This window comes from Manis pentadactyla, chromosome X (genome assembly GCF_030020395.1).
Source record: "Manis pentadactyla isolate mManPen7 chromosome X, mManPen7.hap1, whole genome shotgun sequence".
NCBI classification, from domain to species: Eukaryota; Metazoa; Chordata; class Mammalia; order Pholidota; family Manidae; genus Manis; species Manis pentadactyla.
In genome coordinates, this window is record NC_080038.1 from 125,446,665 (window position 1) to 125,976,892 (window position 530,228).

The window sequence follows — 530,228 nt, forward strand, 5'->3', positions numbered from 1 at the left end:
GTCACTACACAAGTGTAAGAAGTACAAGTACAAATAAGGTATAGTGTAAAGAAAAGACTTGAAGAGCAGATGTGAGTGGATTAAAATTCTAGTACTGCCACTTAATAGCTGTGTGACCTTGAGTCTGAGTCTTCATCTGTAAAACATGGATAGTAACATTTTCCCATAGAGCTGTTTTGAGGATTAAATGAATTAACTACGTGTAGTGTCAAACTACTTTTAGTTTCCAAAATATGACACGTCATTTATTGCTTCCGTATCTGTGCCTGGAATCCTGAGCCTGGGATAACCCTTCCTTTTGTATCCACACTTTGCCTCTCCTGTTGTTTGGCAAGTGCCTGGTGTTCCAGAAAGACACAACCCAAGCACTAACCTACTTGTGCAGCCTGCTTTGACACAATAATTGGTAGATAGATATGGTTACTTAATGTTGAATGAATGAGTTTCTGGTACCCAATAGATGCTAAACATGTTTGCTTTTTCATCACTATCCCCTTTTCTCCTTAATCCCAATTCTCTCTTTAAGTGCATGTTTGTTAGTGCTGATTCTCCTTTTCTTCTTAATACCTTCCAAGTCAATTGGATAGGGATATATAACCCTCCTACTGGGAAAGAGGGAGAGGATAATTGCTAACAATAATACAATCTACCAAAAAACCCCAACAGGTAGCTTATTTCAAATATGAAAAAAATTGAGGGAATATACCATCCATGGGTCCTTTATGAAAAATAACTTGGCAGCATGAAATCAAATCAAATAAGAAATGAGTCAAAATAAAGAATTAATAATGGATATTTTACAGTGAGCCAATCTAAGTGGAGGACTAAGATGAAACACAAGGTTGAGAATATGAATATGTGACAGAATGGAACTATTATAAACCCTGACACAATAAAAACCCATTCATTCATTTGTTCATTAAATACTTATCATGTACCTATTCTGTGCCAGGCAATGTCTAGTCACTGTGGATGCAGTGATCATCAAGATGAAGTCCCAGTCTTCAGGAAACTTAGATTCTAATGGGAAAAACATACAATAAACATGTGTATATATTATCTAAATATATAATGTAGTATCACATAGTAATGAGTACTATGAAGAAAAGTAAACAGCATAAAGTGATAGAGAATGATGAGGGTGCTATTGTAAATAGTGTGGTCAGGGATGACCTCTCTGAAATGATGATGTATGAGCAAAGAATGGAATGAACTAAGGAAAAGAGCCGTGCAAATGTCTGGGGAATAGCATTCTAGGCAATGGAACATGTCAATGTCTTTCAACCAAAGACCACCAGGAACATACCCATAGTTAACAAGTTGGGTTTGATATCATTTGCAGAGAGGAAGAAGGCACACCATTAGGAACTGTTGGGTATTTCAGTAAGGGAATGTTAGAAAGAACCTGTAACAGTATTTGTCGACTTAGGGGAGGGTCTAAGGAAACAGGAGTTCACTCTAAATCAGATGCTGTCAGAAAGCAAGAGCAATAGTATCACTGAACATCTCAGTAAATCTTATCTATAGGGCTGGCAGACTAGCAAAAATAAAGCTGCAATTGGTTACGGAGCAGTCACCCACTTTGGCCAAGGGAAGGGGTAAATTGTTGTTTTCTGGATGGTGTAATAACTTTTTTTTGGTCTGTGCTTGGACAAAATTATGAATTGGTCTTGTTTTGCCTCATTTCATTAGCCTCCTAGTGACCTTATCTTAGGTTGATGTTTTGTGAGTTTATGTCCAACAGAAGAACATGGCCTACCTGAGTACTGTGCCAGCTTCAGGATATCAGGGGTGGCCTGCCACCCATTCTCAAACACCAAGTAAAAAGCTTTACAAGATAAGGAATACATTTTAGAGGTGATGAAGAGGAGGGAGGAGGTACAACAGTGGCCTTCTCCTCATCTTCAATAGAAAATAGGCACTTAATACTGCATTATTATTGTATGGGACATATTTATATTAAAACATTATTCTTTGTTTATCTGAAATTGAAATGTAAGTAATTTTTTCTACTTAATTTTTTGTTTTTGCTAAATCTGACAACACTAAAATAAATACACTGTCCCTGCGTAGGAAATACTTTGAATACTTTGTGCCTTTCCTTTCTATCCCATTTAGATTGTTCTTTAATTCAGGATAGACTCAGAAAAAACATGTAATTCAATCTGTGCCATTCCTATATATTATATATGTACATAGATACACACATGTCTGGGAATATATTATATATACATACATATATATGTATACACATACACGTATGAGGCACAGTAAGCTCCAAATAGTATAGAATATGTGTAGCACACACTCATGCACGCATAGAAAACACCTGGAACAAAAGTAAAATTGACGTTGTTGCTACGACCACTCTGTGAAATGAATCCTGTGGTCCCTTCAGTTATTTGAAGTATGAGGCTGAGAAAGACTTGGTCTTCCGTGCTATTTAGATCCTTTAAGCCTCTTGCGGAACCGGAAGGATGCGCGGAGCCAACTGCAGCGACGGCTTATTTACACGGATACACACACGCCATTCACAGCTGCTGGAGACCACATAGGCCTGGGGAAGGGATTTCCCGACGTACCCGGGATGGTTTCCACGCTATACTCAGTTTTGGGAGGTTGTGCAGCGTTGGCGTCTGGGAGCCAAGGAACTTCCCGGGTTCCTGAGAATGTTTTCTATTTTCGCGGCAACATGGATTCAGCCTTCTGCTCTGTAATCCGGAGGGGGAGGCCTCGGGCTCCGGAGGGAAGCGCCCGCAGTTGGTCCAAGAGCTTTGCGCACAGTAAAGCCGCCCGATCCCCGCGGGGCCGCTGCTCTCGCTCTTGGGGGACCAGAGTGGCCTCAGCCATCAGCTGTGTGGCCTCAGCCAAGGCTCCTGACACCAGTCCTATCGCTCCCGCTCGTGGTCACGCTCTCGAGAGCGGCCCTCTGCGCCACGGGGCACCCCCTTCGCTTCTGCCTCCTCGTCCGCCCGTTACGGCGGCTACTCGTGCCCCTACGGGGGCGACAAGCCGTGGCCTAGCCTTCTGGACAAGGAAAAGGGAGGAGAGCCTGCGGCGGAAGTGAGTGACACGGGCGCACCTTCGCTGTGAGAGCCCACCTGCCTTCGGAGTCCGCTTTATGCTTCATTCTGCTTCTAACCGTTCGCATTTCATTCCCTTCTACCTTCCTAGCGCCCATTTTCATGTTTTTCTTCAGTCTATCCACAGCAGCCCTTTATTTGCCATTTTTTGCTTACTTCTCACTCATCCAGGGGCCCCTTAATACAGTGCCTCTCCCACCACCTCTGGTTTTGTAGCGGACATATCACAGACCTATCTATAGCTTTTATTTGCTTTGTGTTATTCGTGAGCTTGTTTTTTTTCCTCCGCTAGACTGAGTCCTTGGAAAGGGGGAACCCGATTTTATTCACCACAGAATTCGCACTCTAGCACTTAGTAAGAGCTCAACCATTGCTTGTTGAATGAATGAACAGATCGGTTTGAGTTAATAACAGGATGTTTTAAGTGGAAATTGTATGGAATTGGGAAGGGTTGAGATTAAGGATTTAAATTGGAAAGTAGAAAACCCTTCCTCCAAGATGTGATTGGATGAATGTAGTAAAAGTGACGTGTTAAACTGCCGCTGAGGCTACCGACAAGGGTCTTGTTAAGTGGTCTCAATCTTCACCCTGAGGAAAGGGTGGGAGGCGGTGAGAAAAGTTTTCCTCTAATGAAACTGAGTATTGGAATGGAAAAATAATTTAAGGAGAGGGGAGTTATGATTATTGCTGCTTAAGTATTCGTTTATATATATAATGCTTACGCAATGTGTCAGGTACAGTACTAAGTGCCCTGTATGCGTTAAAAAGTGAGAAATTTTTAGACATTGCAGACTTTGAGGGGTAGGTTGAAATTACAATAGTTGGGAGATGTCTTGTCTTGATTCTTTTTCTTCCAGCAGTGTGTGTCAATAAAGCATAAGTGGGGAGGAGGATAGTCTTTGGATTCAGATTGCCTGTGTTTGAAGCTCTGCTTTGCCACTTATACCTGTGTAACTTTTGGCGTAGAGGGTTTATTTATCTAAGCTACTCCATGGTACTGCTGTCTCCGCATCCATTTTGCTTGTCCAGGTGGCTTGTAGGAACCTTAAAGTGACACTAACCCCCACCCCTACCATACAAGTAGATTCCCTAGATAGCAGCTCATAGAATCATAAGCAAATGTGAGTTCTTGATACGACTTCCCCAAAAGCCCTTGTGATCTTCATCAAAGTGACACTAACCCCCACCCCTACCATACAAGTAGATTCCCTAGATAGCAGCTCATAGAATCATAAGCAAATGTGAGTTCTTGATACGACTTCCCCAAAAGCCCTTGTGATCAGCTGTCTCCTCTGCATCCTGGAGCCTATATGAAATATGGACCCTTACATAAAGCCCCCAGGGGCTTACCAAACCCCCCTCTTTCGGTTTAAATTGACAATGTGGCCCTGCCCTGGGAACCGCAAAGCACTCCACCCCACACCCTAATAAAGGTATGCACCCCACGTCCTGTCTGTCTGCACTCTGCCTTAACCTCCCTGTGTGGCTCCTCCAGGCATTCTGTGTACTTCCTCCAGGACCTATGACTACTTGATTTCAATTGCTCTTATTGAACTTTGGCTCACCATGCCACACTCTGTGCTCCACTTAACAAATGTTAGTTTAATAAAGTCAAAACACTATGCAAGCTATTTAACCTCTCTAAACTTCATTTCTTCACCTATAAAAGAGATAAAAATAGCACTGGCATTTTTAGTGTTGTGGCAATGATCTAGTACCAGGAACATACTACACATTCTGTGTTAGCTATGAGGGTTTCATGCGTGGGAGCAGAAACAGTAAAAACAGTCCTGAGTTACACTGGACACCTACTTTTCCAAGTTAAATGTTTCAAAAAGGTGTCCCCAGTCTGTGTCAATCAGAAATCAACAGTTTCTTATTTTAGAATTCTAACTAAAAGATGTAAAAACAGCTTGGATGAAATTTGAATTTGTGTGTGTAGAGGATAAAGAATTTATCTTAAGAGCACAGGTAGCCACAGGGACTATTTTAATAGTCTCCTGTTCATCCTGTTGGTGAGAAGGCATTTCCACCTTAAGGTTATGGGGAGGCTGAGCACAGGACACCTGACATTGGACAGATGAAAATCCTCAGGTTGGCAATATACTGCGACTCAGTACCCAGGGAAAATCCAGAACTGCAGAGTCCCTTTGATAAAGAGGGTTGTTTGGCTAGTGGATCATATAAAGGAGCAGATTAGAGGGGGGAATTTGCAGTTTGGCCAATGGAGGCTCTCCTGGTTTCTCCCAATGTCAAGGCAGCACATAATGCTGAACCTTAATTTTAGGCCTTACACTACAAGAACTATGTATCTTTACAGTTTGGTAGGTTTCAGTGGCCCCTATACTTGTATATTCCAACAACTGTTAATTTTTTAAAAATTTATTTTTGGTATCATTAGTATACATTTACATGATCAACATTGTGGTTACTAGATTCCCCCCATTATCAATGAACATTTAACTTGGAAAAGTAGGTCTCCAGTGTAACTTAGGATTGTTTTTACTGTTCCTGCTCCCAGGCATGAAACCCTCATAGCTAACACAGAGTGTGTAGTATGTTCCTGGTACTAGATCATTGCCACATACCCCATTACAGTCACTGTCTATCAATGTAGTAAGATGCTATAGAATCACTACTTGTCTTCTCTGTGCTATACTGCTTTCCCTGTGCCCCCCACCCCACACATTATGTGTACTAATCATAATGCCCCCTTTCCCCTTTATTCCTCCCTTCCTACCCATCCTCCCCAGCCCCTTTCCCGTTGGTAACTGTTAGTCCATTCTTAGGTTCTGTGAGTCTGCTGCTGTTTTGTTCCTTCAGTTTTTGCTGTGTTCTTATACTCCACAGATGAGTGAAATCATTTGGCACTTGTCTGTCTCCGCCTGGCTTATTTCACTGAGCATAATACCCTCTAGCTCCTTCCATGTTGTTGCAAATGGTAGGATTGGTTTTCTTCTTATGGCTGAATAATATTCTATTTTGTATATGTACCACATCTTCTTTATCCATTCATCTGCTGATGGACACTTAGGTTGCTTCCATTTCTTGGCTATTGTAAATAGTGCTGCGATAAACATAGGGGTGCATATGTCTTTTTCAAACTGGACTCCTGCATTCTTAGGGTAAATTCCTAGGAGTGGAATTCCTAGGTCAAATGGTATTTCTATTTTGAGTTTTTTGAGGAACCTTTATACTGCTTTCCACAATGGTTGAACTAATTTACATTCCCACCAGCAGTGTAGGAGGGTTCCCCTTTTTCCACATCCTCGCCAACATTTGTTGTTGTTTGTCTTTTGGATGGTGGCCATCCTAACTGGTGTGAGGTGGTATCTTATTGTGGTTTTAATTTGCATTTCTCTGTTGATTAGTGATGTGTAGCATCTTTTCATGTGCCTGTTGGCCATCTAAATTTCTTCTTTGGAGAACTGTCTGTGCAGATCCTATGCCCATTTTTTAATTGGATTATTTGCTTTTTGTTTGTTGAGGTGCATGAGCTCTTTATATATTTTGGATGTCAACCCTTTATTGGATATGTCATTTATGGATATATTCTCCCATACTGTAGGATGCCTTTTTCTTCTATTGATGGTGTCCTTTGCTGTACAGAAGCTTTTCAGCTTGATATAGTCCCACTTGTTCATTTTTGCTTTTGTTTCCCTTACCTGGGGAGATATGTTCATGAAGAAGTTGCTCATGTTTATGTCCAAGAGATTTTTGCCTATGTTTTTTTCTAAGAGTTTTATGGTTTCATGACTTACATTCAGGTCTCTGATCCATTTTGAATTTACTTTTGTGTATGGGGTTAGACAATGGTCCAATTTCATTCTCTTACGTGTAGCTGTCCAGTTTTGCCAACACCAGCTGTTGAAGAGGCTGTCATTTCCCCATTGTATGTCCATGGCTCCTTTATCATATATTAATTGACCATATATGTTTGGGCTAATATCTTGACTATTCTGTTCCACTGGTCTGTGGTGTAGGGGCCGGCCTATGGCCGAGGCTGAGTCCCACTATGGCTGAACACCGCCCTTCCACTGTAGCTGACCAACGCCCTAAGGTGGCGCCCGCTTCCTGAGTACCACCCTTCCTGGTTTGGTGGCATTAGCATAAGGAAGTTGCTCCTATAGGCTTGCCCCATGCTTCCGCGCTCGTGCTCAACTCATGCAGAAGGCATGCTACCAATCAGCTTAAAGGTCACGCATGATCTTGATCACCATAGGCCAGCTTCCTTTATATAAGGCATAAGCAGGAAAAAGAAACTCTCTCTCTCTCTCCTCTCATTCTTCCTCTCACTCGCTCCCTCCGGCTGCTGCTTCTTCTCACTCACCTTCTCCCGACCTTCCGAGCAACAATAAAGAACTGAAGTGAACCAGGTCTGTGTACGTATCGCTGTCGTCACCGCCACAAGGAGCGAACGCGATACTGTGGGTCTGTTCTTGTGCCAATACCAAATTGTCTTGAGTACTGTGGCTTTGTAGTAGAGCTTGAAGTTGGGAACAACTGTTAATTTTATGTTTACTTTTGTCTGCTTCTTGAAGTGGAAAACCGTCTGAGTCCAACTCTTCATAGTTACAATACCCTTTCCCCTGAATAAAGAAGTAAAAATTAATTTATTCAAACAATGAAACCAAATATATTTATTTTGTAAGAGATCTTTAAAAAAAACAAATAGAGACATAAGACACTAACCTTTGGGGAATTGAGCCCCTTTTAATTTTTTTTTCAGTTTTTGATTAACAGCAAAAATTAAAACAGGAAATGACAAACATCATAAAAAAATTTAGTTTCCTCCAAAGAGCAGGTAGAAAATGCATTCCTTTCCCAAAAAAGAAATAAGGGAAAACAAGAGAGAGAACAAACCCTGAATCTCATTGAATAAAACTTCTGTCACATTAAACTTTTCTTTTCATTGCTCCCTTTATTTTCTACTTGTAGTGCTTCATATTTTAAATTGTTTTTCCAAATTGAAATAGACTTCCTTTTCTTTTCGCAAATATGTATATGCAGATGAAGTTATTTCCAAATGTGCAACTGTTTCTGTCACATATTGCAGAAGATGAAATGGGCAATTAGGAGCTCTGCCATCACGCAGCAGAAGGGACACACTTGACAGCCTCCCAGGCTCTCTGTAATCTGTACCATTTGGTTGTACTATCAAAACATCAAATTCTCTGAGTTTACATTCACACCAAGTTTTTATTAATTTACTGTTTAAAACATAAAGGAAGATTAGGACTTAACTGGACCAATAGAGTAATAATTTATATGCCTATGTCTTCTGGGAAATTGAGATAGGATTGGAGAATTGGGAACTCCTAAAGTATGAAGACTTTCTCCAGAGAATCCTTGTTATAGGCTGAATTGTGTTCCCCCAAAATTCATATGTCGAAGCCCTAACCCTCAAAGTGACTATATTTGGCAATAGGGCCTTGAAGGAGGTAGTTAATAATAAATGAGGTCATAAGAATGTGGCTCTAATTCAACAGGACTGGTGTCCTTAGGAGAGGAAGAGACAACAGATATCTTTATCTCTGTCTCCATGTGTGCACAGAGGAAAGACCATGTAAGAACACAGAGTAGGCCCCAGCCTGCAAGCAAGGAAGAGAGCTCTCCCAGAAACCAACCCTGATGGCACCTTGATCTTGAACTTCTAACTTCCAGAATGGTGAGAAAATAAATTTCTGTTGTTTAAGCCACCCAATCTGTGGTAGTTTCTTATGGCAGCCTTAGCTGAGTAATACAATCCTGAACCAGAGTAAGTTGTTATGAAATTTTTTTTTAATATAACATTTGTTAAATCTAGAGTTTATTGTCAAATTTTGTATTAAGTGAAGAACTTCAAATATATCTCACATTTTTTTCTTTCCTGTGATTTATCCTCTTATATCCTGTATGTTTTAAAACATGGAACATACCTAAGAATTAAAATATGTTGCCAGGGGATGTTGTCATGCTAATTGTTCTCTTTAAATTATAATTCGTGAGGTGCTAACTTCTTATTCATAGAAGGGTTCAATGTTAAATGGTACATTTATATTATTTTGATATGTTTCTCAACCCAATTGCTTGCCAGATTTAGCATTACAAAGGGATTTTTAAAAAGGATATACCAGTATAGTTTTGTTTAGTTTATTTTCCTATGTCCAGTACTATCTGAAGGCTTAATGTGTCTTTGTCTTCATTTCTTTCTTCCTTTGGTGCTATTCATAAACCACTTTTTCCTTTACTTTTATTTCTGTGTCTACTTAAGGTTGAGCTGAGACAATGCACTTGATAGATAAACTTTGTAATTTGTAACAGGGTGATAAAGCATTATTAGAAACTTATTCTTACAGACACCCTGATAAGAACCTGAAATCATAGCTTTAGAGTTGGAAGGAACCCAAAAACAATTTTCTACACAATACCTGAATTATTCCAGATGTGAAATCCAAAGAAAAAGTTTATGTTATATAGAAATTCCCTTTTAAGTTATTGTAGAATTTTAATAATGCTAATTTTCAGAATTCTTTACAACACAATGAAATCTGCTGTAGTTTGTCAGGTGCTACGTGCTCTGGGGAGACAGACAGGTGCTGCTCTGCCATGTGGCCTTTGCACACAGAGAATACAGTTAGGAAGCCTTCCTGCAGCCCTCTTGCCTCCAGTTCTTTCACTTTCCTTATGGTTCACGACCTTCACCTGGTGGTTTCTTCTGAAAATATTAATCTTACGTGCTGCTTTCAGTAAATAGCACTTTGTAAACTCTAAAGCATCATGCAATGTAAACAATTATTATATTATTATGAAGGTGGTAGATATTTGAACTGTACAATTATAAATGCAGTCCAGTGTTTGCTTTTAATGTTTCTTAATTTGTTCCTGAAAATTGTCAAGTCTATACTTTATACTCCATTTCATCACTTTTATGATGCTTATAACTTTTCTTTAAATTCAGCTCTGATGAACATAGACCAGTAGAGGATGAAGAGCCAAAGAAAAGTACCACTTCATCTTCTACCTCAGAAGGTATTCTTTAAATACAGAGCTTTTTTTATTGAGGAGTTACAAAATACATTTATAGTTGAACATTAGACTTTGCTTTTACTCAAATTGCCTGTCATCTATTCCTTTTCAGTATTTCAAATATAATAGAACTGATACTCAGAAATACTTCTTTAGAAGTTAGTTTTTTATTTCTGTTTTATGTAGAAGAAAAGAAGAAGAAATCTAGTTGCTCAAAATAAAGGTCCAAGAAAAGGAGAAAGAAAAAAATCATCTAAAAGTAAACACAAGACGTATTCTGATGATAGTGACAGTGACTCTGATTCTGAAACAGACTCCAGTGGTAAGAAAGGCAACATCATTCTGCAAACCTTGCTTCAAACTGAGTTGTACTTCTTAAAACTTATTTTAGAGGAAGGTTCTTAAAAATAACAATAAGGGACAAGAGTTTTTGAACACTCGCTCACTGTGCCGGCCACCCTGCTAAGTGCTTGATATTCATTATTGCTGTTCAATCCACACAGTAGTAATGGTAGGATACATCTTAGAGATGGGAAATGGAGGCACAGAGCAGGTTCTAAGTACCACACTCAGGGACACACAATTGGGATTCACACCTAAGCAGTATGGCTCCAGATTGGTTGTGTGTAATCGCACAAGGCATGTGGCACCAAAGCAAGTTGAGGTTGGGTTATGAGATCCATGGTGCTGAACCAAACCATATACAGGCTGCCTCTGCCCAGCGGAGCAGCTCTTTTGTGAAATTCTCACACTCAGAGGGCACCTTTGTGCAGTTTTCAAAAAGGCAAATCATAAAAGACCCCCTCGCGGCAGCTGATTATGGAAAACACCTCCTGTGGGGTGGCACATCACAAAAACCCACCCTTTTGTGCCCTCTCCTGGCTGATGCTAGACAGAGGGTGCCTCCACTGGGGACACATGACACAAAGGTGCTCCTTCCTCTGATGTCACTGGAATTTCCTGCCCTCCCCCCTTGTCACTTTTCTTCCTCACTGCTGGAAGACTGAACATTTTTAAAGCACAAATCTGAGCAGGTCAGTCCCCTATGTATAGTCCTTCAGTAGCTCTCCATAGCCGTCAGGGTTAAGTTGGACCCTGTTCAATGCCTCGGTAATCACATAGACCTGGGTCTCTCTCTTGCAGCATCCCATAGCCTGAGAACTACTTTCTGTCTCAATATTCCATGGTCTTTCTCTTGATTCTGTTACTTGATACAGAGACTCTGTCTGCTTACAATGGCAGACCCTCCCTGCATGTGGCTTGGCCTACTCATCTCAGCAATGGGCGTGCATTGCTTTTGTAAAAACACTGATTTTTTAAAAGAACTAGCTTAAGAGTCACCTTTTCCTGGGCAACCATTCCTCAATCACTCTCCCCAAATCAGCCTGCTTTTGAAACTTCTCTATATGCCCAGAACATCCCATGCTTCCCTCTATCTCTCTGGGTTCCATCATCTCTTTACCTCTGTCTCCTCCATTAGATTGAGTCCCTGGAAAGCATCCCCCCACACACATAGGGTTATTTTCCCTTTTTATCATGAAAATATTCAAACATTTAAAAAAGTAAAGGAAATCGTATAATTAATACCATATGCCTATCAGTCAGGTTTAACATCTGTTATCATTTTGACATATTTGTTTCAAATATGGGTTCTCTGCTAAGGTATTCAAAGTAAATTGCAAATATCATACTTTAATGCTAAATATTTCTGTATGCAACTCCTTAAAAAGGGGGCATTTTCTTAATGATGATACCATTATCTCACCCAGTAAATTAATAATAATTTCCTATATCACCTAATACATATTATGACTTCAGTGGCTCTGAGTGCCTAGCATGGTTCCTCACAAAATGTTTGAGTGAATGAATTTCTCTGTAACAACAAATGGAATGGCAAAAGTATATTTATCTGCTCGAAGGTACTAGGAATTTAGGGTAAACTTTTTCAATTATTATGTGTTTTAATTTGCAGATGAAAATACCAAAAAGAAAGCAAGAAGGCCAAGAAAAAGGAAAAGAAGCACAGGTGGCCAGATTTTTTTCTTTAATTTTTATTATGGAAAAGGTCAAATATGTATAAAAGTGCCAAGAATGGTGTAATGTCTCCCATGCACAGGCCACCCTGCTTGTTATCGAGTTGTGGGAAGTGCTGCCACCCCGCCACCCCAATCATTTTAAACGAGGCTCAGATATCATTTCATATATAAGCAATTCAGCATGTTTCTAAAAGATAGATATTCTTTAAAAAAAAAAAACATAACCACAATACCATTACCATACCTAAAAAAATTTTTAAGGATCATTGATATACAATCTTATGAAGGTTTCATATGAGCAACATTGTGGTTTCAACATTCACCCATGTTAGCAAGTCCCCCCCCATTGCAGTCACTGTCCATCAGCATAGTAAGATGCTATAGAGTCACTACTTGTCTTTTCCATGCTATATACTGCCTTCCCCGTGACTTATCTATATTGTGAGTGCTAATTATAATGCCCCTTAATCCCCTTCTCCATCCCTCCCTATCCACCCTTCCCAACCCCTTACCTTTGGAAACTGCTAGTCCATTCTTGGAGTCCGCTGCTGTTTTGTTCCTTCAGTTTTGCTTTGTTGTTATACTCCACAAATGAGGGGAATTGTCTGTATAGTACCTAAAAAATTTAACAGTAATTCCTTAGTTCTTATCATAATATTTTAATTTTTGTTGTTTTCTAGCCTGGCAGCTTCACATCAGGAAGACAGCATTAAGAACGCCAAGGTCTGACTGCTTCTTTTCAATGATTCATTAATGTGGGACCATCTCCTTCATTTTGTTTCCAGCAACACTAAGCCAAAGGTTCCCTTAAGCATTTAATCATCAGGAACCAGGGTTCTCTCAAGGATGCTGAAATGAGGCCGAATACATTTGAAGGCATGACTGTCAGTTCTGAGCTGGGCAAGGTACAATCATATGGCTCCTATGGTGGATGGATGGGGGGAAAAGGGGAGGAGCCTCTTTCTGGCTTTGAGGGAGTCTCCTCTTGTGTTTCCTTTGAAGGAGCAGGACCTTTGGGCCAGAATGGTTTCTGCTCCCTTATGTCCTGCACAAAAAGGAGAATTTGAAGCATAGTAGATCAATGTTTAGATGCCACTTTCCCATAAAGCCCTATGAGGAGCTGCTTAGGAAGATTCCTTTAGAGTCCATGATTGTGCCTGGGCTACTCTTGCAGCACACTGTGCTCTCACTGGGGGCGTACCCAACCCCGTCTGGCACATGTATGCATCTGAGAAGTGCAGCACCTGATAACAGTGATTCCAGGATGTCACCTCATGAAAAGAAGCCCCCTTGCCACTCCTTGGCAATTCCTCTCCATAGTCTACTAACTCCACTTGGCACGCAAAAACCAGTATAGTGAACTCATGTCTTCAGCGAAAATACAAAACTGCCCTATAAAATACAACGCACAGACTTTTTTCATTTTTTTCAGTTCATTTAGTGGGCACTTAATGAGCTGCTCTTGATGATGGTCTAGGAAGAATTTGAATCTGGGAGGGAAAAACTTTTGAGAAACTGTCAGAAAACATACCTTAGAAGATAGGGACTATAAAATGAATGCTGATGACAGGGGCCCATGCCAGGTCAAACAAAGCCAAACCAAGGATGGCACTGTGTTTTGGGCTGCAGTGGCACCAGAAGAACCTAAATATAATTGGGCTGCAGGACAAAAATGGCATCATAAGGTCCACCAAGATAATGCAAACAGGGTGACCCGTGTCAACGGGGGATGTATTTCTGAGAACTAAAGCCCTCTGATGTCTCTAACACATGGACTGCCTATTCTTAAACCAAACCTACAATCAGAGGGAAAAGAAAGAGATTAGTTTAGTATATTGAACACTTAATAAAAAAACATGACACACAAATCTATATGCTGTTGAGATTTTAAACCACAATGGGAGAAACGATTTCATTATTGCTAAAATATCTTGGGAAAGTTAATACTGTACTCTTTCCCTTCAGCTCACCCTTACTCAGCGTGGACTAGGTGCCTAGCTCTACTCTAGGCTTATTGCTTTGTTTCTATCCTCCCACTTTTTAATATTCTTTCATTATTTTCCAGGTGTTGGATGCAAGACTAGCTAGTGAACTGTACTGTGTCCTTGTTGTTGATGCTTTGCCTGGTAATAGAATAAAGAAATGTTAGTGTCCTCACAAAAAACCATCAGTTGTCCAGCTGCTCTGTCCCCTCCTCACTTAAGAGTGTCACCCTGGTGATGCGGGGAGCTGAGCTTGGCAAAAACTCCTTTTAAAGTCACACTGAGGGAAACAGACCCCTACTTGAAAAGCTTATCTTCAGTCTGAAGTAACTATTCAAGAGCACACTGGATTTTTTAGATGGGTTTCCTTCAAGAATGACTAAGGGGTCATTCATCCTCTGAAACCTCTTGAGAGTTAAAAAGGTGGCCTTGCAAGGGGACCCAGAGGGTTTGTAACTTGTATTGCTGGGACAGGAGAGTTGCTGAACCTCTGGACACTACCTTAATACTTTAGCTTTTAATGCTAAGGAAAATTCAGCCTCACTAGGTTCAAATTCACTAAAACTCAGTTTCTTCCCAGCCAGTAATTTGGATGGAAAGAAGCATACCATTGTCATACCATTGTCAATGCTGCATGTAACCAACCTGCCCCCACCCTGCAACCTTCCTGGGTTCAGGACACTGTCAGCTAACCCAGTTCTAGCTACAAGTTTAGGATTCTGGTTGGAAGGTGATGTTGCCTGGGATGTGGAGCACCCTTGGCCCTGACAGTCCTACTTTTCAACTAAGAGATCCCAATTCTATCACCAGTTCCTAAGTCCGGAGAGTAGAGCTAGGCATTTTAGAACAAGGTCAACAAGAGGCACCCCCATATCATTGCAGCATTATTTACAATAGCCAAGATATATGGGAACCATTTAAGTGTCCGTCGATGGATGAATGGACAAAGAAAATATGGCATACACACCCACACACACAATGGAATATTATTCAACCATAAGAAAGAATGAAATCTTGCCATTTATGACAACAACGTGGATGGACCTACAGGGTATTAGGCTAAGAGAAATAAGTCAGACGGAGAAAGACAAATACCACATAATCTGACTTATATGTGGAATCTAAAAAAACAAACTAAAGAGACACAGAACAGATTGATGGCTGCCAGAGACAGGGGGCAGGAGGTGGGAGAAATGGATGAAGGGGGTCAAAAAGTACAAACTTCCAGTTATAAAATAAATAATTCATGGGAATATGATATACAGCATGGTGACTAGTTAATAACATATTTGAAAATTGCTAAGAGAATAGATCTTGAAAGTTCTCAGCACAAGAAAAAAAGGTTTTAACATATAAGGTGACAGATGTTAAGTAGCCAATGTGGTGATTATTTTGCAATGTATATAAATATTTAATCATGTACACCTGAAACTAATATGTTCTATGTCAGTTATACCTCAATAAAAATCAATTTAAAAAAACCAATGTGGAGATGGGTCACACAAAAGGCTTTTACCTAAATGCCGACAACTATTAAAAAAACAAACAAAACCATGTCAGTTCAGCTTCACTGTCTACTCAGCATCCTAGTTAATGAGATTTACATTGTATTTAATCCTTTGGGAAGTTCTCCAACTACAAATAATGACAGTATGGGCCTCTTCTCCCTATCTGACTCCTTGCTTTTACTCTCCAATTTAGGATTTAGGATTCTTCCTCTGTATCAGTATATAATCTAAAGAAGGCCAATGTAATAGAGCTCATTTTGGGGAGATTCAAAACCTCTCTAAACAGCCAGAGCCCACACTGGGCTGTTATGTGGGCCAATATTAGGTCCCTGTTCCCAACACTGGTTACATAAAGCAGGTCTATTATAGTTGCAAAAGAATGGGGGAGCATATATTAAGAGTTTCTGGGGGAATTGATGCTGTAGAATTTGAAAATACATGAGAACATTTTCTTTCCCTTTTTTCTGTGTCTCCGTTTCCTTTCAGTACTCCATTAAGAGGCCACTATTTAAACCCAGCAAAAGCAAGTCACCAAACCTTTTCTTTTACTCTGAGCTTGCTTCGCCTGCGTGAGGAAGCACAGGCCTGGGTCTCCCAAGCCCTGGCCTGACCTGCCTGGGAGCCCAGCCCCTGGCGTCAGGCTGCTGGCACTCAGGGGTCTGCTTTGTTGGGCTGCTTTCCAGATACCCCATCACTGCATTTACACATGCTTTCTGCAGAAAAGCTAATAAGCTCATCCTGATTTCCGCCCCCACCAGTATTTGTTTGATACAACTTACTGTTTTCTAAGTGATGCAACTTATGGTTTTCTGTCATCTTGAGTAGTCACCTTTTGATTCCATGACCTGCAAGTAAGTCACCCCCACCTGAAGAAATAAAAAAGCACTGCAAGTTAACACAGATACAACTCTACCCTGAACTGACAGCCACTGCCCCCCTGACTAAATTCCACAAATTGTACCATCAAACGGGAAGAAAATGCTCAGATGTTAGAAATTGCTCAAGAGAATATTCACTTGTGCACCTGCTAGTTTCATGACATTGAATTTGTGTGGTATCAGCAAGGCCTATTTTGACTGTGTATTAGAATTCTCGTTTTCACCCTTTGAAGGTCAGTGGAAGTTTATTCATAATTGTTGTTTTGTGTTTCATTTTTTTAAGACAAGTTTAGGGGAGCCACTCCTTGCACTGCTTTCGCAAATGCTTAAAAACAACAGAGGAGTACTTGGACCATTCTTGCATCAGTGTCAGCATAACAAAATAGGCATTAGTTACTGGCACAGTGTATTCTGTGGACGAATGACTCCCTTGCACCAGTGTTGAAATATGTACAAAATCACTCATAGCTCAGAGGTTATGCTTGGTTTTAAAGACTTTAAATAACTTAGTACAGTGGAACCCCCTTACAACCCAGCTCCTCAGTGCACTAATTTGAATAGTTCCAGCTCAGACTGAGTCCCAACATGACTATGCCAAAGACGGGAGCATTCCTTTAGAGAGGGTAATATACACCCTAGAGATACCTGTGTTAGGAGTTGAACTTTATTGGAAAAAAAAATATATATATGAAAATGTATGTGTATATGTGTGTATGTGTGTATATATAGTAGATGGAGGAAAAATGACATTTTTTTCCTGTAGGAACTCTGTGCCACTGGTAATGGGCAATTTCCATAATGTGGAATTTACTTATCCCATTTTCTATCCTTAAAGCCCCTGATGTTCTATTTTCCAATCATGGAAAAGGCAATAAAAACAAACCAACGTGAGAATGTTCAGGACATAGGTGTGCAAGTCCTGAAGCAGGTTTAGAATGGCTGCCCTGCCAAATTGCGTTTTTCAGGTTTACTAAATGGCACTCTAGCTTCAGTCACACACATGCATATTGCAAGCTCCTTTCTGAGAGGAGAAAGTCACAAATGTTTGGTTTTTGGAGATGTGGATGAAATTAAACATACGGATGTTATCTCATGCTTATTTTTAAATTTCTATCCCCCTCGTGATCCCCACCCCAGTAGACTTTTTTGTAATACCCAGTTCCAGGCTTGCTTTAGGGGGTGGATTTCCCTCCTACTTAAAATTTGATGCTGGGCCAAAGATAAGTAATATGAATAATGTCTTAATGCATTAACAAAAACCAAATTTAATGTAAAAATAATCCATGATTTAAAAATTATCCTAATTTAAATACAGGTATGATCTGACCCTCTACTTGCCCTATAGTTCCTCCTGCGTGGTTCCAGTAAAACGTCATTTACAAAGCAGGCCTCTAGCCAAAGTTTCTCGACTTGATGGATTTAAATACTGTATGAAAATATTTACCTTGATGCCCAGCGGGTACTTTCCACCACACCAGAGTCTTGGAGGAAAGGGCCCTATTGGCCTTGGGCCCTCTAGGTGGCTTTTGGCTCCGAAAAGAGCCAGAGACAATTAAGTCTCCTGGAGAACTAGGTACCTCCAGGAGCAAGCAGTACACAGAGGGAACACATCTGGGTATTCAGTGCGATGTAAAATGCTTTCCGTCTGTAGCTGCAGGGGGCTGAACGTGGTGAGGTAGAGGGCTGCTGCCTGTCCCCGGGCACCAGCCCCTCTGGGACCTGGTGCTTCTGCTTCCTGGGATCCTGGCCGCCCCGGCCCCCTCGTCCTTCCTCCCGCACCCGCCAATCCCAGCAATTCACCTACCCCAAGGAATGGACGTTTGTCTTCTATGTTCGCCAAAGCACCTGTCCCGGTCCAAGCATTGACCTGGACCGGTCTTCGTCGACTCCATTTAGTGACGCCAGGATCCTGGACGCTGCACCCGAGGAGAAGCTCCACGTCGTGTATGATGTAGATGAGATTCTGCGCTGGGATCCACAGGAATACCCTTGTTGGGGATAGAGCTGGGGTCCGTGGAGGAATCGGATCTTCTTCCCAGAACCTGGGCCCTGGGTCACCGCGTCTGCTGCAACTTCAAATAGCCGGTGCTTGGGGTTAGATGTCTACTATGGGCTTTCTTGCTGCCCTCCAGTTGCGGTGCTTGGGGCCCGCCGCAGAGCATACGCGGCCGAGGCGGGGCCATGATGTAGGTGGAGTGTTGCCTGGAGGGGCAGGTAGGTGGCGTGCGTTTAGGGGCCCCGAGCTCCAATTTGCAGTTTAGCCAGTTGCTCCCTATAAGAATATAGTAATTTATCCTCCATTCACCCCATGGTCCCAAGCACATAGCCGGTGATAATTATGCCTGGACTTGTCTGGGCTTGCCTGGGCTTGCCCCACCTTATTTCTAAACATTCCGACCCTCCCCCAAGGCAACAGGCCAAGCGACCCGCCACAATAAAATGCACAACTCTGCACCACGCTGCTGCTCCCTCTCTCTCTGTGGGGGCAGCCACTTTCTCTTTCAGATAAAATCTCTTGCGTGGGCCCCGTGTCTCCTGAGTCGTTCTGGGTAAGGAGGGTCGCGGTGAGATACCCTTTCACTCCCGACATGGGCGGGAGTCTGCCCTGAGGAAGGGGCTGTGCGGGGTGGGGGAGGGGCGGGGACCCGCAGCCCCACACTAGCCCCGAGGGACCCTGGAGAAAAACTGGGAGACATCTCTCCGCCCGGCCCTCGATGCACGCCAGTGCGCGCAGGGCTCGGTGCCTTTAACTCCAAGAGAGCGAGACGCGGAGAGGCGGCTGGAGAGAGGTGGGGCCCCCACCCCTGCAGCCCTAGCACGCTGTAGCGACGCTTAGACCCCCTGCTGTGTGGGCTCTGCGCACTACTCTCCCCTTCCGGGAGTCGGAAACTAACGGATGGGACTCGGGTTCTGTTCCGTTCGCATCTAAAGTCCGTGAATCAGGCTAGTGATTCAGACGAAACTAGATGTAACTAGGCGGCTGCTTGCTCTGGTTTTTTGCAACGATGCTCAAAGCAGAGCACTGTGAGTGCTGGGATGCATGCACCCTGCAAGAAACCCACACACCCATTATCATCATCCACTTTTTAAAAGAAATTAAGCCAGGGTGGAATGGCTCTACCTCACTCTCAGACCAGCCATGTCCTGTCTTGATGAATGAAGTGGTTCCACTCATTACACTGAGAGATGTGGCCCCTCTTCCGGAACAAGTTGAAACAGAAAAGGGCAGGTAAGACACAGGCTGGACCTGCTGTGTCAGCAAACCTGCCTTTGAAAGGACAAGGGAATTTGATTAAACAGCTTCTTAGGTACTTTTTAACCTGAAGGACATTAATCATTTTTTTGTCATTAATTAATTCCACTTTCAAATTCTTTAAACTTCTCATTCTTAATGTCACTTCAGTGCTGGTGTGGAGGAGCAGGGGTGAGGTGAGATTTGTGCATGCATCATTAGCATACTCTATACAAGTTTGCCTCCTTATGCCGTGGGCAGCAACACTTGGGGAGCAAATGCTTCTAACAAAACTTTGCAGATGACCAAACTACACTGCTTTCTATTTACCATTTCTCTTTATTTATTCATGCAGGTCTTTAAGAGGAAAGAGAGATTGTCCTCTGGTGGTATGCCACAAGGACAGGACAATTTCTTGTGAAAATAAGATCCCTCTTGCAACTTTTTGTCCCTGTGAGCTTCAGTCAATAAGCCTATGTTGACTGCTGGGTGAAAAGTGCCCTTCGCCAGGCAGTGTGGGGAATTTCACAATGTCTGGCCCAGCCACTGTACTCTGGGATCTCAGTCTGTAGAGGCAGATCGGGTCACATCAGAGAGAGAACCACAGATTATGGAGACAGATTGCCCAGCCCCACTACTCACTCACTCCGTGATCGTGGGAAAACTGGCTGACCTCTCTGTGTGCCTCCATTGGCACATCTGTAGAATGGTACCTACCCTATGATGCTGTGAAGTTTAAATAAAATAATAAAAATAAGGCCCATGATGAGCACTCACTCAACATCAGCTGGTGCCAGAGTTAAGGGGTCAAGAGTGGGGTCAGTCTGTACCCAAGTCAAAGTGGAACCTGGAAGGATTCCCTTGAGCCCATGAGGACAAACTAAAATCTGTGAAGACATAGTGGAACCTACATCTGCCTTTTACTGCCTCCAGTCTGGAGAAGGAGCTGGCATCCTTTGCCATGGAGCTGCACAAGCACCTGGCCCAGGATATGGAGACATTGGAAGAGGAGACCTTGTGGGAGCTGGGGCTGCTGCGGGACTCTCTGCTGTCCCACACCAGCAAGTTACCAATGGGCACAAGTGACAATAGTGCCTGGTCTTGCGCCAAACTTCAGAACATAATAACTGTTCTTCATTTCCATCTCCCAAATTCTCCCAATTTTTCTTCTGGCTAGGCTTACCCAGAACCCCTCATGTAAGGGAATCCCAGGAAACTATGTTTCCAGCCTAGCTAAGTTGACACAGCCACTACAACTGGTCACTACTGGCAAGAAGCATGGCACAGCCAGCAAAAGCCAAGTGGGGGGTCATTCTGTACATCAGTTACAGACAAGGACATCCCAGCATTTGGTGTCCAGATTCAACAAAAGCTGTATCAAAAGCTGTATCTGGGATGGACTCCTTTAAACAGCCACATTCATGCCACCAATCCTGTTGAATGTCTTTGTCCACAATGTTCAGTGGAACAGAAGAGGAAGGAATAGTAAGCATGGAGTTACTGGCAGCATTTTGGAAATCTTTTAGTCATCATGGATTTTGGTCACTGACCTCTGACTTCTGAATAAGCCATTCAACATTGAACCTTCCACCCAGCTTTTCAAAGAGGGTAAACGTTTCTTTATTTTGTTGGTAACCCTTGGAGAAATAGGGGTGACACATAGATTGGATTAACTATATAGACTTTGGTAGGAATAATGACTACTTTCTAAAGCTTCAGATGGGAATATGAACCTGAAATCTGTCCCAGGGTGACTCATGGATATCTTTCCAGCTTAAAAATAGTTTCAGAGGGAACAACTGCTTCTGTGCTCTTACCCCCACTTTCTAGGAATAAGAAATTGTGGGGGCTCATGGGTAAAAGAGAAAAGCAGAGAATACTTCAAGTCTCTAGGAAGCTGTACAGATGACAGCATAGATCTCCTGCTGATTTTATGGGATAAACCGTGCTTTGAAGATTTTCCAAAGGAAAAAGAATCAGAGGTGGCTTTATCACAAAACCATTTAATTTTACTTAAGAACCTTCATTGAAAAGCTGGCTTTTCTCTTTTGACTGGCACTAAGCTGTATAACCAGAAGATAGTAAGCAGCTCAACAGCCAACACTTTATTTAAATTTGTTATTTATTCCCTGGATAAAATTAGAAATAAGAAATACTGATTTAGCTGCTGAAGTTTTACACCTAAAAACTTCTTCATAAAACTCTAATTACTCTTTTAAAGAGTAATAGAAAACTATAGAAGTTATCTTGAAGAACCAATCTTCTTTGGGGGCTGTGGTAATAATAATAAAATAATAATAGCTAATACTGACTTAGGACTTGTTATGTGCTAGGCACTATTTTAAATATATTGTCTCATTTAGTCCTCCCAGTACCTCTAGGCAAACAGTAGTATGATTGTACTTAAAGATGAGGAAATTGGAGCCTAGAAAGGTTGTGATTTGTGCAAAGACACTCAGTGAGTTCCAGAACCAGAGTCCAAACCCAGACTACATCGTTGTACTACATTCCTACAGAAAGTTCACACCAATCAATAGGTAGATACTTCTTCAGCAAAAGGTGGATAAACAGGAATGTTTAGTGCAGCATCTTTTTAAAACAAATAAGGTATCGTTGATATACAATCTTATGAAGGTTTCACATGAGCAACATTGTGGTTTCAACATTCACCCATATTATCAAGTCACCCCCTGCTGCTGACCTCATTGCAGTCACTGTCCATCAGCATAGCAAGATTAGAGCAGCATCTTTTATAATATTTGAAAAAGTTTATATGTCTACCATAAGGGACTGATTAAAATAATGAAGGTAAATCCATTCAATAGAATAGTTATGCATCTTTTAGGAATTATAAAGAAGTATGGATGATGTGATCCAATTTTAATAAATATGGCATTTTTATTAGTATTCATATTCGTAAAAAACTCTGGAAGATTATACAGCAAAAATACTAACAACCATCATTTTGAAGCGGTGGGACTCGAGGAAATTAAAACATTAACTTCTCCCAACTTTTCCTACAATAATCATGTAACAAAGGATAGAATAAAATCTTTAAAAATCACACTACTGTCCTTTCACTGAGAGATACTCCTTCCCTCTTGAGCTCCAGACTGGAAATCAGCCCTGAGTACACTCCAGCACTCTCTGACTTTGGACAAGTCACTTACCCTCTCTGGGCCTCCTGTTCCACATCTATAGTGAGAAGCTGCTTTAATTTTGTAAGTTCTTCCCAAATCTAACACTCTTTGACTTAGTCAATTTCATTCCTAGTGAAGTTATTAAAAACAATAACAAAAACTGCGTGTGAGGAATTAATGTTGATGAACGGTCTCTTAACACCTTGTCTGTTTTCTTTGGCATTATGAAGTTGTTCCCTTATTCCTTTGTAATCCGTCTTTTGAGAAGGGAATGTTAATGCATTTTACCAGAAATGTGTCTAATCACTCTGGAAAAATAAGGAACTTTTCCCAAAAAGGCGATTTTTAACCTATTAGCAAACAGACAAAAACCACTACATGCCGATAAAACACACCCCGCAACCTAAGCGAAAAAAGAAACAAAAGCAAATTTTCCAACATAATCCCCACTCCAGTGCTTATTCCCTAGACTTTTGGCTTCTTCAAGACCACCTGTTGCCTGTATACCTGATTAATGATAATAATAACTGGCCATTATTTTAAATATATCCATAGGGCCGTTTTATCTGTTCCCCCAGAGAAGCACAACGAACTCACTGTAGAGCACAAGACCGCGAAAGACTGGCTCGGTGGGCTCGCTACCTACCTGCCGGGAAGCAAGCCGGGCGCGAAGGCGGCCCCTGTGCCTGCGCGCGTCCCGGCCGGCGGCGCCGTGGCTCTCTGGCGCCCTCTGCTGGGAAGCGGTTCTACGCCTCCTTCTGCAGCTCCTCCAGGCTTCGCAAAGAATTCTGCTCACGCGCGCCTTCCACACTTGCTTCTCGCCATCCGGAGGGTGAAGTGAGACTGCGAAGTGACGTGAAGCCTATGGGGGTGATGTGCGGTGAAGTGGAGCTTTCGGGGGCTGCGGTGGGGGCATGTGGAGTCTGAGAAGAGACGTGCAGACTGAGGGAGGTGAAGGTGAATTTGTTGGGGAGGGGCGGGACATGCAGCCTGCCGGGATCGCAGTCTTCCATCCCCCTAACAAATACTTCCCTAGATCGTGTATTCACCTAGGAGCTGTCAATTCTAAGGTCTCATCCATTTATGTCCATTTGCTAGCTGTGTGGTAGCAGGTGAATCACTAAACTACTCTGAACTAATAGCATCAATCCCACAGAGGCCATTTATTCACTCATTTAACCTATGACACCTGAGCACCTACTCCATCCAGTTGGACCCTGGGCTAGGTGCTGGAAGTATGTCAGTGAAAAGACAAATGCTTTCCAGACGCTCCTGAAATTTGCCAGCTAACCCAACTGGAACAGTAAACTAATACATAAATGGTGTTAGAGTGTCCCTGTGAGGAGCATAGTACAAGAAGACAGAATACAGGTGATTCTGATCTGGGCTGAGGTCAAGGAAGGCCAGGCCAAGGAAGATACATCGAAGTGGAACCTAGAGGATAGATGAGAATACGCCAGATGAAAGGTATTGGACAAAGGTCCTGAGTTGGGAAGGTTTCTCACATTCCAGGAGAGACCCTGTGGCAGGATATCAGGAGTGAGGAGGAAAGAGGCTCCACAGGAGTTTGGAGATTTAACCAGGGGACTCTTGGTGTTGCATGTTCTATGGATGTGCACAAATGTCTAATGACATGTACCCATCATTATAGTCTCATGAAGAATATTTTCCCTACCCTAAAAATCCTGTGTTCTGCCTATTCATCCCTTCCCCTGACTCTGAACCCCTTGCAGCCACTGGTCTTTTTACTGTCTCCATAGTCTGCCTTGTCCATAATGTCATATCTAGTTGGAAGCAGATATGAAGTCTTTTTGAATCAGCTTCTGTCACTTAGTAATAATGCATTTAATGTTTCTCTGTGTCTTTTCATGGCTTGATAGCGCATTTCTTTTTAGTGCCGAATAATATTCCATTGTCTAGCTGTACGATTCATATACCCACTCATCTGCTGAAGGACATCTTGGTTGCTTCCAAGTTTTGGCAATTATGAATAAAGCTGCATTATTGTTTATTTGTTTTGAGAAAAGTTTACTTGTTGCCCTTGGGTATCCTAAAAGGCAATAACTACAGGTTAGATCATACATGAAAGACGATCAGGAAACCAGAAAACAAATAATTTTATACTCTTGAGTGTGCTTTAGAGATGATGTGAAGGATTGCTTGCAGAAGCTAAACCCCTCAGCAGAAACATAAAGTAGATTGCATATGGAAAATGCATGGTGGAACTGGGCCCTGGACAGCCTGAGGACTTCACTTCAGTAAGTTGACCATTCCAGCTTGGTACACCGGGGTGAAGAACAACCAAACATCTGTAGCTTGATCAAAAGTTTGAAGTTCAGAACCCTGGGAGATATTATCAAAGGCAATTAGAGTAAGTAAACATTGTCCCCATCTGACTTCCAAAATCAAACTGTGACAGTCTTTGAAGGTGAAAAGCAGATCATATTTTCTAGTGTCTGTCTTACAAAAACTGTGCATTTCCCTAAAAATAGCTTATATTCCCAGTTAAACATTTTGCTCATGCTGGTGCATTAAATGTAGGGCTTTGTGGCCTAAGGAGGGAGAGGGTCCTCCAAAAACGGCATCTTCCATCACCAACTTTATTTTTGCTTTAGCTTTGGAATGTATTCACTGCACAATGAGATATACATGATATACATGCTCATGAATTTCTTTCACTTTTCCTCCTGCACCTGACTCTGACCCTTTCTATATCTTATCCCGGCGGCTTTGGTGAAAAGGCTGTTGGTGGCTTTGCATAACTGGCAGGGTGGGTGAAGAACAATGGCCTGAAATCTCTACTCACTGTATTTCCTCGGAAGAGAAACCAGTTAAAATGGGTGTAGGCGAATTCCCCAGCCCTAGAGAAGTTTCCTGCTGTCTTTGTTCAGCCTTAAGGGCAGTTTCCTAGGCCCCAGGCATCCCTGGTCAGGTGGGAACAAGGTAAGTCAGGGATTCTGGCTCCACACCCTCCATCTGTGATCCAGGGGGCACAACTCACCATCTCCATTTAGAGGGGTATCTAGAGCACAGTGCAGATGAATTGTGCAAAGTATTTGTTACTCTTGGGCTTTCTTGCTCCAGAGCATATCTCCATTTGGAGTTGGGCAAAGGACCCTACCAGATGCACCCACAGTTCCTGAGTTAGACTGGAACTGAACAAAGAGACGGGAAATTTTGCCCCTGGAAAGCCCACTGATCACTCCTAGTACAAGATAAAAGTAAGTCCTGACAATGACCTATCAGACCCAGTGCAATCGGAGCTCCTTCCCCCTCACCACCATTAAGGCTCTGACTCCATCAACTACTTTCTCCCTTTTCACTTTCTTCACTCCAGTAACACTTGTCTTCTTGCTGTTCTTCAGTTGCCAGGCATGTCCCCACCTCAGGCCTTTGCACTTGCTGTTCCCTTTGCCTGGAACACTTCCCTGAGATATTCTCATGGCTCACCTTTCTAGCTCCCTTCAGATCTGTGCTAAAATGCCACCTGCTTGCTGAGGTTCTTCCCGACTCCCTTATCTCTAATTGCACCACTCTTCTTCCTCTATTTGTTCTGTTGCATTACCTAAGAGCCTAGACTTTAACTACTTACTTTATTGTGTTTCTTTTGATACCAGAATATATGGTCGCACAAGGGAAAAGACTTTCATTCAATTCTTAGTCCTCATTGCCTAGAAATGTCAGGTAAACAGTAGAGGCTCCAAAACTATTTTTTGAATATATGAACAGACTTATGTTTTCCACAGCATTGTCTTTCTTTGTAAAATAGCATTTTTATTGAGATATAATTTACATACCATGATGTTCACTCTATTAAAAATGTGCAATTCACTGGTTTACAGTACATTTGCAAAGTTGTCCATCAATCCTCACTATTTCCTGAACAGTTCACTCATCCCCAAAAGCAACTCCATACCAGTTAGCAGTCATTCCCCATTTGCCCTCCCCCAGCCCCTAGAACCACTAATTTACTTTCTTGTCTATGGACTTCAGTATTCTGGACATTTCTAACAAATGGAACCATACGATACACGGCCTTCTGAGCTTGGCTTCTTTCACTTAGGCTTTCCATGTTTCCATGGTTCATCCATGTATTAGAACTTCAGTTCTTCTTGCATCGAGACCCTTCACATATCATTTTAAAGTGCATAATTCAGTGGTTTTTAGTATATTCACAAGGTTGTGCCACTCATAAACTATTTAATTTCAGAAAATGTCCTTATTCCCCAAAGAAATCCCATACTTGTTAGCAGTTACTCCCACCCCAGGTCCTTTACAGATTTACCTAGTCTGAACATTTCATATAAAGGGAATCACACAATATATTTTGGCCATTATGAATACTACTACTGTGAGCACTGGCATACACATTTTTGTATTTGGATATATGATCTCGGTGCTCTTGGATATATACCTAGGCATTTAAATGCTGGGTCATATGGTAACTCTACATTTAACTATATGAGTTACTGGGAAAATGGTTTCCAAAGAAGCTGTCCTATTTTATACTCCCAACCTGGGAGTGTTTAGTGAACATATCAGTAAGGATAGCAGGCTTCATGGTATTTTAAATTACCCTAGTCCCATCTTCCACTCCATAGCTCTGTGGTAGCCTTGAAAAGTAACAGCCCACATTCTCAATATGAGAAGGAGCAGAAGGGTCCTCTACAAAGCCTCATTCCCAAAGAATGTTCATTATTTAACCTGTCTCATGGTTCACTGGAAGACACTCCTCTAAAGACTTATCTTTATTTGAATTAACTAGGAGCTTGGCCAGTGCTAAAAAAAAAAAATCTCTTCTTGGCAGTGTTTGCCAAAAGAATTTACTGGAAAATGTTTTAGCGGAGGTTGCTTAAGTTGATAGATAACACTTGAAGGAAACAACACACTAACCAAAAAGCTTAAAAGAATGGGCTGGGCAACCAATTGTCCATTAAAGTTTTGAAAAGTTCCGACCTATTCCTAGGAATCTAGAAGACCAAGCACATTCTTAGGGCATTGTGCATGCTCAAAAAAGTGAGAGAAGTCCCTTAAATTGTTGCCTCTTACTGATCTTGAGACTAGTAAACGTTATTCAGAGTTGTAAACTCCTCGGTTGAATGCTAAACCAACACACGCACACAGCCTCTCAGGAATGACTGGGAGATTTATTTGTTCCAGGCATTAAAGAAGTCTTTCTCCATCATTAGATGACTAGTAAGCTAACTGGGCCAAGACTTCAGCAGCTATACACAAAAAAGAATAGAGTCTTTACAGAATTATTTCGGAAAAGTCTGAAACAAACGATAACTACACTAGGCAGCAACAAGAAAGCCTGGAAGGAGGGGAATCGGGTTCCCAGAGTTGCCACATTATGGTATTGGAAATGGCCATTTTTAATACAAAAATTAATGAGGCATGCAAAGAAGTAGAAAAGTATGGCCCATATATAGGAAGGACAAAGTGATTAATAGAACTGTTCTCAAAGAGGTTTTTTATCAGATATTCTAATGTCCAGAAAGCTAAAGAAAACCATGTCAGAAATTTAAAGGAAAGATTCCACTCCAACATGATAGCTTGCAAGTCAACACTCTCATACTCACAATAACAAAAAATATGAACAGATGAAAAATCAATGACTTTTTTTGGATATATCAATGAATTGAGGTCATGGGACAAGTTGGAACCCCTAAACTGGAGAAACAGGTGATTGTAGAGATTACAGATGATAACAAATACAAATCAGCACAGCTGAGGCAGAAACTGCTGGGGTCTGTAACCAGCCCCTCAATAGTAACTTCAATGAAAATTGGTGGGGACTGAGTGTGGACTAGCTTGAAAGGTAAAAACTCCTGGAGGCCCAATCTAAGGGAGGCCCTCCCTCCAACAATCATGGTGTTTAGCCTGAGAATCCACAACAGGTTTCCCTGGTAGACATCAGAGAAAAATTGCCTCCTTTCTGGCGAGAGAGAAGGGGATAAGTAGCCTTTTTGAATCAGCCTACCCAGCAAAGGAGAAGACTTCACTTGGGATAAGGGAAATTACCAAACTTCTGACCCTCTCGCCTTTCTCCTTCACATTAGAGGGGAAAAAAAGCTGAAAAGCACTTGTGAAGGTCCCAGCCCAGGGGAACAGGCACACTAAAAGACTAATACCTGTTCACAGGATTACAGAATGCTTCTCTTCAGCTCAGAACTGACCAAATATCAATAGTGCTCCTTTTTAATAACAGTGGATCCCAGACAAAATACCTGCAAGGCTCAGGCTCTATTTAAGAAGGGATTTCCAGGGAAAACAAAAGATGCCGGGTGACTAAAACAAAGACACTAGTGGAAATGGAATCCTCTGATACTACAGATATAGAAAACAATAAATATAACATATCTCCTAGCCAGATAAAATGTCACACTAAAGGCCTATCTCCTCCCCAATACCTGATAATGCATGACTGGCTTTCAACAAAAAATTATGTGGCATGATAAAAGGAAAGAAGAAACAATCTGAAAAAACAAAGCAGATGTCAGAACCAGATTCAGATATGGCAGAGTATTTGAGATTATCAGGCTGGGAATCTAAAATAAGTATGATTAATATGGTAATGACCCTAGGGGAAAAAGTGGCCAATATGCAAGAACAGATGGATAATGTAAACAAAGAGATAGAAAGCCTAACAAAGAATACAAAGGAAACATTAGAAGTAAAAAACACTAACAGAAATAGAGAATACATTTGATGGGCCCATCAGATGGTTGGAAAGGGCTAGGGTTAGAATCAGAGAACTTGAAGATATGTCAATAAAAACTTCCCAAACTGAAATGTAAAGAGAAAAACTAATGAATAAAAAATGGAATAGAATATGTAATAACTGGGGCAATTACAAATGGTATAGCATACATATAATGGGAGTACCAAAAGCAGAAGAAAGAGAGAAAGAAACAGAGGAAGTACTTGAAGTAATAATGATTGGAATTTTTCTAAAATTAATGACAGAAAAAACACTACAAATCTTCACCAAGCAAGATAAATGCTAATATATAACATATATACATACATATACACACATACACAATATGTAAATATAAATACTCCTAGGTATATCATATTCAAACTGCAGAAAACCAAAGAGAAAATCTTGAAAAAAGCCAGAGAATAAAAACACCTTACATAGAGAGGAAGAAAGATAAGAATTATATTGGACTTAGCTTCAGAAATCATTCAAGCAAGAAGAGAGTAGAATGAAGTGTTGAAATAAAAAGCCCACCAACCTCAGAGTCTATATACAGAAAAATCATCCTTCAAAATGAAGGGAAAATAAAGACTTTTTTGGTGTATTCATTTGCTAGGGCTGCCATAACAAAATACCACAGATCAGGTGGCTTAAATAACAGAAATTTATTTTCTCATAGTTCTGGAGACTTGGAATTCAAAGAGCAAGATGCCTGTAGTGTTGTTTTTTCCTGAGGACTCTTTCCTTGGCTTGCAGATGGCCACCTTCTCACTGTGTACTCACATGGCCTTTTCTTTCTGTGTGTGCATATCCCTGGTGTCCCTTCTTTTTCTCATAATGACACCAGTCATAGTGCATTACGGCCCCACCCTTATGACTACATTGAGCATTAATTACCTCTTTGTAAGCCCTAAATCCAAATATAGTCATATTGTGAGTTAGACTTTCAATGTATGAATTTGAGGAGGACACAATTCAGTTCATAACACTCAGACTAACAAAACAAAGAGAACTTGTCACCAGTAAATGTTAAAAGATGCCCTTCAGATAGAAGGAACATGATACTGGTCAGAAATGTGGATTTACATGAAGAAAGGAAAAGTGTTAGAGAATGAATAAATGAAGATTAAATAAAACCTTTTGCTTTTCTTATTTAATCTAATGGATAACTGTTCAAAGTAATGATAGCCACAATGTATTGGATAACTATAGCTTATAGATGAGTGAAATGAATGGTAGCAGTGTTATAAGGGATGGGAGAGAGGAATTGGGAATTCTGTTATAAGTTACCCACACTACCCATGAGGTAGTATAGTGTTATTTGAAGGTGGACTTAGATTAATTGTAAATTTATACTGCATACTCTAGGTCTAGGGAACCTACTAAAAAATTAAAAAGAAATATAACTGGTAATGAAAGAGAGGAGAAAATGGAATGAAAAAATGCTCAGTTAAAGCCAGAAAAGATAGAAAAAGAGAGGAAGATTGAAAAAGAAAGGAAACAAATCCTGCCATTTCCAACAATGTGGATTGGTGTAGACAGTATTATGCTCAGTGAAATAAGCCAGGCAGAGAAAAACAAGTACCAAATGATTTCACTCATCTGTGGAGTGTAAAAACAAAGCAAAAACTGAAGGAATAAAACAGTAGCAGACTTACAGAACTCAAGAATGGACTAACAGTTAGCAAAGAGGAAGGGACTGGGGAAGGTGGGTGGGAAGGGAGGGATAAGGGGATTAAGGGGCATTATGATTAACACATGTAATGTAGTGGGGGGGCATGGGAAAGGCAGTATGGCATAGAGAAGACAAGTAGTGACTCTATAGTATCTTACTATGCTGATGGACAGTGACTGTAATGGGGTATGTGGTGGGGACTTGATAATGGGGGGAATCTAGCAACCACAATGTTGCTTATGTGACTATATGTTAATGATACCATTATAAAAAAATTAATGTTGCCTTCACAAGGTTTATGACATTTGTAAAATTAATTTTACATAAGTGCTTCTAGCAGCAGTTCTTGATATATACTAAGTCCTATGTACGTGCTAGATTTTATTGTATTAGTATTAATGCAAGAATTAGAAATAGTGTAAGAATTCATGTTATGCCTACTTTCTTTTGTGTGATTTACAATATGCAGGGAGGTGGTTCTTTTTTTTTTTTGTAGATAATTATTTTTTATTGAAGGGTAGTTGACACACAGTATTACATTACATTAGTTTAGGTGTACAACATAGTGATTCAACATTTATATACATGATAATTCTAGGTACCAGCTATCACCATACCAAGTTGTTACAATATTTTGACTATATTCCTTATGCTATACATTACATCCCGGTTACTTATTTATTTTACAATTGGAAGTGTGTACTTTTTTTTTTTGTGAGGGCATCTCTCATATTTATTGATCAAATGGTTGTTAACAACAATAAAATTCTGTATAGGGGAGTCAATGCTCAATGCACAATCATTAATCCACCCCAAGCCTAATTTTCATCAGTCTCCAATCTTCTGAGGCATAACAAACAAGTTCTTACATGGAGAACAAATTCTTACATAGTGAATAAGTTACATGGTGAACAGTACAAGGGCAGTCATCACAGAAACTTTCGGTTTTGCTCATGCATTATGAACTATAAACAGTCAGTTCAAATATGAATACTCATTTGATTTTTATACTTGATTTATATGTGAATACCACATTTCTCTATTATTATTATTTTTAATAAAATGCTGAAGTGGTAGGTAGATACAAGATAAAGGTAGAAAACATAGTTTAGTGTTGTAAGAGAGCAAATGTAGATGATCAGGTGTGTGCCTGTAGACTATGTGTTAATCCAAGCTAGACAAGGGCAATAAAACATCCACGTATGCAGAAGATTTCTCTCAGAACAGGGGGGGTGAGGTTCTAAGCCTCACCTCTGTTGACAGGGAGGTGTTTCTTAAATGATATAAAGCTGCCTTAAAAGTGATTAATGTATCGATATGATGATGTGTGACTTTAAATATGAGTACTACTAGGTTCTAAGAAAATCAAACACAAGGTAATGATTTGATCTGCACCCAGATATGGTAATTAAGGGCTTATCTGTATGATAAAAATATCAGATAAAGATGTCATTTCAAACCAGTGGGAAAAGAATATATCAGTTACTAAGTGATGTGGGAAAAATTTATCAGAAACAAAAATTTGATTCTTCTTTCACAATACAAACATCAGATTGACTCAAGTGCTAAGTGCAAACGAAGTAAAAAATGATAAGAACACTATGTAAGTGAAAATCTATTCTCTTTATGGGCAAAGGGGAACCTTCCTACAGTATTGGTGGGAATATAAATTAGTTCAACCACTGTGGAAAGCAGTATGGAGGTTCCTCAAAAGACTAAAAATAGAAATACCATTTGACCCAGGAATTCTATTCCTAGGAATTTACCCTAAGAATGCAGCAGCCCAGTTTGAAAAAGACATATGCACCCATATGTTTATCACAGCACTATTTACAATAGCCAAGAAATGGAAGCAACCTAAGTGTCCATCAGTAGATGAATGGATAAAGAAGATGTGGTACTTATACACAATGGAATGTTATTCAGCCATAAGAAGAAAACAAATCCTCCCATTTGCAACAACATGGATGGAGCTAGAGGGTATTAGGCTCAGTGAAATATGCCAGGCAGAGAAAGACAAGTACTAAATGACTTTACTCATTTGTGGAGTATAACAACAAAGCAAACTGAAGGAACAAAACAGCAGCAGACTCACAAACTCCAAGAAGGGACTAGCGGTTACCAAAGGGAAGGGGTTGGGGAGGGTGGGTGGGGAGGGAGGGAGAAGGGGATTAAGGGGCACTATAATTCACAATAACAATACAGGTAGGTCATGGGAAAGGCAGTATAGCATGAAGAAGACAAGTAATGACTCTGTAACATCTTGCTGCATTGATGGACAGTGACTCCACTGGAGGGGGTGAGTACTTGATAATATGGGTGAATGTTGAACCACTGTGCTGTGTATTTGAAACCATCATAAGAATGTATATCAGTGATAGTTTAGTAAAGAAAAAAGAAAAAAGAAAAAAATTGGAAACAAATAACTGCAACAAATAACAAAACAACCAGTATCTCCCAATTTTCCTCACCTCCCAATCCCTGGCAACTACCATTCAACTCTGTTTCTGTGAGTTCGACTTTTAATTTTTTTTACATTACACATATGAATGAGATCATTCAGTATTTGTCTCTGTCTAGCTTATTTCACTAGTCCTCCAGGTTCACCCATGTTGTCACGAATATATATATATATATATATATAAGTGTATATATATATATACATACATACATACATACACACACACATGTAACATCTAGGCCAAGTTTTGCTCATTCCTGAATGTGCCATTTATATTTTAGTATGGAAGATTCTTGAGTCACCTCCACCCGGTGATTGCTGCTTGGATCCATGATATGACTGGGATTTCTGGTTTTAAGATTACTTCTCATCCATGGCTCAAGTGCTCAGTATCTACCAATGCCCAATAACAGCCCAATAATTTTGTCCCTAGCTGACTCAGATGCTAGACACTGGCTCTCTGATTCATCCTCAGATACACCAGGAGAGGCAGGGGGCCATCACCGTGCAAGGCTTTACCCAGTTAGACCAGAAGAGGGCTCCCGATTACCACTTTTACACTGTTCTTTTGGTTGGTTTTCTGCTGTTTTTGCAGCAGTCACTCCTTCTGTGCCTACGAATTTCTCAGTTAAAATCCAATTCTCTGGGAGTTTAATGGGGTTCAATAACCAGCAGAAGCAGCACAAACAAACCTAGAAATCTTGAGTCTGGTAAAATTATCTACTGGTCCCACTTCCCTCATTGTGGACCCAAGAGACCACCAGGGGCCTTCAGACATGGATTTTAGCAACAGGGTACTCATCATGAGTGGGCCAAATCTGTAAGAGCTCAAATATTACCCAGCTGAGGAAGAGGAGGTTCTCTAGTATTTACGCCCTCTCATATCTCCCTCTTTCCTCCTCCATAGGCAAAGTGGCTATTTTAAAGGCACTCTGCAGGAGGGCTCTGCAGTGATGCACCCCACAAGAAGCCACTTTCTCTCATGAAGTTTAATAAGATTACATCTGTCATCATGGAGAGAAACCAGCCAAGTTACTATGGTCTCTTCAGATCACTGGACAAAGCAATTTCAAAAACCTCTACACTCTTTTGTTAGAAGCACAAGTCACAGTAACATAGTGTGCAGCAGGTTGCCCATTGGTGCCAGGAATCTGATTAGATCTAAAAATAGTCATTGGGTACAACTCAGTTTGCAGAGTCTCTGACAATTTTAGCTCCCTTCATCAGAGAACTGTAAACAGCAGTGAGGGAATTGCTTCCCTGTTTTTCTTAGAGCTCCTTTGTTGGACCTTGAATTTGATGTATCCGGTGATCTTGGCCAAGGTGTTGGGGGCTAAAGAGAAGGACCAGTGGTCCACTTTGGAGCGAAAAGGCTTCTATAAACAATGTACTGTCATCCTCCAAGAATGCCCCATGGCTTCTGCTAGCACTTCCTGACACGCATCAGTGAAACACCCTGTGAGATTCTCTGACTCTTGCAGATGACCTGCTAGCACCCTCCAGGAGTGGCCTGCAACCTCTGCTAGTACCCCATTGGTGTAGTGCCCCAGGAGATTTTCAGGCTTTTTGCTCTTCAAAAACAGCATTGTGCTTAATCAGCTACTCTGTTTGCTACACCAGGTTTTCAAATGGTGAGCTCAAGTAGCAAGAGCTGAGTTATCAGGTGTCAAGAGAAGTCGATTAAGATGGGTAACAGTGAGTTAGAGACAGGAACATGGGACAAGTATCATGCCAGTATAAAAAATTTTTTTTTCTCTATGATCAAAGGCCTAGTTTATTCTTTAACATGTTCTTCCTCCTTCCAGTCACATTAATCAGCTTAGTAACATTATATCCAAGACAGTTACAGACCTCCAGAGTGTAACCAGGACAGAAAACAGACCCCCAGAGTGTAAATGAACCTATGAACCTACATGTCAACTTTGATGGATAAAGAATGCCAAGATACAAATCAACACAGTCACCTAGACAATCTTATTCTTATAACAAAACTTCAAAAGAAATATTAATCACTTGTATACATGATACTTTATACTGACCTGTATTCAAAAGGCTCTTTGAAAATCCAAACCCTAAAACCTTTAGGCACTCCTCTCTCTTCTGAGGTCACCTGCACTCCTTTATGAATGTGCACTTTCACTTTAAATAAAACCTTCTTGATGCTTGCCTTACTGTGCTTTGTCTCTGAATTCTTTCTTCTGACAAAGACAAGAACCTGGACCTTAATCAGACTCAGGAGAGCTCCTCCCACATCAAAAGTAATAGTCAAGACTTTAATCCCTTTCTTTGATAGTATAACCAAGGGAAGTATAAGAGAAGGTGCCCACTACCCCACTGTTCCATTCCTCCCACCCCCAGTGGAAGGGCTCCAGCAAGGATGGGTGGGGTGCAAGTGGATTAGCACAGGTGTGGGCAATGGTCTCACTGGGGAGAAAGCTCTGTCTAAAAGGCTCCTGCCATTTTATGGACTCAGGGGCAGGATGAGGGGAGGAGGAAGGACTAGGAGTGGAAAAGTACTGAGTACCTACAGTGAAAAAAAAGTATCTTTAAGTGTCCCTTCACCACCACCCCGCAGAAGGAGGTCTTAGCAGAAATGCCGGACAAATGACTGCCATAGGCCGCTGATAAAGAGGCCTCCAGATGGAGGCACGTGAGCTAGGAATGCAGCTGTGTGTAACTGTGTGGTCGGCCAGGGGTCGTGAGTCCATGACCACAGCTCCCTATGGAGAACGCACACGCTGGCTGCATCAATTGTGATGTGGGAACACCAGCTTATTCCCATTACACCCGCCAAGCAAATCCGTTGTAACTGCCTGTGGTAGGACCTGAAAGATCAAAGATTTTTGACCAGGAGCCAGACTACTTACTTTCTCCAGTAGTCCCAGCACATCCTGTGAGAGATTTTGCTGTCCTTGTCCCAAAAGAATGACACCAAGGAAACAGAGCTCTCCTCCTTTGGAAAGCAGCTTCTGGGGGCCTGGGTGTTTCTAGCTCTGATTCCAGAGATATGGAATGCCCTCTCCACCACACACACACACAGGGAGCTCAGGAAGGGGGGAGCAGAGCTGTGGTTTGGGGCTCGCTGTGGCACTAGAAGGTACACAGCAGCTGGTCTGGTGGGCTTTATGGGATTCAGCCAGGAGAGAACTGAGGCCGGTAATCACCACTGACAGTATTCGTTGTTCTGAGGCCTGAGGGCTCATTGATGACAGTGTCCTCATGCTCCTTCTGCCTTGGCTGCTGGCTATTGACCCCAGTGAGTGAGAGCTCTGCATGAATCTCTCCACTTCATCTTTTCAGCCTTATGAACTAACGACTATTCAGATCCAGTTGTACAGTTGAGAAATGGAGGGAGCTGAAACAATCTGCCTAAAGGCACAAAGCCAGCATGCGGCAAACTCTGTGATTGTTGATTTTAAACCCTCCGAGCCCAGAGTTTGTTTTCTTCCTATTAAGCCACAGTGACTTCCACACTTCTTCCTCTCATGCTTTTATGTTTCCATGCATCTCAGCAACATGATCTCTGTGTGTGGGTCCTAGATTTGTGTGGTGACTTCCAGGCAGCAAGCTCAGCAGTAGACTCATAGACACTGAGCAGTGACTTGTGGTTACCTTGGGGGAGGGTTTGGCAGGGGGTGAGGGGGACAAAGGGACACAAAAATTCTCCATAGTAATATAAGTTGGTCACGGGGATGGTAGTACAGCATGGAGAATATAGCCAATGGTGCCATAACATCTTCCTATGTTGACAGATAGTAACCGCACTAGTGGGGGTGAGGATTTAATAATATGGGTAACTGTTGTATAATTGAAAGCAATATAACATTATATATCAACTATACTTCAATTAAAATAAAATAATCAATTGACACATTTAAAAAAACAGAACATTCAGTCTGGGAATCCTGGGGAAAAGCTGCATAGAGGCTCTTTCTTAGGCTTCCCAGGCTACTATGGTTCCAAACAAGGATCTGGTCACTCAGGTATCGGGTGTTTATAAGGGTGGGAGGGTTCCACAAAAAGGCCCTGCACTGGTTCTCCCCAGGCATCACCCAGACACTAAACTTGACCCCACCCTGACCCTTCTCACCCATTCTTCCCATCTGGCCTCTCTCATTAGGAACAGAAAGGGACAAAAAGAACGAGAGGCCAATGGGAGGGACGCTGAAGAACGGTTTGTGCCCACAGAGGTGTGAGGATAAAATCCCAGAATTTTCCTTCTCATGTTGGAGCACAGGGCTCTACGGAGAAGTTCTAAAGAGGATATTTCCAATGGATAAAGACCCTGCCTCATTTGCTTGGTGTTACAAGTAATAGCTTTGGCTCTAAGTCAATTCATCAAGAGCCATTTTACCAAAAGTCAAGTCACAGAATGACCAAGTGAACAAGTAGGCCATTCTTTGAAGAATCAAGTTACCTTATGACAAATTTACTAAAGTTTACCACATTTACCTATTTGCCAAAAACTCTGTTGTTTTCTTATTTATTTATTTCCACTTTATTGAGGTATACTTAATATACAAAAAAATGTACATATTTAATGTATGTATCTTGACAAGGCTGGACGTATGCATATACCCATGATACCATCACCACAATGTTGTTGCCTTTATTTATTTTTTATGGATTGTTTTATTTATTGTTATTTGTGCAATGTTGTTTTTAAATACAGAGGTTACTACAATTGTCTTTAGGCAAACAGGCATGGCCAAAGGCTGTGGAGACCCAGTTCTGTAAGGTTCTGTGCTTCCAGACATGTCCCCTACTCCCCATTCTTCAGTCAGAGATGGGTACCCCATGAAGACTGCTTTTCCCCCAGCAGATGACCCTTGCTTCTACCCTAACCCCCAGCTGCCACAAGGGCAAGTTCGCTGAGGCTGAGAGCCTTCTCACAGTTATCTCACATAGTTTTCCCTTTGTGTGTGTATGGACAGAGAGAGAGCAAGCTCTCTGGTGTCTTTTCTTATAAAGTTTACTGATCCCATTGGATCATGGACCTACCCTTAGGACCTCATCTAACTTTAATCAACTCATTGTAGGCTTTATATCCAAATAGTCACTTTGGGGGTCAGGCCTTTCTATGGACTGAATTGCGTCCCTTCCAAATCCATATATTGAAGCCCTAACTCCCAGTGTGATGGTATTTAGAAGATGGGCCTTTGGGAGATATAGATGGGGTCATGAGGGTGGGACCCTTATGATGGAATTAGTGCCCTGATAAAAAGAGACCCCAGAGAGTGCCCTCCCCCATCTCTGTCTCCATCTCTATCATCTCTATCTCTATCTCTGTCTCTGCCTCTGTCTTTATCTCTCCCTCCCTTGTGAGGCCACAGCAAGAAGGCTGCCATGTGCAAGCCAAGAAGAGAACATTCACCAGAACCCAACCAGTTGGTATCCTGACCTCTGACTTTCAGTGTCCAGAACTATGAGAAATACATTTCTGCTGTTTAAGCTACCCAGTCTATGGTATTCGGTTATGGCAGATGACTAAGGCAGGGCTTCAAAATACGAATTTGGGGAGAACATAGTTCAATCCACAGCACACAAGAGAACTAATACCAAGTGATTATAGAAAATCGCCTTTTCTAGGACACAGGGAAAGATAAATGCTTGAAGTCTTTCAGTGCTCTGAAAATTTAATGAATCTGATCCCTGTAGGGTGGGAAAATGGGAATGCAATTTCAAGCTTTTCTCTCTGTGGTTTTTTCCTTTTAAAAAATCTTTTCTGAGCATCTCCAGATTCCCAAGTGTTTTGCAGATGGTGATAGAAGGACAAAAATGGGGGGCAGGATTGGACAGAGAAATACAGTGTCTACCAAATGGATGCAGTTATTTCCAGAAAGCTGTCTTTCATGTTCTGGAAGTCAGAAGAGAAGGCACCAAGACTAGGACTCTTAAACTTTATTGGCCTCAGAGAAAGAAGATTAAGGGCAGAGTACAACAAGGTCAATGTAAGGAGAAGCTTTTGCACAATTTTCCCTTGCAAAGTGAATGTTACAAAGAGAATTGGACCCTGTTGCCAAAGAGAATAAGTAAATCAGGGACTGATGAGAGACTTTAGCAATACTGACAGGATATGTTAAGATTTAGGTGTTATTTGCAAAATGGTCCACTATAGATAGGCTCTTGGATGGGAAGACAGCATAACTATACATATGACAATTTGCTCCAATAATTTTCTAACCTCTACACAATTTCAGTTAAAATGGAGAAAAAAGCAAGACAAAAGAAGAGTCTAAAATGTAAGTAAGAGATTCACCTGACCACACATATTTTAGAACAAGATACAGCACTAAACTTTAAGATTGATGCTGGCTCAAAGGGAAAATGTCAGTGGAACAGAGGGGAGACATTAACATAGCTGTTGGCATATACAACATTAAGAGATGCCAAAAACATATCACAAGAGGATGGGGAAAATGTTTCTTTTGCTTTAGAAAAGAAAGAAGATGAAAACTACAAGACACTCTTAAGAGAAATTAAAGAGGACACTAACAAATGGAAACTCAACCCATGCTCTTGCCTAGGAAGAATTAATATTGTCAAAATGGCCATCCTGCCCAAAGTAATCTTAAGATTCAATGCAATCCCTATCAAATTACCAACAGCATTCTTCAACGAACTGGAACAAACAGTTCAAAAATTCATATGGAACCATCCAAGAACCCGAATAGCAAAAGCAATTCTGAGAAGGAAGAATAAAGTGGGGGGGATCTCGCTCCCCCACTTCAAGCTCTACTACAAAGCCACAGTAATCAAGATAATTTGGTACTGGCACAAGAACAGAGCCACAGACCAGTGGAACAGAATAGAGACTCCAGACATTAACCCAAACATATATGGTCAATTAATATACGATAAAGGAGCCATGGACATACAATGGGGAAATGACAGCCTCTTCAACAGCTGGTGTTGGCAAAACTGGACAGCTACATGTAAGGGAATGGAACTGGATCATTGTCTAACCCCATACACAAAAGTAAGTTCAAAATGGATCAAAGACCTGAATGTAAGTCATGAAACCATACAACTCTTAGAAAAAAAACATAGGTAAAAATCTCTTGGACATAAACATGAGCGACTTCTTCAGGAACATATCTCCCCAGGCTGGACTTTAGCGCCAGGCCGATGTAGGTGTGATGACCTGCCAGCTGTGCGACGCTGACACCCAGTACTCCTGTAGCATGAGAACAGCCATAGCATCTATTTGATAAAATTTCCTGCCGCGGATCCAGGTGCATGAAAGCGAACGGCAGCGTGCTTGGCACAGAAGAAGCGCTCGAGAAAGGCTACTGCTCCTGAGGTCTCATCCCTACGCAGCTTCTCTGTCCGCAGCCCAGGCACCTACCTACCCGTCGCTGGAGGGCAGCCAGCACCCGGGTGGGTTTGGGGACCCGCCAGTACCATGCTCTAGCCTCACAGCCAGGCAGCCCTGCACTGACTCCCCCCAACCTCCAGTCTGTCTTCCGGGGCACTGACCGTCCCGGTGCGCGTCCCCCAGTCTGGCGAGGGACACGTCCCTGGCCCCGGGGCTGAGGGCGTCTCCCCAAAGCCTCCCGAACGGTCGCGCGCCCTTAGGGCCCGGGAACAACGAGGGGCGTGAAAAGAGCTAAATCGGGGCAAGGCCAGGGGGACGAGTGCCTGAAACGACTAGGCGAGTTAAAATCCGAGGCCGTTGGCGTGGGAGAGGCCAGGAGCGCTCCCGGGTGAAGATGTCCTCCCGGGGGGGCGCTGCCAGCCCGCAGAACCCGGGAAGGCCAGGCCGGGTGGCAGGCAGCGGCAGCGGGGACTCGTGCCGGACAGGGACACACCAGCCTCACTCCGTACCCTCCTCCCCGCCCTCGCCCGCTGCCTGGTCAGGGATGGCTGAGGGCAGCTCGCGTCGCCCGAGCGGGATGGGAGCCCCGCTCCCCGCGCCCGCGCCCCAGGGACAGCCACACCCTCTGGCTGCTGCTGGACTCACCGCCTCGGCGCCCAAGTCTCTGCCAGGCTCACCGGGCAGCTGCCCAGTGCGCATGCGTGGCCGCGCTGCTGACTACATCTCCCGGCAGGCACCGTGCCACCGGCCGTGTCATTGGGGCCCAGAAGGATGCTGACGTAAGAGGGGCTGGGACTTCCTTTGCTCCCCGAAGCCTCAAGCTTCTTTGGAAGTGATCCCATTTCCGGTCCTAACCGCTTCTAGATCCCAGTGGATTGGGTGGGACGTGCCTTGGGTCTTGATGCTGGCAAGGGTTTCTCTTCCATCAGCCCTCGAGAAACCGGAGCCGATAGGAACCTTCAAATCTGTATGACTGGGTCAGTGATTATCAAAGCTCCGTGTAAGAAGTATTTCTTGGGAGAGCTTGTCAAAAATTCAGATTTCTGGTCCCCACCCCGACTGTCCGACGCACTGGATCTTGCAGGAGCTCGAGAATTTTCATTCATGAGGCTTTCCTGGGGATTATGACTCTGGTCTTCCCCTCAAGGGTCACAGCGGCCTTGACATACCTTTGTATTTTCTCCTCTGAAAGACCAGAACATCCACCCAGTTATCTGGTGCGTTCGTCTCCCCCTCAGCGCCCACTTTAGGGCAACCGGGTCTTGTGGTTCGCCCTATGGCCCCGCCCCTTGCCTTTCGATTGGTCCCTCGCTGCCCCGGTCAAAATTTCCCTTCTGGGTGGTCAGCAGTGAATAGAGACCGGGCCACATGTGGCGCTGTCATTCGGAAAACCTAGGGCTAACATGATCTTTGGACGCCAAACTTTAGTGCTGGTACTTCCTGCGTGGAATCAAGACAGAGAGAAGAGAGCTGCCTGCGATTATGCCTTTCAGAGACCCTGATGAAAGCGAGAAGAGAGGGCAGGCGTCTCAAGGTCCCGAACCCACAGAGGCCAAGTCACTGGAGACAGCTCTGCTGGAGCTGGAGGCGGGCTCTTGGGATGGGACTTGGGAGCCCTGGGCTTGCAGACTCCTGTGGATGCTATTTATTGTCGTACAGGGCGCCAGGCACCTTCGCTGGCTGTTGCGACTGGTTTTGGGTCCAAGGTGATCGAGGAGCATGGCGTCTGGCTGGGGCTCCCAGAAATGAAAAGGGATCCCGATTGTGAAACCATAGTAGTTCCTGCACGTGAAGCCAGGAGTTGTCTCCTCCCGACCAAATGCACAGCATGGATGCCTCCCACCTGCACTTCTGTGGGTTCTGCCCCTGGGCCACGGGAAACATTCAGGCCACTCCTGCAACTTTGCCACCAGCTGGTTCAGCCCTGAGAGTTTTCAAAAAATGAATAATCAATTGAAATAAATTTATTAAGTGAGTCAATGGTACTGTTACATATAAATCACCCATTTTGAATCAGGTAGCAATAAGTAGAAAGTTTCATAAAGCTAAGTCTAATTAGTAATGGCCTCTCCAAATAATTTTGAAACAAAGAAGGTGTCATTTTGTTGTTTGGGGTTTAATGGTATGGGAGCCTGACCAGTGTTGGGTGTTCAGTTTTTTAAAGCATTTTCCAGGTTCTTATTATGCACCAGGTTCTGGGCTAAGTATTGAGGACAAACACACATTGAGCAGAACACATGTACTCACTATAAAAGAACATATGATAAAATGGAAGCAGACTTGTAAACAAGCAAAAATCTCCTGAATATAAGCATGAGCAACTTCTTCCTGAATGCATCTCCTCGAGAAAGGGAAACAAAAGCAAAAATGAACTCATGGGACTACATCAAACTAAAAAGTTTCTGTACAGCAAAGGACACAATCAATAGAAAAAAAAGGCATCCTACAGTATGGGAGAATATATTTGTAAATGACATATCTGAAAGGGGTTAACATCCAAAATATATAAAGAACTTACACACCTCAACACCCAAAAAGCAAATAACCTGATTAACAAATGGGCAGAGGATATGAAGACACGTTTCTCCAAAGAAGAAATTCAGATGGCCAACAGACACATGAAAAGATGCTCCTCATCACTAATCATAAGGGAAATGCAAATTAAAACCACAATGGGTTATCATCTTACAACAGTAAGGATGGCCAGCATTGAGAAGACTAAGAACAACAAGTGCTGGTGAGCATGTGGAGAAAGGGGAACCCTCCTACACTGCTGGTGGGAATGTAAATTAGTTAAATCATTGTGGAAAGCAGTATGGAGGTTCCTCAACAAACTAAAAATAGAAATACCATTTGACCTGGGAATCTCACTCCTTGGAATTTACCCAAAGAATACAACTTCTCAGATTCAAAAAGACATATGCACCCCTATGTTTATCACAGCACTTTTTACAATAGCCAAGATATGGAAGCAAACTAAGTGTCCATCAGCAGATGAATGGATAAAGAAGATGTGGTATATATACACAATGGAATATTATTCAGCCATAAGAAGAAAATCAATCCTCCCATTTGCAACAAGATGGAAGGAGCTAGAGGGTATTATGCTCAGTGAAATAAGCCAGGCAGAAAAAGACAAATATCAAATGATTTCACTCATCTGTGGAGTATAAGAACAAAGAAAAAAACTGAAGGAACAAAACAGCAGCAGACTCACAGAACCCAAGAATGGACTAACAGTTACCAAAGGTAAAGGAGCTGGGGAGGATGGGTGGAAAGGGAGGGATAAGGTAAAAAAAAGGGGCAATACTATTAGCAGACATAATGTAGGGGGAGCGCACAGAGAGGGCTGTACAACACAGAGAAGACAAGTAGTGATTCTATAGCATCTTACTACGCTGATGGACAGTGACTGTAATGAGGTATGTGGGGGGGGACTTGATGATGGAGGGAGTCTAGTAAACATAATGTTGCTCATGTAATTGTAGATTAATGATACCAAAATAAAAAAGAATATATAAAAAATAAAAGAAATAATGGCTGAGTATTTTCAAATCTGATGAAAAACTTTACACATCCAAGAAGCTCAATGAATTTCAAGTATGACAAAAACAACCATATCTATAAAAATATGCATCATAGTAAAAATGCTGAGAACCAAAGACATGGAGAAAATCATGAAAGAAGTAAGAGAAAAGGGGTCACTTATAAGGAAACCCTAATAAAATTAATAGCTGACTTGTCATCAGAAACAATGGAGACCAGAAGGCAGGGAGAAACATATTGAAAGTGCTCAAAATGACAACAAAAAACTATCAACCAAGAATCCTATATTCTTCAAAGCTATCTTTGAGTAATAAATGTGAAATAAAGGTATTCCTTGATCCACACAATCTTAGAGAATTTCTTGCTGGCAGACCCACCTTATAAGAAATACTAGGCTGGAAACAAGAGACCCCAGATAGTATTCTGAATCTATACAAAAAAAGCACTTGTAAAGGTAAATTTGTTATTATAAAAAACAATATAAATGGATATTTCTTTACTTAACCAGTTTAAAAAGCAATTAAAAAGATACACACACATATATATATATACACATATATATACATATACATACTGTTGGACCTTTCTTTTTTTGTTGGACCTTTAACATAGAAATGTAACATATTTGCGGATAACAACACAAAGGAGGTGGTAGGAAGCAAAGTTGTATTGGATTAAGGAAACGAGTCAAGGTGATAACATGGATCAACAGTAATAAATGAAGAAACCAAAAACGGGAAATAAGGTTAACATAACAAAAGCTATAAATATATACATGCTCTCCTTGCTCATTTGTTTGAAAGATATAATTATAGCACTATACTGCTGTGTCTTAACATATATAATACATGTAAGAAAAATAACACAAAAAGAGGAAAAAGGGAATAGAGTTATACAGGACTAACATTTCTATATCTAATTAGAATTAAATTAGTGTAAATCTGAAGACGATTCTGCTAAGTTAAGATCTACATGGCAAGCCTAAGGAACAATGAAGAAAATAACCCAAAAATATAATGAAAAAACTAAAGAAATTAAGAATTTACATTAGAAAATAGTCACTTAATGCAAAAGAAAGCAGTAAATGAGGAAATAGATTAACAAAAAAAGGCATGGGACATACAGAAAACAAGAAAGTAAAAATAATACACATAAATCAAATTATATCAACAACATGACCATCAGGAGTATATAACAATTATATGACAACACCAAATTACATGAAGCAAAAACTGACAGAAATTAAGGGAAAAATAGACAATTCTATAATAGTTGAAGGCTTTACAAATCTACATTCAATAATAGATAGAACAAGACAGAATACTAACAAGGAAGTAAAAGAACTGAACAACATTATAAAATATCTATACCTACTGGACATACACGGATCACATCATGCACCAACAGCAGGGTACACATTATTCTCAAGTGCACATGGAATACTCCCCAGAATAGACCATATGGTAGGCCACAGACAAATCTCAACACCTTTCAAAGGACAGAAATAATACGAAGTGCGTTCTTCAACCACAATAGAACAAAATTATAAATCAGTAACAGAGGAAATTTGGTATGTTCACAAATGAGGAATTAAACAACACACTTCTAAATAACCAGTGGGTCCCAAAGAAATCACAAGGGAAATTAGAAAATTCTTCAAGATGAATGAAAACAATACAGATATTTAAACTTATGGGATCCAGTGAAAGCAGGGCTTAATGGGTATTTTATATTTGTAAATGCCCAGTTTGAAAAGAAGAAAGATCTCAAATCAATGAGCTAACCTTTCACCTTAATCACTGGAAAAAGAAGAGCAAGCTAACCCTAAAGCAGAGTTAAAGAAATAATAAAAATAAGAAAAAAGATACATAACTAAAATAGAAAAACAGTAGAGAAGAATCACTGAAACCAAGATTTGGTTCTCTAAAAAGATCAACAAAATTTGACAAACCTTTAGGTAGACTAATAAAAAAAAATACTCAAGTTACTAGAATCAGAAATAAAGAAGGTAGCTGCTATAGACTGAATATTTGTGTCATCCCCACCAAATTCCTGTGTGGAAACCTAACCCCCAGTGTGATGATGTTTGGAGGTGAGATCTTTGGGAGCCCTCATGAATGGGATTAGTGCCCTTATCAAAGACACCACAGATTGCTCTCTTGCCCCCTTCTGCCATGTGAGGTCACAGCAGAAGAGAGCAGTCTATACCCACAAGAGGGCCTCACCAGAATTCAGCCATGCCGGTACCCTGATCTTGGACTTCCAACCTTCCAGAACTGTAAAAAATAAACGTCTATCCACCAAAAAACTATTAGAATAACTGAATGCAGCAAAGTTGCAGGATACAAAATTAATACACAGAAATCTGTTGCATTCCTATATACTAATGAACTACTAGAAAGAGAAATCAGGAAAACAACTCCATTTACAATTGCATCAAATAGAATAAAACACCTAGGAATAAACTTGACCAAGGAAGTGAAACCTTTACTCTCAAAACTACAAGGTACTCATGAGAGAAATGAAAGAAGACACCGATAAATGGAAATCTATCCTGTGCTCATGAATAGGAAGAATTATTGTCAAAATGGCCATCCTGCCTAAAGCAATCTACAGATTCAATGCAATCCCTATCAAAATACCAATAGCATTCTTCAGTTAGCTAAAACAAATAGTTCTAAAATTCACATGGAACCACAAAAGACCCCAAATAGCCAATTAAATCCAGAGAAGGAAGAACAAAGCTGGGGGCATTACACTCTCTGTCTTCAAGCTCTACTACAAAGCCACAGTAATCAAAACAATTTGATATTGGCATAAGAACAGACCCATAGATCAATAGAACAGAATAGAAAGCACACATATAAAACCACACATACATGGTCAATTAATATACTATAAAGGAGCCATGAATATACAATGAGGAAAAGACAGCCTCTTCAACAAGTGGCGTTGGGAAAACTGGACAGCTACATGGTAGACAATGAAAGTGGATTATTGTATAACTCCATATGCAAAAGTAAACTTGAAATGGATCAAAGATCTGAAGTCATGAAACCATAAAACTCACAGAAGAAAACATAGACTAAAATCTCTTCAATATAAACATGAGTAACTTTTTCCTGTACACATCTCCTTGGGCAACGGAAACAAAATAAAAAATGAACAAGTGGGCCTACATCAAACTAAAAAGCTTCTGTACAGCAATGGACACCATTAGCAGAACAAAAAGGCATCCTACAGTATGGGAGAATATATTTGTCAATGATTTATCCAATAAGGGACTAACATCCAAAATATATAAAGAACTCATATGCCTCAACACCCAAAAACCAAATAACCCGATTAAAAAATGGGCAGAGGATCCTCTTTTGCAACCCAAAACTCATTGTTCAGTATGAGTTTTGATACAGATAAGATGGAACATGATACCTAATGAGGACTAAAGTAGTGATGCGGGGCTGCTATGGATAATTAAAAAGCATAGGATGTAAGGTAAAGCTCAGCTGCTATTGATAATTAAAAAGCATAGGATGTAAGGTAAATCTCAGCTGTATCAGTTTAGTGTTCTAATGTTGACATGAAACAAAAATGGTTGTCTTTTAGGCTCATAACTTGAAAATACAGTCTCTGGACTTACAGATATTTGCATATCCCAATGATCTATACTATTCTTAGGGTATGACAACTTAGGAATGTGTATGATTTAATCTTAACTAAGGGCTAGAGGGTGTCTAAAATTGAGAACCAGGCAGATCCATCTCCTCTGACCCTAAATGTGGTCCCAAAGTAAATTGCATGAAGAAATGGAACTCAGATTACAGGACTGACTAATAACTGGATTGAACAAAAGGTGATTTTAAAAGGAGTGTTTTTATTAAAGATCACGCCTCACTTTGGAGAAGCAAAGGCGATCGGCAGTGGAAGGAACCACAACATACTAAGTTCTTCAAATATTTATTGACTTATGTTGCCTATGTTATATAATAAAAACAACCCTTTACAGTTTCAAAAAAAATGGGCAGAGGACCTGAACAGACACTTCTCCAAAGAAGACATACAGATGGCCAACAGGCACATGAAAAGATGCTCTACATCACTGATCATTAGGGAAATGCAAATCAAAACCACAATGAGATATCACCTCACACCGGTTAGCACAGGCACTATCCAAAAGAGAAGAAATGACAAACGCTGGCAAGGATGTGGAGAAATAAGAACCCTCCTACACTATTGGGAATGTAAATTGGTTCAACTGATGTGGAAAGTAAAATCGACTTTCACCAAAAAACTAAAAATAGAAATGCAATTTGATCCAGTAATTCCACTCCTAGGAATTTACCCAAAGAAAACAAAATCTCTGATTCGAGAAGACATATGCACCCCTGTTTATTGTTGCACTATTTACAATAGTCAAGAAATGGAAGCAATCTAAATGTCCATCAAGAGATGAATGGATAAAGAAGATGTGGTACATATACACAAAGGAATATTATACAGAAGTAAAAGAAAAAGAAATCCTGCCATTTGCAACAATATGGATGGATCTAGAGGGTATTATTCTCAGTGAAATAAGTCAGACAGAGAAAGACAAATACCAAATTATTTCACTCATTCGTGGAGTATAACAATGAAAAAAAACTGAAGGAACAAAACAGCAGTAGACTCATAGACACCAAGAAGGGACAAATAGTTACCAAGGGGAATGGGGGGGAGGGGGAGAAAGGGATTAAAGGGCACATTAATTCACAATTACAATATAGGTAGGTCACTGGGATGGTAGTACAGCACGGAGAATACAATTAATGACTCTATAACATCTTGTTGATAGACAGTGACTGCAATGGAGGAGTGGAGGTCTTGATAATATGGGTGATTGTCGAAGCCCTGTGTTGTGTATGTGAAACCATAAGAATGTATATCAAAGATACTTTAAGAAAAATAAAATGTAACCATTTAAAATGTACAACTCAGTGTTTTTAGTATACTTATAGATAAGTAGTGATATGTCATTGTGGTCTTAATTTGCATTTCACTAATTGCTAATGATGTGGAATAACTTTTCATGTGTTTATTTATCCATATTTCCTATTCAGTGAAGTGTCTTCTTTTTTCTTGTTAGTTTTGCTAGTGTTTAGTCAATTTTATTGATTTTTTTCAAATTACCAGTTATCTGTTTCATTTGTTTTTTCTATTTTTCTGTTTTCAATTTCATTGACTTCCACTCTATTTCCCTCCCTTGCTTTGGGTTTTCTAGGTTAAGTTATACCTTTAGGTTATTGATTTGAGACTTTTTCTCTTTTATAATATTAGCACTTAGTGTGCTATGAATTTCCCTCTCATCTCATTTTTAGCTGTATCCTTCAAAGTTTGATATATTTATTTTCATTTTCATTCAGTTCAGTACATTATTTCCTTTGAGACTCATTCTTTGACTTAAGGACTATTTAACAGTATGTTGACTTATTTCCAAGGGTTTGGAGATTTTCCAATTATCTTTCTCTTCTTAATTTCTGGTTTGATTCCAAAGTTGTTGAGCAACATACTCTGTATGATTTCCTTCTTAAAAATATGTCCAGGTTTGTTTGTGTATGGTCTATCTTGTTATATGTTCCATGCTCATGTGGAAAGCATGTATACTCTGTTGTTGTTACCTGGTGTATTCTATAAATGTCAATTTCACCATGTTGATTGATGGTGTTATTGAATTCTATATCCTTGCTGATATTCTGTCTACTTCTGTATGTTTTTGAGAAAGGTGTGTTGAAGTCTTCAGTGACAGCTGTTTGTCTATTTCTCCTTTTATTTCTATCAGTATTTACTTGGCATATTTTGCAGCTTTGTTGTTTGGGGCATAAACATTGGGACCCCTATATGTTGTCTCTGTGTATTGACATTTCTCATTAAATATGTCCTTCTCCTCTTTCTCTGTATTTGATAATTTTATTGCATTGGTTCACTTTATTTGATATTATAGCCACTCTTGCTTTCCTTTGTTAAATGTTTACATGAACTTTTTCCATCCTTTTACCTCCAACATGCATATATTCTTCTATTTGAATTTCTTTTATGTGGCATATTATTGCATCATGTTTTGAACCTACTCTGCCACTTTGTCTTTTAATTTGTGTATTTAGATCTTATGAGTTTAATGTAATTATTGATATGTCAAGGCTTAACTGTAACATTTTTTGTTTCCCGTTCCCTTTGTTCTTCACTGTTGTGTTTATTGTTCCTGTCCTTTTGGTTTACTCATACCTTCTTTTAGAATTGTTTTGGTCTATCTATACTTTTTGTGTCTAATTTATTGAGACATAATTAATACGCCATACAATTCACCCACTAAAAGTGCACAATTAAATGAATTTTAATATATTGAGTTGTGCAACTATCACCACAATCAATTCTCATCACTCGAAAAGAAACACTGCACACCTCCCAACCCCACTAGCCCTAAGCAACCACTGACCTACTCTCTCCATGTATATGTATATGTGCCTATTCTGACCATTTAATATGAATGGAATCATATAATATGTGGTCTTTTGTGATTGCCTTTCACTTAGCATGTTTTCTAGGTTCATCCATGCTGTACTATGTAACTGTACTTTATTCCTTTTATGGTTGACTAATAGTCCAATATATGGACATACTACATTTGTTTATCCATTCATCAGTTAATGAACATTTGAGTTTATTCTACCTGTTGACTATTATGAATAATGCTGCCATTAATTTTGTGTACAAGTTTTTGTGTAGACACGTTTTCATTTCTCTTGGGCATGTACCTAGTAGAATTTCTAGATTAAGTGGTAATTGTACACTTAACATTTTGAGGAATTTCCAGACAGTTTTCCCAAGTGGCTGCACAGTTTTGTATTCCCATCAGCAGTTTGGAGGGTTATGACTTCACATCATTGCCAAACTAATTCTAATTATCCTCCTTTTTTTTGTATATCCATGAGGGTGGTTGTGAATTTATATCTCATTGTGGTTTTAACCAAGTCCTTTAAAAGATGTATCTCTTTTTATATTCATTATTTGGAGGTTTGAAGTGAATTTGTCAGGGGTGATTAGACACCTTCCAGCTCCTGTCATTTACTTCTTCAACACTCAGTTTTGACTGTATTCATTTCGATCTTGTCTGTTCTTTTCCAAGTAGCTTTAACCATACTAAATAGTAAAAATTCTTCTCTCACTCTTTCTGGGAGGTTGTTACTACTGCTGGGGTCTGAGCTATACAACATTTTTATGACCCTGTCCCTGCACGCATGAGCCTTTACCAGGTGGAAGTCCAGGAACTCTACCTAGTTCCCCATGGCCCAGAGTGCCTCCATACCGGACCACTATAGTTTTTTTGGACAATCATAAAACTAAATGGACAGGACTTGTGTGGACCTAAAGGGAGCCCAAAACCCTGAAGTCTCAAAGAACAGGGAGGCGATTGTGAGCAATCCTAGAACGTGAGGTCATTCATTGGATGTAGGGCACGTCAGTCATTGCTTCAGGAAGAGGGGTCGTGGCCCTCAGGAGACACTTCCGGCCCCGCCTCCCGTGACCTTTCTAGAGGCATCTTTCGGGCCTCCTGCACAGGCGTAGTCAGAGGCGCAGCCTTGGTAGGCCCGTCCTGACGTCGGCTCTCTGCATTTCACGTGGTGGGGCCTCCTTAGGCACCATCACAGACAGTCTCTTGTCTCCTCAGCGGCCGGCTCCTCCGACACCCTGCCTGCCTCAAGTCAGGCCCGAGTGCCCAGGGCCTCACCTCAGCGACAGCCACCTCAGGGACCACCTGCCATCTTTGCGGTTGTTGCCACAGCCAAGTCAACGGTAGTCGAGGTACTGGCTGGGGCCATGTCTGCCACAGGCGATGGAGACAAGGCCCTGGGTGGACAGCAGAGCCCAGTGGATGTGGGGGTGGGGTGGGGTGTGTGGGGGCTGAGGTAGTTGGGGCTGGCGACCCAGGGGTCGGTGACTCAGAGCCCCATGGGGGTGATGCGGTGGGGGCCGCCAGAGTGGCATCGGGTGATGCGACAGAGGCCCCGGAGTGGCATGGGGTGATGCTGTGGGGGGAGCCAGAATGGCATGAGGTGATGCGATAGGGGCCGCCGGATTGCCAGGGGCTGTGAGAGGCCTTAGGGAGGAGGTGGTGGAGCAGGTGGTGCGCAGGAGGGGAGAGGAGGGCTCAGGCATCTGGCAGGCTGAGGAGGGCGAGGGCAACCTGCAGGGTGGCCCGCAGCTTGTGGGGACCACCGCCCCCTTCCCCATGGCAGGCTTCTGCTTCGTGTTCCTGGACCTGGTCCGCAGGCTCCTGCGACGCATGTACTACACACATCCTTGTGCGGCACCACAGTGGCTGCCTGCCGGTGAGGCGGCGGCCTCCCAATCTCAAAAGTTCTGGTGAGTTCTGGGCGCCCCTAGGGCCTCAGGTGTCGCAACAGTACATTGCGGCCTTGCAGCCCGTGGAGGAATCTGAGAATGAGGAGACTGCGGATGAGGAGGAGACAGGAGATGAGCTGGGAACTGAGGATGAAGAGGGGACTGAGGATGAAGAGGTGGCCATCTTTGAGACGTCCGCGCAGCTGGCGGAGAATCCCCAGGAGGAGTCCGAGGGGGCAGCAGCTGGGGAGTCCTCGGCCGGACCACCGGCCCAGAGGGTGAGGAAGGCGCTGGGCGCGGGCGGACCGTGCACTCTGGGTGGGTGCCGGGGGAGGCAGGAAGGGAGGCGGCCTCTCTGCAGGCCTCGGGTGGCGGTGCTGGCCTGGGAGTGAAGCCTGGGTCGGGGCCCTGAACAAGCAAAGGCTGGATATGCCCACCGGGAAGCCCAAGGCCGCTCTGGCCTTTGCAGCTTTGAGAAGGAAAGTGCTGCCCTCCACCACCCTGTGAGAGAAGCTGTGCCTTCGCGCGCTTCCTCAGCCCTCGGAGGGGTGGGAGAGGCGGGCGGGCGGGAGGCAGCCTGGGAGGAAATGCAAGGGAAAGAACCAGCGCACGGTGTACCTCGTTTCTGGTTCAAGCCTTTTGAAATTATGAGATTCTTGGGAAGTTGATCCCAGAATTTTATGTACTGATACGGGAGCACTGGGTGCCCATTAAATATTCAGGGGGCTTGAGGCACTAATGAGCTTCACCACAGAATTTGTCAATGAGGCAAAACATTTTCTCAAGAAAGTTCTAACCACAGCGTATGGGATGCAGCCCACCCCAGTGGTTCTGATCACCTCTTCTCGAGAAATAATCAGTAGCACATGCTGGTGGCTGGTTCAGTGGAAGGGCAGAAGTAATGTCACTGTGAAACGAGCAAGCAGCCGAAATGTGAGGGCCCCGGAAGTGCTGTATCAGCCAGGAGGAAGGTGTCCAGCTATTCTTTTCTTAGTTACTCCTACCCTCCTGCTTGTGCTGAGGGTAGAGTAGTGGATGTCACTCCTCATTACGAATTGGGATATTCCTTTCCTGTGAATGTCTGGTCTCAAAGTCTGTATTATTCTTCACTAAAGAAACAACTAAATATTTGCACGAAACCTTTGATGATGAGAGTAAGGACGAAAAAGAAAAGTCTAACAAAAATCAAGAAGGCCCCTAAACACATCTGGACCCAGCAGAGAGCAGGAAACCCAGGTATGCTTTGAATGTCACCCAGCAATTCCTGGCAGTTACCTGTTCCTGACAACTTTATTATTTTTGAAAAAAAAATCTCCGGCTAAATTAAGAAAGTCTTAATTTCAAAATTCAATTTTACCTACTTAGAATGTTAATAAATTATGCATATACCTAGTAATATAAACTAGAGTGTTTTCTGTACTATCCCTCATGGCTACTCATTTGCTCTTGTGAGGTCCTTTGTCCTCTGTGTGTAATATTATGAACAAGAGGTAAATGTATCAGTACCTGAGACCAGTATTTATCTAGAAAGAGTCAGCAGGAGCTGAGCAGCCAAAGTGGCTGGGCTGAGCACCACTTGGACATAATTACTGGGCCATGGAAACACAGTCCCTTGTACTAACTAGGAGACAATGCCTCTTAGAAGATGACTACATACAGGTAGCAAAAAGTTCAGAATTTCAGTAGGCCCACATTTAATTATGAACATCCAAATATTCATTCAGTTGTAGATTTTTCTGTCTTATATGACAGTCAGAAGAAACAGTCATACTGTGGTTATTGTTTATCAATGCACTGGTAATTAAGTCTTAAGATATATCACGTCTTTCAGTTTATTTAAAAGATAAACTAAGATTTTTCTTTTGTTTTTCTTTTGCATTTTCATAGCTGTGTGTTTCATAATTGCAGCCTCTTTCTCATATGGTAGATACGGGAACTGAGGGTCCAGGAGAGTAAGGGGGTATTTGTGGAACAAGCACAGGCTTTTAAGGTGGAGACATTTGTTTAAATCCCAGAGTGGCCTCTCAAGGAAAAAAAGCATTCATGGTGTTAGGCGACAGGGACAAGACTGGTTTGATCAAGTGTTGAATTGTCAGTTGCACAAGCATCCTACGTCCAAGGAACAGGTTACAGGAGGAAACCATGTTGTTCTTCTTTGCTTGTTGATATATAGAATACAAATGCAGCAGATAAACATAGGGGTGTTTTCTTAGACTTAGAAAGTCACTGGTGCTGGTTAATGCTTTATAATTATTAATTTTCTCTCATTTCATCCTGCAGTTGGGAAGAATAAAAAGAAGACGCAGAAAGAAGAATCCGTTCACTATTTTTAGGTTTTTCATTTTTCAGAAGCCCATTGGAATTTCATTCCAAATTTCATCACCCAAAATGTAATATCCAATGACATCTCAGTTCTCTCTTACATTTTACATATGTATTTGACAGCATTTATTCTAGTTAAAAATAAGTTTTCTTTAAATTAGTGAACGGAAATGTAGGCAGCTTTTATTTAAATAAATAATCTTGACTTAAATCTCTCTTTTACCTCTTTCTTTGGCCCATTGTACCTTATTTGAAAGGTATCACTTTGCACCACTTGTTCAGCCTATTTTAGATTATTTTATTGCAGCCCCAAATAAATGAAAATGTCAAGTTCAAAACAATTTTTGTAAAGAGATGAAAGTCAAGTCTTTAGAGCTGTACTGTCCACTGTTAGTCACTAGCCATATATGGCTACTGAGTACTTGAAGTATGGCTAGTCTTATTTGAGATGTGCCCTCTGAAATACAATCTTACATATCTAATAACTTTTATACTGATTACATGTTGAAGAGATAATATATTGAGTTAAAATATAGTATTGAAATTAACTTTGCCAGTTTCTTTTTACTTTTTTTAATGTGGCTACTAGAAAAGAAAGTAACATATATGACTTGCATTATAGCTCTATTAGACAGTACTTCTCTACAGCATGATTTTGAAGGCAGCCTCGTGGACAGCACAGCTTGCTTGGAGACCAGATATTGCCTTGTGGCAGTGGTTGTCAAAGTTTGGGCCCTAACACAGTATTATCAGCATCACCCAGGAATCCTTAGGCTCGATCCAAGACCTAGTGAATCAGAAGCTCTGAGGGTAGGCCCAGCAATCTGTGTTTTCACAAGCTCTCCAGGGCATTCTGATGCAGCTAAGGCTTGAGAAGAACTGGTTTAGAGCCACAGCGGAAGAAACTGAGACTCAACTATACTAGGACCAGCTTTGATTCACTGGCTTGGTTTTGCAGGTAAACTGATCGGGATGGCAAGTGCTGGGCTGAGAAGGACTAGAACTCACAGGGGGCTGAGACATGGAGGGACACAGGTTGAGTGAGGTAGCAGAAAAATGTGCAAAGAGAAAACCTAGTTCCAGAAGGATACAAACATTTTGATACCATGTATATGAAGTCTAAGAAACGTACAATCACCCATATACTGACTGGATATAGAGAAAGTAAAATGTGAAAGATGCACACAAATGTCACATACAAAAGGCATGAGTTGGAAAGATAAACACCGCATCTAGGATGGTGGCTATTTCTTGGGCAAAGAAAGTGGGGAGATCCTGCTGGGGAGGGCTCCACAGTAGGCTTCAACAGTACCTCTAATGTTACATTTCCTAAGCTGGCTTGTGGATAAATGGAGGTTTATAGCAATATTGTCTATAATTTTGTGTGGGCCTGAAATATTTCATAAAATATAATGAAAAGAGGAAAGTGACAGAATGGACTTAATCTCTAGAATCTGTTTTAAGGGGAAAAAAAAGTCCTAGTTAACCTAGTTTTGATGAGAGAAGGGGAAGGGCCCTGGGGCTTAAGACTAGACAGCCTCATTTTGGTATTTGGTTAAGGCTTCCTAGGTGCCCCTCAGTAGCACTGATACCTTCTCTCATATTCTGTTATCACATCTCATATTCTTAAGTTATATATGTATGTGCATATATATGCATATATATGTTATATATATATATTTATTTTTCCCCTATTCTACCAACACCAAACCCTGGACTGAGCCTTTGGATGGCTGGGAACTTGAAGGGTTTTATTTATCTTTCCTTCCCAAAGCTGTAGGCAACAAATTTTCCTCTTAGCAGGTGCTTAATTAATGTCTGTTAAAGTGAAATAAACTTCACATTCCCACCACTTTCTTTTTGGTCACCAGTGTTAACATTTTAAAATGTATTATCACATAGTATTCTGTATGGCTAGAACCACATGGTGAGACAGAAGGCAAAGGGCTCCTTGTCATTATTATTTAACTGAAAGGTCAGGCCAAGTAGTGTGATTTGAGGACTTTCAAAGTGGCTCTGATTCATTAGTCTTTATGCTGTTCTAGTTGTTAATATACTATTGCTTTAAGACCTAGGCAAGAGGGACCTCTGTCCTGAGCTCCAGGCTTTAGAGGCCCCCACTCTACCCTCTTCCAACTGCATCCCTCTCTTCAGGGCCAGGAGCATCCCCCTTGGGAACAAGGGCTGTACCCCGGCTAGCCTATGCTCAAGGTACCTGGCATTCCCAAGCAGCAGGCCTGCTGCCCAGGCCTGCATGTCCCTCTTGGAAGCTGTCCTGGAAAGGGCTGATTGCATTGCCAAGTCGGCGCTCCCAGGCTTAAGGGGTGGTTGTATGCCCAGAACAGGGGATGGGGCCTGGTCTACGAGCTGGGGCAGGGACAGGGGGAGGGAAGGGCAGCTCTTCTCACATCACTGGAGCAGAAGTTAAGAGGAATCCGAAAATTCTATATCCCAATCGGGCCTTTCAGGTCATTATGAAGGTACATTTGTCATGAAAGGAAATAAACCATTAAATAAAACATGCTCTATTAAGTGATCTAAACCTTTCAAATATTTAGACATATGTGGATCCCCAACTGAGCTCTCTTTTCTGAACCCTACAAATGCTACAAATATTATAGGCAGGCCAGATTAAATATCTGGTCTATCATCTCTTCCCCTTCTTCAGTCCGTGTTACAGTTTGCTACGTGAGTATAGTGGGGCCCCTTGCTTCTGAAAAATGGCTTGTTCTAATAGCCAATCTTACTATAAAACTTGGACCAAGTCCCTAGTCCAGGCTAGAGTACAACCACCAACCATCTTGTCCCCTCTACTCACCCCCAACTGCTTGACCCTCTCGCTGGTCTCTTTCTTTGCTGCCCAGGTATTCATACATAAAACTTTTCTTCAATACTACTTTTCCCCTGTACAAATAGCATGTAGAGGCCATCAGCTTGGTCAGGCTCACCTGCATGGAGGTCCTGTATGCCCTGCACAACCTCTTAAAAACACTGTGTTTCTCTGACAACCTTCTGGTCTGAATCACCAGTATGCTGTTTGATTTCCCTCCCTGTGTGACCAAAAGAACTGCAACAGACTACAGGTTCTGGTGTATTTGTTTTTCATACAGTAAAGATCAAAGAAATTGAATACTCATAAGAATAACACCTTTGGCATTATAAAGTAACAACCTTATCATTTAAAAACAGTGTTGTTAACTATTAGGAAAAAAAGTATTAATGGAGAGTTTTCAGAGTAAGAATAACCTAATAGAGGTCCACGCTGAGGAAAGAGAGAACGGAGTTGTGACAGCTAATCTACCAAAATTACCTGGGCAAAGGGCATCTACCTAACTGAACTGTTCACTATGGGAACACAAAGGAAATAAAATCCAATCAATCAAAAACGTAGCATTATCAAAAAGGTAAAGATACAGTATTAGGAACAACAGATATTTTGTAGAGAAAATGCAAGATCCAGCATATGCTTGTATAGTGTTGTATTATAATATCACCAGCAAACCAAGCAAACATTAGTTTTTCCAGCTATTCCACTCAGAACTTGGCACAGTTATGTCTAGGCCTCCATTTCTGTTTAAGCAAAGTAGACCTGAGGTGACAGAGACAGACACAGTGCAAGCTATATTGGGAAGACACTTCTGGATCTCCTAAGAAAATGAGCTAGATACTGTCCAGGCATCCAAAGGGAGCTCTCTGATTGGGGTGTTTGGGGTATGGTATAATTGGGAAGGACTTTGAGAGGAACATTTAACTAACTTCCAGTGAACCTAGATGAAAACCTAAGGTGGTTTGTGCCTTGGAGAGCCAGTCTATTAACTAATTGACTCTTATGGTAAAGGCGCCTACATTGTTATTCCTCTGCCTGGCAGTTCTTAATGGGGGTGATCCTACAAAAGAAAAAGACCATGTGGCAGCATGGGAAGGGAAGAGTCAGAAAGTGCTGGGCTACATGCCCCCTCCTCTCACAGCTGACCATCCTTCTCCTGATTCCTCCTGTCCCACTCCCCTTTCTGGCCTTCCCTCTTCCCTGTGCCTGGGGGCTGTCCAGCCTAGTACTTTTTGAGGCATGCACCTCTAGGAATGAGAGGAGGGAGAGGTTGATTTACTCACCTAAGGCTTCCAGTTAGCAGAAAGCTAATTGTCCTTTAGCTTTGGGACTGCAGCCTTGCTTTGGGCTAAATTTTTGTGAAACAGAGGCTGCTCAGGGGAAGGGACTAGAATCTTGGCTACATGGAGATCTCCACCTTAAGGGGGAAGCCAGGAGGTAAGATAGCTCTCCAGTGGCCCCAGACTTCCTTCTTGGTGGTGAGCTTGTTGCCTCCTAATTGAAAGTACAGCTTTTGCCATCTTTAAAACATTTACTTTCAACAGGATCTTAAGTTCTTCAACAATAGGATATGCATCACATAGAGTACATTTCTGGACAATTGGAAATGGTCACAGTGGCACTAGGACAAGAAGGCAAACACTAATGGACTAACCAACCAGAGCACTATGACGATCCCCAGCAAATATATTCTGCCTTAAAGGAAGATGCTCACATTAGCCAGAACTGGTACAGGATGACATGGGGCATGTGGAAAGAGAGAGCTCTGTATAAGTCCTGGGTGTGTTACTCTTACCAAAGTTATAGGTACTGGGGGACCCCAGGGATACAGGGAAGGTGTTTCAAGAGGAAGTGGGCTAACTGTGGGACTAGTATTTCAAAAGCTTGGAGTAGCAACCAAAAAGTAAAACACTTATGTAAGCTACTAAGCCTAAAACACAATCCTTGGGCCAAGTCATATGGATGTTTCCATTAAAAATATTTTGTTTGGTCAAGGAAAATGACAACCTCTTTTTTACCCCAAGAAAACATATTTGTTCTTCTAAAGCACATTGTCCAAAGATACACATTCCATCAGAAAGTCTACAACAGTGTGTCCAGTATCATGACCCTTTTCTGAGAGCAGAAACCTCATAGGCCATCATTATGATTCAAATAAAAGGAGGACATGAAGGTCATGTGTAGACAGTAAAGACATACAGGTTTAAAAAAACAACACTACCAATGGGATTCCAAATAGAACAAATCTTAACAAATTCCAGAAGAGTGAAATTATAGCAAGTATTCTTTCTGACCATACTGGTATAAAACTAGAAATCAGTAACAGAAGGAAAACTGGAAAATTCACAAATATGTGGAAATTAATGCACTCCTGAACACCTAACACAGCAAAAAAGAAATCAAAGGGAAATTAAATAACATCTCAAGACAAATTTGGAAACACAACATACCATAACTTACAGGGTGCAGCCAAAGCAGTTTTAAGAGGAAAGTTTACATCAATAAATGCCTATATAGAGCAAAAAGAAAGATCTGAATCTTATATTATACCTCAAGGAACTAGAAAAAAGAAGAACTCAACTCAAAGTTAGCAAAAGAAAGGAACTAATAAATATTTGATCAGAAATAAATGAAATAGAGAACATGAAAACAATAGGAAATATCAGTAAAATTAAAAGCTGGTTTTTTTGAAAAGATGAACCAAATAGAAAAATTTTTACCTAGGCTAACCAAGAAATAAAGAGAAGACTCAAATAAATAAAATTACAAATGAAAGAGGAACCATTATAGCTGATACCACAGAAATACAAAAGATCACAAGGGACAATTATGAACAATTATATATCAACAGATTGGGTAAACTAGAAGAAATAGATAAATTCCTAGAAATATACAACCTACCAAGATTGAAGCACAAAGATCCCAAAAATCTGAACAGAATGATATTGAGGATACTGAATTAGTATTAAAAAAACTCCCAACAGAGAAAAGATCAATACCAGGTGGTTTTCCTGGTGAATTCTACCAAACATTTAAAGTAGGATGAATGCCAATCTTTCTCATGCAATTACAAATAAACAAACACGAGGGCATATTCCTCAAACTCATTGTACAAAATTGGCATTATCCTGATACCAAAACCAGATAAGGACACTATAACAAATGAAATTACAGACCAATATCCCTGATGAACATATATGCAAACTTCTCCACAAAATACTAGCAAACTGAATTCAACAGCACATTATCAAGTGGGGTTTATCCCTGGGGTGCAAGAAAGTTTCAAAATATACAAGTCAATAAATGTGACATACCACATTAACAGGAAGAAAGATGAAAATCCTATAATCTCAACAGATTGAGAAAAATAATTTGGCAAAATTCCTTTCATGATAAAAACCCTCAACTAATTGGGTATAGAAGGGATGTACCTCAATACAATAAAGGTCATTTGCGATAAGCCCACAGTCAACATCATACTCAGTGGTGAAAGGCTGAAAGCTTTCCCTCTAAGGTCAGGAACAAGACAAGGATGCCCACTCTTACCACTTCTATTTATCACTTCTACTTTACTGGAAGGTCTAGACAGAGAAAGTAGGAAAGAAAAAGAAATGAAAGGCATCCAAATCAGAAAGGAAGAAGTAAAATTGTCTCTGTTTGCACAACACATGACTTTATATATAGAAAACCCTAAAGACTCCACCAAACAACTCTTGGAACTAAGCAACAAATTCAATAAATTTGGAGGATATGGAATCAACAAACAAAAATCAGTTACATTTTTATACACTAACAACAAAATACATAAAAAAGAAATAAGGAAAACAGCCCCATTCATAACACATCAAAAACTATAAAAGGCCTAGGAATATATTTAGCCCAGGAGGTAAAAGATCTATACACCAAAAATTATAAGATATTGACAAAAGACATTGAAGAAGAACAAATAAAGGGAAAGAGATCCCAATTTCATGACTAGGAGGAATTAATATTGTTAAGATGTCCATAATATCCATAGTCATCTACAGATTCAATGCAATCCCTATCAAGATTCCAATGACTTTTTTCACAGTATCAGAAAAATACAACCCTACAATTTGTGTGGAACCGCAAAAGACTCTGAATAGCCAAAATAGTCCTGAGAAAGAACAAATCTGGAAGCATCACGAGTTCTGACTTCAAACTATATACAAAGCCATAGTATTCAAAACAGTATGGTACTGGCATAAAAATAGACATAGAGGGCAACAAAACACAATTGAGAGCCCAGATATAAACCCATGTTTATATGGTCAACTAATATTTGACAAGGGAGCCAAGAATACTCAATGGAGAAAGGATAGTCTCATCAATGAATGGTTCAAACCCAAATCCCACAAACACCAGAAAGAGGGCCAAGTGAAAGTGAACTCATTCTTCCTGAAAGAAATTTCAAAATAAAAATCATAAACATGCTCATGGAGGTACAGAAAAATATTAAAGAACTCAGGGAAGAATTCAGGAATGAGATACAAATGTTCAAGAATACAGTATCTGAAATGAAACATCAGTGGAGGGATTTAAAACCAGATTAGATTAAGTAGAGGAGAAACTAAATGAAAAAGAAATTAGAGGACAGGAATACAAAGAATCTGAGGCATAGAGAGAAAAAAGGATCTCTAGAAATGAAAGAATATTGAGAGAACTGTGTGACCAAGCCAAATGGAGCAACATTCATATTACAGGTGTACCAGAAGAAGAAGAAGAGAGAAAGAGGGATAGAAAGTGTCTTTGAGGAGGTAATTGCTGAAAACTTCCCCAATCTGGGGAAGCCAATAATCTCTCAGGTCATGGAGGTGCACTGATCTCCCAACACAAGGGACCCAAGGAAGACAAAACCAAGACATATAATAATTAAAATGGCAAATATCAAGGATAAGAACAGACTATTAAAAGCAGCCAGAGAGAAAAAAAAATCACATACAAAGGAAAACCCACTAGGCTATCATAAGACTTCTCAACAGAAACCTTACAGGCCAGAAGGGAGTGGCATGATATATTTAATGCAATGAAGCAGAAGTGCCTCAAACCAAGATTACTCTACCCATAAAGTTTATCATTTAAATTTGCAGGAGGGATTAAACAATTTCCAGGTGAGCAAAAGCTGAGAAAATTTATGTCCCACAAATCGTCTCTACAGTGTATTATACAGGGACTGCTATAGATGGAAGTGCTCCTAAAGCTAAATAGCTATCACCAGAATAAATAAAACCATAGTAAAAAAGTAGACCAATTAATTACTAAGCAGATGCAAAATCAAATCAACCACCCACAAAGTCAGTCAAGGCACAAAGAGTACAGAATATGATACTTAATATATAAAAAATGGAGGAGGAAGAAAAAGGAGGTAAAAAAAGAATCTTTAGATTGTGTTTGCAATTGTATACTAAGTGAGTTAAATTAGACTGTTAGATAGTAATGAAGTTACCCTTGAACCTTTGGTAACCATGAATCTAAATCCTGCACTGGCAATAAGTACATATCTATCAATAATCGCCCTAAATGTAAATGGTCTGAATGCACCAATCAAAAGACATAGAGTCACTGAATGGATAAAAACATAAGACCCTTCTATATGTTGCCTACAAGAGACTCACTTCAAACCCAAAGACATACACAGATTAAAAGTGAAGGGATGGAAAAAGTTACTTCATGCAACTAATAGGGAGAAAAAGCAGGAGTTGCAGTACTTGTATCGGACAAAATAGACTTCAGAACAAAGAAAGTCACAAGACACAAAGAAGGGCATTACATAATGATAAAGGAGTCAGTCCAACAAGAGGATATAACCATTGTAAATATATATGTACCCAACACAGGAGTACCTATGTATGTGATACAAATACTAACAGAATTAAAGGGGGAAATAGAAAGGAATCCATTCATTTTAGGAATCTTTAACACACTGCTGACTCCAAAGGACATATCAATCAGACAGAAAATAAAAAATGTGACAGAGGCAGTGAACAACACATTAGAACAGATGGACCTGATATCTACAGAACATTCTACCCAAAAGCAGCAGGATACATCAGTAGATGAATGGATAAAAAATTTATTTTCTTCTCAAGTGCACATGGAACATTTTCAAGAATAGATCATATACTAGGCCACAAAAAGAGCCTCAGTAAATTAAAAAGATTGAAATTGTACCAACCAGCTTCTCAGACCACAAAGGTATGAAACTAGAAATAAATTATGCCAAAAAACCCCAAAAGGCCCACAAAGACATGGAGGCTTAACAACATGCTCCTAAATAATCAATGGATCAATGACCATATAAAAACAGAGACCAAGCAATATATAGAGACAACTGACAACCATATCTCAACACCGCAAAAATCTGTGGGATGCAGTGAAGGCTGTTTTAAGAGGGAAGTATATTGCAATATAGGCTTACCTCAGAAAAGAAGAACAATCCCATATGAACAGTCTAAACTCACAATTAATGAAACTAGAAAAAGAAGAACAAATGAGGCCCAAGTCAGTAGAAGGAGTGACATAATAAAGATTAGAGCAGAAATAAATAAAATCGAGAAGAATAAAACAATAGCAAGAATCAATGAAAGCAGGAGCTGGCTCTTTGAGAAAAAAAAAAAGCCCCTAGCCAGACTTACCAAGAAAAAAAGAGTCTATACACATAAACAGAATCAGAAATAAGAAAGGAAAAATCACTACAGACACCAGTAGTAAACTTGACATGGATCAAAGACGAGAATTTAAGTCATGAAACCATACCACTCTTAGAAGAAAACATAGGCACAAATCTCTTGAATATAAACATGAGCTGACTGCAGCTTGTTCACATGCTTCAACACCCAAAAAGCAAACAACCCTATTAAAAAATGGATGGAGGATATGACCCGACAATTCTCCAAAGAAGAAATTCAGGTGGCCAACAGGCACATGAAAAGATGCTCCACTTTGCTAATTATCAAGGAAATGCAAGTTAAAACCACAATGAGATATCACCTCACACCAGTTAGGATGGCCAACATCTAAAATACAAACAACAACAAATGCTGGTGAGGATGAGGAGAAAGGGGAACCCTCCTACACTGCTGGTGGGAATGTAAATTAGTTCAACCATTGTGGAAAGCAGTATGGACGTTCCTCAAAAAACTAAAAATAGAAATAACATTTGACTGAGGAATTCCACTCCTAGGAATTTACCCTAAGAATACAACTTCTCAGATTCAAAAAGACATATGCACCCCTATGTTTATCACAGCACTTTTTACAATAGCCAAGATATGGAAGCAACCTAAGTGTCCATCAGTAGATGAATGGATAAAGAAGAAGTGGTACATATACACAATAGAATACTATTCAGCCATAAGAAGAAAACAAATCCTACCATTTTCAACAACATGGATGACACTAGAGTGTATTATGCTCAGTGAAATAAGCCAGGCAGAGAAAGAAAAGTACCAAATGAATTCCCTCATTTGTGGAATGTAGCAATAAGGTAAACCTGAAGGAACAAAACGGCAGCATACTCACAGACTCTAAGAAGGGACTAGCAGTTACCAAAGGGGAGGGGTGGGGAGGGAGGCAGAAGGGGATTGAGGAGTATTATGATTAGTAAACATGGTGTGTGGGGCGGTCATGGGGAAGACAGAGTAGCACAGACAAGTAGTGACTCTGCGGCATCTTATTACACTGATGGACAATGACTTCAATGGGGTATGGAGGGAACTTGATAATATGGGTGAATGTAGTAAACACAATGTTTTTAAAGTGAAACCTTCATAAGAGTGTATATCAATGATACCTTAATAAAAAAAAGTGAAAAAAAAAGTAAGTCAAGCTGCTTCTTATGCCTTTATCTCCTCATTAGTGTTAGCCCTCATCCTGGTTTATAGGATTGCTGTTGGGTGTGGGGTGGTGAATGAATATATCTGTTTACGTAATACAATGACTTTGTACTGATTCAATATATAGTTTTGTGGAATTCAGGGGGGAAGGAAGGGATTTTAGAGCTCATTTAGGCCCCCCTTTCCCCATTAGCTCTGTCACTTCTAGCTGTGTGACTTTTGACAAATCATTTAGCCTCTGTATATTTCCATTTTCTTTGTTTATAAAACAGAGATAATAGTATTTACCTCACAGGGTAGTTCTTAGCATGTTTAAATAAGGTAATACTTGCATAGCATTTAAAATAGTCCCTAACTCAGAAATTGCTTGGTTAGCTATCTTTATTATGTCAGACCCTGTGGTAAAAGCTTTATATGCAGTTATCTATTTATTAAAAGGACCATTCGAGAACGTTATCATTGTACCATTTCATGAGTAAGGAAACAAGGGAAGCTCAGAGAAGTTAACAACACACGAGGTCATCCAGCCAGTAATTCATAGAGTTCTGAGATGAACCGTCTGTTAGATTCCACAGCACACACATGGTCTTTCTACTCCAACCTGCTGTTGATAATTGTATGTGGAAGGAATTCAGCTTGTATCGCAGTCTCCATGTCTAGGGCTCAGGCACGTGAGGGCATGTTTAGCAAACTGGTAAGGCTGGTCTGAAGAAAGTGTGTCTGTACAGTATCTGGGGAACCCCTGGTGAGAAGTCAGGTAGTGTCCACTGCAGTGTGGGACAGGATAACCCAACAGATATCTTTTTTTAAGGAATACAGGGGGAAAAATTCATCCTAAGGGAAGAGGGATGCAGGAATGAGCTTGAGTTAGGAAGTATATCTTAAGTCATCCCAGGGGCATAATGGTTGAGAGCAGCACAGTCTCATATGCCTGTGTATGTCCTAGTGAAAAGGAAAGGAAAGAATTTTATCACTGAACTCAAACATCTGTGTCTACAGCAACACTCTTTGGAGCTTCTCTGACAGAATATAATATGATATAGAAAGATTCTCCCCTCCCTCATACACACATATCCAACTTTATCATTGCAACTTTGATAACATAAGGGTACCTATCACAGCAATGATACCCATTAACAGGGTACTTCTTTACTCAGTAAAGCAGCACTGAGACCCACTATGTCCACGAGTGGTGAAGAGGCTATGGTAACTGATGAAACAAGGCTATGATAAAACTCACAATACTGTACCAGCAGAGTAGTAACAGGAGCCTGTGGGCCAGTGGATCTGTGAAAAATAGGATATCCAGAGAGAACTGCTCTATTTAGTGAATCAATAACATGCCATCAGGGACAGAACAAAAGATATATGACAAACCTCTTGGGTATCTTAAACACATAGCAGATAATAGATTTTTTCAAGCCCCTTCCCCATCATATAAACTACACAAGATAGACCTCAGGAAATAAATTTATTCCATTCATTCATTCATTCATCAAATACTGATTTTTGTATCTTCTGTAAAGATTCCAGGTGCTCTGGATGCCATGGTGATGGAGCTCCCAATTTTGAGTGGCAAAATTATATTATTCAAATAATCATACTAATACAAAACTGCACTTATGACAAATGCTATGGAGATGAATACAGTGCTGTAAACATCTCTAATAGGAGGATTTTTACCTGGTTAGTGAAAGTGAACAAGAAAATGAGATCTGAGGGATGAATAGACATTAATGAGACAAAAAGGGGAGGTAAGAGCTTCCCAGGCAGAGGAAATAACTTATTCAAAGGCCTTGTGGCAAGATAAAGATTGATAAGGGCAAAGACTTGAAGGCATAATACAATATGAGGCTGAAAGACTCAGATGGAGCAAGACCATACAGGGCCTTGTAAATCACAGTAAGTAATTTGGCCTTTATCCCAAAATCCATGGGAAGCTTTTGAAAGTTTTAAGTGGGAGAAAGGATGTCATATGTTAAATACTATGAAAAACCATTCAGTCATGCCACTCCTCTACTGAAAATCTTCCTAAGGCTTTCAATTGCACCTGGGGGGAGAAACCCAAGTTCTTATACCTTGATCTGCAAAGCTCTGGTCCTAGGCTGCTTCTCCTAATCTTCCTTTGTTGCCTCTACTCTAACCATACTGGCTTTCTTGCTATTCCTAGAAAATGCCAACTTTGTTCCCACCCCAGAACCATTGGACTTGCTGTTCATTCCATGTGGAATGTTCTTCCCCCAGACATTTGCAATGATCACCTCCTCTCTTTTTTCAGGTCTCTGCTCAAACATCATCTACTCATAGAATCTTTCTCTGCCAAGTCTATCTAAACTAGCACCCTGACATTATTCCCTTGCTTTCCAGATGGTAGAGACCAGCAAGAATATTCTAATGCTTGTGAAGCCAAGCTCTCAGGACATAGAACAAGAGGAAAGAAAAACCTTATTTGGTTTCTCTTATGTGCATATTAACAGCTTTAGCTAAGCCTTGGGTCTTTCAGACCCAAACTAATACCTACTGTCCCATGCCCACCAATTTTGTGGCTTTGGCTTCTAAAATGTCCCTTAGCAACAGCATTTATGTCATGCACATTAACCCACAGCAAAGTTTGTCTAAACAGATGTCAGTCTGGTGATAACTGTGAACTCACCAGTCTGTGAGGACAGCTCAAATAGTAGGCTTATAGGGCCTAGGCCTGTATCCTGTCCTATAGTTTCCCTCTTTATGACAAATGACACAACAGATGGAAACAAAGAAAAATAGGGGCCATCTCTGGGAGAAAGGGTCTTTGTTGTCTCAACCTTTGTTGCTTTATTAGTACTGGAAAAGTACCATTCATGTAGCAACTGCCCAGTGTCACAGATTTGCAGGTTTGTAACTGAAGGTGTCTCATGTCCTCATGTGAAAACATACTATGCCATCCTTACTCCCTGTGTAACAAAGGCCTTTGGTTTCTTAGACTATCTTTGGGAGTGAACTTTCTGGATCTTGTGAGGGCTGCATATTTTGCACTCCCTTGTAGGATGAATCTTGCATCTTGATTCAGTCATTAAAAAGCTTATTGCTTTGAGTGGCTATTGAGAGATGCTACTTATCAACGACTGGATGATAGCTCCTTTGAATTGGCTATATTTGAATGAAAATTGTTTTAGAGAACTCTCATCTTAAACCACTGATGTATTCGAAACTGTGGGAAGACCAAATTAAAAAGGGGACACAAAAAAATATGATGGCTAGACTTAGGGGTTCCCTTAACAAGATGAAAGAATAGAAATTTAGACTTAGAATAAAATTAAGTTCAATGTAAACTCCCTTCCTCAAAATTTGGCTCCCTCTGCCTGTTTCAGCTTCCCTTTTCCCTGCAAGATTTCAATAAAGCACTCTAGCCAAATCCCTAGGCCAAGAGTACACAGGTTACTCATATAAATGCCGAAAGTCAGGAAGTGAATTTAGCAGAAACACTCGGGACAGGCAATAGGGATTGCTTTGTTGTTTCTTACAACTCCTACTTTTTAGGACCTTGTAATCATGCTGTGCAAGCTTCAGGACTTCTATGCAATGTTCTTTGCAGATATGCCCTAGACTTCCATGCAATGAATTGCACATCTCTGGACAGCAGCAGATCTTTTCAGAAGATTCTACCAAATTTAGAGAAGAATTAGCAAGATCAGTGGCCATTCAAAAATTTCCACACACACATACACACACCCTCCGGCCCCCACCTCAGAGGAAAACAGATGACTGGAATTTCCCCTAAGCCCTCCTACAACTGAGCAGCTGAAGACCAATGTTCAGAGGCTCACAGAAGAGGAAAATAAAATTTCACAATGCTCCTTCCTTTCCAAATTCAGACACATTGGTTATTGATTCTTTCTCTCTCAGCAATAGCTATTGCCTTCCTGTTAGTCTCATATTTCTGTGTGCCTGAGACAAACAGGCTGTCAGTTCTTTTTTTGGCTATCTTTGAGAGTGACCCTGGATCTTGGGAAGGTAGTAGCCTTTGCACCCTCTTTGGGGACCCCTCTTTCACCCAAGTGGGAGGTTATTCAATATTTCCAAAAATATTCACTGTTTATCTTAGCTGAAAACTGACAAGATATTTAAAAGAATTTTTTTAAGTAACTCTATAGTCAAAAGTTGGAAACTGATACGTAGAGCCTGATAGAATATTTTAGGCCTTCTTCCCTAAGTTATAATAAAACTATCTACACTGAGGGAAAGAAGCAAACTGAGGATAATGTAGTTGGATGGGTAGGTCAACCTGCAATTTTATTTAAATTGCAACCCAATTCCTTGACGGATTAAAAGCAACCATCCTCATTTTACAAATCTTTGCAAAACTAGAAATATGGCCCCAGAAACAATTCAAAATCAACCTGTCTGTTTTACCAATACCAAAACCTCCTCTCTATCTAAAAAGGCTTTTCAGTATTATCCTTAGGGAAGAAAGGTCCTTCTTGGAAAAACTTGGATACTTTTTCAGTGCCTTTGTGATGCAGATTTTCTACCCACGTCTTTTCTAGGACCTAAGAGCCATTCTTTGAAATGTAAACTTTAGGGAGATGATTCTCATCAGAAGGAAAAAAAAAAGAGAAGTATTTAGATTGGACAAATGAAAAATCTTTTCTACATATGTTAGTAACTACAAGGTTTCTGTTTGCATCTGCCTATATATTCACATATATCTATATACATATATATGTGTTGTAGATATGTGATATTTTGCTACCTCTGGAGGGTATCCCCAAAGTAAATTTGTAAAAGAGCTCTATTTAGTTGGTCTGAAGGCAAGCACTTGTAGGATTAGCTATTCTAAAATGCAGAAATATAAAGACCAAACCAAATGCTTTTCAAATTCACATGATCTAGAATTAATCTTTAATAAATAAAATTTAATTTGAATTTTGTTGGTTTAATTAAAATAGATATTGTTAGGCTGGAGGAAGGAAAAACAAGGACACGCAAACAGAACAGAGAGATGCCATAGGGGAAGAACAGACCAGACCCCAAGGTCTGTGCCTTATATGGAAAGGGGACAGCTCTTCCTGAATTCCATTCTGATGTGCCAACTAAGACCCGGATGTCAGCCTCCTCCCTCTTGGAAGGAAAAAAAGTTTCTAGTTGTCTATTATGTCACCTTTAGCCAATCATACCTCTCCACGCCCCCTAAGATAGCTTGCCCACTCCTCCCCCTCCTAACCCCTTATAAGCCCCCACCTCCCTGACCGGGTGTGACTTCCCTGGCCTGTAGTACCCAGACTGCGGAACATCACCCGGGAGTGGCATTCAAATAAATTGCCTGGCCCTTTGTTGCCTCTTGTCGCCTGCTTATTTTGGTTAAAATTTATCTTACACTAGAATTTATCTTACAGATATGTGTTTAGAGTTATCAGCATTAAATATAATACTGTTATTCTACCTAGGTTTCCTAAAAGTCAAATAAGCTCATATTATCTCTATTATAGAATTTTTCAATATGATAGATAACTTAAAGATGATGATTAGCTGTTTAATATCTTCTGAAATATTCATGATTAATCCAAACATAATTTTTAAAAACAAATGAATTAAATAGATGTAAGTAAGATAAAGGTTTATAGAGGAACTTTTCAGCAATATTTATGTTTGATGGTATATATACTTAAATAATTTTCAAAACTGCTTTGGTGAACTTACACCCTTAGAATTTTTCTAAATTAAATGATGGGAATTCATTGAATATGATAATTTTCAAAGATAAAATACTGAAACATTAACTGTTAAGTAAGTCTAAATTTACCTACTTTTGTCTTCTTATTACATAGAAACTAAAGAAATTTGGGTCTGTCTTGTGCCGCACTGAAAGACTGTACTATTAAAAGGGAGCACACAAGAAATTATGAAATGTATTAATAAATTTGCCAATCTAAAGAATGCTGGTGTAACAGTTCACAGTTGCTACTTCTAAGTTTTCACTAGGGTTCCTAAGGGTTAAGAATTCTAATTAATGTAAGTAACTAAAGCTACTAGAAATAACAAAGGAAATGGCTCTGTATGCAGAAAGAAGTAAAATGTGTGTTTTGTTGAGGAAAAGGTAAGTTGTAAAAGGTTTGTGGAAAAGGATTCTTTGGAAAGGAATTTTGTGTGTGTGTGGTCAGGGCTGGCTAAGATAGGAATGGATTTAATTAAGTGAATGAGCTTTAATATCAAAAGTAAGCTGGTATGAAATTTGGTTTCTCTTCATAGTAAGAGATTGTAAAGGCTTTTTCTTTGTCCTTAAAGTAATCTGCCTAGAAAAAAATCTGTATTTTATAAAATAATGTCCTGTGCTTCATGCTATCTTAACAGGTCTTTGATTAGTTAAGAAAACTGCATCATTATTAAAAGAGTTAAGTTTTGCTAACAACTATATAACCTTCTGTATTTATCTTTAAAATCTTTTATTGTCACTTTGGTCAAATAGATAATTATTATTTCATAATGATCTATGATCTTATTTAATCAAATGTTCAAATCTTTTGAGATTTTTGACAAACTTACTAAAATCAAATTCTAAATGAAATCTTTTTGTCCTGGAAGAAACTTTGGGATTTTTCTAGAAGGCCTCTGGAATATTCCAAAGGATTTAGTAAATTAATTAAGTTGATTTGATATATTAAAATACCTGGGAAGCATTGTAAAATAAGTGATGACAAGCCTTCTTAGATTATATTGTATGGGTAAATATTATAAATATAAGTGTTCTAGAAATCATACAAAATTCCTAAAACTCTGACATTCTCTGGTATAATGTTACCAGTCATAATTATAGTTATTATGTTAAAATGTATATCACAAAAATAACCAAATTTCCTTGTCAATTGAATCATAATGAACTCTCATGAGGCCTTTAACCATGGCTGTTTCTAAGTCCTCTTGTCACTTATGGACAGTTATAGTTTTACTCAGATGCTTTTATAAAAGTATCCTTGCAAGTTTATACAGAGAAGACAAGTAATGATCCTATAGCATCTTACTACGCTGATGGACATTGACTATAATGGGGTATGTCAGGGGGGACTTGATAATAGGGGGAGTCTAGCAACCATAATGTTGTTCAAGTAATTGTGCATTAACAATATCAAAAAAATACAGTTTATATATATATATATTAAAAGCCAAACTAATAATAATCAGGAAACTCTCAAAAAAAAATAGTATCCCTGTAAAAGTGCTTCATCTTTAAGGAGATTCATGGAAAGGACTTGATAAATACAGGTTTCCCAAAATCTTAAGATCATGAAACTGAATTAGGTAAGAATTTCTGGAACTAGTGGGAAAACTGGATTCAAGCAGAATAACATGGGACTGAATGAACTGAGGATAATTACAATTCTTACAACTTCCTGTTTGAAACATTGGTGGTTCTCTAATGTTTGCTTTTCCAGAATTAGGGAAGTTTTTTCTCTTAAGCTACCTATGACTTATAGCAATCTGGTAAAATATGCCTTTTTAAAAAAATATGAAACATCTGTCCTTTTCTCCCTATCTGATACCTCCAGAATTAAGAAACTCTCAGTTAGTATTCTTACTGTCATGGCAATATAGTTATTTGGCATAAGTTCAATAAAAATCTAGGCTTTGACTAGAATGTCATATATGAGAGAGAGATGCATAAACTCAGATATGACCATATAGCTTTAAGGAACTAAGGTTGACTTTATGGAGCCAATGAAGCCCCTTGGAAAAATTGGCCTGTTACCTTGTTTACAGGGTTCCCAGCAGCCTTAGTCAGGTGATGAAGGAAGGCCACTTCCTAGCAGGTAAAGGAATCTCAGGATATTTTGGGGACCTTGAGAAGAAAGGAATTCATCCGAATCTATAGGTATTGCAGGCAAAGTCTGATGGTGAGTCTTTGGCATGTCGGCTTAGCCTTGATAGACTTTTAAAAGTTCAATCTGAGACACCCTTATGAAAAGTTCCAGGAAAGCAGATTTTAAAAGAGCCTATATGGTCAACTGCTATTCTTGCTACACTTATGTAAATAATCAGGCCAAGATTATTGAAACTGGATTTATTTTGCAAACAAATCAGTTTTAATTTGGCTATTTGGGGTAGAAATGAGGGTGATTTTAGAGAGAAAAATTATGTTTCAATAATATATTTTTGAGGATATTAGCTTCCAGTTCTGGTTAATTGTGTTTGAAGGTTTGCTGTTTGCCTATAAACTGGACTGGATCCTGAACTCTGGTTTCCTCAGATATCTGGCTATGAATCTAAACCAACTTTTCCCATTGTCCTCAAATTTTGACTTGTAATCATTGAGAACTAAACTAAAGCTACCCTTTTTCCAGAAGCCATGCAAACTAAAGCTAGATGATACAATATAAACTTCAGAGAAATCTTCACAACAGCCCATGTTTAGACCATCTTCATGCTTGTTGCTCTATGTGCTACTCAGAAGGATCAGCAGAGACATCACTTTATCTAAAGATGTTTGGAGCCTGATTATCTAGAAATTTTCCCACTGGCAGCACTCAGGATTCAGACACTGGTTTTAGAATTTGCTTGAACCATTATCCTTTGTTTTTCTTTAGTTTCTATAGGAACGCCTCTTATTAATTACCTCTTATTACTTATTCCCCTTGTGTAAATAGACCAGAATGCTCTCTTTCAAATGATTTCTTACAGGTTCTGGTTTTTATAAACACTTGATCTTTTCAGACACCATACTTTCACATCCTGAGAATATCAAGGGAAAAGCTTTGAGACCTCACTCCATTGACAAAAGAAAATGAGAAGGTAAAAAATAAATGTAAAAAAAATCCTGCTTATCCATCCAGAATTACTAGAATACTGAGCAGGACTGGGGGTTATGTATGGTTTTTCTTTGTTTGAGGGAGATGGTTTTAAAATTACTGCTTGTCTAGTATTTGTTCACTATCACCACATCTGTCCTCCAGGAAGTAGTCTTCTCAATAAAAGAGTCACTCAGAATTTTTAAAGGCGTTTCTGTTAAATTGTGACATACATAAGTAAGCAACGCAGAATAGTAATTTCATTACATTATTTCCTCATTCCCTATACACTCTGCAACTTCACACACACACACACAAATGTAATGGAAGGAGCAGATGAAAGATCGTGTGGTCCCAAATCCTCATCATGCAGAGGGGGACCTAAGACTCAAATAGATAAGCGGATTCACCGAGGATCATAGACTTTAAATGCTCTTACAACACCAGGCAGGATCATTCCATTCAAACTCTTTAGTTTTGTATACACAGAGATCCAATAAATTATTTACAAGATCAATAAAAAAGCTCAGACGTAATTTGAACAAATTTTATTTATTAAACAAATTAAGAAAAACATTGTAAATAATAATAAAAGGTTCCATAAAACTATTTTTACACCCTGGTTATAAGCAGCACTGGTATTTGGTTCTTTTAATAAAACCTGACCTCACCATAAGAATCAGCAATGGATTCACAAATGAAACAGAAAGAGTCAAGAAACCTAAGTTCTAATTCAGACTCTGAATTTTATTCTTGACTGAGCCTTAGTTTCCTTGTTGGTTAAAAGGGAGCAACAACTTCCTGTCTTAGCAGGGGTCATGAGAATTACTAGAGCTTGATACCCTCTCTCATCTTTCCCGTCAGAAGAGTGATGGGACTCTCCTTAGTGTTATGAGGCCCTAAATGAGCACTCTGAGCAGCCAACATAACTAACAGCCTAGGTTGACTGATCACCCATTATTCCAGGGGTCACCCTCTCCTACGGCCTTTAGTTTCCCTTTAAAGTCTTTGGAAAGTATAGCAGAAAGATCAAAGGACAGACAGGAAGTCAGGAGAAAGTATTCTATGCCCAGGGCTGCTACTGTCTTTCATGTGACCTTCAAGAAGTTACTTCCTCCATTTGTATATAAAGGGTTTGGGCTCCAGACCAGGGTTCTTTGTGGACCTGAGGATGTCTATGAGGCCCTTCAGCTTGGACAAATGAGTGGAGAATTTTATATTCACGCAACACCAGGCAGGCTGAAAGTGTAGATGTCATGTGGCCTTTTGTGTACACATCAAGCTTTCAAATGAGCTACAAGGTTCATTTCAGCCTGGGAGCTTTTGGTGCCTTTGGCCACTCCATGACCCGCAGAGAGGTTGTATGGATGACTCGTGGAGAGGGAAGTGGAAGGTACCCAAGACCAGAGGCAGTTAATTAATCTTGAAATGATTAACTTATCTCTACCCCATAGTCTGTATTCCCCTGAATAGAAGGATGGGAAAGCCAATAATGACACTGTTTCTGCAATGAAGTTTGGTAATTACAAAATGCAATTTCTCAGTTAGGAGAGAAGGGACATTGACCTTATTCATATTTATAAGCCTGGTATTTCTGAGTCTCATTATGTCTGGTATTTTACAGGCGAGGAAGAAAATAAAAATAAATGTTCATTTACCATCAACTCTGATGAATATTAGCCTCCTCTTTAAATAAACACTTGCCGACATCCATTAACCTATGGCCCTTGAACCCAACAGCAGCCACACAGCTAGAGCCATTACCTGTCAGCATGAGAAACTACGTGTGTACAGTTAGATTGGAAGGGGTGCTAGAGGCACACATGCCTCACTCTAGTACTTTCCTATTTCTCTTACCTCAGCTACTAGCCCCCCCCAACCCAGGGCACACTCTGTGGAGAATATAGCACCCCTTTAATTCTACTCTCAACACAGGGTTAGAAAGTTGCTTTCAACAAAGATCCCAACTGGAGGCTCTCAGCTTACTTTCTGAGCAAAATGGCCAGGGCTTGTGAACCACAAGGGTAGCGGCACTTCAAACTCAGCTTTCTGAGCACTGAAAAAAATATGGGAACCAGCTTATAAAGTCTCAAAAACCTGAACAGGTTCTGGGTCTAGGTAAGATGCAATAAGCAAGCACATTCCAACCTCCCTTTTCCACTGAATGGAATATCAAACCTGGACAGAAGGCATGAAACAGCTATTTGAGGAAAAAGGAAAAAGTTACAGGCAGATTGGGGAAGAAGATCAGAATTAAACGTACAACTGACCCAATACTGAGTTTCCCATTTTATCTCTAGTATCCTCTGGCCTGAACACAAGACAGCCCAAACCCAAGAACTGTGCAGCAGGTCAGGACACTGAAGTTTGTTGTTTATAAACTCCTGAGCTCACCACCAAGCTGTGCATATATGGATCTGACCTCAAAGTGCATACCAAAGATTTTGAAAACTGAAGATCTGCAGAAATCTGGTCAGAACTTGCAGCCCAAACCCAACTGAGTAGATTGCTTGCTAAAACAAAATCATCAACATTTTCCATGTGTCTAAACAAGACCCAGAGACTTGTAATATTCAAAATGTGCAAGATAGAGCTCAAAATTACTCCGCATATGAAGAACTAGAAAATCTCCACTTTCCTGAGAAAAGACAAATCTTGAAATGAGTGACTCTATAGAGCATCTCAGAAAAAAAAGAGAGAAAAATCAAATAGAAATTTTACAACTTAAAAATGCAAAAGCAAAAATGTTTTTAAAACTCACTAGATGGACTCAATACTATAGTATGGTACAGAACAAATATCTAAAGAAATAATGGCCGAATAATTCCAAAGTTTGTCAAAAGATATAAACCTGCAGTGTCAAGAAGAAGCAAATCACAAATAAGATAAACCCAAAGAAATCAATACCCAGACGTGTCATAAACAAACTGCTGAAAACTGCCTTATAGTAAGTCCTAAACTTCGGTTGTGTGATTTATCCAACTTTATTCTTATTTTCAAATTTGTTTGGCTATTCCATTTCCTTTGCTTTGTATAAAATTTTAGAATCACCTTGTATACATACACAAATATACTACTGGAATTTTGATCGGAAATGCACTAAATGTATAAATTGGTTTGGGTAGAATTGACAGCTTTGCTGTGTTTAGTCTTCCCATACATGAGCATGGTATATCCCTCCATTTATTTAGTTCTTCTTTGACTTCTTTAATCAGCAGTTTGTACAATTTAATATATAGATCATATGCATATTTTATTAGATTTATACATAATTTCATTTTTGGAGATTTTTTAAATGGTATCTTTTTTAAATTTTGGTTTCTAATTATTCAATGTTAGTATATATAACAACATTGACTTTTTAATGTAAACCTTGTATACTGTGACCTCCCCAAGTCTGTTAGTCATAGGAGTTTTTTAAAGATTTGTTGGGATTTTCTACATAGAAAATCGTTTTTGCAAATGGAGATAATTTTATTGCCTCCTTTTTAATCTAAATGTCTTCTATATCTTTTTTTCCCTTATTGCACTGGCAAGCATTCCAGTATAGTAAAGTGATCAATAGGAGTGGTGAGAGTGGAAATCCATGCTTGGTTCCCAATCATGGTAGGAAAGAAGCATTTGATCTCTTACCATTAAGTATTATGTTAACTGTAGGTTTTCTGTAAATACCTTTCATCAGACTGAGGAAGTTGCCTCTATTCCTAGTATGCTGAGAGTTTTTATCATGAATGGATCCTGGGTTTTGTATTTTTAAAAATCTGGATCTTGATATGCTTATGTGGATTCTCTTTTTAGACTATTGATATAGTGTATTAAATTGATTTTTGAATATTGAACCAGTCTTGTACTCCTGGAATAACCTGCTTGTTCATGCTGTATTATTCATTCTATATTGCTGGATTCAATTTGCTAATATTTGGTGAGGATTTCTGCATCCATGTTCATGAGGAATTTTACTCTGTGGTTTTCTTATACTATCTACATCTGGTTTGGAAATCAGGATAATACTGACCTCAGGACATGGGTTGGGACGGGCTCTCTTTTCTTCTATATCCTGGAAAAGACTGTGTAGAATTGGTGTCATTTCCTTGTTAAATGGTTCGTAGAATCCTCCAATTGAACCATCCAAATCTTGAGCTTTCTTTTTCAAAAGACTTTTAATTACAGATTCTATTTATTTATTTATTTTCTTAATAAACATTTATTAATATTTTTCAACTTTACCCTATCAAGAAATTAACCTTATGTTAAACCAGTCTGATAGAAATAACACAGGCAATTCATTTCTGACTATCATAGCATGGACATTATTATTGTTTTGACAATATGTAGCATGAACACCAAAAGCAAAACCTATTAACTTCCTTTTCTTAAGAAGATTAAAATTAATCATGCTAAGATTTTCAGGTAACTTGAATGCTGAGTTGGAATATTAACCAAAGTACTGACTATATACCATTTTAATTCATCACTGTCTCTGCCCTTTTCTCTTGCCATTGTATTAGTGTTTCCACTGGCAAATACTGAAAGTGACTGGTAGTTAAGTAATCAGTAATGGATATACTACAGCAGTTGAATTTAGAAGCTGTGTCTGCGAAAATCAATGTTCACAAAAGCACCAAGCCAAGTGCACTTATCTGGAGTCACTGCACAGCAAACAAACCCTCCTTATGTCTGGGGAAACTCCACCAAAAACAGAGAATATTCCTTCAACACATAGAGAATATTACTAGTCTCCAGAGGTTAGCTGAAGGGACATTATAAAGGCTGATAAATTCCAGACTTTTTTACTGCTTTTTTTTTCTACAACTATTCACCATGTTTTTGCACATTTTGATTTCTCTTTCAAGTGTGTATTTCTCTCAGTGGAGAACAGATTCTCCCAGGCCTTTAAAAAATGATTTAATTCTTTTTTTTTTGAGAGGGCATCTCTCATATTTATTGATCAAATGGTTGTTAACAACAATAAAATTCTGTATAGGGGACTCAATGCATAATCATTAATCAACCCCAAGCCTAATTCTCAACAGTCTCCAATCTTCTGAAGCATAACGAACAAGTTCTTACATGGTGAACAAATTCTTACATAGTGAATAAGTTACATGGTGAACATTACAAGGGCAGTCATCACAGAAATCTTCGGTTTTGCTCATGCCTTATGAACTATAAACAATCAGGTCAAATATGAATATTTGTTTGATTTTTATACTTGATTTATATGTGAATCTCGCATTTCTCCCTTGTTATTATTATTATTATTATTTTTAATAAAATGCTGTAGTGGTAGGTAGATGCAAGATAAAGGTAGAAAACATAGTTTAGTGCTGTAAGAGGGCAAATGTAGATGATCAGTCTATTTATTTAATAGTAGAACTATTCAGGTTATCTATTTCTTCTTGAATGAATTTAATAGTCTGTGTATTTGAGGAACTGGCCCATATCATCCAAATTATTGAATTTATATACATAGAGTTATTCATAGCATGTCATTTTTGTACTTTTATTGTGTGTGGGGTCTGTAGTAATATCCCATCTTTCTTTCCTGATGTTAGTCATTTGTGCTTCTCTCCTTTTCTTTGTCAGTCTTGTCAGAGGTTAAACAATTTTATAAATCATAAAAGAACCAGATTTTCATTTTATTGATTTTCTCTATTGATTTTCTGTTTTCAGTTTCATCAGTTTGTACAGCTTATTCTTTCCTCTGCTTTCCTTTGGTTTAATTTGCTCTACTTTTCAAGTTTTCTTAGAGTAGAAGCTTAGATTATTGAGTTGAGATAGTTTTTATTTCCTATTTTAAGCATTAGTGTTCTAAATTTTAATCTAAGCATTGCTTTAGATACATGCCACAAATTGCAATATGTTGAATTTTCATTTTCATTCAGTTGAAAATATTTTTTTAATTTTCCTGATATTTTCTCTTTGAGTTATGGGTTATTTAGGAATATGTCATTTACTTTGAGTGATTGGAGATTTTCCTGTTATCTTTCTATTATTGATTTTTAGATTAATCTCATTATAGTCTGATAGTGTACTTAGTGTAGTTTTAATTATTTTAATTTGTTAAGGCATGTTTTTTATGGCCCAGCATACTGCAAATGTTGATCTTAGAGTGCTTTTCAGTTTATGAATTCAAGAGTCTTGCAGAGACTGCAAAGTAGTAGCTTTACTAAGACAGAGTGAAGAGAGGGAAATTTGAGAATTTAGACAAAATGCAAACAAGGAGAGAACTTTTGCCTCAACACAAAAACAAAGTCATTGAACCCTTATCTTACTAGGCACACCTCAAAATCCCTTTAGGAGACAACTGAGACACTTCCTGTGAACTCTATATAACTGATATTACCAAACCTAAGCTACATTGTCTCCTTTTTCATATATGGTTGCAAATTGCATAGAGTCTGGTGGAGCCTTTAGCCTAAAGTCCTGGCCATCAAGACCCAGTGAAAACTGATTCCAAAGAGATATAAAAAAACATCTGACAACTTATGCCAACCTCACAGAAACCTGGTTCACTTTTTGCCCATGTTGGTAAATAGAAAGACATGTTTAATTCTGTCTCCTAACTGTGTGTCTCTACCTTTGAAATGAAACAATACCTTCTACCCAAGGCTCTCTAGGAAGAGAGTAGAGCAGAGTGCCAAAAGCAAAGACTCTAGCATCAGGCCCAAGTTCAAATTCTGGGTCTACTCTTTACTGCCTATGTGAAGCAGAGCAAGCTCCTTTGCCTCTGCAACTCTCCACTTCCCCTTCTATAAAATGGGATAAAAACTATACCTATATCATTTGTTTTTTGGAGGAATAAATGGTATAATAAATGTAAAGGTCCTGGAATAGTGCCTAACACATAATTAGTGTTCAGTAAATATTGATGACTATGATATTCATGATCTCATCCATACCATACAAGTCCAGAAGCTACAACAAGGACTCCCAGACTTTGGTCTGAGTATCCACACACATCTGAAACATGCCTCAAGGGTTCAAAGGGCAGGAATAGGAATGGAAATAGAAGTAAAATATGAAGGTCAGGAACCAAAAGAACAGAAACCTGGGATTGCTGAGGTGTCTACAGCTGCAGTGCACGAGTAGCTCAGAGCAATTTCAAAGTTCAATGTCAAGGCATACAATATATACACACATCACTGTCTGGAAGAATAAAAAGAACGGCCACTATTAATGCTCTTCTTGTAAGAGAGCTCATGGTTAGACATCAGGAAGAAATCTTGACTATGGAGATAAAATCTGAGTAAATGATCAAAATAGTCTCGAAGACGAGATGAGATGACTATTTATTTGAGTAGACTAAATATTTACCTGCCTGAATGCAAAGGCTGTGTCAGAGGATGTCTTTAGGTCCCATCAACTTCATGACTCCATCATTTTTCATTGAGGCATAACTGCCATATTACATTAGTTTTGGCTGTACAACATGATTATTCAATATTTGTATATATTGTGAAATAATCACCAAATAAATCTAGTTAACATCCATTACCACACCTTTATCAAAAAAAATTTATTCTTGTGAAAAGGACTTCTAAGATGTACTCTCTTAGCACCTTTTAAATATGTAATACAGTATTATTAACTATGTCACCATGCTGTATATTATATCCCCATGCTGTGTTTATTTTATAACTGGAAGCTTGTAATGACTCCATCATTTTTAATGCCCACACTCATTGTTTCTTCCTAATGCACACAGAGTATGTCTACAATGAAGAAAATCTGTTAAAGAAAGAAAGAAAGAAAAAAGCTGACTTTACAGGGGAGGAGACACACATACAAAAAACGTGTAGTTGTTTGACTGGATCTTTCATTCAAGTCACATAGATGTTATATGAGCATAGCTTATGAATACATCTTGGTCTGAAAATGACACAGAACTTACAAAAGACTGGAAAGTGTGAAGATACAATCACAGTAGCAGGAGGAAGATGTTTTGACAAAAGAACTATTAAAACGATTGTGGGAGGGAAACACTATTTAATCAGAATCTTCACTGCAACTACAAACAAAGGAACACATAAAAAACAACTAATTATTAGTATGCTTTATCTTTTACCCACATTCTATATCAAAGCATTTGAGCCAAGAGATGAACATTTCCTTTCCTCAAATCTGTACTATCTTGACATAATCTTGAGTGTGGCCCTAAAAGGAGAAAGGCTGAGCTATACCTTTGTAAAACAAGACAGTCTCAACCATTTCCTCAAACTGCTATCACTTCAAAAGATAGAGAAAAGGATACTAGTATTACTGGACCAAAAGAGAACAGGTTGCTGTGATTCAACAGGACTTTTATTTCTTACTTCAAAGGACTGCATTAATTTCCTAACCATCCATTAAGTTTAAGGAAGAAGGAAATGAAGAGCTTTGAACACAAATTCTGTGCCCCTACCTATTGCTTCTATGACACAGGAGACATAAAAAGACCCAGAAGAAACTCTCAGTGCCCAGTGAATAGAAGTAAGTAAACAGCAGAGTTTACGCCATGGCAAGAATATGAATGCGGGATCTCTCTGAATCAAGGCTGTAGAACAGTGCCTGAGCCTCCGGTTTTGGTGATGTGTGAATAGTAATATTAGACTGCGTCCTCTGTATTCCATGTGAAAAATCTCTTGCCCACAGATCCAATCAGTTTCCAAGTAACTTACATGAAAGATGTATTTGCTTGTAATATATAAAACTGATGACTAACCTACGATTTAACATTCTTATTAATGGGTATGCTGAGCCTAATCAACTGACCACGCAGCACTGTTTACTGAACATATAGCAAGTGTTCAGCCATGGGTCTAATGAGTTCTAGGAACTGGAAGACTTCAGGTAAGAAACCAAAAGCCCCTGCTTCATTCTGTGGTTTTTGCAGATGGGATTTTGTTATTTATGTCAGTGACTGGATATCTAAGTGAAACAGAATCTCAAGGTAATAGGGCTAATTCTTGTAATGAGTAGTTAGACTTTTGCCTGCCCCTAAATTTTTAAAATGGACATCAATGGTCCAACATTCTCAAGAAAGAAAAGCAATAGTGTGGGAATCATTCAAAGTATGATTCTAGGCCTGCTAATATTAGAATCACCTAGGAATTAATATTAAACCTAAAGATTCCTGGGTTCTACCCCAGACCTGCTAAACCAGAATCCATAGATTGGAGCCCAAGCATTATTAAGCTCTCCCGGGTGATTTTGACATCCACCAACAATTGAGAATCTGTTTTTTTTTGTTTTTGTTTTTAGATTAGTGCCAACTCATCCCCATAACTAGATCTCAGTCAATCAAAAAAGCATTTTACTGTCCAGATACAGACCAGACTGTCTCAGTGAGCCTGTTTCCTTTCTTTAAAATAGAAATAATAATAGTACATACCTCTTATAGGCTGTGGATAAAGTTAAAAGATTTATATGTGCTAAGCTTCACACAATGCTTAGCACATGGTAAACCAGTTATTCAATAAATTTTAGTAATTATAACAAAAAGTTCAAGATCCTCTATGAAGTCCTTCAAATCCTTATGTATCTATCTATATTACCTCAACTTTGCCCCCAGCCCTACCTGGCAATTTGTACTCAAGGCAATCAAAACCAATGGGAGTTTCCTCATGTTCCAGGCTTTTTTTTTCTTTTTCATGTTTCCAAAGTATCTTCTTTTTAATTAAGGTATCATTGATGTACAATCTTACGGAGGTTTCACATGAACAACATTGTGGTTTCAACATTCACCCATATTATCAAGCCCTTACCCTCTCTATGCAGTCACTGTCTATCAGTGTAGTAAGGTGCTACAGAGTCATCTCCGTGCTGTACTGCCTTCCCTGGGAGCTATGTACATTGTGAGTTACCATGCTACTTTTTCCCCACTCCATTGTTTACGCTCTTTTGTTAGCCTGGAATGCTGCAGATGTAGCTCCTTGACTTAAAAGCTCATACTTGATCTTCAAGGCCTGAATCATTGGTATCTTCTCTAAGAAGCTTTTTTTTGGCCCTGAGTCTCAGTTAGGAGCCTCTCCTCTTTGTTCTCTAAGCACCCTGAACTCTTCACCCATTTCTATATTTGTTCACCTGTCTGTCTTCCCCCATGTGAGAGCAAGCTCTTTGAAGTCATGGACAGTGGGATTTTGTGGTTGTCTCTCTCATATTGGTAATTTAAAAACATACAGAAAAGTACAAAGAATAATACAATAATCACCCATGTTTCTAATATCTGCAAGTAATATTATTGACATTTTGGTACTTTTGCTTTCAATCTTTTTCTATGTATTTCCTTAAAATATAATTTAAGAAAATACTGTTCATTGTTTCAGAATAGAATATTATAGGTATTGCCAAATGTCCCCTTGACGTCCACCCCATGCTCTCTTCCCTCCCTACCTTTCCAAAGGTAACCAAACACTAATATGAGTTTGATGCATCCTTCCAGTCTTTTTGATATATTTACAGACATATCTGTATCCTTATAAAACATATAATAATGGCTTGCACATCATTTTCCAAATGTCATGTGGCTATGTGCATCAGTCTGCCACCTCTTTCCTCAAAAATATTTTTGAAATACATCCATGTCAATACATATGTGGTTAATTCATTTTGATTGCTGTATAATAATCCACAATATATATGTACCCTATTTTATTTAACCATTCCCCTATCAATGGGTATATAGGTTGTGTCCAAGATTTTGCTATTACAAAAAAAATGGCAATAAACATGCTTTACTACATATCTCTTGGTGTATGTGTGTAAGTGTTACCTCAACAAAGAAAGCTAGAGGTATAACTGCTGGATTGTAGGGGATGTGAACTTTTAGTTTCTTGGACACTGACAGATTGCTCTCCAGTATAGCTGTTCTCATTTCTATGCCCATCAGCATTGTTCAAGAGTTGTCTTTTCCCTGCATCCTTACCAACACATGCTGTTGTCAGCCTTTTAAGGTTTGCCAATATTATAAGAGAAAAAGAAGAGATCTCATCATTGCTATTTTTGACCATCTTTTTATTTCTGTATCCTTAACTCCTAGCATATACTTGGCACATGTTCAGCTCTAATTCTGATATTGTCAGAAATAGGTTCTGGCTCTGGTATGCTGGTATTTCAGAACACAACTAGGCATCTCCTTCCAGCAAGAACCAGAAAGAGGTCTCAGTTTCCTCATCTCTAGGAAAATCTGTGAGAAAAGGTACAGGGAAAACTGCATGTGATGCGGTTTACTTTAGAGATTTATCTTTCCCTAAAACAGCCTTCAGTGAATCAATAATCCTTTACAGATTAATCGGGTTAGGGTCTAGCTCCTTGCACCCGAACTCTTTACCCGAGAGCTAAGGGCACATCTGGAAAGACAACAGAAGTGGAAAACAATGTATCTGTTCCCCAGTGGCTCTGTTGCACCAGTGGAAGGGAGACAGGTATGGAAGGAATGTTTTAGCTTTCTAGTGGTCTCCCTGAAGGTAGTCGTTACAGATATTATATGTTCATAAAAACATGCTTCCCTTCCTTCTGGCCATAAATGTAGACCATATTTACCAGTATCCTCTATAGATAGTTGAATTAAAGTGACTGATTTTTGCCCAAGGAAATATGGACCAAAGTAATATATAATACCTCCAGTCCTGACCCATTAAAAAATCTCCCACGTAATATCCTCTGTGTATTTTTCTATTTACAACTGACTGGAATGAAGATAAACCCAAGAGCAAACTTGGGAACGCCATGTTAAAGACAGCAGAGCCATAAGATGAAAGCAGTTGGGGTCCGTGGATCACTACTTAGAGCAGTGAAGTGAGAGAGAAACTTGAGCGGGAAGGATTTAAGCCACTGAGACTTCAGGATTTATCTGTTACAGCGGCTAGCCTTTACTCCAACCAATACAATACTACACCTAGTATATTTGGCAAACCTTTTCAGAGACACAAACAATCCAGCATTTGTCATCTCTAGTGAAGATAGTTCATATGCTTTGCTAGAACAAGAGCTAGAGCTGGCGATGTTATCTGTAGGATAATCGTTAGTCTCACAAGATGGAAAACAAAAATAACAATATATCATAATTTGCTTATCTAATTTAAGATTAAAGTCCTCATATTTGTGTTAGGATTTGCTCTCATTTTATAGTGACATTGTTTTAATTCTGGAGGTTTGTGGCCTATAAAAACTCTCTTGGCAAGGCCGGATCTGTCTGACTCATCTCTGGATAGGGTGCTCCTGGTACAGTGTAGACATATAGTAGGTTCCCAAATAATGGGGATTGGATGAATTACAAGGGCAAACTATATTCAGCAGGATGCTGTGAAAGGTACTTTGTAGGAGCCCACAAGGCAGGAGGTAGGGGTTTCCAAATAATATTTGGGTCTTTGTAATAATAAAATAATCTATATGTCTATCAAACAAATATTTACTTAGTGCCTCCTCTGTACCACTCACTGTGGGAACACTGTGGTAGAGAAGAAATATACAATCCTACCCTCAAGTTAGTGGAGCAGAGATACAAGTCAGTTGGCACCCAGAATGCAGCGTAATCAGTTTTTCCACTGCTTTGGGTTATTGCATGTATGTCTCCCTTGTGTCCCCTGTGAGCTGCTGAACAGAACATGTGCTGTGGGAACACAAAGAAAAGCACAGAAACTCAGTTTCCAAGCCTGTTTCTCCACCTAACTCAATTCCACTTATTCCACAACTACAACAGAGCAAGTGGTTTCACATAGCAATGCCCCACTGTGTCCAAAATGAGGACTCCTTTATCCCAGGACTTCTTGGAGGTGAAGCTACTCAGCACCAGAAGGAAAGCATAGTGATTTCTGAGCCCCTGTTTATCCCAGTGGTGCTGAGGTTAGACATTCCCCTCGAGAAGCCATTCCCCAAGGAACCTGATTCACACCATTGGGCCCCACATGCTTTTTCCTTTTTCCTCCCAAATTTGGCTATTTGTTCATTCAGGAAACTACCTTTATACTTAGGGGCCTGAAATAATTAATCCTGCTTATTATATTCTACAGCCCAGAAATAGATAAAAGGACATTCAAAAGGCCTCACTGGTTGCATAAAGATACAGAATATCTGTTGGACCAATCTCTGGTGTACTCAATGATGCCCTCTACCAGACAGGATCAGAAGACCCATGAATTTAGAACCAGAAAGCTTGAAGGCCAGAAAGGGTGAAGAAATCTTGGAGATGTGAAATCTATGTCAACCCCTTATTTTACACATGAGCAGACTGAGGAAAAGGGAACTGTGGAAGGCCCAACAGGTAGCTAATGAGAGGATTAGAACTGCAATCCACACCTCAACCACTTCTGAAAACACAAGCTTCAGGCCAGTATAGGAGTAGCAGGTCCCCTAAGACAGTAAAAGATCTAAGAGAAAGAAAATTGAGGGCTCTAAGATCCAGCTAGCCCACCCTACCTACATGGAAATCCTACCTCTAATACCAACCCTGGAAAATAGATGGGTTCGATTTCATTAAAGAGCCTTCCAGATGTCTTTACATTCCTCCCTTCTCCCTCATCTCCAACATAAACCACCACCAACACTCCGGCTTGGAGGGCAAACAAAACAACAGCATCGGACTGCTCTCTTTGGGAACAGCCCTATTTACTTGTACTGAAGCAAGGCGGGTAAGGAATGAGAGAGGACCCAAAGTTAAGCAGGGTATTCCTCCACCACCACCAATAGATCGTACACGGGCCAATGCACTCTGGCCCTTCCAGAATATAAATGATCAAATACAACTGCCAGGGGCTCTCTCACTTCAGAGGAGCTGTGACTCAGTACCGGACGAGTAAGGAAATGTTGATTGGTTCTGGACAGCAGTGGGCAGAAGTGGAATGCCCCCAGTGGGCAACAGACAGTGCTTGAAGCAGGCCAACAAACAAGTACGGGGATGACGCATGGCCTGATCCTCCTCCTGCGGACCCAGCCACCATTTGGAGGCTGTCAGAAAGTGGAGAGAAGGAACTAGCAGAGAATCTCAGATCTGAAGAATAAAAGCAGAGGACCATCACACTGCCAATATTTCTTCCTTCTTGCTATCCAGGCCTTGAAATAAGAAGTGTCTAGGCCTGGGTACATTAAAATATCTTTCAAAGACAGGAAACAATTTCCATATCAAAACAATGGAGCCCATCAGGAAATCTGAACAAATAGATGCTATAAAACATGGCTTTGAAACCAAGTCCTTACTAGTCCAACTCTTTCAAAAACAAAAAACAAAATAACAAACCCTGAAAGCATTTCAGTTGAATATGGCTCTTCTCCCAACACTTGCAGTTTCAAACATAAGGGAATTACATGTCTCTTATTGTTACCCGTGTCCTACTTTTAAAATTCAGCCATTTCAAACAAGGGAAAAGACAAGGGAAAGTGGGGCGATGCGAGAATAACTTATCTCCACAAAAATAAAGGTCGTAAAGGACCCTCCAAGACCCAATTTACACAGATTTTTTTTCCTTCAAACTCACAATACACTTGAGATTCTTTTTCCCATGGAGGAGAAAAAATGATTTTGAAAGTGCTGAGCTTAATAGATTTGCAGCCACACAAATTCAGACCCTAGAGACTCCAGTTACATGGGATACCATCATACCCAGAGCCCAAGGGAAGCTGACATTCCCCCTGAGATTTGTGAATGGGTTTCACAGTCAAGTATTGTGATTAACCCAAAGTTCTTCCTTTCAGAGGGCTGAACACCACAGTCCTCTCATCCATTATGTGGGCTTAGGAAAGCTGACTCTATTAGAATGTGATACAGCAGCCTATGATAGCCACAGTGAATGGGATCCTGGAAAAGTCAAATCAGTTGGTGAAACATTTTGTTTTCCTCATTTATTTGTGCCACTATGCTAATGAAGCAAAAAATGGTAGGTCACATCTTCTCTGTTAATAGTTAATAGCTCTGAAGCACCCACAGATGGGCCTCGGATAGACCAAGCACTTACACTAGGTTGTGAATAAATTTTTAGGAGATGGGAAAGCGTCAAGCACTTTTAAGTGGTTTCAAGCATGTTAGTCTTGCTTCACACAAAGCATAATAAGCCTGGTCGATGGCAGAGAAATAATAATGTCATTAATCCAAGCAGTTTGGAAGTGAATCCTCCACTCCAACAATTCAGATTGACTGAATGCCCTTTGGACAGTATGATTCGGTCCTTTCCTGGAGGGCTAATGGACAGTCACTATCTCATTTAGGCTCCAGTCACACTCCTTGTTTCTGCATGGCCAAATAAACAAACAGCTTCCTGTGACCCAGCCTGAAATACTGGCCTTAAGTGGTTGTGCCTCCACAGGAAGAGCTCAGCTGTTACACAAAGCTCAGGGCTGCAAACACCTTCTTCCTTAAATTTGTCAGCCCTCATTGGTAATTCATATTATCTAGGGAAGATGGTAAGAATAAGGTTGGTGTGAACCAGGGATAAACTTAAATCATAAAATAGTTTAAAAGAAACAGTTTTATTATTCTCAAAGGAAAACAACTCAAGCTGGACTCCAAATATTCTCAGGAAGTGTTGCCCCAGAAAGGCCCTGAGAGACTCTATTTAATGAACAATTAGGAATCATATGTAATTGATAGATCAATTACTGCTATGTGAAGGGGAGCCTCTAAGCTATTGACAGTTTCTTAAGATACTTTAAATCCTTAAGGGCAGTGAACAGTCCTATATGAAACCAAGAGGAAACTTTCCATGAAAAAAAGTTTTGCTAATATTGGCAAAAGGTAACAAATGGTGAAGTTGGGTGATGGGTTCATGGAGGTTCATTATAGTATTCTCACTTTTTGTGTATGTTTAACAATTTCTATAATAAAGTTCTTTTTTGAATACATTGCTGAACAAAGGTAACTTTCAGGTCACCCCTCTGAGTTACTACAAATTTCAAATTACTGGGATTAATGTTAGACTTTGACTCTGTTAAAAATTTTTTATCAAAGCTCCCAGAGCCTTGAACTTCACTCTCCCAAACTCAGCCTGCCCACATCCAAGGTAACTGGGATCCTACAGAGCCACAACTTGTTCTGTTCCTAGTGAAAATATCAAGGGAAACCTGCGAGAAGGGAAAGAGAAGATACTAGGCCAGGAGATGAAGGGCTAGCTCTGAAAGCCAAAGCCTGTTTTGATAGCATCACCAGCTGTTCAAGCTGCCTACCCTCAGAAGGATTAGTTAGGAGAGATATTGTCCTACATTCTCTCTCTTGCTTCTGTTCTGTCAACCACCATCATAAGTAGGCCAGTTTCTCCTGGCCAGAATAAGCTCAGCTGGATGGACAACCCATGGCGGGTCACAGCTTTGGTCCATTGCTTTACTAATGAGGGAAAGACTGCTCAGGCTCTGGAGTATCTTACATATTGGGGCAATTCTTAGTCAAGTCCGTTTCTTGTTTGCCTTTGTTCCACTGAACATCTTCTTGGAGGAACTTGGACGAGCTGGGCAGTGACGCTTGGAAATCCTCCTATATGCTAATTTTTAATTTTACCAAGAGAGTGTTTCTAGGCAAGAAGCAATAATTCCTATAAACAAACTGCACTCTCCCTAAAGGCAAAGTAAACTAAATTCAGGAAGGAAGCTGTTTTACCCAGTGAATCCCATACAAGTCATGCAGTATAGCAGGCTTTTTCAAGAGTTCTGAACTGCAAAAAAATGGGAGAAGTTTGGATAAACTGTCGGCTGCAGTTAGTCACTTGGATTAACTAGCACACTCAGAAATCTACCCTTGTCTCCATGGAGACAGCTGGGCCTGGCAACTGTCTAAACATTACACTACAAGGTATTATAGATAAGCATTGGGGACCACAGGGGAATACTACAGGTAAGTAGAAAAACAAGTCCAACAAGCTCAGACTACAGTCCTACCATGACACCATGGGATTCTATGATCCTGCCTTATTGTATTTTTATTCATATTCCCTTTGGACAGATTTCCTTCCCTTTAAGCAAAGAGGCACCTAAAGCTGAAAGATTCAGGATGATTGAATTGGCCTTAACGTTCATGAGGGAAATTGTCTTAAAGGCAGCCTCAGGTATACCTTAGGTCAAATTACCTTTCACACAGTTAGATAAACATTTTTGAGACTTTTTATGTGCATAGTAAGCCATTTAAAGACTTACTATGTGGCAGGTAGTGTGCTGGGCACTGGGAGAATGACACTTTAAATTTTTCAAAGATGCTTTTATGACTGTAACTACATTTAACCTGCTAGATGATACAGAAATTGCCATTGACTGCATTTTACTGATAAGGAAATTAAGAATCTGAGCAACGAAAAGATATGCCCAAGGTCATACAGCAACATTGTGGTGGATCCAGAATTTGAACCCTGGTCTCCTGACACCAAATCCCATGTTAGTTTCAACTATACAACACCCAACACTCAAAGGCCAGCCATCGTCCACCACAATAGGGGATACACTAGGATGAATTAAGTCACCTGACTTAGCATGGCCCCCAAAAAGTTAGCACTCTATGACTCCAAAACAATTCTCATTGCTTGTTTTCAGTCTGTGAAATTTTATCAAGCTGTATACTTAGGATACGTGCACTCCTCTGTATGTATATTATACTTCAATAGAAGTTAAAAAAAATGAAAGCAACCCTTCTCTTCTCACTGTCATGAAAGTGTACTTTCCTGTATAGACTGACCCTTAGGCCTTGTGAGCACCATGCATTCAGCCTTTATGCCCTTGGGTCAAAGAGGCATGTTATTCATCTGTAAACCTTTTGGAATTCTCCTTCCTAAACCACTGTCTGCTGCCTTAAATTTAACTCTCTCTCTAGTGAGGATGCTATGGGGTCAGCAAATCCCTAAAGCCTTTGCTGCTCTGTCTTACTCTGAGCCAAAGGGGGAAGGGTGCTCTGACTGGTTCCCTGTGGACTGGACCCTGTGCACCCCCCCCCCAAATGTAGTTCATTTTCATGACCACCTAGTTATCTGAGTCAGCCATTTTAGCTGATTATTTTTCCCACCGTCATGGCAAAATCAACACTCTAACAGCCCCGTTTAAGAGTTGTTCCAACTGACCCGAGGAAACCATGTAGTCAAAACTAGCTTTGTCATACAACACCTGACTCTGAGGGTAAAATATGTGGTCATTGAACTGAACTGCAATGTATGAAGGAGAAGATAAAGGGGACCAAGCTAATTATCCTTTCCCTTTTGGTTCAAAGACCTCCTGAAGCTTATTCACTCACTTCCAATGACTTATCTGCCCCACTTGCTGTTGGTACAGGAGCTGTGCTCAGCCACTTTCAACCCTATACCCACAGTCAGTACTCTTTTCAACTTAGCTCAGACAACCAGGGGCACATGAAACCCATTTACCACCCCTGCTTGAGGCTCTTCCTTCCCAAGGATCTCTTTCAACATCACAACCTTATCAGGGTAATAAAGACCAGATATGTATCACTATATTTTTCTATAGATAGATAAATCAAGATCCAAAGAATGAAGCAGATTTCTCAAAAGCACCTTGGTAGTTAGGGTCTGGCACCATTTTGTCCCTGATACAAAAGCAATAAAGTTGTCTAGAATCAGAAAAATGGTACCAAGCCTTTGCCTACGAGTAACCGGTAGAAAGATCACACTATTTGTTTTCTTTACCCTTCTGCTGGCTGGAGCAGCTGATTTGAGGGAGCACGGGGATATAAGCCAATCTGCAGGTTTCTTAACAACCTTCAATTGTTCAATAGTTAGTCAATACCAAAAAGACAGCAGGTTGAATCTGGAGATAGAAATTAGAATTAAGAATAGAGAAACGGGAGGGAGCCACTACCTTAGAGAGATGGAATATCTCAAATTTGAACCTCCAGCATTCAAATCATTGAATGTTTGGGTCATTTCAGTAAGTCAACAGGGCTGTTTTCTTGGATGGGTGACTTGGTGGATGAATATTTGTCTAGCAAGTTATTTAGCATTACACAGATCACAGAATGCATCATAGACACAGAAATAAATGAAAGATTTAGGCTTGATTATTGTATTAGTGATGAGAATTTTGAGGCCCAGACTGATTAAGCGACCTGCCTAAACTCAAGCAGTTTAGATTTTACATCCCTTGACTCCCCATACAGTGCTCTTTCTTCTTCATTGACTGAATAGCACTATCATTTGCTTGGTCATCATGCAGATGTGGCTTCAAAAGAAAACTTCCTTATCTCCAATTGGAAAGAATAACAGGAAATACCAAATAACAAAGGTATTCCCCAATTCACACCTGCAAGTTCTGGGTTAGGTCTAAAACCTTAAGTAAAAGAAGTTTCCTTCGTAACCCTAGAACAGGCAGCTCTTTGAGGAAAGAGGTAGGTCTATTAAAGGCCATAAAATCCTGAGAGCTATTCATCTTGACTTGACTTTGACAAATTATGTAATCCCCATGCCTCAGTTTATCTGGCTGCATGTTGATAACAACATACCATCATGACATAGCTTTCAAGTATTTCCAAAAGTAAGGTAACCAGACAGACATCTTGACTCTTAATTCTCACTTTCCCCACATTTACTTACCACTAGTCCTGTTAATTGGGTTCCTCAACTATCTCTTAAATTCAAACCCTTCTTTCCCTGCCACCATGGTAATCACTAAAGGACCAACCTGACTGCCACGCTTCCACTAACACTATTCCTTGCATAACCTCTTAGTATGACATAGAAGACTTGACCCTGTCTGGCCCTTATCTACTTCTTATACAACTTAACATCACACACTCCTCCCGCTAGCCTACCCTGTATGCAGACAAAGCTATAGTGACCTTGAATTTCTTACAATTCTATAAACACAGCAGAGTGTCTAATGTCTTTTTACCTTTGCACATCTTATTTCCTCTGCCTGACATAAATGTCTCCTACCCTCCTCTTTTAAAAGTGCCTATTTATCCTATAAGACTTAACTCAAATGTTACCTCTTTTGGGAAAACTTCCCTAAGTTTTTCTTAAGGAATCTCTCCTTTATGTTCCCATAGCATTCTGGATATAAAATCATCATAGCATTTATATTCTTTATGATTCCCATGCTGCATCATCAGTTTGCCTCCCGAGTTTCTTGAAGGAGGGCTGTATTTCTTTTATCTCTGTATCCGAAGCATATAGTACAATGCCTGGCCCCAAATGTTGCTCAATAAGTGCTGTTAAGTAAATGAATAGATGAGCTATGGTAAAATTGCTATTTACGGTCAATATATAACATATATGATCAACAAATAAGACATGATTAGGCTTTCTTGATGCCCCATTCCTTATTTGAAGCTTTTATCTAAGGATTCAGGGAATCTAGACTAGCCAGCTTAAGAAAGAAAAGTGTGTCCTAACTGTATTTTTGAGAACTGTTGATCATTTTGTGGATATTAGGGAAAGAAATTGACCATCAAAGTCTATATTTCAGTTTTTCAGCAGCAAAGAACCTCTCATTGTGTCAGTCCACCTTCTAATTTTGATTTAAATTCCCTGCCATTATATCCCATCTCCTAAAAGTTAGAATTTAGTTTCCCCTTTCCTCCTTAATACCCCTCAATTTTGTCCACACCACTGCACACACACCGAGAGCTGATTTTTGTTGCATGTATTTAAGTCGACTGCCAACCCATTATGCAATTTACAATCAGAAAGCTGCTAATAAAGTAGGACCTTCTCCAAGGTCATTCGTATACTCTCTGATATCTGAGAAACTGACTGTACAAATACCTCATCTCCATAACAACATTGTACTTGGTGTTCCAGCATGAGTGAATATGCTATGACTGAACACTAAACAGAGGCTAATGATAAATGAATTAATTAGCAACCTGTTTACACTTCTCCTGGGAAGAATGGCCATTTGTTACAGCTGCTCTCATGCAAGAATACTGACTGAGTTTGGGTCTGTACTCTGGGAATACATATAAATTTGTGAGATTCTCCTACATTACCATTTGCTGACAGTCATGAATGACACTTATGAAGGCAAGAGACCTTGACTCAACCACACAAATGATTAGAGTTGATAACAGATATGTGAACAAGCCCTCGTTAATGAATTTATTAATAATGCAGAGATGGAAATTAAAAAAGTGGTGTCTAGACATGTACCTTCAATCAAAGATAATTCTTCTGTCTCTTTGATTTATCCTCTTTTTATATATGTACCTAAGAAAGCAGAATAATCAGGTTCTGGTAAGAGAAATCCAGAGAAAAGAGAATATATCCAGCTCTATTCAGTTAGTGGTAATTATGAATGAGAATATTTCATGAAATCAGAAGATCAACAGCTCTTTTCTTAGGAAATATATGGTGATGGATGCAAATTAGAGGGTTTATTCAGATCAGAAGGAGCATTTACTAAACATGCCCAAACCTAGTTGAAGTCTTCTAGCTTAGAAAAAGATTATTATTACCAACTTGCCTCCCACATCATTGAATTTCTGTGGTGTCAGTTCTAACTTCTTTTTTGTTTCTGATTTTGTTTATTTGTGTCCTCTCTGTTTTTCTTGATAACTTTGGCTGGGAATTTGTCCATTTCGTTTATCCTCTTGAAGAAGTGGCTCTTGGTTTCATTAATTTTTTCTTTTCTCATTCTCTATTTCATTTATTTCTGCTCTTATCTTTATTATGTCCCTCCTTCTGCTAATTTTTGTGTGTTCTTCTTTTTCTAGTTTCTTTAGTTATGAGGTTAGATTGTTTATTTGGGCTTGTTCTTATTTCTTGAGGTAGGCCTGTATTGCTATGTACTTCTCTCTTAGAACTGTTTTATTTCTGTTTTCATATGTCTCCAACTACTAACATCATTCTTGGTCTATGATTTTCATCTTAAGCTTCTTGGGTTACAGTCCTCATGAGAGAGAGAGAGAGATGTGTGTTTGTCACTTTTATTATACAGGCTCAGTTTCGTTCCGCAATATTTGAACTGCTTAACATGTCCACCAACTGTGAAAAGAAGTTCCCATTTAGCTACACAATTAAAAAGATTTATTGGCTTTTAGAATTTATTGCTGAAAGGTACAATAAAATTTTTTTGAGTTTTGAATATTGCTGAATTAATATTCTTGTGGTTATGTTTTTCTTTTTCCTATAAGTATAGGACATTTAAATCTGCACCATGATTTCCATTTTATTTTTAAAATGGATCCAAATATATATGCAAAAAAAAAGACTAGAACTGATAATGGTGGTTTCTGGGTAGTAGGGTGGTGGATAGCTTTAAGTTTCTTCTTTGTAACTTTCTAAATTTAATTTTCTATAATGGGTATACATTGCCTTTAAAATCAGAAAAAGTATATTATTAAGGCAAACTCAATATAATATATGAGGGAAAGCATCACCTAGTAAATATATATTTATTGAAAGTGAATAATAAAATATTTTCTTATTTTATAGATTTTCACTTCCTTTATTGTAAAATGTAGTGTTAATATTTTGAATCTTTTTATGCATGTAGACTCTACATTTGACTTTTTAATTTAATTCAAATTAATTTCAATGTGAATTATTTACAGTATAACACCAGTAATGTTTTGGTTGGTTTTCCTTTTCTAATATTGTCTATTTTGTTTTCACCTTGTATTTATTGTAGTCACTTTTCACCAATGTCACTAGAATCAAAGTAATATATGGACCAGAAAGTCAAAGGTGGGTGGGAAAAACACTGTATGTTGAGAAAGTGTTCCAGCATAGAAATATTTTAGTTTTATTTTATGAACCTAATCTACATTGAAGGAACATGCTCATATAATAGATTTTCAATACTTTTTCTGAAATCTCAGTATTAAAATATCTCTTGTAGAAGAAATTGCTAAGCTTTAAGTCAATCTTTAAAAGTCATAATCTCAAGTATTTGAACTACAATTAATGGCAATTATTAAGCTGTGCAACTGAAAGAACATTACTGTATATGAATAGGAATTTCTGTGTTGTATCAATTAAAAATACTCAATTTGAGCTGTGGTATATTTAAATTTTTTTAAGCAAGTTAGCTCTGAGCACAGCTATTAAGCATAATTATTTTTTAAATGTTCTTTAACATGTTAATACATCATCTTTTCAATCAATACTCTGCAGTTTGTTCCAAAACTGAGTATAGTATTTCCTTAGTTATGAATAAATCACAAAACCACAATAACAAGTTCAAACACATATTCCTGTACCAATTATCCATGAAACTTTAAATTTAGATTTCTGTGTGCTCAGGAGCAACCCACTCACTGTAACAGTGAAGAGAAGGTCTGTATGCCATGATTTTGGAAACTTTTCAAATATGTGACTATTCTTAGTAAAGTGTTCAGTTCTAGTATCTGTATGTCATAAATGAGTTATTAACAGAAAACCAGTTATTAAGGACTCCAGTCTCTCACTATGGAAGCTTCTCAGTTGCTTAATGTCATTTCCCACGTTTTTTCCCCCATAGACTTGTCTCCTGGTGAGTTGCTCTGGATGACACAACACAGATGGAAATGTATCACCTGGCAATGTGCATCTATTCCTACTCCACTGTATTCAACTTTTCATTCCAAACTGAAGCACTGAGCAGTAGAGATCAGATTGCCTTAGAGGTACTGAAAAACCTGTGTTAAGATTAGTGACACTGAAATGTCCAGCAAATGTTCCTGAATTTGGCTGGCTAAGTTTGAAATAGTAACAAATACAGCATTATACTGAAAATAAAACTGGAAGCAACCAAGGGTGTCCTTCAATAGGGTAATGTATAAACAAACTGTGGTATTTCTATTCAATGATATCCAATGATACAAATAAACGGACTACTAGTTCACACAATAATATGGATGGAGCTTAGATGCACTTTGCTAAGTGAAAGAAGTCAGACCAAAAAAGGCTACATAATATATGAGTCCATTCATATTACATCCTGGAAAAGGTAAAACTAGGGGGATGGAAAACATACTAATGGTCTCCAGTGGTTTGGAGAGGAAGAGAATTTGACTAGGGGAAGCACAGGAGATGTTTTTTAGTGTGATAGAACTGATCAGTATGGTACTATAGTGGTGGATACATGATACAATGCATTTGTCAAAACCCTTAGAACTTTGCAGCACAAAGAGTAAACCTTTGGTACAGGAGTATGAGTTTGAATTTGTTATTGTGGCTCTGTGATTTATTCATAACCCTAAATGTCTGAAAAAAATGTTTAAATTAACCAGGAGTTTGGTTGATGCCAGGCTGAAGTGCAGTCTGTGTCTAACAAATCTAACAGTATTGAAAGGTATGACATAACTTGCCTGAAGAGAGTGTGGGAAATGATGCTGATTTACATAACTTTGCAAAATGGTGTTTTGATTGGTTAATATAAAGCTAAAGACAAAAGAGTACATAAACACTCTACTGTAGCTGCTAAAGTTGTTTCTCATGGGGTACAGGTACAAATCTGAAATTGCAGTACACATATACATTGAGCAATTAAGTAAATGGATGGCAGATGGTAGGATCCAAGTTCCCACCTGTAGTAGGAGGCTGCAGATAGGCAAAGGATTGGGGCTAGAATGACCCATGTGATAACGAATTAGTTAGGGAAATCAGTATGAACTCATGGTCAGCTTAATACAGGTACAAATGAATATACACAGAAATAGTTATTGATAAGTGTGTATACATGGGTTAGTATGTATGTATTTATGTCCTAGCTCTGTTGGCTGAAAGGGCCTACAAGCAACGACACTCCACTAGCAATGAGCACACCCAGTCCCCTAATATTGGTTCCTAATGCTATTCTCCAGTAAAAGGAACCAGGGCTCCTTGGACAAATAGCTAATTCTAGAACTGGGGCAGGGAATATACAAGATGAGACTGGAGCATCTTATAATGACAAAAAATAAGGAAGTGCTAAAGAAAATTCCCAAATGATGAGGGTACATCAAAGGGACACAGGAGCCAATCTGAAAGTTGCCAGTGAACAAAGCTGAAACAAGCTGAGTGACAAAATACGTAATGATAGTATTGGATTAAAACCCAAAGTATAAAATAAATATCCATGAATCCACACTGATATAAACAAGTGATGAGGCTAATCAATCAATTAACTGGATGATTGAATTAATTAATCAGAAGATCCAGTCAATTAATTGATTAGTTTAATTGTCAAATCAACTAATTAATTAGATGGTCAAATAAATTAATTAGGCAATTGAATCAATTGATTAATTAGATGACCAAATTAATTAATTAGATGACCAAATCAATCAATTGATCAGATGATTGAATTGGTTAATCAATTAGACTGATTAATTAAGTGGGAAACCAAACTGATCAGTTAGATGGTCAAATTAATCAATTAATTAATAGATGATTGAACTAATTAACTAGATGGTTGGACCAATTAATGAATTAGATGGTCAGATTAATTATTTAGGTGATTGAATCAATTGGTCAATGAGATGATTGGATTGATTAATTAATTAGGTGATTGAATTAATTAATGAGATGGTTGAATAAATAAATAAATTAGATAATTGAGCCAACTAGCTGATTGATTTAATGATGGATGTGATTAATCAATAAGATGCTTGGATTGATTATCTAGGCAATTTCATCATGTAATTAATTAGATGATCAAATTAATCGAATCAACTAGATGATTGATCAATTAATTAATTAGATGGTCAAATCAATTAATTGATCAACTAGATGATCAAACCAATTAATTAATTAACTAGATGGTTGAATTAATTAATGGATGATTGGCCCAATTAATTAATTAGGAGGCTGAATTAGTTTAGATGTCTGAATTGACTGACTTAACTAACTAACTAGATGGCCGAATTAATCAATCATATGACTGGACCAATTGATCAGTTAATTAGACGATTGGATAAACTAATAAGATGACTAGATTAATTACTTTATTAGATGGTTTGATTTGTTAATTAATTAATTAAATGTAGGAGAGCCAAATCTGTGCAGAAGAATCCCAAATAATTTTTGTACATACTTTGCCCTTAAGGTGGTAGAATATAACTCCACTCTTTATGTGCAGGCTGGGCATAGTGACTATATTCTTAGGAGTACAGTTTGGAAGAGGGGGCAGGGAAGAGTAATGCTACAGTGGAGAAAGCTGACAAACACTACCTCCAGTTGGGCCACCAAAGTCCACATCAACAGTGATAAATTATTTTGATGTACCCTTGATATGATGTGATGAGAAAGACCTCTGTGGTCTTTCTTCCCCCAAACCCATAAACTCATGTTGGAGACATCAGATGTATCTCAGAGAGGGAGAGTCGACAAAATATCTGACTGGTATACCTCAAAACTATCAAGGTGTTCAAAAACAAGGGAAGTCTGAGAAATTGTCATTGCCAAGAGAAGTCTAAGGAGACATGACAACTAAATGCAGTGTGGTACCCTAATGTGATCCTAGAACACAAAAAGGACAGTGGGTAAAAACTAAGGGAATCTGGATAACTATGGACTGTAGTTAATAATGTGTCAATATTGGTTGTCTAACTGTAACGAATGCATCATACTAGTGTAAGATGTTAATCGTGGGAGAAACTGGGTGCAAAGCATATGAAATACACAAAGTATACAGGTACTCTCTAGTACTCTCTTTGCAACTATTTCCTTAACTCTACAACTATTCCAAAATAAAAAGTTTATTTAACTAATTAATTGTGTGGTTAGCATGTGCTAAGTTTTTAGTGTGGTTTAGACACTGGGAAGGAATATAGGCATGAATAAAATGGAAAAAAATCCCTGCCTCATGGACCTGCCATTCTAGTGGGGGTGGACAATGAACAGAAATCATGTGATATATTAGCTGATGATAAGGGATATGAAGAAAAATAGAGGAAAGAAGTGGAGGAAGTGTAGGGGTAAGATTTTTCAACAGGAGGTCTAGGTGAGACCTCGCTGAGAAAAGCATCCATATTAGGACAAGGGCAGGAGAGTGGATTCACACATTTTCAAGGGGAATTTTATAAGAGCCAAAACATAGTTAATTACATATTCTAACACCCTGTTAATCAGAATACAGATCCCTCAGGCATTTCAGTGATTGATTTTCCTGCATTGTGCAAAGATGTGGTGAATGTCTTCTGAAGATGTTCCTAGCACCACACTTTTTCCCATCTGGGCTCATTTTCCCAGACATTTTTGTTGTTGCAGGAATATAAGTAAAGGCCTGGCTGCCTCAGACTATTTTAAGATTTTCTTAACTTTTATTAATGGTAAGTTTATAAAAGTAAATGTGACCTCAAAAGAAGTAAATATGGGATAAATTCTGAATTAGGAAATCTGTGGGGTTTTATAAAATTGAGGTACATAGAATAAAATACACAAATCTTAGTGTACAGCTTGATGAATTTTGACATGTGTCCACACTCATGTAACCATCACCCAGAACAAGATAGCAACATTCTCAATAATTTTTTTCCATTCACATATTTCACCCAGCCCCCCAGCCCCTTTCCTATGGCAATCACCAGTCACTTCTCTGTGATTCTGAGTCTGTTTCAGTTTTGTTGTATATTTTGCTTTTTAGATTCTACATATAAGTGAAATCATACAGTATTTGCCTTTCTCTGTTCGACTTATTTCACTTGGCATAATACCCTCTAGGTCCATCCATGTTTTGCAAATGGCAGGATTTCATTCTTTTTTATGGCTGAATAATACTCTGTCATATATATGTACCACTTCTTTGTTATCCATTCATCTATTGATGAAGAGGCTGTTGCCTTATTTTGGCTATTGTGAAAAATGCTGTGATAAACATAGCGGTGCATATATCTTTTCAGATTAGTGATTTTGTTTTCTTCATGTAAATTCCCTGAAGTGTTAATTACTGGGTCATATGGTATTTCTATTTTTAGTCTGTGTATGTCTTTGGATCTGAAATGAATCCCTCTTTTTTTTTTATTGAGGTATTATTGATATACACTCTTGTGAAGGTTTCACAAGAACAATGTGGTTATACCTTCACCCTTATTATTGAGTCTCCCCCCATACCCCATTGCAGTCACTGTCCATCAGTGTAGTAAGATGCCACAGAGTCCCTATTTGTCTTACCTGAGCTACACTGTCTTCCCGGTGACCCCCCACACACCATGTGCACCAGTCATGATACCGCACAATCCCCTTCTCCCTCCCTCCCTTAATGCCAGAGACAGGGACTGCATTGGTCCCTTCCCTAGGTCTCAGATCTATGAGACTTCCGTGTGTAGGAAATTAGAATTTTTTTCTTCTATTAACCTGTCGTATCAATTTAATTATCAGATCAGCTGAAAGAACCAAGAGAGGAAGGAGGAAAATTTCCCCTCCCGATAACACCTTTGTATCAGTTGCCCTTATTGGTGGGCATGCGCTTTAATTCCTGAGAAAACAAGCCAAGCCCTTCCCACCCCCACCTCCACCCCTTGCCCCGCCCCACCTCCCACCCACTGGCAGGATGTGCTGCTGCCCCGCTGGCCACCTTTTTTAGGAGCAGCCTGTGTCCTTGAACGGGAAGTGAGGGGTGCACTGAGCACTTCCCAGGCTCCGGCAGCCAGTGGAGTCTGGGCAGCCTCTGAGGAATTCTAGTCCAGTCCAGAAGGAGTCATTCTCACTTACACAGTCGTTATACCGATCCCTTCTTTGCAGGAATTAAAGGGTTTGTGCGTGACGAACTTCGGGGCATTCAGCTTCCATTTTCTACTCCTCTTCACAGTCTGTGACCCTGCAGCGGCTGCAGGTAGGTGCGTGGCTACCACCCAGAGTCTCCAGGCAGGACGCCAGTTGGTGGGGGGGAATCTCTGGGAGAGCTGGGTGCAGAGGCATTGATTAGTCTGTGTTCATTTTAGTTTGTAGCCCGTTTCCAGTTGTTGGGGAGGAAACATTTTCCTTTACCCATCAAGGTTCTTTTGGCTGGTCTAAGAATCAAATGGACAAGAGGGATTAATGGGGAAAAAATCAAATTTCATATCATACGTACAGGAACTCCACGTACATGAGAGGTTGAAAGATGGGTAAAATAAGGAATATATACCACCCTGAACCAAGGAGAAGGGAGCAGGGGTCTGGGACTTCAAACGGACTGGTAGCCAAGAAGATGAAAAAGAGTAAATGTTTGGTAAATAGATGTTTGCTGAGCCAACAGAAGTGTTGGGACACAAGAGAAGAATTTTAACAAACTGCTCAATTCCTCCGTTTACTACCTCTAGTTGATATTATAATGCAACTATCTGTGATGACAGGGCTTTTCCCGAAGCAAGTCCGCTACCCAAATTCTGTTTAGGCTGTTAGGGGGAAGGTCAAAGTGTCTTCCGGTGACACCTTGATTGTTTTCAAATCGAAATAATGTGCATGCCAAAGGGCACATCTTGGGCCACTTAATTCTGAACCGATACACAATTGTACCCACAATTATTGAAGAGATTGCAAGACCAAAAAAAACCTTTTAATCACTAACCTGTTTTTGAAAGGAGCCGGACAATGTAGTGTAAAAGTTAATTTTCCCCCTGAATTCTTCCTAGTCAATACAGACTCCTGAACCTTGACACCCTACTGAGCCACTGACTTTCTCTGTCTTTCCAACACCTGGCCTGCCAGGCTTTATTCTCGCATGACACACTGCTTCTGCTTTTATAGGAAGGAGTTTGATATTATGCCACTCTATGTATGGGAAATTTCCCCAACTCCTGGTTCAGCCAGTTGGTATTTCACATTGGAAAAGCCCTCCCATGGAGAGACAATTGTTTCTTGTTTTTCCTCAGTGGGAGAAGCTCCACAGCTGAGCCTGCCAACAGGGAGAAATGTGTCTGGAGCTTGTGGGGTGTTCCGATAACCTGAATGTGTGCTGGATGAAATGGACTGATGTGACTGTTAGGCAGGAAAATAGATATGAGCGGGGTGGAAAGAGAAAAAGGACAGAAAGTCCACTAAAAAAGACCCAAAATTAATCAATTAAAGCTAAAAAACCCAAGAGCAACTTGGCTTGGAATGTTTGAATATTTCCCAGATAAAGGAAGGTACCTCAGCATAGTCCATGTCTTTATTGTGTTAATCATACAGGCCCAGCTTACTTTCTGTACCTTTACCTATATGCTGTTTTTTTCTCCTTCTGGTCCTAATTATGTAGTTTGTAACCTAGGCAACTAATTTAGCATGCAGGCCCAGCCGTAAACAACTTAGTAAAAGGCAGAAAGATTCCATCTTAAAGATTGTATTTTAATACCCAGGAAGTTAAAAATGTAAGATTATTAACTTACTCTTTAGCAAACAGACAATAACTCAGCTCACCTTGGGGACTGGGCAGGCAGCCTGTTTGATCTGCTCACAGACCTAGACACCAGTATCCGGGGAGAAATCACAGCAGGAACTTCCTTGTGTTAAGTTAATTCTGAGTATTCAAAGACCACTTAACAAGTCTGCACCCCCAGCCCTTAGTCACATTCCTAAAGATCCTTAAAAGGGGGAACCCCCAACCTTACAGGACACTCCTCTCTCTGAGGTCGCCCGCACTTCCTAGTGTGTAAACTTTTAACTTTAAACTCTCTCTTTTCGACCTTTCAGGGCGCGCTTCTCTCTCAGAGGTCGCCTGCACTTTCTAAGTGTGTAACCTTCTAATCTTAAGCTTTCTCTCTCCACACCTTTCAGGCCGCCTCTCCTTGCTGAGGTTGCCTGCTGCACTTCTCTCTTTAAGTTACTTTAAGTAAAACTTGTACTGTGTCTCTGCCCTTCAATTCTTTGTCGTGGCGGGGACAAGAACCGAGGAATTAACACAACGCTCCCCCAGCATGACCATTGCAGGTTATCATCTAGCTGAAAATTGTGTGTGTGCACGCGTGCACGCACAAAAGAGAGGAAACAAGCAATCACTCGGAGCTTAGCTCCTGACTTAGATGAGGAATTGGAGCACTCTGCTGCCTGTCAGGCCCCTAGGATGCTGGGCGACTGTGCTAGAGGCTAATGCTGGGTGTGGGGAAGCCGGTCCTCACTCAGACTGAGAGAGATTGAGAACAAGGAAACCCTGAAACTTGGCCAACGACCCAGAATCCCAAGCATAGTTAATGGCTCATGGTGTCACAGATCCCAAATAAAATTGAGCAACTATCAGGTCATATCTATGTGTGAAAGAGAGGAAAGGGAAAGAGCAGTGGATACAGAGATGAGTAAGTATAGCTGTCTGCTGTTTTATTGCTTAACTCCAGTTTACTGACATTCTTTATTTGCAGCATTTAGGGTACAGCTGATATGAAAAGATAAAAGGGCTACTCATTTACTCTTCTTTGAGGGCAAGTAGATGTTTTAAATAAGGAGCATTGGTATTTGCTGTACTCAGTTCTTTTGTTGTTTTATTTTGCTTTAAATGTGAAATAACTGGACTTCTCTGAATGCAGGTCTGTGAAATTACACAAAACATTCCACGAACTATCTTCATGTATACATAAAACATATAGCCAAATAAACCGTACAGATACTGTAAAAAGCCAAGGGTCATGCACCTTGAAAACTTTGAATTCAAACCAGCAGAAATGCTGATCATATTCATACTTTCCTCTGGTCTTGCTTTTTAAAATGTGAGCTTTGCAGATTATGATAATATTGTGTGCCAGAGTCCAGCTCCAGCCAAGGGGTGGGATGCCCGAAGGTGCAAGATGGAGTCGGCAAAACTGTGAGGGAAAATGAGGAGTCAGACATGGAGTCAAGCTGGAATCATCTCCTAGTCACAGCTCCTAGTGAGTGTGCCAGTAGTGGTTTTATTTATATGATTATTTCCGGACATTTACCCTTTGATTAATAATGTTACAATTTTTATTTATTCTTTGATCAGTGATGATACAATTTTTTTTCCTTTCTGTTTCTTTCTTATTCCAGGTGACTACCCTTAATTACAGACAGCTGACATCTCTATTTCCTTATTCATGCAATTCTTAGTATGATTATTTTTGGACACTATCTCATTTTTATGCAAAGCGTGTTCACCAGAGTACATGATGCGTGCAATGGGGAAAGGGCAGGTGCAAGAGTTCATTTAAAGTTCACTTACTATAGCAATTCACATTACAATTCTCATCTTTTAAAGGCCTAATACAATAAATACATTTAATTTTTCTATACCATTTATTCCACATTTCTATCCACCCTTTACATGCTTGATGTGTCCAAAGACACTAAGGTTTCTTTCCTCTTTTAATCTTTTCCCAGGATGAGACAGAACTAAATCAAACCATCTTATAATCAATCCAACACCACAAATTCATATCTTCATCATATACTTTTTCGTAGGGTACTGTGGGTAACAAAGTAAACTTCTCTATATTGCTCATGAATTTTCTTCCTCTAGGGAGATACCAAAATCTTCCTCCTATGAAATAAGCAGGGCCATGTGGTCCTGCCACAGTGGGAATAGCTCTATTTATTTTATCTAGGCTTTTATTAGCCTCTTGCATCAGGGGGCTTTTCCAAGATTTCCTTATGCTGGATTTTCTTAAAGAATTCCTCATTACTCACATTAGTGCTATTACAAAACGGGGGCATAATTATTGAGGCTTTCCTGTAATTATTAACCTTTTACTTTGTTTTCTCTGCATCTCATTTTTTTCTGTGTTCCATTATGTTTCTTTGAATTATTATTCTGCAAACCTGCTGTGAAATCAGTGTCCCCATCAGTTATGGTTAACTTATCAAAGGAAAATTAAGCTGCAGGTATGAATACAGTAAGAAATTAGCCAGTATTATTACAGCCATCAAGAATGTTAAGGCAGGTAATAGAGAGAGCCAGCTGCAAGAACCCCTGCTTGGTGGGGGCCCTCCTCGGGCCTGGACTTTGTCAAACAGCCTGAGTAGCATGGCTCCCGCCAATTGTGCTTACCATTCATCCTAAAAGGAAAAGGAGATCACTTTCTTAAAAAACGACAGGTTAACCCACAGTTAACTTTTTCTTATTGTACTGTACATATCTTATACATTACTTGTGGCCTTAGATTCTAAGACAGAATAAACTATTGCATGAATGAATCAAGTAAAGGGCATAAGGCAGACAAACGGAAATGCATTTAAATGGTGCAGATAGAAGAAAACACAAAAAAATCCATCAATATCCAATAGTTTATTCTGTTTAATTTTATCCAATGGTACTGCATGGGGCTATATTAAAGTCAATCCTTAATTCAGCAGAATGTGCAAGAACTCATTTAGTACCTTTCAATATTTCTGTCTGACTCCCTGTTGGGAGTTGAGGTTTGGATGTGATTGGGTGGGCCCATGGAGCTCACAAGAAGATCTTGCAAATGTCTGCTGTTCAAAGTGAGGAAATAGAACCTGGGTGTTTCTTGGAATGTCGGCCCATGCCCACCCCTCCTTCATCATGTCTGATAATAGTATTGCCCCCTTTTCCCCTTATCCGTCCCTTCCCACCCATCCTCCCCAGTCCCTTACCCTTTGGTAACTGTTAGTCCATTCTTGGGTTCTGTGAGTCTGCTGCTGTTTTGTTCCTTCAGTTTTTGCTTTGTTCTGATACTCCACATATGAGTGAAATCATTTGGTACTTGTCTTTCTCCGCCTGGCTTATTTCACTGAGCATAATACCCTCTAGCTCCATCCATGTTGTTGCACATGGGAGGATTTGTTTTCTTCTTGTGGCTGAATAATATTCCATTGTGTATATGTACTACTTCTTCTTTATCCATTCATCTACTGATGGCCACTTAGGTTGCTTCCATTTCTTGGCTATTATAAATAGTGCTGTAATAAACAAAGGGGTGCATATGTCTTTTTCAAACTGGGATCCTGCATTCTTAGGGTAAATTCCTAGGAGTGGAATGCCTGGGTCAAACGGTATGTCTATTTTGAGTTTTTTGAGGAAACTCCATACTGCTTTCCACAATGTTTAAACTAATTTACAGTCCCACAGGCAGTGTAGGAGGGTTCCCCTTTCTCCACATCCTCGTCAACATTTGTTGTTGTTTGTCTTTTGGATGTTGGCCATCCTAACTGGTGTGAGGTGATATCTCATTGTGGTTTTAATTTGAATTTCTCTGATGATTAGCTATGTGGAGCATCTTTTCATGTGCCTGTTGGCTATCTGAATTTCTTCTTTGGAGAAGTGTCTTTTCATATCCTCTGCCCATTTTTTAATTGGCTTATTTGCTCTTTGTTTGTGGAGGTGCATGAGCTCCTTATATATTTTGGATGTCAACCTTTATTGGATATGTCACTTATGAATATATTCTCCCATACTGTATGACACCTTTTTGTTCTACTGATGGTGTCCTTTGCTGTACAGAAGCTTTTTAATGAACCAGTGCCCATTTCTCTGGCTGCTATTTTTATGGTACCAAGGTGTTGTGATTCCTTTGCTAACTCTGGTTTCTAATGAAAACATCTTTGCTGACAACCACGCAAACCTGTGAAGCAGGCTTCCATCATACAGGTATCTGCCATACTGCATGCCTCCCTTCTATACTGAGCCTCATAAATTCTGTTCACAGTTTATAGACCTCAAAGCATTTCCTTAGTACAGCTCACTGTTCACTTTATCTGAGAAAGTTGCTTGAAATAACCTGACAAAGAGATAACTGTCTGTTGGGAAGCTCTTTTTTTGTACAGCCCTTTGATATCATTCTCATTTTGGTTTATAAGCTCTCCATGAAAAGGGTGGGGAGGGGGAGACTTCCCTTTTCAGCATGAATAAATTGGTAGCTATCCTAGAGGTCATGCTTCTGAAACCAGGTGCCACCACTTAGCTTGTTTCATGATCTGTCACCCAGCAAATTATGAGTTGTTTGAATTGATTTCCTCTGAACAGCTGAGCTACAGCTTTTGTTCTATTGATGTTTCTCTCAAATCCTGAATGTGTGTTGCTTCCAGACAGAAAAATTTGCATGTCTTATAAAAAATTGTCATTAACTCACAGAGTGTAGTCTATAATTAGAAGGTTTGAGGGTATGCTTTTTTCATTGAGTGGAGCTACTCTTAATGGTTTAAACTCGTTTGCCAGTTATTAACTCTTTTCTTCCTCCTTTGAATGTAATATGCTATATCATTAACCTTATATCTATAAAACCAGGATATACTGAGTTTCAAGAATAAGGATTTACATTTTTTACATTTAATCACAAAAATATTGACTAAATACTTATGTACCTCAGTTAAACCCTTCAGGAAATAGCAGCAGCATGGATATTGACCTGGTTCTTAGTAAGTTTCTAATCTTTCTGGGGATTCAAGACAACATTTATAAAACAGAGACCATCCTAGGTTCTAATGTGCATATTACATGGAATATACTCAAATGCCCCCAAAAGGACAGCCTCTAAAAGTTGTTCACTCTGCTAGTGAATAGAGAAACTGGAATGAAGTGGGCTTCTTTCCTTTCCATAAGAACATAGGGCTGCTCTGAGCAAGCTGGGTCATCTCTCTGTCTGTCTGTGTTATAGTGCTCTGTTCAGTTGTAACTGGTTAGGTAAGAGAAGCCACAGGCATTTTCATCCAAGAATTGTACACCAACCTCATCCCCCCACCTCCATACACACACACCTATCTAGGCATTGGAGTGAGCTTGAGTATGTGTTCATCTTCTATTATTTCATCAGCATATTTGACCTGTCCTCAATTGGAGTGTTAGGATTTGGGATGGGTTTTGGGACAGAAAGAGAAGTAAAATGGCTTTTAGCTTCCTTCCCCACTCTTTAGTTGTTTTGTTTTTTCATAGAAAGGCAAGTTGTACTTCAAAGCAACCTCAAAAGTAACAGTCATTAGCACCACAGCTACAAACCAGTTGCAAAGAATAAACACGTCTACATACATATTTGATAAGCTATCAACAGTAGTCATATCAGTTCCTGTTATTTCTCCCACTCCCTGCTTAGCTCCTTTTCTGTTTGAAGACAAAAAGGTAAACTTGAAATTGCTCATATCTTTTTAACTTAAACATTCACCAATTTTAAGAAAGGAAGCATCTGGTGGCAACTGTTTTAGAGGATAAGCTACATTATTACAATAAATTTCTTCATTACTATGATAAGTAATTTAGTAGCTACCTTAATTCTTTCCCCATTTTTAAACAGTCTACAGAAGTTTCTCATGTTGAAAGTAATGGAGACAGTAAAAGCCCCACGTCTATTACTTATGAGACATACATTCAATTATTATCACAATTGCCATATGAAGGAATCAATTCCCTGTTTTTGGAAGCACTGGTTGGGTGGGTGTCTGTACTACAGGCCAAGAAACTGGGAATTCTGGGCAGCTAGGTGCTTGTTTTCTTATAAGTCTACCTTATTCCACATACAGAGCTGCTATATAATCTCCTACTGACTTCCACCTTGCCCTGAAGTCACTCCTGGAAGAATGCCACTATCATTGCCCTGAGGCCCAGGGATATAAATGTTACTGGGTTCTCTCACCAAATGCCATTCAATGCTATGTTAATCAATGCCAGATCTTAGGGGATGTAAGGAAGAAATATCAATGAGGATTGGAATGAGTCAGCAAAGAATACTTGGAAGAGAAGAGGAGGCCTGAAAACATCAGTAGGATTTGGCTGGAGAGAAGAGGTGGGCATGGCAGTCTTCAAATGTGTGGAATGGGTTGATGTGGTTAGTCACATAAAAATCCATTCTTATTACTAGGATCTTAAAAAGACATGGGGCTCCTCCCTTTGTTGACACTGAGCCAAAGAAACTCAAAACTGTGTGTTTTCCACAGCTTAATTTTAAGTTATTATTAATGAAGAAGATGTAAATAGACGTGACAGCATTTGGAGTAAATAGAAGAATGCCCAGGGTCTCTGCTTAAGGTGTGTAGGCCTCACTGTGCACAAAGGCATTGGGTGAATGGGCAGGAAATGGGGAAATCTGCTGGCACATGCACTTCCATATTCTGTGCCATTTTGCAATTGATCTGCTAAAAGGGGACACTTTCTTTTTTCTACTTTTTTTCCCTCAATACTTGGGCCTAGAGGAAGTGCCATTTTGTAATTTGCCAGAGATAGTGTATGTCCCAGTAGTGGCCCTAGCAATGCTATAGACTGGTAAAAGATTGCTTTAGAAAAGATTAATCTGGCCTACTATATTTAGGCAGGAAAATAAACCATCAGTAATTGTCTTCCTTACTAAAACTTCTGTAGAAAGTCCTCTGGCTTTGTTGAACAACACATTTCCATCTCTTAATGTGTTTTTCCTCTTTTTATTCTGTGGGGACTAATAATAACAATCACAATAATTATTAACATGCCATACTGGTGGAAAAATTAAAGACAAAATGAAAATAAGGAACATCTAATAACTAAAGTAAATTATGATCTCAGTAACTGGTTTCATATTTAGTAGTTGGACCTCTTATAGAAAGTAGGAAAATTCACCCTGATTAACTTAGATACAAAAATTTTCCATAAAATATTAGGAAATGAATTCAATCATACACCAAAAGGATCATCTGTCATGACCAAGTGGGTTCACTCCAGGGATGTAAGGATGGTACAATATTCATAAATCAATTAATGTCATAGACCACATTAACAAAAATAATAATAAAAAACATGATCAGGGGAGGCGCTCAAGATGGTGGCATGAGTAGGGCGGCAGAAATCTCTTCCCAAAACTATATATATTTTTGAAAATACAAAAAATACAACTATTCCTAAAAGAGAGACCAGAAGATACAGTACAACAGCCAGGCTACATCTAAATCTGCGAGAACTCAGCATCTCATGAAAAGGGTAAGGTACAAAGCCCTGACCCAGCAGTACCCGAGCACTACCCCCTCTCCAGCTCACTGGCGGGAGGAAAAGAATCAGAGTGGGGAGGGAGTGGAAGCACAGGACTGATAAATAATCAGCCCTAGTAATCTGCACTAGGAGCACAGACACACATTGCATGGCGTACTGGGTATTAGAGAAACGGAAGGGTAGGGTCCAAGACAGAGACTGCAAGCAGGTCCCCACAGCCAGCTCCCCTGGGACAAAAGAAAAGTGGGTGCTTTAAAAGCTTTAAAGGGACAAGGGCTTAACAGGTGGACAAAATCATCCCAGCATACTCAGCCCAGGTGGCTGGGAATTGTAAGGAACTTCAGGTGCCCTAATCCCCTGGGTGGCAATGCAGCTCTGAAGCCCCTCATGGTGAGAAGCAGCCTGCCGTTCATTCCCACCTGCCGGCGCTGCAAGCAAACTGGCTGACCACCACTGTTGCGGAGCAGCTGGGGACCAGCCCTGCCCACAGCAACTACACAGAGTCTTCTCCCAGCATGCATATAACCGGGACAGACCAAGAGGCTGCTGCCAGCATGCAGCTGCACTGCACAGGCAGAGGAAACCAGCACAAGGTCCAAAAAGCACAAAGGGGCGCCATTCTCATAGGAGAACACATCCGGCCTGTCTGAGAACCCCACAGTGCCCTAGGCTATCCCGAGGGCTGCCCCGCCCATGGTAGCTCAGGAGATTAACCAGGAGATTGCTCCCTGTGTGTGGGTAACTGGCACAGGCAGTGGAGAAGGGCAAAGTGACCAGCAAGCAGGAAGAGACTTTATTCTCCCAGCTGCCACACGCACCATGTGCAGCGATCACTTCTGTCACCATGAAAAGGCAGAAGAACCTGACCCAGTCAAAAATCACTCAACCCCACAGAGAGGGCCTGGTGAGATAGATATAACCAATCTTCCTGAAAAAGAATTCAAAATAAAAGTCATAACCATGCTGATGGACTTGCAGAGAAATATGCAAGAGCTAAGGGATGAAGTCCAGAGGGAGATAACAGAAATGAAACAATCAATAGAAGGACGTAAGAGTAGACTGGATGAAGTGCAAGAGACTGTTAATGGAATAGAAATCAGAGAACAAGAATACAGAGAAGCTGAGGCAGAGAGAGATAAAAGGATCTGTAGGAATGAAAGAATATTAAGAGAACTGGGTGACCAATCCAAACGGAACAATATTCACAATATAGGGGTACCAGAAGAAGAAGAAGAGAGAAAAAAGGACAGAAAGTGTCTTTGAAGAAATAATTGCTGAGAACTTCTCCAAGATGGGAAAGGAAATAGTCTCTCAGTTCATGGAAGCCCACAGATCTCCCAACACAAGGGACCCAAGGAGGACAGCACCAAGACATATAATAATTAAAATGGCAAAGAGCAAAGACAAGGACACGGTATAAAGGCAGCCAGAGAGAGAAGAAAGATCACCTACAAAAGAAAACTCATCAGGCTATCATCAGACTTCTCAACAGAAACCTTACAGGCCAGAAGAAAATGGCTTGCTATATTTAATACAATGAAACAGAAGGGCCTTGAACCAAGAATACTGTATCCAGCATGATTATCATTTAAATTTGAAGGAGGGATTTAACAATTTCCAGATAAGCAAAAGTTGAGGGAATTTGACTCCCACAAACCACCTCTACAGGGTATTTAAAGAGACTGCACTGGATGGAAGCACTCCTAAGGCTAAATAGATGTCACCAGAGAAAATAAAATCACAGCAAAGAAAGCAGACCAACCAAATACTACTTAAAGGGAAAAAATAAAATCAACTATTCACAAAAGCAGTCAAAGGAAACAAAAGAGTACAGAATAAAACACCTAATATATAAAGAGTGGAGGAGGAAGAATAAGAAGGGAGAGAAATAAAGAATCATCAGACTGTGTTTATAATAGCATAATAAGTGAGTTAAATTTAGACAGTTAGATAGTGAAGAAGCTACCCTTGAATCTTTGGTAACCATGAATCCAAAGCCTGCAATGGCAATATGTACATATCTATCAATAATCAACCTAAATGTAAATGGACTGAATGCACCAATCAAAAGACACAGAGTAATAGAATGGATAGAAAAGCAAGACCCATCTATATGCTGCTTACAACAGACTCGCCTAAAACCCAAAGACATACACAGACTAAAAGTGAAGGGATAGAAAAAGATACTTCATGCAAACAGTAGGGAGAAAAAAGCACAAGTTCCAGTACTTGTATCAGACAAAATAGACTTCAAAACAAAGAAAGTAACAAGAGATAAAGAAGGATATTACATAATGATAAAGGCGTCAGTCCAACAAGAGGATCAAACCATTATAAATATATATGCACCCAACATAGGAGCACTGACATATGTGAAGCAAATACTAACAGAATTAAAGTAGGAAATAGAATGCAATGCATTCATTTTAGGAGATTTCAACACTCCACTCACTTCAAAGGACAGATCAACCAGACAGAAAATAAGTGAGGACACACAGGCACTGAACAACACACTAGAACAGATGGACCTAACAGACATCTACAGAACTCTACACCCCAAAGCATTAGGATACACATTCCTCTCAAGTGCACATGGAACATTTGCCAGAATAGACCACATACTAGGTCACAAAAAGAGCCTCAGTAAATTCAAAAGGATTGAAATTCTACCAACCAACTTCTCAGATCACAAAGGTATAAAACCAGAAATAAATTGTACAAAGAAAACAAAAAGGCTCACAAACACATGGAGGCTTAACAACATGCTCCTAAATAATCAATGGATAAATTACCAAATTAAAACAGAGATCAAGCAATACCTGGAAGCAAGTGACAACAAGAGTACAATGCCTGAACTTCTGTGAGATGCAGCGAAGGCAGTTCTAAGAGGAAAGTATATAGCAATCCAGGCCTATTTAAAGAAGGAAGAACAATCCAAAATGAATAGTCTAAAGTCACAATCATTGAAACTTGAAAAAGAAGAACAAATGAGGCCCAAAGTCAGCAGAAGGAGGGATATATTAAAGATCAGAAAATAAATAAATGAAATTGAGAAGACTAAAACAATAGAAGAAATCAATGAAACCAAAAGTTGGTTCTTTGAAAAAATAAACAAAATAGATAACCCCCCTAGCCAGACTTATTAAAAGAAAAAGAGATTCTACACACATAAACAGAATCAGAAATGAGAAAGGAAAAATCACAATGGACAACACAGAAATACAAATAATTATTACAAAATACTATGAAAATCTATATGCTAACAAGCTGGATAACCTAGCAGAAATGGACAACTTTCTAGAAAAACAGAACCTTCCAAGACTGACCAAGGAAGAAACAGAAAATCTAAACAGGCCAATTACCAGCAAGGAAATTGAATCGGTAATCATAATGTGAGGAGTGGGGAATGGGGAAGGCTGTACAACAGAGAGAAGACAAGTAGTGATTCTATAGCATCTTACTACAGTGATGAACAGTGACTGTAATGTGGTATGTGGTTTGGACTCGTTAATGGGGGGTATTTAGTAACCATAATGTTGCTCATGTAATTGTAGATTAATTATAAAAAAAAATGAGCATCTCAATAAATGCTAGAAAAGCATTCAACAAAATTTAACATCTGTTCATGATCAAAACTCTCAACAAGATGGGTATAGAGGGAACATACCTTGACATAATAGAGGCCGTATATGACAAATCCACACCTAACATCATACTCAATGGCAGAAAGCTGAAAGCTATTCCTCTAAGATTAGGAACAAGAATAGGATGCTCACTCTCACCACTTTTATTCAACCTAGTCTGGAAGTCCAGGCCACAGCAACCAGAGAAGAGAAAGAGATAAAACGCATTCAGACTGGTAAGTAAGAAGTGAAACTTGCTATTTGCAGATGCCATGATACTATATGTAGAAAACCCTAAAGAACTATTAGAACTAATAACTGAATTCAGCAAAGTTGCAGGATACAAAATTAATACACAAAAATCTGTTTCGTTCTTATATACTAACAACAAACTAGCAGAAAGAGAAATTGGGAAAACAATTCTATTTACAATTGCATCAAAAAGAATAAATTACCTAGGAATAAAACTAACCAAGGAAATGAAAGACATATACTCTCAAAACTATAAGACACTCACAAGAGAAATTCTAGAAGATACAAATATGTGGAAATCTTACGGATTTTGGCGCTCATGGCTAGGAAGAATTAATATAGTCAAAATAACCATTCTGTTCAAAGCAATTTACAGATTCAATGTAAACCCTATCAAAGTACCAACAGCATTTTTCAATAAACTAGAACAAATAGTTCTAAAATTCATATGGAACTGTGAAAGACCCCAAAGAGCTAAAGCAATCCTGATAAAGAAGAACAAAGTTGGGGGAATTAACATTCCTTGACTTCAAGCTATACTACAAAGGTACAGTAATCAAAACAGTATTGTACTGGCACAAGAACAGACCCATAGACCAATGAAACAGAATGCAGGGCCAAGATATAAACCCACACATGTATGGTCAATTAGTATATGATAAAGTAGTCATGAATATACAGCAGGGAAAAGACAGTTTCTTCAACAAATAGTGTTCGGAAAATTGGACAGCTACGTGCAAGAGAATGAAACTGGATTACTGCCAAACTCCATACACAAAAGTAAACTTGAAATAAATTAAAAATCTAAATATAAGACACGAAACCAGAAAACTCTTAGAAGAAAAAACATAGGCAAAAATCTCTTGAACATAAGCATGAGCAGTTTTTATCTGTACACATCTCCCTGGGGAAGGGAAACAAAATGAAAAATAAGCAAGTGGGACTACATCAAACTGAAAAGCTTCTGTATGACATAGGACACCATCAACAGAACAAAAAGGCAACCTACAGTATGGAAAAATATATTTGCAAATGATTTATGCAATAAGGGGTTAACATCCAAAATATATAAAGAACTCATATGCCTCAAAACCAAAAGAGCAAATAACCCAATTAAAAAGTGGGCAGAACAGAGTTGGATTAAAGATGGCAGCATGAGAGGAGAGACAGAGACTTCCTCCTAAAACCATATACAATTAGAAAATAGTTGGCGCAACTAATCCTGAGAGAGCAACAGGAAAGAGGACTGAGCCAGACTGCATACACCTGGAGAAAAGAGCAGACCTCACCAAATGGGGTAACATACCAGAGCTGTGGCTTGGCAGGACCTGAGTCCTTCCCTCACCCCAGCTCACTGGCGGGAGGAAGAGAAAATGAGCAGGGAGGGAGTGAAAGGCTTGGAACTGCTGAATACCTAGCTCCGGAGATCTGTGCTGGGAGCACAAACTTACATTTCATGGTGCTTTCATCATATTCTTCTGTTTATGGGGTTGGAAAGCTGGGACAGCAGAGTTCCTGGGGAGACTGGGATTCCGGCCGCTTGTGGAAAGCAGGGATTCATATCCGGCTGCTCTGGGACAAAAGCTTATATCTGTGTGCTTTTCCCACTGGTTCAGGCAGTGGAGACAGGCACAGCAGCCGGGAAGCGGGGAACGGCTCTTTCCTCCCCCCAGGCACCAATAACACTCCCCTGCGACCCCCGACATTGCTTCAGGGGCTGAGCAGCTCCAGAATAGAGGTTCTGGACACTAGAGGGCGCCATATACAAATATGAAATGGCAAAGAAACCTGGTCCAGAGTAAAATTATTAATACAACTCCCGAGAAAGAGTTAAATGATATGGACCTTGTGACTCTTCCTGAAAGGTAGTTCAAAATAAAAATCATCAACATGCTAATGGAGGTACGGAAAGACATCCAAGAACTCAGGAATGAATTCAGGTTGGAGATCCAATCGTTGAAGAGCACGATGGAGGGTATTAAAAGGAGGTTGGATATGGTGGAGGAGACGATAAATGAAATAGAAACTAGAGAAGAGGAATACAAAGAAGCTGAGGCACAGGGAGAAAAAAGGATCTCTAAGAATGAAAGAATATTGAGAGAACTGTGTGACCAATCCAAATGGAACAATATTAGCATTATAGGGATACCAGAAGAAGAAGAAGAGAGAGAAAGGGATAGAAAGTGTCCTTGAGGAGGTAGTTGCTGAAAACTTCCCCAAACTGGGGAAGGAGATAGTCTCTCAGGCCATGGAGATCCACAGATCTCCCAACACAAGGGACCCAAGGAAGACAACACCAAGACACATAGTAATTAAAATGGAAAAGATCAAGGATAAGGACAGACTGTTAAAAGCAGCCAGAGACAGAAATAAGATCACATAGAAAGGAAAGCCCATCAGGCTAACATCAGACTTCTCAGCAGAAACCTTACAGGCCAGAAGGGAGTGGCATGATGTATGTAATGCCATGAAGCAGAAGGGCCTGGAACCAAGATTACTTTATCTGGCAAGATTATCATTTAAATTTGAAGACGGGATTAAACAATTTCCAGATAAGCACAAGCTGAGAGAATTTACCTCCCACAAACCATCTCTACAGTCTATTTTGGAGGGACTGCTATAGATGGAAGTGTTCGCTAAGGTTGAATAGCTGTCACCAGAGGAAATAAAACCACAGTAAAGAAAGTAGAACAGCTAATTACTAAGCAAATGCAAAATTAAATTAACTATCCCCAAAGTCAATCAAGGGATAGACAAAAAGTACAGAGTATGATACCTAATATATAAAGAAAGGAGGAGGAAGAAAAAGGAGGAGAAACAGAAAAGAACCTTTAGATTGTGTTTGTAACAGCATATTAAGTGAGTTAACTTAGACTCTTATATAGTAAGGAAATTAACCTTGAACCTTTGGTAACCATGAATCTAAAGCCTGCAATGGCAGTAAGTACATACCTATCGATAATCACCCTAAATGTAAATGGACTGAATGCACCAATCAAAAGACATAGAGTCACTGAATGGAGGAAACAACAAGACCCATCTATATGCTGCTTACAAGAGACTCACTTCAAACCCAAAGACATGCACAGACTAAAAGTCAAGGGATGGAAAAAGATATTTCATGTAAACAACAAGGAGAAAAAAGCAGGTGTTGCAGTATTAGTATCAGACAAAACAGACTTCAAAACAAAAGTAACAAGAGATAAAGAAGGACATTACATAATGATAAAGGGCTCAGTCCAACAAGAGGATATAACCATTATAAATTTATATGCACCCAACACAGGAGCACCAGCATATGTGAAACAAATACTAAGAGAACTAAAGGAGGAAACATAATGCAATGCATTCATTTTAGGAGACTTCAACATACATTCACTCCAAAGGACAGATCTACCAGACAGAAAATAAGTAAGGACACAGAGGCACTGAACAACACACTAGAACAGATGGACCTAATAGACATCTATAGAACTCTACACCCAAAAGCAACAGGATACACATTCTTCTCAAGTGCACATGGAACATTCTCCAGAATAGACCACATACTAGGCCACAAAAAGAGCCTCAGTAAATTCCAAAAGACTGAAATTCTACCAACCAACTTTTCAGACCACAAAGATATAAAACTCGAAGTAAATTGTACAAAGAAAGCAAAAAGGCCCACAAACACATGTAGGCTTAACAACATGCTCCTAAATAATCAATGGATCAATGACCAAATTAAAATAGAGATCAAGCAATATATGGAAACAAATGACAGCAACAGCACAAAGCCCTAACTTCTGTGAGATGCAGCGAAAGCAGTCTTAAGAGGAAAGTATATAGCAATCCAGGCATATTTAAAGAAGGAAGAACAAATCCAAATGAATAGTCTAATGTCACAATTATCAAAATTGGAAAAAGAAGAACAAATGAGGCCTAAAGTCAGCAGAAGGAGGGAAATAATAAAGATCAGAGAATAAATAAATAAAATTGAAAAGAATAAAACAATAGAAAAAATCAATGAAACCAAGAGCTGGTTCTTTGAGAAAATAAACAGATAAGCCTCTAGCCAGACTTATTAAGAGAAAAAGAGAATCTACACACATCAACATAATCAGAGCACTTCATTCAATGTGGTTAAGCACTTCGTTCAATGTGGCTATTAGCTCTGAGGCCACTGGGACTTTGTTCACCAATGAATTCCAGCTGTCTTCTGTGAAGTGAACCCATGAAAAGAACAAGTAAATATTCACTGTTCCCAAAGAGCAACTAAAACCAATGGCTAGCTCGTCGTTTCAGGCTTGGCTTAGTGCAGGGTGTATGTGTGCCTTTATGGTCTCTGACTGCAGAGGGCTTAAGTGACCAATGGCCACAGCTGCTGAGCTCTGAAATGCAGTGCTGCTGCCAGTGAAATCCACTATCACTGCACCTGCACCAGGGCCAAATCTGCCATGGGCTTCTCTCAGCCAATGACTGAGTGTGGCAGGGACAGTAAGACAAGCCATTCCCGTGAGATACAGGACTCTCCTAACAAGGGACTGGGGTCAGGGATGCCTTCAGGGAAGAACTCCAACCTTACAAAGATAGCAAGGAGTAGACCTGACACTACTACACAGATATAGAAAGTAGAGTGAGACTTAATAGGTTAGAAGTTTTTTTACAACACAGCCAACAGCATGAGAATCAGGATAGTTTTGCTAGCCTCCCTGCTTCAAGACCCACAGGGCAATGCAATGGGCTCGGACGGATGCTACCCACACAGTGAGTCACACCACAGCTGGGGAGCAGGATCAAGGACTCATGATTTTCTTCCCCTGGGAAGCAAGCAGCAAAACAGTAGTCACACTGGTCACCTTGCCCTATAGGAACAGCTCAGCATCAAGAGACAGATAAGCCTCTAAAGGCCCTCACCAAGAATGGACAGAGAAACTCAGAACCCATGGTGAACTGCTTCTCCTGACAGACATGTTTGCTTTGCCAAAATGTTCTTTGAACTACACCTCATAGTCTAAGACTTCGCCTACCCACCTTTCTTCCCTCTCTCCCCCACAGGGTTGACCTACATCTGGTCTGTCAGGCAGCTCTCCTTGACCACTCATGTCTGATCCCATTTTGGCATCTGCTTTTCAGAGAATCCAAACCACCACAAATGGTGCCAATGGTCATTCAAGAAAACAGGCTATAAGATGGGGCTCTGGGAGTGCTGCAGTCATTGCCTGGGAGGCAAAACTAATGCTGTCCTGAGGGAGGTGTGGGGCCTGGAGAGTCCCAGGCAGCAGCTGGCAGTCTGCTAGATTCCTCCGGCGATAACCTCAGAAAACTGGGAGAATGGTCTTACAGACAGAGTGATTCAGACTTTTGAAAAATACGGGAGAAATAACACCTACAAAGACAGAGGATATTGTTAAGTTGTACTGATGCCCTGCAGCAGGGTAATGACAAAAGGATGACTATTAATAAGTAGCTAAGCACTAAGTGTGAGAGCCAGAGGGCTTCCATGTTGCTTACAGAGAAAGGAATGGACACAGTTGAGCAACAAAGAGAGGACATGCCAGAGCTGTAGCACTCCAGGGAGATTAAATAGTTGATATTTAATACATGGCAGCTCTGTGCTGCTGAAGATAGGGCCACATGACTTCATGTGGTTGGAAAATCCTGGGTCCCTGAAACATGGGATGGGGAACATCTGGCAGACACCTATGAGGGTATTGGCTCTGCACACCCTCACCCAGCCCTCAGTCTGCAGAGGGCACTACTCTTCCCTAGTAAGAGCTAGCACTTCCCCTGTGCTAGAAGATGCTGTAGAGGCTGCTCCCTCGACAAGGTAACTGATGGCCCACTCTAAGGAGCTGGCAGAGGCCCTAAACCACCAAGCAGACAAAATGACTCCCCAGGTGTACAGGCCTTCATCAGTGGCCAGCACAACTGGCAGAATGCACACATAAGCAAAGTGGCCACAATGTCAGATGGAGGCCCAATAGTAAGGACTCCTGCTTACCAAGGCAGGTCTAGTGGGAGTCATCTGACAGGTAACTTTGGCTCAAGGACCCACCACTGGTCTTGCAAAAAATGTTCTTAGAACTCCACAGCAGTCTAAGACTTTTCCTATCCAACCTTCCTTTCCTACCCTCTTTTTTTCCAGAGGTTAGACCTGTCTTACAGCTTTCCCAGACTCCTCCAGCTCCCTCCCCACTTTCCTTCATGGGTATTTTCCCTCAAAAACTCTCTTGCAAATGTAATCTAGGACCCAAACTAACACAGGTAAACTAACCGAGTGTGCTATTAAAGCTCTAGTTTACAGGGTTATATATATAATTTTAATAATTCAGCAGTGGTAATAAGGTCCTATAAACCACTTACTACCAAACTTATAAGGGACTGACCGGTAAAACAGATTCTCAATATGAGAAAGAACTGCCAAGAAGACCAGACAGATATGCAATGGAGCTGACAAAGTGTTCCCATCACTAAGAGAAGCCACGTTAACAGGAGACTAAGCCCAGGAGTAGCCTGATACATCTGGAAAATGGAGAGGGAACTGGCTAGCCAAAAAGTAGAATCGATCCAAAGGTCCATCCACTGAGAAATAGATAAATAAAATGTGCTATATCCATACAATGGGATATTATCCAGCCATAAAACACAATGAAGTAGAGAGCCTTGGAGAAAATATGATGGAGTAGGAAGGCAAGGCAGAAACCTTTTCACACACACACACAAAGAAGCAACTACAGCAAATACAACTAAACCTGAAAATGAACTGAAGACTGCAGAACAGACAACCTATACCTGGGGAAGAAGAGAAGACCATACAGAAGAGGGTAAAGTAGTAGAGCCATGATCCATCAGGACCCAAGCCCTTTCCCCATCCCAGCCCACAGGCAGGAGGAGGAACCAAACAGGAAGGGGATAGGCACTCAGGAACTCCACACACCTGGCCCTGGAGATCTGCTCCAGGAATATGCATCCACATTGCACTGGGTTCTGGGTATTAGCGGGGCTGTACAGTACCAGAGACAGTTGGAACACTCTGGGAGGCTGAGACACCAGTCACTTGTGGAGGACAGGCACACTCCATCACCACAGGACTCCTTTTTCGTAAAGCCATTACTCTAGAACAGGAAGCATAGAGGATCTATCTAATACAAAGGAAGAAACACAAGAAATCCAGACAAAATGAGGAGGCAGAGGAATATGTTCCAAACAAAATTCCAGGATAAGACACCAGACAGAGGGCAAAACAAAACAGAGATCACTGATCTTCTTGATAAAGATTTCAAAGTAACAGTCATGAAGATGCTCAATGACCTGCAGAAAAGAATTGATGAACTCAGGGAGAACATCCACAAAGAGACAGAAGAGCTGAAAAAGAGCCACTCAAAGCTGAGGAATACAGTAACTGAAATGAAAAATACAATGGAGGGAATGAATAATACATTGCTGCAAGTAGAGGAGATAATCAATTAGATGGAAATTAAAGAACAGGGACAAAACAAAGCTGAAGAACAGAGAAAAAGAACCTCTAGAAACAGGATGCTAAGAGAGCTGTGTGACAACTCCAAATGAAACAATATTCACATAATTGTACCAGAGGAGAAAAGAAAGACAAAGGAGTAGAAAGTCTCTTTGAAGAAATAATTGCTGAAAAGTTCCCCAATTTGAGAAAGAAATAGACATAATGAAGATGAGAGAGGAAATGAATAAAATAGAGAATAAAATAATAAAGAAAAATCAATGTAACCAAGAGCTGATTCTTTGAGAAGATAAACAAACCCTTAGCCAGACTTACCAAGAAAAAAAGAGAAAGGACACAAATAAACAAAATCAGAAACAAAAAAGGAATAGTCACAATGGATACCACAGAAATACAAATAATTTTTAGAGGATTTTATGAAAAATTATATGCCAATTAAGTTGGACAACCTAGAAGTGGACAAATTCCTAGAAAAGTACAATCTTCCAAGACTGACCCAGGAAGAGACAGAAAACCTGAACAGACCAATTACCAATAACGAAATTGAACTGGTAATCAAGAAACTGCAACAAACAAAATTTTCAGGTCCAGATGGCTCCACAGGTGAATTCTACCAAACATTTAAAGAAGAGCTAATACCAATCCTTCTTAATGTGTTCCACAAAATAGGAGGGGACACTTCCAAACTCATTCTATGAGGCCAGCATCACTCTAATACCAAAACCACACAAAGACACTACAAAAAAAATTTTTTTAAACCAATATCTCTGATGAACCATAGATGCAAAAATCCTCCACAAAATGTTAGCAAACCAAATTCAAAAATACATCAACAGGGTCATCCATCACATCCAAGGCGAATTTATTCCAGGGATGCAAGGATGGTACAATATTCATAAATCACTGTCATATACCATATTAACAAAAAGAAGGATAAAGGCCACATGATCATCTCAAAAGATGATGGGAAAGCATTTGACAAAATTCTACATCCATTCAAGATAAAAAACTCTCCACAAAATGGGTATAGAGGGTACATGCCTCAACATAATAAAGACCATATATGACAAACCCACAGCCAACATCATACTCAATGGGGTAAATCTAAACACTTTTCCTCTAATATTGGGAGCAAGACAAAGATGTCCACTCACACCACTTTTATTCAACATAGTACTGGAGGTCCTAGTCATGGCAATCAGGTGAAATCGAGATAAAAGGCATCCAAACTGGCGAGGAAGAAGTAAAGCTCACTATTTGCAGATGACATGATGTTACATATAGAAAACCCTTAAGATTCCACCAAAAAACTACCAGAACTAATAACTGGATTCAGCAAAGTTGCAGGATACAAAATTAATGCACAGAAATCTGTTGCATTCCTATATATTACCAATGAAGTAGCAGAAAGAGAAATCAGGAAAACAATTCCATTTACAATTGCATCAAAAAGAATAAAATACCTAGAAACAAACCTAATCAAGGAGGTGAAAGACCTGTATTCTGAAAGCTATAAGACACTCATGAGAGAAATCTATCCTGTGCTCATGGATAGGAAGCTTTAATATTGTCAAAATGGACATCCTGCCCAAAGCAATTTACAGATTCAATGCCATCCCTATTAAGATACCAATGAAGTTTTTCAATGAAAACAAATAATCCTAAAATTCATTCGGAACCACAAAAGACCCCAAATAGCCAAACCAATCCTGAGAAAGAAGAACAAAGCTGGGGGTATTACACTCCCTTACTCCAAGCTATACTACAAAGCTAGAGTAATCAAAGCAGTATGGTACTGGCATAAGAACAAATCCATAGATCAGTGGAACAGAATAGAGAGCCCAGATATAAACACAGGCATATATGGTCAATTAATACATGATAAAGGAGCCATGAATATACAATGGGAAAAAGACAGCCTCTTCAACAACTGGAGAGCTACGTGCAAGAAATGAAACTAGATTGCTATCTAACCCCACACACAAAAGTAAACTCTAAATGAATCAAATACCTGAATGTAAGACATGAAGCCATAAAATTCTTAGAGGAAAACATAGGCAAAAATTTCCTGAACATAAGCATGAACAATTTTTTTCTGGACACATCTCTCTGGGCAAGGGAAACAAAATAAAAATTAAACAATTGGGACTATATCAAATTAAAAAGCTTCTGTACAGCAAAGGATACCACAAACAGAAGTAACAACCAACTTAATAGGAGAATATATTTTCAAATGATTTGTCCAATAAGGGGTTAACATCCAAAATATATAAAGAACTCATATACCTCAACACCAAAAAAACAAATAACCGAATTAAAAAATGGGCAGAGGACCTGAACAGGCATTTCTCCAAAGAAGAAATACAGATGGCCAACAGGCACAGGGAAATATGCTCCACATTGCTAATCATCAGGGAAATGCAAGTCAAAACCACAATGAGATATCACCTCATACCAGTTAGAATGGCCTCTCTCTATACAAAAGACAAGAAATAAAAAGTGTTGGTGAGGATGGGGAAGAAAGCGGATCCTCCTACACTGTTGAATGCAAATTGGTACAGCCACTGTGGAAAGCAGTAGAGGTTCCTCAAAAAACTAAAAATAGAGTATCATATGACCCAGTAATTCCACTGCTAGGAATTTACTCGAAGAAAATGAAATCTGTGATTGGAAAAGATATATCCACTGCTGTTTTTCACCACATTATTTACAATAGCCAAGATACAGAAGCAACCAAAAGTGTCCATCAATAGATGAGTAAATAAAGAGGTGGTACATATACACAATGGAATATTATTCATCCATATACAAGAGATACTGGCATTTGCAACATACACCTAGAGTGTATTATGCTAAGTGAAATAAGCCAGGCAGAGAAAGACAAATGCCATATGATTTTACTTATTTGTAGAATTTAAAAACAAAACAAAATGAACAAAACAGCAATAGACTCATACATCTGAGGAGTGACTGGTGGTTACCATGGGAGAGGGGTTGGGGTATGTGGGTGGGCAGGGTGAGAGGGATAAAGGGGCACAAAAGTTCTCAATCATAATGTAGGTTGGTCATGGGGATGGTAGTACACCATAGAGAACATAGCTCATGGTTCTGTAACATCTATGTTGACAGATAGTAAGCACACTAGTTGGGCTAGGGATTCAGTAAGGCGGGTAACTGGTGAACCACTGGGTTATATACTTTAAACGAATATAAGTATGTATGTCAACTATGCTTCAAAAATAAAAAAGTAGAATAAAAAAAGAAGTACTAATACATGCTACATATCATGGATGAACCTCAAAATCATTACACTAAGTGAAAGACACCAGATACAAAGGCCACATACTGTATGATTCCACTTACATGAAATGTACAGAATAGGTAAATGCATAGAAATGGAAAGCAGGTTTGTGGCTGCCATAGACAAGGAAGAAGATGGAGTGGGGAGTAACCATTTAATGGATACAGAGTTTCATTTTGGGGTGATAAAATGTTTTAGAACTAGGTAAGAGTGGTGGTTTTATAACACTGAATGTACCAACTGTCACTGAATTGTTCCCTTTAAAATGGTCAATTTTATGTTATGTGAATTTCACCTCAATAGAAATAAATACATAATAAACTGCAAGGGAAAAAATGTGGAGGCATATCAACCGAAAATAAAAGACATTTAAAATTCCCAAAAAGGGGGCATAGGGTAGGAAGGGAGCAGGCTGTGTTAAGAATCATCATCAAGTTCATATCAAACTGTCTGAACCTAGTTAAGCGACACTTCTCCATGCTATGATTCTACTTACCAACAGGAGGCGTCACTGCAAGAGTTCTAAACACCTAGCACAAAGACTAGAATTCTAGAACTCCCTGGCATTTCCCCTTTTCTGGCTATTTCATCATAAACTGGGGTCATAAATTCAAGGGCCATATTTACAAATCAAAATTTAGGATACATCCTCTGATAAGTACCAAGCATATTCCCAAAGACAATGATTCTTGCTCAAAAGTCTAGGACATTTGGCTGTTGGAACTATAACTCTCTCAATGGCCACAATACTCAAGGGACTAAAAGAATTTCAGCCCCAGAGATTTCACACATAGAAATAGTAAAAAGCATAACTGAATTTCATTGTATTTTAAAAACATTTAAAGTATTTTATTTCCAATTCTGTTCATTTCCAATTCTGCCAAGCAGCTGAACAAGCTGCAGCATCAGCGATGCCCGTGCTCACTGGGATTGGAGGACACCCCATCCCGGGAATGCCAGGCCCTTTTATGCCTATGGGATTTACCTCGACTCCTGCTTCCACTTCTATGACTACGGCCTTCTGATCGCCCATTGTGCCGGCTAGAATGGGTGTCTGAGCTCCGACCTCTGTCTCTATTCCTATTCTTTTCTTCTCTTTCTTCCTTCCTCCTTGAGGACTTGTGTTCATGCTTGAGCTTCTCCTTCTTCAGCTCCCTCTTTCGATCCTTTGCTCCACCAGGGCAGGTTGTCCCGACTTCAGGGGAGCTGGGGTGGTGCTTCTGTGTTTCCCTGGACTCTGACTTCTGACCCCTCTCTGAATTCTTGCTGCTGTGCTTTTTAGAGCCAGGGTTATCCTTTTCCTTTATCATCTTGCTTCTGGGCAATGAAGAGGAGACTGGCTGCTCTGCCTGTACCTCCCAGTCAGTTTTCTCCTTGTCTTTCTTTCTTTTCTTTTTTCCCTTTTTGTCTGGAGGAAAAAAAAGGGTGCAACCAGTAAGAAACGGAAGATAGAATGGAGGATATGTGAAAGAAAAGCATCCCTGGCAGCAATGTGAAGCAGTCATAGTCTAAACTTTCAAGAAAGTGCCTCTGAGAAGCCAGGTTGGATGTCTGTCACCCTTGATATACCAAGTTGCTATATAAGGCAATTCAATCCTTAATTGCCTTTTTAAAGACCCTATGTCCAAATACAGTCACATTCTGAGGTGAGGTACTTGGGGTTAGGATTTCAACAACAGATGAATTTTGGAGACAGTACTTAATCCACAGTATTAGCCTTCTACTGATAACTCTCCTTTCCCAATTAAAGTAAGGTTCCACACTTTCCCCCTTCACACTTAAGAACTGATTATCACACTTAAGAACTGATTGCTGTAAGGAATGCTAGCAAGAACAAACGCTTAAGACTCCCCAGAACCTTCTCTTGGTCTTAATGCTTTACCTTTCTTGTGTTTTTTTGTGCGTTTGTCATCTTCAGAGCTCTCATATGAACACAGTGAGGAGGTATGAATCCCACAGCCCTTCTCCTGGAGCTCTTCTGTTACATCATCAACCTCTTCTGAGTCCTTAGAAGTCCGATAGTTAGACACATGATCCACTCGGATAGTCCTTCCTTTGATCTAAGACAGATGGGCAATGATTCAGCAAAGAAAACCCTCCTATATCAAACTATCTGAACCCAGCTCCAGAAAGCCATGGTTTGAACCATACCCATTACCTAACTGTTAAATCCATTTCTGGAGAAATCTCTAAGGCAGACCTGCCCAACTGGTTATGTCACAGCACATATACCGAGATACCAATTTGCTCAGCTCTCGGGGTAGCCAGATAGGGCCTGGGGCAGCTGAAGACCCCAAGGCATTTGTACTAGGCAGCCTCACCCATTCACCACAGTGCACAATTCAAATATCTGCATGTTCTACATGTGCCATGAAAGTGCAAAAAACCCAGGAAGTACTGCCCCAAAGCACAAGTAGCAAGGAAAACTTGGAGAATTTAGATGCAGGAACACTGAATAATCCTCAATCTGTAACATCAATTTACAATGAAACACACTGTGGCCTGGCAGCCAGAAGAAATTCCTGAAATTGAGCTCAATGCTACAGCTGCTTTCTCAACATAGCAATTAGGATGAAGCCAAAGCAGACCAATAGTAGGGAGGGGGAAGAAATCTTAAGCCCTCCCACCTTGCTCTGCCCCCACCATACTGGAACAACTGGCTCACACTGACCCTTTCACTGTAAATCACAACTGTCCAGGCAAACAATAATTTTTAAAAACTGGACCCCTCATTTAAAAAACACTTGGATATGGACTTATTCTACAGGCAAAGCCATCTGAAATTTGAGAAGTCTCACTTTTATTGTTCTAATACAAGAGCAGATTTATTCCTACCTTTAAGCCTGAGCAGAAGCGGCTCTAACATCTATCCTATTTCCCATTTCAAGACATTTTTGAAACCTTCCTTTTGACTTCGACTGCTAGCTCTCTTAAAAATAAAACCTAGAACTTTGTTCCACCCTGTCCTACGGTCTCTAGCTGTTCCATGCCAGTGTAATCAGTGATAAACTTTCCAAGTCAAGAGTCAACCTGTGACAATGCTCATTTAACTGCAGTGCTTTTCCTAAATGAGTGCAGGGACCATGGGGAGCACAGATAAGCCCAAGTTGCTTCATCCTCTAAGCTCAGCCCCAGGAATCACTCACAAGGGTGAGGGTGAGAGGGAACAGAGGAAAGAAAACTTCAGATTGAATTACTCTCATCAGATTTTAACTAGAGAATCTCCAGGGTCCAGCACTGCCATGTCAGTGAACATACATAATGACATATATGACTATGTCCTAGGTCATGGAGCCACAGTGCAGCCCCAAATCCCCTGACACAGGACAGGATGGAAGAACAGTGTTTTCCAGTTTCTTCATTCTCCATACACCAACGATGAGAGTGGGGTGTGAGGAGGCAAAGGTGAGAAATAGGGGCCTGGCTGGGGCACTGAGGGGGTGCCTATGTTCCTCAGACATGGTTTTCTAACAGATGGGGAAAAAGGAACAAGTGCTGGCAGGATCATGAGTCAATGGAATTATTTCCTGAGATCATTCCCTGGTCAGTATATCCCCACCCCTCCACAACTCTCACAACACACCCAGCTGACCAGTACTGTCCTCAAGCATTTGGCAATCAGGTAGGAAATGAAACTGAAACCCTACACACAGGAAAAGTCCAGCTAAAATAAACCCTGCCTAGTAAGCACACTCACCTTGATCCCATTAAAATTGTCAACAGCCAGAATTGTGCTCCTCTGGTCTTCATAGCAAAGGAAACAGAATCCTTTGGATTTCCCAGTCTTCTTGTCCCGTACCAGATTAATGTTAACAATCTCCCCATATCTATTTATTTTATAAAAGAGTAAGACACTATTGATTTAAAATGCAAAAACTTTCAGACTGGATGACAGAACAAAATTCAAGTAATATAGTCTATACAGAACACACATCTAGAAGATGACATAGAAAGGTTAAAAATAAAATCAGGCAAGGATACAGCAGGAACACATAATTAAAAAACAGGTGGGATACTTGAAACCAATATAGGATTGTATATCAATGATACTTCATTTAAAAAAGTGGGTGGTAATATTAAGATAGATGAATTCAAGAGAAAAACAACTTTTAACAGGACTAAGAAGGGGCTCCTTTATACGGAAAAAGGCCCTAATACATAACGAGAGTATAAGTCTTAAAATTCAAGCATAAATTAACAAATCAAAAGTTTTAATATAAAAAGACCATTAGAAATACAAAGAAAAACTAATAATGGAAGTTATGAGATTTTTCACATCCCATAAAGCTTAAAGTTTGTAACATATAAAGCTGATAAAAATAAGATCAGTGGAATTAATATATGACTATGTAATATAAATACACAAAAATAACAATTACATTGTGAACAAATACTAATGTCAGACGCGTAGATATATAGAATCTTAGAAAAACATGGCAATTTCTTCTCAGGAACCCATGAAACATGTATTAAACGTGACTACAGAATAGGTCTTAAAGTAAACCTCAATATCCTCTAAAATTAGAATAGACCATGTTCTCCAATCACAACATTGTAAAGCTGGAACTAATACTTTAAATAAAAAATATTCTACTAATTAGAACTTGAAACCTACTCTCCTAGCTAACATAATGGATGAAAGAGAAAGTGAAACAAATACAGAAAAAAATCAATGGCAAGCTATTTAGAAAATAACAAAAATGAGAAGAAGAATATATGCCAAAACCATTGGGATATGGCTCAGCAAAACCTATAACCTTAAAGAAATGTATTGTTAAAAAAGAAAAAAATAAATATAGAAGAAAACAAATCTAAGGAAAGCAGATGGGAGTTAATAAAGATAAAAGCAAAAATAGATTAAATCAAAAATGGAAAAAATTCTACCTTATCCCTTATATAAATGTAAATTACAGATAAGTTAAAGCTTCATAAATTAAAAAATAAAGTCATAAAAATAAAATAGGAACCAATGGATTACATTATAACATGACCACATACATACACTTTGGCCCAAAATCTAACATCTTACTTAATAGAAAATAATAGCTTTCCCTCACTATCATAATGTTCACTTTAAGCCACTTTGCTTTTATGAAAGACCCACATTAGTACTTGTTTTTGCTAACCAAAGGAAATCCAAAGAGAATTTTTGCGGTTAGGAAATGGTAATTGCTTCTGGAGGATGGGGGAAACGTGTACCAGAGACTATTCAACTTAAGGTCAAGAACTATTTAAAACTATTTACTATTGTAGGTATTGAAGAAAACAGATACAAGAAATGAAAAAGAAGTAAAACTATCTGTTTGAAGACTATATATGATATAGTATATATAGAAAACCCAAGAGAATCAATGGCGATGTTAAAAATGTTATACTGAGTGTAACAACTGATTAAGGGATATAAAGTTAACAAAAATAAATCACCCTCTTACACACAAACAATAATCAGTGATCAGAAGACATAATGAAAGAGAAACCCCATTGGTAACAGCAAAAGCGAAAAAGGACAAAATACTTAGAAATAAACTTAACAAGCAATGAACAAAGCCTATATAAGGAAAACATTTTAAAACTCCTGAAACACATAAATTTGAACAAATATAAAGATATCCCCTGTTCTTTGATAGGATGACTCAACATAAACATATCAAAATATTCCCCAAAGTAAATATTAAATTTAATATAATCCCAATTAAAAATACAAGTTGTGGTTTTCGTCCCCCCTGGAGATGAGTAAGTTGATTCTAAAGTTTTCTGGAAAATTGATCATGTAAGAATAGCTGGGAAAACTTTAAAAAAAGAACAATGAGGGGAAGTAACTCTCCCAGATACTAAACACACTGAAAAGCTTCTGTGATTAATTAGTGTAGTATCAGCACATGAAGAGACAAACCATGGAACAGAATACAAAGCCAAGAAAGACACTCACGTATATATGGAAAAATTAGTTGTGATAAGGGTGATGTCTCAATTTTCTGAGGAAAATATGGATGTTTCTATAAATGTTGTTGGGACAACTGGATAGCCATTTGAAAAAAACATGAGATTGGATCTGCAATCTTATGTCAGAATATCTACACGTATACATCAGAATAACTCTAAATGGATCAGAGATTTCAATGCCTAAAATTGAAACCATACAAACACTAAAAGAGTACACAGGTGGGTGGGTGGGGAAAAATACTAATTATGACTAAAAATCCAAAAACAATACAAGAAAAGATGGATCAATTTAACCACATAAAATACTAGAGGGGAAGACTATAAAGGGTTATAGCATAAGGGAGTTGGGGAAAATGGAATTGTTTTTCATCCTAATTGTGGGGGCGATTACACAAATCTATACATGTAATAAAGCTTACAGGACTGTACATAACCTAAAAAGTCAATTTCACCATACAATTTACAAATATGAATGAATATACAAAAAATTTTTTAAATCTAACAACAAAAAAAGCAATAAGCCAAGTCAAAAGACAAATGACAAACTAGGAGAAAATATTTATAATTTATATCACAGATAAAGGACCAGAAAACAATTTATTTCCTTTTGATATTAAGGGCATTACTGGGACAACTTCTGAAGTTGAATCAAGTCTATATACAGATAATAACATTTTATCTATATTGATTTCCTGAACTTGATCACTATACTGAGGTTAAAAAAGAGAATGTCCTTTTTTTTAAGGAAATACACATTGAAGAACTTAGGGATAAATGGATATCACATCTACAACCGACTCTCAAATGGTTCAGAAAAAAATAATATCTATCTGTAGAAATAAATAACGACAAAGCAAATGTGGTAAAATGCTAACATCTGCAGACTCCGAGTGAAGGGGAGACAGGTATTTTTTAATACTATTTTGCAACTTGTCTTTTTTAAGCCTGGAATTATTTCAAAATATAAGCTAAAAGGAAAAAAGAATATAGGAGTTGACTTGAAGGGACTCCTACAGACCAAAATGGGAAAATTTGAGCATCAGGAAATAAAAACACCAACGTAGTATAACACATCAAATTTAAAAAAATTAAATCCACAGTAAACAATGCATGACAAAGTATTACAGCAAAGAGTTAATATCCTTAATACATGAAAGGCTCTTGCAAACTCAGTACGAAAATGAGGAACATACTGAAAGAAAAAAGTAGGCAAAGGCTATTAATAGACAATTTACAAAGAAAAAGAAATACTAATAGCCTGTAAATCTATGAAAAGATGTTCAACCTCACTGATGATGAAATAAAGGCAAAGTTAAATAATGAGAAGCCACATGGCAAATATTTTTAAAAATAACTATTGCTCATTCAGATTCTGAAAAATGGGCATTCTAGTGAGAGTGGAAACTGGCAGAACCTTTTCTGAGAGCAATCTGGCACTGTTTATAAAACATCTTAAAACTGCTAATATATTGATCCAGTAATTTCACTAAGGAAACCATCAGAGATGCATGTGAAGATGTATATACTACATTGTACACTGAAGTATAATTTATTAACAGCAAAATAGTGGAAATAATCCCCAACATTTTTTAAAGATGATAAAGAAATATACCAAAATGTTAACAGATTTTCCTTCAAGTATATTCTATTTTCTTACTTATATTTTACTTTTTAGCCAAATGTGCTATAATGATTATACATTAGTTTGAAAATCAGAAAACAAAATATTTTTTGAAAATCATTGTTAAGAGTGGCAAAGGCAATCTTCAGGAGACCAATGTGTGTGGCCAAAATAGAGAATCAGAATAAAAACACATACTAACTCATTAGTCAATGCAAATAAAACAAAACCACTCCTATATGGAAGGCTGGAACCACGGAGACATAACACGAAAGAATGGAAATTACAGGCTGCATCTGCTGTGAACTTCCCAACACCCAGAAGTTGGAGGAAGCAGCCTCTCTCCTTGCCAGGGCCCTCTGCCTGTGTTGGGCTGCCCAGGCCCTCCACCATGGTCTTCTTCTCACTTGTACTGCCCAATTTCTTTTTTTGGCTTTCTGCCCTATATGGTGCCCAACCACTCAGCCAGGGACCCCTGCCAGTAGGATGACCCAACCATCCCCGGCAATGGCAATGCCTCTGCCAGCGTGTGCTGGCTGTTCACTTGCCCAGTCCCTATTGCCATGATCTTCTGCCTATACATGCTAAGTTCTCTGCAACAGTCCTATGCCTCTGAAGACTGTACAACCCAGAGGCCCTGGCCCTCTGCTCCTATGAACTGCCAAGGCCCTCTGACCCTATAGACTATCTAACCACTCTGTCCATCTGTGGAATTGTGCCTAGCCCCTCTCCTACCAGCTACCACTACCAGTGTGAGCTGCCAAGACTCTCCTACCCAGTACTGTGCCTGTCATCTCATAGCAGAATGAATAATGGAAGGGTCTCCTGTTCATTCTTATTTCTCATCTGCCTGTGATTCTCAGCCTCTGGATAGAGATTGATTCTGCTCACACTCATCTAGGAACAAAGAAAGCAAACTACTGCCTAAACTTTCTGCTTTTTTTCCCAATTCCTCTGTGCTTTACCTTAATCCCATAATACCACACAGGTGTGGGCCCAGAAAGGCCCTGCGATCATGGTTTACTCCTAGTTTGTAGGTGCCTCAGGAGATGGGCCAACATACTATCTTCCTGGAAGTTCCACTCTATTCAAGTGTAGGCCCAGGCTGAACAAGTCTCAGTGAAAAAGCAATAAAAATGGACCAGAATCCCGAAGACGGCCTCCTAAATCATACAACTGCTTGGATTTTCCAAGTTGGGAGAGTTCTAGAACTATGTCCTAGGACTGATCTACACTAGAGCAGAAGCCCCATCCTTCCATGCAGGGAGGCCAGTCAGCCTGGAATTAAAACGAATGGCTTTTGGGAGGTCACAAAGTGCATTATGGAAGCAAACTAGTCCGATGGCCCAGAAGGCAGGAAATGAAAGACTTACTGTGAAAACACACAGATGATATCCCCTTCAGTCAATTGATAAGGAAGCCCTCCTAGAAGAGAAAAACCGCATTTCAGTTCAACATTTACCAAGTGTCTACTATGTACTGTACACTAGGCTAGGCACTGGGGAGGCATGAAAGAGTAAGTCACAGGGCCTGCCATCAAAGAACTCACAGTGTGATGCACTGACAGAAGCACATGTAAGGTGCAGCAGTACTACAGAAAAAAGAGCAATTAACTTTGAGTGGAAAGCTCAGAGTCACCACTAACCCAACTAATCCTCCTCACACCCAGAATCTTATGGACAAAGCAGATAGTTTCCAGCACAAAACTCTTCTTCCACAACCTTGAACTCATCTGCTCTTGACTCACAAATTCACAGCTAAAACCCAAAATCAGTTTAAATATGTAAGTATTAACCCCACCTCACACAGACTAGGGATTATAGAGACAATTGTTAAGCATTCCATAGGAAATAAATTCCTCTGCAAATGTTTCCTTCAGCTGTCATATGGGGATATTAGTACTTACCTCAGAGAATTGTTATAAAAATTAAATAAAACAATAGATATAAAGTGCTTAGCACAAAGTCTTGTGTAATAACCTCTTTGAACAAACTGTCAAATTACTGGATGTGACAATTTATATATAGATAGTAATATGGCCATGGACAGAAGGGAGGAGCTAATTAAGTGAGGAAATGAGGGAAAGGGAAAAGGGGAGGGAGGGGTGGTTAGCAGTAATATGGGATGGTGGTTAAGATCGTGAGTTCTAGAATTCCACTCTTCTAGCTGTCCCACTTACTGTACTATCATGAGCACCGTACTGGCAGAGAGCGCAAACTAGAGATGCGGGAGGAAAGAGATATGGAAAACGGATTTATGGGCAAACAGAAAAAGGAAATAAAAGTGGGTGATGAATGTCGGGAGCAATGAAGGTCAGGCACGCTAAAATATTAGGAAAGCATAAGGAGCACTGCCGAATAAAGATATGGACCTCACCCAGGAATATCCAGGCGCTATCCTTGTACTCGTTGTGCCAGGACACTTTATCCGCCACCCCAAGCTGGACCTCACGCTCATTAAGTTCATTGATCAGCTTCACTTTAGTTAAAGGGCTGCACAAGGGGCAGAAAAGCGGACAGGTAAGTGTGGCCTGGCCTCGGGCGCGGGAGCACAAAACTAGGGGACTAGTTCTCTAGTCTCTGCACTTCTCCCGCCCCGCGGCCCGGCAGTCTGAGGTGGGCGGCCCCACCTCAGAACACAAGCTCCCTGAGATGGAAGCTGAGGCCTTACTTCATCTCCGGAGATTCGCGCTCAACTACAAAGTCTCGACTTCCTAGAGAAACTAAACGGCGCATGCGCAGCTCCGGCGCCGCGAGCTCATTGGACTACGCTGAGCTCGCGTCGCGCTGGAAGAGCTACGCCGCACCCGCGCCTGTGGGGCGCCTGCGCAGTAGCGGGGGAAGCGGCTGCCAGAGCTCGGTTCGGTTCGCATTTCTGGACAACTTTAGTCCCTCGCTTCCTCCGTTTGTGGAACGGAGGAACCTGGTTTGTTACAGGACCGTAGCGACGTCTGGCATTGATTAGGTCAGCTATAAATGTTTGCTGAATGGACACCGAAAAAGGTGCCCGATATAACTACTTTTGTCCCAGCCTTCGCTCCCAGGGCGAATCCCCACTTGGGCCTTCGCTAGCAGCCAACCGCCTACACACACACACACACCCATCAAAGAAAGCATACGTGTTCAGGTGATACGGCAGAAAAGTGAAGAAGATACGTGAGAGGGTAAATCTTTTGTCCCTCAAATCCTAATGTATAGGCAACTGACCAGAGTGCCGCTATAGGCTGAATTGAATACCCAGATTTGTGTGAGAGCTGCTACCCTCACCCTTTTCCATAGTCTCCTACTTAAGCAGGGGACAGAAATTAATATTATTAAATTTATAGCTAACAACTGAGCAGATAATGCTGGATTATATAAGTGCTAAGCAACTCACATGTATTGGCCCTCCAGTCTCAGAACAACCCCATGAAGTTTATAGTTACAATCACCATCCTCATTTTATAGAGGAAGAAACAGGTTCACAAGGAATTAATTAGCTTGAAAGGTCCTCTGCCTCTACCCATCAGGTCTGGTTGATTTAAAAAGCCCTTAATGACCATCTGTGTCCAGTACAGCAACTCTGTAGACAGCAGTGTAAGTGTTAGCTCCTCAAGCTGCTAATAATATCATTGAGGAGACAAGATATAGTCCCTGGATAGATTCCACTCCAGAAATAACTGGGAACCCATAGAAGAGATGGTGGCATATAAAGTGTGATTTAAACCATACTGAAGATTTGAATCTAACTTGCACGTGTCCACATCAATATCTGGTCTCAGACTGTGCATGGACTAACTGAATTTACAGAGCTGTGCAGTTCTCTGTATAGGCCTAGCACAGAGCCCCAGAAATCAGGCACTTCATAAAAGCACTTTGATGATGATGATGGTGATGAAGACATCTGTACCCTCAATGGCTCAACATGTACCCCATGTCCTGCCAAGAAGCAGAACAGAGGCTGCCCATCAAATATGGTCTCTCTCTTCATTCATGCTGTGTGTGTGCCCCCACCAACCCAGCTATTCATTAACTTTGTAGAATTATCTTGGCAATGAAAACTAAATAATGACAGATTGCTGACGGGTTTTATCTGCTCCTAGGAACCTTAGGTTACTCAGTTATAGAGTAAAATAGTCACTGCAACGTGGTAGACTAGCATGCAGCATTATCTGGCTGGTTTTTTTAGATGACTGTTAAATGAGAGAATTGGGACTATATCTGGGCCTTGGTCATAAGAGTACAAAAGGAAACTGAAGCAAAAGAGAGTAAGACCAACCAAAAGGAAGGACAATTTAAGTCGAGGAAAACATGTGAAAATTGCTACTATCCAGCTGGTGGGTTCAGCAGAGATATTCTGAAGTTGGGAGAGCTGAAAACTATCCCAGTTTGCCTGGGACACCTCCATGGAGGTGCTTGCAATTGGTAGGAATTGATAGGTAAGGTGATACCTAGAGATTTCTGTTAATGTTAAGTCTGAATGGAAAGGTGATAGGGATCCACAGGACCTCTGAATTTAGTGTCTGCGAGGAGGACCAGGATCTGCCATCCAAGGTAGCTCCACCAAAAACATTCATTTAGCACCCACTGTATGCAGGCCGCAGTTCTAGGTTCTGTAGGCAATACTAAGGAAGCCAGAGGCCGTCCCCACATTCAAAGAAAGGCTGAACAGTATGTCCAGCCAAATCCACCTCTCCACTTCCCACCACCACACCACATCCCAAAATAGCTTTCCCTCCTGAGTTCCCTATTTCAGGCAATGTTATGACCATTTTCCTGATTGCCCAGGTTCAAAAAAAGAGGTGTCATATTTCAGTATTCTTTATTCCTCACCCAAAGACAGCTATCCAATGACCAGAATCTAATAATTGTGCTACTATGGTGTCTATAAAATGCACCTCATCCAGGCACAGTTCTATTTCAAGTTTTTATCACATACCTTCTAGCTCTTTCAGTACTCTTAAAAATGTACAGCCCCTCTTCTCCACTTTCTCCCTCTGCTCCACAACACAAAGCCTCAACTTAACCCGGCTCCACTTCTATCCATTCCCTCAAGGGCTCCTTTCCTTATCAAACCTAGACACTTCTGCTGACAGAGACCCACACCCCTGGGCCACTCTCCTTTCTGACTAAAATCTGCCCATGCTTCAAACTCTCAAGGCATCTCTCCTGCAGGAAGCCTTTCCTGACCTCACCAGCCCACAATGATGTCTCTTACTTCTGAACTCTGCAGCATATCACAACTATTATGTTCTTGGGCCAAGAAAGACTGTAAGGACCTGAAAGATAAAGGCTCTGCATTTTTAAGCCCTCAGACCTCAAACCTCAAACACTTTCCTGCACACAGAGCAAGCAACCAATACAATTATTGTTAGTGAGATTGAAAATATACACAAATGGAGTTATCTCCAGGGAAAGTAAAGATGAGGGATTGAGACTTTTATTTTCCCTTTTTCCTTTTTTATACTGTTAGAATTTTCTTATGTTATTCAAATATCACTTATGTTTTTTATTGCCACTTTATCTTGGCAGAGAGATCATGAGCTTTGTTTTCTCACTTTATTGTTCATTCATTCATTCAACAAATATTTACTGAGCAACTAATATATATGCTAGACACTGTTCTAGGTACTGCGGTAAACGAGGAAGGCAAGCAGAATTCTTGTCCTCACAGTTTACATTCTTGTTGGGGAAGAACGAAGATAAACAGAGATGCAGGCGATAGTTGAGCTGGGCCTTGAAGGCAGTTACCATGTAGATGAAAGACAGGGCATGGATGTCATGCAAAGAAAGTATTTTGAGCAGTACCATGAGAAGCAGCAGCAGAGGCAAAAGCATCAAAGCATGAAAAGTGTATGGTATGACCAGGAGATGGGATGGGGCAGGGCATTCCGTGACGATGGAAGAGATTCAGGCCATTTTGTAGAGGGCTTTGCAAGACAGTATAGGTATGTTCCCTTGACCCTGGAAATGAAATTGTCGATTTTATTATAGATCACCTTAGAACCAGTATGGAGGATGGATTGAGGGCATGCAAGTCTTGATGTTTGGAGAACAGTTGGCTGGGATGGGCAGGACCAAAGTCAACAGATTTCAGTGGCACAATATGCTGACTAATGTAGATGTGAGCAGTGAGGAAACATGAGAGGGTAATGCTTAGGTTTCTAACCTGAAACACTGGTTGGGTAGTGATACTCACTGCCATGGTAAGAAATGCAGGGATGAAGACTGGTTTGGGAGAAAAGTTATGAATTCAGCTGGCAAATGGTCGAGGCCTGAGGAGCCCGGGTGCTGAACTGACATGAATGGCACAATCAGACCAGGTGGGTTGAGGAGTAGCACTGGGCCACTGGAACTGAATGAAAAAGCATTCTTGAGGGATGACAGGAGCCCACGTAGAGCAGGAGTTCCCAAAGGAGTTCATAGTTGTTCCTATGCAGGTCAGTCTCCAAACCAGTGACTGGTGCCCCACCCCTGATTCTTCAAAAGAGTCCACGCATGATCAGGTTTTACACTCCTCTCAGTCATTGTCACTGTTTTGAATCAGATTTTTTTCTTGGGTGTTCTGTTGCTGAGCCATATCAAAGGACAACATATTGAGACCAAGGTGCTAAGAAGCCAGTTAGCAGGAGTGCCCAGTGAAACACTCATACGGAGTAGGAGACAGTTTGCAGATCAGGAAAAGGAGTATGTGGACCACACAGCAGAGAAACCAGATAACTGAGACGCATCATGATAAAGACTAAGGCAGATCAGTGATCAGAGAGACAAGGCAAGCAAAGCCCTCAAAGATGAAGCACAGGTGGGCTTGTCTTGGCCAAAGCCACAATGACATCACATGTGGACTGGCAGTATTCTTGTGCATGGCGGGGGCTGGCTTCCTTCATGAAGCTGGGCACAGGTTTTCAAAGCCATGTGATGATGCCACACAGCTTTCTCTATATCTCCAGTCAGCAACTTACATTCCTGTAACATTACAATTCTGGAGAGACCAAGTGGCATAATTAGAAGAATACAGACTTTGAGTGTGGCAGACCTGGGTTCAAATCCTACCCTGAGCCAGTTTGACTGGCTTCAATTAACTTCAGTGTGTTGGTAATAATATCACTTCACAGGGGTAGTTTGAGAATTAAATAAGATATTGCATCTAAAGTATTGTAATAAGAGGTAGATATTACTTATATTAATAATAATCTCAGATTCCAAATACCCCCAACCATTGTCACAACCCTTCCACCCTTCTGCAACCCCCAAATCTTACCCCTGGATCTTCCCCAGGAAAACGTTTGAAATGGCTGTCTGAGAGATGGAGACTGCAGTATAAAATTCAGGCTAGACTGGCCCCTTGACTTGCAGTCCTTCTTGAAGAAAGGCCCTTCAAGAAAGACTTTCAATGAAAAAAGCAAGAAATATTGATTGAATATATAGTTTCTCCCCTCACCACATCCCCCATTCCACACGCTATGGGAATTAACCAAAAATATGCATGCCTTATCACCCAGCTCCTACTCTGTAGAGGAGGGAAGGGCTTCTCTGTACCAGCTCCAACAACATACATATGCAAAAGAGTAAGAAAGTTCTGAGCCCTAAGTGGCAAATTAAAACATCTTTGTATTCACCGTGCTCTTCTGGCCTGCATGAAGGCATAGCTAAGATACCACACATTCAGAGCAACCCAGAAGTGCCTAGAAGGATCTTTCCTTTTAAAGAACCCTTCCTATTTACATAGCTTAACAGGAGCAAAGCCTTTCCAAGGATTGCTTTCTCCCCGCAGAGTGCCTGCCCTCTGCTGGGCTTCCTGATCATTGTTCTTTCCTGGATAAGTAGGAACCTTTGTAGTACTGCAATCAAAAGTCTCTTGGGCAGTAGGCACTGCCAAGCAGCAATGTAACCAGGGCCCAGGTTTTTAATCGTCTCCTCATATTAACCCTTTAGCTCAGTGTATTAGCTTCCTATTGCTGCTGTAAAAAATTGCCACAAACTTAGTGCTTAAAATAGCACAAATTTATTTTATAGTTCTTGAGATCAGAAGTTAAAATAGGTTTCTCTGGGCCAATGTCAAGTGTCAGCAGGCCTGGTTCTTTCTGGGGGCTCTAGGGGCAAACCAGTTCCTTGCATTTTCCAGCTTCTAGAGGCCACTTTCAAACCTTGGCTTGTGAATCCTTCCTTGAATCTCTCCAACCTCTTGCTTCTGTCATCACATGCCCTATTACTGCTCACTCTGATCTCTTGTCTTCCTCTTATAAGGACCCCTGTGATCACAGAGCCCACCCAGAAAATCCAGAATAATCTCCCCATCTCAAGATCCTTAACTTGGCCCTGTGCCATATGAGGCAAGATATTTGCAGTTTCCATGGATTTCCATCTTTGGGGGCCATTATTTAGCCTACCATACCCAGGCATCTGCAAAATGGAGTAGAACAAAGGCCACTGGACCAGGAGTAACAAGAAATGGATTCCAATTCCAGCTCTGCCACTCCTTCCCAGTTGGGTTAACCTTGGGAAGGTCCGTTACCTCTCCAAGCCTCACATTCCTCACTTGTAACCTGGGGATAATAACATCTGGGTGACAAGGTGTTACTTGAATGCATGAAAAGCTCTTTCTGAGCATAGTAACTAGCACAGAGTGGGCACTCAGTGAACATGCTGGTAGGGGGACGTCAGTGTGGGGAGAGACAGGATGAGTAGTTAGAAGGCCACAACAATGGTGCAGATGAAAGATAATAAAGTGCTCAAGGAGAGGGGCAATGGGAGGAATGGGAAGATAAATGGAGAGGTATACATGATTCCAGATTTACATATTTTGTTGGGTTCAGGATAAAATGAACCTCATTTGCCACAATCACTGTGCTTTAGTGACCAAAAAAAGAGGCTTCTACTGAATCTCAACTCAAGCACCTTTGAAAAACCCAAAGCACTAAAGTATCAGCTTGAAAATCAGAGGTAACAGGATGTGCAAAGGCAGAGACACAAACTGGCAAGAAAAGGGGGCAACATATAGTCTCTATGGGTGGTAAGAGAGAGGAAAAACTCTTGGTGGCTCTCCCACATAAGTCACTGGCACGTCTGCCGATTTCGAACACCTACCTCATACAATCTGCCTCGGACAAATAAGTCACCCTCGGTGTATTAACAGTACCTACATTATAGAATTTCTGTGAGTTAAATGAGACTCCATATATATTTAGCACAGTACTCGCACTTTAAGGCCCTGTAAATGTTATCTGATATTATCGTTGCTATAAGAACGCTCAGATGCCCCAGAGGTCTAGGGCTGTTGCCCCAAAGTACCTCCTACTCCAAGAAGAGACTAAAGCCTCAAATACTGATTCTCCCACCCTGTCTTGCCCTACCATTTCTTTTAAGCCACACATGCACCTCTCTCTGCAACTGCATCATAGGCAAGTAAAAACAATAGGAGCAAAAGCAAACACACAAATATATATAACTACATATGCATAAGTATGTATGTATATATATATATATGAAATATGTGTGTGTTTTTGTGTGGTCTGCAAAATGGTGCCTGAGCTGGAATAGAGTAGGAGAATTCTGAGGGTTTTTTCTTTTGAAATTGCATGAATACATTCTCACTGTGAAATATGTATAACAAGTGAGAAGCAGAGGCATAGCTCAGAGATAGTGCAGGTTTGGTTCCAGACCACCACAATAAGAAGAAAATAGTGATTCACTGAGTCAGATGAATATTTTGGTTTTGGTGCACATAAAAGTTCTGTTTACACTATAGTCTTTGAGTTTTATTTTCCTAAGTGGGCCCTGACTCTGCATATTGATGTGTGACTTGATTTACCAATCGACAATATGCCTTGGAGGTCTCTCTGTCTCAAGACATATAAACCTATCCCACTTTTTTAATTCTATGGTTAGAATTTCATAGTAAGTAGATGAACCAGGCTAGTCATTCAGGAAGAGGTATTAAATGTCACATTAGGATACCACACTACATTTAGTTGTCATGTCTCCTTAGTCTTATCTTGGCTGTGACAATTTCTCAGACTTCCCTTGTTTTTGAAGACCTTGATAGTTTTGAGGTACACCAGTCAGATATTTTGTCAACTGTCCCCTCTCTGAGATAGATCTGATGTTTCCAACATGAGTTTATGGATTTGGGGGAAGAAAGACCACAGAGGTCTTTCTCATCACCTCGTATCAAGAGTACATCAATATAATTTATCACTATTGATGCTGACTTTGGTGACCCAGCTGGAGGTAGGGTTTGTCAGCTTTCTCCACTGTAGCATTACTCTTCCCTCCCCCCTCTTCCAAACTGTACTCCTTGGAAGGTAGTCACTATGCCCAGCCTGCACTTAAAGAGCAGAGTTATATTCCACCTCCTTAAGGGCAGAGTATTTAGATAAATTATTTGGGATTCTCCTGCACAGATTTGTCTCTCCTACATTAAATTAATTAATCAATCAATCAATCAAACTATCTAATAAATTAATGAATCCATTCATCTCTTTGGTCCAATCACCTAATTAATCAATTCAACCATGTCATTAATTAATTAATTCAATCACTCAATTAATCAATCCAATCATCTAATTGATCAATTGAGTCAATCACCTGATTAATCTGACCATCTAATTAATTAATTGATCTAACCATCTAGTTAATCAGTTCTAAAATCTATTTAATTAATTAATTGGTTCAGTCATCTATTAAATTAATCAAGTAAACTATCTAATTAATTAATTGATTAATTTGAGTGCCAAATTAATTAATACAACCTTCTGTTTGATCAATTACTTCAGACATCTAATTAATTAATTGATTCATCATCTAAACAATCACTTAGTTAATTCGACCATCTAATTAATATATCAAAACATACAGCTTTCCGTGAACTCACGCAGACATTGTAACTGTTTCCTCAAGTTCCACCCCAACCAAACTTCAAAGTTTATATTGCACCCAACAAAGAGTGCACTTCAGCCTCTGCCTCCAGCTCCCACTCACGGTCGCACTGCCTGAGCATGCCTTCTCCTGACCACTCTCAGAATCCCTGAGACAAGCTTTACACTTGGTCACTGCTGGGCTTGCCTGTACTACCTCCTTTCACTCAAGTTCCGTGCACAGCCTGCTGAGCATTTACCAAAGTTGGAGTCTCTGTGTGAGGTGTAAGGGAAACCCCACTACCCCCCAGGGAAGCCAAATCTACTTCTACCATGGGCCACGAAAAACAGCATCTCCTCAAAGGGGTGACCCCTGGCCCATTTCCACAAAGCTGTGTAACCTTGAGAAAGTCACTGAACCCTCTAAGTCTCCATTTCCTTGGCTAGGAACTAAAGAGAGTGATGGCCTCCTCCTCAGGGGACGGCTGTAAGACTGAGGAACCATGCCCTGGGACATAGTGAGCCTGACGTGAGGTGCCCAGCAAGGGCAAGCACAGCTCTCTGCTCCTCCACAAGGTCCCAGGCCCACTCAGGAGCAGGGGCTACACTCCAGGTGGGACACCTTCAACCACAGTGAGGGCCCCTGTACACACTGACCCACTCAGTCCTACCCTCTAACCCCAGCATCAGCTCAGCTGGTCTGCGCCCTCACCAGAGGCCTTACTTGTATGACTTCAGGTACATTTCACAACCTCTGCACAGCAGGCCTGTCTCCATCCTTTTGGGCTTCTCCCCCTTGTGCAGGCTGATCTTTCCTCAGACTGTGAGAGCCCACGGTGGCACGATGGCAGGGTCTGCAGCCCTGACATTCCGCACACTGCCTACCATAGGGCCTGTAAACACCGCAGCCAACAAAGGCTTTTGCATTCAACCATATAAAGTCCAAAGAGAAATGGTAGAGTCATTATAATAACAAGAAAAGTTCCTGTTCTCATTGACAATGGCCAGAGAATAACCACCTTTCCTCTTCTCTCATGGGCCCTTGAAGAAATAAACACAAAGGACTAAAATGAGAAATGTGATACCACATGGCATGGCCATGGGCAACATTTTCTTTTCATCATCTCCATTAATCCTCTCAACACGCCAGGGAGGTAGTACCACTGCCATCCTCATTGTACAGATGAAGTAACCGAGGTAGCAAGAGAGCAGCTCACCATCATAGCCAGCCTGCAAGTGGTGAGCAAGGCCAGGATTCAGCTGCCAGCAGGGTGGCTCCATGGCCCCTGCTCTGTACGTCTGGCACACGGCATCATGATTCATGACTGTTATTGCTAACCATGGGGCTCCTTTCAGTACTTAAGGTTTTCACAGTGTGAAGTTATGTGAGAAAACATTGTAAACAATGCTACTAGCCTTGAGGCCAAGGTAGGGCCACACTGTCAAGGGTCACACGAGTAACTAAGGTCTAGAAAAGACAACCACACTGTGGAAATCCAAAAAAAAAAGTGGAAAAGTGGAAAGACACAGCCCCTGCACTGTCACAGATGTCCCAGCTGGTCTAATGCAATTCATGAGGAAAACCCTTCTAGGTCTCTTAGCAAGGAGGTAGCTGGCTCTGTTTTTGCAATGAGGCTGAATTAGTAAAAAGTAATGTCAAGCCACAACTGCACATAGGTGTCCACGCAAGGAGGGGAGCCTGCAGAATTCAACAAGTGCCAACCTGAGGAGGAAACACCTTTGTTAAAGTCAGAAAGAAGCAGTCATACTGCCATCCTTTCCCACTTTCTGGAAAATGTATCGATCAACAAACTGTTTTCAGTTGCTTACCCATCCTCCAGGAATACAACTCTGGGGGCAGTTGTTCTTCAGGCACGGTGGGTGGGGTGACAGGGCATTCCATAAAGTTCGCTCTTGAGGAAAAACTGTCCCTAAAGGAAGCATCAGCCTAGATAGTACAGAATGGTGTAGTGCAGAGGATGGGGGCAGCGGGTGATAGAAAAATGGAAACTAAGCACAACCAAAGAGGGAAATGCAGGGAGTTTGTGCCGTCCATTCACGTCTACCAGGGATTTGTACTTCAGCCTCTTCAGCCCTGATACATACACAGATATAGAGGGTTACATCAAGCGAGCGAGCGATCAAGGTATTTTAAGGCTGTAATTTAACCCATTAAAGGGGTAAGAGCAGTAACTGAGAGGTGGGGCGATATTTCCTGAGGCCAAGAGTTTTACTCATATTCAAGTTGGTACCATTAAAAGAAACTGAATGAGATTTTCGTGTGGTCTTGGACAGTGCCTCCTTTACCTGTGACAATTGGCTTTCCTTGACTGCTTTTTGTTGACTTAATTTCACTGTAAATCTTGACATAGTGTGTTTTCCTACTGCAGAAATTGATGCAAAAAAAAAATCACTGACATTTCCCTGAAAAGGAAAAAGTATTAATGAAATAGCATCCTATACTTAAATCCACTAGTCCAAATGCTGAACACTTGTGATTTTCTCCCCTCAGACAGGAACTTGCAAGAATCATGGATGTGCCTGAAGCCAGAGTGCAGGAGAGTACACCTGAAAAAGCAGTTAGGCAGGGCAGCAATTCTAAAACCTGCTGTGGGACTTGGACACCATTGTCCTAGGCTTTCTGACATTCCTGTGTTTCTGTGGCCTTCTTCCTACTTAGGAAATAAGTTTTGAACTTTGGGGACTTGGTGGGTGCCAAACAGGACAGATGAACACCAGCATTTGGAAGTTGCCCATTACCAGGGAAACCTAGTAATGATATATATATATGTGTGTGTGTGTGTGTGTGTGTGTGTGTGTATGTATATATATGTATGTATGTATATATACATATATATATCTCATATATACATATGAGTACAGAATACATATATACATATATACATCATATATATATATATATGTATTATATGTAGGTATAATTCCGTGACATAGAATAATTAAATATATTTCAATGTAGTATATACAAAGGTATATATATGTGTGTGTGTGTGTGTGTGTGTCTTCCAGTAAAGGACACATGGTTCAAAGACCACATGAAATTCTAATTCACAGTTTCTTTTCACTTCAAAATGATTAAAACTCAGCCTGAGGAAATCTCATCACCACCTCTCAATTACTTCTCTTACCCATTTTATGGATTAAATTAGAGCCTTAAAGTACTTTGATTGCTTGCTGGATGTGACATGCAGCCTGCTGTGCCTTCTTCCTGGCATGCCAGCACTGGCTCACAAACCGGCAATTGCTGTGCTGGCATCAGATCAGCCAGAGGGAAGCCCCGCCTACAACAGCTAGAGACACAAAGCACAGAGGCTTACATCTGTGTGCTTTGCCCACTGGCTCTGACACTGGAAACAGGCAGCGCAGACGGGAATCAGGAAACAGATATTTCCTCCCCCCAGGCACCAGCTCCACTCCCCTATGAGCCCCAACGTCACTCTAGGGGCTGAGCAGCTCCAGAGACTGGAGCTTCTGGGCACTAGTGGGCACCACACAGAAAAATGAAACATCAAAAGAACATGATTCGGACCAAAATCTCACAAATGCCAGAAAAAGGGTGAAATGAAACTGAACTCACCAATCTTGCTGAAAGAGTGTTCAAAATAAAAATTATAAACATGATTATGGAGGTAAAGAAAAATATTCAAGAACTCAGGAATGAATTTAAGTTGGAGACTCAATCATTAAGAAATTCCATATCTGAAATGAAACATACAATGGAGGGATTTAAAAGCAGATTAGATGTAGTAGAAGAGACATAAAATGGAATAGAAATTAGAGAAGAGGAATACAAAGAAGGTGAGGCACAGAGAGAAAAAAGGATCTCTAAGAATGAAAGAATATTGAGAGAAATGTGTGACCAATCCACATGGAACAATATTCACATTACAGGGGTTCCAGAAGAAGAAGAAGAAGAGAGAAAAAGGGATAGAAAGTATCACTGAGGAGGTAATTGCTGAAAACTTCCCCAATCTGGGGAAGGAGATAGTGTCTCAAGCCATGGAGGTGCACAGATCTCCCAACACAAGGGACACAAGGAAGACAACATCAAGACATATACTAATTAAAATGGCAAAGATCAAGGATAAAGACAGACTTTTAAAAGCAGCTAGAGAGAGAAAAAAGATCACATACCAAGGGAAACCCATCAGGCTATCATCAGACTTCTCAGCAGAAACCTTACAGTCCAGAAGGGAGTGGCATGATATATTTAATGCAATGAAGCAGAAGGGCCTTGAACCAAGAATACTCTACCCAGCAAGGTTATCATCTAAATTTGAAGGAGGGATAAAACAATTTTCAGGTAAGCAAAAGCTGAGAGAATTTACCTCCCACAAACCACATCTACAGTGCATTTTGGAGGGACTCCTACAGATGGAAGTAATCCTAAGGCTAAACAGATGTCACCCAAGGGATAGACAAAGAGTGCAGAATATGATTCATAACATATGAAGAATGGAGGAGGAAGAAAAAGGAGGGGACAAAAAGAACCTTTAGATTGTGTTTGTAATAGCATATGAAGTGAGTTAAATTAGACTGTCAGATAGTAAGGGAATTACCCTTGAACCTTTGGTAACCATGAATCTAAAGCCTGCAGTGGCAATAAGTACATACTTATCGATAATCACCCAAAATGTAAATGCTCTGAATGCACCAATCAAAAGACATAGAGTTACTGAATGGATAAAAAACAAGACCCATCTATATGCTACCTACAAGAGACTCACTTCAAACCCAAAGACATACACAGACTGAAAGTAAAGGGATGGAAAAAGATATTTCATGCAACCAATAGTGAGAAAAAAGCAGGAGTGCAGTACTTGTATCAGACAAAAAAGACTTCAAAACAAAGAAAGTAACAAGAGACAAAAAAGGACATTACGTAATGATAAAGGGATCAGTCCAACAAGAGAATATAACTATTATAAATATCTATGCACCCAACACAGGATCACCTACATATTTGAAACAAATGCGAACAGAATTAAAGGAGGAAATAGTATGCAATGCATTCATTTTAGGAGACTTGAACACACCACTCACTCCAAAGGACAGATCAACCAGACAGAAAATAAGTAAAGAGGCAGAGGCACTGAACAACATATTGGAACAGATGGACCTAACGGATATCTACAGAACACTCCATCCAAAAGCAACAGGATACACATTCTTCTCAACTGGAACATTTTCTGGAATAGATCATATACTATGCCATAAAAAGAAGCTCAGTAAATTCAAAAAGATTGAAGTTGTACCAACCAGGTTCTCAGATCACAAAGGTAGGAATCTAGAAATAAATACACAAAGAAAACGAAAAAGCCCACAAACACATGGAGGCTTAAAAACATGCTCCTACATAATCAATGGATCAATGACCAAATAAAAACAGAGATCAAGCAATATATGGAGACAAATGACAACAATAATTCAATAACACATAATCTGTGGGACGCAGCAAAGTCTGTGCTAAGAGGGAAATATAAGGCAATACAGGCCTACCTGAGGAAAGAAGAACAATCCCAAATGAACAGTCTTAACTCACAATTAATGAAACTAGAAAAGGAAGAACAAACGAGGCCCGAAGTCAGTAGAGGGAGGGACATAATAAAGATTAAAGCAGAAATAAATAAAACTGAGAAGAATAAAACAATAGAAAGAATCAATGAAAGCAAGAGCTGGTTCTTTGATAAACAGAATAGATAAACCCCTAGCCAGACTTATTAAGAAAAAAAGAGAGTCTACATACATAAACAGAATCAGAAATGGGAAAGGAAAAATCACTATGGACACCACAGAAATACAAAGAATTATGAGAGAATACTATGAAAAATTATATGGTAACAAACTGGATAGCCTAGAAGAAATGGACAATTTTCTAGAAAAATACAACCATTCAAGACTGACTCAGGTAGAAACAGAAAATCTGAATAGACCAATTACCAGCAAAGAAATTGAATTGGTAATCAAAAAACTGCCTAAGAACAAAACCCCTGGACCAGATGTTTCCACTGCTCAATTTTATCAAACATTTAGTGAAGACCTCATACTCATCCTCCTTAAAGTTTTCCAAAAAGTAGAAGAGGAGGGTATACTCCCAAATACATTCTATGATGTCAACATCACTCTAATACCAAAACGAGGAAAAGACACCACACACACAAAAAGAAAATTACAGACCAATATCCCTGATGAACGTAGATGCAAAAATACTCAACAAAATATTAGCAAACTGAATTCAAAAATACATCAAGAGGATCATACACCATGACCAAGTGAGATTCATTTCAGGGATGCAAGGATGGTACAACATTTGAAAAATCCATCAACATCATTCACCACATCAACAAAAAGGACAAAAACCACATGATCATCTCCATGAACGCTGAAAAAGCATTCGACAAAATTCAACATCCATTCATGATAAAAACTCTCAACAAAATGGGTATAGAGGGCAAGCACCTCAACATAATAAAGGCCATATATGACAAACCCACAGCCAGCATTATACATAACAGCAAGAAGCTGAAAGTTTTCCTTTAAGATCGGGAACAAAACAAGGATGCCCACTCTCCCCACTTTTATTTAACATAGTTCTGGAGGTCCTAGCCTTGACAATCAGACAACACAAAGAAACAAAAGGCATCCAGATTGGCAGTGAAGAAGCTAAAATGTCCCTGTTTGCAGATGACATGATATTGTACATAATAAACCCTAAAGATTCTACTCCAAAACTACTAGATCTAATATCTGTATTCAGTAAAGTTGCAGGATACAAAATTAATACACAGAAATCTGTTGCATTCCTATACACTAACGATGAACTAGCAGAAAGAGAAATCAGGAAAACAATTCCATTCACAGTTGCATTAAAAAGGGTAAAATACCTAGGAATAAACCTAACTGAGTAGGCAAAAGACCTGCACTTTGAAAACTGCAAGACACTGATGGGAGAAATTAAAGAAGATACAAATAGAATTAATATTGTCAAAATGGTCATCCTGCTCAAAGCAATTTACAGATTCAGTGCAATCTCTATCTAAATGCCAACAGCATTCTTCAGTGAACTAGAACAAATAGTCTTAAATTCACATGGAACCTCAAAAGACCCCAAAGAGCCAAAGCAATCCTGAGAAAGGAGAACAAAGTTGGAAGAACTACATTCCTTGACTTCAAGCTGTACTACAAAGGTACAGTAATCAAACCAGTATGGTACTGGCACAACAAAAGACCCATAGATCAATGGAACAGAATACAGAGCCCAGATATAAACCCACACATATGTGATCAATTAACATGCAATAAAGGAACCATGAATATACAATGGGGAAGAGAAGGTCTTTTCAATAACTGGTATTTGGAAAACTGGATAGCTACATGCAAGAGAATGAAACTGGATTACTGTCCAACTCTGTATACAAAAGTAAATTCAAGATAGATTAAATATATAAATATAAGACATGAAACCATAAAAAGCTCTTAGAAGAAAAAAGGCAAAAAGCTCTTGAATATAATCATGAGCAGTTTTTTTCTGGACACATCTCCCTGGGGAAGGGAAACAAAATTAGAATGAACAGGTTGGACTACATCAAACTAAAAAGCTTCTGTATAGCAAAGGACATCATCAACAGAACAAAAAGGCAACTTACAGTATGGGAGAATATATCATAAATAATTTATTTGATAAGGGGTTAACATCCAAAATGTATAAAGTACTCATATGCCTCAACACTCAAAAAACAAATAACCTGATTAAAATGAGTACCGAAACAGACATTTCTCCAAAGGAGAAGTACAGATGGCCAACACGCCCATGAAAAGATGTTCCACATCACTAATCATCAGGGGAATGCAAATCAAAGCCACAATGAGGTACCACCTCACAGCAGTTAGAATGGCCACCATCCAAAAGACAAGAAATAACAAATGCTGGTGAGGATGCGCGGAAGTGGGAACCCTCCTACACTGTGGGTAGGAATGTAAGTTGGTTTTATTTATTTATTTTATTTATTTTGAGTTCAACCAAGAACCTTGGGAAAGTCATTTAACTTTTCTATACCTGCACATCCTATTGGTATTAGGGGCATGTGATAATCATTTTGACTTTTGTAGTCTATGACTTGATGATTCTAAATTTGACTTTGTCATTCACCAAATCCTTTTCTGTAGCCATGCTTTGCTTCCAGGCCCTACCTCACCTCGGGCCTGGATCTGCAGTGAGCTCCCCTGACTGGGTTTCCCTCATGCTCCAAAACACTCTCTTCTCTCTTAACTTGGTACCATCTCTGATTCTCACACCTGTTTACCAAATTCTTTTTTCCTTAGTGCTAATCTCAGCTAGGCATTAAAAGTAGAGCAATGTGATCCAATAAGTTCATACTAAGATATGAAAGAGTGATCACCTGGAAGTTTCTCAAGGATTATCAGACTTTACAAAAGGGATCTTATTATCCTGAGATTTCAGACAGAATAATGACAAATGACAGAATAATAAATAAGAATAACCAAAAATGACAGAATAAAATAATGGAATTTACGAAACAGATTTAGCAAGCCAGGCCTTTTAATCATATGACATAAACTTGACCTTGTCATACAGATGGGCTCAGATTCAGGAGTAGAAGTTTTTATACAAATAATGGAAAGCAAAGAAGAAAGGGGACCATGTTTTTAATGTTTATTTTAGGCCACCCCCCTGCCCAATTTTCATTTGTCTCACTGCCTGGCTTACATTAAGTTTAACAAGTATTTATTTAGCATCTACCCTATATCATACAGCATGTTAGTAGTGGTGTTTTAAATACCACAACTTAATAAGTAGAGTATGATCTCTGCCCAGAAGGACCTTACGGTGTAGTATTAAGGACAGACATCTATACAGGTAAGTACTTAGAATGCATCAGCGGACATTTCAACCTACTTGGGGGGTTCTGTGAAGGCTTTCCAAGAGCTTAAGCCTCAACAACTTATTTTTAAAGGTCTATAAACTGGTACCAGTGCATATCGTCATCACTGCCCTAAGGTATGCAATCAGGATTCCTGAAATGTGTGTCCTGGATACAAGACATAGATGATTTGACTTCCAAACTGTATTGGTGAGTGTAACTTGGTGAAGGTTATCTTAACAATAGTGTATATCACCAAAGCCAGTTACTTAATTTTTCTTAGAATAAAAGTGTGAAAGGATGTGCCTTTATTCTGTTTCATTGGGTATTTTTAAGACCCTGGCTCTGGATAAATAGTTCTGTCCTATTCAGTTTGTCTCTGAAAGGCAAAACCATCAGTTTCCATTAACTCTAGCCTTCTTTCCTGACCTTTCATAAACCTCAGCTTTAGTTCATTCAAACTGTACATCCATTGAAGAATTAAAGAGATTTCATAGTCCCGTAGAAAAGTCCTCAAAGTCTTTTTATTTGGTGGTTGTCTCCCAGTTAGGTGCAGAGTAATCAGAATGAAAGCATAATTCATGATGCTCTTAAAGTGATAAACTGAACTTGTCTGTACAAAAGCTAGTCAAAGTTCAACTAAAGTGTGATTATAAGAAAAGCCTTGGGTGTGTGTGGAGGCTGCAAAATACATGGAAAAAATTCCTCCGAGTTCAATGTACTCTGCAAGGGACTATCCAATTCCAAGGGCAAAGTGTGGGGGCTACATGTGCACAAAAAGCACAGTAGCCAAAGCTGTTACTGCAGCTGCCGTCACCCCGTAGCCTAGCAGGCCTTGGGTGCAAGCCAAACAGACTCTTAACTGGGAATAAATGGTCTGATCTGTGAACAGTTTGCACCGTGTAACTGAACCTGTTGAAAGAGAAGGCCAGGAATGGACTTAATCCTTCTTACATCATTTTCATGAAAATTGCCAGTTACTGGAAGATCTTTGTGTGCAAGTGTGTTCTGTAAGAGTACTATTCACATAATCAAAGACACAAGCCTGTGGCCATCCGTATTGATACTGCTGCTTCTAGCCTCTTTAATGTTTTAAGTGTTAATTGGCTGTAATTGGTACCAGACACTCACAAATATAAGCATTTCATATTCCCAGTGTTTCCTTTGCACTTCAACCTAGGCTACTTGCTGGTACTCTGTTGCCTCACTGGCTGGCTGTTGGTCACATGAGCAGCAAATGTATAGATGAATATACCATGAAATGGTTTAGGGGCACTGAAGCCGATGTGCCTGTGAGCATGAGTGACAGTACAGACTGCAGGAAGCAAAGCTGCTGGTAGGTGGCTTCAGGCTGGAATAAAACTCTTTCCCCATGAGACATGATGTGCTCCAGAAGCTTCTAGGAGATTCTGGACACAGGGATAGACCTCTCCCTGTCTCCTACCATCTATTTTCAAAAATTCTCTTTTCTGTCTTTCCATCCTCCATCCTCACTCTCACCCAATATGTATTCATATTATTGCTCTCTGTATCTGTCAACTTCTCTTTCTTTCTCTTTCCCCCAATCTCTCTCTCTCTCTCTTTCTCTCTCTCTCGCTCTCGCTCTCTCTTTCCCTCCCACTCCCCTTCCCCCACACTCATGCCCTAGGGCTACCAGACACCTAATATGCTTCCCATAAACCTACCAACTTTGAAGCCCCAACAAAATTCCAAAATACTATCCATCAGCAAATTCCAGGAAGCCAGTCCTGGGACATAACTTCTATAACCAGCCACCGTGCCATACTGGGCAGTTGATTGAGGCCGTATCCCCACAGGTCTTCCCAAGGTACTTGGAGGAGCTTGGTACCCTGCTGTCTCCATCATCATGATCATCATTCTTTGTTATGCATGGAGCGGTGTTGAAATGGAAAAGTTAAAAAAGGAATAATAGTGTTGCCTCACACTGTTTTGAATGTGCACTTTGCTATATACCAACACGGATCAGATTTTTACTAAATTCTACTGAGTAGTTTTTAAGAGGAGAAAAAAAGTACTGTGTCTGGTAGTCAAATATCTCTTTGTGATGCTGCCACAGAAAATACTCGAAGCCCCATGTATCATCAGGATTCACCTTTTAGCCTGGAAAAGGGACTTAGTGGACTCCAACAATGGTGCCATCTATGGCTCCGCAGAGCACCTTCATTTCATAGTTTACTGAGGCAAAGATTTGAAAACCATTGAAATCACTGATTCTAGGCACAAGCCATCCTTTATCAATTGCACCTAAGCAATAACTCAGGGAAACTAATTCACACAATATTAGTACTGCTTCCTAGATTGCCAACACTGTTCTGAATGGTATACATGCTTTAGACCATTTAATGCTAACAACCGTATGAAATATATAATTTTATCCCCATTTTACAGATGAGGAAGTCGAGGTGTAGAAAAGTTATATGAATTGCCCAAGGTTACACAGCTAATAACTGGCAGAGGGAGGATTCAGACCCAGGCAGTTTGGCTCCAGAGTAAAAAGCCTACCAATCGTGCTAAAAAAGACTTGAATCTCAAGTACATCTGTCCTATTTACCTAGAGCCAGCTGCAGGTCACGTTTGCAATGTCCCTCTCTTTGGCCATTGGCCACATGTCTCAGGGGCAAGTTTGCAAGATATCCTTATCTTCAAGGTTTCCTTTGGTGTTCATTTGACTCTACTTTCATGTGGAAAAGGGATTTTGGAGGGAGGGAGCTGGGAGAGTGAATGTCCTTTGCAAAGACAATACCTATTCTCCCCTGTCCCTCATCTCAGATCCTCATAATAGCCCTCTTAGTTTTCTTCTTCTTGTGTGAATTTTTAATGAAAAGATTATCTGTAGAGATTTAAATGAAATCTCTGACCAGCTCAGGGCTATGGATTTGCTTTCATTTGATGTATGGCCCAAACACCATTGCATCAGGAGCATTTGGAAACCTTGTTAAACATGTACATTCCAGACACCTCTCCCAGACCTACTTTACTTTGGAGGGTAGAGCCCCTAAATCTGCATTTGTGAAATGCTTCCCAGGTGATTCTGATACCCTGGAAAATTTGGGAACCAGCACTCCGAAGCAGCATGGCTTGACATATAAAATGAGCAGTGGCACCAGGAACTAATGACCTAGTGGAGCTGGCACTGCCACTAATTTCCTGTGTGACTTTGTGCATATCAATGAATATCTCTGGACCTCAGTGTTCTCATCTGTAAAAAGGGACAGATCTCTTCTTTTCATGCTCTTCAGTTATCTAGGTCAAATACGAACATGAATGTTCTTTTAGAGTTTTTATATTATTATTATGGGTGGGGTCAGGGAGGGCAGACTAGAGAAGGAATGCTGTTGGCAAAGACTGTAGGGGGAGAGTCCAGTTTCTTTCTTTTTCCCATCAGAGTCCAGACAATGGATTATAGTATTGTGGAATTTCAAGATTCTTTCCAAGTCACAACCTCCCCCCTCCTTCATGCATTCACAGTTCCTGTTAACAGTAAAGATGGCTCTTCTCTTCCACAGTATCCTTTAGGTGAAAACCCTATTGAGCAAGTTGTCAGCTAGAGGTTCTGATCAGTGCCCTGCTTAAGCACTGTCAGCCAGTAAGACAGTAGATCAGTCCCCTTACTTATTAGAGACAAATGTAATTAAATGTTTAATTCTAATAACTAATATTTAATTGATATTAGTTATCAGAGAAAGATAAACAAAACAGCTATTTTTGTGCTCATTCATAATTAGGTTTAGGATGGTATATACTACAGATTGTCACTTCAAAAGATAGGAAATTTTGTTCATTATTCATGCTTAATGAGTCCAAACATTTGTTTTGTTTCTGATGTAAATGGGGGACTATTTATTTTTAAGGTGCATTACCTTGCTTAGGCCACCTTCCTTACTTTCCACTCATAAGTTTCAATCAAAGGATTTCTTTTGTTTTATTGTGATATTTATTTTATTGCTGTGGTCTGGACCCTAAGCTACAGTATCTCCAAGGTACAGTCAAAGGATTTCAACATTTCTAAGATTCAAATTGGGTCTAGGTTTTCATCCAAACATCTGGCTTTCAATTTCTGAACACCTAGGTCACTCCTGCCTCTCGGAAAAGGATGTCTCCCCATTCTTGTCCATTTAATGTGTCACCAGAAAACTTGTCTCCAAAGTATTGTAACCTGACTTTTTGCCCAAATCTACAGAATTGCATATATAAGTCCAGGCAAGGAGCACCCTTGCATGTGGTTCTGCAAAGTCCAAACTAGTTCTCTCTTTTCTCTTCCTTGATTTCTAGTGTGGTTTCAAAGCAGCTCCAAGAGCATTCCTGATGTCTGATAACTTCGCCCTCCTCCAGCCCATCTCAGCTCTCCTGCCCCCACCCCATTCATCTGTAGCATCTTCACCAGGTCTCAGAACAGACACGGACAGTCACCCCCTTTTAGAAGACTTGCCTTGCTCCCTACAGACACAGTTATTAACAACTACTTTTCTTTTCATTTTCAGGAAGAAAACAAATAAAAATATATGCAGGAACCATTTTCATTTACTATGTAAGAACAGTAAAATACTACAAAATGAGTTCTCAGCTTTTTAACAATGAAAATCAGTGAACAATATTTTAATAGTTACTGTAAATAGGATTGTAATTCTTAATAGTTATTTATTGGGCACCATAGAATACAGAACAGACTATTCTATAGAGTCAGTTTCAAAAACCAACCTGGGATGTAAAGTAAAGTTTGCTGGGCTGTGGTAGAAATAGCATAAGCAGGGGCTGTTGGCAGTAACTTAAAGAAGAGCAAGGCATATCTGGACAGAGGCTATAGGCATTCACACTTGCCCATTTGGGATACAGAAGAGAAACAGACTGGTCCTCAAAGGTAAAGTGTCTTCTCTGTCAGTTCTGTGCATCCACAACCTTGACAGTCCACTTACTCAAGGATGACTGAGCCCTAAATAACTGGCTTGTACCAGTCCAAATCTGGCACACCAAAATCCAAACTTGACCTGCTTGTTTTCTGCAAAGGGTATCTCCTTGTTTGGGAGATCCATCCAGAACAACAGTTCACTGTATAGATTTTATATCATGGTACATTTTAATGATATAAGAATAAAGAAACTCAGGTAGCCAAAGGGATCTTGTCATCTCCCTAACAGAAAAAACTCTGCCATCTAAATATTTCTTGCCAGAACTGTACCCAGTTATCTGAAGTCAGGCCAACCTCTCCCTGGAAAGTGCTAGAAATACTTAATGTACATGGACGTATACAGTAAGCAAGCAAAGAGGGGTCTCTTTTGGCACTTATGCCTGACTCAACCTGAGAAATAGGCATAGACAAAAGGACAAGCAGGGACCTGTGGGAGAGCAATGGCTTTTCTTCGCCTCAAAGATGATTCAAGTGAATTCACTTGTACTCTGTTGCACCTTCTCAATATGTCTAACTTACTCTCCCAATGTTCCTAGGAATAGTTAATATGGCTACCTCAATAGTATGGAAATGTGAATTTCAAATCATTGGAGTATAAAATTTATTACACTGAAAACTCAGGACTTTTAAAACAGCATTATCAAATAAGGAGCTGGAATAAAATTATTTAATCATGAAGACAAACATAATTAATGTAATTCACATGAGATTCTTCTGCTTAAGTAGCCAGATGTGATGGAAAGAGGACTAAAAACAAGAGCAGGAAAGAAAAGAGACATAAATAGAATTCATTACCTATCAATTATGTCCCATGTCATTTAACTTAATTTCCACATGAACGCTGACGTTTGGCTGTGGAACAATTATGTATCAATAGGGTCAAGCCAATTGTTTACAGCAGGTATTGCTCTGATTGGTCAGTTTCTGTGCTCGACTAGTTGCTGAATCGCTGGAATATCATTTAAACCCACACCAAGCATACAAAATAGGTATTAGTGCTACAAAGTAGTTATTTTTGTCTATGTTTCTCACTTAATTTTGGCACATAAGTGAGTCTATAACAAGCAGTGGCACTTTATGTGAATTATCTCATTTACCCTTTGTGAATGCCCCTTAAGAGGTATTATCCTAATTTTATAGATAAGGAAGCTGAAACTCAGAGAGATTAAGTAGATTGCTCTGGGGCTACACAGGCAGAAGAGCAAGACCTCCAGTTCAAGCCTAGATCTGCCTCAGAGGTCCATTCATTTCATTATACCATGCTGCCTTCCATGGTCTTTGTCCTAAGTGGACACTGAGCAAGGTCTATGTCCATAGGTAAAATGTTCTGGATTTCTAATTTTGTATTGGTCTCAGGGATCTCGGCATTTCCTTCCAGTTATAGCCATCTATGTAACAGTCTAAGTTAGGGTCTTTAAGGATTTACTGAGGCACTTGTGTATACTCTAGTCATTCTCAGATGGAGAGTACTTTCATTAGATGATCAGTTCGATCATTTTCCTTGACAAGTTCTCTCTTGTACAAAGAGACGAGAAACATCTCAGCTCTGGCTGGATCCTTGCAAGTGTGGCCTGCAGGAACTGAGCATATTGAATTTCCCAGGGTGCCAAAGAACTTTCTGACTTCAGTGACTGGAGTGCCCAACATTGCTTCTGAGGGACTTTTCATTGCTCTGTACTAGAACCAACTTTGGGGAGTGTTGTAATGTAGTGGCATGGAGACTAGTTAAGCAATCAGCATCAGAAGGCTTGGGTTCCAGTTAGGGTTCTTCCATTCCCTAGCTGTGGACGCTTGGGTAAGGGGTTCCTTTTCTTTTGATCTCTCATTCTTTAACCCTTATGGGATTATTTGGGGTATCAAATGAGGTAATGATGTGAAAGTGATTTTTAAATGATCTTCCTTTAGCAATACCTTATTGCATTCAATATTTAGCTAGTTACAGAATTCCATTAAAGTGATAGAATTATAGCATGGAAATAGGTCTTAAGTATTTACTTCAGTGATCAGAAAAATATTTCATAAAGAAAACCCTTATTTCAATAGAAACCTTATTAGAAAGAGCAATAAATTAAAAATGGAAGCAGGATTTAGCTGCTCTGGTTGAAGCAAAGGTGAGTGTTTAGTTCTCTGCCAATTCTGCTCCTCTTTGCCCTCATACCATCCCTTTAGGCTCCTGCTCAGAACCCTAGGTTCCCACAGAAACTTGGTATGAAAATCCCTTATATAATTCACACCCTCATGTTCAGATGGGCCTGAGATCTAAAGAAGGAAAGGGATTTGCCCAGGGCCATTCAACTCATAGGTGGGAGAGCTGGGCCTGGAAAGCACACAACACATACAATATGGCAATATATTTTCTTAGGTACTGGTAATTTCAGTAAGGAGATAGGCAAGGATAGGGTATTGGATATAAAGTATCTGAATTAGGGTAAATGCACTTTTAAGTTGCTTGTTTTGATTCAGATACTTTGGCCCTAAGAACAAACAAATAAAAAACCTTTCAGCTTAAATAAAATATTGTTTAATACCTTGCCCAATAACTAACTATCTTTGCCCACTCTATGTCCCCTTTCCAAACCTTAGTTCATTCCAAACCCTAGTTGTATCAAATGGCTGGTCAAAATGGAAGGAGAAAGTGTTAGGTTATAATTTTTTGAAGTCAGTTTAATATTTCATTAATTTTGCTGTGAAATTTATCAAAGTAAGTTCAAAGTAATATATGTACACACTAACAAATCAAGGCATGCTGTAGAATATGTGATGAAAAGCAAGTCTCTCTTCCCATTCCTTAGTCCCGCTCCCTACAAGCACCTTATTTTAACAGTTTCTATTTGTATTTCCTGGATGGAGCAAAAGCCAGTGTCAAACTACCTTGGATCACTACATTCATTTTACACTAGAATAGAAGGGCTTATAGGCAACAGTCACCAGCTCTACTTACCACAGTGCCCTTCCTGTTTACATCGCTTTCTGTTCTCCCAAGATTGAGATCTTTGAGAAAATTATGAGAAAGCTACAGTCTTCTATAACAACCAAAGAAAAGCCCCACCTTACTCTGGGAAGTGACAGTTCAACTAGGCCCCAGAATGTCGTATTTATTCTTAGAGTCCAGTGGGTTAGTACACAGTAAGTATTCAATATATGTTTGTTGAAAATTTAATTAGTTAATTAGTTGACCAGCAAAGGTCTTAAGCCAATGGAATATCACTTCACAGATCATGCCTCAGGCCCATGACAGCAGCACTGTTTGTCACTGCGGGTGACAGGCACATCCTGTTCTGAAACAACTAGCCCATGAGAAAAGACAGAAATTCAGACGTGGAGGAAAGTCCTGACACTGACCCTGGCTAAATCCAGGAATCAATCAGCAAGTCACAGCTGCCATAAGAACACTATATATTGAGGATAAGCACTTCACAGGTGTAACTGAATCCTATCTACAACTCTTATGAGCTATTATCCCCATCAGTGATGAAGAAACTAGATGCAGAGAGAGGAGGCATCCTGACTAAGGTAATACGGTTAGTATAAAGTGATGGAGTGGGAGTGGGGATGTTCAAGCCTGACTGACTCAAAAGTCCATGTTCTTTATGTTTTAAAAGCCCATGCATGTTTGAAAAGCCCATATCATAGTGTCTTTCACACAGCATATGCTACATAGATGTTAATTCTTACTGGAAACAGGAAATGTCTGCACAAGCATAAGTCAGGGAGGTAAAGAAAGGAACTCAAACACTTAAACACAGAATCAGATAATATTTTGGGGCAAACATAGAGTTAATTACCTTTCCCACTTCCCACTCTCCTTAGCATCACACCTCCCTCCTGGAAAGTCATCCAGTTTCATCTTCAAGTCAGTGCACTAGAGCTGGCTGCCTTCCTGCCATAGGACTGCATCCAAAGCCACACCCACATGAGCCATGTGTCTACTGCCTCCTGTATCTTATTAAAGGCCATGTTGATGATCCAAACAGAATGAGAAAATAATTATGTCTGGGAAGAAGACTGTATGCCTGGATACACTTGGCTAGGGCAGAATTTGTCTGTCTAGAGAAATTTTTGGAGGCTCCTTCCAAACAAAGACTGAATTCTGCTTCCTGTCCTCTCAGGATATAGTATGTAATAAGGTTGCATTTTATTGTACTTTGTATTGTCCAAAGAGCTTTTGCAGATGTTATGTATGTGATCCTCATGAGACACTTGTGAGCTAGGCAGATCATTCATTCCCTGAGTAGTTACTGCATCCTACTATGTGTCAGGCCTAGCGCTAGCCCTGGGCTTAAGCATGTGAATAAGATTAACTCCTATTCATCCTTCCAGTCTCAACACAAATGTCATTTTCTCAGAGAGGACTCTGCCTCCTCCACCCTTCATCATAACCTGCTTGTATCCATCATCATAGAACTTGCCACGATTTAATTACAGCTTTATTTGTTTATTGTCTCACTTCCTATTTGCACTGTAGCTTCAAGAGGGTTAAGACTTTGTCATGTTCAGACAGTAACTACACTAGTTGGGGTGAGCATTTAATAATGTAGATAAAGGTGCTCAAGATGGCGGCATGAGTAGGGTGGTGGAAATCTCCTCCCAAAACCATATATAGTTTTGAAAATACAGCAAATACAACTATTCCTAAAAGGGAGACCAGAAGATACAGTACAACAGTCAGGCTACATCCACATCAGCGGGAACTCAGCATCTCACGAAAAGGGTAAAATACAAAGCTGTGACCTGGCAAGACCCGAGGACTCCCCCCACCCCAGCTCACTGGTGGGAGGAAAAGAATCAGAGTGGGGAGGGAGTGGAAGCAAAGGATTGCTAAATAAACAGCACTAGTAATCTGCACTGGGAGCACAGACACACATCACATGGTGTACTGGATATTAGAGAAACAGAAAAGTAAAATCCGAGACAGAGACTGCGAGCGGGTCCCCATGGCCGGCTACCCTGGGACAAAAAAAAAGCAGACAGTTTAAAAGTCTTAAAGGGAAAAGGGTTTAACAGGTGGACAAAATCATTCCAGCATACTCAGCCAGAATCTTAAGGAACTCAGATGCCTGAACCCCCTGGGTGACAACGCAGCTCCGAAGCCCCTCTCGGTGATAAGCAGCCTTCTGTTCATTCCCCCCGGCTGGTGCTGCAAGCAAACCGACTGACCCGCCACTGCTGCAGACCAGCGGGGGAGCAGCCCCACCCACAGCGACCACACAGAGTCTTCTCCCAGTGCGCAACTAACTGGGCCAAACCCAGAGGTGGTTGCCAGTGTGCAGTTGCCCTGGACCAGCAGAGAATGCTGGCGCAAAGTCTGGAAGGCAAGAAGGAGCAACGTTCTCACAGGAGAACACACCCGGCATCTCTGCGACCCCCCCGAAGTGCCCTAGGCTATCCCAAGGGCAGCCTTGCACACAGTAGCTCAGGGAATTAACCCAGAGACTGCTCCCTGTGTGTGTGTAACTGACACAGGCAGCAACTATGAAGGGACTTTGTTCTCCCACCTGACACACAGGCCACCTATAATCCTCATAACATCCCAATGAAGAGGGTGTTGTTATTCCCAACATTGTACAGATGAGGAGACTGAATTCAAAAGGTTATGCATCTTAGACAACATCACTCACCCAGTAAGTGATAGAGCCAAAATGAAAACCATGGTTTTACTCTCATCTATACATTTAATCACTGAAATGGAGCCAACTGTAAAATGGTGATAAAAATGGTGTCAACCACAGAGTTGTCATGAGCACATATGAGTTAACATATGCAAACAAGGAGAGTGCCTGGTGTGGAGCCAATGTTTAAAAATGGTCAGCTCTTTTCATCTTTAATGTCAGTGGTGTTTTCCTATGTCTTAATGCATGAATCCTTTACAACATCCTTGACAGGTAGTTGCCAGCTCCTGATTATACATCTCCCCAAGGGTAGGAAGCTCAGTACTTGAGCAAGCTGCTTCACTGTGCGATACAAGCTGCTCTTGTTGTTCAGAGGGATTTCCTTTGAAAAGCTGAAATAAACCTTCCTTATAACATTTGCCACTGGACCTAGTTCTGCTACTGAGAAAAACACAGAATTAACTGACACATTCTTCCATCTGACATGACAGATTAAATATGTCAAGAAATAGAGAGTTATTTAAGATTGTGGAGCCAGAGAACAACATAAGGAAAGGCATGTCTAAGCAAGATGTGTTTGATAAGAATGAGTAGAGCTGGGGTGGAGAGCATTGAGAATGGAGACAGGCAGGCCAGTGAGGAGGGTGTGGCAGTGATCCGGGTCATATGGGCCAGGACAAGAGCATTGGCAGTGAGGGAGGGAGGAGAAGCAGCACAGATAAAGGAAACCTTTCATGGGGCTTATGAGGACTGGCCAGCTGTGTGGGTGAGGGGATAAATAAAAGAAATCTCACTGATGACCCTAAGTTGTCACTATTCCTTTTTTGTTCCTGATTTTGTTTTATTTGTGTACACTCTTTTTCTTCCTGATGGCTGGTCTGGCTAAGTGTTGGTCTAGTTTCTTTAATTGTGAGTGTAGACTGCTTATGTGGCATTGTTTTTGTTTTTCGAGGTTAGCCTGTATTGCCATGTACTTCCCTCTTAGAACTGCCTTTGCTGCATTCCACGGGTTTGGGGCTGTTGAGTTTTTGTTTTCACTTGTCTCCATGTATTGCATGATTTCTGTTTTAATTTGGTCATTGATCCACTGATTATTTAGAAGCATGCTGTTTAGCCTTCATGTGTTTGTAGGCTTTTGTGTTTTCTTTGTGCAATTTATTTCTAGTTTCATACCATTGTGGTCTGAGAAGCTGCTTGATACAATTTCAGTCTTTTTGAATTTATTGAGACTCTTCTTATGGCCTCAGTATGATCTATTCTGTGATCATATTGTCATCTATTCTGGAAAACGTTCCATGTACACTTGAGAAGAATGTGTATCTGGCTGCTTTTGGGTGGGATGCTCTGTAGATATCTGTTAAGTCCATCTGATCGAATGTATTGTTCAGTGCCTGTGTTTCCTTACTTATTTTCTGCCTGGTTGATCTGTCTATTGATGTGAATGGTGTGTGTTAAAGTCTCCTAAAATGAATGCATTGCATTCTATTTTCCCCCTTAATTCTGTTAGTATTTGTTTTACCTATTTAGGTGCTCCTATGTGGGGTACATAGATATTTATAATGGCTATGTACCCTTGTTGGGCTGACCCCTTTGTCATTATGTAGTGTCCTTCTTTGCCTCATGTTACTTTCTTTGTTTTGAAATCTATTTTGTCTGATGTTAAGTACTGCGACTCCTGCTTTTTTCTCCCTATCATTTGCATGAAACATTTTTTTCCGCCCCTTCACTTTTAGTCTGCGTATGTCTTTGGGTATGAAATGAGTCTCTTGTAGGCAACATATAGATGGGTCTTGTTTCTCTACCCATTCTGCCACTCTATGTCTTTCAATTGGTGCATTCAGTCCATTTACATTTAAGGTGATTATTGATAGATATGTACTTATTGCCATTTTATTAATTGTTTTCTGATTGTTTTTATGGTTCCTCTGTTCTTTTTTTCCTCTCATACTCTTCTCTTTTTATATGGTGGATTTCTTTAGTGTTGTCATTGGATCTTTCTTTCTCTGTCTCTTTCTCTCTTTCTCTCCCTCTTTCTTCTTTCTCTATTTCTTTCTCTCACTCTTACTTTCTCTCTCTTTCCTCCCTTGACTGATTTTGCAAGTAGTTGATTTTGCTTCTTTTGTTTTAATTTCATACTTGCTTGGTAATTAATTGGTCAACTACCTTTACTGTGGGTTTATTTTCACTGGTGAAAGCTAATTAGCCTTAGGGTCATTTCCATCTACAGCAGTCCCTTTAAAATATCCTGTAAGGCTGGCTTAGTGGTGGCAAATTCCTTCAACTTTTGTTTATATGAAAACTGTTTAGTCCCTGCTTCAAATTTAAATGATAATCTTGCCGGGTACAGGATTCTTGGTTGGAGGTCCTTCTGCTTTAGTACACTAAATATATCATGCCCCTCCCTTCTGGCCTGTAAAGTTTCTGCTGAGAAGTTGCTAATAGCCTGATGGGATTTCCTTTATAAGTAATCCTTTCTCTCTCTCTGGCTGCTTTCTGATACTCTCTCCTAATCCTTGATCTTTGCCACTTTAATTATTATATGTCTTGGTGTTGTCTTCCTGGGGTTCTTTTTGTTAGGGGCTCCCTGCACTTCCATGACCTGAGTGCCTATTTTTTTCCCAAGATTGGGGAAGTATTCAACAGTTATTTTCTCGAAGAGACTTTCTATCCCTTTGACTCCCTCTTCTCCTTCTGACACCCCTATTATGTGAATATTGTTCCATTTGGGTTAGATTGGTCACACAGATCTCTTATTATTCTTTCATTCCTAGAGATTCCCTTTTCTCTCTGTTTTTTGGCTGCATTGTTTTCTTGTTCCCTAATTTCCATTTCATTGACAGCTTCTTCAACCCATAATAATCTACTGTTAAATCCCTGCATGGTAAAGTGTTTCATTTCAGATACTGCATTCTTTAGCTCTGAGTGGCTCTTTTGTAGGTCTCCTATCTTTTTGTTGATGTCCTCTCTGAGATCTTGAATATTTTTCTGTAGATCCGTGAGCATGTTTATGGCTTTTACTTTGAAATCTTTATCAAGAAGATTGGTGACTTCTGTCTCATTTGGCCGTCTTCCTGGTGTCTTGTCTTGCAGTTTTGTTTGGAACATATTCCTCTGCCTCCTCATTTTGTCAGGGTTTCTGTGTTACTTCCATTGTATTAGATGTCTCTGCTGCTTCCTGACCTATGGGGTATTGGTAATATCTTTATGAAGGAGGTGCGCTCTGGTGCCCAGAAGCTCAAGGCTCTTTACTTTCCAGTGTGGGAACCCCAGCTGTTGGCATGCAGTGAGCGGGGCCACCGTCTGCCTGGCTTGCAGCAACGGTGGAGCTGCAGGGTTAATGTGGGGGGGCAGGCTGATGTGCAGCTCTGCCCAGGCAGGACTCGAAGCACCTGGCTTGGACACCCGTGAGGAGGAAGGAGGAGCTCTTCGGGCTGGCTACTGCAGGCACTTCCCTGGTTGGGCTGAAACGGAACTGAGAAAGCTGGGAGGGTTTTGCTCTGTCTACCAAGCAGCAAAGTCTGACACTCCTGTTGGGCCAAGTGGGTTTTCTGCTGGCAGCACATGCAGGGAGGAGCCACAGGACTGTGTTGCCAGCGATGGGGATGGAGCGTCTGGGGCTCCCGAGAGTTCCCGAACTGTTGGGCTTAGGGTGGGCTGGGGAAGTATCATCCACCTGCCATTCCTCCTGTGAAGAGAGCTCCATCCAGCACTCGCCCCTCTGGCACCTCTCCCGCTGCTGGGAAGTCTTTCAAACTGCTTGCTCTGCTTTCGTCTCAGGGGGACCGGCGGAGCATGTGGGTTCTCTGCAAGTGTCTGGAATCTCATCCTCCCCACGTGCTACACGTGTCTTTGTTGTCCAGCCCTGCTAATCACTAGAACACCATGTAATGTGGGCTTGTGCTCCTGGAGCAGGTCTCCTGAGGCAGGTGTTCATTGATCCTTGGCTCCTACCCACATCCTGCTCCGTTCCTCTTTCTCCCACCTGTGGGCCGGGGTGGGGGAGGGCTTGGGTCCCACTCGATCTGGCTTTGCCTTTTTACCCTTTTCTGTGAGGTCTTCTCTTCTTCCCCAGGTGTAGATAGTCTGTTCTGTAGTCTTCATGCCGTTTTCAGATTTGGTTGTATTTGCTGTATTTTCGTGTTTGATGTGTTTTTGGGAGAAGGTTTCCTCCTTGCCTTCCTACTTTGCCATCTTTTTCTCAGAATCTATCCCCATAGGCTTTCTTCACTCTTTAACATTCCTTTTTATTTTTTCTCCTGTGGCTGGAAAATTTCCAGTGACCTGTCTTCAAATGCACAGATTCTTTCTTCTGCTTGATGAAGCCTGCTCTTGGTGCTCTCTATTGAACTTTTCAATTTTATTTTTTGTTTTTCTCTGTTGCATTTTTCATTTCATTCACATCTCCAGCTCTTGGATTTGTTTGGTCTTGTTTTATGATTTCTATCTCTCTGTTTTGACCTTCCATTTTCTTTGTGTACTGTTTTCCCAATTTTGTTGATGTGTCCATCTGTACTCTTGTAGCTTGCTGAGCTTTCTTATAATAGTTTCTTTGAATATGTTGTCAGGAATTTATAGCTCTCCATTTCTTTGGGTTTGGTAAAATTATTGTGTTTCTTTGGTGTGTCACGTTTCCTTGGTTTTCCATGTTCTTTATAAAGCCTCGCCTTTCTGTCTTTACATTTCAAGAAGCGATCACCTCTTCCAGTCTTTACTGGCTAACTCTGGGAGAGAAATATCCTCACCAGTCAGTCTGACTGGGGATCCTGAGGCTTTGAGAACAAACCTTTCCTATGGATGAGCCTGCTCCACACTTCCTGTTCCATTTTGGGAGGGAATTTTTAAGATTGTATCCCTTCTTTCAATCCTGCAAAGCCAGGCAGTTTGATGAGGGCCCCTCTTTGTTTTCCCCTGAAATGCTCAATTTTGGGAGCCTTCCCCCAACCTCACAGAGTCAGGCCCGCTTTCTAGCTGTCTTACTAGCTGTCTGCAAAGGTGTTCGCTTGCTGTCCCTGGGAGTGCACTCCAGGAGCTGGCCACTGGGGGAGGGGGTGGGGGTGGGGGCAGGGTATGCAGGGTGTTGAGGGTGTCTGTGGGCTAACTAGATGGGGGTGGGGAATCTGCCTGTGAGGTATCCATAACATCTCACAGAGGGCTTTTTTGGCAGATTCCATGAAGGGCTTACTAGAATGAACCGGGAAGTGGTTAGTACTGTCCTTCTGTTGAGTTCCAGGCCCTGATTGCTGTTTCCCGAGCTTCTCCCCAATTCCTCAGCCATGCCGATCACCTCGCTATTCTTTGAGCAATGAGACAGGAGTGGTCATCTTGAGCAGCCTCCCACACAGCTGTGGAAGCTGGGGAAAGTAAGAGCTCACTCGCGTGCTCTTACTTTTACCTTTGTGGGAGAAATCACGGACTAAGGGAGCCTCTCTTGGCACTGAGCTGTGCCGCCTTAGGTGAGGAGTGACACAGGTGAAGTGGAGACTCTTCTTCTTATCCTCTTGAGTGAGTTTAGTCTCAGATTTTTCACTCCAGCGGTGTGCAGGAACTTGTCTGCTGGACTCCGGAGCTCTCACAAAGATATTCTCATCTGTGGTGACTGGACTGTCAAAATCAATGTTCTCTGTAGGGGTGGGGATTAAGGCAGAAAACTCCTATCTCCCATGTCTTGGCATCAAATGGCCATTCTAGTTATTTATAGTTATTCCACGTTATCAATTCACTTAAGTAACATTAGTCATCTATAGCATTAATGTCTTATTCCAGCAAGAAATAAAAATTTGGAGTTCAGAACAGCATGCTTTTCAGCCTCTAGTCTTTATCTTTCCTAATTATGTCTAGTAATTTCTATTTAGCTAGATATCTAGAGATTCATAGTTACGTAAAACCAACTCACTAATTTAAAAAATCATATTTGAGAAGAAAATGTTTCCAATTCCTCGCTTCTGCTAGTTATTCCAATTACCTTTGGGGAACTACTTGCCTAGGCACCACAACTTTTCTATAGTACTAATTCTTCATTTCAAACCATTTTTTTGTAGTACTAACTCATCATTTCAAGTGATTTATCTGTAGCACGAATTCATTATTTCAACAGTAAATAAAAGTTAGTGTTGAGAAGTGATTTCTAGAATCCTGCTTTGAACTAGTTACTCTAGTTATCTTTAATCATTTCTCATTAATTAATTTCCTAGGTTCCACTAGGTATATATGACAACAACCCATTGTAAAAGAAGAAGTAAGTATTTACACTTTAAGCAAACAAAATATTTCAGCTTTTGGACTTCATGTATGTATTCTAATTTTGTCCAGTTTTTTTCTAGTTAGCTACTTACCTAGGTCTCAAGATATTTAGGTATTTCTGACTTCACTTATAATTTAAATTACATGTAGTAATGTCTTTAACTGCTTATGCATAGCTACGTCTAACCATTAAAAATATAGTGAGAATGAACTCTATTAGATTATGAATTCAAATTTAGAGTACTTAACATTGCCTTTCACCCTTCCTCTCTTCAACTATTCACTATAACACTCTTTCCTAATCAGAAGAGAGCAAACACTGAATCTATGCAAGTGCCCCCTGCCCCCACCCTGCCCGGGCACCATCCCATTCCTTATTTTAATGGTGTCTTCTCCACCTTCCCCAGGAAACGAATTCAGAGGTAAGAGTCCCGGGCTCACATAATAAATGGTTTACATTAAGAGACTTCCCTGCATATCCTGACCAATTCCTCATTATATTGCTAAGGAAATTCCTGAATCTGCATCCCGATTACTGCAGGCTGCTGTTCCCAGAGTTTCAGGTGCCAGCCTAGGAGCATGTTAAGCCAGTCCTTGGATGGGGAACCCAAAGACACAGCTCTGGGTGCCCGTGTCAGTAAGTCCTCCCTACGTGGGCTTATATTTTGTCCTGTCTTGCTGATTCAGTATCTTCAAAATCCATTGGCACATATATTATCCCAGCTAACTCAAGTACACATCAGCCAGGCCCTGCATTTCTTCTGAACATGAGGTATTTCCCATCCAAACAGAAACTGTATTTCCCTCCTCGTGCTGTGATCTTACCTAGTCGTACCTACGCTTGCTATTGGTCCACTAGCAATGAGAGTTAGCAGGGGCGGATGTTGAATTAGAGAAGCAACATCTGTTCAAGCGGCTGCTTTAGAAGAGGTTTTTGCAGGGCCTCCAAGAACAAGGAGGCGTCTCTTCAGTAGTCCAGTTTAGGGGGCTGCTAATGCCCAGGCGAGGGTTCAGGGGACTCTGGGTAGTCAATACTCTCAAGCTCATCACCTCACGCCAGGTCTTGGGGCTCCACTTTTTCTTTGTCAGATGCATATGTGGACATAGAGACCTGTAAATGCTGTGCATGCTGTCTCCATGCACCCAGGTCTTTCCCCTCTTCCCCAAACCGAGACACCCACGAGCTCACAAATATGAGGAAACCTGGTGTCACATGTGGGCCATCAGTCCATATACTGATAACTATTTCTCACTAAGAAGGTGAAGTAGTGCATCCCAGTCACCTTAGGAATCAGATTGTCACCTGGGTCACAAGATCGTCATCTCCTTTCTGGGTCACCTGAAACTTATCCTCAGAGCAGAGTCTTAAACCACATCTTGCTTGCTCTACTGACTCCCAGTGCTGTGAAGGACTGAATGAATGACATAGTGAAGACAGTGTCAGCACGTAGAGATAGATAGGGTTCCATTGGAAAGCTGAAGCTGAGTCATACATTTGACTCAGAGAGGCAGGATATTCCAGAGGGGCTAAAGTGTGTTGCTCCAGCGTGTAAGGTTGGCATAGAGCATGGAGGTGGTGTGTCTCCAGATACTTCCCAGGACTGTGAAGATGTCATGTGGATTGGTGCTGGCAAAATGCCCCGGGACTCTTGGCCTCTGACAGGTGGAGTCCAAAGAAGCCTCTGTCGGGCCTGAAGCTTATACAGTTTGGAAGGCCCTCTTCTAAAATTGTAAAAACGAGCATGAGAGTGAATGTTTATTCAGAATGTGAAGAAAATTCATGATGAACTCTAAAAGATGACAACTAGACCACCCAAATTCTAAAATACTACATATATGGATATGTACATACATACACACATATGCGTGTGGAAATATGTATATGTATTTGGATGCTCCAGCTATGCAGTTGTATAATCTGAAGTACGATGGAGCAGAGGTTCAAGGTGAAAGATACAGTGGTTTGATTGTGGATCAAAGCAGCTAATTTTTGCACATTTTGAATGCAAAAAACCCACATGTTATGTGAACACATAGCATGGGTTCGTGAGTGACAGCTGACTCCCTGTAAGAATAAAAATTCACTCAGCTTCATGTTAACTATTTAATGCTTATTTTCACGTCTACTTAAAAGTAAACCAGCTTTTCTAACGTTTTTTTTCTCAAAAAGAAAAAAAAAATCTTGTTTCAAAAGTTAGGATAACCATTCATGGGCTTCAGAATTTATCTCTTAGTGGAGACTTTTTGGTGACCCATTTCCCAGTTCCCAGGTCCCAGTCCATCTGCTGCTCAAGCAGCCTGGAATGACTTACCAGTCTGCGTTTATACTGTTGGAACGTGTCGGAGTTAGTCAGTAAGTCAAGAGATAAAAAGCTCGCTTGGTTTGAAACAAACGACTGCTTTTTAAGGGGACACAGGTCCAGACCAAAGTGCTCGCTTTCCTACAGTTTATGCCATCTAGATGGGCTTCTGGCCCTCGGCCTGGACTCCTAGGTCCAGAGTAGCTAGACTATGTATACAATAACTCTAGTTGTCCTTCACGTAGGGACAGACGGCTGTGTGTAGAGGATCCAGTCAGTTAGGAAGACAGCCAGAAGCCTGTTTGTCTGCTTTAGGAAATAATGCAGCCCCTGAGGGAGAGCTACTTCCCTAAATGGAATCTCAGAGAAATGTAGAGTGTAACAGTCTTGCACAGGCTGACAAAGTGTTTACTGCACGCTGAGGTTTTCATTCACCCACCTGTGGACTCTTTGCAGCTGATAAAATAGGAAGGACCAGAGCTCTTAATGTCCAGCTGAAGACCACACACTGCAGCACAACATACCACATACACGCGCATAAACTCATACTGATAGCAGACACCGACTAGTCTCGATGTTTCTACAGTTACTCCATCTCTCCAGTCTGTAAGTATCCTTGTTAAGTGTTTCTGCCTTCAGGAAAGAATGGCTTACCCCAGCTGTCATGGAAACCAGAATATCATCAAAACATTCTCCCTGACGTTAGCTTTCTATGGAAACCAGGAAGTACTAATACATCCTCAGATGCAGAATGTTGATCTCGTGCTCAGTCAGTTACACCCCAGCCAATCCAATGAATGAATGAATGAATGAAATATTAGAGACAATACCCAATGTTCTCATAGAATAGGCATTGGGGGCAGGGGAGTTTTCACAAAGTGGATTATGGAGGAAATCATGTAAAAAGCTAACAGCTTCTATTCTCCCTTGAGATCACACACACACACACACACACACACACACACACACACACACACCCCTCTCTCAGGAGCCAGGTCCTATTAAGTGCCTCCTTTCAACCTGCCAGGACACATGAGGCCAGGTGCATTTGTGCTAGGTTCTCTCCATCAATTTACAATGACCCAGAGAGGAGAAAACATGTGAGGACAAAGCACATGGATGTCAGAGGAAGGCAAACCAGAAACTCAGGCTGTGGCAGGACCACACTGCTAATGAATTCTATGCGCAGAGAAACTCTGTGCTCTATTGTGAGGTCACACAGCACATACCTTCTCTCTCATAGTCATCCACATTTAGGGGACAGAGCTGCCCTGTGACACAGCTCTTCTTCCTGTTTAATGAGCTCCAGGAGGGCCTTCTGTGGTCAGCCTTGGTCCATGATGTACTGGGAAACAGGGCCTCGGGAGGGGACAGTGCAGTTCTGATTTCCAGGGATTTCCTATTTCCATGATGTAAATGCCCCCATCATGGCCACTTTCAAGCCACCAACATGATGTCACTGGATGCTGACTTGGCAAGTGATGCCCCAAACCAGCTCTCATGAGGTGATGGTTTCAGCCAGATCCAGCACAGCCCTGGACCCCAGACTCTAGAGCGAGACAGAGCCCTCCCATTCTGCATGTAATCCACTGGAGAAGGGTAAGCTGGAATTTTCTGTAACTGTGTGCCAACTGGATGAAGGTTTTCAACAGGTTCTCAGAGTGGAGGGAAGGGAGAGAGGTATCAAGACCCATCATCTAGCCTATGTAGTTTCTGGGGAGGGCAAATAGTGGGGTGCATTCATGGTCAATCTTTTCAAATCAGAGACGCTTTCTGAAAGATGGGTGTGGGCTTGAGTCTCAACTCTGCCTCTCCTCAGCTGTGTGCCTTTCACACTGTGCCCTGAGGTCACTGTTGCTTCATCTCCATTTTTGTCAGATCGATGAACAGTGTCTCTGCTCTCAGAGGGTTGATTTGAGAACTTCATGAAAGAACACTGGACTTCAGCCGTGCCTAGTGCTCATTCCTGGAACCCTGGATGGGTGGGTGGTCCCTCAGTACCTGTTGGGGGACCAGTGATGGCTTCCTTTCCCTTACTCAGTATCAGCGAATCCGGATTGCTTGGTTCCCTTCCACTGAAAGAACAGATTGTAAGAGGTGGAATGGAGAAGCAGGTAAGAAAATCCAGATCTTTCCTGTTCCTGCAGGTATTGAATAGGTTTGTAACAATGTAAAACTGTGCCAAACTTTCCATACTCTTTGTTTTCAAAAATATCATGATTTTTTCACAAAACATGTTTGCATGTAAGTAACAATGGGCTTAGTATTGTTTTAAAAGAATACATTAAAATTACTTGCTCCATTTTTTCCAAAATACTTGAATATTTTATTACAGTGGTCCAAAAAGTGTTACTATTTTTTATTTTAAAAAGCCTTATTGAATTGAGATTCACATCCATCAAACTGACCATTTTAAAGCATGTCGTCCAGTGGCATCAACTAAATTCACAATATTGTGAAACTACCACCTTTATCTTCCTGCAAAACATTTCCATAAGTTCTAAAGGAAATCTTATACCCACTAAGAAGTCCCTCCTCATTCCCACCTACCTTGCAACCCCTAATCTACCTTCTGTCTTTATGGGTTGGCTTGCTCTGAACATTTCATACGGAGGGAATGGCACCATATGTAACCTTTTGAGTCTGGCCTGTTTCACTTAGAATAATGATTTCAAAGTTCATCCACATTGTAGCATTCCTGTTCATGCCTGTGTAGTATTCCATCACATGGGTATTCCACCTTATGTTTATTCACTCATCTGTTGGTAGAAAATTGGGTTGCTTCCACCTTTGGCTGTTTTGAATAGTGTTTCTGTGAACCTACATGTTCAAGTGTTTTTTGCATGCCTGTTTTAAATATGGGGGCGTATATCTCCAGGAGCGGAATTGCTGCATAGTATGCTAATTTTAGGTTTAAGTGTTTGAGGATTCACCAAACTGTTTTCAACAGTGTCCTGTCCGGCTTGATATCCCCACCAGCAATGTGTAAAGGCTTCTGATTCCTCCACATTCTCAACAACAATTTGTTATTTTCCTTTTTAAAAGTTTTAGACATCCTAATGTTTCAAAAACATACCTATTATTGTGGTTTTGATTTGCATTTCTTAATGGCTAATGGTGTTGAGCATATTATCATGTGATTGATACCTGTTTATTTACCTTCTTTGGAGAAATGTGAAATCAGATCATTTACCAATTTTTACTGGGTATTTTGGTCACTTGTTTGGAGTTGTAAGGTCTCTTAATATATATCCTGGGTACTAGACTCTCACTGGATATACAATTTGCCAATGTTTTCTCCCACTTTGTGCGAGACCTTTTTTCCCCCTTGGCCCCTTGGTTGTGTCTTTTAATGCAAAAAAGATTTTCATTTTGCATGACCAAGGCTAATTTGTCTAATTTTTTCTTTTGTTGCTTTTGCTTTTGGGCTAATATTTAGTAAATCATTGCCCAGTCCAAGGTCATGAAGCTTTCCTCCTATGTTTCCTTCCGGGAGTTTTTGAATTTTAGCTCTTACATTTAGGTGCTTGGGTCCATTTTGAGTGAGTGAGTTTTTGTGTATGGTGTGACCCTGGTGTCCCATGTTATTCATTTGCATGTGGATGTACAGTTGTCCCAGAGGCCCTTGTCGAAGAGATTGTTCTTAACCCACTGAGTGGTCATCATCCATCACCTGTCACCCAGTTACGTTGGTGTGCTTGCATGAGCCAATGAGATGCTGAGCATTACAAGGAAGAGAATTTGAAGTAAAACACCAACTGTTGGCTTAGCATTAACCTATTACTTGAAGTAGGCAGTGTGAAAGTGCGATCAGACTGAATGAAATATTGAAGCTTTGCTCCCAAGTCCTGGCTGAAAGTAGCAAAATGCGTGAGTAAAAACAGGGGAAAGAATATTATAGAGCTGGCAGCAAATTAAGGCAGGTACAAAAACCAGAAATATCAAAAATTAGAAAATACTGTAGGGGGAAGGGAGAGAGAGGGAGGGAGAAGAATATCCCCCCCATGTCAAATTGTACAGCATGTCTGAGTAGTGGAATGAAGCATGGGTTTCATCTCCTGCAAAAATATTTTTTTTATAAAAATTATTTCGCTGTGGGCATTTATCACTTTTATGACTAAACGAGAGACTTAACAGTATAATTTAACTAAGAGTGCTCCATATTAAACCATTTTTGGAAAGTGGAATGCCCCTCATTGGCTAGCCTCTGGAAGGACAGCTTGAAAATTCATTTAAATCCTCTTGGTACGACTGTGAGAAATCAAAGCATGGTGTAATGATCTACAGATAGTGGTCATCCAACACTTGTGTTTTCAGGCAGTTGGATGAGAATCGAAAGGCCTCAATTTGATTCCCCCTTAAAAGTTAAATACAGACAAGGTCAACTTTGGTGTTAGGAAAGTCAAAAGGTGTTATAACTCAATCTTGGTTATTCCTGGATCAGATACTCCATTAATGTCCTCGGTTCCTATTTCTTTCTTTTTTTTCTGATTTTTAATAGTTTCCCAACATCCATGGGCAGCGCTTGCAAAACTAAGGCAATGGCGTCAGGAAGCCACCTGATGGCGATATTGAGCTGCCATTGTTAATGTCAGCCAGGCCCTCCTTGGCAGATGCAGTGGTTCCAACTTTAGTGGGGTTGAGAGCAACCTGGAGGATTTATTTAATTCTCAGTGCACATTTCCAGGGCCCACCCACTGAGCTGATTGGGCAGGACTTGGACAGAGCCAAGGAATCTGGATTTTAACACTCCCCTTCCCGTGTTCCTGATAAAGTGTGTGGAACCAAGTGCCACATGTTGTGAAACTGTGATGCAAGTGCTAATTGAAACCATGGGCTTATATGGAAATGTTTAGGGAAAAGGTGAAAACTGAGAAGAGAACCAAGTCCTGGGGAAAGCCATCATGTGAGGGTTCATTTGATGAGAAGGAGCAAGCAAAGGTACTGAGAAGTTGCCAGAACGGAAGAGGATAGCAGGAGAGATAGGCAGCTATGGAAGCCAAAGGAGGACAGATGGACAGAGGGAGGGGAAAGAAAAACAAGAGAGAGTGGTCAACCAGACTTCACACAGTGTCTTCCTTTTATTCAAATATCTGTTATCTTTTGGAGAAATATTGCCTTAAAGAATAAGAATGCCCTGTGCCATGTGACATATTTTAAGTAAATCTTACATTTGAAATACATGTTGCATGTCCCATCCCAAATACACATTTATTAATAAAATATTGTATGCAGTTCCTAGTGATGGAAACACTAATTTTTCATGCTATGACATGTACAGGAGGCCCTAGTTTCCATTCTGTGCTTGGTATTTAGGAAACTGTACATGAGTGGCTAAAACAGCGGCCATAATAATGACCATGCAATAATTATTATAGTATAATCATGCCTATGATTTGATATGATTAAGCATAAACATTAATAATTGTACTATTATTAATGACTGAATGCTGGTTCTACATTATTGGGTGCCTATAAGAGCTTTTATGTGTTATTTCACTTCATTTCACCCAAAACATTATGAGACAAATACTGTAATTATGCATTTAAGATAGCAAGACAGCTGCTTGGAGAAGTCAAGCAATTCACTCAACGTCTCACAGTTTATTAATGGCAAGACCTTGTTTAATCTTTTGCTGGATTTTCAGTTCATGCTTAGAGCATCTCTGTGAGTTTCTCTTTAAAAAGACCCACCACCAAAGTCAAGTTTTACATTAATTTTGGGAAGGCATAGATCCCAGGGACTCCTAGCTCCTCACTTAAATCCTTGTTCCCCTCTCTTTCCTGGGCCTCCATCTAGGCATCATTTCCTAGCTTTCCTTGCTGTTAGGTGTGACCATGTGACTGAAACCTAGACAATGGGATATCAGCGGAAATAACGTGTGCCACTGCCAGGCCAAGGTCATTAAACCCCTCACACCTGGTGCATCTCCATGCTCTTTCCCCCTTCTAGCAAACTGCAATGCAGGCCACCTTCGGGGTGCCCATAGAGGACCCACGTTGGAGATGGCAGAGTTTCCAACAGCCGGGGTCCCTGCCTGTTGGAGTGCATGGATAAAGCCCACCAAGAGGACCTGTTCACTTTCCCGGTACTGTTGCAGGAGAAATAAATGAACGAGTTTTGATTCATTAAACATGTTTGGGTTTAAATGTTACAGTGATAGTCCACCATACTTTTAAAGCAAGCCAGGTGAAAATAAATTTCAGTTATGCTCTGCTCTATTATTATGAATTGCATTTGACTGCACTTCACATAGAGGCTTAGACAAACAAGGGTTTCATGTATTCCAGTTAACACACGGGCAGAAGGGACAATTCAGGGCTGATACTACAGCTCAAGGAGCCAAGTTCTCCCCTTTCTGCCTCTCCACCCCTAAACGTGGCTCTTGCCTCCAAGATCACAAGTATTGTATCTGTATTCCCGGCAGGACAAAGGGGAAAGTTCAAAGGGGGGAGTCAGTTCATGAAGCTTTCCCAGAAATGCCACCAGCATCATCTGGGACATGTATCATGGCCATCCCAGGGGCTGAACTGGGTCATGTGCCCACCTCTCTGTGCAAAGGGGTCAAGGCTCTGTTAGTAAGGATGGAAGGGGGAGGGACATAATGGTTAGGCAGATACAGGACCTGCCACGGCATGCACCTTACACATTAACTTTATTAATTACCCAAATCCCTGGGGGGAGCTTCTTACAAATCCAGATCCCTGTCCTCACTCCAGACATAAAGAATCAGAATATTCCTGAAAAATTCGGATGCGCGCTACTTTCAGGTTGTTGAACTACTGATCTGTGTTTATCGAGGATGGCCCCTTTTTCTGGTCATCTGGCCTGGTCTGCACGAACTCTTCCATGGGCTTCGTAAGTTCCATCGTTTCATAACGTTTAGGTGGACTCCAGAATGGCAAAGGTAGTACCTCCCTCGGGTAGCTGGTTTGGACATTTACAGTGGAAACGACAACTTTACAAGAGACTTCAGTGTCTATAGTCACACTCTACAAAGCATTCTCTGTGTTACTGGAAGATGCAAACACCACTAGAGATCATGATTCACAGCTGAAGATGTGCTTAATTTCCTGAGCAGCCAAGTAAGAAAGAACAGTGACAGGGGAGGGTCAGGGGAGAGCAATGGGTCAAAATACCAAAGGTCTGAACCCAGATCTACTGGGGAGCTCTGTGAGCTTGGGTAAACATTTGCACCCTTTGATCCCCAGTCTCTTAAATTACAAAGAAGCAGGCGTACACAGTGATCAATTTGAATTATGAATTCTAAATCTGCTTGATAGAATTATATGGGTTTCCAGCATGGTCAAACTGGGGCAAAATAGTACAGTCTTATTAGTACACAGATGATTGGTTAATACAGTGCCATAAGAGGAGAGGGGCTGCACAAGTCACAGTGGTAGGCAAAGGAAAGAGTGCCAACCAAGAGTCGAACCGAGAAGTCGGCTGAGCTTGTTCAAAGGCTCAGTGGAATGAAACAGCAGTGGTGCACTTGAGGAAATTGCAAGTAGCTCAGGATGGAGAGGACAAAAGGGAAGTTAAATGAGGTGAGAGGCTAAGGGTCCTCAAGTGTAGGGTAGACCCTCTCGTGGGGGTGCTGAGGAATCACTAAGGGGTCTTAGGCATCGTAGTGTAGGCAGGCTAACGTCTGAGGATTCAGAGTTTGAACAGATCTGACTTGGAATCTTCATTTTATTACAGGCTGTGGTTTTGGCACAGGGTAAATAAGTTGACTGGTAGAACAGGCCAGAGAAGCAGAATGGGGGACATACAACAACTTGACATATGACAGACTTGGCGCAGCTGGTAGTGGGGAAGCGGTACCCCATTCAGTGAATGAGGATGGTACAGTAATTTTTTTCCATGGGAGGAAAAGCTAAATTGGATCTATACCCGAGAGCAAGCACAAAAGACAACTCCACATGAACGAAATTCAAAATTGCAGCATAACATATAAAAACCATTATAAGAAGACATAGGGGAAAACTTTTATGAAAACCTTAGGGTTAACATAATAAAGACCATATATGACAAAACCATAGCCAACATCATACTTAACAGCGAGAAGCTGAAAGCCTTTCCTTTAAGATTGGGAACAAGACAAGGAGGCCCACTCTCTCCACTTTTATTCAACATACTTCTGGAGGTCCTCTCCACAGCAATCTGACAAAACAAAGAAATAAAAGGCATCCAGATGGGTAGAGAGGAAGTTAAACTGTCACTCTTTGCAGATGACATGATATTGCACATAAAAAACCCTAAAGAATCCACTCCAAAACTACTAAAACTAATATTTGAATTCAGCAAAGTTGCAGGATACAAAATTAGTACACAGAAACCTTTTGCATTCCAATACATTAACGATGAACTAGCAGAAAGAGAAATCAGGAAAACAATTCCAATTATATTTGCATCAAAAAGAATAAAATATTTAGGAATAAACCTAACCAAGGAAGCAAAAGACCTATACTCGGAAAACTACAAAACACTCATGAGAGAAATTAAAGAAGACAACATGGAGAATGCAATTAGTGACTCTGTAACATCTTGCTAGTTGATAGACAGTGACTGCAATGGAAGGGGTGAGGACTTGATAATATGGGTGAATGTTGAACCACTGTGTTGTGTATGTGAAACCATCATAAGATTGTATGTCAATGATACTTTAATAAAAAATGAAAGAAAAAAAATAAAGCTGAAAATAAAAAGGCAAAGGAGAATGCTGTCCAAAAGACTCATATCTGGAATATATGTAATGCTTCCACAAAGGTGTGACGAAGTTCACCCTGCACAACTGCAAAATGGTCATGACACCCACATAGGTACATCATGGAGATGGACACTGAAATGGCCTATCATCGTAAAAAGGAGCTCAATCTCATTAGCCTCTGGAGAAATAGAAAAGAGGATCCTCCCCCAACACCCGTGTGATTTTACACCCACTAAAATGGCAATGTTAAGATATCTGATTATCCTAACTACTGGTGAGTATATGGAACAATCAGAGCTCAAGCTGCTGGTGAAGTCTTAAGCTGGAAACAATATGGCTGTACCCAATACTCACCTAGCCTGAGACCTAGCAATAGAGGTCTAAAGTCCTTTAAACTCCTTAAAACTCCTTGACTGCTTTAGACGCTGCAAAGCATATATGCACGTGTGCCAGACATTAGCATATTCATAGCATCACTGCTTTGGTCAAGGCCTCCAAAGTGGGAGGTATCCAGATGTCCACGGACAAGAAAATGGGTGAGTGAATTGAGGAGTGGTTCCACAGTGGCATGTGCTACAGCAGGGACGACAGAAGCACTATGGCTACGTGGAATAATGTAGGTCCTGTTAGTGACACAATTTTGAGTGGAAAAAAGGAAGTGGCAGAAAACTGCACAGAACGTGATCCAATTTACTGTAATGCCCAGACAAGACAACAGTAAGCAGCCATATTTATGAATGCATACACGTGCCTTTACAAACACCTGGAAAACGGAGGGAGGTGGTTTACAGAGAACACTCAGGAGGATGGCTGTTCCTTTGCGAGGGGCAGGGGTGGGTGGAAAGGACCCCAGGAGCAGATTGACTGGAATTGGTAGATCCTCCTTCATTGGGAAGGTGGAGGCTGAAGCGCCTGTTCCACACTCCCGATTCCTTCTGTGATTTTCCAAAAAGACGACCTGTGAGACGTCCCTGAAAGAGGAACCGGAATCTCCCTGGCCCGGGCACCCAGCTTCTGCCCAGCACCGGCAGGGTGGTCCCTCCAGGGGGCGTGGCTCGGCAGAGGCCCCTCCTCCAGCATTCGCACTGGGCTGGCCAAACGGCTACGCTCCCTCTCAGGCGAGAGGCTGGCTCCTGGCTGACGCGAGGCCCTCAGACGAATGTCTCCAAGGTTGCAGTGCGGGCAGGAGGAAAGGATGGAGAGACAGAGGGCCGGGGATCGGGGTGCGGGGAAGGCCCAGGGTGGGGTGTGTGTGGCGGGGGCAGGTGGCTATGGAGGCGGGCAAGTGCCACTGGGCCATGTCGGGGGGTGGGGGGCATGGTCTCAGTAGGTGCGAGCGGATCAGGGTGTGGAGCGGGGGCGGCCAGGCCGACCTCTGAGGTGCTGTCCCCACAGAGTCCTCTGAGGCCCCAACAGGACAGGATGAGGCCCCTGAGGGCAGGGCCGGCAGGGTGTGGCACGTGTCCGACATCCCCGCATTCTGTGAGGGTCACGGCAGGTGTGGCGGGGCCTACACTTCGGTCCCCAGAGGTCGTCCTGGGGTCCGGACGGTGGCATGCGGGGAAGCCCTCCCACCTGACTGCCCCCAGGCAGGAGCAGCACCGTTTATACCCCACCCATATGGAGGGACGCTTATTTCTGTCATGGCTACGGTCGGGCCCCCAGACCGGCCCTCTGTCCCTTGGGGACCGAGGGGCAGGGGCGACCTCAGTCCCAGTGCAGGGGCAAGAATCTGGCACAGGGGCCTGACACTCAGATGTCCCGGGTCAGTTGCCAGCCCCCCGTCACAGCCTCAGGGAGTAGGTGGGGTGCTGGGGGAAGGGGCTGCTGTCACCATCTGCTTTGTCCACTCCTGGTCCAAGAGGAGCCATGAGGACATGCACAGTCTGATCTGCGCCCCGGGCCGATGCCTGGCATCGCGCACTGACCGTGTCCCTATTCCTTTAATGTGTGCTTGCTTGTGCCCACAAGGTGCAGGACAAGTTGTCTCTACCGCAGAAGATACCTCCAGATGATGCTGGGTGGGAGGAATCACCTGGAGAAAGCTGAGAAGGCCTCGAGGGAGGCTGAGGACATGGCAGCCTCTGATTCTGGCATGCAAGAGTGGAGAGAGCTCACGGGGCTAGAGGATGTCCCCGAAGGTACCGTCTATCTGACACCTTTGCCGGTACAGCACGCAGCGCAGCGACGGTGGTCCTGGCGTCACTGCTTCTGTTTCCTCCACATTGTAAACAGCAAAATCCATGTGTGTGGAAAGCAGCTTCATGTACTGGAGGTCGCCCACCTGATCCTCCCATTCCCGACCAGGATCACAGAAGCTGTGCAGAAGCTTCTTGATTACAAGAGCTGATTACAGAAGCAGCTCTTCTTGCTGGTCGCAGTCGTTCTTTCTAAAAAATATCGCAGGTGTGCTACGTGGTTTACTCTGACATCAACCCCGAAAATGCTTGTAACAGTGTCTCCAGTAACACTGCCCTGGTCCCTGATCCTTTTTCATCTGACCTGCACACGTATGGTTCCTTTCACACGTCTGCTTTAGAAACATCTGCAAAAAGCCTAAAAGCCTCCACAAGGGAGATAGTCCTCCATGAAAACTGACAACCATGCCCTGCTTCATTTTATAATGTTTTCCACTTTTATGTCAATGCAGGGAACTCTCCAGTAACTGATGAACATGGGCAAAAAGGCCTTTTGATGATACAGATGAGGAAGAAGATACAGGGTAATGTTTGTACAGTATTTTCAACTGCTAGCTTCAACTCAACTTGGCTCACAGAAGAAGTTTTCTCTGTAAAATCCTAGAATGACACAATTTCTTGCAAAACAAGTACCACCTTTTCTCATGTTGTTACTTAATTATATTTGATGTCACTTCTCCACAGGGATGAAGTACAGAAGGATCTGGAAAGTCTTGGAGGTATGTTTAGGTGATGTGTGTGGTTAAAAACAATTGTTTAAACCATACAAATTTTATAGATGGAATTGTTAAGTAGTGGGCTACAGGACTGGTTTTAATGCCTTTTTCTCATATACAGGGTTTCATACAAGCATTTAGTGTGATTTCAGTTCGTAGGTTTCCTTACTCACCTTTTGAATTGTTGATGTGGAAAGTGAAAACGGTACTAACAACGATGAGGTCAGAATGATGGTATTATTTTATGCACATGTACATTTAATGTACTGTGTAAGAGTATTGATGAGAAAAGCGTGCCCCCTTTTCAGTGCACAGATGAGGTGAGATATCAATTTTTGATGTCAATTTTAAATTCTCTTTATTTAGTTACTTGTCATGACTTTCCGAAGTTCCTGTCTATGGAGTAGCTGTGTAAATCGAATCCTCCAAGGTAACTCTCTGTTGTGATTTTTACTTTAGTAAACTGTGTAGTGGAAAACTGAAGGTGACTCTCCCAGCTAGTGAGAGAAGTATAATCAGATCCCCCAAATCCTAAATTTTATATTGTCCCATCAGGTGTCAGTTATACTATCCGTGGACAACACACTGAACAAAGAGAGTCAGTGGATGGTCCTTTGATATGCACCATCCTTACAAGCATGATTTGAAAGCTTTGCTCTATTTGGTGCTGAGAAAATAGAGCTTGTTTTGTGAGTATCTGATAAACTGCTTATTGTGGGTGGATTCTGTAAGTATGAAATATTTTTGTTACAGTGCAGATCCTTCATGATTACTGGTAAACAGCTATTGGTCATAGATCCATACAATCAAATCATCTGTTTTGCAAAGCTTAATTTGAAGTATTAAAATGTTGTGAAATGCAGTACGTAGGGATAAAAGTGCTATGTAAAAACCTCTGTGAAAGTATTTTTTTAACGTTCTTGAATTTATTTGTTTAAACTGGACCTTTAACAACCATGGCTTTTGTCTCTTTTAGTGAAATGCCCATTTTGTTAAAAGCATCACTCCCAAGATTGCTTGAGAAATAATTTTCTAAGTGTGTGATAGGATTATTCTTACTTTTTTATCCTTTTGAGGGATATGTTTAAGAAAATACTTTTATACATTTGACCAGATGTGCTCTAGTAGTAATCCATTAATCCATCTAAACATGTCCCTGAGTTGCAGGATATTTTATAATTTTCGAAAAATTTGCCTCTCAACTGTTTTCTCCCAAGGGAAATTAAAGTTTGTCTTTGAGATCCTTTATATACATCTTGACAATGGAAAATACTTTGATTATTATGCCCTTTTCGTTATCTCTAAATTAAAAGGTGATCTGCAGATAGAGAAATTAGAATTGGGATACAGGTTTTGCAAGTATTTTACAGAAGATAGTCAGTAAATCTTGCTTTTTGAAATGGTGACCGTATTATAAATTTTATTAATTTTTTAGTATTTGGAGCATAATAATTCTTATACAAAGTTATATTATTTTCAGGTGTACAGTGTAGTGATTCGACACTTACAATGCCTGTGTTATAAATTTTAAATGTCTTTGTATATTGCTGAGACAACATGTACCCACATTGATTTGAAAATATGGGAGCAAAATAATTTTCAACATTAACTTTTAATGAATATCTATTTCCTATATAGTTGAAATTAAGCAGGCTTTTCTTGCAAAGAGAAGAAAGTTTGAAACAATTGCTAAAGCTTCTATCAAAACCACTAACGAAAAAATTGAGCAAGTTTTGAAAATGCAACAAGAACGAAGGTAAAGTTGGTGTTTTTGAGCTACGAGGACTTTTGTATCAGTTTTTAGCATTCATTGGTACAAATTACTTAAGACAAATACTATTATATTGCATTTGCCAGTGAAAAATATATTTTGCTTGATTTTTTTTCTAAGCAGATAAACTCTTTAGTTCTGGAACCTCACTCCTTGAATGAATTGAGATATTTTCCAAGAAGCCCATAAGGATGACCTTTCTTCCCTTTCAAATACCAATTGAGCTTTCTTCCTATAAAATTAATTTATGTTCAGTCTAGACCTACACTAGCTGAACCTAAGGTAAAGGTCTTAAATAAGCATTGTTCCTGTGATAGTTAACTGTATTCAACTGTGGGAAATGTTAACCTTATATTGTAAATAATTTGTACATTTTAGCTGAATTGTGCCCACTGCTCTTTGTTTTTTTCAAAGGCATTTTTGTGCCACAGAGGGGAAATGTTTAAGTGAAATATTCCTTTTTGGAAATCTTCTATGATAAATGGATAAGTAGATCCTCATTGGTCTACTTATCATATCAGAACGTATGTTATCAGTAAGAAGAAATGAAAAGTAAACTGCTCTTAGAGAAAATGAACTCTTCTGCAAAATTTAGAGTGCAGTAAATCCTCATTAGTTTTCAAGAGGTGAAGCTTGTGAGATAGCATTATTCAGTTTAGAATGATACTTTTGGAATAAGAGTAAATCATTCATTTAACCTTTCTGTTTCCCATGAGACTATTTCAACTGCAACTCCACTGTCACTGACTTCTCCTGTTACGGTGTAAAGTGTGTCAAAGCAGTTTTGTTTTGAGTAAGGCTAATTTTTTCATATCTTTATGAAGTATGACAGTGCTCATTATTATGTTTTACAGGCAGAATCTTCATCTCAAATATGCTCAGCACTTACAGCCTTTCCTTCAGGAGTGGGATACAGATATGCAGGAACTCCAGGAACAAGAAGAAAAACCAGCTGTTGGTATCAGCCTTCACTTTAAAATTAGTTAATGTACTGTGTCAAAGTCTCAAGTAGGAGTAACTCATGCAAAAATACAGGAGAGAAGGTAGATTCCATGGGTGCAGAGGGGTTAAGTTGTGTGGAAGATGTAGCGCTGGGAGACCGAATGTTCTGCTCAGAATGCTTCTGTTTATTTAGTGAAATAGTGAGGCCACCAGTTAGGAGTTAGGGTGGTGGAGGAGGAGGTGTTGCCTTCTGGGGGCAGGGAAGAAGGCCTGGAATTGTGTCCCGAGAGAGGACCAGTGAATGAACAAGGGAAATAGCATTGCCACGGAGCATTAGGGGCCCGGCTGAGGTTGGTGTCATAGTGATCATGAATGTAAAGTGAGACCACTCTTGCATGGCTGTGGCAGAGCAGCCTGAGAGCTGAATTTTCCAGGGTTTAGCCATGCAGACTGACAAAGTGAAAAGGGGGCAAGGGTCTTGTGCAAGGGCGTAGGTGTAACGATTGACCATGGAATTGAAGCTGGGGAGGAGGAAACGGGAGGACGTGAGAGTCGGGGCTGGGGACCGTGAAAGACTGTAGGATTAATAGATGTTAATCCTGACAGAGTAGTGAACTGTAGTAAGAAAGGGAGTGAACTACAAACAGGGAGGTAGAGGTTGGATGTTGGGGAAAAATGCAGGAAAAAAAAATGCAGCATAGTAGTACAGCGGTCAAGAGCCTGGACATGTTTGGGATCCAATTGCGGTTGACCAGTGCTAGCTGTGAAAGCAGGGACACATTTTCATCTCTGTACCCCAGTTTCCTCACCTATGAAAGGGGACACAATAAGAGTACCTACCTCGTAGAGTCATTTTGAGGATTAAATGAGATCATACATAATAAGTTTATTTAAAATAGTTTAGAGCAGTACCTAACACACAGTTCCTATTTAAGTTTTTGCTCTTATCAATATTATGTAGATGTTGCCGTTTTGGGGAATGACAGAATCCGGGGTATGACTATGTAAGTGAGCAGCTACCACTGGGAAGAGGGCAAAATTATTGTTGGAGGCTAGGTCAAGGAACAGACGGGCCAGCACTATTGGAGGGGCCATCTGTGTGCATATCGAAATGATCAAGAATTAAAACATGTTTTGAATATTGTTAAGAAGGAATATTTCCTCCATGCTTACTGTTAGGAAGGACCGTCATAGAGCTTTTGCCCACTAGTGGTAAATACATTATTGGCAGGGCCATCTGTGGATTTTGACATCGAGTTAAAGCATGTTTTCCATATTAGTAAGAAAGAAACACTGCCTATTCATTGGCCATAAGATAGGATGATTATATTGTTTCTGTGTATTAGTGGTGAGCACACAATTATCTAAACTGGGTCATAAAAGTTGTTAAAGAGAAAATATTAACACGTGTTGATTTAAAGAGTATTCCTTTTGTTTGTTTTGTTTTGTTTTTTGTTTGTTAGCTTTTATTTTTTATTTTGGTGTCATTAATCTACAATTACATGAGGAACATTATGTTTACTATAGTCCCCCCATCACCAAGTTCCCCCCACATACCACATTGCAGAAGAGTATTCTTTTTAAGCTTAATGTACAATTATGTTATCTAAACATTAAATGTTACCCACATTTCATCACTTTTTTCTTTTATATTCGCAGAATATATTTCAAGAGCTATGGAAGATTCTTCAACAAGCTAGAATTGTTCAGAGCCAGAAACTGAAAAAAAACTGTAAACATACATGAGAAACTCTTAAAGGTTTGCTGTATTTGGTAACACAATACATTCTTATAAAACAATGTGCATATAAATGTAGAAGATAGTTTGTTTCTTTCTGAGTCTATGGTAAAAGACATTCAGACTGTACATGTAAATGGTTAACCACTTTCCATTTTGAATCCATTGTTCTGGATTTAACATAATTTTGAAATAGATTTTTATTTTTAGCATTCGTTAGTAGTCTTGTGGAAGTCATTTAAAACAGGGAATCATTAACTGGGAGTTATACCTCGAAGTATAGGTATCATGAAGAAAATTGATACTCTAACACTTTGATCATAACTTTTTGTTCAGAAATCAGTTTTTAGGAGATCAGTGATATCTATCTATAAAATACTATATAGATACATATAGTAAGAAACAGGACATCTATAAATCATTTCTGGAGGTCGTTTACTTGTATTAACAGTTATTGTTAAATATGAAGTAGGTCATCATAATTAGTGAAGGCTGCTTTTATATTCAAATGGAATATTTGCTTTAAGAATATTAATGACCATTAATGACTTTATATGCAAACTTATAACCCTAAGAGAAGGTTGAAATGTGTAACAGAAGGAAAAAGCCAGAGGAGGGCTAAAGGTTTGTGAATTAACAATGATCCGTGACATTTGCACATTAGCAAATTGTGCTGAGTGACACTTTGCGCAGATATATATACTTATTCATGAGGTGATGGAATCCTGTACGTTCCCTTTCTTTTCTTTTTCTTTTTGGTGGGGGTGGGGTGGGTAGGTGTTCTTTTTACTAATCACCTTGTTCAAATGCATGTTAATATATCACTCTTAAACTACTTGAGGTGGTGTAAGTAAACTAGCAAGAGTTTTGAAATAAATATTCCTTAAAGGATTTCAGAATTACGTATATACAATATTCTTAGCTTAAAATTGTTTCCAAGTAGAGAACAAGTGTTGCTCTAATGCTCCTTGAGAACCATTTATTAATTGCTGTGAAGATTTGATCAAGTACCAAAGAAGAATTCTTCCAAAGGTTATTACCAAATGCTAGCACTCAGAGAATGAACTGTTTAGTATTATCTTTGACTCCTCTGAGTCTTGTATCCTTCCCATCCAGTTATGACCAGGCCCTGCAGTGTTTACCTCTGTACGTGTACTTGAGCTGCTTTCTTTGAATTCCCACTGCTGATGACCCAGTTCAGGACCTCATCATTCTCTGCTGGTTCTACTAAAACTCTTATCTGATTGCTCTCTTCTCCAATCCACCCTTCACAGTTCTGCAATATGATCTTCCAGAATGTATGCCTTCCCTCCTGAAAACCTGCCATTAGCATCCCATTTTAAATTCTCAGGTATTTAACGTGTGCCCCATAACAAGACTCCCTTTGTACTCTCAATGCTTACATCCCTTCTTCCCTCCCAGGCCTCCAGATTAGTTGCTTTCTCTGAACTAACCTACCATTACTTCCTTGCTTTGCTTATGCTCCGCCCCTAGAATACTTTCCAGTTCCTCTTTTCTTTATCTGTTGAAATCCTATTCTTTAACCAACTAAATCAGAATCAGTGTTATGTCCCACTACATAGTCACAGCCAGTTGTTTCCTTAATTGTCATAAAGTTTTCGGGTCATTTTTACTTACATGTTATCTACTCTCACTGGAATAAGGAGGAGGCCATGTATTCATTTTCAGAAATGGAAGCAACCTAAATGTCCAGTAGTAGATGAATGGATAAAGAAGATGTGGTACATATACACAATGGAATATTATTCAGCCATAAGAAGAAAACAAATCCTACCATTTGCAACAATATGGATGGAGCTAGAGGGTATTATGCTCAGTGAAATAAGCCAAGTGGATAAAGACAAGTATCAAATTATTTCACTCATCTGTGGAGTATAAGAATAAAGAAAAACTGAAGGAAAAAAACAGCAGCAGAATCACAGAACCCAAGAATGGACTAACAGTTACCAAAGGGAAAGGGACTGAGGAGGATGGGTGGGCAGGGAGGGATAAGGGCGGGGGAAGAAAGGGGGCATTATGATTAGCATGTATAATTAGCATGTGGTGGGGCATAGGGAGGGCTGTACAACACAGGGAAGACAAGTAGTGATTCTGCGCTGATGGATAGTGACTGTAATGGGATGTGTGTGTGGGTACTTGGTGAAGGGGGTAGCCTAGTAAACATAATATTCTTCATGTAATTGTACATTAATGATAACTAATTAACTAACTAACTAACTAAATAAATAAAAATAAAGACAGAGATTATGGGGGTGCATTTTTAAATGGGTGTTCAGAGCAGGCCTCGCTGGAGGATGGGGACATTTGGACTGAGACCTGAAGGAGGTAAGGGTGTCAGCCACATCAGCAGCCAGGGAGTAGCATTGGAGGCAGATAAAATGGCGAGGGCAAATCTCAGATACAGGATCATGCGGGGTGACAAGATCAGCAAGACACTAAGAATGGCTAATGCAGAGGGAGGAGAAGAATGGCAGGAAGTGAGGCTGTTGAGGTGGCCAGGGGCTGGTTCCATCAGCCTGTGCATGCCAGAGTAGGGTGTTGGATATTATTCCAAGAGTAATGAGAAGTCAACAGAGGGTTCTGAGAAAGGGAGTGACAAATTTATATTTTAAAATCGTCTGTGTATGGTGATGCCTCAAAAAGTTAAAAATGGGGTTACCATATGACCCAACAATTCCACTTCTAGGTATATAACCAAGAGAATTGAAAGCAGGATCTTGAAAAGATATTTATCCACCCATGTTCATAGCAGCATTATTCACAATAGCTTAAAGGTAGAAGCAACCCAAGGAAGGAAATTCTGACGCACGTTGCAACATGGATAAACCTTGAGAACATCATGTTAAGTGAAATAAGCCAGGCACAAAAAGACAAATACCACATAGATGAGGCATATAGAAGATTCATATTCATATAGACAGAAAGTAGAACAGTGGTTGCCAGGGGCTGGAGAGAGAGGGAAATGGTGAGTTGTTGTTTAAGGGATAGAGGGCTTCATTTTTGTAAGATGAAAAGAATTGTGGATATCGGTTGCACAACAATTTGAATGTACTCCACTACTGAAATGTACATGTAAAATGGTGACTTTTACCATATGTGTATTTTACACCAATAAAAAAAAGTTGTGTGGCCGGGGAAAACAGTGTAGCACAGGAAGGCAAATAATGAACCTGTGGCATCTTACTACACTGATGGACAGTGTCTGCACTGCGGTATGGGTGGGGACTTGATAATATGGGTAAATGTAGTAACTACATTGTTTTTTCATGTGAAACCTTCATAAGAATGTATATCAATAATATCTTAATAAAAATTGCACATGCTTTGGATACTAAGAGTGGTTAGTTTTGAAGTTTAATTGTACGTATTTAGAATGTGAGATGAAAAGAGGTAGTTTGTAACTGAACTAAGCTTTTTGTGTATGGAGGACCTAGTAGAGAAGGATCATGAGCATCTTCTTGCTGGTGAACAAGGTGAAATTAGAGAATAAATGGGCAAGTTTCAAAACAATATTCTGTTGGAAGCTGTAAGTACTGTATATTTAATATTAAGAAATAAGGAAGGACATGAGCCTTGGGGTATTTTGTTTGCTGAAATACATATAACAATTACCAAAATAATGTGCAAACGTTTAACATTTCCTTTCCTGAAACAGCAACGGTTCGAGCCGGCAGTTGTACAATTGTTTCTTCTGCCCCTGTTAATGAGATGACTTTGAAGAAAGAACTGGAACCTAGTTTATATGACACACGTATACCATCAGCTACACTGAACCACATTACAGTGGTTTAAAGGTTTCTAGTTGAAGTTGCACATCTTGTTTATCACAGCTTGTTTGTTAAATTGCAAGACCTCCTTTCTGTGTAAAAAAACCTCAAAAAACCTGGACAGTATATGGGTAGCAGAACTCCCCAGTTGTATGTATCAAGCTTTCAGCCCTTTGTTAGTAGTGACTTTTTGTTCTTAACACTGTCAATTAACTGTTAGCAATTATTTGACTTAGGCTTTGGTGCCAGCAAGTCTGTATCAGTCCCTCAATGTAGAAAGCACAAGTATGGAAAGTTGTTGCATTGTTCTTCCTTAAGGAAAAAAATAAAGAATACAAAGTCTTTTATATGTGTACCCTTTTGTGTTTTCTCATTAGGTTACAGAGACAATTCTACTTAAGACTTTAAAAGAAAATCTATTCTAGTGCCTTGTAAAAGTTATTAAAAGCCAAACTTAAGTTTGCATTTTAGAGAGAATTAAACTGCTCATCAATATTAATACAACTGAATGAGAATATGTAACTGCTCAGTGTTGGGATATGGATTTGTAAAATGTTATCTTCAGCAAGACATCCAACTGTCATTTTTAATTGGTGTTGGTCCACTATTAAATGACGCCTGAACTTAGCATTGATTAAAAGTATTTCATTAACATAGAAATACACTTAATTTATTATAGCTTAAATATTTCACACGTGTCTTTAGGGATGAATTACTTGCAAAGCTATGTTTTTCAAGTTTAATAGTCAGTGAGTATATGGATATTTGATTGTAGATTCATCTATAAACTTGAACAGTAAGTTTAATCAATAATTCTTGTATCTTTCCTTTTGTAATGGGCATTTTTAAACAATATTCAAAATCTTCGTTTGGAAACACTTGATTTAATGGATATAAAATCATTTTAGAATATATTTGGAGAAAGCCAGTTAAGTGTATGCATTCTTAGTCTGAGTTACAGAAATTGTTTTCAATGTGTTAGTTTTTAAAAATGGATTTGTAGTAGAGGTGTATTTCTGTTTTTTTCTGGGTTTTTCATGTACTCAGTGATCAAACAGCTGACACACATTTTATTCCCTTACCACTTACAAATGGGTAAACATGTACTTGAAGTAACTGTGGCTGATAGTCTAAAGACAAAATTTTTCAAAAAATGTTCTGTTAAGAGACAAACTTTCTTAAATGTCTACTGTGTTTATGCTAACGTACTATTTTTAAAAAGGGGTAGTGGTTAGTGTACACTTCTTTTGTAACAATAAATTTTAAATTCAGAATATCAAAAAGGGACAAGTCCCCTTAAAGCAAATGTAAAGATTCATTTTTCTCCAGAACTGGTCAGACAGACGTCTTCTACTAAATACAAGTTGTAGGAAATCCCATTTAGCCCCTTAAAATTCTAATTGGTAGACTACAGCTCGTATTTTCTTTTCTTCCATAGTAATTAAAGATCTCCTTTGAAAAATGACTAATGTCAAGAAAGTCATTTTTTTTCTAATACCGTTTGACTGACTCAACAATTGCAGCATTATAAGCCAGTGCACTTATGCAGTATCATGATTCCACATTTCAATCTGTAGCAATCAAAGCAAGCATCAGCCTCAATAGGGCTAAAAATCCTTCAGGTTGTGAATGCTTATGTAATCCTTCCACAGTGAAGCCCCAAGTGTCTGATAAGGATTTCTCAGAGACACAGATTACACATTTGACTACAGTGGTTCCCTTTCTTATCCTCAGGATTGAAATTAATTTTGGGGGCCATGTTTCTAATTAATGCATAGATTTTATGGTACTTTCACTCTGATCATACCTGTGAACCTAAATGTTGATGACTACCGGGGGCTGACTAACTAAGGCAGACATAATAGAACCTGTGGGACTTCTGTTTTACATTCAAAGATGACCCCATTTGATAGTATTGTGGCTTCCTGCCAAGGGAGAGTTCCCTCACACATAGGTTCCCACAACTGCTTCTCCTCTTCACTATGGACTACCGGTGAACCTGATCAGGTGCTTGATGACACGATGTCTTCAAGACACTAGAATGAAGGTATCTTGAAATCTGCAGACAGAAGGCACTAAATATGTCCTGGAGCAAATGATGCAGTGATCATTAGAAGCAGAAAGAAAATATAAAAACATATTATATTATCATCTGTCTTTCCTGAAGCAACAGCTGTTTACCTACTTTTCCCCAAGGCCACATGTTAACCAAAAATTTTTCTATGAAAATGTTACATTTATTAGAGTACTTTCCTGTACTTCATATTTGAACTTCGTTGGAGTTGTATGAAATATGCAGCATGTTTCACAATTGTAGAAACTGAGTCACAAGAGGTAAAAGGGCTAGGATGAAATGGAAAAGCTAGTGGCTTCATTTTACAGATGAAGAACCTGAAGAAAATGAGGTCAAGTACTTACTGCAGTTCACCCAACAGGCATGTGGAGCCAGCATTTGATTCTACCATACAGCCTGGTTCCAGAGCCTTTGTGCTTAACTCTTAATCCACAAGCAGAATCAATACTGACTAATAAATGATGGTAAAGGGATTTGAAAGTTGGAGAATTATTAAGTTGCAAATATGTAATAATACAAGTAAGACCTTAAGTGCTTTAGCCCAATTAAACAAATTCTCGTTCCACATATTTTCTTAAAAATTCTCTTCACAGACACAAAAACACCATTGTCATTAAGTTCAATTATTAGTTTATGGGGCAAAGGAAGGAATTTTAATAGAATTCTCCAGCTAGGCCTATTTCCAGATGGTTTCCTAGCAAATACAATGTGAACGTAGTAACATTACTTAGCATGTGCCCTTTGTACCTGTCCTCCAACTTGTTCTTTTTCATATAGTATTTTAATCAGTGGAAGCTGGTCTTGAACAGCACACACTCAGTAGGAAAGCCATATTTTTTTCTTTCAGAATTGCGGGAGTGTTGCGGTTAGTGACTGGAGGTGCATGCACTGGCCATAATGATAAAACAAAACTCCCCAGTAAGATGCTCCTACCTTCTGGCAGTTCAGAATATACTACTGTGACCTTTGGGAGCCACTCTGCTGTTATTCCAGGAATGCACAGGAGGCCAGCTTCCAGGCCTTGTCCCCAGGGTGCCAGGACAGGCAGCCATCGTTGGTCCATGTGTCAAAAGGTCCAAGGCCACGTACACTCAATGGAGTCTCCAGGGATTAATGCAGTTGGTGCTCACAGCAAGATATTATTCTGGTGGCCAAACCTCGACTTCAGTGATTCTTCCTTGGTTTGTACTTGCAGTTGTATAGGGGAGGCAGCCATAGACTCACAGAACCCAAGAATGGACTAACAGTTACCAAAGGGAAAGGGACTGGGGAGGATGGGTGGGAAGGGAGGGATAAGGGGGTGGAAAAAAGAAGGGAGGCATTATGATTAGCATGTGTGATGTGGGGATGGGGGCACAGGGCGGGCTGTGCAACACAGAGAAGACAAGTAGTGATTCTACAGCATCTTACTACACTGATGGACAGTGACTGTAATGGGGTATGTGCGGGTGACTTGGTGATGGGGGGAGTCTAGTAAACCTAATGTTCCTTATGTAATTGTAGACTAATGATAACAAAATAAAAAAATAAAAAATAAATAAACTATACCAGGAATTTTTTTCTAAGCTCAGTTTAGAGATAAGAGCACGTGATGATGGAGTTACATTGTGTTTCTAATTACATGAATCATGACCCTTACTAGAACATCAAATTGGTATTTCAGCAAAAGCCTTAGGATGCAGATCAAAGGCAGGAATATTTAGGAAACTGTAGAGCGGCTCTAGTTTATGCTTAAGCCTGAAGTTGCCAAGAAGTTGAAAAAGATGTTGTAAACACCTCTGGAATAGTGAGGATCTTTGATTGTCCTGAATATTTGACAGAGTACATCTTTCTGCATGCTAGACTCCTTTGTTTAAAAAGAAGAATAATTACCATATTAAGTTAATTAAGAACTAACTTATGCATAGCTAAGAAGTGGCAGATCAAGGTCTGGTATTGTTTACCCCAAATTATCTAATACATTGTCTATGCCAAATGAAAGGCTATATAATTATACAGTTCAGTTGTGTCACTGTGATTCCTTGACATAGCTTAGAAAACATAACTTGTGGAGAAATCAGAGCAAGTTTTAAAAATCTCATTGATATCAGTAAAGAGGTAAGAGAGGTGATAAGGATATACCACTGAGAGACTGACTGAGATGGTGAAGAAGGTGGGGAAGAAAACCAATTATTTGATTTCCTGGAGCAGATAAGCAGCAGTTAGAAAGGGGTTATTCATAATATCTAATGGTACAAACTTCTGACTAAACCTCAAAAAGCCCTGTCTATTTAGTTATCCCTTGGGAATCTCTTTTTTTAATCCCTATAATAAAAAGTAGGGTTTAAAAAGTCCTACCATAGATAGCCTACAATTCTAAAATTTATCTAAGATTCAGTATCATATCTCATCTACCCCTTACATTCAAAACCTGGTCTTGAAATTATGCCAGAAAAAATCAGCTTCCCTTCTCTATGATATCCCTATCAAAGTGGGTCTCACTATCTCCTTTGACTTCAGTGTTACAACAGTGATACGCTTGCACGATACAGTAACTACAGCCTGAAAGTTTCCTAGGATTAATAGACCATATTTAGTTTCATATCAAGATCAGTAAATTATTCATGTATACACAAAACCATTTAAGAAACAAAAAACAAGTTTTTAGCTCATCAGTTGTTTGCAGAATGAAACGGTATCCTTTATCTGTGGTGTACCATGGTGAGCCCTTATGCTATTTTTATCCTTTAGGTGTAGCCACACTTGGAGGTCCAGTGTATGCTGTTGGTGGTCATGTTCGGTGGAGTTATCTAAATACTGTAGAAAGATGGGACCTTGAGGAACGTCAGTGGACTTACGTGACCAGTATGTCAACTCCTAGAAGCACAGTTGGCATTGTTGCATTAAATGGCAAGTGAGTAAACCCAAGCCTGTGTGTGCTTTTCTCCTAGGTCATGTGATACACACTTTCTTGATGTGCTCCATCAGTGAGTAAGCATTCCCAGTGACCAGGACATCCTAGTTATCAGTCATAAAAGGCCTTTGTTGGAACCCTCCCTTCACTATGAAACAAAACACTTGTCTAAAATGAACATTTAAATTAAATATTCTGTAGTCCCTTGACACTCAAGTGTGGTCCTGGAACCAGCAGCATTAGCATTACCTGAGATCTATTTAGATATGCTGGTTTGATATCTTGCTCTGGGTGATGGTTATGTGAGTGTATACACGTGTCAAAATTCAGCAACCTATATACTAAGATCTGTGCATTTCATTGTATGTCCCTCAATAAAAATTCATGAAGAAAAAGAAATGCCGAATCCCAGCCCCACCCTAAGTAAACTTTCTGAATCAGAATCAGTATTTGAACAATATCCTCAAGCGACTTGTGTGCATGGTAAACTTGAAAAGCACTTTTGTAGGCAAACCAGTTTCAATTTTGCCCTCAAGAAGCTACCACTTTCACTTATTTAATATGAATTTAATATCTCTAAAAATATGACTTATTTTTTACTTATCAGTACTTTGGTCTCTGTAATAGGGAAGTCTTTTTGGTCTTTACTACACACTTTCTCCTGAGAGTCCAGGATTCCCAACTCTAGAATTACATCTAGTACCGTCTTTCCGAATCTTTCCCTCTTGTGATCAATTGCCTATAAGAGAAAGCTAATATATTAAAGTCCCATAGTGTTAGAGGTTGCGAAGAGCCCGAATGGTTACTTTTCTAAGTAATTATGTACTTTCTGACAAGGGACCTTTGGAGACAATATCTAGGATATAGGAAGCACTTGAATGATAAGAATATCAGACACCAGGATATATCAGTGGCAGGAGATAGTCTTCTGTGTTCATATTTACTATGTATAAAGCCAGTACGTTGTCATATAAATGGTCTCAGTAGAAATTTCAACACAGATGTTTTTTAGCACTTGTGTATGAAGTAGAAAATGTCTATAGTTAAGAGAAAACCCAGGCTTACCATGTCTTAGAGCTTCAAAGACTCCTAACTCTCATTATCTCTGGTCTGACCTGAATGATATCAGGGGACTCAGTAACTATCTCCTACCTATTGCAGAATAGGCTAAAAGCATTAGATTTCACTAATTTAATTTTGTTTTGCTGACTCACAAAACAAATGGGCTCATAACTGAGCATGAAGTGTAGTTATAGACATACGGTTTAGTTAATGTTTATCTTCTTTATTGATGTAGGATTCAATTTAAGTCAGATTTAAAATGCCGCTCATCAAAATAATTGGCATTGTAAAGTTTATCAGAGAAATGTCATTGACAATGTATCTCCCTAGGAAAAATTCCAGTTTCTTGGTTCTATCCTATGCCCTTAGGTGTTTAGTTATTGTTTTGTTAGCGACAATTTCTTTATATTAAATAAAGCAGTTCATAAAGACAATATGGATTGCAGTGCTAGGCAGTTGAATCTATCTAAAATTGTAAGGTTGCTGGAGTTGGGCTTTGGCAACACCTACCGTTTTTTAATTTCCATCTTTATTAAACAATAACTAACAAACACTGCCAATGCTTTTGATATCTCTTCTTTCTCTGTATTTCATTTCCTACAGAATCCTTTAATCTACCACGTCAAGGTAACTTTCACAAAAATGATAAAGGAGAGAGGATTGGATTAAGGTCAGTCAACCTTACCAAGTGCCTTCAAATAAGTATCCATTCACAGAGTCAGACCATCAGCTACAAAATACTACCAGAGAAGAATACATATTCAGAAACTTTAAATGCTTTGTGCAAGGTTCTTTCACTTTCATTCTATGCATAAATTGGAAACACAGTCTCTCTCCCTCTCTGTAGATGTATATGCATACACACACTTGTGTCTTTTTTCTAGGCTATATGCTATCGTGGATGTGATGGACGTTCCTGCCTCAAATCGATGGAATACTTTGACCCACACACTAACAAATGGAGTCTGTGTGCTTCTATGTCTAATAGACGTGGATGTGTGGGAGCTGCAACATACAATGGATTCTTATATGTTGTTGGGGGTCATGATTCCTCTGCCTCTAACCAATGCACCAGCATTTCTAACCGTATGGAACAGTAAAATGTTTCTATTTACCTATACATGTATTTATTTGTTGTTTTTCTTTTTGTCAGAAGTAGGAAAGATTTTTAGGCTACAGGAAGATTTTTACACTTCCAAAAAAGTGATAATCATTTAGGGGGATTAATCCTTTGTAAAATTGCACACTTACTCCTAGACTCAAAATATTTTGAAGAAAACCTCTTTAAGTGTTTCAGATCCATTATTAAGAAATATTTTAAAAGAATATAGTTTTGTTTGATAGTCAACTTTTAAAATAATAAGACAGAAGTGATGTAATAACAAAGAAATTTTACACCCAGCTATATCACTCAAACCATTCACCAGCTCAATTAAAAATAACTTTTGTTTCAAAAATCAAATAAATCTTCAAAAGATGAAGACTTACCACCACAAAATATACAAGAAGAATTCCCAGAGAGAGGTATTATGTTCTGAACAATGACTCTATTGTATTAAGTATTTCGTTTTCAAGGGTAAATTTTTTGAATGGGAAACACTTATTTGCATGAATAAAGTATGACATGTTTAAAATAAGTCAGTCCTATGACATTGTAGTTACACCATTCATACTCCTTTTCAAGATAGAAAAAATATGCAAATATAGTAGTTAAATAATATTAACTAAGAACAAATGAGTAATTTACAGTCAGTAAGGTCAAAATTCAGAAGACAGATCAGTGTGGGATGGTGTCATCGAGGGAAATTCATGCAAGAGGCAAAATTTCTAATTTGTATGTATACAAACAAGTGGAGGGAATTTCAGTTCAAGGAAAAAGCACAATGAAAACTGTGGAAATAAACGAGAAAGCTTTGTAGAAGATAAGATCGGAGATTTTAGGTTGAAATGTCTTTTGGAACTTCAAGTAGGACAAACCTAGAGAGACCCACACAGAGACAGTGTAAGCAAACTGTGGAACATCAAAAACAAAGAGACAGTCTTGAAAACAGCACGAGAAAAACAATTTGTGACTTAGAAGAAGAGGTTGGTGCAGTATGAAGAAAACCAACTGTTAGAGCCTGGAGAAAAGCCAGTTCTTAAGAACACTAAGAGATTATTCTTTTCAAATAATGAATTGCACCAATCAAGGGAAGTCTAAGTTCCAATCCCAGGACTACTATTTACAAGATATGTGAACCTGATCCTGTTACTTTATATCTCTAAACATCAGGTTCTTCATGTGAAAAATGGGGATAATTATAGTATCAACTTCCTTGGGTAGAAGAAATCAATGTTAGTGTACTTAGTACATTTCCTGGCACTCATTAAGTACTCAATAGAAGTTAGTTCATGATACTATTTTTGTTTGTATTAATTTTGTAAACAGTATTATTGTTACTACTGTCATTATCCCCTTATTAACATTTTCCTTCAAAAAACCTTGACAAAATGGCTATTGCTAAAGTATAATTTTTAGAAATTATGACTTTCACACAAATATAAAATTTACACGTGTCAAGAATTTTATGTAATTTATTAATGAAGCCAGCCCATAAGGGGCTAAAACCAGTTCAAAGAGTGTTTGAAGAAAAGGTATATAGATAATTTAGGAATCCTGAAAAAAATTGTTAATAGATGCAAAAGTAGTTAATATATTATAGGGAATAAAACTTAATCTCTGAGTGTCATCATTTTTACATGGTGGAGTTTAACTCTGTGTTAGGCAAAATTCATTTGTATTGTTATGTACAAGAATCACAAGAAAACTCAGTTTTCTACAAGTTAACCTGTACAACTACAGAGTTGTAAAATAGCTTTGTCAATAGAAAGTCAATCAAAGGTGCATATTCTGTGGAATCACATAATCTTCATTTCCATGTCTTAGACAATCTTTCTTTTCTTTTTCTTTTTCTTTTTTTTTAGCTTTAAAGATGTTTATTATAACTTTTTTATGGTTGATGCTTTGGATTTTTAAATAAATCATCTCTTCAATAAAGGTCTCTAAACTCATTCAAATTATTTAAAATCCTGGATAAAGTTTAGACTACTGGTCACTCTAAAACACTTGACAGATGCATTCTGACACATTTATTAGGATACATTTAAAAACATTTCTTTAGCTAAGCTCTTTAAAACAACATAACATTTTATGACTGTTATACATTATTCTGCCTAACTTACTTTCATTCAGGGACATTCAAGCCATTTTGGAATAAATATGAAAATTACTAAGTGCAAATGTAAGACATGATTTTAACACTTTGGAGATAATGAAAATCAATTCTTGTGACTTAAAAAAATAAACAGGAATTGTCAATCTTGTGTATATTTCTAGAATTAATGTGTAACAAATATATTCTGTTAGCATATAAAATGTTTTTACTTTACTCTGAAAGCATTAAGTATGGAGGGATGTCCAAAAAATTGGCAGTTGTTAAAAGTGACAAGAATGCATCCATATTTCACTAAAAACAAAATAATCAGAATGATGTGCAGTTAACTCGGAAGCAAGTTTAAAAATTTGGAATTTTTTAAAAGTGTTGAGATGTGGAAGAGGAATATCTTTAAGCAAGCTAACCATACCTTATCATGAACACAAAAAGAACTTTCAAACTCAAGTTTAGGAAAAAAAAATAGAGGTTGTACGAAAGGAAGATTAGTAACAAACATTTTCCATTGAAGAAAAGATTCAGGTGAAAACAAATAGCACCACAATGAATTGCACTAAGGTCCTAAGGGAGGTACCTTATTCCCTGCAGTTTGAACGCTCCTTCTGAAATGTATTGCAACATATAAATGCAACTGTTTAATGGTTACCATTTGGTTCATTCATCTACAGAAAACTGCACTCCTTCTAGTTCATTACATTGAACAAACATTCAGATTACTGAACTATACATAATGTTACATGGTTTACATTTAATGAAAACAAAGCTTGAAGGAATAGTTATAAATGTCACCTTGAATATAAGATGACAAGTTTAAAAGGGCTTCATAAGACATTTAATTTATGTTAATGGTCCAGGAGTGTTTTAGATATAGATATAGATACATTTATATGCATATATATTTCAACAAGAAGTGTAAAAATTTTTAAAAACAAATCACAGCACTCATAGCTATTTTACATAAGAAGTACTTAGGATCATTAAGGTGTCAAATGATTATGCATATAATATGTATATTTTTAAAAAGACTATAAATGGCACATCAGGAAACTTGCTGAAATTCTTCTTAGAGGTGCATTATATCATATTACTGATGTGTTGAAAGAATGTAATTCCCTTTTCTTCCCTGAAAACATTGTCCCTTCTATTTGGATTCACTTCTGGGGTCTCTGCATTCTCTTGCTTTCCTTGGTTAGACGGCAACACTTTCTGTGTCAGTTACAGATCAGGAAAACGGCTTGGGTCTTCCTTGTAGTCATCGGGATTAGTAAAGATGGAGCCGTCAAATTCATCATACCGAAACTCCTGAAAAGTCACAGTGGCTGTGATGGTAGGAAACACGGGTATATCTAGTTTTACAGGAAAGCCTGGAGGAAGCTTCATCTGAACAAATTCTCTAAGCTTGTTAAAGTGCTTGAAGGGGGCTATTACTTCCAAAACATTCAATAATAACTCAATTCCCAAGGGAAATTCCTGGCTCATGGCTATCGTGGCTTTAAATGTTTTCTTACTCTCTTTGCACACTAGTTCTCTACCCAGATGAGGAGCTTTTCCATTTTCAGCAGATATATACTCTTCCCATGTAATAGTGTTCTGAGGTGGAGGGGTAAGGGACTATCTTCGAACTGGCTCAAAGTTCTGTTCCATTATATTTCCACCTTTACTTAAACTCTCCATAATGGCCTTATTTCGAAGAATATCTTCTTCACTGAGATGTTCTCTTCTTTTTCTTGATTCTAAAACAAGTCCATTCACCAGATAAAAGTCGGCCAAAAAGTTTCCTACTCTTTCTGTTTTATCTTCCCGAAAAAGACATCCTGTTTGGGCACGCGTGAAAGAAATTGATTTGGTTGATAAAGTTGCAGAGTAAATATCACTACTCATTAAAATGTCAACCTCTTCTGTTTCCATCTCTGACTCCTCATGGTGTATTCGCTGATAAACTTTTTGCTCATTGTCTAATACTACAAAAGATTCAGAGGGTGCTGCATCCCCATTGAAAATGAAGCTTAAATCCCCTCGTTGGCACTTCATGTCAGTAAAGTCTATGAGAGTAGTGTCAAGCCTGATATTGATACCTTGTTTGTAAATTTTACATGCATCAGAAGGCAGAATTCGGGAAAGTAAAGGCACCCAGCTTTGAAAATCCCAGTGAAGTTCTTGATAAAAGTCACCCAGCTCTTTCAGGGCTTTTAATAATCGAGGTCGTTTTTCTCCAACACTTTCCCTGGATTGCTGCTTAAGCTTCCTTAAAAGAGCTATAATCATCTGTCTATCTCCATAGCTGATCGCTTCCGCCAGCAGGCTCCATCCCTGAGCATTTTTCACCTTTACTGGAGCATTGTGAGCCAAAAGTAAATGGGCACATTCTTTATTTCCTAACATCACAGCAAGATGTAAAGGAGTGTTTCAGTGATTATCTTTCTGCCCGATATTGTGCGTGCGGATGAGAGAGGACAGTCTCCTCACATCCCCCTTGAAGACGCACTCGTGCACCGGGTAGTGTGCGGGGCAACCTCCATCTACGACGAGAGCAATGGGATTGGTGCCCCCTAGAAGAGCCGGGGACTGGGAGGAATTGCGCAGTGGCAGGGCTGGGGCGCCGGGGGGGTTGGAGGAGACCGGAGCTGTCTTCAGCTGCAGCCGGTGGTGATGGTTACTGAAGATCTTATGACAGGCTTTGCCTCCGTTGCTGCTGCCTCCAGTGCCAGTCCTGCCTCCGGTAAAGGTGCCGCCGAGGACAGCCGCCACTTCCTCATCCCCGGTCTCCAGCAGGTCCCCCTCTTCCTTGCTGGGCTTGTGATCCCTCCGCAGTGAGCGGATCTTCTCCCCGGTCATCGCCCCCAGGGGCAAAGAGGGGATCGGGGAGGCTCACCGCGAGCGACGGAACCGGCGCTGCGGCGGCACAAGGCGATTAGAGCGGCGGCCAGGAGCCTCCAGCGCAGCATGAACTCCCAGAGCGCCCCCGAGCCCGGGACAAACGCGTCTCCCAGACGAAGAGCCGGCTCTCGCCTAGGCACCAAGGATGCGCGCTCGCTGCGGGGAACTAGAGCTCAGGTGCCCACGAAACCAGAATCCCTGACCCGCCGCCGCCGCCGCCGCCACTGCCTCACACCGAAAAACAGGGCACAGCCATCTTACCCTGGCTTCTCTTTTTCTTTTTTTAAATTAAGGTATCATTGATGCGCAATCTTCTGAAGGTTTCACATGAGCAACATTGTGGTTTCAACGTTATTATCAAGTCCCCAGCACACCCCATTGAAATCATTGTCAGATAATTTTTCTAAGACTATTTTTTACTAAAAAATTGTTGGCCTACCCAGTACCTTGGGAGTCTCATCCAATTATTTAAGATAATCATATAAATTAAAGGTTTCTAAATCTATCACATAAACTTATGTTGGTTGGCTCAGGGATTACTATTTCCATAATGTTGATGAGAAAATTGAGGCAAAGAAGTCAAGCAAATTATCCCTAGTTATTCTTCTAAGTGGAAGAAAAAGTCCAGGACTGATTCTCTTTGCTACAGCCTCCATTTTATTTCCGCTAGACTACAGATACGTTTATCCAAACTAAGGAGAGACAGAAAGGCAAAAAAGAAACAAAAAGGGAGAGGTGTAATGCTATTTTAATTTGAAAGTGATATAGTGGCTAATTATTTTTAAATAACTGCTTCTGTGTGTCGTTACAGATGGTAACCATATTGCCAGTTCTTTCCCCAAAAGATTCAACATTCTCCAAAACACTTTTGTTAACCAGTGTCCAGATAATATTAAGAGCCAGAATTTTTTAGCATTATTATGCACATGTATAAAAGTCTTGGGTTTGGGTGCAAGTCTTTAAGGAAACCCTGTGAGCTCTGGTTCACCACTCATACATGTGTATACTCTGTTAGCTGAGTGAAGCATCAATTAATGGCAACTGTGTTGAAGAGTCAGCTTAGCTAAAGCATACAGCTATGAGATTTTCTGTTTCTGGGTTTTATTGTAATATCAGAACTCGAGGTGATATGCTTTGTGACACTCAGATATATGGATATTGAGGTTATGTTAATAATTGCTGATTTTCAGATATTATTAAAAATATTCCTGGATGTGTGCTGACAAGTTCAAATGGAAAGCTAGGACCAAATACTATATAATATGTTTAAAGCCATAAAAGCAGAAATAAGAGAGGTATTAGAATTATAAGGAAATCAGTAGAAGGTAACACATGAAAATCTTTTTCATAAAATAAATCTTTTTCATTGGGTTTTTCAAATAGGCCAACATAAAATCAGAGAGCATTTCCATGTATAATTGTTGAGTTTTCTTTTAGTCACTCCTTTTAGATTTTAGTATTGCATATTTTTTGAAAAGGCTTCAAATTTTAAGAAATAATTACTGGAGAAGATTTTAACTAATATTACTTACCAAACAGCCTTGAATTTGCTTACAGAAGAAGTTTGGGGACAAGGAGTTAACTTCAGGTAAAAATAAATGGAAAATAACCCTAGGCTCCTGTGAAGATAAATAGGAACTCGCAGAGGGGAAAAAGATAGGATAAGATTATAATCATTATAACTACAAATAGTATGGAAACCAGGATACTACATTATACATAACAAAAAGGCAATTACATTCAGATTTACCTAAAATGTGAGCTCTTGTATAAACAGGATTGTGTATAACTTTGGTAAATAATGAATAAGATAATACAAAAACAAAAGCTGTCCAATCAGCACACTGAGAGAAGAGGCATTTTTCATAGAATGTTAAGATGCTAATATGTGAGATTTGCTCATAGAGTATCTGAGTACAGATCAAAGAAATGCATAGTATTTTGGAAACGAAATACAATTTTGATATGCTTTCAGTGATCTCTGACGGCAGAAGAGAATCTCGTCATGTACTGATCCTTAACATTTAGAAGACTGCATTTGATATTTATAAGGTATTTTTAACTCCTTAAATAAATACACATTTTATTAATGTCTATGTATTTAATTTTAACACTACTGGACTTTTCTCTGTTGTCTTCCTAAACCTCTTAAGGTATGATCCAAAAACTGAGTTCTGGTCAACTGTGGCGCCTCTGGGTGTTCCTCGACTTGGTAGTGCTGTATGTCCCCTTGGAGACAGGCTCTATGTGGTTGGAGGGTATGATGGACATACATATTTGAATACTGTTGAGTCACATGACGTCCAGAAAGATGAATGGAGAGAGGTACTCACTGAAAGTAGTAAGATTGGTATATTTCAGATTTTAATAAAAGATTTCAAAATAAATGTTTGGAATTAATTGGATTACCTACTTTTCTAGGGGCTATCAAGATTCTCTTAGAAGTTTTTGTAGTGCATGCTTTACTGTGATCTCGCCTGTATTTCCCCTTACTTTTATGCAAGATGAAGGTTGGACCAGAATAGCTAAGGACTTTTTCAATTCCAACTAGAAAATTACTAGTTGATCTAGTTGATCATTAGCAGGATCCAATAGTACTTATATGGAAGAGGGCAAAACATTCCTTTGACTTCATGGACTCATTCCATTCACAGAGAAGTCAATATATTCAATAATTTAAGAGCTTTACTCTCTGGCTGACTTTCTATGTATATAGTATGATTTGGAAGTCAAAGAGCAATGCCCTCATCCACAAATGTCTTCTCCTCGTTTTGACTTGTGCCCAAAAGTAAACAACAAAATGAAGGATGAGTATTATTAGTTGTAATTTTTGAAAGGAGAAAATTATCAGAGAGGTGAAACTTCTTCAATATCACCTGCTCCTCAAATTGAGGTCTGCATCATTCCAAAGATATGTAAATTCTTACCACCACCCTGGACTGTGACCTCGCCTGTGTCCCCGTACTTTTATGCAAGATGAAGATTGGACCAGAATAGCTAAGGACTTTTTCAATTCCAGCGTGCCATATTATGTTAAAAACAGAGTTTATTCAAACAGCATTTCTTTCTTTGTTTTTATTTTCTGGGTTAGGAAGTTCCTGTCAACATTGGAAGAGTGGGTGCATGTGTGGTGGTGATGAAGATACCATAAAGCCATCTTTATCAAAGGGAAAGAAAGTGGATACTTTCAAGAAATGGAGTAGGAAGAGAAGAATTTTTTTCCTTCACTTAGTAATCAAAGTTGAAAATTCTTGTGTCATTTTTATATATAGTTATAATTGCTCTCGTTTGTGAAGCCAGAACAAGTTTTCAAGCATAAATTATACATAGCTGTTAAGTGTGTTAAGTGTATGTGTTGTCTGTCACACCTCATACTATAAATGGAAATCCAATAGTCCAGGCTTAGCCTCATTACTTTAAAATGTTAAAATGTTTAAGGGAAACTGATAGTAGCCAAGGTATGAAATGTTATGAAAGCATTGAAAAATTTTAAGTTAAGAGTCAGAAGTTAAAAAACATTTTCTATTTCAAGAAAAAAGTACTCTAATATCTGGAAAGTAACTAATATAAAAGAGAACATTTAAAGCTGAAAATATAAAGCCTAATTTTTAGTAAAATATCTTTCTCTTATTCAAACAGTATCTCAAATAGCTACATAATACCTCACATTTACCAAAAAGAAGTCCTTTACTGTATTGAGGCTAAAAAACAAAAACAGAAAATAGGTCACTGATGTAATTTGTTACGCCGATCGCAGTATGCTAAAATGTTCAAACATACTCTTGTACAGGACCATCTTCCAAAGCACAGAGAGATTTGTTATTCTTTAATATTTAGTCTTGAGAGATGTTACTAGTAAAATATTATTGTAATTTCATATATACAATCTATAAAAAAATAGCAAATATTTTTCACATTGATATAAACTGTGACCTCAGCTTTAAGAGCGTCAGGGCCTCACTTGTATAGAAAGTAATATACTCCTCAAACACTTCTGCAAACTCTGTGAACACCTACAATAAAGTTAAACAAGTTTTCAAAAACAGTTCTTAAAGTACAGTAAAATTGGCAAGATGTTCTTTAATATTAACACATGGAAACACCAAATGTCCAATATCCACACTTAATTCTATAATTATATTTTATGTACCAATACATGCTTTCCTGTTGTTGTATTCATACAGAAGAAAACATTAAGGATGTGTGCACTACAAAAATGCTTTTTAAATTAAAAACAACAAAAAAAGCTAGTTGGGTAGTACTTTACCTTTACATTCTTACTTCTATTTATGCTATTATAAAAATATTTAAAATGAAATATTGAAAATACTTCAAAAGTAACTTTTCAAATAAATGTACTATTATTTTAGAATCCATTCAAAAATATGAAAAATTTTAAACAAGCTTGGTATTCTCATATGTGAAACCAGCAAATAAAATCCAGAGAGATGCTTATAAAATTACTACTGCCTTCTAAGTTTTAAAAAGGAAGTACATAAATTGTGCAAAGATATTTGTACTTTGAAAATTTGAATTAAAAATATCTATTTGTTATAGTTATAAAGAGTGTGGCTTTAAATTATATGAAGTGAAGTTTGAATTGACTTTTTCATATTTATTTTCCTAACAGCCAAGATATGTATTTCCTCCCGTTTGCTTCTTATCCCTGCCATTATCTTTAAATAGAGGGCTACAGACATCTTCAGTTCTAAGGGTAAAGATGTAGAAATAGTGGCTGTAAAAAGATAAAAACACCACATACACAGAACTCTGTTGGATCTTTAAATGCATACCATATCAGAATTAGTACAGAAGTAGAGTCATGTAAACTTTTATCCCCAGAGCTCAAGTTGAACTGGAGTGTGAGCCAGTGGGAAAAAGAAAAAATCAAAGGACTTCTCACAGCCCTGCTTGCTTATGCCCCAGTCACAACTGGATGACCCCACAGGAAGATTGTGTCCAGAGTTATGCCTAGTTAGGCAAGCAGAGATTGAATACCATGTTCATAATGGTCCAGTGGGCTTGCTTCATTTTGAATTTTGTTAAATGCCTTTACTGCATCAATTGAGATGATCATGTAGTTTTTGCCCTTTATTTTGTTAACTTAGTGTATTGTATTAATTGATTTTCATAAGTCATTCCATCCATGCATTTCAGGAATAACTCTTACGTGGGCATGGTGTTTGATCCTATTAGTGTGTTGTTGAATTGTTTTGTTAGTATTGTATTGGTTTTTGCATTAACATTCATCAAAGCTGTTAGTCTGTGTTCCTCTGGTATTTTTATCTGGGTTTAGTATCAGGTTAACACCTGCTTCATAAAATGAGTTTGGAATTGTTCCCTCCACTTCAAAGTTCTTAAAGAATGTGAGAAGGATTGGTGTTAACTCTTCTTTAAATGTTTGGTAGAATTCTCTACTTAACTTTTGATCCTGAGCTTTTCCTTGTTGGCAGGTTTTTGATCAGTGATTCAACCTCCTTATGAATTATAGTTCTGTTCAGACATTCTATTTTTTCATGACTGAGTCTTTGTAGATGTCTGAATTGATCCAGGTTATTATAAGGGAATACCATAGGCTAGGTGGCTTATCAACAACAGACATTTATTTTTCAGTTATGAAGACTAGATGTTTCAGATCAGGGTGCTAGTATGGTTGCGTTCTTCCAGGTTACAGACTGACTTCTTCCCATGGAGCCCCCACATGGCAGAAGGAGAACTATCTAGGGTCTCTTTTATTTATTAATTAAGGCACTGTTTTCCACAACTCCTTTCAGCTTCCTGGACCCAATTCCAATTCGTATGTGATGGGGGAGGGAGTCTTCCCACTCAAAACACCAAGAAATTCTTGAACACCAGCAGGGTGCCTGGGAACTCAATTCTGACGCTATCTGCCCAGAGACAGCACCAGATTCCACAGGTGAAGGAAATAAAAAATCCTACAAACACATGGAGGCTAAACAACATACCTCTAAATAATCATTGGTTAATGAACAAATTAAAACAGAAATCAAGCAATACATGGAGACAAATGAAGACAAGCATTCAACAAGACTGAAATCTGTGGGATGCTGTGAAGGCAGTTCTAAGAAGGAAGTACATATCAATAGAGGCTTACCTCCATAAACAAGAACATTCCCAAATAAAGAGTCTAAACACACAATTAAAGAAACTAGAAAAAGAGGAATAAATGAAACCTAAAGTTAGTAGAAGGAGGGACAAAATAAAGTTAAGAGCAGAAATAAATAAAATAGAGAAGAATAAAACAATAGAAAAATTCACCGAGGCCCATATCAAACTAAAAACCTTCTGTACAGCAAAGAACAATACAAGTTGAACAAAAATGCATCCTACAGTATGGGAGAATATATTCATAAATGACATATCAGATAAGGAGTTGACATCCATAATATATAAAGAGCACACATGCCTCAACAAACAAAAAGCAAATAATCCAATTAAAAAATGGGCAGAGGATCTAAACAGACACTTGTCCAAAGAAGAAATTCAGATGACCAAAAGTCACATGAAAAGATTCTCCACATCGCTAATCATGAGAGAAATTCAAATAAAAACCACAATGAGATACCACTTCACACCAGTTAAGATGGCCATCATCCAAAAGACAAGGAACAACAAATTCTGGCGGCAATGTAGATACAGGGGAATCCTCCTATACTGTTGGTGGGAATGTAAATTAGTTCAAGCATTGTGGAAATCAGTATGGCGGTTCTTCAAAAAACTAAAAATAGAAATACCCTTTGACCTGGGAATTCGACTCCTAGGAATTTACCCAAAGAAAACACTTCTCAGATTCAAAAAGACACATGCACCCCTATGTTTATCACAACACTATTTACAATAGCCAAGATATGGAAGCAACTTAAGTGTGCATCAGTAGATGAATGGTTAAAGATGATGTGGTGCATATACACAATGGAATATTATTCAGCCATAGCAAGAAAACTAATCCTACCATTTGCAACAACATGGATGGAGCTAGAGGGTATTATGCTTAGTGAAATAAGCCAGGCAGAGAAAAACAAATACCAAATGATTTCACTCATTTGTGGACTATAACATTGAAGCAAACCTGAATGAACAAAACAGCAGCAGACTCACAGACTCCAAGAAGGGACTAGTGGTTACAAAAGTGGAGGGGTGGGGAAGGACAGGTGGGGATGAAGGGAGAAGGGGATTGTGGGGTATCATGATTGGTGAACGTAGTGTGTGTGGGGTCACACAGAAGACAATGTAGCTCAGAGAAGACAAATAGGAACTCTGTGGCATCTTACTACCCTGATGGACAGTGACTGCAATGGGGTATGTTGGGGGGGGGGACTCGATAATAAGGAGGAATGTAATAACTACATTGTTTTTCTTGTGAAACTTTCATAAGACTATGTCAATGATATCTTAGAAAAAACTAAATAAATATAAAACATGATCTTTCAAAAAATAAATAAAACATTAACAAATTTAATATTTTTATTTTACTTAACAACATGAGAGAAGAACATGCTAAGGTGTAGAAAAGCTCATGTTGTTCTTGTCAGTAGCACTGTAAATCATTTTGCAGGTGACAATCAACTAGGAAAATCGAATTGGCAGCATTGTTATCTAATGCAGTTCATTTAACAAATGCTGAGAATGTCGTTTTCCAGTGAACTAATGATGTATGAATGTTGTGAATCTCTACATTTTGCTCATTTGATGTAACATTTCAGATAGGCAACTGCAAAGATTCATTACTTTGTAAAACTTCTGACAAAGATAAATTCTAAGTGTTTTCATTCATTTTTTATACAGTATTAAATAAATGGACAAAAAATGCTTAAAAATATGAGTGTCTTTTAGTTTGCAGTGTATAGGTCTTTCACTTCCTTGGTTAGGTTTATGCCTAGGTATTTCATTCTTTTTGATGCAATTGTGAGTGGAACTATTTTCCTGATTTCTCTTTCTGCTATAGTTCATCATTAGTGTATAAGAATGCAACAGATCTCTGTGTATAAATTTTGTATCCTGCCGCTTTGCTGAATTCAGTTATTAGATCTAGTAGTTTGGGAGTGGATTCTTTAGGGTTTTTTATGTGCAGTATCATGTCATCTGCAAAGAGCGACAGTTTAACTTCCTTACAAATCTGGATGCCCTTTATTTCTTTGTGTTGTCTGATTGCTGTGGTGAAGACCACCAGAAGTATGTTGAATAAAAGTGGAGAGAGAGGGCATCCTTGTTTTGTTCCCAATCAGTTATGTACCACTGTTGTCTGAGAAGCTGCTTAATACTACTTCAATCTGTTTTAGTTTATTGAGGCTCTTTTGTGGCCTAGTATGTGATTTATTCTGCAGAACATTGCATGCACACTTGAGAAAAATGTGTATCCTGCTGCTCTTAGGTGGAGTGTTTTTTAGATACATGTTAAGTCCACCTGATTCAATTTATTGTTCAGTGCCTGTGTTCCCTTGTTTATTTTCTCTCTGGTTGATATGTCTACTGATGAGACTGGTGTGTTAAAGTCTCCTAAAATGAATATGTCGCAGTCTACTTCCCCCTTTAATTCTGTTATTATTTTACATGTTTAGGAGCTCCTATGCTGGTTGCATAGTCTTTTATGATGGTTATAGCCCCATGTTGGACTCACACCTTTATCATTATGTAATGTCCTCTTTGTCTCTTGTTACTTTCTTTTTGTTGAAATCTATTTTGTCTAAGTACTGCCACTTCTGCTTTTTTTACACCTCTTATTTGCATGGAATATCTTTTTCCATCCCTTCACTTTTAGTCTGTGTAAGTCTTTGGGTCTGAAATGAGCATCTTATATGCAGCATATAGATGGGTCTTGTTTCTTTATTCATTCTGCCACTCTGTCTTTTGACTGGTACATTCAGTCCATTTACATGTACGGTAATTGTTGATAGGTATGTACTTGTTGCCACTTTGTTGTTTTTATAGCTCCTCTCTTATTCTGTTTCAGTACATCAAATATTTCATGTCACTCCCTTCTGGCATGTAGAGTTTCTGTTGACAAGTCTGCTGATAGCCTCCTGGGGTTTCCTTTATAAGTAATCTTTTTTTCTCTCTCTGGCTGCTTTCAATACTCTCCCCCTTATTCTTGGTCTTGCCATTTTAATTTTTTTTTTTTGTGAGGGCATCTCTCATATTTATTGATCAAATGGTTGTTAACAACAATAAAATTCTGTATAGGGGAGTCAATGCTCAATGCACAATCATTAATCCACCCCAAGCCTAATTTTCGTCAGTCTCCAATCTTCTGAGGCATAACAAACAAGTTCTTACATGGAGAACAAATTCTTACATAATGAATAAGTTACATAGTGAAGAGTACAAGGGCAGTCATCACAGAAACTTTCGGTTTTGCTCATGCATTATGAACTATAAACAGTCAGTTCAAATATGAATACTCATTTGGTTTTTATACTTGATTTATATGTGAATACCACATTTCTCTCTTTATTATTATTATTTTTAATAAAATGCTGAAGTGGTAGGTAGATACAAGATAAAGGTAGAAAACATAGTTTAGTGTTGTAAGAGAGCAAATGTAGATGATCAGGTGTGTGCCTGTAGACTATGTGTTAATCCAAGCTAGACAAGGGCAATAAAACATCCACACATGCAGAAGATTTCTCTCAGAACAGGGAGGGTGAGGTTCTAAGCCTCACCTCTGTTGATCCCCAATTTCTCACCTGATGGCCCCCCTGCGACTGTGCCTGTCTTAGGTTGTTCCTCCCTTGAGGAATCTTACCCGTCTCTGGCTAACCAGTCATCTTCCGGGGCCATACAGGGAAATGTAAAGTTGGTAAGTGAGAGAGAAGCCTTATTGTTTGAAATGGTTAGCTTTTTATTTCTTTGCATATTTATGCCCTGTAGCTTCTATGCCCAGCATTTGTCTTGAGGTATCTTTACCACTTGGAAGAATTATGATACTCGGTAAATTTGATATGAGGCACGAATTCTATTTAAGGGTTGTAATTAGGAAGGAAGAAGAAAAGCTATAGAAGTAGCAGGCGGAAGAAAACATGGGAAGATTGATTATTTCTTTGACATATCCTCTTGTAGAGTAACTTCAGCATGTATAGGTTTTAAGCTACTACTTAAATTGCGCACACACATTAACATAATAGGAGTATAGTTACATAATGAAAGCATATCTGTAATTACCAGCCATCTCCAGTGAAACCAAGAAAACCAGTTAGGCACCTTAGGCATTTGTGAAAACTTATCTATGATATGGTGGATATTGTCCAACTGAACTTGAATAGTCTGAGAGAAATCAGACAAATTAAAACAACCCATTCCTGGGGAATGTTCACATCCCTTATGTTCTTTTAACAGTAAATAGTCTGTAGTTGTAAGATTTTGGAGTGCTACAATTTGCACTTCTCCTAATTCTTGGTTGAGTTCCAACAGTATAGATCCAGTCAAATTTGTTGTTTTACTGTATGCACAGGCCAGCTTAGATATCTCCTTCCTCATTCCCATGGCAAGTCCAGGAACTGGTGGGATGACTGCATCTACAGCTGTAGCAGTGCGTGGATCTTTGTTGGGGTTTTTTGATGATCATCTTCTGGCATGAGTCTTCCAGAGAGTGCTGATGTTGGAAGTTCTTTTTCATATTGTATCTTAGTTCATTTTTGGGGTAGCCCAATTAGGCTTTGATCCTCTGTATAAACACAAACAGACCCTTTGCCTACACTTTTATATGCCCTTTATACCCTTGTGTAGAACTCATTGGAGGTTACCATACAGGAACTGCCCTTTTTTTTGTTTTTTTGTTTTTTGTTTTTGTTATCACTAATCTACACTTACATTACGAATATTATGTTTACTAGGCTCTCCCCTATACCAGGTCTCCCCTATAAACCCCTTTACAGTCACTGTCCATCAGCATAGCAAAATGTTGTAGAATCACTACTTGCCTTCTCTGTGTTGTACAGTCCTCCCTTTTCTCCTACCCCCCCATGCATGCTAATCTTAATACCCCCCTACTACTCCCCCCCACTTATCCCTCCCTACCCACCCATCCTCCCCAGTCCCTTTCTCTTTGGTACCTGTTAGTCCATTCTTGAGTTCTGTGATTCTGCTGCTGTTTTGTTCCTTCAGTTTTTCCTTTGTTCTTATATTCCACAGATAAGTGAAAACATTTGGTATTTCTCTTTCTCCGCTTGGCTTGTTTCACTGAGTATAATACCCTCCAGCTCCATCCATGTTGCTGCAAATGGTTGGATTTGCCCTTTTCTTATGGCTGAGTAGTATTCCATTGTGTATATGTACCACATCTTCTTTATCCATTCATCTATCAATGGACATTTAGGTTGCTTCCAATTCTTGGCTATTGTAAATAGTGCTGCGATAAACATAGGGGTGCACTGATCTTTCTCATACTTGATTGCTGCATTCTTAGGGTAAATTCCTAGGAGTGCAATTCCTGGGTCAAATGGTAAGTCTGCTTTGAACATTTTGATGTACGTCCATACTGCTTTCCACAATGGTTGAACTAACTTACATTCCCACCAGCAGTGTAGGAGGGTTCCCCTTTCTCCACAGCCTCACCAACATTTGTTGTTGTTTGTCTTTTGGATGGCAGCCATCCTTACTGGTGTGAGGTGATACCTCATTGTAGTTTTAATTTGCATTTCTCTGATAATTAGCGATGTGGAGCATCTTTTCATGTGTCTGTTGGCCATCTGTATTTCTTTTTTGGAGAACTGTCTGTTCAGTTCCTCTGCCCATTTTTTAATTGGGTTATTTGTTTTTTGTTTGTTGAGGCGTGTGAGCTCTTTATATATTCTGGACGTCAAGCCTTTATCGGATGTGTCATTTTCAAATATATTCTCCCATACTGCAGGGATCCTTTTTGTTCTATTGATGGTGTCTTTTGCTGTACAGAAGCTTTTCAGCTTAATATAGTCCCACTTACTCATTTTGGCTATTGTTTTCCTTGCGCGGGGAGATATGTTCAAGAAGAGGTCACTCATGTTTATGTCTAAGAGGTTTTTGCCTATGTTTTCTTCCAAGAGTTTAATGGTTTCATGACTTACATTCAGGTCTTTGATCCATTTTGAGTTTACTTTTGTATATGGGGTTAGACAATGGTCCAGTTTGATTTTCCTACATGTACCTGTCCAGTTTTGCCAGCACCATCTGTTGAAGAGACTGTCATTTTGCCATTGTATGTCCATGGCTCCTTTATCAAATATTAATTGACCATATATGTCTGGGTTAATGTCTGGATTCTCTAATCTGTTCCATTGGTCTGTGGCTCTGCTCTTGTGCCAGTACCAAATTGCCTTGATTACTATGGCTTTATAGTAGAGCTTGAAGTTGGGGAGTGACGTCTCCCCTACTTTATTCTTCTTTCTCAGGATTGCTTTGGCTATTCGGGGTCTTTGGTGTTTCCATATGAATTTTTGAATTATTTGTTCCAGTTCATTGAAGAATGTTGCTGGTAGTTTCATAGGGATTGCATCAAATCTGTATATTGCTTTGGGCAGGATGGCCATTTTGACGATATTAATTCTTCCTAGCCACGAGCATGGGATGAGTTTCCATCTTTTAGTGTCCCCTTTAATTTCTCTTAAGAGTGACTTGTAGTTTTCAGAGTATAAGTCTTTCACTTCCTTGGTTAGGTTTATTCCTAGGTATTTTACTTTTTTTTGATGCAATTGTGAATGGAGTTGTTTTCCTGATTTCTCTTTCTGTTGGTTCATTGTTCGTGTATAGGAAAGTCACAGATTTCTGTGTGTTGATTTTGTATCCTGCAACTTTGCTGTATTCCGATATCAGTTCTAGTAGTTTTGGGGTGGAGTCTTTAGGGTTTTTTATGTACAGTATCATGTCATCTGCAAATAGTGACAGTTTAACTTCTTCTTTACCAATGTGGATTCCTTATATTTCTTTGTTTTGTCTGATTGCTGTGGCTAGGACCTCCAGTACTATGTTAAATTACAGTGGAGAGAGTGGGCATCCCTGTCTAGTTCCCGATCTCAGAGGAAAAGCTTTCAGCTTCTCGCTGTTCAATATAATGTTGGCTGTGGGTTTATCATAGATGGCCTTTATTATGTTGAGGTACTTGCCCTCTATTCCCATTTTGCTGAGAGTTTTTATCATGAATGGATATTGAACTTTGTCAAATGCTATTTCAGCATCTATGGAGATGATCATGTGGTTTTTTTTTCTTCTTTTTGTTGATGTGGTGGATGATGTTGATGGACTTTCGAATGTTGTACCATCCTTGCATCCCTGGGATGAATCCCACTTGGTCATGGTGTATGATCCTTTTGATGTATTTTTGAATTCGGTTTGCTAATATTTTTTTGAGTATTTTTGCATCTACGTTCATCAGGGATATTGGTCTGTAGTTTTCTTTTTTGGTGGGGTCTTTGCCTGGTTTTGGTATTAGGGTGATGTTAGCTTCATAGAATGAGTTTGGGAGTATCCCCTCCTCCTCTATTTTTTGGAAAACTTTAAGGAGAATGGGTATTGTGTCTTCCCTGTATGTCTGATAAAATTCCGAGGTAAATCCATCTGGTCCGGGGGTTTTGTTCTTTGGTAGATTTTTGATTACCGCTTCAATTTCGTTGCTGGTAATTGGTCTGTTTAGATTTTCTGTTTCTTTCTGGGTCAATCTTGGAAGGTTGTATTTTTCTAGGAAGTTGTCCATTTCTCCTAGGTTTCCCAGTTTGTTAGCATATAGGTTTTCATAGTATTCTCCAATAATTCTTTGTATTTCTGTGGGGTCCGTCATGATTTTTCCTTTCTCGTTTCTGATACTGTTGATTTGTGTTGACTCTCTTTTCTTCTTAATAAGTCTGGCTAGAGGCTTATCTATTTTGTTTAATTTCTCGAAGAACCAGCTCTTGGTTTCATTGATTTTTGCTATTGTTTTATTCTTCTCAATTTTATTTATTTCTTCTCTGATCTTTATTATGTCCCTCCTTCTGCTGACCTTAGGCCTAATCTGTTCTTCTTTTTCCAATTTCATTAATTGTGACATTAGACCATTTATTTGGGATTGCTCTTCCTTTTTTAAATATGCTTGGATGGCTATATACTTTCCTCTTAAGACTGCTTTTGCTGTGTCCCACAGAAGTTGGGGCTTAGTGTTGTTGTTGTCATTTGTTTCCATATATTGCTGGATCTCCATTTTGATTTGGTCATTGATCCATTGATTATTTAGGAGCGTGTTGTTAAGCCTCCATGTGTTTGTGAGCCTCTTTGCTTTCTTTGTACAGTTTATTTCTAGTTTTATGCCTTTGTGGTCTGAAAAGTTGGTTGGTAGGATTTCAATCTTTTAGAATTTTCTGAGGCTCTTTTTGTGGCCTAGTATGTGGTCTATTCTGGAGAATGTTCCATGTGCACTTGAGAAGAATGTATATCCTGTTGCTTTTGGATGTAGAGTTCTATAGATGTCTATTAGGTCCATCTGCTCTACTGTGTTGTTCAGTGCTTCTGTGTCCTTACTTATTTTCTGCCCAGTGGATCTATCCTTTGGGGTGAGTGGTGTGTTGAAGTCTCCTAGAATGAATGCATTGCAGTCTATATCCCCCTTTAGTTCTGTTAGTATTTGTTTCACATATGCTGGTGCTCCTGTGTTGGGTGCATATATATTTAGAATGGTTATATCCTCTTGTTTGACTGAGCCCTTTATCATTATGTAGTGTCCTTCTTTATCTCTTGTTACTTTCTTTGTTTTGAAGTCTATTTTGTCTGATATTAGTACTGCAACCCCTGCTTTCTTCTTGCTGTTGTTTGCTTGAAATATGTTTTTCCATCCCTTGACTTTTAGTCTGTACATGTCTTTGGGTTTGAGGTGAGTTTCTTGTAAGCAGCATATAGATGGGTCTTGCTTTTTTATCCATTCTATTACTCTGTGTCTTTTGAATGGTGCATTCAGTCAATTAACATTTAGGGTGACTATTGAAAGATATGTACTTATTGCCATTGCTTGCTTTAAATTCGTGGTTACCAAAGGTTCAACGTTAGCCTCTTTAGTATCTTACTGCCTAACTTAGCTCGCTTATTGAGCTGTTATATACACTGTCTGGAGATTCTTTTCTTCTCTCTCTTCTTGTTCCTCCTCCTCGATTCTTCATATGTTGGGTGTTTTGTGATGTGCTCTTTCTAGGAGTGCTCCCATCTAGAGCAGTCCCTGTAAGATGTTCTGTAGAGGTGGTTTGTGGAAAGCAAATTCCCTCAGCTTTTGTTTGTCTGGGAATTGTTTAATCCCACCATCATATTTGAATGATAGTCGTGCTGGATACAGTATCCTTGGTTCAAGGCCCTTCTGTTTCATTGTATTAAATATATCATGTCATTCTCTTCTGGCCTGTAGGGTTTCTGTTGAGAAATCTGATGTTAGCCTGATGGGTTTTCCTTTATAGGTGACCTTTTTCTCTCTAGCTGCCTTTAAAACTCTTTCCTTGTCCTTGATCTTTGCCATTTTAATTATTATGTGTCTTGGTGTTGTCCTCCTTGGATCCTTTCTGTTGGGGGTTCTGTGTATTTCCGTGGTCAGTTCAATTATTTCCTCCCCCAGTTTGGGGAAGTTTTCAGCAATTATTTCTTCTAAGATACTTTCCATCTCTTTTCCTCTCTCTTCTTCTTCTGGTACCCCTATAATATGGATATTGTTTCTTTTGGATTGGTCACACCATTCTCTTAATATTGTTTCATTCCTGGAGATCCTTTTGTCTCTCTCTATGTCAGCTTCTATGTGTTCCCATTCTCTGATTTCAATTCCATCAATGGCCTCTTGCATCCTATCCATTCTGCTTATAAACCCTTCCAGAGTTTGTTTCATTTCTGTGATCTCCTTTCTGGCATCTGTGATCTCTCTCCGGACTTCATCCCATTTCTCTTGCGTATTTCTCTGCATCTCTGTCAGCATGTTTATGATTCTTATTTTGAATTCTTTTTCAGGAAGACTGGTTAGGTCTGTCTCCTTCTCTGGTGTTGTCTCTGTGATCTTTGTCTGCCTGTAGCTTTGCCTTTTCATGGTGATAAGAATAGTTTGCAGAACTGGGACGAGTGACGGCTGGAAGAACTTCCTTTCTTGTTGGTTTGTGGCCCTCCTCTCCTGTGAGAACAGCGACCTCTAGTTGCTTGTGCTGCGCAGCTGCGCGCAGACAGGGTTTCTGCTTCCTGCCCGGCTGCTATGGAGTTTATCTCCACTGTTGCTGTGGGCATGGCCTGGCTCAGGCAGGTACTCCAAAGTGGTGGAGTCGTGTTGGAGCGGGAGCGGATGGGAGGCTATTTATCTCCGTAAGGGGCCTCCCTGCTCCCTGCAGCCCAGGGGTTAGGGTGCCCAGAGATCCCCGGATTCCCTACCTCTGGATTAAGTGTCCCACCCTGCCCCTTTAAGACTTCCAAGAAGCACCCGCCAAAACGAAACAACGACCACCAAAAAAAAAAGAAAATAATTTTTAAATTAAAAAAAAAAAATTTTTTTTTAATTAAAAAAAAAGGTGGCCACTCGTTTTTCTTTATTCTCCGGCACCAGCCTCATGCCTCTGCTCTCCGGTCGTGCTGCCCTTTTTCCCTAGTATTGGGGTCCCTATCCCTTTAAGACTTCCAAAAAGCGCTCGCCAAAACAAAGCAACAAAAAGAAAATAAAAAATTGGTTGCGCGCTTTTCTTATGTCCTCCGGTGCCCGGCCTCCGGTGCCCGCTCACTGTTCTTGCTGCCCTGTTTTCCTAGCATCCAGGGCCCCCTGGGCACGTACTGTGTCTGCGCTCTGGCCCGGATGGCGGGGGCTGGGTGTTCGGCAGTCCTGTGCTCCGTCTCCGTCCCACTCTGCCTATTCTTCTCCTGCCGGGAGCTGGGGTGATGGGCATTAGGCTCCCGCCGGGCCGGGTCTTGTATCTTATCCCCTTCACGAGGCGTTGGGTTCTCTCAGGTGCGGATGTGGTCTGGATATTGTCCTGTGTCCTCTGGTCTTTATTCTAGGAAGGGTTGTCTTTGTTATATTTTCATAGATATATGTGGTTTTGGGAGGAGATTTCCGCTGCTCTACTCATGCCACCATCTTCCCTGTAGTCTCCATTTTAATTATTATATGTCTTGGTGTTGTCTTGCTGGGGTTCCTTTTGTTAGGCACTCTTTGTACTTCCATGTTATGATTGTCTTTTTCTTTCCCTAGATTGGGGAATTTTTCAAAAATTATTTCCTCAAAGAGATTTTCTATTCCTTTGTCTTTCTCTTCTCCTTCTGATATCCCCATTATGTGAATATTGTTTCATTTGTATTGGTTACACATCTCTTATTCTTCCATTCCTAGGGATCTGATTTCCCCTCTGTTCCTCAGTTTGGTTGTGCTCCTGTTCTAATTTCCATCTCACTGATTGTCTCCTCTACTTGTCGTAATCTACACTTAAATCCCTCCATTGTATATTTCATTTCTGTTACTGTATTCTTCAGCTCTCAGTAGCTCTTCTATCTCTTTGAAGAAGTCCTCCTTGAGATCTTGTATTTTTTTTCTGTAAATCAATGAGCATGTTTATGACTTTTACTTTGAAATATTCATCAAGAAGGGTAGTGATTTCCATTTCACTTAGCCCTCTTTCAGGTGACTTGTCCTGTGGTTTTGCTTGGAACATATTCCTCTGCCTCCTCATTGAGTCAGTGTTTCTGTGTTTCTTCCTTTGTATTAGATGAATCTGCTATGCTTCTTGCCCTATAGAGTGACAGCTTTATGAAGGAGGTACCCTGTGGTGCACAGAGGCTCAAGACTTTACTGGGATTGCTGTGGGTTGTGTGCCCTTTTCCTGCACTGCCACTATGGCAGAGCTTCAGGGTTAATGGGGTTGGCAGGTCAATGTGAGCCTCTGGGGAAGGGCAGGACATGCAGCACCAGGCTGGGACACCTGCACAGGGGAAGGAGCGCTTGGAGCTGGCTTCTGCAGGCAACTCCCTGTTTGGGCTGAAATGGGGCAAGGAAGCTGGGACAGTCTCCCTCTGCCTGCCAGGCAGCAAATTCTGGTGCTGCTGCTGGGCTGAGTGGGTTGGATCACTGACAGTTCATTCTGGGAGGAGCCTCAGGGCTATGGTGCCAGTGAGGGGGATGGAGTGTCTTGGGCTCCCAAGAGTTCCTTACCTGTTGGGCAGAGGGAGGGCTGGGGAGGTATTGTCCACCTGTCCTTTCTCCTGATGAGAGTATTCCATCCAACCCTCACCCCTCTGGCACCCCTCCCACTGCTGACAAGTCTTTCAAACTGCTGTCTCTGCTTCGGGTCTCAGGACCGGCAGAGAGTGCCTGTCTTCCACAAGTGGTTGGAGTCTCAGTCTCTCAGAGTGTTTCGGGTGTCCCTGGTGTGCAATCCCTGCTAATCACCAGAACCCAAACTAATGTGTACTCATGTTCCCAGGGCAGATCTCCAGGGCCAGGTGTGCAGCGTTTCTGGGCCCCTATCCCCTTCCCGCTCTGTTCCTCTTCCTGCTGCCTGTGCACTATGTTGGGGATAGGGCTTGGGTCCAGCTTAGTCATGGCTCTGCCACTTTACCCTTTTCTGTGTGGTCTTGTCTCCTTCCCCAGGTGTAGGTGGTCTGTTCTGCAGTCCTCAGGTCATTTTCAGGTTTAATTGTATTTGCTGTATTTTCTTCTTTTATGTGTATTTGGGAGGAGCTTTCCACCTTACCTTTCTATTCCACCATCTTTTTCTCCCTCCCTGCAACCAATTCTCCAATTCTTCTTTATCCCTTCATATATTGATGAAGATTTAAGATGCTTCTGTATCTTCCCTGTTCTAAATAATGTTGCAGTGAACATAGGGTTGCATATAGCTCTTTGAATTGGTGTTTTCATTTTCTTTGGATAAATATCAGGAAATGGAATTGCTGAATTGTTTTATATATTCTGGGTCCTTTGAGATTCCATATGCATTTCATGATGGGATGTTCTATTTCTGCAAAAAATGTCATTGTGATTTTGATGAGAATTTCATTGAATCTGTTGAATGCATTATGTTGTAGTGTTTCTTCACAATACTAAATCTCCCAACCCATGGATATGGGATGCCTTTCAATTTGTTTATGACTTCCTTAATTTATTTCCACAAACATTTTAGAGTTTTAAATGTACAATTTTTTGTCCCCTTCATTTTTATTCCCAAGTACTTTATTGTTTTATTGTAAATGGAACTAAATCATCCAATTTGGATTATTAATTGATAATGTATGTCAACCTAACTGAATTAAATACATTGATTTTGTATTCTGCAACTTTGCTGAATTTGTTTATTAGTTCTAGCATTTGTGTGTGTGATCTTTAGGGTTTTCTGCATATAAGGTTATATTGTCTGTGAATGGAGAACATTATACTTCTTCCTCTGAAATTTGGATTTCTTTTATTAATTTCTCATGCCTAATTGCTCTGTGTAGAGCTTTCAAAAAGCTGAAATTAATTGCTGAATAGAATTGGGGAAGTGGACACCCTTGTCTTATTCCTGAACTTAGGGGAAAAGCTCTCAGGATTTCACCACAGAGTATGATGCCTGCTGTGAGTTATTTATACATGGCCTATGTTGAAGTAGTTCCAGCCTATCCTTAGTTTGTTGAATTGTTTTTATCATGAAAGGATGTGGAGTTTTGACAAATGGTTTTTCTGTATGCACTGAGATGATCATGTGTTTTTGTCTTTATTCTGTTAGTGTGGTATATTACCTTGATTTTTGCATGTTAAACCATCCTTGTTTTCCAGGACTAAATCCTAATTGGTCATGGTGTATAACCTTTATAATATGCTGCTGAATTCACTTTGCTACTATTTTTAGACTTTCTGCATTAATATTTATAATTTTCTTGGCAGTGCCCTTTTTCTGGTTTTGGTATCTGGGTAATGCAGGCCTTACAAGTTTGAAACTGTTACCTCATTTTTAATTTTTTGCAAAAATTTCAAGATAAATGTTACTTTTTCTTTAAATGTTTGGTAGAATTTACCAATTCAGCTACCAGATCCTGGATTTTTCTTGTTGGTAGATTTTTAATTTCTTTTTTAATCTCCTTTCTAAATATAGGCCTGTACATAGTTTCTATTTTTTCATGACTCAATGTTTGTAGGTTGTGTATTTACAGTAATTTGTTCATTTTATCTAGTTGATACAATTTGTTGTATATAATTATTCATAGAATTTTCTTATAATCCTTTTTTTTCTCTAAAACCAGTAGTAATTTTCTAATTTTTATTTCTGATTATAATAATTTGAATCTCTCTTTCTTCTTAATCAATCTTGCTAAAGCTTTATTGATTTTGTTGATCTTTGTGAGAAATGAATTCCTGGTTTATTTGATGTTCTGTATTGTTTTGCAATGCTCTATTTTGTACATCTCTGTTTGAACCTGTATTATTTCCTTCTTCTTGCTGACTTTGGGTTCAGTTTGTTCTCCTTTTCCTAGCATAATGTTAGGTTGTTTATTTGAGATATTTTCCTCTTTTTTAATGAAAGTATTGACAGCTTTTGATTTTCTCTTAGCACTACTTTCTCTCCATCCTATAAATTTTAGTATGTTGTGCTTTCATTTTCATTTATTCCAATATGTTTTCTAATTTCCTTTTTGATTTCTTCTTTGAACCATTAATAGTTAAACAGTATATTGTTTAATTTCCATGTATTTATGAAACTTTCACTTTTCTTTATGTCATTGAGTTTTAATTTCATTTCCTTGCACTAGGTAAAGATATTTTTTATGATGTTAAATTTAAGCTTTATTAGATGTATTAATACTTGTCTTATAGTCTAACATTTGGTATATTCTGTAGAATATTCCATGAGCACTTGAGAAAAATGTTTTCTCTTTTTGTTGATGGAATATTCTATACATATCTGTTAAGTCGAATTTGTCTGTAATGTTGTGCAAGCCCTCTACATACTTTCTGATCTTCTGTCTGGTTGTTCTATCCATTAATGAAGGTGAGGTATTGAAGTCTCCTACTATTTTGATAGATGTGTGTATTTCTCCCTTGAATCCTGTCAATGTTTGCCTCACATTTTAGACCTCTGATGTTTTCTGCATCTATATTCACTAGGCATGTTGACCTGTATTTTTCTTTTCCTTAGTGTTCTTTTATGGCTTTGGATTCAGGGTAATGCTGGCCTCATATGATTGATTTAGAGATGTTCTCTACTCCTTGCTGGAGTCCTTGAGTGCCCTGGTGCTGGGGTGGGTTAAATGCCTGGGACCGGGTCCTGCTGGGTACTGTGTTCACAGGTGCCTTGCTGGAGCCTGGATTACAGGCATCATCTGGGGACATGAGGCCACAGGAGCCTCCGAGACAGAAGGAGCTGGCGGGTGCTGAGGTGAGCTGGGAGTCTGCATTCATGGGAGCCTGTCAGGAACCTGGTACCAGGGAAGTCAGCTGGTGCCATGGTGGGCTGGGATCCGGGGATGAGTATAGCAGCCTGGGACTGTGGGAGCTTTCGGGTATCAGAGTGGCCTGGGGGCCTCAGTCCACATAAGTGTTCTAAGAGCCTGGAACTGAGGAAGCTTCCCGGAGCTGTGAAATCACCTGTGGCCACTAGCCACCTGGGGTTGCTGGAGCTGGCCAGTCCCTGGTGGGTGGGAAGCCTGAGTTTTCAGGGGCCCCCTGAGAACCTGGACTTGAGGCAGTTGCCTGGAACCACAGGACCTTCCTAAGGCTGCTGGGGCTAGCAGGCACCAGTGTGGGATGGACCTTAGCTTTGAGGGAGCCTGCTGGAAGCCTAGGGTTACAGAAGCTGCCTGGGTCCATGGGAGCTGCCTGTGACCACTGGAGCCAGCAGGAGCTGTGAGGAGCTGGGGGCCTGGAGTCACTGTGACTCACTGGGAACCTGGTGCCAGAGAAGCCATCTGTTGAAGCAGGAGCCACCTTGGGATCACTGGAGCTGGCAGGTGCCAGGGTGAGGGGGGAATGTTTGGGTTCCTGGGAGCCCGCTGGGATCCTGGTGCCACCAGGGACCACCAGAACTATCAGAGGCTGGGTTCCCAGGGGCCCACTGGGATCCCTGTGGTTGAAGCCACCTAGAACTATGAGAGGTGTCCAGGGCCACTGGAGTAGGCAGGCACCAGAGGGAGCACATGGCCTGGGTTTGTGGTAGTCTTCTGGGAGCCCTGCCTGTCCTGGAAGCCACGTGGGACACTGGAGTAGGCAGACATCGGAATGAACCTAGGACTGGGTTCACAGGAGGCCACCTGGAACTTTGTGCCAGGGACAGCACTTGAGGCCATTGTTGCCAGTAGACAATGGGGTGAAGTGTATTCCTGGGTTCCTGGGAGCCTTCAGGGAACCTGGATCCATGGGATCCACCTGAGGCTGCTGGGATTGGCAAGGGAGGAAGTTAACAGGACATTGGTTTGTGATCAGCCACCAGAAGTGCTTCCTTGGAAGCTGCTCGGAGCTATGTGAGCTGCCCAAGGCCACTGAGTAGGCAGGCACTAGGGTGAGCCAGGGTCTAGGCTTATAGTAGCTCACTGGGCTCCTGGTGCCAAGGATGCCATTTGGGGCTGCTGAGCTGCTTGTGGTTTCTGGAGCCCCTAAGTGCTGGGTGAGAAGCCTGGGTTCCCAGGATCCCATAGGGAGCTGTCTAGAGTCACAGGAGTCAGCCTGGTGCTGGGCTGGGTCCTCTGTAGGGCCCGTGGTATCACTGGGTGCTCACTATACTCTCCCTGCCTCAGCAGGAAGGTGTCTCCCCACACTGGGCTGCCTGGGCTTGGTGGGACGGTAAGTGTGAACCGATCTTTTCTCCCTCCCCAATGTGTCCTTCTTACTTCTGTGCTTCACCCACGTGCTGTCATCCCTCACTTGCAGCCTGCTTTTAGGAGGGTGTTTTCATGCATGGATAGTTATTCAATTTGATGGAGGTTGGGGTGATAGAAACTCCTATGCTGCCATTTTGCTGCCATCTCTTTCCTTAAAGATCTCCTGATTTTGTATTTTCAGGCCTTTTTTAAAATAAGACTGGTTGTGCTCTGATTGCTGGTACCTCTGTGTGTACCGATTCAGGTAAGGTTTAATTAGTTATATCTATACAGGATTATTTAACCACTCAGATACCAAATTTAGCATATGGAACTGGGCTTTTTTAATGAGGGTCTGCATGACCTTAGATGGAACGTGAACTTGGAAAATTCAGGTGGCCTTTGTAGAGGACAGGACATCAAATTGATTCTCCATCACCTACAATATAATATAAATGAATAGACCTGGATTTGGTAGATTTAATAAATTTAGCCCTCGTTTTTGTGTTTATCATTAGGGCCTAAGACATAGTATATCCTTCATAAATGTTTATGATACAGGTGTACTACACTTTTGAAGACTATTAATGTGCATTTACCTTTTAACCTTTTAACATTTATTCATGTACGAGAGTCTAATTTTCTAGATGTGCCTGTTTTCCTCATTGTGTGTGCTATGTGTGTGTGTAAGCGAGGGGATTAGGATTATAACAGGAATACAAAAAAGAAGAGGATGTCAGTATTAAATTTTCAGCATGTGGAATAAAATTTTTTCCTAGTCTATAGCAGGCAATAATCTTGAAAAGAAAATATTGTCAAGAAAAAAGAACCATAAAAACTTTTCAAGTTTTCTTTGACATATGGAGAGCCAGGTTGGTGAAATAGGAATTTCATGTGGTATCTTGCACAGACTAGAGAGGAGATACCCCTCCCATCATTCAGGTTGGGGCTTAGTGTCCCCAGGAAGGGGAATATGATTTAAAGGAATTCCATTACAAAGAGCAAAGGTGACTGGAATGCCTGTGCCTCCGTCTCAGATGACTGTGATAGGGGAAGGAGCAAAGAATGATGACAGCCGAGGAAACATGTTTTATGATCTTTTCTCTTTTCCTCGGCTAAGATCGCAGGGTAGGAGCCTTGTTAGAGAGCTGAAGGGAAAATCTGAAATCAGAGAAATATTTGTTCTGTATCCTATTTGGGTCTCCTGGAGGAGACTTTCATTCAGTGTTCCCTCCATATCAAAACAGGTCTGTCAGCAACCACAGCCGAGTCAAGTTGATGGGTGGCATAGTCAGGCAGAGAGACGACCCAAGTTTAGTGCCCCACAGTCTTCTTCAGCTCAGTGTTGTGTAGAAGGTATTTACAAGTCTCTGCATGCCCTGTGGAAATACAGGGAAAGTAGTTGATGGTGTTGTCTGGAGAGTCATGATACAAACTGAGGGCTGCAGAGTGGGGGATCCTGAGCAAGGTCATAGTGATTACAGAAAAATCAAGAAGTAACATTTTCTTTCCAATCGGAGCATAGTGTCTAAATGTGCCACTTGTTGAAAGAAGAAATTAATAACTCTCTCATCCTTGTTAGTTAAAACCTGCCTGATAGCTCATCTGCACTATGCCAAGGTAGCAAGGGGCCTGCCTCTGTAACTCCTTTTCCCGATGAGGCTTGACTGAGGCAAGCACAGGTTTGTTTTAGTGCCTTGAGTCTCTGAAGCCGCTCAGATCTGCTCAGATTTTGGAAACCCAGCTAAGCCATAGTGGTCCAAGCACAATTTTAAATAAAGTACAGCTGTGTAGCAGTAACCTTGGGCAACATCTCTCTCCTACTAGTCAATACCTGATCAAAATGAAGCAAGCCCAACTGGACCATTAAGAAGATGGTATTCAATCTCTGCTTGCCTAACTGGCATAACTCTGGACACGATCTACCTGTGGGATGGATTTCCATTTATAGTATGAGGTGTGACAGACAACACATACACTTAACACACTTAACAGCTATATGTAATTTATTCTTGAAAACTTGTTCTGGCTTCACAAACAAGAGCAATTATAACTACATATTAAAATAACAAGAATTTTCATCTTTGATTACTGTATGAAGGAAAGAACATTCTTCTCTTCTTCCTCCTTTATTGCTTGAAAGTATCCACTTTCTTTCCCTTTGACAAAGAGGCCGTTATGGTAGCTTCACCATCGCCACACATGAACTCGCTCTTCCAATGTTGAGAGGAGCTTCCTAAGACAGAAAATAAAAACAAGGAAAAAATGCAGTTTGAATGAGGTCTGTCTTTAACATAATATGGCACGCTGGAATTGAAAAAAGTCCTTAGCTATTCTGGTCCAACCTTCATCTTGCATAAGAGTAAGGGGAAATACAGGCCAGATCACAGTCCAGTGTGGTGGAAAGAATGTACATATCTTTGGAATGATGCAGACCTGAATTTGAGGAGCAGGTGATATTGAAGAAGTTTCACTTCTCCGATAATTTTCTCCTTTGAGAAATTACAGCTAATAATACTCATCCTTCATTTTGTTGTTTTTCTTTTGAGCAACAGCCAAAAAGAGGAGCAGACATTTGTGGATGAGGACATTGCTCTTTGACTCACAAATCATAATAACTACATAGAAATTCAGCCAGATAGTAAAGCTCTTTAATTATTGAATATATTCACTTTTCTGTGAAGAGAATGAGTCCATGAAGTCAAAGGAATGTACTGCTCTTTTCCATATAAGTACTATTGGATCCTGCTAATGATCAACTAGATCAACTAGTAATTTTCTGTGGCACACATAAAGCATGCACTACAAAATCTTCTAAGAGAATCTGGATAGCCCTTAGAGAAGTAGGTAATCCAATTAATTCCCATCATTTATTTTGAAATCTTTTATTAAAATCTGAAATATACCAATCTTACTACTTTCAGTGAGTACCTCTCTCCATTCATCTGTCTGGGCATCATATGACTCAACAGTATTCAAATAACTTTGTCCATCATATCCTCCAACCACATAGAGCCTGTCTCCAAGGGGGCATAAAGCAACAGCTTCTCGAGGAACACTCAGAGGCGCCAAAGCTGACCACGAATCAGTTTTTGGATCATACCTTAAGATGTTTAGGAAGACAACAGAGAAAAGTCCAATAGTGTTAAAATTAAAAATATAGACATTAATAAAATGTGTATTTATCTAAGGAATTAAAAATACCTTATAAATATCAAATGTAGTCTACTAAATGTTAAGGATCAGTACATGATGAAATTCTCTTCTGCCACCAGAGTTCACATGAAGCATATCAAAAATGTATTTCCTTTGCAAAATACTATGCATTTCTTTGATCTGTACTCAGATTCTCTATGAGCAAATCTCACTTATTAGCATCTTAACATTCTATGAAAAATGCCCCTTCTCTCACTCAGTGTACTGATTGGAAAGCTTTTGTTTTTTCTATTACCTTATTCATAATTTACCAAAGTTATACATGATCCTGTTTATACAAGAGCTCACATTTAAGTAAATCTGAATATAATTGCCTTTTTTATATATATAATGTAGTGTCCTGATTTTCGTATTATTTGTAGTTAGAATGATTATAGTCTTATCCTGTCTTTTCCCCTCTGGGAGTTCCTATTTATCTTTAGAGGAGCCTAGGATTATTTTCCATTTATTTTTATCTAAAGTTACTCCTTATCCCTAAGCCTCTTCTATAAGCAAATAAAAGGCAGTTCGGCTAGTAATACGAATTAAAAGCTTCTCCAGGAAAAATTATTTCCTAAAATTTGAAGCCTATTCACAAAATATGCAATACTAAAATCTAAAAGGAGTGACTAAAAGAAAACTCAACAATTATACATGGAAATGCTCTCTGATTTTATGTTGGCCTATTTGAAAAACACAATGAAAAAAATTTATTTCATGAAAGAGATTTTCATGTATTACCTTCTACTAATTTCCTTATAATTTTAATACCTCTCTTATTTCTGTTTTTATAGCTTTAATCATATTATAAATTATCTGATCCTAGCTTTCCATTTGAACTTGGCCACACACATCCAGGAATATTTTTAATAATATCCAAAAATCAGCAATAATTAACATAACCTCAATATCGAGTACATACTTCTTAGTGTCACAAAGCATATCACCTTGAGTTCTGATATTACAATAAAACCCAGAAACAGAAAATCTCATAGCTGTATGCTTTAGCTAAGCTGAATCTTCAACACAATTGCTATTAATTGATGTTTCTCTCAGCTAACAGAGTACACACACGTATGAGTGGTGAACCAGAGCTCACAGGATTTCCTTAAAGACTTGCACCCAAACCCAAGACTTTTATACATGTGCATAATAATGCTAAAAAGTTCTGGCTCTTAATATTATCTGGACACTATTTGGTTAACAAAAGTGTTTTTGGGAATGTTGAATCTTTTGGGGAAGAAACTGGCAATATGGTAACGACACACAGAAGCAGTTATTTAAAAATAATTAGCCACTATATCACTTTCAAATTAAAATAGCATTACGCCTCTCCCTTTTTGTTTCTTTTTTGCCTTTCCTTCTCTCCTTACTTTGGATAAAAGTATCTGTATTCTAGTGGAAATAAAATGGAGGCTGTAGCAAAGAGAATCAGTCCTGGACTTTTTCTTCCACTTAGAAGAATAACTAGGGATAATTTGCTTGACTTCTTTGCCTCAATTTTCTCATCAACATTATAGATATAGTAATCCCTGAGCCAACCAACAAAAGTTTGTGTGATAGATTTAGAAACCTTTAATTTATAGGATTATCTTAAATAAGTGGATGAGACTCACAAGGTACTCAGTAGGCCAACAGTTTTTTAGTAAAAAATAGTCTTAGAAAAATTGTCTAACAGTGATTGCCATGGGGAGTGTGGAGGACTTGATAATATTGCTGAACTTTGAAACCACAATGTTGCTCATGTGAAACCTTCAGAAGATTGTCTATCTTTGCTACCTTAATTTAAAAAAAGAAAAAGAAAAGAAAAATAGTCTAAGAAATAGAAATGAGGATTATCTGATTCCACAGAATATGCACCTTTGATTGACTTTCTACTGACAAAGCTATTTTACAACTCTGTAGATGTGGAGGTTAACTTGCAGAAAATTGAGTTTTCTTGTGACACTTGTCCATAACAATACAAATGAATTTTGCCTGACACAGAATTAATGTCCATCATGTAGAAATGATGATGCTCAAAGATTACATTTTATTTCCTATAGGATATTAACCACATTCGCCTCTATTAGCAATTTGTTTCAGCATTCCTAAATTATCTATACATTTTTTCTTCAAAGACTCTGAACTGGTTTTAGCATCTTATGGGCTTGCTTCATTAATTAATCACATAAAATCCTTGACACATGTAAATTTTATATTTGTATGAAAGTCACAACTTTCTGAAAATTATACTTTAGCACTAGCCATTTTCTCAAGGTTTTTTGAAGGAAAATGCTAATAAGGGGATAACGATAGTAGTAACAATAATATTGTTCACAAAAATAATACCAACAAAAACAGTATCATGAACTAACTTCTACTGAGTACTTAATGGGTGCCAGGAAATGTACTAAGTGCACTAACATTGATTATGTTGTACCCTAACATTGATTATCTTGTCCCCAAGGAGGTTGATACTACAATTATTCCCATTTTTCACATGAAGAAACTGATGTTTAGACATATAAAATAACAGCATCAAATTCACATAACTTGTAAATAGTAGTCCTGAGATTGGAACTTAGACTTCCCTTGATTGGTGCAATTCATTATTTGAAAAGAATAATCTCTTAGTGTTCTTAAGAACTGGCTTTTCTCCAGGCTCTATCAGTTGGTTTTCTTCATATTGCACCAACCCCTTCTTCAAAGTCACAAATTGTTTTCTCGTGCTGTTTTCAAGACTATCTCCTTGTTTTTGATGTTCCACAGTTTGCTTACACTGTCTCTGTGTGGGTCTCTCTAGGTTTGTCCTACTTGAAGTTCCAAATGACATTTCAACCTAAAATCTCTGATCTTATCTACAAAGCTTTCTCGTTTATTTCCACAGTTTTCATTGTGCTTTTTCCTTGAACTGAAATTCCCTCCATTTGTTTGTATACATACAAATTACAAATTTTACCTCTTGCATGAGTTTCCCTTGAGGACACCATCCTGCACTGATCTCTGTCTTCTGAATTTTGATAACCTTACTGACTGTAAATTTCTCATTTGGTCTTAGTTAATATTATTTAACTATTATATTTGCATATTTTTTCTATCTTGAAAAGGAGTATGAATGGTATAACTGCAAAGTCATAGGATTTACTTATTTTAAACATGTCACACAAATAAGTGTTTCCCATTCAAAAAAGTTACCCTTGGAAAATGAAATACTTAACACAACAGAGTCATTGTTCAGAACAAAACATCTCTGGGAATTCTTTCTGTATATTTTGTGGTGGTAAGTCTTCATCTTTTGAAGGTTGATTTGATTTTTGAAACAATAAAGTTATTTTTACTTGACCTGGTGAGTGGGTAGTATGATACAGTTGGGCATAAAATTTCTTTATTACTACATCCCTTCTGTCTTATTATTTTAAAAGTTGACTATCAAACAAAACAGCATATTCTTTTAATATATTTCTTAATGATGGATCTGAGACACTTAAGGAGGATTTCTCCAAAATATTTTGAGTCTAAGAGTAAGTGTGCAATTTTACAAAGGATTAATCCCCCGATAGGATTATCACTTATTTGGAAGCCTAAAAATCTTTCTGGTAGCCTGAAAATCTTTATCATTTCTGAAAAAAAGAAAAACAACAAATAAATACGTGCATAAGTAAATAAAAACATTTTACCATTCCACACGGTTAGAAAAGCCGGTGTATTGGGTAGAAGGAGAGGACTCATGACCCCCAATAACATATAACAACCCATTGTGTGCTGCAGCTCCCACATCTCCACATCTATTAGACATAGAAGCGCATGGACTCCATCTGTCAGTGTATGGGTTAAAGCACTCCATCGATTTTAGACAGGAACGTCCATCACATCCACCAATAGCATATATCCTAGAAAAAAAGACACAAGTGTGTGTATGTGTATACACATACAGAGAGGGAGAGAGATTGTATTTCCAATTTGTGCATAGAATGAAAGTGAAAGAGCTTTGCACAAAGCATTTAAAGTTTCTGAATATATATTCTTCTCTGGTAGTATTTTGTAGCTGATGGTCTGACTCTGTGAATGGATACTTTTTGAAGGCACTTGGTAAGGTCCACCTTAATCCAAACCTCTCTCCTTTATCATTTTTGTGGAAGTTACTTTGACTTGGTAGATTAAAGTATTCCATGGGAAATGAAACACAGAGAAAGGAGGGAGATATCAAAGGCATTGGCAGTGTTTGTCAATTATGGTTTAATAAAGCTGGGAATTAAAAAAAAGTTAGGTGCTGCCAAAGACCAACTCTAGCAACCTTATAATTTTAGCTAGATAAAACTGCCTGGCCCTGGAATCCCTATTATCATTTAAAAAATTTTTTGTTATTAAGGTATTATTGATACACACTTTTATGAATGTTTCAAATGAAAAACAATGTGGTTACTACATTCACCCGTATTATCAAGTCCTCACCCATACACCATTGCAGTCACTGTCTATCAGTGTAGTAAGATGCCACAGATTCATTATTTGCCCTCTCTGTGCTACACTGTCTTCTCCATGAAGCCCCCCACACCATATGTACTAAACATAATACACCTCAGTCCCCTTTTCCCTCCCTCTCCACATGCCCTCCCACACCCCTCCCCTTTGGTAACCCCTAGTCCCTTCTTGGAGTCTGTGAGTCTGCTGCTGTTTTGTTCATTCAATTTTACTTCATTGTTATACTCCACAAATGAGGGAAATCATTTGGTACCTGTCTTTCTCCGTCTGGCTTATTTCACTGAGCATAATATCCTCCAGCTCCTCACATGTTGTTGCAAATGGTAGGATTTGTTTCTTTCCTATGGCTGAATAGGATTCCTTGTGTATATGTATCACATCTTTATCCATTCATCTACTGGTGGACTCTTAGGTTGCTTCCATATCTTGGCTATTGTAAATAGTGCTGAGATACACATAGGGGTGCATATGTCTTTTTGGTCTGAGAACTTGTATTCTTTGGGTGAATTCTTTGGACTGGAATTCCCGGGTCAAATGGTATTTCTATTTTTAGTTTTTTGAGGATACATATTGCTTTCCATAATGGTTGAACTAGCTTACATTCCCACCAGCAGTGTAGGAGGGTTCCCCTTTCTCCGCATCTTTGCCAGCATTTGTTGTTCTTCATTTTTTCGATACAGGCCATCCTAACTGGTGTGAGGAGATATCTCACTGTGGTTTTAATTTGTGTTTCCCTGATGATTAGTGATGTGGGGCATCTTTTCATGTGTCTGTTGGCCATCTGAATTTCTTCTTTGGAGAACTGTCTGTTCAGCTCCTCTGCCCATTTTTTAATGGGTTATTTGGTTTTTGGTTGTTGAGGCATGTGAGTTCTTTATATATTTTGGATGTTAACTCCTTGTGGGATATGTCATTTACAAATATATTCTCCCATTGTGTAGGATGCCTTTTTGTTCTGTTGATGGTGTCCTTTGCCGTACAGAAGTCTTTTAGTTTGATGTAGTCCCACGTGTTCATTTTTGCTTTTGTTTCCCTTGTTCGAGGAGATGCGTTCAGGAAGAAGTTGTTTATGTTCATACTCTGGAGATTTTTGCCTATGTTGCCTTCTAAAAGTTTTATGGTTTCATGACTTACATACAGGTCTTTGATCAATTTTGAGTTTAGATTTGTGTATGGGGTTAAACAATAATCCAGTTTCATTCTCTTACATGTACCTGTTCAGTTTTACTAACACCAGTTGTTGAAGAGGCTGTCATTTCCCCATTGTATGTCCATAGCTCCTTTATTATACATTAATTGACCATATATGCTTGGGTTTATATCCGGGCTCTCTAGTCTGTTTCATTGGTCTATTCTGTACTTGTGCCAGTACCAAATTGTCTTGATTACTTTGGCTTTGTAGGAGAGTTTGAAGTTGGGAAGCGTAATCTCCACCAATTTATTCTTCCTTCTCAGGATTGCTTTGGCTACTCAGAGTCTTTACTGGTTTCATATTAATTTTAGAATGATCTGCTCTAGTTCCTTGAAGAACGCTGTTGGTATTTTGATAGGAATTGCCTTGAATCTGTAGATGAATTTAAGCAGGATGGCCATTTTAACAATATTAATTTTTCTTATCCATGAGCACGGGAAGTGTTTCCATTCATTGGTATCTTCTTTAATTTCTCTTATGAGTGTCTTGTAGTATTAAGAGTATAGGTCTTTCACTTCCTTGGTTAAGTTTATTCCTAAGTATTTTATTCTTTTTGATGCAATTGTGAATAGAATTGCTTTCCTAATTTCTCTCTCTGCTAGTTCATTGTTAGTGTATAGGAATGCCACAGATTTCTGTGTATTAATTTTGTATCCTGCATGTTTGCTAAATTCAAATATTAGATGTGATAGTTCTGGAGTGGATTCTTTAGGGTTTTCTATGTGCAATGTCATGTCATCTGCAAACAATGACAGTTTAACATCTTCCTTTCCAATCTGGATGCCCTTATTTCTTTGTGTTGTCTAATTGCTGCTGCAAAGACCTCCAGAATTATATTGAATAGAATTATGTTGAATAGAAGTGGACAGAGTGGGCATTCTTGTCTTGTTCCCGATCTTAAAGGAAAGGCATTCAGATTCTCATTGTTAAGTATGATGTTGGCTGTGGGTTTGTCATATATGGCCTTTATTATGTTGAGGTACTTGACCTCTATACACATTTTGTTCAGAGTTTTTATCATGAACCGATATTGAATTTTGTCACATGCTTCTTTGGCATCTATGGAGATGTTCACGTGGTTTTTGTCCTTCTTTTTGTTGATGTGGAGGATGATGTTGATGGAATTTCTTATATTGTACTGTCCTTGCTTCCCTGGAATAAATTCTAGTTGGTAATGGTGGATGATCTTTTTCGTGTATTTTTGAATTCGGTTTGCTAATATTTTGTTGAGTATTTTTGCATCTGTGTTCATCAGGGATATTGGTCTGTCATTTTCTTTTTTTGTGGTGTCTTTGCCTGGTTTTGGTATTAGAGTGATGCTGGCCTCATAGAATGAGTTTGGAAGTATTCCATCTTGTTCTACTTTATGGAAAACATTAAAGAGGATGTATATTAGGTCTTCACTTATGTTTGATAAAATTCAGCGTGTGAAGCCATTTTGTCTAGGGGTTTTGTTCTTAGGTAATTTTTTGATTACCAATTCAATTTCATTGCTGGTCTGTTCAGATTTTCTGTTTCTTTCTGGGTCAGCCTTGGAAGTTTGTGTTTTTCTAGAAATTTGGCCATTTCTTCTAGGATATCCTGTTTATTTGCATAAAATTTTTCATAGTATTTTCGAATGATTCTTGGTATTTCTGTGGTGTCCATAGTGATTTTTCCTTTCTCATTTCTGATTCTGTTTATGCGTGTAGACTCTCTTCTTTTCCTGATAAATCTGGATAGGGATTTATCTATTTTGTTTATTTTCTTGAAGAACCAGCTCTTCCCTTCATTGATTGTTTCTATTGTTTTATTCTTCTCAATTTTATTTATTCCTGCTCTAATGTTTATTATGTCCCTCCTTGTACTGACTTTGGATCTCATTTGTTCTTTTTCTACTTTCGTTATTTGTGTGTTTAGAGTGTTCATATGGGATTGTTCTTTATTCCAGAAGGAGGCCTATACTACAATATACCTCCATCTTAGCACGGCCTTTGCTGAGTCCAACGGATATTGCGGTGTTGAATTATTGTTGTCGTTTGTCTCCATATATTGCTTGATCTCTGTTTTTATTTGGTCATTGATCCATTGGTTATTTAGGAGCATGTTGTGAAGCATCCATGTATTTGTGGGATTTTTTTGTTTTCTTTGCATAATTTATTTCTAGTTTCATAGCTTTGTGGTCTGAGAAACTGTGTGGTACAATTTCAATCTTTTTGAATTTACCAAGGCTCTTTTTGTGGCCTAATATACAATCTATTCTTGAAAATGTTCCCTGTGGACATGAGAGTAATGTGTATTCTGTTGCTTTTGGGTGTAGAGTTCTCTAGATGTCTGTTAGGTCCATCTGTTCTAATGTGTTGTTCAGTGCCTCTGTGTCCTTATTTTCTGCCTGTTTGGTCTGTCCTTTGGAGTAAGTGGAGTGTTGAAGTCTCCTAGAATGAATGCATTGCATTCTATTTCCCCTTTTAATTCAGTTAGTATTTGTTTCACATATGTAGGTGCTCCTGTGTTGGTTGTATAGATATTTATAATGGTTATATCTTCTTGTTGGATTGACCCCTTTATTGTTATGCAATGTCAGTCTTTGTCTCTCATCACTTTCTTTGTTTTGAAGTCTATTTTGTCTGATACAAGTACTGCAACTCCTGCCTTTTTCTCCCTATTAGTTGCATGAAGTATCTTTTTCCATCTCTTCATTTTTAGTCTGTGTATGTCTTTGGGTTTAAAGTGAGTCTCTTGTAGGCAGCATATAGCAGGGTCTTGTATTTTTATCCATTCAGTGACTCTATGTCTTTTGATTGGTGCATTCAGACCATTGCCATTTAGGGTGATTATTGATAGGTATGTACTTATTGCCATTGCAGACTTTAGATTCGTGGTTACTGAAGGTTCAAGGTTAACTTCCTCACTATCTAAGAGTCCAACATAATTCAATTAGTATGCTATTACAAACAAAACCTAAAGGTTCTTTTTTTCTCCTTCTTCATATTCCTCCTATATTCTTCATATATTAGGAATCATGTTCTGCACTCTTTTCTATCCCTTGATTGACTTAGTGGGTAATTGATTTAATTTTGCATTTTATTAGTAATTAACAGTTCTTCTTTCTTTACTGTGGTTTTATTATGTCTGGTGATAGCTATTAAATCTTAGGAACACTTCCATCTATAGAAGTCCCTCCAAAATACACTGTAGATGTGGATTGTGGGAGGTAAATTCTCTCAGCTTTTGCTTATCTGGAAATTGTTTAATCCCTCATTCACATTTAAATGGTAGTCTTGCTGGATAACGTATTCTTGGTATGAGGTCCTTCTCCTTCATTGCATTAAATATATCATGCCACTCCCTTCTGAACTGTATGTTTTCTGCTGAGAAGTCTGATGATAGCCTGATGGGCTTTCCTTTGTATGTGATCTTATAGTATTTCTCTCTTTGGCTGCTTTTAATAGTCTGTCCTTTTCCTTGATCTTTTGCAATTTTTATTATTATATTTCTTGGTGTTGTCTTCCTTGGATCCCTTGTGTTGGGAGATCTGTGCACCTCCATGGCTTGAGAGTATTTCCTTCCCCAGATTGGACAAGTTTTCAGCAATTGCCACCTCAAAGACATGTTCTATCCCTTTCTCTCTCTCTCTTCTTCTTCTTCTTCTGGTACCACTATAACTTGAATACTGTTCCACTTGGATTGGTCACACAGTTGTCTCAATATTCTTTCATTCTTAGAGATCCTTTTTTCATTCTGTGCCTCAGCTTCTTTGTATTCATGTTCTCTAATTTCTATTTCATTTATTGTCTACTCCACTGTATCTAATCTGCTTTTAAACCTTCCATTGTATGTTTCATTTCTGATACTGTGTTTGGTAATGATTGGATCTCTGCCCAGAATTCATTCCTGAGTTAGTGAATATTTTTCTGTACCTCCATGAGCATGTTTATGATTTTTATTTTGAAATCACTTCCAGGAATATTGATGAGATCAGTTTCATTTGACTGTTTATCTGGTGTATGTTGGATTTTGCTTTGAACCAGGTTCCTTTGACGTTTCATATTTGTATGTTGCACCCTCTAGTGTCCAGAAGCTCTTTACTCTGGAGCTGCTCAGTCCCTGAAGTAATGTTGGGTGTCGCAGGGGAGCAGTGTTGGTGCCTGGCAGGTGGAAAGAGTGGCTTCCTGCTTCCCGGCTACTATCCCTGTCTCCACTGCCAGAACCAGTGGGCAGAGCACACAGGTATAAGCCTCTATGCTTTGCGTTTGTAGCTGCTGTATGTGGGGCTTCCCTCTGGCTTGCCTGATGCCAGAGCAGAGTTTGCTGGTTTGCAAGCGAGGTGCAGGCTGCCTGGAGGAAGTGCAGGAGGCTATGTATCAAGGACAGGGCCTTGGAGCTGCATATCCAGCCAGGGGGCTGGAATGCCTGAAGGTTGTGGAAGTTCTCTCGGTGCTAGGTATACTGCACCCAGACAATTCTGTCTACCTGTTCTTTCTCCTGGGCAGTAATCTCTGTGCAATCATTGCCCCTTTAGCAATCCTCTCACCATTAGGATGTCTCTCCTTGTTTTTGTCCCTGAGCAGCTGGATATATATCTGTTTTTCACAAGCATCTGGAATCTCAGTCTCTCCAGGTATTCTGCCTGTCTTTGCTTTCCAATGCCCCTAATCACCAGAGCACCATGCAGTGTAGTTTTGTGCTCCCAGAAAAGATCTCAGAGCTAGGTGTTCAGCAGTCCCACGCCTCCACTTCCTCCCTGCTCTGTTTCTCTTCCTCATGATGATGAGCTGAAGTTGGGGAAGGGCTTGGGTCCCGCTGGGTCATGGATATGGTTCTTTACCCTGTTCCATGAGGTCTGTTCTTTTCTCCAGGTGTATGCAGTCTAGCACAGCCTTCTTTCCTGCTGCTCTTTCAGGATTAGTTGTTTTAATTATATTTTCCCATTATATGCAGTTTTAGGAGGAAACCTCTGTCCCACCTCCCACGCCACAATATTTAACGCCCCCATCATCTTTATGAACTGCTTTATTTAATATAAAAAAATTGTCACTAACAAAACAGTAACTTAAATAACTAAGGAAATAGGATAGAACCAAGAAACTGGAATTATTCCTAGGGAGATACATTTTCAATGCCAGTTCTCTGATAAATTTTACAATGTCAATTATTTTGATGAGCAGCATTTTAAATCTAACTTAAATTGAATCCTGCATCAATAAAGAAGATAAACATTTACTAAACCATATGTCTGTAACTACACTTTATGCTCAGTTATGAGCCCATTTGTTTTGTGAGTCAGCAAAACAAACTTAGTCAAATTTAATTATTTCAGCCTGTTTTGCAAGTGTTACAAGATGGCCACTGAGTCCCCTGATATCATTCAGGTCAGACCAGAGATAATGACAGTTAGGAGTCTTTGAAGCTCTAAGACATGGTAAGCCTGGGTTTTCTATTAACTATAGACATTTCCTACTTCATACACAGGTGCTAAAAATCATCTGTGTTGAAATTTCTACTGAGATCAGTTATATAACAAAGTATTGGCTTTATACATGGTAAATATGGACACAGAAGACTATCTCCTGCCACTGATATATCCTGGTGTCTGAAATTCTTATCATTCAAGTGCTTCCTATATGATAGTCATTGTCTCCAAAGGTCCCTTGTCAGAAAGTACATAATTACTTGGAAGAAGCAGCCATTCAGGCTCTTTGCAACCTCTAATACCATAGGACTTTAAAATATTAGCTTTCTCTGATAGGCAAGTGTTCACCAGAGGGAAAGATTCAGAAAAACAGTACTAGATGTAATTCTGGAGTTGGGATTCCTGGACTCTCAGGAGAGAGTGAGTAGTAAAAAACAAAAAGACTTCCCTATTACAGAGACCAACGTTTTGATACTAAAAAATAAGTCATAATGTCAAAAGTGGTAGCTCCTTGAAGGCAAAATTGAAACAGGTTTGCCTACAAAAGTGCTTTCAAGTTTACTTTGCACACAAGTCACTTGAGGATATTGGTAAAATACTGATTCTGATTCAGGAGGTTTACTTAGGGTGGGGCTGGGATTCAGCATTTCTTTTTTGTCATGAATTTTTATTGAGGGACATACAATGAAATGCACAAATCTTAATGTATAGCTTGGTGAATTTTAACATGTGTATACACTCATGTAAGCATCACCCAGAATAAGATATCAAACCAGCATATCTAAGTAGATCTCAGGTAATGCTAATGCTGCTGGTCCCAGGACCACACTTTAGCGACAAGGGACTACAGAATATTTAATTTAAATGTTCATTTTAGAAAAGTGTTTTCTGTCATAGTGAAGGGTGGGTTCCAACAAAGGCCTTTTATGACTCATAAATAGAATGTCTTGGTCACTGGGAATGCTTACTCACTGATGGTGCCCATCAAGAAAGTGCTGTATCACATGACCTGGGAACAAAGCGCATGCAGGTTTGGGTTTACTCACTTGCCATTTAATGCAACAACGCTAACTCTGCTTCTAGGGCTTGACATACTGGCCACATAAGTCCATTCACGTTCCTCAGGGTCCCATCTTTCTACAGAGTTTAGAATATTCGACCCATCATGACCACCAACAGCATACATTGGTCCTTCAAGTGTTGCTACACCTTAAAGGATAAAAATAGCATGAGGGCTCACCAAGGTACAGCACAGATAAGGGATACTGTTTCATTCTTCAAACAACTGATGGGCTAACAATTTTTTTTGTTTCTTAAATGGTTTTGTGTACACATAAATAATTTACTGATCTTGATATGAAAGTAAATATAGTTTATTAATCCTAGGAAACTTTCAGGCCATAGTTACTGTATTGTGAAAGGCTATCACTGTTGTAACACTGAAGTCAAAGGAGGTAGTGAGAGACACTTTAATAGGGATATCAGTGAAAAAGGAAGCTGATTTTTTCTGGCATAATTTCAAGGCTAGGTTTTGAATGTAACGGGTAGATGAAATATGATACTGAATCTTAGATAAATTTTAGAATTGTAGGCTATCTGTGGTAGGTCTTTTTAAACCCTGCTCTTTATTATAGGGATTAAAAAAGAGATCCCCATGGGGTAATGAAATAGGGCTTTTTGAGGTTTAGTCAGAAGTGTCTTCCTTTAGATACTATGAATAACCCCTTTCTAACTGCTGCTTATCTCTTCTGGGAATTCAAATAATTGGTCCCCCCCACCACATTCTTCACCATCTCAGTCAGTGTCTCAGTGGTATATCCTCATCACCTCTCTTACCTCTTTACTGATATCAATGAGATTTTTAAAACTTGCTCTGATTTCTCTATGTTATGTTTTCTAAGCTATGTCAAGGAATCACACTGACACACTGAGCTCCATAATTATATAGTCTATCATTTGGATTGACACTGTATTAGGTAATTTGGGGTTAACAATACCAGACCTTGATCTGCCACTTTTTAGCTGTGTATAGGTCAGTTATTAATTGACTTACTAAGGTAATTATTCTTCTTTTTAAACAAAGGAGTCTAGCATGCAGAAAGATGTACTCTGTCAAATACTCAGGAGAATCAAAGTTCCTCACTATTCCAGAGGTTTTTACTACACCTTTCTTCAATTTCTTGGCAACTTCTGGCTTAAGTATAACCTAGAGCTGCTCTACAATTTCCTCAATATCCCTGCCTTGGATCTGCATCCTAAGGCCTTTGCTGACATACAAATTTGATGTTCTGGGAGGAGTCACAATTCATGTAACTAGAAACACAATGTATCTCCATCATCATGTGCTCTTTCCTCTAAACTGAGCTTAGAAAAAAAAATCCAGGTGTAGTTTTATATTCCTCAACAATATATTCCTTCCAAAAGTTTTTATCTCTCTTAAAGCAGGCCTTGTTAAAATATCAGTAAAAGGGAGATAAAATGGACAATTCTGACATCTGAAACAAGAGAAGAGTTTGACAGGGTTTCACCATTTGCTTAAACTTTTCAGCATGTTGGAGACATTTTGACTAAGGGTTTGGCTAAATCCCAATAATGTGCAGCTGAACTGAATTTTTAAAAATCCCTACTAACTATACATTCTTTAGAAACTAATTTTTAAAAAGCTCTATTAACAACTGCACATGCTTTAGAAACGATGTAACACTAAGCTCTTACCTAAGGCATATCTCGCTGTTGACATGGGAGGCATGGCAGTCCAGATTTTGGTAGCTGGATCAAAACATTCCACAATATTTAAAGTTTTAAAATCATTTCCTCCTCCGAGGACATAGAGCTTATTGTCAATAACTGCAACCCCAAACTGAACCCTAAGGTTACTCATGGTGCTACAATGTTGCCAGCTATTGGTCCTGATGTCATATTTTTCAACTGTAGGGGTACCTGTAAAAGGGGATATTGGACAAAGTTAAAAAACACATAGATAAAAGTGTTGAATTGGCACCATTCACACTTGATTTATGTACTGATAATTTATAGCATAGAATCAGTAATTGCAACTCAAAGTAAAGTAAGTAGACCAGATGATTCTCCAACTTGGCAGGCAAGACAAGAGGAACATTTCACCACTCCTGGATCTAAATACGTTTCAGAATGAAATAGTTTATTTACAAATACATGGCTTAAGTGCTCATGATGGCTTCTTTGGCTATACTATGCTACTGGTAGTACTAACACAGGTGGCAAACACAAAAAATTGTCTTGGAATCTATCACTGACTTATTTACACATCCACTATGGTTTTAATTACTTATTCATTCAATATATTATACATATAATTATACCATTCAATATATTAATTTGGGCCCTTTTAAAATTCAGCTTGGGGTGCGTGTATGCTAATTTAAAATGCAAACGACTTAAGGTGCAGGAATAAAAATCCTTTTTAAATGGGTCTTTAGTGTTGATTCAAAGAATGTTTCATGATGGTGACTCAAAGGATTATAATTAAGAATAAAATTAATTATTAGTATTAGTATTAAAATATGACATTGAATTATTACCTCTATGTGTTAATATTTCGTTTTCTATTCAGTTACTGAAATTCCAAGTTTACTACCATAGTATATTGTCACCACTGCCATAAAAATTGTCATTACTTCATAATAAGTTGTCATTTCTGTAGGCAGTACTTTTTGCCAGTCATTCATAATGCCTGCTAAATTTTACTAAAAGTTGATTTTGTACAACAGGGATGTTTCTAACTAATAACCAAGGTGGAAAATGGAAGTATTATTATTCAAATATAAAGCATACCTAAGACAGCTTAGTGATTTCCTCTATGTTTAAAATGATCTAAAAATGAATAATTTGTCTCTTGCCATACCATCTATGAGAGTTTATTGTTTTTAATAAATGAAAAGCTACTGATGACGTTGTATGTACAAAAGCCCAAAGTTTACCATTTGGCCATTTACAAATTTTTACTCCGTGATTATGCTTACAGTTTTCTGATGATTATTTTAAACGGTAGGAGTGATAGTTAGCCCCAGCCACTTGTGTGATATCTGTATTTAGCAACTAATTCCAAGTTACTTGCATGAGTCAGAGAGGAAATTGAAGACTGAGGAAGCACTGCCTTTTTCCTAAACACCAAAAGGTGTAAGTTCAAAAAATATCTTAAAAAGAAAGGTAACTGAAACAACACACTAAGAACAGGCATATCTGCAGAAATTCTTATTTAAAGTTTTATGAAGGAGTGAAAATTGGTACATTCTAAAATGTAATACTGATTTTTGTAAATAAATGCTACCTCGGTAATGGTTTTGATACACTTAGGTCTTTTTCCTTTTTCCTTTTTTGTTCCTAAGTGCTCGTGCTGGTTCTTCAGCAGATTCTAAAACCCTCAAAGAGGGGAATCAGTTTTGATGTTGTTGCTCTCTCTTCTAAAATAGTGGCAACATAGCAAAAAGGAACATAGGATTTGAGTGAGAATTCCGTTTCTAGTATTTCTAGGTATTTGTCCTTGGGTTGGCTATCTAAACTGAAGAAACTTATAGTTTCTTCATCTGCAAAATTCGATAATAAAATCTACCTTGCAGCCTTATTGTAAGGATTAGAAATGATGCTTGCAAAACACCAATCAAGGATCAGATACTCAAATGAGTAGCTTTACTACTATTTTAGTTGGCTGCAACTTCCCACAGGGCCTTTTATGTCTCCATGCTGTATGTACACAAAAAGTTTCAGAATCATGGCCTTCCTTTCTTCCATATAAAACTGTGGTAATAGAGTCAAGGGACTGTAGGGTCACATTTGACACATTTTCAGAAACTGATGAGTTGTAAATACTTATTACCATGTTCTGTAACAATAAAAAAAGAAAAATGCAAAACCAAACAAACATAAACATTTTCCACTTCTCACATTGCAAGTTAGGTTCTTTTTTTTAAATCAGAAACTAAAAATGAGTGTAATTGCATTTTGCATTTAGTAACTCTTTAACTTAAATATTAAACAAAACACCTTTCAACATGCTGTTAATACTCATTCTATTCAATAAAATGCAATAAAATAACAAGTTGCCAGACCTGAAATTAATTATAAGATTTCATTGTATTTGTTCTTTTCTGAAGAATACTAGTTTTGTGAGGTTACTCTACTACTTTGGAAACAATTATATTTGCAAGCTCTTGTTTTATAGATTTGTGATTAATTGGCATTACTTCCTGTATCACCTTCAATTTCCATATTAAAATTACAACTACACATATCAAAAGAAAGGATCAGTTTCTAGTAGCACAAAACTTTGAAGTTTGCATCATTTTCTACAAGGTGCCCAATGAAATTTCTACATACGACTTGGCAAGTATTAAGTAGTTTGATTTTATTTCCTAAACAGTCAACTCTTAATTACAAAATCCTCATCCCACTGTTTTGGCAAACATGGTTCTACCGACTTATGTGTAAAAAGGGCAGAACTATAGAGAAATAGGTTCTAAGAACAGTTCAAAGTAAAGACGATGGCTTCAGAAATGTTTCCTTATTCCCTTTGATAAAATTCTTACGTAAAATCATTACTTTATTCCAGGTTTTAACTACTGATCTTATTATCCTTACTTCAAGATCCTCTGTAACTAGCCTTTGAGTACCTAACAGGAAACTGACATGAAGGAGTTAGAGGCCACTCTTCTATTTCTGACAAAAAGCAAATTTGGAGGACCTTGTCCCTTCTGCTTATGATAAACCTTATATAAGTTTTCCTTGAAAATATATTACACTGCAGAGAAAATGCTCATACTTAAGAATTGCTGCCACAAAAGTACCTGTTCCGAGTTTAGCCAACACTAATAAAAGGGTTACATTCCATAAGATAAGAAAAAAAGTCACAAAATTACATAAAGAAGCCTAAAATTAGCTTTAGATGCCAATATTTAAATACAGCTTTAATACCACCATCATAATTGTGAGGGTGTTAAGAATATATCCTCTCTTTAAAATGATATTTTCAACTAATTAGCTTGTTCCTGCTACCTCTCTTAGCATCCATGCCTCCCACAGCATAAAGCGCCCCCACAGTAGATTTTCTAGGCTTGGTCCGAGGGCTTTGCAGCATGTGTCTTCTTTCAGGTAAGAGATGATACTTCATAGCTTCTATCAGGAGTTTTTGGCATTCTAGATCAGCAGTGAACACGGGTCTGACTTCAAGATCCACCAGTAACTGAAAAGTAATAATTCATGGTATATGAAATGAGGAGCCCACCATTAGAAAGAACATATTCATTTAGAGAACATTGGAGAAAACTCGAGCTAATTCAAATGTAGAAATGCTATCATTTAATATTTTAAGTTGCTTAGTGACATACTTTGTTTTCACTGATGATTTGAAGTGACTAAAGTTCTCCATGTAGTAGCTAAAGGACTCTGCAGATTTGACATATTACTCATCTTTGCAATACATACACATTCACTCTCAAGGAGTGAAAGAGAAAAGCACTCAGGAAATGTGTTTCTTAAAGCAGTCAAAGTGAAGGACTGTGTGTATGTACACAAAGCAAGCATCTCCCAGTCTACTGCATGTAGCTGGACAAGCAGCCACCTTTATGCTGGATTTAGAGGAGGGAATACCAACATGCCCAGTGAAAATGGAATAGCATTGCCCGCAGGGTGTCACATCTTTATCATCAAATCACTTTTATAAGGTATTCTGAAAGCAGGTGCTTTTTATCTGTACGCATGTACATGTGTACATCAGTGAAGTACATGTGTTAGCAAAAAGGCAACACATCAACAAGAGTAAATGGCCAGTCCTTTCTGGCCAAACCATCACTGCCTGACAGACAGTAAGACCCTAACAGAATGGGATAGACATTAGGTATAGTATTTTTCCTGAGATGAGCTGAGGAATTACGTTTGTTTCAGAATTTATCAAGCATCATTTAGATTGGGTCCTTGGAGTTTGGGGTCCACAGTATCACAGGGTATTGAGAAGAGTATAAGGTTGTTGTAATGAAGTTGTTAATTTCACTCCCTTAAACTTCCCTGAAGATTCCTGTTCCACACTGGTTAATCTCACCTTACCTATAATTTTGAATGGATAACTATTTTTACTTGGCTGGTGAAACTCTAGGCAGTTTCTAATGCATACACTGCTGAAAATACATTTGTAAATTGGGCTGTGTAATTTTTTTTCTTCCAAAAATATTCTCCAACGTTTTATGACCATTCACTTCATATATTTCATGTCTAGAATATACCATTCACTTCATATATTTCATATCTAGAATATTTGTTTAAGGTCACTTTCAAAATTGTTTTGGAAAGTCTATATTCTGTATGCCATTACCCACCACTGCCATCAGCAGCAAAAGTCCATAGGAGTCCACATTGTAGGCTCTAAGGCCTGCTCAGGGGTGGGAGGCCAAGGTACCACTGGTTATATTGGCTGGAAATGTACCCACCTTCTAATAAAGTAAGAGAAGTCCAAAGTAAGCACTTTGCTGAAAGAATGTCATATTGACTTAAAGCAGTGTAGAGTCAAATGGGTCAGATCCTTTACACCAGTGCATCTCAAGTGTTTACATACCTAAGAACCATTTGGAGAACTTGTTAAAACACAAATTCCTTCTCCCTGTACCCAGAAAGTGTTTCAGTATGTATGTGGTGGGAGTCAGAAACTGAGTTTCTAACAAGCTTCCAGAAAATGGCATGCAGCTGGTCCATGGACATTTTGAGAAGCACTGACTTAGAAAATCTGTAAAATTGTATAGACCTTCTCATGAGAGTAACACACATAAGAACATCAACATAAAATTTCCATAGATGCTGAACCTTGGGTCTAAGATTACATGTATATTTTAATGTTTCTCTTTTTGGTGTGACTATTGCCTTGCCCTTTGAACAATTTGCTATACCTAGGAGAACAGTTAATGTTTTCCATTCCACATCAATAGGTTCTCAAGCTTACTAGAGTTCCATGAAATTTAACTTACAGCTAAAATGTTTTTAAAAATGTAGAGAAACCAGAAGATCCCAATTAAAGATGGTGGCGTGAGAGGAGAGACAGAGGCTTCCTCCTACAACTCTATACAATTAGAAAATATAGTTGGCACAGCTAATCTTGAGGGAGCAACAGGAAAGAGGATGGCGCCAGACTGCATACACCTGGAGAAAAGAGCAGACCTCACGGAACAGGGTAACGTACCAAAGCTGTGGCACGGTGGGACCCAAGCCCTTCCCCCACCCCAGCTCACCAGTGGGAGGAAAAGAAATGGAGCAGGGAGGGAGTGGAAGGCCTGGGACTGCTGAATGCCTAGCTCCAGAGATCTGCTCTGGGTGCACAAACCTACATTTCATGGTGCTTTCATGATACTCGCGTGATTACTGGGTTGGAAAGCTAAAACAGGCAGAATTCCTGGAGAGACTGAGATTTCAGCTGCTTGTGGAAAGCAGGGATCCATATCCAGCTGCTCTGGGACAAAAGCTTATACCTGTGCACTCGGCCCACTGGTTCAGGCAGTGGAGACAGGCACAGCAGCCAGGAAGCAGGGAATGGCTTTTTCCTCCCCCCAGGCACCAATACCACTCCCCTGCAACCCCCCACATTGCTTCAGGGGCTGAGCAGCTCCAAAGTAGAACTTCTGGACACTAGAGGGCGCCATATACAAATATGAAACACCAAAGGAACCCAGTCTAGAGAAAAATTAATATAACTCCGGAGAAAGATTTAAATGACATAGACCTCATGACTCTTCCTGAAAGGGAGTTCAAAATAAAAATCATCAACATGCTAATGGAGGTACGGAAAGATATCCAAGAACTCAGGAATGAATTCAGGTTGGAGATCAAATCACTGAAGAGCATGATGGAGGGTATTAACAGCAGGTTGGATATGGTGGAGGAGACAATAAATGAAATAGAAACTAGAGAAGAGGAATACAAAGAAGCTGAGGCACAGAGAGTAAAAAGGATCTGTAAGAATGAAAGAATTTTGAGAGAACTGTGTGACCAATCCAAACGGAAAAATATTCATATTATAGGGATACGAGAAGAAGAAGAAGAGAGAGAAAGGGATAGAAAGTGTCTTTGAGGAGGCAGTTGCTGAAAACTTCCCCAATCTGGGGAAGAAGATAGTCTCTCAGGCCATGGAAATTCACAGATCTCCCAACATAAGGGACCCAAGGGAGACAACAAGACATATAGCAACAAACTTGGCAAAGATCAAGGATAAGGACAGACTATTAAAAGCAGCCAAAGAGAGAAATAAGATCACATACAAAGGAAAGTCCATCAGGTTAACATCAGACTTCTCTGCAGAAACCGTATAGGCCAGAAGGGAGTAGCATGATGTATTTAATGCAATGAAGCAGAAGGGCCTGGAACCAAGACTACTTTATCTCGCAAGATTATCATTTAAAGTTGAAGGAGGGATTAAGCAATTTCCAGATAAGCAAAAGCTGAGAGAATTTACCTCCCACAAACCATCTCTACAGTCTATTTTGTAGGGACTGCTATAGATGGAAGTATTCCTAAGGTTTAATAGCTGTCACCAGAGGAAATAAAACCACAGTAAAGAAAGTAGAACAGCTAATTACTAGGCAAATGCAAAATTAAATTAACTAGCCCCAAAGTCAATCAAGGGATAGACAAAGAATACAGAATATGACACCTAATATATAAAGAATGGAGGAGGAAGGAAAAGGAGGAGAAAAAGAAAAGAACCTTTAGATTGTGTTTGTAACAGCATTTTAAGTGAGTTAAGTTAGACTCTTAGATAGTAAAGAAATTAACCTTGAACCTTTGGTAACCACGAATCTAAAGCCTGCAATAGCAATAAGTACATACCTATCGATAATCACCCTAAATGTAAATGGACTGAATGCACCAATCAAAAGACATAGAGTCACTGAATGGATAAAAAAACAAGACTCATCTATATGCTGCCTGCAAGAGACTCACTTTAAACCCAAAGACATACACAGACTAAAAGTGAAGGGATGGAAAAAGATATTTCATGCAACTAACAGAGAGAAAAAAGCAGGAGTTGTAGTACTTGTATCAGACAAAATGGACTTCAAAACACAGAAAGTAACAAGAGACGAAGAAGGACATTACATAATGATAAAGGGGTCAATCCAACAAGAAGATATAACCATTATAAATATCTATGCTACCAACACAGGAGCATCCACATATGTGAAACAAATACTAACAGAATTCAAAGGGGAAATAGAAAGCAATGCATTCATTCTAGGAGACTTCAACACTCCACTCACTCTGAAGGACAGATCAACCAGACAGAAGATAAGTAAGGAGACAGAGGCACTGAACAACACAATAGAACAAATGGACCTAACAGATATCTACAGAACTCTACACCCAAAAGCAACAGAATACACATTCTTCTCAAGTGCACATGGAACATTTTCAAGAATAGATCACATACTAGGCCACAAAAAGAGCCTCAGTAAATTCAAAAAGATTGAAATTGTACCAACCAGTGTCTCAGATCACAAAGCTATGAAACTAGAAATAAATTATGCAAATAAAATGAAAAATCCCTCAAACACATGGAGGCTTCACACATGCTCCTAAACAACCAATGATCAATGACCAAATAAAAACAGAGATCAAGCAATATGTGGAGACAAATGACAATAATAATTCAACACTGCAAAATCTGTAGGACACAGCCAAGGCTGTGCTAAGAGGAAAGTATATTGCAATACAGGCTTACCTCAAGAAAGAAGAGCAATCTCATATAAGCAGTCTAAACTAACAATTAAGGAAACTAGAAAAAAGAACAACAAATGAGGCCCAAAGTCAGTAGAAGGAGGGACATAATAAAGATTAGAGCAGGGGAGGGCTGTGGAACACAGTGAAGACAAGTACTGATTCTACAGCATCTTACTATGCTAATGGACAGTAACTGTAATGGGGTATGTGGGGGGGGGACTTGGTGAAGGGGGGAGCCTAGTAAACATAATGTTCTTTATGTAATTGCAGATTAATGATAACAAAAAAAATTGGCTAGTAAATTTCTGCAACTTAAAAAAGAAGATTAGAGCAGAAATAAATAACATTGAGAAGAATAAAACAATAGAAAGAATCAATGAAAGCGAGAGCTGGTTCTTTGAGAAAATAAACAAAATAGATAACCCCCTAGCCAGACTTATCTAGAAAAAAAGAGATTCTACACACATAAACAGAATCAGAAATGAGAAAGGAAAAATCACTATGGACACCACAGAAATACAAAGAATTATTAGAGAATACTATGAAAAATTATATGCTAACAAACTGGATAACCTAGAAGAAATGGACAACTTTCTAGAAAAATACAACCTTCCAAAGCTGACCAAGAAAGAAACAGAAAATCTGAACAGACCAATTACCAGCAACAAAATTAAAATGGTAATCAAAAACCTACCTAAGAACAAAACTCCTGGACCAGATGGCTTCACCACTGAATTTTACCAAACCTTTAGTGAAGATCTAATACCCATTATCCTTAAAGTTTTCCAAAAAGTAGAAGAGGAGGGAATACTTCCAAACCCATTCTATGAGGCCAGCATCACTCTAATACCAAAACCAGGCAAAGACATCACAAAAAAAGAAAATGACAGACCAATATCCCTGATGAACATAGATGCAAAAATACTCAACAAAATATTAGCAAACTGAATTCAAAAATACATAAAAAAGATCATGGATCATGATCAAGTAGGATTTATGCCACGGATGCAAGGATGGTACAACATTTGAAAATCCATCAACATCATCCACCACATCAACGAAAAGAAGGACAAAAAACACATAATCATCTCCGTCGATGCTGAAAAAGTATTTGACAAAATTCAAGATCCATTCATGATAAAAACTCTCAACAAAATGGGTATAGAGGGCAAGTACCTCAACATAATCAAGGCCATATATGATAAACCCACAGCCAGCATTATACTTAACAGTGAAAAGCTGAAAGCTTTTCCTTTAAGATCGGGAACAAGACAAGGATGCCCATGCTCCCCACTTCTATTCAGCATAGTACTGGAGGTCCTAGTCACAGCAATCAGACAGCACAAAGAAATAAAAGGCATCCAGATTGGCAAGGAATAAATTAAACTGTCCCTGTTTGCAGATGACATGATAATGTACATACAACACCCTAAAGAATCCACTCCAAAACTACTAGATCTAATATCTGAATTCAGCAAAATTGCAGGATACAAAATTAATGCACAGAAATCTGTGGCATTCCTATACAATAGCAATGAACTAGCAGAGAGAGAAATCAGGAAAACAATTCCATTCACAATTGCATCAAAAAGAATAAAATACCTAGGAATAAACCTAACCAAGGAAGTGAAAGACCTATACTCTGAAAACTACAAGACACTCATGAAAGAAATTAAAGAATATACCAATTAATGGAAACACATCCCATGCTCATGGATAGGAATTAATATTGTCAAAATGGCCATCCTGCCTAAAGCAATCTATAGATTCAATGCAATTTCTATCAAAATACCAACAGGATTCTTCAACAAACTAGAGAAAATCATCCTAAAATTCATATGGAACCACAAAAGACCTCAAATAGCCAAAGCAATCCTGAGAAAGAAAAATAAAGCAGGGGGAATTATGCTCCCCAACTTCCAGCTCTACTACAAAGCCACAGTAATCAAGAGAGTTTGGTACTGGCACAAGAACAGACCCATAGACCAATGGAACAGACTAGAGAACACTGATATAAACCCCACCATATATGGTCAATTAATATAAGATAAAGGAGCCATGGACATACAATGGGGAAATGATAGCCTCTTCAACAGCTGGTGTTGGCAAAACTGGACAGCTACATGCAAGAGAATGAAACTGGATTATTATTTCACCCCATACACAAAAGTAAACCCAAAATGGATTAAAGACTTGAATGTAAGTCATGAAACAATAAAACTCTTAGAAGACAACATAGGCAAACATCTTCTGAATATAAGCATGAGCAGATTCTTCCTGAACCCATCTCCTCGAGAAAGGGAAACAAAAGCAAAAATGAACACGTGGGACTACATCAAACTGAAAAGTTTTTGCATGGCAAAGGCATCATCAACAAAACAAAATGGCATCCTCCAGTATGGGAGAATATATTTGTAAATGACATATCCGACAAGTGGTTAACATCCAAAACATATAAAGAACTTACATGCCTCAACACCCAAAAAGCAAATAACCCGATTAACAAATGAACAGAGGATATGAAAAGACAGTTCTCCAAAGAAGAAATTCAGATGGCCAACAGACACATGAAAAGATGCTCTAAATCACTAATCATCAGGGAAATGCAAATTAAAACCACAATGAGATATCACCTCACACCAGTAAGGATGGCCAGCATCAAAAAGACTAAGAACAACAAATGTTGACAAGGATGTGGAGAAATGGGAACCCTCCTACACTGCTGGTGGGAATGTAAGCTAGTTCAACCATTGTGGAAAGCAATATGGAGGTTCCTCAAAAAACTAAAAATAGAAATACCATTTGACCCTGGAATCCCACTCCTCGGAATATACCCAAAGAATACAACTTCTCAGATTCAAAAAGACATATGCACCCCTATGTTTATCACAGCCCTTTTTACAATAGCCAAGATATGGAAGCAACCTATGTGTCCATCAGTAGATGAATGGATAAAGAAGAGGTGGTACATATACACAATGGAATATTATTCAGCCATAAGAAACAAATCCTGCCATTTGCAACAACATGGATGGAGCTGGAGGACATTATGCTCAGTGAAATTAGCCAGGCAGGGAAAGACAAATGCCAAATGATTTCCCTCATTTGTGGAGTATAACAATGAGGCAAAACTGCAGGAACAAAATGGCAGCAGACTCAGAGACTCCAAGCATGGCCTAGTGGTTACCAAAGTGGAGGGGTGTGGAAGGGTGGATAGGGAGGGAGGGGGCAGGGGACTGAGGGGTATTATGCTTAGTACACATGGTATGGGGGATCACGGGGAGAACAGTGTATTACAGAGAAGCGACATAGTGGATCTCTGGCAACTTGCTGCACTGATGGACAGTGACTATATTGGGGTATGGGTGGGGACTTGATAATATGGGTAAATGTAGTAACCACATTGTTTTTTCATGTGAAACCTTCATAAGAGTGTATATCAATCATATCTTAATACAAAATTTAAAAAAATGTAGAGAAATCATCAGCAAATTAGCATTCTGTTTTTCAATATTAACATTTAATTAGTAAATATGTTGAAAATCAATTAATTTTTTAGTGTCTATGACACTACTGATCCACTAGGTCCAGATAAGGTCCCTTCTCCCAATGTGGATGATGTTTCAGGACTTCAGCCACAGGCTCTATATGAAGTGTGCAATATAGTCATATATATGATACATAAAGGATATCTACTATTGATCAATTAGGTACAGAGAAAAAAGTATGGTTTTCACTAATGGTAGAATTATGTAGTGGGACTGTATTCTGCCCTCCCTAAACATCACATACTAAAACTCAATATGAGATTGGTCAATCTTGAATCTTATCCAAGGGTGTTTGTTTTTAGAATCATTTTAAGGATAATTCTTCAGCATGCACGATGAAGATGCTGTTATAATGATTGTCTAGTGCATCCAACTATTATAGTATGCTTTCAATCACAGCAGCTAATTACCCATGTCAGTAGTGATTATCCCTAATCTAACTCCTTCCTAGTCTCCTCTGACATTATACTGTACCAATTATCATCACCTTGCCTAGAAGGTGGGCAGAAAAAGACAGTTAACCTAGTCATTTTCCCTGGTTGTTACAAGCGCCCTTTGGTGTGACAGGAAATGGAAGCTAATGGTTATACTGACATTCAGAGATTACCAGTAGGGTTTCAAAAGAAATCCTTGTTTTCTCTGCCTTCATCATAAATATTGCTTATTGAGGGCTGCATATGTCCTTCAAAAATCCTGTACACTCCAATTATCAGAAATCCTTTAAAAAAAATAAAACTATGCAACTAAGGAATGGATTAATGCCTAGTGGTAGTTCAGAAGGAGAGTTTGCTCTACCTGGGTAGATGTCCCTACCTGTGGTGGAAGCAAGGGCAGTCTTATGTAAGAAAGCAGCATTGCCAGGTCTTGCTGCCTCGCCTGCACATCATAATCCACCCACTGCATGACAGCATTGAAAATGGTATCTTCATCAGGCACATTAACATCATCACTCTGCAGAAGACTGCAAAGCTCATTAGCTGGAAGCAGGAGGAATTCTTCGTTCTTTACTACCTCGGTGAAGTGTTCCTAGAAAAGAAAGGTCTTCTACTGAAACTTCGTACCTTGGAAACTGATTAACACAATGAAAATATCAAAACATTTCACTTTGTTAAATTTCAGAAAAGGCCGGAGAGACAGACATATGCATTTATACTGCCTAGGACAGGAGGCATGGGCGGGGCTGGGGGTGCTTGTGAGGCTGAAGAGCCAAATGCTTCCACTAGGGATATTTATGGAATACAAGGAAAAACCTTAACTATTTCACGGGCCACGCAGGGAGTAGCCGAGTTGATTTTCTTTCCCAGCTGTTGTGGGTGACAACAGCTTTTGGCTCCAGAACTGATGTTGAGTTGGTCTCTAGTCAAAAACCTTAAGAGAAAGGCTGAGAATTTTCAAGGTGGGTACTAAGTTGAAGGCCTGGGAGGGGTGGCTCTGGCTGTGCATTTGAGGGTTGAACATGCTGAATTCCTCTGAGATGAGAGGAAGAAATTGACGAAAACCTCTTTTCTCTTATAGCTAAAACACGATCTTCTATTAACCAAGGCAAAGGTTTTTTTCATAATGGACAACAATCTCCAGTTTCAGGATAATCTAAACGACTCCTGTGGAATTATTTTTGGGGGGCAGTGGGACTCTCAATTTTTATATATTATATCTCCATTTTTTCCTTCTTTCATGGTGTTATCTTGTATTTTATCAAGTCCAAATTTCAGGCAGCTGTGTTTCATTTTTTACCTCTCAAAACACAACTCTATATTTTCTGATTTATAAGGTCATACATTTTCTGTGACAACACAATTATCATTTCCAAAATTTTTCTCAGTAGGGATCTCCTTTTCAATGCAATGAACTATACTTCTGAAGTGGAGATAAACATGTCTAGTTGGCAATTTATGTAGCCCACTAAATAGATATTCTAGAAGAAGCCAGAGACAGCCTCTGAATAACTGGAAGATCTGGATAAATCAAACACTCCCTCAGCTCCACTCTGAGTTTGTCACTGTGCAACTGAGTTAGCCTAGTAGAAAAATATATCAAGTTTGATATACCCATCAGGAAGCTCTGATACCATAAAATCTGAGTTAACTTGCTTGTTTAGACCAAGAGCCCTTTTGTGAATGAAGCAAACAATTGAGAAAGACCTGATGATCTTACTGTAGCAGATGTCTCCAGAGGAAAACCCTCTCACCTGTAGCAAAAGTATAGAACTAGAACTGTTCCTACAACTCATAGTACATCACATTTGTACAGTACGTCACACTTTTCTGGTTTCTGTCATGGACACTGTTGTCAGCAATCAGATTTTGAGGGAGGTGGAAATCTTCTGAGGAGAAAACAGGCTATGTGAACTGTTTGATCTCCTGTGCAGTAAACGGCAAGTATGGATTCAGACCTAAGCCTTCAGGTCTACTTCATTTTGTCTGGTACTGAAACTGCTTTTCATAAGTGACATAATTTTTGTAAAAGGGTTAAGAAAAAGATAAAGCACTCCAAAATTTGTGCTTGCCCATTACTGGTACTATATGTACACTCCGAATAGAATAGTGTCAATACTATAGAAGACTCCATACCTCCTTTTCCTTTCTATCCACTCTCTAATGAAAGAAAAGGAAACAAAGTAAATGAGATGGCAGGAGGGAGGGAGTGAAGGAGGAAGGAAGGGAGGTGGCTGATTTGAGAAAGCTAAGAAATGATTAAAATGCTTTACGTTAGGGTCATATTTAGATATAACCAGAAATTAGATTTTTTGAATCGATTGTGGCTTCAGAGAGCCTGCCTAATGAGACTGTTGAAAATTGTTTGGCAACACAGTGAATTAATCTAAATAAAAAATAACCGTGTGTTGGTCTAAAGTATCTACATATGGCACTGCCATACCCAATACTGTAGAGAAATATTATGTCAAGATTAATTCTAAATTGCCTTATATTAGAATTATTTTGCTCCTAATTTCAAGGTAAAGAGTCTTCTCCATGCACCTTCCTAAGAGTCTTCTTTTGTGCCTTTGGTTTCCTATTCATTTTTTTAAATCTACACTTACACACTGTTGTAAAACTTATTAAATGAATATAGCACACTTGCTGAGGGTTTCACTGATGCCGGCTACTGTTTATATAATCATGATGCTTAATTTTACGTCTCACCTTGAGCTGTGGAGTGTCCAGACTTTTGGTGAAATCCTATTTTGAGTGTGTCTGTGAGGGTGTTCCTGGATGAAGCTCTCTCACATTAGGGAGGGCAATCTGTTTACTCAGTTTACAAATCAAGGGACTGTAATTAATTCTTGGAGTTTAACATTATTCCAAGACATTAAACTTATTTGCATTTTATACTATCAATAGTGTATTACAAAAGCATTATTACAACAAGATCTTTACATATTTTCTAAAAAAACTAAAGAAGGGGGATTTAAGGAGACCACAGTATTGTGTTTTGATGCACATCCTGCACTAACACTCAGTTTCAGTCACATAATAGGAAAAGGAAGACAAGTTCATTTTGAGAAACAGAAATAATTCAAGCTGTTTATCAGAATATGTTTTGTCTGCAAGAGTAGGGTACCAGACAGGAAACTGTTAATACTTAGTTCAAGAATTTAGGCAATTTAACAGGGAAGTTTTCTTGTTTAGTTTTGTGTAGGATTAACCTTTGAATTATATAACTGGTGTTCCTATAGATTATACGGCATCTGTATTTAGGATATAGGAATATAAATAGCATAATTAAGAGACATGTCAAAAATGCCAATCCATTATAATATGGCTCTCCACATTTCAGGAATATGTTCGAAACTTCAAATTCTGAACAATAACCAGGGCTGGGAAGAAGAAAGAGAAGGTTTAGAAGAAATATTTTGAGAATTCCAGTATTAGAAATTTAAACATTTTAAGGTCTTCATAGAAACTCTAGAAAATACTCTTTATTTAAACGCATCTCAAACCTAAAACTGTAATGTTAATTTTATTTGTTTCTGTTTATGTGTGATTTTCTATTGTTTTCTTTATATATTTGTGTTTTATTTTTGAATTTTAAATAACTACCAGTTTTCTTAGCTTGAAATATTTATCTTTTGACTGGCTTTCACAGAAAGATCCATTTCTTGTGTTGTTCACGACTTCAGAAGCTAAAACATTCATTTTCTTCTTTGTATCAGGGAAATATTACCATTAATGGTAATTTAATATCTTCTGTCTACTTTTTCTTGCCTCCCTACAGAAATCTGTATTTCATGTCACTGCCATCTAACTGAATAAATGTAGCCTTATCCCATGCAACTTTCAAAGAATTAACACATACAAACATGTTCAATTATTACAATTCTACTAATAGAATTGAAAAAGATCTTAAGTTAGGTAAGTTAAAGGATTGAACTGAAAATTGTTTTTAACCAAAATATATGTTTTCACTAGGACATAAGAAGTCCCTTAAAAAGAATTGGCTCATTTACTAATTTTGATAGTTCTCAAGTTCTTCCAGTTAATATTGGTCTATTAATATTTGTTTTTCCTTATTGAACATTAGACTTTCATTAGAAATCATAATTTGTGTGACTTTATACACTAAAGTTCTAATAGTGTAAAAACATCGGGGAAACTTTATTTTCCTATCTACTATGGATTCTACTTGAAGTATGTACTTGTTTGGCAGAATTTCCATTTATTTAGCTTTTGACATTTAATTAAACCTTTTTAATTTCAAAAATGAGAAACTTGAGTACAGTTCAACCAGACAAATACTTTCATATACTACCATTAGGTGCAAGTCGTTTGCAAATCGTATGTTTATATTGCTTTTTAATTTTATCCCAACATTATAATCTTTGCATTTGAAAGGTTTTACGTATATACACATATATATTCATAGATGTATAAATACATACACCCACATATATATATACACATATACACACATATATGTATATAAGTAAACAAATCTGTAAGTTATGTATTGTGTTATATAAGTTAATTTGAAGCAGATGATTTTACCATTGTGTACTTATATGCCACTCTCAGGAGCTCTGTGCAGCCACAGGCATCACCAAATGACAGAATCCCTAAGCAGTTTGAAGGATGGAGCTGCTTCATAAGAAAATTGGAGCAGACTTCAATGACTTGAGTCAGCTGCAGAAGACAAGCTGCACCCAGCAAATGTTCGGTAGTATCTTCTGTCAATTGCAGAACACCTAGATGTTTTGAAGAAATAATGATTATATGTCCCATGAAATAAGGCACAAATATGCTAACTGGAAATTTTTCAATTCTCTCATTAGCAGGGCTGTCTTTTCTAATGTACAACAACCACTCAGGAAATATCTTTTTAGGGAATCTGTATAAACATTAACAAGATGGATGAAGGGAGCCAGTCTAGATTACCAAAAACAACTGTAGCAAATGAACAGTGAATACTATCATTACAAAGAGCAAATTGTTATTTCTTTACCATCTTAAACCTGCATCTAAACCTTATTTAAAAACATGTCTATATCATGACTCAAGGAGCATTATATCATTATATAAGGATCATACACCTGGCCAAAGCGGTAGCTGTCATTTGTGTGGAAAAACATCTTGGCAAATAAGAGCATTGAGGTTATACGTCTGTTTTCTTAAAGTCTCCATTTACTAGCTGATAAGGATGACTTTTCCTAAATATTTTGCCAGAAATTGACACCTGGACTATCTCAAAAGAAAGAAAATGCTGCTCAGAGTCTACAAATAAACAACTGCTTATATGGTTACTTTTGTATGTATAAAAAGCAGGCTCTGTTTGATAATATATGTAAAGGCTATCTGTAAAGGATTTTTAAAAATGAGATCAGAGCTACTTAAGCTATTTCCTGTGTACTGATATGCTGCAATAAGCACATATTTATTTATATAATAAATAGCTATTTAAGGTATTTCCTCTGTATTGATATGCTGTGCTATTTTTGGAACAAGCACTATTGATGAATTATTGAAAATGTTATGTTTTTTTGATAAGTTATATTCCTATTTGTTTTGGCCAAACAATATAGGTAAATTACAAGGTATGATATTTCAGATGGATTATATAAATTATAAACTCTTCCTTTGTAAGTTTGCCTTTTAAAACACCTTCATATAGATTCCATATGGTTGCATAACCATAAAGAAAAGAGTAATACATACTGATAGATTATCTATATTTGGTTCAACCTCTAAAATATGTTGTAAACAAATCCGGTCCATCAGCACACTTTTCTGTGTTGTTCTTTTCCTGGATTTTGAAGGGAGAGCCCTGTCCATATCTCATGAGACCCAGAGAAGTATGAACTATTCTTAGATTCAGATTTAAAGATTCACCTGCTATAGACATTGAAACTTATCCTGGTTATTAAGAATATTTATTGCTTAATGAATGAATCCACAAAACTACTATAGGAAAACAGCAAAATAAAGGCTCCTTAATCTTGAAATGATTTCTTGGGTAAGCCACCAAAATACAGATAACAAAAGCTAAAATAAACAGGTGACACAACATTAAACTAAAGAGCTTTTTCACACCACAGGAAATAAAAATAAATTTAATAGAAGACCTATAGAATGAGAAAAATATTTTCAAACTGAATATCTGGTAACAGGTTAATAATCAAAATGTATTAAGGTCTCATACAACTCAATAGCACAAAATAAAATTATTGATTAAAAAATGGACAAAGAACCTGAATGGACATTTTCCAAAGAAGACATACAAATGATCCAATAGGTACATGAAAAGGTGCCGGGCATCACCAATCACCAGGGGGATGCAACTCAAAACCATGAGATACTCTCTCACACCTGTTAGGATGGCTGTTATCAAAAAGAGAAGAGATAACCAATGTTGCTGAAGCTTTGGAGCAAAAAGGAACCCTTGTACAGTTGGTGGGAATGTAAAGTGGCACAACCATTATGGAACACAGTATGGAGGTTCCTGAATAAAAATTTAAAAATAGAATTAACACATGATCCAGCAATCCCACTCCTAGGTATATATTCAAAGGAAATGAAATCAGGATCTTCAAGAGATATTTGCACTCTGTGTTTATTGCAGCATTACTCACAATAGCCAAGATATGGAACCTAAATGTCCTTTGACAGATGAACGGATGAAGAAACTGTGGTTTGTATATGTGTGTATGTATGTGTGTGTGTGTGTGTGTATATGTGTGCACACACAATGGAATGTTATTCAGTGATGAGAATGATGGAAAGCCTGGCATTTGTGACAACATGGATGAAACTGGAGAGCATTATGTTAAGTGAATAAGCCAGAAAGAGAAAGACAAATAATGTAGAATATCACTTGTATGTGGAATCTAAAAAAAAAAGTGCTGATTTTATAGAAACAAGTAGATTGGTAGTTGTCAGAGGCTAAAAGGGGAAACGAAGAAATACAGGTCAAAGGGTACAAACTCAGTTACAAGAAGAATAAGTTGTGAGGATCCAATGTACAGTGTGATGTCTACAGATAGCAACATGGCATTGGTTATTGTATTCTTGAAAATTGTGTCAGAGTATAGCTTAAGCATTCTCACCATGGAAAATAGTTCACTATTTGCCGTGCCTTAATTTTCATGACTTTGGTAAGGGTTCAACAATGTATATGCATATCAAATCATTACACTGTATACTTTTCAGTATGTACAATTTTATTTGTCAAATATTACTCAATTAAATTGACATGAATGAGTGAATAAATAAATACTTGTTGACCCCAAATTCATCTTGGGTACCTTTATTTTATAGTTTGGGTAAATATGATATGATTATTTCCAAGGAAGCGACTGACTAAAAATCTAATGTAGAATTGGAATATCCCATTTCCCCTCTCATTTTTACAAATGAGAATGTACCCAAACCATGAGAGAGAGACACATATTCTTGTATATTGGTGTTAAAATAGCTCTATTCTCTCACAGTAAAAAAATTTTATTGCATATTATTTACCTCTTTCTCTTTTATACTACTGAGTTTAAATCCTGATTCTTCCCCTTACTACCTTAGGATAGTTACTTAACTGGTCTATCCTTCAGTTTTCTCACTGGTGGAGTAGGAATAATAGTACTGTGGGTATATAATGCAGGGTTATTGTGAGGACTGAATCAGCTAATACATACCAAGCACTTACCTGTGTAAGCATACTGAACCAAGGAGTTAAGTGCATTAGGATCAATTCCTTCCATCTTGACCTCTTCTTGTGTGGCTTCACACATGTTGGTAGTAAACATCACAGCAAAATAATCTGACATAGCACTGAGAACCAACCTGGAAATAGAAATGTTTCACAGGAACTTAAATTAGTCCATAATCTCACAGAAAAGCATGAAATGCAGACAGTAAGTTTGTAACACTGGTAACTCTGTTTCTGCATAAATCTTTCACAGTTCATTAAAGTGCTATGAATTAGAAAGGTAAAATGAGATGATTTTCTTTTAGAGGGTTCATCAATTTCTCCCTAGCTTAACTCTTTTAAGTATCACACAGGGCGATGGATCAAATATGCTACTGCTTTTTCAATACAGGAAGATAAACATCCATTTTCCTTAGTGTTCCAATTTGTAATCAATGGACTGATTTTTGTTGATTCATACTTGGTTATACTCACCAAATGTTTTGTCTGCATAAGGATACTTACCGATGGGCTGGGATTCGCATGTTTCCAGCAACGAGTATCACATCACACAGTCTTTTCTCTTTCCAGTAGTCCTCTATTTTATGGAGAGTTTTCTCTGCATGGTTTACAGCACGGAACTCCTCCTCAGATCTGCTGACATCCATTTCTTCAGGGTGTTGTGTATCTAATCTAAAAGGGGGTGAGAGTGAGAATATGTGAGTGCAAATGTCCCATGGAAATTTAGACATATCAACTACAAGAAATATATTGTATTAAAGTAAAATTGAAATTTGCCCTCCGATTTTAAATATTTCACTGTGATTGCTACCTAACCTTCCATCAAAGTGATGTGTCATTATTAGTATTTATACGTGGCATGGAACCATAAAGGGGTATGGTTTAGTTGCAGGGCTACTGGTAACTGCCATATGAACAATCATAAACTTCAAAATACCACCCTTTGATTTTTATAGGTATCACAGCTTTGCCATTAGGCATGAAATTGTAGGCATGATTTAAAATATTTTTCAAGTTTGAAAGGTATCAAAGTACTCATAACATACGAGAAATATTTCTTGAAGAATCTCAAGCCTGAGAGTTTGGTTACACTCTACATGTCAAACCCATTAAGAAAATATACAACTTCCATCTTTTATATCTTTTCTCAGATTTAATGGGATACAATTGACATATAACATTGAATAATTTTAGGTGTGCAATATGATTACTTGAAGATATATATTGTATATGATTACAATAAGTTTAGTTAGAACACCAAACACTTCACATAGTTACTATCTTGTGTGTGTGGCAGGAACATTTAAGATATACTCTCTCATCAATTTTCAAGTGTCCAATACAGTATTATTAAGTATAGTTACCATGCTGTACATTAGATCCCCAAAACTTACTCATCTTCTAACTAGAAGTTGTACCTTTTGACTATTTAGGCAAATATGGTAACTGTTGAATTTACAATAAGGGAAGCTGTTTATATGTCCTTTCAACAGCACACAACAGCAGAATTTAAATACTAACACAAGCACATAGAGGCTTACAATCAGTAGAAACTTAAAAATTTGATGGTTGGATGAACACACTTAGATACTTTGATTGTTACCTTTCTTGCTTCCAGGCATCATTTTCCAACCACCCAGTTAAGATTAATTTTAAGTTCCCCCACCCCCAATTCAGCCTGTGCTTTTTAAAAAAATTATATAATTACTATTGTTTAATTACAATTGTTATAAATGATATAAGGGGTGCCTATCGGAGTGTATAAACAAGAGATCAGATACACCCTATTCCATTTTATCTTTGTAAACTATGACTCCACCTCCACAGTAGTAGTTTGAATCTTTTTATAATCTTATTTCCTCTTATTAAAACTTGAAATAAGGTGCTTAAAACTATAAAAACTCCACAAACACTAATTTAGTTTGTAAGGTAATTTACAATTCTCCAGACAGGTGAGTTGATGAGGCCCTGATAAATGGTGGCAAGGGGGGATGGAAAAGAAAAGTTTTAAAAATATGCAGGGAGTAAAATTGATGTGTTAACTAATAAATAAGGAGGGGAAGAGAGAAGAAAGTTTTAACAGAGACATCTAGAGGGCAGAGGAGAAATAGATTATTAAGATGATTATTTTAATTTTGGACATGTAAATTTTTATAAGCCTCTGAAATATTTAGGTAGATATTTTGGTAGGCAACTAAAATTTAAGCACAGAACTGAGGAGTATGTTCAAAGCTGTAAATACAGCCTTGGAAACCATAAGCATATGGGTCCCCGAATGAAACCATAAAAACAGATGAAGTTGGCTCTAGAGAGTATGTAAAAAGAGAGGACAATTATCACCTTTCATCATCACCAAATCTCTGCGTTTCAGGTACCTTAACTTCTGATGCTGTCCCAGATGACTATTTTATTTTATTTATTTATTTTTTGAGAGGGCATCTCTCATATTTATTGATCAAATGGTTGTTAACAACAATAAAATTCTGTACAGGGGACTCAATGCACAATCATTAATCAACCCCAAGCCTAACTCTCAACAGTCTCCAATCTTCTGAAGCATAACGAACAAGTTCTTACATGGTGAACAAGTTCTTACATAGTGAATAAGTTCTTACATGGTGAACAGTGCAAGGGCAGTCATCACAGAAACTTTCAGTTTTGATCACGGATCATGAACTATAAACAATCAGGTCAAATATGATTATTCGTTTGATTTTTATACTTGATTTATATGTGAACCCCACATTTCTCCCTTATTATTATTATTATTATTATTTTTTTAATAAAATGCTGAAGTGGTCGGTAGATGCAAGATAAAGGTAGAAAACATAGTTTAGTGCTGTAAGAGGGCAAATGTAGATGATCAGGTGTGTGCCTATAGACTAAGTATTAATCCAAGCTAGACAAGGGCAACAAAACATCCACGGATGCAGAAGATTTCTCTCAAAACGGTGGGGGGGAGTGTGAGGTTCTAAGCCTCACCTCTGTTGATCCTCAATTTCTCACCTGATGGCCCCCCTGTGACTGTGCCTGTCTTAGGTTGTTCCTCCCTTGAGAAATCTTACCCGTCTCTGTCAGCCTGTGCTTTTTTAAATACAATTGGTCCAGGGTGATATTACTCTTTGTTTAGTTCAAATAAATGATTCACCTCTGAATCTTCTTTGGGACTTTAAGTTACTCTACTATATGGATCATCAGGATAGCATGATATGAATATCCTTAAAATTGCCTGCTATAAAATGAGCCTGTTTTCATCTGTTTTGGAAAGGAACAATCCCTTGTCACCACAGACTGGAAAACATTTCGGTTTCAGTCAACCCACTTATCCTAATCTTTACTCTGCTCAGGTAATGGTTGATTGACACTGAATCAATCAAACATCAAATGTCTATTTATCTTAGATATCCTCACATATACTCCACCATGTATTAGAATGGGCATATTGTAAAGGAGGAATATGTTTTGGGAAGTTCTGGCCAGGAAATAATTTTATTCTGTGAATGTTCTTCAGCCTAATTTGGTTAAGGATACAAAAGTATCTTTAATTTAATCTTGTAACATAAGGAATGAAGTTAGATTTTTATTTGACATCCTTTTTCTTTTTTAATGTAAGCATTTATAACTACAAATTATCTTCTTAGCACTGCTTTTGCTGTATCCTGTATGTTTTGGTATGCTGAGGCTTCATTTCCATTGACTCAAGATATTTTCTAATTACACCTGTGATTTTATCTTTGCCCTATTGATGGTTTAAGTGTGTCTTGAAATTTCCACATATTGGGGGATTTTCTAATTTTCCTTTTATTAATTTTTGTTTTCATGCCGTTGTTATCAGAAAAGGTACTTTGCATCATTTAAATCTTTAATGTATTAAATTTTGCAGTCAAAGTACGAGCTAATCTTGAGAACATCCCACATGCACTTGAGAAAAATCTGTATTTTTCTATTATTTGGTGGACTGTTCTCTGTAGGTCTGTTTGGTCAATTAATCTATAGTACTGCTGAAGTCCTCTATTTCCTTATTGAAGTCATGTCTGATTGTTCTTTGGATTATTTATACTGGGGTATCAATATTACTATAGTTCCATCTAATATCATTGTAGCTCCATCTAATTCTCCCTTCAATTCTGTCAGTGTTTGTTTCATATATTTAGGAGATCTGGTGTTTGTTGCTTCTATCTTTATAATTATTATATCTTATTAATAAATAAGTATACCCTTTTATCAGTATCATCTCGTTTGTTTTTTGTAATAGCTTTTGACTTATCCTATTTTGTTTGATATAATATAGCTACTCCTGCTCTTTTTTGGTTACTATTTACATGAAATATATATTGCATCCTTGACTGTTCTTAATCTGAAGTGAATTTCTTCCAGATAGCATAAAATAATCTATTGAAAAGTCTTTTAAAAACATCTGTTCTGCCAATCCATGCCCTTTGATAGGGAAGCTTAATCCATTGATATTTAAAGTAATTACAGATAGAGAAGGTCTTAAAATTGCCATTACGTTCTTTGTTTTCTATATGTGTTATAATAACTTTTTGTTCCTCATGTACTCCATCACTGCCTTTCTTTCTTGTTTATTTGATTTTTTTGTAGTAAAATGTTTTGATTCCTCATTTCCATTTGTGGTGTTTTATAGCTGTTTTCTTTGTGGTTACCATGGAGGTTACATATGACATTGTAAAGTCATAACAATCTTGTAATCTGATACCAACTTAACTTCACGTAGAGAAACTGTTATGCTCCTCCCTTTCTGTTACAGACACCACAAATTACATTTTAATGTACTGCATACCCATAGACTTATAATTGTGTTTATTTGACTTTCAAATGCTGTAGAAGAATAAAAGGTAGAGTTATGAACCAATATTACAATAATACTGATTTTTATATTTGTCATGCATCTTCCTTTATCTGAGGACATTGTATTTTTGTTTGGCTTTGAGCTACTGTCCAGCATCCTTTCATTTCAACTTGACGGACTCCCCTTAACAGTTCTCGTTGGACAAATCTAGTGGTAATAAAGTGTCTCAGTATTTGTTTATCTGGAACTATCTTAATTTATCCCCCACTTTTGAGGGACAGTTTTGCCAGATACAGAATTTTTAGCTGATATATTTAAACTGCTGAAAGGAAAAAATGTTATCATCCCAGTGCTTTCTATCCTGCAAAGTTTCTGCTGAGGGAACCACTGATTGATGATTCCTTGTATTGATGAGTTACTTCTTTTTTGCTGCTTTCAAGATGCTCTGTCTTTTACTTTTGGTGTTTTGACTACAATGTGTCTTATCTGAGTCTCTGGGTTTATCTTACTTGGAGTCATTTATCTACTTGTATTTTAAATCTATATCTTTCCTCAACTTTGGGTAATTCTCTGCCATTATTTCTTCAAAGAAGCTCTCTGATCCTTGTACTCTCTCTTCTCCGTCTGGGATTTCAGTTATGCATATATTGTTCTGTTTGATGATGCCACACGAGTCTCTAAGGATATATTCATTGTTTTTCATTATTTTTTCTTGGCATGTCTCAGATTTGATAATTTCATATACTCTATTCACAGATTCTTTCTTTTGCTGAGTCAAGTCTCTTGTTGAAGCCTTCTAGTGAACTTTTCAATTAAGAATTATATTTTTCAGCTCTGATTTTTCTTTGCCCTTTTTTATAATTTCTATCTCTTTGTTGATATTCTTATTTTGTTTATATATTGTTTCCCTGATTTCCTTTAGTTCTTTTGCTAAGTTTTTTCCTTTAGCTCTTTGAGGATATTTAAAATAGTTGTTTAAATTCTTCATCTAAAAAGTCTGAAATCTGTGGTTCTTTAGAGTCAGTTTTTGGATGTTTATTTTGCTCCTTCTTAATGAGCCCTGTTTCCACGTTTCTTTATCTGCCTGGTGATCTCTTGTTAAAATTGGGTTTTGGGAAAACAGGCACCTTTCCTAATCTTTGCATAATGGCTTTGTGTGGGAGATATCTTTCACTACTCAGCCCAACATGAAGATTTAAGGACTTCTCAGGCCTTTTCTGGGTATGCGATTTTTGTGGGCTTGCACATGTGCTTTTTACCCCATTCTCTCATGAACATGGCTGCTTATACATGTCTTAATTTATCTAAGTCTCACCCCTGCTTCTTGAGGCCTTAAATATTCTATTTATTCCTTTCTTCATAATCTGTTACCCCCAGGTGTCTGTAGGTCTCCAGTCCCCCTGCAGTTTTCACGTGCTATGGTGTCTGCCACTCTCTCCTGTGTTTTCCAACCTCAGATCCAAACTATGCTGCCATTCTCATCTGAGTTATGATTTAGGCAACACTGAAATCAGTTTCTTAGGTAACCTAGAGACAGGACAGAATATTTCAAACAAGTTCAACTCTTGTCCTTGTATCCTGAAGGGGAAATAAAAAAAATAAGTTGCATTCTTCCAACTATGCCATGCCACCCTGGGAAGGGGGTGGTACAAGAGCAAGCATCAAGGCCATGAAACTTCCTACTGACTTGAAAGTGACTTTTCCTTCATTGGGCATTTGTTTGGTTGCTGCATATCTTTGCCTTGTTTCCAGAGCTCCCATAAAGCTATTTTAATCAGTCTGTAATTTTTTACTTCATGTTTTCAGTGGGGAACAAGGGTCTGGAGCTCCTTATTCAACCATTGTGCTGTCATAACAGAAGCTTAGATTGTCTGATTTTATTTAATTGCAAAATATTTGAGGCTCCTGTGTTTTCCTGAGTAGCAGTTTTTAAAACAGACATCAGAAAAATAAATCTTTGAGATTCCATTTGCTGTAAAACTATTTTGTAACTATTTTATTTTGAGAAAGAATGGAAGGCTTTATCTTCAAGAAATCAGTGTGAGTGTTAATTTTGGCAGCCTATTTAGAAGGCTACTTGGCAATATAAATTTAAAAAATTAAAACATATGTATTCTGTAAAGAATTCTTGGGGAGCCTCAGAGAAGCCTGCTAGTTCACAGCTGGAAATCTGAATGCAATTACATTAGAGAGTGTGCCTTTTACCATAGTTCAAATGTTGTAAAAGTGCAGAGTGACGAAGTGCTAACAGAGAGTGTATAACTAAATATTTATGCATTTCTGTTCTCTAAGAGCTTCATAACCCTTTTTTGATTTTTTTTTTTGTCAAAAGTTCATTCTACTTTTCAAGTGAGCCATGGAGGTTAAATGGAAACTCAGCCTTCTAATGGTGCTCCATTAGAAGGATATAATATGTTTTCATGTAATAAGTTTTCAAAACTCATTATAGAAAGGATGATGTTCTTACTGAAGGAATACAAAGCTGCACCCAAAAAATTAATTTCTGTTTTGTTTTTGGTACTTAGTGATACTTGACCATCAGAGAAACATTGCTTTCTGAAATCCGGGGGACAACCTTATTGCTCAAATAAAATTTTTGTACTGACTCTTTCTTGGAGAGCTATTAAAGCTTTATCTATGTGCTTTACCTGGAAAATAGAAGGCACCCAGTAAATGACTGATGAATGCATTAATTTATGTACATTTTAATGCTACTGCAGCTTGAACTTTACTACATGTGGAGTCATGGAAATGGACAAAATGAACCTCAGGAACAAATCACAAACTTAAAGTTTTCTCTTGCTAACATAACTGTGGTACATATTGAGAGGTTTGCCATCATGCAGATATTTTGATTCTGGGTGGCATAGATTAAGCCAACATTCTAAACCTAGAGTAGATAGAGAATTTTCTCTTAAGAAATGAGGTATCTACTGTTTTGTGTAAAATAAATATTTTAATTAATCACAAGTTATCATATTTTAAGATACACTGTTTTAAATGACTGAAATTGTTATTTGAAAAGAAATATTATATATAGATAATGTAAAGCAAGAGTCTACAAGGTTTCCACTAAACCCAAAGCTTATGGCCATCTATGAAGGTAAGATAGGGACTATGGGTTTAGGCAGAGTAGGGTGACAGCCTCCAGAGAAAAAGCAGAGCAAGACAATTACAGTCAGAACAATGTAACAATATGCCAAGAAGTCCCTATCGAAACTGTGTTAAGCATTATGCAAAGTCAGAGTCACACTCATTCTCTAGGGTGAAGATACCAGACTAGGAATACAGACATCTTCAGTGAGATCAGTTAAAGGTCAAAAGGCCTGGAGCAACTTGGCCTGGAATGTTTGAGGGTTCTGCAGATAAAGAGAAATGTCTCAGCATAACCTGTGACTTCACTGTATCAATTTAGATCATGACACTGTAAAATTTACCTTAGCCTGCTAAAAGGCCTAGCTTATTTTAACTGTACATATGTGCTGTATTTCCTTCTCTAATGCTAATCAAGTAATCTGCAACCTAGTAAAAAGATGAATTTAGTAAGCAAGGCCAACTATAAAGAGCCCAAGAAGTTAAGAAGTAAGATTCTTAATACACTTTAGCAAACAGACAAAAACCCAGCCCACCTTCAGCACAGGGCAGGCAGTCTTAATTGACATGCTCCCAGAGGAAAACTGCTATCCTGAGAAAGAATCAGAGCAGCAAATTTCTTCTGTTGCTCATCAAAAATGATGAGCATTCTGGGACCAGTCTGCACCCCTAGCCCTTTACCCCCATTCCTGAAAATCCTCAATCACGCATAAAACCCCTAGACAACGAGCCAACCACGGACTCTCTTGCTCCTCCTGATGTGACCCAGGAGTTACGTCCTCTCACTTTATCTCTAAATAAAAGCCTCTACCCCTGCTCTCCTACCTTGGGTGTTTGCTAAGTTCACTCTTCGACTCTGCAAACAAGAACCCCAGCATCAAAAGCATATTTATTATTGATGTTTAAGATAATATACTTTTAGGACTCTTTACATTATACATTTATACACTATACATTATATATTAAGGACTCTAACATGTATTTGATCTTGGATTTATAGTTTCCAGAATTATTAGAAAATAAATTTATGTTTTTTAAGTCACAAGGTCTGTGGTATTTTATTGTGGCAGTCCTAGCAAACTAATGCAAACTATATATAAAATCATATATGTTAAATAAGGTCAGATAATTTTTTGCATGACGTTATGAAAATTTGTTGAAAGAAACTGTATGTATTGAATTATAGTAAATGAAAATAATTATAGCAGATGTTAAAAATGTATCATTGCATATTACATTAATTGTATTGTAAAAATAAAATGTGAGAGGAGTCAGCATGGTGTAGTCATTAAGAACTTAGGCTTTTTGCTCAGATCAATGCTCAATTTCATTTCATTCACAACACTTAAATTTCTTGACAGTCACTTAATAAACTTCCCTACTGCTTAACTCTTTCCATCTGTGAAATAGTACCAAATCCAAATAGGTATTTTAAAATGCAATAGGAAATACTCATTAAAGATTAGATGTCATAATCACCAGCAGCAGAAGCAGCCCCACGACCACTGTCAACATCACTGTCATAGTCACAGTGAAAGCAACAGGGGCAAAAAACAAAAACCAGGGTAGCCTTAGAAGGATACAGAACGAACATAGGCGAGTTTATTAACCTTGAAGTATAGACATGAGCTGGATGAGTAGAAAAGAGTGAGAAAGGCATTTAAGAAATGGAGAACAAGGTGAACAAAAGCTTATAAATGTTTTAGCTGCTGTTACTTGCCCCAGCTAGATTTCCCTAGGATGTTAGAAGGAACACAGGAAGAGCCAAATCAAAAGTAGACTATGAACAGAGGTTAAACACCAGGAAAAGCAAAGGCCATTTACCAAATCTGATATGTGCAATGAAAACCGAGAAAAAGGATATCTGGGGTCAGGAACTGAGTCAATAAGAAGAAGCTGCTCGTAATGTGTTAGTTTCAAGGTCGGTTCTAGATTACAGCTCACAGTGACTTGACAAAGAAACAGGGAGAGTGAAAGTAGTTAGCATCTGGCTGCAGAGAGGCCCCTTATGAAGGTCTTGCCTGAGTAAAAGAGTGGCAATTCTGAGCCAGAGGCCTGGCAGCAGAAAAGTGCACAGCATATTCAGCGCCAGTATTTGACTAACTTGACTGGCGTATAGAGATTACACAGGAAACAAAAGTGAGAGCAGCAAGTAGCAACCGCATGTGAGATTTAGTGAGATACAGTAAAGACTAGAAAGAGAAATACAGAATTGTGTTTTGAACACAAGCAGGATCAAAATAATTTGGTGATCTTTTTTGTTTGTTGTGTTTATTTGGGGGAAGTTATTTAACTAAAGGGAACCTCATGCTTTGTTGTTTTTGTTACATCATGCTGGGCAAAAAGTATCTGAAAAGAGGTTAATAAATCCTTAATAATGAGACAGGGAGATGTGAAGATTGATTATGCTAAGTTGGTTTGAAGCTGGTAAAAGCATTATTAGGCAGTGATCGTTAAGGCTTTGCGGTTTTCAGTGGGTAAAGTAAAGGAGGTATGACCCTATTCTAAAAAATATCTTGATTTTTATGATAGGAATTACATTTGTAATTCTACCCAAGATTTTCCCATTACATACAAATCTATTTCTATTCAAATAATAAATTTATGCTACCAATAACAAATGAACAGTTATAGAGTTCTGACTAATAAGTTATGAGATCTGGTGTAATCATTTCCAAGTAATGGAGCCAGATCACTCCTTGAGTATTGGTACATGCTGGTACAAGATTCCTTCAGGACAGATTGTGATGATTAAGGTACACTTTCCACATTTCCCATAATATACTGAATCTGCGATGTCAAGTGTTTCATTTAACATAAGCAGAAAAGTTGTTAAGGCTTAAAATAAAACACATTGAAGTGTTTCAAATGTGAAGATCTATACTTGTTTCCAATATGTTTGTAAATCACCCAGGAATGCACGCATTTTTTCCCCTTTTTGGTATCACAGAAGTCTATTCATTATGTGTAAAAAGACTCATTAGCATCCTCCTTTCTCAAGCTTCCTTGGTATATCCTTAATGTTGTATTAAAAAAAACTGAAGTTAAGGTTGATGTGTATGCAAATATGCATGACACAGTTCTGCTCATCTTAGTGTAAGCATGCTTCCAAGTATTTTAAGTCAGTATCAGGATCAAGTCCTAGACCTAGATGTATATCTAAAGATTAGAAAGAAAAACACACATTCTCATTTATGCCTCAAAAGACACTGTAAAAATGATATATATATTGTGAAATACAAAATTAAGCTTTACATATCATCAAATAAAGACAAAAGAATATATTTTTAAAATTCTTCTCAGGAGAGATCTGGAAACTGAAGTGTGGCTACCTAGAGTACCCTGAATTCTAAATAGTTTTTGGTTTTGCTGCCCCTTTTTAGTTTTGAAATAAAATACAATGAAAGAGACTAAGCCACAGTACAAAGCAAGCACAACTATGGATAGTGAATTTTACTGACAATTGTTACACAAAAATGTTAGTTCTTAAATAATTGCTTTTGAAGTAGTACTTGTGCCTGCTCTCACTTCATTGTAAAATACAGTTAAAGATTTTCTACTCATTTTATACATCTAAAGGAACTATGATCAATTAGTAATAGGAACAGGTTGTGTGTCATGCTAACAAACTTAAATGTGGGTAATGTTCAAATGTCTTCAAAATATGCATTCTTTAAGCAAAAATAAATATCTGCAAGCAATGTGAATAAATTTCTTGATAAAAAGAGATTATGCTTTTGTGGGTAAAATTGTAACATTTCCAGAATATCTCGCCTGGCTTTAGAACATTTGCGCTTTAATACGCGTTCAGTGGTGGAAAGAAGTATGGCTTTAGTGCATTTTCACCGTTCCTCAGGGATGGACAGAAGTTCATCTCCATATCAATGGGTAACTTACCTGGGCAAGGAGAACTTATCTGTACCTGAGAGGTGAGGCAGAGGGCCGGTTTTGCTTCTGCTAGAGCAGGAAAGAGAGAATGGCCTGGACTGCAGTTGGTGAGCAATAAACAGATTTTAAACTTTATTTCTACCTTTGATTTCGGTTTTTACAGGTATTTTACCCCAGGATTTCCTCTCCCCAAACTTAGACCTGGTGTAGTCGGCAGGATTTCTCTGAACCCGAAATCTGTTATAATGGGTTCGACCTTTGGGTGGGCCACCCCAAGAAATAATGGGGAGAAGTGGCGCTCGCGTTGAGGGACATGTGTCTACCCTCGTGTGGTTGTGGAGGCACCACCACCGCTGCTGGCCGCGCCAACCCCGGCCTGTTGCCCGAGCCTAAGGCTACTGCTTCTGCCACCGCTGCTGCTTCTGCTGCTGGCTGGAGCCTGGTCACAACTATGGGAAGGAGCAGAGGTCCAGGTCACCTTGATAGAAGAGCAACTGGCTGCTGTGTACCACACCTTGCTAGCTACAGAGCCCACTGCTGGAGAAGCTCCAACTAAGGTAATAACCACCTATCCCATTGCGGGGTGGGTGAGCGACTGGACCAGAAGGCCATGGAGTGGCGTGGCACAGACACCTACAGCATATCATGTGACTGGCCATTTGCCTTTGGCATCCCCAGGGAATAATGAAGTGGACACATTGGCCCAGGTGTGCTAGCTAGAAGGAAAGCCTGCCTCTGATGTGGCCCAATGGCTACAGCAGCGTTTGTTGCACCTGGGGCAAAAGACAATGTGGGCTGTACCCTGTCAGCGGAGCTTGCCACTGACCTTTGAAGAAGCCAGCCAAGCCTGGAAGGAGTGCCCTGCACATTGTGCAGGTGAGCAAACCACCAAGAGGGTCCTAGAACATCTCTTTATAGCCTGTGGCTGGTCACCGCTGATTGAGATCAATCAAGGGACCCACTTTATTGCACATGTGTTGCAAGGATGAGTAAAGCAATTAGGAATAAAATGGACGTGGCCTTGGACATTTCAACACATGGACCAGTGATGGCTAGCTCTTCTGGCACCTTGGGGAAAAGGTCTGGAAGCTGGCCTCCTGCATATTCCTGGAATAACAGCAAATTGGCTCCCCACAATCACGGTTATTTGCTTCTACAGTCCTTGTGTCCTGGATGCACTCCTTGGCTGCAGTTGCTGCATGACAGCAGGAATGGACAAGCTTTGACTTAATCTGCGTGGGACTTTGAACCTAGCTGAATCCTCTGGCTTGAGAATTGTCATGATCGTGTTGCTGTTGTCAAGAAAAAAATGCTTAAACAGACGCCTGACTTTGTCTACTGTTTGGTTAAAGTTTTGTGAGCAATCTAGCATGGTTGTTAGGAATGAGTAAAGAAGTGTAGAAACAGATTTTGTGCTTAGTGAGAGATTGTGCTACAAAGTACATTTACTCAATCTGCATAGGATGAATCCTCTGGCTTGAGGATTCTCAAGATTTTATTGCTGTTGTTATTGTACATTATTAGATAGGTCAGAAGAGGGGGAACAAGTAAATTGCAAGGCGAGATATCTGGAAGGGTGGCCTGTGGGTAAAATTGTAACATGTCCAGAATATCTCACCTGCATATCAGTAGGTGTTCAGTGGTAGAAAGAAGTATGGCTTTAGTGCATCTGCATCATTCTTCAGGGGTAGAGAGAAGTACATCTCCATATCAATGGGTAATTACCTGAACAAGGAGGGCTTATCTGTACCTGAGAGGTGAGGGGGAGGGCTGATTTTGCTTCTGGTAGAGCAGGAAAGAGAGAGGGGACCAGACTACAGTTTGTGAGCAATAAACAGATTTTAAACTTTATTTCTCCCTTTGACTGATTTAGGGTTTTAGAGGTATTTTACCCCAGGATTTCCTTTCCCCAGACTTAGAGCTTTTTTACATCCAAAAGAGCTTTTGTTAAAATAACAAAATGAAAATTCCTTCCTGAGGGTGGAGTTGGGGCTGATAGAATTGACACTTGTTTCATTGGGTACCTGTTATGAGTCTATTTCTCTTCAGGGTTGCTATGTATTAGAAGACACGATTTGAACAGCAGTATATCTAAATTCAGTTTATAATGACCTATATACTTCATAATTTCAACTATGGTGAAAGCTCCCATGCAAATAAAAGTGTTTCCTTTCATCTACACTTATTGGAAAAGAAGGACTTATCCTCATACATTACTAATATAGTAATGTGAGGAATAACAATAAACTTTTTATTATGTGTCAGTTATGAGCCAGGCAATATACTTGATATTTTCAAATATATTGACCAATTTAATATGAATAGTCTGTGAGTTTTTATATTCCCATTTTTCAGATATGCAAACAGGCCCAGAAAGAGTTAAACACTGCCCAAAATTACATGGCTAGTAAATGAAGAGTTGGGTTTCAAACCAAGATCTGTCTTATGCTAAGGTTGATTTCTTTCTAGTATTCCACAGTACCACTTAAGAACTTATACTGGATTTGACATTTAACTTGTAGGATATTTAGAATGTATTGTCTTCTAAACAGATGTAACCTAGGCTGGTACAGATAAAGTACATATTTATTCTAAATAAATTCTTAGAAAAGATAAATTTGAGAAAGCAGTTCTATAATTTATGAAGTATAGTATCAGAAGTTCTGAAAGCTTCATAGATCATTTATAATGGTGGTAAAATGTAATGATTACAAATTATTGACCTAGAAATCATGTTTTTAGCTCAAGATGTTTTAAGGAAAGGAGGACAGGGTATTTGGGGATTGCTTGGCTTAGAAGTCATTTGAGAAGTGCATTAGTTTCCTAGATTGACCTACTAATTTTAGCATTTTAGATCCTCTACTTAAATAACTTGTTTCAGGAAGAGAGAAGTCTTGAGGCAATGCCATTTACTGTTGTCTAAAAATTATCTCATCTATGGATATTTTTAAAGAAAAAACAATGTTCTTCACTACCAGATCTCAGAGGAGATGCATGTGAGGAGGGAATGACATTTTTCTTTGAAGCACTACTTTCAGCTTTATGATGAAGTGTTTTGATTTTGATTTCTATCTTTTGGACTCCTGTGCCAAATTATTGATTTGCAGCAGAACAGGAAATACAAGAAGAAACAAAAGCTGAATAATGTGTTTCCTCTTAATCTAATTAAGTTGGATGGCTTTATTGCTATTAGTATATAAGCTTTATTTGAATACTGAAGCCATGTGCAGTGTTCTTGGTCCTTTTTTCAGAAAGTGATGCTATCACCAAACCCAAAGTAGAGCTGCTGATGACATAATGGCAGAAGTAGAAACACTGAAGTGACTGCACCCACTCAGTGACCTGAGAATGCTCTGTTCAAAGCTGCACAGGTGATAACAATCCTCTAGGCCCATGTTTGGCACTCTCTGAACATAACATCACTGTTTTGTTTGCTACTTACATTTTTCATATTTCTAAGTCATTTATAGAGCATCACGTGAATCTGATTACATGTGTACTTCTGATGTTTAAAATATTCAGGGCCCGTGATTGTAGAATAGGATCACAAGTGGTATTTTTCTGAAGGTTATTATATGAAAGAATTGAAAGATAAATTTCTTTCATACATGGCATATAACTTTTTGAAACAATGTAACAACAGATTATTTTAGTTCTCAAAGCTGGATTAATTGGAATCTAAAAGAACAAACTATATTTTTTAGACTGAATTGAATGTTTCTGCAATTTTTTCCCTTTCATAGTCCTTATCAATTTGACACCTAGATATCTAGGTAAGGCAATGTGTCAGGATCCAGTTAGTTAATAGGAACTACAGAAGAGCAAATGAAATGAGTCTCAGAAAGCAAAGAGCCCGCCAACACAGGCAGATGGATGATGAGGAAGCGGGAAGGGCTTTATGAAACAACAAGGCAGGGAGTCAAAAGTGTGAAGATGTACTGAGGAGGAACCAATGGAAAAGAAGAATGTCACAATGAAACCATTATATATTATTTCATATCATATTTAAAATTACATTAATTTCAATAATCTATAGAGCAAATGAAGCACCTAGAACAAAACAACAAAATATGTGTGTCTTACTTCTCATAGTCTAGTGAAAAGATGGTTATTATTTCCAGTTCCCAAAGAAAGTTATAAAATATCTCACTGTACATGGATTTTTTGGGAATTTTACTTTTCCATTTTTACCGTGCATCAATATTCAGGACCCACTACTGGACAACAAGGAACTATGAAGGATCTAGCATTTTACTGGTCTTCAGATGGAAAAAGCATCAAACTTAAAATATCAGAATCTATTATGTTAGGATCATATATTTTTTTAATATTCCCATAACAGTGGAAATTTTAATTTTGTCCTCCTTCATTTGATTGGGTTAAAAGCTAAGCTAAGAGTTTAAACAATTTCCAAAATAACATGTATTTTTTTTCTAATAAGCTTAGTGATTTTATTCACTTCTATCTCTTTCCTTGGATTGGTACATTATCCCCTTTCTAATTATTTTGCAAAAATCAAAGGAGCTGACATTTAAAGAAGTAGATGAGAAAACTATTATCTTCTTTCCATTAAATTATTGGCTAGCTTTTCTTGACCTATTCATTGTCAATTCATGGACCGATTACTTTTTCTTTTACAAAATGGAATGCCAAAATATCAGTATATTTTAATTCACATTAACTAGTATAACTGTCCTGTCAAACTTCATTAATTTGTACTTCACTAATTTAGAATTTGTAATACTTTAAATAGAGGGTAGAATGATGCTGTTTAAAAGAATTTAGCAAGCCAATCAAAAGCAAAGGTAAATACCAATTAAATAGAAGATATAGTTTTAAAGTATGTTAGAAAAATTCATTTATAATCCAAGAATTTTACCCTAGTATGCACAGAGAAGAACAGTTCAGTTTTCATATAGTCATTATAAATAATTCTTGACTAGACACTGAATTCATACTCTTACTTGGCCATATGCATTTTAATGATTTTATTTTTTTCCTAAACACTTAATGGAGGAATCCAAATCCCATTGCTATAATAACATCCTATCATCTAAGACTAGTTAGGGAAAAGAAACCAAATTTGAATGAACAGGCTTTTCCATACAGGAAAAGCATTATAAAGTTAATGTTCTAATCTATGGAATGATTCCTGTACAACAAATACCAAATGATGTGAAGATGACACTTACTCCGTATTTGTAGAAACTGATATACTAAATGCTGACTCATTTGAACCAGCAAATATTTATTAAGAACCTGTTATATGCAAGGCACTGTGCTGGTGTATCATGCACATAATATATGAAATAAGTATCACCTTCTATAGGTCATATAGTCAGATTCTCAAGAAATGTTCACACTCTCCTATTGTCCTTTGTTTCTACATATATTAAAACAAATCATGAACCAAAAGAGAATACCGTTGCCTTAAGTAACCACTCCTTTACCCCCTCCAGACGTGTTCTGTATGCCTCAAACTTGCCATAATTTGTTTTCTTCACTGAATTTCAGTTAAATTAACTTTTGAATATGGAGAAGAAATTAAAGAGGAATAAAGTTATATAAAAGTTAGGCACAGAGGGAAAAAGTTGGCAGCATGAGAAGTGAGGCAAAAATCTCCACCCAAAAACACATGTAATATGAAAATACAGCAAATACAACTAATGCTAAAAGAATGACCAGAAAGAAGATTGTGGCAGCCAGCCTCCATCTGGGAAAAAAGAATATCTCATGGAAAAACTGTAATCCGGAAGAATCCGAGCCCTCCCCCCAGCTCACTGGTGATAAGAAGAGAAACAGAATGGGGACAGAGTAGAAGCCCAGGACTGCTAAATACTCAGCCCTGGAAATCTACTCTGGGAGCACAAACCCACATTGCATGGTGCTCTGGAGATTAGAGGAGTTGGAAAACAAAGACAGAAGGAATACTCAGAGAGACCGAGATTCCAGCTGCTAGTAGAGAACAGGATCCCACAACTGGCTGCTCTGGATAAAAGAAAGACAGGCACTCTGAGAGACTTCACAACACTGAGAGGGCTGCTAAGGGACAAGGATTACACAAGAGCTAACTGCTCAGAAGAAGGAACAGGTGCACAAAACTGTCCCAGCACACTCAGCCCAGCAGGTTGGGAATTTTTAGGAGCTTCAGGTACACATCACCCTGGCTGGCAACACAGCCCTGAGGCTCCTCACCATGATAGGCAGCCTGCCACTCCTTCCTCCCAGCCTGGGACTTGTGCACAAACCTGCTGCCTGTGCCATTGCACCAGGCCAGCCAGATGGAAGCCACATCTATGGCAGTCACAGGGGTGTATCCCAGAGGTTTTTCCCTGCACTCATGTCTCACTGGCCCTGACAGTACAGACAGGCACTATGGCTTAGAAGTAGGAAAGAGCTCTCTCCTTCTCTCAGACATGGGTACTGATACCTGTGACCACTCCCATAACACCAGGTTCTGGGAAGCTCCAAAGAGTAGAGCTTCTGGGCACTAGAGGGTGTCACTTACAAAAACCTAATATTCCACATTATCCAGTAGGGTTATGAAAAGGCAGAAGTACCTTGTTCAAACCAAAATCCCTCAAACACCAGAAAGAGGACTCAGTGAAACTGAAATCACCAATATTCGTGACAAAGATTTCAAAATAAAAATAATCAATATGCTAATGGAGCTACGGAAAAGCATTTAATATCTCAGGGATGAATTCAAGAAAAAGATAGAAACTTTGAAAAATACAATCTGAAATGAAACTCACAATGGAGGCATTTAAAAGCAGACTAGAAGAGGTAGAGGAGACAGTAAATGGAATAAAAATTAGAGAACAGGAATACAAAAAAGCTGAGGCAGAGAGAGAAAAAAAGATCTGTAGGAATGAAAGAATAATAAGACAACTCTGTGACCAATCCAAATGGAACAATATTCACATTATAGGGGCACCAGAAGAAGGAGAGAAAAAAGGATAGATACTGCCTTTGAAGAAACAGCTGGTGAAAACTTGCCCAGTCTGCAGATGGAAATAGTGTCTCAGGCCATCGAAGTACAGAGACCTCCCAACACAAGGGACTCAGGGAAGACAACAACAAACCATATAAAAATTAAAATGGAAAAGATCAAGGACAAGAACAGCGTATTAAAAGCAGCCAGAGAGAGAAAAAAGATAACCTACACCTCCCAAGAAGAAACTCAGATGGCCAACAGACACATGAAAAGATGCTCATCATCACTAGTCATCAGGGAAATGAAACTAAAACCACAATGAGGTATCACCTCACACCAGTAAGGATGGCCAGCATTGAAAAGACTAAGAACAACAGATGCTGGCGAGGATGCGGAGAAAGGGGAACCCCACTACACTGCTGGTGGGAATGTAAGCTAGTTCAACCATTGTGGAAAGCAAAATGGAGTTTCCACAAAAAGCTAAAAATAGAAATACCATTTGACCTGGGAATCCCACTCCTTGGAATTTATCCAAAGAATACAACTTCCAGATTCAAAAAGACATAAGCACCCCTATGTTTATCGCAGCACTTTTTACAATAGCCAAGATATGGAAGCAAACTAAGTGTCCATCAGTAGAGGAATGGATAAAGAAGATGTGGTATATATACACAATGGAATACTATTCAGCCATAAGAAAGAAACAAATTCTACCATTTGCAACAACATGGATGGAGCTGGAGGACATTATGCTCAGTGAAATAATCCAGGCAGAGAAACACAAGTGCCAAAATATTTCCCTCATTTGTGGAGTATAACAGCGAAGTAAAACTGAATGAACAAACAGCAGCAGACTCACAAACTCCAAGAAGGGACTAGGAGTTACCAAAGAGGAGGTGTGTGGGAGGGTTGGTGGGGAGGGAGGGAGAAGGGGATTGAGGGGTATTATGTTTAGTACACATTGTGTGTGGGATCATAGGGAGAACAGTGTAGCAAAGGGAAGGCACATAGTGGATCTGTAGCATCTTACTACACTGATGGACAGTGACTGCATTGGGGTATGGGTGGGGACTGGATAATAAGGGTAAATATAGTAACCACATTGTTTCTTCATGTGAAACCTTCATAAGAGTGTATATAAATCATACCTTAATAAAAATTTAATAATTAATTAATTTATAAAAAAGATCACCTACAAAAGAAAACCCATCAAGCTATCATCAGACTTCTCAGAAGAAACCTTATAAGCCAGAAAGGAGTGGCCTGATATATCTAATGTGATGAAACAGAAGGGGCTTGAACCAAGAATACTCTTCAGCAACATTACTATTTAAACTTGAAGGACGGATTAAACAATTTCTAGGTAAGAGAAGTTGAGAGAATGTCTCTCCCGCAAACCATATCTACAGTGTATTTTAAAGGGACTGTGGAAGTGCTCTAGATGGAAGTGCTCCTAAGGCTAAATAGCTGTCACCAGAAAAAATAAAAGCAGAGTAAAGGAAGCAGACCAATTAATTACTAACAAAATGCAGAATTAAATCAGCTACACACAAAGGCAGTCAAGGGATACACAAAGAGTACAGAATATGACACCTAACATATAAAGAGTGGAGGAGGAAGAAAAGGTAGGGAGAAAAAAAGAGTCTTTAGATTGTATTTGTAATAATGTAAAAAGCAAGCTAAGTCAGACTGTTAGATAGTAAAGAAGCTGCCATTCAACTTTTGGTAACCATGAATCCAAAACCTTTAATAGCAATAAGTACAGATCTATTGATAATCATCCTAAATGTAAATGGACTGACTGCACCAATCAAAAGACAAAGAGTTACAGAATGGATAAAAAAGAAAACCCATCTATATGCTGCTTGCAAGTGACTCACATCAAAACCAAAGACATACACTGACTAAAAGTGAAGGGGTGGAAAAAGAATTTCATGCAAACAGTATGGAGAAAAAAGCAGGAGTTTCAGTACTTATATCAGATAAAATAGACTTTGAAACAAAGAAAGTTACGAGAAAAATATGGACATTATATAATGATAAGGGGGTCAGTCTAACAAGAGAATATAAACATTATAAATATCTATGCACCCAGCATAGGAACACCCAAATATGTGCAAAAAATACTACCAGAATTAAAGGGGGAAATAGAATGCAATAAGTTCATTTCAGGGGAATTTAACACATCACTCAATCCAAAAGGCAGATTAACCAGGCAGAAAAGAAATAAGGAGACAGAGGAACTGAAGAACAAACTAGAAGCAATGGATCTAACAGACATCTACACAACTCTATGCCCAAAAGCAACAGGATACACATTGCTCTCAAGTGCACCTGGAAAAATTTCCAGAACAGATCACACAGGGGGCAAAAAAGAGCCTCGGTAAATTAAAAAAATTGAATTTGTACCAAGCAACTTCTCAGACCACAAAAGTATGAAAATAGAAACAAATTGTGCAAAAACAAAAAAGGCCCAGAATCGTGGAGGCATAACAACATGCTCCTAAATAATCAATGGATCAATGACCAGGTGTAAACAGAGATCAAGAAATATATGGAGACAGACGAAAACAACTCAATGCCCCAACTTCTGTGGGATGCAACAAAGGCAGTTCTAAGAGGAAAGTATACAGCAATACAGGCCTAGCTCAAGAAAGAAGAACAATCCCAAATGAACAGTCTAAACTCAGAATTAATGAAACTAGAAAAAGAAGAACAAATGAGGTCCAAGTCAATAGAAGGAGGGACATAAAAAAGATCAGAGAAGAAATAAATAAAAATGAGAAGAATAGGGGGAGGCTCAAGAGGGTGGCATGAGTAGGCTGGTGGGAATCTCCTCCCAAAACCATATACATTTTTGAAACTACAACAAATACAACTATGCCTAAAAGAGAGATCAGAAGATAAAGTACAACAGCCAGGCAACACGTACATCTGCAAGAGCTCAGCATCTCACGAAGAGGGTAAGATACAAATCCACGACCCAGTGGGACCCAAGCACCACCCCCACCCCAGCTCACCAGCAGGAGGAAAGGAGTCAGAGTGGGGAGGGAGTGGAAGTACAGGGCTGCTAAATAACCAGCCCTAACAATCTGCACCAGGACCACAGACACACATTGCATGGTGTACTGGATATTAGGGAAACGGAAAAGTAAAATCTGAGATGGAGACTGTGAGCTGGTCCCCACAGCCGGCTACTCTAGGACAAAAGAAGAGTGGATGCTTTTTAAAAGTCTTAAAGTGACAAGGGATTAACAGCTGGATGGAATCATTTGGGCACTCTCAACCCAGCAGGCTGGGAATCCTAATTAACTACAGGTGCCCCAACACCCTGGGAGGTAACCCAGCCCTGAAGCCCCTCACAGTGACAAGCAGCCTGCCATTCATTCCCCTGGCTGGCACTACAAGCAAACCGGCTGACCCGCCATAATGGCAGAGTAGCCGGAGAGCGGCCCCATCCACAGCAACCACACAGAGTCACTTCCCAGTGCGCAGCTAACCGGGACAGACCCAGAGACTGCTGCTGGTGCATAGCTGCCAGACACAGACAGAGGAAGCTGGTGCAATATCTGGAAGGCATGAAGGGATGCTGTTCTTGCAGGAGAACACACGCTACACGTCTGCCACTCACCGCAGGGCTCTCGGCTATCCCGAGGGCTGCTCCGCCTTTGGAAGCTCAGGAACTTAACCCAGAGACTGCTCCCTGTGTGCGGGTAACTAACACAGGCAGCGGAGAAGGGCAAGGCGACCAGCAAGCAGGAAGTGACTTTGTTCTCCCAGGTGACACATGTGCCACCTGCCTATGACTACCTCTATTGCCATGAAAATGCAGAAGAATCTGGCCCAGTCAAGAATCACACATACAACCCCAGAGAGAGGGCCTGGGAGATAAATATAACAAATCTTCCTGAAAAACGAATTCAAAATAAAGGTCATAACCATGCTGATGGACCTTCAGTCAGATATGCAAGAGCTAAGGGATGAAGTCACGAGGGAGATAACAGAAATGAAACAATCTTTGGAAGGACTTAAGAGCAGACTGGATGAGGTGCAAGAGACTGTATATGGAATAAAAATCAGAGAGCAGGAATACAGAGAAGCTGAGGCAGAGAGAAATAAAAGGATCTCCAGGAACGAAAGAATATTAAGAGAACTGTGTGACCAATTCAAACGGAATAATACTCACATTATAGGGGTACCAGAAGAAGAAGAGAAAGAAAAGAGGATAGGAAGTGTCTTTGGAGAAATAATTGCTGAACATTTCCCCTATCTGGGGGAGGAAACAGTCTCTCAAACCATGGAAACCCACAGATCTACCAACACAAGAGACCCAAGGAAGACAAGATCAAGACATACACAAATACGTCTATTGTATATCCAATAGTCTACCTAGCTGCCCACTGCCATTCACCCACTCAACCACCACCAGTGTGACCAGGAACACCCCCAGCCCAACAGGTAGTGTGCAAGGGACTACAGCTGCTCCACCAAGAGAACCTGGCCAGTGTTGATGCTGGAATCCCTGGAGCAGGCCAGAGCATGCACAGGATAGTAGGTGAGTTCACACGGGACCTGCTGCTGCCCTGCCAGTGGAGACCCAGCAATGAACCCAGAGTTCCACAGAAATCCCCATAGTACACACGGAGCCACTGGGGAGGTTGCACAGGGCTTGTCACCACCTGCTCCCCCAATGTGGCAATGAACCCAGAGTTTCTGAGAGCAGCCCAGAATATGCACCAACCTATGGATGAGGGAGCATAGGGCTTGTCACTACACTGCCAGTGGCACATAGCTGAAATGACCCTGGGATTCCCTGGAGCAGTCCAGAGGATGTACTGGCCCTTGGGTGGTATAGTGGACTCAGTGGGTGCCAATCTGGGAGTTTCCTGGAGTGCATCTCTGACACACCACTGACTCACCTCATCTCCCTCTTCAGGACAGACTCTACCAATGCCACACTACCCAGTAGTCCACCCAATTGGGCACCACAGATCATAACCCTGGGACCATGTCTTGGGAGCCCCAGCACCACGACAAGCCTATCTCATGTTCAATTGGCCTCCAGCCAGCCGAAACCACCAGGCACATGCATTCTCCCACAGGACCTTCCTACACAACACCAATCCTTCAAGATTGAGAGTGCAATCCCTTCCAACTAATTCAGAGAATCAAGCACAGAGAGTCAAACAAAATAAGGAGACAGAAGAATATGTTCCAAACCATAGAACAGGAAAAAACTCCAGGAAAAAAAAACTAAAGGAAACAGAGATAACCAACCTATCTGAAAAAGACTTTAAAACAATGGTTATAAACATGCTTACCAGAATTGAGAGAACAATGGATGAACTCTAAAGAGTTAAAAAAAAAAAAGATATATAAAATCTAAAAAAGAACAAGAATGAAGAATATAGTAAATGAAATGAAAAATACACTAGAGGGGATGAACAGCAGACTAGAAGATGCAGAAGAACAGATCAGCACCTTGGAAGATAGACTGATGGAAAGAACTCATAAACTGAACAAAAGAAAGAAAAAAGAATGAAATGAAAGGAAGACAGGTTAAGAGAGTTCTGGGATAACATCAGAAGTCCTAAGATTCTCATTGTAGGAGTCCAGAAGGAGAAGAGAGAGACAGAAAGGGGTAGAAAAATTATTTGAGGAAATAATAGCTGAAAACTTCTCTAACCTGGGGAAGGAAATAGTCTTTCAGGTACAGGAAGCACAGAGAGCTCCAAACAAGATGAACACAAAGAAGTCCATACCAAGACACATAATAATTAAAGCATCCAAGATCAAGAAAAAAGAGAGAACCTTAAAAGTATCAAGAGAAAAACAACAAGTTATACCTAAAAGGGAATGCCCATAAGGCTATCAGCTGATTTTTCATCAGGAGCTCTACAGGCTAGGAACTGGTGGCATGATATATTTTTCAAAGTGCTAAAAGAAAAAAGAAAAACTGCACCCAAGAATTCTCTAGCCAGCAAGATCGTCACTCAGAATTGAAGGAGACATAAACAGCTTCACAGGTGAATATAAGTTAAACAAGTTTCACCACTACTGATCTGGCCTTACAAGAAATGTTAAAAGGACTTCTGTAAGAGGCAAAGAACCTAACTAGAAGCAAGAAGATTATGAAACAGAAAATTTTCACTGGTTAAAGCAAACATATAGCCAAGGTACTTAGTAGAACAATTACTTAAAAGTTAGTATGAAGGTCAAAAAGAAAAATTTAGTAAAATCAATTACATGTAAAAATTAGTTAAGGGAATCACTAAATAAAAGGGTGTAAAAGAAGGCGTCACATACATAAAATGTGGAGGAGGAGGACTAATAAATGTAGTGCTTTTAGAATGCATTCCAACTTAAGTAACCATCAACATAATATAAATTGTTACATTCATAGGATAACAAACAAGAACCCAATGGTAACCACAAATCAAAAAGTTATAACACATACACAGGAAATAGAAGGAAGTCCAAGCATTACACTAAATAAAATCATGAAGCACAAGGAAAGAAACTGAGAGGAAGGAAATATAGGAGAAGAGCAACAAAAACAATGAGGAAACATTTATCCAAATCACATAAGTACATACCTATCAATAATTACTTTAAATATAAATGGATTAAATGCTCCATCTAAAAGACACAGGGTGACTGAATGGATTAAGAAACAAAATTGATGTACTTGCTGCCTATAAGAGAATCACTTCAGACCTAAAGACATACAGCCTGAAACTGAAGGGAAGGAAGACAGTCCATGCAAATAGAAATGGAAAAAAGTTGTAATAGCTATGCTTATATTAGACAACACAGACTATAAAACAAAAACTAAAAATAGACAAAGAAGGATATTATATAATAATTAAGGGTTTATTGCAGCCAGAAGATAAAACAACTGCAAATATTTATGCACCTAATAGAGGAGCACCTAAATATATAAAGCAAATATTAACACATAAAACGAGCAGTAAGTAGCAATACAAAAATAGTAGCAACCTTGAATGCCTCACTTACATCAGTGGGTAGATCATCCAGACAGAAAATCAACAAGGAAACAGTGGCTTTGAATGACACATTAGACCAAATGGTTTAAGGGATACATAAAAAACATTGTATCAGCAAAAGGTGGCATACACATTCTTTTCAAGTACACATGGAACATTCTCCAGAATAAACCATGTTAAGGCACAAAGCCTTCTCAATAAATGGAAGACAATTGAAATAATAAAAGCCATCTTTTCTGACCACAGTGGTATAAAACTGGAAATCAATTAAAAGAAAAAACTGGGGAAAAAAATCCAAAAACACATGGAGGCTAAACACATGTTGCTAAGCAACCAATGAGTCATCAAAGAAATCAGAGGAAATTAAATAGTTGGAAAAAATGAAAAGAGAAATGTAATGGTCCAAAATTTTTGGGACGCAGAAAAAGCAGTCCTAAGAGGAAAGTTTACAGTGATAAATTCCTACTTTAGGAAGTAAAAAACACCTCAAAAAGGCAATCTAACCCTATACATAAATGAACTGGAAAAAGGAAAAAAAAGCTAGTAGAAGGAAGGAAACAGTAAACATCAGAGCAGAAATGAATGAAATACCAAATACCAAATACCTGATACCAAAATAAGACAAAGACACTACACAAAAAAAAGAGAATTACAGGCCAATACCCCTGATTAACACAGATGCAAAAATCCGCAAAAAAGTATCTGAAAACCAAATTCAAATTAAAAATGACTCAAAAATATCAATGAAACTAAGAGCTGGTTCTTTGAAAAACAATACTATATTTATAAGACTTTGGCTAGACTCATTAAGGAAAAGAAAGAGGACTCAGATAAATAAAATCAGAAATGAATGAGACATTACAACTGACACCACAGAAATACAATGATAAGAGATACTATGAAAAACTATATGGCAATAAATTGGACAACTTAGAATAAATGCATAAATTTCTAGAAACATACACTCTTCCAAGGCTGAACCAGGAAGAAATAGAAAGTCTGAACAGACTGATCACTATCATGGAAATTGACTCAATAATCAAAAAATTCCCAAGAAACAAAAGTCCAAAACCACATAGTTTCACAGGAGAAGTCTATAAAACATTTAAAGAAGAGTTAATACCTCTCCTACTCAAATTACTCCAAGAGATTGAAAAGGAAGAAAAGCTTTCACATTCATTCAACATGGCTAGCGTCATCCTGATAGGAAAATAAGACAAAGACACGACAAAAAAAAAAAAAAGATAATTACAGGCCAATACCCATGAAGAACACAGATGCAAAAATCCTCAACAAAGTATTTGCAAAGGAAATTCAAAAATATATTAAAAAGATCATTCACCATGACCAAGTAGTATTTATTCCAAGGATGCAAGCTTCTTCAAAAGTCACAAATCAATGTGACGTACCACATGAACAAGAGGATGGATAAAAAACATATGATCCTATCAACATATGTTGAAAAAGCATTTGACAAAATTCAATATCCACTCATGATAAATATGCTCAACAAAGTGGGTATATAGGGAACATATATACACATAATAAAGGCCATACATGTCAAACCTATAACTAACATACTCAGTGGTGAAAAACTGAAAGATCAGGAACAAGGCAAAGATGTCCACTCTCACCACTTCTATTCAACATAGTACTAGAAGACCCAGCCACTGAAACCAGACAAGAAAAGAAATAAAAGTCATTCAATTTGTTAAAGAAACACAACTGTCAGTATTTGCAGATGACATGATAGTATATATAGAGAACCCGAAAGACTCCACCAAAAAATTATTAAAATAAATGAATTTAGTACAGTTGCAAGACACAAAAGTCAATATGCAGATATTGTTGTTTTCTATATACAGACAATGAACAGAAAGATAAATTAAGTAATCCATCCCATTCACAATTGTATCAAAAAGAATAAAAAACCTAGGAATAAATTTAACCATCGAATTGAAAGACTTGTTTTACACCAAAAACAACAGGACACTGAATAAAGAAATTGAAGAACATGCACCATGTAAATACAGAGAGAGCTATTCCATGCTCATGAATAGGAAGAATTAAAGAATTGTTCAAATGGTCATCCCTCTCAAAGCAATCTACAATTTCAATACAATCCCTATCAAAACACCAGTGACATTTTTTACAGAGCTAGAGCAAATAATCCTAAAATTTGTATAGAACCACAAAAGTCCCTGAATAGCCAAAGCTATCTTGAGAAAGAACAAAACTGGAGGTTTCCTGGTTTAAAACTATAGTACAAATCTGTAGTAATCTAAACAATATGGTAGTGGCACAAAAATACACACATAGATCAACAGAACAGAATAGAGAGCCCAGAAATAAACCCACATTTATATGGTCAACTAATCTATCACAGAGGAGGCAAGAGTATACAGTGGGGAAAAGGCACTCTCTTCAATAAGTACTATTGGGAAAACAATGAAAGCTACATGGAAAAGAATGAACCTGGATCATCATCTTATACCGTGTATAAAAGTAAACTTAAAATGGATTAAAGACATAAATATTTGATCTGAAACCATAAAACTTCTAGAAGAAAGCATAGGTAGTAAACTCTTAAACATCAACATTAGTAAGGAGTATGTCTCCTAAGCAAAGGAAACAAATGCAAAAGTAAACCAGTGGGACTACTTTTTGTCCTTTTTGTCTGGCTTATTTCACTTGGCATGTCTTCAAGATTCACACATGTTGCAGCATATGACAGAATTTTAATTCTTTCTCAGGCTGAATAATATTCCATTGTACGTATATAATAGCACATTTTGTTTATCCTTCAATAGTTGGTGGCTATTTGGTTGTTTCTACCTTTTCACTATAGTGAATAATGCTGCCATGAAAACTGTTGGACAAATATCTGGACTACAAAAAGTATTCCCCAAACATAAATACTGTTCATTCATTTGTCAAGCTAAAAAGCTGCACAGAAAGGAAACCATCAACAGAATGAAAAAGCAACCTACTGTATGGGAGAATATATTTGCAAATTATATATCTGGTAAAAGGCTAATATCCAAAATATAAGAAGAACTCATGCAACTCAACACGGGAAAAACAAATCATTCCATTAAAAAGTGGGCAGAGGACCTAAACATTTTTGCTAAGAAGAAATACAGATGGCCAACAGGCACTTGAAAAAATGCTCTACATTGCTAGTCAGCAACAAAATGCAAATCAAAATCACAATGAGACTACCTCACAGCGGTTAGAATGGCTACTATCCAAAAGATGGGAAATAACAAGTTTTGGTGAGGATGTTGAGAGAAGGAAACCCTCCTACAGTGTTGGTAGGAATGTAAATTGGTGCATCCACTAAGGAAAGCAGTGTGGAGGTTCCTCAAAAAAGTAAAAATAGAAATACCGTATGACCCAGCAATTCCACTTCTGGGAATTTACCCAAAGAAAACAAAATCTCTAACATGAAAAGACATATGCACACCTATGCCTATTGCAATATAATTTATGATAGCCAAGGTATGAAAGCAACCATAATGTCCGCTAATAGATGAATGGATAAAGAAGATGTGATGTGATTTATATATATACATATACATATAAAACAAAGCTATAAAAAAAGAATGAATTCTTGCGATTCGTGATAATATGGATAGACCTAGAGGGTATTATACTAAATGAAATAAGTTAGACAGAGAAAGACAAAAAATGCCATATGATTTCACTTACATGTGGAATCTAAAAATGAAAACAAACAAACAAAAAGAAATAAAACCATAAGTACTAACAACAGACTGGTCGTTACCATAGGGGAGGGAGGTGGAGCAATTGATGAAATAGGTAAAGGGGATAAAGAGGTACAAACTTCAAATTATAAAATAAATTAGTCACAGAAATGGGAGTACAACACAGAGAATATAACCAATAATGTTGTAATATCTTGGTATAGTGACAGAGAGTAGCTACACTTACCATGGTGAACATTTAGTAATGTATATAATTCTTAAATTACTGTTTTACTTCTGAAGCCAATATAATATTGTGTGACAACTATATTCCAGTTTTAAAAAAACAGGACAAGAAAACCTGAAATGAAATGAACAAACTCAGAAAATAACAGGTACTGGTGAAGATATGGAGAAATTGGAACCCTGTACATTGCTGGTGAGTATGCAAAATGATGCCATTGTGAAAGGCATTTCCTCAAAAAGTTTTTCTATACATGAGTACTGTATGTTGCAGTAATTCCAATTATGGGTATATAACCAAAAGAGTGAAAGCAGGGACTCAAGCAGGTATTTGTACAACAATGTTTATAGCAGCAGTATTCACCATAATCAAGAGGTGTAAACAACCCAAATATCTACCAGCTGATGTGGAAACAACCCAAATATTCACCAACTGATGAATAGATAAACAAAATGTGACATATAAATACAATGGAGTACTGTTCTGCCTTAAAAAGGATTGAAAATTTGATACATGCTATAACGTGTATGGATCTTAAAGATATTATGCTAAATGAAATAAGCCAGACAAAATGACAAATATTGTGATTCCACTTATGTACCTAGAATAGTGAAATTCATAGACATAGGAAATAAAACAGTAGCTATCAGAGGCTGAGTGGTGGAGATACAGCATTGTTGTTCAGTGGGTACAGAGGCTTCATTTTGAGATGATGAAAGGTTCTGGTGACGGATAGAAGTTTCAGTATAAATGTACTAAATATTGTTGAATTATACAGATACAACTTGTTAAGTGGTAAATTTTATGTTACATGTATTTCATCACAATGATAAAAAGTAAGTTTTGTGGAAAGAAATTGAAACAGATATAAATAAATGGAAAGACATCTTGTTTTCATGGATTGAAAGACTTACTATTTTTAGGATGGCAACACTTCCCAAAGCAATCTACAGATTCAGTACCATCCCTATCAAAATCATTACACCTATATTTTTTGTAGAAATGGAAAACTTGATATTAAAATGTATATATAATAGTTACAGCACTGACTAGCCAAAACAATCTTGTAAAAGAAAAATAAAGTTCACAGGCACAAAATCCTGTTTTCAAATCTTACTACAAAGCTACAGTAATCATGACAGTGTGGTAGGTGCATGAGGAGAGACACATAGACCACTGGAATAGAAGTGACAGTTCAAAAAAGAAATCTATACGTCTATAGTCAATTGATTTTTAACAAAGGTGCCAAAACCAATGGGGAAAGAACAGTCTTTTCAACGAGAAAAAATGAGTATCTACATGCAAAAGAATGAATTAGGACCCTTACCTTAAACTATGTACAAAAAGAAAAAGGAAACCTCAAAATGAATCAAAGATTTTAAATGTAAGAGCTAAAACTATAAAACTCTTAGAAGAAAACATAGGATAAATCTTCATTACCTTGGATTTCGTAATGGTTTCCTAGATAGGATACCAAAAGTAGGAGTAACAAAAGAAAAAAATAATGAATTGGACACCCTCCAATTAATAAATTGAACTAAACATTTTGTCCTCCAGAGGACACTATGAAGAAAATAAAAGACGACATATAAAATAGAGTATTTCAAGCTATGTACCTGATATGGGATTTGTATCTATAACATATAGAGAACATTAACAATTAAACACCAAAGGACACACAACACAGTTCAAATAAAGCAAAGGATCTGAACAGATAGTTCTCTAGTGAGTACATACCAATGGAAAACAAGCACACAAAAAGATGGTCAACACCATTAGCCTTTAGGTAAATGCTAACCAAAAACACAGTGAGACACCATTTTGTGCCTACTAAGATGGTTATAATTTAAAGAAAAGTAAAAGGAATGTAAGTGCTGTCAATGAGGTAGAGAAATTGGAACCCTCACACACTGCTAGTATGAATGTGAAAATGGTGCAGGCACTGGAAAACTGGGAGCTCCTTATGGCACATATTTTATAACCTTTGGCCTCATTTCTCTTGGAAATATATTCTACTTGCCATGTATTATGTTTCTGTGAGCTTCAAGGGCTAAGCTGTAGTTATTGAACAAATTTGTAATCAACTATTTGTGCATTTTTATAGTTTCATACTATTTGGCTTGGATGCAGGGGGCAGGTAGGTGCACTGGCTAAAGAACAAATGGTTGCTAATACTCACAGCAAAAAATGACAGATAGCTAAGGAATAACTTAAATTTCTGTAATTCTGTTTACAAGAATAACAGTTTTAAAGTGTTGATTCGTGGTTCTTGGTAAACAAAAATGTACTTGAGTTACCTGTTTCTGCATTGCATACCAGAGAGACAGGTCCTGGAAAAGCTTTCACATAACACATAGTCGTAAATAAGGCATAAAATATGAAACAAAGAGCCATTGGAAAGTAAAGAACATACAGAAATAAAATCCACAAATTGTCTACTTGTGCTTCCCCTTCTCAGGTATAAATTGCAATTTGATCGTTAGATACACATAGTCACTCATTTAAAAAAATAACTACATAACATATACAAGGCTCTTTGCAAAATGTTTGATGGCTATCTCTTTTTCTTCCTACAATATAAGGTTGTTGCTTTTCAGTGAGTTAATACACAGGCACATGTATACATACAAATAGACATAAGAAAATATACCTTCAATGTTTCTATGTCCAAAGTTCTGAATTTATCATTTTTATTCTAATTTTTTCCAGAAAGGATTGTGGTGGTGGGAAATATTAAAACATATACTAAAGAACCACTGCAATCAGACTTAAAATTATAAAAGATCTCAAAACAGGCAAAGAAACAACTGAACAGAAGAGAGCAAATTAGCCAGTACCTGGTGTAAATTAGTTACTTTTGTTGAACAGTACAGTATATTCTAAGCTTGCTGAAGCCAAATCAAAGGAAAACATGTTCTGTCATATAATTTTCTAAGAAACGGAGGCATACAAGTTTATTGAGGGAAACAGGCTTTTTCTTGGCATAAAGGTAGGAAGAACCTGTTTACTGACTCATTAAATGATGAACATTTCGTTACTCAATGGACAATATTTGAGTAATTTTGTAAAAGACAAGATTTCACAAACCAATTTTTCTCTTAATGTCTTTTTATAAAAATTGAAGGCATTAAACTGTTAATTCAATTAAGGCATTTGAGTTACCACATCATAAAATTCAGGACTGCTGCTTTTGGATGAAATAACACATACAGAGACAAAGTTTACAGAACCCAGTGAATCAAAACTTTGCATGTACCCTGTACCAGTGGTCTTCAAACACCAATCAGATCTATTCAGTGGAGCTATTACAGTATCACTTGGTAAACTTTTCAAAAAGTATCCATCCCTGGGCCACATCCCCGGAGATTCTGATTCAGTATGCCTAGTGCAAAGCCCAGGAATCCTTTTTTTTTTTTTTCCCGTCCCTCCCCTCCCCCTCCAGGAATCCTTTTTTTAAAAAAAAAAAGGTTCTTAGGTGATTTTGACACACTACTCTCTATTGTCTATCTCAAATATCACTGGTAAAACATCAAATATATTTAACATTCCTTTTTTTTTCAGCTTTATTGAGGTAGAATTGACCAAACAGTGGGATATATAAAGTGCACATCATGATGATAGAGGTGCACATTATTGTGAAAGGATTCCCCCATCTAGTTAATTAACACATCCATCACCTCACATATTAATTAATTAATTAATTAATTTTGGTGAGAACATTTAAGTTCTACTCTTAACAAATTGCAATTATACAGTACAGTGTCATCAACTATAGTCTCCATGTTAAATTACATCCTTAGACCATATTTACCTTATAGCTGAAAGTTTGTACCCTTTTATGAACCTCTCCCTATTTCCCCCACACCCTAGTCTTTGTCAACCACTTTTCTACCCTCTGTCCCTATTCTTTTATTTCAAACACTATTCTCAAACTCTAGCTATTTTCAGACAATAGCATCATGTCTTACTCTACTTTATAACTTCCTTCCTCATTTAGCTAATATCTATACATTATCTCCTTTTTTACCCCCTTTTTCTCTAGCTATTTTGAGAAATAATTAACAAATGACATTGTGTAAGTTAAGGTGTGCATTGTGACTTCGTACATACATACATTGCAAAGTGAATCCATAATAGGGTTAGTTAACGCATCCATCACCTCACATAATTAGCATTTATTTTTGTGGTGAGATCATTGAAGATCTACTTTCATATCAACTTTCAAGTATATAATAGAATTATTAACCATAGCACTATGCTGTACATTAGATTCCCAGAAGTTAGTCACCGTATATCTTAAAATCTGTATCCTCTGACCAACATCTACCCATTCCTCGCCCCCCGCCCCACCTCTCCGCAGCCCCTGGTAACCACCAATTTACCAATCTACTCTTTGTTTCTCTGAGTTTGGCTTTCTTAGATTATGCATTTGAGATCATACAGTATATGTCTTTCTCAGGCTGACTTATTCCACTTAGTTTAATGCCCTCAAGGTTCATTGATGATGTTACAAATGGCAGGTTTACTTCTTTTTCTATGACTGAATAATATTCTATTGTGTGTGTGCATATGTGTATATATATGTATACATATACACATTTAGACAGTGTAAAAAAATTATACATATATATATACATATCACATTATCTTTTTTCGTTCATCAATGGACATTTTGGTTATGTCCATGCATTGACTAATGAGAATAATGCTGCAATGAGCACAGGAATGTGTATATCACTTTGAAATACTGATTTCATTTCCTCAGCATATATATGCAGAAGAGGGATTGCTAAATAATATAATAGCTCTATTTTTACTTTCTTGAGGAAGCTCCAAACTGATTTCCATATGAGCTGCACCATTCTACATTCCCACAAATAGTGGGAATGCACAAGGATTCCTGTTTCTCAATATTCTGACTAACACTTCACAGCTCTTATGTTTTTTATAATAGCCATTCTAGCAGGTGTGAGGTGGTAGCTCATTGTGGTTTTGATTAGCTTTTCCCTGATGATTAGTGATACTGAACATCTTTTCATGTACCTGTTGGCTATTAGTATGTCTTTGGAAAAATGTCTATACAAGTACCCTGCTCATTTAAAAATCAGATTATTATTATTATTTTGCCATTAAGAATGATAAGTTCTTTATATATTTTGGATATTAACCTCTTATCAGGTAAATGATCTGCAAATAGTTTTTCATATTCTGTAGACTGTCTTTTCATTTTGTTGATTGTTTACATTTGCTGTTTACTGAATTTTCATCAATGTAAATAAAGATATTTTTCAATTGATGTACAGTTGACACACAGTATTATATTAGTTTCAGGTGTATAACATAGTGGTTCAACATGCATACACATTATGAAATGCTAACCACAATAAGTGAAGCTACCATATGTCACCACACAGTTATTACAATAATATTGACTATATTCCCTATGCTGTGCTTTTCTTATGTATTATGACAATTACTTCAAAACTGTAAGTTTCTATTTCTTAACCCCTTTCATCTATTTTGCCCATCCTTCCATCCCCCCATCCCTCTTCCCTATGACAGCCACCATTTTGTTCTCTGCATTTATGAGTCTGTTTCCATTTTCTCCTTTTTTCTTTTTTCTTCTGTTTTTTTTTAGAATCCACATACAAGTGCAATCATATGGCATTTGTCTTTCTCTGTCTGACTTCACATTGCATAATATTTCACTTAGCATAATACATTTTAGGTCCCTCCAAGTTGTCACAAATGGGAAGATTTCATTCTTTCTTATGGCTGAGTAATATTCCATTGTATCTATAAACCATATCTTCTTTATCTATTCACGTATCAATGCACACTTAGGTTGCTTATTGGCTATTACAAATAACGCTGCAATAAACAGCAGGAGTGCAGATATCTTTTTGAATTAGTGCTTTTCTTTTCTTCAGATAAATACCCAGATATGTTATTACTGGATCACACAGTCTATTTTTAATTTTTAGGGAATCTTCCATAGTGATTTCCATGATGGCTGCATTAATTTACATTCCTACCAATAGAACATGAGGGTTCCCTTTTCTCCAAATCCTCATGGACACTTGCTTGTTGTCTTTCTGATAGTAGCCATTGTGACTGAAGTGAAGTAGTATCTCATTATAGTTTTGATTTGCATTTCCAGGATGATTAGTTATATTGAGCATATTTTAATGTGCCTGCTGGCCATCTGGATATCTGAAAAATTTCTGTTCAGCTTTTCTGCCCATTTTTAATTCAATTATTTATTCTTTTGGTGTTGAGTTGTATGAGTTGTTTATATATTTTGTATATTAACCCCTTATTTGATATAACATTCACACATATCTTCTCCCATTCAGTAGGTTGCCCTTTTGTTTTGTTGATGGTTCCTTTGCTGTGCAAAAAAACATTTTAGTTTGATGTAGTCCCGATCATTTATTTTTGCTCCTGTTGACTTTGCTTGAGGACAGAAATCCAAAAAAGTACTGCCACGAATGATGTCCAAGAGTTTACTGCCCATTATTTGCTTTTAGGAATTTTATGATTTCATGCCTTACATATAGGTCTTTAATCCATTTTGAGTTTATTGTTTATGGTGTAAGAAAGTGGTCCCATTCATTTTTTTACATGAAGCTGTCCAGTTTTCCTAACACCACTTATTGTAGAGATTATCCTTCCCCCCATTGTATATTCTTGCTTACTTATCATTAATTAGCGATATAAATGTGGGTTTATTTCTGTGCTCCCTATTCTGTTCCATTGATCTATGTGTCTGTTTTTGTGCCAGTACCATACTATTTTGATTACTATTGTTTTGTAGTATAGTTTGAAATAGGGAACTGTAACATCTCCAGCATTGATCTTTTTTCTCAAGATTGCTTTAGTTTTTCAGGGTCTTTTGTTGTTCTATATGAATTTAAAGAGTATTTATTCTAGTTCTATGAAAACTACTATTGGTATTTGATAGGGATTGCATTGAATATGTAGATTGCTTTGGGAAGTACAGACTTTCTAACAATATTAATTCTTCCAATCTATGAGCATGGAATATCTTTCCATTTATTTCTGTCATCTTCAATTTCATCAATGCCTTTAAAAGTTTCCAGTACAGGTCTTTTGACTCCCCTTTGGTTAAATTTATTCCTAGGTATTTCACTTGTTTTGATACCATTGTAAATGGGATTTTTTTCTTAATTTCTCTTTCTGGTGGTTTGTTATTAGTGCATTGAATTTTTCAGAACCTTTTGTATTTTTGTGGTGTTGGTTGTAATTTCACTTTCATTTCTGATTTCACTTATGAACTCTTTTTTTCTTTTGAGTCTGGCTAATGATTTATCATTTCTTTATTTCAGAGAACTGGCTTTTAGTTTCATTCATCTTTTTAATTTTCTTAAATTTCTGTTTCATTTATTTCTGCTTTGATCTTGAGTATTTCCTTCCCTTTACCATCTTTGAACTTGGTTTATTCTTTTTCTAGTTCCTTTATGTGTAAGGTTAGATTGGATGATGTTTTTCTTATTTCTTATTGTAGGATTGTATCATTAAAAACATCCCTGTAAAAACTGCTTTTGCAGTTTTAATTTGCATTTCTCTGATGATTAGCGATGTCCAGTTAGGATGGACAACATCCAAAAGACAAACAACAATAAATGTTGGCGAGGATGTGGAGAAAGGGGAACCCTCCTACACTTCTGGTGGGAATGTAAACTAGTTCAACCATTCTGGAAAGCAGTATGGAGGTTCCTCAAAAAACTCAAAGAAGAAATACCATTTAACCCAGGAATTCCACTCCTAGGAATTTACCCTAGTAATGCAGGAGCCCAGTTTGAGAAAGACATATGCACCCCTATGTTTATTGCAGCATCATTTACAAGAGCCAAGAAATGGAAGCAACCTAAGTGTCCATCAGTAGATGAATGGATAAAGAAGATGTGGTACATATACACAATGGAATATTATTCAGCCATAAGAAGAAAACAAATCCTACCATTTGCAACAACATGGATGGAGCTGGAGGGTATTATGCTCAGTGAAATAAGCAAGGTGGAGAAAGACAAGTACCAAATGATTTCACTCATATGTGGAACATAAGAACAAAGGAAAAACTGAAGGAACAAACAGCAGCAGAATCACAGAACCCAAGAATGGACTAACAGTTACCAAAGGGAAAGGGACTGGGGAGGATGGGTGGGAAGGGAGGGATAAGGGGGGCAAGAAGAAAGGGGGCCTTACGATAAGCATGTATAATGTGGGGGGCACAGGGAGGGCTGTGCAACACAGAGAAGACAAGTAGTGATTTTACAGCATCTTACTACGCTGTTGGACAGTGACTAATGGGGTATGTGGGGAGGACTTGGTGAAGGGGGGCATCTACTAAACATAATGTTCCTCAGGTAATTGTAGATTAATGATACCAAAATAAAAAATGAAATTACCTATTGTCGAGTCTGATCAAGAACAAGAAAGATAAAACCACAAATAAGCAACATTAGGAAGAAAACAGTGTCCAAAATTAGAAAGGTTAAATTATTAAAGACTGTTATATACATCTTCATATAATATAAATTTAAATAGATATATGAATATAGTAATGGAGATATAGGTCATAGATAAAGGTATAAAAGTGTCTGGAAGGCTATACAGCAAAATGTTAACAGGGATTACATAACAGAGGGGAAAGGGCGTTAGAAGGGATGAAAAGGAACCTCTGTGCCTCTGTAGCACTGGCAGAAAACCACATGAACATGTACTCATGTATTGCGTATACACACTGATTTTATTAAAATCATGAAGAAAAATGATATGTTGCTTTGGAGACAGTAATTGTCAGGTGTTGTTGCTACATAGGTTACTTAAGCAAAACCAAAGAAACTGTTCACACCAGAAAACAAAACAAACCCAATTAGTTTTGGTTTCCAGTCCATCGCAGAAAATGCTTAGGCTAAAGCTGTCACTTCCATTCCCACAAAAAACAAGCAGAGAAACCTGAAAATCAACACGTCTTCTTAGATCCATCATGGAATTGATGCAGGGCAAATCATGGCCTCCAAAACTGGAATGCCAGAGAGGTCAATACAGAGAATCACAACTCACAGGAGCAGAACCTGAGGAGCACAAACATCCACGAGAACTAGTACCAAGGCAGGAAAATATAAGCTGTAACTGAGACAGTGTTGGGGCCTTAGTGTGGCCAAGTCTGAGTTAAAACCTATAGAGGATCCCATGAGTTTGTTAGTTTATCTCGAGGAATCCTACCAGGTTCTCATAGTGAAGATCAGAGAAAAATCCTCTCTTGCTTCCTTAAGAGACAGGGAAAGTGTACCACTTTTGAAACACACCCAGAGCATTCTGTTCTTAACAAAGTTTGTCCTCAAGGGAAACTATTTTATAAATGCCTAATCTGCTGGGGTTTTACAGAGCCAAACTAATCCAAAGGAGGGAAATACTTGACTCCACGGCATTCCAGCCTTTAGTATGGGAGAAGGGAAATACTCAATTCCAGCCCCCTCTAGCCTTCCCATCTCACCTAAGGGGGGCATTAGTGACTAAGAAGCACCTATGAAGGTCACAGCTCAGGGGCGCAAGTTCACTAAAACACTGATACCTACTCGTAGGATAATGAAATGCTTCCTCCATTTTCCTCCTCCTTTCCCCATATCTTACCACATCAGTAAGGCTCCTGTATAATAACGTAAGAACACAGTTGAAAGAACTGCATGTTTCAGACATTATTTAAAAAGAACTCTTTTGAGAAACTCAACAATAAGAGAAACAAAAACAGGAACATTCGAGGAAGTTTTAGTCTCTGAAACCTACTGCTACAGCAAACAGTGCAAAGATTCTAACTTCTAGCCAGATAAACATAAAACCTCACACTAAATGGTTTTTTACCCAAGTTATTTTTACCCAGTATACCATGCCCAGTTTTCAACAAAAAATTACAAGATATACGAAAAGACAAAAAAAATCACAGTTTGAAGAGACATAGCAAACATGAGAACCATATTCAAATATGACTCACAGATTCAGACCAGAGTTTTAAAACAACCATGATTAATATGCTAAGGGCTCTAAAGTAAAAAGTGGAGACAAGTCAGGAAACAGACAGGTAATGCAAGAAGAAGGACAGAAGCTCTAAGAAATAATCAAGAGGAAATTCCAGAAATCAAAAGCACTGTAACAGATGAAGAATGCCTCTGATGACTGATCAATAGACTAGACCACAGACAAGGAAGAATCCATGAGCCTGAATAAACTTAAATAAAAACTTCTAAAACTGAAATGCAAAGAGAAGAGAAGAACGACAAAGACAGAACAGAATCTCAAAAGACAATTGAAAAAGTTGTAAAGTGGGCATAGTGGGAATGCCTGAAATAGGTGAATGAATCAAAGGAAGGAAGGGAGGGAAGAAGTAAGGAAAAGGGAAAGAGAGAAGGGAAGAGGAAGGAAGGGCAAGCAGACAAAAACACTTGAGGCAATAATCCTACAAGTTTCCAAAATTAAAAATATACATCTAACCACAGATCCAGTAAGTTCCTAAAACACCAAGCAGGATAAACACCCAAAATATCAACATCCAGGCATACTATATTCAAACTGGAGAAAATAAAGGACAAAGGGAAAATCCTTAAGGAAGCCAGGATTGGGGGAAAGCCGTACTTACAGAGAAGCAAGGATAAGAATGACAATGGAGTTATCTTCAGAAACTGTGCAATCAAGAAAAAAGTGGAAAGTGTTGGAAAAAGTGTTGGAAAAAAAAGAAAAAATGCCATCCACCTAGAATATTGTATCCACAAAAATTTTCCTTCAAAATAAAATGGAAATAGACTTTTTCAGGCAAAAACAAAAGAGAGAATTTGTCACCAGTGGACCTGCCTTCCATATAATGTTAAAATAAATTATTCAGGAAGAAGGAAAATAGTATAGGTTAGAAACTCAAATATATAAAGAAATGAAGAGCATTCAAAAATAATAAAGTAAAATAAAATACTTATCTTCCTTGTACTTAATTACTCTAACAGATAGCAGTTTGCTCAAAATAAGCACAGCAAAAAACTGTTTAGTAATTAAAGTTTATGGATACACAAAATGAATGACAGAAATGGCATAAAGGACTGGTGGGAGGAATTAAGAATACTTTCTATAAAGTACTTGCACTAATCAAGAAGTGTACTGTATTTGAAAAAGGACTTTGATTAGCTGCCAATGTATATTGCAAACTCAAGGGCAGCCTTGAGGTGTAACTAAAAAATGTAAAAAAGTAAAAAAGGAAAGATAACTGGCATGCTGAGTAGAGAGAAAATGGGTGACGTAAAATGCTCAATTAAAAGCAAAGAAGGCAGGAAAAGAGTGAAAAACCAAAAAACAGAAGAAGAACAAGAACAATGAATAGAAAACAATAAAAGAATGGTGGATAGTAATCCAACTCTCAGGAATCACTTTAAATGTCAGTTGTTCTAAAAACATCAAAAGATAGAGACTGTCAGAATGGATCAAAAAACAAGACCCAACTCTATTTTGTTTATAAGAAACCCACTTTAAATATAAAAACATATGGCTTAACAGTAAAGGGAAGATATATGCTAACACTAATCAAAAGAAAGTTGCTTATAGTAATTTCAGACAGCAGACTTCAGAACAAGGAAAATTATCAGGGCTAAAGAGGGGCATTGCGTAATTATAAGGGAGTCAATTCACTAACAGTCTATAACAAACCTTGATGCCAATGTGTCTAACAACAGATCATCAAAATTCATGAGGCAAAACCTCACAGAACTGCAATGAAAAAAACAGATGAATCCACTATTATAACTTAAGACTTCTATCCTCCTATATTAATGATTGACAGCTCCAGTAGGCAGAAAATCAGTAAAGACAGTTGAACAACTCCATCAATCAACTGGATCTAATTAACACATATAGACTTTCAACTAGCAATAGCAGATACATTCTGTCCACAAGCTCACATGGAATGTCACCAAAATAGATCACAATCTGAGCCATAAAATACACCCGAACAAACTGAAGAGAATAGAAATCATAGAATGTATCCTCTTAAACTACAGTGGAAATAAACTAGAAATCAATGAAAGAATGGTAGCTTGAAAAGGCCTAAAATATACTGAGGTTAAACAACACCATTCTAAATACCACATCTGTCAAAGAAGAAGTCTCAAGGGAAGTTTAAAAATATTTTTGACTAAATCAACTAAAAACATGACTTACCAAAATTTGTTGCATGTAGTGAAAGCAGTGCTTAGACAGAATCTCCAGCATTAAATGTATATATTAGAAAAGGTGAAAGATCTAAAATCAATAACCTAAGTTTCCATTTCAGGAAACTAGAAAAGAAGCATATGGTAAATAAAAAATAAGCAGCACAAAAGGAAAAATTAATAAAAATTGGAGAAGACAACAATGAACTTGAAGTGGGAATTCAATAAAGAAAATCAATAAAACCAAAAGCCTGTTCTTAAGAAGACCAATAAAACTGATAAACCTCTAGCCAGGTTAAATAAGAAAAAAGGAGAGAAGACATAAATTACTATTGTAAGAAATGAAAGAAGGGCCATCAATAATGATTCTATGGACATTAAAAAAATAATAAAAGAATAGATTCCATATTCCATGTAGATAGGAAGACAACATTGTAAAGCTGTCAGCTCTTTCCAACTTCTTCTATAAATTCAGTGCAACCCCAAGCAAAATCCCAACAAATTGTTTTATGTCTATTGATAAACTAATTCTAAGGTTTATATGAAAAGTGAAAGATCCAAAATACCCAATACAATATGGAAGAACAACAAATTCATTGGCCTGCCTCTAAATTGACTTGAATTCTTACTAGATGTAAAGCTACAGTAATCAAGACTCTGTGGTACTGATGATGGGAACTTTCAATTTTTCTGTAAACCTAAAATCGCTCTGAAAATACTCTATTAATTAGAAAAACACAAACCTCTTCATCATGAATGGACCAATAGTTGCTACTTTTGATGAAAGACTAGTCCAGTGAGGCCATACATTAATTATATTATCCTGACAGAATAACATAACTTTGATGATACCGTAAAATAAGCATTAATGTTGTAAGAGATTAATTTATGGACTACCTACATGACTATTAAATTCCATGAGTAATGAATAGCTGAACCACTCTTGAGTGTTGCTTTGGATCAAGTCAGAGGGAATGTGAAGGCCAGCACATACCCGAATACCAGCTTAAAGCCCACAGGCTTTGTAAACTGATCCTCTTCACCTCAAAACACCTAGGTGTCCATGTGTCTTATTCTAACCTGCTCCCCCTTTAAGATATAGGAAGAATATTAAAAGGCAAGCTCGTTATAAATATACTTACAGAGTGTGATCCCCTGCTCAGCAGGCTTCAAACAAGTAGTAGATGAAATGCCAGGTAAGCTTTCAAATGGTATATAAATTTGACTCTTTAAATATAAAGTCGTGAGCCTCAGAGTAATTAGTGTTATCGTTGTCCTGGTCTTAAGTTCTTGGTCTCTGCCATGTTTGAATAAAGTGAGCAAGGTATAAGGCAATTGATTTCACAGGCATTGTAGTGGCTACCCTTTGGTAACTGAAAGAATCCTTAGCAAGCATGGCAGAGTGCCACCCATCTGCAATATTGGTAGAAACTGCACCTGGAAATAGTGAAGCAGGATCATAGGGCACAGGACAAATCTCCTTTAATTTTATGCCCATTAACTATACTTTTATATATCCTTCCTTATAACTATTACATTAATATCTGATCCAGTATCCAATTAAGTTACTATAAACCCTGAAAGAGTCATCTGAGAATGTTTTCTGTGGCAGTGGCAGGTAGGGTGGGCATGGCTCTCCTTCAGGAGATTAACCTTAAAGGATATGGATGAAAACTAACACCAGATTCACATAATAAACCATTACTAGACATATCTAATGATCTATAAAACTTTTGTAGTGTGAATCTGTATAACCTAGTTTGAAGGAAAAATTCTCATCAACTAGTAGTACACTCTGAAGCACCAATTGAGATAAAATTGTCCTAAATCATTTAGCACTCTTTTTAGCAAGAAGTAATCTTTCTTTTCTTGTACTTTAATATTTTCAATTGATATGTATTCTCTTTCAAATTTTATTTTGGTAGAGTTAAACTTATCAATTAAAAAATTAGTTTTATGAATAGCTCTGGCATCAATTAACTATTTATATTCATACTTTCTAAACCTATTTCACTCTACCTTTCCTGAGGCAAAGCAAGCAGATTCACATACTGTTGTAAGGGTACAAATGCACCATGATTTTACACAGAGTGAAAATACTTATGTCTTGCTCCTAATAGCTTGTTGATTCAATAATATTTTATCCTGAAATACCAGTTAAGTATGAATGAGTACATCTAATAACAGTCCAATGTGAAGGGTCTACCAGGTTAGCTTATTCCTAGTTTATTCTAAGTTACTGGACTCATTCCATCAAAAATCCTTTGGGTTTCAGCAGCTATTTCTCTAAAAATGAATTACTCTGGGTAGCTACTATTTCTTATTATACATAGAATTTGTTCATGCAGATGTTGTATTGCCTGATAACATTTAACAATAAAAAACACAGTTTTCTCCAATATGATAATTTGGGACATATCAAAGACTTTTTAAAAATTCTGATTTGGGAATACTCTAGCCCACCCAACATAAGACCACTTTAAGTATTGATTGAGCCCAGTGTGCTTTTTTGTGGTCTGAATTGCCTAATTTGTATATTTTTCCTCAAGACTTTGTTGTTTAGGGTGTATATTTGCTTTTCTTTTAAATGGCCACACAAAATAAAATGCTTATTTGTTTGGAAATTAATTAGAGACAGCATCTGAGTAGATAAGTAACACCTGCAAATGGGTAACCATATTAATATCAAGGAAGACAACCAACGGCCAAATTAGAATAAAATCCCCAAAATTACTCAGAAATAAGATATATTTGAATTTCTTGACAGATATATACAAAAGGTTAACAATGGACACCTGTGGAGAGAATGACTGAGAATATCCATTTAACTATTTAAAAATAAGAAACATGTAATATTTTAATATTTTAAAATGTAAATTTCCATCAATTCTAATTGCAATGGAAAACCACTTGTAGGCAAGGTGGTAAGTTGGTCTGATTAAAATATCTCTCTACTGTTTGGACAATGGATCAGAGGAGGTCAGGAGAGGAAACACAGAAGCAGGGAGACCATATAAAAGGCCACTGGGACAGTCCAGGTTAGAGATGATAGTGGCTTGGACTATGTTGGTGGCAGCAGAGATGAGAAGAAGAGGCCAGAGTAAAGATAGATGTTTCAGAGGTAAAACCCACAGAATTGGTGATGAATTCGTTATGGGCAATAAAGAACCAAGGGCATCAAGGAAGCCTTCTAGATTTCTGTCTTGATCAACACAATGGGTGGTATGCCCATGTACTGTAATGAGAAAGAAGTTCAGGGGTTGGGGAAACAGCTATTATGGCAGCACGAGTGTGGAATACTGCAGATGCCCGTCACGCTACCATAACAGATGAACTTGGGTGATTAATTTGGCCAGAAGTTATGGTCAAAATGTTCATAAACAGTCAGGGCTCAGTTTTAAAAATTAAGAAGATTCCCTTAACCAGTTTCATCAATGCAATACCCGTAATAAATAGTAACACATTTCTTTTTGTTTTTGTTTTAGATTTTTAAAATCAACATTTGGTTTTCTTCTTTGACTAGGTCAGTGGTTTTGATGTTCTGCAGTTACATAAACATGTATTTTTCTTGTTTATTTGTGCTTACACTTACCTTAGAAACTAAGTTTCAGTAGGTGCATAAATCGAATATTTTTCAAAAGTTCACACTCTCTTTAATTTACTAGCTCTGCATGTCTGACTATAATATATGAAGTCTCGCATGATTTAAACCTGGATACTTATGGAGCCTCATGATAACTAAGATATGCTCATGTCCTTCCTACAAAAGTCCCAGATTTACACAGCCAACAATGGAAGTCACATGTTTCCAGGGGAAGGTCAACATCTTTGGCATTTCCTGCCTGCTATGGTTTGACAGATATTCACTTTGGTTTTTGTTTTAAACAAAGTTTAAAACAAGGACTCTTTTGAAATAGCTGGTTTACCTCAGGGAAGTGGCAAGGTGAGTTTTCTTAAGCATGCTTTATTTATTCACTCTTTTTGACCACTACACTTTTTCTCATTCTGTAGATGTTTTTAAACTCCTATTACTTTGTCCATCTCAATGAGCTTCAACACAAGTTATGCTCAGCATGTTGTAATGGGAAGCAAGGGCCTTGGACACAGCAGAACTGGTTCCCTATCAGGTACAAATGTCATCTCTACTATAAAGATGGGAAACTGAAGGACAAAGAAGTTAAGTCAAAGTAACACTACGTGTAATGTAGAGCCAGGATTTCAAGCAGGATTTTCAGCATTTCAAAGTCTGACTTTGGAGTCCATGGTATTTACAGCTATGCCCTGCTGCCTCGAATTGACTGTTACAATTATTTGTGGTAGGCCCTGAAGTAGAGAGCCCTTGCCCAGTCACATAACATCCCAGAACACAAAATCATGAAATGATCCCATGCTCAAAGAAAGCATGACCTCTGGTCTCATTTTACCATACTAATCTGCTTCCCATGGAAGTGGAAACACATATATGCAATGTACAATTCTTTAAACCTTTCAGAGTAAAGAAGAGGTTACATTAAATAGTCTAACCATTAGATTGTAATGGAGAGACTTAGATACTTACAGGTGAACAATTTGGCTGACTTAATTGCTCTTCTGAAATGGCCTGAGATCAACAACACCAAAGTTAACTGTTCAAGCAATAGCACTATTCAAGGTCAGGCTGCCATTATGGGGCCAGAAACACAGATATCAAGGTGATAATGGATAGGGTTGAGAGGGATCTGAGATGGCAAACAGGAAATAAAGTCTGGATATAAACCTCTAGATGGGAATAGAGCTCTTAAAGGACTCACATACCCGAATTTTGCTGAGTTTTCCTCTTCTTCCAGAAACTTAAGTGTCTTTCGTCCTGAATCCTAAGAGAGAGAAAAATGACAACTGAATAACAATCTTTACCTTTACCCTAGCACCCTTTATACACACACACACACACACACACACACACACACACACACACACACACATACACACCACCCTTTATAAATGTTAAAGATGTATATAACTCTGAAAAAATTCACAACCACTTCAAAAAACTTTCTAAGAGTCTCAGTGGTTATTCTCATACCTGTGTTTTGAACACTTTTAAAGTCTTTGAGACTTTTCTCACTTAATCTGAATATTTTTTTACCTTGCCTCATTCATCATGCTAAGATGTAAGCTTCTGATAAATTCAAATACAAATGCCATAATATGCCAAATATGGCAAAATGAAAGACAGGGAAACAAGGAAAGAAAAACATAGTTTCCATAAGCCTCACATGATTTGGTGAACATAGGTCAATAAAAAATAACTGAATCTTGAAATTTTCCATGTTGAGAAATGTGTGCATTGGAAAAACATTTTAATGTCTAAAAATGTTCATTACTTAGTCAAGTCTCCTTCATAGAGATAATGTATTTGTTCAGATAAACTCTCCGGAAAGAGACTCAAAGGGGATGTGAGTTTATAGTTTCAGAAACACAGCTGGATTATTTCCCCAAAATGTTAAGTAATATATGTCCTAGTAACATTGATATCAATAATTATAACAATACAAGAATCACAATAGTAAACATTTATTTAAGACTTATAATGCCAGAAACTATGGCACACAGTTTGGCATAATCAATTACAAAATAGTTCTGCAATGTGGAAACATTATCATCTCCATATTTATAAAAGAAGAAATAGAATCAGAAATAAATTTAACCGGCCTAAGATCACACAACTAGCTATTATTTAAACTCATGTAATTTTGCTCAAGTCCATCTTCTTTACCAGTTATTTGACATTTTTTATCAATATGATGGAGAAAAAAGTTATTTTACTGTTGTTTTAATTTTCCTGTTTATTATTAGAGGAGTTTAGCATTTTTGGTGTTTTTTATCTTCGTTCCCTCTACTATGAACTGCTTGTTTATATTTCCACCCGTTTGACATATGATTGGTTGTTTTATCGATAATAATTTGTAGGTCCTTTTGAATATTTATCATGATAAGTGTTTACAATGAAAACACTTTGTTTTGTGTTGCAGTCAATTTCTCAAATTCACTTTTCTTTTGACTTCAATGATGCTCCCTTTTGCCATACAGATACATTTTTTAAATCAAATTTTTTTCATTTATGGCTTTTGGAATTCTTGTCTTCCCCAAGAAGGTCTCCTCTATCTAAAGAGTATATAAATATTATTCTACATGTCCCTATAATATTTGATTTGATTTTTAAAGTTGTCTTTAATTCACTGCCAATTAGTGCATAAAAGGTGTGAAGTTAGGTTCTACTTTTATTTCCTGAAATAATTAGCCAGTTATCCCCAAACAATTGTTTCAATTTACAACCATTTTCTATATGCTCTTTTAATAAATACGTAACTCTCTTCTCTCTTTTTCACCTGTGCTTTGAGATTCTGATATGGCATTGCCCATCCACTCCCACCCTCCCTGGGTCTGGCTGAATATTACTCTTGTAATATAAATAAAGATAACACTATAATGCTTGTAATTTCAAGTGTCATAGACAATGGAAGAGGAAAATGATATTTTAGGTCCAGAGACCACAGTACCTCTTCTTCATCTGTAAGGGAAGAGCTTTCTCTTCGTCGTCTTCTCGAACCTTTAACCTTGCGAATGGTTGAGTTCGTTTGGAAGCTCATTCTAATGATACTCCAATGCCAACAGAGGAATATTAAAAATCTCTGCCTCAAGAAACATAAGAACTGTAAGATATCTTTGTTTTACAAATCTCCTAAAATTTCAAAAGATATCTGTATAGAAACTAAAAATTACATGTGTTCTAAGTAGGAAGACTTGATAAAAAGGACACACTAAAATAGAAGAGGAAGTATTTCACCTTTGTTGGTAAGTTTCTCACACTGTGTAGTCAAAAATAGTGATGAAAATTTTCTTCACACTATGGCATCTGCAAGTCAACTACATTTGTTTGAAATTCTACTCTTGAGGACTTCTCTTTATCAACCACAAAATGTAGCAATTATTGGCACTTCTGTTTCTTATGGTATAGAGTATAATGCCTCAGGAAAAATGTGAAAGTTATTAAAAACAGCGCGTGGTCTAAAAAGAAACACCCTATCTATATGGATGTTAAAGAGAGAACCAAACAAACACCTCACAAAAAAGCTATAGAGGCCTACTCACAACTACATTAGAGAATTTTAGCTATAAGTATTTTAACTGATTTTAAGGGAACCTTTAGACAAACTAAACAATTATGAACTTTATAATTTGACTCATCCATATGGTTCATCTTATACAAATAGAGTTTTAAAATAGATTTAATTGTCTACATTTAAGGGAACAGTAAAGGCAATCATTCACCCACCAACGCCACTTAGAGTCACACGTTTAAAAATATTTTTAAGACTATTATCTTGGCTCAGGAGTTTTTGGTATAGCAATATCATCACATATAAAAAGAGATTTAGGGTAGAGCAAAGTAATTTTCTTCCCATTCTCAATTTTTCCTGCTGGAATTATTACAGGCATTTTAAAAGCTAACTTTAGAGGACATTTTGTGAAATTCCTATGATCAGTATTTTTCAGGAGTTTTTCTAAGACACCATAGAGAAGCAAAAGGTAATAAAAGGAAACAAAGAAGCAAAAGTCCAGTCACACATTCATGGCATTTATTTTTCTTTCTGAGGACTATAGCTAAACTTTAATTATGTATTTCTAGCTTGATACAGACAGATTTTCGGCATCAAGGAGTTTTAATTTTATCTGTAACAAAATCTCCATCTTCTAGATTTAGTTTCGGGAAAATTCTCCCCAGACATTGGCATCCATCTTGACCTGGTGTAACTTATGTGAATTATTTTTTTAATTTGGTCCCGAGAATAATCCGTATTCCAGAAATGTCATAAAAAGGTTCTGCGTGTATTACTTTATCCCTCTATAAAAAGCTTTACGCCCATCAATCTCCTCAGAGTGTGGATCGGCACCTTCCTCTTGTCGAACTACTAGGACTAAAACTAAGCAAGCAGTAAAAAAACCTGCTCAAGTCTTTATAAAGTACCAGTTCATTCACCCTGTATCAACAAGTATTGCCAAGAGAGGATTTTTACCTTAGTTAAAGCAATAAATTATAATATATTTACTTTCCCTCTCACCAGTGACAGAGACGCCTTTCAGCCATTACTAGAAATGGCCTGCTAGAAATGACCCTTCAGATTTTTTCTGGTCCTAGGCATTTTTCATTGGTCAATAAAATGTGATTGACATAAGCTAGTCGACCATCTATGAAAAGCTAGACGCCCATCTATAAAAACCCCTATACATAGCTTTACGCCCACCAATCTCCTAAGAAACTTAAGTGTGGATCTGCACTTTCCTTTTGTCGACCTACAAGGTCTTAAACTAAGAAAGCAGTAAAAAATCTCCTCAAGTCTTTATTAAGTACAAGTTCATTCACCCTGTATCATCAAGTATTGCCAAGAGAAGAAGGACTTTAATTTTAGTTGAACCAACAAACTATACTATTTTTACTGTCCCTCTTAGCAGTGGCAGAGCCGCCCCCCTTCAGCCGTAATGTGCCTGCTAGAAACGCCTCTTCAGCTCGTTTCTGGTCCTTGGCTATTCTCACTGGTCAACAAAATGTGATTGGCCCAAGCTAGATGAGCATCTATAAAAAGCCAAAAAAAAATGTTACGCCAATCAGTCTCCTCAGAAACTTAAATGTGGATCGGCACATTCCTTTCCTCGAATGACTAGGACTTAAACTAAGCAAGCGGTGAAAAATCTCCTCAAGTCTTTATTAAGTACCAGTTAATTCACCCTGTATCATCAAGTATTGCAAAGAGAGAAAGGATTTCAATTTTAGTTAAACCAATCAATTATAATATTTTTACTTTCCCTCTCACCAGTGACAGAGCCGCCTTTCAGCCGTTAGGAGCCTGCTAGAAACGCCCCTTCAGCTCGGTTCTGGCCCTAAGCTATTCTCATTGGTCAATAAAAAGTGATTGGCATTGGCTAGGCTCCCATCTTTGAAAAGCTAGACGCCTATGTATGAAAAGCCCTATAAGTAGCTTTACGCCCATCAATCTCCTCAGAAACTTAAGTCTGGATCGGCACTTTCCTTTTGTCGACCTACAAGGTCTTAAACTAAGAAAGCAGTAAAAAATCTCCTCAAGTCTTTTTTAAGAATAAGTTCTTTCATCCTGTAAGATCAAGTATTGCCAAGAGATGAAGGTCTTTAATTTTAGTTAAACCAACCAAATATAATATTTTTACTTTCCCTGTTAGCAGTGGCAGAGCCGCCCTTTAGCCATTACATGCCTGCCAGAAACGCCTCTTCAGCTAGTTTCTGGTACTTGGCTACTCTCACTGGTCAATAAAATGTACTTGGCATAAGCAAGACTCCCATCTATGAAAAGGTAGACTCCCTTCTAGAAAAAGTCCTGTAAAAAGCTTTACGCCCATTAATCTCCTAGGAAACGTAAGTGTGGATCAGCACCTTCCTATGGTCGAACTACTAGGACTCACACTAAGCAATCAGTGTAAAATTGGATCAAGTCTTCATTAAGTATCAGTTCATTCTCCCGGTATCATCAACTATTGCCAAGAGAGGAAGGATTTTTATATCAGATAAACCATTGAATTATGATATTTTTACATTCCCCGTAACCAGTGACAGAGCCACCTTTTGACCGTTACAAGCCTACTAAAAATGCCCCTCCCCTCATTTCTGGTCCTAGTCTATTCTCATTGTTCAATAAAATGTGATTGGCATGAGCTAGATGGCCATCTATAAAAAGCCGTACAAAGTCTTTACGCCCATCAACTTCCTCAGAAACTTAAGTCTAGATCAGCACTTTCCTTTCCACGAATGACCGTGTCGTAAACTAAGCAAGCGGTAAAAAGTCTCCTCAAGTCTTTATTAAGTACCAGTTCATTCACCCTGTATCATCAAGTATGGCAAAGAGAGGAAGGATTTTAATTTTAGTTAACCAATCATTTATAATATTTTTACTTTCCCTCTCACCAGTGACAGAGCCGCCTTTCAGCCGTTAGGAGCCTGCTAGAAACGCCCCTTCAGCTCGGTTCTGGCCCTAGGCTCTTCTCATTGGTCAATAAAAAGTGATTGGCATAAGCTAGGCTCCCGTCTTTGAAAAGCTAGACGCCCATGTATGAAAAGCCCTATAAGTAGCTTTACGCCCATCGATCTCCTCAGAAACTTAAGTCTGGATCGGCATTTTCCTTTTGTCGACCTACAAGGTCTTAAACTAAGAAAGCAGTAAAAAATCTCCTCAAGTCTTTATTAAGAACAAGTTCTTTCTTCCTGTAACATCAAGTATTGCCAAGAGAGGAAGGTCTTTAATTTTAGTTAAACAAACCAATTATAATATTTTTACTTTCATTCTTAGCAGGGGCAGAGCCACCCTTCAGCCGTTACGTGCCTGCCAGAAACGCCTCTTTAGCTCGTTTCTGGTCCTTGGCTACTCTCACTGGTCAATAAAATGTACTTGGCATAAGCTAGACTCCCATCTATGAAAAGGTAGACTCCCTTCTAGAAAAAGTCCTGTAAATAGCTTTACGCCAATTAATCTCCTAGGAAACGTAAGTGTGGACCAGCAACTTGCTATGGTCAAACTACTAGGACTCACACTAAGCAATCAGTGTAAAATTGGATCAAGTCTTCATTAAGTATCAGTTCACTCACCCGGTATCATCAACTATTGCCAAGAGAGGAAGGATTTTTATCTCAGTTAAACCATTGAATTTTAATATTTTTACATTCCCCCATCCAGTGACAGAGCCGCCTTTCGACCATTACAAGCCTCCTAAAAATGCCCTTTCCCCTCATTTCTGGTCCTAGTCTATTCTCATTGTTCAATAAAATGTGATTGGCATGAGCTAGATAGCCATCTATAAAAAGACCTACAAAGTCTTTACGCCCATCAACCTCCTCAGAAACTTAAGTCTAGAAAGGCACTTTCCTTTCCTCGAATGACCGTGTCTAAAACTAAGCAAGCGGTAAAAAATCTCCTCAAGTCTTTATTAAGTACCAGTTCATTCACCCTGTATCATCAAGTAATGGCAAAGAGAGGAAGGATTTTAATTTTAGTTAACCAAGCAATCATAATGTTTTTACTTTCCCTCTCACCAGTGACAGAGCCGCCTTTCAGCCGTTAGGAGCCTGCTAGAAACGTCCCTTCAGCTCGGTTCTGGCCCTAGGCTCTTCTCATTGGTCAATAAAAAGTGATTGGCATAAGCTAGGCTCCCGTCTTTGAAAAGCTAGACGCCCATGTATGAAAAGCCCTATAAGTAGCTTTACGCCCATCAATCTCCTCAGAAACTTAAGTCTGGATCGGCACTTTCCTTTTGTCGACCTACAAGGTCTTAAACTAAGAAAGCAGTAAAAAATCTCCTCAAGTCTTTATTAAGAACAAGTTCTTTCTTCCTGTAACATCAAGTATTGCCAAGAGAGGAAGGTCTTTAATTTTAGTTAAACCAACCCATTATAATATTTTTACTTTCCCTCTTAGCAGGGGCAGAGCTGCCCTTCAGCCGTTATGTGCCTGCCAGAAATGACTCTTTAGCTCGTTTCTGGTCCTTGGCTACTCTCACTGGTCAATAAAATGTACTTGCCATAAGCTAGACTCCCATCTATGAAAAGGTAGACTCCCTTCTAGAAAAAGTCCTGTAAATAGCTTTACGCCAATTAATCTCCTAGGAAACGTAAGTGTGGACCAGCACCTTCCTATGGTCGAACTACTAGGACTCACACTAAGCAATCAGTGTAAAATTGGATGAAGTCTTCATTAAGTATCAGTTCACTCACCCGGTATCATCAACTATTGCCAAGAGAGGAAGGATTTTTATCTCAGTTAAACCATTGAATTTTAATATTTTTACATTCCCCCATCCAGTGACAGAGCCGCCTTTCGACCATTACAAGCCTCCTAAAAATGCCCTTTCCCCTCATTTCTGGTCCTAGTCTATTCTCATTGTTCAATAAAATGTGATTGGCATGAGCTAGATAGCCATCTATAAAAAGACCTACAAAGTCTTTACGCCCATCAACCTCCTCAGAAACTTAAGTCTAGAACGGCACTTTCCTTTTGACGACCTACAAGGTCTTAAACTAAGAAAGCAGTAAAAAATCTCCTCAAGTCTTTTTTAAGAATAAGTTCTGTCACCCTGTAAGATCAAGTATTGCCAAGAGAGGAAGGTCTTTAATTTTAGTTAAACCAACCAAATATAATATTTTTACTTTCCCTGTTAGCAGTGGCAGAGCCGCCCTTTAGCTGTTACGTGCCTGCTAGAAACGCCCCTTCAGCTCGGTTCTGGCCCTAGGCTCTTCTCATTGGTCAATAAAAAGTGATTGGCATAAGCTAGGCTCCCGTCTTCGAAAAGCTAGACGCCCATGTATGAAAAGCCCTATAAGTAGCTTTACGCCCATCAATCTCCTCAGAAACTTAAGTCTGGATCGGCACTTTCCTTTTGTCGACCTACAAGGTCTTAAACTAAGAAAGCAGTAAAAAATCTCCTCAAGTCTTTATTAAGAACAAGTTCTTTCTTCCTGTAACATCAAGTATTGCCAAGAGAGGAAGGTCTTTAATTTTAGTTAAACCAACCCATTATAATATTTTTACTTTCCCTCTTAGCAGGGGCAGAGCCGCCCTTCAGCCGTTACGTGCCTGCCAGAAACGCCTCTTTAGCTCGTTTCTGGTCCTTGGCTACTCTCACTGGTCAATAAAATGTACTTGGCATAAGCTAGACTCCCATCTATGAAAAGGTAGACTCCCTTCTAGAAAAAGTCCTGTAAAAAGCTTTACGCCCATTAATCTCCTAGGAAACGTAAGTGTGGATCAGCACCTTCCTATGGTCGAACTACTAGGACTCACACTAAGCAATCAGTGTAAAATTGGATCAAGTCTTCAGTAAGTATCAGTTCACTCACCCGGTATCATCAACTATTGCCAAGAGAGGAAGGATTTTTATCTCAGTTAAACCATTGAATTATGATATTTTTACATTCCCCGTAACCAGTGACAGAGCTGCCTTTTGACCGTTACAAGCCTACTAAAAATGCCCCTCCCCTCATTTCTGGTCCTAGTCTATTCTCATTGTTCAATAAAATGTGATTGGCATGAGCTAGATGGCCATCTATAAAAAGCCCTACAAAGTCTATACGCCCATCAACTTCCTCAGAAACTTAAGTCTAGATCGGCACTTTCCTTTCCATGAATGACCGTGTCTTAAACTAAGCAAGCGGTAAAAAGTCTCCTGAAGTCTTTACTAAGTACCAGTTCATTCACCCTGTATCATCAAGTATGGCAAAGAGAGGAAGGATTTTAATTTTAGTTAACCAATCAATTATAATATTTTTAGTTTCCCTCTCACCACTGACAGAGCCGCCTTTCAGCCGTTAGGAGCCTGCTAGAAACGCCCCTTCAGCTCGGTTCTGGCCCTAGGCTCTTCTCATTGGTCAATAAAAAGTGATTGGCATAAGCTTGGCTCCCATCTTTGAAAAGCTAGACGCCCATGTACGAAAAGCCCTATAAGTAGCTTTACGCCCATCAATCTCCTCAGAAACTTAAGTCTGGATCGGCACTTTCCTTTTGTCGACCTACAAGGTCTTAAACTAAGAAAGCAGTAAAAAATCTCCTCAAGTCTTTATTAAGAACAAGTTCTTTCTTCCTGTAACATCAATTATTGCCAAGAGAGGAAGGTCTTTAATTTTAGTTAAACAAACCCATTATAATATTTTTACTTTCCCTCTTAGCAGGGGCAGAGCCGCCCTTCAGCCGTTACTTGCCTGCCAGAAACGCCTCTTTAGCTCATTTCTGGTCCTTGGCTACTCTCACTGGTCAATAAAATGTACTTGGCATAAGCTAGACTCCCATCTATGAAAAGGTAGACTCCCTTCTAGAAAAAGTCCTGTAAATAGCTTTACGCCAATTAATCTCCTAGGAAACGTAAGTGTGGATCAGCACATTCCTATGGTCGAACTACTAGGACTCACACTAAGCAATCAGTGTAAAATTGGACGAAGTCTTCATTAACTATCAGTTCATTCTCCCGGTATCATCAACTATTGCCAAGAGAGGAAGGATTTTTATCTCAGTTAAATCATTGAATTTTAATATTTTTACATTCCCCCATCCAGTGACAGAGCCGCCTTTCGACCATTACAAGCCTACTAAAAATGCCCTTTCCCCTCATTTCTGGTCCTAGTCTATTCTCATTGTTCAATAAAATTTAATTGGTATGAGCTAGATAGCCATCTATAAAAAGCCCTACAAAGTCTTTACGCCCATCAACCTCCTCAGAAACTTAAGTCTAGATCGGCACTTTCCTTTCCTCGAATGACCGTGTCTAAAACTAAGCAAGCGGTAAAAAATCTCCTCAAGTCTTTATTAAGTACCAGTTCATTCACCCTGTATCATCAAGTAATGGCAAAGAGAGGAAGGATTTTAATTTTAGTTAACCAAGCAATCATAATATTTTTACTTTCCCTCTCACCAGTGACAGAGCCGCCTTTCAGCCGTTAGGAGCCTGCTAGAAACGCCCCTTCAGCTCGGTTCTGGCCCTAGGCTATTCTCATTGGTCAATAAAAAGTGATTGGCATAAGCTAGGCTCCCATCTTTGAAAAGCTAGACGCCCATGTATGAAAAGCCCTATAAGTAGCTTTACGCCCATCGATCTCCTCAGAAACTTAAGTCTGGATCGGCATTTTCCTTTTGTCGACCTACAAGGTCTTAAACTAAGAAAGCAGTAAAAAATCTCCTCAAGTCTTTATTAAGAACAAGTTCTTTCTTCCTGTAACATCAAGTATTGCCAAGAGAGGAAGGTCTTTAATTTTAGTTAAACCAACCCATTATAATATTTTTACTTTCCCTCTTAGCAGGGGCAGAGCCGCCCTTCAGCCGTTACGTGCCTGCCAGAAACGCCTCTTTAGCTCGTTTCTGGTCCTTGGCTACTCTCACTGGTCAATAAAATGTACTTGGCATAAGCTAGACTCCCATCTATGAAAAGGTAGACTCCCTTCTAGAAAAAGTCCTGTAAATAGCTTTACGCCCATTAATCTCCTAGGAAATGTAAGTGTGGATCAGCACCTTCCTATGGTCGAACTACTAGGACTCACACTAAGCAATCAGTGTAAAATTGGATCAAGTCTTCATTAAGTATCAGTTCATTCACCTGGTATCATCAACTATTGCCAAGAGAGGAAGGATTTTTATCTCAGTTAAACCATTGAATTTTAATAATTTTACATTCCCCCATCCAGTGACAGAGCCGCCTTTCGACCATTACAAGCCTACTAAAAATGCCCTTTCCCCTCATTTCTGGTCCTAGTCTATTCTCATTGTTCAATAAAATGTGATTGGTATGAGCTAGATAGCCGTCTATAAAAAGACCTACAAAGTCTTTACGCCCATCAACCTCCTCAGAAACTTAAGTCTAGAAAGGCACTTTCCTTTCCTCGAATGACCGTGTCTAAAACTAAGCAAGCGGTAAAAAATCTCCTCAAGTCTTTATTAAGTACCAGTTCATTCACCCTGTATCATCAAGTAATGGCAAAGAGAGGAAGGATTTTAATTTTAGTTATCCAAGCAATCATAATGTTTTTACTTTCCCTCTCACCAGTGACAGAGCCGCCTTTCAGCCGTTAGGAGCCTGCTAGAAACGTCCCTTCAGCTAGGTTCTGGCCCTAGGCTCTTCTCATTGGTCAATAAAAAGTGATTGGCATAAGCTAGGCTCCCATCTTTGAAAAGCTAGACGCCCATGTACGAAAAGCCCTATAAGTAGCTTTACGCCCATCAATCTCCTCAGAAACTTAAGTCTGGATCGGCACTTTCCTTTTGTCGACCTACAAGGTCTTAAACTAAGAAAGCAGTAAAAAATCTCCTCAAGTCTTTATTAAGAACAAGTTCTTTCTTCCTGTAACATCAATTATTGCCAAGAGAGGAAGGTCTTTAATTTTAGTTAAACAAACCCATTATAATATTTTTACTTTCCCTCTTAGCAGGGGCAGAGCCGCCCTTCAGCCGTTACGTGCCTGCCAGAAACGCCTCTTTAGCTCGTTTCTGGTCCTTGGCTACTCTCACTGGTCAATAAAATGTACTTGGCATAAGCTAGACTCCCATCTATGAAAAGGTAGACTCCCTTCTAGAAAAAGTCCTGTAAAAAGCTTTACGCCCATTAATCTCCTAGGAAACGTAAGTGTGGATCAGCACCTTCCTATGGTCGAACTACTAGGACTCACACTAAGCAATCAGTGTAAAATTGGATCAAGTCTTCATTAAGTATCAGTTCATTCACCCGGTATCATCAACTATTGCCAAGAGAGGAAGGATTTTTATCTCAGTTAAACCATTGAATTATGATATTTTTACATTCCCCGTAACCAGTGACAGAGCTGCCTTTTGACCGTTACAAGCCTACTAAAAATGCCCCTCCCCTCATTTCTGGTCCTAGTCTATTCTCATTGTTCAATAAAATGTGATTGGCATGAGCTAGATGGCCATCTATAAAAAGCCCTACAAAGTCTATACGCCCATCAACTTCCTCAGAAACTTAAGTCTAGATCGGCACTTTCCTTTCCATGAATGACCGTGTCTTAAACTAAGCAAGCGGTAAAAAGTCTCCTGAAGTCTTTACTAAGTACCAGTTCATTCACCCTGTATCATCAAGTATGGCAAAGAGAGGAAGGATTTTAATTTTAGTTAACCAATCAATTATAATATTTTTAGTTTCCCTCTCACCACTGACAGAGCCGCCTTTCAGCCGTTAGGAGCCTGCTAGAAACGCCCCTTCAGCTCGGTTCTGGCCCTAGGCTCTTCTCATTGGTCAATAAAAAGTGATTAGCATAAGCTTGGCTCCCATCTTTGAAAAGCTAGACGCCCATGTACGAAAAGCCCTATAAGTAGCTTTACGCCCATCAATCTCCTCAGAAACTTAAGTCTGGATCGGCACTTTCCTTTTGTCGACCTACAAGGTCTTAAACTAAGAAAGCAGTAAAAAATCTCCTCAAGTCTTTATTAAGAACAAGTTCTTTCTTCCTGTAACATCAATTATTGCCAAGAGAGGAAGGTCTTTAATTTTAGTTAAACAAACCCATTATAATATTTTTACTTTCCCTCTTAGCAGGGGCAGAGCCGCCCTTCAGCCTTTACGTGCCTGCCAGAAACGCCTCTTTAGCTCGTTTCTGGTCCTTGGCTACTCTCACTGGTCAATAAAATGTACTTGGCATAAGCTAGACTCCCATCTATGAAAAGGTAGACTCCCTTCTAGAAAAAGTCCTGTAAATAGCTTTACGCCAATTAATCTCCTAGGAAACGTAAGTGTGGATCAGCACATTCCTATGGTCGAACTACTAGGACTCACACTAAGCAATCAGTGTAAAATTGGACGAAGTCTTCATTAAGTATCAGTTCATTCACCCGGTATCATCAACTATTGCCAAGAGAGGAAGGATTTTTATCTCAGTTAAACCATTGAATTTTAATATTTTTACATTCCCCCATCCAGTGACAGAGCCGCCTTTCGACCATTACAAGCCTACTAAAAATGCCCTTTCCCCTCATTTCTGGTCCTAGTCTATTCTCATTGTTCAATAAAATGTGATTGGTATGAGCTAGATAGCCATCTATAAAAAGCCCTACAAAGTCTTTACGCCCATCAACCTCCTCAGAAACTTAAGTCTAGATCGGCACTTTCCTTTCCTCGAATGACCGTGTCTAAAACTAAGCAAGCGGTAAAAAATCTCCTCAAGTCTTTATTAAGTACCAGTTCATTCACCCTGTATCATCAAGTAATGGCAAAGAGAGGAAGGATTTTAATTTTAGTTAACCAAGCAATCATAATATTTTTACTTTCCCTCTCACCAGTGACAGAGCCGCCTTTCAGCCGTTAGGAGCCTGCTAGAAACGCCCCTTCAGCTCGGTTCTGGCCCTAGGCTATTCTCATTGGTCAATAAAAAGTGATTGGCATAAGCTAGGCTCCCATCTTTGAAAAGCTAGACGCCCATGTACGAAAAGCCCTATAAGTAGCTTTACGCCCATCAATCTCCTCAGAAACTTAAGTCTGGATAGGCACTTTCCTTTTGTCGACCTAGAAGGTCTTAAACTAAGAAAGCAATAAAAAATCTCCTCATGTCTTTATTAACAACAAGTTCTTTCATCCTGTAACATCAAGTATTGCCAAGAGAGGAAGGTCCTTAATTTTAGTTAAACCAAGCAATTATAATATTTTTACGTTCCCTCTTAGCAGGGCAGAGCTGCTCTTCAGACGTTACGTGCCTGACAGAAACGCCTCTTTAGCTCGTTTCTGGTCCTTGGCTACTCTCACTGGTCAATAAAATGTACTTGGCATAAGCTAGACTCCCATCTATGAAAAGGTAGACTCCCTTCTAGAAAAAGTCCTGTAAATAGCTTTACGCCCATTAATCTCCTAGGAAATGTAAGTGTGGATCAGCACCTTCCTATGGTCGAACTACTAGGACTCAAACTAAGCAATCAGTGTAAAATTGGATCAAGTCTTCATTAAGTATCAGTTCATTCACCTGGTATCATCAACTATTGCCAAGAGAGGAAGGATTTTTATCTCAGTTAAACCATTGAATTTTAATAATTTTACATTCCCCCATCCAGTGACAGAGCCGCCTTTCGACCATTACAAGCCTACTAAAAATGCCCTTTCCCCTCATTTCTGGTCCTAGTCTATTCTCATTGTTCAATAAAATGTGATTGGTATGAGCTAGATAGCCATCTATAAAAAGACCTACAAAGTCTTTACGCCCATCAACCTCCTCAGAAACTTAAGTCTAGAAAGGCACTTTCCTTTCCTCGAATGACCGTGTCTAAAACTAAGCAAGCGGTAAAAAATCTCCTCAAGTCTTTATTAAGTACCAGTTCATTCACCCTGTATCATCAAGTAATGGCAAAGAGAGGAAGGATTTTAATTTTAGTTAACCAAGCAATCATAATGTTTTTACTTTCCCTCTCACCAGTGACAGAGCCGCCTTTCAGCCGTTAGGAGCCTGCTAGAAACGTCCCTTCAGCTCGGTTCTGGCCCTAGGCTCTTCTCATTGGTCAATAAAAAGTGATTGGCATAAGCTAGGCTCCCGTCTTTGAAAAGCTAGACGCCCATGTATGAAAAGCCCTATAAGTAGCTTTACGCCCATCAATCTCCTCAGAAACTTAAGTCTGGATCGGCACTTTCCTTTTGTCGACCTACAAGGTCTTAAACTAAGAAAGCAGTAAAAAATCTCCTCAAGTTTTTATTAAGTACATGTTCATTCACCCTGTATCATCAAGTATTGCCAAGAGAAGAAGGACTTTAATTTTAGTTGAACCAACAAACTATACTATTTTTACTGTCCCTCTTAGCAGTGGCAGAGCCGCCCCCCTTCAGCCGTAATGTGCCTGCTAGAAACGCCTCTTCAGCTCTTTTCTGGTCCTTGGCTATTCTCACTGGTCAACAAAATGTGATTGGCCCAAGCTAGATGAGCATCTATAAAAAGCCAAAAAAAAATGTTACGCCAATCAGTCTCCTCAGAAACTTAAATGTGGATCGGCACATTCCTTTCCTCGAATGACTAGGACTTAAACTAAGCAAGCGGTGAAAAATCTCCTCAAGTCTTTATTAAGTACCAGTTAATTCACCCTGTATCATCAAGTATTGCAAAGAGAGAAAGGATTTCAATTTTAGTTAAACCAATCAATTATAATATTTTTACTTTCCCTCTCACCAGTGACAGAGCCGCCTTTCAGCCGTTAGGAGCCTGCTAGAAACGCCCCTTCAGCTCGGTTCTGGCCCTAAGCTATTCTCATTGGTCAATAAAAAGTGATTGGCATTGGCTAGGCTCCCATCTTTGAAAAGCTAGACGCCCATGTATGAAAAGCCCTATAAGTAGCTTTACGCCCATCAATCTCCTCAGAAACTTAAGTCTGGATCGGCACTTTCCTTTTGTCGACCTACAAGGTCTTAAACTAAGAAAGCAGTAAAAAATCTCCTCAAGTCTTTTTTAAGAATAAGTTCTTTCATCCTGTAAGATCAAGTATTGCCAAGAGAGGAAGGTCTTTAATTTTAGTTAAACCAACCAAATATAATATTTTTACTTTCCCTGTTAGCAGTGGCAGAGCCGCCCTTTAGCCATTACATGCCTGCCAGAAACGCCTCTTCAGCTAGTTTCTGGTACTTGGCTACTCTCACTGGTCAATAAAATGTACTTGGCATAAGCAAGACTCCCATCTATGAAAAGGTAGACTCCCTTCTAGAAAAAGTCCTGTAAAAAGCTTTACGCCCATTAATCTCCTAGGAAACGTAAGGGTGGATCAGCACCTTCCTATGGTCGAACTACTAGGACTCACACTAAGCAATCAGTGTAAAATTGGATCAAGTCTTCATTAAGTATCAGTTCATTCTACCGGTATCATCAACTATTGCCAAGAGAGGAAGGATTTTTATCTCAGATAAACCATTGAATTATGATATTTTTACATTCCCCGTAACCAGTGACAGAGCCACCTTTTGACCGTTACAAGCCTACTAAAAATGCCCCTCCCCTCATTTCTGGTCCTAGTCTATTCTCATTGTTCAATAAAATGTGATTGGCATGAGCTAGATGGCCATCTATAAAAAGCCGTACAAAGTCTTTACGCCCATCAACTTCCTCAGAAACTTAAGTCTAGATCAGCACTTTCCTTTCCACGAATGACCATGTCGTAAACTAAGCAAGCGGTAAAAAGTCTCCTCAAGTCTTTATTAAGTACCAGTTCATTCACCCTGTATCATCAAGTATGGCAAAGAGAGGAAGGATTTTAATTTTAGTTAACCAATCATTTATAATATTTTTACTTTCCCTCTCACCAGTGACAGAGCCGCCTTTCAGCCGTTAGGAGCCTGCTAGAAACGCCCCTTCAGCTCGGTTCTGGCCCTAGGCTCTTCTCATTGGTCAATAAAAAGTGATTGGCATAAGCTAGGCTCCCGTCTTTGAAAAGCTAGACGCCCATGTATGAAAAGCCCTATAAGTAGCTTTACGCCCATCGATCTCCTCAGAAACTTAAGTCTGGATCGGCATTTTCCTTTTGTCGACCTACAAGGTCTTAAACTAAGAAAGCAGTAAAAAATCTCCTCAAGTCTTTATTAAGAACAAGTTCTTTCTTCCTGTAACATCAAGTATTGCCAAGAGAGGAAGGTCTTTAATTTTAGTTAAACAAACCCATTATAATATTTTTACTTTCCCTCTTAGCAGGGGAAGAGCCACCCTTCAGCCGTTACGTGCCTGCCAGAAACGCCTCTTTAGCTCGTTTCTGGTCCTTGGCTACTCTCACTGGTCAATAAAATGTACTTGGCATAAGCTAGACTCCCATCTATGAAAAGGTAGACTCCCTTCTAGAAAAAGTCCTGTAAATAGCTTTACGCCAATTAATCTCCTAGGAAACGTAAGTGTGGACCAGCAACTTGCTATGGTCAAACTACTAGGACTCACACTAAGCAATCAGTGTAAAATTGGACGAAGTCTTCATTAAGTATCAGTTCATACACCCGGTATCATCAACTATTGCCAAGAGAGGAAGGATTTTTATCTCAGTTAAACCATTGAATTTTAATATTTTTACATTCCCCCATCCAGTGACAGAGCCGCCTTTCGACCATTACAAGCCTCCTAAAAATGCCCTTTCCCCTCATTTCTGGTCCTAGTCTATTCTCATTGTTCAATAAAATGTGATTGGCATGAGCTAGATAGCCATCTATAAAAAGACCTACAAAGTCTTTACGCCCATCAACCTCCTCAGAAACTTAAGTCTAGAAAGGCACTTTCCTTTCCTCGAATGACCGTGTCTAAAACTAAGCAAGCGGTAAAAAATCTCCTCAAGTCTTTATTAAGTACCAGTTCATTCACCCTGTATCATCAAGTAATGGCAAAGAGAGGAAGGATTTTAATTTTAGTTAACCAAGCAATCATAATGTTTTTACTTTCCCTCTCACCAGTGACAGAGCCGCCTTTCAGCCGTTAGGAGCCTGCTAGAAACGTCCCTTCAGCTCGGTTCTGGCCCTAGGCTCTTCTCATTGGTCAATAAAAAGTGATTGGCATAAGCTAGGCTCCCGTCTTTGAAAAGCTAGACGCCCATGTATGAAAAGCCCTATAAGTAGCTTTACGCCCATCAATCTCCTCAGAAACTTAAGTCTGGATCGGCACTTTCCTTTTGTCGACCTACAAGGTCTTAAACTAAGAAAGCAGTAAAAAATCTCCTCAAGTCTTTATTAAGAACAAGTTCTTTCTTCCTGTAACATCAAGTATTGCCAAGAGAGGAAGGTCTTTAATTTTAGTTAAACCAACCCATTATAATATTTTTACTTTCCCTCTTAGCAGGGGCAGAGCTGCCCTTCAGCCGTTATGTGCCTGCCAGAAATGACTCTTTAGCTCGTTTCTGGTCCTTGGCTACTCTCACTGGTCAATAAAATGTACTTGGCATAAGCTAGACTCCCATCTATGAAAAGGTAGACTCCCTTCTAGAAAAAGTCCTGTAAATAGCTTTACGCCAATTAATCTCCTAGGAAACGTAAGTGTGGACCAGCACCTTCCTATGGTCGAACTACTAGGACTCACACTAAGCAATCAGTGTAAAATTGGATGAAGTCTTCATTAAGTATCAGTTCACTCACCCGGTATCATCAACTATTGCCAAGAGAGGAAGGATTTTTATCTCAGTTAAACCATTGAATTTTAATATTTTTACATTCCCCCATCCAGTGACAGAGCCGCCTTTCGACCATTACAAGCCTCCTAAAAATGCCCTTTCCCCTCATTTCTGGTCCTAGTCTATTCTCATTGTTCAATAAAATGTGATTGGCATGAGCTAGATAGCCATCTATAAAAAGACCTACAAAGTCTTTACGCCCATCAACCTCCTCAGAAACTTAAGTCTAGAACGGCACTTTCCTTTTGACGACCTACAAGGTCTTAAACTAAGAAAGCAGTAAAAAATCTCCTCAAGTCTTTTTTAAGAATAAGTTCTGTCACCCTGTAAGATCAAGTATTGCCAAGAGAGGAAGGTCTTTAATTTTAGTTAAACCAACAAAATATAATATTTTTACTTTCCCTGTTAGCAGTGGCAGAGCCGCCCTTTAGCTGTTACGTGCCTGCTAGAAACGCCCCTTCAGCTCGGTTCTGGCCCTAGGCTCTTCTCATTGGTCAATAAAAAGTGATTGGCATAAGCTAGGCTCCCGTCTTCGAAAAGCTAGACGCCCATGTATGAAAAGCCCTATAAGTAGCTTTACGCCCATCAATCTCCTCAGAAACTTAAGTCTGGATCGGCACTTTCCTTTTGTCGACCTACAAGGTCTTAAACTAAGAAAGCAGTAAAAAATCTCCTCAAGTCTTTATTAAGAACAAGTTCTTTCTTCCTGTAACATCAAGTATTGCCAAGAGAGGAAGGTCTTTAATTTTAGTTAAACAAACCCATTATAATATTTTTACTTTCCCTCTTAGCAGGGGCAGAGCCGCCCTTCAGCCGTTACGTGCCTGCCAGAAACGCCTCTTTAGCTCGTTTCTGGTCCTTGGCTACTCTCACTGGTCAATAAAATGTACTTGGCATAAGCTAGACTCCCATCTATGAAAAGGTAGACTCCCTTCTAGAAAAAGTCCTGTAAAAAGCTTTACGCCCATTAATCTCCTAGGAAACGTAAGTGTGGATCAGCACCTTCCTATGGTCGAACTACTAGGACTCACACTAAGCAATCAGTGTAAAATTGGATGAAGTCTTCAGTAAGTATCAGTTCACTCATCCGGTATCATCAACTATTGCCAAGAGAGGAAGGATTTTTATCTCAGTTAAACCATTGAATTATGATATTTTTACATTCCCCGTAACCAGTGACAGAGCTGCCTTTTGACCGTTACAAGCCTACTAAAAATGCCCCTCCCCTCATTTCTGGTCCTAGTCTATTCTCATTGTTCAATAAAATGTGATTGGCATGAGCTAGATGGCCATCTATAAAAAGCCCTACAAAGTCTATACGCCCATCAACTTCCTCAGAAACTTAAGTCTAGATCGGCACTTTCCTTTCCATGAATGACCGTGTCTTAAACTAAGCAAGCGGTAAAAAGTCTCCTGAAGTCTTTACTAAGTACCAGTTCATTCACCCTGTATCATCAAGTATGGCAAAGAGAGGAAGGATTTTAATTTTAGTTAACCAATCAATTATAATATTTTTAGTTTCCCTCTCACCACTGACAGAGCCGCCTTTCAGCCGTTAGGAGCCTGCTAGAAACGCCCCTTCAGCTCGGTTCTGGCCCTAGGCTCTTCTCATTGGTCAATAAAAAGTGATTGGCATAAGCTTGGCTCCCATCTTTGAAAAGCTAGACGCCCATGTACGAAAAGCCCTATAAGTAGCTTTACGCCCATCAATCTCCTCAGAAACTTAAGTCTGGATCGGCACTTTCCTTTTGTCGACCTACAAGGTCTTAAACTAAGAAAGCAGTAAAAAATCTCCTCAAGTCTTTATTAAGAACAAGTTCTTTCTTCCTGTAACATCAATTATTGCCAAGAGAGGAAGGTCTTTAATTTTAGTTAAACAAACCCATTATAATATTTTTACTTTCAATCTTAGCAGGGGCAGAGCCGCCCTTCAGCCGTTACGTGCCTGCCAGAAACGCCTCTTTAGCTCGTTTCTGGTCCTTGGCTACTCTCACTGGTCAATAAAATGTACTTGGCATAAGCTAGACTCCCATCTATGAAAAGGTAGACTCCCTTCTAGAAAAAGTCCTGTAAAAAGCTTTACGCCCATTAATCTCCTAGGAAACGTAAGTGTGGATCAGCACATTCCTATGGTCGAACTACTAGGACTCACACTAAGCAATCAGTGTAAAATTGGACGAAGTCTTCATTAAGTATCAGTTCATTCACCCGGTATCATCAACTATTGCCAAGAGAGGAAGGATTTTTATCTCAGTTAAACCATTGAATTTTAATATTTTTACATTCCCCCATCCAGTGACAGAGCCGCCTTTCGACCATTACAAGCCTACTAAAAATGCCCTTTCCCCTCATTTCTGGTCCTAGTCTATTCTCATTGTTCAATAAAATGTGATTGGTATGAGCTAGATAGCCATCTATAAAAAGCCCTACAAAGTCTTTACGCCCATCAACCTCCTCAGAAACTTAAGCCTAGATCGGCACTTTCCTTTCCTCGAATGACCGTGTCTAAAACTAAGCAAGCGGTAAAAAATCTCCTCAAGTCTTTATTAAGTACCAGTTCATTCACCCTGTATCATCAAGTAATGGCAAAGAGAGGAAGGATTTTAATTTTAGTTAACCAAGCAATCATAATATTTTTACTTTCCCTCTCACCAGTGACAGAGCCGCCTTTCAGCCGTTAGGAGCCTGCTAGAAACGCCCCTTCAGCTCGGTTCTGGCCCTAGGCTATTCTCATTGGTCAATAAAAAGTGATTGGCATAAGCTAGGCTCCCATCTTTGAAAAGCTAGACGCCCATGTACGAAAAGCCCTATAAGTAGCTTTACGCCCATCAATCTCCTCAGAAACTTAAGTCTGGATCGGCACTTTCCTTTTGTCGACCTACAAGGTCTTAAACTAAGAAAGCAGTAAAAAATCTCCTCATGTCTTTATTAACAACAAGTTCTTTCATCCTGTAACATCAAGTATTGCCAAGAGAGGAAGGTCCTTAATTTTAGTTAAACCAAGCAATTATAATATTTTTACGTTCCCTCTTAGCAGGGCAGAGCTGCTCTTCAGACGTTACGTGCCTGACAGAAACGCCTCTTTAGCTCGTTTCTGGTCCTTGGCTACTCTCACTGGTCAATAAAATGTACTTGACATAAGCTAGACTCCCATCTATGAAAAGGTAGACTCCCTTCTAGAAAAAGTCCTGTAAATAGCTTTACGCCCATTAATCTCCTAGGAAATGTAAGTGTGGATCAGCACCTTCCTATGGTCGAACTACTAGGACTCACACTAAGCAATCAGTGTAAAATTGGATCAAGTCTTCAGTAAGTATCAGTTCATTCTCCCGGTATCATCAACTATTGCCAAGAGAGGAAGGATTTTTATCTCAGTTAAACCATTGAATTATGATATTTTTACATTCCCCGTAACCAGTGACAGAGCTGCCTTTTGACCGTTACAAGCCTACTAAAAATGCCCCTCCCCTCATTTCTGGTCCTAGTCTATTCTCATTGTTCAATAAAATGTGATTGGCATGAGCTAGATGGCCATCTATAAAAAGCCCTACAAAGTCTATACGCCCATCAACTTCCTCAGAAACTTAAGTCTAGATCGGCACTTTCCTTTCCATGAATGACCGTGTCTTAAACTAAGCAAGCGGTAAAAAGTCTCCTGAAGTCTTTACTAAGTACCAGTTCATTCACCCTGTATCATCAAGTATGGCAAAGAGAGGAAGGATTTTAATTTTAGTTAACCAATCAATTATAATATTTTTAGTTTCCCTCTCACCAGTGACAGAGCCGCCTTTCAGCCGTTAGGAGCCTGCTAGAAACGCCCCTTCAGCTCGGTTCTGGCCCTAGGCTCTTCTCATTGGTCAATAAAAAGTGATTGGCATAAGCTTGGCTCCCATCTTTGAAAAGCTAGACGCCCATGTACGAAAAGCCCTATAAGTAGCTTTACGCCCATCAATCTCCTCAGAAACTTAAGTCTGGATCGGCACTTTCCTTTTGTCGACCTACAAGGTCTTAAACTAAGAAAGCAGTAAAAAATCTCCTCAAGTCTTTATTAAGAACAAGTTCTTTCTTCCTGTAACATCAAGTATTGCCAAGAGAGGAAGGTCTTTAATTTTAGTTAAACAAACCCATTATAATATTTTTACTTTCCCTCTTAGCAGGGGCAGAGCCGCCCTTCAGCCGTTACGTGCCTGCCAGAAACGCCTCTTTAGCTCGTTTCTGGTCCTTGGCTACTCTCACTGGTCAATAAAATGTACTTGGCATAAGCTAGACTCCCATCTATGAAAAGGTAGACTCCCTTCTAGAAAAAGTCCTGTAAATAGCTTTACGCCCATTAATCTCCTAGGAAACGTAAGTGTGGATCAGCACATTCCTATGGTCGAACTACTAGGACTCACACTAAGCAATCAGTGTAAAATTGGACGAAGTCTTCATTAAGTATCAGTTCATTCACCCGGTATCATCAACTATTGCCAAGAGAGGAAGGATTTTTATCTCAGTTAAACCATTGAATTTTAATATTTTTACATTCCCCCATCCAGTGACAGAGCCGCCTTTCGACCATTACAAGCCTACTAAAAATGCCCTTTCCCCTCATTTCTGGTCCTAGTCTATTCTCATTGTTCAATAAAATGTGATTGGTATGAGCTAGATGGCCATCTATAAAAAGCCCTACAAAGTCTTTACGCCCATCAACCTCCTCAGAAACTTAAGTCTAGATCGGCACTTTCCTTTCCTCGAATGACCGTGTCTAAAACTAAGCAAGCGGTAAAAAATCTCCTCAAGTCTTTATTAAGTACCAGTTCATTCACCCTGTATCATCAAGTAATGGCAAAGAGAGGAAGGATTTTAATTTTAGTTATCCAAGCAATCATAATGTTTTTACTTTCCCTCTCACCAGTGACAGAGCCGCCTTTCAGCCGTTAGGAGCCTGCTAGAAACGTCCGTTCAGCTAGGTTCTGGCCCTAGGCTCTTCTCATTGGTCAATAAAAAGTGATTGGCATAAGCTAGGCTCCCATCTTTGAAAAGCTAGACGCCCATGTACGAAAAGCCCTATAAGTAGCTTTACGCCCATCAATCTCCTCAGAAACTTAAGTCTGGATCGGCACTTTCCTTTTGTCGACCTACAAGGTCTTAAACTAAGAAAGCAGTAAAAAATCTCCTCAAGTCTTTATTAAGAACAAGTTCTTTCTTCCTGTAACATCAATTATTGCCAAGAGAGGAAGGTCTTTAATTTTAGTTAAACAAACCCATTATAATATTTTTACTTTCCCTCTTAGCAGGGGCAGAGCCGCCCTTCAGCCGTTACGTGCCTGCCAGAAACGCCTCTTTAGCTCGTTTCTGGTCCTTGGCTACTCTCACTGGTCAATAAAATGTACTTGGCATAAGCTAGACTCCCATCTATGAAAAGGTAGACTCCCTTCTAGAAAAAGTCCTGTAAAAAGCTTTACGCCCATTAATCTCCTAGGAAACGTAAGTGTGGATCAGCCCCTTCCTATGGTCGAACTACTAGGACTCACACTAAGCAATCAGTGTAAAATTGGATCAAGTCTTCATTAAGTATCAGTTCATTCACCCGGTATCATCAACTATTGCCAAGAGAGGAAGGATTTTTATCTCAGTTAAACCATTGAATTTTAATATTTTTACATTCCCCCATCCAGTGACAGAGCCGCATTTCGACCATTACAAGCCTACTAAAAATGCCCTTTCCCCTCATTTCTGGTCCTAGTCTATTCTCATTGTTCAATAAAATGTGATTGGCATGAGCTAGATAGCCATCTATAAAAAGCCCTACAAAGTCTTTACGCCCATCAACCTCCTCAGAAACTTAAGTCTAGAACGGCACTTTCCTTTTGACGACCTACAAGGTCTTAAACTAAGAAAGCAGTAAAAAATCTCCTCAAGTCTTTTTTAAGAATAAGTTCTGTCATCCTGTAAGATCAAGTATTGCCAAGAGAGGAAGGTCTTTAATTTTAGTTAAACCAACCAAATATAATATTTTTACTTTCCCTGTTAGCAGTGGCAGAGCCGCCCTTTAGCTGTTACGTGCCTGCTAGAAACGCCCCTTCAGCTCGGTTCTGGCCCTAGGCTCTTCTCATTGGTCAATAAAAAGTGATTGGCATAAGCTAGGCTCCCGTCTTCGAAAAGCTAGACGCCCATGTATGAAAAGCCCTATAAGTAGCTTTACGCCCATCAATCTCCTCAGAAACTTAAGTCTGGATCGGCACTTTCCTTTTGTCGACCTACAAGGTCTTAAACTAAGAAAGCAGTAAAAAATCTCCTCAAGTCTTTATTAAGAACAAGTTCTTTCTTCCTGTAACATCAAGTATTGCCAAGAGAGGAAGGTCTTTAATTTTAGTTAAACAAACCCATTATAATATTTTTACTTTCCCTCTTAGCAGGGGCAGAGCCGCCCTTCAGCCGTTACGTGCCTGCCAGAAACGCCTCTTTAGCTCGTTTCTGGTCCTTGGCTACTCTCACTGGTCAATAAAATGTACTTGGCATAAGCTAGACTCCCATCTATGAAAAGGTAGACTCCCTTCTAGAAAAAGTCCTGTAAAAAGCTTTACGCCCATTAATCTCCTAGGAAACGTAAGTGTGGATCAGCACCTTCCTATGGTCGAACTACTAGGACTCACACTAAGCAATCAGTGTAAAATTGGATCAAGTCTTCATTAAGTATCAGTTCATTCACCCGGTATCATCAACTATTGCCAAGAGAGGAAGGATTTTTATCTCAGTTAAACCATTGAATTATGATATTTTTACATTCCCCGTAACCAGTGACAGAGCTGCCTTTTGACCGTTACAAGCCTACTAAAAATGCCCCTCCCCTCATTTCTGGTCCTAGTCTATTCTCATTGTTCAATAAAATGTGATTGGCATGAGCTAGATGGCCATCTATAAAAAGCCCTACAAAGTCTATACGCCCATCAACTTCCTCAGAAACTTAAGTCTAGATCGGCACTTTCCTTTCCATGAATGACCGTGTCTTAAACTAAGCAAGCGGTAAAAAGTCTCCTGAAGTCTTTACTAAGTACCAGTTCATTCACCCTGTATCATCAAGTATGGCAAAGAGAGGAAGGATTTTAATTTTAGTTAACCAATCAATTATAATATTTTTAGTTTCCCTCTCACCAGTGACAGAGCCGCCTTTCAGCCGTTAGGAGCCTGCTAGAAACGCCCCTTCAGCTCGGTTCTGGCCCTAGGCTCTTCTCATTGGTCAATAAAAAGTGATTGGCATAAGCTAGGCTCCCATCTTTGAAAAGCTAGACGCCCATGTACGAAAAGCCCTATAAGTAGCTTTACGCCCATCAATCTCCTCAGAAACTTAAGTCTGGATCGGCACTTTCCTTTTGTCGACCTACAAGGTCTTAAACTAAGAAAGCAGTAAAAAATCTCCTCAAGTCTTTATTAAGAACAAGTTCTTTCTTCCTGTAACATCAAGTATTGCCAAGAGAGGAAGGTCTTTAATTTTAGTTAAACAAACCCATTATAATATTTTTACTTTCCCTCTTAGCAGGGGCAGAGCCGCCCTTCAGCCGTTACGTGCCTGCCAGAAACGCCTCTTTAGCTCGTTTCTGGTCCTTGGCTACTCTCACTGGTCAATAAAATGTACTTGGCATAAGCTAGACTCCCATCTATGAAAAGGTAGACTCCCTTCTAGAAAAAGTCCTGTAAAAAGCTTTACGCCCATTAATCTCCTAGGAAACGTAAGTGTGGATCAGCACCTTCCTATGGTCGAACTACTAGGACTCACACTAAGCAATCAGTGTAAAATTGGATCAAGTCTTCATTAAGTATCAGTTCATTCACCCGGTATCATCAACTATTGCCAAGAGAGGAAGGATTTTTATCTCAGTTAAACCATTGAATTTTAATATTTTTACATTCCCCCATCCAGTGACAGAGCCGCATTTCGACCATTACAAGCCTACTAAAAATGCCCTTTCCCCTCATTTCTGGTCCTAGTCTATTCTCATTGTTCAATAAAATGTGATTGGCATGAGCTAGATAGCCATCTATAAAAAGACCTACAAAGTCTTTACGCCCATCAACCTCCTCAGAAACTTAAGTCTAGAACGGCACTTTCCTTTTGACGACCTACAAGGTCTTAAACTAAGAAAGCAGTAAAAAATCTCCTCAAGTCTTTTTTAAGAATAAGTTCTGTCATCCTGTAAGATCAAGTATTGCCAAGAGAGGAAGGTCTTTAATTTTAGTTAAACCAACCAAATATAATATTTTTACTTTCCCTGTTAGCAGTGGCAGAGCCGCCCTTTAGCTGTTACGTGCCTGCTAGAAACGCCCCTTCAGCTCGGTTCTGGCCCTAGGCTCTTCTCATTGGTCAATAAAAAGTGATTGGCATAAGCTAGGCTCCCGTCTTCGAAAAGCTAGACGCCCATGTATGAAAAGCCCTATAAGTAGCTTTACGCCCATCAATCTCCTCAGAAACTTAAGTCTGGATCGGCACTTTCCTTTTGTCGACCTACAAGGTCTTAAACTAAGAAAGCAGTAAAAAATCTCCTCAAGTCTTTATTAAGAACAAGTTCTTTCTTCCTGTAACATCAAGTATTGCCAAGAGAGGAAGGTCTTTAATTTTAGTTAAACAAACCCATTATAATATTTTTACTTTCCCTCTTAGCAGGGGCAGAGCCGCCCTTCAGCCGTTACGTGCCTGCCAGAAACGCCTCTTTAGCTCGTTTCTGGTCCTTGGCTACTCTCACTGGTCAATAAAATGTACTTGGCATAAGCTAGACTCCCATCTATGAAAAGGTAGACTCCCTTCTAGAAAAAGTCCTGTAAAAAGCTTTACGCCCATTAATCTCCTAGGAAACGTAAGTGTGGATCAGCACCTTCCTATGGTCGAACTACTAGGACTCACACTAAGCAATCAGTGTAAAATTGGATCAAGTCTTCAGTAAGTATCAGTTCATTCTCCCGGTATCATCAACTATTGCCAAGAGAGGAAGGATTTTTATCTCAGTTAAACCATTGAATTATGATATTTTTACATTCCCCGTAACCAGTGACAGAGCTGCCTTTTGACCGTTACAAGCCTACTAAAAATGCCCCTCCCCTCATTTCTGGTCCTAGTCTATTCTCATTGTTCAATAAAATGTGATTGGCATGAGCTAGATGGCCATCTATAAAAAGCCCTACAAAGTCTATACGCCCATCAACTTCCTCAGAAACTTAAGTCTAGATCGGCACTTTCCTTTCCATGAATGACCGTGTCTTAAACTAAGCAAGCGGTAAAAAGTCTCCTGAAGTCTTTACTAAGTACCAGTTCATTCACCCTGTATCATCAAGTATGGCAAAGAGAGGAAGGATTTTAATTTTAGTTAACCAATCAATTATAATATTTTTAGTTTCCCTCTCACCAATGACAGAGCCGCCTTTCAGCCGTTAGGAGCCTGCTAGAAACGCCCCTTCAGCTCGGTTCTGGCCCTAGGCTCTTCTCATTGGTCAATAAAAAGTGATTGGCATAAGCTTGGCTCCCATCTTTGAAAAGCTAGACGCCCATGTACGAAAAGCCCTATAAGTAGCTTTACGCCCATCAATCTCCTCAGAAACTTAAGTCTGGATCGGCACTTTCCTTTTGTCGACCTACAAGGTCTTAAACTAAGAAAGCAGTAAAAAATCTCCTCAAGTCTTTATTAAGAACAAGTTCTTTCTTCCTGTAACATCAATTATTGCCAAGAGAGGATGGTCTTTAATTTTAGTTAAACAAACCCATTATAATATTTTTACTTTCCCTCTTAGCAGGGGCAGAGCCGCCCTTCAGCCGTTACGTGCCTGCCAGAAACGCCTCTTTAGCTCGTTTCTGGTCCTTGGCTACTCTCACTGGTCAATAAAATGTACTTGGCATAAGCTAGACTCCCATCTATGAAAAGGTAGACTCCCTTCTAGAAAAAGTCCTGTAAAAAGCTTTACGCCCATTAATCTCCTAGGAAACGTAAGTGTGGATCAGCACATTCCTATGGTCGAACTACTAGGACTCACACTAAGCAATCAGTGTAAAATTGGACGAAGTCTTCATTAAGTATCAGTTCATTCACCCGGTATCATCAACTATTGCCAAGAGAGGAAGGATTTTTATCTCAGTTAAACCATTGAATTTTAATATTTTTACATTCCCCCATCCAGTGACAGAGCCGCCTTTCGACCATTACAAGCCTACTAAAAATGCCCTTTCCCCTCATTTCTGGTCCTAGTCTATTCTCATTGTTCAATAAAATGTGATTGGTATGAGGTAGATAGCCATCTATAAAAAGCCCTACAAAGTCTTTACGCCCATCAACCTCCTCAGAAACTTAAGTCTAGATCGGCACTTTCCTTTCCTCGAATGACCGTGTCTAAAACTAAGCAAGCGATAAAAAATCTCCTCAAGTCTTTATTAAGTACCAGTTCATTCACCCTGTATCATCAAGTAATGGCAAAGAGAGGAAGGATTTTAATTTTAGTTAACCAAGCAATCATAATATTTTTACTTTCCCTCTCACCAGTGACAGAGCCGCCTTTCAGCCGTTAGGAGCCTGCTAGAAACGCCCCTTCAGCTCGGTTCTGGCCCTAGGCTATTCTCATTGGTCAATAAAAAGTGATTGGCATAAGCTAGGCTCCCATCTTTGAAAAGCTAGACGCCAATGTACGAAAAGCCCTATAAGTAGCTTTACGCCCATCAATCTCCTCAGAAACTTAAGTCTGGATCGGCACTTTCCTTTTGTCGACCTACAAGGTCTTAAACTAAGAAAGCAGTAAAAAATCTCCTCATGTCTTTATTAACAACAAGTTCTTTCATCCTGTAACATCAAGTATTGCCAAGAGAGGAAGGTCCTTAATTTTAGTTAAACCAAGCAATTATAATATTTTTACGTTCCCTCTTAGCAGGGCAGAGCTGCTCTTCAGACGTTACGTGCCTGACAGAAACGCCTCTTTAGCTCGTTTCTGGTCCTTGGCTACTCTCACTGGTCAATAAAATGTACTTGGCATAAGCTAGACTCCCATCTATGAAAAGGAAGACTCCCTTCTAGAAAAAGTCCTGTAAATAGCTTTACGCCCATTAATCTCCTAGGAAATGTAAGTGTGGATCAGCACCTTCCTATGGTCGAACTACTAGGACTCACACTAAGCAATCAGTGTAAAATTCGATCAATTCTTCATTAAGTATCAGTTCATTCACCTGGTATCATCAACTATTGCCAAGAGAGGAAGGATTTTTATCTCAGTTAAACCATTGAATTTTAATAATTTTACATTCCCCCATCCAGTGACAGAGCCGCCTTTCGACCATTACAAGCCTACTAAAAATGCCCTTTCCCCTCATTTCTGGTCCTAGTCTATTCTCATTGTTCAATAAAATGTGATTGGTATGAGCTAGATAGCCATCTATAAAAAGACCTACAAAGTCTTTACGCCCATCAACCCCCTCAGAAACTTAAGTCTAGAAAGGCACTTTCCTTTCCTCGAATGACCGTGTCTAAAACTAAGCAAGCGGTAAAAAATCTCCTCAAGTCTTTATTAAGTACCAGTTCATTCACCCTGTATCATCAAGTAATGGCAAAGAGAGGAAGGATTTTAATTTTAGTTAACCAAGCAATCATAATGTTTTTACTTTCCCTCTCACCAGTGACAGAGCCGCCTTTCAGCCGTTAGGAGCCTGCTAGAAACGTCCCTTCAGCTCGGTTCTGGCCCTAGGCTCTTCTCATTGGTCAATAAAAAGTGATTGGCATAAGCTAGGCTCCCGTCTTTGAAAAGCTAGACGCCCATGTATGAAAAGCCCTATAAGTAGCTTTACGCCCATCAATCTCCTCAGAAACTTAAGTCGGGATCGGCACTTTCCTTTTGTCGACCTACAAGGTCTTAAACTAAGAAAGCAGTAAAAAATCTCCTCAAGTCTTTATTAAGAACAAGTTCTTTCTTCCTGTAACATCAAGTATTGCCAAGAGAGGAAGGTCTTTAATTTTAGTTAAACCAACCCATTATAATATTTTTACTTTCCCTCTTAGCAGGGGCAGAGCTGCCCTTCAGCCGTTACGTGCCTGCCAGAAATGACTCTTTAGCTCGTTTCTGGTCCTTGGCTACTCTCACTGGTCAATAAAATGTACTTGGCATAAGCTAGACTCCCATCTATGAAAAGGTAGACTCCCTTCTAGAAAAAGTCCTGTAAATAGCTTTACGCCAATTAATCTCCTAGGAAACGTAAGTGTGGACCAGCACCTTCCTTTGGTCGAACTACTAGGACTCACACTAAGCAATCAGTGTAAAATTGGATGAAGTCTTCATTAAGTATCAGTTCACTCACCCGGTATCATCAACTATTACCAAGAGAGGAAGGATTTTTATCTCAGTTAAACCATTGAATTTTAATATTTTTACATTCCCCCATCCAGTGACAGAGCCGCATTTCGACCATTACAAGTCTACTAAAAATGCCCTTTCCCCTCATTTCTGGTCCTAGTCTATTCTCATTGTTCAATAAAATGTGATTGGCATGAGCTATATAGCCATCTATAAAAAGACCTACAAAGTCTTTACGCCCATCAACCTCCTCAGAAACTTAAGTCTAGAACGGCACTTTCCTTTTGATGACCTACAAGGTCTTAAACTAAGAAAGCAGTAAAAAATCTCCTCAAGTCTTTTTTAAGAATAAGTTCTGTCATCCTGTAAGATCAAGTATTGCCAAGAGAGGAAGGTCTTTAATTTTAGTTAAACCAACCAAATATAATATTTTTACTTTCCCTGTTAGCAGTGGCAGAGCCGCCCTTTAGCTGTTACGTGCCTGCTAGAAACGCCCCTTCAGCTCGGTTCTGGCCCTAGGCTCTTCTCATTGGTCAATAAAAAGTGATTGGCATAAGCTAGGCTCCCGTCTTCGAAAAGCTAGACGCCCATGTATGAAAAGCCCTATAAGTAGCTTTACGCCCATCAATCTCCTCAGAAACTTAAGTCTGGATCGGCACTTTCCTTTTGTCGACCTACAAGGTCTTAAACTAAGAAAGCAGTAAAAAATCTCCTCAAGTCTTTATTAAGAACAAGTTCTTTCTTCCTGTAACATCAAGTATTGCCAAGAGAGGAAGGTCTTTAATTTTAGTTAAACAAACCCATTATAATATTTTTACTTTCCCTCTTAGCAGGGGCAGAGCCGCCCTTCAGCCGTTACGTGCCTGCCAGAAACGCCTCTTTAGCTCGTTTCTGGTCCTTGGCTACTCTCACTGGTCAATAAAATGTACTTGGCATAAGCTAGACTCCCATCTATGAAAAGGTAGACTCCCTTCTAGAAAAAGTCCTGTAAAAAGCTTTACGCCCATTAATCTCCTAGGAAACGTAAGTGTGGATCAGCACCTTCCTATGGTCGAACTACTAGGACTCACACTAAGCAATCAGTGTAAAATTGGATCAAGTCTTCAGTAAGTATCAGTTCATTCTCCCGGTATCATCAACTATTGCCAAGAGAGGAAGGATTTTTATCTCAGTTAAACCATTGAATTATGATATTTTTACATTCCCCGTAACCAGTGACAGAGCTGCCTTTTGACCGTTACAAGCCTACTAAAAATGCCCCTCCCCTCATTTCTGGTCCTAGTCTATTCTCATTGTTCAATAAAATGTGATTGGCATGAGCTAGATGGCCATCTATAAAAAGCCCTACAAAGTCTATACGCCCATCAACTTCCTCAGAAACTTAAGTCTAGATCGGCACTTTCCTTTCCATGAATGACCGTGTCTTAAACTAAGCAAGCGGTAAAAAGTCTCCTGAAGTCTTTACTAAGTACCAGTTCATTCACCCTGTATCATCAAGTATGGCAAAGAGAGGAAGGATTTTAATTTTAGTTAACCAATCAATTATAATATTTTTAGTTTCCCTCTCACCAGTGACAGAGCCGCCTTTCAGCCGTTAGGAGCCTGCTAGAAACGCCCCTTCAGCTCGGTTCTGGCCCTAGGCTCTTCTCATTGGTCAATAAAAAGTGATTGGCATAAGCTAGGCTCCCATCTTTGAAAAGCTAGACGCCCATGTACGAAAAGCCCTATAAGTAGCTTTACGCCCATCAATCTCCTCAGAAACTTAAGTCTGGATCGGCACTTTCCTTTTGTCGACCTACAAGGTCTTAAACTAAGAAAGCAGTAAAAAATCTCCTCAAGTCTTTATTAAGAACAAGTTCTTTCTTCCTGTAACATCAATTATTGCCAAGAGAGGAAGGTCTTTAATTTTAGTTAAACAAACCCATTATAATATTTTTACTTTCCCTCTTAGCAGGGGCAGAGCCGCCCTTCAGCCGTTACGTGCCTGCCAGAAATGACTCTTTAGCTCGTTTCTGGTCCTTGGCTACTCTCACTGGTCAATAAAATGTACTTGGCATAAGCTAGACTCCCATCTATGAAAAGGTAGACTCCCTTCTAGAAAAAGTCCTGTAAAAAGCTTTACGCCCATTAATCTCCTAGGAAACGTAAGTGTGGATCAGCACCTTCCTATGGTCGAACTACTAGGACTCACACTAAGCAATCAGTGTAAAATTGGATGAAGTCTTCATTAAGTATCAGTTCACTCACCCGGTATCATCAACTATTGCCAAGAGAGGAAGGATTTTTATCTCAGTTAAACCATTGAATTTTAATATTTTTACATTCCCCCATCCAGTGACAGAGCCGCATTTCGACCATTACAAGTCTACTAAAAATGCCCTTTCCCCTCATTTCTGGTCCTAGTCTATTCTCATTGTTCAATAAAATGTGATTGGCATGAGCTAGATAGCCATCTATAAAAAGCCCTACAAAGTCTTTACGCCCATCAACCTCCTCAGAAACTTAAGTCTAGAACGGCACTTTCCTTTTGACGACCTACAAGGTCTTAAACTAAGAAAGCAGTAAAAAATCTCCTCAAGTCTTTTTTAAGAATAAGTTCTGTCATCCTGTAAGATCAAGTATTGCCAAGAGAGGAAGGTCTTTAATTTTAGTTAAACCAACCAAATATAATATTTTTACTTTCCCTGTTAGCAGTGGCAGAGCCGCCCTTTAGCTGTTACGTGCCTGCTAGAAACGCCCCTTCAGCTCGGTTCTGGCCCTAGGCTCTTCTCATTGGTCAATAAAAAGTGATTGGCATAAGCTAGGCTCCCGTCTTCGAAAAGCTAGACGCCCATGTATGAAAAGCCCTATAAGTAGCTTTACGCCCATCAATCTCCTCAGAAACTTAAGTCTGGATCGGCACTTTCCTTTTGTCGACCTACAAGGTCTTAAACTAAGAAAGCAGTAAAAAATCTCCTCAAGTCTTTATTAAGAACAAGTTCTTTCTTCCTGTAACATCAAGTATTGCCAAGAGAGGAAGGTCTTTAATTTTAGTTAAACAAACCCATTATAATATTTTTACTTTCCCTCTTAGCAGGGGCAGAGCCGCCCTTCAGCCGTTACGTGCCTGCCAGAAACGCCTCTTTAGCTCGTTTCTGGTCCTTGGCTACTCTCACTGGTCAATAAAATGTACTTGGCATAAGCTAGACTCCCATCTATGAAAAGGTAGACTCCCTTCTAGAAAAAGTCCTGTAAAAAGCTTTACGCCCATTAATCTCCTAGGAAACATAAGTGTGGATCAGCACCTTCCTATGGTTGAACTACTAGGACTCACACTAAGCAATCAGTGTAAAATTGGATCAAGTCTTCAGTAAGTATCAGTTCATTCTCCCGGTATCATCAACTATTGCCAAGAGAGGAAGGATTTTTATCTCAGTTAAACCATTGAATTATGATATTTTTACATTCCCCGTAACCAGTGACAGAGCTGCCTTTTGACCATTACAAGCCTACTAAAAATGCCCCTCCCCTCATTTCTGGTCCTAGTCTATTCTCATTGTTCAATAAAATGTGATTGGCATGAGCTAGATGGCCATCTATAAAAAGCCCTACAAAGTCTATACGCCCATCAACTTCCTCAGAAACTTAAGTCTAGATCGGCACTTTCCTTTCCATGAATGACCGTGTCTTAAACTAAGCAAGCGGTAAAAAGTCTCCTGAAGTCTTTACTAAGTACCAGTTCATTCACCCTGTATCATCAAGTATGGCAAAGAGAGGAAGGATTTTAATTTTAGTTAACCAATCAATTATAATATTTTTAGTTTCCCTCTCACCAGTGACAGAGCCGCCTTTCAGCCGTTAGGAGCCTGCTAGAAACGCCCCTTCAGCTCGGTTCTGGCCCTAGGCTCTTCTCATTGGTCAATAAAAAGTGATTGGCATAAGCTAGGCTCCCATCTTTGAAAAGCTAGACGCCCATGTATGAAAAGCCCTATAAGTAGCTTTACGCCCATCAATCTCCTCAGAAACTTAAGTCTGGATCGGCACTTTCCTTTTGTCGACCTACAAGGTCTTAAACTAAGAAAGCAGTAAAAAATCTCCTCAAGTCTTTATTAAGAACAAGTTCTTTCTTCCTGTAACATCAAGTATTGCCAAGAGAGGAAGGTCTTTAATTTTAGTTAAACCAACCCATTATAATATTTTTACTTTCCCTGTTAGCAGTGGCAGAGCCGCCCTTTAGCTGTTACGTGCCTGCCAGAAACGCCTCTCCAGCTCGTTTCTGGTACTTGGCTACTCTCACTGGTCAATAAAATGTACTTGGCATAAGCTAGACTCCCATCTATGAAAAGGTAGACTCCCTTCTAGAAAAAGTCCTGTAAAAAGCTTTACGCCCATTAATCTCCTAGGAAACGTAAGTGTGGATCAGCACCTTCCTATGGTCGAACTACTAGGACTCACACTAAGCAATCAGTGTAAAATTGGATCAAGTCTTCATTAAGTATCAGTTCATTCACCCGGTATCATCAACTATTGCCAAGAGAGGAAGGATTTTTATCTCAGTTAAACCATTGAATTTTAATATTTTTACATTCCCCCATCCAGTGACAGAGCCGCATTTCGACCATTACAAGCCTACTAAAAATGCCCTTTCCCCTCATTTCTGGTCCTAGTCTATTCTCATTGTTCAATAAAATGTGATTGGCATGAGCTAGATAGCCATCTATAAAAAGCCCTACAAAGTCTTTACGCCCATCAACCTCCTCAGAAACTTAAGTCTAGAACGGCACTTTCCTTTTGACGACCTACAAGGTCTTAAACTAAGAAAGCAGTAAAAAATCTCCTCAAGTCTTTTTTAAGAATAAGTTCTGTCATCCTGTAAGATCAAGTATTGCCAAGAGAGGAAGGTCTTTAATTTTAGTTAAACCAACCAAATATAATATTTTTACTTTCCCTGTTAGCAGTGGCAGAGCCGCCCTTTAGCTGTTACGTGCCTGCTAGAAACGCCCCTTCAGCTCGGTTCTGGCCCTAGGCTCTTCTCATTGGTCAATAAAAAGTGATTGGCATAAGCTAGGCTCCCGTCTTCGAAAAGCTAGACGCCCATGTATGAAAAGCCCTATAAGTAGCTTTACGCCCATCAATCTCCTCAGAAACTTAAGTCTGGATCGGCACTTTCCTTTTGTCGACCTACAAGGTCTTAAACTAAGAAAGCAGTAAAAAATCTCCTCAAGTCTTTATTAAGAACAAGTTCTTTCTTCCTGTAACATCAAGTATTGCCAAGAGAGGAAGGTCTTTAATTTTAGTTAAACAAACCCATTATAATATTTTTACTTTCCCTCTTAGCAGGGGCAGAGCCGCCCTTCAGCCGTTACGTGCCTGCCAGAAACGCCTCTTTAGCTCGTTTCTGGTCCTTGGCTACTCTCACTGGTCAATAAAATGTACTTGGCATAAGCTAGACTCCCATCTATGAAAAGGTAGACTCCCTTCTAGAAAAAGTCCTGTAAAAAGCTTTACGCCCATTAATCTCCTAGGAAACGTAAGTGTGGATCAGCACCTTCCTATGGTCGAACTACTAGGACTCACACTAAGCAATCAGTGTAAAATTGGATCAAGTCTTCAGTAAGTATCAGTTCATTCTCCCGGTATCATCAACTATTGCCAAGAGAGGAAGGATTTTTATCTCAGTTAAACCATTGAATTATGATATTTTTACATTCCCCGTAACCAGTGACAGAGCCGCCTTTTGACCGTTACAAGCCTACTGAAAATGCCCCTCCCCTCATTTCTGGTCCTAGTCTATTCTCATTGTTCAATAAAATGTGATTGGCATGAGCTAGATGGCCATCTATAAAAAGCCCTACAAAGTCTATACGCCCATCAACTTCCTCAGAAACTTAAGTCTAGATCGGCACTTTCCTTTCCACGAATGACTGTGTCTTAAACTAAGCAAGCGGTAAAAAGTCTCCTGAAGTCTTCACTAAGTACCAGTTCATTCACCCTGTATCATCAAGTATGGCAAAGGGAGGAAGGATTTTAATTTTAGTTAACCAATCAATTATAATATTTTTAGTTTCCCTCTCACCAGTGACAGAGCCGCCTTTCAGCCATTAGGAGCCTGCTAGAAACGCCCCTTCAGCTCGGTTCTGGCCCTAGGCTATTCTCATTGGTCAATAAAAAGTGATTGGCATAAGCTAGGCACCCGTCTTCGAAAAGCTAGACGCCCATGTAAGAAAAGCCCTATAAGTAGCTTTACGCCCATCAATCTCCTCAGAAACTTAAGTCTGGATCGGCATTTTGCTTTTGTCGACCTACAAGGTCTTAAATTAAGAAAGCAGTAAAAAATCTCCTCAAGTCTTTACTAAGAACAAGTTCTTTCTTCCTGTAAGATCAAGTATTGCCAAGAGAGGAAGGTCTTTAATTTTAGTTAAACAAACCAATTATAATATTTTTACTTTCAATCTTAGCAGGGGCAGAGCCGCCCTTCAGCCGTTACGTGCCTGCCAGAAACGCCTCTTTAGCTTGTTTCTGGTCCTTGGCTACTCTCACTGGTCAATAAAATATACTTGGCATAAGCTAGACTCCCATCTATGAAAAGGTAGACTCCCTTCTAGAAAAAGTCCTGTAAATAGCTTTACGCCCATTAATCTCCTAGGAAACGTAAGTGTGGATCAACACCTTCCTATGATCGAAGTACTAGGACTCACACTAAGTAATCAGTGTAAAATTGGATGAAGTCTTCATTAAGTATCAGTTCATTCACCCGGTATCATCAACTATTGCCAAGAGAGGAAGGATTTTTATCTCAGTTAAACCATTGAATTTTAATATTTTTACATTCCCCCATCCAGTGACAGAGCCGCCTTTCGACCATTACAAGCCTCCTAAAAATGCCCTTTCCCCTCATTTCTGGTCCTAGTCTATTCTCATTGTTCAATAAAATGTGATTGGTATGAGCTAGATAGCCATCTATAAAAAGACCTACAAAGTCTTTACGCCCTTCAACCTCCTCAGAAACTTAAGTCTAGATCGGCACTTTCCTTTCCTCGAATGACCGTGTCTAAAACTAAGCAAGCGGAAAAAAGTCTCCTCAAGTCTTTATTAAGTACCAGTTCATTCACCTTGTATCATCAAGTAATGGCAAAGAGAGGAAGGATTTTAATTTTAGTTAACCAAGCAATCATAATATTTTTACTTTCCCTCTCACCAGTGACAGAGCCGCCTTTCAGCCGTTAGGAGCCTGCTAGAAACGCCCCTTCAGCTCGGTTCTGGCCCTAGGCTATTCTCATTGGTCAATAAAAAGTGACTGGCATAAGCTAGGCTCCCATCTTTGAAAAGCTCGACGCCCATGTACGAAACGCCCTATAAGTAGCTTTACGCCCATCAATCTCCTCAGAAACTTAAGTCTGGATCGGCACTTTCCTTTTGTCGACCTACAAGGTCTTAAACTAAGAAAGCAGTAAAAAACATCCTGAAGTCTTTATTAAGAATAAGTTCTTTCTTCCTGTAACATCAAGTATTGCCAAGAGAGGAAGGTCCTTAATTTTAGTTAAACCAAGCAATTATAATATTTTTACGTTCCCTCTTAGCAGGGCAGAGCCACTCTTCAGGCGTTACGTGCCTGCCAGAAACGCCTCTTTAGCTCGTTTCTGGTCCTTGGCTACTCTCACTGGTCAATAAAATGTACTTGGCATAAGCTAGACTCCCATCTATGAAAAGGTAGACTCCCTTCTAGAAAAAGACCTATAAATAGCTTTACACCCAATCAATCTCCTCGGAAACGTAAGTGTGGATCAGCACCTTGCTATGGTCGAACTACTAGGACTCACACTAAGCAATCAGTGTAAAATTGGATGAAGTCTTCATTAAGTATCAGTTCATTCACCTGGTATCATAAACTATTGCCAAGTGAGTAAGGATTTTTATCTCAGTTATACCATTGAATTATAATATTTTTACATTCCCCGTAACCAGTGACAGAGCCACCTTTCGATCGTTACAAGCCTACCAAAAATGCCCCTCCCCTCATTTCTGGTCCTAGTCTATTCTCATTGTTCAATAATATGTGATTGGCATGAGCTAGATGGCCATCTATAAAAAGCCCTACAAACTCTTTACGCCCATCCACCTCCTCAGAAACTGAAGTCTAGATCGGCACTTTCCTTTCCTCGAACGACCAGGTCTTAAACTAAGCAAGCGGTAAAAAATCTCCTCAAGTCTTTATTAAGTACCAGTTCATTCACCGTGTATCATCAAGTATGGCAAAGAGTAGAAGGATTTTAATTTTAGTTAATCAATCAATAATAATATTTTTACTTTCCCTCTCACCAGTGACAGAGCCGCCTTTCAGCCGTTAGGAGCCTGCTAGAAACGCCCCTTCAGCTCATTTCTGGCCCTAGGCTATTCTCATTGTACAATAAAATGTGACTGGCATAAGCTAGGCTCCCATCTTTGAAAAGCTAGACGCCCGTTTATGAAAAGCCCTATAAGTACCTTTACTCCCATCAACCTCCTCAGAAACGTAAGTCTAGATCGGCACTTTCCTTTCCTCGAACAACCAGGTCTTAAACTAAGCAAGCGGTAAAAAATCTCCTCAAGTCCTTATTTAGTACCAGTTCATTCACCCTGTAACATCAAGTATGGCAATGAGAAGAAGGATTTTAATTTTAGTTAACAAATCAATTATAATATTTTTACTTTCCCTCTCACCAGTGACAGAGCCGCCTTTCAGCCGTTAGGAGCCTGCTAGAAACACCCCTTCAGCTCAGTTCTGGCCCTAGGCTATTCTCATTGTTCAATAAAATGTGACTGGCATAAGCTAGGCTCCCATCTTTGAAAAGCTAGACGCCCATTTATGAAAAGCCCTATAAGTAGCTTTACGCCCATCAACCTCCTCAGAAACTTAAGTCTAGATCGGCACTTTCCTTTCCTCGAACGACCAGGTCTTAAACTAAGCAAGCGGTAAAAAATCTCCTCAAGTCTTTATTAAGTACCAGTTCATTCACCCTGTATCATCAAGTATGGCAAAGAGAAGAAGGATTTTAATTTTAGTTAACCAATCAATTATAATATTTTTACTTTCCCTCTCACCAGTGACAGGGAAGCCTTTCAGCCGTTAGGAGCCTGCTAGAAACTCCCCTTCAGCTCGGTTCTGGCCCTAGGCTATTCTCATTGGTCAATAAAATGTGATTGGCATAAGCTAGGCTCCCATTCTGAAAAGCTCGACGCCCATGTATGAAAAGCCCTATAAGTAGCTTTACGCCCATCAATCTCCTCAGAAACTTAAGTCTGAATCGGCACTTTCCTTTTGTCGACCTACAGTGTCTTAAACTAAGAAAGCAGTAAAAAACATCCTGAAGTCTTTATTAAGAATAAGTTCTTTCTTCCTGTAACATCAAGTATTGCCAAGAGAGGAAGGTCTTTAATTTTAGTTAAACCAACCAATTATAATATTTTTACTTTCCCTTTTAGCAGTGGCAGGGCCGCCCTTTAGCCGTTACGTGGTGGCAGAAACGCCTCTTCAGCTCGTTTCTGGTACTTGGCTACTCTCACTGGTCAATAAAATGTACTTGGCATAAGCTAGACTCCCATCTATGAAAAGGTAGACTCCCTTCCAAAAAAAGACCTATAAATAACTTTCAGCCCATCAATCTCCTCGGAAACGTAAGTGTGGATCAGCACCTTCCTATGGTCGAATTTCTAGGACTCACACTAAGCAATCAGTATAAAATTGGATCAAGTATTCATTAAGTATCAGTTCATTCACCCGGTATCATCAAATCTTGCCAAGAGTGGAAGGATTTTTATCTCAGTTAAACCATTGAATTATAATATTTTTACATTCCCCCAACCAGTGACAGAGCCGCCTTTCGACCGTTACAAGCCTACTAAATATGCCCCTTCCCCTCATTTCTGGTCCTAGCCTATTCTCATTGTTCAATAAAATGTGATTGGCATGAGCTAGATGGCCATCTCTAAAAAGCCCTACAAGGTCTTTACACACATGAACCTCCTCAGAAACTTAAGTCTAGATCGGCACGTTCCTTTCCTCGAATGACTGTGTCTTAAACTAATCAAGCGGTAAAAAATCACCTCAAGTCTTTATTAAGTACCAGTTCATTCACCCTGTATCATCAAGTATGGCAAAGAGAGGAAGGATTTTAATTTTAGTTAACCAATCATTTATAATATTTTTAGTTTCCCTCTCACCAGTGACAGAGCCGCCTTTCAGCCGTTAGGAGCCTGCTAGAGCACCCCTTCAGCTCGGTTCTGGCCCTAGGCTATTCTCATTGGTCAATAAAAAGTGATTGGCATAAGCTAGTCTCTCATCTTTGAAAAGCTAGACGCCCATGTATGAAGAGCCCTATAAGGAGCTTTACGCCCATCAATTTCCTCAGAAACTTAAGTCTGGATCGGCCCTTTCCTTTTGTTGACCTACAAGGTCTTCAACTAAGCAAGCGGTAAAAAATCTCCTCAAGTCTTTATTAAGTACCAGTTCACTCACCCTGCATCATCAAGTATGGCAAAAAGAGGAAGGATTTTAATTTTAGTTAACCAATCATTTATAATATTTTTACTTTCCCTCTCACCAGTGAAAGAGCTGCCTTTCAGCCGTTAGGAGCCTGCTAGAAGCACCCCTTCAGCTCGGTTCTGGCCCTAGGCTATTCTCATTGGTCAATAAAAAGTGATTGTCATAAGCTAGGCTCCCTTCTTTGAAAAGCTAGACACCCATGTATGAAAAGCCCTATAAGTAGCTTTACGCACATCAATCTCCTCAGAAACTTAAGTCTGGATCGGCACTTTTACTTTTGTTGACCTACAAGGTCTTAAACTAAGAAAGCAGTAAAAAATCTCCTCAAGTCTTTATTAAGAACAAGTTCTTTCTTCCTGTAACATCAAGTATTGCCAAGAGAGGAAGGTCTTTAATTTTAGTTAAACCAACCAATTATAATATTTTTTACGTTCCCTGTTAGCAGTGGCAGAGCCGCCCTTTTGCCGTTACGTGTCTGCCAGAAACGCCTCTTCAGCTCGGTTCTTGTACTTGGGTACTCTCACTGGTCAGTAAAATGTACATGGCATAAGCTAGCCTCCAATCTATGAAAAGGTAGACTCCCTTCTGTAAAAAGACCTATAAATAGCTTTACGCCCATCAATCTCCTCGGAAACGTAAGTGTGGAGCAGCACCTTCCTATGGTCGAAATACTAGGACTCACACTAAGCAATCAGTATAAAATTGGATCAAGTCTTCATTAAGTATCAGTTCATTCACCCAGTATCATCAACTATTGCCAAGAGAGGAAGGATTTTTATCTCAGTTAAACCATTGAATTATGATATTTTTACATTCCCCCAACCAGTGACAGAGCCGCCTTTCGACCGTTACACGCCTACTAAATATGCCCCTTCCCCTCATTTCTGGTCCTAGCCTATACTCATTGTTCAATAAAATGTGATTGACATGAGCTAGATGGCCATCTATAAAAAGCCCTACAAAGTCTTTACGCCCATCAACCTCCTCAGAAACTTAAGTCTAGATCGGCACGTTCCTTTCCTCGAATGACCGTGTCTTAAACTAAGCAAGCGGTAAAAAACCTCCTCAAGTCTTTATTAAGTACCAGTTCATTGACCCTGTATCATCAAGTATGGCAAAGAGAGGAAGGATTTTAATTTTAGTTAACCAATCATTTATAATATTTTTACTTTCCCTCTCACCAGTGACAGAGACGTCTTTCAGCCGTTAGGAGCCTGCTAGAAGCACCCCTTCAGCTCGGTTCTGGCCTTAGGCTATTCTCATTGGTCAAAAAAAAGTTATTGGCATAAGCTAGACTCCCATCTTTGAAAAGCTCGACACCCATGTACGAAAAGCCCTATAAGTAGCTTTACGCACATCAATCTCCTTAGAAACTTAAGTCTGGATCGGCACTTTGACTTTTGTTGACCTACAAGGTCTTAAACTAAGAAAGCAGTAAAAAATCTCCTCATGTCTTTATTAAGAACAAGTTCTTTCTTCCTGTAACATCAAGTATTGCCAAGAGAGGAAGGTCTTTAATTTTAGTTAAACAAACCCATTATAATATTTTTACTTTCCCTCTTAGCAGGGGCAGAGCCGCCCTTCAGCCGTTACGTGCCTGTCAGAAATGCCTCTTTAGCTCGTTTCTGGTGCTTGGCTACTCTCACTGGTCAATAAAATGTACTTGGCATAAGATAGACTCCCATCTATGAAAAGGTAGACTCCCTTCTAGAAAAAGTCCTGTAAATAGCTTTACGCCCATTAATCTCCTAGGAAACGTAGGTGTGGATCAGCACCTTCCTATGGTCGAACTACTAGGACTCACACTAAGCAATCAGTGTAAAATTGGATGAAGTCTTCATGAAGTATCAGTTCATTCACCCGGTATCATCAACTATTGCCAAGAGTGGAAGGATTTTTATCTCAGTTAAACCACGGAATTATAATATTTTTACATTCCTCCAAACAGTGACAGAGCCGCCTTTCGACCGTTACAAGCCTACTAAATATGCCCCTTCCCCTCATTTCTGGTCCTAGCCTATTCTCATTGTTCAATAAAATGTGATTGGCATGAGCTAGATGGCCATCTATAAAAAGCCCTACAAAGTCTTTACGCCCATCAACCTCCTCAGAAACTTAAGGCTAGTTCGGCACGTTCCTTTCCTCGAATGACCGTGTCTTAAACTAAGCAAGTGGCAAAAAATCTCCTCAAGTCTTTATTAAGTACCAGCTCATTCACGCTGTATCATCAAGTATGGCGAAGAGAGGAAGGATTTTAATTTTAGTTCACCAATCAATTATAATATTTTTACTTTCCCTCTCACCAGTGACAGAGCCGCCTTTCAGCCGTTAGGAGCCTGCTAGAAACGCCCCTTCAGCTCGGTTCTGGCCCTAGGCTATTCTCATTGGTCAATAAAAAGTGATTGCCATAAGTTTGGCTCCCATTTTGAAAAGCTCGACGCCCATGTATGAAACGCCCTATAAGTAGCTTTACGCCCATCAATCTCCTCAGAAACTTAAGTCTGGATCGGCACTTTCCTTTTGTCGACCTACAAGGTCTTAAACTAAGAAAGCAGTAAAAAATCTCCTCATGTCTTTATTAAGAACAAGTTCTTTCATCCTGTAACATCAAGTATTGCCAAGAGAGGAAAGTCCTTAATTTTAGTTAAACCAAGCAATTATAATATTTTTACGTTCCCTCTTAGCAGGGCAGAGCTGCTCTTCAGACGTTACGTGCCTGACAGAAACGCCTCTTTAGCTCGTTTCTGGTCCTTGGCTACTCTCACTGGTCAATAAAATGTACTTGGCATAAGCTAGACTCCCATCTATGAAAAGGTAGACTCCCTTCTAGAAAAAGTCCTGTAAATAGCTTTACGCCCATTAATCTCCTAGGAAACGTAAGTGTGGATCAGCACCTTCCTATGGTCGAACTACCAGGACTCACACTAAGCAATCAGTATAAAATTGGATCAAGTCTTCATTAAGTATCAGTTCATTCACCCGGTATCATAAACTATTGCCAAGAGAGGAAGGATTTTTGTCTCAGTTAAACCATTGAATTATGATATTTTTACATTCCCCCAACCAGTGACAGAGCCGCCTTTCGACCGTTACAAGCCTACTAAAAATGACCCTTCCCCTCATTTCTGGTCCTAGTGTATTCTCATTGTTCAATAAATGTGATTGGCCTGAGCTAGATAGCCATCTATAAAAAGCCCTACAAAGTCTTTACGCCCATCAACCTCCTCAGAAACTTAAGTCTAGATCGGCACTTTCCTTTCCTCGAATGACCATGTCTTAAACTAAGCAAGCGGTAAAAAATATCCTCAAGTCTTTATTAAGTACCAGCTCATTCACGCTGTATCATCAAGTATGGCGAAGAGAGGAAGGATTTTAATTTTAGTTAACCTATCAATTATAATATTTTTAGTTTCCCTCTCACCAGTGACAGAGCCGCCTTTCAGCCGTTAGGAGCCTGCTAGAAACGCCCATTCAGCTCGGTTCTGGCCCTAGGCTATTCTCATTGGTCAATAAAAAGTGATTGCCATAAGTTTGGCTCCCATTTTGAAAAGCTCGACGCCCATGTATGAAAAGCCCGTTAAGTAGCTTTACGCCCATCAATCTCCTCAGAAACTTAAGTCTCGATCGGCACTTTCCTTTTGTTGACCTACAAGGTCTTAAACTAACAAAGCAGTAAAAAATCTCCTCATGTCTTTATTAAGAACAAGTTCTTTCTTCCTGTAACATCAAGTATTGCCAAGAGATGAAGGTCTTTAATTTTAGTTAAACCAACCAATTATAATACTTTTACTTTCCCTCTTAGCAGTGGCAGAGCCGCCCTTTAGCCGTTACGTGCCTGCCAGAAACGCCTCTTCAGCTCGGTTCTTGAACTTGGCTACTCTCACTGGTCAATAAAATGTACTTGGCATAAGCTAGACTCCCTTCTATGAAAAGGTGGACTCCCTTCTAGAAAAAGTCCTGTAAATAGCTTTGTGCCCATTAATCTCCTAGGAAACGTAAGTGTGGATCAGCACCTTCCTATGGTCGAACTACTAGGACTCACACTAAGCAATCAGTGTAAAATTGAATGAAGTCTTCATTAAGTATCAGTTCATTCACCCGGTATCATCAACTATTGCCAAGAGAGGAAGGATTTTTATCTCAGTTAAACCATTGAATTATGATATTATAACATTCCCCGTAACCAGTGACAGAGCCGCCTTTCGACCGTTACAAGCCTTCTAAAAATGCCCCTCCCCTCATTTCTGGTCCTAGTCTATTCTCATTGTTCAATAAAATGTGATTGAAATGAGCTAGATGGCCATCTATAAAAAGCCCTACAAAGTCTTTACGCCCATCAACCTCCTCAGAAACTTAAGTCTAGATCGGCACTTTCCTTTCCACGAACGACTGTGTCTTAAACTAAGCAAGCGGTAAAAACTCTCCTCAAGTCTTTACTAAGTACCAGTTCATTCACCCTGTATCATCAAGTATGGCAAAGGGAGGAAGGATTTTAATTTTAGTTAACCAATCATTTATAATATTTTTACTTTCCCTCTCACCATTGACAGAGCCGCCTTTCAGCCGTTAGGAGCCTGCTAGAAACGCCCCTTCAGCTCGGTTCTGGCCCTAGGCTCTTCTCATTGGTCAATAAAAAGTGATTGGCATAAGCTAGGCTCCCGTCTTTGAAAAGCTAGACGCCCATGTATGAAAAGCTCTATAGGTAGCTTTACGCCCATCAATCTCCTCAGAAACTTAAGTCTGGATCGGCACTTTCCTTTTGTCGACCTACAAGGTCTTAAACTAAGAAAGCAGTAAAAAATCTCCTCATGTCTTTATTAAGAACAAGTTCTTTCTTCCTGTAACATCAAGTATTGCCAAGAGAGGAAGGTCATTAATTTTAGTTAAACCAACCAATTATAATATTTTTACTTTCCCTCTTAGCAGGGGCAGAGACGTCCTTCAGCCGTTACGTGCCTGCCGGAAACGCCTCTTTAGCTCGTTTCTGGTCCTTGGCTACTCTCACTGGTCAATAAAATGTACTTGGCATAAGCTAGACTCCCATCTATGAAAAGGTAGCCTCCCTTCTATAAAAAGACATATAAATAGCTTTACGCCCAATCAATCTCCTCGGAAACGTAAGTGTGGATCAGCACCTTGCTATGGTCGAACTACTAGGAATCACACTAAGCAATCAGTGCAAAATTGGATCAAGTCTTCATTAAGTATCAGTTCATTCACCCGGTATCATCAACTATTGCCAAGAGTGGAAGGATTTTTATCTCATTTAAACTATGGAATTTTTCATATTTTTACATTCCCCCAAACAGTGACAGAGCCGCCTTTCGACCGTTACAAGCCTACTAAATATGCCCCTTCCCCTCATTTCTGGTCCTAGCCTATTCTCATTGTTCAATAAAATGTGATTGGCATGAGCTAGATGGCCATCTATAAAAAGCCCTACAAAGTCTTTACGCCCATCAACCTCCTCAGAAACTTAAGTCTAGATCGGCACGTTCCTTTCCTCGAATGACCGTGTCTTAAACTAAGCAAGCGGTAAAAAATCTCCTCAAGTCTTTATTAAGTACCAGTTCATTCACCCTGTATCATCAAGTATGGCAAAGAGAGGAAGGATTTTAATTTTAGTTAACCAATCAATTATATTATTTTTACTTTCCTCTCACAAGTGACAGAGCCGCCTTTCAGCCGTTAGGAGCCTGCTAGAAACGCCCCTTCAGCTCGGTTCGGCCCTCGGCTATTCTCATTGGTCAATAAAAAGTGATTGGCATAAGTTAGGCTCCCATCTTTGAAAAGCTCGACGCCCATGTACGAAAAGCCCTATAAGTAGCTTTACGCCCATCAATCTCCTCAGAAACTTAAGTCTGGATCGGCACTTTCCTTTTGTCGACCTACAAGGTCTTAAACTAAGAAAGCAGTAAAAAATCTCCTCATGTCTTTACTAAGAACAAGTTCTTTCATCCTGTAACATCAAGTATTGCCAAGAGAGGAAGGTCTTTAATTTTAGTTAAACCAACCAATTATAATATTTTTACTTTCCCTGTTAGCAGTGGCAGAGCCGCCCTTTAGCCGTTACGAGCCTGCCAGAAACGCCTCTTTAGCTCGTTTCTGGTCCTTGGCTACTCTCACTGGTCAATAAAATGTACTTGGCATAAGCTAGACTCCCATCTATGGAAAGGTAGACTCCCTTCTATAAAAAGACATATAAATAGCTTTACGCCCAATCAATCTCCTCGGAAACGTAAATGTGGATCAGCACCTTGCTATGGTCGAACTACTAGGACTCACACTAAGCAATCAGTGTAAAATTGGATCAAGTCTTCATTAAGTATCAGTTCATTCACCTGGTATCATAAACTGTTGCCAAGAGAGGAAGGATTTTTATCTCAGTTAAACCATTGAATTATGATATTTTTACATTTCCCTTAACCAGTGAAAGAGCCGCCTTTCGACCGTTACAAGCCTACAAAAAATACCCCTTCCCCTCATTTCTGGTCCTAGTCTATTCTCATTGTTCAATAAAATGTGATTGGCATGAGCTAGATGGCCATCTATAGAGAGCCCTAATGTCTTTACGCCCATCAACCTCCTCAGAAACTTAAGTCTAGATCGGCACTTTCCTTTCCTCGACCGACCAGGTGTTAAACTAAGCAAGCGGTAAAAAATCTCCTCAAGTCTTTATTATGTACCAGTTCATTCACCCTGTATCATCAAGTATGGCGAAGAGAGGAAGGATTTTAATTTTACTTAACGAATCATTTATAATATTTTTAGTTTCCCTCTCACCAGTGACAGAGCCGCCTTTCAGTCGTTAGGAGCCTGCTAGAAACACCCCTTCAGCTTGGTTCTGGCCCTAGGCTATTCTCATTGGTCAATAAGTGATAGGCATAAGCTAGGCTCCCATGTTTGAAAACCTAGACTCCCATGTATGAAAAGCCCGATAAGTAACTTTACGCCCATCAATCTCCTCAGAAACTTACGTCTGGATCGGCACTTTCCTTTTGTTGACCTACAAGGTCTTAAACTAAGAAAGCAGTAAAAAATCTCCTCATGTCTTTATTAAGAACAAGTTCTTTCTTCCTGTAACATCAAGTATTGCCAAGAGAGGAAGGTCTTTAATTTTAGTTAAACCAACCAATTATAATATTTTTACTTTCCCTCTTAGCAGTGGCAGAGCCGCCCTTTAGCCGTTACGTGCCTGCCAGAAACGCCTCTTTAGCTCGTTTCTGGTCCTTGGCTACTCTCACTGGTCAATAAAATGTACTTGGCATAAGCTAGACTCCCATCTATGAAAAGGTAGACTCCCTTCTGTAAAAAGACCTATAAATAGCTTTACGCGCATCAATCTCCTCGGAAACGTAAGTGTGGATCAGCACCTTCCTATGGTTGAAATAATAGGACTTACAATAAGCAATCAGTATAAAATTGGATCAAGTCTTCATTAAGTATCAGTTCATTCACCCGGTATCATCAACTATTGCCAAGAGAGGAAGGATTTTTATCTCAGTTAAACCATTGATTTATGATATTTTAACATTCTCCTTAACCAGTGACAGAGCCGCATTTAGACTGTTACAAGCCTACTAAAAATGCCCCTCCCCTCATTTCTGGTCCTAGTCTATTCTCATTGTTCAATAAAATGTGATTGGCATGAGCTAGATGGCCATGTATAAAAAGCCCTACAAAGTCTTTACGCCCATCAACTTCCTCAGAAACTTAAGTCTAGATCGGCACTTTCCTTTCCACGAATGACCGTATCTTAAACTAAGCAAGCAGTAAAAAGTCTCCTCAAGTGTTTACTAAGTACCAGTTCATTCACCCTGTATCATCAAGTATGGCAAAGAGAGGAAGGATTTTAATTTTACTTAACCAATCATTTATAATATTTTTACTTTCCCTCTCACCATTGACAGAGGCGCTTTTCAGCCGTTAGGAGACTGCTAGAAACGCCCCTTCAGCTCGGTTCTGGCCCTAGGCTATTCTCATTGGTCAATAAAAAGTGATTGGCATAAGCTAGGCTCCCATCTTTGAAAAGCTAGACGCCCATGTATGAAAAGCCCTATAAGTAGCTTTACGCCCATCAATCTCCTCAGAAACTTAAGTCTGGATCGGCACTTTCCTTTTGTTGACCTACAAGGTCTTAAACTAAGAAAGCAGTAAAAAATCTCCTCATGTCTTTATTAAGAACAAGTTCTTTCATCCTGTAACATCAAGTATTGCCAAGAGAGGAAGGTCTTTCATTTTAGTTAAACCAACCAATTATAATAATTTTACTTTCCCTGTTAGCAGTGGCAGAGCCGCCCTTTAGCCGTTACGTGCCTGCCAGAAACGCCTCTTTAGCTCGTTTCTGGTCCTTGGCTACTCTCACTGGTCAATAAAATGTACTTGGCATAAGCTAGACTCCCATCTATGAAAAGGTAGACTCCCTTCTATAAAAAGACCTATAAATAGCTTTACGCCTATCAATCTCCTCGGAAACGTAAGTGTGAATCAGCACCTTCCTATGGTCGAACTACCAGGACTCACACTAAGCAATCAGTATAAAATTGGATCAAGTCTTCATTAAGTATCAGTTCATTCACCCGGTATCATCAACTATTGCCAAGAGAGGAAGGATTTTTGTCTCAGTTAAACCATTGAATTATGATATTTTTACATTCCCCCAACCAGTGACAGAGCCGCCTTTCGACCGTTACAAGCCTACTAAAAATGCCCCTTCCCCTCATTTCTGGTCCTAGTGTATTCTCATTGTTCAATAAAATGTGATTGGCATGAGCTAGATAGCCATCTATAAAAAGCCCTACAAAGTCTTTACGCCCATCAACCTCCTCAGAAACTTAAGTCTAGATCGGCACTTTCCTTTCCTCGACCGACCAGGTGTTAAACTAAGCAAGCGGTAAAAAATCTCCTCAAGTCTCTATTTAAAGTACCAGTTCATTCACCCTGTATCATCAAGTATGGCAAAGAGAGGAAGGATTTTAATTTTAGTTAACCAATCAATTATAATATTTTTACTTTCCCTCCTACCAGTGACATAGCCGCCTTTCAGCCGTTAGGATCCTGCTAGAAATGCCCCTTCAGCTCGTTTCTGGCCCTAGGCTCTTCTCATTGGTCAATAAAATCTGATTGGCATAAGCTAGGCTCCCAACTATGAAAAGCTAGATGCCCATGTATGAAAAGCTGTATAAGTAACTTTACGCCCATCAATCTCCTCAGAAAGTGAAGTTTGGATCTGCACTTTCCTTTTGTCGACCTACAAGTTCTTAAAGTAAAAAAGCAGTAAAAAATCTTCTCAAGTCTTTATTAAGTACAAGTTCATTCACCCTGTATCAAGTATTGCCAAGAGAGGGAGGACTTTAATTTTAGTTTAACCAACCAATTATAATATTTGTACTTTTCCTCTTAGCAGTGGCAGAGCTGCCCTTCACCATTATGAGTCTGCTAGAAACGCCCCTTCAGCTCATTTCTGGTCCATGGATATTCTCACTGCTCAATAAAATGTGTTTGGCCCAGGCTAGATGACCATCTATAAAAAGCTAGACGCCCATCTACAAAAGCCAAAAAAAATTTTTTACGCCTATTAGTCTCCTCAGAAACTTAACTGTGGATCGGCTCTTTCCTTTCCTCGAACGACTAGGACTTAAATTAAGCAAGCGAAAAAAAATATCCTCAAGTCTTTATTAAGTACCAGTTCATTCACCCTGTATCATCAAGTATTGCAAAGAGAGGAAGGATTTTAATTTTAGTTAAACCAATCAATTATAATATTTTTACTTTCCCTCTCACCAGTGAAGAGCCGCCTTTCAGCCATTAGGAGCCTGCTAGAAACGCCCCTTCAGCTCGTTTCTGGCCCTAGGCTCTTCTCATTTGTCAATAAAATGTGATTGGCATAACCTAGGCTCCCATCTATGAGCAGCTAGACGCCCATGTATGAAAAGCCCTATAAGTAGCTTTACACCCATCAATCTCCTCAGAAACTTAAGTGTGGATCTGCACTTTCCTTTTGTCGACGTACAAGGTCTTAAACAAGAATGCAGTAAAAAAATCTCCTCAGGTGTTTATTAAGTACAAGTTCTTTCACCCTGTATCATCAAGTATTGCCAAGAGAGGAAGTACTTTAATTTTAGTTAAACCAACGAATTATAATAGTTTTACTTTCCCTCTTACCTGAGACAGAGCCGCCTCTCAGCTGTTACGAGTCCGCTAGAAACGCCCCTTCAGCTCGCTTCTGGTCCTAGGCATTTCTTACTGGTCAATAAAATGTACTTGGCATAAGCTAGACTCCCATCTATGAAAAGGTAGACTCCTTTCTATAAAAAGACCTATAAATAGCTTTACGCCCATCAATCTCCTCAGAAACTTATGTGTGGATCAGCACCTTCCTACGGTCGAACTACTAGGACTCACACTAAGCAATCAGTATATAATTGGATCAAGTCTTCATTAAGTATCAGTTCATTCACCTGGTATCATCACCTATTGCCAAGAGAGGAAGGATTTTTATCTCAGCTAAACCACTGAATTATAATATTTTTACATTCTTCCTAACCAGTGACAGAGCCGCCTTTCGACCGTTACAAGCCTACTAAAAATGCCCCTTACTTTCATTTCTGGTCCTAGTCTATTCTCACTGTTCAATAAAATGTGCTTGGCATGAGCTAGATGGCCGTCTATAAAAGGCCCTAGAAAGTCTTTACGCCCATCAATCTCCTCAGAAACTTAAGTCTAGATCGGCACTTTCCTTTCCTTGACGTACTAGGACTTAAACTAAGAAAGCAGTAAAAAATCTCCTCAAGTCTTTATTAAGTACAAGTTCATTCACCCTGTATCATCAAGTATTGCCAAGAGCGGAAGGACTTTAAATTCAGTTAAACCAACCAATTATAATATTTTTACTTTCCCTCTTTGCAGTGGCAGAACCGCCCTTCACCATTACGAGTCTGCTAGAAGCACCCCTTCAGCTCGTTTCTGGTCCTTGGCTCTTCTCACTGGTCAATAAAATGTGATTGTCCCAGGCTAGATGCCCGTCTATAAAAAGCTAGACGCCCATCTACAAAAAGCCAAAAAAAATTTTACGCCTATCATTCTCCTCAGAATCTTAACTGTGGATCGGCACTTTCCTTTCCTCGAACGACTAGGAGTTAAACTTAGCAAGCGGTAAAAAAATCTCCTCACGTCTTTATTAAGTACCAGTTCATTCACCCTGTATCATCAAGTATTGCAAAGAGAGGAAGGATTTTAATTTTAGTTAAACCAATCAATTATAGTATTTTTACTTTCCCTCTCACCAGTGCTGGATCCGCCTTTTAGCCGTTAGGAGCCTGCTAGAAACGCCCCTTCAGCTCGTTTCTGGCCCTAGGGTATTCTCATTGGTCAATAAAATGTGTTTAGCATAAGCTAGGCTCCCATCTATGAAAAGCTAGACGCCCATGTATGAAAAGCCCTATAAGTAGCTTTACGCCCATCAATCTCCTCAGAAACTTAAGTGTGGATCTGCCCTTTCCTTTTGTCAACCTACAAGGCCTTAAACTAAGAAAGCAGTAAAAAGTCTCCTCATGTCTTCATTAAGTATCAGTTCATTCACCCTGTATCATCATCTATTGCCAGGGAAGGAAGGACTTTTATTTTAGTTTAACCAATAAATTATAATACTCTTCTTTTCTCTCTTACCAGTGACTGAGCCACCTCTCAGCTGTTACGAGCGTGTTAGAAACGCCCCTTCAGCTCGCTTCTGGTCCTAGGCTATTCTCATTGGTCAATAAAATGTGATTGGCTTAAGCTAGACTGCCATCTATAAAAATCTAGACCCCATCTGTAAAAAGCCCTATAAATAGCTTTACGCCCTTCAATCTCCTCAGAAACTTAAGTGTGGATATGCACTTTCCTTTTGTCGACGTACTAGGTCTTAAACTAAGCAATTGGTAAAAAATCTGCTCAAGTCCTTATTAAGTATCAGTTCATTCACCCGGTGTCATCAACTATTGACAAGAGAGGAAGGATTTTTATCTTAGTTAAACCATTAAATTATAATATCTTTACGTTCCCTCTAAGCAGTTACAGAGCTGCCTTTCGGCCATGACAAGCCTACTAAAAATGCCCCTAGCCCTCATTTCTGGTCCTAGTCTATTCTCGTTCTTCAATAAAATGTGATTGGCCTATGCTAGATGGCCATGTATTAAAAGCCCTACAAAAAGCTTTACGCCCATCAATCTCCTCAGAAACTTAAGTCTAGATCGGCACTTTCCTTTCGTCGACGTACTAGGACTTAAACTAAGAAAGCAGAAAAAAATCTTCTCAAGTCTTTATTAAGTACCAGTTCATTCACCCTGTATCATAGTATTGCCAACAGAGGAAGGACTTTAACTTTAGTTAAACGAACCAATTATAATATTTTTACTTTCCCTCTTAACAGTGGCAGAGCCAACCTTCAGCCGTTACGTGCCTGCTAGAAACGCCCCTTCAGCTCACTTCTCGTTCTAGGCTATTCTCATTGGTCAATAAAATGTGATTGGCGTAAGCTAGACTCCCATCTATGACAAGCTAGACGCCCATGTATAAAAAGCCCTATAAATAGCTTTACGCCCATCAATCTCCTCAGAAACTTAAGTGTGGATCTGCACTTTCCTTTTGTCGACCTACTAGGTCTTAAACTAAGCAATTGGTAAAATATCGGCTCAAGTCTTTATTGAGTATCAGTTCCTTCACCCAGTATTATCAACTATTGCTATGAAAGGAATAATTTTTATCTTAGTTAAACCAATAAATTATAATATTTTTACTTTCTATCTTACCAGTGACAGGGCCACCTGTGAGCCATTACAAGGCTGCTAGAAATGCCCCTTCAGTTAGTTTCCAGTCCTATGCTATTCTCACTGGTCAATAAAATTTGATTGGGATAAGCTAGACCCAATTATGGCTAAGTCTGGTTTTACATCTTTCCCGTCCAGAAAATTCATTACCTCACTAATTGCAGATAGGTTGACCACACGAAATCTTGGACAGGAGATTAAATTTGTACTTTAAACAGTGCATAACTCTTTAGTCAGAAGCTCTTCTCATGAAATATTTTTGATATATTAAGCAAGAATATTATGCATTGTTTTTCTGAGATTCAATTTTACTTACCACGCATTGTTATTCACTTTATGTGGCAATAGTGTTTGCAGAGAATATGTCTTTATGAACATATATACTTAATTTTACAATTTCCTAATGCTTCACCAATGAGTATATATAATTGCAGCTTATATAATTCAGGAAGGGGGACGTTACTCTCTCAGTGTGGGTTTCCCTACTGTCATAATGACCCTTCCCGCTACCTCCTTGTCAACCCAGCAATTACTTTTATCACAAGCAAGAATGAAAAAGAACAGAGAGATAAAGGGTGAAGAAGCTCTGACCGTTTTCAAATCACCTTCACTAAATAGAGTATAGCATATTAATATCTCTGAAGATGTTTTAAATGCATTGAAGGATTTTTCTTTTCATTTCTAATAACAAAGACCTTAAGGAGGGTCAAAGAGTTGCAGACAAAGCCCCATATTTTGAAGGGAAAGGATCCTAAGGTCAAATTACAGGACAAAATCCACCCAGGGTCTAGCAAATAGTACACACGAATAAAATTCAAGTTTTATTTCGATTCTACTAAATATAAAAGAGAACTCTTCCATTTGTATATCTATTTTTAAATAATTTATCAACCTGACCTATCTATTTACTGTAATTGCTTTTATATAGAAACATTTTAGTGACAGATTTGTGGCCACATATATGTGATCTTAAAATAAAGCTGTGGAGGATGCAAAGGCAATTGAGTCAGTTTTACAGATTCAGGAAGCTAAGGATTAGGTTAATTGACCTAACCTAGGTCATAACACTAATAGACTGAAGGCTGAGCCAGAAGGACAAACCAGGTGCTTTTTTTAGTACAGAATTTTATCTTGAAAACCAACAGGTGTGTCTAATTTGGCTCACTGTAGACGTTACTAAGTAGCATTTCCAAAGAGTGGCTTTGGGAGTTCTCACCCCATAAGCCTTCCATAGTTGTTCCAAATAAATAATCTCAATAGAAATAGTTTGCCCTCCAAATGCAGTTTGAAGAAAACTTCCTTAGTCCCCTTCCTGTCAAGAGTGTTCCAAACCTACCTAAGCACATCCTACATAGAAATTCCTTCACAGTCCATTATCTTACTTAGATATTTTGTTTTTTCTCCTTCCCAAATATAACCCAGATATGTCAAAATTACAGTTAATCACAATTCTGTAATAAATTCTGAACTTGAAGGAACTGTACACAGAGATATTGGAAACACACTGTGATTAATATAAAATCCAGATGCCAAGTTCATGCTCATTTTAACGTTTTGGAATTTGGAATGTGTTGGGATGGAGAAGATGAAAAGTGAACACCACAAAGTCCGAATTTCAAAATGAAAGGAGGATCCACAAAAGACCAGTGCACAACTACTTCTTTTAACCAATGTAAAAGACTAAAAATTATATATATTTCAGAATTTGTTTTGTATATAGTTAGATACATAAGTTAACTATTAAGTATATTTTATACATTTTTTTTGTTCCTGTGCCATAGGCTCATGCATTATTTTATAATTATATTGGGATTTTATATAAACAACAAGCAAAAGAATCACATCAGTCATTTAAAAATAGATTTCACCACTGAAAGGACACAACTGACAATTACACTGATGATTCTGATGGAAATAATGGTCAGACCAGGTAAGCAACACCCTATACAGAACAGTGCCTGAATGAAGTATATGTTATACTTTTAAATTCACTGTATTTTACATATCTGCTAAAGTATATTTGCAGAAATTTGAAAACTTAACTCACAAATATAAAGTGAACATTAGTCAAAAATTGTATTTAATACATTCGTTAATGAAAGGACAAGTAATGTATTCAGACTGGTTCAAAGGAGAAATTAAAGAAAAGAGAGTTGGTAGAAATACTGACATAAATTTGTCACTATATATATAATGGTTTATATCTTGTAAAACAATGAAATGTATTATGTGGGCTTGTTTTTTCCTTCCAAGTGGCAAACAAATGTACTTTTACTGTACATAGTACACTTGCATAGCTTAAATACAAAAGTATCTGTATTTCTACCAGTTGTCAACAAGGTAAATTCTACCTCTACAAAATAAGAAATAATCTAGTGAATATAAAATCATCAAATTTTAAACTCTTTTTTTTCAATTTTTTAGTTGAAATATAGGTAATATGCTATATTTATTGGTTTCAGATATAAAACCTAGTGATTCAACTACTACATTACTAAATGCTCAACATGATAAGTGTAGTTACCATCTGTCAGCATACAAAGAAATCACAATATTACGACTATTCCCTTTGCTGTAAACTTCCATTCCTGTGAATAATTTATTTTATGATTTGAAGTTTGCACTGCTTTATCCCCTTCACATATTTTGCCCACCCCCCCCACCCCCCTCCCTATGACATCCAGTCTGTTCTCCGTGAGTATCAAGCTATATCTGTAAAAATTTTAAGTGAAATAATGCCCAGAGGATTTGCTAGGTACTGCCTAGGACACCTGGGTATTTATTCTGTCCAGTTTTTTTTATTAATTTTATTTTGGTATCATTAATCTACAATTACATGAAGAACATTATGTTTACTAGGTTCCCCCCTTCACCAAGTCACCCCCACATACCTGTTCACAGTCACTGTCCATCAACATAGTAAGATGCTGTAAAATCACTACTTGTCTTCTCTGTGTTGCACAGCCCTCCCCGTGCCCCTCCCCCCACTATACATGTTAATCGTAACGCCTCCTTTCTTTTTTCCTGCCCTTATCCCTCCCTTCCCACCCATCCTCCCCAGTCCCTCTCCCTTTGGTAACTGTTAGTCCATTCTTGGGTTCTGTGCTTCTGCTGCTGTTTGGTTCCTTCAGTTTTCTTTTGTTCTTATACTCCACATATGAGTAAGATCATTTGGTACTTGTCTTTCTCCGCCTGGCTTATTTCACTGAGCATAATACCCTCTAGCTCCATCCATGTTGTTGCAAATGGTAGGATCTGTTTTTTTCTTATAGCTGAGTAATATTCCATTGTGTATATGTACCACATCTTCTTTATCCATTCATCTACTGATGGACATTTAGGTTGCTTCCATATCTTGGCTATTGTAAATAGTGCAGCGATAAACATAGGGGTTCATCTGTCTTTTTCAAACTGGAGTGGTGTATTCTTAGGGTAAATTCCTAGAAGTGGAATTCATGGGTCAAATGGTATTTCTATTTTGAGCATTTTGAGGAACCTCCATACTGCTATCCACAATGGTTGAACTAATTTACATTCCCACCAGCAATGTAGGAGGGTTCCCCTTTCTCCACAGCCTCGCCAACATTTGTTGTTGTTTGTCTTTTGGATGGTAGCCATCCTTACTGGTGTGAGATGATATCTCATTGTGGTTTTAATTTGCATTTCTCTGATGACAAGCGATGTGGAGCATCTTTTCATGTGTCTGTTGGCCATCTGAATTTCTTCTTTAGAGAACTGTCTATTCAGCTCCTCTGCCCATTTTTTAATTGGATTATTTGCTTTTTGTTTGTTGAGGTGTGTGAGCTCTTTATATATTTTGAATGTCAACCCTTTATCGGATCTGTCATTTATGAATATATTCTCCCATACTGTAGGATACCTTTTTGTTCAGTTTTAAGTATAGGAAAATTTTTTAAAAACTTCATTTGCTTAAATTGTATTAGTCTTTTCTGTATATATGATTATAATAATTGATTATAAATGTATCTTATATTTCTGTTAATGCATTGGTAATAGTCTTAATTGCTATGGAGTGAATGTGTGTGTTCCGTCAAAATTCATGTTGCAGCCCTAATCCTCAAGGTAATGGCATTTAGAGGTGGGACCTTCAGGAGACAATCAGGTTTAGATGAAGTCATAAGGATGGAACCCCCACAATGGGATTAGTGGCCTTACAAGAAGAGGAAAACACCAGAACTCGCTGTCTCTCAACTATGTGAGGATATAGCAAGAATACTATCTGTAAAGCAAGAAGAGGGTTCTTAACAGATACTGAATCTATTGAAATCTTGATTGTTGATTTTCCAGCCTCCCGAATTCTGAGAAATAAATATTTGTTGTTTAAGCCACCTAGTCTATGGTAATTTGTTGTCGCAGCTCCAGCAGATGAAAAAAAGTTTCAGCTCAAACAATGCCTAAAATATAAACATTATTTTTGAAATATTTGTATCTATATTACATAAATATTTTCTTTTTTCTTATGGGTAAAAAGATTCTTTGGGTATGGACTCATCTATATTAATGGTAATATTGCACAAAAATAGAAATAAACTGAAAAGAAATGAACACACATATTCAGTTAGGTTGTTGAACAAAAGCAAACAGCAGCCTTGTCTTCATTCAGTATTGCTGGTACTCTCACCAGTGTGGTTTTTTCCTTTTTTTTATTTTGTTATCATTAATCTACAATTACATGAAGAACATTATGTTTACTAGGCTCCCCCCTTCACCAAGTCCCCCCCACACACCCCATTACAGTCACTGTCCATCAGCATAGTAAGATGCTGTAAAACCACTATTTGTCTTCTCTGTGTTGCACAGCCCTCCCCATGCCCCCCCCAAATTATACATGCTAATCATAATACCACCTTTGTTTTTCCCCACCCTTATCCCTCCCTTCCCTCCCATCCTCTCCAGTCCCTTTCCCTTTGGTAACTGTTAGTCCATTCTTGGGTTCTGTAATTCTACTGCTGTTTTGTTCCTTCAGTTTTTCTTTATTCTTATACTCCACATATGAGTGAAATCATTTGGTACTTGTCTTTCTCCACCTTGCTTATTTCACTGAGCATAATACCCTCTAGCTCCATCCATGTTGTTGCAAATGGTAGGATTTGTTTTCTTCTTATGGCAGAATAATATTCCATTGTATATATGTACCACATCTTCTTTATCCATTCATCTACTGATGGACATTTAGGTTGATTCCATTTCTTGGCTATTGTAAATAGTGCTGCGATAAACACAGGGGTGCATCTGTCTTCTTCAAATTGGGCTGCTGCATTCTTAGGGTAAATTCCTAGAAGTAGAATTCCTGGGTCAAATGGCATGTCTATTTTGAGCTTTTTGAGGAACCTCCATACTGCTTTCCACAATGGTTGAACTAATTTACATCCCCACCAGCAGTGTAGGAGGGTTCGCCTTTCTCCACAAGTTTGCCAACATGTGTTGTTGTTTGTCTTTTGGATGGTGGTGATCCTTACAGGTGTGAGGTTGTATCTCATTGTGGTTTTAATTTGCATTTCCCTGATGACTAGCGATGTGGAGCATCTTTTCATGTGTCTGTTGGCCATCTGAATTTCTTCTTTGGTGAACTGTCTGTTCAGCTCCTCTGCCCATTCTTTAATTGGATTATTTGCTTTTTGTTTGTTGAGGTGCATGAGCTCTTTATATATTTTGGATGTCAACCCTTTATTGGATCTGTCACTTATGAATATATTCTCCCATACTGTAGGGTACTTTTTGTTCTATTGATGGTGTCCTTTGCTGTACAGAAATGTTTTAGTTTGAGGTAGTCCCATGAGTTCATTTTTGGTTTTGTTTCCCTTGCTTGTGGCAATGCGTTCAGGAAGAAGTTGCTCATGCTTATATTCAGGAGATGTTTACGTATGTTGTCTTCTAAGAGTTTTGCTTTCATGACTTACATTCAAGACTTTAATCCATTTCGAGTTTACTTTTGTGTATGGGATTAAACAATAATCCAGTTTCATTCTCTTGCATGTAGCTGTCCAGTTTTGCCAACATGAGCTTTTGAAGAGGCTGTCATTTCCCCATTGTATACCCATGGCTCCTTTATTGTATATTAATTGACCATATATGTTTGGGTGAATATCTGAACTCTCTATTCTTTTCCACTGGTCTGGGGTCTGTTCTTGTGCCAGTACCAAACTGTCTTGATTACTGTGGCTTCTTAGTAGAGCTTGAAGTTGGGGAGCATGATGTCCCCAGCTTTATTCTTCCTTCTCAGGATTGCTTTGGCTATTTGGGGTCTTTGGTGTTTCCATATGAATTTTTGAACTATTTGATCCAGTTCGTTGAAGAAGGTTGTTGGTAATTTGATAGGGATTGCATCAAATCTGTATATTGCTTTGGGCAGGATGGCCATTTTGACGATATTATTTCTTCCTAGCCAAAAGCTGGGAAGAGTTTCCATTTGCTAGTGTCCTCTTTAATTTCTCTTAAGAGTGTCTTATAGTTTTCAGGGTATAGGTCTTTCACTTCCTTGGTTAGGTTTATTCCTAGGTATTTTATTCTTTTTGATGCAATTGTGAATGGAATTATTTTCCTGATTTCTCTATTAGTTCATTGTTAGTGTATAGAAAAGCCTCAGAATTCTGTGTATTAATTTTGCATCCTGCAACTTTGCTGTATACCGAGATTAGTTCTAGTAGTTTTGGAGTGGAGTCTTTAGGGTTTTTTATGTACAATATCATGTCATCTGCAAATAGTGACAGTTTGACTTCTTCTTTACTGATCTGGATTCCTTGTATTTCTTTGTTTTGTCTAATTGCCATGGCTAGGACCTCCATTACTATGTTGAATAACAATGGGGAGAGTGGCCATCCCTGTCTTGTTTTCGATCTCAGAGGAAAAGCTTTCAGCTTCTCGCTGTTCAGTATGATGTTTGCTGTGGGCTTATCATATATGGCCTTTATTATGTAGAGGTACTTGCCCTGTATACCCATTTTGATGAGAGTTTTTATCATGAATGGATGTTCAATTTTGTTGAATGCTTTTTCAACATCTATGGAGCAGATCATGTTGTTTTTGTCTTTCTTTTTATTTATGTGGTGGATGATGTTGATGGATTTTCAAATGTTGTACCATCCTTGCATCCCTGGGATGAATCCCACTTGGTCATGGTGTATGACCCTTTTGAAGTATTTTTGAATTTGGTTTGCTAGTATTTTGTTGAGTATTTTTGCATCTACGTTCATCAGGGATATTGGTCTGTAATTTTCATTTTTGGTGGGGTCTTTGCCTGGTTTTGGTATTAGGGTAATGTTGGCTTCATAGAATGAGTTTTGGAGTATTCCCTCCTCTTCTATTTTTTGGACAACTTTAAGGAGAATGGGTATTATGTCTTCTCTGTATGTCTGATAAAATTCCGAGGTAAATCCGTCTGGTCCAGGGGTTTTGTTCCTGAGTATTTTTTTGATTACCGCTTCAATTTCTTTGCTGGTAATTGGTTTGTTTAGATTTTGTGTTTCTTCCTTGGTCAGTCTTGGAAGGTTGTATTTTTCTAAGAAGTTGTCCATTTCTTCTAGGTTTCCCAGCTTCTTAGCATATAGGTTTTCATAGTAGTCTCTAATATTTCTTTGTATTTCTATGGGGTCTGTCGTGATTTTTCCTTTCTAGTTTCTAATTCTGTTGATGTGTGTTGATTCTCTTTTTCTCTTAATAAGTCTGGCTAGGGGCTTATCTATTTTATTTATTTTCTCAAAGAACCAACTCTTGGTTTCATTGATTTTTTTCTATTGTTTTATTCTTCTCAATTTTATTTATTTCTTCTCTGATCTTTGTTATGTCCCTCCTTCTGCTGACTTTAGGCCTCATTTGTTCTTTTTCCAATTTCGATAATTGTGATGTTAGACTATTCATTTTGGATTGTTCTTCCTTCTTTAAATATGCCTGGATTGCTATACACTATCCTCTTAAGACTGCTTTCGCTGCATCCCACAGAAGTTGGAGCTTTGTGTTGTTGTTGTCATTTGTTTCCATATATTGCCGGATCTCAATTTTAATTTGGTCATTAATCCATTGATTATTTAGGAGCATGTTGTTAAGCCTCCATGTGTTTGTGGGCCTTTTTTCTTTCTTTCTACAATTTATTTCTAGTTTTATACCTTTGTGGTCTGAAAAGTTGCTTGGTAGGATTTCAAACTTTTTGAATTTACTCAGGCTCTTTTTGTGGCCTAGTATGTGGTCTATTCTGGAGAATGTTCCATGTGCACTTGAGAAGAATGTGTATCCTGTTGCTTTTGGATGTAGAGTTCTATAAATGTCTATTAGGGCCATCTGTTCTAGTGTGTTGTTCAGTGCCTCTGTGTCCTTACTTATTTTCTGTCTGGCGGATCTGTCCTTTGGAGTGAGTGGTGTGTTGAAGTCTCCTAAAATGAATGCATTGCATTCTATTTCCTCCTTACGTCTGTTAGTATTTGTTTCACATATGCTGGTGCTCCTGTGTTGGGTGCATATATATTTATAATGGTTATATCCTCTTGTTGGACTGACTGTTTATCATTATGTAATGTCCTTCTTTGTCTCTTGTTGCTTTCTTTGTTTTGAAGTCTATTTTTTCTGATACTAGTACTGCAACACCTGCTTTTTTCTCCCTGTTGTTTGCATGGAATATCTTTTTCCATCCCTTGACTTTTAGTCTGTGCATGTCTTTGGGTTTGAGGTGGGTCTCTTGTAAGCAGCATATAGGTGGCTCTTGCTTTATTATCCATTCTATTACTCTGTCTTTTGATTGGTGCATTCGGTCCATTTACAGTTAGGGTGATTATTGAAAGATATGTGCTTATTGCCATTGCAGGTATTAGATTCGTGGTTACCAAAGGTTCAAGGTTAGCTTCTTTAGTATCTTATTGGCTAGCTTAACTCGCTTATTGAGCTATTATAGACACTGTCTGGTGATTCTTTATTTCTCTCGCTTCTTATTCCTCGTCCTCCATTCTTTATATGTTGGGTGTTTTATTCTGTGCTCTTTTGTGTTTCCTTTAACTTCTTTTCTGGGTAGTTGATTTTATTTTTTGCCTTTTGTTAGTATTTGGTTGGTCTGCTTTCTTTGCTGTGATTTTATTTTCTCTGGTGACATCTGTTTAGACTTAGGAGTGCTCCCATCTAGAGCAGTCCCTCTAAAATACCCTGTAGAGGTGGTTTGTGTGAGGCAAATTCCCTCAACTTTTGCCTCTCTGGGAATTGTTTAATCCCTCCTTCATATTTAAATGATAATCATGCTGGATACAATATTCTTGGTTCAAGGCCCTTCTGTTTCATTGCATTAAATATATCATGCCATTCTCTTCTTGCCTGTAATGTTTCTGTTGAGAAGTCTGATGGATTTTCCTTTTTAGGTGACCTATTTCCTCTCTCTAGCTGCCTTTAAAACTCTGTCCTTGTCCTTGATCTTTGTTATTTTAATTATTATGTGTCTTGGTGTTGTCCTCCTTGGGTCCCTTCTGTTGGGAGTTCTGTGTCCTTCCATGGTCTGATTGATTATTTCCTTCCCCAGTTTGGGGAAGTTTTCAGCAATTATTCCTTCAAATATACTTTCTATCCCTTTTTCTCTTCTTCTTCTGGTACCCCTATAAATGCGGATACTGTTCCTTTTGGGTTGGTCACAGAGTTCTCTTAATATTGTTTCATTCCTGGAGATCCTTTTATCTCTCTCTGCATCAGCTCCCATGCATTCCTGTTCTCTGGATTCTATTCCATCAATGGCCTCTTGCATCGTATCCATTCTGCTTATAAATCCTTCTAGAGATCATTTCATTTCTGTAATCTCCTTCTGGACATCATCCCTTAGATCTTGCATATTTCTCTGCAGCCCCATCAGCATGGTTATGACCTTTATTTTGAACTCTTTTTCAGGGAGATTGGTTAGGTCTATCTCCCCCAGATTCCTTCTCAGGAGAGGATATCTAAGTTAGTCTGGTGTGTATCAAATTCTTCTGCCTTCTCATGGTGATAGAGGTAGTTGTGGGGAACTGGCACGTGTGTCGGCTGGGAGAATGTCCCTTCTTGCTAGTTGTGGCCTTCCTCTCCTGGGAGAACAGCGACCCCTAGCGGCTTGTGCTGGGCAGCTGTGCGCAGATGGGGTTTCTAATTCTTGCCCAGCTACCGTGAAAGAAGCTCTGCCTTGCTGCCTCAGGCTGCTGCTCCACTATGGCAGAGCAGCATCAGAGGGGAATCAGGCAGGAGGCTGTTTACCTTTGTGAGGGGTCTCCGAGCCGTGCTGCCACCCAGGGGATTAGGGTGCTTGAAGTTCCCCGGGATTCCCAGCTGTTGGGCTAAGTGTCCCAGGATATTTCAGTCCAGCTGTGGGGTCCCTTTCTCTTTAAGTCTTTCAAAAAACACTCACTTTTCTTTGTCCCAGGGGTGCTGACTGCAGGGACCCACTCTCAGGTTTTACTGTCCCTTTTCGCTAGTGTCCAGCACCCCAGGCACTGTGTGTCTGCGCTCCCAGTGCGGAAGGCTAGGGCTGGGTGTTTAGCAGTCCTGGGCTCCCTCTCCCTCCCCTCTCCGACTCCTCTCCTCCCGCTGGGAGCTGGGGTGAGGAGTGCTTGGGTCCCGCTGGGTCACCGCTTGTATCTTACCCCCTTCGCGAGGTGCTGAGTTCTCGCAGGTGTGGATGTAGTCTGGCTGTTGTCCTGTATCTTCTGGTCTCTCTTTTAGGGATAGTTGTATTTGTTGAATTTAAAAATATATATGGTTTTGGGAGCAGATTTCCCCTGCTCTACTCACGCCATCGTCTTGGCTCTGCCCTCAGTTTTTCCCTTTTTTATACATTAAGATCAGATCTTAGTAGATATTTGTACTTAGCTCTGGACTGTCACAAGACTTCACCCAGGCCATACTATTACTCTTTGGCATACATATAGCATACAGTTAGCCATCCTATACACTGTGGCTGAAAATTGCTAGCTGTTAATATTTTTCAAATGACGTTGTTGGTATCGGTGTTGTCCATCAGTTGCCATGACTTCCCATAAAATTGCCACTATAAGAATTCCCTAATTTAAAAAAGCACATCAAAAAGGGAGCTACATTTATGGAAATAAATTATTATGATAATGTCTCCTTTTTAACTTTACTCTGTAAAGCACACTATGACCTTCACCATAGAGGACGTACAAAATAAGTAAATTAGCAACAAATAGTTGAGACTTGCAAATGCAAGGCATTGCACATGATAAGCATGGCCATTGCCCTCTTCTTCTAAAATGAGCCCTGTCCCTTCCCGTTAGCAGAGAAGCTGCCATGTCATGATCAGGCAGAACCTCCATGCCAATGGAGCTGAGGTGGTAGAGGAGCATCTCTGGGTTAGAATGCCACAGATTTCCACTGTTGTTTCCCAAAGTTCAGCAGTTTTTCAAGTATAAGTGCGTCTCAGTTTGCTGCATACTTTTGGTTAATTTCCAGGATGCCAAAATGTTTTTGTCATTTGTCTAGCTTTATGGCTGGCTTTTGGGGAGTGAATTTGCCTACCTCTTCATTCAGTCACTGCCTGAAGTCCTCCTCCTGACAGACGTTAAAGTTTTTGCCAGTCAAATGGGTATGTAGTAGTTTTTCATTATGGTTCTCATTTGAGTTTTCCTGATTACTAATCAAGTTGAACCCTTTTTCATGTTCATTCATGATTTGAATTTCCTCTTATCAAGTGCTCATTCAAGTCTCTTGTTTATTTTTCTATTAGATTGTCTGCCTTTTTCTTACTGGTTTGTAAAACTTCTTTATATATTCTGGACATGAGTCTATTATTGGTTTTATGGTGTTGCAAAATCTTCTTTAACTTTGTGGTTAGTCTTTTAATTCTTTTGTGATATCTCAATTAAAAGTTATTAATTTTAATGCATTTGAATTTTTATTAATATTTTCCTGTGCACTTACTACTTCTTTTATTGTTTTATTAAGACTCCTTATCCTGAGTTTATGAAGAAGCCTCCTGTTACAACTTCTAAAAATATTTCTTTCCCATTTAGGTCATTTTTCCTCATTCTTGGATTTTTAGTAAAATTCACTGGTAAAGTCATCTTAACCTGAGGTTTTACTTCACAGGAAGATTTTTAATGACAGATTAAGTGTATTTAATGCTTATAAGAAAATTTAGGTTTTCTGTTCCGTCTTGAGTCCGTTTAAGTAAGATTTTTTTTACCTCTACTCTAGCTCTCCCAAAACCACCTTCAGTACATCAGCTGATGAAATTGTGTTCCCAAAAAGCAAAGTAGATCATATCATTCCTCTGCTTCAAACCTTTTAGTGGATTTTTATTTCATTAATACACAAAACCAAAACTATTTACCTTTGCCTACAATACCTTGCCTGAATTGGTCCCTGCTTAACTCTGCAACCTCATTCTGTTCCACTCTTCCCCTTTCTCACTCTTCTCTGGCCACAGTGGCCTTCTTTCTGTTGCACAACACAGAACCAAGCTTGGTCTTACCTCAGGCCTTTGTGTTTGTTGTTTCCTCACTCTAGAATGCTCTGATCTCAAAGAGTAACAATGCTCGCTCCTTCTCATTCTTTGCACCTCTCTGCTTAAATGTCATCTTCTCAGAAAGATCTCTCCTGACCATCCTGTCTAAAGTAGGTTCCTCTGTCATTGTTTTCCTTCAAAGCACTTAATTATAATTTTCTGTTCTAATTTTTAAAAATTAATTTAGCCTCTGTTTCTTGCTCCAGACTGTAAAGTCTTTGAGGCCTGGAATGTTGAATGTCTTATTTACTGTCATATTCTTAGCACTTAGCTGAGTGCATAGAATATAGCAGGCAATCAATCATTTTTATGAATAATTAATGAGATAATCAGAGCTCAAATATGGATAGAGGGAATAGCATGGTTAGAGATGAATCAAGATATAAGCAAATTTACCCCAAAAGGGTTAGTAAAGACTTGAAGGTTCAAGTGGATCTGATACTCAAAAAGAAAAACAATAATTGAATCAGGGGATTGAATGCCAGACTAAGGAACTTTGATTTTTATCCTAAAGGCAACTGAGAGCCATTGAAATTGTTGCCAGAGGAGATTAAACAAAGTGCCCAAGCTCCAATGGCTAAGTAATAGCAGAGCCAGAGCTAAATTCAAGTTACTTGACTCCAATTCCTCTGTACTGGGTTGCTTCTCTAACAGCACTTGGAAAAGAAATATAAAAGCACAGTGGATAACAGCAATTGGGCTCTAGATTCAGATTCCCTGTGCTCACATCTCAGCTACACCATCTCTTAATGTGTGACCTTCGACCTCAGTTTCTATACCTGTAAAATGGGTATAATAAGAATACTTATATCATCAGACTGTTTTGAGGATTAAATGAGATAGTACATAGGGACATAGTAAGTGCTCAATAAATGGTAGTTGTTATTAACTACATGTGTTCTCCTATTTCTTTTCATTTAGCAGTACTTCCTAATTTTGCTAAAATGAGCATGTGTTGTGTGAAAACACTTCATGGTAGAATTTAGATAGACTAGAAAGTGGTTTTTAAAATAGTATTCCTTCAGCCTAGAAGAACCATCTCATCCCATTTTTTGTATCCTCACCTGCATCAACTTCTGAAGAGACTCACATGAATTCCAAGCAATGAAACATCCTCATTACCTCTCCTGAACTCTTTCTGATACAATATAAGAGAGAGGAACACCAGGTTGGACTTGAAGCCCCCATTTTTCAAAGATTATAATTCATAAGGATCCAAGGTGCAGGAAGGGGAAATTTTAAAGAGGGAGTCTTCATTTATTTTGTTCAGAAATACAATGTCTGAATTTCAATTCATTCCCTTGTTAAAAGGAGTAGTAGGGATACAAAAGGAGAGCTCTCCAACTGAAGAATTAACTTCCAACCTGCTTGGAATTTCAGGAACCACTCGTGTGAACAAGCTCAATTTCACACTCTGTTCTTCACATCGTCAATATCCAAATAAGTAAATTCAACAGTAAACAGCTCTTTTAGACAAGTCCTACATCAATTTACTTTGTGGTTCTCAAGTGTTGATGCAGTGGGGAGAAGGAAACTTTCTTATCTTTTTGAGCCTCATTTTCCTCATCTTTAATATCAAAATAATTAATACAGATTTCTTATGTGAGCATTTAAGCCCCTCACCCCATAATCTGGCCACAGTGTACTTTCCTAGTTTTCTGACTCACTTTTTTCCTATAAGCAAAACCACATTACTCAGTGATCTGAGTTGTATGAAGAGTTGAAACATTAAGTTGAATTCTTACAAGATGGCATGGTATAGCAGAGTCAAACAGACCTTGATTTGAATCCCAGTTCTGTCACTGAGAGGCTATGAAACCATGGGGAAATTATTTATCCTCTCTGAGACTCAGTTTCCTCACATGCAGAAAGAAGGTAATGATGATAATAAAACCCATCTCAGCACCTCATCCTTGGTAGCAGAACCTACAAAGCCTTTTCTGATCTTACCCAGTTTAATTCTCCACCTTTACTACTCATCTTTCCATGCTCCTATCTAAATTTCAACCTACTGAGCAATTTTTGTTTCCCCAGAAGTCATGCCCTTCCTCTTCTCTGGATATGCATACCAACTATTCCGTCTTCCTGGGATGTTCTTCCTTCTCCTCCCCCTTTTATTTCCCCTAACTTCTACTTATGCTTTAGATTTCAATCTAAATGTCACTTTTTCCTGGACACCATCACTGCCCCACCCCAGCCCATGTTAGGTATTCCTTCTTTGTACTCCCATATAACACCCATGCCCCCAAAATTTATCTTCTGTTTGCTTCCCTACATCTCCAACTAGCTGTGAGATGTCTGAAGGCAAGGGCCATAGATGCTCCAATGTCACTCCTGCATTGAGAGCCTCTCTGGACCCCAATCTAAAGTCACTGTCTACATGTTATCCTATTTCAGTTTTTCAGACTCTTAATCATCATCTGGAGTGATCACATTTTCTTATTCCTTGTTTGTTCTTTGTCTTACTCACCAGAGTATAAGCTCCACAAGAAAAGGGGCCAGTTTAATTCTGTTCCCACAAATTTTCAGCTTCTAGAAGAGAATCTGAAACATGGTGTATTTGTCTGAGATGGGATTTTGGATATGCAGAGGGTAGCTGGAATATGTCCAAGTTTAAGAAAGGTTGCATACAGAGTTTGATGCAATTTATTTGGAGTATAGGAGTATAAGGACATAGTGAACAGGAAAATTGTGGAGAGCTTGGACACTGGGCCAATGCATATTTTTACTTAACCTGGTAAGCAGAGGGAGCCACGGAGAGATTTTGCACTGAGGAGTGATATAAAGTGCGAGGTGTGTTCAGTACAGCAGTACATGTATATTGGAAACAGAGGAACCAACAGGATGATTAGGAAGCACTCCCCACTTTACCCTTTAGAGAACAAAAGAGGGCTGCCTAACCCAGAATATTAGATAGGATTCTCTAAAGAAATAGAACTAAAAGGGTGTGTGTGTGTATGTGTGTGTGTGTGTGTGTACAGAGAGAAAGAAAGATTGACTATAAGGAACTGGCTTACATGATTGTGGACGTTCGGTAAGTCCAAAGTCTGCAGGGCAAGTTGGCAGGCTAGAGAGCCAATGAAGCTGATGTTGCAGCTCTAGTCCAAAGGCATTCTGGAGGCAGAATTCCTTTTTGCTCAGAGGAGGTCAGTCTTTGTTCTCTTAAAGCCTTCGGGTGATCAGATCAAGCCCACACACATTACGGAGGCTAATCTGCTTTACTCAAAAGTCCCAATTTAATTTTTAATCTCATTTTTAAAACACCTGCACAAAAGCATCATCCAGAATAATGATTGGTCAAATATCTGGGAACTGAAGCCCTGTCAACCTGATACAGAAACTTAACCACCACATCCACATAGAGCCAATGTGTACTGAGAACTCATTACATGAACTAACTGACCAGGTTTTGTTCAGAAAACCATGCAACCCAATAGAATTCTAATATTTTCCTGGTATATTATAATTTATATTTAAAAAGTAGACATACTATCCATGATTTCCCTAAACAAAACCTTTTTCTAACCTTTTGCAAGATATATTAATTAACACTTAATAAGAGAGTCTCTACCAATCCCTGCCATTTCAGAATTTTACTTTCTATATATCAAGAGTCTTTTTGAGTTTTCTGAATTATTAATTGCCCTGAGTGTGTGTGGTAGGACTGGGAAGAGTAGCAGGGTCTGGGAGAAGGAAGGCAAATGTGTTTGGGGGAGGATATGCATGAGGCTACTACTGTATTTATAGTGTATAATTATTTAAAATTTGGTGGTTAGTGTACTCATGTTTACTACGTAATCTTGTTTGCCTTTGGAATTTTCCATATATTTAAAAACAGCGAAATGACTAATTAAAATACATACATGCACCCCATGTTTACTGCAGCATAATCTACAGTAGCCAAGGTATGGAAGCAAAGAAGTGTCCATCAATAGATGAATGGATAAAGAAGATGTGGTACATATACACAATAGAATATTATTCAGCCATAAAAAGAAAGAAACCTTGCCATTTGCAACATCATGGATGGACTTAGAGGGTATTATGTAAAGTGATATGCGTCAGGCAGAGAAAGACAAATACCATATGATTTCACTTGTATGTTGAATCTATCAAACAAGGCATACGAACAAACAAGCAAACAAAACAGAAATAGAGAACAGTACCGGTGGGTGCCATAGACGAGGGAGCTGGGGAACAAGCAAAATATGTGAGGGGATAAAGAGGGACAAACTTTCAGTTATAAAATAAATAAGTCACGGGAATGAAAGTACAGCACAGGGAATATACTCAGTAATATTGTAATATCTTTTCATGGTGACAGACGGTAACTATATTTCTCATGGTGAGCATTTCATAATGTCTGTAATTGTCAAATCACTATGTTATACACCTGAATCCAATATAATATCGTATATCAACTATACCTCAATAAAAAATAAAAAAATAAATCTGAGGCTCAGTAAATTTAGGTCACATTTCGAGAGTCACACAGAATTCAAATCCAAGACAGGGTGAGGCCAAAGCCCTTGCTGTTTTCATTCTGCTTTATGGCACCTATTAATAATGGCCTCTATAAAGTTATACTAATTTTCATTAATTGCTTTAGTCATGGCTAGATAACTCCTGTTTCTTCTTCTTGACCTCAGTGCAGTCTTCACAGCATACTGCTAGCCATCTAAGTTTTAAGAACACTACAAACACAGCCCTGAGGAAACACCCTCAACAGGATTAAAAGCAAAGATCTCTATGAAAATCTCCAAGAATCTGTCATGGGGGCTGGTTTGGGTATTTCCTAGTTCAGATTAACACTACATGTTTATTGACAATTCTTAGTAACTGCACCAGTGTCAGGATGGGGAAGAAGATAGTTATTGGTGTGAATTTCTTGGCTCTGATGATTGGCAAAAAAAACATCCTCCCTGGATCCTGTCACTGCCCTGTGAGATTGCAGAGCCAGCTGCATTAGCAAGGCAATAATATACAGGACTTTATGCTAGTGTGGCCTGGATGCATTGGCTTGAAACCAGATGAGAGAACAAAGGTATATCTGGAGGGTGCCACACAAGTAGGGAACCTATAACAATCTTCAAAAACTGTAAGTATGCCTAGAGCAGACAAGTCGTATGTGCTAGATTCTTGATCTCTTGATAAATGTCTCTCTGTGCCTTTAGTAATATTTACCCTTTGGGGACTACAAAAGTGTCCGACATGGGTGTATTAGTTTAACTAGGTGAGATAAAAACAAAAAAATTTATCATCTCACAGTTTGGGAGGCTGAAAGTCCAAAATCAAGGTATCATGAGGGCCATGTTTTCTCCAATGGTTCTAAGAATCTTCCTTGCCTCTTCTTATCTCCTGGCAGTTGCTGGCAATCCTTGGCATTCCTTGGCTTGGAGATACATCATTCCAGTCACAAAGCCATCTTCTCCTTCATTTTTGCACCATCTTCCCTCTATGCATGTCTGCCTCTGTGCCCAATTTCCCCTTTTTATAAGAACACCAGTCATACTGGATGAGGGTCTTCCCTAATGACTTCATTTTAATGTGATTGCCTCCTCAAATACCCTATTTCCTAGTAAGGTCACTAAAGTATTGAGGGTTAGGATTTCAGCAAACCATTTTTGAGGGACACAGTTCAACCCATAACAGTGGGAGAGACAGAAAAAAATAGAAAAAACAAAATGGGGGGCTTTAGGATAAATTGAAAAAGCAAAATTGTCTGTAATGACATATGGCCTAATAAAGGAAATGATCTGAAAAAGCCATGTGATATAGAGAGATAAGCACTTGATGACTACAGGGACTTGACCTCTAGCATCAGATATGTCGTGAATCTCTCCTGCTTGGCATCTCTAAGTGTCAATTCCCTTCAAAACGAGTGGTTTGGACTTATGGTCTCTAAATGTCCTTCGAACTCTTATATGCCATGATTTTTTCATTTAGAGAAAAGCAAACTAAAAGTCAAATTCAATGAACTATATGGTGGGTGGCATAGGGATATAGCACTTGGTGGAACACCCTCTCCAGTGTTAAATGCCACCATCAAGGTTATGCAGGATAAAGAGAAGTAAGGATCAGAAAAGAAAGAAGTGGAGGGTGGACAATGATTTCCAAAGATAACCTTTGTGTCAACCATCACCAAGCCCTTGAGCAGCCCACACAGAAGGCAATAGAGAGTATGATGTAAGGGTTCCCAGGTAATGTGGCTTGCGCCACACAGTGAGGAAGACACAGAGCCTCCTAAGGAGTAATGGAAAATGTGGTCTATTACACTAATTAGGTCAAAATGGAAACATTTGATAATTTACATTAATGCAAGATGGGCCGATGACAAAGTATCCTTAAATCTTTGGTTTAGGGTCCAGTAATATTTCTTCTTATCTCCCCATTCTGGATCCTATTTTCAAAAAAAAAACTGTGAAGGGAGCAGTTAATTGTTGTACAACTACCCAGGCTCTGTTCTGAGCTATTTATACACAATTATCTCATTTTTTAAAAGCCTTGTGTAGTAGGTATTAAAACAATGACCAGCATTTATTGAGTGCTCCCTCTGTGCCCAGCACTTTCATATGTATGACTTAGTCCTCCAAGCAATACTGCAGAGTACAAAATACTGTAAGCACAATTCCCATCTTATAGACAAAGAACCTCAGGCTTAGAGAATTGAGATACTGTGCCCAGGTTCTCACAGCTAGTAAAAGACACAGCTGGACTATCTCACTTCTAAGCCTAGGCTTCTTATGCTCTACCTTGCTATTTCCCCATTTACAGATATGAGAGATAGGGGGAGGGAGAAAATGACAGAAACAGTGAGATATGGATCTGAATCTATTAATAAAAAGAAGAGACAATGAGAAGGACAGAAGGAAGGAAAACAGATGCTACAACCTGATGGAGGAAAATAAAACCATCTTCTCTAAAAGTGATTCACAGATCATTTTTATCAATACCATTCTAAGTGACCGTGAGTATTAGAGGGATTGTTGGAGGAAAAAGAGAGTCCAAGAAGGACTAGCTATGAGATGCAGCCAATTAACTAAAGATGCAGCAAGTGAGACTCTGTGTGTGTGCACGTGTGTGCATGTGTGTGTGTGTTCAATGAGAAAATCAAGGCAAAATCAGCAGCAGATGCTGAAGTCATGCTCTCCTTCTGGGGGAAGTGAAGTTGGGACAAGACATACAGGTAAAAGGCAAAAAAGCAAAAACATCCCAAGGAGATTGTTACTGCGAGCACTTATTATCCCATGGAAATGACCTTTGATCAGGATGCATAACCACCATATTGCATCCAATTACAAGTTGAAGATGAAACATGATTGCTGGTGTCATGTTTGTATCTAATCAGAATCTGGGAGAAAATTATGGTAATAATGCAGGGTGCTGAAGGGAGCTCATATTAGGGAGGAGAGGTCAAACCTTGCTTAAGGACTCAGTTCTACTTTGAGTAGAGGTAATCAGGGGCTCTAAAGTCATGCAACTAAAGGATGCTAAGGGATCTCAGACTGCAGAGTGACTTGCACCTTGGAATGGCAATGGATGCCACTGGGTTTGGGAGAAGTGGATCCCGCTGATACATGGTTTTCAAAGTCTGATTTTTGGACCCAGGTATCTCAATCACATGTGGTGCTTCAGATTCCTGGGTCCCATTTCAACCCTCCTGAACCTGTACCTCTGAGGACAGAAGCCCAAAAGGCTGAATTTTTACAGGATATCCAGGTGCCAATTCTGATGCATCCATGTTTTTAAATGGTGGATTAAAGAGAAACAAGATGCTGCATACGTCAACTAGTGTTAAGCATAGGCCCCCAAGTCCCATTATTTGATATATTTTGAAAAATATGTATTGTTTTCAATAGTAATAGTGATGCAATAAATTATGGATGACAAACCAAGAAGTGCCTTGCAGTCTTTTTTTGAGTTTTGAAGATTTTATCAAGGGAAGATTATTGCACCTTTCTCATTGTAACTTAGCTTAAAATCTTAATCATGAAACCCTCAGATGTACAGAAAATAGACATGTGGATATATATTTCTTTACTTACCTCCTGTCCTCATGTTTATGCTTCCCTCTTCAAAACACCTTCAATTAGGTCAAATTAAGTGAATCAACCCTCAAAGTACACACACATCCAGTCCATTACATATTTGCTGTAAATGGCTGTTATCATTAAACAAGTATAATTTAGTTAGAGCCTGCTGTGTGTGACCACACTGTGCTGACCACTCCAAATGTATTACTCTACTCAACACTATCAACAATTCCAGAAGTTAGTCCCATTGTGTCTCCATCTTATGGAGGAGAAACTGGGGTTCAGAGGAGTTAAGTAACCCAGACAAGGTCACACAGCCAGTCACTGGGGGACCCAGGATAATAACAAAATCCAGAGTGCCTTGCCTTGCCTTGCAGGAAAGAAGGAAAGCAATAATACAGATAACGGAGAAGAATGGAAAATCCACAAGCTCTTTTGGTCTGGCTTCAGAATGCAGTAAGTGCTTTTTGGCAGCAGAACAGCCTCCCTAATTAAGTTTGTTTGGCTGGCATTAAAATTAGTCTGCTGGTGCTGAACACTTGTCAGCTGGGGCCACTAAGGAAGAAGGCCCGACCTTGCTTTAAGAGAACCAATGAATAATCCAGTTGACAATATTTCCAAGAGTAAAAAGTGATATGAGGTTAGAGTAAAGCAGGGAGTCTGAGCAGTTTGCAGAGCAGTTTGGTGTTCATATCTTAAATAGAAGCATTTGCTTTTACATTGAAATCTACGTCTTTCAGCCAGTTTATGGCTTTCATCTTCATGCTCCCCGCAGATTTACTCTTGATAGTAATATCCATGTCATCTAACGACAAGATGTGCTAACCAATGTGAGGTTGCAGCTGCCCCTAATATTCCCACACTGAAACTCTATTAGATTCCACTCTGACAGCTCCTTTTGACTCCAATCTACCAGTTTCTCACTGAGCCAAAGAGTACAAGGTCCCTCAAGAGCAAAGCAATTTATTTAAATAACACAGTTGAGTAGATGGGAAAGTGTGTTGGATTCAGAAAGTCAACATCCTCCTGTGGAAAGCAAAAGGACCAGTGTGACCACTCCTGCTGCTGTGACGTAACTGGCACAAGTCCCTCTGCCACCCACCCTACTCCAGTCCTTCTGTTGGGACATTTCCCAGTTCATTCACTGGAACCAGCTACATTTGTTCCTGAAAGATATATTTGCAAGAGGGTTCTAGCTTTTCTATGGGGAAAAGCCAGACTTTGGCCTACTGTGCTCAACACCCAGGGACCTCACCTAGGAAGCCCCAGGAAAGACAGACACAGAGGACCTAACATGTCTGTGTCTAGGTGGGTGCAACAGAGCAAAAAGCTTGAGCTTCCCACTGTTTAAAGAGCTGCTTAGACTCCTTTCTATTCAGAAAGATTAAAGGGACCTTGCCTACCATCTAAGGAGTAAGATCTTCTGGGACACCCCCTTAGAGAAAGTGAAAGAGTCTACTGTTTCTAAGGTCGTGATAACAGGTTCCCCTTGCAATGGTTGGGAACTCCTTGACTGCAAGACTGTAATATGTGTGAACATGGAAAAGCCAAATCTACTCAAGCAGAACTTGAACTGCCATTGATTCCTTTCAAGTGATAGTGGTTTAATTGGTTGTGTAATGAGGCTGAGCATAGCCTAGATGCTGAGCATAGCCTGCTCTCAGGGGAGAGCCATTTATACTGTCTTCGAAGCCCACCAGAAATGGTATCAATTCACTGCAAGAAGGGCTGAGCCAACTGCAACTGTCAGGTGGTTTCTGACTGAAGCTGAAGAAAATCAGTAGGGCCATAAATCTTTTGGAGGCAGCCAGAGTGATGGGCAGGCTTTGAGAAGTGTGTTCTCAGCATTCTGCCAAGAGAGCAAGGCTTGCAACAAACTTTTGTTACTCCTTCCTTTTCTTGTGGCTCATTCTCTTCCCCAAAACACTTCCTTTCATCTCTCTTCCTTTAGTTCCATATCTGAAAAAGAGAACAAACCTCCTTTCTAAGGAAAACCCTTCCACTAATTCCCATCTCAGCCCTCGCCCTCCATGATCTCTCTGTGTGAATTAGCCAATCTCTCCCACATTTCCAATGTCTCCCTTTCCACAGGCCCCTTCCTCTCTGCTTTCAAAGATAATTGATTCCACAAACATTCCTTCAGGCTCCTGGACCTTCAAGTTGCTAAGGCTTGCTCACCTTCCTTCCACTACCACACTCATCCCTTTATATCTTTGAAATCTGGCTTGTGCCCCCATCATTCAACCAAAAGTATCCTTTAGGGATGTCCTGGATGCATCCTGATCGCCAAATATAGCGGCCTCTTTCTTCATGCTCATTCTCTTGACCTCTCTCCAGCTGTTGTTAAAAACACATTGGCCACCTCATCAGAGCTCATAGGAAATTAATCTATTCCATTGTTCTGGTGCTCGAAAATCTTCAGCGGCACGATAAATGCCTGCTAGGTAAAGGGCAAACTCCTTAGCCTGGCACTGTAGGCTGTGATCCTCCCTTCCAGACTCAATCGACACTCTTCCCTGACATATACCTTTCACTCTGGTCTAAACCACTTCCTGTTTCCAGTACACATTGTAACCATTCTTTTTTATTTTATTAACATTAGATCTATCTTAACAAATATTAAGTATACAATACAGTGTTGACGGTTATAAATGTTGTACAAGAGATCTCCAGAGCTTATTCGTCTTGCTTAACTAAGACTTTATGCCTATTGATTAGTAACTCCCATTTCCTCCTCTCCCCAGCCCCTAGAAACCACCATTCCACTATTTGACTCTATGAATTGAACTATTTTAAATACTTCATATAAGGGAATCTTGCAGTATTTGTCTTTCTGTGACTGGCCTATTCTACTTAGTATATTGTCCTCAGCGGTCATCTCTGTTGTCACACATCACATAATTTCCTTCTTTTTAAAGGTGGAATAGTATTCCATTTATGTATATAACACATTTGCTTTATCCATTTATCTGCTGATGGACATTTAGGTTGCTGCTCCACTTCTTGCCTATTGTGACTAGCACTGCAATGAACATGGGGGTACAGGTATTTCTTTAAGATCCTAATTTCAATTATTTTAGACAAATATGCAGAAGTGGGATTGCTGGACCATACGGTAGTTCTATTTTAAATTTCTAGAGGAAACTCCATACTGGTTTCCATAGTGGCTATACCATTTGTCACTCCCACCCACAGTTTGCAAGGTTTCCAATTTTTTGACATCCTTGCCAACACTAGTTGCCTTTTTAAAATAAGAGCCCTCCTGACATTGTGACTGTCCTTGCCTCCACAAATGTTGCTCACACCATTCCCTTCACTTATGATGCCTTTTTCATATTTTATCTGCCTAACCCCAACTTTATAAATATTTCTTGAGCACTTATTTTGTGCCAGAGCCACATCAGATATCAGTTCCTTTGTGAAGCTTTCTCTAGTCCTACGGACACTGGATCCTTACAGATTTTTTTTTTTTGCATTTTCCTTGTGGAACTTAAAACTCTCCAAAGGGAATTTTAGTCCTCCATTAACTCATATACTCTGTAAGGACAGAGATCATATCTTTGTATTCTTGCAGTTACTCAGCACAATGCTTTCTTCATAATGTGCATTCAATAATTTTGTGTCAAATAAATTCAGACTGTGCAATTAATGACTCGCACTCACGATTCCAATAATTTCCCTGATACATTAATCCTACAGTATCCTTGCTTTCCCCAAGTTCATCAGGAGAAATGTGCCCTTTTTAACCCCTCTCAGTGAGGTTCTAGGAACGCCATATGCCAGCAGTACTAAACAGGGCATATGTGAGCAATAGCTAAAAGGGCATGCTATTTCAGAGAAAGAAGCAGCACCAAAGCTGCAGAGATCACCAGATGGCAGAGCCAGAAATGCCATATGCCAAAAAACTGAAGCCAGAGGTGTGAGTGCGGCATCATGCAAGGGATGAGAAAAGCATGTAGGTCTTTGGAAAATGTGATGTCGAGAATTTCCTGTGTAACCCAAGCCCAGCACCAGCATCATTCTCACAGAGATATGGAGGTTGTGGAAAATCCTAAGACCTGAGGCCTCTGTGTTTGGGGCAGCAGTAATCTACCTGGAAATAAAAGGCTGCCAGAAAGTGGATGCTCAGTGGGAGATGAAAAGACTGAAACATCAGAAACACCTTTGTTTCATGGAAATAACACTAATTTAGTGAGAAGGGGAAGCAGACTTTGTAGAAGAAAAAACAACAGCTCCACCAAGCCATAGGTAACCAATAGCTCCTTTACCCTGGAGTTGAAAGCAAGTGCGATGAACAGCCCGGGTAGCTCAAGGCTAAGAAGTACATTCGGGGCTTGTTACTGTTATTATTTGAAGGTGATAGCCGACCTTGTGTTTCTCATTTCTGGAATACGAACAATATTTCTGAGAAAGATTATGGAATGGTAGAAAGATCACAGGCTGTGGGGCAAATCAATACCCGTTCAAATTCTAGCCTTGTGAGTATTAATTGTACCTTGGACAACTATTTATACCCTCTAAGTCTTGGTTATCTCAAGTGTAAAAGAGGGGTAATAATGCCTGCTTTCCAGAGAGGTTAGAAGGATAATAATAATAGCATTTACTAAGTGGAAGGCATTATGTCTCATATTATCTCATGTGTGTTCCCACATAACCATCTGAACTAAGCTGTACATTAGCTCCCCCATTCTACAGATGAGGAAACTGAGACTCTGAAGAGATAAGTAATCCATCCAAGTTCACACAGCTAGTAAAAGACACAGCTTGGACATAAACCCAAATCTGGATGTGCTCTTGTTCCCTACATGCGTCAGCCTTGCTAGAGACCATCTTCAAAAGTAGTCACATCTTATCCCCAGGCATGGCAGTGAGGATAATTGTCAGCCTATTCCTTATTCCTCTGCTGTTTTCAGACCACTGTTCCTCTGCCATATCCCAAGAACCTTGTACTCTCCTATTACCAGCTCTCTTGCTCTATCTAGCAAAAATTTTGGTTGTTAGACCCTAAACTTGCTTTCTCAAGGCCATCGGATGTGTCTTATTCCAGTAACTCAATAGTAGTATAGTCGTAACAATAACAGTAACAGTACCTTACTTTTATTGACGGCTGGCACTGCACAACACAGCTCATATACATGACATGAGCTTGCTCAATCTTCACATCAACCCTGTGGGGTGGGTATATTACTAAGTAGATAATGTATGTTAAGTCCCTGGAACAGAGTAAGCTTAATAATTGCTAGTTCTTAGTGTGAGTACTATTTCTCAACAGGTCCATAAAATAAAGCCCCCACAGAAGAGATAGGCAATCTTTTTTTCTATTAAAAGAAACTGTCCCAAAAGGGGTAAAGAAAAACTTGAAAAAAATTAAGTAGGTTAAGTTTTATGGGCAACAAATACCAGAAATCCCATTCACTTGCTTTTACAATAAAAGGTAAAAGTCTGTTCAAGAAATTAAAGTGAATAAAGGAAACTTTGCTTCCATTTTATGTCTAAGTAAGGGAGAGAGAACTGAGGGGAAGAAAAAGCTCAAGGAAAGGGGAGCTTTCAAAGGAGAGGGCTCTAAATGTTCACAGCTAGAGACCTTGGATTAGATGGGAGGCAGATCAGAGAGACAAAGCCGCCTTTTAGGGTTCTGGATCTGGGCGATTCTGAGAAGCTTGCACAGCTTACACATCCTTCTCTTTACTGGAATTTCAGGGAGTTCATGGACTCTGTGAAGCCCATCCCTGGCACTCCTACTCCAGGAAGAAAGGAAGAGGAATGAAATCAAGCCAGGAGAGGAGGAGAGAAACAAAGAAGAAAGAGACGGAAAAAAAGAAAGAAAAAGAACAGGCAGTATGCCCTGCCTGAGCACCCACCCGCCAGTACTGCAGAAGCCTTTACCCCTGTTGTCCCTTCCAGGTTTGCCATCTTAATGTCACCTCCAGTTAGCACTCAGCAAGCTTGCCATACTCAAGGTCAGCAACCCCCATCTTCACTAACTTCCTTTCAAACTTCACCACGCTCAGCCCGAAGGTGACATGGACTCCATCACTTCTCCGATTGCTATCATCCACACAACTCATGCTCTGAAAACCAGGTCTTTGTGAAAAGCATCTCTCCGTCTCAAAGGCCATTCATGGCACCGTTCTTGCCTTTTAACACCCAGAGGCTCCTTCGAATTCACACAACATGCATGTTGGACTCATCTTAAAGAAACTGTCTGTTGTATGTGTGTGAGTCCGTGTAGGGGGAAAAGGGTAATTCAGAAACTGCTTCAAGTTGTAGTGAGTTAAGCCCAGAGTCACATCCAAATGATAGGTCAAAGGTTTCTTATCTTTGCACTGTGATATAAAAATAGCTTCTCCCTTTTGCTCTTGATTCATCTCTGTGGCAGTGGAAATAGAATGATTTTTCCCAATCTCTTCTTTTCAATTTAAGGCTTTGGTCACTAACCTGCTTTACTTCTCTGAGAAAGCCTAATACTATGATGGATTATAAGACTTCCTGGGACTCTAAGCACTAGAATTCACGTGTTCGTGCAATTTGGTGATCGAGAATGAAAACAGCTGGATATTTATAATTTGTAAGTGAACAATGAATATTAGTGATCAGAAGATCAAGGCCTTGAACTGCTACATGGAAAGCCATTGCCTTCATATGTTGTGCCTGAGCGATATTCATAAATCAAGGTAAACCTTTCCTTTAAATGAAATTTTTTTTTCAATCAGAAAGAGCATCTGCTGGGTGAGGAATTTTCTAGAAGGAATGGAACTTTACACCTGTCACAGAGACCATACCCTGTTAGTCCTTTTAAATTAGAAAAGGTTAATTATTTCATGTCTTGATATAACAACTTCATTCAGGTTTCTTGTGAAATCTGATTAGAAGACAGATACCTGATTGTTGGCCTGACAGAGATCAGCATTGCGTCTTGTGCAGCTGTGGTGGTGTGCCTAAACTGAAAGAATACATGTTGTGTTTGGGAATGAGGAATAGTGAGTTCACATTAAAGAGCTTATAGAGTTGGCATTAATCAAGCATGCGTTACTGAGGCTTATTCTTTGAATCTATTAAATTTTAAAGATGAAAATCTGGAAATATTTCAATTTTAGGCATGATAGAAAACAATCTTATTTAGACCATATAGGGTATTTTTGTTTGCTTTGCAACACAATAATTTAACAATTGAGGTTAAAAGGCTATAAGGCTCTATGTATTGCTTCCATTTCCAGAATTAGAGGAATTTGGGGACACTGCTCCAGATGATGTGGTTCCCATGGCCCATCAACTTGCAACCCATGTTGGCGTGCTCTTCATTTTCCTACCCCCTTGCCAGCTGCTCAGTTGGCCACTATATTCAACTTTGGCCTTGTGTCTACAATATACACAAATAGCCCTCCCTTCAAGGGCTTCATTAATAGCTTTCAGCATCTGCTCACATTCTAAGCATCGAGTACTAAATCCAGAGAGGGCCTGGCATATGGCTGCATTGTTCTACTTGTAGAAAATGAGAAGCATAAGAATGAGCTCTCAGCCACTGAACTTTAAACTTCCAACCACTGCTGGCTTAAAACAAAATACTTAAATAGCCCCTTTTGTTTGCCTGTGTGCATGTACATGAGTGTGCACACAAGCATTTGTTTGTAAATGAATAAAAAAGATGTGAAAGTATTCACAACAAATACACAACAACATGTTAATAGTTACCCATGAAGACTGGGATCGGGGGTGATGATGTACGGAAATTTCATAGTTTATACAATATAGGTGTTTCTGTACTGAAGGTTTTTTAGCAATTATAGAATATTTTTGTTATTAAAACAAAAACTAAAATACATATAAACCTGGAAAAAAGTTGGTGGTGACTCACATTAAAGTGTTTAGAATCGTTACCTCCATACTATAGGACCAGAGAGAAGGATTTTTGCTTCCTTACATATTGTATACATTTATAAATTTTAAATGGCTGATTATGGGCCTTTTCATATATATGTAACACTATGGAATTTTTAAATCAAACTTTTCAACTACATTAAGAGGAATCATAGTTACAAAGAAGTGCTGTAGACCTCATGAACTGTGTTAATATCTGTTACTTGCATGTGTTCATTTGGTACTCCTGGACTAGCACTATGATTTTGTCTAACAATTTCTGTTTCATTTTCCCATCATCGTTGAGGGATTTGAGGTTATAAACAAATCATAGTTATGAGTCTTGGCCTGACTGGAGCAAGTTGACAAGTGAAGCATAAACTCTCTGTGCATTCTGTAGAATGTAAGCTTCACAAGGTCAGAGATTTTGTCTGCTTTGTCCACCGCTATATTCCCAATGACTAGCATTTCTGTCTGGCATGCAGTAGGTGTTCAGGAAACATTTGCTGAATGACTAAATGAATGAATGTTCAAACCCAAAGACAAAGTGAGCCACTCGGAGATCTATATGGTGAAAGAGCATGGGCTTTGCCATGTAGATGGTAAGAGGAGGAGAGTATGGTTTAATGAAAAGAAACAACACTGAACTGGAGAGCCAAGAGACTTAGGTCTAACTGACTGGTAAGTGACCCTGGACATGTCTTTTCCCATCTCTGGAACTTGATGCTCTCATTTGTCAAGTGAGAGGATTAGAATAAATCAACAGAATGCAAACTGTTTATAACAATGGTCCCGTATTACTTACAAGAAAACCAGATCTTGTAAAATAGCTACAAATGTACAAATTCACATAGTGTCTGAGATGTTCACGTAGTGCTAATGATGGTTATTTGCGGAGTTCTTTTCCATTTCTTATCACTTTTCTCAATTATTTGAATATTTTATAATAATTTATCATTTTTACAAAAACAGACACCATTGTACTATTTTAAGTGATGAGCAGCCTATAAAAATAAAGGAAAGAAAAGAAGTATTACAATTACCAAACAGGATTAAAGGGGAGGCCCAGATGGCGGCCATCCCTCCTGATAGGATCAAGCTTCTTTCAGACTTGACACTTCTCTAGAGATGCAAAGGGAGCCCAGTGGTTTGCATGCTCCTAGTGAGACCACCACTCCACCACTCCCTATAATCCCTGTTTTCAATGTACTGTGCACTACATAAGACACCAGTTCCAACATGACTGGTGTCCTTATAAGAAGAGGAGAGAGAGATAGACAGGGAGCAGATGGACATGTGAAGACAGAGACACAGGGAGAAAACTAGATGACAACAGAGACATAGATTGAAGTGCTACAGCTGCAAGCCGAGGAATTCCAAGGATCAACAGCCACCACCAGAAGCTAGCAAGAGGCAAGGAAGGAGTCTACTCAGCGACTCAGACGGAGCATGGCTCTGATGACACTGGAGCTTCAGACTTCTACCTTCCCGATCGGTGAGACAACACATTTCCTTTGTTTTAGTCACCCAGTCCGTGGGACTTTGCTGTGGTCCTAGAAACAAATATGCCACTTAACTGGTTTCCTTGTTTCTGTCCTTGACTACCCACTGTCTAGTTTCATCATAGCAACTGGAAAGATACTGTTAAACCTTTGAGTCAGATCATGCCTCTTATGTGTTCAAAGCACTGCAACGGCACCACTTTTCATTCAGAGTAAAAGCCTTGCAAAGGTCTATAAGTCCCTATAAAGTCTGTTTTTTTCTTATTAATCTGGCACCTTCCATTACTCTCCCCATCATTCACTCTATTCCAGGAGCACTGGCCCACTTTGCTGTCCCCCAAACTCCCACACAGGCTCCCTTCAGGTTTCTTCCCTCTATGTTCTCTGTGTGACAGGAGCACGCACCCAGGGCAAATTCCCATAGGCTTCCCTGGCTTTAAGCTGTGTGGCCCATATGTGATTTTGGGCTCACTTGCTTATACGATTTTACATAAGCAGATGTATACAGACTAGAACCAAAGCTGAGGGCAGTGGGGGTGGAGGAGAATAGTGTTACGAACTACCTATTTGGGAAGGCCAAATAGCTTAATGGTTAAATGATATGAGTAGTGAGAAGTGAACTTATTATGAATAAATGTTGAAGTTAGAGCTGAAAAGCTTTGCTGATGAATAAACAGTGAGGCCTAAGATAAAGACATGAATCAAAGATGACTCCAAGGTGTTTGGCTTGAGGAACTGGTAAATCCAATAGACCTAAGTTAAGTGATCAGCTCACTTAAAGGTGAGAAAAGGAAAATGATTTATCTAATTTTAACATTAAATCCTCAAAAAATAACCCCCTCATATGTAAACTGAGAAAATAGCAGTGTTAACCACACTATTAAATCAGACGGTTCATGCAGGATTACATACTATGATTGCCACGTAGTAAGCATTCAGTAAATATCAGCAGTTATCATAATGATTAATCAACGAAATTTAAAAGAAGTGTAAATATGGCAACTGATACACCAACAGTAATTATTGGTGTCTTATTCTGGTATACCCCAGAATGAGCTAGCCTGGCATTTGAATAGACATATTTTCCTTTAGTACAAGTTTGGGTTTAAACACTTCTTAATGAAATTCACATCAAATACTTGTGGAACCCTAGGATTTCACCAAACACAGATAGGAAAATGTTTGTTTAGGTGTCTCTCGCTGCTGATACCCTATGTCTCAATGATGTGTTTATCACAGCAACAGTGACCTGGCCCAGTCTTGGGTCTGGCAATGGCCTTGCTTCACGGCCAAAGTTCCCCTAGCAAGTGCTGCCACCCCAGAACCTCTTCAAATAAACCCAGCTCCTGCCCCCTCCCATACACCCCGATATCGGAATTAATTTGTCTTTCAAAAAAGGGAAGAAAGACATCAAACTCACCAAAGAAAATTTTTCATTGATAAAAATAAAAATCATTCAGGGTGACATATGTAGACAGGACCCCTGATATGGCAGAGAAAACTGAAGAGAGAGCCTACAGATTCAAGGTGGTCTGTGCTACCACCTAGAGCAAAGAGGGAGAATTGGACTTAAGTAGAAAAGACAGCATTTTGACAACCATGATGTTGACAATAGTAGATCCCACATTTTCTCATTCTAAAAGTAAAGTAAGAAGACATGAGATAAATAAAGAGGGTACCACGATACAATCCTGGTGTCTTAAAAGATGTATGGACTTTTATTTGAATTTTTGTTTCTTAGATTTCAAAAAATGTTAGGATACTTTATAGTCAGAGCTTTCTACGGTCTTTGATTGAAGTGCGCCCTCTAGTGACTCCAGCCATGACTTGCAAGTTAATGGGCACCTGAAGTCTAACACTAACTTGAGCAATTTCCACTTTTCCTCTAAAGCTGAAGAAAAGGAAAATGATCTATCTGATTTTAACTTTAAAAAAATCACCCACCCTTCAAAAGCTTATAACATCAAATTCAGTTTACTACGATAATTCTCTTTTTTCAACATAGAGGAAATATACCCAGTGTTAACAGTGTCTTTGGGCATTGACTTTATGAGTGATTCACTATCTTTCCTATAATTAGCATTACTTACCATTTTTGAATATTTATATTTTGGAATTCTATAGTGAGGTAGAAAACTAGAGATATTACAGTAAACACCTGAAAATATGCCTCCCAGGTCTCTAGAATTACAACATTTGAAATATTTGCTTCAGAGTATTTTATTATTTTCTATTGTGAAATTTGCAGAAAAGGGCTCAGGGGGAAGGACCTCTACCCAGACCTCAGGGGGCTGGGCTGTTGTCCAGGGTTGAAGGCCCCCCAGGGCCAGAGGACCAGGCCATCTTTCCTTTTTTTCATTGAACTATCATTGATATACAAACTTATATTGGTTTCAAGTACACAACACAATGGTTCAACAGTTAAACATGTTACTAAATCCTCACCCGTACTAGTGCGGTTACTATCTGTCAACATAGGAAAATGTTACAGAATCATTGGCTATATTCTCCATGCCGTACTACCATCCCCTTGACCGACCTACATTATGATTGAGAATTTTTGTGCCCTTTTATCCCCCTCAGCCCCCCTACCCACTCTCTCCAACCACTCAACTATAGCAACCACCAGTCACTTCTCAGTGTCTATGAGTCTACTGCTATTTTGTTCATTTTATTTTATTTTGTTTTTATATTCCACAAATAAGTGAAATCATATGGCATTTGTCTTTCTCTGCCTGGCTTATTTCACTTAGCATAATGCCTTCCAGGTCCACCCATGTTGTTGCAAATGCCAGGATTTATTTTTTATGGCTGAATAATATTTCGTTGTGTATATGTACCACCTCTTCTTTATCCATTCATCGACTGATGGACACTTAGGTTGCTCCCATATCTTGGCTATTGTAAATAGTCCTGCAATAAACATAGGGGTGCATATGTCCTTTTGAATCTGAGAACTTGTATTCTTTGGGTAAATTCCTAGGAGTGGAATTCCCGGATCAAATGGTATTTCTATTTTTAATTTTTTGAGGAACCTCCATATTGCTTTCCACAGTGGCTGAACCAGTTTACATTCCTCTTCTGTGTATGAGGGTTCCCTCTCTCCAAATCCTCACCAACACTTTTTATTTCTTGTCTTTTGGATAGTGGCCATTCTAACTTGTGTGAGGTGACAGCTCATCATGGTTTGATTTGCATTCCCCTGATGATTAGCAGTGTGGAGCATCATTTCATGTGCCTGTTCACCACCTTATTTTTTCTTTGGACAAATGTCTGTTGAGGTCCTCTGCCCATTTTTCAATTGGGTTATATGTTTGTTTGTTTGTTTGTTTGTTTGTTGCTGACGCATATGAGTTCTTTATATATTTTGGATGTTAACCCTTCATCAGACAAATAGTTTATGAATATATTCATCCATACCATAGGTTGCCTTTTTGTTACACTGATGGTGTCCTTTGCTGTACAGATTTATTTTAGTTTGATGTAGTCCCAGTTGTTCCTTTTTATTTTGTTTCCCTTGCCCTAGGAGATGTATCCAGAAAAAAATTGCTTACGCTTATGTTCAAGAGATTTTTGCCTATGTTTTCTTCTAAGAATTTTATGGTGTCATGTCTTACATTTTGGTCTTTAATCCATTTTGAGTTTACACTTGTGTATGGGATTAGAAAGTAATTCAGTTTCATTCTCTTACATGTAATTGTCCAGTTTTCCCAGCACCAGTTATTGAAGAAGCTGTCTTTTCCCCATTGCATATTTATGGCTTCCTTATCATACATTTATTGACCATATATGTGTGGGAATATATCTGGCCTCTCTATTTTGTTCCATTGATCTATGGGTCTGTTCTTGTGCCAGGGCCATACTGTTTTGATCATTGTAGCTTTGTAGTATAGCTTGAAGTGAGGGAGCACAATCCCCGAACTTTTTTCTTCTTTCACAGGATGGCTTTGGCTATTTAGAGTCTTTTCCTCTTCCAAATGATTTTAGGATTATTTTCTCAAGTTCACTGAAAAATACAATTGGTATTTTCATAGGGATTGCATTGAATCTATAAATTGCTTTGGGCAGGATGCCCATTTTGACAATATTAATTCTTCCCATCCACGAGCATTTATTTGTACCTTCTTTAGTTTCTCTCATGAGTGTCTTATAGTTTTCAGAATACAGGTTGTTCATTGGTTTGGTCAGGTTTATCCCTAGAAATTTCATACTTTTTGATGCAATTGCAAATGGAATTGTTTTCTTGATTCCTCTTTCTGCTAGTTCACTGATAGTATATAGGAATGTACCAGATTTCTGAATATTGATTCTGTATCCTGCAACTTTGCTGAATCTAGTTTTCAGTTTTAACAGTTTTTCAGTGAAGTCCTTAGGGTTTTCTATACATAACAACATGTAATCTGCAAATAGTGACAGTTTACCTACTTCCTTACCAATTTGGATGCATTTTTCCTCTTCATCTTGTCTGATGGCTGTGGCTCGGACGTCCAGTACTATGTTGAATAAAAGTGGTGAGAGTGGACATCCTTGTCTTGTTCCTGACCATGTAGGAAAAACTTTCAGCTTTTCCCCATTGAGTATGATGTTAGCTGCGGGTTGATCATACATGGCCTTTATTATGTTGAGGTGTGTACCCTCTATACCCATTTTTGGGGGAGTTTTTATCATGAATGGATGTAGAATTTTGTCAATTGCTTTTTAGAATATATTGAGATGATCATGTAGCTTTTACCCTTCTTTTGTTAATATGATGTATGACATTGTTTGATTCATGAATATTGTGCCATCCTTGCATACCTGGAATAAATCTCACCTGGTTATGATGGATGATTCTGTTGATGTGTTTTTGAATTTGGCTTGCTAATATTTTGTTGAGGATTTTTGCATCTATGTTCATCAGGGATATAAGTCTAAAATTTTCCTTTTTTGTAGTATCTTTGTGTGCTTTTGGTATTAGAGCGATACCAGCTTCATAGAATGAGTTTGGAAGTATTCCCTCGTCTTCTGCTTTTTGGAGTACTTTAAGAACGATGGGCATTAGCTATTCCTTAAATGTTTGGTAGAATTGAGCTGTGAAGCCATCTGGTCATGGCTTCTTGTTTGTTTGGAGTTTCTTTATTTCAAATTAAATTTCATTACTGGTAATTGGTCTGTTCAGATTTTCTGTTTCTCCTTGGGTCAAACTTGGAAGGTTGTATTTTTCTATCAAGGTGTCCATTTCATCTAGGTCGTCCAATTTATAGGCACATGATTTTTCATAGAATTCTCTAATAATTCTTTGTATTTTGTGCTATCTGTTGTGTCTATTCCTTTTTTGTTTCTGATTTTGTTTATTTGTGTACTGTCTCTTCTTTTCTTGATAAGTTGGGTTAGGGGCTTGTTTATTATATTTATTTTCTCAAAAACCTGCTCTTGGTTACATTGGTTTTTTTTCTCTTGTTGTATTCTTCTCTATTTTATTTATTTCTGTTTGACCTTTATTATGTCCCTCCTACTAACTTTCGGTTTCCTTTGTTCTTCTGCTAGCTCTTCAATTGCGAGTTTAGTCTGTTTATTTTGGGATTGTTATTGTTTCTTGAGGTAGGCCTGTATTGCTATTTACATCCCTCTTAGACTTGCTTTTGCAGCATCCCACATATTTTGGATTATTGTGTTTTTGTTTTCATTTGTCTCCATGTATTGCTTGATTTCTTCTTTGGTTTGTTCATTGATTCATTGATTATTTAGAAGCATGTTGTTTAGCCTCATATATTTAGGGGCTTTTTTCTTTTCTTTGTGTAACTTATTCCTAGTTTCATACCATTGTGATCTGAAAAGCTGCTTGATACAATTTCAGTCTTTTTTAATTCATTGATGTTTTTGTGGTCTAGTATGTGATCTCTTCTGGAAAACGTTCTGTGTACACTTGAGAAAAATGTGTATCCTGCTGCTTTTGTGTGGAATGCTCTGTAGATATCTGTTCAGTCCATCAGACATAATGTGCTGTGTTCAGTGCTTTCGTTTCCTTATTTATTTTCTGTCTGGTCGATCTGTCTATTGATGTAAGTGGTGTGTTAAAGTATCCTAATATAAATGAGTTCCAGTACATTTCCCCCTTTAATTCTGTAAGTATTTGTTTTACATATTTAGGTTCTACTATGTCGGATGCACAGATACTTATAATGCTATATCCGCTTGTTGGACTGACCCCTTTATCATTATGTATTGCCCTTCTTTTTCTCATTACCTTGTTTTGAAGTCTATGTTGTCTGATATAAATACTACAACTCCTGCTTTTTTTCTCCCTATTATACGCATGAAATATCTATGTCCATCCCCTCACTTTCAGTCTATGTACGTCTTTGGTTCTGAAATTGGTCTCTTGTAGGCAGCATATAGGTGGGTCTTGTTTCTTTATACATTCGGTCCCCCTGTGTGTTTTGATTAGTGCATTCAGTCCATTTACACTTAAGGTAATTGTTGATAGGTATGTACTTATTGTCATTTCATTCATTGTTTTCTGGTTGTCTTTATAGTTCCTCTCTGTTACTTTCTTCCTTTCTTATACTCTTCTCTTGTGATTTGATGGTTTTTTTAGTGTTGTGGTTGGATTTCTCTTTTTGAATTTTTTGTGTATTCATTATAGTCTCTAACTTTCTGGTTACCATAAGGTTCATGGATAGCTTCCTAACTATATAACAGTCTATATTAAGCTGATGCTTGTTCTATTTATAACACAATCTAAAAGTACTTCCTTATTTTTCATCTTCCTCCTCCACTCTTTAAGTAATAGCTGTCATAATTTGCATTTTTGCGTGTGTCACTTAACTGATTTTGTGTATAGTTGTTTTTACCACTTTGTTATGTTTTGTTTTGCTTTAATTCCTTACCTGCAACTACCTTTACTGTGGGTTAATTTTCACTGATGAAAATTACTTAGGCTTAAGAACATTTCCCTCTACAGAATCTTTAACATATCCTGTAATGCCTGTTCAGTGGTTGTAAATTCCATCAGCCTTCACTTATCTAGGAAATTTTAAACTTCTCCTTCAAATTTGAATGATAATCCTCTGGGTAGAGGATTCTTGGTTGAAGGTCCTTCTGTTTCAATACATTAAATATTTCATGCCTTCTAGCCTGTAAAGTTTCTGCTGAGAAGTCTGCTGATCGCCTGATGGTGTTTCTGTCTGCCAGCAGTGGCAGATCAGCCAGCTGTGGGTGGCAGTTCACCTCAGCCAGCCTTTTGGGAACAGAGCAACAGTGCTTCTGCTTGCAATGTTGAGGGTGGGCTGCCCTCCGCCTGCCCTGAAGAGATGGTGCCATCGCTGGCCTACCAGGGTGCATGGAGTGGTCATGCGGCTCTGGGGAATGTGGTTGCGGAGGGGTAAGCAGCACCACCCTGGACCTTCCTCAAGGAGGAAGGAGCACTCAGAGCTGGCTCTCACAGGTGCCTCCCCATTAGGCCGGGATAGGGTCTAGAAATCTGGGAAAGCCTCCTCACTATGCCTGCCAGGCAGCAAAGTCTGATGCTGCTGGGTTGAGCGGGCAGGCAGGTGCACAGGGAAGCACCTCAGAGCTGAGCTGCCAGTGAGTGGGATGGAGCATTTGGGGCTCCCACAAGTGCCTGAACTGTTAGTCCCAGGGAGGCTGGGAAGGTGTGATCCACCTGCCTTTTCTCCTGTGGAGGGAGCTCTGTCCAACCCTCGCCTCTCTGGTACTCCTTCCACTGATGGCAAATCGTTCAAACAGCCGCTTACGTTTTGGGTCTCCGAGGGACTGCCAGAGTGCGCCTGTCCTCCACACGTGGCTGGAGTCTCAGCCTCCCAGAGGGCTCCAACTGTCCCTGGTGTCCAGCCCTGCTAATCACCAAAACCCAATGCAATGTGGACTAACGTACCTGGAGCAGATCTCCAGGGCCAGGTGTGCAGAGGTCCTGAGGGCCTATCCTCTCCCTGCTCCATTTCTCTTCTTCCCACCTTTGGGCTAGGATCGGGGAAGGGCTGGGCTCCTGACTGATTGTGGAGATTGATTGTGATTCTGGCACTGTACCCTTCTCTGTGTGCTCTTCTCTTCTTCACCGGATGTAGGTGGTCTGTTCTGAGGTCTTTCAGGTCATTAGTTGTATTTGCTGTAGTTGTTGCCTTTGTGTGTGGAGGGGAGGAGGTTTCTGCCTTGCCTTCCTACTCCCTCTTTTTACCCCCTCCATCTCCTCTTTCTAGGTAGTGAGCAGGCGAACACGCAAGACTGAGGAGGTGGGCCCAATGGATTGAGCCACAGAAAATTATTCTACAGCCATAAATCCTAATGGGATTTTCCCATTGTGTTGCAAACTGCTTTAAGCCAGTGACATCTTTTTTCCTTCCAGTTTCTCCCTTTGGAATGGAAATACTTATCCTATGCCTGTCTCACCACTGTATCTTAGAAGTGGATAACTTGTTTTCAAGGTTTCACAGTTCCACAGCTGGAGAGGATTATTGCCCCTGGATGGGCCATACCTAATTTAGGTTATATTTAGATGAGATGTTGGACTTAGAGTTGCTGCTAAAATAAATTAAGACTTTAGTGACTATTGGAATGGGTGAATGCATTTTTGTATGTGGGAAGAACATCAGTGAGGGGGGACCAAGGGGCAGACTGTCAGTGGTTGATTTGTGTCCCCAGAAAAGGGTATATTAAATGCTCAGCCCCAGTGCCTCACAATGTGACCTTATTTAGATATAGCCAAGTGAGGCCATGCTGCTATAGAGTAGGCCTCTAATTCAGTATGAATGGGGTCTTTATAAGATGACCATGTGAAGACAGAGACATGCCAGGAGAATTCAATACGGCGATGAAAACAAAGATTGGAATCATGCAGCCACCAGCCAAGAAGCACCAAAATTGCCTGGGCAGAGTCAAGGACTCCTCTACAGATTTCAGAAGGAACATGGCCCCGTCAGCTCCTCGATCTCAGATTTATAGCCTCCAAGACTGTGAGACAGTAAATTTCTGTTGTCTTAAGCCATGCAGTTTGTGGTACCTTGTTACAGCAGACCTAGAAAACTAAGACAGACTGACATCCCATGCCGTTCTCTACATCACTAGCCCCCTCATCCTACTCGTGCTCTGAATCCCCATTCCAGACCACCCTTCCACGTAAACAGCCTCACTGATCTGCTTGGGCTTTGACGCTCCAGAATGGGCTGCTCATAAATATGGATGCCTTCCTCTCTCCTCCTGAGTTCTGATTCATTACATCAAACCAGCTCCAGTATGAGCTCATCCTGACTAAGTACATCTGCAACAACCCTATTTCCATATTCTGTTACATTCTAAGGTACTGGGGGTTAGGACTTACAACATATCTTTTGGGAGAATACAGTTCAACTAATAATATCATCCAAGATCATACCTTTATCACTGAAATGTTGGTGAGCTTGTTAAAATTCATTTTATGGCCCAGAATATGGTCTATCTTTGCCGGTATTCCATGGCACTTGAAAAGAATATGTATTTTGCTGCTGTCAGGTGGAGTGTTGTGCAAAAGGCAATTGGGTTAAGCTGGTTGATAGTGTAGTTCAGTTCTATGCCCTTTACTGATTGTCTGTCAATTACTGAGAAAGGAGTGTTGAACTCCCCACATGTAATTGTGGATCTATCTATTGTTTGTCTCATGTCTATCAGATTTTGCTTCATGTATTTTGGAGCTCTGTTTCTGTTGTTTCTTGTTACTTTCTCTCTTTTGCCTTTCTGTGGATTATCCGAACATGCTTTTAGGATTCCATGTTGAGTTGTTTATAGGTTCCACGAGGACCACCAACATATTCTTAGCTGTGAGCCCACAGGAACAGTAGCTCGAACTTTCCTTAGATCTCTCCACCAATTCCCCCTTCACTGTCTTACTTCACTAACTAAACATGCTTCGCTTCTCAGATGTCCCTGAAAGCTCCTGTTTGCCCACCTATGCCAGTGCTTCACACGGTGGCTTAGTGACACTTTCTGGGATCTTCTGACCCTCCAACTCCTTCCAAAGTTATGCAAGTCTGGCCCAATGCCTATTTTTTAAAGTCTTTATTACACAAAACATAGTAGCTCTGTTTTCCTGGGTGAACCCTGAAGGATGGTAAGAGAATATGTGGAAAGAGGGGCCCAGACATTCCAGCTATTCCAACCTTCAGAGCTGAGGCCCCACATACATAAGCAAAAACATCTTAAACCAATGAAATTGGTACTTGGAAGTAAGGTACTTTTGTAAACAAACAAAAAAAACAGGTACATTTGCTTTGGGACTGAGTGGTGGGTGGGCACTAGAAAAGCAGCAAGAAAACTGTTAGTGAAGGCTGGGAAATGGGTGAACAAACTATAATAGTGGCTGTAAAAGCGGTGAGGAAACTGCAATAGAAGGCTGGAAAAATGGTATCCCATGTCGTGTCGTAGCAAAAGAGTTAGCAAAGATGAAAAAAAAAGTATGAATTTGAATTTGTGTATCTGGCTAAGGAAAATGTCTGGTCATGCAAAATATTGATAGTGTCATTTGACTTTTAGCTGCACATCATATTGTGCAGAAAGAGATGGGTGAGCTTAGCAGATTTTGCAAGCAGAATTTTAGAGGAAATATAGAAAAGCCAGGATTATCTGAATCAGAAAATAAAAGTGCTTCACAACTCTAGTTTAGTAAGCCAGCAAAGATTGAGTGTAACTGTAAGAACCTTTGTGAAGACCCCAGAAAGAGGTGAGTTTGTGCCTAATAGACCCTTTCAGATAGACAAAGGGCATTGTCCCACAGCCCTTGACATGCTACCTAAAGTAGAGGAAACGTGTCTCAAAAAGTGCTGTGGGTATAACTTCCACCCAATGGAGTGGATTCAAATGAGGTTCATATGAGACCCACAAGGTTTTTAAGGGAGCTGAACTAAAAAAACGCATTCAAACGGATCTAAGAGGGACTGAGATGGCCCAGTTTGCAGATTTCTCCTGGGCCCCCAGATTTCTGTGGTCACGGAGAAGGCTGAGAAAGAGACTAAGCAGCAAACACAGGCCATTTCTTATATAAAAGTATGACCCACGGGACAAAGTCAAGAGGCCAGAGGACAGAAATAACAGCTATACATAACAGTGGACTAGGAAACCACTCCCAGAGAGCGGAAACAGGATCTAATGAAGGATTTCTCTTCTCCAAGAGTAAAGGGACCTGGTAACATGTGCCCAAATGGATTTCAGAATTGTTGTAGGCCAGGGCCTCCTTTGTACCTCGCTTTTCAAATGGGAGTGTTTATTGCCATTATCTTGTCCTTGTATCACCATTATATGTTGGGGGGCCTATGCAGATAACTAGTCTGGCAGATCATATTTTTCCAAAGGTGATCATACCAATATATAGATCATCCCACATGCTATTCTCACAATCTGACATTGTCAGCTCTCCATTAAGACAGTGGCACCTATGTTCCTTCCCCCTTGAAACTGGGTGGGGTGTTGTAAATGCCTCAACAAATGAAATGTCATAAAAGTGACCGCTGCATGACTTCTGAAGCTAGGTCATAAAAGGCAACATAGCTTTCGCCTGGCTCTCTCTTTGTTCCCTACCCTCTCTTCCCATCCCCGCCCTTCCTTTGCCCTACACGCTCCCTCTTTTTATTTCGCTCTCTCTCTCTCCTTGCCCTTGGAATGCAGATACTATGTTGTGAGGAAGCCCAGTCAATATGGAGAGACCAAGTGTGGGTGTTCTGCCTGACAACCCCAGATAGGCTCTTAGCCAACAGTTAGCATCAATTGTCACACGTGTGAGTGAACAAAACCTTAAGATGATTCCAGCCTCCACCTTCAAGTCTTCCAACAGAAGCCCTAGACATCATGGAACAGAGACAAGCTGTACCCTCTGATGCCCTGTCTGAAATAGAGGCCAGGAGGTAATAAATGATTTTGTATTGTTGTATACCACTAAGTGTAGGGGTCACTTGTTACATAGCAATAGATAATTAATGAAAATTGTTTTATAGTTCAGAGTTCTTTGAAATAAGAAGCTACCACTGGATATGATTGTAGATAACAAAATCCTGGACTTTGAGCTGACATTACAATTGGATGAAACTTTCGGGATCTTGGGAGAGGTTAACTGTATTTTGCATATAGGAGGAACATGAGTCATAGGGACGAACAGGTATTCTATACTGTTGCCTTAATCACCTCCAATGAACAACCCTTCTCTGTATACATGCCCTTGGTTAATCTTTCCCTATATTGACTTTGGGCTTAGCCATGTGCCTTGCTTTGGCCAGTGTGATGCTAGCAAAATCTTGAAAGTACTTGCACTTTGGGGCTTACTCTTTCTCACTGCTGGGAAACCTAAGACTACCATATGGAGAATCATAGCCTTACCTCCTAGAGGATAAAATAAACTCAGAGAGAGAGAGCCCAATTATCCCATGCATTCCAGCTGAAGCCCCAGAATTAGCCAGGCAAAGAAGGGGCATAGTCATGCAAAGCAGAGGGGACACCATGAGCAAAGGCACAGGGTCATGAACCAGCAGGCCGTATGAAGAGGACCAACTAAAACCAGCTCTGTATTACTGTAGGGTCAAGTTTGAGAGGTGGTAAACTAGTGCCTTGGAGATGTAGACAGGGACCAAGTCACAAAAACACTTTGTGCTTTGTTTTCAGCCTTCCTGACGGCATTGGGGGCTTGAAGCAGGGGAAACACATGATCTGTTTGCAGTTTAGAAAGATAACTTTGGTGACAGAATAAAAGATGGATTGGAGAGGTAGAAGAAAGATATTAGGAGTCTGTGATGATGGTGTGGACAGGAAATGAGGACTGGCTCAACTAGAGCAATGGTAGAAGGAACGGGAACTGGGGGAACTATATAGGAGGCAAAAGCTGTAGGGTGTAGGGATGGATTGAATGTCAAGGCTGCAGGTGAGACAGGGACCATAGGTTTAGTAGGGTCCCAGAGTAGGGTGAGGGCCTCCAGAAAAAAAGCAAAGCAGGATAATTACAGTCAAAACAATGTAACAATGTGCAAATAAGTCCCTATAGAAACTCTGCATTAAGCATTATGCAAAGTCAGAGTCACACTAATTCTCTAGGGTAAAGAGACCAGACTAGGAATATGGACATCTTCAGTGAGATCATTAAAGCTCAAAAGGCCAGGAGCGACTTGGCCTGGAATGTCTGAGTGTTCTGCAAATAAAGAAGAGTATCTCAGCATAACTTGTGACTTCACTGTATCAGTTAGATCATGACACTGTAAAATTTGCTTTAGCCTGTTAAAGGCCAAGCTCATTTTAACTGTACCTATGTGCTGTTTTCCCTTCTTTAGTCCTAATCAAGTAATCTGCAACCTAGGCAAAAGACTACTTTGGTAAGCAATCCCAACTATAAACAGCCCAAGAAGTCAAGAAGTAAGATTCTTAACTCACTCTTTAGCAAACAGACAACAACCCAGCCCACTTTGGGGGCAGGGCAGGTGGTCTTACAACAAATCTGCACCCCTCTCCCTTTACCCCCCATTGGTGGGATTATAAAATATGTAAGCACTACGGAAAACAGTATAGACCTCAAAAAAATTAAAAATAGGGTTACTATATGATCCAGCAATCCTACTTCAGGGTATTTATCCAAGGAAATTGAAGTACGGTCTCAAAAAGGGACATTTGCACACCTATGTTTATAGCGGCACTATTCACAATAACCAACCTAAATGTCCATGAATGGTTGAGTGAATAAAGAAAATGTGGTACATACATATCATAGAACATTATTGAACCTTAAAAAGTCAATAAATCCTACCTCATGCTATGACAGGAATGAACCTTGAAGGCATTAGGCTAAATGAAACAAGCCAATCACGAAACGACATTGCTCCTTGGGGAACCAAGAAAGATTAGAATTACACCCAGCTGCCCACTAGCAAAACTTGATACATTGTGGTTTAGTTTAAAGGAGTGGGTGCTGGTTGCAGATATAAAGGGAATCTCAGCTGTGGCCCTCTTACACCAAGCGTTTGGGACCACTTTCCCAACTCTTGAGGATTCTAAACCCCGAGTCTTGGGTCCTGCGCATGCGCCCAAGGTTCTGGAAGCGAGGGCCATGGCTCCTCCTCCCCTCCCTGGAGTGCGACGCCGGCGCGGGAGACATCTGTTGAGGACGTCATCGCTTCTGCCTGCGACATAGTTGGGGGCGTGGCCTGGGGAACGCGTTACCTTGTTGACCACTGTCCTGGCGGCCCAGACTTGATCTGGGCTTAGAGCGGGAAAGGTGCGAGTGAGGAGAGAAAGGAAGACGGATTGCCGCCCCAGCCCCCCGGGCCCCTGGGAGCTGATGGGTGGCCATGGATCTGTATGTCGGCAACTGCCGCAAGGCTGCCAAAGCCGCGGCCACTAAGGCAGCCGCCTGCAGCCGAACTGCAGGCACGGAGCAGTGCGACAACGTGAGTGGAGCTAGTCGGCCGTCCTCGCCCTCCTCCTGAGCTGTGGGCGGGGTCTTGGGAGTGCGTGCCGACGGGAGGGGCGGGGACCTCAGCAGAGCTCAGGAGAAAGGCGGGGGTCCTGGGCGACCTAGCTTCTGACTTCCTGGCTCCGTTCCGAGCCGACGGTAGTAGCCAGCGCTGCCTCTGGCAACGATTGGTCGTGGGGAGGGCCCGGAGGTAGGGCTGGTGCCCCGGGAAAGCTGGGAGGTCTTCCGGGTTGTCGGCGGAGAGGGTTCTTTGAACCTAGAGTGCGTGATTCTTTGGTTTACTTGGAGATACGTATTAGCCCACTGAAGGGTGAGTAGACTGGTCTGAACTCAAAGGGTAATTCTAGGGGGCAAACAGACAAACTTAAACTTGGATTTGACAGAGCTCGCAAAAAAACCCACTCCAGAGGTCGGAGCAGCTGATCTATTGGATCTTACTCTTGTGGTTAAACTGCCTGTTATCCCAGGAAGCAATAATGTGTTCTACACTACAGATATAAGTGAAAAGGTAAACTACGTTTTCATAGTGCCAAAATGATTTTCTTTACCCTTTTCAGTTTCCTATTAAACTGGAAACACTGAGACAGGGACAGTGGATGTAGTCAGAGTAGGGTGAGGGCCTTCGGAGGGGGCAGGGCGGGATATTTGCAGTCAGAGCAATGTAACTACATGCAAGGAAACCCCCCTACTAAAACTCTATATTAAACATTGAGCTCTAGAATCATTCTTCAGTGAAATCAGTTAATGTTCCCCAGATAAAGAAGAGTAGCACAAGTTTTATTATGCTAACCATTTATAATCATGTGTAAGGTTCACTTTAGCATACTAAAAGGCCCAGGCTTACGTGCTGTTTTTCCTCCTTCAGATCTGATGAAGTGATTTTGCAAACTGGGCAACTAATTTAGCAAGTAAGCCCAGGCATAAACAACACAGTAAAAGGCAGGAAGGATTCCACCTTAAAGATAAGATTGCATTTTAATACCCAAGAAGTTAAGACGTTAGAAATTCTTCACTTACTCTTTAGCAAACAATACCTCAGCCCACCCTGGGGGCTGAGCAGGTGGCCTTGTTTCATATGACCCCAGACCAAGAGGCTGGTATCTCAGAAGTTGCTTGTGTTAAGTTAATTCTAAATATTCAGGGACCACTTAACAAGTCCACACCCCTAAGTTTTTCTCATGTTCTCGAAAAATCCTCCGCTGCCTATAGATCCCCCCAGACAACGTACCACTACGGACTCTCTTGTCACCTCCTGGCGTGAGCCAGGAGCTTTGTCCTTTCACTGTTACCTCTAAATAAAAGCCTGTACCTTGCTCTCCTACCTTGACTGTTTGTGAAGCTCATTCTTCGGCTCCGCAAACAAGAACCCCGGCATCAACATTACTATGATTTTGCTTCGGAGTCAGCTTCAATTTCACACACCAAGTGAAGTTAAATGAGTTGAAGTATTTAGTGTCTGAACCTCACTTTAATGATAGATGGCCCTGTGATATGCCTCAGCCACCTAATTCAGCCTTGTCTCTAACCCAGGAAGACTGGGGTCTTTTCTGCCTAGCCACACAAAATATACTAATTCCTACTTCTGTGCCTTTGCCCTTCTGGCTCCAGAAACCTGGTGATGCCGGGATTCTTTTTCACAAAGCCGAAGAATGAGCTTCACAAACACTCAAGGTAGGAGAGCAAGGTACAGGCTTTTATTTAGAGATAAAGTGAAAGGCCAGAGTTCCCGGCTCACGCCAGGAGGGGACAAGAGACTCCGTAGTGGTGTGTTGTCTAGGGGTTTTATAGGCAGTTGAGGATATTTGGGAACGTGAAAAAAAGCTTCGGGGTGTGGACTTGTTAAGTGGTCCTTGAGTATTAAAAATAGGAATTTCCTGCCTGGATTTCTTTCTGGGATACTGGCATCTTGGTCTGGGAGCATATCAAAAGGCTGCCTGCCCAGCCCTCAAGGTGGGCTGAGGTATTGTCTATTTGCTAAAGAATCCTGCCTCTTAAACTTCCTGGGTGTTAAAATGCAATCTTTTAAGATGGAATTCTTCCTGCCTTTTACCATATCATCTATAGCTGGGGCTGCACGCTCAGTTAGTTGCTCAGTGTGCAAAATCACCTCCTCAGATGTGAAGGAGGAAAGACAGCACGTAGACCTGGGCCTTTTAGTATGCTAAAGTGAATCTTATACATGGTTACAAATGATTAGCATAATAAAACATGTGCTACTCTTCTTTATCTGCGGAATATTAACTGATCTCACTGAAGAATGATTCTAGAGCTTAATGTTCAACATAGAGTTTTAGTGTGTGTGGGGGGTTCTTTGCATGTAGTTACATTGCTCTGACTGCAAATATCTAGCCCTGCCCCCTCCGGAGGCCCTCACGCTACTCTGACTACATCAGTGGTCCCTGTCTCACTGGCATGTACCCTCCTCCTCTCCTTCCTGACCTTTGGTTTGAGCCATCTCTGAAAAGCTGTTATATGAAACCTTTCCCAAGTGTCACAACCCCCAGTTATCTCACCTTCCCTTAAAATTTAATTGACCTTGGTCTGCACACTCTCACTCAGCACTGAGTCAGTACTGCTAGGGACTTAGTATACAGCACTCATATTGTTATACATTTTAAGTCCTCTACCTAACACTCCCTCCCTGTCCTTAGCTTCCAGGCCAAGCCTGAAGGAAGTTCAGAACTTTGTGGTTGTGTGCTTTGATCACAATAGCAAAGGGTTCTACAGGAATTATTCTGACATCCTTATCCTTCCACTATCTAGAGTGTCAGCAAGGATGAATAGGGGCTCCTTTAGTATTTCTGATACTTGTCTAGTATACTTTTTAAATGTGTATTGCTGGAAAGCAATATAACTTATCCTTTGAAAAAAACCAATATGTTCTACTAAATATATGCCAACCTCACAGAAATTGACTGAGTCACACTCCCATAAATTAGCTTTCCTTAAACATACTCAAAACCTGTTCCACTACAAGTAATAATACTCCTTAGTGTGTAACTTCAGCCCTCTCTGTTGGTTTCTTCCTCAAATATCTTCTATTTTCCATATTGCTATTCTGTACCTCTGTTATTCATCTGTTATCTACCTATAATTTCCAGATTTTTTCCATATTTAATTGCACTGATTCTATACTTTATTATATTGAATCCTCTAAAATGTATGCATTTAATCATGATCAGACACTACACTCAATTCCTTTGAAGGCTAACTTTGTGGGATCCTTTGTGTTTTAGCAGGATCTCCTCAAGGAACTAAGACTTTATATTTATACCTTTAGTTTTTGTTTTTTTTTTAACTCATGACTACCTTATGAGGTAAAGCCAAGATTTATCTAAGGTCACAGGTAGACAGTACCAGAATTCAGACCAGGACCCCTGTCTCCTGACTCTTAGGCCATGCTCCTTCACCTCACCTTGCTGCTTCCTGAACTTCAGACCACTTTAGCAGAGCATATGGAAACAGGGAATTTAAAGGTCTTTCAGATTGTTTTGAATGCAAGTGGAAGCAAAATGGTAGCATTCTATCTTATTTTCAATAATATTAAAATGTAACAAAGCTACCTGTCCTTAGCTATGCATCAGTCCAAACCTGACAACTCATCTCCTATGCCAACATTTTGATATTAAACTTATTCTCAAGTAATTTATATATAAATTATTTGCTTGTTAGTATACCATACTTGGGTAGCAACTGTTTGAAAAGCTCCTTAAATTGTTTTTATGGTAAAGTTAATAATAAATACTTTACCAATTAACTTAGACATTTTGCTTTCAAGAAAAGATAACCTGTTAGGTGTAAAGGACAATTTGCGTACTTTTAAAAGTCTACCCTATGATCTTCCACTGGTGATGATATAATAGTGATAGTGATATAATAGTGATGATTAACAGAGACACTTTTCAGGTCAGGGAATCCAGTTATTTTAATTGATGATAAGAAAGCTTATCCTGGCCTGAACAAATGGAATTTTTTTCTTTCTTGATAGGTCTAGTCAAAAGTCGACATCTAAAAGGAGGAATCCAATAATCAATGCACTAATTGCTGCATTGTATCAATTGCCGTCACCTTTGGTTGTTTCCTTCTAGGAAAGATATGGGCTTCCTGTCTAGTCTCACTGTAAATTAAATCATTGCCCAGAAGGATATCTTTTTTTGCCTTTTTTTAAGGAAATATTGGTGGTCAGCAAGGCCAGATTGCTGAGATAGGTCCCTTGGGGGAGAGAGAGACAAGAGGCTGGCATCAATCAAGTGGTCAGAAACTTACAAAGGAAGCTCTTAAGTGGGAAATGAAAGCTATAACCCTATCGTGCCCATGCTGTCTGCCCCTCTACCTACATATGAAGCCTCCTACCTATCTTGCAGGAACTCTTAGGGCCACATCTCAATGTTCAGGTATTGGGCTGAGGTTGAGGCTACCACCTCCAGCCTAAAGACAGGTCTGGTTTAAAAAAGAGAGAGAGAGAGAGAGAGAGAGAGAGAGAGAGAGAGAGAGAGAGAGAGAGAGAGAGAGAGGAATAGAAAAGCAGTTAGACTTACCCAGATCAGTCCATTGTCTGTAATCTTTCACTTCAGATTCTGCTGGTATGTTTTATTTTCAATGAATAACCTAATCATTTCAAAAAACTGAGGTTTAAAAGTGTGATTTCATTCAATTTTACATATGCAATACTACTGAATTTCTGTGTTGACAGCTTTATCAACCTTCTTATGATTTTAACCTGTCTGATCCTTATTGTCGACTTTTGGAAACCAGCTATAAAAGCCTACACACTCCACGTTCAAAAACACACTGTAAGTGAAGAAACACCGTCCAGAGATGAAAGAAGTGCGGCTACACCACCAGCAGTAATAAAGTGGGTTGAATCCTATTTCCTGTTAACCAGCAAAAACCTAGGGACTTGTTAGACACTTGTTTCTGTACCTCACTGGGACCCTGTATCAACTTTAGTTGACCAATAAAGGAAACCTAATAGAAAACTCAATTTTAATTAATCAGTATTTCAGTAAAGAGAAATCAGGCAGCTGTTGTTTCTAAATAACTGTGTGTTCCCACTTGACCTTTCTCTTTTGATAACAGCAAAAGATAGGCACCATATGATTTGAGTATGTAAAGATATAAACACGCACACATTTATTTATGTATTTTTCTCCCAGCTGTCTTGTAGTGCCTTTCCTCTGGCTCTAAAAGTAATAATGTCACACTGCATATCTGTCAAGGAATATTTCCTATACCCTTTGAGAAGACTACAGAGAATGTGGAAACCTAGCACAATACAGCTTGATAGAATAAATCCTTCTGGGGGTTAAACATCATTGTAGTGGTGTTTTAATAACAAATTTGTTGGGGAAATATAAATTCCCGATTATGATGTAAACCATATTATTGAAATAATGTTATTTAGATAGAAATTTCCTGGTGATACAGCAACGTTAGAGAGCTACTACCTTCCAAAGAGTTGCCAAAATGTGCGATTATTAGCCTTGACCCCAAACTTGTTACTAAAATGAATGTTTTATGACTGTTCTCTGGAGAGTTTTGTGATTGTAACAACTTTTTATTTACATTTTGGTTTTTGTTTTTATATATCATCTGTACCTTGAAGGAATTAAATAAGTACAGGGAGTATCTGACCAGTTTAAAATTAGACTTTGAAAGAAACTACGTAAGAGAACAAGTAAGTTAAATACCGAAATTTGTTTTATTTGGGGCCTGTAAGAAAGTATTTATGTAGGGTTTGGAAGAAAGGTTTGGTCCTCTGCAGAATATTTTCTTTTAATGTTTTGACCTAGAAATATTTAGGTTACAAGATCTCTAGAGATCTGTAAGAGATAAAAACGAGACCCTTTTCATTTACAGAGAGAAATTTTCACTTACCTGAAAGGGAGCCACTCTAGACTTAAATGCACGTTAACAGAATTAACCATTTGTAAAGGTACCAAGTTTACCAGGAAGTTACTAAGCCCTCACCATAAGAAGGCATATCTGAGGACAGGTGTATTTCTGGCCAAGAGTAAAACTTTAATTCTTTTTTTTCTCCTCTCAGAAAACAATTGAAAAACAAGGAAATAAGTTGTTTGACACCAAGGCAGGCTATGACAATTGTGAGAATGCATATTTCCAACAATGGCTGTTACACAAAAATAGACAGGCAGCTTCAGATCAAGAGCTGTTAACCAAGCACAGGTACGACCAAAGCTCATTTGTGGATACATTGTTTACCCCAGAAAGGTGTAAAAGGACTAGAAAAAACTGAAAGCAGAATGGAAAAAGTATTAGACACTATTTAACCCCCTAGAGTTTTCAATGTAGAGAGAAGGAAAGGAGATTAAGAGGTAACAGGGACTGGGAACCTTGGTACCAAGGCTAGGGAGGAGAGTTTCTGCCTGAAAAACTGGAGTCACTAGGAGCCCAAGAGGTAAGCCAAACGGATATTTGAAGGAGAAATCCAAAGTAAAAATCCCTGAGCTTGGAAAACCCAAGCCCATAGTAACAGAGGGAAAGAAGGTGTTTTTATCATGTTTCAAACTTAAGTTTAAGGAAATGACGGCAAGGCCCAAAAGGGAGAGTGGCTATAACTTGATCTTATGCTGATATAAACAGGTGATCCTCAACCAACTGTAATGTTCATTTAGTTATTACTCACACACATTCAGTGTTACCATGCAGAAGTCAAGTGTATACCCTGGGAGACAAAGGGATGAGTTATAGTTCTTTCTCTTTCTCCTATACCAAGGGTGAGAGCCAGGTCCCCATCACTGGACTCTCACATTCCATGGATTAATGCCGTGATATGCCAGAATACACACTGATCTACCAGTGTCCCAGAGTGGTAGTCTGCAGACCTATCTGTACATGAGAGCTCATACAGGGATTTGGCAATTACAAAGAAGCCAGTACCCACGTACTTTTAAAGGAAGTTCAAATCTACTTCTCTTTTGAAGTCAGTCCCTTAGTTGATTTCAGCAGTCTTTGAAAACTCATGTTCCCCAAACTCGTCTGAGTTATGAACAATCTCTGTGTAAAATGCTTTTAATCACTCTGTTCCACATTTTGCCACTGCCCCGGCCACAATAACGGGAGTCCAGTAACAGGAGTGCAGCATGGTGAGGTGGTGAATCAGGTTAGGTCCCTTAAAAACTCTACATTTCCTGTAATTCAGAAAATAAAAAGCAACCCAGATGGTGGTTTGGGAATATGAAAATAGATAATATCCTCATGAGGGAAACACTTAGTTTAGCTTCACTTATGTTTGCACTTTCACTTAGATATTTAGACTTGATTAGTAGGGAATTAAGGAAGGTTGACCACATGGCAGAAAAACAGACCAAACTCCGAATAAAGGAAGACGGCATTATGACCACATTGGAAGAAAACTTAGTCTCTGTAGACAAGCTGAAGAGGTGAGAGTCACCAAACTTTAAATACCGAAGGAGAAATTGTGTATGGTTTTATTTGTAAACATTTCTAGCAGTCCCACCATATTACCTGAAGTTATTTCAGGTGTTAAAAAATAAACTGCTACTAAAAATACTACTTTAAAAACATAAGCCATTATTAAGCATTAATCACTATTATAATCCACAGCTTTTACTTAACATAATGAGACTTATTCCGCAAATTATATGTCCATTGCATAACAGTCACACCTCATCTGCTCTTATAGTTTTAGAATTTAACTCTAGTGAAAAATAATTATGCCTGCATTCTCTCAAAATTCAGACTAGGTTATTTATTTAGTTTCTCTGTCAAAATGCATTTAAAGGCAACAAAGTACATATGAGATAACCCCCAAGTCCATAAGGGAAAACCCTCTTGCCAGAATCCTTTTAGGTCCATCTTTGGAGCCAGGTTTTATGCTTAAGTTTCCAATAGCAAAATAATTTCTTGCTTTTGCCATTCCATTGCATCCACCAACATATTCCCAATACAGAGCAGTAAGTTCAAGCCCATTCTAAGGCCATATAAGATTTTCATTATGGTTGACCTGATTTCTTTAAGGCCCTTGATTTGATCTAATTTGCTTATTGACAAAATAATTTTTTTAAAGACTATGAAAGAGATCCCCTGCTAACTAGTATAACAGTGTGCTCCTTAGGAATGGAAGACAAAGGAAATGTTACTTGGGGCAAAGATTAGAGAAGATGTAAGAAGAGAAGCAAGAGTTAAGGAACAACATTAAAAAATTAGAGAAATAGCTAACCGGAAGGAAGAGTGAGCTTTTAACATAAACTATAGGGGCACAAGGAAAACCTGGAGGTGATGGAAATGTTTACTTGGATTGTGGTGATGGTTTCATGAATTTATACATATGTCAAAACTGAACAAATGATATATTTAAATATGTATGGCTTATTGGACTTCAGCTATACTTCAATAAAGTTGTTTAAAAATTCTATGATTTCCCTTTCCTTTACTTTTAGGACCAGCTCATTACTCTCAGAGTTTTATGAAGATTTCTGCCAAACATTCATCAACTTTGTTACCTCCTCAGCATGACATACAGAGTAACACAGCAGAACAAAAGGTACAAAAGGTACTCAGACGCTTTGTATTGATCATTACTTTATCTGGTTAACTTTTATTAATATGAGCTATCCCCTTCACTGGCATGGTGCTGAGCAGTCAGAGATAATGGGGTCCTACAAGGTCTGGACCCTCTCCCTTGCAGATAAAGTTCTGGGTCAGCTTCACCTTAAATGTACCTGTAGCTTAGCAGAAACTAACTGATGATGATGACGGCTAATGTTTATTGAGAACCTGTGTGGGCCAGGCCCTTTGCTAAGCTAGAAGGAAGGGAAGAGGGGAAAGGTAGGTGACATAGGATACAAAGATGGGAAAGACATCATCACTGCTCATGGGAACTCACTGTCCAGGGATCAGACACACACAAGCAAAAGTCCTTACAGTAATGTGAGAGGAGAGTTTTGATTTGTACAAAGTGTGGTGGGAGCCCAGAAGATTTAGAGACTAGTCCTGCCTAGAGAGGTCTAATAAGGCTTTATTAAAGGAGGGCTTAATTGAATTAGGTCTTGAAATGTGAGTGGGAAGTGTCTAGATGAATAGATGTGAGAATATAGTGAGGCAGTATTGCAGCCAGATGTTAAAAGTGTTAAGTGAAAGCATGGAAATGCAAGCCAGCAAAGGCAGGGCAGTGGGGGGCAGAGCCTGAAGAGACAGGCTGAAGTCAGAGCGTTACATTCCTTGCTGAAGTACGAGTTTATCCTCTCAATAGTAGGAAGCCATTGCAGGGTTTTGAGTAGGGATGTGAAATAAGAATGATTTGGGTTTTAAAAGGATAGTCTGGTTGCAGTGTGTGACATAGATACATAAAGAGTAGAGATTAGAGGCAAGATAGTTTTGAATCTACTGGGGCAGTCCAGATAAAAATAATAGGGGCCCAAGCTAAGGCAGTGACAATGAGGGTGAACCAGAGGCCACAGATTTAAGATATTTCAGAGTCAGATTATGTCAAGATTTGGTGACTCAATAGATGTGTGGTTCCAGAGAGAGCGAGATGACAATGATGATTTAATTTTTGTGTATAGGTTTTCTTGAAGTGGGATGCCTTTTGTCTGTGCTCCTATAGTGTTCAGGCTTACTTCTATCTCAGAACTCATTATACTGTATCATACTTGTGTTTTCTGCCAGATGATAAACTCCTTGAGGTCAGGAATTATATCTTACTTTGATTTCAATCAGTATGCTCAATAAGCATTAGATTAGACTGGATAGACTGTTATGCCTTTAACGAAAATATAGAAGATAAAGAAGGAGCAAATTTGGAAAGATGGGAGTACACAAGTACATGATAAACTTCATTTTGAACTACGTAGTTTAGGTACCTGTGAGAGAGATCCGTCCAAGAGGTTGATGATATGTATGAGCATTGAGACCAGAGTTTAGGAGAGAGGTAGGGGATGGAAGATGGGTGGTGATACTGTATTAATTTGATTGCTCTGAGTCAACAAAAGTCTGTCTTAGAAGCTTAATTACTAATGAATGTTTTTTTTTCTTGAATGTTAAACCACACAGAAAGATAAAGAAGCAACTAAAATATTATATCCTTTAAATGATGGAGGTAAGAAAATGAGCAATGTTCATAATTATTCTGTTTTCTTTCAGTTAAATAATTATAGTTTTGCCATACAGTTTTCCAAGTTATGTTTTTTTCCTGGTTATAAAATCCATGATTATTTTGATAAAGGAGGATATAAAATAATTCATAATTGTAAAAGTTGGTATCCCACATGTTTGAGTGATTGCTGGGTGAATAGGCCCTCTGGAATTTGCAGAGCATAGGGAAGTTAGAGTCCCTGCTGTGGCTGCCTATACTAATAGGCACAGTAAGTTCCTGGCATACTGCTTATTTGGGAGTCCCAGTGTAAAGAATTCTCCCCAGAACGATCTCAGTCTTCTAATGCTATCCTTTCTCCCCAGACGTAAAAATGCATCCTGTTTCCCATCTTCCCAGGGCTGGACCAGAGATTAGCTAAGTCTGCAAAAGATTCCCATGCATATTCTACTCACACACCCAGAGAGCTAGGGTGTCCCCATCTGGGTGGCCAATGGACACCTCAAATCCAATATGCACAAAACCAAATTCATCATCTTCCAGTTGCCCCCAAACCTGTTCTCTGTACCTCCTTTTATCCAGACACAAAACCTAAGTCATTTTTGACTCTTTCCTGTTGCTCATATTCTACATCTAAAAGCTGATACATTTTGTCCAATCTATCTCCTGAAACTCTCTCAAAAGCTTTTCCATTGGCACCACCCCTGCTCTTACCTACTGCAATAACTTGCCTCCAATCTCTTCTTCCTCTAATTAGCCTATCTTGCATTTTGCTGTAAATGTAATCTTCCTGAAATACAGCTTTAAATCTATAATTCCTCTACTCAAAAGTCCTCAGTGGTTCCCCCTTCCTACTGAATAAAATGCACAACAGTGCAATTCTGGGGCAGGGGGAGTGATGGGAGATTAAGCTGACAAAGTAATTCAGGGCCAGAAGGTAGGGAGTCCAGGCTTGTCCCTGAGGGCAGTGGTGAGTCACTGGAAGTTTTTTGAGACTTCATAAAAGGCACCTTGTACTTGGAGATACTAGCCTTAACTTGCATAAATAAGTGCATCCTTGACTATCGTAAGTCTAGGTATTACGGCAGCCTGGGAAGGAGAACTACATCATTTTTTCATATTTCTTCTTTCCACCAGGAATTAAACGTACCTCACTTGAAGCTCCAGGTCTTTCAGCCACAATGGAAAATGTCCTAAATCACCCTCCACAGTAAGGATATTAAGAAACAAGAGGCAAGTAACATTTCTTTTGTCCTAGATACAGACAGAAAAAATAAGGTTTGAAATTATGATGAAGATTGGTCTAACACATTTTCATTCATTAAGTGAAAATTCAGAACAGCCTCATTCCCTGAAATTAACCACCATGTAGTAAGATTTTTGTAAAAATTGAAATGTCAACCCACAGTGATAATCCTGTGCTACTTCAGACTTCTGACACTCAAGGCTAATCAGTTGTTGGTATTGCCATACTGTGAGTGTAGGGAATATCAGTAACAAGTTGTAAGCCAGCAAAACAAAAGTGGTGAGTCTGAGATGTCAAATGTGTTGAACAGATCAAATTTGAATGGAATATTTGCATTGATTATTAAGAGATTTACAAGAAGCAACTTAAGTGTTCCCACTTAGCTTTTTGGTTATAGGCTTCTTAAATGGTAAGCTTCAAGAGCTTCGAGGTACATTATCTGTGGCCTGCAGAGGAAGTAACAAATTGGGCCCTTGAGAATCATTTCTTTTCCATTGCTGAGGGATTGCTGCCTAAGCCTATTCCATTTGTGATCAGTGATGGCTCATCTGATGGTGAAGTTGCTGCAGACATTCAGAGTGCAGCCTCTGGTCACAACATAGATTGCCTCTGTGGGTTGCCAGTTTGTCCTGTTAAGAATCAAGCACACACCCTTGGCTCCATTAGCATTCTATTAACTGGCTCAGCTGTTCTAAAAACTTAGCATGGTTTTGAAAGAGATGTCACCAAGCCAGAAATTCACTGAAATCTTCCCATTACAAATTCTATACAACTAAGGTAGAAAATGGCATTGTTTGCAATGTCCTAAGTTAAATGCATAGTAAGTGACAGACTCAATTATATGAAACTGGTCAAATGTAGCATGTTAACTACAATATGCTTCTCTGTATAAATAAATATTTATGAAACACCTGCTGTGTACGGGACACTGTGCTACTATGTCAACATCCATAATCAATATGCTTAATATATAAAAAAAGGAAACTTAACTACTTTGAGATAGTTGAGAGGTTGCATTAGTAATTACATCAGTAACTGCTTTTTCACTAGCCTTACTACAGAGTCAGCCTGGGTGAACATGGATTGCAAACTTAATATTACTTTATAAAACATAAGTCAATAAACAAATTTAGACCATCTGTTTTTAAAGGAGGCTTTAAAATATATTGGACAATATGAGTACATCATATGGTCACAAATACCTAATTCACTTTGAGATATAGCGTGACCACTTTTATTACATACAGTACTATACTATTTCCCAACTAATGTCACCCATCTCACCAGTGTCAGCAAATATACAACTGATGGCTTGTGTTTAGTCCCCAAACCTGGGGAGAAAATAAAGTCTACTCTGCTGGATTTGTCTTCCTGCATAATTACCTAAGCAGGTAAAGCTACTGGCCAAATCAAAGAGTTATATCCCATGTTGGCAGAAAACCTGCTTTCTGCATTCCAGCATTCTAAAAATATTTCCCCAGTGGTTAACTGTTTAAAAAGCACACATATTCTTTTTATCTGTTCAGTTAATTATCTTCCACTCTAATCAGTGCAATTCTCAGTTAGCATTCTTTAGAATACCGATCAAATCTATCAACACTTGAATTCTGTAAGTAATATATGTAATATAAACCAAAAAGTCATATATATTTATTGCAAGTGGACTTTTTAAATCATTTTCCTAAACTTCTTTATTTTAAATGTGAGCTGTTTATACATTTAAAACATAGAAATTTCAATTTTATTAAAATTATTATAAATAATTCCAACAAATTAGGAAATATAGAAATAATAGCTTATACTCAAATTCTTTAAAAACTCCTTTGAGGATTTTCTGTTTTTATATTTTTTGTGGCATATATAGATGACAAATGCTGATTTAAATGGAAGAAAGGCCAAGAACTCAAATTTAAGCTATGATTCAGGTAAACATTAGCAGTAGTTATTAAGAACCCTGCACTCCATTAATCCTTAACCTAACTAATACTTATTGAGCTTCTGCCACATGCCAGGCACTCTGCTAATTAACAAACATGCAAAGTAGAAAAGCCGTGGTCCATACCCTGGATTTTACATTCTAGTGGAGAACAGTCATGCCAATAATCACAACCCAGCATGGTAAGTATAATAATAGAGGTGTGTATAATGTCCAGTGGAGACACAGGGAAGCCAGGAAGCTTTAACAGAAGAGGCTACAATTGAGCTGAGATGTGAATTTTCTAAACAGACAAATGGAAAGAGAACCTTCCAGGAAAAGGGAATACATTTACATTTGTCAAAATACAGACATGAGAGCATACTGTGTCTGTGGAAATACAAATGTTCTCAGAATTGCTTTAGCTAAAAGTTCAAGTTAGAAAATTGCAGAATATGAAGCTTGACAGGTAGAGAAGGGCTGGGTCATTAAAATTCTGATAGGCCATGGCAAGAAATCTACCTATAATCTCTAATAGGATAAAACTATCATCAAAGGGCAACACTTGAAGGGTATTGACAGAGGCATAGTATCAGAATTTGCCTTTTCTAAAAAAGAGAAAGCAGAATTAGAGGTGAAGAGACTGGAAGCAGTAAGAAAACTAAAATAACAGCATTTATTGAACGCTTGCCTTATGCCAGGTACTATGCTGAACTCTGTATTCTCTCATTTAACCCTCCCACCGATTTAATGAGGTCAGAACTATTTTTATCTACCATTTTACATATAAGTAAGCTAAGTCTCAGAGTGGTAAATTATCTTGCCTAAGGTTTCATATAGTATGTGGCAAAGGCAGGGTCTTAACCCAGGTCTGTCTTCTTAGTAAATCCACAATACCATGCTGTCTCTTATGACAATTAAAGAGGCTATTCTAATAGTCAAGGCTAGAAACAAATCCTGAAAAAAGTCACTGGCAGTGAGAATGAAGAGCTGGGTACAGATTAGACTCAAACTAAGGAGGCTGAATGGATGAGATTTGGTTACTGATTAATATGGGAGATGACATAACTGATGACAACTCCCAGATTTCTAGACTGGGCAACTAAATGGATAGTGAAAAGCGTTGCCATTCAGTAGATAGGCAATACAGAAAGATGAACAAGTTTGGAAGAGAGAAAATTAGTTCTGCTTTGAATATATTGAGTTTGAGGTGCCTGTAGGTATCCAGGTGGGACGTGTAAGTCGAACAGTCAAGCAGTCAGTTATAGATTCTCATGGGAGAAGCAATGAAAAGAACACCTTTTATCAGAACTTATAGGAAATAACAAAAGCTATTCCCACAGGTTTTGATAGTGTTCTTTTTTGAGCTAGATTATACTTTCTCATTTTAATTCCTTCTTTGATCTAAGAGCTATCCATAAGAATATTTCTTAATCATCAAGAAATTAATATTTTGGGTCACATTTTAAAAATTAGGTTCACAGAATACAGCCTGTAAATCTTCAACACATTGAAATTGTTAAGGATTTCTTTGTGACCAAATATGTGATTGATGGAAAGTGTTTCATGGACATATCAAAAATATTCTCTATTCGAAGGATATAGACTCTAAAATGAATATTAAATTACATTTATTGATTATATTATTCAATTTTTATGTCTTTACTGATTTTTTTTGTCTACTGGACTCTTTTCTTACTGCCTCCTAAATGTGCCCAGCTATCAAAGAGGTGTATTGAAATTCTACATTATAGTTGTACTTTTATCAAATTCCCATTGCATTTCTAATAGGCTTTACACAGTTAGGCTCTTGAGGATATTTAATCCACCATATTGCTAGGAAAGAAAGAAGAGTTTCTTATTTTTTTAACAGTTGTCTATGAGTTATCAATTAATTAATAATAATTAGTTATCCATTCCTGAGTAACAAATCACCGCAAAACTTGGCATCTTAAAAAAAAACATTATTACTTACCAGTTTCTGTGGTTAGCAATATAGGAGCAACTTAGCTGGGTAGTTGTGACTCAGGGTGTCTCATGAGGTTATGGTCAAGATGTTAGCCAGGGCTGCTGCAGTCATCCAAACACTTGACTGGGACAGGAGGATTCATTTCCAAGGTGGCTCACTCATAATGGCTGTTGGCAGGATATCTTAGTTTCTCACCATATGGGCCTCTCTGTAGGGCTTCTTGAGTATCTTCATGATATGGCATCTGGCTTCGCCCAGAGTGAGTGATCCAAGAGAGGGACTGAAGCCACAATATATTTTATAACCTAGTCTCAGAAGTTAGGCACCTTCACTTCCACCATATACTTTGCATTAGAAGTAAGTCACTGATTCCAGTCCACACTCAAGGAGAAGAGAATTACCTTCCACCTCTTGGGGGGAGTATTCTCAAAGAATTTGTAGACATATTTCAAAACCACCACCACCGTATTATCTTTATACTTAATTTTTCAGGTTTGTGCACTATTAATTCCAGCTCCTTCCTTTCCAAAACTGTACACATGCAAAAACTTACTCATACACAATAATCTCAAGACGGTACATAGAATTCAAGTAAAACTTCTTAAGTAGATCATTGGAATTTATTGGTTACTCTTCACTTCACATTTATTGGGAGAAAAATAAATAGCAATTCACCTTGACTTTGAACCAGCCCTAATTTGTAATAGTACCTTCTATTATTCAGAGCATTCTGTTGAGTCATGTATGTGCATAATTTAATAACACCATCCCAGTATTCCTGTGGACATACTCTACATGAAGACCTGCTTTAGTATGATTATCCAGAAATATTTACCAAAATCCACTTATTGAACTTTTCTAGGTGACATACAGAGCATGTTGGACAGTATTTGCGTGGGAATAGATTAATGACAGGCAGACTAGTGAGCAAACATTGAGCCGACACATGTGTTAAATAATTAATTCAACAAATAAATGTTATTGCATGTTGGCTATATGCCAGGCACTGTCAGCTAGTAATCACAATACAGCATAGAAAGTCCTAGAATGGAAGGATGTCTAGAGTGCTCTGGGAGCATTATGGAGGATGCCTGTCTACATAGGCAGATTTCAAGGAAGGCTCTCTGACGGAGGTGACATGAGCTGAGTGAGTCCTAAAGGATGAGAAATCTAAAAGAGGGACACTAAAGTTACAAAGGAAATAGTAAGGGAGAAAGGCAAAGGGAATTGCATGGTGTTCACTATCTCTAGAACATAGAATATATGTGGAATGGTGACCAGAGGTAAAGCTGTGAAGTAAGCAGTGATCCCAGATCTTAAGGTATATTTTAGGCCTCCCAGGGAGTCCCTGGAAGGTTTAAACAGAGCAGTGACAGCAGGAAATAAAGACCTATTAAGGTCTGTTAATTATCATTTTACCTGTAGCTTGTGTAGGATACCGATAACTAATAATTTTCTTTTTCTCTCTGAAAATCCACCCGCAGCTCTTGGAATCTTCCCTTCTCATGATTCACCAATTAAGTAAGTATCTAAGAAAACTTCATAAACCAATGTTATTTTTAATTAACATTTTCATAATTACCCAGGAGTGCTGCATGAAGGCCAATTCTGTGCAATCCTCCATCCTTGTAGTTCTGCTTGTATGTAGTGAAACTCTCATCTTTTGCAACCTCTTGGGACTGAGCTCAAATTGTGAAGTAGGCAAAGGTAGTCATCCATGCTCTACCTCCTCCTCTCTTTATTCTCACTTTTGTTCTACGCTCCCCTGATATGCAGGACCTTCACTCCCCTTTCAGGTAGTACTACGTCTTTCCTCCAGGTGGCTTTCTGGGAGCTGGATCTATTCTTTCCTCCTTTCCCCATTCAAACATCCATTACTTGTGCCTCTTGAGGTTATTGTTTCCTAATAGTGATAAATTAGTTTTCTGTAAAGTATTAATGACAATATGTTACCCCATCCTAAGGATATTTGCACTGTGATCCAAAGTAATCAATTTCTACTGATGCAAAATCAAGGCCAGTGGAGAAGATTTTTTTTATTTGGCTTAGGGACCTTTCAGCCCTCAAGCCTTGGTGGTCACCTATTCTGCTGATGTCCTGTTCCCCTCAAACTTGAATAATATTTCATGCATATAAAATAACTCCTAATGAAACACACATACCCAACACCGTCATTTTTAAACACTCAAACTAAATGAGGTCCATGATAGGTTTTGTAAATCCCAAACTGATGAAAATGGTTGGGTAAAGTGAAGCAGTGTGTGGTGGTAAATGGTGTCGGCGGTCAAACTAAGCTTCCCAGGAGGATTTTGAGCTTAAGAGTGATAGAAGCCAGTTTCTCTGAGTTACTTAGTGCTAATAGGAGACAAAGATACTGAAGGAAGGAAACTGACTAGGCCAGTATTAGAACAGTTTAAAGAAACAAAGGTGAGAGAATAATGATTATGTGTAGTTTTATAGAGCATTTATTACTGCCTCCCTCTTTCTCCTGTCCCCCCAGCCTAGACTACAGAGCTACAGAATCACTTTGAGTCCTTTCAATAACTCTGGATACCATTTTACTAAAAATCTTGGCTCAGCTAAAATGAAGAACTCCATGCATGACCTGGAGCTTCTCCCCCATTCCTCTCAAATATACAGGATTAGAAAACATTTAAGTATACCTAGGACAGTTCCAGGCCAGAGCACAACAAAATATAGCTAACAGCATTGTCTGGTCTGGCTCAGCTCATTGTACCCATGTAACATTCTCTTAACCTTACAGAGAACACAGGTTCAAGGCCTTTGACTAAGTCCTCTTGTTCTGACAGAGCTCCTTGCTTCCCAAGGCTCAACTGTGGATGCATCACACCTGTTCTACCATTTACCCCCTCTCTCTTCTCTTTCTTCAACTCCTTAGTTCTGTTTTTTTCTAATGCTAACACAAAGGGCATTCACAGTAAGCTTAATGAAATAGACTTAGGAACCGAAGAAATCAGAACAATAGGAAGCAAATGTGACAAGATAGTAGTGGGGTAAACAGTTGTAATAATTAAGCTTTGCATTTCGATACTGAGTATGTTCTTATGGTTGGGATGGAAGGTGAAAAGAGAAACAGAGTAAAGAACGTAGTGAGTCTGTTGTCCAAAAGACTGTGTTCAGAAGTTTGTATTTCATTTATTGCCTGACAGTCTAATGGTTTTGAGGAGGGATGTGATATTATCAAATCAATAACTCTGCTGAACATCTCTGATGGCAGCATGTAAGACAAATTGAAAACAGTTAGTTACTGGTTGCTGAAGTCCATTAATTGTTTATGGCCTGCACAATGGCCTTCATTTTGGAGTAGAGAACAATATGTGTAGATCTAAAACATGTTAAATGGGAACATGCTTCATATTTCTTGAGTACCTACTATGTCCAAAGTATGGTGCTCGGTATTCAGGGGACGCCAATGTGAATGAAGCAGGGTCCCTGACTTCAGTTGTTCTTCACAAAGCATCAGGAGAGAAGACCGGAGACAGGAGGAATGTTGAAGGTGAATTGAGGACAGAGCAGTGGATAAAATGTCAGGTAAAGGGAGGGCCACCCGTGGAACTGCCCAGTCCTTAGCGCTCATATTGGAACACTGATGTTAGGAGAGAGGTCCTGCTTTTCAATCCCATTCAGCCACTAGAATGAGTAGATGGATTTGGCCATAGAATGGACTATGTGCGTGGATGATCAGGAGATATCATGCATCACCCCCAAAGCTATAGGCCTGAGATACAAGTAAAAGACCCCCAATTGGATTGAAAATTAGATGTTCAGAAGAATTAAGCGGGCAGACTAAAATTTAGTCTCGTCCTATTAATCTTCAAGGGTTAGTCGGCCAGCCATGGGAAGATACCTCTCAGGTATCTTCTGGTCTGAAGTGAGGTTATATGAAAGAGAAGGTCAGTGGCAGAAAGTCGTATGTAAGTTTTATGACATGGCACATTAAACTGAAAAACCGTGCCATTTCTTTTGGGCCTTTTGGGGCTCTGAACTAATTGTCATCAATAATGTTACTAGCCCTTTTATTTAAGAAATAGGGAGTTGGTAGTACAAATGACCTAAACCTTAAACACTTACCTCTAGTAGCATCACTCTATCAGGGAAAACCACCTAAGACTAGGGAAAAGTGGACGCACTATCTTATCACAACTAGAATTGTGGTGCAACTTCTGAATATAACAGTGAGTTCATTTGCATGTTTCTGCTCAATTGGCTCCAAAAAGAATCTGATAATTCATTGCAAATTGCAGATTGTATGTGATATTACAACTAGTTTCTAGTCGTCTAATAATGAGGCTTTTCTCATTTATTTGATTAGTTCTGTTCTCAAGGTTTTTGCTTTTTCCTTTTATCCAAGTGCATGCCTTTGGGACAGAAAGTCTCTGGGGACAGGTAGCAACAAAGACACAGGACTCACTGGGTTCCACTTGCTGCCTGTGGTATCAAGTAGAGAGAGCAGAAAAAGGAATCAGGCTGCATTAGATTGTAGAGGACCTACAAGAAAGAAATTGTGCTGAGTTGGCCTAAGAACCTAGGTCTTAGAAAAAATAAATGAATCCAAAGGAGAGGAACTGTATCACTGAAGTTGGCACTCAGGCCCAGGTTTCATATTGCAAAAAGGTACTAGTCTGAGGATGAGGTATTGCTGCCTAACCCTAGCTGACACCTTAGGGTATTCTTTTCCTACTAGTGTTAGGAAAGAAGGAACTCAGCTCGGTGTCACAGGAAAGTCAGATATAGTGAGGTGAGAACCCAAAGTCAAGAAAGCCAAGTCAGTTTTCCTGCACTCTGCAGAGAGTAACAGACCGGGCCTGCCTAAAGTGAGCCTCATTCTGAGGCTTCTTTTATGAAGTTTTGGCTGGGCAGAGAGGTCCTTGATTGACAGCTCTTAGCTCTCTAGGGCTTGTTCTGGTTGGTGAAATGGGGACGGGGCTGTGCTGTGCCTGTGCTTCTGATGTTTCGTCCCTGGGGGGACCCTGCACATTTCTTGAGTCACTCTTGGACCCTGTGGCTTCATCTGATTAACTCTCTGAGTCATTTCTGGCTCTCTGGTTCTATCTGATCCACTCTCTGAGTCATTTTTAAGGGGCACTCTCTCCTTTTCATCCCGCTCATTTCTGTCTTTCTACCTAACACTAGGAGTGAGGTTGTAAATTCAGTCTGGCTGTAATTCTCAAAATGGAATTGTAGGCCTTGGGGAGAAAAGTAAATTTGATAACGTAAGGGCATAAAATGAAGATAGAGTGCCATTTTCCTTTAAGAAGGTCAGGAAGAAAACAAGCAAGAGATCTATGTAGGTAGAAAAACTTGAAAATAAATCACAATTACAGTCTTAGGCCTTGTCTTTGCTTGACGTTTTATTACTCAATAATGTACATGACTGTATTATTCTCTTGCTACAATTTAGTAAAATATGTTTCGGTTGCATGTAGTAGGTGATAATAAATAACTGATCAGAAGATAGAATACCATGATACCTAAAAAAAGGCCATATCTAATTTGGTATTGTGTATGATCAGAAACCTATTATTTTAATCCATCATCAATAATCATCCATAGATCTCTTCCTACTGTGAGGTGATGGGAGACTAGAAGTTCTGAGGTGGTGGGGAGGAAATGACTTATCAGAAAGCTCTGAAAAAGCAGAGCAGGCGAAAGGACTAGCTTATCTCCTCTCTCTCCAGACCCATGCTCTTCCCAACTCACTGTAAAATAAACATGGCTAAAGTGGATCAAGAGTAGTAATAGCAGATGGATGCTAGTTTATGTAGCAGCTGTTGTTCTGTTTATGCAGCCGTTATTCTACTCCTCTAAGTAATAGAGCATGTCCTCTACCCAGAGGCATTAAGTAGAAGCTAAATGGGATTAGATAAAAAAAATAACCCTTGTTCTCCTTTGTGAATTGCTGGGGAGAAAAAAACTCTTAAGCACAAAGGATAATCAGATTCAAAGATTATGAATTTAGGAGAAGTTATATAAATTATTAACCATAAGTAATAAAACCAATCTCTACTTTTCAGACAACAAAACCACTATCAAAATCACTGTCAACAACAGGTATGCACAATGAAATTCACTGATAAAGCAACATATTAAGGATAATTTCTAATGTTACTAGAGAAAAATGTGTGAATCAGCAACCAGCAAAATCATCTGTTGACATTAGTCAGTTTCCCTCTTTGCCTTTCTCACTTCTGTGACTTTCACTCTCAGTTAATCTGGAATTCTGCAAAGGTCTAATGTTATTGTTAAAAGAGGTCGAACGAAAGTTACTTTTATTGGCACTTTGGGCAGGGGGGCGCAGGAGGGTAGATTGAGGGAGGCTTAGGAGGTTTAGTCATCATGAGAAAAGCATCAACTATCACAATCCCATTCCACAGTAGGAAGTCGGTAAAGGAAAGGGAGATGCCTTTGTAGACTAGCATCTGACCAAGAGCTGAGCATCCTGCCCCTCAGGCAAGTGAGCAGGATGTCTAGATCTGTCTCTTAATTTTCCTGGGAATAAGAAGAATCTTAGGTTGGCTACTCCATCCAAAGGAGGGGCCTGGTCATCTGCAAGCTGCAACTTGGACTATACAGAGATAAGAGGGTGAATTGATGAGCCCCCAGCTGTGGGGCTAGACAGAGGAATCATGAACAAGAGAGTTGTTTAGGGGAGTAGCGCACTCACACATTCCTCCACACACACACACCTGCTCATTTCATAGAACATGCAGCAGTCACAAAGACCTAGACATATTTCTTGGTTTAATAGTATAGTGAAATTAAGATGAAAAATCAGATTCTCCTTATCACACTTCACTTCATTGAAAACTTTAGGAATGCCCCTATTTTATATATCGAGGTTGGAAATGCTTCTTCTGAGCTACCCTAGGAGTAATAATGTAAGTCTGCTGTACATTATCTCTGGTAATAAGAAAATAATAGCTATTGAAATTCTTAGCTCATGTGTATTGGAGCAGATTTAGATCAAGCAGATAAGTAACTTACTTATTAGTACTTAGATGTCATTATTAGAAGTGTTTGATTTAGGACATATTTATATAAAACAAGTGGTTTTCAACCATATGCTGTCAATCCCAAAATATGTTTTTCAAACTCAATAGCCATTTTCTAGTTTGAGCACTAGATGAAAAACATGCAGTAAGAGAAATAGATTGTGGTGATGTTTACATGACATTGTAAGTGTACTTAATGTCACTGCACTGTATACACTTTAAAATGGTAAATTTTATATTATGTGTACGTTATCACAATAAAAATGCATTAAGAGATTTGGGAATTGGAGTGGAATAAAATGGCTTTTCCGTGAAGTGGCCCTCAAGTCTTTTCTAATGAGTCAGGAGAAAGTATACTATATATAAGGTGTTAACTTTTCTTTGAACGTTGGCCTAAAACTGAACAACCTGGGAGCTAACTTTGGAGATAATTGGGAGGCAACACCACATTCTAGGGACTCTGTTGCTCGAATGCCAGGATATCAGGCAATGCATAGCCAGAATGCCAGGTGTCCAGCCTTTGCTGCCACTGACTTGTCCCTACAGCCTTGAGAAATAGAATCCCTGTGGAAGGTGCACACTCTTGGTCTGGCTGCCTTGAGGGTGTCAACAACTTAAAAATAAATACAATTTTCTTATAGGCAAGAGGATTTTTATGTCCCCAAGATATATCTGCAATAAGCAGAAGCACATAAGTAGGTGTGCAGTTTTACAGGTACACTTTGCGTCTGCCCCTGGCCCATTCTAAGCTGTGACAGTGATGGTCGTTCAAGTCTGGTCCCTGGGTTTATACTTCAGCTCATACTGAAGGAGGCCCCAACTTCCCCCTACTGCTCAGCCTTCTGGTCCTTTGAGTCCAGTTCTAGCTCAGCCCTTTTTTTCTACCTAAATTAATACATTTCTTTACTTCGTGAACTGTCCTCTGCCTTCCTATCCAAGACAGTTTGCACTGATAATCTTTTGTTGGATCCAGAGCCTGTTCATTCACCCTAAATTATCAGTGCTAATCGTTGCCCCATAAAACCTTAACAAGTAGCTGCAGTCGTTTGCATATATAAACACAGTTCCTTGACAGAGGAGGGCAGTAACAGGCAAGCCACAGAGCCCACAGGCTGACCCCTCCACTGTGGGGCTTTACTTCTCACAGTCACCTTCTAGCTAAACAGATGCCCAGGTTAAAAGGAGACTATCTCCATGAAGACACATAAATGTTTAGACTGCAAAGTTGTTTCATGAAATAGTTTGTTAGAGGTAATCTGGTTTGTATTTTTTTTAATTTAACAAACAATATTTTTATTTGAATCAGAATATACAAAATATTGTCATTTCAACATGTTTTCAATAGGACAAAAAATCATTAATGAGACAGTCTATATTCTTTTTTTCTTTGTACTAATCTTAGAAATCTGGTGGGTGTTTTGTACTTACAGCACATCCCAGTTTGGACCAGCCACATTTCAACTGCTCAGTGGCAACAGGAGGTTCATGGCCCCAAACTGGACAACCCAGGTTTAGGGATGCATGCTCAGGTGATAAAGCTGTAAAAGAACAGAAGATATTCCTTTAAAGTCAGGATGCAGATTTCTTTTTTTGGGGGATTGGCTTGTAGTGGGGACGAGGTACAGGGAGGGGTTTCTGCAAGGCTGATGCCAGCCGATTTGATAACCCAGGTGTGATCATAAGATCAAGGATGCTTACTTTATAATGATTCATTAATCTATACCTTTGTGTGCTTTTGAGTATCTGTGGTTTATTTATTTATTTTTATTTTGGTATCACTAATGTACAATTACTTGAACAACATTATGGTTACTAGACTCCCCCTATTATCAAGTCCCCACCACATACCCCATTACAGTCACTGTCCATCAGTGTAGTAAGATGCTATAGTATCATTACTTGTCTTCTCTGTGTTACACTGCCTTTCCCGTGTCACCCCCCCAACATTATCTGTGCTGATCGTAATGCCCCCTTTTCCCCCTTGTCCCTCCCTTCCCACCCATCCTCCCCAGTCCCTTTCCCTTTGGTAACTCTTAGTCCATTCTTGGGTTCTGTGAGTCTGCTGCTGTTTTGTTCCTTCAGTTTTTTCTTTGTTCTCATACTCCACAGATGAGTGAAATCGTTTGATACTTGTCTTTGTCCACCTGACTTTGGTTTGTATTTTTAAGAAATATTGCTTGGATCATAAGCACAGTCATACTTCTTACCAGAGCATTTGTTTTTTTATGAGCCTAGATACCCATTTGGCTGTTCTGTTCTGTTTTGTTGTGTTTTCTTAACCAGGAAGCCATTTATCCTCGGCAATAATGCTGAAAATAAGTTACAAGGGATTTTGAATCAAAGGGAGTCTTATTCAAAGAATAGATTGTTAGTAGTGAGAATAAACCCACTTGAAATTTATCTGATGCTCTAAATAGATCCTTGCCTATGTTCTCTCAGTACTCCATGGCTGGCTTTGAGCTATGCATTGTTTTTTTATTTTTATTTTTATTTTTTTAATTTTTATTAAGGTATGATTGATATACACACTTATGAAGGTTTCACATGAAAAAATGTGGTTATTACATTTATCCATATTATCAAGTCCCCACCCACACCCCAGTGCAGTCACTGTCCATCAGTGTAGTAAGATGCTACAGATCCACTATGTGCCTTCTCTGTGCTACACTGTTCTCCCCGTGATCCCCCACACCATGTGTACTAAACATAACACCCCTCATTCCCCTTCTCCCTCCCTCCCCACCTGCCCTCCCACACCCCTCCCCTTTGGTAACCACTAGTTCATTCTTGGAGTCTCTGAGTCTGCTGCTGTTTTCTTCCTTCAGTTTTGCTTCATTGTTATACTCCACAAATGAGGGAAATCATCTGGCATTTGTCTTTCTCCGCCTGGCTTATTTCACTGAGCATAATGTCCTCCAACTCCACCCATGTTGTTGCAAATGGTAGGATTTGTTTCTTTCTTATGGCAGAATAGTATTCCATTTGTGTATATGTACCACTGCTTCTTTATCCATTCATCTACTGATGGGCACTTAGGTTGCTTCCATATCTTGGCTATTGTAAAAAGTGCTGCGATAAACAAAGGGGTGCATGTATCTTTTTGAATCTGAGAAGTTGTATTCTTTGGGCAAATTCCAAGGAGTGGTATTCCCGGGTCAAATGGTATTTCCATTTTTAGTTTTTTGAGGAACCTCCATACTGCTTACCACAATGGTTGAACTAGCTTACATTCCCACCAGCAGGGTAGGAGGGTTCCCCTTTCTCCGCATCCTCACCAGCATTTGTTGTTCCTACTCTTTCTGATGCTGGCCATCCTTACTGGTGTGAGGTGATATCTCATTGTGGTTTTAATTTGCATTTCCCTGATGATTAGTGATGTGGAGCATCTTTTCATGTGTCTGTTGCCTATCTGAATTTCTTCTTTGGAGAACTGTCTCTTCATATCCCCTGCCCATTTGTTAATTGGGTTATTTGCTTTTTGGGTGTTGAGGCATGTAAGTTCTGTATATATTTTGGATGTTAACCCCTTGTCGGATATGTCATTTACATATATATTCTCCCATTGTGTAGGATGCCTTATTGTTCTGTTGATGGTGTCCTTTGCCATACAGAAATTTTTTAGTTTGAGGTAGTCCCATGAGTTCATTTTTGGTTTTGTTTCCCTTGCTTGTGGCAATGCGTTCAGGAAGAAGTTGCTCATGCTTATATTCAGGAGATGTTTACGTATGTTGTCTTCTAAGAGTTTTGCTTTCATGACTTATATTCAAGACTTTAATCCATTTCGAGTTTACTTTTGTGTATGGGATTAAACAATAATCGTTTCATTCTCTTGCATGTAGCTGTCCAGTTTTGCCAACATGAGCTTTTGAAGAGGCTGTCATTTCCCCATTGTATACCCATGGCTCCTTTATTGTATATTAATTGACCATATATGTTTGGGTGAATATCTGAACTCTCTATTCTGTTCCACTGGTCTGGGGTCTGTTCTTGTGCCAGTACCAAATTGTCTTGATTACTGTGGCTTCTTAGTAGAGCTTGAAGTTGGGGAGCATGATGTCCCCAGCTTTATTCTTCCTTCTCAGGATCGCTTTGGCTATTCAGGGTCTTTTGTGGTTCCATATAAATTTTAGAACTATTTGTTCCAGTTCACTGAAGAATGCTGTTGGTACTTTGATAGGGATTGCATTGAATGTGTAGGTTGCTTTAGGCAGGATGTCCATTTTAACAATGCTAATTCTTCCTAGCCAAGAGCATGGGATGAATTTCCATTTATTAGTGTCCTCTTTAATTTGTCTTAAGAGTGTCTTGTAGTTTTCAGGGTATAGGTCTTTCACTTCCTTGGTTATGTTTATTCCTAGGTATTTTATTCTTTTTGATGCAACTGCGAATGGAATTGTTTTCCTGATTTCTCTTTCTGCTAGTTCATCATTAGTGTACAGGAATGCAACAGATTTCTGGGTATTAATTTTGTATCCTACAACTTTCCTGAATTCAGATATTAGTTATAGTAGTTTTGGAGTGGAGTCTTTAGGGTTTTTTAGGTACAATATCGTGTCATCTGCAAATACTCACAGTTTGACTTCTTCCTTACCAATCTGGGTGGCTTGTATTTCTTGTCTGATTGCTGTGGCTAGGACCTCCAGCACTATATTGCATAAATATTCCATTCAAATTTGGGATCTGTTCAACACATTTGGCATCTCAGACTCACCACTTTTGTTTTGCTGGCTTACAACTTGTTACTGATATTCCCTACACTCACAGTATGGCAATACCAACAACTGATTAGCCTTGAGTGTCAGAAGTCTGAAGTAGCACAGGATTATCACTGTGGGTTGACATTTCAATTTTTACAAAAATCTTACTACATGGTGGTTAATTTCAGGGAATGAGGCTGTTCTGAATTTTCACTTAATGAATGAAAATGTGTTAGACCAATCTTCATCATAATTTCAAACCTTATTTTTTCTGTCTGTATCTAGGACAAAAGAAATGTTACTTGCCTCTTGTTTCTTAATATCCTTACTGTGGAGGGTGATTTAGGACATTTTCCATTGTGGCTGAAAGACCTGGAGCTTCAAGTGAGGTACGTTTAATTCCTGGTGGAAAGAAGAAATATGAAAAAATGATGTAGTTCTCCTTCCCAGGCTGCCGTAATACCTAGACTTACGATAGTCAAGGATGCACTTATTTATGCAAGTTAAGGCTAGTATCTCCAAGTACAAGGTGCCTTTTATGAAGTCTCAAAAAACTTCCAGTGACTCACCACTGCCCTCAGGGACAAGCCTGGACTCCCTACCTTCTGGCCCTGAATTACTTTGTCAGCTTAATCTCCCATCACTCCCCCTGCCCCAGAATTGCACTGTTGTGCATTTTATTCAGTAGGAAGGGGGAACCACTGAGGACTTTTGAGTAGAGGAATTATAGATTTAAAGCTGTATTTCAGGAAGATTACATTTACAGCAAAATGCAAGATAGGCTAATTAGAGGAAGAAGAGATTGGAGGCAAGTTATTGCAGTAGGTAAGAGCAGGGGTGGTGCCAATGGAAAAGCTTTTGAGAGAGTTTCAGGAGATAGATTGGACAAAATGTATCAGCTTTTAGATGTAGAATATGAGCAACAGGAAAGAGTCAAAAATGACTTAGGTTTTGTGTCTGGATAAAAGGAGGTACAGAGAACAGGTTTGGGGGCAACTGGAAGATGATGAATTTGGTTTTGTGCATATTGGATTTGAGGTGTCCATTGGCCACCCAGATGGGGACACCCTAGCTCTCTGGGTGTGTGAGTAGAATATGCATGGGAATCTTTTGCAGACTTAGCTAATCTCTGGTCCAGCCCTGGGAAGATGGGAAACAGGATGCATTTTTACGTCTGGGGAGAAAGGATAGCATTAGAAGACTGAGATCGTTCTGGGGAGAATTCTTTACACTGGGACTCCCAAATAAGCAGTATGCCAGGAACTTACTGTGCCTATTAGTATAGGCAGCCACAGCAGGGACTCTAACTTCCCTATGCTCTGCAAATTCCAGAGGGCCTATTCACCCAGCAATCACTCAAACATGTGGGATACCAACTTTTACAATTATGAATTATTTTATATCTTCCTTTATCAAAATAATCATGGATTTTATAACCAGGAAAAAAACATAACTTGGAAAACTGTATGGCAAAACTATAATTATTTAACTGAAAGAAAACAGAATAATTATGAACATTGCTCATTTTCTTACCTCCATCATTTAAAGGATATAATATTTTAGTTGCTTCTTTATCTTTCTGTGTGGTTTAACATTCAAGAAAAAAAAACATTCATTAGTAATTAAGCTTCTAAGACAGACTTTTGTTGACTCAGAGCAATCAAATTAATACAGTATCACCACCCATCTTCCATCCCCTACCTCTCTCCTAAACTCTGGTCTCAATGCTCATACATATCATCAACCTCTTGGACGGATCTCTCTCACAGGTACCTAAACTACGTAGTTCAAAATGAAGTTTATCATGTACTTGTGTACTCCCATCTTTCCAAATTTGCTCCTTCTTTATCTTCTATATTTTTGTTAAAGGCATAACAGTCCATCCAGTCTAATCTAATGCTTATTGAGCACATTGATTGAAATCAAAGTAAGATATAATTCCTGACCTCAAGGAGTTTATCATCTGGCAGAAAACACAAGTATGATACAGTATAATGAGTTCTGAGATAGAAGTAGGCCTGAACACTATAGGAGCACAGACAAAAGGCATCCCACTTCAAGAAAACCTATACACAAAAATTAAATCATCATTGTCATCTCGCTCTCTCTGGAACCACACATCTATTGAGTCACCAAATCTTGACATAATCTGACTCTGAAATATCTTAAATCTGTGGCCTCTGGTTCACCCTCATTGTCACTGCCTTAGCTTGGGCCCCTATTATTTTTATCTGGACTGCCCCAGTAGATTCAAAACTATCTTGCCTCTAATCTCTACTCTTTATGTATCTATCTCACACACTGCAACCAGACTATCCTTTTAAAACCCAAATCATTCTTATTTCACATCCCTACTCAAAACCCTGCAATGGCTTCCTACTATTGAGAGGATAAACTTGTACTTCAGCAAGGAATGTAACGCTCTGACTTCAGCCTGTCTCTTCAGGCTCTGCCCCCCACTGCCCTGCCTTTGCTTTAACATCTGGCTGCAATACTGCCTCACTATATTCTCACATCTATTCATCTAGACACTTCCCACTCACATTTCAAGACCTAATTCAATTAAGCCCTCCTTTAATAAAGCCTTATTAGACCTCTCTAGGCAGGACTAGTCTCTAAATCTTCTGGGCTCCCACCACACTTTGTACAAATCAAAACTCTCCTCTCACATTACTGTAAGGACTTTTGCTTGTGTGTGTCTGATCCCTGGACAGTGAGTTCCCATGAGCAGTGATGATGTCTTTCCCATCTTTGTATCCTATGTCACCTACCTTTCCCCTCTTCCCTTCCTTCTAGCTTAGCAAAGGGCCTGGCCCACAACAGGTTCTCAATAAACATTAGCCATCATCATCATCAGTTAGTTTCTGCTAAGCTACAGGTACATTTAAGGTGAAGCTGACCCAGAACTTTATCTGCAAGGGAGAGGGTCCAGACCTTGTAGGACCCCATTATCTCTGACTGCTCAGCACCATGCCAGTGAAGGGGATAGCTCATATTAATAAAAGTTAACCAGATAAAGTAATGATCAATACAAAGCATCTGAGTACCTTTTGTACCTTTTGTTCTGCTGTGTTACTCTGTATGTCATGCTGAGGAGGTAACAAAGTTGATGAATGTTTGGCAGAAATCTTCATAAAACTCTGAGAGTAATGAGCTGGTCCTAAAAGTAAAGGAAAGGGAAATCATAGAATTTTTAAACAACTTTATTGAAGTATAGCTGAAGTCCAATAAGCCATACATATTTAAATATATCATTTGTTCAGTTTTGACATATGTATAAATTCATGAAACCATCACCACAATCCAAGTAAACATTTCCATCACCTCCAGGTTTTCCTTGTGCCCCTATAGTTTATGTTAAAAGCTCACTCTTCCTTCCGGTTAGCTATTTCTCTAATTTTTTAATGTTGTTCCTTAACTCTTGCTTCTCTTCTTACATCTTCTCTAATCTTTGCCCCAAGTAACATTTCCTTTGTCTTCCATTCCTAAGGAGCACACTGTTATACTAGTTAGCAGGGGATCTCTTTCATAGTCTTTAAAAAAATTATTTTGTCAATAAGCAAATTAGATCAAATCAAGGGCCTTAAAGAAATCAGGTCAACCATAATGAAAATCTTATATGGCCTTAGAATGGGCTTGAACTTACTGCTCTGTATTGGGAATATGTTGGTGGATGCAATGGAATGGCAAAAGCAAGAAATTATTTTGCTATTGGAAACTTAATTCAAGCATAAAACCTGGCTCCAAAGATGGACCTAAAAGGATTCTGGCAAGAGGGTTTTCCCTTATGGACTTGGGGGTTATCTCATATGTACTTTGTTGCCTTTAAATGCATTTTGACAGAGAAACTAAATAAATAACCTAGTCTGAATTTTGAGAGAATGCAGGCATAATTATTTTTCACTAGAGTTAAATTCTAAAACTATAAGAGCAGATGAGGTGTGACTGTTATGCAATGGACATATAATTTGCGGAATAAGTCTCATTATGTTAAGTAAAAGCTGTGGATTATAATAGTGATTAATGCTTAATAATGGCTTATGTTTTTAAAGTAGTATTTTTAGTAGCAGTTTATTTTTTAACACCTGAAATAACTTCAGGTAATATGGTGGGACTGCTAGAAATGTTTACAAATAAAACCATACACAATTTCTCCTTCGGTATTTAAAGTTTGGTGACTCTCACCTCTTCAGCTTGTCTACAGAGACTAAGTTTTCTTCCAATGTGGTCATAATGCCGTCTTCCTTTATTCGGAGTTTGGTCTGTTTTTCTGCCATGTGGTCAACCTTCCTTAATTCCCTACTAATCAAGTCTAAATATCTAAGTGAAAGTGCAAACATAAGTGAAGCTAAACTAAGTGTTTCCCTCATGAGGATATTATCTATTTTCATATTCCCAAACCACCATCTGGGTTGCTTTTTATTTTCTGAATTACAGGAAACGTAGAGTTTTTAAGGGACCTAACCTGATCCACCACCTCACCATGCTGCACTCCTGTTACTGGACTCCCTGTTATTGTGGCCGGGGCAGTGGCAAAATGTGGAACAGAGTGATTAAAAGCATTTTACACAGAGATTGTTCATAACTCAGACGAGTTTGGGGAACATGAGTTTTCAAAGACTGCTGAAATCAACTAAGGGACTGACTTCAAAAGAGAAGTAGATTTGAACTTCCTTTAAAAGTACGTGGGTACTGGCTTCTTTGTAATTGCCAAATCCCTGTATGAGCTCTCATGTACAGATAGGTCTGCAGACTACCACTCTGGGACACTGGTAGATCAGTGTGTATTCTGGCGTATCATGGCATTAATCCATGGAATGTAAGAGTCCAGTGATGGGGACCTGGCTCTCACCCTTGGTATAGGAGAAAGAGAAAGAACTATAACTCATCCCTTTGTCTCCCAGGGTATACACTTGACTTCTGCATGGTAACACTGAATGTGTGTGAGTAATAACTAAATGAACATTACAGTTGGTTGAGGATCACCTGTTTATATCAGCATAAGATCAAGTTATAGCCACTCTCCCTTTTGGGCCTTGCCGTCATTTCCTTAAACTTAAGTTTGAAACATGATAAAAACACCTTCTTTCCCTCTGTTATTATGGGCTTGGGTTTTCCAAGCTCAGGGAATTTTACTTTGGATTTCTCCTTCAAATATCCGTTTGGCTTACCTCTTGGGCTCCTAGTGACTCCAGTTTTTCAGGCAGAAACTCTCCTCCCTAGCCTTGGTACCAAGGTTCCCAGTCCCTGTTACCTCTTAATCTCCTTTCCTTCTCTCTACATTGAAAACTCTAGGGGGTTAAATAGTGTCTAATACTTTTTCCATTCTGCTTTCAGTTTTTTCTAGTCCTTTTACACCTTTCTGGGGTAAACAATGTATCCACAAATGAGCTTTGGTCGTACCTGTGCTTGGTTAACAGCTCTTGATCTGAAGCTGCCTGTCTATTTTTGTGTAACAGCCATTGTTGGAAATATGCATTCTCACAATTGTCATAGCCTGCCTTGGTGTCAAACAACTTATTTCCTTGTTTTTCAATTGTTTTATGAGAGGAGAAAAAAAAGAATTAAAGTTTTACTCTTGGCCAGAAATACACCTGTTCTCAGATATGCCTTCTTATGGTGAGGGCTTAGTAACTTCCTGGTAAACTTGGTACCTTTACAAATGGTTAATTCTGTTAACTTGCATTTAAGTCTAGAGTGGCTCCCTTTCAGGTAAGTGAAAATTTCTCTCTGTAAATGAAAAGGGTCTCGTTTTTATCTCTTACAGATCTCTAGAGATCTTGTTACCTAAATATTTCTAGGTCAAAACATTAAAAGAAAATATTCTGCAGAGGACCAAACCTTTCTTCCAAACCCTACATAAATACTTTCTTACAGGCCCCAAATAAAACAAATTTCGGTATTTAACTTACTTGTTCTCTTACGTAGTTTCTTTCAAAGTCTAATTTTAAACTGGTCAGATACTCCCTGTACTTATTTAATTCCTTCAAGGTACAGATGACATATAAAAACAAAAACCAAAATGTAAATAAAAAGTTGTTACAATCATAAAACTCTCCAGAGAACAGTCATAAAACATTCATTTTAGTAACAAGTTTGGGGTCAAGACTAATAATCGCACATTTTGGCAACTCTTTGGAAGGTAGTAGCTCTCTAACGTTGCTGTATCACCAGGAAATTTCTATCTAAATAACATTATTTCAATAATATGGTTTACATCATAATCGGGAATTTATATTTCCCCAACAAATTTGTTATTAAAACACCACTACAATGATGTTTAACCCCCAGAAGGATTTATTCTATCAAGCTGTATTGTGCTAGGTTTCCACATTCTCTGTAGTCTTCTCAAAGGGTATAGGAAATATTCCTTGACAGATATGCAGTGTGACATTATTACTTTTAGAGCCAGAGGAAAGGCACTACAAGACAGCTGGGAGAAAAATACATAAATAAATGTGTGCGTGTTTATATCTTTACATACTCAAATCATATGGTGCCTATCTTTTGCTGTTATCAAAAGAGAAAGGTCAAGTGGGAACACACAGTTACTTAGAAACAACAGCTGCCTGATTTCTCTTTACTGAAATACTGATTAATTAAAATTGAGTTTTCTATTAGGTTTCCTTTATTGGTCAACTAAAGTTGATACAGGGTCCCAGTGAGGTACAGAAACAAGTGTCTAACAAGTCCCTAGGTTTTTGCTGGTTAACAGGAAATAGGATTCAACCCACTTTATTACTGCTGGTGGTGTAGCCGCACTTCTTTCATCTCTGGACGGTGTTTCTTCACTTACAGTGTGTTTTTGAACGTGGAGTGTGTAGGCTTTTATAGCTGGTTTCCAAAAGTCGACAATAAGGATCAGACAGGTTAAAATCATAAGAAGGTTGATAAAGCTGTCAACACAGAAATTCAGTAGTATTGCATATGTAAAATTGAATGAAATCACACTTTTAAACCTCAGTTTTTTGAAATGATTAGGTTATTCATTGAAAATAAAACATACCAGCAGAATCTGAAGTGAAAGTTTACAGACAATGGACTGATCTGGGTAAGTCTAACTGCTTTTCTATTCCTCTCTCTCTCTCTCTCTCTCTCTCTCTCTTTTTTAAACCAGACCTGTCTTTAGGCTGGAGGTGGTAGCCTCAACCTCAGCCCAATACCTGAACATTGAGATGTGGCCCTAAGAGTTCCTGCAAGATAGGTAGGAGGCTTCATATGTAGGTAGAGGGGCAGACAGCATGGGCACGATAGGGTTATAGCTTTCATTTCCCACTTAAGAGCTTCCTTTGTAAGTTTCTGACCACTTGATTGATGCCAGCCTCTTGTCTCTCTCTCCCCCAAGGGACCTATCTCAGCAATCTGGCCTTGCTGACCACCAATATTTCCTTAAAAAAAGGCAAAAAAAGATATCCTTCTGGGCAATGATTTAATTTACAGTGAGACTAGACAGGAAGCCCATATCTTTCCTAGAAGGAAACAACCAAAGGTGACGGCAATTGATACAATGCAGCAATTAGTGCATTGATTATTGGATTCCTCCTTTTAGATGTCGACTTTTGACTAGACCTATCAAGAAAGAAAAAAATTCCATTTGTTCAGGCCAGGATAAGCTTTCTTATCATCAATTAAAATAACTGGATTCCCTGACCTGAAAAGTGTCTCTGTTAATCATCACTATTATATCACTATCACTATTATATCATCACCAGTGGAAGATCATAGGGTAGACTTTTAAAAGTACGCAAATTGTCCTTTACACCTAACAGGTTATCTTTTCTTGAAAGCAAAATGTCTAAGTTAATTGGTAAAGTATTTATTATTAACTTTACCATAAAAACAATTTAAGGAGCTTTTCAAACAGTTGCTACCCAAGTATGGTATACTAACAAGCAAATAATTTATATATAAATTACTTGAGAATAAGTTTAATATCAAAATGTTGGCATAGGAGATGAGTTGTCAGCTGATGCATAGCTAAGGACAGGTAGCTTTGTTACATTTTAATATTATTGAAAATAAGATAGAATGCTACCATTTTGCTTCCACTTGCATTCAAAACAATCTGAAAGACCTTTAAATTCCCTGTTTCCATATGCTCTGCTAAAGTGGTCTGAAGTTCAGGAAGCAGCAAGGTGAGGTGAAGGAGCATGGCCTAAGAGTCAGGAGACAGGGGTCCTGGTCTGAATTCTGGTACTGTCTACCTGTGACCTTAGATAAATCTTGGCTTTACCTCATAAGGTAGTCATGAGTTAAAAAAAAAACAAAAACTAAAGGTATAAATATAAAGTCTTAGTTCCTTGAGGAGATCCTGCTAAAACACAAAGGATCCCACAAAGTTAGCCTTCAAAGGAATTGAGTGTAGTGTCTGATCATGATTAAATGCATACATTTTAGAGGATTCAATATAATAAAGTATAGAATCAGTGCAATTAAATATGGAAAAAATCTGGAAATTATAGGTAGATAACAGATGAATAACAGAGGTACAGAATAGCAATATGGAAAATAGAAGATATTTGAGGAAGAAACCAACAGAGAGGGCTGAAGTTACACACTAAGGAGTATTATTACTTGTAGTGGAACAGGTTTTGAGTATGTTTAAGGAAAGCTAATTTATGGGAGTGTGACTCAGTCAATTTCTGTGAGGTTGGCATATATTTAGTAGAACATATTGGTTTTCAAAGGATAAGTTATATTGCTTTCCAGCAATACACATTTAAAAAGTATACTAGACAAGTATCAGAAATACTAAAGGAGCCCCTACTCATCCTTGCTGACACTCTAGATAGTGGAAGGATAAGGATGTCAGAATAATTCCTGTAGAACCCTTTGCTATTGTGATCAAAGCACACAACCACAAAGTTCTGAACTTCCTTCAGGCTTGGCCTGGAAGCTAAGGACAGGGAGGGAGTGTTAGGTAGAGGACTTAAAATGTATAACAATATGAGTGCTGTATACTAAGTCCCTAGCAGTACTGACTCAGTGCTGAGTGAGAGTGTGCAGACCAAGGTCAATTAAATTTTAAGGGAAGGTGAGATAACTGGGGGTTGTGACACTTGGGAAAGGTTTCATATAACAGCTTTTCAGAGATGGCTCAAACCAAAGGTCAGGAAGGAGAGGAGGAGGGTACATGCCAGTGAGACAGGGACCACTGATGTAGTCAGAGTAGCGTGAGGGCCTCCGGAGGGGGCAGGGCTAGATATTTGCAGTCAGAGCAATGTAACTACATGCAAAGAACCCCCCACACACACTAAAACTCTATGTTGAACATTAAGCTCTAGAATCATTCTTCAGTGAGATCAGTTAATATTCCGCAGATAAAGAAGAGTAGCACATGTTTTATTATGCTAATCATTTGTAACCATGTATAAGATTCACTTTAGCATACTAAAAGGCCCAGGTCTACGTGCTGTCTTTCCTCCTTCACATCTGAGGAGGTGATTTTGCACACTGAGCAACTAACTGAGCGTGCAGCCCCAGCTATAGATGATATGGTAAAAGGCAGGAAGAATTCCATCTTAAAAGATTGCATTTTAACACCCAGGAAGTTTAAGAGGCAGGATTCTTTAGCAAATAGACAATACCTCAGCCCACCTTGAGGGCTGGGCAGGCAGCCTTTTGATATGCTCCCAGACCAAGATGCCAGTATCCCAGAAAGAAATCCAGGCAGGAAATTCCTATTTTTAATACTCAAGGACCACTTAACAAGTCCACACCCCGAAGCTTTTTTTCACGTTCCCAAATATCCTCAACTGCCTATAAAACCCCTAGACAACACACCACTACGGAGTCTCTTGTCCCCTCCTGGCGTGAGCCGGGAACTCTGGCCTTTCACTTTATCTCTAAATAAAAGCCTGTACCTTGCTCTCCTACCTTGAGTGTTTGTGAAGCTCATTCTTCGGCTTTGTGAAAAAGAATCCCGGCATCACCAGGTTTCTGGAGCCAGAAGGGCAAAGGCACAGAAGTAGGAATTAGTATATTTTGTGTGGCTAGGCAGAAAAGACCCCAGTCTTCCTGGGTTAGAGACAAGGCTGAATTAGGTGGCTGAGGCATATCACAGGGCCATCTATCATTAAAGTGAGGTTCAGACACTAAATACTTCAACTCATTTAACTTCACTTGGTGTGTGAAATTGAAGCTGACTCCGAAGCAAAATCATAGTAATGTTGATGCCGGGGTTCTTGTTTGTGGAGCCGAAGAATGAGCTTCACAAACAGTCAAGGTAGGAGAGCAAGGTACAGGCTTTTATTTAGAGGTAACAGTGAAAGGACAAAGCTCCTGGCTCACGCCAGGAGGTGACAAGAGAGTCCGTAGTGGTACGTTGTCTGGGGGGATCTATAGGCAGCGGAGGATTTTTCGAGAACATGAGAAAAACTTAGGGGTGTGGACTTGTTAAGTGGTCCCTGAATATTTAGAATTAACTTAACACAAGCAACTTCTGAGATACCAGCCTCTTGGTCTGGGGTCATATGAAACAAGGCCACCTGCTCAGCCCCCAGGGTGGGCTGAGGTATTGTTTGCTAAAGAGTAAGTGAAGAATTTCTAACGTCTTAACTTCTTGGGTATTAAAATGCAATCTTATCTTTAAGGTGGAATCCTTCCTGCCTTTTACTGTGTTGTTTATGCCTGGGCTTACTTGCTAAATTAGTTGCCCAGTTTGCAAAATCACTTCATCAGATCTGAAGGAGGAAAAACAGCACGTAAGCCTGGGCCTTTTAGTATGCTAAAGTGAACCTTACACATGATTATAAATGGTTAGCATAATAAAACTTGTGCTACTCTTCTTTATCTGGGGAACATTAACTGATTTCACTGAAGAATGATTCTAGAGCTCAATGTTTAACATAGAGTTTTAGTAGGGGGGTTTCCTTGCATGTAGTTACATTGCTCTGACTGCAAATATCCCGCCTGCCCCCTCCGAAGGCCCTCACCCTACTCTGACTACATCCACTGTCCCTGTCTCAGTGTTTCCAGTTTAATAGGAAACTGAAAAGGGTAAAGAAAATCATTTTGGCACTATGAAAACGTAGTTTACCTTTTCACTTATATCTGTAGTGTAGAACACATTATTGCTTCCTGGGATAACAGGCAGTTTGACCACAAGAGTAAGATCCAATAGATCAGCTGCTCCGACCTCTGGAGTGGGTTTTTTTGCGAGCTCTGTCAAATACAAGTTTAAGTTTGTCTGTTTGCCCCCTAGAATTACCCTTTGAGTTCAGACCAGTCTACTCACCCTTCAGTGGGCTAATACGTATCTCCAAGTAAACCAAAGAATCAGGCACTCTAGGTTCAAAGAACCCTCTCCGCCGACAACCCGGAAGACCTCCCAGCTTTCCCGGGGCACCAGCCCTACCTCCGGGCCCTCCCCACGACCAATCGTTGCCAGAGGCAGCGCTGGCTACTACCGTCGGCTCGGAACGGAGCCAGGAAGTCAGAAGCTAGGTCGCCCAGGACCCCCGCCTTTCTCCCGAGCTCTGCTGAGGTCCCCGCCCCTCCCGTCGGCACGCACTCCCAAGACCCCGCCCACAGCTCAGGAGGAGGGCGAGGACGGCCGACTAGCTCCACTCACGTTGTCGCACTGCTCCGTGCCTGCAGTTCGGCTGCAGGCGGCTGCCTTAGTGGCGGCGGCTTTGGCAGCCTTGCGGCAGTTGCCGAGATACAGATCCATGGCCACCCATCAGCTCCCAGGGGCCCGGGGGGCTGGGGCGGCAATCCGTCTTCCTTTCTCTCCTCACTCGCACCTTTCCCGCTCTAAGCCCAGATCAAGTCTGGGCCGCCAGGACAGTGGTCAACAAGGTAACGCGTTCCCCAGGCCACGCCCCCAACTATGTCGCAGGCAGAAGCGATGACGTCCTCAACAGATGTCTCCCGCGCCGGCGTCGCACTCCAGGGAGGGGAGGAGGAGCCATGGCCCTCGCTTCCAGAACCTTGGGCGCATGCGCAGGACCCAAGACTCGAGGTTTAGAATCCTCAAGAGTTGGGAAAGTGGTCCCAAACGCTTGGTGTAAGAGGGCCACAGCTGAGATTCCCTTTATATCTGCAACCAGCACCCACTCCTTTAAACTAAACCACAATGTATCAAGTTTTGCTAGTGGGCAGCTGGGTGTAATTCTAATCTTTCTTGGTTCCCCAAGGAGCAATGTCGTTTCGTGATTGGCTTGTTTCATTTAGCCTAATGCCTTCAAGGTTCATTCCTGTCATAGCATGAGGTAGGATTTATTGACTTTTTAAGGTTCAATAATGTTCTATGATATGTATGTACCACATTTTCTTTATTCACTCAACCATTCATGGACATTTAGGTTGGTTATTGTGAATAGTGCCGCTATAAACATAGGTGTGCAAATGTCCCTTTTTGAGACCGTACTTCAATTTCCTTGGATAAATACCCTGAAGTAGGATTGCTGGATCATATAGTAACCCTATTTTTAATTTTTTTGAGGTCTATACTGTTTTCCGTAGTGCTTACATATTTTATAATCCCACCAATGGGGGGTAAAGGGAGAGGGGTGCAGATTTGTTGTAAGACCACCTGCCCTGCCCCCAAAGTGGGCTGGGTTGTTGTCTGTTTGCTAAAGAGTGAGTTAAGAATCTTACTTCTTGACTTCTTGGGCTGTTTATAGTTGGGATTGCTTACCAAAGTAGTCTTTTGCCTAGGTTGCAGATTACTTGATTAGGACTAAAGAAGGGAAAACAGCACATAGGTACAGTTAAAATGAGCTTGGCCTTTAACAGGCTAAAGCAAATTTTACAGTGTCATGATCTAACTGATACAGTGAAGTCACAAGTTATGCTGAGATACTCTTCTTTATTTGCAGAACACTCAGACATTCCAGGCCAAGTCGCTCCTGGCCTTTTGAGCTTTAATGATCTCACTGAAGATGTCCATATTCCTAGTCTGGTCTCTTTACCCTAGAGAATTAGTGTGACTCTGACTTTGCATAATGCTTAATGCAGAGTTTCTATAGGGACTTATTTGCACATTGTTACATTGTTTTGACTGTAATTATCCTGCTTTGCTTTTTTTCTGGAGGCCCTCACCCTACTCTGGGACCCTACTAAACCTATGGTCCCTGTCTCACCTGCAGCCTTGACATTCAATCCATCCCTACACCCTACAGCTTTTGCCTCCTATATAGTTCCCCCAGTTGCCGTTCCTTCTACCATTGCTCTAGTTGAGCCAGTCCTCATTTCCTGTCCACACCATCATCACAGACTCCTAATATCTTTCTTCTACCTCTCCAATCCATCTTTTATTCTGTCACCAAAGTTATCTTTCTAAACTGCAAACAGATCATGTGTTTCCCCTGCTTCAAGCCCCCAATGCCGTCAGGAAGGCTGAAAACAAAGCACAAAGTGTTTTTGTGACTTGGTCCCTGTCTACATCTCCAAGGCACTAGTTTACCACCTCTCAAACTTGACCCTACAGTAATACAGAGCTGGTTTTAGTTGGTCCTCTTCATACGGCCTGCTGGTTCATGACCCTGTGCCTTTGCTCATGGTGTCCCCTCTGCTTTGCATGACTATGCCCCCTTCTTTGCCTGGCTAATTCTGGGGCTTCAGCTGGAATGCATGGGATAATTGGGCTCTCTCTCTCTGAGTTTATTTTATCCTCTAGGAGGTAAGGCTATGATTCTCCATATGGTAGTCTTAGGTTTCCCAGCAGTGAGAAAGAGTAAGCCCCAAAGTGCAAGTACTTTCAAGATTTTGCTAGCATCACACTGGCCAAAGCAAGGCACATGGCTAAGCCCAAAGTCAATATAGGGAAAGATTAACCAAGGGCATGTATACAGAGAAGTGTTGTTCATTGGAGGTGATTAAGGCAACAGTATAGAATACCTGTTCGTCCCTATGACTCATGTTCCTCCTATATGCAAAATACAGTTAACCTCTCCCAAGATCCCGAAAGTTTCATCCAATTGTAATGTCAGCTCAAAGTCCAGGATTTTGTTATCTACAATCATATCCAGTGGTAGCTTCTTATTTCAAAGAACTCTGAACTATAAAACAATTTTCATTAATTATCTATTGCTACGTAACAAGTGACCCCTACACTTAGTGGTATACAACAATACAAAATCATTTATTACCTCCTGGCCTCTATTTCAGACAGGGCATCAGAGGGTACAGCTTGTCTCTGTTCCATGATGTCTAGGGCTTCTGTTGGAAGACTTGAAGGTGGAGGCTGGAATCATCTTAAGGTTTTGTTCACTCACACGTGTGACAGTTGATGCTAACTGTTGGCTAAGAGCCTATCTGGGGTTGTCAGGCAGAACACCCACACTTGGTCTCTCCATATTGACTGGGCTTCCTCACAACATAGTATCTGCATCCCAAGGGCAAGGAGAGAGAGAGAGCGAAATAAAAAGAGGGAGCGTGTAGGGCAAAGGAAGGGCGGGGATGGGAAGAGAGGGTAGGGAACAAAGAGAGAGCCAGGCGAAAGCTATGTTGCCTTTTATGACCTAGCTTCAGAAGTCATGCAGCGGTCACTTTTATGACATTTCATTTGTTGAGGCATTTACAACACCCCACCCAGTTTCAAGGGGGAAGGAACATAGGTGCCACTGTCTTAATGGAGAGCTGACAATGTCACATTGTGAGAATAGCATGTGGGATGATCTATATATTGGTATGGTCACCTTTGGAAAAATATGATCTGCCAGACTAGTTATCTGCATAGGCCCCCCAACATATAATGGTGATACAAGGACAAGATAATGGCAATAAACACTCCCATTTGAAAAGCGAGGTACAAAGGAGGCCCTGGCCTACAACAATTCTGAAATCCATTTGGGCACATGTTACCAGGTCCCTTTACTCTTGGAGAAGAGAAATCCTTCATTAGATCCTGTTTCCGCTCTCTGGGAGTGGTTTCCTAGTCCACTGTTATGTATAGCTGTTATTTCTGTCCTCTGGCCTCTTGACTTTGTCCCATGGGTCATACTTTTATATAAGAAATGGCCTGTGTTTGCTGCTTAGTCTCTTTCTCAGCCTTCTCCGTGACCACAGAAATCTGGGGGCCCAGGAGAAATCTGCAAACTGGGCCATCTCAGTCCCTCTTAGATCCGTTTGAATGCGTTTTTTTAGTTCAGCTCCCTTAAAAACCTTGTGGGTCTCATATGAACCTCATTTGAATCCACTCCATTGGGTGGAAGTTATACCCACAGCACTTTTTGAGACACGTTTCCTCTACTTTAGGTAGCATGTCAAGGGCTGTGGGACAATGCCCTTTGTCTATCTGAAAGGGTCTATTAGGCACAAACTCACCTCTTTCTGGGGTCTTCACAAAGGTTCTTACAGTTACACTCTTAATCTTTGCTGGCTTACTAAACTAGAGTTGTGAAGCACTTTTATTTTCTGATTCAGATAATCCTGGCTTTTCTATATTTCCTCTAAAATTCTGCTTGCAAAATCTGCTAAGCTCACCCATCTCTTTCTGCACATTATGATGTGCAGCTAAAAGTCAAATGACACTATCAATATTTTGCATGACCAGACATTTTCCTTAGCCAGATACACAAATTCAAATTCATACTTTTTTTTTCATCTTTGCTAACTCTTTTGCTACGACACGACATGGGATACCATTTTTCCAGCCTTCTATTGCAGTTTCCTCACCGCTTTTACAGCCACTATTATAGTTTGTTCACCCATTTCCCAGCCTTCACTAACAGTTTTCTTGCTGCTTTTCTAGTGCCCACCCACCACTCAGTCCCAAAGCAAATGTACCTGTTTTTTTTGTTTGTTTACAAAAGTACCTTACTTCCAAGTACCAATTTCATTGGTTTAAGATGTTTTTGCTTATGTATGTGGGGCCTCAGCTCTGAAGGTTGGAATAGCTGGAATGTCTGGGCCCCTCTTTCCACATATTCTCTTACCATCCTTCAGGGTTCACCCAGGAAAACAGAGCTACTATGTTTTGTGTAATAAAGACTTTAAAAAATAGGCATTGGGCCAGACTTGCATAACTTTGGAAGGAGTTGGAGGGTCAGAAGATCCCAGAAAGTGTCACTAAGCCACCGTGTGAAGCACTGGCATAGGTGGGCAAACAGGAGCTTTCAGGGACATCTGAGAAGCAAAGCATGTTTAGTTAGTGAAGTAGGACAGTGAAGGGGGAATTGGTGGAGAGATCTAAGGAAACCTCGAGCTACTGTTCCTGTGGGCTCACAGTTAAGAATATGTTGGTGGTCCTCGTGGAACCTATAAACAACTCAACATGGAATCCTAAAAGCATGTTCGAGTAATCCACAGAAAGGCAAAAGAGAGAAAGTAACAAGAAACAACAGAAACAGAGCTCCAAAATACATGAAGCAAAATCTGATAGACATGAGACAAACAATAGATAGATCCACAATTACATGTGGGGAGTTCAACACTCCTTTCTCAGTAATTGACAGACAATCAGTAAAGGGCATAGAACTGAACTACACTATCAACCAGCTTAACCCAATTGCCTTTTGCACAACACTCCACCTGACAGCAGCAAAATACATATTCTTTTCAAGTGCCATGGAATACAGGCAAAGATAGACCATATTCTGGGCCATAAAATGAATTTTAACAAGCTCACCAACATTTCAGTGATAAAGGTATGATCTTGGATGATATTATTAGTTGAACTGTATTCTCCCAAAAGATATGTTGTAAGTCCTAACCCCCAGTACCTTAGAATGTAACAGAATATGGAAATAGGGTTGTTGCAGATGTACTTAGTCAGGATGAGCTCATACTGGAGCTGGTTTGATGTAATGAATCAGAACTCAGGAGGAGAGAGGAAGGCATCCATATTTATGAGCAGCCCATTCTGGAGCATCAAAGCCCAAGCAGATCAGTGAGGCTGTTTACGTGGAAGGGTGGTCTGGAATGGGGATTCAGAGCATGAGTAGGATGAGGGGGCTAGTGATGTAGAGAACGGCATGGGATGTCAGTCTGTCTTAGTTTTCTAGGTCTGCTGTGACAAAGTACCACAAACTGCATGGCTTAAGACAACAGAAATTTATTGTCTCACAGTCTTGGAGGCTATAAATCTGAGATCGAGGAGTTGACAGGGCCATCCTCCTTCTGAAATCTGTAGAGGAGTCCTTCCTTGACTCTGCCCAGGCAATTTTGGTGCTTCTTGGCTGGTGGCTGCATGATTCCAATCTTTGTTTTCATCGCCGTATTGAATTCTCCTGGCATGTCTCTGTCTTCACATGGTCATCTTATAAAGACCCCATTCATACTGAATTAGAGGCCTACTCTATAGCAGCATGGCCTCACTTGGCTATATCTAAATAAGGTCACATTGTGAGGCACTGGGGCTGAGCATTTAATATACCCTTTTCTGGGGACACAAATCAACCACTGACAGTCTGCCCCTTGGTCCCCCCTCACTGATGTTCTTCCCACATACAAAAATGCATTCACCCATTCCAATAGTCACTAAAGTCTTAATTTATTTTAGCAGCAACTCTAAGTCCAACATCTCATCTAAATATAACCTAAATTAGGTATGGCCCATCCAGGGGCAATAATCCTCTCCAGCTGTGGAACTGTGAAACCTTGAAAACAAGTTATCCACTTCTAAGATACAGTGGTGAGACAGGCATAGGATAAGTATTTCCATTCCAAAGGGAGAAACTGGAAGGAAAAAAGATGTCACTGGCTTAAAGCAGTTTGCAACACAATGGGAAAATCCCATTAGGATTTATGGCTGTAGAATAATTTTCTGTGGCTCAATCCATTGGGCCCACCTCCTCAGTCTTGCGTGTTCGCCTGCTCACTACCTAGAAAGAGGAGATGGAGGGGGTAAAAAGAGGGAGTAGGAAGGCAAGGCAGAAACCTCCTCCCCTCCACACACAAAGGCAACAACTACAGCAAATACAACTAATGACCTGAAAGACCTCAGAACAGACCACCTACATCCGGTGAAGAAGAGAAGAGCACACAGAGAAGGGTACAGTGCCAGAATCACAATCAATCTCCACAATCAGTCAGGAGCCCAGCCCTTCCCCGATCCTAGCCCAAAGGTGGGAAGAAGAGAAATGGAGCAGGGAGAGGATAGGCCCTCAGGACCTCTGCACACCTGGCCCTGGAGATCTGCTCCAGGTATGTTAGTCCACATTGCATTGGGTTTTGGTGATTAGCAGGGCTGGACACCAGGGACAGTTGGAGCCCTCTGGGAGGCTGAGACTCCAGCCACGTGTGGAGGACAGGCGCACTCTGGCAGTCCCTCGGAGACCCAAAACGTAAGCGGCTGTTTGAACGATTTGCCATCAGTGGAAGGAGTACCAGAGAGGCGAGGGTTGGACAGAGCTCCCTCCACAGGAGAAAAGGCAGGTGGATCACACCTTCCCAGCCTCCCTGGGACTAACAGTTCAGGCACTTGTGGGAGCCCCAAATGCTCCATCCCACTCACTGGCAGCTCAGCTCTGAGGTGCTTCCCTGTGCACCTGCCTGCCCGCTCAACCCAGCAGCATCAGACTTTGCTGCCTGGCAGGCATAGGGAGGAGGCTTTCCCAGATTTCTAGACCCTATCCCGGCCTAATGGGGAGGCACCTGTGAGAGCCAGCTCTGAGTGCTCCTTCCTCCTTGAGGAAGGTCCAGGGTGGTGCTGCTTACCCCTCCGCAACCACATTCCCCAGAGCCGCATGACCACTCCATGCACCCTGGTAGGCCAGCGATGGCACCATCTCTTCAGGGCAGGCGGAGGGCAGCCCACCCTCAACATTGCAAGCAGAAGCACTGTTGCTCTGTTCCCAAAAGGCTGGCTGAGGTGAACTGCCACCCACAGCTGGCTGATCCGCCACTGCTGGCAGACAGAAACACCATCAGGCGATCAGCAGACTTCTCAGCAGAAACTTTACAGGCTAGAAGGCATGAAATATTTAATGTATTGAAACAGAAGGACCTTCAACCAAGAATCCTCTACCCAGAGGATTATCATTCAAATTTGAAGGAGAAGTTTAAAATTTCCTAGATAAGTGAAGGCTGATGGAATTTACAACCACTGAACAGGCATTACAGGATATGTTAAAGATTCTGTAGAGGGAAATGTTCTTAAGCCTAAGTAATTTTCATCAGTGAAAATTAACCCACAGTAAAGGTAGTTGCAGGTAAGGAATTAAAGCAAAACAAAACATAACAAAGTGGTAAAAACAACTATACACAAAATCAGTTAAGTGACACACGCAAAAATGCAAATTATGACAGCTATTACTTAAAGAGTGGAGGAGGAAGATGAAAAATAAGGAAGTACTTTTAGATTGTGTTATAAATAGAACAAGCATCAGCTTAATATAGACTGTTATATAGTTAGGAAGCTATCCATGAACCTTATGGTAACCAGAAAGTTAGAGACTATAATGAATACACAAAAAATTCAAAAAGAGAAATCCAACCACAACACTAAAAAAACCATCAAATCACAAGAGAAGAGTATAAGAAAGGAAGAAAGTAACAGAGAGGAACTATAAAGACAACCAGAAAACAATGAATGAAATGACAATAAGTACATACCTATCAACAATTACCTTAAGTGTAAATGGACTGAATGCACTAATCAAAACACACAGGGGGACCGAATGTATAAAGAAACAAGACCCACCTATATGCTGCCTACAAGAGACCAATTTCAGAACCAAAGACGTACATAGACTGAAAGTGAGGGGATGGACATAGATATTTCATGCGTATAATAGGGAGAAAAAAAGCAGGAGTTGTAGTATTTATATCAGACAACATAGACTTCAAAACAAGGTAATGAGAAAAAGAAGGGCAATACATAATGATAAAGGGGTCAGTCCAACAAGCGGATATAGCATTATAAGTATCTGTGCATCCGACATAGTAGAACCTAAATATGTAAAACAAATACTTACAGAATTAAAGGGGGAAATGTACTGGAACTCATTTATATTAGGATACTTTAACACACCACTTACATCAATAGACAGATCGACCAGACAGAAAATAAATAAGGAAACGAAAGCACTGAACACAGCACATTATGTCTGATGGACTGAACAGATATCTACAGAGCATTCCACACAAAAGCAGCAGGATACACATTTTTCTCAAGTGTACACAGAACGTTTTCCAGAAGAGATCACATACTAGACCACAAAAACATCAATGAATTAAAAAAGACTGAAATTGTATCAAGCAGCTTTTCAGATCACAATGGTATGAAACTAGGAATAAGTTACACAAAGAAAAGAAAAAAGCCCCTAAACATATGAGGCTAAACAACATGCTTCTAAATAATCAATGAATCAATGAACAAACCAAAGAAGAAATCAAGCAATACATGGAGACAAATGAAAACAAAAACACAATAATCCAAAATATGTGGGATGCTGCAAAAGCAAGTCTAAGAGGGATGTAAATAGCAATACAGGTCTACGTCAAGAAACAATAACAATCCCAAAATAAACAGACTAAACTCGCAATTGAAGAGCTAGCAGAAGAACAAAGGAAACCGAAAGTTAGTAGGAGGGACATAATAAAGGTCAAACAGAAATAAATAAAATAGAGAAGAATACAACAAGAGAAAAAAAATCAATGTAACCAAGAGCAGGTTTTTGAGAAAATAAATATAATAAACAAGCCCCTAACCCAACTTATCAAGAAAAGAAGAGACAGTACACAAATAAACAAAATCAGAAACAAAAAAGGAATAGTCACAACAGATAGCACAAAATACAAAGAATTATTAGAGAATTCTATGAAAAATCATGTGCCTATAAATTGGACGACCTAGATGAAATGAACAACTTGATAGAAAAATACAACCTTCCAAGTTTGACCCAAGGAGAAACAGAAAATCTGAACAGACCAATTACCAGTAATGAAATTTAATTTGAAATAAAGAAACTCCAAACAAACAAGAAGCCATGACCAGATGGCTTCACAGCTCAATTCTACCGAACGTTTAAGGAATAGCTAATGCCCATCGTTCTTAAAGTACTCCAAAAAGCAGAAGATGAGGGAATACTTCCAAACTCATTCTATGAAGCTGGTATCGCTCTAATACCAAAAGCACACAAAGATACTACAAAAAAGGAAAATTTTAGATTTATATCCCTGATGAACATAGATGCAAAAATCCTCAACAAAATATTAGCAAGCCAAATTCAAAAACACATCAACAGAATCATCCATCATAACCAGGTGAGATTTATTCCAGGTATGCAAGGATGGCACAATATTCATAAATCAAACAATGTCATACATCATATTAACAAAAGAAGGGTAAAAACTACATGATCATCTCAATATATTATAAAAAGCAATTGACAAAATTCTACATCCATTCATGATAAAAACTTCCCCAAAAATGGGTATAGAGGGTACACACCTCAACATAATAAAGGCCATGTATGATCAACCCGCAGCTAACATCATACTCAATGGGGAAAAGCTGAAAGCTTTTCCTACATGGTCAGGAACAAGACAAGGATGTCCACTCTCACCACTTTTATTCAACATAGTACTGGAGGTCCGAGCCACAGCCATCAGACAAGATGAAGAGGAAAAATGCATCCAAATTGGTAAGGAAGTAGGTAAACTGTCACTATTTGCAGATTACATGATGTTATGTATAGAAAACCCTAAGGACTTCACTGAAAAACTGTTAAAACTGAAACCTAGATTCAGCAAAGTTGCAGGATACAGAATCAATATTCAGAAATCTGGTACATTCCTATATACTATCAGTGAACTAGCAGAAAGAGGAATCAAGAAAACAATTCCATTTGCAATTGCATCAAAAAGTATGAAATTTCTAGGGATAAACCTGACCAAACCAATGAACAACCTGTATTCTGAAAACTATAAGACACTCATGAGAGAAACTAAAGAAGGTACAAATAAATGCTCGTGGATGGGAAGAATTAATATTGTCAAAATGGGCATCCTGCCCAAAGCAATTTACAGATTCAATGCAATCCCTATGAAAATACCAATTGTATTTTTCAGTGAACTTGAGAAAATAATCCTAAAATCATTTGGAAGAGGAAAAGACTCTAAATAGCCAAAGCCATCCTGTGAAAGAAGAAAAAAGTTCAGGGATTGTGCTCCCTCACTTCAAGCTATACTACAAAGCTACAATGATCAAAACAGTATGGCCCTGGCACAAGAACAGACCCATAGATCAATGGAACAAAATAGAGAGGCCAGATATATTCCCACACATATATGGTCAATAAATGTATGATAAGGAAGCCATAAATATGCAATGGGGAAAAGACAGCTTCTTCAATAACTGGTGCTGGGAAAACTGGACAATTACATGTAAGAGAATGAAACTGAATTACTTTCTAATCCCATACACAAGTGTAAACTCAAAATGGATTAAAGACCAAAATGTAAGACATGACACCATAAAATTCTTAGAAGAAAACATAGGCAAAAATCTCTTGAACATAAGCGTAAGCAATTTTTTTCTGGATACATCTCCTAGGGCAAGGGAAACAAAATAAAAAGGAACAACTGGGACTACATCAAACAAAAATAATTCTGTATGGCAAAGGACACCATCAGCGTAACAAAAAGGCAACCTATGGTATGGATGAATATATTCATAAACTATTTGTCTGATGAAGGGTTAACATCCAAAATATATAAAGAACTCATATGCGTCAGCAACAAACAAACAAACAAACAAACAAACAAACATATAACCCAATTGAAAAATGGGCAGAGGACCTCAACAGACATTTGTCCAAAGAAAAAATAAGGTGGTGAACAGGCACATGAAATGATGCTCCACACTGCTAATCATCAGGGGAATGCAAATCAAACCATGATGAGCTGTCACCTCACACAAGTTAGAATGGCCACTATCCAAAAGACAAGAAATAAAAAGTGTTGGTGAGGATTTGGAGAGAGGGAACCCTCATACACAGAAGAGGAATGTAAACTGGTTCAGCCACTGTGGAAAGCAATATGGAGGTTCCTCAGAAAATTAAAAATAGAAATACCATTTGATCCAGGAATTCCACTCCTAGGAATTTACCCAAAGAATACAAGTTCTCAGATTCAAAAGGACATATGCACCCCTATGTTTATTGCAGGACTATTTACAATAGCCAAGATATGGGAGCAACCTAAGTGTCCATCAGTCGATGAATGGATAAAGAAGAGGTGGTACATATACACAACAGAATATTATTCAGCCATAAAAAATAAATCCTGGCATTTGCAACAACATGGGTGGAACTGGAAGGCATTATGCTAAGTGAAATAAGCCAGGCAGAGAAAGACAAATGCCATATGATTTCACTTATTTGTGGAATATAAAAACAAAATAAAATAAAATGAACAAAATAGCAGTAGACTCATAGACACTGAGAAGTGACTGGTGGTTGCTATAGTTGAGTGGTTGGAGAGAGTGGGTAGGGGGGCTGAGGGGGATAAAAGGGCACAAAAATTCTCAATCATAATGTAGGTCGGTCAAGGGGATGGTAGTACGGCATGGAGAATATAGCCAATGATTCTGTAACATTTTCCTATGTTGACAGATAGTAACCGCACTAGTACGGGTGAGGATTTAGTAACATGTTTAACTGTTGAACCATTGTGTTGTGTACTTGAAACCAATATAAGTTTGTATATCAATGATAGTTCAATGAAAAAAAGGAAAGATGGCCTGGTCCTCTGGCCCTGGGGGTCCCTCAACCCTATAAAACAGCCCAGCCCCCTGAGGTCTGGGTAGAGGTCCTTCCCCCTGAGCCCTTTTCTGCAAATTTCACAATAGAAAATAATAAAATACTCTGAAGCAAATATTTCAAATGTTGTAATTCTAGAGACCTGGGAGGCATATTTTCAGGTGTTTACTGTAATATCTCTAGTTTTCTACCTCACTATAGAATTCCAAAATATAAATATTCAAAAATGGTAAGTAATGCTAATTATAGGAAAGATAGTGAATCACTCATAAAGTCAATGCCCAAAGACACTGTTAACACTGGGTATATTTCCTCTATGTTGAAAAAAGAGAACTATCGTAGTAAACTGAATTTGATGTTATAAGCTTTTGAAGGGTGGGTGATTTTTTTAAAGTTAAAATCAGGTCATTTTCCTTTTCTTCAGCTTTAGAGGAACAGTGGAAATTGCTCAAGTTAGTGTTAGACTTCAGGTGCCCATTAACTTGCAAGTCATGGCTGGAGTCACTAGAGGGCGCACTTCAATCAAAGACCGTAGAAAGCTCTGACTATAAAGTATCCTAACATTTTTTGAAATCTAAGAAACAAAAATTCAAATAAAAGTCCATACATCTTTTAAGACACCAGGATTGTATCGTGGTACCCTCTTTATTTATCTCATGTCTTCTTACTTTACTTTTAGAATGAGAAAATGTGGGATCTACTATTGTCAACATCATGGTTGTCAAAATGCTGTCTTTTCTACTTAAGTCCAATTCTCCCTCTTTGCTCTAGGTGGTAGCACAGACCACCTTGAATCTGTAGGCTCTCTCTTCAGTTTTCTCTGCCATATCAGGGGTCCTGTCTACATATGTCACCCTGAATGATTTTTATTTTTATCAATGAAAAATTTTCTTTGGTGAGTTTGATGTCTTTCTTCCCTTTTTTGAAAGACAAATTAATTCCGATATCGGGGTGTATGGGAGGGGGCAGGAGCTGGGTTTATTTGAAGAGGTTCTGGGGTGGCAGCACTTGCTAGGGGAACTTTGGCCGTGAAGTAAGGCCATTGCCAGACCCAAGACTGGGCCAGGTCACTGTTGCTGTGATAAACACATCATTGAGACATAGGGTATCAGCAGCGAGAGACACCTAAACAAACATTTTCCTATCTGTGTTTGGTGAAATCCTAGGGTTCCACAAGTATTTGATGTGAATTTCATTAAGAAGTGTTTAAACCCAAACTTGTACTAAAGGAAAATATGTCTATTCAAATGCCAGGCTAGCTCATTCTGGGGTATACCAGAATAAGACACCAATAATTACTGTTGGTGTATCAGTTGCCATATTTACACTTCTTTTAAATTTCGTTGATTAATCATTATGATAACTGCTGATATTTACTGAATGCTTACTACGTGGCAATCATAGTATGTAATCCTGCATGAACCGTCTGATTTAATAGTGTGGTTAACACTGTTATTTTCTCACTTTACATATGAGGGGGTTATTTTTTGAGGGTTTAATGTTAAAATTAGATAAATCATTTTCCTTTTCTCACCTTTAAGTGAGCTGATCACTTAACTTAGGTCTATTGGATTTACCAGTTCCTCAAGCCAAACACCTTGGAGTCATCTTTGATTCATGTCTTTATCTTAGGCCTCACTGTTTATTCATCAGCAAAGCTTTTCAGCTCTAACTTCAACATTTATTCATAATAAGATCACTTCTCACTACTCATATCATTTAACCATTAAGCTATTTGGCCTTCCCAAATAGGTAGTTCGTAACACTATTCTCCTCCACCCCCACTGCCCTCAGCTTTGGTTCTAGTCTGTATACATCTGCTTATGTAAAATCGTATAAGCAAGTGAGCCCAAAATCACATATGGGCCACACAGCTTAAAGCCAGGGAAGCCTATGGGAATTTGCCCTGGGTGCGTGCTCCTGTCACACAGAGAACATAGAGGGAAGAAACCTGAAGGGAGCCTGTGTGGGAGTTTGGGGGACAGCAAAGTGGGCCAGTGCTCCTGGAATAGAGTGAATGATGGGGAGAGTAATGGAAGGTGCCAGATTAATAAGAAAAAAACAGATTTTATAGGGACTTATAGACCTTTGCAAGGCTTTTACTCTGAATGAAAAGTGGTGCCGTTGCAGTGCTTTGAACACATAAGAGGCATGATCTGACTCAAAGGTTTAACAGTATCTTTCCAGTTGCTATGATGAAACTAGACAGTGTGTAGTCAAGGACAGAAACAAGGAAACCAGTTAAGTGGCATATTTGTTTCTAGGACCACAGCAAAGTCCCACGGACTGGGTGACTAAAACAAAAGAAATGTGTTGTCTCACCGATCGGGAAGGTAGAAGTCTGAAGCTCCAGTGTCATCAGGGCCATGCTCCGTCTGAGTCGCTGAGTAGACTCCTTCCTTGCCTCTTGCTAGCTTCTGGTGGTGGCTGTTGATCCTTGGAATTCCTCGGCTTGCAGCTGTAGCACTTCAATCTATGTCTCTGTTGTCATCTAGTTTTCTCCCTGTGTCTCTGTCTTCACATGTCCATCTGCTTCCTGTCTCTCTCTCCTCTTCTTATAAGGACACCAGTCGTGTTGGAACTGGTGTCTTATGTAGTGCACAGTACATTGATAACAGGGATTATAGGGAGAGGTGGAGTGGTGGTCTCACTAGGAGCATGCAAACCACTGGGCTCCCTTTGCATCTCCAGAGAAGTGTCAAGTCTGAAAGAACCTTGATCCTATCAGGAGGGATGGCAGCCATCTGGGCCTCCCCTTTAATCCTGTTTGGTAATTGTAATACTTCTTTTCTTTCCTTTATTTTTATAGGCTGCTCATCACTTAAAATAGTACAATGGTGTCTGTTTTTGTAAAAATGATAAATTATTATAAAATATTCAAATAATTGAGAAAAGTGAAAAGAAATGGAAAAGAACTCCGCAAATAACCATCATTAGCACTACGTGAACATCTCAGACACTATGTGAATTTGTACATTTGTAGCTATTTTATAAGATCTGCTTTTCTTGTAAGTAATATGGGACCATTGTTATAAACAGTTTGCATTCTGTTGATTTATTCTAATCCTCTCACTTGACAAATGAGAGCATCAAGCTCCAGAGATGGGAAAAGACGTGTCCAGGGTCACTTACCAGTCAGTTAGACCTAAAGTCTCTTGGCTCTCCAGTTCAGTGTTGTTTCTTTTCATTAAACCATACTCTCCTCCTCTTACCATCTACATGGCAAAGCCCATGCTCTTTCACCATATAGATCTCCGAGTGGCTCACTTTGTCTTTGGGTTTGAACATTCATTCATTTAGTCATTCAGCAAATGTTTCCTGAACACCTACTGCATGCCAGACAGAAATGCTAGTCATTGGGGATATAGCGGTGGACAAAGCAGACAAAATCTCTGACCTCGTGAAGCTTACATTCTACAGAATGCACAGAGAGTTTATGCTTCACTTGTCAACTTGCTCCAGTCAGGCCAAGACTCATAACTATGATTTGTTTATAACCTCAAATCCCTCAATGATGATGGGAAAATGAAACAGAAATTGTTAGACAAAATCATAGTGCTAGTCCAGGAGTACCAAATGAACACATGCAAGTAACAGATATTAACACAGTTCATGAGGTATACAGCACTTCTTTGTAACTATGATTCCTCTTAATGTAGTTGAAAAGTTTGATTTAAAAATTCCATAGTGTTACATATATATGAAAAGGCCCATAATCAGCCATTTAAAATTTATAAATGTATACAATATGTAAGGAAGCAAAAATCCTTCTCTCTGATCCTATAGTATGGAGGTAACAATTCTAAACACTTTAATGTGAGTCACCACCAACTTATTTCTAAGTTTATATGTATCTTAGTTTTTGTTTTAATAACAAAAATATTCTAGAATTGCTAAAAAAAACCTTCAGTACAGAAACACCTATAGTGTATAAACTATGAAATTTCTGTACATCATCACCCCCAATCCCAGTCTTAATGGGTAACTATTAATATGTTGTGTCTTTGTTGTGAATACTTTCACATCTTTTTTTATTCGTTTACAAACAAATGCTTGTGTGCACACTCATGTACATGCACACAGGCAAACAAAAAGGGCTATTTAAGTATTTTGTTTTAAGCCAGCAGTGGTTGGAAGTTTAAAGTTCAGTGGCTGAGAGCTCATTCCTATGCTTTTCATTTTCTACAAGTAGAACAATGCAGCCATATGCCAGGCCCTCTCTGGATTTAGTACTCGATGCTTAGAATGTGAGCAGATGCTGAAAGCTATTAATGAAGCCCTTGAAGGGAGGGCTATTTGTGTATACTGTAGACACAAGGCCAAAGTTGAATATAGTGGCCAACTGAGCAGCTGGCAAGGGGGTAGGAAAATGAAGAGCACGCCAACATGGGTTGCAAGTTGATGGGCCATGGGAACCACATCATCTGGAGCAGTGTCCCCAAATTCCTGTAATTCTGGAAATGGAAGCAATACATAGAGCCTTATAGCCTTTTAACCTCAATTGTTAAATTATTGTGTTGCAAAACAAACAAAAAATACCCTATATTGTCTAAATAAGATTGTTTTCTATCATGCCTAAAATTGAAATATTTCCAGATTTTCATCTTTAAAATTTCATAGATTCAAAGAATAAGCCTCAGTAATACATGCTTGATTAATGCCAACTCTATAAGCTCTTTAATGTGAACTCACTATTCCTCATTCCCAAACACAACATGTATTCTTCTTTCAGTTTAGGCACACCACCACAGCTGCACAAGACGCAATGCTGATCTCTGTCAGGCCAACAATCAGGTATCTGTCTTCTAATCAGATTTCACAAGAAACCTGAATGAAGTCATTATATCAAGACATGAAATAATTAACCTTTTCTAATTTAAAAGGACTAACAGGGAATGGTCTCTGTGACAGGTGTAAAATTCCATTGCTTCTAGAAAATTCCTCACCCAGCAGATGCTCTTTCTGATTAAAAAAAAAATTTCATTTAAAGGAAAGGTTTACCTTGATTTATGAATATCGCTCAGGCACAACATATGAAAGCAATGGCTTTCCATGTAGCAATTCAAGGCCTTGATCTTCTGATCACTAATATTCATTGTTCACTTACAAATTATAAATATCCAGCTGTTTTCATTCTCGATCACCAAATTGCACGAACACGTGAATTCTAGTGCTTAGAGTCCCAGGAAGTCTTATAATCCATCATAGTATTAGGCTTTCTCAGAGAAGTAAAGCAGGTTAGTGACCAAAGCCTTAAATTGAAAAGAAGAGATTGGGAAAAATCATTCTATTTCCACTGCCACAGAGATGAATCAAGAGCAAAAGGGAGAAGCTATTTTTATATCACAGTGCAAAGATAAGAAACCTTTGACCTATCATTTGGATGTGACTCTGGGCTTAACTCACTACAACTTGAAGCAGTTTCTGAATTACCCTTTTCCCCCTACACGGACTCACACACATACAACAGACAGTTTCTTTAAGATGAGTCCAACATGCATGTTGTGTGAATTCGAAGGAGCCTCTGGGTGTTAAAAGGCAAGAACGGTGCCATGAATGGCCTTTGAGACGGAGAGATGCTTTTCACAAAGACCTGGTTTTCAGAGCATGAGTTGTGTGGATGATAGCAATCGGAGAAGTGATGGAGTCCATGTCACCTTCGGGCTGAGCGTGGTGAAGTTTGAAAGGAAGTTAGTGAAGATGGGGGTTGCTGACCTTGAGTATGGCAAGCTTGCTGAGTGCTAACTGGAGGTGACGTTAAGATGGCAAACCTGGAAGGGACAACAGGGGTAAAGGCTTCTGCAGTACTGGCGGGTGGGTGCTCAGGCAGGGCATACTGCCTGTTCTTTTTCTTTCTTTTTTTCTGTCTCTTTCTTCTTTGTTTCTCTCCTCCTCTCCTGGCTTGATTTCATTTCCTCTTCCTTTCTTCCTGGAGTAGGAGTGCCAGGGATGGGCTTCACAGAGTCCATGAACTCCCTGAAATTCCAGTAAAGAGAAGGATGTGTAAGCTGTGCAAGCTTCTCAGAATCGCCCAGACCCAGAACCCTAAAAGGCGGCTTCGTCTCCCTGATCTGCCTCCCATCTAATCCAAGGTCTCTAGCTGTGCACATTTAGAGCCCTCTCCTTTGAAAGCTCCCCTTTCCTTGAGCTTTTTCTTCCCCTCAGTTCTCTCTCCCTTACTTAGACATAAAATGGAAGCAAAGTTTCCTTTATTCACTTTAATTTCTTGAACAGACTTTTACCTTTTATTGTAAAAGCAAGTGAATGGGATTTCTGGTATTTGTTGCCCATAAAACTTAACCTACTTAATTTTTTTCAAGTTTTTCTTTACCCCTTTTGGGACAGTTTCTTTTAATAGAAAAAAAGATTGCCTATCTCTTCTGTGGGGGCTTTATTTTATGGACCTGTTGAGAAATAGTACTCACACTAAGAACTAGCAATTATTAAGCTTACTCTGTTCCAGGGACTTAACATACATTATCTACTTAGTAATATACCCACCCCACAGGGTTGATGTGAAGATTGAGCAAGCTCATGTCATGTATATGAGCTGTGTTATGCAGTGCCAGCCATCAATAAAAGTAAGGTACTGTTACTGTTATTGTTACGACTATACTACTATTGAGTTACTGGAATAAGACACATCCCATGGCCTTGAGAAAGCAAGTTTAGGGCCTAACAACCAAAATTTTTGCTAGATAGAGCAAGAGAGCTGGTAATAGGAGAGTACAAGGTTCTTGGGATATGGCAGAGGAACAGTGGTCTGAAAACAGCAGAGGAATAAGGAATAGGCTGACAATTATCCTCACTGCCATGCCTGGGGATAAGATGTGACTACTTTTGAAGATGGTCTCTAGCAAGGCTGACACATGTAGGGAACAAGAGCACATCCAGATTTGGGTTTATATCCAAGCTGTGTCTTTTACTAGCTGTGTGAACTTGGATGGATTACTTATCTCTTCAGAGTCTCAGTTTCCTCATCTGTAGAATGGGGGAGCTAATATACAGCTTAGTTCAGATGGTTATGTGGTAACACACATGAGATAATATGAGACATAATGCCTTCCACTTAGTAAATGCTATTATTATTATCCTTCTAACCTCTCTGGAAAGCAGGCATTATTACCCCTCTTTTACACTTGAGATAACCGAGACTTAGAGGGTATAAATAGTTGTCCAAGGTACAATTAATACTCACAAGGCTAGAATTTGAACGGGTATTGATTTGCCCCACAGCCTGTGATCTTTCTACCATTCCATAATCTTTCTCAGAAATATTGTTCGTATTCCAGAAATGAGAAACACAAGGTCGGCTATCACCTTCAAATAATAACAGTAACAAGCCCCGAATGTACTTCTTAGCCTTGAGCTACCCGGGCTGTTCATCGCACTTGCTTTCAACTCCAGGGTAAAGGAGCTATTGGTTACCTATGGCTTGGTGGAGCTGTTGTTTTTTCTTCTACAAAGTCTGCTTCCCCTTCTCACTAAATTAGTGTTATTTCCATGAAACAAAGGTGTTTCTGATGTTTCAGTCTTTTCATCTCCCACTGAGCATCCACTTTCTGGCAGCCTTTTATTTCCAGGTAGATTACTGCTGCCCCAAACACAGAGGCCTCAGGTCTTAGGATTTTCCACAACCTCCATATTTCTGTGAGAATGATGCTGGTGCTGGGCTTGGGTTACACAGGAAATTCTCGACATCACATTTTCCAAAGACCTACATGCTTTTCTCATCCCTTGCATGATGCCGCACTCACACCTCTGGCTTCAGTTTTTTGGCATATGGCATTTCTGGCTCTGCCATCTGGTGATCTCTGCAGCTTTGGTGCTGCTTCTTTCTCTGAAATAGCATGCCCTTTTAGCTATTGCTCACATATGCCCTGTTTAGTACTGCTGGCATATGGCGTTCCTAGAACCTCACTGAGAGGGGTGAAAAAGGGCACATTTCTCTTGATGAACTTGGGGAAAGCAAGGATACTGTAGGATTAATGTATCAGGGAAATTATTGGAATCGTGAGTGCGAGTCATTAATTGCACAGTCTGAATTTATTTGACACAAAATTATTGAATGCACATTATGAAGAAAGCATTGTGCTGAATAACTGCAAGAATACAAAGATATGATCTCTGTCCTTACAGAGTATATGAGTTAATGGAGGACTAAAATTCCCTTTGGAGAGTTTTAAGTTCCACAAGGAAAATGCAAAAAAAAAAAAATCTGTAAGGATCCAGTGTCCGTAGGACTAGAGAAAGCTTCACAAAGGAACTGATATCTGATGTGGCTCTGGCACAAAATAAGTGCTCAAGAAATATTTATAAAGTTGGGGTTAGGCAGATAAAATATGAAAAAGGCATCATAAGTGAAGGGAATGGTGTGAGCAACATTTGTGGAGGCAAGGACAGTCACAATGTCAGGAGGGCTCTTATTTTAAAAAGGCAACTAGTGTTGGCAAGGATGTCAAAAAATTGGAAACCTTGCAAACTGTGGGTGGGAGTGACAAATGGTACAGCCACTATGGAAACCAGTATGGAGTTTCCTCTAGAAATTTAAAATAGAACTACCGTATGGTCCAGCAATCCCACTTCTGCATATTTGTCTAAAATAATTGAAATTAGGATCTTAAAGAAATACCTGTACCCCCATGTTCATTGCAGTGCTAGTCACAATAGGCAAGAAGTGGAGCAGCAACCTAAATGTCCATCAGCAGATAAATGGATAAAGCAAATGTGTTATATACATAAATGGAATACTATTCCACCTTTAAAAAGAAGGAAATTATGTGATGTGTGACAACAGAGATGACCGCTGAGGACAATATACTAAGTAGAATAGGCCAGTCACAGAAAGACAAATACTGCAAGATTCCCTTATATGAAGTATTTAAAACAGTTCAATTCATAGAGTCAAATAGTGGAATGGTGGTTTCTAGGGGCTGGGGAGAGGAGGAAATGGGAGTTACTAGTCAATAGGCATAAAGTCTTAGTTAAGCAAGATGAATAAGCTCTGGAGATCTCTTGTACAACATTTATAACCATCAACACTGTATTGTATACTTAATATTTGTTAAGATAGATCTCATGTTAAATGTACTTACCACAGTAAAATAAAATAAAAAAGAATGGTTACAATGTGTACTGGAAACAGGAAGTGGTTTAGACCAGAGTGAAAGGTCTATGTCAGGGAAGAGTGTCGATTGAGTCTGGAAGGGAGGATCACAGCCTACAGTGCCAGGCTAAGGAGTTTGCCCTTTACCTAGCAGGCATTTATCGTGCCGCTGAAGATTTTCGAGCACCAGAACAATGGAATATATTAATTTCCTATGAGCTCTGATGAGGTGGCCAATGTGTTTTTAACAACAGCTGGAGAGAGGTCAAGAGAATGAGCATGAAGAAAGAGGCCGCTATATTTGGCGATCAGGATGCATCCAGGCCATCCCTAAAGGATACTTTTGGTTGAATGGTGGGGGCACAAGCCAGATTTCAAAGATATAAAGGGATGAGTGTGGTAGTGGAAGGAAGGTGAGCAAGCCTTAGCAACTTGAAGGTCCAGGAGCCTGAAGGAATGTTTGTGGAATCAATTATCTTTGAAAGCAGAGAGGAAGGGGCCTGTGGAAAGGGAGACATTGGAAATGTGGGAGAGATTGGCTAATTCACACAGAGAGATCATGGAGGGCGAGGGCTGAGATGGGAATTAGTGGAAGGGTTTTCCTTAGAAAGGAGGTTTGTTCTCTTTTTCAGATATGGAACTAAAGGAAGAGAGATGAAAGGAAGTGTTTTGGGGAAGAGAATGAGCCACAAGAAAAGGAAGGAGTAACAAAAGTTTGTTGCAAGCCTTGCTCTCTTGGCAGAATGCTGAGAACACACTTCTCAAAGCCTGCCCATCACTCTGGCTGCCTCCAAAAGATTTATGGCCCTACTGATTTTCTTCAGCTTCAGTCAGAAACCACCTGACAGTTGCAGTTGGCTCAGCCCTTCTTGCAGTGAATTGATACCATTTCTGGTGGGCTTCAAAGACAGCATAAATGGCTCTCCCCTGAGAGCAGGCTATGCTCAGCATCTAGGCTATGCTCAGCCTCATTACACAACCAATTAAACCACTATCACTTGAAAGGAATCAATGGCAGTTCAAGTTCTGCTTGAGTAGATTTGGCTTTTCCATGTTCACACATATTACAGTCTTGCAGTCAAGGAGTTCCCAACCATTGCAAGGGGAACCTGTTATCACGACCTTAGAAACAGTAGACTCTTTCACTTTCTCTAAGGGGGAGTCCCAGAAGATCTTACTCCTTAGATGGTAGGCAAGGTCCCTTTAATCTTTCTGAATAGAAAGGAGTCTAAGCAGCTCTTTAAACAGTGGGAAGCTCAAGCTTTTTGCTCTGTTGCACCCACCTAGACACAGACCTGTTAGGTCCTCTGTGTCTGTCTTTCCTGGGGCTTCCTAGGTGAGGTCCCTGGGTGTTGAGCACAGTAGGCCAAAGTCTGGCTTTTCCCCATAGAAAAGCTAGAACCCTCTTGCAAATATATCTTTCAGGAACAAATGTAGCTGGTTCCAGTGAATGAACTGGGAAATGTCCCAACAGAAGGACTGGAGTGGGGTGGGTGGCAGAGGGACGTGTGCCAGTTACGTCACAGCAGCAGGAGTGGTCACACTGGTCCTTTTGCTTTCCACAGGAGGATGTTGACTTTCTGAATCCAACACACTTTCCCATCTACTCAACTGTGTTATTTAAATAAATTGCTTTGCTCTTGAGGGACCTTGTACTCTTTGGCTCAGTGAGAAACTGGTAGATTGGAGTCAAAAGGAGCTGTCAGTGTGGAATCTAATAGAGTTTCAGTGTGGGAATATTAGAGGTCAGGCGCAAACTCACATTAGTTACCACATCTTGTCGTTAGATGACATGGATATTACTATCAAGAGTAAATCTGTGGGGAGCATGAAGATGAAAGCCATAAACTGGCTGAAAGACGTAGATTTCAATGTAAAAGCAAATGCTTCTATTTAAGATATGAATACCAAACTGCTCTGCAGACTGCTCAGACTCCCTGCTTTGCTCTAACCTCATATCACTTTTTATTGTTTGAAATATTGTCAACTTTGGATTATTCATTGGTTCTCTTAAAATAAGGTGTGGCCTTCTTCCTTAGTGGCCCTAGCTGATAAGAATTCAGCACCAGCAGACTAATTTTAATGCCAGCCTAAACAAACTTAATTAGGGAGGCTGTTCTGCTGCCAAAAAGCACTTACTGCATTCTGAAGCCAGACCAAAAGGGCTTGTGGATTTTCCATTCTTCTCTATTATCTGTATTATTGCTTTCCTTCTTTCCTGCAAGGCAAGGCAAGGCATGCTGGATTTTGTTATTATCCTGGGTCCCCGACTGACTGGCTGTGTGACCTTGTCTGGGTTACTTAACTCCTCTGAACCCCAGTTTCTCCTACGTAAGATGGAGATACAATGGGACTAACCTCTGGGATTGTTGATAGTGTTGAGTAGAATAATACATTTGGAGTGGTTAGCACAGTGTGGTCACACACAGCAGGCACTAACTAAATTATACTTGTTTAATGATAACAGCCATTTAGAGCAAATATGTAATGGACTGGATGTGTGTGCACTTTGAGGGTTGATTCATTTAATTTGACCTAATTAAAGGTGTTTTGAAAAGGAAATCATAAACATGAGGACAGGAGATAAGTAAAGAAATATATATCCACATGTCTATTTTCTGTACATCTGAGGGTTTCATGATTAAGATTTTAAGCTAAGTTACAATGAGAAAGGTGCAATAATCTTCCCTTGATAAAATCTTCAAAACTCAAAAAAAGTCTGCAAGGCACTTCTTGGTTTGTCACCCATAATTTATAGCATCACTATTACTACTGGTAACAATACATATTTTTCAAAATATATCAAATAATAGGACCTGGGGTCCTGTACTTAATACTAGTTGACGTATGCAGCATCTTGTTTCTTTTTAATCGACCGTTTTAAAAAATGGGCACATCAGAATTGGAACCTGGATATCCTGTAAAAATTCAGCCTTTTGGGCATCTGTTCTCAGAGGTACAGGTTCAGGAGGGTCGAAATGGGACCCAGGAATCAGAAGCACCACATGTGATTGAGAAACCTGGGTCCAAAACTCAGACTTTAAAAACCATGGGTCAGTGGAATCCACTTCTCCCAAACCCAGTGGCACCCATGGCCATTCCAAGGTGCAAGTCACTCTGCAGTCTGAGATCCCTTAGCATCCTTTAGTTGCATGACTTTAGAGCCCCAGATCACCTGTACTCAAAGTAGAACTGAGTCCTTAAGCAAGGTTTGCCCTCTCCTCCCTAACATGAGCTCCCTCCAGCACCCTGCATTATTACCATAATTGTCTCCCAGATTCTGATTAGATATAAACATGACACCAGCAATCATGTTTCATCTTCAACTTGTAATTGGATGCAATATGGTGATTATGCATCCTGATCGAAGGTCATTTCCATGGGATAATAAGTACTCACAATAACAGTCTCCTTGGGATGTTTTTGCTTTTATTCCTTATAGCTGTATGTCCTGTCTCCACTTCCCATCCCCCAGAAGGAAAGCATGACTTTTCAGCATCTGCTGCTGATTTTGCCTTGATTTTCTCATTGAAAATGCATACACACACACACTCACCCATAGAGTCTCACTTGCTGCATCTTTTGTTAATTGGCTGCATCTCATAGTTAGTCCTTCTCGGACTCTCTTTCCTCCAACAATCACTCTAATCCTCACGGTCACTTAGAATGGTATTGATAAAAATAATCTGTGAATCACTTCTAGAGAAGATGGTTTTATTTTCCTCCATCGGGATGTAGCATCTGTTTTCCTTCCTTTTGTCCTTCTCATTGTCTCTTCTTTTTATTAATAGATTCAGATCCATATCTCACTGTTTCTGTCATTTTCTCCCTCCCCCTATCTCTCATATCTGTAAATGGGGAAATGGCAAGGTAGAGCATAAGAAGCCTAGGCTTAGAAGTGAGATAGTCCAGCTGTGTCTTTTACTAGCTGTGTGAACCTGGGCACAGTATCTCAATTCTCTAAGCCTGAGGTTCTTTGTCTATAAGATGGGAATTGTGCTTACAGTATTTTGTACTCTGCAGTATTGCTTGGAGGACTAAATCATACATATGAAAATGCTGGGCACAGAGGGAGCACTCAATAAATGCTGGTCATTGTTTTAATACCTACTACACAAGGCTTTTAAAAAATGAGATAATTGTGTATAAATAGCTCAGAACAGAGCCTGGGTAGTTGTACAACAATTAACTGCTCCCTTCACAGTTTTTTTTTTTTTTAAATAAGACCCCGAACGGGGAGGAAGAAGAAATATTACTGGACCCTAAACCAAAGATTTAAGGATACTTTGTCATCAGCCCATCTTGCATTAATGTAAATTATCAAATGTTTCCATTTTGACCTAATTAGTGTAATAGACCACATTTTCCATTACTCCTTAGGAGGCTCTGTGCCTTCCTCACTGTGTGGCTCAAGCCACATTACCTGGGAACCCTTACATCATACTCTCTATTGCCTTCTGTGTGGGCTGCTCAAGGGCTTGGTGATGGTTGACACAAAGGTTATCTTTGGAAATCATTGTCCACCCTCCATTTCTTTCTTTTCTGATCCTTACTTCTCTTTATCCTGCATAACCTTGATGGTGGCATTTAACACTGGAGAGGGTGTTCCACCAAGTGCTATATCCCTATGTCACCCACCATATAGTTTATTGAATTTGATTTTTAGTTTGCTTTTCTCTAAATGAAAAAGTCATGGCATATGAGAGTTTGAAGGACATTTAGAGACCATAAGTCCAGGCCACTCGTTTTAAAAGGAATTGACTCTCAGAGATGCCAGGCAGGAGATTGATGATATATCTGATGCTAGAGGTCAAGTCCCTGTAGTCATCAAGTGCTTATCTCTCTATATCACATGGCTTTTTCAGATCTTTTCCTTTATTAGGCCATAAGTTACATACAATTCTGCTTTTTCAATTTATCCTAAAGCCCCCCATTTTGTTTTTTCTATTTTTTCTGTCTCTCCCACTGTTATGGGTTAAACTGTGTCCCTCAAAAATGGTTTGCTGAAATCCTAACCCTCAATACTTTAGTGACCTTACTAGGAAATAGGGTATTTGAGGAGGCAATCACATTAAAGTGAAGTCATTAGGGAGGACCCTCATCCAGTATGACTGGTGTCCTTATAAAAAGGGGAAATTGGGCACAGAGGCAGACATGCATAGAGGGAAGATGGTGCAAAAACGAAGGAGAAGATGGCTTTGTGACTGGAATGATGTATCTCCAAGCCAAGGAATGCCAAGGATTGCCAGCAACTGCCAGGAGATAAGAAGAGGCAAGGAAGATTCTTAGAACCATTGGAGAAAACATGGCCCTCATGATACCTTGATTTTGGACTTTCAGCCTCCCAAACTGTGAGATGATAAATTTTTTTGTTTTTATCTCACCTAAACTAATACACCCATGTCGGACACTTATGTAGTCCCCAAAGGGTAAATATTACTAAAGGCACAGAGAGACATTTATCAAGAGATCAAGTGTCTAGCACATACGACTTGTCTGCTTTAGATTACATTGCATTTGTACTTGTGAGCCAAGCAGAATGTCCATGGTGTCAGTGTTATGATCATTGTCGAAGCCTTCTATTGATTCTGTAAAACCATCCTTTTGTTTTGTTGCTTGTGCTTGTTCTGTGACTTGGAGGATTTCTGAAGAATGTGTTTTGGTTGGTGGTTGCATAGGGTAGATGTATTGGCTAACAGTGTTCCTCTAGGCATAGTTATAGTTTTTGAAGATTGTTATAGGTTCCCTACTTGTGTGGCACCCTCCAGATATACCTTTGTTCTCTCATCTGGTTTCAAGCCAATGCATCCAGGCCACACTAGCATAAAGTCCTGTATATTATTGCCTTGCTAATGCAGCTGGCTCTGCAATCTCACAGGGCAGTGACAGGATCCAGGGAGGATGTTTTTTTTGCCAATCATCAGAGCCAAGAAATTCATACCAATAACTATCTTCTTCCCCATCCTGACACTGGTGCAGTTACTAAGAATTGTCAATAAACATGTGGTGTTAATCTGCACTAGGAAATACCCAAATCAGCCCCCATGACAGATTCCTGGAGATTTTCATAGAGATCTTTGCTTTTAATCCTGTTGAGGGTGTTTCCTCAGGGCTGTGTTTGTAGTGCTGTTGAAACTTAGATGGCTAGCAGTATGCTGTGAAGACTGCACTGAGGTCAAGAAGAAGAAACAGGAGTTATCTAGCCATGACTAAAGCAATTAATGAAAATTAGTATAACTTTATAGAGGCCATTATTAATAGGTGCCATAAAGCAGAATGAAAACAGCAAGGGCTTTGGCCTCACCCTGTCTTGGATTTGAATTCTGTGTGACTCTCGAAATGTGACCTAAATTTACTGAGCCTCAGATTTATTTTTTTATTTTTTATTGAGGTATAGTTGATATACGATATTATATTGGGTTCAGGTGTATAACATAGTGATTTGACAATTACAGACATTATGAAATGCTCACCATGAGAAATATAGTTACCGTCTGTCACCATGAAAAGATATTACAATATTACTGAGTATATTCCCTGTGCTGTACTTTCATTCCCGTGACTTATTTATTTTATAACTGAAAGTTTGTCCCTCTTTATCCCCTCACATATTTTGCTTGTTCCCCAGCTCCCTCGTCTATGGCACCCACCGGTGCTGTTCTCTATTTCTGTTTTGTTTGCTTGTTTGTTCGTATGCCTTGTTTGATAGATTCAACATACAAGTGAAATCATATGGTATTTGTCTTTCTCTGCCTGATGCATATCACTTTACATAATACCCTCTAAGTCCATCCATGATGTTGCAAATGGCAAGGTTTCTTTCTTTTTATGGCTGAATAATATTCTATTGTGTATATGTACCACATCTTCTTTATCCATTCATCTATTGATAGACACTTCTTTGCTTCCATACCTTGGCTACTGTAGATTATGCTGCAGTAAACATGGGGTGCATGTATGTATTTTAATTAGTCATTTCGCTGTTTTTAAATATATGGAAAATTCCAAAGGCAAACAAGATTACGTAGTAAACATGAATACACTAACCACCAAATTTTAAATAATTATACACTATAAATACAGTAGTAGCCTCATGCATATCCTTCCCCAAACACATTTGCCTTCCTTCTCCCAGACCCTGCTACTCTTCCCAGTCCTACAACACACTCAGGGCAATGAATAATTCTGAAAACTCAAAAAGACTCTTGACATATAGAAAGTAAAATTCTGAAATGGCAGGGGTTGGTAAAGACTCTCTTATTAAGTGTTAATTAATATATCTTGCAAAAGGTTAGAAAAAGGTGTTGTTTAGGGAAATCATGGATAGTATGTGTACTTTTTAAATATAAATTATGATATGCCAGGTAAATATTAGAATTCTATTGGGTTGCATGGTTTTCTGAACAAAACCTGGTCAGTTAGTTCATGCAATGAGTTCTCAGTATGCATTGGCTCTATGTGGATGTGGTGGTTAAGTTTCTGTATCAGATTGACAGGGTTTCAGTTCCCAGATATTTGATCAAACATTATTCTGGATGATGCTTTTGTGCAGGTGTTTTTAAAATGAGATTAAAAATTAAATTGGGACTTTTGAGTAAAGCAGATTAGCCTCCGTAATGTGTGTGGGCTTGATCTGATCACCCGAAGGCTTTAAGAGAACAAAGACTGACCTCCTCTGAGCAAAAAGGAATTCTGCCTCCAGAAAGCCTTTGGACTAGAGCTGCAACATCAGCTTCATTGGCTCTCTAGCCTGCCAACTTGCCCTGCAGACTTTGGACTTACCGAACGTCCACAATCATGTAAGCCAGTTCCTTATAATCAATCTTTCTTTCTCTCTGTACACACACACACACACACACACACATACACACACACACCCTTTTAGTTCTATTTCTTTGGAGAATCCTGTCTAATATTCTGGGTTAGGCAGCCCTCTTTTGTTCTCTAAAGGGTAAAGTGGGGAGTGCTTCCTAATCATCCTGTTGGTTTCTCTGTTTCCAATATACATATACTGCTGTACTGAACACACCTCACACTTTATGTCACTCCTCAGTGCAAAATCTCTCCGTGGCTCCCTCTGCTTACCAGGTTAAGTAAAAATATGCGTTGGCCCAGTGTCCAAGCTCTCCACAATTTTCCTGTTCACTATGTCCTTATACTCCTATACTCCAAATAAACTGCATCAAACTCTGTATGCAACCTTTCTTAAACTTGGACATATTCCAGCTACCCTCTGCATATCCAAAATCCAATCTCAGACAAATACACCATGTTTCAGATTCTCTTCTAGAAGCTGAAAATTTGTGGGAACAGAATTAAACTGGCCCCTTTTCTTGTGGAGCTTATACTCTGGTGAGTAAGACAAAGAACAAACAAGGAATAAGAAAATGTGATCACTCCAGATGATGATTAAGAGTCTGAAAAACTGAAATAGGATAACATGTAGACAGTGACTTTAGATTGGGGTCCAGAGAGGCTCTCAATGCAGGAGTGACATTGGAGCATCTATGGCCCTTGCCTTCAGACATCTCACAGCTAGTTGGAGATGTAGGGAAGCAAACAGAAGATAAATTTGGGGGGTATGGGTGTTATATGGGAGTACAAAGAAGGAATACCTAACATGGGCTGGGGTGGGGCAGAGATGGTGTCCAGGAAAAAGTGACATTTAGATTGAGATCTAAAGCATAAGTAGGAATTAGGGGGAAAAAGTGGGGGAGGAGAAGGAAGAACATCCCAGGAAGACGGAATAGTTGGTATGCATATCCAGAGAAGAGGAAGGGCATGACTTCTGGGGAAACAAAAATTGCTCAGTAAGTTGAAATTTAGATAGGAGCATGGAAAGATGAGTAATAAAGGTGGAGAATTAAACTGGGTAAGTTCAGAAAAGTCTTTGTAGGTTCTGCTACCAAGGATGAGGTGCTGAGATGGGTTTTATTATCATCATTACCTTCTTTCTACGTGTGAGGAAACTGAGTTTCAGAGAGGATATATAATTTTCCCATGGTTTCATAGATTCTAAGCGACAGAACTGGGATTCAAATCAAGGTCTGTTTGACTCTGCTATACCATGCCACCTTGTAAGAATTCAATTAAATGTTTCAACTCTTCATACAACTCAGATCACTGAGTAGTCTGGTTTGACTTAAAAGAAAAAAGTGAGTCAGAAAACTAGGAAAGTACACTGTGGCCAGATTATGGGGTGGGAGGCTTAAATACTCACCTGAGAAATCTGTACTTAATTATTTTGATTTTACAGATGAGGAAAATGAGGCTCAAAAAGATAAGACAGTTGCTCATGGTTTCAAGTTAGTAAGTGCTGAAAGGAATTTAACTGAGGTCTACCTGGTGCCAGAGTCTGAGGTTTGTACCATTTCCTCAAAACCGCTTCCCTATTCTACCTTCAACTGCTTCCTCTCTACTGGCTCTATACTCAGCCATTAAAAAAAAGTGCCACATATTTTGAGCACCTATTATGTGCCACAAACTACAAACTGTTCTGCTTTTAGTAGCTCATGTAGTCCTCCCAGTAGTGCTATAAAAGAGAACACTGTATTTACTCCCATTTTTTAAGTGAGAAAGCTGTCTCAGAGAGTTTGAGTAACTTGCCTATTGTTGTACTATGAGTATATTGCGTAGCTGTGTACGTAATGGTGACAGCTGAAGCTCCAGATGTGGATGTGGTCATTGAGGATGATAATGAAGGGGACAAGAGAGAGAGAGAAAGACAAGAGGAGAGGCAAGGAGAGGGAGGTGGAGGTGTATTTTCTGCTTGGGCTGCCATAACAAAATACCATTGACTGGGAAGCTTAAACTAAGAATGTATTTCTTAAAGTTCTAGAGGTAGAAGTCCAAGATCAAGGTGCTAACAGATTTGGTTCTTTGCTCAGGGCTCTCTTGGCTTAGAGAAGGCTGCCTTCTTGCTGTGTCTTCACATGGAAGCAGGGGGAGGACATTTATAAGGGCACTAATCCCATCATGAGGGCCTCATCCTCATGACCTCATCTTACCCTTATTATCCACCAAAGGCTCCATCTCTATTTGCCACCACTTTGGGGGTTAGAGCTTCAACAAATGAATTTTGAGGGGACATACTTTGGTCCATAGCAGAGGAGAAGAGAGGATAAGAGAAAGAGAGAGTGAAAGTGTGAACAAAACCTGAAAGAATATCCAATGAAGAGAGAGAAGGAGGCAGAGGAGCCAGTGGAGACAGGGACAAGGGTCAGAGGAGTGGTGTGCCCTGGAGGATGAGGCAGGGAAGGGGTTTCTAGGAGGGCAGAGCCGAGAGTGTTGAATGCTTCTAAGTCACCACAGTGGAAAAGGTCATGTGCAAGTGCCCAAATGTTGGGTTTGGTCACTTGGGATGTTGCAGAGTAGTTGCAGCCTGCAGGGTGGTGGGGACTGAGGACAGGACAAAGCACTAAGGAAACGTGAGTAGGGCACAGGGGGATGTAGAGGGATAAAGACAGGACAGACAGAGGAAAGGGAGATTTCTGATTGAAGAAAACAAATTGCGGATGGGGGATACTAAGTGATTTTGAGTGATTGAGAGGAAGGGGATAGTAGAGGAGAGACTGAGGTTCAAACAACTCAGTGAGTGAGGGTGGCAAATCATTAGTGGATGAGTTTGGCGGGGGAGTTGAGAGCTGAAGGAGACTTCACGGAGCTGGAGGTCTCAGCTTTGCACAGGAGGGTATGTGTTATGTGTAGTACAATGGACTCAACACAAGGTTTATTGTTACACTCTTTGTCCTTGGTTCTCTGTTCGACTGTTTACTACTTTATGACCTTAATCTCTATCAACCCCAGTTTCCATAACTTTCAAATGGAGGTGGTGATAAGATCCATTTCTTAGGATTAGTGTGAGAATCCAGTGAGATAATAGATAGGAAAGCACCTAACAGGGTCTGGCACCTAGAAGCACTCAATAAAGTGATGATGAAGGAAAATGCAGAAATACTGGGAGGGGTGAAATTGTGTCAGCACATATGAACTGGGCCAATAACCCAAAAAGTAGTCCAAGGAATAGTGTTCCTTGCCTACATTGGGTGTACTAGTGCCCCACTCTGGTAGGTGTTAGTGCTGCTCACTAGTATTGCTGGTGCTTTTCCTTCTGGGTACAGAGTAGGACTATACTTTTTCCTCTCTTGAAGTTAAATGTGGCTGTAAGACTTGTTTTGGTAAATGCAATATGGACAAAGGTAACGTTTGTCACTGTTAAATGGAGCATTTAATTGTTGGTTCTCAACTCTCCAGTGCTTTCTTCCTCTGCCTTGTCAAATGGGGAAGCAGTCACTGCTAATGGAAATTCAATGCTGAGCCAGCAAATGGAGGATGGCTACCCTAGATGGTCACCCAGACCTGCAGTGGACTGTTTGGGAAAGAAAGGAACTCATGCTGTTTTAACCACTGAGATTTTGAAATCATTTATTACTGCAGCATAATCTGGCCTGTCTTGATTTATATGCCCCAAAAGGTAAAAGCAAAGTGTCCCTTAATTTAATACCTACCAGTGTCTGAGAACACGGAATTTTTGCAAAGTGAGGATAAAGTTAATGTGACAGATTTTTAACAACTTGCTAGAATTTATAATCCCCTAAATTAATGTTCTTGCCTTCAAAGTAGTCACTGTGGGATTATATAGTAGTTTAAGTGATGTTAAAAACAGTTGTGAAATTACTTTTACAACCCAGCCAAAAAATTGATTAATTAAGTCATTTACTATGTGCCAAGGACTGGGAATACAGAGATGAAAAGGCATTCTTTCTCCTTCAAGAGTTCGTAGTGTTGTAGCAGGAAATACATGTTTTAAAGTGTTAAAATGCATGACAGGGCGGTGGATGAGGAAATAGTTGTACGAAAATCATGGAATTCTTTGTAGATGAGAGATGACCAGGTGTTCACTAGACAGATGAATTGGGGTGGAGGCAAGGCTATTCCAGGTAGAGGGGCAGCAGGAGCAAAGGCACGGAGGTTTGGAGTAGCATAGAACATTCAGAAACATGCACATGTTTCTGTACGTCCAGAGCCTAATGTGAAAAGTGGGTGCTGGAAGAAATGAGGCTGAGAAAACAGGTTAGGGGCAGATCATGGGGGCCATCCATTGTGCTGGCAAGGATTGCAGCACAGGCAGTATAGTCCTGGGGCCAGTGGTTTGAAATCCTCTTCTGCAGAAGAAAAAAAGATAATGGCACCAGTACTTGTTTAGCAGGATATTGATGATGGCTTCCAAATGCTTCAGTTGCTCACTATTCTGAAAAACATTACTGTGATACTTGTCCCGTTAGGCTTCTGATAAGTACAAGTCTCTCTACTTTCTTAATGGCCTCTGTTCTGCTTTCATGTTTTTGTCTTATTTTTGCATTATGTTTAATCTTAAAACTAATTTCAAAATATTTGGGAACTAGGCATGAATCCCCAAATCAGAATATTATAAAAACACTGAAGTCTAGAGCTAGAAGAGGCCTTTGCATGTAACTAAGGGTGTCCTGGATATCAGTAGAACCCACTCTTACAGGTGGCTCCTTGTCCTCAGGTCCTCCCAAATATTGTCACATGCTTAACTTTCCCGTGCTTTATGTGTGAGGAGGAAGTTGAGGGAAGGCTTGGAAAGCCGCCTAAAACATCGTGCTGTCATCTCAGATCTCTGATTCCAGGAATTCAGTTCTCAAATACTGCACGTGTGTGAATGCTTGGAGCAACCAAACCCAAATGTCCAAATTAAATTTCAGTTCAGTCTTTCTAGTTTTGACTAATGTTTCTTCTTATACCTTATACAAGCTGCTTGTTTCCCTCCCATTTGTATTTTACAGAATTTACTCAGAGTTTTGTATTTTGCATTACACTTAAGGATAGGCAAAATGTTCTTGATATATCAGGCAGGATAGGAATTTCCAGGAATCAACTTATGTAGGCATTAGGTCAAGTGTCTTAATGTTCAGATCTCAGTGAAAACTGACAAGGATTTGTCATTTGCTCATATTACAAAACATTTCAGTTATTAGTGGCTGCTCTGGAGACCCAATAGAAGAGTTGAGTAGGAATTTTGCAATGTCTATGGATGGTACCTTCTGTTCATAAATCAATGTCTAAAAGTTCAAGGGTCATGTGATAGGAAAGGGGTACTTCCTTATTAAAAGCCTCCTTGTAGAGATGAAATGCTAATGTAACTTCTCATCTTCAGAATTATAATTGCATAAATAACTATAAATTATAAAACTTTGATAAATACTGTGTTCTCAGTGTTGGGCAGTGTTAATATTCCTTATAATTTTGAAAATTTAGAGTCAATTTAAATGGCATGCAATAAGTTTTTTAAACAATTCATGGTACAATGATGGAATGAAAGTATTATATAGCTGGGTTGGCAGAATTCTAAGATGGCCTTCAATTTTCCAGCCCATGGTGTAGTACAGTAGCTATTTAAAAATGTTTATGAAAACTTATTCAATGATTTTTGAAACTACTTGAAAGATTAAAAATAAAAATATATTTCTGCCTTGCCTTCCTACTCCACCTTTTTTTTCACCTGCTACCTTTTTAATAATGTAAATATGTTTAAGGAAATGTTTTGTATATTATGCAGAATTTTTTCCTGTTTTTGGCATATGGGTGCTTTTGAATAACCTAGCTGTGGAAATTGAAAGTCCACAGAAGGTTTTGAACTTCCTCAAAGGAGGCCCATATGGGGATATGCTAATTGAAAGAATTCTGGACACCTTAGTAAATCAATGGACGGGATATATTTAAGGCAGATGGCCTTTTCGGAGTCTCTCCACTTAAACCATTTATGCAGCTCTCTAATCCGTGCTGTGGACCCTTCTCATTATGGCTTTAAAAACCCAGTAATGTTTCATTTCTTTGCACTTATAAACTATACCAATGATAGATGTAAAGTCACATCTTGTATAACAGTGCCTGCTTTAGGGTCATGGCCTCCTTTGAAAACGTAATGAAAGCATATTCACACAAAACTGAGCAGGCAGTTTTAGTGGGTCCATAGAAGCCATGAAGCCTATCAATGGGTCCCAGGTTAAAAAGCTGCCATTTAGAATGTATCTAGGCCGCTCAACCGGGGAAGCCAGCAATACTACTAAAGGGGACTGAAAGAAACGGGCTAATGTGTTCTATAAACCTGTTAGGCCATGAGGTGCACGGCAGCCCAGCAGTGCTCACTTCTACAGTTTTGGATTAAGCAAAGTTTCCTTCTCCCCACTGCATCAACACTTGAGAACCACAAAGTAAATTGATGTAGCACTTGTCTAAAAGAACTGTTTCCTGTTGAATTTACTTTCTTGGATATTGACGATGTGAAGAACAGAGTGTGAAATTGAGCTTCTTCACATGAGTGGTTCCTGAAATTCCAAGCAGGTTGGAAGTTAATTCTTCAGCTGGAGAGCTCTCCCTTTGTATCCTTCTTACTCCTTTTAACAAGGGAATGAGTTGAAATTCAGGCATTGTATTTCTGAATAAAATGAATGAAGACTCCCTCTTTAAAATTTCCCTTTCCTGCACCTTGGATCCTTATGAATTATAATCTTTGAAAAATGGGGGCTTCAAATCCAATCTGGTGTTCCTCTCTCTTATATTGTATCAGAAAGAGTTCAGGAGAGGTAATGAGAATGTTTTGTTGCTTGGAATTCATATGGGTCTCTTCAGAAGATAATGCACATGAGGATACAAACAATGGGATGAGATGGTCCTTGCAGACTGAAGGAAAACTATTTTAAAAATCACTTTCTAGTCTATCTAAATTCTACCATGTAGTGTTTTCACACAAAATATGCTCATTATAGCAAAATTAGGAAGTACTGCTAAATAAAAAGAAATAGGCGAACACATGTAGTTAATAGCAACTACCATTTATTGAGCACTTACTATGTCCCTATGTACTATCTCATTTAATCCTCAAAAGAGTCTGATGATATAAGTATTCTTATTATACCCATTTTACAGATGCAGAAACTGAGGTCAAAGGTCACACATTAAGAGATGGTGTAGTTGAGATGTGAGCACAGGGAATCTGAATCTAGAGCCCAATTGCTGTTATCCACTGTGCTTTTCTATTTCTTTTCCAAGTGCTATTAGAGAAGCAACCCAATATAGAGGAATTGGAGTCAAGAAACTTGAATTGAGCTCTGGCTCAGCTATTACTTAGCCATTAGAGCTTGGGCACTTGGTTTAATCTCTTCTGACAACAATTTCAATGGCTCTCCGGTTGCCTTTAGGATAAAAATCAAAGTTCCTTAGTCTGGCATTCAAGCCCCTGATTCAATTATTGTTTCTCTTTTTGAGTATCAGATCCACTTGAACCTTCAAGTCTTTACTAACCCTTTTGGGGTAAATTTGCTTATATCTTGATTCATCTCTAACCATGCTATGCCCTCTATCCATATTTGAGCTTTGATTATCTCATTAATTATTCATGAAAATTATTGATTGCCTACTATGTTCTATGCACTCAGCTAAGTGCTAAGAATATGACAGTAAATAAGACATTCAACATTCCAGGCCTCAAAGACTTTACAGTCTGGAGCAAGAAACAGAGGCTAAATTAATTTTTAAAAATTAGGACAGACAATTATAATTAAGTGCTTTGAAGGAAAATAATGACAGAGGAACCTACTTTAGACAGGATGGTCAGGAGAGATCTTTCTGCGGAGATGACATTTAAGCAGAGAGATGCAAAGAATGAGAAGGAGTGAGCATTGTTACTCTTTGAGTTCAGAGCATTCTAGAGTGAGGAAACAACAAACACAAAGGCCTGAGGTAGGACCAAGCTGGGTTCTGTGTTGTGCAACAGAAAGAAGGCCACTGTGGCCAGAAAGAGTGAGAAAGGGGAAGAGTGGAACAGAATGAGGTTGCAGACTTAAGCAGGGACCAATTCAGGCAAGGTATTGTAGGCAAAGGTAAATAGTTTTGGTTTTGTGTATTTATGAAATAAAAAGCCACTGAAAGGTTTTAAGTAGAGGAATGATATGATCTACTTTGCTTTTTGGAAAAACAATTTCATCAGCTGATGTACTGACGGTGGTTTGGGGAGAGCTAGAGTGGAGGTAAAAAAATATCTTACCAAAACTGACTCAAGACGGAACAGAAAACCTTAATTTTCTTATAAGCATTAAATACACTTAATCTGTCATTAAAAATCTTCCTGTGAAGTAAAACCCCAGGTTAAGATGACTTTACCAGTGAATTTTACTAAAAATCCAAGAATGAGGAAAAATGACCTAAATGGGAAATAAATATATTTAGAAGTCATAATAGGAAGCTCCTTCATAAACTTAGGGTAAGGGGGCTTTATAAAACAATAAAAGAAGTAGTAAGTGCACAGGAAAATATTAATAAAAATTCAAATGCATTAAAATTAATAACTTTTAATTGAGACATCACAAAAGAATTAAAAGACTAGCCACAAAGGTAAAGAAGATTTTGCAACACCATAAAACCAATAATAGACTCATGTCCAGAATATATAAAGAAGTTTTACAAACCAGTAAGAAAAAGGCAGACAATCTAATAGAAAAATAAACAAGAGACTTGAATGAGCACTTGATAAGAGGAAATTCAAATCATGAATGAACATGAAAAAGGGTTCAACTTGATTAGTAATCAGGAAAACTCAAATGAGAACCATAATGAAAAACTACTACATACCCATTTGACTGGCAAAAACTTTAACGTCTGTCAGGAGGAGGACTTCAGGCAGTGACTGAATGAAGAGGTAGGCAAATTCACTCCCCAAAAGCCAGCCATAAAGCTAGACAAATGACAAAAACATTTTGGCATCCTGGAAATTAACCAAAAGTATGCAGCAAACTGAGACGCACTTATACTTGAAAAACTGCTGAACTTTGGGAAACAACAGTGGAAATCTGTGGCATTCTAACCCAGAGATGCTCCTCTACCACCTCAGCTCCATTGGCATGGAGGTTCTGCCTGATCATGACATGGCAGCTTCTCTGCTAAGGGCAAGGAGCAGGGCTCATTTTATTTTGAGAAGAGGGCAGTGACCATGCTTAGTATCACGGTCAGAAGAATTGAATTCTAAAAACTGGCCAGTGGCTTGGGATTACTAGCTTGCAGTTGTGGTTGTAGCTGACATTTCTAGCTGAGGCTGCTCACATGAACAGCAAAGACCTCAAGATGCCCCGAGTTAGTTACCCACCACTGGTCAGTCTGAGGCTGCGTGCATGCTTATAGGAGATACAAAAGGGCCTGGATGAAAATAAATTCAGGGACAGATCTGAAAACAGTCTGAACTTTGAAAACAATATCCCACTAAGCCACAGATCCACAGATGATATTGGCTTGAGGTGTTTGAGCAGAACCTCTGACCACTAAGCTACACAGATACAGCAGCAACCTCTATGAAGCCACGCTGAAAACTAAAAACAAGAATATTGAAAAACGACTGAGCCGAGATATAGGTGGCCACACCCTTGTACAATGCATGAGTGACAAATTTAACAGATTTAGCCCAGGTAAGTTACTAAACAAAGAAATAAACAAACAAGCGAAACAACAACACAAACTTTCAGGAGAAAATTACCGGAATACAGAGTGGGTACAGAATTTATCTAAAATGTCCAGTTTATAAGAAAAAAAAAGACATGTAAATAAACATAAAAGTGTGACTCATACCAAAGAAAATATATATCAGGGGAAACTGTCTGAGTTTTCCCACAGGCTGGATTTAGCAGACAAATAATTCAAAGCATCTATTATAAATATGTACAATGAACTAAGGGAAACCATGTTGAAAGAATTAAATGCAAGTATGACAACAATGAATCAACAAATAAGGATTCTCAGTGAAGAGATTGAAATGATAAAAAAAAATCATATGGTAATTCTTAAGTTGAAACACATAACTAAAATGAGGAATTCATTACAGGAGCTCAAGAACAGATTCTAAATGGCAGAAGAAAGAATCAGTGGACTTGGAGGTTGACAATTTTAACAGAAATTATGTAATACAAACAATAGAGGGGAAACAATTGAAGAAAAGTGAACAGAGACCTGTGGTACAACATTAAGCCTATGAACAAACATGTAATGGGAATAGAGACATATGAGAAAGAGAGTAGGAAGGGAAAGGGGCAAAAAATATTTGAAGAAATAATGGCCAAAATCTTCCCAGAGTTGGTAAAAAATAACATTAAAATAAAGACCTAAGAAGCCAAAAAAGTCCAAGTAGGATAAGTAAACAGAGATTTGCAACTAGACACATGATAGTCAAACTGTTTAAGGACAATGACAAAAAGAAAATTGTGAAGACATCAAAAGAATAAAAGACTCATTATGTAGAGAGGAGTATGAATACGATTATCAGCTTTCTCACTAGGAGCAATGGAGGCCATAAGTCAGGAGGATATGTCCAAAATGCTATAGGAAACAAAAGAACTTACCCAAAACACTTTTCTTTCTCATGAAAATATCCTTGAAAATGAAGATGAAGTCATTCCCAGAAAAACAAAGACTAAGATAGAAGCAGAGGAAAATATGGCAGAGAAAAGGAAGCAAAGCAGAAACTTCCTCCCAAAAACACATAAAGGAAGAAACCAAAGTAAATACAGCTAAACCTGAAATCAACCAGAAGAATGCAGAACATACCACCTACACTTGGGGAAGAAGAGGAGACTACACAGAAAAGCATAAAGTGACAGAGCCACGATCGAGTGGGACCCAATCCATCCCCCCACACCAGCCCACAAGGTGGGAGAAAAGAGGAGTAGAGCAGGGAGGGTTAAGGAGCCCAGGAACACTGCACACCTGGCCCTGAAGATCTGCTCCAGGAACACAAGTCTACATTACACTGGGTTCTGGTGATTAGTAGGGATGGACACCAGATATAGCTCAAACACTCTGGGAGACTGAGACTCCAGCTGCTTGTGGAGGACAGGCACACTCCACAGGTCCTGAGACCCAAAGCAGAGGCAGCAGTTTGAAAGACTTGCCAGCAGTGGGAGTGGTGCCAGAGGGGCAAGGATTGGACAGAGATCTCTCCTAAGGAGAAAGGGCAGGTGGGCATACCTCCCCAAACCTCCCTTGGTCCAACAGGTCAGCAACTCTTGGGAGCCCCAGATGTTCCATCCCCCTCACTGGCCATGCAACCCTGAGACTCCTCCCTGTCCACATTGCTGGCAAGCCAATCCACTTGGCCCAGCAGCAGCAGCAGCCTTTGCTGCCTGGCAGGCAGAGGGAGACTCTCCCAAATTTCTTGGCCCTGTTTCAGCCCAACTGGGAAGGTGCCTGCAGGAGCCATTTCTGAGACCTCCTTACTCCACAAGGGTGTCTAAGCCTGGTTCTGTGTGTCCCACCCTGCCCCAGAGCTGCACAATGGCCCTGCCCATCCCATTAACCCTGAAGTTCCACCATCACTGCAGGGCAGGTAGTGGGTGGCACCTCTGCTCTTATCACAAAGTTGGCTGAGACAATTGGCCAGCACTGCCCTCAGACCACTACTGGTAGATGGACAGAAAGGTGGTCCTGCCCATTGAACACCAACAGCAACTGGGGCTCCTGCAAAGTAGAACCAGAAGAAACACAGGAACCCTGACAAAATGAGGAGGCAGAGGGATATGTTCCAACAAAATTACAGGACAAGACACCAGAAAGAGGGCTAAATGAAATGGAGAACACCAATGTTCTTGATAAAGGTGTCAAAGTAAAGTCATAAACATGATCACTGATTTGCAGAAAAAGTATTGAAGAACTCATGGAGGACTTCAACAAAGAGATAGAAGAGCTTAAAAAGCGCCACTCAGAGTTGAAGAACACAGTAACTGAAATGAAGCATACAATGGAGGATTTAAGAGTAGATTACTGCAAGTAGAGGAGACAGTCAATGAGATGGAAATTAGAGAACAGGAACACAACAAAGCTGAGGAACAGAGAGAAAAATGGATCTTTAGGAATGAGAGAATGAAAAGAGAGCTCTGTGACCAATCCAAACAAAACAATATTCACATAATAGAGGTACCAGAAGAGAGAAACAAAGGGATAGAAAGTCTCTTTGAGGAAATAACTGTTGAAAACTTCCTCGATATGGAGAAGGAAATAGACACTCAGCTGTTGCTAGCACAGAGAGCCCCTAACAAAAGAAACCCCATGAAGACAACACCAAGACATAATAATTAAAATGGCAAAGATCAAGGATAAGGAGTGTTGAGAGCAGCCAGAGAGAGAAAAAAGATTCCTTATAAAGGAAATCCCATCATGCTATCTACAGACTTCTCAGCAGAAACTTTACAGGCCAGAAGGGAGTGGCATGAAATAGTTAATGTGTTGAAACAGAAGGACCTTCAACCAAGAATCCTCTACCCAGCAACATTATCATCTAAATTTGAAGCAGGGATTAAATAATTTCCAGATAAATAAAGGCTCAAAGAATTTATAACAACTAAACCAGAATTATGGGATATGTTAAAGGGATTGCTGTAGATGGAAATGTTCCTAAGTCTAAATAGCTATCACCAGTGAAAATAAACCCACAGTAAAGGTAGTAAACCAATGAATTACCAAGCAAGTACAAAATTAAAGCAAAACAAAAGAAGCAAAATCAACTATATATTAAATCAGTCAAGGGATACACAGAAAATGCAGATTCTGACATCTAATACATAAAGTATTGAGAAGGAAGAAGGAGAAAACAAGATTTTTTAGATTGTGTTAGAAATAGAGTAATCAGCAACTTAATATAGACTGTAATATAGTAAGGACGCTATCCTTGAACCTTTGGTAACCACAAAATTAAAGCCTATAATAGATAAAAAAGAGAAATCCATTCACAACACTAAAGAAAACCACCAAATAACAAGAGAAGAGTATAAGAGAAGAAGAAAGGAACAGAGAGGAGCTATGAAAACAACCAGAAAACAATTAATAAAATGGCAGTAAATACATACCTATCAATATTTACATTAAATGTAAATGGACTGAATGTACCAATCAAAAGACATGGAGTGGCAGAATGGATAAAGAAACAAGACCCATCTATATGCAACCTATAAGAGACTCATTACAGACCCAAAGTTATACACAGACTAAAAGTGAAGGGATGGGAAAAGATATTTCATGCAAATAATAGGGAGGACAAAGCAGGAGTAGCAGTACTTACATCAGACAAAACAGATTTCAAAACAAAGAAAACAACAAGAGACAAAGAAGGACATTACATAATGATAAAGGGGTCAGTCCACCAAGAGGATATAACCATTATAAATATCTATGCACCCAACACAGGTGCACCTAAATATGTAAAATACTACTATAATTGCTAACAGAATTAAAGGCAAAAATAGGTTACAACTCATTCACTTTAGGAGACTTTAACATACCACTCACCTTCAATAGATCGACAAGACAGAAAATAAATAAGGAAACAGAGGCACTGAACAATACATTAGATCAGATGGACTTAACAGATATCTACAGAACAAAGTTTATGAAGAACTCATATATCTCAACACCCAAAAAACAAATAACCCGATTAAAAAAGTGGGTGGAGGACATGAACATACATTTCTCCAAAGAAGAAATACTAATGGCCAACAGGCACATGAATAGATACTCCACATAGCTAATCATCAGGGAAACGCAAATCAAAACCACAATGAGATATTGCCTCACACCAGTTAGAACAGTCCAAAAGACAAGAAATAACAAATGTTGGTGAGGATGTGGAGAAATGGGCACCCTCCTACACTGTCAGTGGGAATGTAAACTGGTACAACCGTGGAAAGCCGTATGGAAGTTCCTCAGAAAAGTAAAAATAAAAATACCATTCAATCCAGTAATTCCACTTCTAGGAATTTACCTAAAGAAAACAAAATCCCTGATTTGAAAAGATATATGCACCCCTATGTTTATTGCCACACTATTTGCAATAACCAAGATATGGAAGCAACCTAACTGTCCATCAATAGATGAACAAAGAAGAAGTGGTACATATATACAATGGAATATTATTCAGCCATAAAAAGAAATGAAATCTTGACATTTGCACCAACATGGATGGATCTAGAGGGTATTATGCTCGGTGAAATAAGCCAGGTGGAGAAAGACAAAGACCATATGATTTCACTAATTTGTGGAATATAAGAGAAAGCAAAACAGAAGGAACAAAACAGCAGTAGACTCATAGACACTGAGAAGTGATTAGTGGTTACCAAAGAGGAGGGATTAGGGTGGGTTAGAGGGGGAGGAGAAGGGGGATAAAGGGGCACAGTCATTTGTAATCACTATATAAGTTGGTCATGGGGATGGTAGTACAGGATGGCGAATATAGTCAATGATTATGTAATATCTTTCTACATTGATAGATAGTAACCTCACTAGAGGGGGTGAGGATTTAATAATATGGCTAACTGTTGAACCACTGCGTTGTACATTTGAAAGCAATGTAAGATTGCATATCAATGATACTTGAATAAAAAAATTTTTTTAAATCATAAATGAAGTAGCAGGAAAAATAGAAAATACCAAAGACTGAAATAATTTATTGTTAGCACATCTGCCTCACAAGAAATTCTTGAAGACTAAAGTAAGTCCTTTGGGGTGAAAAGAAGTAACAAGTGGTAACTTAAATCCACAGAGACAAATGAAGTGTGCCAGAAATGAAAAGTTTGTGGCCTAAGAAAATGACTATATTTTTCTCATTTCTTCCCTTCGGTAACATACGTAAGTTCATATAAAGCAATACTTATAATATTGTACTACTGAGCTTAAAATATACAGAAATGTAATACATATTACAATAATGGCACAAAGGTGGGAGAATTAAACTAAATTACATTGGAGCAAACTTTCTCTAGTTTACCAGAATTTACTATTAATTTGAAATAGATAGTGATTTATTAATAGATTTTAACAAAGGTTGCAATCCCAGAACACCCACTAACAAAACAGCAACAAAAATAATAAAAAATAAAGAGAGGAATTAAAATGGTACACTAAAAATATTATTTAACACAAAACAAGGCAGTCAATGAAGAACAGCAAAGACAGGAGTCAAATAGGAGACAAATTGAGAATAGAAACTGTAACTAAACTATAACAGAACTTAAATTAAATGTAAATGGTCTAAATGCCCTAAGAAAAGGCAGAGATAGAATGGAAAAAAGAACAAGATCCAGCTATGTGCTGTTTACAGGAGAGATACTCTATATTCAAAGACACAAATTGATTGAAAGTAAAAGAATGGAGAAAGATATGTCATGTGAACAGTAACCATAGAGGGCTGGAGTGGCTATATTAATATCAAATAAAATAGAGTTTAAGACCAGAAATGTTATTAAAGAAAAAGACAGGTCAAAGGATAAAAGAGTCAATACATAAGTCTGATATAGCAATCATATAGGGCAGAAAATAAATTTATATGCACTTAAAGACTCAGGAGAAATAGGAAATCAGACAGTTGTAGTTGGAGATTTCAATATTCTCAACAATTAATAGAACAGGTAGGCAGGAAATTATCCATGATAGAGAAGTTTTGAGCATTATCAACCAACTTAACCTGACTGATATTGATAGAATACTCTGCTCAGCAATTGCAGAATAAATATTCTTTTCAAGTACACATGGAATATTCTTCAAAACAGAACACATGCTAAGCCATAAAACAAGTCTTCATAAATAAGAAAGGATTGAAATCATACAAAGTATATTCTCTGAATAAAACATAATTAAATTATAATTCAACAGAAGAGAGAAATCTTGGAAATCCCAAAATATTTGGAAATTAAACAACACATTTCAAAATAACCCATGGGCAAAAGGAAAAATCATAAGGAAAATTGGGGTATATTTTGAATTGAATGGAAATGAAAGCACAACACACCAAAATTTATTGGATGCAGTTAAAAGTAATGTTTTGTGGGATATTTCTAGGTTTAAAAGCCTGTATCAGGAAATATCAGCCTGTGTCAGATAAAGTCAAATCAGCAATCTAAACTTTTACCATAAGGATCAAAAATAAAAAAGAGGTGCCAACTAAACCCATGGTAAGCAGAAGGAAATAATAATGATTAGATGTCAACCAGTGAGGAAACAGAAAAATAATAGAGAAAAATCAGTAAAATCAAAAGTGCCCTTGAAAAAATCAACAAAATTAACAAACCTTTAATGAGACCAATGAACAAAAAAGAGTAAAAACACAAATTATGAAAGTGAGGAATGAAAGACAATACCTCTACTGAACCTAAACATATGAAAAGGACTTTAAGGAGGTGTATTAGTTTCTTAGGGCTGCTGTAACAAGTTACCAAAAAACTTGGTGCTTAAAACAATACAGATTTTATTCTCTCATAGTTGTGGAGACTGGAAGTCTGAAATGAAGGTGTTGGCAGAGCCAGACTCCCTCCAAGAGCTCTAGGAGAGAATGTTTCCTTGCCTCTTCACGCTTCTGGTGGTTGGTGGAACCGTTGGCACTCCATGGGTTGTGGCAGCACTACTACAATCCGTCTTTACAAGGTCTTCTTCACTATATGCGTGTCTACTCTGTCTTCACATGCCCTTCATAGGATATTAGCCATGAATCCCATATGACATCATCTTGACTAATTACATCTGCAAATTCCAAATAAGGTCACATTTTGAAGTTCTGGGAATTTTAAGGGGGCACTATTAAATCCAGTACATGGGGTATTATAAACAAGTTTGTGTCAACAAATTGGACAAATTTCTAGGAAGAGATGAATGAAGCTGATTCAGGAAGAAATGGAAAATCTGAACTGACCTTTAACAAGTAAAGAAAATTAAATAGTAATTAAAATTTTTCAAAAGAAAAGTCCATGTCCAGATGGCTACACCATCAAACATTTAATGAAGGAATAATACCAATCATTCACAAACCGTTTCAGAAATAAAGGAATGCCCATTTTCCAACTTATGAGGCTGATAATATCTGATAACAAAGTCAGATGAAGATATCCCAATGAAAGAAAAGTACAAACCAATATCCCTCATGAACATAGATGCAAGTACCCCTAAGAAAATATTAGTGTGATAGACAGGATTGTAACATGCTAACATTTCCGCCCATTAATGTACACACACCTTGTCTCAGTTATTTAATCAAACACTGACCTAGGTTTTGCTGTGAGGGGATTTTGCAGATGTAATTAAGGTCCTAAATCAGTTAATGATAGGGAGATGATCCAGGTGGGCCTGACTTAAGAGGAGCCCTTTAGTACAGAGAGATTTGTCTGGTTGGTATCAGAAGGGGAAGTCAGAAATTTGAAGTGTGACAAGGATTTGATATGCTATTGCTGCTTGAAAATGGAGAAGGGAAGGATATCAGTAATCTCCAGTTGCTTAGAGTAGCTCCCAGGTTTTAACCAGAAAGGAAACAAGTGCCTTAGTCCTACAATGACAAGGAACACAATTCTGCCACCAAGAATGAGCTTGAAAACATATTTTTCCTGAGACTCCAGATGAGACTCAGTTTGACTGGCATCTTAATTTCAGCCTTGACACCCTGAACAGAGAACCCAGTCATGGCATGCAAGACTTTTGATACACGACTGTGAGCCAATAAATGGGTGTTGTTTTAAGCTGCTGAGCTTGTGGTAATTTGTTATGCAGCAATAGAAAACTAATACAATTAGCAAACCAAATTCAGCAACATATAAAAAGAATTATACACTGTGACACAAATGAGATTTAGTTCAGTAATGCTAGATTGGTTTAATATCTGAAAATCAATTAATGTAATATACTATACTAATAGAATAAAGAAAAAATACATGTTAATCTCGAGAAGCAGAAAAAGAATTTGACAAAAGCTAATTCCCATTCATGATGCAAGAAGCCAGAAATAAAAGGGAATTTCCTGAACCTAATAATGAGTATCTAAAAAGAAATCCACACTTAACATCACACTTAACAGTGAAAAATAAATGTTTTCCCAAAAGCTTAGGAACAAGGCAAGGACTTGTGATTTCACCACTTCTTTCAACATTGCATTGGAATATCTGACTAATGCAATAAGGCAAAAATAAATAGAGATTAAATAAATAAATAAATGCCTCAAGATTGGAATGGAAGAATTAAAATTGCTGTTATTCACAGATTGCATGGGTAGATGATTCCAAGAAATCTACAAAACATTTATGAGATCTAATAAATGAATTTAGCAAGGTGGCATGATACAAGATCAATGTACAAAAGTCAATTGCATTGCTACACACTAGCAATAAACCATTTGATATTGTAGTTAAGAAAACAGTTACATTCATAATAGCATCAAGAAGAATAAAATACTTAAGAATACATTTAGCAAAACAAGTAAAAGACTTGTATAATAACAACTATAAAACATTGTTGAAAGAAATTAAAGAAGACCTAAATAAATGGAGACATCTCATGTTCATGGATGGAAGTATTCAATATTGTGAAGAAGGCCATTCTCACAAAATTCATCTATAAATCACTAAAATTCTTATCAAAATCCTACCAGGACCTTTTTTGTAGAAATTGATAACTAGATCCTAAATTTGTATGGACATGCAAAGACCCAAAGAAGTGAAAACAATTTTGAAAAAGAAAGACAAAATTTGAGGACATACATACTCAATTTCAAAATTTACTACAAAGCCACAGTTAACAAGACAGTATGCTGATAGCAAGGATATATATAGAGATCAATAGAACAGAACTAAGGGTCCAGAAATGTATCTTCATGCTTATGGTCAACTGATTTTCCACAAAGTTGTCAAAAATATTCAATGGGAAAGAATAATTGAACATCCACTTGCAAAAAGAATGATCCCATCACAGTCCATATACAAAAATCCACTTGAAATGGATAATCAAACCAAATGTAAGAGCTAAAACTATAAAATTTATGGAAGAAAATATAGGAGAAAGTGTTTATAACCTAGGGAACTCATGACCTGGACTTCTTAGATACAATATCAAAAGCATAATCCATAAAAAAAGCTACAAGTGGGCTTCACCATAATTAAAAACAGTTGTACTTCAAAAGACATAATTAAGCAAACTGGTAATTTCTCTCAGAGAAATGAACATTTGTGTTCACAGAAAACTTATATACAGATGTTCACAGCAGCTTTATTTTAATAGACACAACTGCAACAACCCAGATGTTCTTTAACAGTAATGGTTAAACAGACTGTGGTACTTCAATGCTATGGAATATAACTCAGCAACGAAAAGGAATAAATTATTAATACATTCAGCTACTTGGATGAATCTGGAGGGAATTATGTTGAGTGAAAAAACCCAATCCAGGAGGATTCCAAACCCTAATGGCAACATAGGAGGCTCCTGAATTTCCTTTCTTCCATGGATACACCGAATATACAGCTACCCACGGAATAATTCCTCCCAAGAGAAGTCCAGAAATAGCTAAGTGACTCCTAAACATTGTGCAACTGAGAAAATATCAACATTGAAACAGTTAGGAAAGGCTGAAGCACACCCTTGCCATAAATTTCACCCCCAGCCCAGCACCATACAATTGGGAAGCAACTCTCAATTCCCAGCTTCTCCTTGAGGAACAAAATATTTCTATCACACATCTAACACCCCAAATTTTAAGACTCCCACCTGAGGGAAGGGTCCCCTAAACACTTACCTTGAAAGCCAGTGGGGCTTGTGTTCATGAGTCCCACAGGACTATGACAAAGAAGCAATTTTTTAAGGGCATGCAAGCACTTTCTGTGGCTGTCTTTCTGGGCTCAGCACAAAGGGAGCAGGCAAAAGTTGCTCATCTCCCAGTCCTTCTCTGGAAGGGGTTTGATTGTGTACTTTAGAGGCTGTTACATGAGGGTCTGGCTTCTAATTAGCATGCAGCTAGATGATGACTATGATCCACCCTGGAGCCTGAAAAAGCTGGTGGGCACTACCCTCCGCTTCTCTCTCTGGCCCTCTCTAATAATAAAACCAAGTTACCAGTATCCACCTGGAAGGAGCTTGTCTACACATCTAGTGCCATAACTTTTATGGCTGCCACCCAAGGGATGGACCCCCAGATCACCTAGCTCTGAAAGCCATTAGGGTTAGCATTCATGAGTCCCATAGGACTGTAGGAAACAGAGACACAGTTTTCTAAAAGGCACAGGAACATCCCCCATGCAGAGGAGTGGGCAAAACCACATATATCGTAGTTTCTCCCTGGAAAGGGTTTGATTATGTACTTCCCAGCTGCTTCCTGAGCATCCAGGTTCTAATCAGCCTGCATTACCGTGATACAAAAGCCAAAGACACTATAAGAAAATTAGAGACCAATATCCCTAATAAACTTAGATGCAAAAATTCTGAACAAAATATCGGCAAACTGAAGTCAGCAATACACTAAAAGGGTCATACATCATGATCAAGTGGGATTTATTCCTGGGATGCAAATCAATCGATGTGATAGACCATATTAACAAAATGAAGGATAAAAATCATTCTCAATAGATGGAGAAAAAGCATTTGATAAATTTAAACATACATTCATGATAAAAACTTTCAACAAATTGAGTATAGAAGTAATGTACATCAAACATTATAAAAGTCATATATGACAAGCTCACAGCTAACATCATACTCAATTGTGAAAACCTGAAAGCTTTTCCTGTAAAATCAGGAACAAGACAAGGATGCCCATTCTTGATACTTTTATTCAAGGTAGAGCTGGAAGTCCCAGCTTGCTACTTTTATTCAAGGTAGTACTAGATGTCCCAGTCAGAGCAATTAGGTGAGAAAATGAAAAGAAAAGGCATCCAAATTGAAAGGAAGAAGTAAAATTGCCACTGTTGTCAGATGACATGGTATTATATGTAGAAAACCTAAAAACTCCACCAAATAACAGAACTAATAAACAAATTCAGTAAAGTTGAAGGACACAAAATAAATATGCAAAAATCACTTGTGTTTCTACACAATAACAATGAACTATCAGAATGAGAAATTAAGAAAACAATCCCATTTATAATACCTTCAAAAAATGAAATACCTACGAGTAAATTTAAACAAGAAGGTGAAAGACTTGTACTGAAAACTGTAAGACACTAATGAAAGAAACTGAAAAAAACACAAATAAATGGAAAGATGTGCTGTGCTTATGGATTGGAAGAATTAATGTTGTTAAAATGTTCATATTACACAAAGCAATCTATAGATTCAGTGTAATTCCTATCAAAATTCCAATGGCATTTTTCACAGAAGTAGAAAAAAGAATCTTAAAACTCATATGGAACCATAAAAGACCCCAAACAGCCAAGGCAATTAAAAAAATTTTTTTATTAAGGTATTATTGATATACACTCTTATGAAGGCTTCACATATAAAAACAATGTGGTTACTACATTTACCCATATTATCAAGTCCGCACCCATACCCCAAAGCAGTCACTGTCCATCAGTGCAGCAAGATGCCACAGATTCACTGTTTAACTTCTCTGTGCTACACTCTTTTCCCCGTGACCCCCTGCACCATGTGTACTAAACATAATACCCCTCAATCCCCATCTCCCTCCCTCCTGACCCGCCCACCCACAACCCTCCCCTTTGGTAACCCCTAGTCCCTTCTTGGAGTCTCTGAGTCTGCTGCTATTTTGTTCCTTCAGTTTTGCTTTGTTGTTATACTCCACAAATGAGGGAAATCATTTGGCACTTGTCTTTCTCTGCCTAGCTTATTTCACTGAGCATAATATCCTCCAGCTCCATGCATGTTGAAAATGGTAGGATTTGTTTCTTATGGCTGAATAGTATTCCATTGTGTATATGTACAACCTCTTCTTTATCCATTCATCTACTGATGAACACTTAGGTTGCTTCCATATCTTGGCTATTGTAAATAGTGCTGCAAGAAACATAGGGGCGCGTATGTCTTTTTGAATCTGAGAAGTTGTATTCTTTGGGTAAATTCCAAGGAGTGGGATTCCCGGGTAAAATGGCATTTCTATTGTTAGTTTTTTGAGGAACCTCCATATTGCTTTCCACAATGGTTGAACTAACTTAACGTTCCCACCAGCAGTGTAGAAGGGTGCCCATTTCTCCACATCCTCACCAGCATTTGTTGTTCTTAGTCTTTTCGATGCTGGTCATCCTCACTGGTGTGAGGTGATATCTCATTGTGGTTCTAATTTGCATTTCTCTGATGGTTAGAGATGTGGAGCATCTTTTCATGTGTCCGGAGACCATCTGAATTTCTTCTTTGGAGAACTGTCTCTTCATATCCTCTGCCCATTTTTTAATAGGGTTATTTGCTTTTTGGGTGTTGAGGCGGGTAAGTCCTTTATATATTTTTTATGTTAACCCCTTGTCAGATATGTCATTTGCAAATATATTCTCCCATACTGTAGGAGGACTTTTTGTTCTGTTGATGGTGTCCTTTGCTGTACAGAAACTTTTTAGTTTGATGTACTCCCATGAGTTCATTTTTGTTTTTGTTTCCCTTGCTCGAGGAGATGTGTTCAGGAAGAACTTGCTCATGCTTATATTTAGGAGATTTTTGCCTATGTTGTCTTCTAAAAGTTTTATAGTTTCATGACTTACATTAAGGTCTTTGATCCATTTCGAGTTTACTTTTGTGTATGGGGTTAAACAATAATCCAGTTTCATTCTCTTGCATGTAGCTGTCCAGTTTTGCCAACACCAGTTGTTGAAGAGGCTGTCATTTGCCCATTGTATATCCATGGGTCCTTTATCGTATATTAATTGACCATATATGGTTGGGTTTATCTCAGGGCTCTCTAGTCTGTTTCATTGGTGTATGCATCTGCTCTTGTGCCAGTATCAAATTGTCTTTATTACTGTGGCTTTGTAGTAGAGCTTGAAGTCAGCTCTTTACTCTTTTATGTAATTCCCCTACTTTACTCTTCCTTCTCAGGATTGCTTTGGCTATTCGGGGTCTTTTGTGGTTCCATATGAATTTTAGAACGATTTTCTCTAGTTCATTGAAGAATGATGTTGTTATTTTGATAGGAATTGCATTGAATCTGTAGATTGTTTTAGGCAGAATGGCTATTTTGACAATATTAATTCTTGCTATCCATGACCATGGGATGTGTTTCCATTTATTGGTATGTTCTTTAATTTCTCTCATGAATGTCTTGCAGTTTTCAGAGTATAGATCTTTCACTTCCTTGGTTAGGTTTACTCCCAGGTATTTTATTCTTTTTGATGCAACTGTGAATGGAATTGTTTTCCTGATTTCTCTTTCTTCTAGTTCATCACTAGTGTATAGGAATAGAACAGATTTCTGTGTATTAATTTTGTGTCCCGCAACTTTGCTGAATTCAGATATTAGATCTAATAGTTTTGGAGTGGATTCTTTAGGGTTTTCTTACATACACTATCATGTCATCTGCAAACGGGGACATTTTAGCTTCTTTACTGCCAATCTGGATGCCTTTTATTTCTTTGTGTTGTCTGATTGCCATGGCTAGGACCTTCAGTACTATGTTGAATAACAGTGGGGAGAGTGGGCATCCCTGTCTTGTTCCCAATCTCAGAGGAAAAGCTTTCAGCTTCTCGCTGTGGGTTTGTCATATATGGCCTATTTTATGTTGAGGTACTTGCCCTCTATACCCATTTTGTTGAGAGTTTTTATCATAAATGGATGTTGAATTTTTTCAAATGTTTTTTTCAGCATCTATAGAAATGATTATGTGTTTTTTGTCCTTGTTTTTGATGATGTGGTGGATGATGTTGATGGATTTTCGAATGTTCTACCATCCTTGCATCCTGGGAATAAATCATCCCTGATCATGATGGATTATCTTTTTGATGTATTTTTGAATTTGGTTTGCTAATATTTTGTTGAGTATTTTTGCATCTATGTTCATCAGGGATATTGGACTGCAATTTTCTTTTTTTGTGGTGTCTACACCTAGTTTTGGTATTAGAGTGATGCTGGCCTCATAGAATGAATTTTGAATTATTCCTTCTTCTTCTACTCTTCGGAAAACTTTAAGGAGTATAGGTATTAAGTCTTCACTAAATGTTTGATAAAATTCATCAGTGAAGCCATCTATCTGGTCCAGGCATTTTGTACTTAGGTAGTTTTTTTATTACCAATTCAGTTTCATTGCCGGTAATTGGTCTGTTTAGATTTTCTGTTTCTTCCAATCCTTGGAAGGTTGTATTTTTCTAGGAAGCTGTCCATTTCTTTTAGGTTATCCAGTTTGTTGGCATATAATTTTTCATAGTATTCTCTAATAATTCTTTGTATTTCTGTGGTGTCCATAATGATTTTTTCTTTCTCATTTCTGATTCTGTTTAAGTGTGTAGACTCTCTTTTTCTCTTGATAAGTCTGGCTATGGATTCATCTATTTTGTTTATTTTCTCAAAGAACCAGCTCTTGCTTTCATTGATTCTTTCTGTTGTTTTGTTCTCAACTTTATTTATTTCTGCTCTGATCTTTATTATGCCCCTCCTTCTGCTGATGTTGGGCCTCATTTGTTCTTCTTTATCTAGTTTTGTTAATTGTGAGTTTGGAGTGTTCATATGAGGTTGTTCTTCTTCCCTGAGGTAGGCCTGTATCGCAATATACTTTCCTCTTAGCCCGGACTTTGCTGTGTCCCACAGATTTTGCAGTGCTGAATTATTGTTGTCATTTGTCTCCATATATTGCTTGATCTCTGTTTTTATTTGGTCATTGATCCATTGGTTATTTAGGAGCATGTTGTGAAACCTCCATGTGTTTGTGGGATTTTTCATTTTCTTTGAGTAATTTATTTCTAGTTTCATACCTTTGTGGACTGAGAAACTGGTTGGTACAATTTCAATCTTTTTGAATTTACTGAGGATCTTTTTATGGCCTAGTATGTGATCTATACTTGAAAATATTCCATGTGCACTTGAGAGGAATGTGTATTCTGCTGCTTTTGGATGTAGAGTTCTGTAGCTGTCTGTTAGGTCCATCTGTTCTAATGTATTGTTCAGTGCCTCTGTGTCCTTACTTATCTTCTGTCCGGTTGAGCTGTCCTTCAGAGTGAGTGGAGTGCTAAAGTCTCCTAGAATGAATGCATTGCATTCTATTTCCCCTTTTAATTCTGTTAGTATTTGTTTTACATATGTAGGTGCTCCTGTGTTGGGCTCATAGATATTTATAATGGTTATATCTTCCTGATGCGAATACTGCAACTCCTGCTTTTTTCTCCCTATTAGTTTCATGAAATATCTTTTTCCATTCCCTAACTTTTAGTCTGTGTATGTCTTTGGGTTTTAAGTGAGTCTCTTGTAGGCAGCATATAGATGGATCTTGTTTTTTTATCCATTCAGTGACTCTATGTCTTTTGATTGGTGCATTCAGTCCATTTACATTAGGGGTGATTATCTATAGGTATGTATTTATTCCCATTGCAGGCTTTAGTTTCATGGTTACCAAAGGTTTGAGGTTACCTTCCTTACTTTCTAAGAGTGTAACTTAGCTCACTTAACATGCTATTACAAACACAGTCTAAAGGTTCCTTACTTTTTCCCCTTTTTCTTCCTCTTCCATTCATTATATATTAGATATCATATTCTGTACTATGTCTATTGCTTGATCGCCTTTGGGGATAGTTAATTTGATTTTGCATTTGCTTAGTAATTAACTGTTCTACTTTCTTTACTGTGGTTTTATTACCTCTTGTCACAGCTATTAAACCTTAGGAACACTTCCATCTATAGCAGTCCCTCCAAAATACACTCTAGAGATTGTTTGTGGGAGGTAAATTCTCTCAGCTTTTTCTTATCTGGAAATTGTTCAATCCCTCCTTCAAATTTAAATAATAATCTTGCTGGATAAAGTAATCTAGGTTCCAGGCCCTTCTGTTTCATTGCATTAAATACATTGTGCCATACCCTTCTGGCCTGTAAGGTTTCTGCTGAGAAGTCTGATGATAGCCTGATTGGCTTTCCTACATATGTGATCATATTTCTCTCTCTGGCTGCTTTTAGTACTCTGTCCTTATCCTTGATCTTTACCATTTTAATTACTATATGTCTTCCTTGGGTCCCTTGTGTTGGGAAGTCTGTGGATCTCCATGGCCTGAGACACTATCTCCTTCCCACGATTGGGGAATTTTTCTGCAATTACCTCCTCAAAGACACTTTCTATCCCTTTTTCTCTCTCTTCTTCTTCTGGTATCCCTATAATGAGAATATTATTCCCTTTGGATTGGTCACACAGTTCTCTCAATATTCTTTCATTCTTAGAGATCTTTTCTCTCTCTGTGCCTCAGCTTCTTTGTATTCCTCTTCTCTAGATTCTGTTTCATTTATCATCTCCTTCACCATATCTAATCTGCTTTTAATACCCTCCATTGTGCTCTTCAATGATTGGATCTCTGACCGGAATTCATTCCTGATTTCTTGAATATCTTTCCTTACCTCCATGAGCATGTTAATGATTTTTATTTTGAACTCCCTTTCAGGAAGATTCATTAGGTGAGTGTCATCTTTCTCAGGAGTTGTATTAATAATTTTACTTTGAACCACGTTCCTTTGGCACTTCATATTTGTATATGGCGCCCTCTAGTGTCTAGAAGCTCTACTCTCTGGAGCTGTTCAGCCCCTCAAGCAATGTTGGGGGTCACAGCGGAGTGGTATTTCTGCCTGGGAGGAGGAAAGTGCTGTTTCCTGCTTCCTGCCTGCTATGTCTGTCTCCACTGCCTGAACTAGTGGGCCGAGCACACAGGTATAAGCCTCTATACTTTGCGTTTGTAGTTGCTGTAGACAGATCTTCCCTCTGGCTGTCCTAATGCCAGGGTAAGGTTTGCCGGTTTGAGAGCCAGGTGGGGCTGGCTGGGACTAAGGCACAGTAGGCTGTGTATCATGGAGGGTGTCCTTGGAGCTGTGTAGCCAGCCAGGGAACTGGAGCACCTGAAAATCATGATAGCTCCCAACCTGCTGGGCAGAGTGTACCCAGACAATTTTGTCTACCTGTCCTTTCTCCTGAGCAGTAAGCTCTGTTCAATCCTTGCCACTTTAGCAGCCCTGTTTCTGTTAGGAAGTCTCTCAGACTGCCCGCCTTTCTTTTGTCCCAGAGCAGCCTGATATGGATCCCTGCTTTTCTGCCTGTCTTAGCTTTCCAATCCCCTAATCATGAGAGTATCATGAAAGCTCCATGAAATGTAGGTTTGTGCTCCCAGAGCATATCTCTGGACTTAGGTATTCAGCAGTCCCAGGCCTCCACTCCCTCCCCACTCTGTTTCTCTTCCTCCTGCTGGTGAGCTGCGGTGGAGGAAGGGCTTGGGTCCCACCCGGCCACCCACAGCTTTGGTACATTACCCTGTTCCTTGAGGTCTGCTCTTTTCTCCAGTTGTATGCCATCTGGTGCAGTCCTCTTTCCTGTTGTTCTTTCAGGATTAGTTTTATTAATTATATTTTCATATTATATATGGTTTTAGGAGGAAGCCTCTGTCTCACCTCTCATGCTGCCATCTTTAATCTGATCTGTCTCCACAGATTTCTGTCCCTTCACTTTTGTTAAAGACAGGAAAGAGCAGCCACTGCCACTGGGATACATTCTTATGAGGAGAGTGCTCTTTGTCTTTGCTGGGGAGACCAAGGGTTGCATTAGGGGGCCAATTTCTTGCCTTTTCCTGATGTCTGAGAGAGAGAATATTCACTCTCCAGCCATCTCTCTCTTACTTTCCAGTTCACTTCTGGCTTGGAATTAGAGAATATTGGCTTCCCACCCACCTCCAAGCCTGCGGGGATAATCAAGAAGTGGGATTGGGTTGCCATAGTGGTCCTGCCATAGAAGTCCTTCTACATTCCAGGAGGACAAAAGTACCAATGTCAACAAATAATATGAAAAGGCACTTCTAAGAGTGAAATGTATCTTTTCTATTTTAAGTTAACATTTACTTTAATCAGTGAAAAAGTACTAAAAGAAACCGGGAAAGCACTTATGTGCTTTGCATTCTGGGGAACAGAAGGACATAGTACATAGTCTTTGCATTCACACAGCTACTATTCCAGTGGGGGAGACAAGATGTAAACATTCAGTAATATTAAACAATATAAGGAATTACAGAGGCTAACTGGAGCATGTGGAATTCACAGTAAAGGGAGAGAATGAAGTCTTTGCAGAGGAGGCGACATGTGAGGAAAGACAAGGAGAACTGCATGAACAAAAGTACAGTGTCTGGATTAATACAGGTGTCTACAAATTTTCATAGAAGCTTTTCTTATAATGGCCAAAACCAGGAAACATCTTAAATGTCGAGCAGCAGATGAATAAACAAATACTGTGTAACTATACAATGAAATATTACCCAGCTAGTCAGCTATGGAAAGGGACAGTTATTTCATGTATACACAATACACTTATTACAAGTATGAATATCAAAATCTTTATGCTGAACAAAAAAGACAGACACAAAAGCAAACCTAGTATATGATTTTATTTACATCAATTGTTACAAACGGTAAAGCTAATCCGCAGTGACATACAGCAGATCCAGGGATGCCTGGGACCAGAGGTGGCAGGATTGACTGCTAGATACATGAGGGAGCTTTTGGATGATGGGCATATTCTACATCTTTATTGTGGTGATGGTGTCATGGTATTTATTTAAATATATACTTAAAAGGGTGCATTTGTTATATGTAAGAATTTTAAAAATCTTTATTGTTGATCACGCTAAAAATGGAGGTAGTGTGTTGTTGTGATAATGAGTACATATCTAATACTTCCTTCTTTTCTTTTTTATTAAAAATTATAAAATATAAATGAATTCAAGCATATAAATGATAAAAAATAATATAGTAGACACCTTTGTTCCTACCACCAAGATAAAACAGATGTAAACACTTTGTCTTTTGGAGCTCTAAAAAAAGAAAGAACAACAAAAAACATTACTATTACAGTTAAAACCCCATTTCCAACCCTTCTCCCTCCTTTTCACCTCCCCAGAGAGAACCATCTTTCCTGAAGTTGATGTTTATTAATCAGCTGCATGGTTTTATGCATTTACTATAAAATGCATGTCCATAAATAATGCATAACATTGTTCTGTGTATTTTTGAATGCATATAAAGGGAATCTATTGCATGTATCTTCTTTCAAATTGCTGTTATCATTTAACGTTACTTTTTAGATTATACATTTTGGTACAGAAGATCTAGTTCATTCATTTTAAGCACTGTGGGACTAAGCCATAGTTTATTTAGCCATTCCCCTACTGAAGTATGGTATATTGTTTCACCCTTTTTGCTTTGATATAGAGTGTTGTAATAAATATCCTCATATAGGTTTTTTATTCCCACATACAAGAGTTTATTAGGGTACACATGTGAATGTAGAATTGCTGGTTTGAAGATTGTTTGGCTATTTATGCTGCATAACAAACCACCCTAAAATCAGTGGCTTAAAACAGTAGCTATCATATAACTTTGCTCATGAATCTGCAATTTCAGTGAGGATTGCTCATCACCTGCATGGCTCTACTGAAACAGGAGTATCCACTTCTGTAATAGATTATCCCCATTATTGGCAAATTGGTGTTGGTGTCAACTGGGAGCTCAACTAGCACTGTCAGCTGAAGACCTCAGCTCCTTTCTACATGTTACTCTCCACGTGGATACTTAGATTTCTTCACAGCATGGTAGATGAATTCCAAAAAGTCCCAGGCAGAAAATAAAGGTTTCTTCTGATCTTGTGACTAAAATCTTACATCACATGCATTGTATTCCATTAGTCAAGAAGTCACTAAAGCCAGTCCAGATTCTATGGGAGGAGTGACAAAGAATTTTGTCATTTTAAATCCACCATATCCTCCCCCCAACTATATTTGTCTACATTTGTCATACATACATGTCTCACCTGAGGGGGATTGCCCCCAGGCAAGTTCACTCTGGATTCGGTGAGACCAAATAACAACAATGGAATGTTAGGGGTAAAAGGGTTTATACCAAGCTTTATTCTCATTGTGGCAGTGTTAGGGTCCGGGAGTTGTCATTGTGGTTTTGGGGCAACACGAAGAGCAAAGAAGGCAGCGGGAGTCATCATGGAGGGTGGTCAAAAGAGGCCACTTTATTCTGCATAACACTGTACTTCTTATATTGCTACAGTGCTAATTCATGGTTGCATAAAAATTGAAGATGCACATGTGTGCAGCCTTCATGGCCAGGTGTCTGGCCTTCAAGGTCCTTATCTAGCTCCTTACTCATGGTACAATGCTGTGTTTTCAGGTTTCTCAAGGCCAAACATATCTATCTCCATACAAGGCCAGACATATTTGGGGTGAAGCAGCAGACAGCTGTCTTCGTAGAACAGCAGGGGAAGTCGGGGGTGGGGAGGAGCCTTCACTACAGGCGGGTTGACTGCTGGAATCACATCTGCCTTTGGAGCATTCCCAATCCTTCTCCATCTCTGCCTCCAGGATGAGCACTGGGCAGAGCTCTTTATATAGTAACACCAACAATAATGGCTCATTGCCAACAGGTGTGTAAGCATTAACCTAGCAGTAGGCAAATTATATCATTAGGTAGTTTAGGGTCAGGTAAGGATCCTGGCCATAGGAACTTCCATTTTCCCTACACCCCACCCCTCCAGGATTCTCTCCTCACAATCTGTGCACTCTCAATCTTCCATGCTGGTCCATGTGTGAGAAAGCTGTAGCACTGTAACCAGATTCCACAACAGTAACAGAGGATAACAACAACATACAGATAACAATGAAAATTATGATACAGGTAACAACAAAAATTATAATAATCTTCAAGTCTGAGATCATTGCTACCAAGTGGTCATTCTAGCTCTATTCAAACTAGTTATACTCAGATGAGTTCATGACTCACACTTTCCATAGGAGCAGTTAATCATCTGCTATATTCCCCATGTGAGAAAGCTGGAACCTTGTAACAACAAAAATTATAACAATAGTCTTCCTCAAACATGAGGAGATTGGTTGCCACCAAGTGGTCATTCCAGGTGTATTCAAACCAGTCCCAGTTCCTAGTTCACACTTACCATGGGAAGCCAGTAGTGGTTGTGGATAAAGTGAAGGTTCCTATGGCCAGGATTTTCATCTGGCCCTGGTTGGCTAGCTCACTACACACATGTGGGCAATATGTTGTTACTGACTCTATATAAAGAGCTCCACCCAGTGCTCTGGGTGACATGGTGGCATGGCTGCTGCATGGCTGCAGGGCTGCAAGGCTGCAGGAGAGCAGAGATGAGACTGGAGTGGTGGCAGCACCGAGGACAGAGGCTGAGACGACTGCAGGGGTAGAGAGGACCAGAGGCAGAGACCAGCTTGCTGCATGCAGACTCACTCTGAATGGACGAGGTTCTAGTGATTGACCTGCCACCATGGGAATAAAGTTGGGTATAACCCTTTCAGTCCAAGAACGTTCTACTGTCATTTCTTTGGTCTCATTGAATCCATAGTGAACTTGTCCAGGGCTGAAACCCATTGGCAAGACAGTGGTACTGACAGAAAATGCCATGCACATGAGAAAGTAGCAGTTTTTTTCTAGGGTGTGTTCCCAATCCACAGACATTAGAGGCAATTAACCTTAAGGGTGATAAGACATGTTTTAATAATGTTAGCATAGGCAAATCTTGTCCATCAGGTAGGATGCATGAAAGACAGTGGTCCTGTGATAGGACCGTAGCAGGAATGGGGTCCAATCTGGATCTAGTATACCATACCTTTACCCCTCTCCCTGTGGGGGTTAGTGAGGGGTCTATATATAGTGCTACCAGAGGTGCATGCATTGGTCATAAAGACAAAACAAAACTCCACGGTAAGATGCTCCTACCTTCTGGCCATTTAGGATACACTGCCATGATCTTTGTGGAACACTCCACTGTTACTCTAGCAATACACAGGAGGCTAGCCTCCAGGCCTTGCCCCCAAAGTGCCAGGAGGGCCAGCCATCACAGGTCCATGTGTCAAAAGATCCAAGGTCATGTCCACTGAATGAACAGAGTCTCTGGGGTTTATTGCAGTTGGTACTGGTAGCAAAATATTATTCTGGTGGCCAAACCCCAGCTTCAACGATTCCTCCTTGGTTTGTATGTGCAGTTGTATGGGGGAGGCAGCAATGTGTGTTAGCATATCTCCAGGGCTCAATGCCCCTTTCCAGGGTTTTTCACTCAAATGCTGTAGCCCTGTCCATAAGCAGACTGACCATCCCTGTAGACTATTGGTGTCTGACTTTGGACCAGATTTTAACAAACCATTGTACCTCTCTATCATGCCTGCTCTGGTAGGATTATATGGTACATGAAACTTCCACTTTATCCCTAATTATTGCACCCATTCTTGTAGTGCGTGTCCAGTAAAATGAATACATTAATCACTCTCAATTACCAGCAGTTGGCCATAGGTTGCAAAGAGACACTCCAGGCCTCTTTTGGTTGTCAGTTGGTCTATGCAAAGCACAAGAAAAGCAACCAGAAGCCCAGCACCAGTCATGACATACTGACACCCTTCTGACATAGGCGGAGGCTCAATATGGTCTATCTTCCACTTGATGAGGGGTATGAACCCCTTAACTATTGTCCCATGTTGCTGTAGGACTCTGTGTAAGTCCCTTTTAGAGCATACAATGCACTCCTGCTGGGCTCTGCTGACTTCTTCAAAGGTCAAAGGCAGGCCCCACCAATGGGCTACAGCCCACATTGTCTTCTGCCCTGCATGCAACAAATGTTGATGTAACCATTGGGTAACATCACAGGCAGGTTTTTCTTCTATCCAACGTATCTGGGCCAATTCATCTGCTTCATCACTTCCTGGAGATGCCAGTGGCAAATGGACTGTCACATAATACACAGTAACTGTCTTAGTCTAACCAGAGGCCCATAGGTCTTGCCACAACTCTTGACCCCAAAGGGGCCAGTGACCAACCATCCAGTAGGCATGATACCATGTTGGTAGCCACACAGTCAAGCCTCAATAAATGGCCCAGCTTTCAGTGCAGACAACTGTTGGGAGGGGCTTCTGGCTAATCACAAGCCACACAGCGCACAACTCTGCCCATTCACTGCTCTTCACATCACCATCTTCCATCCACATTGTCTCAGTCTTAGGATGGAAAGCTACAGCCTCCATTTCCTGTGTCTGCTGCAGCCAGTACACGTTGTACAATCACTGGGGACCAATGAATGGATATTTCAACATGCAGCCTCCAGTCCCCCTGATCCCTCAGGGTGTGTAACTCGACCCTCCCCTCAGTCAAATCATATCCCCCAATCATCTTCCTGTGCAGGTTCAAGCAAAGTCAGCTCACTCTCCAGCAGGATGTCTTGCAGACACACAGATCACATTTATGGCTCTCTCTCTGGCCTCCACTTCTTGGTCCTCGGTGGCTGTAACCATACTCCAGTTTCAAGTGTTGCCACAGCTCCAGTAAGTTTCTATTTGACTTCCCATCCAATTTCTCTCTGTCTGCTCCTGCCCTTACTAAATCAACCTACATCTGGGTCCTTGTGACCTTTACAGACTGAGAAATGAGAAGAGAACATTCTTTGGGTAAAAGGGTTTATATTCAGCTTTATTCTCATGGCAATATATTGAGTACTAGGATCATATGTCCATCCAGCAGTCTGCAGGACCATAATCCACCTCTGTCTCTGCCTCTGCCCATGGGCAGATCTTTTTATGTAATGACTTAGTCAATAATAGTTCATTGCCAACAGATGCAGAAGCATTAGCATAGCAGTAGGCCAATTACATCATCAAGTAGTTTAGGGTCAGATGAGGATCCTGGCCATAGGAACTTCCATTTCCCCCACAAGAACATAGTGCAAATGAAGAAACATTTGTCCAATAAAATCTACAAATCTCAGAAGAATAGTGAGAGTCTAAGGCATCTGTGCCATGACCTGCTCCCATCTCCCACCCTACAGCTCTTTACAATGAATCTCTTCTCCTGGGCAGGTGAGGACAGGAAGCCAGGTGCTCCATTTTCCTGCAATTTCTAACCTAGGGCTAAAGTTTCACCCTGGGAAGGGCAGGCTGCTGGTGTCTTTCTTCATCCTATGTTGGACAAGTGCTATGTTGGAGAAGTTCTAATCTCAGCAGGTGAGGACTGAAACTCTTTTTCTCCATTCAGCTATCACTCAAAGGGCAAGGACTCTGCCTGAGGAAAGACAAGCCAAGAACACTGGTGCCCAATTGGCTCTACCACAGTTCACTCATACAATAGATTTCACTATGGTAGTGGCAAGCTACCATCATTCCCAATGCCCATTGGTAAAACAGGAGTGTCACTAGAGAAAAAGCAGGTCACTCTCCCTGCCCCCAGCTCCAATGCAGTAGAGCAGAGGTTCTGCCCAGAGGAAGGGGCAGGCCATAAGGACTAAAGTGACAGCTCTGCCTAAAAAAAGTAGACTATTGTGGAGAAAGTGAAGGTTCCTATGGCCAGGATTCTCACCTGGCCCTGGTCTGCTTGCTCACTACAGACATGTGGGCAATACGTTGTTATTGACTCTATGTAAAGAGCTCCACCCAGTGCTCTGGGTAGTATGGCTGCACAGCTGCAAGGCTGCAAGAGAGAAGACTGGAGGGGTGACAGCACCAAGGACAGAGACTGAGAGGGCTACGGGGGCAGAGAGGCCCAGAGGCAGAGACCAGCTTGCTGCATGCAGACTTGCTCTGAGGTGGATAGGATTCTAGTGCTTGGCCTGCCACCGTGGAAATAAAGTTGGGTAAAAACACTTTCACCCCAAGAATGTTCCACCGTCATTTTTTCAGTGTCACTGAATCCACAGTGAACTTGTCCAGGGCTGAAACACATTGGCAAGACAATTGGCAATGTTGGTAGGATTCATTGTAGACCAAACCACGGAACAGGCTGCCCTCATGGGAGGAGTATTTCAGTGGGCAGCGCCCATGGATGGGGAGACATCCGAGTGTCGCTTGGTGAACATGTGGTATGACGTGCCTTGCCTCCTAGAGGACTGAGCCCCTCTCTAAGACTGGGAAGAGGTGGAGGTGATGCCTGAGGCAGTAAAGTTGGCCCTCAGCAAAATAGGGAATTCCTTAAAGATACAGAATGCCCATGAGGCTGCAGGAACTGTGGGGTGTTTTCTTTTCACAGTATTGAAAAAGGCCATAAGGGATAGAGACATCCTCCTTCAGGAAGCATGAGAACATGAGCCGCGAGTTTCTATAGAGGAGGTAAAAAATTTGTTCATGACTGAAATGGCATCACTAAAAGGTGCTGTGGAAATGGCAAAGGATGTAATGGTACCATGAATTGTTACAGGCTCACCTGTTTTTTTCCCCCTGCCATAGATCTTGACTCCATCATTTCCCCAAGGAACTTGGAGAGTGTAGCCCTTTTAGGGCTCTAGTTCTAGTAGGGGTCTCAATTCTATCTTCTTAGCTCATGTAAGCCAATGGACTCTTCTCCTATACTTACTTAAACTCTTAGAAGCTCAGGCCTGGGGATTGCCAAGACCAACATTCTCCCGTGTCAGATAAACCTTAGGTTCAACTAGCATGCTTTCCTCTCAGTTTCAGTTTCCTTTTTAAGCCCTGACTCCTGGAGATTTCACTTCTTAATTGTATACTCAGCTATGCATTTTTAAAAATGAAATGTTTTCTCTAGCAATAGGTGTTTTATAGTCAGAGAATTTTAAAAGTTATCTCATCTGTCAAATTACCTTTATTTCTAATTGCAGGCTTTGGATGAATTCGGAACCTGAGAAGATAATCCAGACAGAATTCTATTGGATTCCTTCTTTCCTGGAAAATTTCCTGGACAACTTTTATTTGCAGATTGAATGAAAGACAACAAGAACCCCTTTGTGGTCCCAGGCCATTTTCCAGGTTCCTTCCTTATAGCAGCTGCAAAGCCCTTTGCTTTCTCTCACTTCTTCTCCATAGTTGCTACCTCGTCTGATCTCCCATAGTTGTGGTTATGGAAGGGGCCACAGCCTCCCTAGCTTCCTCCTTCCTTGGAGTTCAAGATGACCACCTGCATTTAAGCGCTCCTCATTTTAAGAATTTTACAGCTTATCATGTGAAGAGACATATAGAGGCAGGCACACCATGAGAGTGGTACACAACTCTTAAGTTATGGTCCCTGTTCTGTTTACCTTTTACATAAGAAGGGTCCCTGACACAAACTTTGAACACCAAGGAACAGTAGACCCAAAGAAGAAACTTGGTTTACCAACATTGGATCTACTCTTCTTGGCCCCCAGCCCTGCCTCTCTCCCTACTCAGTGAATGATGGTTCTATTATAGGAGATATTGGCATTTTAAAACATTTCATTGATTATGCATCAACATCTATGTGGCAAATGCACCATTCAGCAGCAGCAAGTAGGGCACATTGAAAATCTGATTTGATAACAAAAATAAAGAGATGTTCTTCAGATCTATTTATGTGCCAGAAAGCCAGAACTATTGGAACATCTGCAGCACATTATATTATCTTAGGCTTTTGCTTTATATTAGAGAAGAATGAGGTGTATGTGTTCAGAGGGGAGTTGCTAATTCCATCCTCATGTCTAGGTAAGTATTAAAATATATATACTTCTGTAAGTTAATCTCCCAGAATTTGAGTAAATCATCTTTGGGTAGCTTAATATCAGCTCTCCACAAACAAAACCATATCAAAGAATCAGGACAAGTACCCCTTACACCTTGTGTAAATGAGCCATCCCATTTTGGCTTTTGAAAGCAAGCCTCTTTAATGTACCCTCATGCCAAAAAAGCATCATTCTGGAAAAGAAAGCCAAACCATGATTAAAATAAAATTTTTGAGTCCATGAATTTTATTGTTCATGTGTCCTGAGGCCAAGAGTGAAGGGTTCTATGGTCAAATATCACATAATCAAAAAGTCCTGTTCCACTAATCCAGGGATTCCTATTCTGGGGTCCACAAGTCCTTACATGGTCCATAGCAGACTTCAGGAAGACTTTGAGATTCCCCAATTTTTGTACTAACTTGTGGGGGTAGTGGGAGATTAGAATTTATGTGCATTCTTTTGGGGGGGGGGTCCATGGCTTTCATCAGATTCCCCAGGATATTTAGAACTTTTAGCAAAATGGCTGGCCTGGTAGATCCAAAAAAAGATTAAGCCTCTGCCTCTTTCTACAGAGGCCTTGAGTTTGGTACCCAGTGATTCAAGAGGCTTTCCAAATGGTTGGAGTTCATGAATAAACAGTGGCTCTAAACAGATTCAGACGTGCCAAATGCTATCCAAAATGGCATGCATGGGTCATAGGTCCTGCACTCATCAAAAGTTATTTTGATGTCCTACAAAACATGCTGAATATGGACACTGATGAGCTTGTGACAGATGAATCAGACAATTTGGTCCCTTCCTCTCCAGGTTCATAAAACTCTGCAGAGCTCTAACAGCAAAGTGTACGTACCATGTTCTATAACTCAAAATTGTGGCATCCAGTGACTTGTGCTTCTGACTTGGGGTTCAATTTTAAAGGGAAAAATAATTTTTAAAAGCAGCAGATAATATTTATTAAGCATGTACTCTGTGTTAAGCACTGTGCTCAGTGTTTTATATGTCATTTAGCTCTCATAACAACCCTGTGAAGTTGGTATTATTATTACCTCCATTTTACTGATGAGAAAATTGAGGCTCAACACTGAGATTGTAACTGCCCAAGATCACACAGCTAGTAATAGATGAAGGCATCAAAACTAATGATACTTACCACTAAACTAAACTGTTTCCCATACCCTCCAAGTTACCTCCTCCAAACCACGTTCTCCTATGCTTGCTCAATACCTTCCATATACTCTCTCCAGGTATTGGTATCTCCAGAAACAATAACAAAAGCATTTTTAAATAGTATGTGCCAAGCACTGTGTTAAGTGTTTTTCATACAATGTCTTATGTAATGCTAGCCCCAAATCCAGTACCCTATTGCATAATGTATAATGAAGCAATATGGTTAGTAGTGAAGAGTACTAGTTTAGGAGCCAGACTAACATTTTACAGAAGATGAAGGAACTGATGCTCAGAAAGGTTAAATAATTTTCCCAAGGTCACACAGGCTGTAAGTGGCAGAGCCAAGACATGAACTTAAGATTACATGACTCCAGAGAAGGCTGTGCCCTTATACATAAAGAAAAATCTTTAAAAATATTTTAATGTAATGTTAAGACAATTTTGCTCATCAAAGTTTATTTACTATTTTAATGAGGTAGAAAGAAAATGCAGACCCCTAGCTTCATTTTCCCTTTCCTGTGACATTTTCCCTTTTCTCCATCCTTCTGCAAGTGACAGAGCCTCACAATGCTAACACGAACATGAGACAGAGCCTAGGCTCTGTGCACACATAAGGCGAACAATGCACAAAACTTCCAATCAACTAAACCAGTCATGCTGGATTTATGAAGAGAAAAGAGAGGACCAGAAGACGTGACCAAAATACACTCACCAAGAAGCCCTTTTTGTCCACCCCAGCCCCAGGTTTATTGCCTTATTAAACAAGAATTATGGCATAAAGCACATGGCTTATATCGCAAGCAGGTCACATGTGGTGCTGGTGACCTGCAGTTCTTATCTATGCCTAGCAGATTCACTTACAGCCTTCTTCTGTCTCTGCACACTTTCCTGAATATAAACGTGCTTGCTAAGTGTGCTGTACCTTACTTTCATTCTTTCCCTGAACTTGCCTTGGGTAGGGAACACAGAGCATTCTGGGGCCAGACATGAGGAACCAAGTGAGACAATAGTCTTCGTTTTAATGAAAAGGAGGTCTGCTGTGTCTCTGTTGCAGATGGCATTAGGGGAGGGGGAGAAGTTGGCATAATATTGAATGGCCTTTCTTTGTATGCAAGGTCAAATTTTCGATTCAAAATTCAGCAAGCTTTGGAAATATGTCACTATACACTGCCCCCAGGCTTGGTAGCTCTTCCTTGTCTATTGGGATGAGTGCCCGGCCTCAGGGAATAGTTCCTTTAGATGTCAGCTACACACGTTGCCAGACAAAACTTCTAACAGCTTGACTTATCCAAAGAACCCCCATAGCAACTGAGAGGTATTAGCCTGTTAGATGTCAGGTAGGCTGAGCTGCATCCACAGAAAGGTAGAGAAATGGAGATGAGAGGATATTGTTGATAGTAGCTTTATAAGTGGGAAAAGAGCCAAGAATTTGTTACAGAATAATCTTAGGCTCTTTCCACCAAGGTGGCATGAGGGTCTACATTAAGGTTAGCTTCTGGAGAATTCTTCAAGTCCAGATTTTAGTGTCCCAAAAAGGGGATACTCCATAGGAAAGATGGAAACTTTCTAGTATGATACTTGGAAACAGCATTATGAAACTGCCAACTTGAGGATGTTAGCACTACCACCATACACATTCACTCATTTGCACAATCTTTGAGCAAACATTATGAAAATACCTCATATTTATAGAGCATTGGGGATTTCCCAAGCACTTCCACAGGTCTCACTTTGTCAGACAAAGGCAGAACTTATTATCTATATTTAACAGGCTAATGAATCAAAAATATTTATGCTAAGCCTACTATGTACATAGGATACATGCATATACTAGTGTAGAGTGGAGCAGTGACTTTACTGGCTAAGAGAACAGATTTTGGAGTTCAATTTACCTGGCTTTGAGTCCCTTCTCTACCACTTGCTGATTGTGCAACCTTAGCAGATGACTCTAGTACTGTCTGATTCAATCTCCTCCTCTGTAGCATAGAGATCATAACAATCTCATAGACTTTTTGTGAGTATGAAATGAGGAAATAATGTATGTAAAGTAGTACAGGTGAGAGGGAATAAGAACTGAACTAAGGCAGTCACAGCAGAGCTGGAAATGTCACAGATATGAGAGGTGACAAGCAGGAAGAATCTATGTCAGTAGGAAAGGACACAGAAAACAATAGAATGAGACCTAGATTTCTGGGTTGGGCAAATAGATGTCATAAAATGTCATCCATGGAGATGAGAAAGCAGAAGAACGTTGGGCTGGTGTTTGAGATGATAAGTTTAGTTTAGGACACATTATATTGGGGAGAGATGTCTAATATGTAGTGGTATATGTACACCTAGTGCTCAGGGGAAAGTTTGGGGCTAGAGATTTGGATTGGGGTATAAAAAATAAGTAAAATCCTAGGGAAGAACTACATTTAAGGGGTAGGCTGAAAAGAGCTCACCCAGTATAGTGAGGAATAGTTAGAGAGGTAAGAGGAGAACCAAGAAAGAGTACCACTGTGGAAAGAAAATGTAAAGACAATTTGAAGGAAAAAATGGTCTTGTTCATGTAATCAATATATGGAAACAACCTTAGTGTTCATCAAAGGATGAAGGGATAAAGAAGATGTAGTAGATATATAGATACAGATACAGATATATAGATCTAATAGAATAATGGAATACTATTCAGCCATAAGAGAGAAAGGCATCTTGCCATTTGTGACAATGTGGATGGATCTTGAGGGCATTATGCTAAGTGAAATAAACCAGACAAATATAAATACTGTATGATATCACTTATATGTGGAATCTAAAAAAAGCTGAACTCATAGAAATGGAGTAGAATGGTGGTTACCAGGATCTGGGGGTTTGGGGAAAAGATGCTGGTCTAAGAGTGCAAAATTCCAGTTATAAAATGCATAAGTTATGGTGATCTAATATACAGCATAGTAATTATAGTTAATAATACTGTATTATGTTCTCACCACAAAAAAGAAATGGTAATTATGTGATAGGTGTTAGTTAACACTATGGTGGTAATTATTTTGCAAAATATATCTGCATCAAATCAACAAGTTGTACAACTTAAATTTACACATTATATATCAATTATGTCTCAACTTAAAAAAGAAAGGAATGGTCATGATTAACAATTGTCAAAATAGATTGAGTCAGGTGGAAATGCAGAGTCCTTTGGGTTTGGCAAAAAAAAAGAGTTTACTGGAGCCCTTGATCTTAAATCAGAGGAGTGACAGGGATTAGAAGTAGGGAAAGAATAAGCCTGCTGGTTATGGATTAAAAAGGAAGTGGGAAGAAAGGAAATGAATATTGTGAATGTAGGCCATTCTCTGGAGAAGCTTGGATGAAAAGTAAAGACTATAGATGGGGTGTAGTAAAGAGCTATTAGACACATCCAGAGTTAAGGAAATTTCATTTCATTTTGGCTCTGATTGTTTTTTCTTAACATGGGATATCTCTGATCTTGCTAAATAAATACCCAATGGAGAAGGGGTAATTTCATACACAGGAGTTAGAAATGATAATATATTAAATAATTAAGAGATTGCTGGTGGGGAGGATGGGGCAATGGCTCTGACTATATGCAAAGCAAAGTTGGAGGGATTGGCATTAACAGACAACTCTTCTCTGATAATAGGAGGGAAGCAAATTTGTGTAAATGTAAATGCATGCAGATGTAGACTGGTAGGTTTAGCAGCCAGGAATTGAGGGAGTTCTTGTTTGGTGGCTTCTATTTGTATGTAATAGGAATCAAGGTTATCTTCTGAGGTTAAGGAGGGAGGTGATGCCATAAAGGACATAAAGTTTGAGAAGAGTGGAGAAGGTTTGTAAAACACCTCTGTAAGGAATGGGAGAGAGCGATAACGACAAAGAGTAAGACAGCTGGGCAGCACTTAGCACTAAACACTAAGGGCCCCATGAAGTTTAGAAACCATAACTTTGCAATGATCCCAATCTGAATAATTGCGTGATTTTTCTCCATCAGTGTTCAGCAGCCTGGCAAGAGGAACAAAGGAGTTGGAAGTATGGATTGATTTGTAGTTTGGATTTTATATTGTAGACAAGCAGGTGGAAGAATAAAAGCAAGACTCAATGGCTGATGTGGTGAGCATGGAGACTGTGCTACAGAAGAATAAAAAGTGATTTAGAAAGGAGATGATAATTAGGAAAAATGAATTTGTTTCAACTAAATTAAGGACTGTATATGGTTTGGATATGAGAGTAAGAGGCTTGGGGGACTAAAAACTGTGGACAGAGGGATGTCAGAGGATTAGATATGAAAGGCGGAACATGACAAGTTCCAAGATGTGGTTCTGGGAGTGAATGGTGGAGGCAGAGTGGAGATGGAATTAAGGAAGGGTAGAGAAGGAAAAGACCAGGTGGTTGGATGGATCATCTAAAATGATGGCACTTGCAGGAGTTTAAGGTAGAGATTTGGGTGACAAATATTTGACCAAGTAAAAGGAAGTATTGGAAAATGACAGAGGTAAGAAAGGATAGGAGATGATGTACCTGGATGACATGAGCCTTAAAGGGAGCAAGTTTTGTACATAAGGGTAGAGAAAAAGTCATTTGGAAGTGGCACTTGAATCAATATAATACTGACCTGCCCCCATTCTTGCAGTCTGTGGCCATACAAGAATGAGCATCAGGACTCAAAAGTCACAGAGTACCCCTACCCTAGGAGAGAGCCAGGACTCAGATTGAGAGCTTCAGAAGGCACTGTGGAAGGTGTTGGTAGACAGGGAAGTAGGTGAGTGAGTCCATAGTGAGGTTGGTGTGGAGGAAGTACAAGGTTGTTTGAGAATGACCAGACATGAGATTTTACATAGGATGACCAGAGAGGTCAGCGATGCCAAAGAGCAGAGATGATAATCTAATGGGATTGACTGGTATCAAAGCTCTGAAAGGAACTATGGGGAATGGCTCCATGCCAGTGAAGATTCATGCACTGGCTGCCACTGAAGCAGTGTGGCATTAGCTGGGTATGCTGTCATCAGCATTCAGTGGCTAACCTTCTTTGGCCCAGGGTTTCAACAGACCTTGAACTTGGGAGTCAGATTCTTGGGGTTCTAATCCCACTCTACTGTTTCCTACCTGTGTAACTTCAGAGAAGTTATTTTATCTCTCTAAGTCCTCTTGATAAAATAGGGATGATAGTAATGGTATTGACCTCACAGAGTTGTGAGAAAAAGACAAGAAGAGATGCTATGTGTGAAATGCCTGGTATGTGATAAGTATTCAGTAAATGTTAGTTATATGTTCAAATGTTGGTGAAAAGTAATTTTGGCCTCTCCACTGAACTACAGGCTTGTGTAACCAACAGACTACTTTACATCACCATTTGAATGTCTCACAGGCACTTTCAACTGTCCAACACTTTACTTATGGCCTTCCCCACCTAATCTTGTTCTCTTATACCACTCCACATTTCACTGAATGACATTTCCACGCATCATATTCTCCAAATAAGAAACCTAGATATTATGCTTGATTCCTCCCTACAGAGTAATTATCTATATCAAATCCATCACCAAATCCTACCATTTTTATGTACTAAATTTCACTAAAATCCATCAACCCTTTCCATCTCCACTGCTGCAACTTTAGGCCAAGAGCCTTAGAATCATCTGGAATTCTCTTTTCCTAATACCCACACCAATTATCAGGAAATTCCTTTCTTTTTTCAAGTATTTTAAGCCTTTAATAGTGATATGTATCATACATAGAGATGAGTATATCAAACATATGTACAATTTAAAGAATAATTTCAAAGGGAATACTCATTAACCATCATCCAGATAAGCATGACCATTACTTTAGAAGTACCTCCACCCTATTCTGCCCCCAATCATATTATTCCTCTGTCCCCAAAGATAATCACTATCCAAACTTTGAATAATAAACCCATGCTTTTCTTCATAGCTTTACTACCTATGTAGGCATCCTTAAACAATATATTTCAGTCTTGCTTGTTTCTAAAGTTCACAGAAATTGAGTCATATAGTCTTTGGTTACTTATTTTACTTAACCAATATATTAGTGAGATGCATCTATGTTGGCATGTGTTAATTTAGTATGTTCCCTTCCATTGTTATATTGTATTACATTGTATAAAGATACCATAGTTGATTTGTTCATTCTGTTCTTGATGGACATTTCTAGTTTGGATCTATTACAAACAATATAAGATATGTTCAAATTTGAACATATAGGATACCCTAGGGTACACAGCTAGTAGTAGAACTGCTAGGTTGTGAGGTATGAAAATCCTCTATCAGATAGCGATGAACTATTTCCAAAGTGTTTGTACCAATTTACATTCTCGTTGGCAGTGTGTAACATTGGCTATTGCATCTCTTTGTCAACATTTGGTATTTATGTTGCCATTAAAAAAAATTTTTACCAACTTCATTGAAATATAATTTACATAGCAGGACATTCATCCATTGTAAGTGTTCAAATCCATGATTTTGGTAAATGTATAGAGTTGTGCAAATATCAGCGTAATCCAGTTTTAGAATATTTCTATCACTTCAAGAAGTTCCCTCATTAACATTTACAATTAATGCTCACTCCCATTTTTAGCCTTAGACTTATACTCTTCTGATTTGTGTCTCTATAAACTTTCCTTTTCTGGACATTTTGTATAAATGGAATCAGGCAATAAGTGCTTTTTTGTGTCTATCTTCTTTCACTTAGCATATTTTTGAGGTTCTTCTATGATATAGCATGGTATCAGCAACTTGTTCCCTTTAATTTCTTAATGATATTTCATCATCCGAATATATGTTGGAGTTGGGAATCAAGAGGACGTGACTTCTGGTTGACCCATGAGCTGCACCCAGGTAGTCAGAGGTTCCTTAGCCCTTCCCCGTCCCTGGAATATACACTATGTCTACTGTTCCCACAGTGGGAGCTGTTCCAAGGACATAGCTTTGAGAGAGAAAGGTGTTGTTGAGACAATCTGGACAGGGTACATGACAGAACCCAGTTAAGGCTGCTATATAAACTTTTAAAACTCTGGTGTGTGGGTGCAGAGATCTACTTGTCTTGTGGCTGCCTTATAAAATAAGACTTATAAGATCCCTTGCGTATTAAACCTGCTACCTCCCAATCTGGAGTGGTCTGCCTCTTTTTTGGTCTCTCCTTACCCTCCATCTGCAGGGGCCAGTTTGCAAAGCAATAATATACCATTTTTCTTCTCCATTCTGTAGTTAATGGGCACTTGGATTATTTCCACTTTTTCACTATTATGACTAATGTAATTCATGTAAATGTCTGTGTGGACAAATGCTTGCATTTCTCTTGAGTAAATATCTAGGCATGGGGCCTCTGAGTCACATGGTAAATTGTGTTTAACTTTTTAAAAACTTGTCTGTGGCTGAACTTTTTACATTCCACCAGCTCCAGTTTCTCCACTTAATATTGTCTGTCTTGTTTATTATAGCCATTCGAGTGGGTATTGTACTGGTATCTCACTGAGGTTTTAATTTGCACTCTGCTAATGATTAATGATGTTCAGCATATTTTTATATGCTTATTAGTCATTGATAAATCTTCTTTGGAGAAATGTCTATTAAGAAACTTGCCAATTTTTTAATTGGAGTTATCTTTTATTGAGTTGAAGAGTTCTTTAATTTTTAATATAAACCCTCTATCAAATATATTATTTGCAAAAATGTCCCAGCCTATGGCTTGTATTTTCACTTATTTAATGGTATCTTTTTTTAATTAAACTTTTTATTTTGAGATGTGTAGGTTCACATGAAGTTGTAAGAAATAATACAAAGAGATCCCAAGTACCCTTTACCCACTTTTCTCCAATGGTAGCATCTTGCAAAACTACACAATACTACAATTGGGATACTGACATTGATATGATCAAGATACAGACAGTTCCATTTCCACAAGGATCCATCATATTTTCCTTTTATGACCACACACAATTCCCTCCCAATCCCTCTCTTTCATCCTTAACTCCTAGCAAACACTAATCTGTTCTCCATTTTTATATTTTTTCCTTTTAAGAATGCTATGTAAATTGAATATACAGTGTGTAGCCTTTCAGGATGGCTTTTAAAAAATTTCTCAGCTTTATTGAGGTATAATTAACAAATAAGATTGTGATATATTTAAATGGTACAACATGATGATTCGATATATGTATATATTGTGTGTTTAGTACTCTAGCTTTGTAGTATAGTTTGAAATCAAGAAATGTGTCATCACCAGCTTTATTCTTCTTTCTCAAAAAGATTGCCTTGGGGAGGATTAAACATGGTAGAGTGAGAAGTGAGACAGAGGCTTCCTCCTAAAACTGCATATAATACGACTAATCCTGAAAGAGCAACAGGAAAGAGGCCTGCGCCAAACTGCATACACCTGGAGAAAAGAATAAATCTCACAAAATAGGGCCATGTGCTAAAGCCATGGCCCAGCTGGATCCAAGCCCTTCCCTCATGCCAGCTCACCAGTGGGAGGAAGAGAAATGGAGCAGGGAGGGAGTGGAGGCCTGGGACTAGTGAATACCTAACTCTGGAGATATGCTCTGGGAGCACAAACCTACATTTCATGGTGCTTTAATGGTACTCTAGTGATTAGGGGTTTGGAAAGCAAATACAGGCAGAGTACCTGGAGAGACTGAGGTTCCAGCCACTTGTGTAAAGCAGGGATCCATATCTGACTGCTCTGAGACAAAAGAAAGGCGGGCAATCTGAGAGACAGCCTAACAGCAAGAGGGCTGCTAAAGAGGCAAGGAATGCACAGAACTTACTACTCAGGGTAAAGGACAGATAGACAAAATTGAATGGGTGCACTCTGCCCAGCAGGATGGGAACTTTCTTGATCTTCAGGCACTCCAGCTCCCTGTCTAGCTACACAGGTCGAAGGACACCCTCCAAGATTTGTAGCCTACTGTGCATTTCTCCTGGCCAGCCCCACCTGGCTCTCAAACCAGCAAACCCTACCCTAGTGTTAGGCCAGCCAGAGGGAAGCCCTGACTACAGTAACCACAAATGCAAAGCATAGAGGCTATAACCTGTGTTCTTGGCCCACTGGTTCAGGCAGTGGAGACAGACATAGCAGCCGGGAAGCAGGAAATAGCACTTTCCTCCCCCCAGGCAGAAATACCACTCCGCTGTGACCCCCAGCATTGCTTGAGGGGCAGAGCAGCTACAGAGAGTAGAGCTTCTGGACACTAGAGGGCACCATATACAAATATGAAGTGCCAAAGGAACGTGGTTCAAAGTAAAATTATTAATACAACTCCTGAGAAAGATGACACTCACCTAATGAATCTTCCTGAAAGGGAGTTCAAAATAAAAATCATCACATTTCCCTGTATGGCCCCGGAAGATGACTGGTTAGCCAGAGACGGGTAAGATTCCTCAAGGGAGGAACAACCTAAGACAGGCACAGTCACAGGGGGGCCATCAGGTAAGAAAATGGGGATCAACAGAGGTGAGGCTTAGAACCTCACCCCCCCTGTTTTGAGAGAAATCTTCTGCATACGTGGATGTTTTATTGGCCTTGTCCAGCTTGGATTAACACATAGTCTACAGGCACACACCTGATCATCTACATTTGCTCTCTTACAACACTAAACTATGTTTTCTACCTTTATCTTGTATCTACCTACCACTTCAGCATTTTATTAAAAATCATAATAATAAAGAGAGAAATGTAGTATCCACACATAAATCAAGTATAAAAACCAAATGAGTATTCATATTTGAACTGACTGTTTAGAGTTCATAATGCATGAGCAAAACTGAAAGTTTCTGTGATGACTGCCCTTGTACTGTTCACTATGTAACTTATTCATTATGTAAGAATTTGTTCTCCATGTAAGAACTTGTTTGTTATGCCTCAGAAGATTGGAGACTGATGAAAATTAGGCTTGGGGTGGATTAATGATTGTGCATTGAGCATTGACTCCCCTATACAGAATTTTATTGTTGTTAACAACCATTTGATCAATAAATATCAGAGATGCCCTCACAAAAAAAAAAAAAAAAAAAAGGACAGACTTCCAATGGTAAAATAAATAAGTAACCGGGATGTAATGTATAGCATAAGGAATATAGTCAAGATATTGTAACAGCCTGGTAGGGTGATAGCTGGAACCTCGAATTATGTATATAAATGTTCTACCACTGTGTTGTACACTTGAAACTAATGTAATGTAATACTGTGCGTCAACTACCCTTCAATAAAAAATAATTATTAAAAATAATAATAATAATAATAATAATAAAGAGAGAAATGTGGTATCCACATATAAATCAAGTATAAAAATCAAACGAATATTCATATTTGAACTGATTGTTTATAGTTCATAATGCATGAGCAAAACCGAAAGTTTCTGTGATGACTGCCCTTGTACTGTCCACCATATAACTTATTCACTATGTAAGAATTTGTTCTCCATGTAAGAACTTGTTCGTTATGCTTCAGAAGATTGGAGACTGACGAAAATTAGGCTTGAGGTGGATTAATGATTGTGCATTGAGCACTGACTCCCCTATACAGAATTTTATTGTTGTTAACAACCATTTGATCAATAAATATGAGATGCCCTCTCAAAAAAAAAAAAAGTACACACTTACAATTGTAAAATAAATAAGTAACTGGGATGTAATGTATAGCATAAGGAATATAGTCAAAATATTGTAACAACCTGGTATGGTGATACCTGGTACCTAGAATTATCATGTATATAAATGTTGAATCACTGTGTTGTACACCTGAAACTAATGTAATACTGTGTGTCAACTACCCTTCAATAAAAAATAATTATCTACAAAAATAAAAAATAAATAAAAATAAAAATAAAAATCATTAACATGCTCATGGAGGTAAGGAAAGATATTCAAGAAATCAGGAATGAATTCAGGTCAGAGATCCAATCATTGAAGAGCACAATGGAGGGTATTAAAAGCAGATTAGATATGGTGAAGGAGATGATAAATGACAGAATCTAGAGAAGAGGAATACAAAGAAGCTGAGGCACAGAGAGAGAGAAGGATCTCTAAGAATGAAAGAATATTGAGAGAAATGTGTGACCAATCCAAAAGGAAAAATATTCACACTATAGGGATACCAGAAGAAGAGAGAGAAAAAGGGATAGAAAGTGTCTTTGAGGAGGTAATTGCTGGAAAAAACTTCCCCAATCGTGGGAAGGAGATAGTGTCTCAGGCCATGGAGATCTGTGGATCTCCCAACACAAGGGACCCAAGGAAGACAACACCAAGACATATAGTAATTAAAATGGCAAAGATCAAGGATAAGGACAGAGTACTAAAAGCAGCCAGAGAGAGAATTAAGATCACATACAAAGGAAAGCCAATCAGGCTATCATCAAACTTCTCAGCAGAAACATTACAGGCCAGAAGGGAGTGGCACAATGTATTTAATGCAATGAAACAGAAGGGCCTGGAACCTAGATTACTTTATCCCGCTAGATCATTATTTAAATTTGAAGGAGGGATTGAACAATTTCCAGATAAGAAAACGCTGAGAGAATTTACCTCCCACAAACAATCTCTAGAGTGTATTTTGGAGGGACTGCTATAGATGGAAGTGTTCCTAAGGTTTAATAGCTGTGACAAGAGGTAATAAAACCACAGTAAAGAAAGTAGAACAGTTAATTACTAAGCAAATGCAAAATCAAACTAACTATCCCCAAAGGCAATCAAGCGATAGACAGAGTACAGAATATGATATCTAATATATAAAGAATGGAGGAGGATGAAAAAGGAGAAAAAGTAAAGAACCTTTAGACTGTGTTTGTAATAGCATATTAAGTGAGTTAAGTTACACTCTTAGATAATAAGGAAGGTAACTTTGAAACTTTGGTGACCACGAATCTAAAGCCTGCAATGGCAATAAGTACATACCTATCAATAATCACCCTAAATATAAATGGACAGAATGCACCAGTCAAAAGACATAGAGTCACTGAATGGTTGAAAAAACAAGACCCATCTATATGCTGCCTACAAGGCACTCATTTTAAACCCAAAGACAAACACAGACTAAAAGAGAAGGGATGGAGAAAGATACTTCATGCAACTAATAGGGAGAAAAAAGCAGTAGTTGCAGTACTTGTATCACACAAAATAGACTTCAAAACAAAGAAAGTACAAGAGACAAAGAATGACATTACATAATGATGAAAGGGTCCATCCAACAAGAAGACATAACCATTATAAATATCTATGTGCCCAACACAGGAGCACCTACGTACATGAAACAAATACTATGAGAATTAAAAGGGGAAATAGAATGCAATGCATTCATTCTAGGAGACCTCAACACTCCACTCACTCTGAAGGACAGATCAACCACACAGAACATAAGTAAGGACACACAGGTACTGAACAACAATTAGAACAGATGGACATCTGTTGAAGTCTATACCCAAAAGCAGCAGAATACAGAGTCTTCTCAAGCGCACAGGGAACATTTTCAAGAATAGATCATATACTAGGCCACAAAAAGAGCCTCAGTAAATTCAAAAAGATTGAAATTGTACCAACCAGTTTCCCAGACCACAAAGGTATGAAACTGGAAATATAGTACTCAAAGAAAATGAAAAATCCCACAAATGCATGGAGGCTTCACAACATGCTCCTATATAACCAATGGATCAATGACCAAATAAAAACAGAGATAAAGCAATATATGCAGACAAATGACAACAATAATTCAACACCGCAAAATCTGTGGGACGCAACGAAGGCCGTGCTGAGAGGAAAGTATATTGCAACACAGGCCTACCTCAGGAAAGAATAATCCCATATGAACAGTCTAAACTCACAATTAATGGAACTAGGAAAAGAAGAACAAATGAGGCCCAAAGTCAGTAGAAGGAGGGACATAATAAACATTAGAGCAGAACTAAATAAAATCGAGAAGAATAAAACAATAGAAAGAATCAATGAAAGCAAGAGCTTGTTCTTTGAGAAAATAAACAAAATAGATAACCCTTAGCCAGACATATCAAGAAAAAAAGGGAGTCTACTCACATGAACAGAATCAGAAATGAGAAAGGAAAAATCACTATGGACGCCACAGAAATACAAAGATTATTTGAGAATACTATGAAAAATATTATGCTAACAAACTGGATAAACTAGAAGAAATGGACAACTTTCTTGAAATATACAACTTTCCAAGGCTGACCCAGAAAGAAACAGAAAATCTGAAGAGACCAATTACCAGCAATGAAATTGAACCGGTATTCAAAAAACTACCTAAGAACAAAACACCTGGATCAGATGGCTTCACTGCTGAATTTTATCAAACATTTATTGAAGACATAATACCCATCCTCTTTAAAGGTTTCCAATGAGTAGAAGAAGAGAGAATACTTCCAAACTCATTCTCAAAGGCCAGCATCACTCTAATACCAAAACCAGGCAAGGACAACAGAAAAAAAGAAAATTACTGACCAATATCCCTAATGAACATAGATGCAAAAATACTCAACAAAATATTAGCAAAACGAATTCAAAAATACATCAAAATGATCATCCATCATGTTCAAGTAGGATTTATTCCAAGTATGCAAGGATGGTACAACATTAGAAAATCCATCAACGTCATCCATGACATCAACAAAAAGAAAGACAAAAACCACATGATCATCTCCATAGATGCTGAAAAACATTTGACAAAATTCAACATCCATTCATGATAAAAACTCTCCACAAAATGGGTATAGAGGGCAAGTACCTCAGCATAATAAAGGCCGTATATGACAAACACAAAGCTAACATTATACTTAACAATGAGAAGCTGAAAGCTTTTTCTTTAAGATCGAGAACAAGACAAGGATGCCCACTCTCCCCACTTCTATTCAACATAGTACTGGAGGTCCTAGCCACAGCAATCAGACAACACAAAGAAATAAAAGGCATCTAGATTGGCAAGGAAGAAGTTAAACTGTCCCAGTTTGCAGATGACATGATATTGTACATAAAAATCCTAATGAATCTACTCCAAAACTACTAGATCTAATATCACAATTCAGCAAAGTTGCAGGATACAAAATTAATATGCAGAAATCTGTGGCATTCCTATACACTAACAATAAACTAGCAGAAAGAGAAATCAGGAAAACAATCTCATTCACAACTGCATCAAAAAGAATAAAATACCTAGGGATAAACCTAACCAGTAAGTGAAAGACCTATTCCCTGAAAACTACAAGACACTCATGAGAGAAATTAAAGAAGATACCAATAAATGGAAACACATCCTGTGTTCATGGATAGGAAGAATTAACATTGCTAAAATGGCCATCCTGCTTAAAGCAATCTACAGATTCAATGCAATTCCTATCAAAATACCAACAGCATTCTTCAATGAACTAGAGAAAATCATTCTAAAATTCATATGGAACCATAAAAGACCCCGAATAGCCAAAGCATTCCTGAGAAGGAAGAATAAAGCAGGGGGGATCTCACTTCCCAACTTCAAGCTCTACTACAAAACCACAGTAATCATGACAATTTGGTACTGGCACAAGAACAGACCCATAGACCAATGGAACAGACCAGAGAGCCCAGATATAAATCCAAGCATATATAGTCTATTAATATATGATAAAGGAGCCATGGATATGCAATGGGGAAATGACAGCTTCTTCAAAAGCTGGTGTTGGCAAAACTGGGCAGCTACATGTAAGAGAATGAAACTGGATTCTTGTGTAACCCCATACACAAAAGTAAACTTGAAATAGATCAAAGACCTGAAAGTAAGTCATGAAAGCATAAAACTCTTGGAAGACAACATAGGCAAAAATCTCCTGAATGAAAGCATGAGCAACTTCTTCCTGAAAGCATCTCCTCAAGCAAGGGAAACAAAAGCAAAAATGAACTCATGGGACTACATCAAACTAAAAAGTTTCTGTACGGCAAAGGACACCATCAACAGAACAAAAAGGCATCCTATACTATGGGAGAATATATTTGTAAATGACATATCTGACAAGGGGTAACATCCAAAATGTATACAGAACTTACATGCCTTAACACCCAAAAAGCAAATAACCGAATTAACAAATGAGCAGAGGAAATGAAGAGACAGTTCTCTAAAGAAGTTCAGATGGCCAACAGAGACATGAAAATATGTTCCACATCACTAATCATGAGGGAAATGTAAATTGAAACCACAATGAGATATCACCTCACACCAGTAAGGATGGCCAGCATCGAAAAGACTAAGAACAACAAATGCTGGTGAGGATGCGGAGAAAGGGGAACCCTCCTACACTGCTGGTAAGAATGTAAGCTAGTTCACCCACTGTGAAAAGCAATATGGAGGTTCCTCAAAAAACTAAAAATAGAAATACCATTTGACCCAGGAATTGCACTCCTTGGAATTTACCCAAAGAATACAACTTCTCAGATTCAAAAAGACATATGTACTCCTATGTTTATTGCAGCACTTTTTACAATAGCCAAGATATGGAAGCAACCTAAGTGTCTGTCAGTAGATGAATGGATAAAGAAGAGGTGGTACATATACACAATGGAATACTATTCAGCCATAAGAAAGAAACAAATCTTACCATTTGCAACAACATGGATGGAGCTGGAGCACATTATGCTCAGTGAAATAAGCCAGGTGGAGAAAGACAAGTGCCAAATGATTTCCCTCATTTGTGGAGTATAACAACAGAGCAAAACTGAAGGAAGAAAATAACAACAGACTCAGAGACTCCAAGAAGGAACTAGTGGTTACCAAAGGGTGAGGGGTTTGGGAGGGTGGGTGGGGAGGGAAGGAGAAGGGGATTCAGGGGTATTAT

General features: G+C 39.2%; 4 protein-coding genes, 4 long non-coding RNA genes and 1 other non-coding gene across 21 annotated transcripts; 4 read left to right on the top strand and 5 right to left on the bottom strand.

Moving 5' to 3' along the window:
* Positions 1 to 16,406: 16,406 nt before the first annotated feature.
* On the bottom strand, positions 16,407 to 25,216 carry LOC118910011 (uncharacterized). Its single transcript, XR_005023805.2, has 3 exons — positions 23,514 to 25,216; positions 18,300 to 18,767; positions 16,407 to 16,483 (listed from the first exon to the last, which is right to left on the bottom strand). It is a non-coding gene; the product is annotated as an uncharacterized LOC118910011 (long non-coding RNA).
* A 22,697-nt stretch (positions 25,217 to 47,913) lies between these two features.
* On the top strand, positions 47,914 to 48,001 carry LOC118910051 (small nucleolar RNA SNORA40). The gene has a single exon (XR_005023817.1). It is a non-coding gene; the product is annotated as a small nucleolar RNA SNORA40 (small nucleolar RNA).
* A 79,772-nt stretch (positions 48,002 to 127,773) lies between these two features.
* Positions 127,774 to 137,305, bottom strand: LOC118910035 (RNA-binding motif protein, X-linked 2-like). Its single transcript, XM_036880863.2, has 6 exons — positions 137,191 to 137,305; positions 136,897 to 137,012; positions 135,894 to 135,945; positions 130,654 to 130,783; positions 128,839 to 129,016; positions 127,774 to 128,364 (listed from the first exon to the last, which is right to left on the bottom strand). Exons 1-6 carry the CDS (start codon positions 137,253 to 137,255, stop codon positions 127,862 to 127,864), a joined length of 1,044 nt encoding a protein of 347 aa, XP_036736758.2. The 5' UTR covers positions 137,256 to 137,305; the 3' UTR covers positions 127,774 to 127,861.
* A 64,891-nt stretch (positions 137,306 to 202,196) lies between these two features.
* On the bottom strand, positions 202,197 to 205,582 carry LOC118910038 (ankyrin repeat domain-containing protein 13C-like). Its single transcript, XM_036880866.2, is given in 1 exon segment — positions 202,197 to 205,582. A coding segment is annotated over 1 exon segment (1,620 nt). The 5' UTR covers positions 205,274 to 205,582; the 3' UTR covers positions 202,197 to 203,653.
* Positions 205,583 to 230,041: 24,459 nt separating this feature from the next.
* Positions 230,042 to 397,277, bottom strand: LOC118910036 (kelch-like protein 4). Its single transcript, XM_057495525.1, has 15 exons — positions 396,396 to 397,277; positions 394,016 to 394,218; positions 392,239 to 392,300; positions 313,136 to 313,265; positions 311,391 to 311,449; positions 265,203 to 265,370; positions 264,696 to 264,832; positions 261,551 to 261,747; positions 257,379 to 257,591; positions 248,317 to 248,503; positions 245,002 to 245,226; positions 243,333 to 243,495; positions 234,898 to 235,110; positions 230,975 to 231,146; positions 230,042 to 230,279 (listed from the first exon to the last, which is right to left on the bottom strand). Exons 3-15 carry the CDS (start codon positions 392,265 to 392,267, stop codon positions 230,220 to 230,222), a joined length of 1,953 nt encoding a protein of 650 aa, XP_057351508.1. The 5' UTR covers positions 392,268 to 392,300; positions 394,016 to 394,218; positions 396,396 to 397,277; the 3' UTR covers positions 230,042 to 230,219.
* An 11,581-nt stretch (positions 397,278 to 408,858) lies between these two features.
* LOC118935149 (uncharacterized) lies at positions 408,859 to 417,537 on the top strand. 3 transcript variants are annotated; one of them, XR_008995024.1, is made up of 6 exons: positions 408,859 to 409,103; positions 409,513 to 409,637; positions 413,823 to 413,984; positions 415,176 to 415,315; positions 416,398 to 416,532; positions 417,228 to 417,537. It is a non-coding gene; the product is annotated as an uncharacterized LOC118935149 (long non-coding RNA). The 3 variants fall into 3 exon arrangements; XR_008995025.1 differs by lacking the exon at positions 408,859 to 409,103 and adding an exon at positions 409,158 to 409,319; XR_008995026.1 differs by lacking the exons at positions 408,859 to 409,103; positions 409,513 to 409,637 and adding an exon at positions 409,159 to 409,439.
* Positions 409,732 to 413,812, top strand: LOC130681757 (uncharacterized). The gene is made up of 3 exons (XR_008995029.1): positions 409,732 to 410,800; positions 413,118 to 413,572; positions 413,614 to 413,812. It is a non-coding gene; the product is annotated as an uncharacterized LOC130681757 (long non-coding RNA).
* Positions 417,538 to 422,312: 4,775 nt separating the features above from the next.
* Positions 422,313 to 462,645, top strand: LOC118935151 (uncharacterized). Of its 2 annotated transcripts, XR_008995028.1 has the most exons (5): positions 422,313 to 422,375; positions 422,463 to 425,855; positions 430,370 to 430,406; positions 460,120 to 460,331; positions 462,505 to 462,645. It is a non-coding gene; the product is annotated as an uncharacterized LOC118935151 (long non-coding RNA). The 2 variants fall into 2 exon arrangements; XR_008995027.1 differs by having other exon boundaries at positions 422,318 to 425,855; positions 462,505 to 462,644.
* LOC118935152 (fibrous sheath-interacting protein 2-like) lies at positions 436,318 to 447,758 on the bottom strand. 10 transcript variants are annotated; one of them, XR_008995022.1, is made up of 6 exons: positions 447,617 to 447,758; positions 447,083 to 447,207; positions 442,779 to 442,940; positions 439,101 to 439,204; positions 437,578 to 437,623; positions 436,318 to 436,446 (listed from the first exon to the last, which is right to left on the bottom strand). XR_008995022.1 is itself a non-coding variant. In XM_057495296.1 (3 exons), exons 1-3 carry the CDS (start codon positions 447,713 to 447,715, stop codon positions 442,833 to 442,835), a joined length of 336 nt encoding a protein of 111 aa, XP_057351279.1. In that variant the 5' UTR covers positions 447,716 to 447,732; the 3' UTR covers positions 442,655 to 442,832. The 10 variants fall into 10 exon arrangements, 1 of the variants encoding a protein (XP_057351279.1); XR_008995021.1 differs by having other exon boundaries at positions 439,092 to 439,204; XR_008995020.1 differs by lacking the exons at positions 436,318 to 436,446; positions 437,578 to 437,623; positions 439,101 to 439,204 and adding exons at positions 439,240 to 439,529; positions 440,230 to 441,774; positions 445,921 to 445,983.
* Positions 462,646 to 530,228: the final 67,583 nt, after the last annotated feature.

Bases quoted from the DNA above. Each gene is read 5' to 3' on its own strand.
- LOC118910035 (XM_036880863.2), bottom strand. From the start codon at position 137,255: ATGCGCCGTTTAGTTTCTCTAGGAAGTCGAGACTTTGTAGTTGAGCGC. The intron at 129,017-130,653 runs GTGAGTGTGCTT...CATCTGTCTTAG, and splicing joins ACAATTTTAATGGGATCAAG to ATCAAAGGAAGGACTATCCG. The intron at 128,365-128,838 runs GTAAAGCATTAA...TTTTTCCTCCAG, and splicing joins CACAAAAAAACACAAGAAAG to ACAAAAAGGGAAAAAAGAAA.
- LOC118910036 (XM_057495525.1), bottom strand. From the start codon at position 392,267: ATGCTGATCTCTGTCAGGCCAACAATCAG. The intron at 261,748-264,695 runs GTAAGTGCTTGG...CAAAACATCTAG, and splicing joins GGTTCAGTATGCTTACACAG to GTGTTCTGCAATTGACAGAA. The intron at 248,504-257,378 runs GTAGGGACATCT...ATTACTTTTCAG, and splicing joins TGCCCTTGCTTCCACCACAG to TTACTGGTGGATCTTGAAGT.
- LOC118935152 (XM_057495296.1), bottom strand. From the start codon at position 447,715: ATGGATCTGTATCTCGGCAACTGCCGCAAGGCTGCCAAAGCCGCCGCC. The intron at 447,208-447,612 runs GTGGAGCTAGTC...TGTATTTGACAG, and splicing joins GGAGCAGTGCGACAACGTGA to AGCTCGCAAAAAAACCCACT. The intron at 442,941-447,082 runs GTAAACTACGTT...CTGTGTTGACAG, and splicing joins CTACAGATATAAGTGAAAAG to CTTTATCAACCTTCTTATGA.